Here is a 576,716-nt window from a genome sequence, read left to right as displayed (position 1 = left end):
TAGCGATGATTGCTTCAAAGCTTCAGTCCTTCATACAGTGGAGACGTTGCATATTATTTGCCCCGGGAACATTTGCAATATAAAAAATGGCGGGGAAAGGTACAATAGCATCTCTAACCTGTGACTCAGGAAAGGATAGGAACTTTGCTCTTTCCATCATTTTAGCATGTTTGTATGTATGAGCCTGTATATGTACCTGTACTTTTTCCATGTGGATTTTGAAAAAAGTCTGTGTTCTGAGGCTCTTCCATCAACAGGACCTGCTGCCTTCCTTTGAAAAGTGTGCCTTGGGGGCTTCCCTGGTGGCGCAGTGGTTGAGAGTCCGCCTGCCGATGCAGGGGACGCGGGTTCGTGCCCCGGTCCGGGAAGATCCCACATGCCGCGGAGCGGCTGGGCCCGTGAGCCATGGCCGCTGAGCCTGCGCGTCCGGAGCCTGTGCTCCGCAACAGGAGAGGCCACAACAGTGACAGGGCCACGTACCGCAAAAAAAAAAAAAAAAGTGTGCCTTGGATTTTCAGGTTGTATGTGACATTCCACTGATTCAACAGATATATCTTTGAACTCAGTCTGACTTCTTCTACCTCTATTTTCATTTGACAGGAAGACTCTGTTACAGTGGCCACACGTAGTGGGATAGCGCTTCTGGAAAAAGAGCCTGAACACAGTAGCCTCAGGACAAATGGGGCTTGAGATTTGGAAAGGGACTCCTTGTGGAAAGGATTGTGTCTTTCAATATAGTGAGAGGAAGACTGCATCAGGGTGGCTGGAAACATTCAGATCCTTTGTTGGCAGGACTTCTGCAGACTGTAGACAGAGCTAAGGGCTGTGGCTTAGCCCCTTGTGTGTCCAATGCTGCCCGCTGTAGAGGAGCCCAGGGATGGGCATTGGAGCCCGCACCATCCTCTGATGGCCTGTGTGGAAGTACATCTGCGTTCTCTCGGGATACCCTGGATGCTGTGCATGTCAAAGCCTCTGCTCTGGGACTTCCCTGGTGGTCCAGTGGTTGGGACTCCACGCTGCCACTGCAGGGAGCCTGGGTTTGATCTTTGGTCGGGGAACTAAGATCCCGCAAGCCACGTGGCACTGCCAGAAAAAAGGCCTCCGCTCTCACAAGCAGCCTACCACCTGAGTTGTCCAGTTGGGAGCTGGTAGAGGTCTGGCGGCCAGTGCTTTGGTGAGAGCAGCTATCTAATCAGAAGCTTCAGGGAATTTTATCCACAGAAACTTCCACCTTCTCGAGAAAGACTGTCCTGATCCATCAAGATGGTCCCATCACCCTCCGATCTCTGGCACCTGAGAACAAGGGACCAGAATCTGGGTGTCTTCAAGACATTCTCCTGAGACTTGAAGACAGCTCTGGTCCCGGTGGCAGCCATCCATGGTACCACCTGATGACCATCTTTAGAGTGGACAGAGAAACAAACAAAAACATGTAGCAGCCAGAATGGAGGAGCCCTAACTAAGACACAGATCCTGGACCAGGTTGGGGGCTTTATGCTTTCACAGATGCTACAGTTGAGGCCCTCCTTCTGAAAGTTGTTGGGCCCATGCTGGAGGCCTCAGGCAACCACTTGTGCTGTAAGGCAGTTCTCAACAAGCCCTAGCTGCATCTGAGGGTGGAGAGCAAACTCCTATTTGGGAGGAATCCCGTGCTTCCACCAAACAGCATGTGGAGTTAAAATATGATGTTTTGGTTATGTAGAGCCAGTGGCCATTCTCCCAAACGTACATAAACACAAACACATGTAAACACACTCACATCAGCATTATTTTAACCTAATTGATTTTATTGAATTGCTGGTGTAGTTATTTCTCATTCCCAATTCTGTATAGGCTTAATTGTCTTCATCTAGTCCACATTTCTGAGTTTCATAAACCTGGGTGGGAAAGGAGTACAGTAAAGTTGGTAATTTGTGTATTTTTTTTAAATTTTTGAATTGTCACGAGACCAAAGTAAACTGCAATGTTGGTGTGGTAGTATTTTTCATCCAAATCATTCCTTTCAAACACAGTTGTGTCATCCATCATCTAAGTTGCTGCCTTCTTTTTTCTTTTTTTTTAAACACACCATTTTTTAAATGTAAGTCGGTACTTCAGCTCTGTGTTTTGTTTTCATATTATGTATAACGATGTCTATCTTGGATGCTGTGGGGCTATCATTGTACTTCCCACCTCATTTGAATTGTCTTTTTCTTCTCACAAGTTGTGTCATGCCCTTCCTTTTCTGCACTTCTATATTTTCTGACATTCCCAGACTAGCGAAGGAGGAACCAGCTAAAGATGGTTAGTTTCCTTTCCCTTAAACCATTAAAGTTATGTCTCATTTCCCTTTTGGGGATTCTGTCAGGGAACATTGCTTTAGAGTACATTGTATTTGTATGAGATGGGCTCCCCTCAACCAAGCATTCAGTGATGTTGGGCAAGTGTTGTTGGAATTCAAGGAGAGAACATGACCTGGATTTACCTGGGAGATGGACCCAGGTAGTGGAACCACCTCAAACCACCCCCCGAGCCTTGTCCTTGGAATGTGCATTCTGCTTGGCTTCCCCAAGAAGTAAGCTTAACAAGGACACAACTTTGAGATAGCAAGGTGTTGTTGACACCTTTGGACAGTATAGCTGACTGAACCCTTAATGCCTCTATTTGACCTTTTTTAAGGTTCTGGCATACAGGTGGGAAACCTAATCGTTTTGTGGCTGCCCAAGACAAGCTTCAGAAGTAAGTTCCCTTGCTTGTTAAACATGCTACCTACCCTAGTGTGGTCTACCCCTTTCTTCAGACTCTCTGTTGCATGTGAGTAATGGGGTGGGTTTCAGATTACACCCAGGAAGCTGTCAAGAAGTTGGGACTCAAGACCGTGATGTGTGGGTAGACCCTGGACTTATCCATTCACCCTTAGTATTCGAAGTATCATGATCTCACCCTCAAATGAAGGAAATGACTTAGGCATGGAATGAAGTGGGTTTCTGGAGATGCTGAGGGATATGTGCAGTGTACACAAGGAAGCTAGGCTCTTCATTTTGGAAAGAACACACCCAAACCTAATCCTGAGGAACCCAGAGTGACGGACTGCAACCGAAAGCAAACTGTTTGAGTATGTGAAAACTAGAGAGCCCTGAAACAAAATTGTACTGGTGAAAGGATGAGGGCAGCTTCAGAAGTACCTGCTAGCCTCTGAACTTGCCTTTCATTTAATTTCCACTTGCTTCGTGGGATTCCTTCAAGGTCATAAATTTTGAATGAGGGTTTACCGTAGGAAGCTTTTGAAATAAATAAGGGTGAGGCATCCTTGTACTTGTATAAGTCCTGTGCTTCCACGAACTGAACAATTGGCCAGCAGTTTCTGTGCAGTCCAGGTGGCTCTCCCAACATGGATTCATCAGCACATGAAGCGGTAAGTATACATCAGCATCTGGACTTTGTTGTTAGATCATCCAGATGCCTTGATGCCCTTCCAGGGTTAACGAAGCTATAAGTGACCATTAAGTTTGCAGTGACAGATTTTATTGGGCTGTGTTTCAGGAATAAATTGGGGAAAAAGGTTGAGAGTGGCTTGGGCATTTTCTTGAAATGGAAAAGGAAGTTGGTAGCCCTGTTGCCCATCAATGGCTTCTCTACCAAAAGTCTTAAAGTTGGTACTGTAATTGGATGGAATGCTACATAAATTTTCAAATGTTTTCAATTCAGTTGATAAAAATGTATGTTTATTTTCCAGTAGACCAAGTTTGGGATTTTGAGTTGGTTTGGTTCTTTTTTGTCGTTTGTTTTATTGTGTTTTGTTTTCAGTTTTAAGTGGTTAATTTCTATTGTGTTGATGGAAATAATCAACCAACGGTAGTAAGAATAGAAGAGAGTTTATTTTTGCCAAACTGAAAACTAGACCCCAGAAGACACAGATTCCAGAAGCACTTGAATCGTCTTCTCCTGGAGTACAAAGTGGAGGCGGCTTATAATGGCAAAATCTGCAGTGTTGCACTCAGTTCCATGAGTTATTTCTAAAGAATTATAATTGGAGCTGGCAAGAGGTAAGGGTTTCGTTAAGCAAGTATTGGTTGGGGTCTGAAACCCTTGCCTACTCACAGGGGAAGACCTTGAGGCCATAAGTTTGCAGATGGCAGCTTTTAACAGGTTTTTTTTTCTTTTAGAAGGGCTGGTGGTGTCCTGGAGTTTGATGCAGTTCAGGAAATCCAAGATCTCTATGGTGCAGGAACGTGTCTGAAACCACATTCCACCATGGCCATCTGGCTCCAGTTGGAATGCCTGAAACGCAGTTTTATATCTTTTCATAACAAGGGACAAACGTCAGATATGGAGTACGTCACTTCAAGGTTTCAAGAGAGAAAGTTTAGCACGTACACAGCTAGGCAGCATGACCTCACTGTCTGGAAAGAGAAACTCATCCTCCAAGGAGAACCAGCCTGGGCATCATCAGAAGGGGGACATTTGCCCTTATCTTGAAAGTAGGTATTGAAAACAGTCTGATAAAGGCATTCTGTGTTTTTTTAATAGTTCAAGCAGATGTGCAATGTACATACGACAGGCCATAAGACAGGCGTTTCTAGTTAGTGTAAGCCATAATGACCCTCCCATGAGTCAATATGTGAAAAATTCTTCCATCAATTGAATGAAATCCCATTTTTCTATGGCTTTGCATTTCGTTTGCATGTAATTCTATGGATTATTTGTTAGTGGTTGGTAGATCCCAGTAACATTGACTATCATCTTTTCTGATAGGTGTATGTTGAGCTCCCAGTGTCCCATTCAGTTAAAAATGGAGTATAATCTCTGGACTCAGAAGTTTTACACGTGGCATAAAGACAATAGCTGGGCTGGCACCATCGTTTTGCATTTATGTGGAATCCCCCCTAAGACTTTTCCCCTTTGCTCTTCAACAGGCGACTCCCAAGAGGACTGAAGAAGGAGACTTGTTCTGAAGCCATGTCAAAAGGATGCTGTGCAAGCACTGCTTCAAAAGAACCCTTACCCTCGTGTAGCTACCAGAGAACAGCTGGCCTGAGACCTTGGCATTCTAGAAAGCAGAGTTCAGGTAAACTTGAATGTCTTTATTCATTCTCTCAGGGTCCACGACCAGAAGCAGTCAGGGCTAAGCAATCTGGAGTCAGCCTTTAAGGTCTGGAAATTTGCTTATAAGCATTAGCCAGATGGTGTCACACAATGTGACGAACGAAATAAAAACACCCAACAAGCGAAAGTGACGTACTAGAGGAAGGGTACGAGACGAGGGTTTTCTCATGGCTTGTACGCCCAGTGCGCCGTCTGCTACAGGACTTCAGGTTTGAGGGCACGCTGGGGAGGGGACGTACTTCTTTCTCTCAGTGCTTCTCTTCTGGGTGCTTGAGACAACAGTGACTCAAATCCTGGCAGTGATTGTGCGTCCCTTGGGAACATGTGGCCAGAGTGAGACGAGTGGCTATAGGCCCATTCCAATGGATGGTGAGAAAGAAAAGTCCATGAAACAATGAAGCATGAGGCTGGTCGTGCCATGGAGTTTGTTCCTTTATTGCTTGCCTCCAAAGAACTACCTGTGAAGGCTTCGTCTCTGGTCAGGTTTGAGAGGAGTAATTAAAGGAAGGGAGTTAGCATTTGAGCACAAGGCCTGGGACATCACAACACGTCAACAAAGATTGGCTGCCTTTCCCTATTGAAATGTTCTCTTGGTTTATCTAATTATCCACACACAACATTCAGAAATGACTGAAAAATGAACATGCGTTGCTCTTTGGTCTTCAGTAATGAGGAAGTAAGCGCGTCATTTCACCGTTGAAGTCAATGGCGCACATTTCAAAGATGGGGATCGGGTACATCAGTGTGTCCTGACCTAGAAATGACTTGGCATGTATCCACTAAGAGGTAAATAACTGTAAATGAGTACTTCCCAGGCAGCATGGGATTTTAGTTATTGTCATCTGGGTTTAGTGAGTTTTTGACAGGGGCACTTGCCCCAATGTACTGTATGTTACGAAACAGTACTGCCTAAGGTGACTTAAGAGAGACAGAGAAACATTACTCAGGTATCCATGAGGCAAAAAAGCAAAAGAGAGCAAGTGAGAGTAAGAGGAGAGAGACAGAAATAGAGAGGGAGGAAAACAGACAGACAAAGACAGGTAGAAGGAGGGAATCAGAGACAGAAAGACTGACATAGAAACTGGCTGGTTTGATGGTAAGAGTAATCGAGAGAGAGGGTGTGCTAGCGAACGCATTCTGACTGTGGGAAAGCAAACATTGTCTCCCCCATCACGGGTCTTGACCTTGGATACCAGGAAGGTGACTAAAGGAGGAATGATTATTTTCTTTGATGCATGTTGCGTATTTTCTGAAATTCTGTGCTCTTATTCAGAGATAAAAGTGTTACTCTTTGGATAGTTATAATATATATAACTATATATTATAATCTCTATAGATATAACATAGAGCTTATGCCTTTGAATCATTAACATTTCCGTGGGGTGCAGATGGGCCATACTGGGTTTTCATTAGTTTGCTTGGTTGTTTGTTCTGTTGCAAATCACTGCAGTAGATCTTGGAAATAAGATAAGTTGATAACCTGTGGCTTAAATGAGAGCTAGGGCATGACCATTCTCTAGTTCTGGCCGAGGAGCTGGCAGTAATGCATATTCTGGCTCTTGAGCTTGAACAATAGCTGTGGCTTGAGCTTGCTCTGGCTCTGGAGCTGTAGTGGGCAGTAGAGGTGTTGCTGGCTCTAGGTCTTGATATGTTTCCAGAGCTTGTTCTGGAGCTGGTGCTGTACCTCCAAGAAGAGAAAATATCATCAATAGGACTGCTTTTCCAGTGCCTCCAAAGACAGGAAACTTCTCACTGCCTATCAGGGAAGTCTCAATCCAAGATGCCACCCCCAGGAAGTCTTCCCAGACTGCAGTCTGGGGAAACAGTGATCTGAGTCTCCTCAGAGGCCCAGTTCCAGCCTCGGGAAACTCTGTTCTGTGTGGCTCCACCCCTTCCCCTCCCCACTCGCCCCCCGTCACCCACCCTGAGTCCCCCTCACCATCACCCTCTGCCTCAGGGGGCTCCAGGTGCTCCAGCTGTGCCAGGAGAAGGCGGGCTTGCTGCTCCAGGTCTGAGCCAGGCATGCTGAGCTCTGTGTAAGCCAGAAGCATCTTCAGGCGGGGAAATTCTGGGGGCTGGTGGAAATGCTCAGGGTAATGGTGCAGCCAGGTGCCCAGCGTGGAGGACACGGCCCTGGGGGGAGTCAGGTGGGCAGCAGAGTCAGAGGTCTGGCCTTCCTTCCACACTGTGCTCCCAGGAGAGCCCTGGTTGTGAGGTCTAGTGTGACTGTCTGACTCCAAACTAGAACGGAAGCCCTGGAGGGCAGGACTGCTGTCTGCTCGATGCGTTAAATGATGGGTGTTCCTAGAAAAGCACCTGCACCTGGCGGCCTTCCTCTATATGTGAAGAATGACTGAGCCCCACCAGCCCCATCGCACACATCTGAGTGGCCTGGGGCCCCACTGCTCGGCCCCAAGGATCCCTGCTCTCACTCACCCAGGACAGGGCACCCCTAATGGAATCACCCATCACCATTCAACTGGGAAAAGAGTTCATCCCAAGGTGAGAGGCACAGTGACAACTGAGGCGGAGGCCTCCTCATGGGGAGGAGGGACATGATGAATTAGCACAACCACCGCCCCTCCAGCAGACCTTTCCACAGGCCAGGTCCCCAGAAAGCACTTTCCGTGAAGGACCCGCTGGTCTCTACAGTCACCGTAGGGGGCTGGTCCTCTCTTTACCCTAGTGTGCAGAGGGGCCAGCTGAGGCTCAGAGAGGTGGAGTGACATTCCCACATGTCACAGCTAGAAGGTGGCCGAGTCACCAATGTCCCATCGGGAAAAAGTGCTCACCTTGTGGAGAGAAGGTCCAGCATCTGCTGGGTGGTAGGGAAAGCCCTGTAGGTGCCCAGGAATGTGGGGAGGTTGGAGGGGGCGCCGCCCAGGAAGGCAGGCACCAGGTTTCCCACCAGCTTCTCCAGCCTGCCTGCCTGGACGCTCCACACCATGCAGGTCTCATTCCTGCCCACCGTGAACACATTTTTCCCTTGGGGTGGAACAGAGGAGACATCTGGAATGGCCTACCATACAGTATTTCAAAGAGGCTTAATTTAGGCCTGCTTCTGGGAGCCACTCTGATCCGTAGCATGGCAACTGGCAAAGCCTTATCCCAAGTTAAATTAGTCTCGGCATATTTTAGCAGTGCTCCTTTTTAATGTATAATTCATTTTCTTGGTTTTTCCTGTTGATTGTGGTCTCCAGGATGAATGGAGCTTCCAGTTTGCAGTGCTTCAGGCACTTGTTGGGTTATGCTAGAGACAAAAGCAGGCCCATTATCACTGTGAAGGGTATTAGGCAGTCCACATCAGGGGATACTTTCCTTAAGGAGGGCTTTAACTAATCTGAGCCTCCTGGTATTTTGACAGGTCGATCTGCAGAAGTGACCCTGTTACTGCTTGATAATTGCCTGCCTTTGCTGCCTTCTCTGCAGCTTGGTCAGCTAACCAGTTGCCTTTTATTATATGAGCTTCACCCTTTCGGTGGCCTGGGCAGTGCCTTATGGCCAGTGGTGAGGGCTTGTGGGCTGCTTCTAATGGTGACAGGATTTAAGAAGTGTGCTTTATGTCTTTACTGTTTGAAGTGAGGAGCCCCCTTTCTTTCCAGATTGCCCCGTGAGCATGCGCCACGGAGAATGCATAGTGAGTCTGTGTATATATTTATATTTACTCACTCTCCTTCAGTGAGTAGTAGGGCTCTTGTCAGAGCAATGATTTCTGCGTTCTGGGCTGAGCTACCTGGGGACAGGGCTCTTTCTAAGGGTGACCACCGCATACCCAGCACGTCACCTACCTTGGTCCATGAAGCTGCTTCCATCGGTAAACAGTTCCATATCTGGCCCAGCCGAGGGTTAATCGCTTAAGTCCGGTCTGCTAGAGTGTACTAGCTCGATGACGGGTAGGCATTTGTGCTCCGGGGGCTGTGCAGCATTAATTGGGAGCATTGTGGCTCGATTTGGGGCTGAAGTGACCCTGAAGTCTTACATTGAAATTGTCGAAGACAATGGCTTGGTACTTTCCCATTCTCCCAGAAGTCAACCAATAGCCCCCTTTTTGTTCCAGTAAAGAAAGAACATGGTGAGGGGCATACACAATGGTGGGTTGCCTCTGGGTAAACTTCTGAGTTTCCTGAGGTATGTCACAAGTAGCTGCTACAACTTGAAGGCAGAGGGGCCGTCCCTTAAGTCTGTTCGGGTTGTTTTGAGAAGTAGGAAACAGGTAGAGGGATATTCCCCAGAGTTTAAAATAACACGCCGAGACTTATGCCTTGTCTCTCATGTACATACAATTTGAAAGGTTTCTTTAAGTCTGGTAGTCCCAAAGCCAGGGCTGAGACTGACTTTGTTTTTATGGTTTCAAAGGCTGTTTGAAAGTTACTTTAGTCCAAGTAAGGGACTCAAGATCATGTCCCTTTAAAGTCTCATAGAGGGGCTTTCTATGGGCCCACAGTTCGGGATCCAAATCCAACAGAACCCTGTCATTCCCAGAAACCCCTTCAGCTGTCTGCGAGTCTTGGGTGTTCCCAAGCCTGCAGTTACCTGTTTTCTATCAGGCAAAAGATCCTGCTGTCCTTGGGGAAGGACAAAGTCCAGATACATGACTTGTTGCTTACATATTTGGGCCTTTTTCTGGGAAACCTTACATCCATTGTTGGCCAGATAGTTCAGGGTTCTGATGGTATTTTGTAGACACTTAACACATGTAGGGCTCGCTATGAGCAAATTGTCCACATTTTGGAGTAAGAGTCTTTCATCCAATATTAAGTTTCTAAGGTCCCTAGCCAACATTTCCCCAAACAAGGTAGGGGAATTCTTAAATCCTTGAGGCAGGACTGTCCAACAATACTGTTGGACTACCTGTGCTTCTGGGTCCTGCCATTCAAAAGCAAATAGCTGCTGGGATTCTTCTGCAATAGGAATGCAGAAAAGAAGTACCTTTCAAGTCCAAAACTGAGCACCACCTGTATTCCCCCAGAATCGTTGTGAACAGAGTGTATGGCTCAGGTACCACAGGGAGCAAATCTTGGACTATTTCATTAATAGCCCTCAAGGCTTAGACGAAGTGATACTCTGCTGAGTTTGGCTTTTTGACTGGGAGAATAGGGGTCTCATACGGGGACCTGCAAGGTTTAATTAATCCTTTTCCCGAAAACTTTTTTAGGATTGTCTCAATTCCCTTTTGGGCCTCTTGCCTCAGAGGATATTGTTTTCGATTAGGTGTCCCGGGGTCCTTTTTAACGGGATTTGTATTGGACATGCATGTTTGGCCTTCCCAGGGGTGCCGTCAGCCCATACTTCTGGCCTTATCTTTTCATAGACTTCAGGGGAAAAGAGCTCTGTCTCCTTTTCTGGGGTGGCCACGAGTGCCCTCTGTAGGCTTAAAATGTGCTTCAATGGGACCCTGATGTCAGGCTGTTCCGGTGAAAAAGTTACTTGAACATTTAATTTACAAAGGAGATGTCGGCCCAAAAGAGGGATCGACACGCTGACATATATAAGAAACTGTGTTTCAGGGTGAGGTCCCCTAATTGGCATCCTAGAGGCTGTAAGAGAGAACGATTTTGTACTTGCCCAGAAACTCCCATGACCAGGATGGACTGAGATGTTTTCTGTGCCACCTTGGTGTTTACCACAGCATACGTTGCACCTGCATCTATCAGAAGGTCAATCAACTTGTCTCCCACAGTCAAAGTTACTTGGGGCTCCTGTGGGGAAACTGGAATTGGACACCTCAAGTCCAAGGGAGCCCCTGGTTCTCTTCATTCATCATCAGAGTGTTCCTCTCTTTCTACCATATAAAAGGTTCCCGTCTTTCTTTTATTGTTTCCCGTCTTATTTTTTCGCCTAGGGCAATCTTTTTTCCAATGCCTTTCCTCCTTATAGTAAGCACATTGTTCCCTCCCCAATGGTGGCTTACCTCTGTTGGGGTTACTCACCTTCCGGGAGTCTAATGCTGCTGCCAGAAAAGTGGAATTCCATTTTGCATCATCTTCCTCTGTCATTGTTCCCTGTTGTTGAACACTTTAAAAGCAACATCTACCAATTGAGAAGGGTTCATTCCAAATGCACCATCTAATTTTTGTAATTTTCTTCTTACATCTGGGGCACTTTGCCCAATGAAGGTCATATGTCCCATTCTCATATTTTCGGGACCTCAGGGTCTGCATCAGTGTAGCATCTATAAGCTTGATAAATTCTTTCTAGAAAGTCTCATGGATCCTCATTGGATTTTTGGTGTATCTCCTGAATTTTGCTTAAGCTCTTTTGCCTAGGTACCCCTTTTGGAGACCCACTAAGATACACTTCCTATAATGCTCTAGATGTGGTATATCTCCATTATTAGGATCCCAGTCAGGCTCAGCAGTAGGAACCGCCCGACTTGCTTCTGGAGTTCCATTTGGATCTGCTGGATGAAGCTGGTGTGCTTCCTTGCTAGCCAGTGACCATCCTCCTTTCATCCCCAGTAAGAATCATATTCATCACCGTGTGAATGTCCACCCCGGGGGGATGGTGAGTGGCAAAGATAGAAGTGAAAAGTTCAGTCATGTGGAGGGGGTCCTCTCAGTAAGCAGGGTTATGGTCTTTCCAATTAAACAGATCTGAAGTTGAGAATGGATTGTACATCCATAGAAACCCAGCTGGCTGGCCATTTGCATTAAGGCCTTCTGTGGGGTATTGGCGCAAGGGAAATTGCCCCAATCCAGAAGTGGCTCCCGGTCCAAATTGGGTGCCCTGTCGGGTCTTCGATGGTGACACCAAAGCAGGCCCCTGTGCCCCAGGGGTTAACGTAGAAACTTCTATCTGATCCCCATAAGTAGGGGAAACAGGAATTGGTAAAAGGAGTGCATATACTGGTGGCATGGAGGCGGTCAGAACAACCGCTGGTGCAGCTGGCTGGGCCAGTGGGGGAGCCGGCTTGGTCAGAGAGGGTTTACGTTTTGAAATAACATGTCCTCAGTCTCACTTTCTCCCTCTCCCTCTTGTAGAACAGATTTTCCCTTGGTTTTCCTTTTAGACTGCTGCATCATAAGGTGGCAGCCATCTGACTTTTTTCCTCCTGATGAATGGCATAAATGCTTCTACCTGTGGAATCTCATCATTTTTACCTGCTCTTTCACAAGACAGTTCTAAATGCAAGATCGTATAATAATTGAGCCATTCAAGGGCCATTGCTCTCCTGATCCTAACGTATATTGGGGCCACACACTATTACAATAGAATATTATCTCTTTCTTAGTCATAGGCCCACAGCTGTATTTTGCCCATTTATTTGAGATACGCCCCAAAGAGCTTTCCTTAGGGACAGATGGAGCGTTTCCTGTATTTACAAGTTCAAGAGCAACAAAACACAGAAGGCATAAATTCCAATACCACAACCACAAACAAATTCCATCCTGAATGAACACAAAACAATAGCAAACGAACAGGTTCCCACAATAATTCTCCTCTCCAACAGGGTACCCCAATCAAATGCAAAACAAGATGGCCTTTACCTTACAGAAAAAGCCCTAATTGAGCGGGGGAGAATGTTCTCGGCTGTACACACTGGAGTGACGTACCCTACTGTACGGAGCCCATCGGCTCCCAAATTCAATCACTTGCTCCAGCTGCCAGGCCCCAGGGCAGCCAGTGCCACTGCAGGGAATTTTGAAGGGAAGATCCTCAGGATAAGTGGTCCCGGCAGCTGCTAGCTAGGGCCTTACCCCCAAATTTCCCAACCCGGGCTGTCTGGCCACAAGCAGCGAGGCTGCTGGCTGGCTCACCAGAATTGATAGCAAGTCCGAGCTTGTCCTGCTCGCTGCATGACAGGCCAATAAATCGGGAGACAAAGTGTTAGGGCAAGGAATAATGGCTTTATTCAGAAAGCCAGCAGACCGAGAAGATGGCAGACTAGTGTCTCAAAGAACCATATTTCCCCAGTCAGAATTCAGACTTCTTTTATACCAGAAAGGCAGCCGGTGTTTGGTTGTGGAGAACTTCTTGGTGCAGAAATCTTTTTTTCTTTTAGCTGTCTACGTAGGTCAAGTCACGGTCAGGTCACGATGTTCCTGCAAACCTCCAACAAAACAGATACTATTCTCTGTTCTGCAACTTTTTAATCTGAAAGTGTAATACTCTTAAAGGTAACAGCCAGAGAAGGGGCTCAAGGAGCATCCCACGGTGTCAGACCAGGCTCATGTGGCGCCTGCCGGGCAGCTGGTGTGAGCCTGGGCCAGAGGTTGCCTCTCCCGTCGTCGCTCCTCAAGGTAGCAGGTGGGCCGTCGCTGCCGGCTAAGGGTGCAGCTGTCCTGGAGCTTTCACGAGCCATGGTGGCTACCTCATGGGTGGCTGCCCCGCATGGCTGGAACAGAGGTGGTCACGGCCCCGGCGCGGGCTCGTCCGCTCGGACGTGTGGAGGCCCAGTGTGGCTGCGGTAGGGTCGCCACTGGGAGCAAGGGGAGGCCATGAAGCGCGGGCGTTCCCCCTCCCGAGGTTGGGGCGGGGACTAAACGGCCCCACAGGCGATGATGCAGCTGCCTGCATGTCCGGCCTGCTGGCTCCTACCAAGCCCTCTCCAAGGCGCTGCTGCACATACCTGGACAGGTGGGCTGGCCGGGGCTGCCCCACTAGGACCCAGGATTTGACCCCCAAGATGGCCCTCCACCCCAGTACAGGGGCCGTTCGGTGTGTGGGCGTGGGGCCTGAGGTGCTGGCTTGTGCCCAGCCACACGCCCAGCATCTGCTGTTGGACAGTGTGAACCCTTCAGCTCGGCTGCTGTCCAGGCCCCTGCAGCGCCCTCGCAGGATGTAACAGGGACGGAGTGGGCATGCAGCTGTTAGCGCAAGACCGTTAGCTTGGTGGTTAGAGGTCCTGCTCTACCCACAGTCAGCCTCGCAGTGGTCCTCGCAGCTGGGCGCCATGAGAGACAGATCCCAGCCTTCTCCCCGGGGCCCTCTGGGGCCTCCGGCCTCGGGCTAGTGGGCGAGCTGGGGACCTGGGGACAGGCTGAGGGCTGTGTCCTGCAGAGCTCCAGAGCCCTCGCCACAGCTGCCCACTGGCCAGGCCCAGGCCTTGAAGCAGCAGTGCACCTCTCCACCATTCCCGTTTCTACGACCTAATGGCGGTGGTAGTCTCCATGGGTCACAGTCCATGAGTACATGGACACTGCCTTAAGGTAACAGCTTCAGCCAGCTTCAGTCTCTCCAAGTTTCGAAAATTGGTTCAGCTTAGATCAGTTGTCTACGGCTAGGAGGTGGCCAGAGGTCAGGGTTAAGTTGCAAGGACATGGCCCATCATTACTTAAGGTCCACCTCTGTGGTTCGGGTTATTCTCAAAAAGGACAATTGCTGTGAGCTGGGAAGGACAATTGTTAATAACCTGATTGGTATTTACTATTGATCTTATACAGAAGATTCTCTCCAGTTTAAATGAAAAGCCAAAGGGAAGGCTGGGTGCTGGGTGCCTGGCTCCCTCAGTGATGACGGCTGGGCAGGGTCTGGGGACTCAGCCCTAAGGGCGCCGCCAGCTGAGATCTGCCTCTTCAGCCAGACCTGGGCACTGGCGGGAAGACCCAGACTGGGTGCTGGACGAACGCTCTGGGGCAGGGTTAAGCGGCCCATGGAGGGACCCCCTCCTCTTAGCCAGGGCCTGGACCTTGGAGGGCGAAAGCTGAGCCTTGGGACCTTCCCCTTCCTTGTCAGAACAGAGAGTAACATTTGTTTTGGTGGAGGTTTAAAGGAACATCGTGACCTGACCATGACCTGACCTCAAGAACAAAGGATCTGACGCCAAGAAGTCTGCAGCAGCTAACCACGCCCCTCCCTCACCTTTCCTGTAAAAGGGCTTCGCCGAAAGTTTTTGGGGATTTCGGGGTTTTTAAGGCATGAGCCACCCGTCTCCTTGCATGGCCCTGCAGTAAACCTTTCTCTGCTCCAAACTCTGATGTTTTGGTATCGTTTGGCCTCACTGTGCGTTGGGCACATGGACTTGGCATTCAGTAACATGGTGACTGTGCCGGTGAAGAGGGTGAGTGCGCAAATGGGGGCCAGGTCCTGTGACCTGTGACCCAGGGAGACTGCGGCTGTGGGGACCACTGCGATGCTGACCAGTGGTGGAGCAGGACGGCTAATGGCTAACGGCCCCAAGCTCATCCCTCCCCCATTACAGCCCTCCCCTCAAGTCCCCCTTCCCCCCGCATGGAGATGCGGGGACGTGAGGCTGCCCGGGGAGGGCTCCCAGACGCGGCCGGGCCTGGACTGGCCTGCTCTCGGCCACCTCGTGTTCCCTTAGGGACCTCCTGGTAAAGGACCAGAGTCGTCCAGGTTAAGCATTGAACCGCCTAACGCACCTGAGAAACCTCCCACTCAGGGGTTTCCTGAAGCAGAAGCCCTGGGAAGTCAGGACACAGCAGGAGAACATCCGTCTCTGTGAAGCGTCTCCAACCAAGTGAGCCGGCTGTGGGGCTGTCGCTAGAACGTGTGTGCCTGGCTCCCGGGGCTCAGAGTTCTGTTGGGGTCTGTTGCCAAGGAGGTGACTTCACTTCCTGGGGGCCCCTTACTTGAATCCCCTCCTCAGACAACACCGCTACACACAGCCCTCTGGGCTGCCGATGGCTCACCCCTTCTCCACGCAACCCCATATTTCACACGGTCACACCTCACAGCCCTCTCTACTGCTCCCGGGGAGGGTCTGTGCACAGCTTTGAGGAGGCAGACCTGGGTTCCAGACTCAATTCCCCATTTTACCTGTTCTCCATCCTGGATAAGTCACTGTGTCTCTCAGGACCTTTCTGTTTCCCTGTCTGTGCAATGGAGACTATTGTGGCCTGTACTTCTAGGGATGTCCTCAGGCATATGTGGAATAATATCTATGCAAGCGGAGGAGTGGTATCACGTGTTGGGAGTGCCTCCAAACCCTTTTTTCTTTCTCTTGTCACCTCCCTGCGTCTGTTGCTCTTCTGACACCACAGTCTAATGTCACTGTGTGTGTGTGTGTTTGCCAGTGTTCACTCCCTGAATGCCCAGTAGAAAATGCCCACCCCCACCCTCCACCGATAGGGAGAAAATGGACAAGAACTTACCAAGATCTTAGGGTTTCTCATTACCGAAGCAATCCCTATGGGAGGGGTCTGAGCCTGGCCTAGAGGGTCATAACACATCCTTACTCTTGGACGCTGCCTGTTGTGGGCCCTGCGGTAGTCCCTGTGTGTTTATGGACCTCAGTTTTCAACTGTCCAGTGAGAGATAGATTCAGAAGTATAAGAACTAAACTCAGCATAGAGCTGTCTCTAGATCCCTCTTCCCTGGTTGTGGTGTGGACAGGGGTTCACTCAGGGTTCCCGTGACATAGGCACCTCCTAGGAGAAGAAGTTGCCAGATACCCATCTAGGCTGCAAAATGCTGTCCCTCTTCCCCATGCCATCTCCATATCTTCTCTAACTATACCAGCACAGCCTTTTCCAGAGCCCCTGAGAGAACCTGGGTGCAGCCAGGCCCCAGCTTTGAGGAAACAGAATTGGGTTCATACCTGGCTCTGCCTATTGGCAGTCTGTGGTTCTGGGCAAGGCAGTAAGGCTCTCAGGGCCTCCCCCTTCTCCACTTATGGAGGGACCCCCGTGGTCCCCACGTCCTGGTGAACACATCCTTGTGTCATCTCTTACTTTTGAGTGTGGACAGGACTTAGTGTCTCATTCTATTCCATGGAAGGTGGCGAAGTGATACAAGGTCACTTCCAAGGTTTGGTTGTCAACAGTCAGTGTCTAACCTCCCTCCTTCCCTGTCTCTCTCTGTTTCTCTCTTTCTCTGTCTCCCCTTCTGTCTCTCCCTCCTGCCCTCTGTCTGGTCCCTTGCTATCTGGAGAGGCCCACATGGCCCAGAACTGAGGAAAGCAACAGACAGAGGAGAACTCAGAACTTCAGTCCAAACTGCCTCTTTATACTACTCCTTCAGTGAGGTCAGATCCTGACTCAGTTTTGCTCACAGCCCCAAACCTCCTGGGAGACCCTGGCAGAAGCGTCCAGCCGAGCCACGCTCGATTCCTGGTCCCAGAAACCTGCGATAATAAATGTTTGTTGCTCAAGCCAGCAGCATTGGGAAATGTTGTCCCATAGCAACAGATCACTAATTCAGTCATTACACAGCGGGCCACGCCCGCCCCATACTCTTCTCCCCTACTCTCCGCCCACGCCCCCTTCCAGCCACACTGGCCTCCTTACTAAATTCATCTCTGGCCAGATACATTCTGCTTCCGTGCCTCTACACAGCTGTGCATTCTTCTGTGCTGAGTATCTCCGGACCTGTGACTGGCTGGCTCCTTCTTGTCGTGCTGCTAGAGATAGAAACGTCACTTCTGTCAAAGTATCTGGCACAGGACGCTCATATAACCATTTTTAATACATAACGAGCAAAGGAAGCAAGCAGAGGAGATTATCAAAGGGCATTAAACACTTCTCTAAATGCATTAGAGAATGTTTATATCATCCATTCCCTGGTATAACACTCTGGTCAAAGTAGCTTGTACATAGCAGTCTTTTAAACATTTTCCTACATAGGTTTTTCAACAATTCTCTAAATGCATTACAGAATGTCTTTCAAATCCAATTCCTTAAACAACTCTCTTCTCTGTGTAGCAAGCAGGTTTCACTGTTTTAACCATTATTCCATGTGTTTTTAAACATTTCTCTCGATGCGTTATAGAATGTCTATCATATGCATTCTCTGAAATAACACTCTTTTCAGTGAAGCTGATATGTAGCACTCTAATAACCATCTTTATTACATGTCTTTCTAAACACTGCTCTAAGTTCATTACAGAGTGGATATCACAACCATTCCCTTAAATAACACAGCTTTTTAATGTAGCAAATGGGTTGCACTCTTATAGCTATCATTATTCCATGTGTTTTAAAATATTTCTCAAAATGCATTACTACAAGGCTATCACATGCATTCCTTGAAATAACATTCCTCTCAAAGTAACATGCACATAGTACTATAACCACTCTTATTGTATTTGTTTCCAAAAACTTCTCTTAATGCATTAGAGAACAGCTATCACACCTGTTGCCTTAAATAACACTTTTGTCAAGTAGCTTGCATGCACACTTATATAACCATTATTATTACATGTGTTTTAATTACTTTCTAAATGCATTGCGAAATTCTGTCACTTCCGTTTTTTAAAATTAGTTTTTTTGGAGTATAGTTGATTACAATATTGTGTTAGTTTCTGCTGTACAGCAAAATGAATCAGTTATATATCCACTCTTCTTTTTAAACAACTTTATTGGAGTATAATTGCTTTACAGTGTCGTGTTAGTTTCTGCTGTATAACAGTGAATCAGCTATGTGTATACATATATCCCGATATCGCCCCCCTCTTGTGCCTCCCTCCCACCCTCCCTATCCCACCCCTCTAGGTGGTCACAAAGCACCGAGCTGATCTCCCTGTGCTATGCGGCTGCTTCCCACTAGCTATCTATTTTACATTTGGTAGTGTATATATGTCCATGCTATTCTCTCACTTCCTCCCAGCTTACCTTTCCCCCTCCTGGTGTCCTCAAGTCCATTCTTTACGTCTGTGTCTTTATTCCTGTCCTGCCCCTAGGTTCATCAGAACCATTTTTTTTTAGATGCCATATATACGTGTTAGCATATGGTATTTTTCTGACTTATTTCACTCTGTATGACAGACTCTAGGTCCATCTTCCTCATTACAAATAACCCAATTTCGTTTCTTTATATGGCTGAGTAATATTCCATTGTATATATGGGCTACATCTTCTTTATCCAGTCATCTGTCGACAGACACTTAGGTTGCTTCCATGTCCTGGCTATTGTAAATAGTGTGGCAGTGAACACTGTGGTACATGACTCTTTTTTTTTTTTTTTTAACGTCTTTATTGGAGTATAATTGCTTTACAATGGTATGTTAGTTTCAGCTTCACAACAAAATGAATCAGTTATATATATACATATATTCCCATATCTCTTCCCGCTTCCGTCTCCCTCCCTCCCACCCTCCCTATCCCACCCCTCCAGGCGGTCACAAAGCACCGAGCCGATCTCCCTGTGCTATGCGGTTGCTTCCCACTAGCTATCTACCTTACGTTTGGTAGTGTATATATGTCCATGCCTCTTTATCGCTTTGTCACCGTTTACCCTTCCCCCTCTCCATAGCCTCAAGTCCATTCTCTAGTAAGTCTGTGTCTTTATTCCTGTTTCACACCTAGGTTTTTCATGACATTTTTTTCCCCTTAAATTCCATATATATGTGTTAGCATACGGTATTTGTCTCTCTCTTTCTGACTTACTTCACTCTGTATGACAGACTCTAGTTCTATCCACCTCATTACAAATAGCTCAATTTCGTCTCTTTTTATGGCTGAGTAATATTCCATTGTATATATGTGCCACATCTTCTTTATCCATTCATCCGATGATGGACACTTAGGTTGTTTCCATCTCTGGGCTATTGTAAATAGAGCTGCAATGAACATTTTGGTACATGACTCTTTTTGAATTATGGTTTTCTCAGGGTATATGCCCAGTAGTGGGATTGCTGGGTCATATGGTAGTTCTATTTGTAGCTTTTTAAGGAAGCTCCATACTGTTCTCCGCAGTGGCTGTATCAATTTACATTCCCACCAACAGTGTAAGAGGGTTCCCTTTTCTCCACACCCTCTCCAGCATTTACTGTTTGTAGATTTTTTGATGATGGCCATTCTGACTGGTGTGAGATGATATCTCATTGTAGTTTTGATTTGCATTTCTCTAATGATTAATGATGTTGAGCATTCTTTCATGTGTTTGTTGGCACTCTGTATATCTTCTTTGGAGAAATGTCTATTTAGGTCTTCTGCCCATTTTTGGATTGGGTTGTTTGTTTTTTTGTTATTAAGCTGCATGAGCTGCTTATAAATTTTGGAGATTAATCCTTTGTCAGTTGCTTCATTTGCAAATATTTTCTCCCATTCTGAGGGTTGTCTTTTGGTCTTCTTTATGGTTTCCTTTGCTGCACAAAAGCTTTGAAGTTTCATTAGGTCCCATTTGTTTACTTTTGTTTTTATTTCCATTTCTCTAGGAGGTGGGTCAAAAAGGACCTTGCTGTGATTTATGTCATAGAGTGTTCTGCCTATGTTTTCCTCTAAGAGTTTGATAGTTTCTGGCCTTACATTTAGGTCTTTGATCCATTTTGAGCTTATTTTTGTGTATGGTGTTAGGGAGTGATCTAATCTCATACTTTTACATGTAGCTGTCCAGTTTTCCCAGCACCACTTATTGAATAGGCTGTCCTTTCTCCACTGTACATTTCTGCCTCCTTTGTCAAAGATAAGGTGACCATATGTGCGTGGGTTTATCTCTGGGCTTTCTATCCTGTTCCATTGATCTATATTTCTGTTTTTGTGCCAGTACCATACTGCCTTGATTACTGTAGCTTTGTAGTATAGTCCGAAGTCAGGAAGCCTGATTCCTCCAGCTCCATTTTTCGTTCTCAAGATTGCTTTGGCTATTCGGGGTCTTTTGTGTATCCATACAAATTGTGAAATTTTTTGTTCTAGTTCTGTGAAAAATGCCAATGGTAGTTTCATAGGGATTGCATTGAATCTGTAGATTGCTTTGGGTAGTAGAGTCATTTTCACAATGTTGATTCTTCCAATCCAAGAACATGGTATATCTCTCCATCTATTTGTATCATCTTTAATTTCTTTCATCAGTGTCTTATAATTTTCTGCATAGAGGTCTTTTGTCTCCTTAGGTAGGTTTATTCCTAGGTATTTTATTCTTTTTGTTGCAATGGTAAATGGGAGTGTTTTCTTGATTTCACTTTCAGATTTTTCATCCTTAGTGTATAGGAATGCCAGAGATTTCTGTGCATTAATTTTGTATCCTGCTACTTTACCAAATTCATTGATTAGCTCTAGTAGTTTTCTGGTAGCATCTTTAGGATTCTCTATGTATAGTATCATGTCATCTGCAAACAGTGACAGCTTTACTTCTTCTTTTCCGATTTGGATTCCTTTTATTTCCTTTTCTTCTCTGATTGCTGTGGCTAAAACTTCCAAAACTATGTTGAATAAGAGTGGTGAGAGTGGGCAACCTTGTCTTGTTCCTGATCTTAGTGGAAATGCTTTCAGTTTTTCACCATTGAGGACGATGTTGGCTGTGGGTTTGCCATATATGGCCTTTATTATGTTGAGGAAAGTTCCCTCTATGCCTACTTTCTGCAGGGTTTTTATCATAAATGGGTGTTGAATTTTGTCAAAAGCTTTCTCTGCATCTATTGAGATGATCATATGGTTTTTCTCCTTCAATTTGTTAATATGATGTATCACGTTGATTGATTTGCGTATATTGAAGAATCCTTGCATTCCTGGAATAAACCCCACTTGATCATGGTGTATGATCCGTTTAATGTGCTGTTGGATTCTGTTTGCTAGTATTTTGTTGAGGATCTTTGCATCTATGTTCATCAGTGATATTGGCCTGTGGTTTTCTTTCTTTGTGACATCCTTGTCTGGTTTTGGTATCAGGGTGATGGTGGCCTCGTAGAATGAGTTGGGGAGTGTTCCTCCCTCTGCTATATTTTGGAAGAGTCTGAGAAGGATAGGTGATAGCTCTTCTCTAAATGTTTGATAGAATTCGCCTGTGAAGCCATCTGGTCCTGGGCTTTTGCTTGTTGGAAGATTTTTAATCACAGTTTCAATTTCAGTGCTTGTGATTGGTCTGTTCATATTTTCTATTTCTTCCTGATTCAGTCTTGGCAGGTTGTGCCTTTCTAAGAATTTGTCCATTTCTTCCAGGTTGTCCATTTTATTGGCATAGAGTTGCTTGTAGTAATCTTTCATGATCCTTTGTATTTGTGCAGTGTCAGTTGTTACTTCTCCTTTTTCATTTCTAATTCTATTGATTTGAGTCTTCTCCCTTTTTTTCTTGATGAGTCTGGCTAGTGGTTTATCAATTTTGTTTATCCTTTCAAAGAACCAGCTTTTAGTTTTATTGATCTTTACTATCGTTTCCTTCATTTCTTTTTCATTTATTTCTGATCTGATTTTTATGATTTCTTTCCTCCTGCTAACTTTGGGGTTTTTTTGTTCTTCTTTCTCTAATTGCTTTAGGTGCAAGGTTAGGTTGTTTATTCGAGATGTTTCCTGTTTCTTAAGGTAAGATTGTATTGCTATAAACTTCCCTCTTAGAACTGCTTTTGCTGCATCCCATAGATTTGGAGTCGTCGTGTCTCCATTGTCATTTGTTTCTAGGTATTTTTTGATTTCCTCTTTGATTTCTTCAGTGATCACTTCGTTATGAAGTAGTGTATTGTTTAGCCTCCATGTGTTTGTATTTTTTACAGATCTTCTCCTGTAATTGATATCGAGTCTCATAGCGTTGTGGTCGGAAAAGATACTTGATACAATTTCAATTTTCTTAAATTTACCAAGGCTTGATTTGTGACCCAAGATATGATCTATCCTGGAGAATGTTCCATGAGCACTTGAGAAAAATGTGTATTCTGTTGTTTTTGGATGGAATGTCCTATAAATATCAATTAACTCCATCTCGTTTAATGTATCATTTAAAGCTTGTGTTTCCTTATTTATTTTCATTTTGGATGATCTGTCCATTGGTGAAAGTGGGGTGTTAAAGTCCCCTACTATGAATGTGTTACTGTCGATTTCCCCTTTTATGGTTGTCAGTATTTGCCTTATGTATTGAGGTGCACCTATGTTGGGTGCATAAATATTTACAATTGTTATATCTTCCTCTTGGATCGATCCCTTGATCATTATGTAGTGTCCTTCTTTGTCTCTTCTAATAGTCTTTGTTTTAAAGTCTATTTTGTCTGATATGAGAATTGCTACTCCGGCTTTCTTTTGGTTTCCATTTGCATGAAATACCTTTTTCCATCCCCTTACTTTCAGTCTGTATGTGTCTCTAGGTCTGAAGTGGGTCTCTTGTAGACAGCAAATATATGCGTCTTGTTTTTGTATCCATTCAGCCAATCTGTGTCTTTTGGTGGGAGCATTTAGTCCATTTACATTTAAGGTAATTATCGATATGTGTGTTCCTATTCCCATTTTCTTAATTGTTTTGGGTTCGTTATTGTAGGTCTTTTCCTTCTTTTGTGTTTCTTGCCTAGAGAAGTTCCTTTAGCAGTTGTTGTAGAGCTGGTTTGGTGGTGCTGAACTCTCTCAGCTTTTGCTTGTCTGTAAAGGTTTTAATTTCTCCATCAAATCTGAATGAGATCCTTGCTGGGTAGAGTAGTCTTGGTTGCAGGTTTTTCTCCTTCAACACTTTCAATATGTCCTGCCACTCCCTTCTGGCTTGCAGAGTTTCTGCTGAAAGATCAGCTGTTAACCTTATGGGGATTCCCTTGTGTGTTATTTGTTGTTTTTCCCTTGCTGCTTTTAATATGTTTTCTTTGTATTTAATTTTTGACAGTTTGACTAATATGTGTCTTGGCGTATTTCTCCTTGGATTTATCCTGTATGGGACTCTCTGTGCTTCCTGGACTTGGTTAACTATTTCCTTTCCCATATTAGGGAAGTTTTCAACTATAATCTCTTCAAATATTTTCTCAGTCCCTTTCTTTTTCTCTTCTTCTTCTGGAACCCCTATAATTCGAATGTTGGTGCGTTTAATATTGTCCCAGAGGTCTCTGAGACTGTCCTCAGTTCTTTTCATTCTTTTTTCTTTATTCTGCTCTGCAGTAGTTATTTCCACTATTTTATCTTCCAGGTCACTTATCCGTTCTTCTGCCTCAGTTATTCTGCTATTGATCCCATCTAGAGTACTTTTAATTTCATTTATTGTGTTGTTCATCGTTGCTTGTTTCATCTTTAGTTCTTCTAGGTCCTTGTTAACTGATTCTTGCATTTTGTCCATTCTATTGTCCATTCTATCTCCAAGATTTCGGATCAACCTTACTATCATTATTCTGAATTCTTTTTCAGGTAGACTGCCTATTTCCTCTTCATTTGTTAGGTCTGGTGGGTTTTTATCTTGCTCCTTCATCTGCTGTGTGTTTTTCTGTCTTTTCATTTTGCTTATCTTACTGTGTTTGGGGTCTCCTTTTTTGCAGGCTGAAGGTTCGTAGTTCCTGTTGTTTTTTGTGTCTGTCCCCAGTGGCTAAGGTTGGTTCAGTGGGTTGTGTAGGCTTCCTGGTGGAGGGTACTAGTGCCTGTGTTCTGGTGGATGAGGCTGGATCTTGTCTTTCTGGTGGGCAGGTCCACGTCTGGTGGTGTGTTTTGGGGTGTCTGTAGACTTATTATGATTTTGGGCAGCCTCTCTGCTAATGGGTGGGGTTGTGTTCCTGTCTTGCTAGTTGTTTGGCATAGGATGTCCAGCACTGTAGCTTGCTGGTCGTTGAGTGAAGCTGGGTGCTGGCGTTGAGATGGAGATCTCTCGGAGATTTTTGCTGTTTGATATTATGTGCAGCTGGGAGGCCTCTTGTGGACCAGTGTCCTGAAGTTGGCTCTCCCACCTCAGAGGCACAGCCCTGACTCCTGGCTGCAGCACCAAGAGCCTTTCATCCACAGGGCTCCTTAATTTGGGATGATTCGTTGTCTATTCAGGTATTCCACAGATGCAGGGTATATCAAGTTGATTGTGGAGCTTTAATCCGCTGCTTCTGAGGCTGCTGGGAGAGATTTCCCTTTCTCTTCTTTGTTCTCACAGCTCCCAGGGGCTCAGCTTTGGATTTGGCCCCGCCTGTGCGTGTAGGTCGCCGGAGGGCGTCTGCTCTTTGCTCAGACAGGACGGGGTTAAAGGAGCCGCTGATTCGGAGGCTCTGGCTCACTCAGGCCGGGGAGTAGGGAGGGTCATGGAGTGTGGGGCGGGCCTGCAGCGGCAGAGGCCGGCGTGACGTTGCAGCCTGAGGCGCGCCGTGCGTTCTCCCGGGGGAGTTGTCCCTGGATCCCGGGACCCTGGCAGTGGCGGGCTGCACAGGCTCCCCGGAAGGGCATGTGGCTAGTGACCTGTGTTCGCACACAGGCCTCCTGGTGGCGGCAGCAGCGGCCTTAGCGTCTCATGTCTGTCTCTGGGCTCCGCACTTTTAGCCGCGGCTCGTGCCCGTCCCTGGAGCTCTCTCAAGCAGCGTTCTTAATCCCCTCTCCTCGTGCACCAGGAAACAAAGAGGGACGTAAAAGTCTCTTGCCTCTTCGGCAGTTCCAGACTTCTCCCCGGACTCTCTCCCGGCCAGCCGCGGTGCACTAACGCCCTGCAGGCTGTGTTCACGCCGCCAACCTCAGTCCTCTCCCGGCGCTCCGACAAAAGCCGGAGCCTCAGCTCCCAGTCCCGCCCGCCCCGGCGGGCGAGCAGACAAGCCTCTCGGCTGGTGAGTGCCGGTCGGCCCGATCCTCTGCGCTGGAATCTCTCCGCTTTGCCCTCCGCACCCCTGTTGCTGTGCTCTCCTCCGCGGCTCCCAAGCTCCCCCACTCCGCCTCCCGCAGTCTCCACCCGCGAAGGGGCTTCCTAGTGTGTGGACACTTTTCCTCCTTCACAGCTCTCTCCCGCTGGTGCAGGAACCGTCCCTATCCTTTTGTCTCTGTTTAGTTTTTTCTTTTGCCCTAACCAGGTACGTGGGGGGTTCCTTGCCTTTTGGGAGGTCTGAGGTCTTCTGCCAGCGTTCAGTAGGTGCTCCGTAGGAGTTCTTCCACGCGTAGATGTATTTCTGGTGTATCTGTGGGGAGGAAGGTGATCTCCGCGTCTTACTCTTCCGCCATCTTCCCGGAAGTCCCATGACTCTTTTTGAATTATGGTTTTTTCAGGGTATATGCCCAGTAGTGGGATTGCTGGGTCATATGGTAGTTCTAGTTTTAGTTTTTTAAGGAACCTCCATACTGTTCTCCATAGTAGCTGTATCAATTTACATTCCCACCAACAGTGCAAGAGGGTTCTCTTTTCTCCACACCCTTTCCAGCATTTATTGTTTGTAGATTTTTTGATGATGGTCATGCTGACCCGTGTGAGGTGATACCTCATTGTGGTTTTGATTTGCAGTTCTCTAATGATTAGTGATTTGAGCATCCTTCATGTGTTTGTTGGCAATCTGTATATCTTCTTTGGAGAAATGTCTATTTAGGTCTTCCACCCATTTTTGGATTGGGTTCTTTGTTTTATTGATATTGAGCTGCATGAGCTGCTTGTATATTTTAGAGATTAATCCTTTGTCAGATGCTTCATTTGCAAATATTTTCTCCCATTCTGAGGGTTGTCTTTTCATCTTGTTTATGGTTTCCTTTGCTGTGCAAAAGCTTTTAAGTTTCATTAGGTCCCATTTGTTTGTTTTTATTTCCATATCTCTAGGAGGTGGGTCTCAAAGGGTCTTGCTGTGATTTATGTCATATGTTTTCCTCTAAGACTTTTATAGTATCTGGCCTTACATTTAGGTCTTTAATCTATTTTGAGTTTATTTTTGTGTATGGTATTAGGAAGTCTTCTAATTTCATTCTTTTACATGTAGCTGTCCAGTTTTCCCAGCACCACTTATTGAAGAGGTGGTCTTTTCTCCATTGTACATTCTTGCCTCCTTTGTCAAAGATAAGGTGACCATATGTGTGTGGGTTTATCTCTGGGCTTTCTATCCTGTTCCATTGATCTATATTTCTGTTTTTGTGGCAGTACCATACTGTCTTGATGACTGTAGCTTTGTAGTATAGTCTGAAGAATCAGGGAGCCTGATTCTTCCAGCTCCATTTTTCTTTCTCAAGATTGCTTTGGCTATTCGGAGTCTTTTGTGTTTCCATACAAATTGTAAAAAATTTTGTTCTAGTTCTGTGAAAAATGCCATTGGTAGTTTGATAGGGATTGCATTGAATCTGTAGATTGCTTTGGGTAGTATAGTCATTTTCACAGTGTTGATTCTTCCAATCCAAGAACATGGTATATCTCTCCATCTGTATCATCTTTAATTTCTTTCATCAGTGTCTTATAATTTTCTGAGTTCAGGTCATTTGTCTCCTTAGGTAGGTTTATTCCTAGGTATTTTATTCTTTTTGTTGCAGTGGTAAATGGGAGTGTTTCCTTAATTTCTCTTTCAGATTTTTCATTGTTAGTGTTTAGGAATGCAAGAGATTTCTGTGCATTAATATTGTATCCTGCTACTTTACAAATTTATTGATTAGCTCTAGTAGTTTTCTGATAGCATCTTTAGGATTCTCTGTGTATAGTATCATGTCATCTGCAAACAGTGAGAATTTTACTTCTTCTTTTCTGATTTGGATTCCTTTTCTTTCTTTTTATTCTCTGATTGCTGTGGCTAAAACTTCCAAAACTATGTTGAATAATAGTGATGAGAGTGGGCAGCCTTGTCTTGTTCCTGATCTTAGAGGAAATGGTTTCAGTTTTTCACCATTGAGAACGATGTTGGCTGTGGGTTTGTCATATATGTCCTTTATTATGTTGAGCTGGGCTCCCTCTATGCCAACTTTCTGGGGAGTTTTTATCATAAATGGGTGTTGAATTTTGTTGAAAGCTTTTTCTGCATCTATTGAGAGGTTCATATGGTTTTTATCCTTCAATTTGTTAATATGGTGTTTCACATTGTCTCGTTTGGTATCAGGGTGATGGTGGCCTCATAGAATGAGTTTGGGAGTGTTCCTCCCTCTGCTATATTTTGGAAGAGTTTGAGAAGGATAGGTGTTAGCTCTTCTGTAATTGTTTGATAGCATTCACCTGTGAAGCCGTCTGGTCCTGGGCTTTTGTTTGTTGGAAGATTTTAAATCACAGTTTCAATTTCAGTGCCTGTGATTGGTGTGTTCATATTTTCTATTTCTTTCTGGTTCAGTCTTGGAAGGTTGTACTTTTCTAAGAATTTGTCCGTTTCTTCTAGGTTGTCCATGGTATTGACATACAGTTGCTTGTAGTAATCTTTCATGATCCTTTGTATTTGTGCAGTGTCAGTTGTTACTTCTCCTTTTTCATTTCTAATTCTGTTGATTTGAGTCTTCTCCCTTTTTTTCTTGATGAGTATGGCTAATGGTTTATTATTTTTTTATCTTCTCAGAGAACCAGCTTTTAGTTTTATCCACTCTTTTTTAAATTCTTTTCCCATGTAGGTCATTAGAGAGTATTGAGATGACTTCCCTATGCTATACAGTAGGTCCTTATTAGTTATCTGTTTTACATATAGTAGTGTGTATATGTGGATCCCCATCTCCCAATTTATCCCTCCCCCACCTTTCACCCCTGGTAACCATAAGTTTGTTTCCTACATCTGTGACTTTTATTTCTGTTTTATAAACAGGTTGATTTGTAATATTTTTTAGATTCCACATATAAGCAATATCATATGGTATTTGTTTTTCTCTGACTGACTTCACTTAGTATGACCGTCTCGAGGTCCCTCCATGTTGCTGCAGATGAGGTTATTTCATTCTTTTTTATGGCTGAGTAATATTCCATTGTGTATATATACCACATCTTCTTTATCCATTCCTCTGTCGATGGACATTTAGGTTGCTTCCATGTCCCAGCTATTGTAAATAGTGTTGCAGTGGACATTGGGGTGCATGTACCTTTTCAAATTATGGATTTCTCTGGGTATATGCTGAGGCGTGGGATTGCAGGATCATATGGTAGTTCTAATTTTAGTTTTTTAAGGAAACTCAATACTGTTCTCCATAATGGTTGTACCAATTTACATTCCTACCAACAGTATACAAGGGTTCCCTTTTCTCCACACCCTCTCCAGAATTTACTATTTGTAGATTTTTTTGATGATGGCCATTCTGACTGATGTGAGGTGATACCTCACTGTGGTTTTGATTTGTATTTCTCTCATAATTAGTGATGTTGAGCATCTTTTCATGTGCTTTTTGGCCGTCTGTATGTCCTCTTCTGAGAAACGTCTATTTAGATCTCCCACCCATGTTTTGATTGGGTAGCTTGTATTTTTGATATAGAGCTGCATGAGGTTTTCTTGTATTTCGGAGATTAATCCCTTGTTGGTTGCTTCATTTGCAAATATTTTCTCCCATTCTGAGGGTTGTCTTTTCGTTTTGTTTATGGTTTCCTTTGTTGTGCAAAAGTAAGTTTCATTAGGTCCCATTTGTTTATTCTTGTTTTTATTTTCATTACTCTAGGAGGTGGATCAAAAAAGATCATGCTGCGATTTATGTAAGAGAATGTTCTGCCGATGTTTTCTTCTAAGAGTTTTATTGTATCCAGCCTTACATTTAGGTCTTTAATCCCTTTTGAGTTTATTTTTGTGTATGTTGTTAGGGAGTGTTCTAATTTCATTCTTTTATATGTAGCTGTCCAGTTTTCCCAGCACCGTTTATTGAAGAGACTGTCTTTTCTCCATTGTATAGTTTTGCCTCCTTTGTTATAGATTAGGTGACCATAGGTGCTTGGGTTTATCTCTGCACTTTCTGTCCTGTTTCATTGATATATATTTCTGTTTTTGGCCAGTACCATACTGTTTTGATTCCTGTGGCTTTGTAGTGTAGTCTGAAACCAGGGAGCCTGATTCCTCCAGCTCCGTTTTTCTTTCTCAAGATTGCTTTTGCCATTCGGGGTCTTCTGTGTTTCCATTCATATTGTAAAATTTTTTGCTCTAGTTCTGTGAAAAATGCCATTGGTCATTTGACAGGGATTGCACTGAATCTGTAGATTGCTTTGGGTAGTATAGTCATTTTCACGATATTGATTCTTCCAATCCAAGAACATGGTATCTCTCTCCATCTGTTTGTGTCATCTTTGATTTCTTTCATCAGTATCCTATAGTTTTCTAAGTTCAGGTCATTTGGTTCCTTAGGCAGGTTTATTCCTAGGTATTTTATTCTTTCTGATGTGATGGTACATGGGATTGTTTCCTTTTTTTCTCTTTCTCATCTTTTGTTGTTAGTGTATAGAAATGAAACAGATTTCTGTGTATGAATTTTGTATCCTGCACCTTTACCAAATTCGTTGAGGAGTGCTAGTAATTTTCTGGTGGCATGTTCAGGATTTTCTATGTATAGTATCATGTCATCTCCAAACAGTGACAGTTTTACTTCTTCTTTTCCGATTTGGATTCCTTTTATTTCTTTTTCTTCTCTGATTGCCGTGGCTAGGACTTCTAAAACTATGTTGAATAATAGTTGAGAATGATGTTTGCTGTGGGTTTGTCATAGATGGCCTTTATTATGTTGAGGTAGGTTCCCTCTATGTGCACTTTCTAAATGGGTGTTGAATTTTGTCAAAAGGTTTTTCTGCATCTATCGAGATGATCATATGGTTTTTATTCTTCAATCTGTTAATGTGGTATATCACATTGATTGATTACTGTATACTGAAGAATCCTTGAATCCCTGAGATAAATCCCACTTGATCATCGTGTATGATCCTTTTAATATGTTGTTGGATTCACTTTGCTAGTATTTTGTTGAGTGTCTTTGTGTCAGTGTTCATCAGTGATATTGGCCTGTAATTTTCTTTTCTAGTGTGTGTGATATCTTTGTCTGGTTTTGGTATCAGAGTGATGGTGGCCTTGTAGAATAAGTTTGGGAGTTTTCCTTCCTTTCCAATTTTTTTGAAGAGTTTCAGAAGGATAGGTGTTAACTGTTCTCAGAATGTTTGACAGAATTTGCCCGTGAAGCCATCTGGTGCTGGGCTTTTGTTTGTTGGAAGTTTTTAAATCACAGTTTCAATTTCAGTACTTGTTATTGGTCTGTTCATATTTTCTCTTTCTTCCTGGTTCAGTCTTGGAAGGTTGTACCTTTCTATGAATTTGTCCATTTCTTCTAGGTTGTGCATTTTATTGGCATATAATTGCTTGTAGTGGTCTCTTATGATCCTTTATATTTCTGTGGTGTCAGTTGTAACTTCTTTTTCATTTCTAATTTTATTGATTTGAGTCCTCTCCCTTTTTTTCTTGATGAGTCTGGCTAAAGTTTTATCAATTTGAGATCTTTGCAATTGTTTTCTTTGTTTCTGTTTCATTTATTTCTGCTCTGATCTTTATTATTTCTTTCCTTCTACTAGCTTTGGGTTTTTTTTGTTCTTCTTTCTCTAGTTCCTTTAGGTGTAATGTTAGATTGTTTATTTGAGATTTTTCTTGCTTCTTGAGGTAGGATTGTATGACTATAAACTTCCCTCTTAGAACTGCTTTTGCTGCATCCCATAGGTTTTGGATCATCGTGTTTTCGTTGTCATTTGTCTCTAGGTATTTTTTGATTTCCTCTTTGATTCCTTCAATGGTCCACTGGTTGTATGGTAACATTGTTTAGCCTCCATGTGTTTGTGTTTTGTACAGTTTTTTCCCTGTAATTAATTTCTAATCTCATAGTGTTGTGGTCAGAGAAGATGCTTGATATGATTTCAGTTTTCTTAAACCTACTGAGGTTTGATTTGTGACCCAAGATATGATCTATCCTGGAGAATGTTCCATGTGCATTTGAGAAGAAAGTGTATTTTTCTGCTTTCGAATGGAATGTTCTATAGATATCAGTTAAGTCTGTCTGGTCTAATGTGTCATTTAAGGCTTGTGTTTCCTTATTTTCTGTCTGGATGATCTGTCCATTGGTGTAAGTGGGGTGTTAAAGTCCCCCACTATTATTGTGTTACTGTCAATTTCCCCTTACATTCCTGTTAGCCTTTGGCTTATATGTTGAGGTGCTCTATTTTGGGTGCACATGTATTTACAATTGTTATATTTTATTCTTGGATTGATCCCTTGATCCTTATGTAGTGTCCTTCCTGTCTTTTGTAAGAATCTTTATTATAAAGTCTGTTTTGTCTGATATGAGTATTGCTACTCCAGCTTTCTTTTGATTTCCATTTGAATGGAATATCTTTTTCCATCCCTTCACTTTCACTGTGTATGTGTCCTTAGGTCTGAAGTGGGTCTCTTGTAGAGGGCATATATATGGGTCTTATTTTTGTATCCATTCCGTCAGTCTGTGTCTTTTGTTTGGAGCATTTAATCAATCACATTTAAGGTAATTATCGATATGTATGTTCCTATTGCCATTTTCTGAATATTTTTGGATTTGTTTTTGTAGATCTTTTTTCTTCCTTCCTCTTTTGTTCTCTTGTGGTTTGATAACCATCTTTGGTGTTGTGTTTGGGTTGCTTTTTCTTTTTTGTGTGTGTATTTATTGTAGTTTTGGGTTTGCTGTTCCTATGAGTTTTTGATATAGCAGTCTATATATGTACAAGGTTGTTTTAAGTTGTTGGTCTCTTTCCCACCTAGAGGAGTTCCTTTAGCATTTGTTGCAAAGCTGGTCTGTTGGTGATGAATCCTATTAGCTTTTGCTTGTTTGTGAAGCTTTTGATTTCTCCATTGAATCTGAATGAGATCTTTGCTGGGTAGAGTATTGTTGGTTGTAGGTTTTTCCCTTTCATCACTTTAAATATATCATGCCACTCCCTTCTGGCCTGCAGAGTTTCTGCTGAAAAAATCAGGTGATAACCTTATGGGGATTCCCTTGTATGTTATTTGTTGCTTTTCCCTTGTTGCTTTTAGTATTTTTTTCTTTGTATTTAATTTTTGTTAGTTTGATTAATATGTAATATGCTCCTGATGGGTGGGGCTGTGTTCCTGTCTTGCTCATTGTTTGGCCTGAGGCATTCCTGCACTGGAGCTTGCAGGCTGTTATGTGGGATTGGGTCTTGGCGCCAAAATGTGGACCTCCTGCTGAGCTCATGCTGGTTAATATTCTCTGGGGCCTCTGCTACCAGGGTGATTGCCCCCACAGTGATCTACAGCCTATACCCGCTTCCCCAGGAGACCCTCCAAGACCCCTAGGTAGGTCTAGCTCAGGTTCCTATGGAGGTACTGCTTCGTGCTGGGTCCCAGTGCACATGAGATCTTGTGTGTACCCTCCAAGAGCGGAGTCTGTTTCTCCCCACACTGTGGGGTTCCTGCCCTCAAGCCCCGCTGGCCTTCAATTCTAAATGCTCTGCGGGTTCTTCCTCCCAATGCCAGACCCTCAGACTGTCTTGGAGGGTTATTTTTATGTGGGAACGTCCCTGTGTAGCCTGCATTTTTTGTTTGTTTGTTGTTGTTACGAGGGTTGTTTTCAGTATGGGTGTCTGCCACGTCTTTTCCTCAGTGTATGCTGGCCGTTATCCCCTTGATAGGAGGTTTGGCTGGTGTTGTGGTGACCAGATCCTGCACTGGGTATTGAGCGGGGCCTCCCCTTTGGTCTGTGATTGTCACCGCCCTGTCAGGGGCAGAGTCTGCTCCCTAGTTGTTGTTGAAGAGGCCCCCAGATCTGTTTCTTAGCTGTGTTTCTGATCTGCGATGCAAGGTAGATGGGATTGGAGCAGTCCCACTGGGAGAGAAGCCACTGAGTATTCCTCCTCTGGAGATGTTCACCTGTGAGCGTGCTCTGTTGTGTCACCTTTCACCTGTTGTGCAGGCTCAGAAGTTACTCTGTTGTTGGCACTGCTCTCAGTCCCACCTTAACCATGGGTATGTTGGCAGTTGGCCCTGGTGTCTCTCAGGTGTTGTTTTCACCAGGCCACCAGCATAGATCCACTGAAGTCAGGTGCCAGGATTGCAGTAATCATGGATCTGGACCCATTGTGGGCGCTATGGGGACAGCCCATCCCCTGCATGTACTTGCCCACAAACCCCACAGCTGCTAAAGCTAGACTCGTCTCAGCTGCGGGAGCACTTGTCGACCATTCAGTTGTTCTGCTGGTGCTGAGTTTACAATGCTGGTCATTGGGGGGGTGTGTGATTCCACGGTTTGTGCAGCTGTGAGGAGAGATTTCAACTTCTTGCTTTGTTGCATGGCCCCTGGGACACAGCTGTGGTTTCAGCTCCACCTCTGCATGTGGGCCATCCACAGGTGTCTGCTCCTGAGGCTGCCCCGGAACACATGAGTCCACTCTGGTAGGGACGGGTCAGGCAGTGTATCCAGAGGCCTCGGGTACAGGAGAGCCGGCCCCAGCAGGGATGGTTGCGTTGCATGGAGAGCTGGCGGCAGCGTGCGTGAGAGAGCTGGCCTGGAGGGGTGGGGCACGTGGGGGCGCGAGGAGCCAGCCCTGGCGGGAGCCCCTCCTAGTGCCTGGGGAGGCAGGTGTCAGCTGGTGGGGAGAAAGGCTGCAGTGGTGGCCACACCATTTGTGCGTCACTCAGCAACTGGTGCCTTGCTCCTATGGTGGTCCAGGTTTCCTTCACAAGCATTCCCAGTTGCAGATTTCCTCACTCCCATGCCCTCAGGCTGTCCCCTTCTCACAGCCAACAGCAGTTCCCTCCCCGGGTCTGTTCTGCAAACCCCACATTCCAGCACCCAGTCCCCGTCCGCACTGGGGACAGACTTCTCAGGCTGGGGCCCCCAGGGCTGTGGCTCGGTCCCTCTGTTCAGGTCTCACTCTGTCCTGCCTGCCACAGTCTGGTTGTTGCACTCGCCTCAGAGCCCCTGAAGGACCCCTTCTGTCCCAGCTGATCTTCTGTCAGTGAGGGGGCTTCCCCAGATGTGGGAGCCTCTCCTCTCCTTCAGCTCCCCCAAGGGGCGCAGGTCCCGTCCCGCATCCTCTCCTCTTCCTTTTTTCCTTATTCTTTCTTTTGTCCTACCCGGTCACGTGGGGATATTTCTTGCCCTTTTAGGTGTCCGACGTCCTCTGCTAGTGTTCAGCAGGCGCTCTGTGGGAACTGTTCCATGTGTTCCTGAGGCGTTTGTGGGGGGGCGGGGAGGAGCTCCACGTCCTCCTCCGCCGCCGCCATCTTGTCCCCCTTTTCACATTCTTTTCTTCAATAACACTCTTCTATAGGTGTTGTAGAATACAGGTTCCACTTTTATAAACATATTCACTCCATGACACAGTGCTGTGTGTGAATTACAAGTTTAAGGTATACAGCGTAGTAACTTGCCTTACCTATATTGAGAAATGATTCCCACAGTAAATTCAGTTAATATCCATTATCTCATGGATACAGAAAAAAGAAGAAACGTATTTTCCTTGTGATAAGGATTCTTAGGATCTGCTCTGAATAACTTTCAAATATACCATACAGCAGAGTTAACTATAGCCATTGTGTTTTACATTATATACCCAGGACTTATTTATCTTGGAACTGAACCTTTATACATTTTGACCACTTTCATCCAACTGCCCACCCCCACCTACCACCTCTGGTAACCACAAAGCTCAGCTCTTTTTCTATGAGTTTGGTTTTACTGTTTGTTTGCTTGTTAGATTACACGTATAAGTGAGATCCTACAGTATTTGTCTGTCTCTGTCTGACTTATTTCACTTAGAATAAATCATCAGGGTCTTTCCATGTTGTCACAGATGGCAGGATTTCCTTCTTTTACGGCTGACTCTTTCACTGCATATAAATACAATCTTTTCCCTTCATCTATCAGTGGGTACTTTTTTTTTAACATTTTTATTGGAGTATAATTGCTCTATAATTGTGTGTTAGTTTCTGCTTTATAACAAAGTGAATCAGCTATACATATACATTTATCCCCATATCTCCTCCCTCTTGCAGTGGACACTTTCATTGTTTCCATGTCTTAGTTAATGTAGATAATGCTGCTGGGAACATGGGGGTGCAGCTATCTCTTTGACATAGTGTTTTTGTTTCCTTCATATATATTCCCACTAGTGGAATTACCAAGTCAAATGGTAGTTCTAATTTTTTGAGGGAACTCCACACTGTCTTCCATAGTGGCTGTTCCAAGTTACAGTTACAGTCCCACCAACAGTGCACAATAGTTCCCTTTTCTCCATATCCTTGCCAGCATTCATTTCTTAATAGGTATTCTAACAGGTGTGAAAGAATTTCAATCTAAAGTGGAACCAGGGACTTCCCTCGTGGTGCAGTTGTTGAGAATCCATCTGCCAGTGCAGGGGACACGGGTTCATGCCCTGGTCTGGGAAGATCCCACATGCCACGGAGCAACTAAGCCCGTGCGCCACAACTGCTGGGCCCACGTGCCACAACTACTGAAGCCCACGTTCCTAGAGCCCATGCTCTGCAACAAGAGAAGTCACCACAATGAAGAGTAGCTCCTCTCGCTGCAACAAGAGAAAGCCCAGGCGCAGCAACAAAAGACCCAATGCAGCCAAAAATAAATAAATAAATTTATTAAAAAAAAATAAAGTGGAACCAAAGGATATAAAATGGAAAATCTTATACATGTGCCCTCAGAAAAACAAAAGTTATGGACTGATTTCCTGTATGTGCCTGATTTACAGAAAACTGTTAATATTTGAATTTTCTTAAATAATAGGGAGTTGGTCAGGGGAAATCAACCTTGGGAAGTTTTGCTTATGGTTTCCAGAGTCATGAACAAGAAATGACCCAGGTCGGATTGGTCCCAAAAAAATAAGCTGAATTGAGCTTTGTTTGTATGACTAGACTGGTTTTGTCTGTACAGGGAATTTTCAAAGCTGACCTCTGGTGTGTGTGTGTGTGTGTGTTTTTGTGGTACGCGGGCCTTTCACCATTGTGGCCTCTCCCGTTGCGGAGCACAGGCTCCGGACCCGCACGCTCAGTGGCCATGGCCCAAGGGCCCAGCCTCTCCGCGGCATGTGGGATCCTCCCGGACTGGGGCACGAACCCACGTCCCCTGCATCGGCAGGCGGACCCCCAACCACCGCGCCACCAGGAAAGCCCAGTGTGTTTTGTTTTTTTAACAGACTCTAGATGAACTCTCTTTACATTCTCTGCCCATAAATACAGCCTACCCCAGACCCTCAGTGGACTCACTTGTAGCTTGCTTCAGTTTGCATGTCCTGATTTGTATTTCTCTGCTATTCCTGAATAGTCATTTTTTTGACAATTTGAGCTTGCCTCATTTTCCATTTTTATTTAGGTCGATACAGGCTAGAGATATTATGGTTTTGATTTGCATTTCTCTAATTATTGAGAACCTTTTTGTGTACCTGTTGTCCATTTGAATGTCATTTTTGGAAAAACATCTGTTCAGATCCTTTGCCCATTGTTTAATTGGATGATGATGATAATTTGACATTGAGTTACATGAGTTCTTTTCATCTTTTGTATGTTAACCCTTTTCAGATATATGGGTTACAAAAATTTTTTTTCCCATTCAATAGGTTGCATTTCATTTTGTTTCATTTTGTTTGCTCTGCAGAGCTTTTTACTTTGATGTAATCATGTTTATTTTGTTTCTTGTGCTTTAGGTGTTAACATGCAAAAAAAATCATTGCCAAGCCCCATGTCAAGGAGTTATTTTCCTATGTTTTCCAAGTCTTATATTTAGTGTTTAATCCATTTTGAGTTAAGTTTTGTGAGTTGTGTAAGATAGGGATCTATTATAATTCTTTTACCTGTGAATATCCAATTTTCCCAGCACTGTTTATTGAAGAAATTGTCTTTTCTTCATTGAGTATTCTTGGCTCCCTTGTCAAATATTAGTTGACCATATATGCATGGGTTTGTTTCTGGGCTCTCAATTCTTTTCCATTGGTTTATGTGTCTGTTTTATGCCAGTACCATACTGTTTTGAACACCTTAGCTTTACAATATAGCTTGAAATCAGAAAGAATGAACCTCTGCTTTGTTCTTTCTCAGGGTGCTTTGGCTATGCAGGGTCTTTGGCTGTTCCACATAAATTTTAGGATTTTTTTTTCTTCTATAAAAGAAAATACCATTGGAATCTTGACAGGGATTGCACTAAATCTGTAGATGACTTTGGTTGGTATGGACATTTTAATATTACTAATTCTCCCAACCCATGAGCACAGGATACCTTTCCATTTATTTGTGTTTATCTTCAGGTTCTTTCATCTGTGTCTTGTAGTTTTCAGTGTAGAGATCTTTAACCACCTTGGTTAATTTTTATTCCTGGGTATTTTACTGTTTTTGATGCTATTGTGAATGGAAGAGTTTTCTTTATTTCTTTTTCAAAAATTCATTGTTAGTGTATAGAAATGCTGATATTTTAATGTTATTTTTGTATCCTGTAATTTTCCTGAATTTGTTGCTTAGAAAGAACAGGGTGGGGTTTTTCTTGTGTGTGTGTGTGTGTGGAGTCTTTAGGATTTTCTCTATATAAAATCAATGCCATCTGCAAATAGAGACAATTTTACTTAATCTTTTCCAATTCTGATGCCTATTTTTCTTGCATGAATGCTCTGGCTGGGACTTCCACTATTGTGTTGAATAGGAGTGATAAGGGTGGGCATCCTTGTCCAGATCTTAGTGGGAAAAGCTTTCAGCCTTTCACCACTGAGTATGATGATGTGGGCTTGTCATATATAGCCTTTATTATGTTGAGGTATATTCTTTCTAGACCTAATTTGTTATGAGTTATTATCCTGAACAGATGTTGAATTTTGTCAAATGCTTTTCCTGTATCTATCGAATGATCATATGATTTTTTTCTTTCATTCTATTAGAATGATGTATCACGTTTATTGATTTGTGTATGTTGAAGCAATCTTGCATCCTAGGGATAAATCCCTCTTGAATCATGGTGAATGATCCTTTTAATGTGCTGCGGAATTTGATTTGCTAATATTTTACTGAGAATTTTTCCATCTATATTCTCAGGGATATTACATTAATTTTTATTTTATATTGGAGTATAGTTGATTAACAATGTGTTAGTTTCAGGTGTACAGCAAAGTGATTCACTTATACATATATCTATTCTTTTTCAAATTCTTTTCCCATTCAGGTTATTACAGAATACTGAGCAGAGTTCCCTGTGCTATACAGTAGGTCCTTGTTGGTTATCTGTTTTAAATACAGCAGTGTGTACATGTCAATCCCAAACTCCCTGTCTGTCCTTCCCCACACCCCCATCCTTCCCCCCTGGTAAGCATGAGTTAATTCTGAGTCTGTGAGTCTGTTTCTGTTTTGTAAGTAAGTTCACTAGTATCATTTGTTTTTTAGATTCCACATATAAGCACTATCATATTTGTCTTTCTCTGTGTGACTGACTTCACTTAGTATGATAATCTCCAGGTCCATGCATGTTGCTACAAATGACTATACTACCCAAGGCAATCATTAAGGATATTGACCCATAGTTTTCTTTTCCTCTGGTGTCCTTTCCTGGCTTTGGTATTAGAGTAATGCTGGCCTCATAAAATGAGTTTCAGAGTTTCACACCTCTTTGATTTTCTTTTTAAGAATTTGAGGATTGATTAATTCTTCTTTAAATGTTTGGTGAAATTCACCTGTGAAGCCATCTGGTCCTGGGGTATTCGATGTTGAGAGATTTTTTTTTTATCACTGGTCCACTCTCATTATTTGTTATTGATATGCTCAGATTTTCTATTTCTCCCCGATTCAGTCTGTAGGTTGTACGTTTCTAAGGATTTTTCCATTTCTTCTAGGTCATCCAGTTTGTTGGTGTATACTTTTTCATATAGCTTATGATCCTTTGTTTTTCTGTAGTATCAGTTGTAATGGCTCCTCTTTCATTTATAAAGTTGTTGATTTGGGTCCTCTTTCTTTTTTTATTGGTTAGTCTACCTAAAGGTTTGTCAATTTAGTTCATCTTTTCAATGAACCAACTCTGTTTTATTAATTTTTTATGTTGTTTTCCTCTTCTCTCTTTTATTTATTTGTGCTCTAATCTTTATTATTTCCTTCCTTCTACTTTGGGCTCAGTTTGTTCTTTTTCTACTACTTTGAGGCATAGAGTGAGGAATCTTTCTTGTTTTGTTACCAAACCAAGTTTGTTTGCCTGACGTGCAACAAGCTAACATGCTGAGGCACTGAGGTTTGCGGCAAAGAAAGGGGGGAGATGGGAGAACAAGTCTCAAATCTGCCTCCCTAATGGTGGGGGGCTTGGAATATTTATGGCATAAAGAAGCAGGGTGGTCTTAGGTGTGGGGAAAGATGATTGGAGGTAGGGAAGAGGTGAGGCAATCTGTGTTCTGTGCAGGCGTATCTGAATTACGTTTTTCTTCATGGGATATAAGTTCAAAAATGGAGGCGTGCTACTGGGCATGTACCCTGAGAAAACCATAATTCAAAAAGAGTCATGTACCACAGTGTTCATTGCAGCTCTATTTACAATAGCCAGGACATGGAAGCAATCTAAATGTCCATCGACAGATGAATGGATAAAGATGTGGCACATATATACAATGGAATATTACTCAGCCATAAAAAGAAATGAAATTGAGTTATTTGTAGCGAGGTGGATGGACCTAGACTGTCATACAGAGTGAAGTAAGTCAGAAAGAGGAAAGCAACATATGCTAACACACATATATGGAATCTGAAAAAAAAAATGGTTCTGAAGAACCTAGGGGCAGGACAGGAATAAAGATGCCGACATAGAGAATGGACTTGAGGACACGGGGAGGGGGAAGGGTAAGCTGGGACGAAGTGAGAGAGTGGCATGTACATATATACACTACCAAGTGTAAAATAGGTAGCTAGTGGGAAGCATCCGCATAGCACAGGGAGATCAGCTCGGTGCTTTGTGTCCACCTAGAGGGGTGGGATAGGGAGGGTGGGAGGGAGATGCAAGAGGGAGGAGATATGGGGATGTATGTATATTATAGCTGACTTAGTTTGTTATACAACAGAAACTAACACCACTGTAAAGCAATTCTACTCCAATAAAGATGTTAAAAACAAAAGAAAGATATGTAATCAGGAAAAAACAAATGGAGGTGTGTAGCGTGATATGAGGGTTTAGTTTTGGGCACTCTGACATCAAAAAGCCATTCATCAAACACTTGCATAGGCCCAGTTTTAGGATTAGTGGTCCCAACCAGTCTTAATTGGCTCAGCTTGAACTAGACTCAGCTGACTGCAAGTTCCTGGAAAACAACTCAGGCAACCATTTTATTGTTTAAGCTACATGAAGCTTGAAGAGCATGTAATTTGCAATAAAATAATAAGGCAAGTTTGCTCAGTGAAGGCAGGCTACAAGCAGAGGGGTTTTTATAAAATTATTTATTTATTTATTTTTGGCTGTGTTGGGTCTTCGTTTCTGTGTGAGGGCTTTCTCCAGTTGCGGAGAGCGGGGGCCATTCTTCATCGCCATGCGTAGGCCTCTTACTGTCGTGGCCTCTCTTGTTGCAGACCACAGGCTCCAGACACGCAGGCTCAGTAGTTGTGGCTCACGGGCTTAGCCGCTCCGTGGCATGTGGGATCTTCCCAGACCAGGGCTCAAACCCGTGCCCCCTGCATTAGCAGGCGGATTCTCCACCACTGCGCCACCAGGGAAGCCCCAGAGGGGTTTTTAGCAAGCTGTAATATAAACTCAATTTCTGTAAATCACCAGTTTCTACTAACCCTATGGGGCATGGTTTTAAGATTTTTTTTTTTTAACCCTGTGGGGCATGGTTTCAGTCTCTTTCTTTTTTTTAAATTTTATTTATTTATTTATTTATTTATTTATTTATTTATTTATTTATTTATTTATTTATGGCTGTGTATGGCTCTTCGTTTCTGTGTGAGGGCTTTCTCTAGTTGCAGCAAGTGGGGGCCTCTCTTCATCGCGGTGCGCAGGCCTCTCACTATCACGGCCTCTCTTGTGGAGCACAGACTCGACGCGCAGGCTTAGTAATTGTGACTCACAGGGCTAGTTGCTCCGCGGCACGTGGGATCTTCCCAGACCAGGGCTCGAACCCGTGTCCCCTGCATTGGCAGGCAGATTCTCAACCACTGCGCCACCAGGGAAGCCCGGTTTCAGTTTCTTAACACACTGTTTGACCAGGGGATTTTTGCAGAAACTAATGCCTGTGGCTGGCAATTTGTTATGTAAGTGAATATTGAAACACCCATGTTTGAGTAAATATCAACTTTTTTTGCACTTAATGTATTTATTTGAAACTTTGTACATGTCTTACTAAAGCATTCTAATATTTCGTTGGAGTGTGATAGGCAGTATAGCAGGCACCTCTGTGCAGGGGAACAGAACATCTATTATAAATATGCTCTGTTTCACTGTAGTTTCCCCTGGAAGAGCAGACTCTACACTTTATGGCAGCATTTTTTTTAGTCCTGTGGGTATTATTTCCTCTAGAATATGTTCTTTTATTTTACCTGATAGTCGACAAGGTGGATCGACTTGTGGGGGGCTCTTTTAGAAACGCCACAAGAAGGACCAGGTGCGGGACTACCACTACATTCACCAGAATGGTCAGTTATCCATTCTCTAGCTACTGCTAAAATTGCTTGTGAGTCATTTTATTCTGTGCATTAAGGCCACAATAAATTTTATTTATTTAGGCTGTGCTGGGTCTTAGTTGCAGCCTGCAGGATCTGTTTTAGTGTGGCATGAGGAGTCTTAGTTGCGGCATGCAGGATTCTTAGTTGCAGCATGTGGGCTCTTAGTTGTGACATGCAGAATCTTAGTTGTGGCATGCATGCGGGATCTCGTTCCCCAACCAGGGATCGAACCCGGGCCCCCTGCATTACTCAAACAGAAACCCATTTTCTTATACCATTTTCGAGTTTTCTGGAAGATATTGAAGTGTGCCAGTTATTGATCGGATCAATCAACTCCTTTCATATATTTATTATACTCTAATACATAAGTGGGCTTAGTTGTCTGATGGCCAATCCTTCTGTCTTCCTTTCTTGTAGATGCTGTGGAGGCGTCATGAATAGTTGTCACCATGCGGACTAGCCTCTTGTCTTTCCATATAAGAAGAATCACTTCTCCCTTCCGTAAGAATGTCATTTCCCTCCCCCCACATAGATTTTTAGATTTCTCCTTTAATTGGTTTGGTAGACGATGATTCTCTCTTATATTCCCACAAATTCTGGTTTTATTTTTCAACAATATTTCAGATGTGGACACACCATTGTAATAATTGTCTTGGTAAATATGGTGCCATAAACCAAGATAAGGTTGTAGGACTGATAATATTGTTTCTTGCAGTTTCTTTCCTTCCCTGTGTAAATCTCAAGGTTGCATATATATCCAGTTTCCCTTTAGCTAACCATCCTGACTAAAATTCCATATTTTGTGAGTTTTTCCAGATTATACGTTTTGAATCTGACTCATCCTCTCCACTTTATCATTGCCTCATCAAGTGATAACTCTTGTTTGGGTATATAGATTGATTGAAATTCTGGTAGAAAATAATCCAAAAGAGGTTTAACTTTTGAAATTCTGTCTGCAGGAAGTGGAGTTTCCAAGTTATCGTTAAAGTGAAGAAATGTCCTTATTTGTTTGAACCTTCTTCTCGTCATAATCTTTGGAAAGATAGGTGTTTCAAGTAAGGGATCAGTCGACCAATATCCTTTCCAGTGTGACTTTCTTATTTGTGCCATCAAAATTATTAATCCAAGAAACTTCTTCATGTCACTGTTGGTTACAGCAGTCCATTTTAAAACCTTATCATACTTTTTATATGATTTTTCATTTTGTTGGTGATACAAGTTTGAGAAGTGACCAACTCGAACAAGTTACTAAAAATTAATTCTGTTATTTCACTAACACTTTGCTGGTTATTATATTCAGCAGTTACACCTGACACACCTGTAAAGTCTTCTAATTTTCCTGAAATGTTGTCTTCAATCCACTCTTCTGTAGAAGCAAAGGAGCATTCTCCAGCACTGTAAGTTTCATTTTCACTTTCTATATCAGAATCAGTCACTAAGATTTTTTGTCTTTTTTTGGTCTAATATTCACATCATCTGAATCAGAACTATATTCTGAAGAACTATCATTTTCTGATACACTAGTATATATGCCTCTCAGACAGTCAGAGAAAGTATCTGCATAAAATTCACTGAAAAATTCTTCTTCACTCAAAATTTTGCAATGCGTCATTTTTGAAAACTTTATGGTAATAAACTATGCACAAGGTTGGAACAAAAACCTAACGGAGCAAAATGTGAATGATAACGGCAGTCATAAGTTGTATAATGAACCCTTGATCAATTCTAAGCTCTAACAACTTCGCATGGTGATGTAAATTGTGTCACTCTCTAAAAACATATCGATATGTCTCTGGTCAGTAACGTTTGGGTAACAAAATTAATACATCTCCGGTCAATAATGTGTTAATGTAGGCATTTATTGTTATGAACTTTCCTCTCAGAACTGCTTTTGCTGTATCCCATAAGTTTTGGTATGTTGTCTTTCCATTTTTGTTTGTCTCAAGATACTTTTTTATTCCCCTTTTAATTGCTTTAAGACATTGGTTGTTCAGGGTGTGTTGTTATTTTCTGTGTATTCATGAATTTTCCAGTTATCCTCCTGTTGATTTTTAGTTCCTTGTAATTGTGGTCCGAGGAGATACTTGGTATGATTTCAATCTTCTTGAATTTGCTAAGATTTGTTTTGTGGCCTAAGATATGGTCTGTCCTAGAAAATGTTCCATGTGCACTTGATGAGAATGCATATTCTGCTGTTGTCGGATAGAATGTTCTGTATATGTCTATCAGGTCTATTTGGTATGTAGTTCTGTTTAAAACCGCTGGATGCTTATTGATTGTCTGGATGATCTATCCTTTTTGAAAGTGCAGTATTAAAATCCCCCACTCTTACTGTATTGCTGTTTATTTCTCCTTTTAGCCCATGTAGTTTTACTTTATATGTTGATATTTAGTTGCTTCAATGTTGGTGCATAAATATATACAAACATTATATACCTTTTTAATGGAATGATCCCTTTACATGTGTGTGTGTGTATAAAACTTTTCTCTTTCTCCCAGTGTCAGTTTAAAGTCTGTTTTGTCTGATATAAGTATAGTTACCACTGCTATTTTTGGTTACCATTTGCAGGAAATATTTTTTTCCATTCCCTCACTTTTAGTCTATGTATGTCTTTGAGGCTAAAGTGAGTCTCTTGTAGGAAGCATGTCATTGGATCTTATTGTTTTATCTAATTAGCCATCTTTGTCTTTTGATTGGAGACTTTAATCTACTTATGTTTAAAGCAGTTATTGATAGGTAAGAACTTACTATTGCCATTTTGTTAATTGTTTTCTGATTGTTTTGTAGACCCATTGTTCCTTGCTTCTTATCCTGCTGTGTTTGTGTTTGATGTCTTTTGGAATTAGTATACTTTGACTTCATTATCTTGTTTTTTGTGTGTATGAATACTACAGGTTTTTTCCTTGTGGTTACCATGAGGCTTACATAAAATATCTTAAAATTATAACACCGTGTTTTAAACTGATAACAAGACTTCAATAGCATTCCTAAGCTTTACACTTTTACTTCTCCTCCCCCTCACATTTTAGGTTATTGATGTTACAGTTTACATATTTTTCATATTGCGTATATAATAGATGTTTTTACTTATGCTAATTTTTACTGTTTTTTTTAAGTTTTAAACTGGAGTTAGGGAACTATGTACCACCATTACTGTATTACAAAATCTAACTTTGACTATATATTTACCATTACCAGTGAGTTTTGTCCTACCTTCTTATGTTTTTATGATTATATAATTAGTGTCCTTTTCTTCCAGAGAGCTTCTTTAGCATTTCTTATAGGCAGATCTAACGGTGATGAGCTCTCTCAGCTTTTATTTGTTCAGGAAGGTCTTTATCTCTCCTTCATTTCTGAATGAAGGACACCTTGGCTGGATATAGAATCCTTGGTTGACAGGGGTTTTTTTTCCTTTAGCATTTTTAAATTTATCATTCCTTTTTCTCCTGGCCTGGAAAGTTTCTGTTGAGAAATCCACCATGTCTTATGGAGGTTCCCTAGCATGTAACTTGTCTCCATTCTCTTCCTGCTTTGCAAATTCTTTGTCTTTGATTGTTGACAATTTAATTATAATGTGTCTCAGTGTAGCCCTATTCAGATTTAACATATTTGGGGTCCTTTCGGTCTCATGGATCTGGGTGGCCATTTCTGTTAGTTTGGGAAGTCTGACATTACTGCTTTAAATATGCCATCTGTCCTTTTTTTCCTTCTGGAATTCCTATAATGAGGATATTGTTGCTTTTGATGGTGCCCCACACATTGTGTAGTCTTTCTTCACTCTTTTGCAATCTTGATTCTTTTTGTTCCTCTGACTGGATAACTTCTAGGTCTCTGATCCTTTCTTCTGCATGGTTGAGCCTGCTGTTGAGACACTACAGAATTCTTCAGTGCAGTTTCTTTTTTTTCAGCTCTCAATTTTTTTTGATTCCTTTGTTGAACTTCTCATTTTGTTCATGCATTGTTTTCCTAATATCCTTTAAGTATCTCTGTTCTTGTAGTTTATTAATCTTATTTAAGAGGATTATTCTGAATTCTTTGTCTGACTGTTCCTAGATCTCCATTTCTTTAGGGTGTTACTGGAGCTTTATTAGTTTCCTTTCATGGTGTCATGTTTACTTGATTTTTCATGATCCTTGAATACATATGTTGGTTTCTACATTTGAGCAAACGGTCTCCTCTTCCAGACTTCACAGGTTAACTTTGGTAAAGTCAGTTCTTCACCAGTCAGCTCAGTTTCGGTTTCTGGACATGTCAACTGGTAGCATACTTTGGGCAATTGGGGCTTGCTCTCCATCTCTTTTGGGGCAAGGCCTCTGCCCAAGCTCTGAGGTCAGGAGGGGCTGCCTCTGGCTGAAAACATTTGAATAGCAATTGCTGACTTGGTTTCCTGCTCAAGTGAGGCCATAGGATGGGCTCTGCTATTGCCTGGGTTCTCTGGTCAGGCTTCCTGGACAGTCAGGACTGGGTATCAGTACTATACTCAGCAGTTAGATGGAGCTATGAATGAGCTTCTCTTCCCTGGTGGGGTGAAGAACAGGTCCCAGGGCCAGCACAGCTCATTGTTTGGGAACCCAAATAAGGCAAGACTGTACGTCAAATTCCCTGGCTACATGGGGCCACCAGATTTGCCCTGCAGATGAGGAAAGCCAAGGGCTTTGCTCTCTGTTCAAGTGCCATTGTAAGCAGGGGTGTTGGATGGGCTAGGCAGCTCCTCTTGTGCTCTGGTTAGGCTCCCTAATTGGATGGACTGAAGGCTCTATTCAGCAATGGAAGGGGCTACAAATTAGTTTTCTTATTAGGGTGGGCCCCTGTACAGGCCCTAAGCATGGCAAGTCTCTTGTTTGAGGATCAAATTAGGCAGAAATATGTACCAAGTTCCGTGACCGGACAGACCACTGTCCTAGCTCTGTCAAATGGGTAGGGCCACTGGATGGGCTCTCTACTCAAGTGCTGCTGTCATCAGAGTTGCAGGATGGGCTACACAGATTCCCAGGAGATCTGGCTGGGTTTCTTGGTCAAGCCAGGCTGGAAGCTGTATTCACTTTGGGTGTGGCTATAAACGAGCATCCTTGCCCAGTTGGGGCTGCAGATCAGCCCCCAAGACTGGCAGGGCTCTTTGTTTGGGGATCAGGTTAGACAGAACTGTGCACTAAGCTCCCTGGACAAATGGGGCCACTGTCTCTGTTCTGCAGACGCAGAGCTGCTGGCCAAACTCTCTGCTCAAGTGCCACTGCAATCAGGGCTGCAGGGTGAGCTACTGAGATTCCCAGGAGTTCTGGTTAGGTTTCCTGATTGGTAGTGTTGGAGGTTGTATTCAGCAATGGGTAGAGCTATGGAGTAGCTTCCCTGCCCAGGCAGGACCACAGAACTGGATTGAGGTAAGACCACAAAAAAAATAGCCTTGCAAGGCTTGGTGGAGCTGTTCCCCCCACTCCAGCCAGGCAGGGGAGCTAATACATAGCCCCACCCTACCAGGAAGCCTGACCCGAGCGCCTGGAAAGCTGCTTAACCCAACAGCACTTCAGAGAGCATGGCCAGCAGCACTGCACATCTGCAGAACCAGGACACTGGGCCATGTCTGGCCAAGGAACTTGGGGCACAATTCTCCCTGATTAACTCCCCAAACAAGAGTCTTGCCAGCCTTGGGGGCTGTTCTGTGGCCCTGCCTGGGCAGGGAAGCTACTCTGAGTTCTGCCCACTGCTGAGTACAGCCTCCGACTATCCTCACTGCAGAACAGTTAAAGAGCTGAATGACATCCTCATGAATCCAGATCTGTTCACTCTCTGCTCTACCACCCTCAGTCTTCACCTACTGCTCAGAGATGCAGGATATAACTAAGGGTCATGTCCAGACATGAAAAATTTCAGCTGCACAAGAAAGAAGCCTTTCCAGAAGTTTTCAGAACACCTCTGCAAACAGCTCTGGCCAGAATGAGGACATGTGCCAATCCCAAACAAATCCCCGAGGAGAAACTTTTCCATGACTGGCTTAATCTAACCAAGGTTTACTCTGAGCATTCTAAGACTAAGGTAAAAAAATACAAATCAAGGCTATGCTACCAAGGGAAAAAAATGAGTATAGGAAATGAAGAGTTTGTAAGAATCTTTCAATTGTTTGAAAGCTAATTCAAGAAATAACAGCTAATGCATGCATAACTCATAGTTCATAAATTATTCTGAGCACCGCTATGAAGTAGGCACTACTAATGTCCCCATTTTATAGATGAGGGTCTGAGTACAGATAGTTAATTTGTCACAAATCTTTTAAGAGCCAAAGCCAGAGAGCATATAAACTCAAGCAATCTGGTATCTAACTCTGTATTCTCCTGTTTATTGGGAAGAAAGGAATAGGAAAAAATATACACACAACATCATAATACAGATGTAAGTATTTCCTGTTTAGCTTGGATTATACAACTTATACCTAGATGTCTCATCTGAACATTTTAACAGGATATTTTCTTCATATCATGGAAAGCAATACTGTGTTGAATTGAAGTAGTTCAAATCTGCTTTCTTTAATTAACATGATAATGCTTAATTTGTTTAATTAGTATTTTCATGATACCCACTGGTAGATGCTGAGGCCATGAAAACTTAATAAACACAATGTTTAAATTCTTTATTAAAGAGTTAATAGAAAACACTGGCCATATGCACTTATATATGCCAGGAAACCATAAGAGAACGTATACTAGGTAAGGTAAACTTGACAACTGTAAAATATTATTTGCCTTAAAATGTATATTAAGAGAAATTGGTTAGCATTTAACGTGAAAAATCTTTGTCACATAGCTAAGGGGACAAAATATGTTATGTAATATATTCACATACCTTTAGCACAACACACGGGGATTCTTCACATACATACTTACTGCTGTTATCCTAATGGATCATCTTATTTGTGTTGTGTGTTTTTTAAGAACTGAGAAACTATTGGAGGGATTTCAGAGAGCCAACATTTCAGACTTTCTGTTTTTTATTAAGGAACAGTTATACTAAACTATGAGTATATATATAAATATTCACAATAACTTTTGCCAAGTGAATACACCTACAATCAATATGCAGATAAAAAACCAGAACACTGTTAACACCAGAGGAGCTCCCTCAAGTCAATCCTTGCAACTTGTCACCATCCAGGAAACTACCATCCCAACTTCCAACACCACATATTAAATTTGCCTTTTTGAGTGAAATACAGTATATACTCCTCTGTGCTGTTTCTTTTGTATGCGTGCAGTTGTGGTTGGTTCATTCTCAATCCTGTAGAGTGTATCACTGAGTGAATAGAGCACATTTATATATCCATTCTAGTGTTGGTGGACATTTGTGCTGTTGTCTGTATCCAGGCTATTGAGAATAGTACTACTGTGAATACTCTTTCAGTAAAAATATTTTTATTTATCTGTTGGATATATGCCTAGAAGTACAATTACACATCCAAAATATAGGGGAATTCCCTGGCAGTCCAGTGGTTAGGACTCCATGCTTAAGATGCCGCATGCTGCGCAGCACGGCCAAAAACGACAACAAAAAATAGCAAAACAAACAAAAAACAAAAAAAACCCGAAATTAACATGCATGCTCAGCTTTAGTAGAAAAAGCCTGTTTCCCAAAGTGTACAATTTAGATTTCCACCAAACTTGTATGAATCCCAGTTGCTTCATATCTTCATCAGTTTTTAAAAAATCATTTTAGCCATTCTGGTGTGTAGTGGTATTAAATTTTTGTTATAATTTACCTTTCCTTGATGGCTACTGAAGCTGATCAAGTTTTCACATGTTTACTTGCCAGTTAAATATACTCTTTGTAAATTATGTTCAATTTACGTTTTTCTGCTAACTTTTCTGACTTTTTTTGATTTATAGGAGCTCTTTACACATTTTGTGTAAGAATCCTTGGTTAGAAACATGCACTGCAGTTGTCTCCTCCCAGTATGCCACTGCCTTTTTTTGTTTTTTTTTTTTTGGCAGTTCGCAGGCCTCTCACTGTTGTGGCCTCTCCCGTTGTGGAGCACAGGCTCTGGACACGCAGGCTCAGCGGCTATGGCTCACGGGCCTAGCCGCTCTGCGGCATGTGGGATCTTCCCAGACTGGGGCATGAACCCGTGTCCCCTGCATCGGCAGGCAGACTCTCAACCACTGTGCCACCAGGGAAGCCCTAAACATAACTTTTATATGCACTGAGAAAGCAGTGTGACTCGCTTTATTACAATATTTACTTTATTGCTGTGGTCCGGAACCAAGCCAATAACTCTGAGGTCTGCCTGTAACAGTCTAGTTATGTAGCAATCTGAGTCCTGCAGCTTTACTTTGCTATTTTCAGACTGTGTCAGCTATTGTTGGTCACTGCATCTGCAAATACATTTTAAATTCATAATTTCCAACAACAAAACCTGCTGTTGGATGGCAGTTAGGGTTGCATTGAATTACTCATTCAATTTAGGGAGAAATCAGTCTTCAAAGTCATCAACACTAAGTAAATCCTTTCACTTATTTTTGTTAACTGTTTTGGATTTGTTTTTGTAGGTGTTTTTTCTTCCCTTCCTTTTTTTGTTCTCTTGTGATCTGACGACTAACTTTAGTGTTGTGTTTGGATTTCTTTTTCTTTTTTGTGTGTATCTATTGTAGATTTTCAGTTGCAGTTACTATGAGGTTTTGATATAGCAGTCTATATCAAAAAAATAAGATTGTATTAAGTTGCTGATCTTTAATTTCAAATGCATTTCCAATATCCTGCACTTGTGCTCTCCTCACAATTGCTGGTTTTGATATCATATTTGTGTGCAGATAATTTACTATCTTTGCTGTATGTTTGCCTTTACTGGTGAGCTCTTCCATTCATAATTTTCTTGTTTCTAGTTGTGGTCTTTTCTTTCCCACCTAGAGAAGTTCCTTTAACATTTGTTGCAAAGCTGGTCTGGTGGTGCTGAATTCTTAGCTTCTGCTTGTCAGAAAAGCTTTTGATTTCTCTGTTGAATCTGAATGAGAAGCTTGCTGTGTATTCTTGGTTGTAGGTTCTTCCCTTTCATAACTTTAAATACATTGTGCCACCCCCTTCTGGCCTGCAGAGTTTTTGCTGAGAAATCAGCTGATAACCTTATGGGAGAGTTTCCTTGTACATTATCTGTTGCCTTTCCCTTGTTGCTTTTAATATTTTTTCTTCATCCTTGATTTTTGTCAATTTGATTACTATGTGTCTTGGCGTGTTTCTCCTTGGGTTTATCCTGCCTGGGACTCTCTGCCCTTCCTGGACTTGGGTGACTATTTTCTTTCCCATGGTAGGGAAGTGTTCAGCTATTATCTCTTCGTGTATTTTCTCAGGTCCTTTCTCTTACTCCTTCTGGGACCCCTATAATGAAAATGTTTGTGTGTTTAATGTTGTCCCCAAGGTCTCTTAGACTGTCGTCATTTCTTTTCATTCTTTTTTCTTTATTCTGTTCCATGGTAGTGATTTCCACCATTCTGTCTTCCAGCTCACTTATCCATTCTTCTGCCTCAGTTATTCTATTGATTCCTTCTAGTGTATTTTTCATTTCAGTTATTGTATTGTTCATCTGTATGTTCTTTAGTTCTTCTGTTCTTCTAGGTTTTTGTTAAACACTTCTTGTATCCTCTCCATCTATGTCTCCATTTTTTCCCCACGATCTTGGATCATCTTTACTATCATTACTCTGAATTCTTTTTCAGGTAGATTGCCTATCTCCACTTCACTTAGGTGGTGTTCTGGGGTTGTATCTTTTTCCTTCATCTGGGACGTATTCCTCCGCTGTCTCATTTTGTCTAATTTTCTGTGATTGCAGTTTCCATTCTGAAGGCTGCAGGGTTGTAGTTCCTTCTGGCTTCTGCTACCTGCCCCCTGGTGGATGAGGCTGGCTAAGAGACTTATGCAGGCTTCCTGGTGGGAAGGACTGGTACCTGCGCACTGGTGGGTGGAACTGGGTCTTGTCGTTCTGGTAGGCAGGGCCATGTTGGGGTGTTTATCAGGCAGCAGTTTATTCAGGAGGACTTTAAGCAGCCAGTCTGCTGTTAGGTGGGGCTGTGTTCCTGCCCTGTTGGTTGTTTGGTCTGAGGTGTCCCAGCACTGAGCCTGTAGGCTGTTGGGTGGGGCCAGGTCTTGGTGAGAAAATGGCAGCCTCCAAGAGGGCTTAGGCCAGTAAGTACTTGCCAGAACTGCTGCCACCAATGTCCTTGTCCCTGCAGTGAGCCACAGCCAACCCTGCCTCTGCAGGAGACCCTCCAACACGAGCAGGTAAGTCTAGCCCAGTCTCTCATGGGGTCACCACTTTTTTCCCTGGGTCCTGGTACACACAAGACCCTTGTGCGTCCTCCAAGAGTGGAGTTTCTGTTTACCCCAGTCCTGCGGAATTCCTGTGATGAAACCCCGCTGGCCTTCAAAGCCAGACTCTCTGGGGGCTCCTCCTCCTGTTGTCAGACCCCCAGGCTGGGAGCTCAGAACTTTCACTCCTGTGGGAGAACTGTGGTATAACTGTTTTCGAGTTTGACAGTCGCCCACCCGGCATATATGAGATTTGATTTTATTGTGATTGTGCTCCTCCTACTGTCTCTTGGTTGCTTCTTCTTTGTCTTTGGATGTAGGGTATCTTTTTTGGTAGGTTCTAGCATTATTTATTTATTTATTTTTTGGCAGTGGTTGTTCAGCAGTTCATTGTGATTTTGATGGTTCCGTAAGGAGTGAGTTCACTTCCTTCTACTCTGCCATCTTGTCTTCTCCCCACAAGTCATTCTTAACACCCTTTCATTTATTTTTGTCTTTGAACTTCTCTTAATTTTGTGATGCACTTTTTGGATTTCTGGAACTGTTTTAGGGCTATTGTATGTCCAGTGACTTGAACATAATTATTTCCTTTATTTTTCTGTTTCCCCTTTCCCCAATTATGCCAGGCAGGAGAATAAATCTGTTCTTTGCCACCCTATCCAGGAAGGATGCAATTCTCCTGGCATCATCTAATTTTTCTATTGGTTGTTTATACATAAAAATATAATTTTTATATAGCCAGTTTGCTAAATTCACATATTTCTAATAATTTTTCCATAGACTTTTAAATGTAAACAATGGTATTACCTGCAAATAATGAGTTTTACTTCAATCCTCCCAGTTTTTAGGTCTTATTTTTGTTTTTATTTGGCCTTACTGACCTGACCTAGCTAAAACCTTCAGTCCACTGTTAGATAGTAGTGGTGGCAGTAACAAGCATTCTTGTCTCATTATTATTTTTTTAAATTTATTTATTTTTGGCTGCATTGGGTCTTCATTGCTGCGTGCGGGCATTCTCTAGTTGTGGCAAGTGGGGGCTACTCTTTGTTGTGATGTGCGGGCTTCTCATTGCAGTGGCTTCTCTTGTGGAGCACGGGCTCTAGGCACGCGGGCTTCAGTAGTTGTGGCACGCAGGCTTAGTTGCTCAGTGGCATGTGGCAATCTTCCTGGACCAGGGTTTGAACCCGTGCCCCCTGCACTGGCAGGCTGATTCTTAACCACTGCACCACCAGGGAGGTCCTTGTCCCCTTATTAATATCAGGAAGAAATATTCCAGTATTCGTCTACTTAATTTGATGTTTGTTGTATATTAGCTTTTTACTTGTTTTTAATGAAGTTTCCTTCTATTCCTAGTGTAGTTTTTTAATCATGAATGTGTGTAAAGTTCTATCAAATGTTTTCCACACCTACTGAGACACTAATATTGTTTAACTTATTTTTTTTTAATGTGGTAGGCTACATCAATTAACTTAAACTTTTAAGTATTGCTTGGATATGATTTCAAACTTACTAAAGTCACTAGTAGAAAAAACTCATTCCCATTTCCCCCTGTGCACTGCATTTCCTCCATCTGTCCCTTGAGCACATACTTGAACTCTGTGTCTACACACACACACTCATTACTCTTTTTCTAAAGCATTTGAAAATAATCTGCAGACACGAGACTTCGTTTCCCCTATGTACTTGAGTGTGTATTTTCCTGAAACAAAACACTTACTTACCTATGGACCCAAGTCTGGAAATAAACACTACCATCGAATTTACACACTCTTTATTGTCCCAACTATTCTATTTTTCCTTTTTGTTTTTATTTTAAAACATCTTCAGTCTAGTCCAACCTGGAACAGTCTCCCAGTCTTTTCCTTTTATGTCCTTGACAATTTAAATACAGGCTTTACATTCTATAATATAACCTTTCAAGGGGGTTCATCTGATATTTCCGCATTAGCATACTCTGGCTATGCTTTCTTGGTAAGAATACAGCACAAATGTGTTGGCTCTTCTCAGAGCATCTCACCAGGGAGTACATTACGTTGACCTGTCCTACCATTGGTGAAGTGAACTTTGATCACTTATGTTGGTGTCTGCCAGGTTTATCATAAAAATCACCATTTTCACCTTGGTAGTTGATTAGTATTTTATGGCGAAATATTTGGAGATAATGCCAATACCTGTTCTTCATTAAACTTCTACCCACAAACTCTAGCCTATGTTGGCACCTACTTACTGAATCAACCACCAGTATGATGGTTGCCAAATAGTGTTTCTTCTATTGCCATTATTCCTCCTACATTTATTAGTTGGCTTATAAAGAAAGCTTTCCCTCCTCTATGTATTCACTTATTTATATCTACAAATTATTGGATTCACATTTTTAAGTCACTTATATTATGATGCTATTTTTATTTGTTTTGATCAAACTGTCTCAAATTTGGCCACTGGAACCTGTCCAAGGTGGTTCTTTTGACATGTTTCCATAATTCTTAGAACATTTTCTTATTGTCTGGTAGATATTTCTCCCCATCTCTGACTTGGAATAAGCTATCACTCCAGAGACCTCCTCCATTTTTGGTGGGAGGACAGTATTTAGTAATTAATAACCTGGTAATTGGTGTGCTCAGTGCTACTGAGCTGTCAGTAGACAGATCCATAAAATACATACAAACACACACACAATGACTACTATAATTATTTCTGTGTAGTTAAAATGAGTATCATTCCAGTCCAACACTCCAGGTGGTTTTCTACCTTCCCCCCTTTCCATTTTTACAGATACCTTTTCTAACAGCGAGGAACCTGGCTTTCATCATCTTCAATACATTTACTTATCTGCTCAATGTTACCAGTATCTCAGCCATGCTAACCATCTCTTCCATTTGCCCCCAGCACTCTTGATGCAGGTTGGCACATCACCACAACACCTTTCTCATCCCTCACGGCAGGCCTATTCTGCCTCTTCAACGCTAGGAAGGGAAGGCAGAAGAGAAATATACAAAGTGCAAAGGGAGAAAGGAGAATGAGAGAGAGGAGTAGAAGGCCAAATGGATTGAATTTGAAATACTAAATCTATCCTTTGATTCCTCTAGTGAACATCATTTAGTCAAGATATATTGTCCTTTGATATGGCTGGAATTTTTTTAATTTTAGGATTTTGTATCTAAATTCATAAGATAGTGGTCTGTAACTTTACTTTCCTGAAATGTCTTAAAGGTTTTGGTATCAAAGTTGTACTGGCCTCATAAAGTGAATAGGAAAGTTCCTATCTTCCTATCTCTGGAAAAGTTTATAAAAGTTTGGTATTATGTCTTTTTTTAATATTTAGAACAAGTGCAGTGAAGCCATCTGTTCCTATGAGTTTTCTTTCTGGTAGATTTTTAAATATGACTCAGATTGTTTGCAGTTTGGGTAAGGTACAATCTACCTCTGGTATGACCTTGTGCTTTTATTGATAGCATGCTGTGTTTGCCAGGGGCCCATCCTCCTGGCAGTTCCTGAATTCTATTCATTTTTTTCTCAGTACTGAAAAAGAAAATCTACTTGTGTTTTTGAGATTAGATTTTCAAGTTCCTGCCCTGTGTCAGTATTCTCAAAATTTTGAGAAACTGGCTATGTGTTTGAAGCCTCTCATGTTTCAGAATTTTTCACTCCAGCCTTGACAGGCAAAGGTCACCATTCCCTGGCTTCTGGTCTCCCTGCACCCTAACCCCCCTTGCCCCACCAAGCTATAGCCCTCTGCCTGAGCCAAGCCCAATATTCAGGTTCCTCCCTGTAGCCAGAATTGGCAAGTGCTCCCAGGAAAAACAGCTATATTTTCCCATATACTTTCTGTCATTCACTCCCTTCCTGAATATTACCATTCTAGCCCTCTTTGCTTCTGCAATAGGTTGCAAGTAAATAGATGCTTTCTGTGAACTGCTTTTCTAGTTGTTCTTAGTGAGTGCACTGGTCTGCTGCAAACTACTGTATCTTACTCAGTAGTAAAATCTATTTGTGCTTTTTAAAGTTCCATACTTAACAACGTATATGTTTGTACATGAATGTTCTGCTTTTTAAAGAAACATGTTAAGTTGGTTGCAGTAAGTCACTTCACAGCAGGATGGCATCTGGCCAAACTGTTAAACACTGGTAAGGCAGAAACTACCTATATTTCATACCACTTCCACTACACCAGGTAGCTGCATTCAAGGAACCTACATTGCCCCTTTGATCCACCATTTCAGGACAGGCCACTCAAAATTAGTCAGCCTCACAATTAATCAGAAATCCTGCTGGCAAGCTCCTGTCCTATGTATATCACCAAGACCAGGGTATCTCTCTCTACCTGGACATCAGAAAATCTTCTTGCAGGTGGGTCCCCTTGCTAAAAATCTTCCCTTGCTTTCCATATGCCTCAGCAATAAACATGTGAGTTGCTTATAACCCCCTGGTTCCAGCTGATATCCAGTACCTTAAAGTGGAAGGAATAGCACACCCAGCAATAGGCCAAATTGTATAAATGCTATGTCTAAATGCAAACATTCTCCACATTTCCTAAATGCTAGACACTTCAGTTCAAAATTTCTGATGTATGATAAGCTTAGGTTTAACTTAAAGCTTCTACCCACTTAAATTACTATCTGATATCCACTGAAATGCTACTTCAAACATTTCACACAAGTCCAATAAAACACCAACTCATAGTAAATGCTTTCCTATAATTTGCTATATAGTTTGTGCCTTTTCTCTGGCCTGTGGATGAAGTCTTCTTTATGAATACTGATAGAGGTTTCTACCCTGTGTGATTTCTCTGATGTTTAGTGAGGTGTGGCTTTGGGCAGAAGGTTCCCTGTATTCATTCACCAATAGGTTTTCTGTACTCTGAGCTTTCTGATGCACTGTATGGTTCAAATTCCAGTAGAAAATTTTCCTATGTCCAGAATATCTTCATATTATTTTCTTCCCTCTGTAAGTTCTCTGCTGTATTACGAGAACTGACTTTAGACCAAAGATGTTCTCAAAATCTTAATAGATTTTTCTCCCTGCTTTGTGTTCTTTGTTATATAAACTCTTGACTTCACCCAGAGTGACTTCCCTCATTTATTATATTTATAGGGTTTCTTCCCAAATGTGTTCTCTGATGTACAGTAAGTTTTGACTTCACATAGAATGATTTCCTGCAAACATTACATTCATAGGGTTTCTCCCCTGTGTGTGTTCTATGATGTGCAGTGAGTTTTGACTTCACGCAGAATGACTTTCCACATTCATTACATTCATAGGGTTTCTGTCTTACATGAGTTCTCTGATGAACAATTAGGGCTGATTTCTGACGGAAGTTTTTCCCACATTCATTACATCCAAAAGGTTTCTCTCCTGTATGTCTCCTCTGATGTTCTGTGAAACCTGAGTAGTAGCAGAAAAATTTTCCACATTCAGTACATTCATAGGGCTTCTCGCCTGTATGAGTTCTCAAATGTTTAGTGAGCGTTGACTTCTCAGAGAAGGATTTCCTACATTCATTACATTCATAAGGTTTTTCTCCTGTGTGAGTTCTTTGATGTTTAATGAGGTCTGATTTTCTGAGAAAGGCCTTCCCACATTCATAGCATTCATAGGGCTTCTCCCCTGTGTGTGTTTTCTGATGTACAGTAAGGACTGACTTAAATGAGAAGGATTTTCCACATTCATGACATTCATATGGTTTCTCCCCTGTGTGTGTTCTATGATGTTGGGTGAGGGTTGACTTTTCACTGAAGGATTTTCCACATTCTTGACATTCATAAGGTTTCTCCCCTGTATGAATTCTCTGATGTTTAATGAGGTCTGAATTCTTGCAGAAAGTTTTCCCACATTCATGACATTCACAGGATTTTTCCCCAGTGTGGGTTCTCCGATGTCTTGTGTGGGCTGACTTCTTGTTGAAGGTTTTTCCACATTCATGACATTCATAGGGTTTTTCTCCTGTTTGTATGCTCTGTTGTATGCCAAAGACTAATTTTTCATTGAAAAAGTTTCCGCATTCATTATATCCAATAATACTGTCAATTGAGTGGCTTCTCTGAATTGGAATGAGATCTGACTTCTGGCTCAAAGGGTGAACATTATGTTCAAAGAGAATGGATTCCTCAAAGAAATTTTCTCCACATTCATTAAATTCATAATGATTCTCTTTTGGATGTGTTCTCTGATGAGCAAAGAGAGATGACATATCACAGAAGGTTTTTCTGTATTCAGTGTATTCACAGGTGTTCTGTCCTGTGTAAGGATTCTTATGTATAACAAAGAGTGAATTCTCTTGGAAAGCTTTCCTACATTCACTGTATTCAAAAGGTTGCTCCAAAATTTGAATTTTTTGATGCTGAACAGAGTCTTCATTAAGACAGAGGCCATTCCCATTTTTATTATATTCATAAAGTTTCTCTTCAGAGTGAATTCCTTCATGCTTTTCATCATGGAACCATTTTCTACCTTTGTTAAACTCATCAAACTTCTTTCTTGAATAGTTTCTACTGCTATTAATTAATTCTGAAATAAAGTGACAAGAAAGATTAGTTCACAAGGATATTTGGAGGAAATAGTTAGCATTAGGTTTCGGGGAGTTGATCAGTTTAGGTCTTATCTCTTCCATGCCTAGAATATGACAAGAGTGTATATGTCCAGTCTTCTCTCTCTTTTCCATTCTACCCAGCAGCAAGAAATCAATATTCTAAGAGCCCTAACTCATAAAGGAACAGTACTTCTTTTCTAGCTCTGATTCATGAGGAATAAAAATAAGCAACAAAAGAGCAAACTTGCCACAGATTCAGACTTACAGCTCTACTGTAGGTATGGTATATTCCCTTTACATCAGAGTTGGTCAGCAGTGGACCTCTCCTGACCATCAAACCCTGTTTCAATCCCTTCTGGCTTTCCCCCAGATTTCACCTTCGTATCAGTTTTCAATCCTGCTTTCATATCCATGTTTCAACATCTCTGTATACCATGAAAACCATAAGGAATAAAATTCTAAACCTGGTCCTAGAAATTTCTTTTACCTTTACCTTATGATTATGTGTGGTTGTTTTTACTCCTCTACTATCTACAGTATTCTATATCCTTGAGTTTAATGTCCCAAAACTGACAGTATATATTTAAAAATTTACTTTATTGAAGTATAGTTGATTTACAATGTTGTTAGTTTCTGGTATACAGAAAAGTGACTCAGTTATTTATATATATATATATATATATATATATATATATATATATATATATATATATATATATATATACATATTCATTTCCATTATAGTTAATTACAGGATATTAAATCTAGTTCCCTGTGCTGTACAGGAGGACCTTGTTGTTTATCCACTCTTATATATCCTAGTTTACATCTGCTAATCCCAAACACCCACTCCATCCCTCCCCCTTGGCAACCACCAGTCTGTACTCTATATCCGTGAGTCTATTTCTGTTTCATATGTAAGTTCGTTTGTGTCATATTTTATATTCCACATATAAGTGATGTGGTATATGTCTTTCTCCTTCTGAATTATTTCACTTAGTATGATAATCTCTAGGTCCATCCATGTTGTTGCAAATGGTATTATTTCATTCTTTTTTTTATAGCTGAGTAAGATTCCATTGTATATATGTACCACATCTTCTTTATCCATTCCTCGGTCAGTGGACATTTAGGTTGCTTCCATGTCTTGGCTATTGTAAGTAGTGCTGCTATGAACATTGGGGTGCATGTATCTTAGAGTTTTGTCTGGGTATATGCCTAGGAGTGGGATTGTGGGATCATATGTCAATTCTATTTTTAGTTTTTTGAGGAACCTCCACCTCCACAGAGTTCTCCATAGTGGCTGTATCAATTTACATTCCCACCAACAGTGTAGGAGGGTTCCGTTTTCTCCACACCCTCTACAGCATGTTATTTGTAGACATTTTAATGATGGCCACTCTGACCAGTGTGAGGTGGTACCTCATTGTAGTTTTGATTTGCGTTTCTCTAATAATTAGTGATGTTGAGCATCTTTTCATGTGCCTATTGACCATGATCATCTTTGTGTTCTTTGGAGCAACGTCTATTTAGGTCTTCTGCCCATTTTTTGATTGGGTTATCTTGTTGTTGTTGAGTTGTATGAGCTGTTTGTATACTTGGGAAATTAAGCCGTTGAGAACTGACTATATATATATATATATATACACACACACATACATATACATATACGTATATATATATAATTTTTTTTTTTTTTTTTGTGGTACGCAGGCCTCTCACTGTTGTGGCCATGGCTCATGGGCCCAGCCGCTCTGCGGCATGCAGGATCTTCCCGGATCGGGGCATGAACCCATGTCCCCTGCGTCGGCAAGTGGACTCTCAACCACTGTGCAACCAGGGAAGCCCAACAATATATTTTTTTAAAGTATCACTGAGACAAACATATTTTTTAGCCATCATTTTACAAATCTAGAATGACTATATTTTTCTTTGGGTAAGCCCAGCTGTTAATCCCCTATAAATTGCCCATTTTCATCTACTGTCATCTACTCCTTGCTGTTCCCCTGGTTCTGTCTCCTCTGTGTTCATCCACCCACCTGTAGATGTAATGATGTATGGAACTCTTTCTTTGGTGTCCTGGTGTGTTGGGCAGAGGATTTCTTGAGTTACAGATGGTTGAAGGGGAGTGACAAAATGAATATCTCAAACTGCCATGATGCTGACATCATTCACAAGGGTAATTTTTAAAAAACAGCTTTGTGTTATTTTGTGGCTACTACATCAGAATATGTGTGTGATTTGCACCTAGGGATAGTGTTCAAGTATTTGTGCAAACACCTGGTAGTGTAAGAAAGAGACCTCAGACTCTCAGTCTGTGAGGAGTTTTACCTATAGTGCTGTTATTCCACTAGAAAGAGGTGTGGAATTTTTTCCTAAATTTAGCTGAAATGATACATGATCCCGCCTCAGCCTGGAAGGCATTTAAATCAGCTTCAACTGACTGGCCAGAGTTGTATGGATGGCAAAATGTGCCACAGACTTCTTCCTTGCAGACCAAGGCAAAGTGTAGGCAAAATATTAGTATACCCTGCTGCACCTGGGTACAGCTGGGCCAGGCAAAAGGCTAAGAGAAGAATTTGAAGAGGAAACTATCCAGCTTTCTACCACAGACCTTCATTGTTAAAAGGCTAAAACAAAATGAGGAATAGCACATAGGTAGAAAAACCGGCCAGAAGTCACCTATGGAGAAGTAAAATGAGTAGCACTGTGGGACTCTGGAAAATAATGTTACTTTTCTACACAGTTAGGCCTTTGTGAGCAAATGTTAATGAAACTTGGAACCTAAGGTCAAAGAATGAGATTGGGAGAGTAATTATTAAGGGTAGAACTCTAGAGAGATTTACATTTCAGTGCAGGTGCTGAAACCTGGGAGCCCTGATGACATCCTAGGTGTGAAGCTGGAGACAGTGGTCTTTTTTTTCCCCTGAAGAAATTTATATACCAAAAGGTTAAAGAAAGAATTCAGGATCCTCCCCAAGGGAGCAAAGGTTTTTCTTTCTCCTTTTAAAAGAGTGGGACAGCTACCTCTCCCTTCTACAGGAGCAAGCCCAGATTCATTTTATCAGTGTTCTTCACCTGCAATACCAACTTTGTGTGTATGTGTAGGACACCTAGCTTCTGTCTCACTGCACCAAGAGTAAGATATTAAGGTACGTTGGAACTACACAGTTGTTATTTGGTTTTACGTAAATAATATTTCACCATGTGTTCTGTTCCAGAAACTACATGTATTGTATTTATGATATTAATCAAGGTAAAAAATTTAACTCTGAAATTTTAAATCTCCATAAAAATAACTTCAGACTGAAATGGCTTTTTGAATTTGCAAATAAATAACACAATCTTGAAAAATCATCATGAAACAATGCTCAACTCATCTTACGAAAATAGGACAGTCTCCAACCCCAAACCTGGAAAGATTACAACAAAGGATAGCTACAGAATACACACAGAAAAACTCAGTGATTATAAAAACTGAATACATTCTGATCAAGGATGATGTATTTCAGAAATATGAGATTGGTTTAATCAAGACCACTCACCAGTATGAACAGAATAAGTAGGAGAAGCCATATGATTTATCTCATACAGAGATAGATAGCATTTGACAAAACTGAATTCATGTTTTTTTTTTTAAAAACTCGAGGACTAGAAGAGAACGTCCTTAAAATGATAAAGGGCATTTACAGAAATCCTTAACATCAAAATTAATGGTAACATACTGAACAGTATCACCCTGAGGTCAGAACTTCTGTACGACACTCTACGGGCTAGGAATGCCAGTACAAAAGGCAAAAAAGTCTGTATTCATAAATGACAGAATTGTTTACATAGAAAATTTTTACAAATCTACAAAACAACTACCAGAAAAAGTGAATTCATCAGCAAGGTTGCAGGATACAAGGTAAATGTGCAAACAAAGTTTTTCTATATACTATTTGTACTGTTTTTTCTATAATTGTTTAATGCTAGTATAAAGACAAAAATAATATAAAATATTTAGGAATATATTTAAAGAAAAATCAGCAAAACTGCTCAACTGAGAATTTAAAGACCTAAGTAGAGGTATACCCTGGTCAAGATGTCAGTTCTCCCCCAAATGAGTGATGCAATCCCAAATAACGTCCTAACAGGTGTGTCTGTATTTATGGAAATTAAATTTTAGAATCACCTTGTTAATGAAAATACAAAAGACCTATAACAGTATAGAATTGTCCAGAATGTCTAAAAACATAGATATCATTTTAATACATTGTGTAGACTAAAGATGTTCTTGGCAACATTCATGCTGTAGAATACCCAAGAATCTTGAAGAAAACAGCAAACCTAGAAGGTTAACTCTGCCAGATGTCAAGACTTATAATATTATAATAAAAGACAGTGTGGTATTGTCATAAAGATGGATAAATCAGTCAATGGAACAGTAAAGAAAGCCCAGAAACATACATATATGATCACCTGATAGATGACAAAGATAAAACTGCAATTCACATGTAAGGCCGGATGCTATAAAACTCTTAGAGGAAGACATAGGCAGAACATGCTCTGACATAAATCACAGCAAGATCTTTTTTCATACATCTCCTAGAGTAATGAAAATAGTAACAGAAATAAACAGGACCTAATGAAACTTAAAAGCTTTTGCACAGCAAAGGAAACCTGTAAACAAGACCAAAAGACTGTAAACAAGACCAAAAGACAACCCTCAGAATGGGAGAAAGTATTTGCAAACGAAGCAACTGACAAAGGATTAATCTCCAAAATTTACAAGCAGCTCATGCAGCTCAATATCAAAAAAACAACCCAATCCAAAAATGGGCAGAAGACCTAAATAGACATCTCTCCAAAGAAGATATACAGATTGCCAACAAACACATGAAAGGATGCTTAACATCACTAATCATTAGAGAAATGCAAATCAAAAACCACAATGAGGTATCACCTCACACTGGTCAGAGTGGCCATCATCAAAAAAATCTAGAAACAATAAATGCTGGAGAGGGTGTGGAGAAAAGGGAACCCTCCTGCACTGTTGGTGAGAATGTAAATTGATACAGCCACTATGGAGAACAGTATGGAGGTTCCTTAAAAAACTACAAATAGAACTACCCTACGACCCAGCAGTCCCACTACTGGGCATATACTTAGAGAAAACCATACTTCGAAAAGATACACACACACACACACCCTGCCCCGGCCATGTTCATAGCAGTACTATTTACAATACCCAACAGATGGAAGCAACATAAACATCCATCAACAGAGGAATGGATAAAGAAGATGTGGTACATATATATACCATGGAATATTAGCCATAAACAGGAATGAAATAATGCCATTTGCAGCAACATGGATGGACCTAGAGGTTATCATATACTAAGCCAAGTAAGTCAGAATGAGAAAGACAAATATCGTATGATATCACTTATATGTAGAATCTAATTTTACAATGAAATAGATGAACTTATTTGCAGAACAGAAAGAGATTCACAGATCTCGACATCAAACCTATGGTTACCAAAGGGGAAATATGGGGGCAAGTGATAAATTAGGATATTGGGATTGACATATACACACTACTATGTAGCTAATAAGGACCTACCTTACAGCACAAGGAACTCTACTCAATATTCTGTAATAAGCTATATGGGAAAAGAATCTGAAAAAGAATGGATACATATATATATTTAAAACTGATTCACTTTGCTGTATACCTGAAACTAACACAACATTGTTAATCAACTATACGCCAATAAAAAATTAAAAAAAAACTCAGCTATTGGCTTCCAGCCCACCTGATGTGAAATTATTCCTCTTCATACTCCGTGCCTGGCCCCAGTTCCCCTTTGTTCCACAATTTGTATGTGGATGAAAAGATGATGATATTTTAGAGTAGGAAGTACCTCTGCAGTGAAGTAGAAAATACAATACGTTCTTCAACTCAAAAGGAACAGTTCTTACTTCCTGGGGAATTCTGGAAATCATTCTTTGTGTATTTTTAAAAGCTGGAGAAATATTTTTTTAACAGTTTCACTTAGCTCCACCATGTGAAAAGAGGTAATAAGTAATTGGGGCCCATGCCCACCTCACCATCTTATATGATTATCATACAAGCACTCTTAGGCTGCCCAAACATAGAAACGTCAACTGTTTAAAACTGCCCAGCTCTACAGCAAACCTCCAACGTTGGGGAACACAGTGTGTTAACTCTGGATGTCTGACTGAACTCCCTTCATTCTCTAAGGGGCCTGTCTGTCACGGTTATCTCTTCATCCACAAACTTGGGTTCTAGTTACATAGTCGTAAAAAAAAAAGGAAATAAAAGGTGAATTGCAAAAAAACGCACAATTCAGTGGAAGGAAGGACAGTCTTTTTAATAAGCTTCTGTTTATGAGAAGATATCATTAAGAAAGTGATAAGATGTAACTGAGAAGCTACTTTTCAATACATGAAATTTGACAAAAGATTCATACCCAGAATATATATATTGTTAAACATTTCTAAATCAGTAAGAGACCAACAACCTAGTAATATAAAAAAAGTAAATGACCTGAATAATCACTTCACTAAAGGAGATATCCAAATAAGCAACAAACATATGAAAAGATGCTCAACATCATTAGTCATCAGAGAAATGGAAATTAAAACTTAGTAACACACCACAATGACTAGAATGAATAAAATTAATTAGACTGACTATCAAGTTCTCAGAAGGATGTAATGTAACTGGAACTCTTACATAGCTGGTGGAAAACAGTTTAAATATTACTTTGGAAAACAGTTTAAGTATTACTAAAGCTAAGTATATTTCTGGCTCTACAGCTAACAAAAATAAGACTTTAGGTCCTCCAAAAGACATACACAAGAATACTTACAGAAGAGGAAATCAAGATGGCAGCAGTAGAGGACACTTAGCTCACCTCCCCCCAGGAACCATCTATTTTGGAGCAGGTCTCACTGAAAACAATGTGGAGACTGGCAGAAAGACTCTTACACAACTAAGGCTATTAAAAAGATTCATAGATTTGGGAAGGAAGGGAAGAGAAACAATCAGTTCAGGACCTGTGCCCCTAGGAGGGGACACAGAAGAGGAGGCTCAAAGATCCTCCCTGGGGGGGGGGGGCGGGAAGCAGTTCCAACCCCTTATTGGGCAGCCTAGCCCTGGGGTCCGACACCAGGAAGATAAGGCCTCTTGGGCTGGTATGAAGACCAGTGGGACCTGCGGTGTGGGGAGCTGTGAGAAACTTGGACTCTGCTCTTGAAGTGCACACACTTGCTTGCTCAGGGAACAAGCAGAGGAAGCAGACTGAGACTGCAGAATTTGGGCTGGTTCCTGCAACTGACCCAGCACGTGCCCCAGCCCACACAAAGCACCCGCTCCAGCCCTTCTTGCTCCACAGTGCAGCTCCCCACTAGGGCAAAGGCTGTTGCTACTGAGGAGCCCATGCAGTTCGGGGCATGGAGCTAGGTTGGACCTGACACTACCTCTGAATGGTATGAGGGGGGGCCACTACCAGTGCAGGGAGGGGCAGCAGATCAGGAGTGTCCTAGAACACTGACTTGTGGGCCAGGACAAGTCAGTGTTCTGGCTCGCACTGGGCACACGCGCCAGTCCCTCTTGCTCCAACCACTGCTGCCTTCTGGGGAACGGAACCAGCTCTGACCCAACCCTCCAGGCTTCTGCTCCACTAACTTAAGACCTGACACCGGCCCTGGCCCTGGTAGGCAGTGTCGACCACTGAGCATAGGAGGAGCCCTGGCTGACACCTGGCTTCTAGCCCCTCCACCTCCAGCCCTAGCCCTCAGCAAGGTGTAGGTGCCAGAATACCCTGGGGGGAGATACTCCCACCAAAGCCACTGGGCACAAATAGACCATATAGGGACCCACCCAAGGACACCACTCCAAGACCAGGATAGGTAACTGTTTCCCCTAATTTCACAAAGACAGAGAAAGTTAAGAAAAATGAGAAGACAAAGGAATTTGTTTCAAACAAAAGAACAAGAAGAAAACCCTAACAAAATCAACTAATGAAACAGATATAATTTACTAAAGATAGTAAAGCATTAGTAATAAGCATGATAACTGAACTAGTGAAAAGAATATATGAACACAGTAAGAATTTTAACAAGGAACTAGAAAACAGAAAAAAAACACTTGGAGGTGAAAAACACAATTAGTGAAATGAAAAATACACTAGATGGAATTAACAGCAGAATAGGTGATAGAGAAGGATGCAGAAGTGATCTGGAAGATAAAATAATGGAAATCTAATCAGATTAGCAAAAAGAAAAACTTAAAAAAAGAAGGATAGTTTATAAAGGACCACTGGGACAACATCAAGCATACTAATGCTCTCATTATAGGGGTACCAGAAGGAGAAGAAATAAAAAACAGGTAGAAAACATATTTGATGAAATTATGGCTCAAAACCCTGAACCTAAAGAATATTCAGGTCCAGGAAGCACACAGGGTCCCAAACAAGAAAAACCCAGAGACTTACACCAAGACATATCATAATTAAAATGGCAAACATTAAAGATAAAGAGAATTCTAAAGGCAGCAAGAAAGAGTCACGTATAAGAAACCCCAATAAAGGTATCAGCTGATTTGTCTGCAGAAATTTTTCAGGCCAGAAGGGAGTGGCATGAGATATTTAAAGTGTTAAAAGGGAAAACCTTCCAACATAGGATACTCCACCCAGCAAGATTATCATTCAGAATTGAAGAAGAGATAAAGAACTTCTCAGACAAGCAAAAACTATAACAGTCATCAATACTAAACTGACCTTATAAGAAGTGTTAAAGGATCTTCCTTAAGTGAAAAAAGGTGGGAGGAAGGTACAACAAGAAATAAGAAACTATAGAATGGAGAAAATCCCACCAGAAAAGGCAAAAATGTAGTAAAATAAGCTACTGTGAAAGTTAAAAGACAACATTTGTAAAATAAACTAACTACAATAAACAGTTAAGAGATAGACATGAAGATGTAAAATATGTTAAAAACCAAAACGTGGGGGAATGTAGATCTTCTAGAATGTGCCTGAATTTAAATGACTATAAGTTTAAAATAAATACAGTTCTAGGTCAACATATATGAACCACATGGTAACTACAAATCAAAAACCCACAATAGTTTGTTTTTCTAATAAAACTCCCAGCAAACAAAGGTCCAGGACTGGGTGGCTCACAGGGGAATTCTACCAAACACATAACAAACTACTAATACCTACCCTTCTCAAACTATTTGAAAAAACTGAAGAGAATGGAACACTCCCAAATTCAGTCTACAAGGTGACAATTACCCTGATACCAAAACCAGACACAAGTACAGACCAATATCTCTGAGGAAAATAGATACAGAAATCCTCAATAAAACATTAGCAAACCAAATTCAACATTATATAAAAAGGATCATATGCCATGATCAAGTGGGTAGATTTATTCAAGGGATGCAAGGATGGATCAATATCCGCAAATCAATGTGACACACCACATTAATGAAAGAAAAAATGCTTTTTCTAGACACAGAAAAAGCATTTGACCAAATTCAACATTCTTTCACGATAAAAACTCTCATCACAGTGGGTATAGAGGGAGCATATCTCAACATAATAAAGGCCATTTATGGCAAACCCATAGCCAACATCATACTCAATGGTGAAAAGCTGAAAGCCTTCCTGTTATTTCCAGGAACAAGACAAAGATGCAGACCATTGCCACTTCTATTTAAACACGGTATCAGAAGTCCTATCCACAGCAATCACAGACACAAAGAAAAAATAAAAGGTATCCAAATTGGAAGGGAAGAGGTATAACTGTCACTATTTGCAGATAATGCTCCTGGGTATATATCCGGAGAAAATGAAAACACTAATTTTAAAGGATACATGCACCCCAATGTTCACAGCAGCATTTACAATAGCCAAGACACGGAAGCAACATAGGTGCCCATTGACAGACAACTGGATAAAGAAAATTATATATACACACACACATGCACACACACACATATATATACACACATACAACAGAAGAGTACTCAGTCATAAAAAAAAAGTAAATTCTGTCATTTGCAGGAATGTGGATGGACCTAGAGGATATCATACTTAGTGAAATAAGCCAGAAAAAGACAAATACTGTATGATATCAATTACATATAGAATCTAAAAAGATAGTGCAAATGAATGTATATGCAAAACAGAAACAGACTCACAGATACAGAAAAAAAACATGGTTACTGAAGGGGTTACTGAAGGGGAGACTGAAGGTGGAGGGACAAATTAGGTGTTTGGTTTAACAGATACAAACTACTATGTATAAAATAGATATGCAACAAGGATATATTGTACAGCACAGGGAATTATAGCCATTATCTTGTAATAACTTATAATGGAGTATAATCTGCAAAAATACTGAATCACTGTTGTATACCTGAAACTAATGTAATATTGTAAATCAACTATACTTCAATTAAAAAATATAACACCATTTTTCAAATACCCCCAAATGCAAAATAAATGTATTTTAAAACAAGTATGTTTCAAATATGTACCCTAATTATATTTCAATAATAGAATGGACAGATAAATTCTGGGATAGTCACGATGGAACGCTGCACAGCAATATAAAGCAATAAACAAACTACTAATGTATATGACATATATATCTCACAGACATAGTACTGATCCAAAGGCGGCAGACACTACACACACACACACACACACACATAGTATATATACACATTTACATATTATGTGTATGTATATACATAGTGCACATATATACATAGTACCTACTGTATGACTACAGTTACCTGAAGTGGAAAACAGGCAAACTTGATCTATGATAATAGAAGGGGGAGATGTTATTTACTGGGAGGAGGACACCAGGGAGCCTTCTGGGGTGCTAAAAAAATGTTCCATATGTTCACCTTGACAATGGCTATATGGGTATATGCATATACAAAACTTTATTTACTTGAACACTTAAACATCTGTTAAAAAAAAGGATACCATTTGTGTATAAGAGTGACACTGGGGAGACACTGCACGATTCAATGACACTGGATATTTGAGTCATGTTAACATGCTACTTCCAAAGGTCCAGAGCCACTAAAACATGATTCCTGAAGACCATTTCAATGGCCTTAATCTCTGAACTACCCCTTTGTGATCTGGTTTCCTCCTAAACTCCGTCTGGCTCATACTCCCGGACTCACCTGGGACACTCTGGCTTGGGGACTCTTCCTCCAATATCCATGGCTCCTCTCCTTGCTCCAACTTGAGGATCACTTCTGGTTTAGGGATGCAAAACCCTGTGAATCAGAATTATATGACATGAGACAAATTGGATGAATGTCAGGGTCTTTGATACACTGTTCTCAAAGAGTATACAATAAAAAAAAAAAAAGCTCATCTCATCCTGTTATGGGGCAGAGGACAACACATTCTTTCTGGTACCCAAAAGGGATAAATTGTCCTTGACCTGTAAATCCCAAACCTAAATATTATTATATACTACAAAAATTCCACAGGTTTCTGTAAATAAAAAAGGACATGTATACTGGGAGTCTACATGGGAAATAAGCGCTACCTACCTACTGAGATGAGGTGGCTGTAGTTCTCCAGCATCACATCCCTGTACAGCGTCCTCTGAGCAGGGTCCAGGTGCTGCCACTCCTCCTGGGTGAAGCCCACAGTCACATCCCTGAATGACAGTGATCCCTAGAAAAACACACTTCTGCTCAATCTGCAGTGGTCAGAGTCAGGTGATGTGGAAAAAGAATTTTAAAGACTAATTCTTACCATTTATCCTGGTGAAAATTGACCAGAACATGTTACAAAGGACCTCTACTATATAGCTTGTTTTGTGTTATACTTTGTGATTAAACAAGAAACCATGGTAGAAATACCATTGGTGGATTAATTTATTACTTAATGGAAAAATATCTGCATGCCTTTATGTGCCTATAAGTGTCCTAGTTTTTGAGAATTCCAAGTTGAAAAATATACTCTTCCTGGCCTCAAAGAGCTTATTCTCATAAGGAAAGATATAAAGATATACCTACCATAGGACTTAAAGGACCCATATCACAAATATGTACAATGCAGACAGATCATAAAGGGGTTCTGTGCAAGTTCATGTGAGAGTATCAGCACCCTGGATTTCACTGAGCAGATAAAACTTTCAGTGCTTAAATATAAATAGTAGTTTCTTTGCAAATATGCGTCAAAACTGCAAGAAATGTTAAGAAGACCTGAAAAAACATGTGGCAAGTCAATGGACTGTACAACAGGACAGGAGAGCAGGTCTGAACCTGTGATGAGATAGAGGCTGCAGAGGCAGGGGCAAAACGTTCAGGGGAGGAAACTAGGGAATATATTTGGCTTAAATTCTGTTGGTGATATCCAAATATTTCATCACTCATCTAATCCATAAAATTCTTGAGGAACCACCAGTTTTATTTATATTTATCTATAAATTAAATACTGTCAATTCACATATGAGGAGAGCTTAATTCTGTTCTTCTCAGATAAAAATATAAATAAGCTAATATTTTCTTCCCATGCCCTAAAGGACTGACAGTATATGATGTATGCAGAATTATCTTGCACACTCCCTTAGGGCACAGTCTCTCTCTCTTCCCCCATCTCCACTCACCCTAGGTCATTGCTGTGAACAGTATGAAGCCAATAGTGAAATGGAAATACACACTTCCGTCCTAGTTATATAAACTAATTGTTGCCGAGGAAGCAATGATCCCAAAGTTGGTTTGTTGTTTTTTTTTTCAAGTGAATCATTTAACGTGTGAGGCTCAGTTTGATATTACCATAAGTATTAACAGAAGAAAATGGGAAAGTATAAACATTTCCCCTTCTATGAAAAATGGGTTTGATGCCAGGATAAACTAGCCTGTTGATTTAACATAGCTGATTAAAAAGGCTAGAGAATCTGGAAGTAAAAAATGTACTTGGAAGCAATGTCCTCTGAGGCTTCATTCTCCTGAGGGCAACAAAATGCTGAAAAATTTAACTGGCTCAAAAATTATATTGAGAGATCAAAAAGAAGAGCTAGTCACAGCTTGGGAAAAAAATTTGGAGAACAGATGACACTAAATGTAGTTAGATTAATAATTCTAAAGTTTCCCTGGAGTTATAGCACTCTGAGCTAACCAAAGGGGCTATAAACTCATGCTCCTTTGAACAGAGTGGTCCTAAATGATAGATTCTGTAGTGCACTCAGCTGTATTTTCAAGTATAATTCTAGTATTTGTACCTAGCAATACAGAAGAAAAAGCAGCAGGGAGGAAGTGTCAAGTATATAGGACATGAAAGGATTTGGCAGCCCTAGAATTCCCAGTTTGAATCTTTGTCATCAGGAAAATCCCATTCCAGCTCAGTCCAAGGTGAGGCTGGAGGTGGTGCTGTGGATGGCCTGTGACAAGCAGGAGGCAACAGTGTAAGTGCTAAACTCTGGCTTTCTTCCTTCATCTGCTAAAGAAACTCAAAATAAGGCTGTATGAAGAAAACGTGGGATAATACACTGCTTGCTGATGGCCTTTTCTCAGGGTCTTGTTGCAGACAGAGCTGTACCAAGCTAAGGAAGACAGGAGAGAATGTTTTTGAGGGCAGTGTTTGCAATCTGTCACTATTTACTGTGCGAGTTCCACTGGAGATGTGTACACTTTCTCCAATCCCAGAGTCTACACCTGATCGGGAACTTTTCATTCTGGATTCTGATTGAGGGAAAATACTGATATCCAGTGGGCTCTAAGGAGGACCTTTCTGTAACAACATCTGAGTCCTGTGCATGTCCTGGAAAGGTACCTGCCCACTGGCCAATTCACATGCTGTAATCCCAACGCTGTAAATATCTGTGCTGGATCGCCTCTATTAAGAGGGGAGTCGCCTATATTATTAGCAGAGATGCTAAACAGGGAACTTGCTGAGCAAAGGAAGAGAGGAAGAGTTACTCCCAGAGGGTCTGCATGATCTGCCTTGGAGGTTCTGGAAACCTCTTGTCAAGTTTGGGGAAACAGGAGGAAGAGCAGGGTAGATGCACAGTGACAATGAAACAGACGCTAGACATACAGTATGCCAGATATCTTCAGAACATGGAAGTAGAAATATCAACTGGAAGTTTGGATAGATGAATCTGGAATTTAGAAGTGTAGTATGAAAATAAGGATTTGGGTGAAAATTGCAACTCTGTCACTGGAGTCACCAGAGTGAATCAGATGGTCACAGAGGAGACAAATTGAGGAAAGAAAAAATACCAGCACAGAATTTAAGGGATCACCAATATTTGAGAGGCTGGCAGAAAAAAGAAAAATAGGCTTTGAAGGCTGAGAAGAAATTTTCTGAAATGTAAGAACAGAACCAGATGACAAGAGAATAGTGGGAAATAACACAGTTTCACAAATAACTGACACTTCCAATTAAAGATGGTGGACTTAAAACACACATCTATCTCTGATGCCTCCAACAATATAAGTGGAAGAAACAATAAAACAAAAGTAAAACAAACAAATGTGCCAATAACAGAATACACCAGAAAGACAATTTTGTGCAACTTCTGGATGATATAAGTGGATAGTATCAGACAAAAGAAACTAGAAGCATGGTACCTACAATTTATACAAGCACAGAAGTGGGCAGAAGCAGCGGCTTCCAGCCACAGCCAAAGACTACCAATCTCTAAGCCCTCCAACCAGGGCCAGCGGTCAGCATAGGTGCTAAGATGAATGACTAGTAAAGTAAATCACTGACAAAGTAACTGACTCCTAGGGCACATTGGTGGACCTCCACTCTGTGGAGATCCAGCAGTTAATGAAAACCAAAGCTGAAGTGCAGCCATTCTATAAAGTCAGGACACTTTTTTTTTTTAAACATATCTATATACAGTTGGCCCTCCATATGCACAGGTTCCACATCCACAGATTCAACCAACCACAGAATTAAAATATTTGGGGGAAGAAAAACTCCAGAAAGTTCCAAAAAGCAAAATTGAATTTGCCACATAACAGCAATTATTTATATAGAATTTACATTGTATTTACAACTATTTACATGGCATTTACATTGTATTAGGTATTATAAGTAATCTAGAGACAATTTAAAGTGTATGAGATGATCTACCACAAAGGAGGTGAGAATATACAATGGGGAAAAGACAGCTTCTTGCTGGGAAAACTGGACTACTTTCTCACACCATAAAAAATAAAATGAATTAAAAACTTAAATGTAAGACCTGAAACCATAAAACTTCTATAAGAAAACATATGCAGGGGGGACTTGCTGGTTCAAGCCCTGGTCCGGGAAGATCCCACATGCCTTGGAGCAACTAGGCCCACGTGCCACAACTACTGAGACTGTGCTCTACAGCCTGCGAGCCACAACTACTAAAGCCTGTGCACCTAGAGCCCATGCTCCACAACAATAGAAGCCACCACAACAAGAAGCCCTCACACTGCAACAAAGAGTAGCCCCTGCTCAACGCAACTAGAGAAAGTCCGCACGCAGCAATGAAGACCCAATCAGCCAAAAATAAATAAATAAAATTAATTTTAAAAAAAAAGAAAACATACACAGCGTATTCCCCTGGCAGTACAGTGGTTAGGACTCTGCATTTCCATTGCAGGGGCCATGAGTTCAATCCCTGGTCAGGGAACTAACATCCTGTAAGCTGTGCTGTGTGGCAAAAACAAACAAACAAAAAATAGGCTCTCTGAACAAATGTGTGGACACCAAGGGGGGAAAGTGGCAGGGGGTGGTGGTGGTGTGATTAATTGGGAGATTGGGATTGACATGTATACATTAATATGTATAAAATGGATAACTATTAAGAACCTGCTGTATAAAAAAATAAATAAAATTCAAAAATAAATAGGCTCTCTGACATCAATCTTAGCAATGGTTTGGATATTCTGCTCAGGCAAGGGAAACAAAAGCAAAAACTACCCAGTGGGACTACGTCAGACTAACAAGCTTTGTACAATGAAGGAAACTATCAACAAAATGAAAAGGCCGCCTAATGAATGGGAGAAGACATTTGCAAATGGTTATCTCCAACAAGGGGTTAACATCCAAAATATACAAAGAACTCATACAACTTGACATCAGAAAAACAATCTGATTAAACCCAGGCAAGGAACTGAACAGACATTGATCTAAAGAAGATATACAGATGACCAATAGACACATAAAAAGATGCTCAACATCACTGATCATCAGGGAAATGCAAATCAAAACCACAATGAGATATCACCTCACATCTGTCAGAATGGCCATTACCGAAAAGAAAAATAACAAGTGTTGGTGAGGATATGAAGAAAAGGGAACGCTTACACGCTGTTGGTGGGAATGTAAACTGGTAAAGCCACTATAGAAAACAGTAATGGAGAGTCCTCAAAAAACTAAAAACAGAGCTACCATACAACCCAGCAACTCCATTTCTGGCTATTACTGGCTGTTTATCTGAAGAAAATAAAAATGCTATTTTGAAAAGATATTCGCTCACACCCCCCACATGTTCACTGCAGCATCATTTACAACAGGCAAGATGTGGAAGCTACTTAAGTGTTCATCAACAGAAGAATGTATAATGAAAATGTGGTATGTATGTGTGTGTATACATACACACAGACACACATGTACACAATGGAATATTACTCAGCCGTAAAAAGAATGAAGTCTTGCCATTTGCGACAACATGGGTGTACCTACAGGGTACTGTGCTAAGTGAAATAAGTCAGACAGAGAAAGACAAATACTGCATGATTTCACTTATATCTGGAATCCAAGAAACAAAACAAATGAATAAATATAACCAAACAGAAACAGAGTCATAGATAAAGAGAACAAATAGGGGAAACAAGTAGGGGAAGGAGAGAAATAGGTGAGGGAGACTAAGAGGTGCAAACTTTCACTTAACAAAAGAGTCACAGGTAGAAAATGTAGAGTGTGGAAAACATAATTATATAATATCTTCATATAGTAACAAATGACATATTACTGATGATCATTTTGAAACTTATAGAAATGTAGAATCACTATGTTGTATACAAGGAACTAAAATAGTGCTGTAAGTCAATTATACTTCAAAAGCAAACAGACCAACTCAGAGAAAAAGAGACCAGATTTGTGGCTACTAGACGTGGGAAGGAGGGGGAAGGGGAATTAGATGAAGGTAGACAAAACATACAAACTTTCAGTTATAAGGTAAGTGCTAGGGATGTAATGTACAACATGATAAAGATAACACTGCTGTATGTTATAAATGAAAGTTAAGAGAGTAGTAACTCCTAAGCATTCTCATCACAAGGAAAAAAATTTTTTTTTCTATTTCTTTAGTGTTGTACCTATATGAGATGATGGATGTTCAAAACACTAACTGAACACAAGCTAAAGGAATAGAGAATTCAGTGACCACAGATAAGAAATACAGACTTTGCAAACAAACAAAAGCAGTTTGGAAAAGTCATTTGGATAACTGTAGTCTTCAACAATCAAGAACAGCAAAATTTGGAGAAGAGCAAGAAAGTAATTTCTAAAATTACAACATTATGATACACAAATGTCCAGTTTCAACAACAAAATCACAAAGCACACAAAGAAGCAAAAAAACAAAGAAACAAAAAAGTATGGCCCAAAGGAAAAATATAAATTGACAGAAATGTCCCTGAGAAGACCAGACATTGAACTTCCTAAACAAAGGCTTTAAGTCAACTGTATTAAATATGGTAGGAGTCAAGATGATGGAGGAGGAGGACATGGAGTTCACCTCCCCCCAAAAACGCATCAAGACCACATCTGCCAATGGAACAGTTCTCACAGAGCACCTGCTGAACACTAGCAGAGGTCCTCAGACACCTAAAAGGACAAGAAAGAACCCCATGTAACCACATAGGACCAAAGGAAAAAAAAAAGCCCAGAAACAGGATGGACTGCACCTCTGTTGTGGAGCTAAAGGAGAGGAGAGGTTGCCACACCCGAGAGCCCCCTCACCAGTGGCGAGATCAGTTGGGACAAAAGGGGAGCTTCAGGGGCTTGGAAGAGAGAGCAGCAATCTGTGGCAGGTCGGACAGAGTGAGACCCATAAAGGTGGTCCATGCCACAGCCCTGTGCACCCCAGGCTGAGGTGCGTCCACCAGTACAACGGGGGCTGGGTGCTGGAACAGGGTGCTTGGAGAACAGATCTGAAAAGAGGACTGCTATTGGCTGCAAGGAGACAACGTGAAGGGGTGGGAGTGAGGAGCTCCATAACTGGGAATGCTCAGGGAAAAAGCCCAGGGGATGCCACTAGGAGGGGCTCCTGCCAGAGCGGGCTTATGTGCCCCTGGTGGCCGCCTCCAGCCCCTCTCGCCTGGGCGGGCACACATGGCAGTTAGTGGCCACCTCTACCCCCTCCTGCCTGGGCAGGCTCATGCACCCCTGGTTGCTGCCTCAGCCCCCTCCCACCTGGGAGGGCTTCATGTGCTCCAGGGCAGCCCCAGGAGCAGATGCCTGTGGGTAGCCCACGTGCAGAGGTGGGGCTGAAACCACAGCAGAGCCCCAGGACCCATGCAACTAAGAAAGAAGAGCTGAAATCTCTCCTCCCACTGTGTGAACCACAGAATTACACCCTCACAACTGGCTTTATAAACTCAGCACCTCAGGAACATCTGAAGGGACAATAAGTGTTCCTGCAGCTGTGGACTTTGTGAGCAAGTACATGTGGGAGATAGGCCAGGCCAGAGTATGCATTGCCTCCACAGCGCCCACAGTGGTTCCAGATGCATGATTACTGCAGTCCTGGGAACTGACCTCAGTGGATCTATGCTGGTGGCCTGGTGAAAACAATGCCTGAGAGAAACGAGGGCCAATTGCTGGTGTACCCACGGTTAAGGGGGGGCTGAAAGCAGTGCCAACGAGATTGGAGTTTGTGAGCTCGGACAACGGGTGAAAGGTGATGCAGCAGAGCACACTCAGAAGTAAACACGTGCAGAGGAGGTGTACTCAGTGGCTTCTCTCCCAGTGGGAGTGCTCCAATACAGCCTACCTTGCACCACAGATCAGAAACACAGCTGAGAAACAGACTGGGGGGCTTCCCTGGTGGCGCAGTGGTTGAGAGTCCGCCTGCCGATGCAGGGGACACGGGTTTGTGCCCCAGTCCGGGAAGATCCCACATGCCGCGGAGCGGCTGGGCCCATGAGCCATGGCCACTGAGCCTGCGCATCCGGAGCCTGTGCTCCGCAACGGGAGAGGCCACAACAGTGAGAGGCCCGCGTACCACAAAAAAAAAAAAAAAGAGACTGGGAGCCTCTTCAACAACAACTAGGGAGCAGACCCCACCCCCGACAGGGCACTGACAACCACAGAGCAAAGAGGAGGCCCTGCTCAATACCCAGTGCAGGATCTGGTCACTAAAACATCAGTCACACCTCTTACCAAGGTGATAAGCATAAGCTGAAGAAAAAGATGGCAGACACCCATACTGAAAACAGCCCTTGGACCAAAAAATGTTAAACCCATGCAGGCTACACGGACTTTCCCACAGAAAAATAGCCCTGCAGGGCTTCCCTGTTGGCATAGTGGTTAAGAAACCACCTGCCAATGCAGGGGACACGTGTTCAAGCCCTGGTCCAGGTAGATCCCACATGCTGCGGAGCAACTAAGCCTGTGTGCCACAACTACTGAGCCTGCGCTCTAGAGCCTGTGAGCCACAACTATTGAGCCTGTGTGCAACAACTACTGAAGCCCATGTGCCTAGAGCCCGTGCTCCGCAACAAGAAAAGCCACTGCAATGAGAAGCCCACACACTGCAATGGAGAGTAGCCCCCACTCGCCACAACTAGAGGAAGCCCGCGTGCAGCAATGAAGACCCAGGGCAGCCAAAAATAAATACATAAAATAATTAAATTAAAAAAAATAGCCCTCCAAGACAGTCTGAGGGTTTGACACTGGGAGGAAAAACCCCTAGAGCATTTAGCCTTGAAGGCCAGCAGGGCTTGAGTGCAGGAGCTCCACAGGGCTGGGGGAAACAGACTCCACTCTTGGAGGCCGTGCACACTAGGCCTCATGTGCACTGGGACACGGCACAAAGCAGTACCTCCAAAGGAACCTGGCAGACCTATCTAGGGGTCTTGGAGGGTCTCCTGGGGAGGCGGGGATCGACTGTAGCTCACTGTGGGGGCAAGGACACTGGCAGTGGAGGCCCCAGGGAATAGTGATCAGCGTGAGCACTCCTGGAGGTCCCCATTTCGGCACCAAGACCCGACCCCACCCAACAGCCTGAAGGCTCCAGTGCTAGAAAGCCTCAGGTCAAACAACCAGCAAGACAGGAGCACAGCTCCACCCATCAGTAGACAGGCTGTCTAAAGTTGTACTGAGCTCACAACCATCTCAAAACCAACACTTTGACATGGCCCTGCCCACCAGAAGAACCAGACCCAGCTCCACCCTCCAGGCAGCAGGCACCAGTCTCTCCAATGAGGAAGCCTGCACAAGCCCCTGGACCAACCTCACCCACCAGGGGTCAGACACCAGAAGCGAGAGGAACGACTATCCTGAAGCCTGCAGAAAGGAGACCACAAGCACAGAAATTTAGACAAAATGAGAGGACAGAGAAATATATTGCAGACAAAGGAACAACCTAAAAACCCAAAGAAGAACTAAATGAAAAGGAGATAGACAATCTACCTGAAAAAGAATGTAGAGTAATGATAGTAAAGATGGTCCAAAATCTCGGAAAAAGAATGGAGGCACAGACTGAGAAGATACAAGAAATGTTAAAGAACTAGAATACTTAAAGAACAAACAAATAGAGATGAACAACACAATAACTGAAATGAAAACTATACTAAAAGGAATCAATAGCAGAATAACTGAGGTGGGAGAATGAATAACTGAGCTGGAAAACAGAGTGGTGGAAATCACTTCCACAGAGCAGAATAAAGCAAAAAAGAATGAAAAGAAATGAGGACAGTCTCAGAGACCTCTGGGGCAATATTAAATGCACCAACAATTGCATTATGGGGTCCCAGAAGAAGAATAGGAAGAGAAATGGCCTGAGAAAATATTTGAAGAGATAACAGCTGAAAACTTCCCTAACATGGGAAAGGAAACAGTCACCCAAGTCCAGGAAGTGCAGAGTCCCATCTGGGATAAACACAAGGAGGAACATGCTGAGACACATATTAATCAAACTAACAAAAATTAAATACAAAGAAAAAAACCTTAAAAGCAAAAAGGGAAAAGCATCAAATAACATAAAAGGGCATCCCCACAAGGTTATCAGCTGATTTCTTAGCAGAAACTCTGCAGGCCAGAAGGGAGTGACACAATATATTTGAAGTGATGAAAAAGAGAAACCTAAAGCCAAGAATACTTGACCCACCAAGGCTCTGATGGAGAAATCAAAAGCTTTACAGACAAGTAAAAGCTACAAGAATTTAGCATCACCAGACCAGTTTTACAACAAATGCTAAAGGAACTTCTCTAGGCAGGGGAAGGAAAAAAAAAGAGGCCACAACTAGAAATAAGAAATCACAAATGGGAAACCTCACCAGTAAAGGGAAGGATACAGTAAAAGTAGAAAATCATCCACACACAAATATGATATCAAAACCAGCAGCCATTAGAAGAGGAGAGTACAAATGCAGGAAAAGGGGATTGCATTTGAAATTCAGAGACCAGCAACTTGAAACAATCTTATATAGACTACTATATCAAAACCACATGGGAACTTCAAACCAAAAAACTACGACACACACACAAAAAGAAAAAGCAACCCAAACATAACACTAAAGATAGTCATCAAACCTCAAGAGAACAAAACAGAAAGAGAAGAAAAAAGACCTACAAAAACAAATCCAAAAATATTCAGAAAATGTCAATAGGAACAAACAAATCAATAACTACCTTAAACGCCAATGGATTAAACGCTCCAACCAAAAGATAGAGACTGGCTGAACGGATGCAAAAACAAGACCCGTATATATGCTGTCTACAAGAGACCCACTTCAGATTTAGGGACACATACAAACTGAAAGTGAGGGGATGCAAAAAAGTATTCCATGCAAATGTAAATCACAAGAAAGTTGGAGTAGCGATAAGCATATCAGACAAAATAGACTTTAAAATAAAGACTGGGGCTTCCCTGGTGGCGCAGTGGTTGAGAGTCCACCTGCCAATGCAGGGAACATGGGTTCGTGCCCCGGTCTGGGAAGATCCCACATGCCGTGGAGCAGCTGGGCCTTTGAGCCATGGCCGCTGAGCCCACGCGTCCAGAGCCTGTGCTCTGCAACGGGAGAGGCCATAACAGTGAAAGGCCTGCGTACCACAAAAACAAACAAACAAAAACCATTTAAAATAAAGACTGTTACAAGAGAAAAAGAAGGACACTACATAATGATATAGGGATCAATCCAATAAGAAGATATAACAATAGCAAATATATATGCACCCAACAAAGGAGCACCTCAATATATAAGGCAAATGCTAACAGCCATAAAAAAAAGAAATTGACAGTAACACAATAATAGTGGGGGACTTTAATACCCCTCTGTCATCAATGGACAGATTATCCAGACAGAAAATCAATATGGAAACACAACCTTAAATGACATATTAGACGAGATGGACTTAAATGATATTTAGAGAACATTCCCTCCCAGTGCAGCAGAATACACTTTCTTTTCAAGTGTACAAGAAACATTCTCCAGGATACATCACATCTGGGGCCACAAATCAAGCCTCATTAAATTTAAGAAAACTGAAATCAGAGCAAGCATCTTTTCTGACCAAAACGCTATGAGATTAGAAATCACTTATGGCAAAAAACTGTAGAAAACACAAACACTTGGAGGCTAAACAATATGTTACTAAACAACCAATGGGTCACTGGAGAAAGTGAAGAGGAATTCAAAGAATACCTAGAGACAAATGACAGCAAAAACATGATGACTCAAAACCTTTGGGACTGAGCAAAAGCAGTTCTAAGAGGGAAGTTTATAGCAATACAATACTATCTCAGGAAACAAGAAAAATCTCAAACAACCTAACCTTACACCTAAAGCAACTAGAGAAAGAAGAACAAACAAAACCCAAGGTTAGTATAAGGAAAGAAATCGTAAAGATCAGAGCAGAAATAAATGAAATAGAGATGAAGAAAACAATAGAAAGGAGCCACAGAGGTCCACATTTGTTCAGTGGGTTAAAGGACATGGAATGGAAAACCTTGAGGAGGAAGAAAAGAAAGTTCTGTGCCAGAATGGTCATACTTATAAGACATTTCCATGCTATAACCATTTTTTGTGTGTGTATTTTATTCCTCACCACTGTATATACAGTTGACAATAAGTACTTTTTTGAAATATCTAATCATTCTGGATGTTCTGAAGTGTCTGATATATATTAAAAGTAGAGGTAATAAAAAGACATTTTGTAAATATATTTTTGTTAAAATTCATATGAAATATTGTTCTTTATTTGGAGGGGGGGGGCAAGCTTGGCCAAACCACCTCTTTTTTTGGTTTTTTTTTTTTTTTGCGGTACACGGGCCTCTCACTGTTGTGGCCTCTCCCGTTGCGGAGCACAGGCTCGGGACGCGCAGGCTCAGCGGCCACGGCTCAGGGGCCGAGCCGCTCCGCGGCATGTGGGATCTTCGCGGACCGGGGCACGAACCCGCGTCCCCTGCATCGGCAGGTGGACGCCCAACCGCTGTGCCACCAGGGAAGCCCCAAACCACCTCTTTGAACAGTATGCATTGCGTTTGTGCTCTGGTTCAAGGTCGGGTGGAGGAGAAAGAAGTGCAAAGACCTGTGCCAGTGTATTTATAGTGAGGCAAGATTAACTACTGTCTTTTTTATGTTCATGCATTTTGTTTCACTTTGCTGTGTATGAAGTGTATATGATGGACAAATGAGTCCTAATTTACAACATCTAGTCTTTCTAGATGTTATAAAGGTTGCCAGAATATGACAAAAATAGAGTTAGTAAATAGTACATTTTGTGTTAAAATTTCTGGGAAAGATTGTCTTCTGAAAACTTGGGCAGTATAGCTCTCTGGGTTGGTGGAGATGGGAGAGAAGGGAAGGGGGTTGGTCTTAGGCTAGAATGCACACATGTTAAAGACACTTTCAGATTATAACTGTCACATGTGTGTAGTTTATTCAAGACTTCTCTGTATATAGTGGACAAATTAAGTCCTTATTTGAAACATCTAGTCCAGCTATATGTTTAGAAGTGCCCAATGTATGGTAAATGTAGAGGTAGTAAAATATCTCTCTGTAAATATATTTTTGCTAAAATTCATAGGAAGTACTATCTTGGGGAATGTTAAATGTTAAATCACCTCTGTGAGCAGTATACTACTGTCTAACTTGTTCAGTGGTTTGGAGGAGATGAGAGGGAAAGAATTGCAAAAGGTAATATGCTAATGTGTTTGTACCTGGACATTTTCAGACAAAACCATTTTTTGTATGTTATGTGTATTTTGTTTTGCTGTGTATATAGTGTATATAATGGACAAATGAGTCCTAATTTTGCAACATCTAGTCTCTAGATGTTAAAGGGGTTGCTAGTGTATGACAAAGTAGTACAATTAGCACATTTTGTACAATTTGTGTTGAAATTCATAGGGAAGCTTATCTTGTGTAAATGACTTTTGGATATGAATTTGCTCAACCACCTCTAAGATTACACATGCCTGTACTTGTCCACCGGATTGGTGGTGGAGAGAAGGAAGTGAGGGAGAGAATAGTTCAGGCCAAAATGGTCATATTTAGAAGATACCTCAGATTATAACCATTGTTACACATGTGCAATTTTATTTAACAGTGCTATGTACATAGTGCACAAGTAAGATCTTATTTGAAATATCTAGTCTTTCTAGATATTTAGAAGTGCTTTATGTATTTAAAAGTAGAAGCAGTAGAATAATGCTTCTTGTAAATATCTTTTAAAAACTGATGGGAAATACTGTCTTCAGAAATGGAATTGTTAAACCTCCCCTCTGAACAGTGTACTCTCTGCTTGTTCATTGGGTCGAGGGAGGTGGGAGGGAAGATGGCAGAAGATGTTTTGCCAGTATGTACTAGAACATTTCAACTTACCCATTGCTCTATATGTTATATGCATTTCATTTAACTTTACTGTATATATTATGTATATACTGGACAAATGGGTCCCAGTTTTATAACATCTAGTCTCTAGATAGTAAAGAGATTGCCAGTGTATGACAAAAGTAGAGTTAGTAAACTAACAAATTTCTACACTTTGTGTTAAATAAGATTCGTTGAAAAGCTGTCTTCTGAAAAGGACCTTTGGAAGTGAAATTGTAAATCATATCTAAGTGACACACACAAAAATTAATGTACGACAAAGGAGCAAGAACTATACAATGGAGAAAAGACAGTCTCTTCAGAAAATGGTGTGCTGGGAAAACTGGACAGCTACGTGCAAAAGAATGAAATTAGAACATTCTTTAACACCACACAACAAAAATAAACTCAAAATGGATGAAAGACCTAAATGTAAGACCAGAAACTGTAAAACTCTTAGAGTAAAACATAGGAAGAACACTCTTTGACATAAATCGCAGCAATATCTTGTTTGATCCATCTCCTAGAATAACGGAAATAAAAACAAAAATAAACAAATGGGACCTAATGAAACTTAAAAGCTTCTGCACAGAAAAGAAACCATCAACAAAATGAAAAAACAACCCAAAGAATGGGAGAAAATATTTGCAAATGACGTGACCGACAAGGGATTAATCTCCAAAATATTCAAACAGCTCATGCAGCTCTATGTATGTAAAAAAAAAAAAAAAAAAAAAGGCAGAAGATCTAAATAGACATTTCTCCAAAGAAGAAATAAAGATTGCCAAAATGCATACGAAAAGATGCTCAACATCACTAATTATCAGAGAAATGCAAATGAGAACTACAATGAGGTATCACCTCACACCAGTCAGAATGGCTATCACCAAAAAGTCTAAAAAACAATAAATGCTGGAGAGGGTGTGGAGAAAAGGAAACCCATCTATACTATTGGTGGGAATGTAAATTGGTACAACCACTATGGAGAAGAGATTGGAGGTTCCTTAAAAAAGTAAAAATAGAACTACCATATGATCCAGCAATCCCACTCCTGGGCACATACCTAGAGAAGACCATAATCCGAATAGATACGTGCATGCCTATGTTCATTGCAGCACTGTTTACAATAACCAAGACATGGGAGCAACCTAAATGTCTATTGACAGAGGAATAGATAAATAAGATGTGCTACATATATACAATGCAGTATTACTCAACCATAAAAAAGAATGAAATAATGCCATTTGTAGCAACGTGGATGGACCTAGAGATTATCATACTAAGCGAAGTAAGACAGATAAAGACAAATATCATATGATGTCACTCATATGTGGAATCTATTTTTTTAAAAAGGTACAAAGGAACTTATTTATATAACAGTGCAAAATCAACACACAACAATCAGGGTTTCTTTTTCTATACCAGCAATGAACAACCCAAAAAGTAAATTAAAAAAAATTCTATTTACAATATTATCCAGTAGAGTAAAATACCTAGTAATAAATTTAACCAGGGATATGCAAAACTACAAAAAAAACTGTGAAAAGAACTTGAAGAAGACCTAAATAAATGAAGGATATTCCATGTCCATAGATTGGAAGACTTTGTATTGTTAAAATGGCAGTACTGGGACTTCCCTGGTGGTCCAGTGGCTAAGTCTCCGCACTCCCAATGCCGGGAGGCCAGGTTTGATCCTTGGTCAGGGAACTAGATCCCATGTGCATGCTGCAACTAAAGATCCAGCCAAATAAACAAATATTAAAAAAAAAACAAAAGCAGTACTACCAAGAGTGATCTGAAGATTCAATACAATCTCTATTAAAATTCCAACAGCCTTTTCTGCACAAATGGAAAACCTGATACTAAAAATTATGGAATTGCAAGCAGTCCTAAATAGCACAAACAATCTTAAACAAACAAAAAGAACAAATTGGGAAGAGTCACACTTTCCTGATTTCAAAACTTAGTACAAAGCTATAGGTACTGGTGTAAGTATAAACATGAAGACCGGGGACTTCCCTCGTGGCACAGTGGATAAGACTCCATGATCCCAATGCAGGGGGCCCAGGTTTGATCCCTGGTCAGGGAAGTAGATCCCACATGCATGCCGCAACTAAGAGTTCGCATGCCACAACTAAGGAAACCGCATGCCACAACTAATGAGCCCTGGAGCCACAACTAAGGAGCCTACAAGTCACAACTAAGGAGCCCGCCTGCTGCAACTAAGACCCCATGCAACCAAATAACTAATATTAAAAAACAAACACAAAGACCACCAGAACAGTATAGAGAATCCAGAAATAAACACATACCTCTGGACCACTGATTTTCAACAAGTGGGCCAAGACCATTCAATGGGGAAAGAATAGTCTGGACCTGGGTCAACAGTATATCTCAAGGAAAGAATGATGTTAGACAACTATGTCAACACCATATTCAAAAATTAAATCAATATGGATCTAAATATAAAAGGTAAAGCCATAAAACTCTTAGAATGAAATATAAAATTTGGTAATGTATTTTGAGATATGACAGTAACGCATAAACAATAAAAGTAAAAACAGATAAATTGGACTTCATCAAAATTAAAATGAAAGTATCTTATCAAGAAAGAAAAAAGACAATATCCAGAATGGATGAAAATATTTTCAAATCATGTATCTAATACCTGATTATCCAGAATATACATAGAACTCTTACAACTCAACGAAAAGGAAAAACAGCCCAAATACAATACATTTAAAGGACTTAAATGGATATTTCTCTGAAGATTTTTTTTTAATGGCCAAATTATGAAAAAATGCTCAACATCATTAGTCATTTAGGAAATGCAAATCAAAACCACAATGAGGTACCACTTTACCCACACTAGGATGACTATAATCAAAAAGCAGAAAACACATTTTGGCCAGAATTAGAGAATCTGGAACCATCATACATTTCTGGTGGAAATGAAAAATGGTTCAAGATACTGTGGAAAAAACAGTTTGGCTGTTCCTCAAAAAGTTAAACATAAAATTGCCATATGAGCCAGAAATTCCATATTTATATACACACACACACACACACACAGAGTAAAGTATACAAAAAAGCAGGCAAGTATGGTCCATGAAAAAGAAATATAAATCAACAGAATCTGTCCCTGCAAAAGACTTAATGGCAGATATATCAGACAGACTTTAAAACCACTATCTTACCAATGCTCAAAGAACTTGAAGAAGATGTGGACAAAGTCAAGAACATGATGTGTGAGAAAAATGGAAATGTCAGTGATACAGAAAACCTAAAAGGAAACCAGAAAGAAGTTATGCAGCTGAAAAGTACAATAACAGATGAAAAATTCATACAGATATTCAAAGGCAGATTTGAGATGGTAGGAAAAAGAATCAGTGAACTTGAAGATAGGACAATGGAAATTATCAATGCTGACGAACAGAAAGAACAAAGATTGAAGAAAAGTGAACAGAGCAATAGGACCTGTGAAACACCATCAGCTGGAGCAAAATACATATCATGGGAGTCTCAGAAGAAGGAAAGAGAAAGGGGCACAGAGAATCTTTGAAGAAATTCACAGAAATATACAAAAAATATTTGACAAACTAATATTTGAATGAAAAGTTCCCAAATTTAATGAGATACATGAATATAAACATCCAAGAAGCTCGACAAACTCCAAGTAAAATGAAATCAGAGGCCCATATCAAGACGCTTTATAATCATACTTTCAAAAGACAGAGTGAATCTTGAAAGCAGCGAGAAGAGACTCATCACATACAACAGATCCTCAGTTAAGATTACCTTCAGACTTCTCATCAGAAACTTTGGCGGTCAGAAGACAGCACGTCTGTATATTCAAGGGCTAAATGAAAACACCTGTCAACTAAGAATACTATATCCAGCAAAACTGTCCTTCAAAAAGTCAGGAAGAAACCAAGATATTTCCAGATAAACAAAAGTTGAGCGAGTTCATGACCACTAGATGTACCCTGCAAGAAATGCTCAAGGGAGTCCTGCAAGGTAAAATGAAAAGACACTAGACAGTAACTTGAAGCCGTACAAATAAAGATCCAATAAAGGCAAATACATAGGCAATTATAGAACTAGTATAACTATAGCAATCATTTTTAACTGCAGTTGATCTTTTTTATGTGATTTAAGAGAGTTATACATTTTTAAAAATTTAGAATGAAAGTATTAATGTAACTTTGGTTTGTAATTCCAAGTCTTATTTTTCCTACATAATTTGGAGACTAAGACATTTAAAAGAATTATTCGTTTTTGTTTTGGAGCACACATTATAGAAAGATGTAATTTTGTGGTGGGAGGGAGGGAGACGCAGGAGGGAAGAGATATAGGGATATATGTATATCTATAGCTGATTCACTTTGTTATAAAGCAGAAACTAACACACCATTGTAAAGCAATTATACTGAAAGATGTAATTTTGTGACATCAACAACTGAAAGGGGTGGGGACAGAGATATAAAGGAGCAGTTTTTTGCAGGTTATTGAAGTCAAGCTACTATAAATTCAAATAAGTAACCATAACAAAATGAAAACAGGTTACATTCTCAATATAAAGGGCAGAGTACTTCATATTAGAATTAAAATGTCAGGATACATATTCTTTACCAAAAAACATACTCATAAAGAATATGGAAAACCTTACTAATGTGAAATACCCCCATGATGCAAAACCCTCAAGCACATCAAAGAAAGGAACAACTGACTGGTGAGTGAGAACTTATCATTTTACAAGTCAAGTGGTTTTCAGTTACAGTCACCCTCCATATGTAAGGATGCTGAACCCGCAGATACAGAGGGCCAACTAAGGGACTTAGGCCATCAGTCAATTTTGATATCCTCGGAGGGGATCCTGGAACCAATCCCCTGTAAATACCAAGGGATGACTATACTTGCTTTCAGTTGAGAGAGAACTTAATCAGAGTTACCAGCTGATAGATCATTAAAAGTATATTTTTCTTTGTTAGATCTTTAGTGGCATATGATTTGTAAGGATTCAAAAAATTTAGAGGCATTACTATAATAAAACTCCATTCATTCATATCTACTTATTTACGCAAATTTTCTCAATGCTTACATCCATGGAATTGAACTTGCAATAGAATTAATGCTGACTATTTCTCATTTTAGTAATTCTCATCCAATGATAAACTAGTTTGTAAAAAAATCTACCCAACTCCATCTCTGTAAGATGCTTTTCCAGTAAAATTTTACTTTTGTATTTAATACTTATTCCTAAATAGTTGAAATATATTCACTTTGATTAATTGAAATAATAAGACTGAGAGTTTTATCTTGACAGGAAACTTTTTCAAACAACACTTAAACATCAACTTATTCATATTTTTTACTACAGGGTAGTGTGATAAGGTGATCAATAAAACAGCTGCAATTTCTTAAAAAAGAATATGAAGCAGAATTTTGTGTGCACCTGAGTTACAAGGCTTTTCAAGTGTTCTATCAGTGCGCCCATCTCCCACTTGTGCCCCACTGAGAGCGCCTCTTTTGCAGGGGCCAATATTTCATTTTTGTTAGAACCTACAGTACAGAGCAAAGGATACTTAGTAGATTCTCATAAGTAGTTGCTGAATGAATACCTGAGTTAAATAAACATTAATTAAAAGAGATTTATTTTTGTGATGAATAAAGTTGTGATAAAATCAGTTGAAGGGTTCATCGATTTCTTATACTTTAAATATGAGTACAAGATATTTATGAGAAAACTGGAGAATTTAAGGAAAAATAATTCTAACTTTCATATGAAAAATGATCCATCTTATCCTGAGCCCTTGAGGATTCTCTGGATTCAATAACTACTTCTTGGTGATTTGTTTTTATTATTCTTTGCTTTGTAACTTTGTAAAACCCTAATATTATACCCAAATCTCCTAGTTACTTTGAGAATGTCTCCAAGTACATCTATAATATAGGTCTTTGTAAATAAGTGAGACCAGATTTAACTTAGTGGGCAAACTACTCAGTTGACAGAGGAAGGAGATCAACATAGCACAGTATGATGTGGAACTCACCTCTCCCCACAAACACATCAAACATACACCTAGATGTGGAACAATTCTCACTTAAAACTAACTGGAGACTGGCAGAAAGAATCCTGTACAACCAAGGTTGTAAGAAAGATCCATACAGAATCAGGTAGGAAGTTAAGAGAAGTGATCAGGCTGGAACCTGTGCCCCTGAGAGAAGACATGGAAGAAAAGGGAGATTAGACAGATGGAAATCCTCTCTGGGGAGCAAGTGGTCGAGCAACATATTCAGGGACCCAACATAGGAAAGATGAGCCCCTCGGCTGGTTGGAGTGCCAGTAAGAGTAATAGGAAGGCTATGGGAAACCTGGACTTTGCCAGTGAGGAGCATGCACATGCTTGCTCCTGAAGCAAGGCAGATTGAAAACTGCATTCATGGCTGACCAATTTCCTGTGACTGACCCAGCAGGCACCCAAGCCTGAGCCCAGCAAATGCTCAAGCACCACTTGCTGCACAGTGCACCGCCTCACTGGGTGAGGTCCCAGATGTGTGTAACAGAGGTGGCTCAAACCCAATATGGCATCTGAACAGAGAAGGGACAGTCATTAATGGTGCTTACACAGTTAGCACATCAGAAGCAGCCATGATCTCCATCTGCAGTAAGAACACCACAGCCCATGCCCAGACCCACACTGAGAGCCCACACGGGCCCTACTTGTTCTACAGCACAACTCCACACCAGGTCAAGGGAAGCAGAGGGCAAGGGAAGAGCCCAGCTGTGAGGGAAAAAGGAGGCTCAGACCCAAAGCAGCATTGGAGAAAGGTGGTGGGGGGGGGGGGGCAGACATTGCTGGCACTCACACAGGCAGTGCATCAGCAGTCCAGATCTCTGCCCTGGCAGGACTGCCATGGTCTGCGCGTGGGGCTCAAGCTAAGTACCCTACCTTGCTCCAGAGCTGCTTCCCTCTGGAGTAAGGGTGCCAGTGCTGGGAATGGGAGAGCACATACTTAAAGAGAATGGAGCCAGCTTGGACCCAGCCCTCAGGGCTTGTAGACCAGCAACACAGAACCTACCCCCAACCCCAACAGGGCAGAGACAGCCACTGAGCAGAGGGGAAGCCTGAGCTCAAACCTCTATCCAGCCCTAGTCCCTACATCTCCAGCAACACCTACTATCAATGTGATAATTGCCAGCACAACCTGAGAAAAGACATGACTTGTGTTCAAGTCAAATCCAGCTATACCACCAAAGCCACTGGGCACACGCAGACAGTATGGCAATGCTCCCACATAAGGTCACCTCTTCAGGATTGCAGTAGATAACTGCTTCACCTATTTCATAGAGACACAGTAAGTTAAGCAAAATGAGAAGACAGGAAGAATTTGTCTCAATTGAAGAGCAAGAGAAAATCCCTGAAAAAGCAACTACTGAAATAGAAATAAGCAATTTACTAAAGACTGTGAAGCATTAGTAATGAGAATAAAGCAAGTAATAAAATGGCAATAAGTATGTACCTATCAATAATTACTTGAAACATCAATGGACTAAATGCTGCAATCAAAATACATGGTGTGGCTGACTGATTAAAAAACAAGACCAATCTATATGCTGCTTAGAAGAGACTTACTTCAGAGCTAAAGCCACATACAGACTGAAAGTGAGGGGACAGAAAAACATATTTCATGCAAACAAACAACAAGAAAGCAGAGGTAACAATACCCTATCACACAAAATACATTTTAGAACAAAGTCTTTAACAAAAGACAAAGAAGGTTACATAACGAGGGATCAATACAAAAAGAGGACATGACACTCGTTAACATATATGTACCCAATACAGGAGCACCTAAATACATAAAACAGATATTAAATATAAAGGGGGAAATCGACAGTAACTATAATAGTGGGGGACTTTAACACCTCACTTGAATCAATGGACAGTCCATACAGACAGAAAATTAGCAAGGAAACACTGGCCTTAAATGACACATTAGACCAAATGGACTTAATTGATATTTATATAGCATTCCATCCAAAAGCAGCAGAATACACATTCGTTTCAAGTGCACATGGAACATTCTCCAGGATAGATCACATGCTAGGACACCAAAAAAAAATAAGCCTCAGTAAATTTAAGAAAACTGAAATCATATCACGCATCTTTTCTGACCACAACGCCATGAAATTAGAAATCAACTACAAGAAAACACTGCAAGAAACACAAACATGTGGAGGCTAGACAATATGGTACTAAACAACCAATGGATCACTGAAGAAATCAAAGGGAAATTTAAAAATACCTGTAGACAAATGAAAACTAAAACACAATGATCCAAAATATATAGGATGTAGAAAAAGCAGTTCTAAAAAGGAAGTTTATAGTGATGCAAGCTTACCTCAGGAAACAAGAAAAAATGAAAACCCTAAGCTTACACCTAAAAGAACTAGAAAAAGAACAAAACCCATAGGTAGAAGGAATGAAATCATAAAAATCAGAGCAATAAAAAATGAAATAGAGAATAAAAAAGTTCAATGAAACTCAGAGCTGGTTCTTCAAAAAGATAAACAAAATTGATAAACTTTTAGCCAGACTCATCAAGGAAAAAAGAAAGGGCCCAAATCAATATCACAAATGAAAAAGAAGTTACAACCGACACCACAGAAATACAAAGCATCATAAGAGACTACTATGAACAACTATATGCTAATAAAATGAACAACCTGAAAGAAATGGACAAATTACAATAAATGAAAATCTCCCAAGACTGAACCAGGATGAAATAAAAAGTATGAACAGACCACTTACCAGCAATTGAACTGAATCTGCAACGAAAAATGAAGCAAAACAAACAAACAAACCTCCCAACAAACAACAGTTCAGGACCAGATGGCTTCACAGGTGAATTTTACCAAACATTTAGAAAAGAGTTAACACCTATCCTTCTCAACCTGTTCCCAAAAATTGCAGAGGAAGGAATGCTTCCAAACTCATTCTACAAGGCCAGCATTACCCTGATACCGAAATCAAAGACACCACAAAAAAGAAATTACAGGATAATATCACTGATGAACATTGATGCAAAAATCCTCAATAAAATATTGGCAAACCGAATTCAACAATATATTAAAAGGATCACATACCATAATCAAGTAGACTTTTTCTCAGGGATGCAAGGATTTTTCAATATCTGCAAATCAACCAATGTGATAGACCACATTAATAACTTAAAGAATAAATCCATATGATTATCTCAATAGATGCAGAAAAAGCTTTTGACAAAATTCAATATCGATTTACGATAAAACTCCTCAGAAAATAAATATAGAGAGAACATACCTCAGCATAATAAAGGCCATATATGACAAACCTACAGCTAACATTATACTCAACAATGAAAAGCTGAAAGCATTTCCTCTAAGATCAGAAACAAGACAAGGATGTCCCTCTTGCAACTTTTATTCAACATAGTTTTGGAAGTTCTAGCCATTGCAATCAGAGAAGAAAAAGAAATAAAAGGAATCTAAATTAGAAAAGAAGAAGTAAAACTGTCACTGTTTGCAGATAATACGATATTATACATAGAAAATCCTAACAGATGCTACCAGAAAACTACCAGAGCTCATCAACGAATTTGGCGAAGTTGCAGGATACAAAACTAATAAACAGAAATCTGTTGCATTTCTGTACACTAACAATGAGAGATCAGAATGAGAAATTTAAAAACAATCCCATATACCATCACCTCAAGAAGAATAAAATACCTAGGAATAAACCTACCTAAGGAGGCAAAAGACTGTACTCTGAAAACTATAAGATACTGATGAAAGAAACTGAAGATGATACAAACAGATGGAAGGTTATACCATGTTCTTGTATTGGAAGAATCAATAGTGTAAAAATGACAATAATCACCCAAGGCAATCTACAGAGTCAATGCAATCCCTATCAAATTACCAATGGCATTTTTCACAGAACTAGAACAAAAAGTCTTAAAATTTGTATGGAAACACAAAAGAACCCGAATAGCCAAAGCAATCCTGAGAAAGAAAAACGGAGCTGGAGGAATCAGGCTCCCTGACTTCAGACTATACTACAAAGCTACAATCATCAAAACAGCACTGTACTGGCACAAAAAGATAAATATAGATCAATGGAACAGGATAGAAAGCCCAGAAATAAACCCATACATCTATGGTCAATTAATGTAAAACAAAGGAGGCAAGAATATACAATGGAAAAGAGACTGTCTAGTCAATAAGAGGTGCTGGGAAAACTGGACAGCTACATGTAAAACAATAAAACTAGAACATTTTCTTACACCATACACAAAAATAAACTCAAAATGGATTAAAGACCTAAATCTAAGACTGGATACTAAAAAACTCCTAGAGGACAATACAGAACACTCTGACGTAAATCACAGCAATATCTTTTTCGATCTCCTAAAGTAATGGAAATAAAAACAAAACTAAACCAGTGGGAGCTAATTAAACTCAAAAGCTTTTGCACAAAGGAAACCACAAACAAAACGAAAAGACAACCCACAGAATGAGAGAAAGTATTTGCAAATGATGCAACCAACAACGGATTAATCTCCAAAATTTACAAACAGCTCATGCAGCTCAATATCAAGAAAACAAACAACCCAATCAAAAAGCAGGTGCAAGATCTAAATAGACATTTCTCCAAAGACAGACATATGGCCAAGAGGCACATGAAAAGCTGCTCAACATCACTAATTATTAGAGAAATTCAAATCAAACTACACTGAGATAACACCTCACACCAGACAGTATGGCCATCATCAAAAAGTCTACAAACAAAAAATGCTGGAGAGGGTGTGGAGAAAACGGAACCCTCCTACACTGTTGGTGGGAATGTAAACTGATACAGCCACTATGGAGAATAGTATAGAGGTTCCTTAAAAAACTAAAAACAGAGCTACCACATGATCCAGCAATCCCACTCCTGGGCATATATCCAGTGAAAACCATGGTTTGAAAGGATCTATGCACCCCAGTGTTCACTGAAGTGCTGTTTACAATAGCCAAGACATGGAAGCAATGTAAATGTCCATTGACAGAGGAATGGATAAAGAAAATATGGTACATACATATAGTGGAATATTACTCAGTCATTAGAAAGAATGAAATAACACCATTAGCAGCAACATGGATGGACCTGGAAATTATCATACTGAGTGAAGTAAGTCACACACAGAAAGACAAATATCATATGATATCACTTATACGTAGAATCTAAAAAAAATAACAAGTGTTCGTGAAGATATGTAGAAATTGGAACCCTTGTGCACTGTTTGTGGAATATAAAATGGTGCAGCTGCTGTGAAGAACAGTATGGTGGTTCTTCAAAAAATAAAATTTAATTACCATGTGATCCAGCAATACCATTTCTTGGTATATATCCAAAAGAACTAAAAGCAGAGTCTCAAAGAGGTACCTGTACACCCATGTTCGTAGAAGCATTATGCACAACAGCCAAAAGGCAGAAGCAAACCAAATGTCCATCAACAGATGAATGAATAAACAAAAATATGATATATACACACATGGACTATTATTCAACCTTTAAAAAGGAAATTCTGACACATACTACAACATGGATGAACCGTGATGACATTACACTAAGTAAAATAAGCCAGTCACAAAAAGACAAGTCCTGTATGACTTCACTTATATGAAGTATCAAGAGTACTCAAACTCATAGAAACAGAAAGTAGAATGGAGGATGCCACTGGCTAGGGGGCAGAGGGGAATGGGAAGTTTTTTTTAATGAACATAGAGTTTCAGTTTTGCAAGATGAAAATGTTTTTAAGGTTGGTTATACAACAGTGTGAATAAACTTAACACTACTGAACTGTACACTTAAGAATATTAAGATGGTAAAAAAACAAACAAGGATGCCTGCTTTGGTAACTTATATTCAACTTTGTACTGGAAATTCTAGCCAGGGCTATTAGGCAAAAAAATAAATAAATATCAATAAAAGGTATTCAAACTGGAAAGGAAGGAGTAAAACTATCTCTATTTGCAGATGACATGATAGCAAATATAGAAAATCCTAAAGAATCTACAAAGCAACTATTAGAACTAGAACAAATTCAGCCAAGCAGGATATAAGATTAACACTTGAAAATCAGTAGTATTTCAACACACTATCAGTAAGCAATCAAAAAAGAAACTAAGAAAACGATTCTATATGCAATAGCATCTAAAAGAACAAAATACAAGCCTACACGGCTCTTTGGTGGGGCCAATGGCAGACTCCGGAAGGGCTCACGCCAAGGAGTACTTCCCAGAACTTCTGCTGCCAGCGTCCTTGTCCTCACAGTGAGCCACAGCCACCCCTGCCTCTGTAGAAGACCCTGCAACACTAGCAAGTCACCTTGCAGGACAGACCCCGGACTTGAGTACATGTCTGCAGTGACCCAAACACAGGTAGGACATTCCGCAGGAGTTCTTGGATCCCAGCACGAGGCCATGTAGGGGTCGGAGGATCCATCCAGGCTCTGGTATGGTCATAACACAGGTCCTGTCCAGCTGGGCTCACCCACCTGTGCCCATAATATGCCAGAGCATTGTCTTAGCTTTCCCGGGCCATGTGGATGAAAGGCTCTTGGTGCTCCAGCCACGTGTCAGGGCTGTGCCTCTGAGGCGGGAGAGCCAACTTCAGGACACTGGTCCACAAGAGATCTCCCAGCTCCACGTAATATCAAATGGCAAAAATCTCCCAGCGATCTCCATCTCAATGCCAAGACCCAGCTTCACTCAACGACCAACAAGCTACAGTGCTAGACACCCTATGCCAAACAACTAGCAAGACAGGAACACAACCCCACCCATTAGCAGAGAGGCTGCCTAAAATCATAACAAGGCCACAGACACCCCAAAACACACCACCAGACGTGGACCTGCCACCAGAAAGACAAGATCCAGCCTCATCCACCAGAACACAGCACTAGTCCCCTCCACCAGGAAGCCTACACAACCCACTGAACCAACCTTAGCCACTGGAGACAGACATCAAAAACAGCGGGAACTACGAACCTGCAGTCTGCAAAAAGGAGACCCCAAGCACAGTAAGATAAGCAAAATGAGAAGACAGAAAAACACACAGCAGATGAAGGAGCAAGGCAAAAACCCACCAGACCTAACAAATGAAGAGGAAATAGGCAGTCTACCTGAAAAAGAGTTCAGAATAATGATAGTAAAGATGATCCAAAATCTTAGAAATAGAATTGAGAAAATACAAGAAACGTTTAACAAGGACCTAGAAGAACTAAAGAGCAAACAAACACTGATGAACAACACAATAAATGAAATTAAAAATTCTCTAGAAGCAATCAATAATAGAATAACTGAGGCAGAAGAACGGATAAGTGAACTGGAAGATAAAATAGTGGAAATAACTACTGCAGAGCAGAATAAAGAAAAGAGAATGAAAGGAATTGAGGACAGCCTCAGAGACCTCTGGGACGACATTAAACACACCAACATTTGAATTAAAGGGGTCCCAGAAGAAGAAGAGGAAAAGAAAGGGACTGAGAAAATATTTGAAGAGATTATAGTTGAAAAAGTCCCTAATATGGGAAAGGAAATAATCAACTCCAGGAAGCACATAGACTCCCATACAGGATAAAATCCCAGGAGAAACAAGCCAAGACAATATTAATCGAACTGTCAGAAATTAAATACAAAGAAAAAATGTTAAAAGAAGCAAGGGAAAAACAAGTAACACACAAGGGAATCCCCATAAGGTTAACAGTTGATCTTTCAGCAGAAACTTTGCAAACCAGACGGGAGTGGCAGGCCATATTTAAAGTGATGAAGGAGAAAAACCTACAACCAAGATTACTCTACCCAGCAAGGACCTCATTCAGATTTGATGGAGAAATTAAAACCTTTAGAGACGAGCAAAAGCTAAGACAATTCAGCACCACTAAACCAGCTTTACAACAAATGCTAAAGGAACTTCTCGAGGCAGGAAACACAAGAGAAGGAAAAGACCTACAATAACAAACCCAAAACAATTAAGAAAATGGTAACAGGGCTTCCCTGGTGGTGCAGTGGTTAAGAGTCCACCTGCTGATGCAGGGGACATGGGTTTGTGCCCCGGTCCGGGAAGATTCCACATGCTGTGGAGTGGCTGGGCCCGTGAGCCACGGCCGCTGAGCCTGCACTCCGCAACGGGAGAGGCCACAACAGTGAGAGGCCTGTGTACCACAAAAAAGAAAAGAAAAGAAAATGGTAATAGGAACATACATATTGATAATTAACTTAAATATAAATAGATTAAATGCTCCAACCAAAAGACATAGACTGGCTGAATGGACACAAAAACAAGACCCGTATATATGCTGTCTACAAGAGCCTCACTTCAGACCTAGGGACATACACAGACTGAAAGTGAGGGGATGGAAAAAGATATTCCATGAAAATGGAAATGAAAAGAAAGCTGGAGTAGCAATTTTCATATCAGACAAAACAGACTTTAAAATACAGACTATTACAAGAGACAAAGAAGGACACTACATAATGATCAAGGGATTGCTACAAGAAGAAGATATAACAACTGTACATATTTATGCACTCAACATAGGAGCACCTCAATACATAAGGCAAATACTAACAGCCATAAAAGGGGAAATGGACAGTAACACAATCATAGTAGGGGACTTTAACACCCCATTTTCACCAATGGACAGATCATCCAAAATGAAAATAAATAAGGAAACACAAGCTTTAAATGATACATTAAACAAGATGGACTTAATTGATTTTTATAGGACATTCCATCCAAAAACAACAGAATACACACTTTTTCAAGTGCTTAAGTTCTCCAGGATAGATCATATCTTGAGTCAAAAATCAAGCCTTGGTAAATTTAAGAAATTTGAAATTGTATCAAGTATCTTTTCCGACCAAAATGCTATGAGCCTAACTATCAATTACAGGAAAAAAATCTGTAAAAAATACAAACACATGGATACTAAATAATACACACCTTAATAACCAACAGATCACTAAAGAAAACAAAGAGGAAATCAAAAAATACCTAGAAACAAATGACAATGAAAACATGACGACCCAAAACCTATGGGATGTAGCAAAAGCAGTTCTAAGAGGGAAGTTTATAGCAATACAATCCTACCTTAAGAAACAAGAAACATCTCAAATAAACAAACTAACCTTACACCTAAAGCAATTAGAGAAAGAAGAACAAAAAACCCCGAAAGTTAGCAGAAGGAAAGAAATCATAAAGATCAGATCAGAAATAAATGAAAAAGAAATGAAGGAAACAATAGCAAAGATCAATAGAACTAAAAGCTGGTTTTTGAGAAGATAAACACAATTGATAAACCATTAGCCAGATGCATCAAGAAAAAAAGGAAGAAGACTCAAATCAATAGAATTAGAAATGAAAAAGAAGTTACAACTGACACCACAGAAATACAAAGAATCATGAGAGAGTACTACAAGCAAAGCTATGCCAATAAAATGGACAACCTGGAAGAGATGGACAAATTCTTAGAAATGCACAACCTTCTGAGACTTAACCAGGAAGAAATAGAAAAGATGAACAATTACAAGCACTGCAATTGAAACTGTGATTAAAAATCTTCCAACAAACAAAAGCCCAGGACCAGATGCCTTCACAGACGAATTTTATCAAACAAATAGAGAAGAGCTCACACCTATCCTTCTCAAACTCTTCCAAAATATAGCAGAGGGAGGATCACTCCCAAACTCATTCTACAAGGGCACCATCACCCTGATAACAAAACCAAAGATGTCACAAAGAAAGAAAACTACAGGCCAATATCAGTGATGAACTCAGAGGCAAAAATCCTCAACAACATACTAGCAAACAGAATCCAACAGCATATTAAAAGGATCATACACCATGATCAAGTGGGGTCTATCCCAGGAATGCAAGGATTCTTCAATATATGCACATCAATCAATGTGATACACCATGTTAACAAACTGAAGGAGAAAAACCATATGATCATCTCAATAGATACAGAGAAAGCTTTCAACAAAATTCAACACCCATTTATTATAAAAACCCTCCAGAAAGTAGACATAGAGGGAACTTCCCTCAACATTATAAAGGCCATATATGACAAACCCACAGCCAACATCATCCTCAATGGTGAAAAAAAAACTGAAACCATTTCCACTAAGATCAGGAACAAGACAAGGCAGACCATTCTCACCACTATTGTTCAATATAGTTTTGGAAGCTTAGCCACAGCAATCAGAGAAGAAAAAGAAATAAAAGGAATACAAATTGGAAAAGAAGAAGTAAAGCTGTCACTGTCTGCAGATGATATGATACTATACATAGAGAATCCTAAAGATGCTACCAGAAAACTACTAGAGCTAAGCAATGAATATGGTAAAGTAGCAGGATACAAAATTAATGCACAGAAGTCTCTAGCATTCCTATAGACTAATGGTGAAAAATCTGAAAGTGAAATTAAGAAAACACTCCCATTTACCATTGCCACAAAAAGAATAAAATATCTAGGAGTAAACCTACCAAAAGAGACAAAAGACCTGTATGCAGAAAATTAAAAGACAATGATGAAAGAAATTGAAGACGATACAAATAGATGGAGAGGTATACCATGTTCTTGGATTGGAAGAATCAACATTGTGAAAATGACTCTACTACCCAAAGCAATATACAGATTCAATGCAATCCCTATCAAACTACCACTGGCATTTTTCACAGAACTAGAACAAAAAATTTCACAATTTGTAGGGAAACACAAAAGACCCTGAATAGCCAAAGCAGTCTTGAGAACGAAAAATGGAGCTGGAGGAATCAGGCTCCCGGACTTCAGACTATACTACAAAGCTACAGTCATCAAGACAGTATGGTACTAGCACAAAAACTGAAATATAGATCAATGGAACAGGATAGAAAGCCCAGAGATAAACCCATGCACATATGGTCATCTTATCTTTGACAAAGGAGGCAAGAATATACAGTGGAGAAAAGACCACCTCTTCAATAAGTGGTGCTGGGAAAACTGGACAGGTACATGTAAAAGTATGAAATTTGAACACTCCCTAACACCATGCACAAAAATAAACTCAAAATGGATTAAAGACCTAAATGTAAGACCAGAAACTATCAAACTCTTAGAGGAAAACATAGGCAGAACACTCTATGACATAAATCACAGCAACATCTTTTTTGACCCACCTCCTAGAGAAATGGAAATAAAAACAAAAGTAAACAAATGGGACCTAATGAAACTTAAAAGCTTTTGCAAAGCAAAGGAAACCATAAAGAAGACCAAAAGACAACCCTCAGAATGGGAGAAAATATTTGCAAATGAAGCAACTGACAAAGGATTAATCTCCAAAATTTACAAGCAGCTCATGCATTTCAATATCAAAAAAACAAACAACCCAATCCAAAAATGGGCAAAGACCTAAATAGACATTTCTCCAAAGAAGATATACAGATTGCCAACAAACACATGAAAGGATGCTCAACATCATTAATCGTTAGAGAAATGCAAATCAAAACTACAATGAGATATCATCTCACACCAGTCAGAATGGTCATCATCAAAAAATCTACAAACAATAAATGCTGGAGAGGGTGTGGAGAAAAGGGAACCCTCTTGCACTGTTGGTGGGAATGTAAATTGATACAGCCACTATGGAGAACAGTATGGAAGTTCCTTAAAACAATAAAAATAGAACTACCATATGACCCAGCAATCCCACTATTGGGCATATACCCTGAGAAAACCATAATTCAAAAAGAGTCACGTACCACAATGTTCACTGCAGCTCTATTTACTATATCCAGGACATGGAAGCAACCTAAGTGTCCATGGACAGATGAATGGATAAAGAAGATGTGGCACATATATACAATGGAATATTACTCTGCCATAAAAAGAAATGAAATTGAGTTATTTGTAGTGAGGTGGATGGACCTAGAGTCTGTCATACAGAGTGAAGTAAGTCAGAAAGAGAAAGACAAATACCGTATGCTAACACACATATATGGAATCTAAGGGAAAAAATGCTCATGAAGATCCTAGGGGCAAGACGGGAATAAATAGAGAGACATACTAGAGAATGGAGTTGAGGATATGGGGAGGGGGAAGGGTAAGCTGGGACAAAGTGAGAGAGTGGCATGGATATATATACACTACCAAACGTAAAATAGATAGCTAGTGGGAAGCAGCCACGTAGCACAGGGAGATCAGCTAGGTGGTTTGTGACCACCTAGAGGGTTGGGATAGGGAGGGTGGGAGGGAGGGAGACCAAGAGGGAAGAGATATGGGAACATATATATATGTATAACTGATTCACTTTGTTATAAAGCAGAAACTAACACACCATTGTAAAGCAACTGTACTCAAATAAAGATGTTAAAAATAATAAAAAAATTTAAAAAATAAAAGAACAAAATACTTAAGAATAAATTTAAGCAAGTATATGTAAGTTGTATACTCTGAAAACTACAAAACATTGCTGAAAGTAATTAAAAACCTAAATTAATGGAAAAACATCTCATGTTCATGGATTCTAATACTTAATATTCTTAAAGTGGCAAGATTCCCCAAAGTGGTCTACAGATTCAATGCAATCCTTATCAAAATCTCGTCTTGGACCTCCCTTGTGGTGCAGTGGTTAGCGACCTGCCTGTCAATTCAGGGGACACGGGTTTGAGCCCTGGTTTGGGAAGATCCCACATGCTGCGGAGCAACTTAGCTTGTGCACCACAACTACTGAGCCCGTGCACCACAACTACTGAAGCCCACGCGCCTAGAGCCCGTGCTCTGCAACAAAGAGAAGCCCCCACTTGCCGCAACTAGAGAAAGCCCACGTGCAGCAACACAGACCCAACTCAGCCAAAAAAATAAAACAATTAATTAATTAGTTTAAAAAATTATAAAATCTGAACAGCCTTTTTGTGTGGAAATAGGAAAGCTAACATAAAATTCATAAGGCCTTGCAAGAGACCTGCTGCAGAACACAGTTTAGCAGTTTCAAAATAAGTTAAACACAGAATTATCACATGATCCATCAATTTCACTCCCAGGAAAGAACTGAAAATAGGTCTTCAGACAAAAACTTGTACATGAATGCTCACAGCAGCACTACTCCCAATAACCAAACATGGAGTCACCCCCAAATGCCCATCAAATGATGGATAAACAAAAGGTAGTATATACATACAATGGAATATTAATCAGTCATAAAAGTGATGAAGTAGTAATACAAGCTACAACATGGATGGGTCTTGAAAACATGATCAGTGAAAGAAGCCACCCACAAAAGGCTTCATGATTCCATTTATATGAGCTATCCGGAAAAGGCAAACCCATAAACAGAAAACAGATTAGCAGTTGCTAGGGGCTGAGGGGAATGGGGAGTAACTGTTTATTAAGCTATATAGTACTGCTTATTAAGGGTAAGGGTTTTCCTTTTGGTGTGATGAAAATATTCTGGAAGTAGGTGGTGTTTATGGTTGCATAACATCATGAATGTACAAAATGCCACTAATTTCTACACTTTTAAATGGTTGAAATGTGAATTTCATGTTATATGTATTTTGCCACAATTAAAATAGGGGAATCCCTTGCCATATTCTACAAAGATTTATATTCTGCCCAGTCCTCAGTATTGTCACATAGCCTGCCTCATCCTACTAACCAACCTAGGTCACCCTGGTCTACCCAGACTTGTCCCTTCTTTGAACAACCATGAGTCCTAATGATGCTCTAATTCATTTGAATTATTTATCACATATTTTTTTTCAACATCTCAACTTTTCCCCTGGATTAGACAAAAATCATTCACTTTATTCCTACCACTTCTTTATGCAACTGCAAGACTGTCACTAGAAGGTTCACAATGTCACTGGACATCCCTGTGGCGTAGTGGTTAAGAATCTGCCTGCCAATGCAGGGGACACGGGTTTGAGCCCTGGTCCGGGAAGATCCCACATGCTGCGGAGCAACTAAGCCCGTGTGCCACAACTACTGAGCCTGCGTGCTGCAATGAAGAGTAGCCCCCACTTGCTGCAACTAGAAAAAGCCAGCGTGCAGCAACGATGACCCAACGCAGCCAAAAATTAAGAAAAAGAAGGTTCACAATGTCACCTAATGAGGTCTATCAAAAAACTTTTTTATGGCCCAGTTTCACAACTCAGTAAGATCACAGGATCTGCATTTACCTACATGGCACCTTTGTCCTACTGTTGATCTGCTGTTCTAAATCAGAAGTCAGCAAACCTTTTCAGTAAATGTCCACATAGTAAACATTTTAGGCCTGTGAGCCACACAGTCTCTGTCACAACCACTCAACTCTGCCCTTGTAATTTGACGGCAGCCACGGCCATAAATGAATGAGCATGGCTGTGTTCCAATAAAACTTTACAGACACTGAGATTTGAATTTCATACAGTTTTCACATCACAGACTACTACTCTTGATTTATTTCTCAATCATCTAAAAATTCTTAGTTTGTGGGCCATAAAAACACAGGCAGCATGCTACATTTGGCCCATGGACTGCAATTTGCTGACTTCTGTTCTATATTTTTCCTGATGTTAACATATCTATTTCTACTATTTCATATGAATGCATAGATATTTTATAAACCTCAAATAATCAGTGTTAAGCAAAACTGTGCATAAATTAAACGACTCACCTGGGATGTGATCATTTTCTGCTGCTCCTGGAAGAATGTAGAGAACTGAGGGGCTACACCTGAAAAAGAAGGAAAGCTCATGAGTGACATCACCTGCCTAGAAAGCTCCACATAGCAGCTGGCGAAACACCTCAGAATGGGAGACACTTTGAGAAGCAGCAGAAAGGATAACAGTGAGGGAGGGAAGCACTCGGGTGTCCATGCATGACTCTGGGATGATTATGTAATATTTGGACAAGTTCGTTTTCAAATGTAAAAACATTTGGTTTCTGCTGATTTGTTAACAATGTGTGCTCTAACACAGAAAAAATATAAACAACACATTTAACTAATTAACCCAATTAGGAAAAGCCAAGGAATAGAACACAATGCTTTCATTAAAACTGATGCTGAGCAAAAATATTCAGCACAAAAATTTGTAATGTTCATTACAAACCAGAGAATCTCAACAAGGTTCTGGAAAAAAGGATGGGGTATTTTTGGAAGGAAAAAAGGGCTGGTCTTTTTTGGAAGGAAAAAAAACGGTTTACTCTTAAATTGGTTTCAGGTCTCAAAAGTATTTTTTAATTAAAAAAAAAACAAACCAAACCAAACTAGTTTTGACTTATCTGTTGTTAATGCAGAAAAGACCTGCCTAGACCATCAAGAGACTCCATGTCTCCTCTTGATTCTGCCATAACAAAACGTAGAACTGTAACCACTTAACATTTTTGACCCACTTCTTGCCCACCCCAATCCAACTCCATCTTTTAAGTAAAGCAGAAATAGACCTGTCTTAAGTCCAAGTCTTAACGACCTGTCTTGCAGTACCATCTCTGATTCTGTAAGATCGGGATACAGGGGGCATCGGTATATCTCTAGTTGTGCCGAGTGTGGGAACAGCTCAGAGCTCAGAAAGAGTGGAGTAAAGAGTGAAGGAAGACGGTAATTCCCTCCCCTGTGGCTGGTCAGCTCTTCCCGCCACAGGATGCCTTCACAACTCCCCAAGGAGCAGTATCTTCTGTTCCTTTTGTCTTGTCCTCCTATCCCAACCACAGCGTACATCTCTCTGGAAAGTTGGCCCAAGGTTTCCACCATCACCCAGTCTGTGAGTCTGCATATGACTGGTTCCGGCAGGAGGACCCAAATTGCTTCCAGCTGAGCAACAAGCGTCTGTGCACCTGGGCTCTGGATCTCTCCTGAGGTCTCAGGCGCACTGATTGTCCTACCGGGACAATTCCCGCTCCCGGGAATCCCCCTTCCTACCTCACAAAAGCCGCTTTGTTGCAAGAAAGGTGAAACCTAAGCCAGTTAGAATATTCATCCAAGATCGAAAGCTCCTGGACCTTAAGCAGGACCTCCTGTAAAAGCAAACTGGTGCTACTGAGGGCACAGGCAAAGCTGGAGGGGGTCAGAGGGGCCTGGACGCCTCCACTTATGTTCACAGGTTCTTTAGAAACAAGAAGAAATCCCCCCAAACCAATGCTGCATTCACTTCAAAACTATTTCCTTGAGGGGTTAGGGTACTCAAGCTGCTTACTGCTGCGACCGACTCATGCTCAGATTTCATGCTGGGCAGAGAACGAGGCATGGGATCTATCCTTGCTCCTTCCCCTGCTCTCTTCGCCACTTTGAATTCCTATCCCGTCTTGGAGCCTCACTGTTAGAAAGGGGACGCGACGCTGACCACAGGTGGTTGGGAGGATTCAGCGAGATACTGAGTGGAAAAGAACAAGGGTCTCCGCTGAGAAGAAAAGTGCGCATCTACTGACAGCCAAGGGCCAGTTTCCGCGCGGTCTTACCGAGGCCTCAAACGACAGGGCACCTTGGAGATGAGAAAATTAAGCGCTGGGACGTGCAGGTTCTCAACAGGTGCATAAAAACGGGGCCAGATTTACACCGAATCTGGACACAAAGCCGTTTCCTCTTTCACCCGCCTCTAGCCTGGAGCTTCATCTTCCCCCGGTGCTCCACGGCAGCGTCCTGCTCGCCAGCTGCCGGGGTCGCAGCCGCCGGAGGCTCCGCAACTATCTCCTCGCGAGACAGCGGCCGCGGAACGGGAACACGCCCAGCATCCGGGGGGAGGGGGGAGGGGGAGGCAGTGCACATGCGCAGAAGGCCCATAGTGACAGCCCCGTCCTGTGCCAGAAAGCTGTGCACGGTACATTTCCTGAAAGCCTTAGAGCCACTTCAATTAGAAAAGTCTCTGCGATGGAAATAAACTTATGGTTACTAAAGGGGAAGGGGGGAGCGATAAGTTAGGAGTTTGGGATTACTATTTGTAAAATAAACAAGGACCTACTGTATAGCATAGGGGAATAATATTCAGTTTCTTGTAGTAACCTATAATGGAAAAGAATCTGAAAGTATTTTTATGTGTATGTATATAGATTATATAAAACTGAAGTTCTATATATATATATACACACACACATATATGACTGAATCACTTTGCTGTGTACCTGAAACTAATACAACACTAAATCAAGTATACTTCCTTCAATTAAAAAAAAAAAGGGTCGGTGACTTTGGGCACATTGGGTAAAATTGCCAGATTTAGCAAATACAAGCCATGAGACATACTTTTATTCGTTGTTCATCTGAAATAAATTTTAAGTATCTAAATTACATATCTTTCATTAATTATTTTCCTGATATATTGGCTCTCAACAGTTCCTTGCAGAATTGAGTTATAGAATTTCTTCCAGAGACTGTTACATTGCTCCATTTTCATTATAACATATCTTCTACAGTAGTCACATCTCTCTTACTTCGTTCTTTGTCCATTGGACATTCATTAATGAGAAAAGACATTCAACTTTAGCGTTCTGAGCAGATATAATGGCATAAAGTTAACAACTCTAGGAATTGCTCTTCAGATTTGATTTGTTGAAACAATACCATTATTCATGGCAGAACTTGCCTTTTCCATTCTTCAGGATTATGATGGATCTCTTGATTAACAAGTTTTTAACACGCTGTCTGTCCACTGATAAAAGAAAACTTTTTGTCAATTTTTTTCCTTTCCTTTTTAACACTACACATGACAATTCCACTTGTCCTCATGCTATAAGAGCAGTTAGTAACATCCATGTAAAAGAATCAAATTCTTCAAGAGATGAAACTCATTTCAAAATACAGTCATGGCAAGTACAATAATGATTATCCACAAGTCAAAATTTATTTTCCTATTCCTATTATTCCATAAGTAATGTTTTCCCTTTTAAGAACAGTCTGACATGAAGATTTCACTAAGTTTCATTAAACAGTGGAATATTTCACTAACACTTTTTGCTCTTCTTTCAATTTCCATAATCCTATTGCTAAAAAGATATTGAAATCTATGTACAAGAAATAAGCAAATTAGCTTCATTCAATGGAATATTTAAAAGGTTAAACAAGAACTGGGAGCCTTGAGAATTAAAATATTATTTCAGTGCTTTAAATAAACTGAGAACTCTTACAGCTGTGTTTGTTAAAGAGGGTCAATGAGTTTCTGAATGCAAGAGAAATGAAAAATACTGAATGCCAATTTAAAAAATCACAAAAATCCTTTAATCACTCAATTCAAATAGTATAAGTGCTGAAGTAAGAGAACAACTTCATGACAATTACTTCAACATCAATAGAAAGAACATCAGAAGCTATTTGAACAGCAAGCATTGTGCAGAATATGGGCAGCACAGTCATCATCTTCCACAGAATCATTCATGTTTTGTTTAACCTTGGAATAAACATGTCTGCACCTTTATGCAAACATCCACCAAAATTTGTATTTTTATTACCTCAACCAAAAGCAATGTAGAAGCAAGGGGAAAATATGTATTTTCTGCATTAATTGCTTGCATCCACAGCAATGATGCTAAAAAGAAAAAAGATGAGGGATTTAGAGCATTGATAATCTCTGTAATCATAACTGAAGCTATTTTTTTGTTGTTGCAGTGGACTTTATCCTGGCACTTGCAATTTTTTTTTTTAAGTTTTTTTTTTTTTTTTGGTACGCGGGCCTCTCACTGTTGTGGCCTCTCCCATTGCGGAGCACAGGCTCCAGATGCGCAGGCTCAGCAGCCATGGCTCACGGGCCCAGCAGCTCCGCGGCATGTGGGATCCTCCCGGACCAGGGCACGAACCCGTGTCCCCTGCATCGGCAGGCGGACTCTCGACCACTGCTCCACCAGGGAAGACCCTTTTTAAAGGTTTTGAACTTTTGTCTACGTTGGGTCTTCGTTGCTGTGCGTGGGCTTTCTCGTTGCAGTGGGCTTTTGTTGCTGTGCGTGGGCTTTCTCTAGTTGCGGTGAGTGGGGGCTGCTCTTCGTTGCAGTGCGCAGGCTTCTCATTGCATTGGCTTCTCTTGTGGAGCACGGGCTCTGGAGCACAGGCTCAGTAGTTGTGGCACACGGGCTTAGTTGCCCTGCACCATGTAGGATCTTCCCCGACCAGGGCTCGAACCCGTGTCCCCTGAATTGGCAGGCGGATTCTTAACCACTGTGTCACCAGGGAAGCCTTGGCACTTGAAATTTTGATTGCAACTCTGGAATTAGAAAATACTCTGGCAGCAGTACATGCAGTCATGTGAGCTGAAAGACTGGTGATGATGTATGGCGTGGAGGGTATTTACAGCTTCCGCTGCAATTACTATATCTCAATCTGAATTCCTATTAATCAAAAAATTTATTTTATTTCTTTCTATAGTACTAGCTGAAGAAATTATACATCTCTTATGCTTAGCTGTTAGTATATGCCGGTTTATATCTGACTCACTACATTTTTTTTTTGCCTTGTGGCCACACTACACAGCTTGTGGGATCTTAGTTCCCCAACCAGGGACTGAACCCATACCCTTGACAGTGAAAGCATGGAGTCCTAACCACTGGACCACCAGGGAATTACCACTACCATTTTTACATACTGTAAAAAAATCTTCAAAGGGAATTTTTCCTTGCTTAATTAATTTCCACTTCTCAGAAAATTCATCGTAAAGTTTAAACTTGCATTTTTGTGTTTTAGGATTCAAATGTACACAAATAAAAACAGATAATAGCAACCACTGCAAAAATTGAAATGACTGAACTTGATAATCCTATGACACATTAATGTGTCTGTCATTCACACGTCTGAACTCACAAATAACCACAAACAGGTTGAACCATTGAAAGTGTTGTGAATTTTCAAGAGTGGCATCAGCCTTAGCTTTAAAATTTTTTGGTAAGAGTATAAGACCTTTTGTGTACTGATAATCAGCAGCACTTAGGAGATATAATTGATTATTTTATAATTTTTTATTAATTGGACCACATCCTTAGTTTGCAGGGGGAGTTCGAAACAGATATTCCTTTCCCCTTTTTCATTAAACACTGGGCCATTGGTCTCCAGGGATGGGCCCTCCTATCTTATATCACTGGGTCTGGGATCAAACTGTGACAACAGCACGGTGGAGAACAGCAGAGGATTTTGCAATAACATAACATTTGTGGGGAGCCATGGTCTCTGTAGGGTGGGTGCCCTCAAGCTGATCGTCACTAGGTCCTTCCAATTTAAGGATGACTAACCAGGTAGCATCCTGCTACCTAATGAGACAGGCTAGTATGTCTTTTGCATACAAGGAAAATAAGGGAGAATATTGGAGCAGCCCCTACCTACAGATCAAGCTCGCCAGGTGAGGGTGGGAGGGTAACTGTTCCCATCCCTTTAGGGAACCTTTGCTCAGTACGATAGCCAATTACCCTAAGCAGCCCTGGAGACCGCATCCAGACTAGGTGCATCACAACACATAGGGACCAAGTGGGGACCTCTTTGCTCAGACTACAGCACCCTAAGCTCAGGGTGGGCTCAGCTTTCTGAGCTCTGACACAATTGGACTGGATAACCAGAAAAACCCAACAGATACAACACTACGCGGTGGCTGCTAAAGCAAGTATGTCAACAGCCAGCAGAGCCTTCCCAAGCATTATGTGCTGTAAGCTGGATCCAGTTAGTAAGCCAAAAGCCGGCTGGAGACATATTATCCTCATCCGTCACTGAACCACCCGGCTCACTGCACCAATTGTTTTAAGACGTACCTGGGATTTGTTTTAATCAGGCATGATAAAATGATAGACATGGAGACAATTGTCTTTGAAAGAAGACTTCATTACTTACAATGTTCAAGAGGATGGGAGACACCACACCATGCAGGGCCACATGGGGAAACACCAGTCAAGAGACAGAAGACATGAAGAGAAATCATGAACGAAAGCCTTTCTTACTACAGTGGTGGTGATAAACTATAGTAACCTAACTATACTATGTTAGGTGGGGAAGTGCCCTATTGGGCAGGAAGCAAAACACAGATGGTGGGGTTTTTATGCACCTGTGGAAACACAGGGATGGTATGTATGCCAACATCTTTAGCCATTAACTTGGCCCATGATTTCAAGATGCTAAACCATCAATTATAGAATATCAAAAATGACTATTACATTAATACACCATACTAACAGAAAAAACTCATATTGTTATCTCATTTAATAATATATGATTATCTCAATAGATGCAGGAAAGCATTCAACAAAATCCAGCACCCTTTCATGATACAAGACAGAACAAACCAGGAATAGAATGGAATTGCCTCAACCTAATAAAGGCCATTTTTGAAAAACCCACAGTTAACGTCATATTTGATGATGGAAGACTGAACGCTTTCCTCCTAAGATCAGGAACAAGACAAAGATGTTAAAAACAAAATCTTCCAATTCAGAAACCCTCTCCACATAGGTAGAAGGAAAGAAAAATCATTTCCTAGGCCCAGCATGATGCACTTATTTGTTTCACTTGGTGCGCTTGCCCAGCATGGTGTGAAACTGCCACTCCCTGCCATACCCCTTTTCTTTCAAAGGCCACATCATGACCAAATCAGGTGTCTCTTCCCCAAGGAGCTCCACAGCTACTCCATCCAGAGTACAGAATATGATAGCCTTTTAGTTGCACAACAGGTCTCTCCCCAATAGGTTTACAGAAGGATCAGGAGAAAGTAAGAACATGCATTCCCAAGTTAGAGGACCTATCTGCATGGGAATTGTGGAGGAAAAGGAACAAGTAGGAGACTGATGCAAAATACCAACCCTCTGTATCGATCTGCCGCCAGATGGAAAATGAGAAATTTCTGAGGAAATTGCAGAATAAGTAGCACCAGGCTTTATTAGAGCAGGCAGAGATTAGCCTGAGGGAAAGTTACTGACACATGTGGTTCACCAGCTCCCACCTCTGAGATTCTCACAATCTGCCAATTTTGAGCCATTTGCCAAGTATTTCCTGGCTGAAGGTTTTGTTCTAGGTCCTGCTGATTCTCTTGTCCCTGGGAGTCTCTCTCTACAGTCCCCTCTCGCTGATCCCGTCACAGGCTGACTGGAGTAGGGAGCATTCCCTTTAGCAAGGAGTTCTAATTGAGCAGCCAACACAGAAGCCTTTCTTTTTTTCACTTTCTCTAGATTATCCCCAAAGTGAGTCGCTGCTGCTCAGATTTGACTAACAGTCTGTCCTTGCCATCCTCCCACTTTTCCTTAATTTGGATTTGGACAGTTGGCTAGAGAGTCAAAACAAAGGTTGCTAAAACTAGAGCATATTTTGACCTGACCCCAGGTTCACATCAGGGAATTTTGAGAAAGCCTCAACAAACCACTGACGGAAATCAGTGGGGGACTCACATGTCTTCTGGGTACACTGTTGCAGTATCTCCCAGCTCAACTTCAGTGGAAAGGCTTCGAGTACAGCTGTTAGCAACCCTTCTCAAAGAGTTCGTAACTTCCTTAGTTACTCCACAGTTACGAGGGGTGGCGTGGCAAAGAGTCAGCTTCCCCTGGCCACCTTTATGTAGTGATCTTCCAGACCCTAACGTGACTGCTCTATCAAAGGAGCAAAATCTGCTAATTACAGGATTCCACGCAGCTGCTGGTTGCTGAATTTTATGCAATAAATCAGTATACATTCCCATGTGTGGGCTGTAAGTTGAAAACACACTGAGGTGTATGTCTTCTGGGGCATGGGGAGAAGAAGCGTTTAAATGAGTAACATCAGCTGGTGAGAAAGGCACTTGAATTACCCAGGAGTCCTGGCTGGCTTCTCAATGGCATCAGCTGTGCTGGTGACCCAAATAGGATGGGCTGGTTTCCTTCATGTTGAGACAAGAAAAATATGAATCATGTGGGCACTTTGGTTTCCCTTCCTGTGTTTACATTAATCAGTTGAACACCTTGTTTGCCTTTTTCCAAGTGACTAGTACAGCTACTCTCCATATGTTGCCTTACTACGCAGACTCTTTTATCCAAGCTCTTAATCTTTCCATGATTCTCCCTTTATCATATGTGCCTTCCTAGCTATGTGTGGATAATAAGGGACTACTTAAGGTGTCATCTGGTCTAAGACATGAAATGGACCCAGTCTAGGCCACAAAGTACATAACTCTGTGTCCTCAAACCGAGCAGGTAATTTATTACCAGCTAAAGAAGTTGTGCCCTGGGCTTCCCTGGTGGCGCAGTGGTTGAGAGTCCACCTGCCGATGCAGGGGACGCGGGTTCGTGCCCCGGTCCGGGAAGATCCCACATGCCGCGGAGCAGCTGGGCCCGTAAGCCATGGCCGCTGAGCCTGCGTGTCCGGAGCCTGTGCTCCGCAACAGGAGAGGCCACAGCAGTGGGAGGCCCACGTACTGCAAAAAAAAAAAAAAAAAAAACCCTGAAGGGAACCACCCATCTGAAAGATCATCACCTCACTCTTCCCCTAAGTCAGTTTCAGGCACGGAGGGGTAAAGACATTCAGGGAAAGGAGGAGGAGGGACAAGCAGAGTGAGGAGGAGTAGGGTTCTGTGAAAGAGGAAATGTATTTAATTCTCACATTTTTCTCTCCTGTTTTTTCGATATTTCCTTCTGGCTATCCAAATAATTTTTAAGTCCTCTTAGGATAGTTAGAATTATATTCATCCCATAAATATCAGCAACTCACTTACTGGAATAAAGTCCTTCTAAGAACTTCTGCAAATCAAAAGAATTGTCCTCTGCCCACTGCAGGATTGGAGTCTCAACGTGTATGCCCATTCCCAATGTGACAGACAGATACTAACTGCTTTAAAAAAAGAGACCTGCAGGCAACATTCCTGGCTTCCCGTATTTTCCAACCATACGGTGATCTTGATGAGAGTTTAGAGCCCATTATTACCCATGTTCATTCAATAGTAAAATCTTGAATTTGAACAGGGAGGTTTGTTTAGCCAGTATTCCAAAAAAGCATAGAGCTAAAATAACTTAGGGTCTTTTACTGACTATTGTGAGGCCACAGACTTTCAGTTGATTTGGCTCAAATCAAGAACTGCCAGACTCATCCCATTCTTATTACCAAAATTGTTGGAGAAATATAATTAAAAATAAAAATTTCTCCCAACACAGAAAACCTACTTACAAAGGTAGAAGACAAAGAATTTTATCATTGAATAAGCATAAAACCAGAATGTGATGTGCATTACAGGCAATCTGCTAAGAGACTGCAAAGACAGAGAGAAATCTCACCCTTTTATAAAGCCAAGCAGGTACAACTCATTACATACATGTTCTCAAGATAAACAATAACTAGTCCTTAAGTAAGAGGACTTGACAGTACCATTTATTGCACATAGTTCACCCAAAATTCATCTGGTAATTGGGATGACCATCTGTTGTCTTTATAAAAGGAAAAACAAGCTTCTCATATCTTTATGACAGGAGGCAGTTTTGCAACTTGGAGCAAGGAACCCATTGAAGTTAGGCTCCCACCCTCCCCCAGAAACTGGGAAAAAGGAGTGCTATCTCCCTGGAAGTATTTCAAAGAGATGGCTCTGAGGCTCCTTGAGAAAGATACTCTGTAGGGGTGCAAAACTGCCAAGAGGCTTTTTAAAAGCTTCATATTCATCTCAAAGGGATAAAAAATTTACAAGTTTACAAAAGAAAATGCTCTACAAAAACGAAGGGGGGATGTCTCTTCCATTATTTTTAACAGGGAATAATAATCCTCTTACTTTTCATTTCTATTTGCCCTTACACCACTCTCACCACTTCTAGTTAATATTGTACTGAAGGTCTTAACGGCAATTAGGAAAGAAGATGCAACAAAAGGCATACAGATGGGAAATAAAGAGGTAATGCTATTGCTATATGCAGATGGCATGACCTTGTATATAGAAAATGCTTAGAAACCCAATGAAAAATATTAGAATAAATGAGTTCAGCAAAGTTACAGGACACAAGATCAATATATATATATCAATTGATCTTGTATACACTAGCAATGAGCATTCCAAAAACAAAATTAAGAAAACAAACTTATTTGCAATAGCATCAAAAGAAAACAATTCTTAGCAGTGAATTTAACAAAAGGAGTGTAACATTTCTACAAAGAAAACTGAAAGACCTGTACAAGGCTTGCCTGATGAAAAGTTCACTGAAAGATTTTTAAAGATCTAAATAAATGGAAAATCGGCAAGATGGCAAAAATAAGATTCCAGCCCTCTCTCTCCCCAGAGACACCTATTTAACAACAATCCATGGATGAAAACCAATATATGCAATACATTATGGAAGTCCCAGAAGGACAAGAGAAAGACAGCAGAAATATATTTGCATGTCAAAAGGTGAAAAATAAATCTGAAAAAATTCAGGAGAATTTTACCTTAGTGAAACTTCTAGGGGTTCAGTGGTGTAGAGCATGTCAAGATATCCCTTCTATACATGCTTGAAGTGTTAGTGGCAGATAGGGATGCTGTTTGGAGCCTTTGGTAAGCTCACTTCTTGTGAGCCAATTCCTTAAAACCAATCAATCTCTCTGGAGTTTATGCATATTTAATTTAATTATGCCTATTTTAAAAGAGGATGCGGTCATTTAATTTTCTTCTACGTTTATAGGCAATTATACCTTTATCATTAAATTACATGTCAGTATCAGTTAGGGTCGCTTTATTTGAAAGTAACAGTAACAGCCAAGAAACCATTAAATAAATGTGCATGCACTCATGTAATTCCATATATGTGATCTTATAAAATCCACTTGGAATGAAGATACCTCAGACTCCTCAGCTTCCGTTCTATAGATAGCAGAGACAGTGAAGTTACACTGAAGGGCTGCAGTTAATAGAGGGAGGCAGAATTGAAGAAAATGAAAAAACTTCTTTTGCTCTCAAGCATCAGACTGATAAGAAGAAAGTGTGGAAGGAAGATGAATAAAACAAAGCTCAGCACCTACTCTCTGCCCTTTGGTTCCACGTGGAAACTATTATTACATCCTGCTCTTTTCAAAAGAATAAAAGTTCAAGTCTTCTCGATATAAGATACCTACTCCCTGATCTGTCTCTATCTCACACCAAACACCCAAATGTCTACTCAATCTTACTCATTGCCTCTTGCCTTTCTCTCTTATTTAGAGCCCTTCCACACCACCATTTCCTCATACTAGGCATTCATCACTTCTCATCTAAACTACTATAAAAGACTCCTTCCTGGTTTCCCTTCCTCACCTGAACTCCAATTCATCCCGTATATTCAATTTTTAAAAATCTTTTTTTAGGGCTTCCCTGGTGGCGCAGTGGTTGAGAGTCCGCCTGCCGATGCAGGGGACACGGGTTCGTGCCCCGGTCCAGGAAGATCCCACATGCCGCAGAGTGGCTGGGCCTGTGAGCCATGGCTGCTGGGCCTGCGCGTCCGGAGCCTGTGCTCCGCAACGGGAGAGGCCACAACAGTGAGAGGCCCGCGTACCGCAAAAAAACAAAACAAAACTTTTTTTTACTAAATAAAACACATATACAGAAAACCATACAAATATACAACATAAATAAATGTTATTAGGCAAACATCCTAGTAATTACCACTAGGTCAAGAAATAGAACTTTACCAGCCACCCTAAAAATCTTTCCCTTGCCCAATTTACCTCTCCCCATAGTAATATCATCTTGAATTTTAGAGTCATTCTTTTTTCGTTTCTTTACAGCATGTGTTATCTCTAAGTGTGCATCTCTAGCATTATAGTTTAGTCTTTCCCATTTAAAAAAGCAAGAAAATAAGAACTGATTATGGCTTTCAATTTTTTCTACAGATTTTCTTCTATATCTTTCTGTTCTTTTCAATTTGGCTTTGAAAAACCTGGGGCATCTGACATGGTGCAGTCCAGATTTTGCTGCTTACACATTCATGGTGCAGTCAGTGTTCCTTTGTCCTCTGTACTCCATGCAAACTGGCTGCTGGATTTACAGGCCTAATCATGCTGAGGGTGATCACTTTAGCAAGACCATATGCAGTGTGTGTTCTTTTACCATGAGGCATATAATTAACTAGTAGTCTCTCTTTGTAACAACTGATGATGCCATTAATTCACTGGACGAGGCAAAATAATGATGTCCTAATTTTATCATTACATTTTTTTATATAGACTTTGTTAGAATAATTTTAATTTATAGAAAAGACAGTACAGCGAGTTCTCATATAACCCACACTATCTAGCTCCCAATATGATTAACAGTTTATATCAGTATGGCACATTTGTTACAATTAAGGAACCAATATTGATCAATTACTATTAACTAACATCCACACTTTACTCAGATTTCCTTGGTTTTCATCTAATGTCGTCTTCTGTTCCAGGACCCCATCCAGAATATCACATTACATTTGGTTGTCATATCAGCTTAAGCATTTCTTGGCTATGACAGTTTCTCAGACTTTCCTTGTTTTGTATGAACTTCACAGTTTTGAGATGTACTGGTCGGGTACTTTTCAGTATGCCTCTTGGCTGAAATTTGAAATTTTTCTTAAGATTAAACTGTGGTTGTGGGATTTGGGAAGGAAAAGCACATAAAATGCCACTTTCATCACATCAGACCAGAGGTACACACCATCAACATGACCTACCACTGCTGATACTGACCTTGATCACTTTTTTGTCCAGTTTCTCCATGGTTGTTATATTTTTATGTCTTTCTTTCCATACAGTACACTTTAGAAGTAACCATGCACAGCCACAAGAATGGGGAGTTATGCTCTTCCTCCTTGGTGGCAATCTACATAAATTATTTGGAATTTTACATAGGAGCTCTGTTCTCCCCCATTTATTTAATAATTTGTATCAGTATGATTGGCTCCTGTGGTCCTCTGACATATCCTCATCAAGGTGGTATTTTTTTGTTTGAGCACTTCCTTACATTCTGGTACTATAAGATGCTCCAGGCTTCTTCTATTTATTTCCTGCCCAAGTCCTACAATCAGCAACTTCTCCAAGAAGCCCTGGTTCCTTTTATGGGAATATGGTTTTAGGAACCAAGATCTGGGCACTGCATGTACATACTGCTATTAGGGTTTTGGTGTTTTTATAGTCTCTCAGATGACAGAGCAAGGGAATATTTTGTGTACACTAACGTGTACATAAGCCTATTTATATAATTCTCATATATAACCATATGTATCTATATTAAATTAAACATGAGTTCATACTGATGTTTCCAACTCTAATCCAGAGTACCACGTGGATCATTCTAGCCTCCTCTTCTCACTGATATGTAACCTTCCAATGCAATAGTGATAAACCTGGCTCCCTCATCTGCCATCCACTTACTTAACTGTTCCATTCCAGTATAAATCAGAATTGCTAACCTGTACCCCATGGAAAACAAGTTTATCACCTAGAGTGCTTATGTGCAGTTTCTTTTGTCTTGAGGCTAACAGTCTCATTTCCAAAGTTAGTTAGCACCTTTTCTGCCCACCTCCTTCAGGGAAGTTGTTACATAGATTCTCTTGTCATAGTCTGCAATACTTCCTGGTATTCCTTGAACTCCTCAATGATTTTTAAATTTGCCTACATTAAGGCTCCCTATTTGTGCTGTAAACTTCTGTGGGTTTGGACAAATGCATAATGTCATGTATCTATCATTATGGTATCACACAGAATAATAAACAGCTTCACCAATCAGGAAAAAATATTCTGTGCTTCATCTATTTAACCCTCCCAACGTCCCCCTAAAGGTCTTGCAAATACTTATCTTTTTACTATCTCTATAGTTTTGCCTCTTCCAAGGTCATATAATATGAATCATACATTGTACAGCCCTTTCAGACTGACTTCTTTCACTAAGCAATATGCATTTAAGATTCCTCTATGATTTTTAGTGACTTAACACCTCGCTTCTTATCAATGAATAATATTCCATTGTATAGATGTACCACAGTTTGCTTAACCATTCACCTACTGAAGCATATCGTGGTTACTTCCAATTTTGGAAATGAACCTGCTATAAATATTCATATGCAGGCTTCTGTGTGAATCTAAATTTTCAAATAAGTTGAGTAATCACCCAGGAGAGCAATGGCTGAATTGTAATGATAAGACTACTTTTACTTCTGTAAGACATTGCCAAAGTTTGCAAATATCTTCAACCTCAATTTACAGTAAGAAATACATTTAAATTCATGATCCAATACAAACATTCATTCAACATTTTTTTAAAAGATTTTTGGCTGCGTACGGCCTTAGTTGTGGCACGTGGGATCTTGGTTGAGGCACGCAGGATCTTAGGTTTCAGCGTGTGGGCTCTTCGTTCCGACGCGCAGGTTTTCTCTAGTTGTGGCAAGCAGGCTCCAGGGTGCATGGGCTCTGTAGTTGTGGTGCGTTGAGTTCCAGAGCGCGTCGGCTCTGCTGTTTGTGGCACGCAGCCCTCTCTAGTTGAGGCGTGCGAGCTCAGTAGTTGCGGCACGCAGGTTTAGTTGCCCCACGGCATGTGGGATCCCAGTTCCCCGACCAGGCATTGAACCCGTGTCCCCTGCACTGGAAGGCAGATTCTTTACCACTGGACCACCAGGGAAGCCCCTCACTCATTGACTATTAACAATGTGCCAGTTTTAGGCACTGGATTCATAGTAGTGCGTAAAATAGATAAAACTCCCAGTTCTGATGGAGTTTATATTCTAGTGAGGGACTATAAAATAATAGAGACTAAGTAAAATATTTTGTATACTAAATGAAACCTTGGCAAAAAACTAAAGTATTAAAGTGGGATAAAGAGTTTACAGAAAACAAAGAACTATGGAGACAATAAAAAAATCAGGAGTTGGGGTGGAGATGGAAGGACGAAAAGGCAGCGTGCAAAGGAATTCTAGGGCAGTGAAAATACTCAGCATACCATAATGATGGATAAATGTCATGAATACATTTGTCCAGACCATAGGATGTACAATACCAAGAGTGAACTGCAATGTAAATGATGGACTTTTACAATGTGTCAATGTAAGCTCATCAATTATAACATACACACCACTCTGGTGCGGGATGTTGGTAACACGGGAGGCTGTGCGTGTGTGGGAAATGGGAACTCTCTGTACCTTCCCCTTAATTTTGCTATGAACCTGAAACTGCTCTAGAAAGATTGTCTTAGTTTTTTTAAAAAAAGCTGCCAGAAGACTGATTCAATCTTTAGTACACACATGTACTAGTCTGCTAAGGCTGCTGCCTTAGTCATTCAGGCTGCTATAACAAAACACCACAGACTGGATAGCTTATAAACAACAGAAATTTATTTTGCACAGTTCTGGAGGCTGGGAAGTCCAAGATTAATGCACAAGTATGGTTGCATTCTGGTGAGAACTGTCTTCCTGGTTAACAGACAGCAATTTCTCACTGTGTCCTCACATGGTGGAAAGGCTGGGGTTCCCATTCATGAGGGCTCCACTCTCCAGACATAATCACTTCCCAACTGTCCCACCTTCTAATGCCATCACACTGGAGATTAAATTTCAACATACGAATTGGGGTGGTGGGACACAAACATTCAGCTGCCATAACAAAATATCACCACAGACTAGGTGACTTAACTGAAATTTATTTGGCTCAGTTTTGGAAGCTGGAAGTCCAAGGTCAAGGTGTTGGTAGATTTGTATTCTCCTTGGCTTGCAAATGGCTGCCTTCTCGCTGTGTCCTTGCATGGCCTTTTCTTTGTGCAATGATCATCCTTGGGTCTCCTCCTCTTTTTATAAGGACTCCAGTCATGTTGGATTAGGGTCCCACCCTTATGACCTCATTTAACTTTCTCTCTTTAAGGGCTCTACCTCCAAAACAGTCACATTAGAATGGATCTGGGGGAAAACCACTTCAGTCCAGGATAACATATAACTGACCTTAAATATTTTTCATAAAACAGTATTTACCTATATCTATAATGAATTCTGATATTATGTTTTATTTCTTTAAAAATGTTAGCTCTGATTCATTGAACTGATTTCACAGTTCCTTCATAGGCCAATGTGGTTGCTCTGTAATGTGTTACCTAGGCGAGACTGAATTACATTTCCCAAAATTCCTTTTCCTATATGTTTCCCATGGGGTGGACCATGAAAGAGATTCTTGTGCAAGACTTGGAGGGCATAAGTGATGTAGCAGCCATTTTGTATCTCACACGTGCTATTGCTGATCTACTGACCACCTCATTGGCATGAGACACCTCTAGGACTGTGTTCCACATGGATCCTTCAGCTCCTCTGATGCACATACCACCTCAGTGACTAAGGGGCCAAGCTTCTGTAGGACACCACACCATCAAGGTCAGAGGCAATGAGAACTGACTCCAGTTTTAACCCATCCTCGTCGGCGCCACTCATGGTTGTGAGTTCTCGTTTGTTTTTGCTCTCTTCCGCATTACATCCACCTTCCTTTCCTTATTGTCTGCCTTGTGGACTTCAAGCGCCTTCATCAGACATGAAGACAACAACCTTATAGAGACTGCTTAACCAGTTCCCACAGCTGTAGAAAGCCAAAGCCCTGTAATAAATCCCTTTAGACATACACACTCTTCTTATGGTTCTATGTCTCTAATTAAATCCTTCCTGAATCATAAATTTGTACCAAATTAGGTCTGGCTTTTCTGAACTGGGTCTGGTTTTTCTTAATTAGATGCTGTTATCTGACTAGAGTCAGATTTAAAGCTATTAAAGATCCTGTTTCAGTTGTAAAGGGTCACTGATAGTCCATGACATGCAGTGGCAATACAGATACACAAATTATTACCTTTAGATACCTGTAATCAAGTGCCTATAGAAAGCAAGGCTCTGGGAAATCAAGTATTTTCTCCCCTAGATATTTTAGTGAACACAAGGAGTATAATGGAACTGGCTGTTACTTCTAAATGTGCTGGAGAACTTTGGGGAAAGAAGATGAGAAGCTCGGGGATTTAAATTCCCAGCTCAAGATCCACACAGGGACCTTAAAGCTTCAATGATAACCTTGAAAGCACCTCATCCCCTAAAGCTGCAGGGCTGAGATTTATGAAAGGAAACCCAGTGACAAATCTGTTGGGTAGCTTAATTACTATGTAAACTGAATTTCCAACCTTACACAGCCTCATTACAAGTTAGGGCATTGACTGGTAGGGAACAGAACCCTGAAAACTGGGACAGGAAAATAAGAACAGAGTTCAATGGAGCCGAGATCCTCAATGCCTACAAATGCTTTCAGTATATCTGTTAACCCCATGCCCCCCACCCCTAAATCCACAGCTATGGCCTCATGAGGAGTTCCCTATGACCAGATGACTGAGAAAGAAAAAACCTCAGGCTTGGGTTAGATGATTCTGCACAGTATGCAGCCCCACTCTGAGATGGCCCTGAAAGTCAGTGGTAAAAGGAAATCATCCAAAGGGGAAGAAATTTGAGCAGTGCACCTGGTTTATTTTACCTGGAAGCAGAGATGGCCAAAGTTATGGGTCTACACGTATTTATGTACAGTGGCTAATGGTTTAGCTAAATGGTCAAGGACTAAGAAGGGGTACCCTGGAAAATCTTTGAAAAGTTCTTGGGAAGAGGTGCATGCCCAGACCTTTCCAAATGGGCAGAGTGAAGGTATTTGTGTACCATGTGAATGCTCACCAAAGAGTAACCTCACTGGAGGACTGAATAATTAAGGACACATTCTGTGGATGCCCATCCCCTTCTGTCAGTCAGGCCCTTTTCCCAGCCTCTTCTGGCATTGCCCAGTGGGCTCATGAATGAAGTGGCCGCAGCGGGAGTGAAAGAGATTATGCATGGGCTCAGCAAAACGGACTCACTCTCATCAAGGCCGATCTGGCTAAAGTCCCTGTTAAGTGCCTAATCTGCCAGCAGTAGAGACCACCAATTACCAACCAACTTGGCACCATTCCGTGGATGGATCAGTTTAGCTACTTGTTATCAGGGTGACTGCATTAGATCATTCCCATCACAAAACAGATAGTATTTTGTACCTACCATCAAAAGATTTGGAGTACATGGATTTGCCTTCCCTGCCTGCAATGCATCTGTCAAAACCAACATCAAGAGGTTTACAGAATGCCTCATCCACCAGCACGGTATTCCTTGCAGCCTTGGTTTGGCTTCCAGGAGGCTGCTAAAGCCCCCACAGTGAAAGAGTCTCTGAGGGCATGAATGGGAGCACCTGCTGATTTCAATTTGGACTGGTTCTTGAGCCTGCTTTTGGAGGAGGCCCTATACAAGTTGGGCCAATTTGAAAGTAACAGCATCAGTGAGATTAAAAAAAAAATTTAAGTGGGGAAATATGTTGCCTACAGAACCCCAAAAGGACTAAAGGACATATCTGTATTAACACTGTGTGTGTTAAGAACACACAATGAAAAAAAAAACAAAAAAAACAGTCAATAGCTGTTTCTTGACGGTGTCAGGGATGGAGCGGCCCTTGGTTTACAAATAATTTTCAGGAACTTAACTGAGGGGGTAGATCTTTGTGTTATGTGTGGTGAAATAACTTATGCCTCTTTTTGTGAGTTCTTTTGTGGGTATTTGTATGTCCCAAGTGGATTTGTGAAACGAATTTCCTCAGAGGAGGATGTCATCAATGTAATGTCATACCTGTGCTCCTGGAGAAAACTGGATGCAGTTAAGGTATTGCCCACGAAGACTATGCAATGGCAGAGTTGCTGAGGTATCCCACGGGTAGCCTGGTAAAGGTGTCTGATGTCCCTTCAGAGGTGAAGGCAAACTGTGGCTGAGAGGCTGTTGAAAAGAGCACTGAACAGAATATATTAGCCAAACCTGGAATAAGAAAATATTTACTACTTGCTATTTGGATGGAAGCAATAATTTTAATAAATTGGGTACTGGGTCCTTAACAGATGGGCCATAGCATTAAGGTTGTGATAATCCCTTGTGAAGCACCATCATTATTTCCAGACTAAGAATAAGCTAAACTGGACCATTAAACAGAGAAGCAGAGGTGATAACCACTTCTCTAGATAGGTCTTCATAATGGTTTCAGTTGGGGTATACGGTACACGGGGTCCCATTTTGTCAATTTGTAAGTGCCAAAAATATAATTTTATTATTCACTGGATCAGAGCATCCATGCCTTCTATGGGATTATGTTAAAATTAAATCAATGGATACCATGAATCTTAGGATGTTTCACCTTAACCAACAGAAATACTGTCTATTTCTTCTCAATGACTCAGTCTGTTTGGGCTGCTATAATAAAATACAATGGACTGGGTGCCTTATAAACAACAAAAATTTATTTATCACAGTTCTAGAGGCTGAGAAGTCCAAGATCAACGTGCCAGATGTCTGGTGAGGACCCACTTCCTGGTTCACAGATGGCTGTCTTTTCCTAAGTCCTCATATGACAGAAGCAGCAAGGGAATTCTCTGGAGTTCCTATTGTAAGGGCACTAACCCCATTCATGAGGGCTCTGTCCTCATAACCCAATCACCCTCAAAAGCCCAACCTCCAAATACCATCACACTGGCGATTAGATTTCAACCTTACGAATTTTGGAGCAATACACAATTGAGTCTATAGCACTATTTTATGTTCAATAACTCCTCTAAGATTTTAGGCGTAACGTGATTACATTTAGTGGGATGCTCAGGTATAACTATAACTTGAACCCTGTATTAAGGCCATGAAAGTTTGCCAGTGGTACATTTCAGCAGATACTAGAGTTAACACTAAAGTTAATTTGGAAGGTATAAAAGCCAATCAGCACCCTTTTATCTTTTGTTGTATAAATTATATTAGTAAATTCTGGATTTCCAATTGGGTCAAACTGTGGCCCTAACTTACATAATATTGTACAGCAACTATACCTCAATTAAAAAAAAAACAAAAACAAAAGACTGTGGACTTTTGTATCAGTTATTTTGTTGTTTCCTCTCCCTGTGTCTAAGTCTGCCTCCCTCCCTTCATTCTTTCTTTCCATTTCTTTTCTTTTTGTGGTTACTGGATATACTTCTGAGGAGGAGGGGTTCTTTTTACTCTAATCAAACTTACAAATTTCTGTCTCCAGAGAGCATCCGATCAGGATCGTCAGGGTTAGGGGCCTGCTCCATGGCAATGGTTTCTGCATATGGCTTAAGGATCCCAGGCTTAAGTTGCATTTGAATTAACCTCTTTGCTGTGCCACAGGATGGGAGTTTTCCCCTCTAACTATGAGCACAGAATTTTTTTTCTTTTTTTTTTTTTTTACAACATAGAAATAGGTAGCAGGTGGTGCAGCAAAAGCATGCTGGGCCCATAACCCAGAGGTTGATTGATTGAACATCCTCTGTCTGCCATGGCTGTGGTCTTTTTTTCTGCCACGCAGGTTTCTTTCTCTCTGTTTTCTCTGTGCAAATTTCCTCGGTTATTTTGGATTTCTAGCCATGTAAAGTCTTGGCTTTCAGTTTTTGTCTCTATCCAATCACCCATGGCATGGACCTTCTGGGTGGTTACAAGGGAGAGTATCAAAGTCCAGCAGCCGGCCTCATAGGTAGCTTAGAGACCACCTGCCAAACAGACTGAACCCAATGGCAAGCCACACAGGGGCATAGCCAATTAATAATTCTCTCTTAGCGAAAACAGCCTCTCAGAGTGGGAAGGGAGAGCGACACTCCAAAAAAAGAACACAGAGCAGAGCAGGCCAAAGTGCAAGCCTACCAGCGATTGGTGGTTCTATCCCAAGTGGCCTCTGCCACATCACAGAATCGGTTAGCCAAGAGCAATGAGCTAACACTGACTAGGTGACCTGTCTTGGATGGATAATCCTGCTCATGATGCCAACTGTATTAACTGCCTTCTAGTCACTCTGTTGGTGGCGGGATTCCTGCCCTGGGGTAATGGAATAGCTGAACACATGACATCTCACACTGGACAGGTGAGATCTACATAAGTTTACTAGTTATGCATATTCACAGGCCAGGCAAGAGGGCACCACATGCCATCCAAGGTCACACAGGTAGTGCACTTGGGAACAGAGGGAACAACTAGGGGTTGTGGGAAATGGCTCTGTACTATCAAGAGGGTGCAGCGACCCCTGGATCCTGTGAGAGGATGGGACTGGCTTTTCTGAGTAATCTTGCGGGCTGGTAGGGAAGTGAAACTTGCTACTCAGGGAAAAGCAAGAACCACAGGTACACCTGGTTGCCTTGGTAAAACAGGAGGATTGTTTGATTACAGGACCTTATCTGTGGGAGTAGAATGGGGAGGGAAATGTGCAAGTTAGGACATTAGAGGACCTTTTAGTTTTAGGTGTTAAGAGACTCTATTACACTGGGCCTTAAGTTGCTATAATTTAAAGTATTTTGGGGACTTCCCTGGTGGTACAGTGGTTAAAACCCCGCACTCCCAATGCAGGGGGTCCGAGTTTGACCCCTGGTTAGGAAACTAGATCCCGCATGCTGCAACAAAGATCCCGCAGGCTGCAACCAAGACCCAGCACAGCCAAATAAATAATTAAATAAATATTAAAATAAATAAAGTATTACGAAGACTATAAAAACAACCCAAATATTCATTAGTGGTGATTATAGCTGCAGTGCAAAAACATATGACTGACAAGCAAAAACTTTAGTACAGAAACAAGATGTTATAATGAGAGGTAAGGAATTTAAGATAATTCCAAAAAAAGGTAATAAGTCTTAGAAAAGCAGAAAGCTGTAATTGAAGATACGCTTCAGTGGTTGTCAATATATGATTTCTGAGAATGCATTCCCCTCCCCAGCCCAACCCCACATGGGAACATTGGTACTGAGTGATGTGAGTTTTCAATTTTGTAAATATGTAAGAAAGCATCCTCACAGATTAATCTATTCTGTTATATGAGGCAGGGTTGTTTATTTATTTAATACACTGCATTTTTTCGAGTAGTTTTAGGGTTACAGAAAAAATGAGAAGGCACAGAATTCCTATATACCCCTTCACCTCCACCTCCCTCCACAGTGTTCCGTATTATTAATATCTTGCATTAGTGTGGTACATTTTTACAACTGATGAGCCAATACTGATATAGTTTTACAACTGAAATCCATAGTTTACATTAGGATTGACCCTTTGTGTTTTACATTTTGTAGGTTTTGACAAATCAATGACATGTATCCACCATTACAGTATCCTACAAGATAGTTTCACCATTCTAAAAATTCTCTGTAATCCACGTATTCATCCCTCCCACCTTCACCCCGGACCCGTGATCTTCCTGCTCTCTCCACAGTTTTGCCTTTATGAGAATGCATTACAGTTGGAATCATACAGTATAAAGCCTTTTCAGATTGACTTCTTTCATTTAGCAATACGCATCTAAGGTTCTTCTGTGTGTCTGTTACTTGATAGCTCATTTCTTTTTATCACCTGCTTGAGCATTATATCCTGTAACCTTGCTGTAACTGCTTACTAGTGTCAGGAGATTTTGTTGTTGTTGTTTCTCTGGAATTTTCTACATAGACAATCATGTTATCTGTGAACGTAGATAGATTTATTTCTTTCTTCCAAATCAGTACCTTTCAGTCTTACTGCATTAGCTAGGACTTCCTGAAGGATGCTGGAAAGGTGTAGTGAGAGGGGACCTCCTTGCATTGTTCCTTATCTTATTGGGAAAGCAACTAGTTTCTCACCATTAAGTATGATGCTAGCTGTAGGATTTTTATAGATGTTTATTACCAAGTTAAGGAAATTCCTTAGTATTTATTTATAGTAAGTTAGTATTCCTAGCTTACTGAGAGTTTCTTATTTATCACGAATGGGTGTTAGGATTTTCTGAAATGTTTTTCTGCACCTATTGATATGATCATATAATATTTCTTCTTTAGCCTGTTGACATGATGGGTTACATTAATTGATTATTAAATGTTGAACCAGTCTTGCATACCTGGATGAATCCCACTTGATCACGGCATGTAATTCTCTTTATACATTGTTGGATTCAATTTGCAGATATTTTGTTGAAAACTTCTATATCTATGTTCATGAGATATTGGTCTGTAGTTTTCCTTTCTTGTTATGTCTTTGCCTGGTTTTATAATTAGGGTAATGCTGGCTTCATACAATGAGTAAGAAGTATTCTCTCTGCTTTCACATTCTGTTAGATATTGTAGAGAACTGACACCATCTCTTCCTTAATTTGGTAGAATTCACCAGTGAAAACATCTGGGCCTAATACTTTCTGATTTGGAAGATTAACAACTGATTCAATTTCTTGAATAGATATATGCCTATTCCAATTTATCCTTCTGTGAGTTTTGGCAGATTGTGTCTTTCAAGGAATTGGCCCATTTCATCTAGGTTATCAAATCTGTGGTCTCAGAGTTGTCCATAACATTTCTTTATAATCCTTTTCATGCTCATGGGATCAGTAGTTATGGCTCTCTTTCATTCCTGGTATTAGCAACTTGTGTCTTCTGTTTTTCTTAGTTAAACTGGCTAGAGATTTATCAATTTTATCGACCTTCTCCAAGAACCAGCTTTTGGTTTTACTGATTTTCTCTATTGGTTTCCTGTTTTCAATTACTCTGATATCTGCCCTAATTCTCATTATTCTTTTGTTCTTTATTCCTTGGACTTAATTTGCTCTTCTTTGTCTAGTTTCCTAAAATGGAAGCTTAGACTCTGTGTGCAATCTAAGATCATTTGGTTATGTAATCTTAGATTATTAGCTTAACCTAATTATTTACATAATCTGATCATGTAATTTAGTATATCACCTTTGCCCTGTCAATAAAAGCACCACTCTAGTTCTACTCTGGCCCTGCTCCAGGCTCAATCCTCCTTCTCACAGAATCAACAGTCATTAAGGGCCCAGATCTCTGGGTACATCAGACCCTGGAATTTAGTCTAATTTACAGCCCTGAGTGTCATCTAGTCTGAGGCTTCTTTCCTGGACCCTGTCTTGGAAAGCAGTTGCTTACACAGGGTTTGGATAAATTTAGGCTGAAGGCTAGAGTATTTACATATGTATACTCAAGGCACATCATGGTTTGCGATGAACCATGGGTGAAAAGAGAAAAGGGGCAATGGGAGTAGGGCCTAGATATCCCCATGCATAGAATACATTTTATTGAACATTCTGTTATTTTGATATATAAGTTTTAAAATGTTAGACATTAGCTTTGTGGGCTTCCTTTTATTGAACTGTTGCTCCAGGCCCTACACACATGGGAGATGTGCCTAATGTTGTTAACAACTGCTAAACTAGGAGTATCTATTTTCTATTCACAATTTCATTAAGTTCTGTGTAGGAAACATATAGTTTCCTACATATATAGCCCTGTGAACTTAAGGGATACTTCACAGGTGTTTAGTGCTGTTGCCCTAATTAGTCAATTTATCTCTGCTTTTAAAAAGCTTCATATTCAAATGGTTGCCAAAATCAGGGTGGCAGAAAGGCTGTGATTATTAATACAAGGAAACTTCTTATTGTGAAATCCTGATTCCTTTATAATCTTATTGTAATACAGATTCCAGATTCCTTTTTGATTTTGCAACCTGTGAAGGTTAACTCAAATATATAAACCATAAAATTTCATAGAAATACACACATAAACACACAGACTACCTGGTGAAATATGAATAAGGTCTGCATCTGACTTAGTAGTAGAGTACCATCAATTCCTTCTACTTGCTATGGTTATGTAACATTACTATTAGAGGAAGCTTCGTAAAGGGCACATGAGAATTTTATGTACTATTACTGCAACTTCTTGTGAGTCTATTTTACTATTTTTTTTTTTTTAGTTTTTAAAGCTTTACATTGCACAATATACATCTATAAATTACAATTTGTTTCCTAAAAATAACTATGACATCAAAACCAAAACACAACTTCTAACTTCTAATGTCTGATTATCTCTAAAGAAAATCTTCAAGCCATATGTCTCAAATGGACAGACTTCTCCCCAACATAAATTACGACATAACCTAGTTTGTATTTTTGCTACAATTTTTACAAAATCAAAATATCTGTGAGGTTTTATGCCAGTATTAGTTATGTGACGTTCAATGGAATGTTACCTCTTAACAAAACTGTCCTATACTTGTTGCAGTCTAGAGATATGTCCCATGTCATTACTTTAGAGTAAAATAAGGCCAGTTTGTGGATGAAGGTTACGGAACATTCAGGATGTCAACAGAGCTTTCTCCATGATGTGAATTGTCTGAAATGCTCAACATTTCTAATATTCGCTTCAATCATAAGATTTTTCTCCTGTGTGTGTTCTCTGATGTACAATGAGGTTTGACTTCTGAGAGAACGTTTTCCCACATGTGTTACATTCATAGGGCTTCTCCCCTGTGTGTGATCTCTGATGTTTAGCAAGGTCCGATTTACGGTAAAAAACTTTCCCACATTCATTACATTGACAAGATTTCTCCCCTGTGTGAGCCCTGTTATGCACCGTGAGGGATGATTTGTGACTGAAGGATTTCCCACATTCATTACATTCATAAGGCTTTTCCCCTGTGTGTTTTCTCTGATGCAAAGTAAGTCCTGATTTCACACAAAAAGATTTTCCACATTCATTACATTTATAGGGTTTTTCTTCTGTATGCGTTCTCTGATGTACGATTAGAGCTGACTTATGGCAGAAAGCCTTTCCACATTCACTACATTCATAGGGTTTCTCCCCTACGTGAATTCTCTGGTGCTGAGTGAGCTGTGATTTCTGGCAGAAGGTTTTCCCACATTCACCGCACTCATAGGGTTTCTCCCCTGTATGTGTTCTGTTATGTTTAGTTAGGTATGATTTATTATAGAAGATTTTTCCACATTCATGACATTCATAGGGTTTCTCCCCTGTATGGGTTCTATAGTGTTGAGAGAGGGTTGACTTATGGCTGAAAAATTTCCCACATTCAGGGCATGCAAAGGGTTTCTCCCCTGTGTGAGTTCTCTGATGTACCGTAAGGTCAGACTTCAAGCAGAAGGTTTTCCCACATTCGTAACATTCATAAGGTTTCAACCCTGTATGAATTATCTGATGCCTGGTGAGTACTGACTTATGGTAGAAAGTTTTCCCACATGCACTGCATTCATAGGGTTTATCTCCTAAGTGTGTTCTCTGATGTTGTGTAAGATGTGACTTCTGACAGAAAGATTTCCCACACTCAGGACACTCAAAGGGTTTCTCACCTGTATGAGTTCTCTGATGTACTGTAAGGTGTGAATTCATACAGAAGGATTTCCCACATTCATAACATTCATAGGGTTTCAGTCCTGTGTGTGTTCTCTGATGTTTAGTGAGGTCTGACTTCTGGTAAAAAGTTTTCCCACATGCATTACACTGATAGGGTTTCTCCCCCGTATGTGTTCTCTGGTGTAATGTGAGGGCTGACTTGTGGCTGAAGGCTTTCCCACATTCACTGCATTCATAGGGTTTCTCCCCTGTGTGTGATCTCTGATGTTTAGTGAGGTTTGACTTCTCCCAGAAAGTTTTTCCACATTCATTACATTGAAAGCGTTTCTCTCCCGTGTGTATCCTCTGATGTCGAGTGAGGTGTGACTTCTCCCAAAAAGCTTTCCCACATTCATTACATTCAAAGTGTTTCTCTCCTGTATGAGTTTTCTGAAGCTCTGAGAGGTACAACTTCCTCCTGAAATTATTCCCACTTTCATCACATTCATAGTATTTCAAATGTGCCCCATGATGTTTCAAAAGGGTGGACTTCACACATAAGGATTTCCCACAATTACTAAGTTCATAGTGATTTTCCTTTGGGGGAGTTATCTGATGGAACAAGAAGGCTGAGTTATCACAAAACCTTCTCCCATATTCATCATATTCACAGTCATTCCCTTCAGTGATCTCTCTTTTGTGTGTATACAATACTGCCTTTTCAAGGAAGGTTTCTCGATATATGCTATATTCAAAATTTTGCTCTAAAGTTTGAATCTTCTCAAGCTGAACAGGATCCTCATTATGACTGACCGTTTTCCCATTTTTAAAAAATTCACTTTTTTCTCTAGTGTGAGTTTTCTCATGTTTAATATTGAGTAGCAATTTTCCACAGGCATTAAATTCATCAGTCTTTTTTCCTAAATAGTTTTTCTTATTGATAACGAATTCTGAAACATAGTTGAAGTTCATTCCACATGAGTCACACCCACAGAGTATTTTTCTGGAAGGAAAAGAATCTGTGTCCAAGTTAAGTGGTTTTCCTATTACATTACCTTGTTCTTTAGTCAGCATTTTGTTATTGATGAATACAACTTCCCACACATGTTTAGGCTGGTTTTCTTGGTTCTTTTCTTTCATGTGGTCAGTCTTCCAGACTTCTAGAAACAAGAAAAATTAATCTCATCACATGAACATTAACACATTTCTTATGGAACAAGACCTATATACTATATACAAATGCCCTACATTATTTGTAGCTGACTTTGCTTTCTTGTCTATTCTCCAGGGATAAAAATAACTGCAAGTATGTATTTTTTCTATTTCTAGGGTTTCAGGTGAAAATACAAATGCAAGAAAGAAAAAGGCCAGTATAGTGGAAAAAGGGAGAGGAAACTGTTATTAGAACACATACATTTGGTTTGCAACATCTGAGGAATAACAGAAACTCTTTAAATTTGAATCTCTCCATGAATCCTCCAAAAAACTAAAAATATCAATATAAGGAGAACAAATAAAATTACCAACAACAATCCATGACTTTGGCACAACTAGGAGATACAGAATACTACTAACTTCATATCACCACTAAGTAAGGAAATAAATATTCAAATACAGAAGAAACTGAGATAGAGCCCATATCTACGAAAAGAGTCAGCTAGAAACTGTGGTAAACACATGTAAAACAAGAGACAGAAAACTTAGAGGTGATTAACCACAAATAAAAATTACTCCCAGCAAGAAAAAGTTCCACTGTGAGTGGGAAAATACTGAGATGATGTCACAGTTCTGATAGAGCTCAGACTACTGGGAAACCCGAATGAAGGGACTTGTAGTATGTGGGACTAAGGAGACAAGCAAGGGCTGGTCAAAGAGAAACTGATGGCAATACAATAATAGTAGGGATAATATCCCACTTTTGTCAATGGATAATCCAGACAGAAAATCCATATGGAAACACTGGACTTAATCAACATATCAGACCAGATTAACAGATATACACAAAGCATTCCACCCAAAAGCAACAGAATACACATTCTTCTCAAATGTACAAGGAACATTCTCCAGGATAGATCATGTGTTAGCCCACAAAATATGTCTTAACAAATTCAAGAAGACTGAAATAATATCAAGCATCTTTTCCAACCACAATGATATAGAATGAAAAAAACCAATTACAAGAAGAAAATTGGAAAGTTCACATATATTTGGAGACTAAACAAAATACTAGTGAACACCAATGAGTCAAAGAAGAAGTCAAAGGAGAAAAAAAACTATCTTGAGACAAATGAAAATGTAAACACAACAGACCAAAACTCACAGGATGAAGTGAAAGCAGTTTTAAGCAGGAAATTCATAATGACAATGCTTACATCAAGAAATAAGAAAACTCTCAAATAAACAACCTAACTTTACAACTCAAAGAACTAGAAAAAGAGGGAGAAATGAAGCCCAAATTAGTAGAAGAGGAAATAACAAAGACTAAAGCAGATAAAAATGAAATAGGGACTAAAACTACAGTAGAAAAGATCAATGAAACTAAGAGTTGGTTCTTTGAAAAGATAAACAAAATTGAGAAACCTTTAGACAGTCTCATGGTGAGAAAAAGAATACTCAAATAAATAATACCAAAAACAAAAAAGAAGATGTTACAAGTGACACCTCAGAAATACAAAGGGTAAGAGACTACTATAAAAAACTATACCACAATAAATTTCACAACTAGAAGGAATAAATTCCTAGAAATATACAACCTACCAACACTGAATCAAGGAGAAATTAAAAATCTTAACAGGCCAATTACTAGTAAGAAGTTTGAATCAATAATCAAAAAAACTCCCAGCAAACAAAAGCCTAGGACCAGACAGCTTCACTGGTGTATTCTAACAAACACTTAAAAGAATTATTACCAATCTTTCTCAAACTCTTCCAAAAAATTAATAGGGAGGGACACTTCCAAATTCATTTTAGAAGGCCAGCATGACCCTGTTACTAAAACTTGACAAAGACACTGAGAGAAAAGAAAATTACAAGCTAATATCCCTGATGAAGACAGACACAAAAATCCTCAACAAAATATTAGCAAATCAAATTCAACAACCCACTAAAGGCAGCATACACCATGATGAAGTGGAATTTATTCCAGGAATGAAAGGATGAGTCAACATCTGGAAATTAATGTGATATACATCATATTAGGGAAGGATAAAGATCAATGATCATCTCAATAAATGGAAAAAAAAAAGCATCTGACGAAATTCAACACTCATTCGTGATCAAAACTCTCAACAAAGTGGGTAGTGAGGAAATGTACCTCAACATAATACAGGCCATGTATGACAGGACCGTTGCTAAAATACTCAATGGTAAAAAGCAGAAAGATTTTTCTGTAAGATCAGGAACAAGACAAGGATGCCCATTCTTGACACTTCTATTCAACATGGTATTGGAAGTCCTAGTCAGAGGACGTAGGCAAGAAAATATAATAAAAGCCATCCAGGGACTTCCCCACCAGAGAAGATAAGACTCCACGCTCCCAAGGCAGGCGGCCTGGGTTCAGTCCCTGGTCAGGGAACTACATCTCACATGCAAGCCACAACTAAGAGTTTGCATGTCACAACTACAGAGCCCATGTGCTGCAACTAAGGAGCTGGCAAGCTGCAACTAAGAAGCCTGCCTGCCGCAACTAAGACCTGGTACAACCAAATAAATTAATTTTTTAAAAGCCATCGAAATCAGAAAGGGAAAAGTAAACTGTCATTATTTACAGATAACATGGTATTACACATAGAAAACACCAAAGACTCCATCAAAAAACTTTTAGAACTAATAAATGAATTCAGTAAAGTTGGAGAATACAAAATCAACATACAAAAATCTGTTGTTTCTATAGATTAATACAAACTATCAGAAAGAGAAAGAAAACAATACCATTTAAAACTGCATCAGAGAATGAAATACCTAAAAATAAATTTAACCAAGTAGATAAAAGATCTGCATATTGAAAACTATAAGACACCGATAAAAGAAACTGAAAAAGACACAAATGGAAAGTTATTCCATGCTCATAGACTGAGAGAATTATATTATTAATATGTTCATATGACCCAATGCAATCTACAGATTCAAAGCAATCCCTATCAAAATTTCAACAGCATTTTTCAAAGAAGTAGAACAAACAATCCTAAAATTTATATGGACCCACAAAAGACTCCTAATAGCCAAAGCAATCTTGAGAACAAAGAAGAAAGCTGGAAGTATCACACTTCCTGATTTCAATCTATACTACAAAGCTATAATAATCAAACAGCATGGTACTGGCATAAAAACAGACACATAGATCAATGGAACAGAATGGAGAGCCCCCAAATAAACCCATGCATACAAAATCAATTAATTTAAGACAAAGGATCCAAGAATATACAACATGGAGAGGACAGTCTCTTCCATAAATGGTGTTGGGAAAACTGTATAGCCACATGCAAAACTAACTCAAAATGAATTAAAAATGGGAGCATAAAACCTGAAACCATAAAACTCCTAGAAGAAAATATAGGCAGTAATAAGCTCCTTGATAGTGGTCTTGGCAATGATTTTTTTTTTTCTGGATTTGAAACCAAAAGCAAAGTCAACAAAAGCACAATAAACACGTGGGACTACATCAAACTTCAAAGCTTTAGCACATAAAAGGAAACCAACAAAATGAAAAAAGCAACCTACTGATAGGAGAAAATATTTACAACTATGTATCTGATAAAAGGGTTAATATCTAAAATACATAGAGAACTCATACAATTCAATAGCAAAAAAAAAATCTGATTTAAAAATGAGCAGAGGATATGAATAGACATTTTTCCAAAGAAGACATGCAGATGGCCACAGAGTACATGAAAAGGTGCTCTACATCATTAATCATCAGGGAAATGTAAATCAAAACACTACTTTTTAAAAAATTAGAATATATTTGACATATAACTTTATAAATTTAAGGTGTACAACATGTTACCTTGACAAATTTATAAGCTATACTGTGACTGCCACTGTAGCAATAATTAGCACAACTATCATGTTACATAATTATCATTTCTTTTTAGCAGAAGAATTAAGTTCTAGTCTCTTTAAGTTCTAGTCTCTTAGCAAATTTGATGATTATAATACCATACTGTTGCCTCTATTCACTATACTGTTCATTAGCTCTCTAAGGCTTATTTACTGATTACAAGTTGGTACCCTTAAATAGCATGTCCTATTTCCTCATCTTTCATCCTCTGGTAACCACCATGTCACGCTCTTGTTTTTAAGTTTGGCTTTTTCAGACTCCACATATAAGTGATATCATATAGTAACCTGTCTTTCTCTATCTGACTTATCTCACTTAGCATAATGTGTTCAAAGCCCATCCGTATTGCAAATGGCAGGATGACCTCCTTTTCTTGTGGCTAGATAATATTCCACTGTGTATACATATTGTACACATCACATCTTTTTTATCCATTCATCTGTTGATGGGCACTAGGATTGTTTCCATACCCTGGCTACTGTGAATAATGCTGCAATAAACATCAGAATGCATATATCTCTTCAATATCCTGTTTTCATATTGGGGGGGTATACAACCCAGAAGTATAAATATTGGGTCATATTCTAGTTCTATTTCTAATTTTTTGCAGAACCTGCATACTGTTTTCCAAACTGGCTGAACCAATTTACATCTTAATCAACGGTGTACAAGGGTTCGCTTTTCTCCACAGCCTTGCCAACACATCTTAACTCTTGTTTTCTTGATGCTAACCATTCTAACTGGTGTGATGTGATATCTCATTGTGGTTTTGATGTGCATTTCCCTAATGATTAGTGATGTTGAGCACCTTTTCACATACCTGTGGCCATTAACAACACTACTATAAACTCATTAAGACATTATTTTTTTCACACTACACTCAGCTCTTACAGTATAGCAGGTACTCAAAAATTATTTAAGTCAAAAAATGGCCAATAACAACAGGAATGCAGAGCAATGGAGGTAGTAAGGCAGGCAACTGAAATTGCTTTGAGAATCATAGAGTAACCAAGAAAAACGAGTAAAGATGAGCTGGGCAAAAACTCGACTACTGACAAATTTAATAATGATGAATATTCAAAAAGTGAATCAAAAGGAGAACATTTTTTGTAACAGTGGTATCTGGAGGTGTGATTCAAAATATCAGTATTTTTGTTTGTTTGTTTGTTTTGTTTTTTTTTTTGCGGTATGCGGGCCTCTCACTGTTGTGGCCTCTCCCGTTGCGGAGCACAGGCTCCGGACGCGCAGGCTCAGTGGCCATGGCTCACGGGCCCAGCCGCTCCGCGGCATGTGGGATCTTCCCAGACCAGGGCACGAACCCGTGTCCCCTGCATCGGCAGGCGGACTCTCAACCACTGCGCCACCAGGGAAGCCCTCAAAATACCAGTATTTTAAGTCACTTATAAGGATTAGACTCTCTAATGTGATATTCTTCAAAAAATATTTTAAAGTTGTCAACCTCTGGACTAATAAATTCCCTGATGTTCATTTGTTCAGTACACATTAACTCACCTGGGAAGCTCTGTCTTGGGAATTCTTCCTCCAGTATCCATGGCTCCTCTCCTTGCTCCAGCCTGAAGATCACCTCTGGTTTGGTAACACAATACCCTGTCAAAATGAAATAATTTAGGACTTGGACCGGGTGGCCTAGACTTCAGGGACTCTGAAAGAGGAGGAAGCTTCTAGAGCTGGTCAATGAAAGTGCCACTGAACATTTCCTTGGAGAAGTAAATACAAATGTCTTCCTGGTGCCCAAAAGTGACCAATAAACATTAACTCCTGACTTCCAATCTTAAATATCATTAAACTCTACAGAATGTCCATATGTTTCTTAATTAAAGGCATTTTTTTTTCATTATAAATTTGTGGCCAGGATGAGGGTCTGATTTAAGATTCTCATGCATTTATTATTACTTGATGCCTTAGTCAGTTCGGGCTGTTATAACAGAATACCACAGACCAGGAGACTTAAACAACAGAAATTTATTTCTCAGTCTGGAGGCTGAGAAATCTGAGATCAAGGTGCCAGCATGGTCAGAATCTGGTGAGGCCTCTCTTCCCGGTTTGCAGATAGCTATCTTTTTGCTGTGTCCTCACATGGTAGAGAATGCAGAAAGATCCCTTTTCTCCTCCTGTTTTTGTAAGTGCATTAATCCCACCATGAGAATCTAATAATTTAATCTAACCCTAATTGAGAATTAGGGTTTAAAAGAAAAATTTTAAATGCCATTTAGAATTACATAATAAACAGACCTTACCCACTGAGACAAGGTTACTGTAGTTCTCCAGCATCACATCTCTGTAAAGGGACCTCTGAGTTGGGTCCAGGTGCTGCCACTCCTCTTGGGTGAAGCCCACAGTCACATCCATAAATGATACTGATCCCTGGAATTTCTGTTCAATCTGAAATGTTCAGAATTAAGGTGACATGGAAAAAGATGTATGGAAACAAATCCTTACCATGATTACTGTTTACAGATTACCAAATTGGTTTGCAGAATGTTTCTTTTGCTTTATACTCTGGGAGAAGAAGAGAAATCAGAGTAGAAATATTCTGCCATTGCATTAATTATCAAGCCCGCACAATGGATCTGGAACTATGCTAGTCCTTGGAAATACTAAGATTACTAAAAATCATCCTGTATTCAAGAAGCATATAATCTGGCAAGAAAACTTGCAGTAATAATGTTACAAGCACTATTGTTAAAGTACACATATAATAGATTAAATGAGTAGCAAAAGTAGTTCTATTTTGAGCTTCACTGAGGAAGAACAGCTGTTGGATAAAGAGTAACACTGTGTTCTTCATGAACACAAGGCCAGGGCACAGGCAAAGGCAGTGGCCCTCTAACATCTTCAGGAGATGAGCAAAAAGGCAAACAGCAGAGGAGGAGTTGAGATAAGAAAAAGGGCCATGGATGTATTCAAGGAACAGATTACAGAGTAACTTCAGACCAATAGTCTCCAAAGTATGTGATAACTTTCCATGTTAAAGAATATTTTTGAACACTACAGAAGTTTATATTTATAAATTATAGAAATAAACAATAAATTTATTATGAACTTTAGTTCTATTCTTAGACTTAAAATGTAAAAAAAAGTCTAATATTTTATTTCACTACAATACATATTCTAGGTTCCAATCCTTCAATTCAGAGACAATAATTAGGATGTGTAGAAAATGAGACAGGAAAGATTTTGGACCTACTGAACTTGAAATGTCTGTAGAACATATAAAAGAAGATATTCAATTGTATTGTTTTTGATATCATCTAGAATTCATGCCTCTACTTGAGGGATCACTGCTGCAGAGAAAGAGGAGCCAAAGAGAAGATTCAAGGATATACTGAAAGTATGTGACCAGGTTTTTATATCAGAACCAATTCTCTTTTTTAAAAATGGGAAGGGAAAGCTAAAGGACAAAACAACACCATTTACATAAACTACTAAAGTAGAAACTGGGATGCAAGTAGAGCACTGATAAAAGGAGATAGAGGGCTTCCCTGGTGGCACAGTGGTTGAAAGTCCGCCTGCCGATGCAGGGGACATGGGTTCATGCCCCGATCCGGGAAGATCCCACATGCCACAGGGTGGCTAGGCTCGTGAGCCATGGCTGCCGAGCCTGCGCATCCGGAACCTGTGCTCCACAGTGGGAGAGGCCACAACAATGAGAGGCCCGCATACTGCAAAAAAAAATAATAATAAAAAAAGGAGATAGACAGCAACAGAATGTGATCAGCAATTCACGGACAGAAAAGGAAATGTTTTCTCAGGGTATATGCATGAACAGCTGTACAGATACTAGAGTCACAAAGCAAGCCAGCAACATTAGAAGAAAATAGATTGGGCACTGTACTTTAGCAAGATATTTCTTAACTATAATAAATTTGAACCATAATACTGGAGGTGTAGAATGAAAATAAGGACTTGGTAGACATTAATAGTTTAGTAGTGTCTGAAGTCATCAAGAATGAATCAGAAGGCTCTCAGAAAATTAAGATTGAAAATAAAAAAGACTGGAAGCTGAGGGAAAAATCACTTTTTAACTAGCTTACAGAAAAAGAACAGGTTATGAAGGCCACGATGGAATTTTCTAAAAGGTAGAATTACAAGAAAGAATAGTTTTTAAACCTAAGAGATGATGATATGACCAACTCAGTAAATACAGAAAAGCAGGATTAAAAAAAAAAAAAAAAACTCTTGGCAAACTAGAAATAGAAAAGAATTTTCTCAATGTGATAAAGGATTTTTACAAATACCTCCAGCAAGTATCACATTTAGTGGTAAAATATGGAAAGTGTCCCACTTAAAATCAGGAGCAAGATAAAGACACCTACTATCTCCAATTTTATTCAACATTTTCCTGAAGTTCTTTGAGTAATATAGTATAACAATCAAGTACACAGAAAATCCAAAAAAAAGTATCCAAAATAAAAGTTTTAGAAATTAGATACAAGTTCAGTATAGCAAATTTCAGAAAATTAAATTTTTTAAAGGTACAACTCACAATAGCAAGAAAAATACGAAAATCTTTACAAAAAATAAAATGAAGGAAAATAAGAAGACCCAAATAAATGGAGGAATGTAACAAATTCGTGGATAGGCAGGCTCAATATTATAAAATATTATATTATAAAAAATATCAATTCTTTCCATGCTGATGTACAAATTCATAGCAATTTCAAAATCTCAGACAAGCTAATTGTGAAATATGTGAAAATCGACAAAACAATATTGAAAAAAAATTAAGCCAGAAAGAGTATCATTTATCTTATATAATTATCAATATACCATAATTAAAACAGTGTGATACCAGCATAAGAATTTTCATATCAACAGAATGGAAGAAGAGGCCAAAAACAGACCCACACATGTATGTCACTTGATTTATGACAAGGGTAACAGAAGGACAATCATTTCAATAAGTGATGCTAGTTTAATTACTGATATAATGAACATTTATTGCTACCTTAAGTGTAAAGAGAAATGTATTTTAGACGGTATATAGACCTAAACTTGAAAAGTAAAACAATAAAAATTTTGGAAAATGCCATAAGAAATACCTTCATGACCTCAGGATAGGTCAAGATTTCTTAAACGGGACACAAATTATATAATAATACTATAATATTAAGAACCTACCCTTATCAAAAGACAGAAAGAGAATAAAAATTCAACAGAGTGGGAGAAGGCATTTGGAATACATATACCTGACAAAGAAGTTCTATCCCTAATAAAGAAAGACACTATAAATTAACGAGGGGAAAAAAAGGCAAGTCATTTTGGTAACTAAACTGACAGCAAACCCTTCAACAGAAACTATGAAAATGAGAAGACACTGGGTAAAAATTTGAATAGGCCATTTGCAAATAAGGAAACAAAAATGGAATGTCATTTTAAGCAGCTAGGAAAAATGCCACTAGAAAATTCCAAATCCAGCAAAAATATTCTTCTAAAATGAATATATTTTCCACATAAGGGTTGAAAAAGTTATCAACAGTACACACAGACAAGAAATACTACAGTTATGGAAAATGATACCTGATGGAAGCACAAAGCTTCGGGAAGTAATAAATAAAACTGAAAATGGACTTTAAAGCAACAAGTAATGTCTTCTGGAATCTGTGACAAACACAAAAGTAAAATACAGCAAAACACTAGTAAAAGGATACTTAAACTGTTTTAAGATTCTTGTATTGTCTGTCGAGTGGTAAAAGCACTATTACAGTAGGCAAAAATAAGAAAACTGTAGAGGAAAAGCTCAATTCCTCTGTTTTACTCAGGTCACCAAATTTGTGGGAGTTTTTCCCACTCCAAGGAATTAACTCAACTCTGACACTATAGCGTCAGATCCCAGGCTCAGTCCCACAACACCACTCCCACTTCAGACACGAATTGAAAATGCAGATTGTCACGTGTACATCTCACCAATGGATATAAATTAAGGTTCCCACACCTTCCTCTTTTGGTTCAATAATTTGATAGAGTGGCTCACAGAACACAGAAAAATGATTTACTTACTAGATTAATGGTTTATTATAAAAGGATACAACTCAGGAACACCCAGAAGGAAGAGGTACACAAAGCAAGAATGGGTAAAAGGATACAAAGCTTCCATGCCCTCTCAGAGCTCGCCACCCTCCCAGTACCTCCACATGTTCAACAACCTGGAAGCTCTCTGAATCCCATAAATTCAAGGATTTTTATGGAGGTTTCATTATATAGTCATGATTGATTAAAGCACAGGTCATTAGCAACTAATTCAGCCTCCAGCCCCTCACCCCTCCTCAGAGAGTTCCAACCCTCTAATCACATGGTTAGTGTTCCTGGTACCCGTATCTCATTCTTAGAGGCATTCCAAAAGTCACCTCATTAACACAAACTCAGGTGTGGTTGAAAGCAGCTTGTTATGAACAGCAAAAGACACCAATTCCACCTTAATTTCTCTAAAGCTACTTCAGGAACTGGGAACAAAAACTACATATTATAACAACAGATGCCCTTACAGCTCTTAGGGATATTATTAGAGTTTTAGGAACTAAGTTAAGGAATCCTGGAGGAACACCCAAATAAATATTCATTACATATAACAACATCACAAACACAAACTGTAATATCTAGAGTAAAAACTAAAAAAATACAAAATTTTATAACTAAAAAGCTACTAGATATAAAAAGAAAAAATTCCTCTCAAAAGGAAAATGGGTAAGTAAATTGTAGTATTTTCATGTAGTGGAACACTATGCAGTAATACAAGGAATAAACTACAGGCAGCAACATGGGTGAATAAACCTGGTACAGGCAGCAACATGGGTGAATCTAACATATATTGAATGAAAAAAGCCTCATATAAAAGTGTACACACTAATTCTGTACATCTAAGTTTCAATAACAGGCAATATTAACAAATAATGATAGAACAGTGCCACATAAGGGAAGGGAAGTTGTTAAAGATTGGAAAGGAACCTGAAGGGGTGGTGGAAATATTAAATATCTTGACCTAGCTGGTAGTTACTAGGACATATATGTGTTGTTGTTGTTGTTTTTTAAAAAGCAGTATACAGGGCTTCCCTGGTGGCGCAGTGGTTGAGAGTCCGCCTGCCGATGCAGGGGACACGGGTTCGTGACCCGGTCCGGGAATATCCCACATGCCGCGGAGCAGCTGGGCCCGTGAGCCATGGCCACTGAGCCTGCGCGTCCGGAGCCTGTGCTCTGCAACGGGAGAGGCCACAGCAGAGAGAGGCCCGCGTACCGCAAAAAAAAAAAAAAAAAAAAAAAGCACTATACAGTTACGATGAATGCACCTTACACACTTTACTGAATCATGACATAGCAAAAAACAAAATCAAAAAAATCAGAATGCAAACAAGGAGGAAAATGGCATATATGAAATGGTGAATGAATTCATAAAAGCAGCAATAACAAGATGCTAGTAAAGTGACAGCCAGCAGCTGTAGGAGTTTGCAACAGGATAATTTATACCTTCTGAAAGGAAAGATATGAAGCTGTGACATTTTCTTATGCTGCTAATAAAGAACACGTAAATAAAATCTTTTTTATCTGTTGATGCAGATACATATCATGAGTACCAACACTGAGATTCCTTAAATATCTGAAGAGGGAGAGTACACTGAATGAGAAGTAAAGTAACATAAGTTTATGAAGACGTAAGGTGGAGAGAGATGATAAAATTTAGGTATCTTATGTTAAAACAGAATATTGCATCGTAAGCTCAGTGTTGAAAAAATAAAACAGAATAAAACATGTAATGAACAACCAACAAGAAAAAGTACAAATAAATATACCGTGGGATGGAAGGACTAAAACCAAACAACAATAAATGAAAATAGGTTAAATCACTCAATGTAAAAAACAGTTATCTTAAGCTTGAAAGTCCCACTTTTTCTTTCTTTTTTTTTTTGACCAGAAAAAAATCCTAAGGAAAACAAAACAGGATTTTGTTTACATCTCTATTGTAGGACTTGTAATGATACAAAAATTATGTGTTTGTTTTAATGCCCTACATAATTCTAAGAGTTTCTCTTTATAAGGAGTTATAAATATATATCTCATTCTTCTTAGAATCCTCAGCTTGTGGCACACATTAGGACACATAATAAATATTCATAAATGGTTTCTGGAAGAATGAATAAAGAACCAATTAAGTTACATTAAGTGAATATTAATTTCAGGGAAAGGGAGACTTATCTGTGATAAAAATAGCTGTGATCAAGTGGAACAAAGAGCCCAGACATAAACCCACACTTATGTAGTCAACTGATTTTTGACAGGGTGCCAATAATACACAATGGGAAAAGGACAGTCTCTGCAGTAACTGATGTTGGGGAAACTGGATATCCACATGCAAAAGAATATAACTGGACCCTGATCTTATACCACTCACAACAATTAACTTGAAATAGATCAAAGACTTATACATAAGACCTGATACATTAAAACCCCTGAAGAAAACATAGGGAAGAAGCTCCTTGACATGGTTCTTGGCAATGATTCTTGGATAAGACACCAAAAGCACAGGCAACAAAAGCTAAAATAAACTAGTAGAACTAACGTCAAATGTAAGAGCCTCTGCACAGCAAAGGAAACAATCAAGAAACTGAAAAGGCAACCTACAGAAAGGGAGAAAATACTAAAACATTTTTCTGATAATGGGTTAATATCCAAAATCTATAAAGAACTCATACAACTCAAAAGCAAAAAAGCAAATAATTTAATTGAAAAATGGTTAAAGGACCTCAATAAGCATTTTTCCAAAGACATATGAATGGCTAACATGTATATGAACAGGTGTTCAACATCACTAATCATCAAATGCAAACAAAGTCACAAGGAGATATCACCTCACACCTTAAAATGGCTATTATCAGAAAGACAAGAAATAACAAATGATGGCAAGGATGTAGAGAAAAGGGAAGCCTTGTGCACTGCTGGTAGGAATGTAAACTGATGCAGCCACTATGGAGGACACTATAGTGGCTCCTCAAAAAATTTAAAATAGAACTACTATATGATCCAGCAATTCCACTTCTGGGTATAAAACCAAAAGAAACAAAATCACTATCCCAAAGAGATATCTGCACCCTCATGTCCACTGCAGCATTATTTACAATAGCCAAAACATGGAAACAGCCTAAGTGGTCCATCAACATATGAATGAATAATGAAAATGTAATGGATATATACAATGGAATACTATTCAGCGACAAAAAGATGGAAATTCTGCCACTGGAAACAATGTGGCTGGACTTATGCTATGTGAAATAAGTCAGACAATGACAGAAAAATACTACTGGTAGCACTTATATGTGGAATCTAAAAATAACAACAAAAACAACAATAAAAGCCAATTTCATAGAAAGAGAATGAAATGGGGGTTGCCGGGGGTTGCTAAGGGCTGGGGGAATGGGGAAATGGAATGATGTAAGGCAAAAGGTATAAAATTTCAGTTATTATAACTTCAGAGGATCTAATGTACAGTACAGTCACTATAATTAATTATACAGTATTGTATACTTGAAATTTTCTGAGAGTATATCTCAAGAATTCTCACTGTCAAAAAAAAGAGTTAACTATGTGAGGTGATGGATGTGTCAATTATCTTGATCCTGGTTATCATCCCACAATATATATGCATATCATATCATCACATTGTACACTTGAAATGTGTACAATTACATTTCTTGATATAATTATATTTATTGGTATAATTATATTTGTTGATACAATTATATTTGTTGACCTAATCCCCATGTATAAAATAAGTAAACTTATTCTGACTCCTGGTTTTAGCTTAATGTTATTCTTCAGACTTCTTTAGATAACTTAATTTGTCATTGTCACCTCTTTGTGATTTTTGTAATTTTTATTGAAGTACAATATATATACAAAAACAATGCACAAGTGTACTTAAGTGTACAAATGGCTCAATGAATTTTCACAGTGAACACACCCACTTAACCAGAATCCAGGTCAAGAAACAAAACTTTACTTTAAATCCAGAAGTTCCCTCATGCCCCTATCTACTGCCTACACCCTATCTTACTCTCACATGAAAACCACAATGACATACCACTATACACACTTAGATGTCTAAAACGAAAACGTCAGAAAACACCAAATGGAGATATTGGCAAGAACATGAAGCAACTGAAACCTTCATACCTTGCTAGTGGGAGTGTAAGTAAACATATACACGTTGGAAAAACATTTGGGAATTTCTTCTCAAGCTATATATAGTAATTCCTCCCCTAGTTATACACCCAACATGTGTGTTTTTCTTAACCAAAGGCCTGTAGAAAATGTTCACAGAAGTTTTGTTTTTAATAGCCAAAACCTAGAGAGAGCCCAAATGCCCACCAATACAATGGAGAAATAAACGGTAGCAGAGTCATATAGTGGAATACTATACAGCAATAAAAAGAAATAGATATACTTAGCAAAAGAAATGAATCTCACAGAAACTATATCGAGTGAAAGCCAGACATAGAAGCAAAAGTAATCAACAATAACAGAAGTCAGAATAATGAGGAACTTGGAGCACCAGGGAATCTCATGGGATACTTAAGTTTGACACTTATGTACACTTTACTTCAATGAACTGAGGAAAAAAAATACAGATATTTTTTGGAATTTATAACATCCGTTTGACTGAAAGTCTCTGAAATAAAACTGATATACTGTTCACGAAACGAATAGCCTGAAACAAAAAAGTATGAAATAACAAAACAAAACCAAGGCACTTTTTTAGGAGTGATGTGGAAATTTTTCTGAAGTTCTTCTCTAGCTTGGATGAAAGACAAGCAATGGACAATCAAAAGATCTTGACGAGAAAGTACTATTTAACATACATATGTTAATAAAGAAATACAGATTCAATTACAACAATTACTAATGTGTTGGTAATCAGAACCAAAAAGCAGCAATCTACCAAATTAGAAAAAAAGAAAATAAATGTGACTAGCTGTGCATAAAGAACCAGAAAGTATGACAAAAAATATAATATAAAGAACATAAAAAATATCAATGATGTCATACTAAGATATGTATTAACCTAAATAGCAAAGACAGCAACTAAGCTATAAGATGGCATATGAATGTGCTAAATTTCTTATCGATGACAGACATACCTGACTTGAAAAACAAAACCTGCCACAGGTTATTTGTAAGAAAAGAACATGAAAATTTGCAAATAAAATGACGGGCAAAAAATCAAACATGCTGCAGAAAATATAAGTAAAATAAAAGTAGGTTTGGCTATATTTATATGAGATAAGGTAACACTGAGGGCCAAAAGAATTAAATGAGCAAAGATGATTCTCCAAGAAGAGAAATACACTAAGTCCTCTACATATGAACGAGTTCTGTTCTGAGAGCACGTTCGTAAGTCCAATTCGTTTCTAAGTCCAACAAAGATAGCCTAGGTACCCAACTAACACAATCGGCTATATAGTACTGTACTGTAATAGGTTTATAATACTTTTCACACAAATAATACATAAAAAAACAAACACAAAAAATAAAGAAAACATTTTTAATCTTACAGTACAGTCCCTTGAAAAGTACAGTACATGGGAAATGGATTTGTAATAATTCATTGAGTTCTATAGTTAAGATATAGTTAAGATCTGTTACTTTTCTATAAACCTGCTATACATATACAAATAAGATTTATTAAAAACTAAGATACACTTTAATTTATTGATCAAAGAAGGCATGAAAATAGAAACTGAAGCCTGCATAAAAAAAAAAGCACTACATATTGATACCTGGATTTTGTAGTTAAAATGGTACACAGAGGATAATTACATCTTTAAATGCATACACTTAAAAGCTTTAAAATAAACTCATCTTCAACAAAAAGTTGGAAAAAATAGCCTATAACCAAGACAGCTGAAGCAAGGAATAAAGGTAAAAGTAGAAGCTAATGAAAATTATAGATCAATGAAGCCAAAAGCTGGTTCCTTGAAAGACTAATAAATACATATCTGTAATAAAAGTCACAAATGAAAAACTGTTAGAAATAAAAAGCAACAGATTAAACATTTTAAAAATAATAATACAGGGCTTCCCTGGTGGCGCAGTGGTTGAGAGTCTGCCTGCCGATGCAGGGGACACGGGTTCGTACCCTGGTCCGGGAAGATCCCACATGCTGTGGAGCGGCTGGGCCCGTGAGCCATGGCCGCTGAGCCTGCGCATCCGGAGCCTGTGCTCCGCAACGGGAGAGGCCACAACAGTGAGAAGCCCGCGTACCACACACACACACACACACACACACACACAAAATAATACTATAGACAAGTTTATGGAAAAAATACTGATGAACAGAATTATGCAGATCATTAAAAGAATAATGCTTTATGACCTAGTGGGCCTTGTTTCAAAACACAAAGATTAGTTATTAAGAGATGTGGAAATATCCCCCATAAAATGTTAAGAAAGCATTTGGAGAAATTAAACTCTCATTCTTAATAAGACTCAGTGAATACTTTGTGAATATGACAAAATCTACCCAGTCCAAGACAGCAGAATGCGTAATGAAGAAATATGGCAGGCACTCCCACTCAAATCTGTTTTGTTGGTGCTTGGTCAGGAAGTGTTATCCTTTTATTGTGCTTATTCTTCACAGACAGACAAAATAAAATTAGGTCCTTTAATCACATTACATATATATATACATACATACATACACACACACAAATATACACACATATATATTTTTAAAACTCCAGATGGATTAAGATACTATTTTTTTTTTTTAATTTTAAAAAACATACTTGGTATTTTTAGACAAAAATCATGCTTGGTATTTTTAGACAAAATAAAGAAAAATTTCATTAGGCCCTTGGGCTAAGGAAAACAGAATGAAAAATAGAAAGCAGGGACTTCCCGGGTGGCACAGGGCTTAAGAATCCCCCTGCCAGGGCTTCCCTGGTGGCGCAGTGGTTGAGAGTCCGCCTGCCGATGCAGGGGACGCGGGTTCTTGCCCCGGTCTGGGAAGACCCCACATGCCGTGGAGTGGCTAGGCCCGTGAGCCATGGACACTGAGCCTGCGCATCTGGAGCCTGTGCTCTGCAACGGGAGAGGCCACCACAGTGAGAGGCCCGCGTACCGCAAAAAAAAAAAAAAAAAAAAAAAAAAAAAGAATCCCCCTGCCAAAGCAGGGGACATGGGTTTGAGTCCTGGCCCAGGAAGATCCCACATGCCACTGAGCAACTAAGCCCGTGTGCTACAACTACTGAGGCTGTGCTCTAGAGCCTGCGAGCCACAACTACTGAGTCCATGTGCCACAGCTACTGAAACATGTGAACCAGAGCCCGTGCTCCACAGGGGAAGCCACCGCAATGAGAAGCCTGCACACCACAACGAAGAGTAGCCCCCGCTCACCGCAACTAGAGAAAACCCTTGTGCAGCAACGAAGACCCAATGCAGGCAATAATTAACTAACTAATTAATTAATTAATTTTAAAAAAAGAGTCTGCCTGCCAATGCAGGGGACACAGGTTCAAGCCCTGATCCTGGAAGATCTCACACGCCGCGGAGCAGCTAAGACCGTGAGCCACAACTACAGAGCCTGAACTCTAGAGCCCACGAGCCACAACTACTGAGCCTGCGTGCCACAACTACTGAAGTCCGTGTGCCTAGAACCCCTGCTCTGCAACAAGAGAAGCCACCACTGAGAGAAGCCTGTGCACCTCAACAAAGAGTAGCCCCCGCTTCCTGCAACTAGAGAAAGACCGCATGTTGCAGCAAAGACCCAATGCAGCCAAAAATAAATAGAAAGCACAGGAGGATTGTATAATATAAAATTTACAGAAAATACACCATTAAATTAAAAGACAAAAAACATACTAAGAAAAGATAATTAGTAACAATTACAACAAAAGATTACATTTAGAATACATACGGAATGCTTACAAAACTCAGTGGAAGAAAACAACCTGAAAAGCCATAAATTTATGAAAACTGCACAACCTCAGTAATCAGTCACAAAATTAAAGTGAAGTTTTTCACCCATTACTGAGGAAATAACTTTTATATCTGGTGAGGAGGGAAGAAAAGTAGTCTGCTAATGAATAACAAGGTACATAGAAAAATTAGAAATCCCTATATCCTATAACTCAAAAATATTAATCATAGAACACTAGAGCAGTGATTCTTAAACTCAGCAGGTATCAGCATCACATGAACACCTTGTTAAAACAGACTGCTGAGCCTCACCCCTGAATTTCTTTTCCAGTACGTTTGAGATAGGGCATGAGAATCTGCATTTCAAACAAGTTTCCGGGTGCTGCTGCTGCTTCTAGCCAAAGAACCTCACTTTGAGAAGCACTGCTCTAGAGTCCAGAGATACACTTGTATTTGTGCAGAGAGAATGACATGGATATTCATAGCAACACTGTTTATATTACTGAAAAATGGAAATTATCTAAATGTCTACCAATAAAATACCTAGAATGGGAAAATATAACTTTAAAAGGAAAAAAATAAACTACATACGGATAGATCTCAAATTATTAGTGAATTGGGAGAAAAATGTGTATCATACATATGTTAAAATAATTTACATATTTTGTAAAAGCACCCAAAACAATATACAGTATTGTTCAGCTAACTATATATTTTTCCAATGTACATACAGGGGTAAAATAAGAAGACTAGTAGAACTTGGAACTAGACTCGGAACTGAACTATGGGACATAATGAGGAAGACTCCAGGAAAAAGCCATCAGAAGAGTGGTATCAGAAGTGGACAAAGGAGACTTTCCAGGAGAGGGTAGTCAGTAGGGTAATGTAGCAGTTGTTCAAGGAAGGCAACTACAATTAAGTCACTGGTGACCTGAACAGATTCTGAAGTGGAGAAGAACCAAGACGGAATGCTATGGGATGAAATTTGACTGAGAGGCTCAGAAACATTTACCAGAGAATTTAACTTTGAACCATCTGCTGCAGGACTTGTACACACAGCTGGGCTAAGATAAAGTAATTTTGTAATAGGCGTGCAGGCCATTTATTAATCTAAACACACCAAGTTGTATACCCAAATTAATAAGACTATCATAAAATTGATTATTTGAACTCTCTCTTGGACCCTTTTACTCCCAGTAAGGAATGGTTTGAGGCACTCATTTCAGGGAAGGTTACTTACTATGTGAGTCCCTGGAAGGTTACTCACTATGTGTCCCTACGTTAACACCAAGAAGAATATCTTCCAGTAAGAAGATATGTCTTTATGTCTTGATAGGAAACTGTATCCAAGATACAGTGTCTCCCTTTCTGCCATGGTCATCAGAAATGTATCTGCAGGTCAACTTAGAAACTATACATTATATAACGATTAGTATATATCTGTAAGCCAATTTGGTCCTGCTATTGATCTGTGAACTTTATATTTTCTATTAAGTTTGATTTTTATCTATAACTAATTTCCCATCTTAACATATGGACTCTTACAAATCTCACAAAATCCATTGTTAAATAAAGGAATGAATGAACAAACTTACCTGGGATTTATTCATTTTCTGCTGTTCTTGGGAAAATGTAGACAACTCTCAAGATACGCTGGGTTAGAAGAGGAGGACTGGGGTCATGAAAGATCTGGCCTGTGTGGCAGCTCCTGAATTCTCCTTCCCTATAAAGCTAAACACACCACTAGATAAGGAAAAACCTCAAAGTCCCTTTGACCTTCAGAAGAGTCAGGGAGACAGATGGTAGAAGACCACCTACCTAAACTCTAATATAATCAGGTAGCTCTTGGGTATAAAATTGTTCAGAGTTAGGTATTTACCTCCTAAGGATATTTTAACAGTTTAAATCTCCCCTGGTGTTCACAAAAAAAGTTTAAATGATAAAACTGGTCAAAACGAATTAAAAAACACATTATGAAGGAACATTAACTCTTCACCAAAGCTGCTGTTAAAAAAAAACACTCAAGACTAAAGAAAAATAATAAAACTCAAAACTAAGCTGTTTATCAATTTCCCCACTAATATTACTAAACCTTTGGTTACTGACTCCACAGAAAGCTATAAAAAGCAGTGCTTTAAGACCCGTGTTTTAATTTATCTTTGTTGCTGTTTCTCAAAAGGATCTTTCATAAAAAACTTGCTTTTAGTTATATGGAAAAGTAAACAGTACTGGCTTAGGAGTCGGATCTTTTAGTCTTTGCCACTAACTGATCTGAACAAGGCACTAATCTTCAGAAACAAAAAGACAGAAATTCTATCACATGATACAAAAACCGGATAATTCTTGATCCTTCCTGAATGCTAGGGCAGGCAGAACAGAGAGACAACATATATCAAGATGAAGTGATGGACATGACTGAAGAGCAGTTCGGAATCCAAAAAGCATAAATGGAGAACCATAGGCATGGGTATGTGTACAAAGCTAACTATTGTATTACTCAGCCTCGCGCGCTCTCCCCGCAGCACCGCCCACCTACCCCGAGAGGCTCGCTGCACCCGTCACGCATGCGTACTAAGCCCTCCTCCTGCGCCCTCAAAAAGGGGGCCTCTCAGACAGCCGCGCCAGCTCAGTGCTGGGGCTAGTCAAGCAGGGGCTTCGGCTTCTTTTCCTGACTGAGACGCCAGCTTCCCGCCGTCCCGGGGGTCCGCGGAGCTCCTTCCCACCACCGGGCGCCGACCTTCTCCCTCCCGCCCTCCAAACCGAGGGCTCCTCACCCAACCCTCCCAGGCTCACCCGCCTCTCCCTCGTCGTGTAGCACTGGCCCTAGAAGAGCGCACAGACCCGCCAGCCCGGGAACCGCGCTTCCCACGCAAGGCCTGAGGAAAACAGAAGTAAAGGCTGCAGTGCACAGAGGCGGAAGTGCACAAAGGTGGCTCTAGGCATGCGCAGATGGCCCGCACGCAGGGCCAGACAGTCTGCGCCAAACGTCAGAAGTCTGTTTCCCTTGAGCCTCCGCGACTGGCGGTTCGGGATTGGCTGAGAGTGCAGCCTTACCTAGCAGTGGGAAGTTTGGAGTTTTAAGTTCCCTAAACTTTAAGCTGGTCAGGGACTCCCCCCAAAGTTACGGATTACAGCTGAGTTCTCTGTGCAGCCAGAATGCAAATTTACACACAGAGCCGTCAAGGAAAGGGAACCTGTATGTCAATTTCACTTTTTTTTAATACTGGGAAATAGACCCCATTAATAAAAGAATAATATGCGCCATCATCAGCGATCTGTTCAGGAATTAAAAAGCGGAGGAGGGGCGGACAAGAAAGCCAGTTCATTAAAATCATGAAAGCAATAAATGAAAATTGTAGATAAATAAGACACAATCCAAAAGAAAACAGTCATTTATATAAACATTCGTTCACCTGTGACATTAAAATTACTTGAATAAAGGGAGATATACCCTTTCATAGAAAGATTCAAAAATTTTGGACAAAATTCCAATAAGAATCTCAACAAATTTTTGCATGTACTTTTTTCTCCGTGACTTTTTAAAGTATTGTGTACTTTACAAAAGCATTCTCAACTTCATCTGGAATAAAAATAAATCTAAATTAACAGCCAGAAAGCATTTCAAAAAGGAGAAAGCTGCCTAAGAAATATCAATACGTATAATAATTGCTCAGTTATTAAAATAGTTTGGCATCTGCTTCATGATAATACAACGTCCATGATTAAGAATGTTTTTAAAATGTAGTATAATAAACGTAGCATTTCAAAACAATGAGGGAAAGAATGAAATATTCCAAACATCAAGTCATTCCTAACAATTGGGAATAAAGTTTATATCCACAGATCACATGTGATACAGTTCACATGGATTCAAGGTTTGAAATGTTTAAAGTAAACCACTAAGTTAGTAAAAGAAAATAAATTGAGATGAGAAGTTGTGACACAAAGAAACCCATAAATTTAATGTGATACATTTTATTATAAAAAATAGCGAACAACTCAGTTCTAGTTTTTAAAAGATATTAAAAGCAAAGAAACCAGGAAATTATATTTTTACTATATAAAAGAAAAGATGTATTACTTAATAAGATCTTTAAATCAATAGAAAGAAAAAACTTAAAATGGGCTACAGAACTAAGCAGCAATATAATAAAAAAAGAAAATTCAAATGAATAATACGTGTTTGGAGAAGTTGATTATGAGAATTGAAAGAAATGTAAATGTTTATGTAAAACATGTAAGATATCACTTACTGAGATTTAACTTTTTTTAATTTAGAATTTATATATATACACAGAAGTTCATTTTATTTGGTACAGTTTTATGAGTTCTGACACATGCATAGATCTGTGTAACCACCACTTAAGTCAAAATACAGAACTGTTTCATTATTGCCCCCCAAACTGCTTCATACCCTTTTGAAATAAAAACCTCTCAGCACTCTTAACTTCTGGCAACCACTATGTATTCTTCATACCTATATGTTTGCCTTTTTAAAAAAGTATTTTTACAAATAGCTACAACAAATATTATAGTTAATATGGACAGTGTTCAACTTAAAAGTAGGACAAAAATAAGGATGCCTGCTATCTCCAACCTTACTCAGCATTTTTCTAAAGTTCTTAGAGTAATATAGTAAAACAATCATATACACAGAAAATTCAAAGAAAAGTATCCAAAATAAGAGTTTTAGAAATTCGATACAAGTTCAATATAAAAAATTTCAGAAAATTAAATTATTTTAAAGGTATACCTAATAATAGCATGAAAAATATGAAAATCTTTACAAAAACTATAAAATATAATGAGGGATATAACAAATTCCTAGATAGGAAGTCTCAATGTTATAAAAATATCAGTCCTCTCCATGCTGATGTACAAATTCATAGCAATATCAAATAAAATCCTAATAGGAACTCCATGACTGGGGGAAGGGATTATATCAGGAAAGAGCCAAATAAGAATATCAAAGGGCATTAATGGATGTGGTTCCTGTGACTGTGCTCAAGATTTCAGCAGGGGCTTCCCTGGTGGCGCAGCGGTTCAGAGTCCGCTGCCAATGCAGGGGACACGGGCTTGTGCTCCGGTCCGGGAAGATCCCACATGTCTCAGAGTGGCTGGGCCCGTGAGCCATGGCAGCTGAGCCTGCGCGTCTGGAGCCTGTGCTCCGCAACGGGAGAGGCCACAACAGTGAGAGGCCCACGTACCGCAAAAAAAAAAAAAAAAAAAGATTTCAGCAGGAAGTTCACCCATGAGCTTGTGGGTGTACCTCAGTGAGGATCTCCCCACTGGGTCCACAGGCACCACCAATGCCCCAAGTGCTAAAACACACTTCCCACCACTCTGCAGCCAGCTCCTTGTGCATGCTCCCAAGAACAATGGCAAAAGTAAGTCCAGTAAACAGAGTGCTATCAGGAAAACAGACCAGGATCTTTTTTTTTTTTTTTTTTTAATTTTTTGGCTGAGTTGGGTCTTCATTGCTCTGCGTGGGCTTTCTCTAGTTGTGGACAGCAGGGGCTACTCTTTGTTGCGGTGCGTGGGCTTCTCATTGCAGTGGCCTCTCTTGTTGCGAAGCACGTGCTCTAGGCACATGGGCTTCAGTAATTGCAGCATGCGGGCTCAGTAGTTGTGGCTCACAGGCTGTAGAGTGCAGGCTCAGCAGTTGTGGCACACAGGCTTAGCTGCTCTGTGGCATGTGGGATCTTCCCAGATCGAACGCATGTCCCCTGCACTGGCAAGCGGATTCTTAACCACTGCGCCACCAGGAAAGTCCCAAGACCAGGATCTTTGAGCAAGGAAAAAACCACAAACTTGACGTATAGTGCCATCTTCTAGAAAAAAGAGGTTTGTGGTAGCCAGCTTGGTGACTGGTAAAATTCAGAAGAGACATAAAAACTTAAGAATCCTTCCACAAGAGGGTAAGAAGAGTGGAGAAGATGTAACCATACGAAGGCAGGGGAAAAAATCCCTGATATATTAAAAAAAACTGAGCACAGATGTACAATATAATTCACCTGAAGGCAAACAGTAAAGAATTTAGAAGGTGTCTGCTACGTCAAATGTGAAAGCAGCAATGCAAAACTACAAGGAACATGAAAAATCAAGGAAACATGTCATCACCCAAAGATAGCAATAATTCTCCAAACACCAGGCTCAAAAGCAAAGAATTCTGTGATTGAGCTGACAAAGAACTCAAAAGAGCTGTTTTGAATAAACTCAAAAAGCTACAAGAAAACTCAGAAAGCCAATCCAATGGTATCAGAAAAAAAACCATAACCAAATGAAATATTTACCACAGAGATAGAAATCTTTAAGAAAACAAAACAGAAATTCTGGAGCTGAAGAAGTTAATGAATAAAATGAAAATGCAGTAGAGAGTATCTACATCAGAGCAGACCAAATGTAAGATAGTCTAAGTGAGCTTCAGAATACGAACTTTGAAATAACCCAATCAGGAGAGAAAAAAGAAAAAAAAATGAAGTAAGCCTACATTACTGATGGTACTCTACAAATGTACAAGTATTGGAATAACTTGGGTTCCAGAAGGAAAAGAGAGGGAAAAGGGGAACGAAAGTTTAAAGAAATAATAGCTGAGAACTTCCCAAACCTGGGGAGAGATATGGACATACAAGATCATGAGCTAATAGTTCACACTATTCTCTCAATTCAGAAAGACCTTCTCCAAGACACATTATAATGAAACTGTCAAATTCAAAGATAAAGAGAGAATGCAAATAGCAGCCAGAGGGAAAAAAAAGATTCAAACCTATCCAGGAACCCCTATTAGGCTACCAGCAAATTTCTCAGTAGAAATTCTATAGACCAGGAGAGAATGGAAAGTTGTATTCACAGGATTGAAAGAAAAAATACTCCAGCCAAGATTTCTAACCAGCAAAGTTATCCTTCACATATGAAGGAGAAATACTTTCCCAGACAAACAAAAGCTGAGGGGTTTCATCACCACTGGACATGCCTAGAAGAATTGCTGAAAGAAGTTCTTCAAGGTGAAGTGAAAAGACACTAACCAGAAACATGAAAATGTAAAGTATACACACATTGGTGAAAATAAATATACAATTAAACTTAGAAAACTCTAATTCTATAAAAGAATGGTGTGTTAACCACTTACCTAAAGTATAAAGCTTAAAAGAAAGAAGTATTAAAAATAATTATAGCTATTATGTGCTAATGAATATATATAATATAAAGAGGTAAAAAGTGATATCAAAAATATAAAAGGGGGAGTAAAAGTGTGAAGCTTTTGTAGGCAAAGTTAAGTTACTATCAGCTATAAATGGACTTTATTATCTATGAGATATTTCATGTGAGCCTCATGTTAACCATAATGTAAAAACCTAGAATAAATTCACAAAAGAAAAGAAGAAATGGGAAACAGAGGATTCCACCACAGAAAATCACAAATTTACAAAGGTAGGCAAGAAGAGGGGAAAAGAATATGTGGAAATACAAAACAAGCAGAAAGCAATTAATAAGATGATTTCAGTAATTCCTTACATACCAATGATAGCTCTAAATGTAGATGAATTGATTTCACCAATCAAAAGGCAGAGTAGCTGGACTGATAAGAAAAAAAAGACCTAATTATATGCAGCCTACAAACGACTCACATCAGCTTTAAGGACATATGGTCTCAAAGCGAAGGAATGGAAAGATAAATTCTGTGCAGGGTGACACCAAAAGAAAGCAGGGATAGCTATACAAGCCAAAAATGGTAACAAGACAAAGAAGGTAATTACATAATGATAAAGAGGTCAATTCACCAAGAAGATACAATTGCAAATATATATGCACCCAACATCAGAACATCTAAATATATTAAGCAAATACTAACAGATCTGAAGGAAGAAATACATAACAATGCAATAATAGTAGGGGACTTAAATACCCTGTTTTCAACAAGGCTAGATCATCTAGACAAATAAAGAAAAGTTGGATTTGAACCATACATTAGACCAAATGGACTTAACAGATATTTATAGAACATTCCATTCAACAGCAGCAGAATACATATTCTTCTCAAGTGCACACAGATTTTCTCCAGAAGAGATCATATGAAAGGCCACATAAGTCTTAACACATTTAAGAATATTGAAATTGTATCAAGTATTTTTTTTTACCACAATGGTATGAAGCTAGGAATCAACAACAAGAAGAAAGCTGCATAATCTAAAAATAAATTGAAATAAACAGCACACTCTAAACAACCAGTGGATTAAAAAAAGCAAAGGGAAATCAAAAAATATATTGAAACAAATGAAATGGAAACACAACAAACCAAAACCTCTGGGATGCTTCAAAACCAGTTCTGAGAGGGAATTTTACAGCAATAAATGCATATATTAAGACTATAGAAAGAGTTCAAGCAAACCACCTAACTTTACATCTCAAGGAGCTAGAAAAAGAGGAAGAAACTAAGCCCAAAGTTAGGAGAAGGAAAGAAATAACAAAAGTCAGAGCTGAAACAAATGAGAGACCACAAAAAACAATAGCAGAAAACAAATCTTAGATTTCAAAAATCTAAGTTTTTTTGAAAACATAAACAAAATTGACAAACCTTTAGCTAGACTCACTAAGAAAAAGAGACGACTCATAAATGAAATCAAAAATGAAATAACTGACATTACAGAAATACAGAGAATTGTAAGAGACTACTATGAACAATTATATGCCAATGTGTTGGATAACCTAGAAGAAATGGATAAAGCCCTAGACACGTAATTACATATACGAAAAAATATTCTCGTAGTTTATGCAGATACAGCCAATTCAAACTGAGAACTGTAAGGTTTTACTTAACCTCTTCTGTGACATCTGTATCTCCTTTCTTCCACACTGGAAAATCTCGTTCTCAAGGACATGGGAAATAATTGAATTAGAATATCCAATTAGTCATTTGTTTCACCTCAAATGATGCACACACAAGTTCAGATTAACAATATCCATAATACCATATAAGACATTAATGAAAGAATTTGAAAAAGGCAGAACTAAACGGCAAGATATTCCATCATCATGGATTGGAGAATCAATATTGTTAAATGTCCATGCTACTCAAAGCAATCTACAGATTTAATGCAATCCTTATCAAAATTCCAATGGCATTTTTCACAGAAATAGAACAAAAAAAATCCTAAAATTTATATGGAACCATAAAACTCACCCAAGAGCCAAAGAAATCTTGAGAAAGAAAAACAAAGTTGGGGGCATCACACTCCCTAATTTCAAACTATATTACAAAGCTACAGTTATCAAAACTGTATGGTATTGGCATAAAAACACACACACACAGATGAGTGGAACAAAATAGAGAACACAGAAATCAAGCCATGCATATATGTTAAGCTAGTTTATGACAAATGACTAAAAATATACAATGGGGAAAGGACCACCTCTTCAGTAAATGGTGATGGGAAAACTGGATAGCTACATGTAATGGAATGAAACTGGACCACTATCTTGACACATACACAAAAATTAACTCAGAATGAATGAAAGCCTTTAATGTAAGATCTGAAACCACAAAGCTCCCAGAAAAAAATAGGCAGTAAGCTCCTTGAACTCAGTCTTGGTGATGATTTTTTTGGATCTGACTCCAAAAGCAAAGGAAACAAAAGCAAAAATAAACAAGGAGGACTACATCAAACTAAAAAGCTTCTGCATGACAAAGAAAACCATCAACAAAATGAAAAGGCCTATCCCAACTGGGAGAAAATATATGCAATTCATGAATCTGATAAGTGGTTAATATCCAAAATATATAAAGAACTCATACCACTCAACAGCAAACAAACAAGCACTCTGATTTAAAAAATGGTCTGAAGAACTGAATAAACATTTTTCCAAAAAAGATAATATAGGTGGCCAATAGGTATGAAAAATGCTGAGCATCACTAATTATCTGGGAAATGCTCATCAAAACCACAATGAAATGTCACCTTACACCTATTAGAATGACTATTATCAAAAAAGACAAGAAATTACAGGTGCTGGAGAGGATTTTGAGACAAGGCAACCCTTCTGCACTGTTGTTGGGAATGTAAACTGGTGCAGTCACTGTGGAAAAAAGTATGGAGTTTCCTCAAAAAACTAAAAGTGGAACTACCATTCGACCCCAGCAATCCCTCTTCTGATACAAGGAAAACAGTAATTTGAAAAGATATATGCATCCCTATGCTTACTGCAGCATTATTTACAATAGGCAAGATATGAAACAACACGTGTCCCATGATGGATGAATGGATAAAGAAATTGTTGTACAGATATACAATGGAATATTATTCAGCCAAATAAAAGAATGAAATCTTGCCATGTGACAACATGGAAGAATTTGAGGGCACTATCCTAAGTGAAATAACACAGACAAAAAGAAATACTGCATGATCTCATTTATATGTGGAATCTTTAAAACAAAAATCTTAGGAATAGAGAACAGATTGGTGTTGCAGAGACAAGAGGTGGGTGGGGTGAAATGGGTGAAGGTGAAAAGGTACTAACTTCCAGCTATAATATAACATAAATAAGTCACGGAGATGTAAGAAACAGCATGGTGACCATAGTTAATAATATTATATTGCATATGTGAAAACTGCTAAGAAAGCAAACCTTAAAAATTCTCATAAAAGAAAAAAGTTTTTGTACCTATGTATCTTGACAGAGCTCAACTAGACCTAACATGGTGATTATTTCACAATATATACAAATAATGAATCCTTACGTTGTACAGCTGAAACTAACATAATGTTATATGTCAACTATACCTCAAAAAAAAAAAAACTATGATATCCTAGGAACAATACAATATCAGAACTAGTTGTGACTTCTGAAAACAGTTAAAACTTTTTTTGCATGAAATTCTCTCCTTCCCGTCCCCATTTTTTCTTTGTACCGTATCTACGTTCTCAGAACATAAAGCCATTGAGATAGTCTGGGACCTGGGATCCTCTACCTGTACACGTGTCCTTGTACCTGGGCAAACGTCTCCTCCAGCAACTGAATAGTATATAACTATAAGGGACTAAAAATAGCTGCATGCATGCCAGTTGGGGGCAATTAGGAACAGTAAGATACTAAGGGCCACAAACCAACTGCTGCTTCTGAGGTGCCAGGAGCAAAAGCAGGGTACTGCACATGATCCCTGCACACAGCACCACCAAGGGGGTGGGCAGGCCACCTAAGCCACACCTCAGTCCGACCCACCAGTCCTGCCCCCACCCTCACTCCATTTAAGGAAGTAGCCTGCCCCTCTAGAAGAGTGAACAAGGGCACCTGTTACTTGTTTTCGCTCCCTTGTGCTGCAGCACTAGTCCCAATAAAGGCTTGCCTGAATTCCTCCTCCAGCCTCATCAATTTCTGTGAGTAAAGCGTCCAAGGGCCCAAATCTGTATCAATTACATAGTATAACTTCTTTTTAACCCGCATTTAATCTTAATTCTAGAGGTAACTATATATTTACTGCTCACACTAATCCTTATTGCAATGTCTCTTTAGTTATTGTGGTTTCTGAAGCTGGTTCTTCAGTAGATTCCTCAAGGAGGGCTCCTGGAACACTCTCCTGAAACACTGTAATGAAGAGAGGGTCAGTATTACTCACTTTTCTTTTTGCCTCCAGCTCCAATATGATTCAATATGGGACTTTTAATGATTCTTTCTTTATTTCAAAGTTTGATATTTTGTTCATCAAGGACTTTTTGACACTGAATTTAGTTTTTGAATAATTATTGCATTAAAGCCTCATTTATCTTGATTACTGAGTTGTTGGTGCCCCTGAAATTTTGTGCCCGAGGCCAGTGCCTTTCTCACCTCACCCTAGTCCACGCACGGAGTTGGAGCTTCTCTGTCCTTTGTCTTTACTGTTCCCATCCTACTTACTTTGATAGCGCTCCCAACAGTTGCTGTGCATGCATAATCCAGTCCCAAAGGAGCCCTGGCGGCTCAGTGTGAGAATTCAAAGACACTCATGCCTTACCTTAGACCTCTGCCTCACTAACTGGTGGAGTAAACCAAGTTTCTCCCAGTCTCAGCTGCAGCTCCTGGCCAGGCTCTTGCGTAGCACAAGCTCAAAGCTCTGCTGTGGTTCCTCCTTTGGTCCCTGCACCGCGCATGCATGGGGCTCTCCTGGGAAGGGGTGCGCGCAGGCTTGCTCTGCCTCTGTACTGAGCATGCGCAGGGCCCACATGTGTCCAGTTACACGGTTGCTTCCTTCTGCTTTCCTCACACTTAGGGTGATGTTGAGCAGGTATAACGGCTGTTGTCCACCCAGTAGTATTTTGCAGTAACAGGGGGATACCTTGTCATCTAGTCTCCTTGTAAATATTGCCCATGGATTTCGGTTTTAATGTCTTATGCTCTGTGTTTATATGCAGATTCTGGAACATAAAAACTATGCTTCCATGATCACACCAACTTCCCAGAATTCCTAAATACATTTTATTTTTAAAACGGTACTTCAAAAGAAAACAATGGAGAACGGAATTAATTTTTTACATACAGAAAAAAACTACATTACATTTTTTAAAACTACATTACAAAAGAAACCCACAAAAGGCTATTTTCTGCTCAAGGCCTAGACATGTTCCCACTGTCAACAAGGTAGCTTGCAACTGATAGGGATGTGGCAGCTCCTGGTCCAGGCAAGATGTAGAGCAAACACATGGGATGGCCTGGCCCATAAGAGAGAAAGGGAAAGGCCCTGGGAGTGAAGAGAGAAGGGAAAACCAGGTAAAAGTTTGTGACCCAATGCTTCAGCTGTTAGGGTGAAGTTCCTGCTACTGGTCCATGGAGCCAGGTGAGGGGCTGAGTTTCACTCCCTTTTGGTGGGAGAGGAGGCAGGGATCAGAGATGGACACACACAGAAAGCCAGGTCTGCTGGTGGACTGTGCCCCTAACAGAAGGGTGACTAGAAACATTCTACTCACTGAGGAAGCTTTACTGTCTGGGCTCTGGGTGAGCCAGAGAGACACTACCCTAACAGGGGGAAACTGTAGGCCTGTGCTGTGGACTGGATATTTATGTCCCCCACATTCATATGTTGGAACCTTAGCCTCAAAGGTGATGATGTTAGGAGGTGGGGCCTGTGGGAAGTGATGACGTCAGAAGGCAGCGCCCGCATGAATGGGACGAGTGCCCTCGTAAAAGAGGCCAGAAAGAGTCCCCTTTCCACTTCTGATATGTGAGGACCCAGCAAAAAAAGGACTACCTATGAACCAGAAAGTGGGCCCTCAGCAGACACAGAATCTGTAGGTGCCTTGATCTTGGATTTCTCAGCATCTAAAACTCTGAGAAATAAATTTCTGTTGCTTATATGCCACCCAGTCTGTGGTATTTGTTACAGCATCCCAAACGGAATAAGACAGCCTGTGATTCAAGCAGCCAGTGTCTGATTGTAAATGCTATGGATATAAGTAAACAGAGGAAGAGGCTGGAGGTGGGGAGTTGGGGACGTTTTGTTTTAACTAGGGTGGTAAGTGAAGTCTTTGTGTCAGGGGGAACATGGAAGAATTGATATTTAAGAAGAATTCTATATGTTCACCTCCATAGGGCCTGAAAATGCACTTAAGAAAATTCAATATCCTTTTCTAATTAAAAACCAAAATAACACAACAAAAATGGCAATAGTTAGAAATGTCCTTAACATGAAAAAGAAACATGTATACGTCAAAACCCCAAAGCCAGAAAGAATCGCTATCACCAAAACATGCCCTGATCTCACCATGAACAACAGTAAGCAGAGACTGGGAGGATTAGAACCCCAACACCTTCATGAAATAGGTAATTTGATAAAATTATAAAAGAAATTACTGTAAATTGGTTGAAGACCCAAAAGATTGCATTGGAATCATAAGTGAATAACACACCATGAAAAAAAATACCAGGAAAATTAGAAAAACAGAACAAGATAAAAAAAAATTCTAAAAGTAAAAAAACACTGCCATGGAAATAAGAACACTGCTGGGTGGATTAGACAGCAAGTTAACCGGGGTTGAAGAGACAATTAGTGAACCCGAATGTTGCAGAGAGATAAACTAATGGAGAATAAAAACAGGGCAAAGACAGTGAGACAGATGAAGTGTAGAAAGAAAGAGTTTAATATTCCCTGGGATTTTACGATGAGAAATGGGAGGAGTGTTAAAGACACAGGATTTGAAGACTTTTAGAATTACTGTAAAACATGGATTTTCAGATTCCAGTCCTGAGCAGGAAAAATAAAAACAAACTTGAACCTCACCCTACAGTATTGGATTGTAGAATATTAAAGATAATTGAAGACTTTATCACAGAGCAGGGAAGGCAGACCACAGTGAGACCAAACAGCAGCCCAGTCAGCAGTCACAATTCAGGGAGGAACACAAAGCAAAGACATCTTCATGTCAAGGGAAGCATCCAGAAACATCTGTATATTTTTCTCCCTAAACTATCACTCAAGAATAAAAGCAAAATATGAACATTTTCAGATAAAAAGGACTAAGAGAGTTTGCCTCTCTCAGGCTCTCACTGAAAGTGAGGAAGGATGTATTTAAGGAAGAAGTGAGTGAATCCCAGAAGGAAGGAGCAGCGTGTGAGAGACATGGAAGCAGGAGATGGGGGAAAGCAGGTCTCAGTCAGACAGTCATCGACTGTGTGAAACAACATTCATGGATTAATAATATCAATAATCACGACTAACTGGAGGCATAAACTTCTATGGTTCAGTGTTGTGTCCTGGCCATCACCTGCCACCCTACCAGGGTTCAAGAAGCCTGAGCTGAGGTTGGGAACGCATATATATCTATTTATATAATAATTATTTATATCTATCTACATAGTAAGAATTCTATACCATGAACAAGTGGGATTTATTCCTGAAATGCAAGAATGTTTCAACCTAGGAAAATGCATTGGTGTAATGGAATGAAGGGGAAAAAATATGACCATCTCAAGGTAGAAAAAGCAATTGAAAAAATTAAACACCTCTGCATGATGAAAACTACTCAACAAACTAGGTTTGAAGAAAATTATCACGACAGAATTCAAGCCGTGTATGTAAAACCACAGCCAACATTACACTCAACGGTGAAACACTGAAAACTTTCCCTCTGAGATCAGGAAGCATGTAAGAATGCTGGGTTTTACCACTTCTATGCAACATAGTACTGGTAGTTTTAGCCATAGCAGTTAGGAAAGATAGATCAATAAATAAGTTAATGAATAAATCACTGACATCCAGTGATTTGAAAGGAGGAAGCAGAATTATCTCTGTTCTCACATGACATGATCTCATGCATACAAATCCTAACGACGTCACAAAACTAATGTCCAAACTAATAAATAAATTCAGCACAGTATCAGGATACAAAGTCAACATTAAAAATCATTTATTTCTATACACTAACATGATCAATCTGAAAAGGAAACTAAGAAAACAATTTTATTTACAATTGCATCAGAAAGAGTAAACGACTTAGTAATTAACGTAACCAAGGAGGTGAAGACTTACACAAGGAAAATTGCCAAACTTTGTGAAAGAGACTAAATGACACAAATCCCATTTTCAGGGACTGGAAGACTTATGACTGCTAACATCTCAATAGTACCCATTGTAATTCACAATTCCAATGCAATCTCTATCAAAACTCCATTCTAAATGGAAAGCCCCATCCTAAACTTCACTTTACACTGAACAGACCCCCAAAGAGCCAAACACTTCTGAGCAAGAAAAACAATGTGGGAGGATGCACATTCCCTGATTTCAAAACTTACTGCAAAGCTACAAGAATCAAAACAGTTTGGTACTGGCATAAAAACAGAATTATACCTCAATGGAATAGAATTCAGAGCCCAGAAAGAAACCCTCACATATATGGTCAAATGATTTTTGACAAGAACAGCAAGATTATTCAGGGGGAAAAGACAGTCTTTTCCACAAAAGGTGCTGGGAGAATGTGATATGAACGTGCAGAAGAACGAGGCTGGACTCTACCAACACCATTTATAAAAGTTAACTCACAAATAGGGACTTCCCCGGTGGTCCAGTGGTTAAGACCTTGTGCTCCCAATGCAGGGGGCCTGGGTTCGATCCCTGGTCAAGGAACTAGATCCCACATGCCTCAACTAAAAGATCCCGCAAGCCGTAACGAAGACCCGTTGCAGTCAAATAAACATTAAAAAAAAAAATAGGGACAAAATTTCATATCTTGGACACACAGACATACATACATCCAGATAGACACGGAGATCTCACAGTGTGCCTGCTTGAGTTTAAAAAAGCCTCATTCCTTTCTTTTTTTTTTTTCCTCTCTTAAAGTTTTAATTTCTACTAATTGAGCCAAGGCTGTAGTCTCAGGTGACGTGGCCTATGTTTACACTGCGGGGATGTCATAAGAGTTATATATATAAAGTTACACTTTATCCTAGGAATACTCTTGCACCAATCACTAGTTTTAAGTACATTCTGTGACGATTTGAGGCCTGCTAACTAGGCAGATTTGTACCTAGAGAATAGCACACAAAAACCCACAGAACAAAACAACAAACTATTCTCAAACAAAATACACACTTGCTGGAGACAATCTGAGATTTACCTGTGATTAGACATTCAAAATTGTAATAGTGCACAGCAGAATGTCACGAAATAAACATTTCCCCTGATTCGGAAGTCTTCCTTTCTTCATGCAAAATTTACCAAAAAAACCCCAGAAAAACAAAAAAAACTCAACCAAGCCCGATAGTAGCGAGAATTTTCAAATATTTGAGCGCCTATGATAACTACTCAAACATGAAATTTTAAACGCTCATTTAACTTAGAGTAACGCTGCTTCGCAACAACCTGTTGCTGGAAAAGAGTAACACAAACAAGAAAAACATAAACCGTTCAAAAAGCCCTCCATACGCAAAAATATAAAAAGCACAGAATTTCCTTATTTCAAACTTTGGTTAGATGTTACTATTTCACACACCCTCCAGAAAGCGCTCTGCGAGTCAGTTACGAGTCATTTCAGTTAATCAAGGGTGAAAACGCTGAAAGCGAACCTTCAGCCTTTTGGAGCTGACCCTCCTGAGGGCTTCAGGAAAGGGCACAGAGGCCCCCGTATGAACACCGCTCCTGGCGGCCGGGGGTCCAGGATCCCCGAGCTGTGCGCGCGCCCATCACCCGCGCGCATCCCGAGAGCAGAGGTCCCTGCACCCCTCCGGACCCACCGTGCCCGAGACGCCCGCACCGCGGCCCCGTCTTCGGGCTCCTCTGCGGCGCCTCCCCGTCCAGGCCCCGCGAGCCCGCGGCGACGGGGCCGAGTCCGGCGTCCGCAGACCCAGAGGTCAGCCCCCCGCCGGGCGCGTGGGGACAGCCCCGCCGCGAGGAGGCCCGAGGGGCGCCGAGGAGGGAGGGCTGCAAGCGCCCGAGGCGCCCACCGCTGAACGGCCGCCTTCGTGGCCCCGGCCCGGCGTCCTCACCCTGCGGCCGGTGGCGGCGTCCCCGGAGCCGAGGAGCGAGGGAGGCTCGCGCCCCTCGGGGCTGGAGGGGTCGGGCCCGGAGGGGTCGGGCCCCTGGCTGTTGGGCAGGCGGGGGGCGGCGGCCGGGAGGCGCGCGGTGAGGTGCTGCGGGTGGAGCGGCACTTACTCGTCTCTGCGCGGCTCCGCCGCCGGGAGAGTCACAGTGTGGGGACCGACTCGGTCTCCAACTTCCCTTTCCTCGGGACGCGGGTCTTCAGGAGCCCCAGCTTCGCAGCGGCACAGCCCTCTCACCTGCCTCCACTTACGCCTGCGCACTCTCCTCGGGAGGGAGGGGGCGGGGCGGGGCGGGGCGAGGAGGGGCGAGGAGGGGCGGGGCGCTTCCAGGCCTCAGGACACCCGGTCTGCATACCCGTGTCTATTTTTAATTTCCTGAAAGTGTTTTACTTGAAATCGATTTTTAAAAAATAAATGACACGTTTTCTTGTCCAAATCATAATTTGCTGACTATAGATGCTGCCTTTGTAAGATTTCTTCAGTGATCATAATTTATCCGCTGTCAACCCACCTGAGTCAAGTTAACAGGAATCAAATGTTTTCAAAATTCTACTTTCCTTCCATCAGTTTTCAGTCAATAATACATTGTGCCACGTGTAGTTTTATTTAGCGTGCATCACGTTTACTAATAATCACCATGAGGCCCATGGTCCCTAGGGTGAAAATGTAAGGGTCCATTAGGTCTACTACCTTGATCACAGAGATTCTTTTTCTTTTTTTTTGAAGACAGATACTCAATTTTCATCCAGCTTTTTGAACATGCTGCCTCCCCCAAAGACCCCACCCTCCTCGTCTGTCCTCTTCATTAGAGAATAGAAAAGGATTTTCTCTCAGCGGATTCCAAGGTACAGGCAGATGAAAGATAACAAACTGTTCCCAGTTGCTTGCCTAGGAACTGAAAGAACATTTCCCACTTGAATATCCTAGTTACAAACCACATCTCCAATTCCTCTAGGAATGAAAAAACGCCAAGGAGAGACTGTGCCGCGGAAATTAACGAACAATTCATTTGACAAACATTCAATCTTGAACTCTTCATCCTGGTGATTAGTGTAGGAAAAGAGCACGGGTCATCACCATGCAGTTTTCATTCTTTTTTTTCCTTAGGAAGACAAACGCAGTTTTATTGAGGACAGTAGTTCATCAATTTTTTTAAAAGATATTTTTGATGTGGACCATTTTTAAAAAGTCTTCATTGAATTCGTTACAATATTGCTCCTGTTTTATGTTTTGGTTTTTTGGCTGCAAGGCATTATGGGATCTTAGCTCCCCAACCAGGGATCGAACTAGCACCCTCTGCATTGGAAGGCAAAGTCTTAACCACTGGACTGCCAGGGAAGCCCCAGTAGTTCACCAATTTTAATGCTCTAATTCCTAACCTCTCTTGCAGCACAGAGTGGCCAAGCAAACTTTAAGCAAATCACACCTGAACAGAACGATTATGTGGAACTTATGGGATTGCTTAGATAGGCAGAGATAGCTGTGTGGACACTTTGGTCCTTCATCTTTGCTCCCTCCTGCCTCAAAAATGAATATGATGTCTGGCCTAGGCTGGTGCTCCAGCAGCCATTTTGGGCCAGGAGACAGCCTTCAGGATTGACACTAGCTAAAAGATGATGGGACAGAAAGACAAATGATGGCTGACTACAGTGCTGTGCAGTTGAGGGTCAGGAAGGACTGTCCAAGTTCATAAATCTTTTTACATGAGAGAGGAAAAAGTCTCCCTCTTGTCTGAACCTGTATTGTTTGGGTTTTCTGTTATATTATGGAAATCTAATATCAAGAGAACTATTGGTTTTGCACTGAAACACTGTGTGAACTTTGACACCACAGTCCCCATCTCAGAGAAACCTCCTCGTATGTACCATGGAAGATGCAGGGGTGAAGATGGCCCGTATATTCTGAAGATCCCATTCTTTGGCCTGGTCTACATCCATGTCATCTTCTATTACTTAAAAGGCCTCATCAGTTCTTGGGGAACTGTCCATTGTCCCTTAGTGCACAAGCTTAGTTGAGGCTGAAACCCCTTCCTAGCTGCAGGGCAGAGGGGCCCACAGAGCCACTGGGGTGCCCAAAACCTGTGAGGGAGGCCTGAGGGTGCTCATGTCTCCCAGACATACCACATCCAGGGATGTGGAAGGCTGGGTAGACTGTGTGCAGGGTTTGGAAGCTCCTTGTTTAAGCCATCATTGTACAATTGGAAAACTGAGGTCCAGAGAGGGGCAGGGAAAATCCAGGGCACTGGGCAGGGGCAGAGTCCTGAGAATAAGGGAGAGTTTGGACCTCCTAGGCTAGGGCTGCCCCCTCCCACGGGGCTTGCTTTGGAATTAGAGCTCCTAGGACCCCAGTACGCCCCCACCCATGTGGAGTAGATTTCTGTGCAAGTCCACACAAGTGTACACTGACACTCACACTAACATCAGAGAAAGGGACAATAGGACATGGGGTCAGGGGAAGGGAGGACACTGAGGCGGTGACAAATGTAAAAGAAGAAAGACAATGACAGAAACCTGGATCATTCTTCCTTGGACTGAAGCAAAGACCACCGTGCTGAACCATCAGGGGCCTCATTTGGAATTGGGGCCAGATCCACTGCACTGGCTGTACTGAGGAGTCCTTGTAAGGGCACTGGACACCCCAGGGCCAATGTGGACAAGAGAAGGTTGAGGGAAGCTTCCAAGGTCACTCTCAAAGCCCCTGGTTCCTATGGGTCCTGTCACATTGCCCCCCTGGGGCCCAAGGAAAGTTGATGTCCTGAAGTCTCTGAAACAAAGGTATGTTTTGTGCTGTGGCTTCCCTGCTTGGTGTATAGTATGGGTGGTTCCCATCAGGGGGAATGATGTGTCCAGTGTGCTCTACTGGAGCAACTGGGGCCAGGGGAGTGTCCCCTGGACTCCTGAACGTTCCCCTGCCCCTGGCCTGGCCTGTACCTCCTATTAGCATCCATCTCTATCATCTGAGCTTGTCAGTGGCAGGATGGAGCCTCTTATCTACTCATTCACCAGCTGTGCCCTGAGCCCTCAAATGGGGGCCATGATGAAAAGAACCACCAGGGTCCCTGCCCTCTAGCAGCTCACAGTCTGGAAGGGAAAATAGACAAAACCAAGAATACAGAAACAAAAGAAAGAAAACAGCAAGTTCTATATCGAAAAACAGCAGGGTGCCACAACGGGGTCCTGGGGTCCACTAGGTGAGGGGATCTGGAAAGGCTGCATTGAGGTGACATGTCTGTTCCCAGCAGTGAGACGAGAAGGAGCCAGCCCTGCACACATCTGGGGAGAATTAGCCTAGAAGAAGGCACGAAACATAGAAGCTGAATGTGTTTGGCCAGAGAGGGAGTCAGAAGGGGGCCCGTGTGGCTGGTGGGAGCTTGGGAGGACAGTAGGGGACAGTAGGGAGGGCAGGGCCAGGGCCTGGTGCTTGATGGCCGTGTGAGTGATCCACTGTGTGCGACAGCATTAGCCACTCTTAGTGGCTTAAGCAACAAACATTATCTCACGCTATCTGTAGGCCAGGAATTGAACAGGACTCAGCTGGAGGCCTCTGCCAGTGTCTCCCAGGGGTTTGGGGCTGTGGACTCGAGTCAGGACCCAGGTGCTCCTCTGTCTGCTGGTCTCCCTCGGTGCCAGGCCATGGGGATCTCTTCAGTTAGCATCTCATAACATATAGACTTCTTCCCCAGGGTGAAAGACCAGGTGGAAGGGAAAGGGGGGCGGGGAGAGGGAGGGAGAGAGAGAGAGAGAGGAAATTGCAACATAAATGAAGCATGGAAATTGTACACCTAAATAATTCTGGGGGATTGTCAAATGGTACAATCACCGTATGTAACACTTCAGCAGGTCTTCAAAGGACAACCATACAGTTTTCAGTCAACCCCAAAATTCCACTCTTACATCAATACCCCAAAGAAGTGAATACAGACATTCAAATGCTGGTACACAAGTATTCAGAGCACCACTATTCACAAGAGCCTAAAGGTGAAAACATTCATAATGTCCACCAGCAGATGAAAGGACAACCCAATGCGGTGTGTTCTCAGAATGGAATATTATTCAGGGACAAAAAGGATGCAAATATTCTGGAAGAGATGTTAGAGGGGGGTTATGTAACATTGTGAATGTACTTACTGCCATTTACAGGTGCAAGTTAAAAAAATCAAACTATTAAATTTTATTTTGAGTGAACTTTATATCTAGATTAAACAATTTAGTAAATATCATAAAAAATCATATTAAAAATGGACTTGCTCTGACTCTGGAGCTGTAGCAGGCAGTAGAGGTGTAGCTGGCTCTAGTTCTGCAGAAGTTTCCAGAGCTTCTTCTGGAGCTGGTGCTATAGACCCAAGACTAGAAAATATCATCAATAGGACTGCTTTTCCATGTGCCTCCCAAAGACAGGAAACTTCTCACTGCCAATCAGGGAAGTCTCAGTCCAAGATGCCACCCCCAGGAAGGCTTCCCAGACTGCAGTCCAGGGGAACAGTGATCTGAGTCTCCTCATTGCTCCTGGCCCAGTTCCAGCCTCGGGAAGCTCTGTTCCGTGTGGCTCCGCCCCTTCCCCTCCCCACTTGCCCCCCTTCACCCACCCTGAGTCCCCCTCACCATCACCCTCTGCCTCAGGGGGCTCCAGGTACTCCAGCTGTGCCAGGAGAAGGCGGGCTTGCTGCTCCAGGTCTGAGCCAGGCATGCTGAGCTCTGTGTAAGCCAGAAGCATCTTCAGGCGGGGAAATTCTGGGGGCTGGTGGAAATGCTCAGGGTAATGGTGCAACCAGGTGCCCAGCATGGAGGACACGGCCCTGGGGGGAGTCAGGTGGGCAGCAGAGTCAGAGGTCTGGCCTTCCTTCCCCACTGCGCCCCCAGGAGAGCCCTGCGGGGACCTGAGCCTCTGAGCCTTCTGCTTCTGCCCATCCAGAGGCCAGTTCTACTCCACGTACCATCCAACCTGGCAGACTTGGCAGAGGGGACCTGGACACAGAGGAGGGGCTGGCAACGAGCCTGCTGAAGTGACAGCCCTTGATCCACGGTGTGTCCACCCCTCCACTTCTTCAGGGAAGCCTGACACACTGCTCTGTCCCTCTTCCGGCCCCTCCCCACTGGATGTCACCTCTGTGAGGACAGGCAGGGTGTCTGCTCTGGTCCTGCCCTCTCGGGAACACAGTAAGTGCTCCACGAATATCTGACCCAGGAGGGAACACACAGGCTCTATCTTCCGGTCCAGGCTTCCTGCGGGCCTCCTAACACCTCAGATTTACCTCCTGCACCCACATGCTGCCTCATCCTCTCGGAGCCCTGCCTGGCTCTCCTCCTGCTACTGACACTCATCTCCCACAGGGCGGGGTCAGCTGCCCCCTGCGTGTCACTGGGTCCCCGAGCACCAGCTGAGCACCCACTGATGAGGATCCACCAGACAGTGACCAGGATGCTCTCCACACCTTGTGTTCTGGGTCCCAGAATGGGGGGTGGAGGCAGGGCTGGGATGGAGAGGGGACGGGTGTGGACTCTCTTAGGGTCCTCTGACCTCTGACCTCCCGGATGCTCCTCGCGGCACCCCAGCCCCGTCCGCAGCTCTCTTGGACTCCTTTCCTCTTTTCCAGGAGAAGCCCTCAGACCTCCGCCCTCAGCACGAACCATCAGATGAGTGGGATCCAGGGTTCTGCCAGCCCTGCCCATCTACAGACCCCACATCTCCATGCATCTTCTTTGGAGAAGGGAGTCCCTCCCTCTTGAATCAAAGCCCACTCACATTTTCAGCTGGTGCAGGGGTCCACCGTCCTCATCAGAGTAAGGGAGGATGCATCCATAACTAGAGGAGGCCAGGAAGGCGTCACATGGACTGTCCTGAGGACACACCTGGATGTGATGCCTAGTGTGACAGTGTGACCCCCGGTAGAACGGAAGCCCTGGAGGGCAGGACTGATGTCTGCTCGATGCGTTAAATGATGGGTGTTCCTAGAAAAGCGCCTGCACCTAGTGGGCCTTCCTCTATATGTGAAGAATGAATGAGCCCCACCAGCCCCATCGCACACATCTGAGTGGCCTGGGGTCCCACTGCCCACTCCCAGGAACACTTGCTCTCACCCACCCAGGACAGGGCACCCCTAATGGAATCACCCATCACCATTCAACTGGGAAAAGAGTTCATCCCAAGGTGAGAAGCACAGTGACAACTGAGGCGGAGGCTTCCTCGTGGGGAGGAGGGACATGATGAATTAGCACAACCACGGCCCCTCCAGCAGACCTTTCCACAGGCCAGGCCCGCAGAAAGCACTTTCCGTGAAGGACCCGCTGGTCTCTACAGTCACCGTAGGGGGCTGGTCCTCTCTTTACCCTAGTGTGCAGAGGGGCCACCTGAGGCTCAGAGAGGTGGAGTGACATTCCCACATGTCACAGCTAGAAGGTGGCCGAGTCACCAATGTCCCATTGGGAAAAAGTGCTCACCTTGTGGAGAGAAGGTCCAGCATCTGCTGGGTGGTAGGGAAAGCCCTGTAGGTGCCCAGGAATGTGGGGAGGTCGGAGGGGGCCCCGCCCAGGAAGGCAGGCACCAGCTTTCCCACCAGCTTCTCCAGTCTGCCTGCCTGGACGCTCCACACCATGCAGGTCTCATTCCTGTCCCCTGTGGACACGTTTTCCCCCTGGGGTGGAACAGAGCAGGGACATGAGTCAGAGGCAGCGTCAAGGACACCAGGAGGGCTGGGGCTGGAGCTGAGACCGAATCCCCAAGCCTCAGGGACTCGAGGCAAGAGGTGGGACAGGAGTGCCCTCAGCAGAATAAAGGTTCTGGCTTCACAAGTGAATTGGCGGTGGGCGATGGTTACATGTGTTACTATCTCAGGGCAGTTTGTAGCACAGTATTGACAGCTCCCCCTGTATTAACTGCATCATCCCTGTGATTGTCATCAAAACATCCCATTCTGGGGATGAGAACACAGAGTCTCCCTGGGGCAGGAGGGATCAGGTTAGTCAGGCCAACATGGACACCTGAGGATGGAGTTAAAAGAGGAAAATCTGCAGAAAAATGCAGAAACAAAGTTGACTTAACATTAAGTGGGGGCTTCCCTGGTGGCGCAGTGGTTAAGAATCCACCTGCCAATGCAGGGGACACGGGTTCGAGCCCTGGTCCGGGAAGATCCCACATGCTGCGGAGCAACTAAGCCCGTGTGCCACAGCTACTGAGCCTGTGCCCTAGAGCCTGCGAGCCACAACTACTGAGCCTGTGCTCTAGAGCCCGCGAGCACTGCAACGAAGAGTAGCCCCTGCTCTCTGCAACTAGAGAAAGCCCGCGCGCAGCAGCAAAGACCCACCGCAACCAAAAATAAATAAATTAAAAAAAAATGAAGTGGAATCCTATGAAAGTCTCTTTCTGAGATTCCCACATATATGTGGATAGTGACTTTATAGCTGGACCGGGCAGGGCCTGGGCCGTGAGGGCGGGTGGGAGAGGAGATGGGGGCCCAGATTCCTTTGGGAGCAGGACACCAGGAGGGACCCAGGGGAGGGGCAGGGCGGCTCTGGGGCTTCCTGGGTGTGCAGTCTCCTCCTCGCTGGCACTCACCCTGAGCCTGCCCTGGGCTCTGTTGCTGGTGTGGGGCTCCTGCCCCTCCTGCAGGGAGATGGAGCAGGGGGCGCCATGGACCGGCTCCTGTGCGATCTCCTGTGTGGAGCCCTGTGAAGCCTCAGAGCCCTGCCTGCCGCCTGCGCTGCCCCTCAGACCCACCAGCCATGTCCACTGCAGACACACGCACACCACTCTCTGCACAGACCTCCTCCAAGGAGGGAAAAATGATGACAACCTGAGGGCCTTGGATCCACACTGGCACAGATAAGAGGCACCCCAGGAATCCTCTCTCACCCTTGTGCTTGAGTGCGATCATGACGGGACCACCAGCTGACCAAGTTCCCATCCACCCGTTCCTGCCCAGAGGGGAAACCTCCCCTCAAGTCCCCCTTCGCCCCACATGGAGATGCGGGGACGTGAGGCTGCCCGGGGAGGGCTCCCAGACGCGGCCGGGCCTGGACTGGCCTGCTCTCGGCCACCTCGTGTTCCCTTAGGGACCTCCTGGTAAAGGACCAGAGTCGTCCAGGTTAAGCATTGAACCGCCTAACGCACCTGAGAAAGCTCCCACTCAGGGGTTTCCTGAAGCAGAAGCCCTGGGAAGTCAGGACACAGCAGGAGAACATCCGTCTCTGTGAAGCGTCTCCAGCCAAGTGAGCCGGCTGTGGGGCTGTCGCTAGAACGTGTGTGCCTGGCTCCCGGGGCTCAGAGTTCTGTTGGGGTCTGTTGCCAAGGAGGTGACTTCACTTCCTGGGGGCCCCTTACTTGAATCCCCTCCTCAGACAACACCGCTACACACAGCCCTCTGGGCTGCCGACGGCTCACCCCTTCTCCACGCAACCCCATGTCTCACACAGTCACACCTCACAGCCCTCTCCACCGCTCCCGGGGAGGGTCTGTGCGCAGCTCTGAGGAGGCAGACCTGGGTTCCAGACTCAATTCCCCATTTTACCTGTTCTCCATCTTGGATAAGTCACTGTGTCTCTCAAGGCCTGTCGCCCCACCTGCACAGTAGGAGTTATTCTAGCATATATTTTGAGGGATGTCCTCAGGCATAGTTGGGATAAGATCTAAAAAGTGTGGGGGGAAAAAAAAAGTGTGGGAGTCGTGTCACATGTAGGTCCTGCATCCAACCTTTCTTTCCTTCCTCGCATTACCTCCCCCATGTCTGTTCGTCTTCTGATCCCGTTCTGTCATCCTTATTTAATGTCACTGTGCACATGTATGTGTTTGTGAATGTTTGTGTGTGTGTATGACGCCAGTGCTCACTCTGGGAGCCCAGAAGAAAACCGCCCCCATAGGGAGGGATGGGTAAGAGCTTCCTAAGATCTTAGGGCTTCTAATTTCCAAAGCAAATCTGATGAGAAGTGTTCCAGCCTTGACCCAGGACATTAGGACACAGTGACACAAGCTAGACAGGTAGCAGGAGCTGGGATGACAGACTCACACAGTCTGGCTCCACTGTCCACACTCACAACCACTGTGCTGGCCGCAGTGAGACCGCTGCCTTCATGGGGCTCACAGCCTGACAAGCTCGGCTTCTCTGGCTGGACTCACAGTGGCCCAGGGACAGACTGGCAGATGACGGGCTGCCATCAGCACACAGACATGACAGTCTCATTTGCTTCTGCCTTTATGTTCCTGTCCTTAAATGCCTCTCCTCAATACTGAGGCTGGCTGGAACATGTTATAGAGGTCCAACCCCAGTATAAACAGAGTCAACTTTACCAGGAACAAGATGACGTTTAATCAGCTGGGGTAAGAGTATCCTCACCCTCACTTGAAACCTCCTGGTAAGCAGTGACTTCATTGGAAAGTAGATCAGAGTTGATCTAACCTCAGAAGTGTTTAACCTTTTTTTTTTTTTTTTTTTTTTGCAGTACACGGGCCTCTCACTGTTGTGGCCTCTCCTGTTGCGGAGCACAGGCTCCGGACGCGCAGGCTCAGCGGCCATGGCTCACGGGCCCAGCCGCTCCGCGGCATGTGGGATCTTCCCGGACCGGGGCACGAACCCGTGTCCCCTGCATCGGTGGGCAGACTCTCAACCACTGCACCACCAGGGAAGCCCCAGAAGTGTCTGCCTTCTGGACCTCTCTTCCCATCCCTCCCCCAACATCCATGTAGCTCCATTTCCCCACCTGCTCAAACCAGAACCTTGGGCCGCTGTCTGCTCCCTCTTTGCTCCTCACCCCCACATGCAATCAACTCGTCCCCTTCCCTGGATCCCAACTTCAAAATGCATCCCTCACCTCTCTGCATCTCCCTCCCCTCTTAGTTCAGGCCACCACGGACACTGTCCCTGATTCGTGCTCTTTGCTTCTGTTTCTCACTCCCTCTGATCCAAGGGAGGGATGTTTAAAAGACAGATCTTCTCCTGTCGCTCTGCTAACAGACAGGAACTCAGCAGCACGTTGTGGAAAAGCCCCAGTCCTTAGCCAGACCTCAAGCCCCTCGTCCTGCCAGCAGCCCACCTGGCCTGCTCCCCTCAGTCCAGCCACACTGGCCTCTGTCTGTTCCTCCAAGGGTGCCCCCTCCCCAGCCTTCAAAAGCCCCAGGCTTGGATACCACTGAGCTCTTCACGTGGATGCCTCGTCCTTCAGGTTTTGCTGTAGGTTGCTCTGCCCGGGGCCCTCCGTCCCTCCCTCAGGGCTCTTTCCATGGTCCTGGGAGTTGTCATTATGGCCTGCTGGGCCCCAGTACTTGCCAGAGGAAATGGCAGGAGCCTGGGACCCTAGGCAACCTCAGGTGGTCGGCCCTGGGACTGCTTCAGCCACTGGTGGGCAGGTGAGCCCAGCAGGCTCTGTCGTCACCTGGCGACCCGGGGAGGAAAGGTCTCGCAGTGCTCTCTGAGCCTTGCCACCTGCTTGGTTTCCCAGGTGAAATTTAGAGAAGAAGCAAGCAAGCCAGAGCTGGGGGCGGGGCTTCCAGATCCTGACCCGCCCCTCACAGGCCCCGCCCCTTTCAGTTTCCTAGGTTGGTGTCTAAAGATCAGTGGTCAGGGACACCCGGGTGCAAATCCTCACTTCTGCTGTTCCACTATGTGCTGGTACAAGTCACCTTTTTTCTTTTATTAAACGTGCTAGGGACTATTCTAGGCCCGGGAATACTTTGCAGGAAGAAAACCTACAAAAAGCCTGCCGGCTTGGAGTTTACAGTCTATTGTGGGGAGACCGATCGTCAACATGTTTACATCACTTGGATCCGGACCCTCCCATCTCTCTCCAGCTACTACCCCATCTCTTCTTCTCCTTAAAGCAAGCACTGTCAGATGCTTGTCTAGACTCCACTCCCACTGCTCTGATGGAAATATCTATCTGGGAGAAGAGCATTCTGGGTGGAGCAAACAACAAGCGCACAGGTGTGTTCAAGGGATTCAAATAGGCCAGGGCGCTGGGATGGGTGGGGAGGGCAGAGTGGGATGAGTCCTGGGAGGAACCCGTAGTGGGACGTGTGCTTTTCCTCCAAGGGAGGGGAAGGCAGGAGGGCTCCTGGCCTGGGAGTGGCAGGACGGACACCCAATAACTGAATCTTTTTGGGTGCTGCAGCTGAGAAAAGACAGCAGGGGACAAGAGAGGAGTCACAGGACCAGGTAGGGGCTATTGTGATATCAGGAGACCAGGGCGCTGGCGGTGAGAAGAGGCTGGATTCTGGTTCTAAGTTAAAGCCAGAGCGGATAGGACTTACTGTTTGATTGGATGTGGGGTTCAAGGGAAACTCACAAGTTTCTGACCATCAGAAAGGTTGGAGTTGTCAGGTTGGGGAAGGCTGTTGGAGAAGCACGTTCGGGGAGGGGGAGATGAAGAGCTCACCTTGGGACATGTCCAGTTAGAGCTGAATAGATGACCTCTAGTGGTGTTGCTGGTTAGATGCTGAGGATAAAAGAGACAAGAATTCACAGGAGGTCTAGGCTGGAAGTCAAGGGTGGGGAGTCATGGAGAGATGGCATTTAAAGCCTTGGAACTAGATGAGACCATCCAGAGAGTGAAGGTGAAAACAGCAAAACATGTGGGTGTGTTGGGATTGAGGTAGGGAGTAGCCCAAGCCAGAGAAGCTAGGAGGTAAGAGGAAAACCTGTAAGTGGGAGGGCGGTAAAGCCAAGGGAAGGGAGTGTTTCATGGAGAAGGGGATGATCGGCTGTACCAAATGCTGATGGGACAAGATGAGGACTTGGCGGGGGGGGGGGGGGTGTCCCTGGATTCAACACCATGGAGGCCACGAGTGACCTTGACCGAGCAGCTGGGTGAATGGTGGGGGTGAAGGCTGATTGGAGTGGGTTCTAGATAGAACTGGAGGAGCAGTGCAGGGGAGTTTAGACGAGCCTCTGACAGTGTTTTAAAGGGAAGGAGAGATGGGGCAGCAGCTGGAGGGAGAAGGGAGGTGACCAGGCCTAACAGAGAGGTGAACATACTGATCCAGGACAGGGGAGAGCGGCTGGAGCGATGTCCTAGGGAGCAGAGCTTGACTTTGCAACAGCCAGAGCACCTCATGCACAGCAACAAGAGAACAGACTGTGTGCACAGATGCAGCTGGAGGGAGGGTTGCTTGTCAAAGTCCTCTCTCTCTTTTTTAACTTGTGAAATATATTTACCGAAAAGCACACAAAACACATATATACTATGGTATACCTGTGTAACCATCACCTGGCGGAAAAAAAAAGACATTATTAACACCTTAAAAAAATCTTCCCAGGGCTCCTGTCCAATGGGAATCTTTTCCTTCTGCCCTAGATGTATCCACCATTCTGCCTTCGCTGATGCTATTTTTAAAATAATTGTGCCATCTAAATGTACTCTTGAACCATCTTGACTGTTATTTGACTTAATTTGTTTTTTTTAAGTTAAATTTTATTTTTGCCAGCTTTCTTGGGGTATGATTGATGAATAAAATGTAAGATATTTAAAGTGTACAGTGTGGGGACTTCACTAGTGATGCAGTGATTAAGAATCTGCCTGCCAATGCAGGGGACATGGGTTCGAGCCCTGGTCTTGGAAGATCCCACATGCCGCGGAGCAACTAAGCCTGCGAGCAACAACTGCTGAACCCGTGTGCCACAACTACTGAAGCCCGCCCACCTAGAGCCCGTGCTCCGCAACAAGAGAAGCCACCGCGATGAGAAGCCCGCGCACCGCAACGAAGAGTAGCCCCTGCTTGCCGCAACTAGAGAAAGCCCGCGCGCAGCAACGAAGACCCAGTGCAGCCAAAAATAAATAAATAAAATTTAAAAAAAGTGTACAGTGTGATATTTGATGTGAGTATACATAGTGAAATAATTCTCATTTTAATTAATATATCCATTACCTCACATATTTACTTTTTTTTTCTTTGGGTAAGAACATATAAGTTCTACCTTCTTAGCAAACTTTAATTATATAATGCAGTGCTATCACCTATAGTTACCATGTTATACATTAGATCCTGAGGCCTTATTTATCTTATAACTGAATGTTTGTACCCTTTTACCAACTTCTCCCTATTTCTACTACCCAAGCCTCTGGAAACCACTGTTCAAATCTTTCGTCTTTCTTTTTTTTTTTTTTAATTGGGTTGCTATTTCAGTTCTTTATTGCTGCATAAAAAACACCCTAAAACTTAGTGGCTTAATATCAACAATAATGTACTTTGCTCATGAATCTTCAATATGAGCAGCGCTTGGCCTCAGCTGGGATGATTTAAGGCTGGGGTTTGGACTTCCTGGAGAAGGGCTTCCTCACAGCATGGTGGTCTCAGTGTTGTTAGACTTCTTACATAGCAGCTGGTTTCCCCCAGTGCAAGCACTGCAAGACATCCGGGTGGGAGGTGCGAGGCCTCTTCTGATCTAGTCTTGCACGTCCCAGATGTGTTCTATTAATCAAGCGAGTCACTAAGTCCAGCCTGATTCAAGGGAAGGGAAATTAGATGCCACCTTTCAATGTGAGGAATAGTAAGGAATTTTTATCTCCTGCAGTTGCATAGTTTTTTCTTACTGATTTACAGAAATTCTTCATATATTCTGTATTTGCTCATTGTTGTTATATGTTTTGATCTCTTCCACCATGGCTTTCTTTTCACTTTCTTTATGTCTTGTCCTCCTTTGTGGCTAATGCTTTTTGAATCTTGTTTAAGAAGTTTTTCTCTCCTTCAGGGTCATGAAAATATTCTCTTAAAAACTTTCCAACTTTTATCTTCTAAAAGCTTTCTAACTTTGACTTCTTAATTTGGGTCTTTAATCCACCCGTAATTTACTTTAGTATGTAGTGAAGTATAAGTCTTTTTCCCATGTAGATATTTAAGTACCACTTATTAAGAAGAATGTCATTTTCCCACTGCCCTGCTGTGCCACTTCTGCTAGATATCAACTGTTTGTTTATGTAAATATCTTTTCTAGTAGTCTGAATGCTTCCTTGATATCTACTTTGGCAAGATGTTTCAAGCCCATCTTGTACATTGCCTGCCCAAGACTAGAATCAGCTATTTCTTCAGGAAGGCTTGGTTTCCTTTATTAAAGACTACCGTTGGGATGTTAGGAATCCTCCTTGCTACTGAGTTGATCACTGTCTCTAGTTCTTTTCTGTGGGAAGAGCTAGAAATTACATATATGGTAGAACACTCTGGGAGTTTATATCGATACATCCAACTCATACAGAGAACTGTATAGTTTTTACTCAATTTCTTCTGTTACATCTGTATCTCCTTTCCTCCACACTGGCAATTCTGGTTCTCTAATTGAATTTGAATATCTAATTAGTCACTTGTTTTATCTCAACTTATGTACATTGATTCAGAATAACAATATCCATAATACCACATAGGCGATGGAAATTGGAGAAGATACAAATAAATGGAAAGATAGTTCATCCTCATGGATTGGAAGAATTAATATTGTTAATATCTCCATACTACCCAAAGGAATCTACAGGAGTCAGTACAATTCCTATCAAAATTCTAATGCATTTTTCATAGAAAAAGGGAAAAACAATCCTCAAATTTGTATAGAAACAAAAAAGACCCTGAATAGCCTAAACAATCTTGAGAAAGAAGAACAAAGCTGTAGGCATCACACTCCTTACTTTCAAATTCTATTACAAAGCTGTAGTAATCAAAGCAGTATGGTTTTGGCATAAAAACAGACACACAGATCAATGCAATAGAATAGAGAGCCCGGAAATAAACCCACACATTTATGGTCAGGTAATTTACAACAAACAAGCCAAGAATATACAACAGGGGAAAGGATAGTCTCTGCAATCAATGCTGCTGGGAAAAGTGGACAGCTGCATGCAAAAGAATCAAACTGGACCACTATCTTACATCGTACACAAAAATGAATTCAAAATGGATTAGAGTCTTGAATAGAAGACCTGAAACCATAAAACTCCTAGAAAAAAATAGGTAGTAAGCTCCTTAACATCAGTCTTGGTAATGATTTTTTGGATCTAACACCAAAAGCAAAAGAAATGAAAGCAGGGACTTCCCTGGTGGTGCAGTGGATAAGACTCTGCATTCCCAGTGCAGGGGGTCTGGGTTCGACCCCTGGTTAGGGAACTAGATCCCGCATGCATGCCGCAACTGAAAGTTCACATGCCGCAACTAACTAAGGAGCCCACCTGCCGCAACCAAATAAATGAATATTTTAAAAATAAATAAATAAAATTTTTAAAAATTTAAAAAAAGAAATGAAAGCAAACATTAACAAGTGGGATCACATCAACCTAAAAAGCTTCTGCACAGCAAAGGAAACAGCAAAGGGCGAAAGGACGATAATAAGAATTTCTTTTAAAAAGAGGAAAATAAAACCCACTTCAAAGTATTATAAAAAATTCATAAACAGAAACCTCAAAGCGAGTTGGAAAACCAGAAGGGGGAGCTCTCAAGTCCTGTGAGGACAGCAGAGCCCAACAGGAAGAAGGAAAACTCTTCTCCTGGCAAGGACTCAGCCCATAACAAGCCATGGACTCTGTTTACTAGAGCCCTCCCAAATCCCACTCCCCCATCCCCGCAGCCCGCTGTAAAAGTGTTCTTCCCTTGCTGTCTGGGGACTTGCATGAGGCTTGCCAGGATGCAGACCCCAAATAAACCCATCTTTGCTGGAGAAGTAACTAGTAATCTATTTGTGTTAGGTCCATAGCATATATCTAGAGAGAAATATTTTTCTTTACTTGCAGTCTTAAAATTAGGATTATGTCTGCAGATATAGTTAATACATGCTTAACTCATAGTCTAAAACACAGAGTGTTATTCTGAGTTATGGCAGCAGCAATGTTCATTGTTGAAGAAAGTTCTAGTGCATGTAAAAAAGAGAAGTCAATGCAAATAAAGGTCTGTTTCAGAATTATCCCTTCAATGTACTCCACCCTTTTATACAATAAAAAAACTGTTGCTGTATTATAGACCTCGGATTAAAAAGAAAGTCAACCACATTCTTTGTTTATTTATAGTTTTATTTCCTTATTTCACTATTAAACTTAGGGGATAATATCACCACAAAGTTGCAGGCATCATTTTATAGTACAGACAATAGAATTATTTTTAGAAGAAGGAATAAAAATGGCATATGACATACCTAAAATGACTACTGAGGAAGTGCTGGACACTAGGAAATAAAAACAGTTAAAATTCAGTGCCTTTGATAAAGATGGGGACGCTATTTTAGATGCAACTATGATACATGCCTTTTGCTTACAAAGCAAATATATAGCCATCTCTTTGGACAGTGATTTCTACACCCTCATAAATTAGAAGGATGTGAGTATCACTGAACATTTCCCAGACATTTCCCAGAAAGCTTTCTGCCAAGAAAAATCAATGTGCTGATTCACCAACTTGAAGCCTATTTTAATTATTATTCCTCGAACCTGCACCAAACTTAGAGACAGTTTCCATGTGATTGAAAACGTGGGGGGGGGGGCATTCCTGAAAACGTTGCCTTGCCATAGCTCTAAGCACAAGCCCCAAAGAAATTTCTCTGGAGCCTTGTACGTAGGAGGCTGAAAATATCCACGTGTTACATGAGGAATGAACAGAGGATATGAAGAGAGGGCTTTGTTTAATGCTTGCAGAACAGTATGGATTCTCTCCTAACCTTCATGCCAAGCAAAACTACATGCAAGGATGTTTTAAGCCAAATTACAGAACTTCACCTGTACAAACAGAAGACTTATATGTATAGACTCTCCAGGCTCTCTCAGTATTTCCCTTACTAGGATCAAGTAGAGTTGACCAACCTGGTAAAACGGTTCCAAATTCCAGGGATAGAGTTGATTTTCTTTCCTTCCTGTCCTCTTAATTATATTTACTCCTTCAAATCTATTAAAATATTTCTCCTTGTTGCTTAGTAATACTTTATTAGGAAACCGTCATATCAATGAACCATTTTTCCCTTAATTTACTTTCCCAGCTCAATGCCCTCCGGCTACAGTCGAAGTGTGGGGCATTGACGTACACATAATTCTGATAAATATTTGCTATATTAAGTATAAGGAGTTTATTAAACATTCAACAGCATTTATTGAATGTCTACTGCTTGACAGATAATGTGCCAGCCACAGGATGAGGAAGACCTGATTTCTATCATTAAGGAAATCACAGAATCTAGGATAAAAATAGTTCGGGGTTTGGTATGTAAATTGCAGAATGAATAAGTATTTTGGACTTCAAGAAAGAACAAAAATAAAGATTTATATTCTGAGGATAATCTTTTAAGCTTAAGATAAGATTATTTGGGTGAGGGAAGTGTTATTAATACTTCTTTGCAACTGAGAGTATAGCCTCCTTTTCCATTTCCTGTTCGTATAGAACGTCTTGTGTAACTCAGATGAGAGCCGCCCTGGATCTGGGAGATTATGTGGGGAGTTCCCAGCCCAGGCCAAGAACTGTAGGGTCTGAACTCTGTGCTGAGTCTTCCTGGTTCTACCAGAGTGACCACAGTCCTAACATTGCGCTAAAGTGCTTGGGTGTCCGCTTCCACATGTCCGAGTGCACTGTATCTCTGTGTGTGAAGCTGTGAATGTAATGTGTGTCCAGTTAACAACAAGTCTAACCCTTGTCCATCTTGGAGCCTGGTGACAAAATATTATGCAGTTCCAATCTTATGTTGAACACAGTCACTTTGGGAACTTGTTTTTCTTTTTGCATTTTTATTATCTCAACACGAGCCTCCTTTCTCAGGCAATGACGCTAAAGCCAGAAAAAGAAAATGGAATATTCCTAGTTCTCAAGAGCCCTGGGCTTCTGTCCCTGGAGCCAACCTCTTAGGGCTGGAATATTTATTCTCACAGCATGAGTCCCAGTAGAGGCGGAATTCCTACAAAACGGAGGCATGAAAACACCAGGAGAGACAGCATAACCTAGGTCCATAAAGGCAAGTAGTAAAATTGACCTGCATCCTACTATGGGGTGGCGTTTGCACTGCTGTGCCAAGTTTGTCACGCATGACATATGAGAAAAAATATGGTTTTAGAGGAGGTGGTATAAGTAGGGCTGTCAGGTTGAAGAAAGGACCAGCATTTTGGGTGCTGTATGCTATACAGTTTCAGTCCATTTCGAGAAATACTACTGAGAAACCAAACACCCGCTACCCAGCAGCTCTACTTGTAAGGTTGTCAGGCCTTAGGTGATCCTCCTGGAATAAAGTGGTATTTGAAATAAAATTCCAGGTTTACCAACAAACTGTGAGAGTTCCTTAGAGATCATTGTACTGAAATATAAGTAAATAACTCTGAGGGATACATAAAATCAGAATTTTTCAAGTGTTCTTCAGTTACAGCATTTACATTCATCATGGTAGTTATTTACCTAACGCCCTGACTCTATTTCACCTGTTTGCTATTAGAAGGCAAAAAGATGCTTTCATGTTGTTAATGAGTAAGAGCGTATGGGGACAACCCATTGAGTTTAAGGGTAAATGACACGTGTGGCAGAGGCCATGTAATTCCCTGGTGACAGAACTGGGCCAAAAGCTCAGGGCTCCTCATGCTAAGTTAGAGCTCCTTTGTGATACATTCACTTGTCCTCTGAAGCTCCTGGGATGTACTGTCCAGTTTCTCAGCCATACGTCCCCATCTGGGAATCGTCTCTACTCGGCTAAGTATGGGGCACCCAGAATGATCCGGAGGCTCTGCCTCCGTCTCGTGTTGTCTCCATCAGGCTTCTCCACTGTGCCTGAGCCTTGGCACCCTTTTCCTTCCTGAGATTGACCTGAGGCAACTAACTCTGCATCAGAGCTGTGCCCTCCCCCTTCTCACAAGTGATGCACAAAGGGCTCTAATCCTTCTCCAGAGCAATGAACTTGCCCATCTGCACACAGAGGGGTGGACAGAGAAAGCTGCAATGCCTTCTAGATCTTTAGCCCCTGCAGTTTCTTATGCTTATGCTTTCTTTCTTTTTTTTTTTTTCCGTGAGAACTATTATATGTGAAAGAGTAAGTAGAAATGGAACTTATCTGGAGACTCAAGGCTCGATTTGAAGTCAAGGATGATTCAGGGTAATATGGTGAACCAGCAGAAAGACTACAGGTAGGTGATGGATAAAAGAGAGCAGAGCCAAGGGGAATACGGGACCAGAAAGCTCACTTCTCTTATCCACCTGGTAGACCCTGGAGAATAGAGAATGGGAGAACAGGGTCAGGGGTGCGCGCGCGCACACGTGTGTGCGTGTGTGTGTGTGTGTGTGTGTGTGTCGGGGGTGCTTTCTTCACGTGTAGTTTATTTAGGTTTGATTATTTTACTCTCAATTAAAGTGGATAATCATGAAAGCTCTGCAAACCTCATTCATATGGATTGAAAACAATTTGATTCCCATCTGGGGGGATGATCTTATGTAAATGCTGAATACCTTTTCTAGTGACAAGTCCTTTGAGAAATGCATGTGGAGCTATGTCTGGTTTTAAACACTTCACTACATCTTTGATTACACTCCTAAATTTTCCAAACTCAAAAGAATCTGTTTTTCTTATTTTCTTTTTCTGAAAATGACCTAAGAGTTGGACATACATTTCTATAAACAGAGTCAGTAGACAGTATTTAAAAGCAGTTTTCATTCACAAGAGATTTAAAAATAATTCGATAATTAAACCAGTAACAGAAGAGCTGACGTCTTGGACGTCTTTCTTTTCTTCCATTCTCAGCATCATAAAAGGACAAGGATGAGGAGATAATCATGTTTAAGTAGAGTTGTTATTAACCTTCACAGTTCTGCTAAAGCTTACGTTTCTTCATTTCTTAAATTTAATTCTATTCCTTTTTAAATACGGGAAACAGTCTTTTGAGAGGGAGGGAAGATAGGAGATTCAAAGAGAATGGGAATTACTGATGTACAGGGAGACTTGAATCAGCATTCACAAATTTATTAGTGCCAGGCCAACGTGAGTAATAAAATATAGATGCACTTGCTCACTAGACATTTCACAGGTTAATAACATAACATTCTGTAGTTTGCTATACATGTTAGAAAATAGTCTCTGTTTTTTCTTATTCTTTGGTCGAATGTGGGCCAAAAAAATAATTCTTTCAATTATGCCGATTTGCCTTTTTTTGCCCTTGTCACGTGATTTCAAATATACTGGTGGAGGGTTGCTTTGACCGGTTCCCATCAAGTTTAACTAGAACGGTATTAAACCATTATGTTGAAGTTAAAGTTGACTTTTTATTACCTAGAAAGAGTTAGGTACCTCCTGGCACCAACAGGATGACTTTCTCCTCTTCTTAGCCACAAGAAAGCTCGATATACCCTACCCATTGCTCAAGTGGACCTTAAAGAATCACTTTCAAGGGACACCACCTGCTGAAGACTAAAGAGTAATATTTATCAACATTAAATAGAACTCGGTGAAATATGCATAAATACATCTTCATATAAACATAACACAAAATTAAATAGTTCAGAAACACAGACACCACTGAGTACACTTCCACTGTTGTCAACATCTGCTGTAAACACCAGCTCACACTGAACACAAAAGCAGCTTCTACCCTGGCTCCGGGCTCACACCACGGAGACCCTGTACAGAGGGAAGATTTCTCCTGAGCCCCCCACCTCCCACCCCTCCCACTCCCCACACAGCCCACAAAAGGAAAAAAAAAAGAACCCTGACACCTACAGCAGCAACACAGACGACGGCTACAGCAGCAGCCCTCCCCTCCCCCCAATAGAACAGTTAGCGTTTGGGCCAATTCAGAAGAGAATACAAAATCACTTTTTAGAAATGTACTAAGGAAATCAATTTGAAGCAATACTTTTCAAAGTGTAATACTTTCTTTAGAGGACTTATGACTTCACGAACCCCACCCATTCCTGGGTAAAGGTTGCGCAATGAACGGCAGAAAGTACTGGCCCCAGCTAAGTGACAAAAGGTGTAAGCCCTTTTTCATTTAAATATGTCAAGTAGCAAGAAATCGAATCTCGTGTTCTTCTTTGCCCCTCAGAAGGTCTCTTCTGCTTTGCTCCATGTAATGCTGTGTATGCCATTCAAACGTGTCACTATTACTCAGTTTCAAGCAGGTAAGATAGCAAAGGTTTTGTTTGGAAACATTCAGATTTGGACCATTAAATTCAGACATGTGGATGTGGTTCATTCTTAGAGCTCAGAGGGGCCCCCATTCGATTTAGCTCTGTTGAGGGTGTCCACAGAGGTAACAGCTTACTCAGAGTCTGGTCGAACCTTGGTGCTCATCTGACTCACCAGGCTGACCGCTCCACACAGACCTGCCCAGAGTGCCTGGCTGTTCTCTGCTGCATAGTCTCCGGGAAAACAGCCCTGGTCTCCAAAACACTACACGGGGTTTAAGTTCACTTTTACGTTGTGTTAGGATCCTAGAGAAACGTCAGTCACCAAAGTACTGAAAGGATATATTGCCGGAATAATTGGCCGGTTCACTGATTCCCGTTATATTATATACACTGTGTGTGTGTGCGTGGAATTCACACACATACACACACACACACACACATATATACATATACACTTATGCATCTTTTATTTGTACGAAACTTGAACTGCACAAAACAGTACTCTGCAAGAATCAAGAATCAAGTCCACAAATAGAGTTCAACGACACACCAATGAGAAGACGGGGAGCTCTACAGGGACGAGAAGGTGAGGCTTTGCAACGTACGAAAGAATTTCAGAACCACGGATTCACTAGCCTGACGCGTTCCACGTGGGATGTGGATCGACACTTTGGGGACCCTTGGGGAGAACAGGGCAACTGGGCCCGCTAGTTATCCTCACCGAGATTCCAGAGCTAATGGGAATGAAAAGGCCCAGGCAGACCAATTTGGGTATATAATTGCTATGAAACAATTATTTCTTTCTCTTTAAGAAAAAACAAAGTCTATTTCAGAATAAATTTCTTCATATCCAGTAATAGGCTTATTTATTTATTTTTGGCTGAATTGGTATTTGACTTTTGATATGAAAATGGATTTATTTAATGGATCGGTAAACAGGCAGCTTCTTTCACATCTGGGTGATAAAGACATTTTTTATCAGCGCCAGAAATCACCCCCACCCTCGCCTCACTCCCTCCTAAGGTCTGTGGGTTGACGTGTGCGTTTGGTGACTGCTACTGACAACACACCTCATCCTACAAGGCCTGCTCGGGCGCCCGTTTGTGGAAAATGACTGACTGTCTTTGCTGGTACTGCTGCTTGCGCCTCTTCCTTTTGTCACACTGGCACAACAGCAGCATCTTGAAAGTGGTTCTGAATGTTTTGTTGCACAGGGCATAACACACGGGGTTCACGGTGCTGTTGATGTAGCACAGCCAATAGCCCAGATTCCAATAGGTTTTGGGGATGCAGCTGTCACAAAAGGTGTTCACCAGAACCATAATGTTGTAGGGGGTCCAGGTGATAATGAAGGCAAGCAAGATGGCGCTGAGGGTCTGGGCCGCCTTCTTCTCCTTGATGAGGGACATCCGTTTCCGCTTAGTGATCTGGCTTCTGGTCTTCAGAGCAAACCTCTTGGCCAGAGTAGCTTCCTTAAAGGACAGAGGCAGAGTGGCCGTGGTCTTGCCCACTGAGGAGTTGACATCAGAGGCCTTGGCCGTGTCCACGGCTGACTCCAACTGGATGGGAAGCTTGGAGAAGCTTTTCTGAAAACTGCCTCCGTCGTCCATGCTCTTTTGGGCCTGGAGTTTGCTGGCTTTCGTCTCTAAGTCCACTGCCCCCAGCTCCTCCTCCGGCACCTGCAGGTTGTCTGACGAGGGTAACTTGGTGGAGCTGAGGATGGTGCTGTGACCCGGAAGCTTGAGCACGATGGAGTAGATGGCTCTTGTCTCCGAGCCCATGTCCTCCTCGTCGGAGGAAGCGGAATTTTCCAGGGAGGCAGCAGCGTCGTTGTTATTCCAGCTGTCGCTGCTGCTGTGGTCTTGGTCAATCTGCTCGGCACTGGGCTTCCAGTTCTTCGTTGTGAACCAGAAGTGGCAGCGTCCGTACTTCCTCCTGGCTGAGCGTTTCATGCTTTGCTGTTGAAGCTCATAGCTGCTGCAGCTTCGAGAACTACCTGTGGGATGGACAAAGTTCTCCGCCTCTGCCTCTGTCCCAGAGGCCTGCAGCCCAGCAAGCTCTTTGGTACGTTTTTCAGTTTCCTTATAGATCCTCCAGTATAAAATAGTCATGATGGTGACAGGCATATAAAAGGCAGCGATGGCCGTGCCGAAGGTGATGGTGGGCTCACTGAGGAACTGGATGAAACACTCCCCTGGAGGCACAGTTCTCTTCCCAACAAAGTATTGCCAGAACAAGATGGCAGGAGCCCAAAGGATGAAGGAGATGACCCAAGCCAGACCTATCATCACACCAGCTCGCTTTGTTGTTCGTTTGGCTCGGTACGTGAGCGGCCTCGTGATGGAAAAGTACCTGTCAAAGCTAATGACCAGAAGATTCATGACGGAGGCATTGCTAGCCACGTAGTCAATGGAAAGCCAGAGGTCACAGGCCAAGTTCCCTAAAGCCCATCGGTTCATGATGATGTAGGTAGTAAACAGATTCATTGAAATGACCCCAATAATCAGGTCGGCACAGGCCAGACTTAAGAGGAAGTAGTTGTTGACGGTCTTCAGTTGCTTGTTGACCTTGAATGCCACTATCACCAGGATGTTGCCGATGATGGTCACCAAGGCCAGGACGCCCGTTAAGAATGCAATGAAGACCACCTGCCAGATGGTATGACCTCCCAGAGGGTCACTGGTGGTGCCATTTGGAGAGGAGGAATCCCCAGCTGCCCGAGAAATGTTGTAGCTGCCAAAATGAGTAACCGTTCCTGGGGGCAGCCCTGCATCGGAAGGGCCGTGAATCCAGGAAGAGCTGATGTTCGGAAACAAAGGTGAGGTTGTATTGTTATTGTGCAAGGTCATGGTGACTCTCTGACATAGTCTGGGGAGAAAAGAGAAAAGATGGAGTCAGGACCGTTTCTGCCTTCATCTGATTTGTCTTTGCATTGCATCCTTTCAAAGTAGCACTCCTCCTATTACTGGATAACAGGACCTATATTACAGGCGAACCTGGGAGAGTCCAGCACATCAGTTCATCCCCTTATTTTAAAGCTGAGGAGTTGTCAACTTTATTTCGATAAAAATAGATAAATTAAATAAAGGTGAACAGCACAGGGCAGGCAGAGATCGATCTGTTCAAGGTAGGTAGCACGATTAGCTGGTGACATGCACTGAACATTGTGCTTTTTCTCCACAACTTCCACCTTTCTAAATACAGACCACATATACTTCCGCATGATGTTGTCATCAAACAAGATCTTCCTTCCTTCTCTTTCTTTGAAAAGTACGGGAAAAATAGTAGCTGCATATATGAAACTCATCCCGCATAGCTTTATCATCACACTACGTGAGACATTGAGCTTATTCATTTGCATTTTATCCACCTGGGCATTTTCCTAACCCAGGCTTCAAACATAAGCAACTTGAAGGCAATTCCAGCCATGTAAGCCTCACTGGAATAAGCAACAGCAACCTGCAGCAAGGGGGGAAATACGCATAAATCACTTTCCATTATATTATCTCTTTAACACACAGTTAGAAAAAGTAATGTATTGGGCTTCCCTGGTGGCGCAGTGGTTGAGAGTCCGCCTGCCGATGCAGGGGACGTGGGTTCGTGTCCCGGTCCGGGAAGATCCCACGTGCTGCAGAGCGGCTGGGCCCGTGAGCCATGCCCGCTGAGCCTGCGCATCCAGAGCCTGTGCTCCGCAACGGGAGAGGCCACAACAGTGACAGGCTGCGTACCGCAAAAAAAAAAAAAAAAAAGAGGAGCAGTAAGAGTAAATATGGGGAATTGACATGGATGTTGGAAAGAGAGAGGGTAATTCTCTGTTCCTTGGGATGCCTGGGTGCTGGTGACTATTTATGCCCACATGGAAAAATCTGCGTTTGCTTGCTTCAAGCAAGCAAGAGATATGGGGGAAGGAGAGAGATGGGAGGGAATGTGGGGGAATAGAGACAGTATGACCATCATGGCCTCTCAAACCTAGATCTAGCCATTCCTGAAGTCAACTCTGCCTCTTTGAACTTGCCAGTTATGTAAGCCAACCATTTCCTTTGCTGCCTGGGCTACCTGAGAAAGGTTACTGTCATCTGCACCTGAAAGGGTCCTTATTAACATAACTGTCATCAGCTACATCAGCACTTCTCACTGAACCACTACTAGCTTTAGGTCATTAAGATTGGTGCCGCTGAATTCAATAAGTCAAGACTCTGCCTTCCAAGGACTTACACCTTAGATGAGATACAGGACATGGATAACATAATTTTAAAAAGCACGTAGTTTTTAAGGAAATGTCACATTGTTCACTGCAAATAACACATTATGTTTGTACAAATCAATATCAACTTATTTTGCCCAGTTGACCAATAATAGTGAAGAATATAAGTAGGAATTTTGGAAATAAGCCGGAGATAAATTCTCTCTTTCAGTTCATTTCTGTGAATCGTGAGGGCAATACACGTGATACAATATTCTAGTCCAATCATGCTTTGTTGGAATACAGAATATAAAAGAAACCAGAATTGAGGAAAGACACCTACACTTAGGACCAGCTTTCTATAATGGGTTGATTAAATACCTGTCCTGGTGTTTCTGGTGTCTAGGGGTATCTTGACTCATATCAGAAAACCTGTGAACCACACATTGTTAGGTGATCTTTGACCTGAAATCTTTGGCATACTTACCAGTAGCCATTGTTCCTTTTATAATTCAACACTAATTCACTATCTAATATCACTTAAAAGTTTCAGATACAGTGTGCATTAGCACTATGCCAGAAAAAACAATGTACATATTTTAATTAAAAAATAACGCTGTTGGAAAAATGGCACTGATAGACTTGCTTGATGCAGGGTTGCTACAAACTTTCAATTTGTTAAAAATGCAATTATCTGTGAAGAGCAGTAAAGCTAAGTGCAATTAAACAAGATATGTCTTTCCTGGCCTAAATAGAGACTAATGTAACCAGAAATAAATCCAGGTATATACAGTCAATTGGTCTTTAAATACTCTAGTAGAGACAGAGCTTTGAGATAAAGTCTTTTGAGCTGCAAACACATTGATCTTTGAGCATTAAGGGATGGTGCAGTGGCCTAAACATTAGGCAAATAAGAAAGATCTCCCTCCCCCAACCTTCACTCAGGTCCCTGTACCTGAGACATTTTCCATCACCTTTTCTCTGGGCTCCATGCCACTGAGCCATATTCATCTCATAAAAAGGATCTTCCCATTCTGGAGGTTTGACAATTGATGTCTTGTTAGTACACAGTATGACATCAGAAGAACCTAATCAAAAGTTCATAAGGACTTCAACAAAGAATATCTAAAAGTTCTTATTAGACATGATAGTCACCCAACGCCTTTCTTCCTGTACAGCTATCCTTTCATAAGTAATATGTGACTTCCTAAGAATCAGGGGTTCTAGTTGAGACCGAGATGAAACAACGATAAACCTGACTAAATGTATTCTGTTTAAGGTGCTTTTTCCGAGAAAGGGACGTCACGTCTATGCTCCATGCTCTTTTCCTCATCCTGACTCAACAGCCTCTATGCTGTACAGTTAGTATATTTTGAGTCAAGGGAGTTCATGGTTAGTGCTCATTGAATTGACTTATGTTGGTGAGGAGAGCTAAGGGAAACATTGCTTTTTAATGCTCAGGAAGAAACAGGTGGTGGGAACAGAGAGGCCTGTAAGCCTGCTGACCTTAGTACTTTGTAAGTGGTCCCAGGCAGGAGTTCTAGGAATGCAGCCTGCATAAGGGCAAATGGGGTTATCACATAGGAGCAGAGGGGGGCGGGGGGTGGCTCTAGATCCGCTCTGGGATTTACAGCAGGTTCCTGTCCAGGCTGGGAGCTGGGGGCTGTGGGGTCCCTGGGACATTCAGGGCATTGCTACTGAAGTGGTGCAGGCCCAGCCCCCAGGCAAGGAGCTCAAAACTGAACATGATCCTGCCGGTGGGCTAGACAAGCACCTTCCAGAGCCCTCCTGGATTCTGGGAGGAGGGTCATCCTTCCATGTGGGTTAATTACAACTCTGTACATATAGGATGGTTCTTGACTTCATCTCTGAGTGTATATAGATTTCCAGACCGTTTTCACTTCATTCCATCCAGCAGCACAAACAGAATTGATTCACTTAGTTTTTCAAAATGTAAGTCAGGAGCCAATTAGTGGGCCAGCATGAGAATAAAAAAGAAAAGGAAATAAACAGAATCGAATGGGACACAGCAGAACACGAACCACATAATGATAACAGTACTGTTTCATAAAAGTTCTGATTAGCGCATGTGCACACACACACCCACACATTCAATATATAGTCATGATGTAAAGTGTATTTTGTACTGTGGGTCACAGTCAACAATGTTCGAAAACCACTGCAGTTGACAGTTTGACATCTTTTTAAAATTTAAAAGGAGAAAGTGAAGGAGAAAATATGAAAGAACAATTTGAGAGTACTAAGTTTAGAGGAAAGCGAAGGACACTTGTGAGAAATTAACTCCCTTCCCTCTAGTTATGGAATAAAATTTTTCTGGGATTATAAATCTGTAAAATATATAGATAACTTAAAAAAATGTTTAAATATCTGATATGAAAATACATGTGAAAGTTCTTAGAGAGTCCTAAAAGGCCAATATAAATCTGAAGGCTTTGTCTAAATCAATTCTACCTCTATTATTATTATTATTTTAATCATGAAGGCTCAGGGAAAAAAAGGAAAAATATCTTGCAATTCACAATCATGCTTTTTTCTAAGACCAATTATTTAGTGCTTCTTCCATATTCGAAATCTGGTATGCATCATGTTGCAGGGCTTGTTTCGGGTCTCTCTTGGACTGCGTTCTTTGCTAAGAGTGTCTCTGTTTTCTGTCATAATTCATCACAGTATTCAACAGCTAAAATGAGTTTTCCCGAAACTAGCTTGGTCGGGCACAGGAAATGCCACCGCCGACCACTAGGTGGCAGAGCGGACTCGGAGAACAACCTCTCCAGCAGGCGCCAAAGAGCCGCCCGTTTCCCCAGGCTGGTGATGGGGAAACTTCAGCTTAGTTCAGTCATGCAGTCCGTGAAGGATATCAAACAGGGTCAACACACGCTCGGCAATCAAACATGTCTTTAAAGGGCATCCAACCTTTTCAGACGCTCACAGGCAGAATCAAACTTTGTGAACTCAGCTCGTGTTATTCATTTCAAGCCGCAGGGAGGACAGATGTGCCCTAATATGGTGCAGTCACTCCTGGTGCAAAACAGAACATCCCAGAAGCCAAAACTGGAACAGAATTCCATTTAAAAAGGACAAAGCTTGTTTTCAAAAAGTGGATGCATCGTGCTGCCTCCCTTGGTTGCCGCCTTTCATATGTTTTATTCAGTTTGACAACAAAAATGAAGGCTGCTTGGAAAAGCACTTACATCAGCACTGCCTAGGCATAGCAGTTGCTACTGAAATAACATGGTTTTTACCTTAAAAACAAAAGCCTAAATGGGACTAATGATTATCTGCTTCAGCACTCTCAAGCCTTTGTTATTAGAATTTCTAGAGAAATGACAAGAAATGAAAAACAGAGGTGAAGCAGTTCTTTTAAAATATTTGGGGGCTTCCCTGGTGGCGCAGTGGTTAAGAATCCGCCTGCCAACGCAGGGGACACGGGTTCGAGCCCTGGTCCGGGAAGACCCCACATGCCGCGAAGCAACTAAGCATGGGTGCTACAACTACTGAGCTTGCGCTCTAGAGCCTGCGAGCCACAGCTACTGAGCCCACGTGCCACAACTACTGAGCCCACATGCCTAGAGCCTGTGCTCCGCAACAAGAGAAGCCACCGCAATGAGAAGCCTGTGCACCGCAACAAAGAGTAGCCCCTGCTTGCCGCAACTAGAGAAAGCCCGCCGTAGCAACGAAGACCCAACACAGCCAAAAATAAAAATAAATAAATTTAAAAATAAATAAATAAATATCTGTAAGCCCACTTTGCCCACAGGAGTCCATGCACTCCCCCTGCAGTCATTTTCTGAGGAAAAAAGAGGAACAGAGTGCAGCTGAATTCTGTTCTACTGCAAACCTTTGTGACCTAAGGTACGTTCAGTATGGTTTCAACATTCTGCAAATTCATTGTTATTTATTAATATTTTGAAGACCGTGCTTTTGTAATGTTATTAGAGCTAACATAATTGTAGAAATAATTCTGATTGGAAATCTTTTTAATGAAAACAGTCATTTGGGCTAAATATTTCTTACATCTCTATTTACATACTGTAAGGACATCTGGGAAGAAAGTTCTTCTGGCTTGATTTTGACTTCTTGTCATTACTTTAAGTTAGAGTAGCTATGATATTTTTCAAGGTCCATATTTATCAGAGTATTTATTTTTGTATCTGGACATAGTCCATACATGTGATTTCCTTTTAAACTTCAGCCTACATGTGTCCTGCCCAATTCACACATGTACAGAAGACTGTTTGCAAAGAAAGTAGAAGTAAGTGGGAGACACGTAGAAAACAGTGTAACAAGCCCTGCCACGATGCATTAGGGTCAGAAACATACTGATTCTGCCACGTGGGCACATTATCTGAGTCCTCTGATCCTGCTTCCTCATCTATAAAATGAGGATTATCATACTTGAGGATTGGATAGAACGTGTAGAAAACACTCAGTATAGTCTGACAGGTCCATGGCAGTTTCTCAAAAATGGTAAGGCTAATTGAATAATTTTCTACGACTGTTTGATTTTATAGATTGGCGCTTTTCAAGGCTAACAAGAGCTGACATTTGTTGAGTATAAAACACTTGTTGGGTTGAGGTCTCAACCCAAGGTGACTCTGTCTCCATCTGGCAATGTCTGCGGACATTTCTTGTCACAATTTGGGGAGAACGTGCTACTGGCATCTGGTGTATAGACGCCAGGGATGCTGATAAACATCCTACAATGCACCAGACAAGCCCCTACAATAGAGAATTATCCAGCCCAAGAGGTCAATAGTGCTGAAGTTGAGAAACTCTACTGTAAAGAAAGAGAGGAGAGATTCAGAAAATGTTGCAACACTCCATTTGCCAGGAGAATCTGGAAAACGTCCTGGCACGCACATACCTGGCACGCTCTAAGTCTCTTCCAGAATCAGCTCACATTTAATTTCTCTGGAAATCACACTCTCCCCACTCCCCCTGAGGATGAATCTCACATTCATTTATTTGGCTCTTCAATCATTATTTCAGACAGTGAATGTGTCTGAGTGCTTACTGCAGGCCTTATGTGGAAGACAGAGTTCTTGCTGTCTAGGAACCACCTGGAGACACCATCAACTAAACAAAATCACTGCAATAGAAGGAGAAAGGCGAGGTTATTTTGTGAGTCTGAGGAATATAACTCCAGGCTGCCGTGCCAGTAAAAGGAGAACATAGCATTCCGGAGGGAGTACACAGACGATTCAAAGCCCACCGCCCAGCGGTCCTGCACGCCCTGCACATCCTCCCATCCGAGCCCACAGCATTTCAACTTGTCTCCCTCACTACACCGAAGATTCCACCTTCTGCTACTCAACTCTTTCCTCCGACATCTAGCACAATTTCCCTCCCAGAGTAGACCCAGAACGATTGCCTCCACCCCAGCATTACTGAGATTAACACTGTTATACTTTGGACAGGAGAACTCATAAGGGCTCAAGGAGATAAGCCTGGAGAAGGTAAAGGCGGCAGGAAGGAAGAAACACATTGTATTTCCAACAGGCTGGGGGCTCCAGCTGTAGGGAAGGCTGACAAACTTCTCTGGGGTTCTCAAAGCGACCTCAGATATGGTGGCATTTGGCTGGGAATGACCCAAGAAAAGAAAGAGTTCGGTGGAATACATCTTTCAGGACTGGAAGAACCTGAGAGAGGAGTCTTCTCTTGATCACCAGGCCATTGCCCAGGGGCGGCTTCAGCCTCTTCCACCTAAGAGAAAGAGAGATGGGTTCTCAAATAACCACACCCTCTCTTTGAAGGTTCATCTGGTAGTTGTCACAATACAAACACAAGAGTTTTCTGGAAAAACAAGCATCACATAATACACAAATTTTGTAATCACTCTTTGCTGCCCTTGAATGTACTCTGGACCTCAAACCCTTAACACTTGTCACGCACCCTGATGGCACTAGGAGTCCTGCAAGGTGGTACCCTCCTAGCTCACTGTTCACCCAGTTGTGGCATCTCCGGTTAGTTATGAAAGCTCGGAAACTCTCAGTCTCCACACACACCAGAAAATTCAGAATAGTAATAGCAGTAATACCGCATGGTTGTTAAGCAGATTCAGTGAGGTAACAGGTGAAGCATCTGATACAACTGCCATCACTCAATAGATGTTTTACAAGTGGGAGACCCCTCCTCTCCCACTTCATCCTCACACCCAGAACTGGGGTCCCTGGTGTTCCCAGTGAATTTGAGGTTCTTGATGTCTCATCGCAGAAAGAATTCAGTGAGAAACAAAATGAGAGGTAAGAAGTGGATTTTTTTTAAAGAGAAATACAATACACAGAGCGTGGGCCATCTCAGAAGGCAAGAGGCCTTGGGAGAAACACGGTGTGGTTAGTTTTTATGGGCTGGGTAATTTCATAGACTAATGAGTGGGAGGATTATTCCAATTATTTCAGGGAAGGGGGGGAGATTTCCAGGAATTGGGCCACTGCCCACTTTTTGGCCTTTGGTGGTAGCCTCAGAACTGTCATGACGCTGGTGGGTGTGTCATTTAGCTAATGTACTACAATGAACATATAATGAGACTCAAGGTCCACTGGAAGTCGAATATTCCGCCATCTTGGACCTAGTTGGTTCTACCCAGTTTTTGTCATGTCCTATGGCTGTGTCATTCTTTTAAAGGTTGTGCCCTGCCCCCTTCCCTCCTGTTTCAGTAGGTGGGCCTCAGGGAATTACCAAAGTCTACACCCCTTTTTCCTTGTCTGACCTTAACCAATGCTGCACCTGCTTAGGCAGGTTCTCGGAGGACCCTAACCGCTTCCATGAAGAATTGCAGGCCCTGACTCTTTCCTTGGACTTACCTGGAAGAATATAAATATTGTCTTTTCCCACTGCTGCACCAGTGAGGAAAAGGCCCAAATTTGGGCACAGGCTACGTGTTGCCCAACCACATAGAAACCCTGTGACAGCAGTACCTCTAATGGATCCCAATTGGGACTATCAACCAGGCCAGCCTGGTATCACTAGTAGGGATCACATGATCCTTTGCCTCACTGAAGGGATGAAACTATGCATAATTAAACCTGTTAACTATGATAAGGTTAAAGAGATCACCCAAGGCCAAGATGAAAATCCAGCCCTATTTCAGGCCCGATTGGTAGATGCCCTCAGAAAGTATACGAATGTAGACCCAGATACTTTCGAGGGACAAACTGTATTTGCAGCCCACTTCCATTAGCCAATCAGCCCCTGACATCCGCTGGAAGCTTCAAAAGCTTGCCATGGGGTCCCAAACCCCTCTCAACCTTCTTATTGACACAGCCTTCAGTATTTTTAGCAAGAGACCAGGCTGAGGAGGAAAAGAAGGAACAGCGTGACTTAAGGAAGGAATGACAGGAAGCCAGGCTTTTGGCAGCCATCATGACAAGACCTAACCCACCACCTGATCATCCCAAAAGTACTCCCAGAAGACCTCTGCCAAGGAAGGGAGCCTTTCTCAGCTGTGGGAGTCCTGAACACTGGAGCAAGGAATGCACAGGAAACAGGTCCCAGCCTACACCCAAAATGCCATGCCCACTCTGCAACAAGATGGGCCACTGGAAGAGGGAATGCCCCGAGCACTGAAGGGAGTGAGGAAATTCCCCCACGCCAGTCATGACAGTGGTTGACTGATGGGACCTGGCACCTCCCAAGGCTCCTGAGGAGACTGTCATCATCACACGGGAGGAACCACGGGTGACCACTGACGTGGCAGATAAGCTTGTCCAATTTCTAGTGGACACGAGAGCCACTTACTCTGTCTTGATGTCTCATGCTAGGTCCCTTGCCCCTAAACCTGCTCTATCACTGGGGACAGATGAAAGCCAAAACTAAAATATTTCGCCACCCCTCTACCTTGCACCTGGGGAAAGACTCTTATAACTCACAAGTTTCTTGTCATGCCTGAATGCCCCAGCCCATTATTGGGGAGGAATTTTCTCTCAGCCTTGTGGGCAACTCTTACTCTCTCTGAAGACCAAAGCCAAGGACAAGACACAGACAGTCCAACCCAAAATATTTCCCCAGAAATTGAAAAACTTATAGATCCGCAGGCCTAGGATCAGGGAATCCCAGGGAAGACAAAGTTCGTCACTCCTATAAAAATCACCTTAAAGGAAACTAATAACTTCCCTTCCAGGCACCAACACCCCATAAAACCAGAGGTTTGACAAGGCCTCCAACCCCTAATCTCAAATTAAATATGAGCTCTCATTAAATATGCGCTTTTGGTGCCATGCCAATCTCTCTGTAATATTCCAATCCTCCCTGGTCTTCTCAGGAACCCTCATCTCTGCCATCCTTATAAAATGCAAATTTTGCAAAAGGGAGTAAAGTAATTTAGAACTAGACTTGTCAAGTATAAGTAGAAATCCTAAGTGTCTTTTCTGTAAACATTAGTAAAAAGGGTTTAGCCATCTAGACAGGTGACCTTGATTTGTTCCATCTGCCAGAAGCCCAATTTGAACCCAACCTTTTGGAATTGATGGGTTTTACGTTGTACCTGACTCAGGGCTGAAATTTTGAAATGAGAACTATGAGGTCTCTCTGTTTGTTTGTGTATTCATATGTATCTATACGTGTTTTTTGTTTTTGTTTTTGCTTTTTTTTGCAGTACGCGGGCCTCTCACTTTTGTGGCTTCTCCCGTTGCAGAGCACAGGCTCCGGACGCGCAGGCTCAGCGGTCATGGCTAACGGGCCCAGCCGCTCACAGCATGTGGGATCTTCCCGGACCGGGGCACGAATCTGTGTCCCCTGCATCGGCAGGCGGACTCTCAACCACTGAGCCACCAGGGAAGCCCTCTATATGTGTTTTAAATGTATGGTATTACCAAAATTAATTAGTAAAAGAGCTCTACTTAATTGACTTAATTAAGTGCTTATATAAATACTCAGAAATATAAAACTGGCCAAAATGAATTTCAGGTTCATGTCATCTGGGAAATATTCAATACTAAACTGATATCTGGTATTAAAGGTGGCTTAAGCTTGTTGGTCTGATTAATACAGACACGTCTTTACAGTCATCAATGTTAAGTATAGTACTTCTATTGTACCTGGGTTTACTAGAGGTCAAATAAAACCTTATTACTGTATATCTGGCAAATTTGTTAGCAAGAAAAATAACTTAAAATGGAAAAAAATAACTTTTAAGAAAAGTAGGATGTGTGTTTTCAGTAAAGAAAGTATGAGGAATGGAATTGCATTTTATTAAGCGAAAAGGAAGTAGGTCTGACTTAGAGCTGGCTGTTTCTGGATGGAAAAATAAAGTGATGGATACAGAAAGTGATGAAAGGTTGGTGGAAAGTGGACCCTGAGAAAAGAGTTGTGCCTGATCAAGATTTTCTAAGATTGAATTACATCTAGTCAGGTAAATGGATTTTGTTGGGAATGGGCTAGGACAGGACTGCATTTGGTTTCTCCCTCCAGAGTATTCTTGAAATGTTGCCTTTGACAACAGATTGTGTGAGTTTCTTTGCCTTTAAGTGATTTGTATTTGCTTTTGAGATCTCTTGTAACTTTGGTTGAGAAATGTGTTGTCTCACAGTGCCCTATGATATTATTTGACCAAGTGTTTTAAAACTTCTTGACAAACTTCCCAAATATCAAATTTTAATTAAAGTTCTTTTGATTTCCAGCTAACCTTGGGATGCTTTAGGGGGGCCCTGAGGTCTCCCAAAGAAAAATATTTAACTAGGATTATTTGGTATGTTAAGTTAAAGGTAATCATTTGTAATTCTGGTTACTGTAACCAAGGTTCTTTATCAATAACACTGTAATCAGATGTTTAACCATGCCTCTTAAGTCTTTTGTCATTTTTAGGTATTTCGTACTACGATGCTGTTACAAAAAACACTTCATCATCAAGAAGATCCACAGAAAGGCTATGGAAACAGTTACAACAGTTCCACATCAAGAAGGTGGCTATGTGAGGATTCCGGCCCATACCGACTTAAAACAAGGAGTTGTCCTGCCCCTGGGGCCCCTAGATCAGGCATACAGAGATTTTTTACTCCCTGACAGGCAGGGTCGATGCCCCTACTCAGCACTGAAGCAGTTACAGAAGACGGACTGTCGCCCCTCTGCTTCCCGTAAGAATATGGGAGTAAAATCTCTGGAGGAGGGACTGAAACAGGAGGGAAGGGGGCAGGGCACAACCTTTAAAAGAATGACATAGCCATAGGACGTGACAAAAACTGGCTAGAACCAACTAGGTCCAAGATGGCAGAATATTCAACTTCCAGTGGACCTTGAGCCTCATCACATGCTCCTTGTAATACATTAGCTAAATGACACACCCACCAGCGTCATGACAGTTCTGAGGCTACCACCAAAGGCCCAAAAGTGGGCGGTGGCCCAATTCCTGGAAATCTCCACCCCTTCCCCCAAATAATTGGAATAATCCTCCCACTCATTAGCCTATGAAATTACCCAGCCCATAAAAACTAACCACACCGTGTTTCTCCCAAGGCCTCTTGCCTTCTGAGATGGCCCACACTCTGTCTGTGGAGTATGTTTCTCTCTAGGTAAATCCACTTCTTACCTATCACTTTGTCTCTCACTGAATTCTGTCTGCAATGAGACATCAAGAACCTCAAATTTACCGGGAACACTACTACTTCCTGAAGGGGGCAAAGAGGCTCTGGCTACATTTCTGGTATGGAAGCATAAAGAGGCTTACAGGGCAGTAGGGCAGGGGAGAGACTGAAGATGGTGGAAGAGTATTGGGGTTTGGGTCCTCTGTCTGGGGCTCCTGTTCTTCTGGGTGCCACTAGAGAGGGCTTTTGTGTAGCCCAAATGGGTCCCAGTTGGCGAGGTTCCCTAACGTAGGACTTGCATAGCTCCAGGTTTTCTCTTAGGGCCATAAAAGCCTGTACATAAGGAACTTCTGTCCATTTCCCCTGCCTTTTGCAAAAGATGTCTAGCTGTAGGATGGCACTATAGTTGAGGCTCCCATTTTCTGGCCAGGCCTCATCGTCCTCAAGTTTATATTGGGGCCAGACTTCATCACAAAAGAAAATGAGCTTTTTTTGTTTTAAAGAATCTAGAGAAAATTTGTCCCAGTGACTCAAAATGCACCCGAGGGGTGAGTCCTTGGGGATGGAGGAGGTGTTCCCCATCGTTCCTTCAGGGAGAGAATGCTCCTGTACCAGAGAGAAGCACTAGCATTAAGAAGTCCCATAGGGGCTAAGACAGGACTGGTTCCAGGTGTCCCCATTCCCCTAGTCCTGTCGACTTTATCCACAATGTGGGTTAGCTACTTCCCCATGTGGCAGTCTTTTTGGCCCCAGCATTCTGGGACACGTGTCCTATCCTGGCATCTGCAGCACCCAGGATAAGTGACCTTCCTGAAGGTTTCTCTATAGATTCTATAGATTAATCCCTGTATTCTGGGATATGTTGCCCTGGAATGGACATCCTCATGGTTCTAGGACCTATTTAAGTCCCAGCCTTTTTCTCTACAAAGGTGGTAAGTTTTGGAAAACAGGCACTGGCCATTTAGGGAGATGGTTTGTGAAAAAGGAAAAAAACCCTCTCTCTTCCATTTCTTTTTGTGGGCGGCACCCCTGGGGCCTTGGTGCCATCCTCGCCCTCCCCTCTTCCCACATGTGCTCTGGCCAGTGAGCAGTGGGGCTGGGTGCAGGGGCGGATATGGCAGCTGAAGTGGAGGCACTGTGACTGTAGTTAGGGGGATGGAAGGCCCCATGACCCTGGAAGGACACTCCAAATCTCGTGATCCTGGGGAGGCAAGCACAGCAAATTCGGATCATTTCCCAAGCGTGTATCCCCGGGCGCGGTCATGTGTGTGACCCACCAAGCTTGAGTCGCCTGCCCCGCCCTAACGGGATGGGGTCAGGGCAGACCCTGGAGGGGCCAGCCAAACACCAGGAGGTGGGGGTGGGGGGTGGGGGGGTAGGTGAAAGATGGTCCCACTACCCTGAGTCCCAACCACGTGGTTCAGAACCATCCTCCTCCTGATACCTGGGGTCATGAGCACAGCCTGCCTACCACGTGAGGGAGCTCCCAAAGGGATCACAGCTGCTGTAACCATGGCACAAACACTAAGCAAGGCTGTATTTCATATTTTTACACAACTGGACCTGTTAACAGTTAATCAAATGGTGGATAAGGCAAACCCAGACGGCAAAGATCCTACGGCTCGGGTCCCTGGTTGCCTGTGACGATGGCTGGAAACTTTCCCTGACATGCCCTGCCCATGTGTAACATTAGGAAGTGAAAGACCTACCAGTAAGGTTGGAGAGTACCTGGCAGATTTCTTTTTCCCCATTTGCGGCAGAGTAAGGCACGAGATAAGAGTGGAAAGAGTGAGGTAGGGATGCAGAGTTGAGACAAGGATAATTAGGTGTATGTGGACCAATATTAAGCCTATGACAGTAGCCGCGGGGAGGGGGCAGTGTTATGCTTTTAACTGTGAGCCTGAAATCATTGCGTGGCAATTGCCTTGAGGTGGCTGGACAGACCTAGCATCTCTGTAGTCTGTTCCACGATCCACTTATCCTCTCACAGAGACTTCTTTTCCACGCCAAGCGCCCTGATGGCTTTTAACTGCTTGTCCTGCGTCCACATTTTTGTGGCAATAGGTCTGAAAATGAGACAGACTATAAGAAAGAGAGGGAGAGAGAGATGGAGATGGCTGGAAATAAGGCAGCACCTCTCAAGCGCAAGGGAGGCAAGAGGCTGAGGCTTACCACATTCTCCTGGCTGTCTCGCCAATATGGTCCTGGTGAATTTGATGTTCTTGATGTCTCGTTGCAGAAAGAATTCAGTGAGAGACAAAGTGATAGGTAAGAAGTGGATTTATTTAGAGAGAAACATACTCCACAGACAGAGTGTGGGCCATCTTGGAAAGTGAGAGGCCTTAGGAGAAACATGGTGTGGTTAGTTTTTATGGGCTGGGTAATTTCATAGGCTAATGAGTGGGAGGATTATTCCAATTATTTTGGGGAAGGGGTGGAGATTTCCAGGAATTGGGCCACTGCCCACTTTATGGCCTTTTGTGGTAGCCTTAGAACTGTCATGACGCTGGTGGGTGTGTCATTTAGCTAATGTATTACAAGGAGCATGTGATGAGGCTCAAGGTCCACTGGAAGTCAAATATTCTGCCATCTTGGACCTAGTTGGTTCTAGCCAGTTTTTGTCATGTCCTAGGGCTATTTCATTCTTTTAAAGGTTGTGCCCTGACCCCTTCCCTCCTGTTTCACTGGGATATGCCAAGGTGGCCATGGTGAGGTGACCACTTGCACTTGCAGCCACCTGTGCTATTCCTTGTTTTTAAATGTTTGAAATATTACTTTGTGTATATATGAATTTTCATTTTACTATTAGGTTATAAACCTCTGGGGGCAGTAACAAAGGCTTACTTTTTCTTTTCTTTTCTTCCTTCCTTTCTTTACGTTTCCAAGTCTTTTTCTGTGATAAAATAAAGTGGTTTCCTCATAGGTAACATGTTTAATGTATAGATATTTGATACATATGATTAATAAATATTCATCTTTTTTTATAAAAGCAAATTAGGCAAGAAAAAGACATAGTAATCATCGTTTCTCTCAACAACTTGAAAGTAAAACGTCCTGAAGATCAAAATGAATTCTACTGAAGAAGAAGAAGCATTGAAGGATGGGGAGAAGGAGACAGAATACAAAATGAAAAAACCCCACCAGTCATGGGGAAAAAAAAAAACCTAGCAAGATGGCTTTAAATACTCAGCGAAGAATTTTATGCATGGCTAAGAGATTTAAAAGCATTGTGGGAAACTGATACAACATTGTAAATCAACTATACTTCAAATTAAAAACAAGCATTGTGGAAAGGATAGGAAACTAGGTAAATGAAAACAAGACACCACAATTATATTTTGATTTCTTTTGTCCTTCCAGGGACATGCTTTTTAAGTTCTTTTTATATGACTTTGAGGACAAACATCATGATGACCTCAGGACACTGCAGGTTTTGCTCTCGGTGTTTCCTTTCTGCTATCGTGATAGCATCTGTTCGTCAGGGAGCCAGGTGCTTTTCTAGGTGATGTGCATGTGTTAACTCATTTAATCCTCATCATAATCATGTGAGGTGGAGGCTATTAGGCTTTCTACTTGAAGCTAAAGAAACTGGTATAGCAAGTGGTTAAAAGACCTGCCCAGAGTCCACATACAACTAATTGTAAGACACAGGTGTGCTGGCTCCGAGTCTATTCCTAACCTCTATCCTAGTAGCGGATTTGTCATGAACAAGCAAAATTTTCAAACAATACGTAAGTGTATAAAGCAGAAATTCAGTCCTCTTGCCCTTGCCTCTCTCATTCCCATGCCCTAGAGGTAACCACTGGCAACAGTTCACTTGGTAAATATTTGTTAGATGAATGGATATGTCCTTCCCAAACGTGTTCTTGTAATTACAAAATACATATGTGTGTTTTTAAGCACTCACTACGTGCCAGGCACTGTTCTCTTTGTTTACACACATTAAGTCTTTTAATCTGCCTAACAACCCTGTGAGTTAAGTCTTTTACTTAATGTCCAGATGAGAAAATGGAGGCACAGAGAGGTTAAGTGACTGAGCCAGATCACACAGCTCCTCAGTTGCAGAGTTAAGATGTGAAGCAAGGCAATCTGACCCAAAATTTTGCTCCCAAACAAACAATGGTATTATGTTCCCTAGTTTTCTGTTTTTCACTTCACAATGTATCATGGGCATCGTTCTCATTCAGTGCAGATAAACCTACGTCACACATACTTTAAAATGAACTCAAAAACATAGAGAGGGACCGTTGAGGATTCATCTATTGGCAGATTGTGTTCTTGACTCAAATAGAATTTTCAGGGCAGGTAAGGGCATGTTGCTGTGTTTGCTGAGGGTTCTTTCTTTGAAGTGAAAGAGTGAAGAGCATGAATGCAGCCAATACAAATCCTAAGACACTCCAAAAATGAGTCTGGCGGGTATCCAAACTCATTTTCCCCCACAAGTTCTACTGTAATTTCAGAAGGAGTTAAAGGCCAGCCTCAGTTTATCAGTGTTTAAAAGAGCTATCCATTGACTACCTCGCTCACATCACAAAATTGTGTAGAAAACCAAACAAATGAATAGATATGAAAGCACTCTGATGAAGTATAAGATGGATCAGGAGCTTAAACAACTCTTAAAACACTAAACTCCAAGGGCATTTGCAGTTTTTGATTAAAAAATAAAATGGAAATGAAATTCTTTAAATATGACATACCAGTATAAAAAAAGAGACTATTTTATTGAAAGTACTACCTATCTCTTAAAATGAAACAATGAGAACAGAAACTGTGAGAATTGAAATAAAATAATAATAAAATGTATATTTTGGCACAGCCTGTATAATTAAATATTGGAAAACAATGATCTCTTGTTTTAAATTTCCTGAACCCAAATGGAAACTAAAACTCACATCACTATTAATTCTGGCTCCATGGGATGAAAAACAAAGAGGCCAAGGAAGAAAGTTGAGCTAGTCCAAAGAAACAGTGCGAATCCTCATCGTAAAATGCGAGAGGAATGTGAATTAAAAATTAAACCCTGAAAGTGTGAAATCAATAAAATGAAAAGATTTATCCAGGCAGAAAAGAAGAAATTATACTGGGGTTTATGAATAAAAACAAACAAAAAATAACTTCAGGTTGACTGTTGTGGTTTGGTGCCTGGAATTACTTTTAAAAGGAATCTGCACTTCCTCTGAGCGATATACTGGCTGCCTGGGCCTCGCCTGGGCCTCTTGGCATGAGAGTACTTTGCGCTGATGAGCTCAGAAGTATCATGTCTTATCACCTGCCCCTAAGCTTCCCGAGGTCAAGGAACTGGGCTCATACGTGTGTACAACCCAGCCGGTGGGTGATTTGGAGCCAGACACACCTGACAGCAAACTCCCCATGTACACCTAAGTTATCTGGGTAGATGACTTCACCCTCTGTGGTGAGGCTTGTGTTTATCTTCCCTGGGATAATATTTGAAAACATATAATTCAGTGGCTGAGATATGAAGTCTCTGTCTGCAGTAAATATTATTATTAGCTGTATCTTACTGTTGATTACATGCATGAAACACTCCATAGAATTAATATACCACAATGGGGGCAGCCATAATTCACCAAAGGAATTCTTTTAGCAATTGCCAACCCCCAGATTCAAATGATTTTATTTTATTTTTTTAACATCTTTATTGCAGTATAATTGCTCTATAGTAATGTGTTAGTTTCTGCTGTATAACAAAGTGAATCAGCTATATGCATATGTATATCCCCTTATCTCCTCCCTCTTGTGCCTCCCTCCCACCCTCCTTACCCCACCCCTCTAGGTGGTCACAAAGCACAGAGCTGATCTCCCTGTGCTATGCAGCTGCTTCCCACTAGCTATCTACTTTACATTTGGTAGTGTATGTATGTCCATGCCACTCTCTCACTTCATCCCAGCTTACCCTTACCCCTCCCTGTGTCCTCAAGTCCATTCTCTATGTCTGCGTCTTTATTCCTGTCCTGCCCCTAGGTTCTTCAGAACCACTTTTTTTTTTTTGATTCCATATATATGTGTTAGCATACTTTTTTTTTTTTTTTTCTCTTTCTGACTTACTTCACTCTGTATGACAGACTCTAGGTCCATCCACCTCACTACAAATAACTCAATTTCATTTCTTTTTATGGCTGAGTAATATTCCATTGTATATATGTGCCACATCTTCTTTATCTATCAAATGATTTTAAAGTCTTCAGGATCTAAGTGATTCAGCATGGAACACAACATTCGCAGTGGAGATTGCACTGTGTGTTGCAAAGTGCTGTGCATATTGATGAACTGATATATTTCAGGGTCTACAACATGGTTTATGACACAACCAATTCTATAATAACCGATAATACCTGTCATCCATTGAGTGCTTACTATGTCCATATATATGTTCCATATATGGCATATATGGAATATGCCTTCATAAATGCCATATAATGTGCCACTCCATATAAGGTGTGTGTGTGTATATATATATATATATATATACACACACACACACGTGTACGTAATATGCCTCCATAAGTGCCACATATATATATGTAATGTGCCACTCTGTATATGGCATACATATATTAATTATACATATTCAAAATATATATATATACATATTCATTAGGGTAAATCCTTATCATAACTCTATAAGGTGGATATTCTTAGTATTTTATGTTTGAGGAAACTGAGGCTCAGAGGAGTTAAGAACCTGCCCCAGGGACACTGGACTAGTTAAATACCGGTGCTGGGATTACTGTGTGTATCTGACACTGAAACACACTCTGTTTAGCTTACCCTACAGTGGGCTCCTCTTGTAATTGGCATTAATCACGTGATTATTGTTGTGTTCATACATTGCTAGTTTAAGAATCAACACATTTGATTCTTCTTTCTCTGTGACAGATGAACATGGAAATGGTTTGTAAGAGGGTGCAAGACTAAATAGGGTGAGGGTCTTCCGGAATTTAAAGTTATACTCTTTGATTGTCTTTTTCTTTTTTTTAATTTGTATTTTATATTGGAGTATAGTTGATTGACAATGTTGTATTAGTTTCAGGTGTACAGCAAAGTGATTCAATTATACATGTTATCTTTTTTTTCAAATTCTTTTCTAATGAGGTTATTACAGAACATTGAGCAGAGTTCCCTGTGCTATACAGTAGGTCCTTGTTGGTTATCTATTTTAAATATAGCAGTGTGTACATGTCAATCCCTAAGTCCCAATGATTGTCTTTTTCATACTTAACCTCCCTCACTATGCTTGATGTCCTCCGGAGGGCCTGTCATTTAGAATTGGTAAAATTTTTTTTTTTTTTTTTTTTTTTTTGTGGTACGCGGGCCCGACCGCCGCGGCCTCTCCCACTGCGGAGCACAGGCTCCGGACGCGCAGGCCCAGCGGCCATGGCTCACAGGCCCAGCCACTCCGCGGCACATGGGATCCTCCCGGACCGGGGCACGAACCCGTGTCCCCTGCATTGGCAGGTGGACTCTCAACCACTGGGCCACCAGGGAAGCCCTAGAATTGGTTAAATTTTTGACACAGTCTCAGCGTATCTCAGCCCAGGACTGAAGGCTGAAACACTGCCCCATGAACACCTGCTAAAGTGAATGGACTGGTTCCTGGTCACCAGCTGCCGTGGAGATGATGAGGTACCTTGTTGTTCTCCATCACTGGTGTAGCCTGGTTGAACCAGCCTGCATAAGCCAAAAGTGATGGAGATGTACAGATCTTCCTCGACTTATGATGGGATTAAGCCCTGATAAACCCATTGTAAATTTAAAATATCCTAAAACAAAAATGCATTGAATACACCTAACCTACCAAACATCATAGCTTAGCCTAGCCTTAAAACGTGCTCAGAACACTTACATTAGCCTACAGTTGGCCAAAATCATCGAACACAAAGGCTATTTTACGATAAAGTGTTGAATATCTCATGCAATTTACTGAATGTTGTACTGAAAGTGAACAACAGAATGGTTGTCTGGGTACAGAATGGTTGTAAGTATATCAGATGTTGACCCTTGTGATCACGTGGCTGGCTGGCAGATGCAGCTGCCACCGCCCAGCATCACAGGAGAGTATTTTGACCATATATCACTAGCCAAGGAAAAGATCAAAATTTGAAGTACGGTTTCTACCGTGTGTTGTTTTTCACACCATCGTAAAGTTGAAAAATCCTAAGTCGAACCATCATAAGTCAGGGCCGGTCTGTACACTTTATCCCTTTAGCTCTAACCCTTGTGTTCTGTTGCCTGTGCTTTGTCATGCAGTCTCTGCGCCTTTTGTAAAAGAATGTTGCCTATAGCCTGAAACATACAGGAGAGCCCATTCTGGCTCTGACCTTTAAAAGTGTAACACTTTTCCATTCATACAGAGATAAAAAGTTGCAGAACAGAAAACAACAATTGCCTTGTTGGAGGTTTATAGAAACATTCTAGCTTGACCTACAAGGACAGCTGCAAGAACAAAAGATTCCTGCACCAAGAAGTTGAAACAACCAACCACACCCAGTCCCCTTTTGGTATAAAAAAAGCCTGAATTTTAATTTAGAAAGATCGTTCTTTGGGAAACTAGTCCACCATCATCTTGGTCTGCTGGCTTTCCGAATAAAGTCTCTGTTCCTTGCCCCAATACCTCATGTCTCGATTTACTGGCCTGTCGTTCAGGGAGTAGTACGAGCTTGGACTCAGTAATACGCTGAGGTGACCTGAGACTTCTGGGCAGGTGTCACACTCCAGAGGAAGCAGCACTAAGATCACTGCCTTCCTCCTCTGGCCCTGGCACATTAGGAAACTTGGATGTGGGAAGTTACTGATGAAAATTAATTGTTTGGGGAAGCTGATTAACACACTGCTTGGTTTCTCCCTGAAGGCATGGACATGCATCAGAATAGATAGCTTTATCCAGTTTATTTTTCATTGCCATTCTTAATGACATATGAGTGTTGGCGTCAGAATGCATCCGTCTCCAGAGAAAAACACCACCATGACTATCAACACCACAACTTCAACAAGAAAAGCTTTCAACTCTAAAAAGAGACTGCAAAAGAAACGGCTTTTTATAAAATTCATATTTCAATATATTCCAACCAGGGGCAGATACAGATTTTGTGGAGACTGGAGCTTCTCTAAATCTATTGTCCTCCTTTAACAAAATGAACACAAAATTATGACTACAAAATGCCACCACTCCTCTCTCCCTCAGGGGTCCATGTAAGCGGTAGAACTTGAAGGTTCTGATTTATTAGATTCACAGTAAATCTTCTCCTGATTCCAATAAAAATTGAGATGATCTGGTTATGATTGAGATACTGAAAGTTTTAAAATCTCTGCACATAGCTAAGTAACTCAATATGTGTATTCATATATTTAGAGGTAATGAAAGTCTCTCCAAAAGCATCTCAACAAACGTATACAAATAGAATGGCTGGAAATCCTGATGCTGTAAGGAAGGAGATTCAACTTGCCCAGGTATAATGCATTTCAGGGAATTAGATGACTGAAGGTGTAATCAGCTTTGAAAATTGTTTGAGAACCCACAAGTTCCCACTGTACACTATCAAATGATCCCATCAAAAAAGGGGGAAATAGGGAAAAAAGGAAGAGCAAATTCCCTCTGTTGGTGAGCTGGTGTCAATGCAGAGCCAGAAGTAAGGGGACCCATCCCTGAACACAGGGAACACAAGGCATTGTGAGTCACATAAGCAAGTTCTTCAAGAAGGACAAAGGGACAAATCGGGACATGCAAACATCACAGTTGGGGGATTTAGTGTTTCTGAGAATAATAAAGAATAATAAATAGGAGGTCACTTTTATAATACCACATGCCAAAGCAACATTTATGGGACAATTTTCTCCATGTATTTGGTACAATGTCATGCACAGAGGCCCAGTAAGGCTCACTGCAGCCCAGCTGCAATAAACAGCATATCTGTGACAAATGGTACTATATCCAGCTGCAGGCAGTTGTCTACTGTAGTTCCTGAAGGAATGTGAGGTTCAGCCAACTTAAAATTCTTAATTACAGATCTGGAAATGAACGCTAATGCAATTTTCTCATGATATTAGATTTGCAACTATTGTAAGAAGACCTGTGGAGATCGAAGGAACTGCCCACTATTATGCAATTTATTTAAAGAAAAACTCTGACCAGATGTTAGGCTATTCAAGGCCACTGAAGATAGAAGACATACAGAAGGATTAAGTTAGAACTGTTTCCAGGAAATATTTAAATAAGATATGATAATGAGACAGAAGAGCTGGCCCTGAAAAAATGTTTCCATGGGAACGTCTATTTTCTCCTCCCCGTGATATTTTAAATTAGAATACATATCCATCAGTGTTGGAAACCCTCATTGCACATACCCAAAGGATTATCATTGGTCTTTAGCACATCTCCCTTCCGGTGGGAGACTCCTCTGCTGGCCATCCAGCGCTCAAGATCAGTTTTGGAATGCTTACAATTGCAACCCAAGACTTCCCTCTCTCACCAAAGTTTGGGTATGAGAGAAGATTCAATTCAAGGCTTAGACTCTACTTCAACAAGGATTGAAGAAGAACCATTCTTACCCTCCTTGCTTACTTAAACAATCACCGCCACATGACTCACTCTGGCTTGAAATAACAAAACACACCTAAGGAGAAATTAGGGGAGCAGCCTACATGGTACTAAATTTCTTAGCAAAACTCTTAGGAATAGTCACAAGATCATTTAGAAACCGCTTCAGGAGCATTTTAATTAGCCTTCCCCTCAATAATCTAGTGAGGAACCAGAGAGAGGTTAGTTTCCATTTGACAAGATCAGAGAATGAGCAAGATGTAGGACCCGCTTTAACCTGGTGCACTTGGAGCACTTAGCTATTTAGCTTAGTCGCCTTCCACTGCATGGGAATGGGCCTGCTAGGGAGCTAAAGGTTCCCTATGGGACCTTTAAGGGAAAAACCACGGCAGGTGTCATGTTTACAGAGGATTAATAGCTTAGTCACTGTATGGACATAGGAAGCACTGAGCAGGTGTGCCCTTTACTTGATTAAGGCACGATGTGATTGCTGGAGTACCCACCGCAGAAAGATGGTACCAAAGTTGTCACCAAATAAACTTATCTGCTGCTAAAAATACACTGAGGGCTTTAGCACAAAAGCAACGTAGTGATATTTCTTTCAGGGTACAGAAAATGATCGCCAATAACTGTCAACAAGCCAACCAGTTTTAATTAGATGAGTATGGGCTTCACTCATATGAGTTTCTTCAACCACTGGTTCTCAGCGTGTGGTCCCTGTCACACTTTGAGCATCACATCAACCGGTTACTTGTTAGACATGCACATTTTTGGGGCCTACTCCAGCTCTCCTGTATCAGAAGTTCTGGAGGTGGGGACAAGCAATCTGTGTTTTAACAAGTCTTCCAGGTATTTCTAATGCATGCTCAAGGTGGAGAACCATTGTCCTAGATGATTGGCATGTGTCTTCTATCTCACGGGTTTACAGAATCAAGACACCCTCACATACTGTGTACCATGGGGGCATTTCAGGGATATCAATTATTTTTCATTCCTTCTAAGGCACCTGCCTGTTACAATTTTTCCAACGATCTCTAAAAATTTCTCTTCAGGCATTCCTCCTGGTCGCCTCCCCAACCCCAATTCTTATCAGATTCTAAACACGCAGTTAGATTGTAAACTCTTTGACAGTAAGAAGGAATCAAGACCAGTGACCTGATCCATGTCCTCTATCTCTAAGACATCTGCTGTTGGGGGCTAAGCATACTTTACTTGTTTTCTACCAGCCACTGAACAAGAATTCATTCTACACCTTTCCTACCAATTCAGCCTCCTAAGGCCTTGAAAGATACTTAACAAAGTTCAAGGCACGTGTTTTTAACTCAGGGGATTATAGTCCAGCTGAAGAGAATGAAACAGAACCACTGAAGTTAAAAACAGGCTTGTGTTTCGCTGTTCCCTCCACAACGCCAAATAAAGTGATGGGCAGAACTTAAACAAAGACCTGCTGAGTGACTACCTAGGAAGAGTAATATTTAAAACTTACTAGTAAGCACCGTAGGACTGCTGGATTGAATCTGCATGCACAGGCACGCTCAGTAAAGCCAGAGTTACTAAAAGAAAAAAGATATTTCAAGATGCCTGTGGTGAGCTATTTTTCTTACCCCTTATCCATTTACACAAAAGAGATGAACCACATCAGCCTCAAAAACTTCATTAAGGAAACTAAGAAGCATTACTATAATCATCATGTATCAGTGTATTAGCTTCCCGTGGCTGCCATAACAAATGACCCCAATTTAGGGGCTTAAGAACAAGAGAAATTTATTCTCTCACAGTCCTAGTGGTTAGAAGTCCAACAAGGTGTTGCAGTTCCTCCAGAATCCCTTCCAGGCTTCTTCCAGCTTCTAGTGGCTCCAGGCATCCCTTGGTTTGTGGCAGTAATCTGCCTCTATGGTCACTTTGCCAACTCCTCTTTGTCTTCTCCTCTGGATGTCTTCTATAAGGACACTTGTCATTGGATTTGGGGCTCTCGTAGATAATCAGGATGATCTTCTTATCTCAGGCCCTTAATTTCATCTCTAATGACCCTTTTTCCAAATGAGGTAACATTCATAAATTCCACGAGGTTAGGATGTGGGCATATCTTTTGGGGGCTAAAGTTAGCATAGGATAAAGCAGGCAAATTTAGCTCTCCTCTTGAGAATAGAACTTTTATCAAACAGAGGCTGATGTTTGTGTTTGTTGATGGCATTCTCTTTTCATATGATGAATATAGTTCCTTTGGAATGCTAGCTTCATCAGTGTGTTTTTTATTTGCATTAGAAAAATTTTAAGAGGAGAGAAACACTTTCAATAATACTTCAAAAAAAAAAACCCCCCCAAATTAGAGATGTGGATAAAGGTACATACAGATGTCGGAAGTGAAGTGGTAGGAAAGCAGACACAGTAGGTAGGGGGACATTTCATCCTCAGCTGCTTTACTTACATTTCAATTTCATTTATTCATATGTTTGTAACAGGGAAGAACACATCTGACTCCATATTAGATCTGTTTCTTTTACTTTAACCTTTATGCTTTGTTGCCTGTGCTTAGTCACGCTGGCTCTGTACCTTTTGTGAAAGGTCGGGATAGCCTGAAATATACAGGATAGCCCATTCTCAGGGTTCTGACCTTTAAGAGTGCATTCATATAGAAATAAAAAGTTACATAAATAACATTTGTCTTGTTGGAGGTTTAAAGGAACATTGTGACCTGACCTACCTGCACAGCTGCAAGAACAAAGGATGTCAGACACCAAGAAGTGCGCAACAAATAATCACGCTCCTCCCTCACCTGGCCTTTAAAAAGCCTTGCTGAAATCCTTTGTGGGGTTGGGGGTTTTTGGGGACGAGCCACCCGTCTCCTTGCATGGCCCTGCAATAAACCTTTCTCTGCTCCAAACTATGATGTTTTGGTTTGTTTGGCTTTACTGTGCATTGGGCACACAAACTTGCATTCAGTAACATGCTCATATGTTCAACAAATAAGAATTCAGGGCTTCCCTGGTGGCGCAGTGGTTAAGAATCCGCCTGCCAATGCAGGGGACACAGGTTCGAGCCCTGGTCCGGGAAGATCCCACATGCAGCGGAGCAACTAAGCCCGTGCGCCACAACTACTGAGCCTGTGCTCTAGAGCCCACGAGCCACAACTACCGAGCCCATGTGCCACAACTACTGAAGCCCGTGCGCCTACAGACTGTGGTCCTCAACAAGAGAAGCCACTGCAATAAGAAGCCCGCACACTGCAGCGAAGAGTAGCCCCCGCTCACCACAACTAGAGGAAAGCCCGCGTGCAGCAACGAAGACACAACGCAGCCAAAAATAAATTAATTAAAAAAATTCAATGTGCATGGATTGGTTAAAAGTAATGGCTGAACACAAACCCAGAGTTAGTGTGAGTTCAAACCCTTATTCCAGTTTTGTGCCTTTAGGAAAGTTATTTAATCTCTCTGTGCCTCAGTTTCCTCATCTGTAAAACGTGGTACGAGTGCCTGAGTGTGGGGATTAAATAAATTAAGCACTTCAGGGCTTCTCTGGTGGTGAGTGGTTGAGAATCTGCCTGCCAATGCAGGGGACACGGGTTCGAGCCCTGGTCCGGGAAGATCCCACATGCCACGGAGCAACTAAGCCCGTGCACCACGACTACTGAGCCTGCGCTCTAGAGCCCGCGAGCCACAGCTACTGAGCCTGCATGCCACAACTACTGAAGCCCACGTGCCTAGAGTCTGTGCTCTGCAACAAGAGAAGCCACCACAATGAAAATCCCTCACACCGCAATGAAGAGTAGCCCCCGCTCACCGCAACTAGAGAAAGCCCGCGCACAGCAACAAAGACCCAACACAGCCAAAAAAATAAAAAATAAAAAAAATAAATTATGCACTTCAAATGCAGAGCACATATAGAATAGGTCGTGTTTGCTAAAGACATAAAAGTGCCCGATTCTGTGCTTTTGGGATGAACAAGACAAATGAAAGGTTACATTCGAACAGAAAGGACAATCCTTCAAACAATGGACACAATTGTGGTGCTGCAAAGAAATAAAGCTCTGAGCTGAAGTTAAAGGGTATCTGGGGACCCAATTTTAGAAAATGAGGGGAGGGGTCAGCTCTTTAATGAGGTGCCATTTAACCTGAGAACTAAAACATAAAAAAGTGAAGCCATGCAAAATGTGGGTGGGGGAGCATTATGGGCTGAGAGATGTTGGTTCTTGATAAGACAGACTTTTATATTTTACAACGATGAGTCGAAGGGGGGGCACTTATTCTATTGAGTAATTGGTTAAATGTCATTTGATGTTTCAATAGAACCTAGACCACAGGGGGTGGACACAGGCAGGAAATTCTCCAGAGCCACAAAGAAAACATCCCATGCAGAGGGAATGCATGGATATGTATTTCCTAAGCTACTACAGCAAGATGATCCTCAAATCACCTTGGAGAGAATCCTCCCTATTGTAAAAGGTAGCCTCAAAACTGTGGAGTACCCTGGAATAGAAATCCCACCCATCGGTAAATTTCAATTCACTATAGGTTTATCTGATACACGTGGTGCAGCCAGTTCGCTCTATATGAGGGTCTGCAAGGGACCCTGCTATGGCTGCTAGGCCATATGGCCTCGTTGTAGCAGACATACATGGTAGTATAAAGATATGTACATTTCAGGTTAAAATTTAGCATAGATTAGATTTTCCTTCAAATTTGTCTTACTGCTCCCATGCAAGTTAACAACTGACTACTCTCAGTGTTTCCTAAATATGCATGAATATGTGAAAGACGACACATGTGAAAGGCTTTAGGAGGTTACTATAGCTCTCTGTACCTCAGTTTCCTAAATGGTCAAGTGGAGATAATAGCACTAACCTAGGGTTGTGCTGGAATTCAGTAAATTACTCTATGTAGCTTGAACAGTGTCTGCACGTAGTAAGGACCCAATGATTACAGTTATCCTTTACTAGTATCAATGGGAAACCTCTTTAAAGATTATTTATTTATTTATGGCTGTGTTGGATCTTCGTTGCTGCGCAACGGGCTTTCCTCTAGTTGCGGCGAGTGGGGGTTACTCTTCGTTCGGTGTGTGGGCTTCTCATTGCAGTGGCTTCTCTTGTTGCAGAGCACGGGCTCTAGGCATGTGGGCTTCAGTAGTTGTAGCAGGCGGGCTCAGTAGTTGTTGCTCACGGGCTCTAGAGCGCAGGCTCAGTAGTGTGGCATATGGGCTTAGCTGCTCCGCTGCATGTGGGATCTTCCCAGATCAGGGCTTGAACCCGCGTGCCCTGCATTGGCAGTCGGATTCTTATCCACTGCGTCACAAGGGAAACCCCATCACTGGGAAACCTCTTAATTCAAAACCTCTTAATTAGTAAAAACAAGCCAAAGGAACAACTAATGATCACCATCATTTGGAGCAGGTCTGCGCTAATTAGCAGATGATTTGGGGCAAGTCATTTTTCCCTGAAGGCTTCAATTTTCTCCTGGGTGAAATGAGGACAATGGAGGAAATCATTGTTCTCCAGCTGTAACTTTGTAGAACTCTTGTGTTTCTAACCCCCTCAGTGCTTCTGTTGTTTCTGTAGGTTCTGTTGTTTCACTAATGGTCCATCAAGAGAGAGACCTACTGCCTTGCACGGAAAACAACCATAAAAAGGTTTTCTTCCATTGGTGAAACTGGCACGCAAACAACTTCCTTTAAATAGTTATTCAAAGGGCACAGGAAGCAGATGGTTGAGGGTGAGTTCCAACTCAGTAGCTTAGGAAAGAACCCTGGGAAAATTAAGGTAAAATCTGGAGATGTGGATTTTTCTGTTTGATTTAGGACATGGGAAGCTTTGGGGAAAATGCGATTGCGGGCAGCGTGAGGCAACTGATAATTATCCAAACGAGAACCCAGGTATATTTGTGGATGGGGCCCCGATCAATCTGCACTCTTGATTGACTCCTTCTCTATTGCTTTCATTTTTTTCGCTTTCATTTTTACCCCCTTCTCCCACTTTCCTGTTAGGCCAGTTGGTGGCAGCTTTAGCAACCCGCACTGCCTCCTAGTTCACAGTTCTTTTATGGGGCACCTGCTCTCTGCCTTCATCACTAAGTATCTTACTCTCTGCTTCCTCAGCTGAAAACTGGGATTGCTGCGGTTTCCTCTTCTGAACTCAGAGGAGTTCAGCAAATTAACAGGAACAAGAGATGTTTGAAACTCTCCATTGCATCTTCATGGCCGTCAGAAGCAGATATAATCGAAGTATGTTCAGTGCTGTTGTCACGACTGGGGAGGGGAGATTTTTATTGAGGCAGAGGGACCAGACACGAAGCTGTGTGTGATTGACTGGTTCTGCTTTGGACCAGTGAGTACTCCTCTAAGGGGGTTGGAGGGGCGAGAAGGAAGGAGGGCAGTTCTCTCTCCTCTCTGGCTTTCATCACTCTGGCTTCTGCTCACCCCCAACTGCCAGCATGTAGCCCGGTGCCTGGACCAACCAGTTCACTGGGGAGCCCGATTTTCAATTTGACGATTCATGGCTCCCTTGCTGGGGGAGTTTTCAGATTGAACGAAGAAAGCCTGACAGATTTATAGATGCTTTAGTAAACGTTTAGTGACACAAAATTGGTTTCTGAGGTAACGTGGCTATAAACACCAAATTGATAAAACCTGGAAAGCAAAGCCCAGTTTGAATGGCCTACTGAGGCTTGGGATGTTTAAAGCAGTGCTTCTCAAGCGGTGGCGGGGGGCGTCCAGTAGCAGCAGAGTCACTGGGGAGCTTGCTGGAAGTGCACAGTTCTTGGACCCCATGCCAGACCCGCTGAGTCAGAAGCTCTGGGGGTGACACCCAGCAATCAGGGTTGTTTTAACCAGCTCTCCAGGGGATTCTGATGCTCATTCAAGTTCAAGGACTACCTCTTTTCTTTCTGCTGTGTCTCTGCACTTGCCACTCTCTGGACCTGGAAAAGTCTTGCCTCACCTTCCAGGGTCACCTGGTCAAGTCCAGAAGACGCTGATACAAAATCCTCCCCTCACCCCGCACGTCCTCAGGCTGGGTTAGGTGCCTCAGCTGGGCAGTCACAGAGCACCCAGCACGTGTTCTCACGTGGCAATGATGAAACCAACTGCGCTTCAACTGTCCGTCTGATTGTCCACCTCCCTTAGCACCTGTGGTCAGCTAAGGGTAGATTTTGTTTTTTTTAAATCTAACAATTTAAAAACACCGAGAAGATGGTCATCACATAACATTTTCTGTTAGAAAAAAATTCTGGAATTTCTTTGCATGGGAAGAAGCATGTCAACTGACCCCTGGGTCTGAATCCTCTCACAAAACTGAGCCTCAGTCTCTTCATCTGTAAAATGGAGCGATTATCTTTCTGCAGCAGTTTTGAAAGTTAGAAATCACCTACAGCTGTATCTAGCACATAATCGGCACTAAATAAATGACAACTGGTAGAATTTATTTACCGTGTAGTTGAAAATTTGATTCTTAAAAAAAAAAACAGGACTGTGGTTTCCCTGAAGTCCCCAACTTCCTATAGGATTTTAATGAAAAGTGCCTGTACGTTTCAAAATACACATCTTTCAGTTAGGTTCTGAAGGAATGATTATGATAGAATCTTAAGTGGAACCTAAACTACCTGTGAGTGCCTTTTAAAGATTAAAATTGCAAGCAAACACAAAGACTCTATGTAGGCCTGTGTTTATGAGAGAGAGAGGGAGAAATTCTAACATAAACTTGCTTTGTGTTCTGTAAGCCGCTTCTCGCGCAGCAATTTTCCAGACATTTTGTACTTGCTCTCTCTGTTGAAGATATCAATGATGATGACTTGTGGAAAGTGAAAACAAAATGATGTTTGTCTCTTCCTGAGAGCTGTTCAACAGGCAAACGACTTTTTGCAAATCTGCCTGGTTTGAAACACTTTAGTGACCCCAAAAGTTGAAGCTAAAAAAGGGACATGAGCATAGAGAAGAGACTTGTGGTTGCCAACGGGGAGGGGGGTGGGGGAGGGATGGATTGGGAGTCTGGGATGAGCAGATGCAAACTAGTATATATAGGATGGATAAGCAACAAGGTCCCAGTGTATAGCACAGGGAACTATATTCAATATCCTATAATAAACCATAATGGAAAAGAATATGAAAAAGAGTATATATGTGTATAACTGAATCACTTTGCTGAACACCAGAAACTAAAACCACAGTGTAAATCAACTATACTTCAATAAAATAAATTAAAAAAAAAAGGTTATGGAGTGTTCAATAACCACTCTAGAAACTGATTGTTGGCATAACCAAAATTAAAAAAAAAGAAAAAAGAATATATAGTATACCCAGATGTAGAGTAACTTCAGCAGAAATCCGTCTGGTTTCCTAGTTTCTGCTATTTAACCCTGTCATGCTGGCACAGATGGTTGGCCAGAGTGAGCTGACCAGAGCAGGTTGGATGACATTCTTTCTCCCAAGAATGTGCATTTGGGACTGAATGGCAGGCGGTGGGTCGGTGGAGCCTAGTTTCCTGTACAGTAGAGATGTACCCTCAGGCTATGGATGTGTAGAGAAGTTTGGAGAGAGTTGGTCTGCCGATGAGACTAGGGCACAGCGGAAGACACAATTCTGCTTGGGGTCCTAATGGCTTTCCAGGTCCTAGTTAGGGCCTCACGTAAGCCTCGCCCTTTTCCCTGCCTCAGGTTCCCTGTGATACTTGTTATCATCTCACTACCTCTCTGTTTTGCTTACACTATCTCCAGCTGCTTTGGAGCTGGTAAACCACAGGAGCCGTAACCATAAACGCGTGTCAACCATAAATGCTTACCGATATTTTAACATTGAGAAATCAGATCAATTTTAAGGACGTGGGGCTCTTTATCTCTCTGTATAACTATCAGTTATGTGCGAAGGCCCCGTAAATTGAAGCTGGTTATTCAAATAATTCCTATCCATTGGGCTAATACCACTAACAGCCAAAGGAGAGCTGGAACTGGGAACGAAGGCTGGACTGCCATTCTTTGATTTTGAATAATCTGCAAAAGTGGAGTTATCCAGCATGTTACCAGTGGGCAAGGTATGGAAATCAGCTTTTTGATGCCCCCATCTTCGCAAATTAAGGACGAAGATGCAGTCAAGTATAGGGGATGCTATTTACTTCTACAGCAATGTATAAAACTACCTTCGAGGAGGACAGTTTGGGAAAGAGGCTGGGGTGGCAGTAAGTGTCCTGATTGGAGGATGGAGGGAGCAATTAAATACAAATTTCTGTCCTTTAATTCCTTTGAAATTGTCTTGGAAGAAACAACAGGAGAGATTATAAGAAGCATTATATAGAAAAATACTAACTTCCAGTCAATTTTGACCAATTGCTACTCATTTCCCCCAACATGTTAAATCAAACACCAAGATTAGATCAACAATCTGAGGCAGACTGAACATAAAACAGCAATGGCTACACAACACTGTGTGAAGATACAGCCCCTAACATCACTTTTGTCAATAAAAAACACGACTCAGTTACATCCTAATTGTCACACTGTTCCATAGATCAGGGGCTGACTGTGGACCAGATTTGACAAGCCCTCTTATTTTGTAAGGTCTGTTGAGCTAAGAAACGTTTTTACATTTTTAAGTGGTTCAGAATAAAATCAAAAGAATAACATTTTGCAATGCATGAAAAGTATATGGAATTCCATCTTTAGTCTCTATAAATAAAGTTTACTGGAAAAAGCCAGGCCCATTTGTTTATGCTTTCATGCAACAGAGCTGAACAGTTGCCATAGGCAACTATGCCACTGACCATAGGACAGTGAAACCTAGTATTTATCTGGCCCTTCACAGAAAAAGTCTGTGGCCCCCTGCCATGGAAGCACACCTAGCCTTCTTTGTAACATGCATCTCCTCTCGAGCCGTTGGTCCTGAAGGGCAGGGATCTTGTCTGTCTTATTACTACTGTTTACCTAGCAGGTGGCACAGGCTTCCCAGATAGTTGGCATTTCAGTATATTTGCCAAATGACTGAACAATGAACAATGACTTCTTGGGCATTTTTCTAGTCAGACAAATACAAAGACATATAATATACTGACCCTGCCTTTAGGTTTAAATTTAACCAGGGACATCGAACATATACATGTGTGTATGTTCTAAATGAATACATATATGTGTGTATGTGCACATACATACACATATTTACATGTATATTTATTTAGAATATATATATATCCTAAAACTAAAGTTGCAAGGAAACCGTGTGAAGGAAACCTACACACAGGGAAGTTCAAATTGAGTTCACACTGAGTTCAAAACCAGTTCCAAAGACGAATGCTGGCACCTTTGGCAAGTCATTTGTCCTCCTGAGCCTGGTTTCCTCATCTGTAAAATGGGGATACTCTCTCTGGGTTCCTGTGAAGCTAAAATAAAATGATGTGTGTAAAATTCCTAGTCAGCTGGTGGGCATGAGATAAATGACAGTCCTCATGTGTTAAGAATTCAGTGAACACCGTGGAGACAGAGCCTGAGTGTTATGAACACAACTGGGCGGAGAGGGGGTTCTTTAGCTGGCCTGTGAAGAACCAGATCCTGGATCTAAGACGGCAGGTCAGCATCAGGAAGTATGTGGCACACGCAGAGGAAAATGAAACGAGGGTGGCAGTACCGGAGGGTGCACGTACAGGGAAATGGGAGAAAGACACACAGAGAAACAGCAAATTATGTGTGGCCTGCTTCCGGGGTTCTGACTCTTATGTGAAAAGAATTGAGGTCTGCTACAGGAAGTGATAGTTGTAAAAAGCAGTTTTTAGAAAGTTTCCCTGCACATGATCATGTTACCAGTGCGGGCTTTCAGCTTTTTCACAGTTCTAGCCTTGAAGACCCCAGAGGTGTTTGGATGCATACATCCCAGTGTCCTTGCTGAGCCCAGTCGTGATTTTAAAACCGTTTGAGGATCCCAGGAAGAGTCGTGCTTCCCTAACAATTCCTGGGGCCATCAATATCCTGGGACCATTTCAAAAGTACTTTCTGGAGACAACAATCTTCTGGTCCTCGATTCTGCACGTAGTTCCAGAAGGAAAAAAATATGAACTGAAGGGTTGTTCTGCAAATCTTTCAAGCCGAACAAGAGAAACTTTGAGGAAAGCACTGTTTTGGGCAGGTGGCTTATGTTCTGAGGAATTCGGAGACTGCTAATTCCTGAGGTCTGTTCATGACATCGATCACAGCATGTATACGACTTGAAAAAACAGACTCGTGGTGCCAAAAATACTCCACAGTTTAGCCTGACTGCAGGCTGTCAGAATGTTATATTCTGATTTTGATACTTCCTTCTGATGTTTGGACATTTTCACAAGTATTATGTTTACTTTTTTTTTCCGGTTTTTCTTTATAAAAGTAGACCGTGTGGACTCAGGCTTAAAGGGCTACTTCAGGAAAGGATGAGTGTCGTGGCCCGCCATTTCTCAGTTCTTCTGGATAAATCATTTAGCCCCAGTTGCTTGTTGTGGAGATGATTTTGAGTGTGGGCCCCTCTCACACATAGGTAGTGAGCTAGTTCTCTTCAGAAAGGTTCTCGCCATAGGTACTCCTCTTCCTGGCCCAGCCATGCCTGAAGGTCTGTTGGGTATAACTGGAGCTTTGATTTGTCACAGAGTGTCGGAGTTGGCAGGTATCATCAGCTCACCAACCTCAAGTGACATGGCAGCTTCTTACCCCATTTTACAGACATGAAAACTGAGGCCTTTAGGGTTTCAGTCTAAAATTGAGAAGTGGTAATGACAAAGGTTCAGGTCTTCTGACTCACAGGAAATTGTATTTTGATCACACTATGTACAGTGTTTAATCAGTAGCTCCAGGTCAGAGTGGGCTGGGAACCCAGGCCTCATCTATGTAGTAAACACCAGCAATTCCCAAAGTGGCCAGGGGCTAGGGTGGGGGTGAGGTATGTTGGCCACCTTACCAAGGTTATCAGAACAACCAGGGACTAATTGTTTTGTGTTTCTATTTTCAGAATTCAATCAACATAATTGTCCAAATTAATTAGCAAGATGTAAAAAGTCTGCATATAAACATGGGCATATTTGTGGCACAAGAACTTTTTTTACTCTTGGCCCCAATTAAAATTTTCAGTGTACCCCTCCTATTTGGCCAATCTTTGGGAATGCTGCCTTTTACTGAGGAGAAAAGGAGAACCTATTCTAGGTTAATGCACTTATATTAAGTCTAAGGCAGTAAGCATTTGAGCCCCAGAATCCCTTTTAGGCTGGGTAGCTCATGCAACTGCAAGTATCTACTCAAAATACAACGACAGGGACATATTACAAATTAACAGACCAAGACAAAGCAAAGAGAAGAAGAAACAAACCACTAATCATATATTCTGATTCAGGTTTACTACAGTACTTATTTCCACCCATACTGTACATAAAACACAGAAAATAGTAATACCATAGGCTACTCTGTAGTACCTCCCAGACATCCTCTGTATAAGTAATAATATGTGTTTAAATAAATGCCATTATAATTTTAACTTTTCACTTTTCTTGATCATCTTCTCTCACTAGCAGTTTTGGAGCAATTCCACAATCCTCACTTTGCAGAACTCACTGGGAACATCTCACTGCTGGGGTAGGTCAGACATGGTGCCTTAGATCAGAAGGGCAGCACATTAGCTATGAGTCTGGGAGACACAAGGAGAAGGAAAGCACAAAATTGCTTCTGTAATTGTTATCATTTTCATCCCTGCTCACTTGAAGTGAAGCTAGCTTTCAGCTATGCCAGAGGCAAAAACGAATGAATGTCATTTTAGTCTAAAAGAGGATAAACATACCCGGCACCTGTGATCAGTCACCTATTTAATGTACCAGTGAGAATGGATGGAAAGCAGGATCTCCTTAGAGCAATTCTGCTTTAGACAGGTTTTAATATTAAGGAAGGTGGCTAACGAGGTTGACAGCCATTCTGGAAGCATAACCGCAGAGTGATTGCCCAACACAAAACACAGAGGAGGCACTTTACTTCCTTCCAGAACGCCAGGTGAAAATTTGGGGAAAAATATCTAAAGAACAAACAACAAAACCAGTCCCTGGAACCCTGAAACAGCTCACCTCTGAGATGGAGCCATCGCATCAACTGATCCATTTTGTGTTTGAATTGTTCGTCTGTCCTAGCACTCACAGGAAGGGATGGTGTCAGATGTCTGGCCCCTTGCTGACACTCAACAAACAATATTAATCCTTATCATATGACTTAATCGAAGGCCTGCACAGGAAACTAACAGACGAGGTTTCATCTGTCCTCCCTGCCCGGAAGGGGTAACTCCACTTATTTGGACAACTGTAAGGTGCCTGGGAAATGGAAACGCTCAGCTCTTTGCTTCTCACCTCTCCTAATGTCCCTAGGTCTAAACCTGTGACTGTACAGCATATGTGACTTGTAGGTCTACTTCCTTCTGTCAGCCTTGTACGCAAACACCTTTTCTTTCCTTCTTTAGATAATAAACTCCTCGTGTGCAAAGACTGTGCGATTTACACATTGAGAATCTTCCCAGGAGAGCCTCATAGAATGTTCCCTTATCCTATTCGGCTTTGAGAACCAAGGAGTAACTGGCCAAGAAGAATGCCAGAATGGCTCTCAAATAGTAAAGGATACATGGCAGTGGAAACAATAAGCCCCAACAGCCCATTCTGAATAGAAGACAATGCACCTGAAACCAAGAAACGAGTTGAACGTGACTGCAAGGGCTTCTCCCCTTCACAGACTCTCCCCTCCTTTCCAGATGCCTGAAACCTCTGGCACTCCAGTAATTAAGGAATTTATGTCCCATCAATGAATAGTTACCAAACATCCAGGTAGAACAAGGCATATAAAAATTTTAGACACAGCCCTTTCCTACAGGAATTCACAATTGGGGCAAATGATGACATACGCACAGGAAGAGAGAATACCTACCAAGAGGCCATAAATACTGTAATAAGTATAAATTTAGGGCTCTGGGGGTCAGAGGGAGGAAGCAGCCCTCGGGTGTGGATGGGATGAGCCAGGCCTCCTCAAAGGAAGCTGCAGGCCTCGGGGCCAGGTGAATTCTCTGTTCCACCTAATTGGCTAATTATTATGTTCCAGGCTGCAAGGCTGTTTTTGACTGCGTGTTCTTTTCAGACGGAGAGGTTAGAGCCGGAAGTGGGGAAGAACTGTTGGCTCATTCCTGGGGCTTGAAAAAGCATCCCTCTGACTTGCCTCCCACCATTGTTTCTGGACCAATTCTCAACTCTTTCATCTTCCTCCGAGCCCAGCTTTCAGTCTGCATCACACTGCCTTGTGTGTGGCTGACAATCTGTAGTATCACGTGCCATGGCTCCTCTCGGCGCATGGTGCTGGGGCGGCGCGCAGACCCCACTTGCACACACCCTCTTCATGTTCCAGTGCTACACAGCGTCCCTCCCTACTGCCCTGCTGTGTTAGGGCTGATAACTTACAGTGGTTCACCTGGGGCCCTGCCTCGGGGTGGGGCCAAGTCTGCAGTGCAGGTGGGCTCCAGGGCTCTCCTGGGACTGGGTGGAAACAGGTTCCAGCCAAGAAGCACCCCTGCTCAGCTCCTGAGAACACTGCCCCAACCCTTCCAGGCACAGGAATTCTCACCACAGGCTCTGTTTCCTGGGAACCTGACCTAAGGTTTACAAAGCGATTTCACGGGTATTTTTATTTCATGAGAAGCAGGCTATTGTCCACATTTTCTCAATCTTGAAATTGAAGCTCAAAGACATGAAGTTGTAGCATCGGTGATAACAACAGGGCTTATTAAGCAGCAAAGGCTCCTGTCTCAGCACCATACTTTCATTAATTCACTTACCCTTCCCCCAAGGCCGAGATGGGGCTCCAGGCTCTGGGGTCTTTCCCCTGGTGCATGGCTGGAAGTATTGGATCTTCTTTTATTCAGTTGAGCAGGGAGGCAGGGAGGAGGGTGGTAAAGGAGGATTTTGAGTATTGGATGGTGGTTGAGAATGAACTTGAGGACTTCCTAGGATGGGGTCACAGACTTGGCTTGAAGGTGTGGGTGAGGCAAAGCAGCAGGGTAGCATTCACAGTAAAGTGAGCTTTGTTTGGGTGTTTCCGTTGAAGTATCTTTTATCTAATTTATCATTTAAGGTCAGGAGCTGCCACTTACAGAGAGAGAGAGAGACAGAGACAGAGACAGAGACAATGAGGAGAACAGCCCCTCCACGTGGGCTCTGGGTGGCAGTCCAGCTACACCACATGAGTAAATACACATGGTATTTGGCGACAGGTGTAAAATAAACATGCCCAGTGGAGGTTTGTACTAGGGTACCCTGATGCCACATTATCATTTAAGGTCACCAGAGACCACTTACAGCAACATGCTGTAGTAGTTCCCTAATATTCTCCTCTGAAAGCATCCAAGGCTATTGCCGAGCAGTTTAATTTCTTGCCCACACAGTAGTACTTTCCTGCAAACTCCTTCAGAGGCCCACGTTTCATATTTGTTTACAGTGCATGGAGGACGGGAGAGGGAAAGATAAGGAAGCGCTTGGAGGAGGGGTGCCATGGGCACATCGTCGGGGGGCTGCTGCCTCATTTTCCTCCTTGGCTCACCCATGTCTAGCTGAATGTAAGACAGGTGACGGCAGGTGCCTCCAAAGTGCTCAGGAAATGACACTGATTACCAGGAGCGACCCGGCACCCCCATCACTTCTGGGGCCTGGAGGTTTTGCCAGTTCCACAGTGCATCTAAGGCTACCTTTGGAGGGGAGATGGAAGATAACATAGGAGGTCGTGTGTTGTTCGGGGCCCCAAGTGGGCGTGGCTACAGACATAGCTATAAAAATATGCCATATTTCTCTGGGTACACTCGTAAGTTCTTTTATCATGAAAGAAAGACAGTTGTATACTGTATGTGACTTTCAGTGTCACAGAAAATGCCCTACTCCTAGTGGGTATATTCCTATTTCTTACGATCTGATTCACTTTTTTTTTTTTTTTTTGCGGTACGCGGGCCTCTCACTGTTGTGGCCTCACCCGTTGCGGAGCACAGGCTCCGGATGCGCAGGCTCAGCGGCCATGACTCACGGGCCCAGCCGCTCCGCGGCATGTGGGATCCTCCCAGACCGGGGCACGAACGCGTGTCCCCTGCATCGGCAGGCGGACTCTCAACCTCTGCGCCACCAGGGAAGCCCTGATTCACTTTTCAAATATGCAGAACATGATCATATAACCATTGATTTTGTATGTTCAGGCTTTGCTGTCCTCAGCACAATCTTCATTTAAAAACAGTCCTCTCCAGGAATAAAGACGCAGATGTAGAGAATGGACTTGAGGACATAGGGAGGGGGAAGGGTAAGCTGGGACAAAGTGAGAGAATGGCATGGACATATACACACTACCAAACGTAAAATAGATAGCTAGTGGGAAGCAGCCGCATAGCACAGGGAGATCAGCTCAGTGTTTTGTGACCATCTAGAGGGGTGGGATAGGGAGGGTGGGAGGAAGACACAAAAGAGAGGAGATATGGGGATAAATGTATATGTATAGCTGATTCACTTTGTTATAAAGCAGAAACTAACACACCATTGTAAAGCAATTATACTCCAATAAAGATGTTAAAAAATTACAATATATCTTAATATCAGATAAGGAAACCATGAAGTACAACTTAAATAAACTTTCTGTATCAGTGTAAAACAGGAAAAAAAGAAAAGTCCTCTCTTGGGTTGGTGTCAGGGAAAAGGTATTTTGTTATATTTATTTGTTTTCTAATTTTATTTCGATTTGAGCAATGTCCCCTCATTCTGCGGGTGCCTCACTGAGGTTTTGGGTTGGAGCTCTGGGCTAGAAAGGAGCTCTGTGCAAGCAGTCCTACTCTGAGTTTGGCAGGGAAGGGGAGGCCGCAGGGGCTGGCCTGGGGCTTCAGCCAAGGGGTCCAGAGTCAGACACACACATTTCCCTGCGGCTCTACCACACACTAACTGCAGGACCCCTGGCACAGCACTTTTCATGGATGAGTACCCATCCTTCCTATGTAAAATGGGGGCAGTGCTATCTAGTGTACCCCATGATCACTGGATCCAATAGCATGGTGCAGGCAAAATCCCAGGTAAAGGTTTATTAATCCTAGGTGCATAAAAATAAATGATATTTATTATTTTTCATAGACAATTCTTAACAGTGGGGTTAGTATTTATTATTCATTCTATTTCCAGTCAAATGAATTTCCTTGCACAAAATGACTAATAATATTTGTTGAATGAAGGAAGGAATATGCTGTATTATCATTTCTTTTTCCTTAAACAGCTTCCACATTCATTACCTAATTTAATGGCAAGTGTAAGGATGTCACCCTAATTTTGCCGGGCTCAGTGTGTGCTGTTGTATTTCTTTTTTTCTGAATCCATGCCTTCCTCTTCAGGTACACTGTGACCATCCTAGTTTACAAAGGTATTTCAAACAGAGTTCAATGTACTTCAAGAGCACAGACTCTACAGCCAGAATGCTTGGTGAATCCAGGCTCCACCCTTCCTGGCTGTGACTTTGGGCAAGTATTTTTACACCCTCCCAACCTCAATTTCTTCCATCTATAAAATGAGGACAACAGCAGAAGCCTCCTCATACGTTTGCTGCCAGAATTAAACCAGGCCCTCATGGAACATTCTAGAACAGTGTCTAGCACATGGTAATGCCTTAGCTAGTCCTGCCTGAATGTCTCCCTACTCTGCACCAGGCACTGCTCTAGGCACAGGGGCTGCAGGGCTGAACCAGCATGAGTTTCTGTGCTCAAGGAGCTGACATGCAATGTCTTTTCTTTTAAATTTACCACCTCCATTGGTAACAGGTTAAGCTTTTAACAGAACAGTTTTGATCACGTTGCCTCTAATGAAAAGCCTCTGATGGTTTCCCATTGTCTACCAAGTAAAAGGCAGCCCCTTCAAGCCTGCTGTCAAATGCCCTACGCAATGCTGCCCCAATATTTCTACCTTTGATTCTTTTTATTCTTTTAATATTTATTTATTTGCTTGCACCGGGTCTTAGATGCGGCAGGCGGGCTCCTTAGTTGTGGCATGCAAACTCTTAGTTGCAACATGCACGTGGGGTCTAGTTCCCTGACCAGGGATCGAACCTGGGCCCCCTGCATTGGGAGTGCAGAGTCTTCTCGACTGCGCCACCGGGGAAGTCCTCTACCTTTGATTCTTGCTCTGTTCTTTCTGGTCAAACTTGAGTCGCTGTTGCCCTTTGAACATTCTCCCTCCTGCACTTTCCCAGCCCTACCCCTCTGATCCAGCCTTCCCACCACATGGAACACGCACACTGCTCCTCTCTGCCCTTACTCCTTCTCCAGGTGATGTGTCCTTCCAGCTACTTGGACCAGACAAGCCACTCATCTCTAAATTCCTGCCATACTCCCCCACTCTTCCTCTGCCTTCCCCTTCCTTCTTTAATTTACATTTTATTCATTTATTTTTGAGAAGGTAATATATTCGTATGGTTCACAATTTAAGAACTCCAAATGGAAATGTTTCCCTGACATCCTTAACTCCCAGACACCCGGTGTTCTACGCCACAGGCAACCAATGTTTTCAGCGTCTAGTGATTCTTTTAGAGATATTTTATGCATATGTAAGTTTACAGATTCTGTTTTCTTCTTTTCATCCAAATGGGGGCATGCTGTACACATATAAGCGTTTCTACTATAGATATTGTTCTCCATCTTGCTTTTTCTCATTTAGAATATCACAGAGGAGAATAATTCCATGTCCTTTCACAAGGAGATTCCTCATTCTCTTTATGACTGCACTGACTCCACTTCATGGGTGGGTCATGATTTAATCAACTAGTGGCCACTTAGGTGTTTTCTGTGTTTTTACTATTACACACAATGCTGCAGTGTACATTCTTCATTCTGTACTTATGTAACATGCATAAGTATTCCTAGAAATGAACTTGTAATTGTGATAGATGTTGTCACATTCTCCATCTTAGAAGATGTATCAATTTACACTCCCATCAGCAACACATGAGAGTGCCAGATTCTTCTCACTCTTGACAACATAATGTGTCACCATGCTTGTTAATCTTCTCCAGTCCGATAGATAAAAAATGAGATCTTGGATAGTTTAATTTGCATATCATTCTATACTTAGAGAATCCAAGAGAATCAAGTAAAAAAACTTTCAGATCTAGTTTCTTTTTTGATTGCAGTAACTTTAGAACAATGTTAGTAGTAATGGGGATAGTGACTCCATGCTTTCCATGTTCCCATTTTTAGGAACCAGCCAACAGTGGTTCTATTTGCTACCCTGTTTATTACTGATTAGACAAGAATGCTTCTACTGGGTGATGTCAACTGGCTGGGCTAAGGTTCTGGCCAGTGAGATCATTCATACTGCAAGGTTCTGGCCAGTGAGGTCATTCATACTGCAAAGTGACTCAGGATCTGATGTGTTCTGCTCTTGGGGATTCTGAGTCTGAGCTGCCCACACGGAAGGAACAGACAGAAAGTGGCCCTGGCTTCTGAGGGTCTCAAAAGATGATGACAGGGTCACTGCAGGCGCTGCAATGATAGCCAGAATAAAGACCAGCCACTGTCTCCATACTCTCAGAGGATGGCGAGCATGTCATTCTGCTTTCAGAGCAACAGGGTCCAAGCTTATATACAAAGTGTTTCCGCCTTGCAATTTACGAACCTACATAATATGAGATGCTGTGGTTTAGCCATTAGGAGTACACCGTTTGGAGCCGAACAAGCCCAGGTTTCGCTCCATCCTCTTTCAGCCTCCTACCACCCACTCCAAGACTCATCAACTGACTGCAAGTTCCCTCCAGGTAAAAACGCCTCCTGACATCCATCCTGAGGCTCAAAAATATTTATGTAAATATGGATTCTGTAACCTAACATCCACCTTAATGATCCAAACGTTAGGGACATTTTTCTGTGAATCTTTTTTTTTTTCCCACAAGCATTTCATTTAGAATTATAGGGGTGAAAATAAATTAGAAAACTGTTGTGATAATTTTCCTAAAAGTGCCCCTTAATTTCATGGGAATCTATGCTGTGATGTATGCAGCCTAACGGAAAGAAGGTTCTGTGAGTGTGGGCTGCACTTACGTGATTCAGAGCCTATGAGCTCCTCGTTTTTCCTTCTGCTTTATGAAAGTGTGTGAGTCTTTGTTATATTTATTTTCACAACATGTTACTAATAGGCCACTTATAGAAACCAAATGAATAACTATCAAAACATTAAAGTTAATTATGTCTACATGTTCAAACACACTCTACCTGAAAATCTCTACCTCCAAGTGCTATGTTTACATTTCAATTCTTATTTTTTTGTGTGTTCTACCATCCTCTTGGGACTTAGCAAAGAAAAGAATTAAAAATAACCATGTCATTGGAATTGTCACTTAATGACTTCCAAAGTACAGTCACCACTGCACTGATTATTTTGATAAACCTGTGATTATGAATGTTTTTCTTCAATTTATGGGTAAATAAAGTCAAAGGGATGATGACTGTCCAAGCAGTTATGCTGCAGGGACCTTTCAATTTTCTGATACAGCTTCCTTTTTAATACCCTAGATTTCTCAGATAAGAGGAAAATAAACCAGCATAAAAGTTGTTTTTTTCCTAAAAGTCTTCATAGTTATTGAGAAACTTAGCAAACTTCCTCTAGGGTTTACATAGTAGGTAACATTCACAAAATCATGAGAGAATTCCACAGACTTCAGAAGGCTTTGCAATCTTTTCCTTAATTTTGCGCCTTCATTGAAACAAGCACTCCTGTCTAAACTGAGAGGCTGGGGTCTGGATAGTGTCATGCCATTCCCCTACTGCAAACCAGAAAACCAGAGAGGAAGGCTGATTTACTGTTTAAGCTGTTCTGTTGGATTTTCCTGATGGCTCTGGGCTCCACAGTCTCAAAAGAGAGGCCTATTTCAGAGAATTCAATGTCCTATCTACAAAACTGTTCATCTCTCCTAAAACCATTTTTGTTCTTTCCACTAAAACATTTATTCACTTTTTAATGATTTGGTCAGCTTAATCCTTACTAAAATTATGTGAACTAAGAAGGCCCAGAAGAAGAAAACAATATCAAACACTGGATTGGAAGAGCTGAATTTCTCAGGGACATTTCCAAGGGCTTTAGAGATGTGCTTTCGGCTCTCAGGAGCTCTGCTACGTCTTTATGGAGAGGGGACAAAGTTCATGTGACCTTAGACACATCACTCAACATTGTCTTACCCCTGCCTTGTCCCACTTGGTCACATGAACAATTACAAGCCCTGTGTGACCCTGGACAAGCTGACCCTTGTACCTCTCCAGCCTCATCTTGGACCTTTCTCTGCACCATTCTTGCACTCCAGTGCCTCAGTTCTCTTTCAGTCTCTAACACTGGCCTTGTTTCTTTTCAACACATGCTGTTCATACTGTTTCTTCTGCCTGGAATTGGCTTTCTGTTTGGTCTTGCTGAATCAATATAAATTTATCCTTTAGATCTCAACTCCATCATCACTTCCTTGGGAAATCTTTCCTGATTCCCCATCTACATCAATCTCCCACTGCAGGCTCTCAAAATACCAAAACACTTGCTTTCAAAGACACCTCTCCAATTGTGATTTTATGTTTAATTGTGTGGTTACTGGACTAACAGTTCCTTCTCCTTCCTAAGCTCCACAGCTTCTTTTTCTTCACGTTGAATTCCTACGGTCTAGCAGGGGGCCTGACTCATAAAATATACTAATGGACGTGAACTGAATGTTACTTATAATAGATATTAATTATAGAAAGAAAAAACCCTCTAAATTTTAGTCATAATTACTCCACTAAGTGACCTGTGAGATACTGGAGACTATACTTTTTTGGTCTTTAATTTTCTTAACCTCTGAATATGAATAATAACAACAGTGCTCAAAGGATATGATAAGAACAAAATAATAGATGTGAGTGAAACTTCTAGGGATTAATTTAAAAGATATTTGAAATGCTTCAAATTTCTTAGATAAATGCTACCACCTACATATTTGATGCTAAGAATTTGAGCTGCACACTACTTACAATAGGCAAGACATGGAAACAACCTAAATGTCCACTGATGGATGGATACAGAAGATGTGGTACATACATATACAACGGAATACTCCTCAGCCATAAAAAGAATGAAATAATGCCATTTGCAGCAACATGGATGGACCTAGAGATTATCATACTAAGCGAAGTAAGTCAGAAAGACAAACATGTGATAACACTTATATGTGGAATCTGAAATATGACAGAAATGAACTTATTTACAAAATAGAAACAGACTCATAGAGAACAGACTTGTGGTTGCCAAGGGGGAGGAGGTGCGGGGAAGGGTTGGATTGGGAGTTTGGGATTAGCAAATGCAAACTACTATATATAGTATGGATAAATGACAAGGTTCTACTGTATAGCACAGAGAACTATATTCAATATCCTGTGATAAACTATAATGGAAAAGAATGTGAAAAAGAATATATATATATATGTATGTGTGTATATCTATATATATACTTATATATATAGATATACACACATACATATATACACACACACATATATATATTTAAACTGAATCATTCTGCTGTACAACAGAAACTAACACAACATTGTACATCAACTATACTTCAATAATTAGAAAAAAAAGAATTTGAGCTGCACAGACTAATTTCTCAATTCCACCCTATCAGTTGCTATCTGTATATTTAGGAATAATTGATGGACAAGCATATTTATAATAATTTACAGTTTTAGAAGGCTTACATTCTTAAAATTATTTTTTCTTCCTCTTTTATTGAGATATAATTGACATACAGCTCTGTATAAGTTTAGGGTTTACAACATAATGATTTGACTTATATACATCATGAAATTATTATCACAGTAAGTTTAGTGAACATCTATCATCTCATATAGATACAAAATTAAAGAAATAGAAAAATACTTTTCCTTGTGATGAGAACTCAGGAATTACTCTTAACTTTCATATATAACATACAAAATGTTAATTATATTTATCATGTTGTACATTACATCCCTAGTACTTATTTATCTTATAACTGGAAACTTGTATGTTTTGACCACCTTTCTCCAATTCCTCCTCCCCCCACGGCCCTCCCACTTCTGGTAACCACAAATCTGATCTCATTTTCTACGAGTTTGTTTGTTTTTGAGGCATAACTGACCTACAACACTATGTTAGTTCCTGTTACGCAACGAAGTGATTTTATATTTCTATACATTTCAAAATGATTACCAAGGTAAGTCTAGTTACAATGTCACCATACAAAGATATTACATAATTACTGACTACATTCCTCACTGTACATTTCACACCGTGACCCATTTATTTTGCATCCGGAAGTTTATACCTCAATGTCCCTCACCTATTTCTTTCCTCTCCCCGCCCCCTTACCGTCTGGCAACCATCTTTCTTTACTCTGAATCTATTAACTCTGTTTCTGTTTTGTTATGTTTGTTCATTTGTTTTGCTTTTTAGGTTCCACATATAAGTGAAATCATACAGTATTTGTCTTTCTCTGTCTGATTTATTTCACTAGGCATAATACCCTCTAGGTCCACCCATGTTGTTGCAAATGGCAAGATTGCATTCTTTCTTATAAGTGAGTAATATTCCTCTCTCTATATATGTATCTCCTTTATCCATTCATCTACTGATCTACTGATGGGCACTTAGATTGCTTCCATATCTTGGCTATTATAAATAATGCTGTTATGAACATAGGGGTAAATGTATCTTTTAAAATTAGTGGTTTCATTTTCTTTGGATAAATACCCAGCAGTGGAGTTGCTGGATTGTATGGTAGTTCTATTTTTAATTTTTAAAGGAATCTCTGTATTCTTTTGATACTGTGCTTATTGTTAAAGGCAGAAATGTAGGTATTCATACATTTAATAACAATAATGTTTTTGTATAATACCCTGTAGTTTACAATGAACTTTCATAGGCATTATTATGGTTCCATTTTATAAATGAAAGAACAGGCTTCTGTTTATGTTAAGTGATTGAGTTGCCCAAGTCACAGACCTAGTGAATGAAGAGCTGAAACTTGGCCAGAGATTCTCTGATTTAAGTTTAGTGCTCAGCTCCAACTCCCTGAGCAATTTCCACCACCGACCAATTCCTTAGCAGCTTTCTCCTCATTGTGGCCACATATGAGTTAGAGATAGATTTCCTTTCCAACTGCTGTCAAATTCTTTGGGCTGCACGTTGCGGCCTCTGCATTGTTTGAGGCTGGGTTTGAGAGTCTTTCTGAAGCTCTTTTAACGCCCACTTGAGGTCAAAATGATTTTGGCCAGATACGAATCACAGTAACCACAAGGACAATTACTACCGTTGTGACATATTGAGTACCTACTCTGTTTCAGATGCCCTCCTGGATTCTTTTTATCTACTCCATGTAGTTTTTACAACGATCTTGCAAGATAGTTGTTATTATATCCATTTTACAGTAACCAAATGGCCTTGCCACAGGCCAGACTGCTTGATGCCCGAAGTATGAATCAAAACCAAGTCTGTCTGGCTCTAGTACTCCCCAATATACACCTGCCTCTTTAATTCATAAAAGAGGATCTAAGCACGGAAGAGAAAGAGTGATCTTACATAAGCATGCATCCGGCTGACACACACTGTCATGGCCACGCCACTGTTCAAGGCCAGAATCTTTTTGGATTGGTTAGTAATAACCAAGCCATGTCTGTTGCTAAATACTTTTAGACTAACCTTTGATGTTAGGTACATACTTGGCACCTTATTGTTTGCTCATAGCTGAATCAGACATTTCTGAAAAATTAGGTTGTGTTGGTTTGTTGAAATGTCCCTGCTAATGGCAAAGCTTATATTTCTAGCAACTATCAATGGACTGTGATAGACGGAGCCACCAAATCTTCGAGTCATATGCAAATGCTAAAGGAAGAATATAATAGTCATGTGCTCACTCCTTCTCAAAATTACGATTGGGTATGAGAAATAAAGGTGCACATTTTCCCCATAGCAGTTTACATGAGTTTAATTTAAAGTGAGTGAAGTTCATCTCTGGATCCCGACTGGCTAAAAATATCAGTGCCACTAGAATACAGAACCTTAAAAACACTCTGCTCCACCCTAAGAACAAAATCCTCACTGCTGATGAACCAAAAGCAATGAAGTAGCTGTCCTACTTCTGGTGAATTGCTGTATGACAGAGAGAAGAGGAGAAACAATTTTGATATCTTTGGGTAGTCAGTCATAAACGTTAATCAATGGCGTAGTAAGAGAAGGAAGATATGGTCTTCTTTCCTATGCTTGTTCTCTCTGGCTTTCCCTTCTAACTCACATTTACTATCTGCAAAGTACTGTTCTAAATACCTTATATATAAAAATACTATACCTATTTTGAGATTCAGTGATTATATGTGTGTATTATATATATACACACACTTTTATATATATATAACTTAGTTATATATATAACTTAGTACAATGTAGTATGACATGTAGTATGCACTATGTAAGTATTATTTGCTCATTCAATTCTTATTTAAAAATGGTACAAGATCAACAAGCATGTGAAAAGCACGCTCAACCTCATTCATCATTAGGGAAATGCAAATCAAAACCACAACGAGGTACTACTTCCTGGACATTAGGATAGCTATAGTAAAAAAAAAAAAAAAAAAAAAATCAAAATAAAATGGAAATAACAAGTGTTAGCAAGGATATGAAGAAATTAGAATCTTCATACATTGCTGGTGTGCGTGTAAAATGGTGCAGCCACTTTGGAAAACAGTCCTGCAGTTTTTCAAATGGTTAAACATAGAGTTGCCATATGATCCAGTAACTCTACTGCAAGAGAAATGAAAACATATGTCCACACAAAAACTTGTACACAAATGTTCTCAGCAACATTATTTATAACAGTCAAAAGAGAGAACCAACCCAAATGTCCAGCAACTGTTGAATGGATAAACAAATGTGGTATTTCCATACAATGGATTATTATTCAGCCACAAAAAGTAATGAAGTACTGATACACGGTACCATGCGGACAAACCTCGAAAATATGCTAAGTGAAAGAAGCATGACAAAAAAGGTCACTTATCGTGTCATTTCATTTATATGAAATATCCAGAATAAATCCACAGAGACAGAAAGCAGACTGGTGGTTGCCAGTGGCTGGGGGTAGGGGAATCGGGAGTGACTGCTTAATTTGTACAAGGTTTCTTTATGAGGTGATGAAAAGAACTTGAAACTAGACAGAGGTGATCATTACTAACACTGTGAACATACTAAATGTCACTGAACTGTACACTTTAAAAGGGTTAGTGGTTAATTTTATGCTATATAAATTTTACCTTGATTAAAACAAAATCCCGCAAACTGTATGAAGCAAGTACAATTATCTCTTTTTTTCCAAATGAAAATACTCAGGCACAGAAAGGTTAAGTAACTTGCTGCAAGTTGCATAGCTAGTTAGTGGAAGAACAAACACAGGAGTCTAGGCAGTCTGATTCTAGAGCACATACTCAACTACTTACGAACGTTCCTCTTACTATTCCTTTTGGATGTTCTTTGATTTGATTCAAGTGACAATAAAAAGTAAGAGCCAGCTCTAAAAGGCGATGTGTGGAGAAGGAAAGGGATGATCTAATAAATACTTAGAATGAATGCATTCGTATGTATGATTAAAGAACACCACCATTTGGCTGTGCAATATTGTGAAATCACAAGGATGCCAGTTTGTGAGAGCTCTTGAAAACCAGTCAATGAATTTCACTGTTGATGCTTTCTTGCTGTCTAATAAAATGACCAGTGCATCACTGAGTGAATTCATTTGAAGTCATCTTGCTCTAAGGCAACCAATAAGAGATGGATATGGTGAGAACTATATAACCTCTACCTTGTACACATATTTATAGCCATATTTCTATAGGATATAAATTGTTTAAACATAAACATTTTAACACCTAGATCATTTAACTGACTAGGGACCACACTAGGTAATGTCCAAAGCAAGTTCAGATCATGTTAAAACATCTAAGATTTCAGAGAGATAGTAATAAAACATGATTAAAGACTTATGGATAATTAAACTCTTTGTCATCTGATAAATTATTTTAATTTTTATGTCCAATTGAACTAGAAAGTCTGACTGTACTGTCATTCATTATGCTTATCCAGCTTCCCTCAAGGTCTCTTCATGGACCTGGACAAGGTTAAAAAAAAAAGCACTTCAAGTGATAGCCCAAATTATTCATAGAGAGCCTCTGGCATCACTAACTAATAAGAGTAATTTTTAAATGATATAAATAAATAAAAACAAATGGTACATATTAGTTCAGTTTCCTAAGACCTAGCTTGTAACTTCAAAACTTTTGGAATTATATGATAAATTTTAGAAGGATGTTTTATTTTTGTCTTGATATTTTATATATATATATAATTTTAAATTATATACACATGCAATTTTTTGGATTATTTAATCTTTTTCATCTTGAAAGCAATAAATCTCATCTTCTCATCTTTAGGCAACAGACTAGTATTTTTGCCTGTTTGTCAGAGTATCATTGTAAATCAATTTGGGAAAGGCGCCTTAGTTTTCATATACTAAATGTAAGGAGATTCTTGTTCCAAATAAAAATGGTTCTTTCCCTTTGGGAAGTGTGTTGAGATACTACCATTTAAAAAAATAAATACTGCGATCAGTGGCTGAAAGTTATCCATCTTGCTTTAGCAACTTTCTGTTTGCCCCAAACTCGCCAATCACTCATTTCTACCCTGTGGCTTCTATCTGATTTTCAAGTCCTTTAAGCAGACGCCTACAAAATCATCTAAGTTTTAAAGACACCCCTGAATGCTACTTGTCTTCAGGAAGATTTCTCCAATCAACTTGCTGCCACAAAGAACACAGTGGCCAGCTCTACTTTTCATTTAGCAAGGGATTCATTTCTTTTCTTTTCTTTTTTTGCGGAACGCGGGCCTCTCACTGTTGTGGCCTCTCCCGTTGCGGAGCACAGGCTCCGGACGCATAGGCTCAGCGGCCATGGCTCACGGGCCCAGCCACTCCGCGGCATGTGGGATCTTCCCGGACCGGGGCACGAACCCGTGTCCCCTGCATCGGCAGGCGGACTCTCAACCACTGTGCCACCAGGGAAGCCCTCATTTCTTTCAATGTGCTGTAGAGATTATGTCCAGCTGAGGGTTTGCTTAACATTTTCTACTGAGATGAGCCTTGCCTACTCTCTTTATGAAATCTCATTCAGATAAATGTCAGCTCTTCCAAGAAGCCTTCACTTACTGTCTTAGCTTGTGCTTTCCCTTCCTCCCTCTCTCCTTTCCTCTCTGCTTCCAACCTCCCAGCCATAAACGTTGATCGAGCACCATCTAGGTGTCACAGACACTGCGTTAGACACTTTGTCAACCATCCCTGCCTTTCATGGTCTGCAATATTCTATGGCTGCCAATTGTCTTGCTGGTAGTGATCTCATACAACCTACGCAGCTACGAGCACCTTGGTTCAAGAACTCTAACTGATTCATGGCTGCCTAAAAAAATCAGTGTGGTGAAGCAGAAGGAACAGAGATGGAAACACAGAGTTAGGACAGTTAGCATCAGTCTCAAGGGAGCAGTGGATGGATGTAGCCAAAAAGAGAATGGAGAATATTAGATCTTTGCGGAAGCTAGAACAGCTAGACTAAAATTTTCAGTAGTTTATAATACTTAAGATCTCCTGAAATGATCCCCTCTTGGAAACTATTAAAAAAGAAAACCACAACAACATAAAAATGAGTTACAATGATATGTTTGCTGAAATATTTAGGGGAACAAGTACCGATGTCTGCAGCTAACTTTGAAATCTACCAACTATACATGACAAATTGTTGGATGGACACGTGGGCAGATATGTGCCATACAAATACAGCACAACCCTAATTATCGACTCTTAAGAGGTGGGTTTAGGGATATTCACTGTAAAATTTCTTACAGCTTTTCAGTATGTTTGAAAATTTATATAATCAATGATGGGAGAGAAAGCTAGTTATAATGTAAAAAGGCGATATAAAGAGATGTTCTCTTATTTTACCCACTGGTCAATCTATAAACAGATAAGTTTATCTGTGAATAAAGCCTGTGTGTGTGTGTATGTGTGTGTGTGTGTGTGCGCGCGTGCACGCACGCGTGTGTGTTGTGAATCTGAAAAAAGGTTCATTTGCTACCAAAAACCCACTAATGTTGACTAGGTTTCATAGGACACATTGATATAGTAGACTAATGTGCGTTTATCTCGCTTATAGTCTGTTTTGTCCACATATAGTGAAGGAAATTCTTGTCTAACGTGTTTTGACAATAGTAATTCATCTGAAGCTTAAATAAAAATATTTGATGTAAAACTGAGTTATGTAATTTCTGAATGCATTTCACAATGAAGTTGCACATCAAAAAAGGTCCACTTCAAACCTAAAAATCCCTCTGTATTTTTTTTACTCAAGTGCTAAAAAATATTTTGCGACTGTATGATGACTCATGATCATTTTGACCATTTGAAAGCCATTATTGGAAGGCAAGGGTTTAATCAAGGGACAGTGATCGTTTCTGTTCAAGGAGGCATTCCTAAAGTAGCTGCGAGCAAGGTGGAATATGCTGAAGAGTGTCTGAAACACTTAATGCATCTGGATCAATAAAACATGTTTCAATTCGCAAAGTCAAGAGTGAAGGGCATTACCAGAAACAACTGCATAATAAGGCTGTTCAATCTTTGCAGACTTTATGAATGAAGTTGACAACTGATACACAGTGAAAGAAGTACCTGACAAAAACTAGGAAATGGCTTTTATTCTTGAATCTGAGCAACGCAATTTGTAAAATGGAGCAATTAACTTTAAAATGCCTTCCCCTTATCTGAATTCTTTTGAGTCATTCAGTATTAAGCTTTAAAAGAGTGAAGAGAACATGCTAGAGCTTAAATTTTTCATATTTTCCACACAGTAAAATATTTCTGAAATCCCTAACAGCCACAGTGATTTAGAATGAACAGACTGGTAAAACCTTTGGACTTATCATTTCTTCCCTGCAAACAGTAACGACAGAGAGCCCATGTTTCATGGTGGATATGATTCCTTAGGTACAAAGGCAAGGCAACAGGCAGTTTGGAAAGGATTTCTTTTTTTTTCATTATGAACCCAGGTGGCATATGAGTCATGTCTTCTGTCAATCACCTTCAGGCTAAAAAGAGCCCATAAAAGTTGAGTACTTTGGCATTTGTCTCTTTTTAAAACATGCCCATTTTTTTTTTGCACGTTGGACAAAGAATGAATGCAAGTTTAAATGCCTATGGATTCAATATATCTTGCTAAATTCCTTCATTCTAGGGACACGGCCACCATGACAGAGAGTGTTGTTTAATGCTCCTAAACCGTAGAGACGTAAACAATTGTTTATTAAGAGACCAGATGATTTTAACAGACATCTTCAAATGAAATTACTATTTTTTTAGCTTCTTTATATTTGGACCTATAGGTTATGACCAAGAATTTTCCAGGTGTTATCAATAAAGAGGTTCATACGTAGAATAAAATGTGTTCTCAAGGATAACCCAGAAACAATCCACTTAAGCTTTCATAAATCACTGACTGCTCAGTTCCCACACTGCATGCATTTCAAACGGTCAATCAAGTGGGCATTAGGGCCAACTCTGTTCCCTATGGTGAAACTGCAAGAGCTTGCAATGTGGTTGGAAACCATTAGCGAATGACAAAAGATCGAATACGAAGGAGTTTTAATGAGGGTAGCATAGGTTACAGAAGTTTATTATTGGTGAGACACAGAAAGTATAAAGAAGTGATATATTTGCTTTAAACTCTCCTAACAGTTATCAGGGCATTGCTGGCCTTTGTAAAGTTAGATCTTTACAGTATTGGGAGAGCTTGAAAGCTCATGGAAGAAGGAGATTCAACTGGGCCAATTAAATTCAATATACTTATTAAAAATCCTACCCAGGAATTGCATTGTCATGTTTCCCTTTTGAGGAATATCTCTAGTCTTACATAAATGACAGTAAAAGCAGGAATCATGGGACTTAATTTTCAAATCATCTTTGTAGATCTGTCATTGTTTTGGCTTTACCCTTGGGGTTAACTGGAAAGGAATGGCACATGGATGATTTTATATTTGCTAATTTACTCCTATTTAACTACATTTCAAAATATTCACAATACATAGCTAGCTCTCAATGCATATCTGTCCTATAGTCCTTCTAATAATTACCTGCAAATCTGATAACCTTATAAAATGACCGCTAAAGTAGCACATCATGACATGAAGTAACTTCCATTATAAAATCTTTTGAACTATATTTTAGAATAAAGAGTTCACTCTTTCATTAGATCCTTATTAAAAAATAAAATAGCAAAAAACCAAGCAATCCAATTAAAAAATGGGCTAAGGATCTGAATAGACATTTTTCCAAAGAAGACACACCAATGGCCAACAGGTACATGAAAATATGCTCAACATCACGAATCATCAGGGAAATGCAAATCAAAACCACTATGAGATATCACCTCACACATGTTAGAATGGCTATTATCAAAAAGACAACAAATAACAAGCGTTTGCGAGGATGTGAAGAAAAGGGAACGCTTACACACTGTTGGTGGGTATGTAAATTGGTGCATCCAATCTGGAAAACTGTATGGAGGTTCTTCAAAAAACTAAAAATAGAGCTACCATACAGTCCAGCAATTCCACTTCTAGGTATTTATCCGACGGAAACAACAGTAACTGGACAAGATTTATGCACTCCCATGTTCATTGCAGCATTATTTACAATAGCAAAGACATGGAAACTACCTAAGTGTCCATCACGGATGAATATATAAAGAATACACACACATACACATAATAGAATATGTATTAAATGGAACATTATTCAGCCACAAAAAAGAAGGAAATCTTGTCATTTGTGGCAACATGGATGTACCTTGGACCTCGAGGGCATTATGTTAAGTGAAATAAGTTGTACAGAGAAAGACAAATGCTTTATGATTTCACTTACCTGTGGAATTTTAAAAAAGCAACAAAAAATGAGCTTACAGAATCAGAGAAGAGATTGGTGGTCGTCAGAGCTAGGGGGTGAGGGGTGGGTGAAATGGGTGAAGGGGGTCAAAAGGTATAAACTTCTAGTTATACAATAAATAAGTCCTGGGGATGTTAAGTACAGCATGGTGACTATAGTTAATAACATTATCGAATATTTGGAAGTTGCTAAGAGTACATCTTAAAAGTTCTCATCATAGGAAGAAAATATTGTAACTATGTGTGGTGATGAATGTTAACCAGACTTACTGTGGTGATCATTTTGCAACATATACAAATACTGAATCATTATGTTGTACACCTGAAACTAATATAATGTTATATGTCAATTATATCTAAAAAATTGTAAAAATCCTCAGTTAAAAAATAAATAATTCAACTCCTTTCCCACATCCTTTCCTTACTCATTCTATGTGTGTATTGATTCATGTATCATGGTATGAATTTACCAGCCAAAAAACACAAAGCTATATATTCACTGAATTTATTTATGTCTTGACCTAATATTTATTCATTAAAGAATCATCTTGAAAGTATTCTATTTTTTAAAAAATTCTTTTCGCTACGCGGGCCTCTCATCGTTGTGGCCTCTCCCGTTGCGGAGCACAGGCTCCGGACGCGCAGGCTCAGCGGCCATGGCTCACGGGCCCAGCCGCTCTGCGGCATGTGGGATCTTCCCGGACCGGGGCACGAACCCGTGTCCCCTGCAACAGGGACGCCCAGTTATCTATTTTATATAGAAATAAATCTATTTGTGTCTCAAATGTTTTAAATTGCCCTTTATCATAAACTGCATTTGGGCTTCCCTGGTGGCACGGGTGGTTGAGAGTCCGCCTGCCGATGCAGGGGACACGGGTTCGTGCCCCGGTCCGGGAAGATCCCACATGCCGCGGAGCGGCTGGGCCCGTGAGCCATGGCCGCTGAGCCTGCGCGTCCGGAGCCTGTGCTCCGCAACGGGAGAGGCCACAACGATGAGAGGCCTGTGTACCGAAGAAAAAAAAAGTAAAAAAAAAAAAACAAACTGCATTGATATTTTAAATGATTCTTTCTCACCAGATGTGTATATCTATATATGTATATGTGTATCTTTATCTGTATCTCTATATTGGTCATTTTATTGAATATTTTCAACCTTTCACATGAAACATCCTTCTCTTCAAAACATATGAAGAACGTCCTTAGTTTGTCTTCTATACCATATTTTAACAGCTCACATCTTGTTCTCCAGCATTCAGTTAAATACTCTCCACTTTATCCATTTTAGGATTTAGGGAACAACAGTAATTTATGTTGATATTAAGAGCTTCCAAAACCGACACTGAATGAAAGCCTATGAAAATAAGAACAAATCATTTTCATTTTCTTACATTTCCAACTGTTTCCTTCTTTGCTGTACTCTGATCCTACTGATCTTCGCTTCTCAGAACTCTGTTTTCTGGGAAACATTTATTACTAGCTTATCATACTGTTGCTAGTGACTGGCATTTCTTCTTGCTCTCATACTGTTTTTTCTCACCTGTACTTTCATGGGTGAAACACACGATGCTGTGCTTTCATGCTCCTTGTCATTCCTTTCAGCTCAGGATACCACCTGTAAGCCTCATGAGGGAAGGGATTTTGTTGTAGTTGATCAGTGCTGCATCCCCTACTGAGAAGAGTGCCTGGCACATAGTAGGAGCTCAGCAAGTATTTAATGAATGAATGACTAAAAGAATGAATGAATATTTAAAGTAAATTCTGAATGATTCCATTTTCAGAGGGACTGAAGAGTAAAATCAATTCTAAAACCATGGATATTGCTTCTGATAGAATCCTGGACAGTCTCTTCATCTGTGTTGCCTATTACAGCTGATGTCTTTATGTAAATTTCAAAATTCTAAAGAAGAATGAATTTACCTTAATCAGGTATTTTTTAAGATTTCACATGACTCATATCTTAAATAAAATATCACATATATCCCTCTCCCCCAGAAGCTACATACACAAAAATCTTTAAAATTCTTGAAAACAGAGAGTAATGTATTTCTTAATTTCTCCACCAAGGTGGGCCTTGATCAAAACTTTGAGAAAATCAGACCAGATCCTTTCCTTTGCATTTTTTTCCAACTCTTTCTTTCCATTTAGTTCTAGTCTTTTATAATATGAAAATAATGGAAAGATAAATAAGATCACTTTTACACTTAAATTTTTTTATGTGTTTGGAGGTGATGCGGTTTCATCCATTATCTCTTCTCCTTTCAACTTAATCAAATTTCAAAAATACCGATTTTCTATTGAGCTTCACATAAAGGAGAGGAAAAAGAACACACAGGTGAATCACACATGTTCTCTGAAGATAAAGAATCTGCTATGTCGACAGGGAGACACACACTGATGAAGTTTTTACACAAATAAACAGTGGAGGTACAAAGAGTATTCACTTTTTCAAATTAAAAAAGCAATTAAATTCTACAGAAAAGGCAATTCTTTATAATGTTGGAACTTAGAAATATATTTCATTTTCTAAGTCACATATTTTTTGGCATTGAACTTTAAAAAATGTTTCAAAATGCTACATTTACTTTTACTTTCTACAATTTAGAAGTGTAAATTACATTTCACAACAGAATCTGCCTTTAAATTTAGTCTAATAAAACTAGAACTTTACAATAAAAAGAACTTAATATTTCCAACTCTTTAGATATTTAAAACCACTTCCCCAAACATTTATTTGGTTGTGAAGGAGATGCTGAGATTTAAATATAAAAGTAAAAAGAGGATGAGACCAAACCTTTATGAGATTACTTTTTAGTCATAAATGATTTCACTATATTAATAGAAGCAAAGAAAATAAACACCCTAGCATTCCATTTAAGAAGTTCTAGAAAGAACAAAGACAAAAAACTCAAGGAGTAAGAAGAAAAAAAAAAAAGAAAAGAAATTGATAAATTTAGTGGAACACACAAAAGAAAAATCCAAGTAAAATAATGGCCTAAAAAAACCAACAACAGGAGCATTCAGAGAATTTCCAGGAGAGTGAACGTAGGCAGGTGCTGCAATAGTGATGCCTGTAGAGAGAGATAGAAGCTTCCAGCCCCTTCCCCATGTGCCTTGCCTTGTGTATCTCTCCCATCTGGCTGTCCCTGAGTTATATCCGTTGTAAGAAACAGAGACCTTCAAGATGGCGGAGGAGTAAGACATGGAGATCACCTTCCTCCCCACAAATACATCAGAAATACATCTACATGTGGAACAACTCCTACAGAACACCTACTGAACGCTGGCAGAAGACCTCAGACTTCCCAAAAGATACCTTTTTTTTTTTTCCTTTTTCTCTTTTTGTGAGTGTGTATGTGTATGCTTCTTTGTGTGATTTTGTCTGTATGGCTTTGCTTTACCATCTGTCCCAGGCTTCTGGCTGTCCGTTTTTTGTTTTTGTTTTTTAGTATAGTTTTTAGCAGTTCTTATCACCGGTGGATTTGTGTTTTGGTTTGGTTGCTCTCTTCTTTCTTTCTTTTTTTATAATTACTTTCTAATTTTTAATAATTTTTTTCTTATATTTTATTTTAATAACTTTTTAATTTAATTCTCTCTCTCTCTCTCTCTCTCTCTCTTTCTTTCTTTCTTTCTTTCTCTCTCCCTTTTCTTCTGAGCTATGTGGCTGACAGGGTCTTGGTGCTCCGGTTGGGTGTCAGGCCTATGCCTCTGAGGTAGGAGAGCCGAGTGTAGGACACTGGTCCATCAGAGGCCTCCCAGCTCCGTGTAATATCAAACAGCAAAAGCTCTCCCAGAGATCTCCATCTCAATGCTAAGACCCAGCTCCACTCAATGATCACCAAGCTACACTGCTAGACACCCTATGCCAAACAACTAGCAAGACAGGAACACACCCCACTCATTAGCAGAGAGGCTGCCTAAAATCATAATAAGTTCAGAGACACCCCAAAACACACCACCAGACGCGGTCCTGCTCACCAGAAAGAAAAGATCCAGCCTCATCCACCAGAACACAGGCACCAGTCCCCTCCATCAGGAAGCCTACACAACCCACTGAACCAACCTTACCCACTGGGGGCAGACACTAAAAACAATGGGAACTACAAACCTGCAGCCTGTGAAAAGGAGACCCCAAACACAGTAAGTTAAGAAAATGAGAAGACAGAGAAACACACAGCAGATGAAGGAGCAAGGTAAAAACCTACCCAACCAAACAAATGAAGAGGGACTAGGCAGTCTACCTGAAAAAGAATTCAGAGTAATGATAGTAAAGATGATCCAAAATCTTGGAAATTGAATGGAGAAAATACAAGATACATTTAACAAGAAACTAGAAGAACTAAAGAGCAGACAAACAATGATGAACAACACAATAAATGAAATTAAAAATTCTCTACAAGGAATCAATAGCAGAATAACTGAGGCAGAAGAACGGATAAGTAACCTGGAAGATAAAATGGTGTGAATAACTGCCAGGGAGCAGAATAAAGAAAAAAGAATGAAAAGAATTGAGGACAGTCTCAGAGATCTCTGGGACAACATTAAACACACCAACATTTGAATTATAGGGGTCCCAGAAGAAGAAGAGAAAAAGAAAGGGCCTGAGAAAATATTTGAAGAGATTATAGTCGAAAATTTCCCTAATACGGGAAAGGAAATAGTCAATCAAGTCCAGGAAGCGCAGAGAGTCCCATACAGGGTAAATCCCAGGAGAAACACGTCAAGACACATATTAATTAAACTATCAAAAAGTAAATACAAAGAAAAAATATCAAAAGCAGCAAGGGAAAAACAACAAATAACATAAAAGGGAATCCTCATAAGGTTAACAGCTGATCTTTCAGCAGAAACTCTGCAAGCCAGAAGGGAGTGGCAGGACATATTTAAAGTGATGAAAGGGAAAAACCTAAAACCAAGATTACCCAGCAAGGATCTCATTCAGATTCCACGGAGAGATTAAAACCTTTACAGAGAAGCAAAAGCTAAGAGAATTCAGCATCACAAAACCAGCTTTACAACAAATGCTAAAGGAACTTCGCTAGGCAGGAAACACAAGAGAAGGAAAAGACCTACAATAACAAACCCAAAACAATTAAGAAAATGGTAATAGGAACATACATATCGATAACTACCTTAAATGTAAATGGATTAAATGCTCCAACCAAAAGACACAGACTGGCTGAATGGTTACAAAAACAAGACCCATACATATGCTGTGTGCAAGAGACCCATTTCAGACCTTGGGACATATACAGACTGAAAGTGAGGGGATAGAAAAAGATATCCCATGCAAATGGAAATCAAAAGAAAGCTGGAGAAGCAATTCTCATATCAGACAAAATAAACTTTAAAATAAAGACTATTAGAAGAGACAAAGAAGGATACTACATAATGATCAAGGGATCAATCCAGGAAGAAGATATAACAACTGTAAATATTTATGCACCCAACATAGGAGCACCTCAATACATAAGGCAAATGCCAACAGCCATAAAAGGGGAAATCGACAGTAACACAATCATAGTAGGGGACTTTAACACCCACTTTCACCAATGGACAGATGATCCAAAAAGAAAATAAATAAGGAAACACAAGTTTTAAATGATACATTCAACAAGATGAAATTAATTGATATTTATAGGACATTCCATCCAAAAACAACAGAATTACACTTTCTTCTTAAGTGATCAGGGATCATTCTCCAGGATAGATCATATCATGGGTCACAAATCAAGCCTTGGTAAACTTAAGAAAACTGAAATCGTATCAAGTATCCTTTCCGACCCCACCGCTATGAGACTAGATACCAATTACAGGAAAATAGCTGTAAAAAATACAAACACATGGAGGCTAAACAATACACTACTAAATAACCAAGAGATCATTGAATAAATCAAAGAGGAAATAAAAAAATACCTAGAAACAAATGACAATGAAAACAGGACAACTCAAAACTTACGGGATGCAGCAAAAACAGTTCTAAGAGGAAAGTTTATAGCAATACAAGCCTACCTCAAGACGCAAGAAACATCTGAAATAAACAACCTAACCTTAGACCTAAAGCAATTACAGAAAGAAGAACAAAAAACCGCCCAAAGTTAGCAGAAGGAAAGAAATGACAAAGATCAGATCAGAAATAAATGAAAGAGAAATGAAGGAAACAATAGCAAAGATCAATAAAACTAAAAGCTGGTTCTCTGAGAAGATAAACAAAATCGATAAACCATTAGCCAGACTCATCAAGAAAAAAAGGGAGAAGACTCAAATCAATAGAATTAGAAATGAAAAAGGAGAAGTAACAACTGACACTGCAGAAATACAAAGGATCATGAGAGATTACTACAAGCAACTATATGCCAATACAATGGACAACCTGGAAGAAATGGACACGTTCTTAGAAATGCACAACTTTCCGAGACTGAACCAGGAAGAAATAGAAAATACAAACAGACCAATCACGAGCACTGAAATTGAGACTGTGATTAAAAATTTTCCAACAAACTAAAGCCCAGGACCAGATGCCTTCACAGGTGAATTCGATCAAACATTTAGAGAAGAGCTAACATCTATCCTTCTCAAACTCTTCCAAAATAGCAGACAAAGGAACACTCCCAAACTCATTCTATGAGGCCACTATCACCCTGATACCAAAACCAGACAAAGATGTCACAAAGAAAGAAAACTACAGGCCAATATCACTGATGAACATAGATATAAAAATCCTCCACAAAATACTAGCAAACGGAATCCAACAGCACATTAAAAGGATCATACACTATGATCAAGTGGGGTTTATCCCAGGAACGCAAGGATTCTTGAATATATGCAAATCAATCAATGTGATAAACCATATTAACAGACTGAAGGAGAAAAACCATATGATCATCTCAATAGATGCAAAAAAAGCTTTTGACAACATTCAACACCCATTTAAGATACAAAGCCTCCAGAAAGTAGGCATAGAGGGAACTTACCTCAACATAATAAAGGCCGTATATGACAAACCCACAGCCAACACTGTTCTCAATGGTGAAAAACTGAAACTATTTCTTCTAAGATCAGGAACAAGACAAGGCAGCCTACTCTCACCACTATTATTCAACATAGTTTTGGAAGTTTTAGCCACAGCAATCAGAGAAGAAAAAGAAATAAAAGTAATCCAAATCGGAAAAAAAGTAAAGCTGTCAGTTTGCAGATGACATGATACTATACATAGAGAATCCTAAGGATGCTACCAGAAAACTACTAGAGCTAATCAATGAATTTGGTAAAGTAGCCGGATACAAAATTAATGCACAGAAATCTCTTGCATTCCTATACACTAATGATGAAAAATCTGAAAGAGAAATTAAGGAAACACTCCCACTTACCAATGCAACAAACAGAATAAAATACCTAGGAATAAACCTACCTAAGGAGACAAAAGACCTGTATGCAGAAAACTATAAGACACTGATGAAAGAAATTAAAGATGATATAAACAGATGGAGAGATGTTCCATGTTCTTGGATTGGAAGAATCAACACTGAGAAAATGACTATACTACCTGAGCAATCTACAGATTCAATGCAATCCCTATCAAACTACCAATGGCATTTTTCTCAGAAGTAGAACAAAAAATTTCACAATTTTTATGGAAACACAAAAGACTCTGAATAGCCAAAGCAATCTTGAGGAAGAAAAACTGAGCTGGAGGAATCAGGCTCCCAGACTTCAGACTATACTACAAAGCTACAGTAATCAAGACAGTATGGTACTGGCACAAAAACAGAAAGATAGATCAATGGAACAGAATAGAAAGCCCAGAGTAAACCCACGCACATATGGTCACCTTATTTTTGATAAAGGAGGCAAGAATATACAAAGGAGAAAAGACAGCCTCTTCAATAAGTGGTGCTGGGAAAACTGGACAGCTATATGTAAAAGAATGAAATTAGAACACCCCGTAACACCATACACAAAAATAAACTCAAAATGGATTAAAGACCTAAATGTATGGCCAGACACTATAAAACTCTTAGCAGAAAACATGGGAAGAACACTCTTTGACATAAATCACAGCAAGATCCTTTTTGACCCACCTCCTAGAGAAAGGGAAATACAACAAAAGTAAACAAATGGGACCTAATGAAACTTAAAAGCTTTTGCACAGCAAAGGAATCCATAAACAAGACGAAAAGACAACACAAAGAATGGGAGAAAATATTTGCAAATGAAGCAACTGACAAAGGATTATTCTCCAAAATACACAAGTAGCTCATGAAGCTCAATATCAAAAAAACAAACAACCCAATCCAAAAATGGGCAGAAGACCTAAATAGGCATTTCTCCAAAGAAGATATACAGACTGCCAACAAACACATAAAAGGATGCTCAACATCACTAATCATTAGAGAAATGCAAATCAAAGCTACAATGAGGTATCATCTCACACCAGTCAGAATGGCCATCATCAAAAATGTACAAATAATAAATGCTAGAGGGGGTGTGGAGAAAAGGGAACCCTCTTGCACTGTTGGTGGGAATGTAAATTGATACAGCCACTATGGAGAACAGTATGGAGGGTCCTTAAAAAACTAAAAGTAGAACTATCATATGACCCAGCAATCCCACTACTGGGCATATACCCTGAGAAAACCATAATTCAAAAAGATTCATGTACCACAATGTTCTTTGCAGCTCTATTTACAATAGCCAGGACATGGAAGCAACCTAAGTGTCCATCAACAGATGAATGGATAAAGAAGATGTGGCATGTATATACAATGGAATATTACTCAGCCATAAAAAGAAACGAAATTAAGTTATTTGTAGTGAGATGGATGGACCTAGAGTCTGTCATACAGAGTGAAGTAAGTCAGAAAGAGAAAAACAAATACTGTATGTTAACACATACATATGGAATCTAAAAAAAAAAAAAGGTCTGAAGAATCTAGGGGCAGGACAGGAATAAAAACGCAGACATAGATAATGGATGTGAGGACATGGGGAGGGGGAAGGGTAAGCTGGGACGAAAGTGAGGGAGTAGCACTGACATATATACACTACCAAATGCAAAATAGATAGCTAGTGGGAAGCAGCCACATAGCACAGGGAGATCAGCTCAGTGCTTTGTGACCACCTAGAGGGGTGGGATAGGGAGGTTGGGAGGGAGACGCAAGAGGGAGGAGATATGGGGATATATGTATGTATATAGCTGATTCACTTTGTTACAAAGCAGAAGCTAACACACCATTGTAAAGCAATTATACTCCAATAAATATGTTTAAAAAAACCACAACAGAACATCTTAATTTCTTATAGATAAAGAGAAAACAAAGTAAAAATTACCATGTAATTCTTGTCAATACATAAATTAGAATGTTCACAATGACGCATGAAATTTTTTAGTAAAACTACCATGTACAAACTTTTTTCATTTAATTTCTTCAAAATATTTTTGAGTATGTTGTTGTTTCAATTTCTTGTTTATCCATCACTGTTCATTTTCTCCAGTTTTATTGAGATGTAATCATTACAGAGCACTGTATAAATTTAAGGTGTCCAGCATAATGATTTGACTTACATCCATAGAGAAATGATTACCATACCACAATAAGTTTAGTTAACATCCGTCACCTCATATAGATTAAAAAATAAAGGAAAAATTTTCCTTATGACGAGAACTCTTAGGATCTACTTTCTTATGAACTTTAAAATATACTATATAGCAGTACTGGTAATTTCTTGAAGATACCTCATGTCATGAATTCAAAGTATTTGCTGACTAATTCTAGAGTATATGAAAAATTCATAAAATATGAGCAACTTAAACCTTTCATATTGGTTGCTCCTAATCCAAGAGTATGGGCACCTTTTTCATTTACACATAATTTCCTGAAGAATTTATTGATAATGTAGGTCTGAATGCTGAATCAAGAGACCTGGATTTTAGTCTTAGCCACTATCCACGACTTCATGATCTTTGTTACAAATGAAAAACTCCCTGTCTGGAAGGACATATTAGTGCTTGTATCTGAAATCCTATACAAAGAATATAATTGAAGACTTGAAAAATATGCCTGTTGTTATACTTGCGCAAGTGCACGAGCATTATATTGAAAGGGACTTGAGAAATTTTCAGAGGCGGAAACGGGCTCAGAGTTATAATGACTAGACCAAGCTCACATTACAGTTAATGTATGATGGGAAGTGTCTAATTAATTGCTTTTTCAGTTTTGTCAGACTGTCCCATTTTCCTCCATGTCTCTTTTATGAAACAAACATAGCTTTTAAAAATAAGCCTTTTCCACGGCTTCCCTGGTGGTGCAGTGGTTGAGAATCCACCTGCCAATGCAGGGGACACGGGTTCATGCCCCAGTCCGGGAAGATCCCACATGCCGCGCAGCAACCAAGCCCGTGTGCCACAACTACTGAGCCTGCGTTCTAGACCCCGTGAGCCACAACTGCTGAGCCTGCACGCTGCAACTACTGAAGCCTGCGTGCCTAGAGCCCGTGTTCCGCAACAAGAGAATCCACCACAATCAGAAGCCCGCGCACCGCAAGGAAGAGTAAGCCTGCTCACCCCAACTAGAGAAAGCACACGCACGGCAACGAATACCCAGTGCAGCCAAAAAAAAAAAAAAAAAAAAGCCTTTTCCAAAATACCCTAGCGTGATTCCTTGACTTGGTGAGGGAGAAACTTCCTTCACAGACCTTCAACAAACTCACTGTAAATAAGAATGGAGCCAGTTAATTGGAGTTGAATTAGAGTTGTTGTCTTATGTTTGTGCTAAGTTAACGGTGATAATAAACCAGATTATCTAAATCAGCACTTCTCAAAACTTTAGTGTGCCTACAGGGATTTTGTCAAATGCAGATCGCTTCCATGAGGTTGGGGCTGAACTTGAGATTCCTCAGTTCTACCAAGTTCCCAAGTGATGCTGATGTTGCTGGTCACTTTGAGAAGCCAATGTCTACTAGATGGTAGCAAAGTCATTTGGAGAAAGCCTTTCATTTCGCAACTAATTTTATATAGACTCATCCCTAGAGGTAAGGCAACTGTACCTTTACTAGGCTAGCTTTATTGAAACAAGCAAATAGTCAGTAGGTAAGCAGATGACAGCAAGAGTTCCTATAAATTAAGTCCTAGGCCACTGCTGAGAGCAGCACATGCTTCTTCCATATCTATATTATGACAATCCTGGCTTCCGAAGAAGGTGTCAAATTTTGCTATTTATTTCCTATCTGAAAAGGGTTGTGGGTCTTTAATAGGTTTCAGGAAAGTTTTATTTTTAATCAAACATGGTTGAAATCAAATTTGGAGTCTTTTATACCTAAATTTCATTTGTTAGACAATTGCATTATATGAAATAGCTTCTTCTCAACAAGTGAGGGGTAAGTAAGAGGCTTAAAAACGTGCCTTTCTGTGGTTCTGCCTGATCTTGCTACATAATATTGGAAGATAAAAATGCTTTGCTTGTATTTGCAATAATTTAGCAAAGATATATGGTTCTTCTGAAACAAAAAAGATGGAAATTATTTTTTCTTCGAATTTCCTTGGTATTTCAGAGTGATACGCATTCCAACTAAAGTAGCAAATAGTTTCTTAATGAAGGATTAAAGGCTCTAGATTGTGTTCTTCAAATTTTAGTTAATTTCTGAAATCAATGACTAAATTTGCTAGGTAACCATTACTCTTCAAAATGAATTACACTTTTTCATTCATTCAGTTCATTTTATGTTTTTCACTAGAAAGTAGTAACAGTGAGTTCTCCTCATCAATACTGTTTTTTTCCTGAGCCAGACCAGCCTTGGTTTTACTCACTTTTCCCAGAACTTAACTATTTTCTTTGGGATACAGGAGCTGAATCTTAGGGTCTGTAACAGATCCAAGAATGCCACATGTGTCATGGAAGCCCATAGTTTGGGAAAGGGAGAAGTCATTTTTCTTCTGCTTGACATAAATATGTGGGATGATAGGACCACTTACTCTCCTATATTGGGTAGATACGATTTTATCTCTTACCAGTGAGAACATACAGCAAAAAGAAGCCGGTATGTCCCATAATTAAAAACTTACTGTCCACAGATGGCTGGTTGTAACGTATTTCTCAGCAAATGATGTCAAAGTTTTGAAAAGATTATATATTTCTTAAGTATTTTCCTAGGAATTTGGACATATTTATATTAAAAGTGTATGTCAAGTGTCAAAAAGGGAGCAGATACATTTCAGTAAGAAAACCAGGATTCACGAGCTGAAGATACCAATTACACCCATTACTAATATTAACAAGAATAGCTAACATTTACTGGTCACTTTCAAAGAACTTTACCTATGTTAACTCTCTTATTTCTTAGAAAAACCCCATGAGGCAAGTATCATTATCATCTCATTTTATAGATGAAGAAACTGAGGAAACAAGAGGTTAATCAACAAAGTCACACAGCTAGTGAAAGAATGGTGCTTCTTTGAACAAATCAAGATCAACCTACATCGAAAGTTTGTGTTTTCTATTTACAGTAGTCAGGACGTGGAAGCAACCTAAATGTCCATTGACAGAGGAATGGATAAAGAAGATGTGGGGGGCTTCCCTGGTGGCGCAGTGGTTGAGAGTCCGCCTGCTGATGCAGGAGACACGGGTTCGCGCCCCGGTCTAGGAAGATCCCACATGCCACGGAGTGGCTGGGCCCGTGAGCCATGGCTGCTGAGCCTGCGCGTCCGGAGCCTGTGCTCCACAACGGGAGAGGCCACAACAGTGAGAGGCCTGCGTACCGCAAAAATAAAAAAAAAAAATAAAATAAATAAAAAATAAAAAAAGAAGATGTGGTACATGCATACAATGGAATATTACTCAGCCATAAAAAAGAATGAAATAACGCCATTTGCAGTGACATGGATGGACCTAGAGATTATCATACTAAGTGAATTAAGTCAGACAGAGAAAGACAAATATCACATGATATTGCTTATATGCAGAATCTTAAAAAAGTGGTACAAATGAACCTATGTACAAAACAGAAATAGAGTCACAGATGTAGAAAACAAACTTATGGTTACCAAGGGGGAAAGGTGGGGGGAGGGATAAATTGGGAGATTGGGATTGACACATACATCCTACTATATATAAAATAGATAACTAATAAGAACCTACTGTATAGCACAGGAACTCTATTCAATACTCTGTAATGACCTATATGGGAATAGAATCTAAAAAAGAGTGGCTGTATATATAGGTATAACTGATTCACTCTTCTGTACAGCAGAAACTAATACAACATTGTAAATCAAGTATACTCCAATAAAAACTAATTTAAAAACATGTTTCTGCTTTTAACTACTACCTAAGAATACGGGAAGAATGTAAAACTATTTTATTAGGGTCTCTTTGTATTTTGCTGCACAATAAATATATGTGTTTTGTTTCTTGCAAATTTTATCATTTCATATGACAGTTTTTCTAGTATTTAAAGAGATTAAGTCAACAACTCCTATATAGACAGTATTTTAGGTCTGTTTTAAACTCAACCCCCAGGCGTGCACTGCACCTATAATAGGAAATGTCTGTAGATGGAAGAAGGTAGCTGTTGGTCTTATCTTTGTGCTGCAATGATACTTGAATCATCATCAGTAATAAAGACTCCTGGGACAGGGAAGTAAATATGCAAAATCAGAATGGTATTCAGAGCCTTCCTCCATTGATGTGTTGGCTTTGCTAAAAACAGCCCAGATTTTGCCTGAAGTGTAAACTAAGCAAATATGACTAGAAGATACATAGGGAACAGATGTTGATTTTTAAAAGACTACTTATCCATCATCACTTTTTTATATAATCAGCTGAAACTAGCATGCTGTCCCTTTTCTTAAAATGCTTTAAAGTTTATCCATAAGGAATAAGTCTCAAAGACTCCATGGTGAAAATGCAATCATTTATTTTGAAAACTCTACACTGTTAATGATGGTTTGGTGAAATTTATTTGCAGATGATCAAATTATTTTCAATCTAATAGGACCAAGAATGTTCAGAACTGTATTCTTGTGCATGCTGTGTAAACACCATGGCACATTAATACCACAGTTTAATGAGTTAAGGTTTATTATTCTTGATAATAAACAATAGGCATGTGTTGTTCTATTATACATGAACATGGTATATTGAGATGCCCTTGCAGAAATACATTCAAATAGACATAATAAACACTTCTGAAAGGATTAATAGTCTCTTTCCAAATTGGAGAAATACAGCATAGAGTTTAGAAACTAAGACCAAAAAGCTTGCACCTGCTGCTTCCTAAATGTGGACATTAGGTTATTTAATCTCCATGCGCCTCAGTTTCCATTTGAAAAATGGAGATAAGATATTATGAGGATAATGTGACAATGTATACAGACCACTTAACACAATACCTAGCAGTCAGTAAACTGTAACAATTTTCTCTAATGTCTTGAGAGAATCATTAAAATCATATAAAATCAACTGCAACAACAGGATGTTTGGAAACTACTGATAAATAAAGCATAGTGTGATTTGATATGGGTTTGAACCTAGCAGAACAAATGACTGAGCCAACTAGGATAATTTTGAGAATAACTTTGAATGACAGAAACATTGACCACAACTCTTCCTACTCCTTTTGAAAGCATTTGTAATAGTGATTTATCGCTGAGCTGAGTCAGAGCTAATTTTATTGGACGGTATGAAAAAATTCTGAATTTAGACAATGTCTCCCTTGCCATGGATGGGTGGATATATATACTACAATTAGGCAAACTTATGCATAAAAATCTTAACAAAAAGATATTTTAATATGAGGGTGAAGACTGGGGTAAATGGTGGTTATCTCCTATATATTTCAAATAATGAGATCAGCTTCCCACTATCATGAATCCATGTAGTTATTTTTCATTTGCTTATTTTTCCCATGTAATTCAACATTACATCTATTTCTTTTTCTTTATTTCTTTTTGGTTATGGGCTTAAAAAATTCATACTGGTAAAAACATTAAAGCCTTTGTAAATTAATCCTTAAATGTATCTAAATCAAAGATAAATATTTATGTTATATATTATTTTATCTATTTTGGTGATTTCTGAGGCATGGCATATTCTAATAGCCTATGCTATACCCATCCTCCTTTTCTCTCTGAACTAAACAGATTCTCTACTTTTAGTCATGCATATAACCACTTAGTTAAAAGACTACATTTCCAATCTCCCTGGCAGTCCGGACTAAGTCTTGTTCATTGAGAAATAAAAGAAAATGTTGGCTGAACTTCCAGAAAATCTCCTTAAAAGAGAGGAGGGATATCACCCTCACTTTCATCTTATTTTTGAAATATGGATGTGATGGGTGGAGCTACGGCAGCCATCTTTGATCATAAAAATACAGATAGAGCAGAACAGTAGAGGGAGTTTGAGGACTCTGTAAACATGGAGCCCTGTGAGTCCTGTCCTGGCTCCTAAACTTCTTTTTACATGTAAGAGAAACAAGTCACTATTACTGAAGCTTAGTATCCTGTCTCCTGCAGCTGGACTTATTCCTAATCAATATAAAAGGTATAGTATATGGAGTACTCATCCAAAGAGATGTTCTATTCAAACTGGATTTCTTTTAAGAATTACTGCATGCCACATCTTTCCTGGGAATTCACCATTCATATTAACACAATAACTATAAGAACTCAGAGAATTCTGTAATAAAAGAAAACGCTTGACTTCATTAACTCACTGTTTCCCAAACTTATATGACCACAGCTTTTTTAATTGTTGGAATAATACCTATTAATATCCTGGGTTATTAGTATCCCTTCCACACAGTACACTGTGGGAAATGCTGTTCTGCATTGCTGTTCCTCTGAATTAGTATTCGTCACGAATTGTCCATATCACTCAGCCTTTTGCTAACCTGCTGCTTGGGAAGACCTGTCTCTCAGTTTTTTCTCAGACCTTGGACAAGCTGGCACGTCTGGAGTATATTTCATTGTGTTGTCCATTGGTGCACTAGACTGAGACTCCTTTCCTTATGTGAAATGGAGGCAATTAGTTTTACTGAATTTAGATACAGTCTGTTGGATTTTTCTTGTGTTATAACAAAAAAAATCACTAGATATCTACTAGGAGTAATAATTTTTCCTTTATGTCTAGATAAATGTTCAAGTCTCAAATAGCCAATAACTATAGAAGTCCCAGGAATATAATTTTTGTTATAGGCCTTTCAAGAGAAAGCATTTTCTGAAATTTACTTTAAAAATGACATTGACACTGCTGTCTCTGTCAGAGAGAAAATTTACAAGGAAACAAAGCACAGATTTATTACAACAGCAGGAGCCCTGTCCTTGAAAACATCTATTAAATCACAGTTTTTTAAAAAATATTGTAAGATTAATTTCAAAATCGTTGAACCTGAGATAAGTGTGTTGATACATTTTCTTTTTTAGCAGTTAAAATGTTATTAGTATGCATTTAAAAAATATTTCCACCTATCCCTCTGTTGACAAATCACTCTCTACCAAATCTTCATTCTGTAAAACCAATGCAAATTTAAAATCCATTTTCATAAAGGCAGTGCTTAAAAGTGATCCTTCTTTGGAAAAGCAAAAATAAAGGAAGATTAACCAGAGTAAGCAAGGGCCCATTTGACTGTATATGGTTTACAGTGATATATGTGTCCACTCTTGACATGTGTTTAGCATGTATCTGTAACATAGGTCAGAAGCTATAATTTGACATGCAAGGCCTAAGCTTTGAACTGTTTTGTTGTTGTTGTTCTTTAGATTTACTGAAGGTTTTTTTTCTTTAATGCCTCTTTATGCAAAACTGTTTCAGAAACAAAATGATGCTTTAGTCACTTAGGGAACTCCAGCAACTTAAAAAGTATTCTTAAAGTTGGAATAAATGGTGGGACCACGCTGAAATGACTACAAGAGCTGAGCAGACCATATACTGAGTGAAGCAGACAAGGTCTAAGACCATAGTGTATGGTAGGAACCTTCTGGAAGCAAGGACTCAGGTCCAGCAATGCCAGATTTGACTTTTCAAGAAAAGCATGTATGCAAACATTCTGATTTAAAAATATTGGCACCTACCTATTTGAAAAGCAAACACAAACAGACCTAAAACACACCCTTCCCTCCCCCAAATTAGCAGAGTAAAAATCAACTAAAAAAAAAAAAAATATATATATATATATATATATCTGTGGGTCTAATTCCTGATTTGGCCCAGGGGCTGCCACTTCGCTACATCTTGTTTATACCATCTCTTTTCCTCACTCATCCATCCCCTCATTGAGGAAGCACTTCCTACAGTTTTCTAGTATCTCTTTATTCATTGGCTCTTTCATAGGCATTATGTAGCTTCTTTATACTGTGACTAAGTGGAGCTTAAGGGAAAACTCATTGTGAACTGGCTATAAGCTCTTTTCTGCGGATACCATGCCATTTAGCCCATCTGTGACCTTCTACCTTTCAAAGAGCATATCCTTTGGAGGCAGATTAAATCTCCCCTGAATCTGGGGGTTGGTAACAATTTTTATGACATCTACTACAAGCCTCTTCCCTTTGTTTGCATTGCATTCCATCTACAACTTTCTCAGGCCATCTTTATCCCACCCCTCTCCCTCCTCCACCTTCAATTTCCAAAAGGGTATCAGTGTCTTGGTTAAGAACCTGGGCTTTAAAGTCAAATGCATGGGGGTAAACTACCTGCTCTGCCACTTACTCATCAAGTAACCCAGGATAAATTACTTAGTCTCTTCATATCTAAATATTCTTATGGGTAAAATGGGCTTGATAATAATAGAATCTACTGGTGGAAAGGACTGAATGGAATAACAAATCAGAGTCTGCTCTATCCTTAACCGCAAATATTAGCAAGAGCTATTCATTTCATCATCATATGGTTCTTATTCCCAGGGAATTTTCCCTGAATTTGAGTTAAAATGCCATCTACTGGCCCCAGTGCTACTTCCTAGGGTTGAAGCAATCATGTTTCATCTTAAACGTAATTTCAAAGTGAACAGATGTGGTTGGATCCATCTGGAGAGGGGACTGACTATCACTTCCTTTATTCTAGATACTGACTGCATTTCTTTTCCTATAGTCTGGGATCACGTTTGCCATAGAAAATAATAGTGCCTGACATCAATGACTCATACTGAGCTCACTGATACATCAAATCTCCTAAACTTTGAGTTTTGATTCTAAGTGTAAAAACTTAACATTTTTTCCTCCTGAAGCCTTAGTGAAAAAAATATAATTTCAGAAAAAAAGTCGGCAAATAATGTCCTCTAGACATAAATTACCTGTCCATTATTGGTTGAAAGGGAAACTAAAACTAGCATCTTTAGGTCCTTGTTTTTAAAAATTTATCCATTTCTTTCCCCTTTTTTTTTTTGGAAGGGGGAAAGGGACCCAGTACTTTTATGTAGAAAATTAGTTTTTTTAGCTGATAACATGTGGAAATGCTAAGGGTACTGGGTTAACCTAAATTTTAGTATGGGAAACTCTTGCTCTTTTATTGATAACTAAATCTTCTGCTGGATTTCTGCCTTTGTCTATATACGACCATTGCTGAATCATTCATGCCTCCAGCTAATTCGCTGTATCAAGGCAAATGATAAGGCCTCAGAGGAATGCCAAGAAAAATGAGAATGCAACAGAATTTCTAATAGAGTAGGTAAGAAATATCTATCAATAACTGTAACATAAGTCAGCATGGGTCCCTGGGTACTACAAAGGCACTGTTATAGAATGATTAAAGGAAGTGAATATCACATTCCACAGTTGTGCTAAGTTTTGAAGGATGGGCAAAAGTTTGGTAAATGGAGGTAAAGAGTACAATGATGATGTGTTTATGGGCAGAAGGATTAATATGAGCAAAGCCACCAAGTCATCAAAGCACAGTGCTTGTTTGGGGCCACAAATTTGTATTACCTGGAACGTAAGAAGTAAAAAGGGTAAAAGGCAACAAAAGCAACTTGGGACAAGAAAGCCACGTAAGAGGTTTTGTCCTTATTCAGTAAGTGGTGGGATCTTAGCTATTGAAGTTTCTGGAAGAGAGGAATGAGATGATCACCACAAAACTTTGGCTCTGATTTAAAGGATGGTCAAAACAATGGAGGTTCTAGAGGCAGGAAGACCATCTAGGAGTCTGATGAGATAGTCTGGGTGAGGGATGACAAAGATCTGAATCCCTCATGGTGGCCATGGGAATGGAAACCCAAGAGTTTTGAGATATGGTGATAATATTCTAACGTCTTTCAAATCTTCTGCTATACTCTATGTTTAAAGTGTGTGTGTGTGTTGGGGTAGCCTAGATGATCCATCTAACTTTGGGATTTTATGAAGACGCCTGGATTCCTAATACCTCAAAGTGATAAAACATCTGGGGCAAAAAAGATGCCTGTATAGTTCTGTACTTTTCTCCTGTGTTTATCATTCTTCCCTCCCCTTCCCTTCCTTTCTCCTTCCAGCTCTCCCCACCCATCATCAATAAGGAAGAAGAAAATGGGATTTAAAGGTAAAATATTATAATTCTATGATATGCAATAATCATAGGGCTTGGAGATGGAGGGCATGGATTCAAATTTTAGTTTTGTTATAAGTTGGATAGCCTTAAATAAATCTTTCAATACCTTTGACTCTCACTAGGTAAAATTAGGGGCAGCCCATTTCGCCCTCACCTGAAGGAGATTTTCAAACTACACAGGACCAACAGCTAAGAATCCTCTGGAATAAATGAACTCCAAGTTTCCTTCCAGATGCAAAGTATTATTGTTCTATAATTCTATTTTGCACAATTCTATAATTCTATTTTGCACAATTTCTCTCCTCATCCTACCCCGTTTACTTCCAGTTTTCAGCCACTGGAGATAGAGCCAACTTTCTGTGGCTTTTGAGGCTATCCTTCGGGGCCATCTTCCCATTGGAGACAAAAATAAAAAGCCAGTTATGCCAGGAGTCACACACTACTCATGACTCCAAACTGGAAAATGAAGTAAGTCTAGTCAGCTCCCGGGGCCTTGGCCGTCTGATTCTTGGGATTCATTTTCTACCTTAATTGTCAATGGATTCAGAATACCAAGTCCCATAGCCTTTCACGTTTCTAACCACATGGAAAATCTCTTGTGGTGGAAAAATATGGGGCCCTGTGGGCCCTAATGAAAAAAAGCAATTCAACAAATAATAGAGTTTTACTTCCTATCTTCCCCCTTTGAGACAGCTGGAAGTTTGTGAATCTGTACACAATAAAATTCTACAGTGAATCCCAACAGAAGATCGGAAACGAACCTAATTCTGTTTTACCAAAATGCAACATCAGGTTCAGACATGTCCCACCAACTCCCACATTTCTTCTAAACTCATCTCTAGAGCATAATAGCTCAAGACTGATGTTGAAAGTTCAAGCAAATTGCCCCCCAAGGGCCAATATCTGACACATACTAACACTGTTATCATTCAACAAGAGGCTGATTCCACAAGAAAATTCAGAGTTAAGCGTACAGAGCTTTATCATATCTGAAGTCATTTCTCAATTTTTAAGGATCAGTGAAAGGCAATACTAGATGTTCTCACTTAATCTTCACTCATTACTGAACAAGATACCTCGGGTCAGTTTCACAGCAGACAGAGAGGCAGGGTGTCTTGAAGTACAAATGTAAGTGGATGACCTCTGAGCAATCTGATAGCTGGGCCTTTGTAAATGGCCTAAAATTATGATGCTTTCTCCGTGTCTGCTGCTGCCCACACGTGCACCATGAATCAAGGGACAATCACTTCATATGCCAGAGTGACAGCAATGAATATTAATCACAAAGAAATGGAACAAACAGTGACTGTGCTCAATTTCTGAACAGCATACTACAAATGGAAATAATCCTGAAAGTTTTGAAGAGAAAACACCATGGTAACTCTTTTTCTTATTCTAACTGATGTTATTTGAATTATGGGAGGAACATACAAATGCAAAAATGAGATTTCTATTGTCCGAATAGATTTTGTTTGGTGTGACTTTTAAAATCGGATCTTTATTTATTTATTTATTTTTTTATTTTGCGGTACGCGGGCCTCTCACTGCTGTAGCCTCTCCCGTTGAGGAGCACAGGCTCCGGACGCGCAGGCTCAGCGGCCATGGCTCACGGGCCCAGCCGTTCCGCGGCATGTGGGATCTTCCCGGACCGGGGCACGAACCCGTGTCCCCTGCATCGGCAGGTGGGCTCTCAACCACTGCGCCACCAGGGAAGCCCTAAAATCGGATCTTTAAAATGTTTTCTCTTTACCCCAGGATAACGGTCTGTACTTGATGAGCAATAATTCAAAATCTAACATCCTGCCATAGATGAACGGTGTCCACTTCTGCTGCCCACGCCTTGTTCTTCAGGCCAGAAGACTACATTTTGATACTGCTATTTGCTTCTTTGCAGAATATTCTTTTGTGTATTATCTGTCACTTTCCTCCAAATATCAGTTTGCCAGGAGTTCAGCTGGAACTGTAGACCAGATTGTTTCTTTGGACATGATTAAGAATAGGAAATCAACGCCCTGTCAAGTGTCCAAGGGCTGCCAGACAGTGACGGTCTCGAATGAGTTATGAGGCATAGAGAACAGGTTAATGGGGTGAACTCTTTAATTTACACAGTGTCCTAAGGTAACTGACTTCTTAATATCTTTAACGGGATGCCAGAAAGAAGAAAAAAAGACCACAACCAAAACAAACCCATGTATTTCTGAATGCACACATTAAGGTAAATTTATAGACAATTGGATGGATACACCCAAAATTGAAGAGTGTGGTTACATCTGGGGAGGAGGGTGAGACTGAGTGCTGGTCAAGGGAGATATTAGTTCCCTCTTTCCTGTGTGACGTTTTTGGAGTAAGAATGTATTCCTGCACTATTGTCAAAATTAAAAATAAATAAAACATGTAACAATTTCATTAATCACTTAAAAACTGAGGCCAAAGCTGGATTGCACTCTGCACCAGGAACTGACATTCTTCCTTGAGTGCTGGGAGGAGAGCCCATGTTACCTCCTTTTGTCTCTTCTTACTTCTCCTCCTGCAGTTCTGGCGCGCTGTGCAGAAGGACTGCTCACACCTCCCACTGAATCTAACATTGAGCCTCTCAAGGCATTCATGGCACTTCCTAACCCCCTTGTGAGCCACTTCACCCATGCCTCTCTGTTCAGAGGATACATATGAATAACTGGACCCTCAGGAGGTTCTGATTACTGACCCTGAATGTTTTTCTTTTAAATTAGTTAATCAATTAATTAATTATTTTGGGCTGTGCTGGGTCTTCGTTTCTGTGCGAGGGCCTTCTCTAGTTGCGGTGAAGGGGGGGCCACACTTCATCGCGGTGCGCGGGCCTCTCACTGTCGCGGCCTCTCTTGTTGTGGAGCACAGGCTCCAGACACGCAGGCTCAGTAGTTGTGGCTCACAGGCTTAGTTGCTCCGCGGCATGTGGGATCTCCCCAGACCAGGGCTTGAACCGTGTCCCCTGCATTGGCAGGCAGATTCTCAACCACTGCGCCACCAGTCCCTGAATGTTTTAAAGCATTTAAATAGCTAGGGAAAAAAATGGTAATGTTGCTCCCAAGCACCCCGTTCTGACTTGGACGGCACTTCCCAAAGGCCAAACAAAGAACTGTCCCAGAAAGACCTAAAAGATGAGGTAGATCAGCACGTGGAACCACTGGAATAAATGATATTTCCCAAACAACATACAGCTGATAGCACTTTATTATTTAATCATCTCAAAACATCTTTAAGACTTCTCTGGTGGTGCAGTGGTTAAGAATCCGCCTGCAAGTGCAGGGGACATGAGTTCGATCCCTGGTCCAGGAAGATCCCACATACCGCGAAGCAGCTGAGCCTGTGCACCACAACTACTGAGCCTGCACTCTAGAGCCCGCGACCCACAACTACTTAGCCCGCACGCCGCAACTACCGAGCCCACGCGCCACAACTACTGAAGCCTGTGCACTCTAGGGCCCGTGTGCTGCAACTACTGAAGCCCGCGCGCCTAGAGCCTGTGCTCCACAACAAGAGAAGCCACCACAATGAGAAGCCTGCCCTTTGCAACGAAGAGCAGCCCCCGCTCGCTGCGACTAGAGAAAGCCTGCGTGCAGCAATGAAGACCCGATGCAGCCAAAAATAAATTAAAAAAACAGACACAAAAAAACAAACAAATTTTCACTCGTGTGTCAGATCTAAGGGCAGTGAAAGTGCCTTTGAATTAAGAGCCACACGATCTATAAGAACAATTATTTACTAGCATGATCTGGGGCAAATTAATTAGCCTTGATGTTCTTATTTACCAAACGGGGCATAATAACATCTACCATGCCTTTCTTACGGGGTTATTTGGAGGATCAGGTGTTTTGCAAATGGCCTGAAGGGTGATCAGAGGGAAGGGATATTTATTTTGCATCCTATATTTTCAAGGATGGATATAACGCTCCCTTCTTTTTACTCCTCCTCTTAGAAAATAGGTCGTCATCCAAGCTTTAATTTTCTAGATATGACACTTTGCTTGACATCTTCCTTAGTCTAATTTGAATCTTCTTGATTCTTCTCTGAATATATAAAAAAAACTAGCTGCGTTTTTTAGAAATGTCAGTTTCCCAGAAAATCCTTTCAAATGTCTGCAATAAGAGCTCTCTTTATTTATTACAATGTTTTACACATAAAAGGACCCATAGTATTTTACAGGGCTTGTGGTTAACAGTACATGAGAACTAGGTAGGGGGCAGCCCGTCACACAATGAGAAGTTCCCTGGATCTGGAGGAAGAAGATTCCAGTGTTCACTTAGTTACTAACTAGCTATGTGCCCAGATGACAAATCACCCAACCTCCTTGAGTGTGCTTCTCTTCACCTATACAATGGGATAAAACTTCATAGGCTCATGGTAAGGGACAAATGAGATCAGTTTCGTACAAAACGGGCATGGCAATTTTAAAGAGTTTACAAATTTTAAGAGGAGCAGTGAAAAAAGGAATGTGTCTACCATGTGTTCTGTTCCAGTGACAGCCAACACGATCCCTATATGTTGCAGTGTTATCCCACACTGCATGAAAACAGATGGTATTTGTGTAGCTTGGAATCTTCAACCACAAACATCTGTTTCTGATCAAATCTATTCCTTCTGCCTAAACACCTTCCCTGGTTCCCACAATCTAGAATCAAGTTGAAGCTCTGTTGCCTACTGTTGTCTGACTTTAAGCTACCCTTCCATTAATAGACCCCATTTTGTAGTCAAAAGAAACAGCTTCTCGTGTACCTAATACTCCTTGAAATTTCCTACCTCATTGTTTATCCACCTCTTAGCACACTCTGTCCCATTTTTACATGTCATTTTACATGTCCTGGTCTTTAGGACTCAATCCAAATGCCACTTGCTTAACGATCCTTCTTTGAGTCCTGTAGTCTGAAGTATTCTCTCTGTTCTTTAAAATTCCACAGAATGTTGCCATTTTATCATTTCTACCTTTTAGTATTGTTATCTCTGCACGCAATGTATCTTCTCCATGACACTTGAAACTCCAGAGGAGAGAGAGAGAGAGAGAAGGCTGCATTGAGTGGATACAGATAAGAGATTATCAAAAGGAGACCCCAACTCCGTCTTTAGGAGACTGGGGACTTGAGATAAACAAGTAAAATCAGCAAACCGATGAAACTGCAAAGGAGAAGTGTCTAGTAATCGTTATGTAATTGTGTAGTTAAGTGCTTAAGTGCAAAAATATTTTGCAGGAATTCAAATTCACTACAGTCATACAGTTTCTACTGCTCTGTTTCACAGTAGTGTTCCGTGGAGTATAACCTAAAACATATAACATAATGGAGCCATTAAACCTGTGGAATTAATTGGTTGCAAATGTCTGTCAGGGTTTGCCACTTTCTAAGGAGAGCAGGGCTAAGAGAGGGGAACAGTGAGGACTTGTACCTGATTCCCTCTCCAGGGTCCCTCCCATCTCAAAACTATAATTGGCAATGTCAGGGACAGGACCACCTGGAGACAAGAGGCTGGGTTGGATGACCTCGACAACTTCATCCTAATCTAGACCCCCGGATATTTTTCTGGCTCTCCTGAGCTATCATTAAGGATGTGTCAAAGGTATCATTTATTGGCTGTAAACAGACTCTTCAAAGGGTAAGCATGGAAATGAAAGAAAAGCAAGAGGCGTCCCCGGTGCTTCACACACCCTGAGGCATGACAGATTCTCAATCCATGGTTTAGCTAGCATTTCACTGGGTGATCCACGCAGCACCAGGCAAAAGCGTTCCATATCTTCTCCTACAACCCTATTTATTACGCATATCTGACAGCAGGAAATGATGCTATGTGCTCAAAAAGATTCCCTACCCCTCTATCCATCTTACACTTTAAGAAACTTTCTTTTTGTTACTGATTTCCATACACATCCACAGAGCTCCTTCCTGGAATCCTAAGAGGGTCTGCTCTCAGGTGAAAAGGAGCTCTGAGGGCTCTGTCCGGGGATAGTGGGAATAAATCTGGATCCCACACTTGCAGCAGAGGAGGGTGTTAAGGACAGACTGGTTCTTATCTCAGCTCCCCAGGCAAGAAAAATAATGAGATAGGAATCACATAATCACAGGGTTTCTTATATTTTTATCAATTGGAATATATTTATATTCTGCGTGTTTAAAAAAAAATAGAGAGAGAAAGATTTGATATGGCTTCATTCAGCAAACACTGTGCCAGGCTCAGATGCTTGGCTAGCCAACAGAATGCTTGGCTAGGCAACAGAAAGCATACTTCCTCTAAAGCTGCACCCTTTCTTGGTCTGAGGATAAGATTTTGGTTCTGAAATAGCTGAGAGAGACAGGGCTAAAATAACTTGCATTTCCTGATGTTTCGTTAAGTCTTCTTATTTCTTACTTGTGGATTTGTTGGTTGGGGAACTGGTCACCTTAGCTTCATCAGGAAGAAGCTAATATTCCCCTTGGTGAAAACAAGAGGTGATACCAGGCGATTGGCTGGAATCTGTGGCCAGTTCTATCCACGAAATGCCATCCATGCCTGTGTACACATGGCACTGAATTCCTTCTCCTCTACAAATGTACCTCCATCAACTCAAAAGAAGCCGACCTCTAAGTAACCCTGCCTGAGTACATTCTTTCTGCACTGAATATATTACTGTATACATATGCACCTGTCCTTTTGCACTGACTTTATGGGCTATGCATGGTATTATTTCCTGGGTATTTTGATACAATTTTCACAGGGAAAACAAATGGGTTTCTGGGGACATACGCAGAGCTCCATGAATTCAAATGCGAGATAAAGGAGATTGATTTATCCCCCTCATCCTAGCTGGCTCTTCTTACCTAGTTTCAACCTTTGTCCCTAGAATTGGAAAGGATTCTTTTTTTTTTTTTTTGACTTTGCAACTTTTATTTGTTCTTTCAGCTAGAAGAACAATCAAAACACATTAGTCAAAAAGATGTGGCTACATTAAAAAAACAAATTTATGGGCTTCCCTGGTGGCGCAGTGGTTGGGAGTCCGCCTGCCGATGCAGGGGACACAGGTTCGTGCCCCGGTCCGGGAGGATCCCACGTGCCGCAGAGCGGCTGGGCCCGTGAGCCATGGCCACTGAGCCTGCGCGTCTGGAGCCTGTGCTCCACAACGGGCGAGGACACAGCAGTGAGAGGTCCGCGTACCCCAAACAAAACAAAACAAAACAAAACAAAAAAACAAATTTATGACATCAATGGTAAGAATTACCTTTTTACTTATGGTAATATGTTTCCTGTTAGACTACTGTTTCCTAAATAAAATCATGCTATGAGTTCAGTGTTCCAGGAATAAAAGCTTAAAGAGAATAAGTACTACAGTTAGAGAATCTTTGAAATAGCTCCGACTAAAGGTATTATATTTATGGTAGGCTTTTCCCCTTAATGATACCTGTTGTAAATGCTTTTATTTATTTTTTACTCAAAGCAGTAATGGCGTGGCCTTTACAGTTTAAATAGTTAACCCCTGCATTCTTATAACATCAACTCTGATCTGTTTTCCTGGCTTTGCAAGATCAGGTATTATTGCTATGCCCAACTTTCCTCTTTCTGTCCCTTTTCCATCTTCTGCTGACCACATCTTTAGTATTTCTGTTGCCAAAACTGATATCTACATCTGTTACATTATCGTCATTTTCTTTATTTTGTTTTCAGGTTGGCTCTAAAAGTTGAAAGCCAATAACGAACATTTCCTTTATTATGACTCTAATGCACGGCGAGTGAACTAGAATTGCATTTCTTTCTCTCCAGTCATGATTGATCCCTGTGCCACTAGAAAGAGAAGGTCCCCAGGTTTGTGGTCAGATGAATCCCCTGATGCACTACCCATTCCTGTTCCAGGTTTTGCTACCTCTTAGTTGGTTCTGTGTTTGAATCATGCCTGGAAACGGTTCTTGAATTGGCTTTTTATCGGGTAGGTTCCCTGCCGGCTCAGCAGCACCACTCTTTCTACCGAGGTCACCTCCTCTGGAAAGCTCCCTGTGATGCCCCCCAGAAAACCTGCTTCATTTTCTCCCCTGCACGTAATACTTACTTTTCAAATGAGCCTTATCGCATTGTTTTGTTTTGTTTTCTGGTGATTGACCTTTTTCTTATCCCCTACTAGATTACAAACCCTTTAAAGGGAAGGAACACGCTTACCTACCTGTGTTCCTAGCGACTGGCACATAGGGGGTTCCCTCATATTTGTTACATTTAATTTGAAAATAAAACTCTAAAGATTATCTTGAAAATCTTTAAGGTTTTTCTTCAGTTGATGCAAAAGATGTGTTAGGGATATGGTTGGTTATTTCTTTAAGAAGACTGAATACATGAGCTTTCCTCAAAAACATTTAGACATCCAAGAAAGTGATCTTACAAAATGTATAGTATATGATATGTACAGAAAATGACCTCGAGGAAAATACTAAAAGTGATTATCTCTGGGAGATGAGGTTATAGGTCATTTTTCTAAATACTGCAATGTAATATGGTGAATATGTATTATTGATATAATGAAGATGATAAATAGTAGTCAGAAGACAGATATGAGGTCTTCCCATCAGTCTCCTTCTACTTGTTATGAATACTAACAATTGAAGCAGGACATTCAAAGATTAGTTCATCTAATTCCAATACTCTAAGCATGATGGGATGCTTAGAGATAACACTTTAATACAGAATTGACTGGTCCTAGGAAGGAAGTTATAAAGTGGCACAAACGTGACACAGTTTTGGCAGTTGAGATCCTTGAAGCTTATAAATTTGACATGGAATCCTCTCACTCCCACTTTTCTTCTCATCTTCAATTTCTTAAAACCTGAATTGCAGTGACTTGTGTACATGTTCATTGATTCTTCTGAATCAATGGGCTTCTAACTTTCTTGACTGCGTTTTACAGAAATAAAAACATTCTACCTTGTGATTCAATGCACACACATATGCATTCTACTGAGAATGAATTTCGTGTGACAATATCCTCACTTTGTGGGAGGTGTTCTGATGCGTTCTGTTCTATGCTATCCTAAATAAATAAAAATGCTCTTACGAATCTACTAAGTTGATTTCATGACTCGAAATGTGAAAACCACTGTTTGAAACTCTAAGGACTTTGAGAACCAGTCTTTATTCATCTCTGTCTCATATGGTGCCTTCACACATAGAAGAAAGTCAAGAAATGTTGTTACATAAATATTTTTTCCTGAGTAAAAAGAATACTCTCTTGGACAGCACTACCCAAAAACCATCTTTTGATTTCTCTCCCTGTGTTTTGTGTGGTGCAGAGAACACAGTGGGAGCTGGACAGTCGCTTGCTGAATGGCCACAGAAATGTAGAAAAGATTCATGCTTTAATGTCTTCATTGAAGGAAGGAATAGGAAAAAAAAAAAAAAAGGGAAGAAAGGCAGAGCTATCTCTGTTCATTTTCAAACAAAAGGCATAGGAATGAGCTGGCATGGAGAATCCAGGAAGACTGAAGATCTGCCGAGTTCCATGTTGGCCCACGAGAGCTCCATGTGATTTATATTTTATCATTGCTAGACAAAACACGTTAAATCAAAATGGCAATTTAAGGTGAAAGGGTAATTCTCCCTTGATCCCCAGCCCTACTACCTGAATCTTCACCAGATATGGCCTCTCACGTCTCCAAGTAATGAAAGCAAACTAAATTTGCCAGGAACCAAAGCTTGCCCCTATATTCATTTGCTTTTCCTATAGCATTGACTTTAAATACACAATCGTGTGTACATGTTAAACTTTAGCCTAAATAGATTATTTTAAGAACCTTTCCCTAATGGATCTTATTCAAGCTATACGCAACGAGTGTCATTGAGAACTTGCTCCCTATCAGGCATAGTGCTAGACAGCATGAAAGGTAAGTGAAACCTGACCAGATCTCAGCCTACTTGGTGCAGGCAGCCATGTACACAGTAAGCTTTGCTATGGTATTTCAAGCATCAGACCATAGATCTGAGTAAAGAGCTGTGTACACACAGAAAGAAAGTCTCCTGTTATGCCGAGAGTGAGAGGTAGAGTCCAGGGGGAGGACTTAACAGAGGAGGTGACATTTGAGCAGGTCTTTAAAGATGGAATGGGAATTTCCAGAAGTCGAAGGGTAAGGGGCATTCAGGTTACAGGGGACTATGTGAACTTGGCTGCCAGGAGCAGGTAGGTCTAGGATGCTTTAGGGATTGCTCAGTGGCTGGGTGTTTCTGTTGCTTAAAGGTTTATGGCACAAGTTGAACAGGAAGAAGCTGATATCCAGTTGAGAAAAAAACTCGAGTATCATGCTAGGCAGATGGGTATTTACCGTGCATTTAAACATGTACCACTGTGTTTATTCTTTAATTGCTGGGTGTGTGCAAAGCTTGTCCTCCTCAGTGTTTGTGATGTGGAATTATATAGCTGGGAGGAAACTCACGTTATTTACCCCCAAACCACTAATTTTATACATGACGAAACAGCAATATAAGTCATTTGGTTCAAAGGGTCTTTTCCCAAGGACTGGAGAAAATTCAGCCCATTTGCATATAGATAGAAAACAACCTTCCTGTTGCTGTTGTATAGACTGGCACTTAGTCAAAAAGAAAAACAGCTCACTGTTTACTTAAATTGAGCAGGAAGGAAGTGCAGGAGCAGGTGGGTGGACCCGATAATCTCACTATTCAGGGCACAGAGGAATTTAGTGTAAAGGTAGCTTTGAATTTGGACACCTTCCAAGGGAACTGAGCTACAGAAGTACCAGGAGGACTCGGTAATGAGGCAGTTTTATGCCGAAAGTAATCACAAGGCAGAGCCTCTGGACCCCACCAGGGTGTCTTTTAATTCAGTTACGAACAGCACACATAGAAGGTCTTCCCCTCCTTCGGGATTTAAAAGAAAATTCTCCCTAGTTAGTGAATAGGAATTCCTCGGCTGGTAACAAGAAATGTGGGGGTAGAGGCCGCTCCGTGAATAATAGCCTGAGTCTAAGTGCATCGGCCTCCTTTGACGGGTGGAGACAATGGGTCTTGTCTCGACCTCCTCTGGGATGTAGATCATAAGATGCTGTGACCCCAGAAGAGGCTCTGAGAAGTCAATGCCTGAGGGATTCTGAGAAAGCTCTCCTCTCAGGGGCTAGTTCTCGATTTCCATGGACATTAAATTCTGGCTTGTGGGGCCCCATCTTAAGCACAGGCCATATTCATCCGAGTGACAGGACAGGCCTGGGTGTCTTTGTATGAGCAACCAAAGCCTGCTGAGAAAGATCTCATCCCGAAGGAGGACAGAGTCAAGGTAATTAGCTCAGTCCAAGGAAAAAGCTTCACTTTCAAGGGGAGGGACTGAGTCATTGAATTCTGGCTCAGTCCCAGCCCCATGGCACAAGGAAGGTGGACCCCAAATCAGGTCAATATGAAAGCAGAGTGCACTAACTCTCTGGGAGCATTAAGCCACAAGGCTTTGTAGCTTATGCAATTGTGCCCTGCACAACAGACCCAGTGGCAGTGTCCCTGTTGCTCAAGAAGGCCAGGGTGCCCTCTTAGCATATGCTCTAATAAGGAATAGATCCAGTGGAGGGTTTCTAAATGTCCCAGAATGAAGACAAATGCTAGGGATTTTTGCAAAGGAAAAAAATAATTCAAAGATGAACAAGGAGGCACGGAAATCCAGATGTCCTCATAGGCAGCACAGACACCAATAATCATTTGCTTTTCACATGATGTGGCAGCTTTTGTCTCCGTTTGACAAAATTATAATTGAAGAACAAGAATAGGACAAAAGGTAATCGGCTGGCAACTAACCCATGGAAAAGCAGTTTCCTCCAGAAATCAGGAGGCTGGCACTACAACGGAGGGACCACACAGATTCACATGCAGCAGTTTTCTCTAAGATTTTACCACAAAATGTTAAGTGGAACGTTCTGTCCTAGACCACAAGCAGGTAGAGTGAATTTTTTCCCTCATTTCCATAAAGGTCATGAGCAAAAAAAATGAGCATGACAGCTGAGGCAAAAACGTAATGCCGTAAATACACAGAGAAAACATATCACATAAAGAATGCTATCGCCCATTTGCTTTGGGGGAAGGATGCTTCTAAGACGAGAGAAAAGTCTAGCTACTCAAAAAGTCTTACTGCTTATTCCTGATAAAATATAAAAATATTGCTTTCAATCTGTACTGCTGATTTCATCACATGGTACTTAGTAAATTACGTCCCCGGAATGCTGCTGGCAAAGAGCGTGCCCCATCCCACAGGTGGGCTTTCGCTCCAGGTCAGGGCACCTCCAGACCTCACCTTTGCTTCTGGACTTCTGACTTAATTTTCAGAGAATGGATATTTGCTAGGCTAACTTTGTAATGATAAATTATCCCCTTCCTTGGAACTCTCAACAGTTCTATAATCTCTGTGATACTCCTTCTATATTGGAGACAAAATTGTGGAGGATGAGTTCTCATTTTTCTGCTCAAATCTGTTAAAATTGCCAGAACGCTTACCACCATAGTCAGGAATAGCAACATATTTTAAAAATTCATATACAGGCTTCCCTGGTGGCGCAGTGGTTGAGAGTCCGCCTGTCGATGCAGAGGACGCGGGTTCGTGCCTCGGTCCGGGAAGATCCCACATGCCGCGGAGCGGCTGGGCCCGTGAGCCACGGCCGCTGAGCCTGTGTGTCCGGAGCCTGTGCTCCACAATGGGAGAGGCCACAACAGTGAGAGGCCCGCGTACCCAAAAAAAAAAAAAATTCATATACAAAGAAAAACGGTTCCTTCAGGTATTCTGCTAGTGTATCTGTTCCCTCAAGTCGGTCAGGAGGGTATTTATACAGCGCTTGATGCCAAAAGGCTTTCTTGAAGGAGTGAACCTCAGAGACCAGCAGCCTCCTGCACCCTTTCCTGGTGCATCCAGAACCTGGGGTGTAACCACGCCTGAACTGCACCCTTCAAATAAATCGCTCACGGGGAATGCAAGGATTACAGATGGAAGGAAGGCTTAGAAAACATCTGATTCAGTATCTTCCATTTAGAGTTGAGAAAATGCAGAGATTAACCAAGTCCTCCAACAGTCTCTGGCCACTACGTAGTGTTTTGGGACGAAGCCGCTTATTCTGACTCCTGGTCCAGGAGCTATGCTGCTTTTACCCACCTCTCTGGGTGACAGGTGATGGAAAAGGAAATACGGCAACATTGTAGAGCTCTGACTTTCTTAAATGTGCTTTTAGAATACAAAGCCCGCATTCAAAAAACAACACCAAACACAAAGAAAGACAATTGAGAAAAACTCCTCATGAAATGAACAGGGGAATTTTCTGTCTCCCCAGTCAGCTGGTACTAGATGTTCTGAAGCGGAGACAGAGGAGACACCAAACGAAAACACAGTAGTTTCAGGGTGGTGAGAGGCTACAGAGTGGTCCTGTGGAGATCACGTGCTGGCAGTGCCCACCCCTCAGGGACGTCATCTGTCCCCCATTGCCCACATGAGTCACCATATATGGCCTCATTTTCTTAGAAGCAACTCTCATCCAAGCGTGGTCCACTGACACATTTCATTTCTGACTCTTGTGGACATCATGTTAAATATTACATACGCTGCTTTAAATTAAGCACGTTTTGACTGAGGGTGAAGGATAAAGAATGTAATGTATTTTCCAGCACTTTACATACATTATCTCTTTTAAACCTTACAACCACCTCAAGAAGTACATATTTTAATTTATGTGACAGATGTAGGACTAGAAACTCAGAATCTCCCCAAATACATGGAGCCCATAAATAAGCAGGATGGGATTAACTGAGTTCTTTCTGATTTGAAAATTCATGGTATTTTAAAAGGCACATTTCACAGTCTGTCTTAAGTCACAGTTCCAGGGAATGGGTATCATTTTACCATTAAAAAGAATTCTTGGAAGGAGACACAGATATTTTAAATATTAAGCTTTTTTCAAATTCTTTAAAAGGAAGGGTACAGTATTTGAGCAGGGTGAAGGAATGATAATTATCAAGAAGTCCTATTCAGCTTGTCCATGTGTCAGGCGATGCCCCGAGTACCTATCAGACATGAATTTATTTGATCCTCAATCCTGTGAGGGAAGTACTGTTGTTATCTTCTTTTTAGAGATGAGCAAACTGAACACAGAGAGGTTGAATAATTTGCTCAAGATCACACAGCTAGTAAGCGGCAGAGCTGGGTTTGAAATCCATGAGGTCGGGCTCTACGGTTCCTGCTTTAACCATTCTGTTGGCTGCCATTCTCAGTCCTCCCCAAACTGCATGCAGACAAGGCAGGTTGGAGAGTTTTAAGGAAGGCTGGTAGGAGAAGAAACACCAAAGACTGATATACTGAAATTGATTTGAAAATAAATGCTTCTTAAATATGGAAAGTAAAACACTATACTAGATAGCAGGTATTTTTGAACCTCAGTGTCGCTGGAGTAACTCTTGACCTCAATGGAAACTAAGCTAATCAAGTTTGAAAGTTCTAGAATTCCTTGGTGAGCAGAAAAAGGAAAAGAGAAAAAAAGAGAGAGGGAGAGAAAGGAAAGAGGGAGGGAGGGAGGGAAGGAAGGAAAGAAGGAAGGAAGGAAGGAAGGAAGGAAGGAAGAAAGAGGGGGGAGAGAGAGAGAGAGAGAAAGAAAGAAAGAAAGAAAGAAAGAAAGAAAGAAAGAAAGAAAGAAAGAAAGAAAGAGAAAGAAAGAAAGAAAGAAAGAAAGAAAGAAAGAAGAACTTAAGCTAGGCTTTAGAGCAACAGTTGCCATACCTTCTGGTAGAAGAGTCACACAGATTCTCAGAGGCAGCAATTTTCCTTACCTTATAATTAAAGAAGTTGAGGCTCAGAGAGGCCAAGATTCCCACTGCTGAAATTAGATTTAGAACTGCTAGTTCCACACACAACTACAGTTAAACAATCCAATTCGCCACACAGATTCATTTCTTTCACAAAAGGATAGAAATAAGTTCAAACCAAAACAGACAACAACAAAAACAAAAGCAAGCTGACATAAAGGACATTTCAAGAAAGCAAGTCTCTGCATACCTGTCACCAGAAATCACACTTATCTTGCCCCATGGAATCTACACCAGCATCTATTACCCTTAGTACCTCCAGCCCATCAGCAGGTCCCTGTAGCTCCACTTCAAATATGTCCAGAATCTTAGTCCAAGCCATGATCAACTCACACAACAGCCTCCTGAGTTGTCTGCTTCTTCCATCTTGGGCCTCCTACCATCCATTATATTGACAGCAGCCAGAGGGGCACTCGTAAAACATAAAACATCTCACTCCTTAGCATAAAATCCCTCCAATCTTTTCCTATTACTTAGAGCAAAATCCAAACCCATGTTACAGCTCCCAGTTACCTTGTTGAATTTCTCTTACCCACTGCCATACAGCCTCTACGCTGCTCCATGAACACTCCAAACATGCTCCCACCTCAGGGCCTTTGCATCACCTGTCCTCTTTCCTGAACTAGTCGATTCCCAGAGAGCAGCATCACGTCATTCAGTTCTTTACTCAAATGTCATTGCATCAGAGCCCACTCCTCGCTACACTAAATAAGCCATCTTCTTCATGCTATGCCCTCTGGAACCATTTTCCTTCACGACAATTGTTGCCCCATAACATTATGTGTGTGTATGTGTATGTGTTTGTTTTTTCTAATGGAAACACAAGCTCCATGAGAGCAGGGACTTTAATTCATCACTGCATCCTTTGTGTCTAGAACAATGCCTGAAACATAATAGATGCTTAATAAAAATGTGTTTGATGAGGAATGAATAATTTATGATCATAAAAGTAAATCTGAAATGCAAAGAGAAAATTAAATTATCTCCCACAGATTCTAAAAGAATTACATGATGCACTTTATAATGTTTTCTTATTTAAAGCACATTAAAATTATCTTAGCATTTACTACTTAGGTACCATAAAAATCTTTGCAGTTCAATGTGATATACTGCCGAAAATTTATGGACAATTGAGGTTTTACTGTTAGGTGGAAATTATGTTGAACTTTTTAGTGGGTTAAATTTGTACTTAAAGATTTTTCTTATTCTCTATGTATAGCAAAATTTATGATGGCTACTAGGTTTATGCAATCACTTAGGGAAAATAATATGAGAAACAGCTAATATTTATTGAGGTATGCTATTATAGGTTCTGGTCTAAACCTTTTACCTGTTCTAATTCATTTAATCCTTAAAAAAAATCTCTGAGGTAGGAACTATTACTACCTCCAATTTACCAATGAGGACCCTGAAATAAAGCATCCTAATGGAGGCCACAGGGCTCATGAGCAGTGGAGCAAGGGTCCAAATGACAATGTCCTCACGCTTCTATTTAGTCATCATTTTTAATTTAAAAAACACCTTTTATTTAGCTACAGTGTATCAGGCATCGAGTTAAGTAGCAAGGATGCAACACAATGATGTAACCCCTACTGTCACACGGAACAGGGGAGCGGACAGGATGCCAGGCTGCCCGAGAGGCCAAGCCCCCCTGGGGTGATGGGAACAGGGATGCTTCACTGGGCACAGAGTTAATCCCTTCTCCATTGTAATTTCCGTATTAATGGTGGGGTCATTAAGCACCTTGGAGTGATTCAGCTTCTCCCTCTTCGTCCCCTAGAGTCTTCTACTGAACGCAGAGAAGAAAGGGGCTATTTCAGTAATAAGTTGCCTAAGCCTTGCTGTTTGGTTCTGTGGGTGGCCTTGAATCTGTAACTTTGCAGTGTGCCACTCTCGCTGCACTTCAGCCAGGTTTTTCTTGACATCTGAAGAGGCAGTGTCTCTAGAGAGTATATTTTTGTATTCCTCCATATGCTGCTTTTTGTCTCCTCACATATATTGCCAATAAAACTTGCGAGTTCCACCACAGGCCAGCTCTGCAACTTGCGTTTAGTGTTGGTCCGGGAAGAAATATATTATTATTATTTCCATTGGTTCATGTCTTTCCCTCTATTGTGGAAATGCGATTTTCTTGCATTTTCCCCTCAATATATTGATGCACTTTCTCTCATCTGATTTCACTCATCTTTTTTTTTTTTTTTTTGATGTAGACTGTTTTTAAAGTCTTCATTGAATTTGCTACAATAGTGCTTCTGTTTTATGTTTTGGTTTTTGGCCGTGAGGCATGTGGGATCTTAGCTCCCTGACCAGAAATCGAACCTGCACCCCCTGCACTGGAAGGCACAGTCTTAACCACTGGACCTCCAGGGAAGTCCCTTCACTTGTGTACCTTATATGTCTCACAGGTTTCTTTTATTGATGACGGTACTTGCTTCCGCCCTGTTTCAAAAATCTATTTAATAAAGTGTCCTGCTTCTGTATTTATCTCAAAGCTTTTCGACTGATTACTTTACCTGATTCTTTTCATCTTTCCAATGCTGTGGATTAACGTAATTTTTTTTTTTTCTTGTTTGGTTCTTTGCCACAGTCCTCTCCCTAATATCTGCTCCATTGACCTTGGTTTAATCAGACTATGACTGTTGCATGACACTGGAACCAGAGGAAGGACTGACATGCTTTGATGCTGAAGAAGTTTCTCTCTGTCTCAGGTGGTGTCATTTTGCAATCATATTTATTATGTCTATCGAGCATATTTATCTTATGTTTTCAGTGTCTAGAGAACATTACAAATGACATCAGCATTATAAGATAGCAAAAGGGTCCCATTCACAAAGGAGTGGGGTGGGGGAATGAGCACGAGTGATTTTTAAAAACACATTTTAAAATTATGATAAAATCCATCCTCAGCAATTTTTAAGTGTACATATAGTTCGGTGGTATTAAGTACCTTCCCACTGTCGGGCAACCATCATCCATCTCAAGAACTCTTTCCATCTTGCAAAACTAAACTCTGTACCCATGAAACAATAACTCTCTGCTCCCACTCTCCCTGGCACCTGACAACCAACTACCATTTTACTTCCTCTATGAGTTTGACTCCTCTAGGTCCCTTATGTTAGTGGAATCATAAAGTATTTGCCCTTTGGTGACTGACTTATTTCACACAGCATAATGTCCTCAAAGTTCACCCACAATGCAGCATGCAACAGAATTCCCTTCCTTTTTGAGGCTGAGTAATATCCACTGTGTGGATACACCACATTTTGTTTTTCCATTCATCTGTCCATGGACACTTAGGTTGCTTCTTCCCTTTGAGTCCTGTGACCAAGGCTGCCATGAACGTGGGTGTGCAAGTATCTCTTCAGAGTGTGTGCAATTTTAAAAGGCTTAAAGTCACAGAGAAACACAGATATAGGATGAGAACGGTGCACAAGTGCTTAAGTTTACCGTGGAGAGCACTTAGCGTCAGATGGGAGCTCTGCAGAAGAGGGAACTGTTGAGTGGCACTTTCAAGGTAGCAAGAGTTTGGAAGCAGTACTCAGGGAGGGCACTTGGCCTATTAGTATTGTGCACAGAATAATCATAAACGTTGAGAAATGAGTGACGCGGGGTGAAATGTGGGTGGGACAGTGTCTAGGCTAGAACATACAGTACTGGCCAGAATAAATGAGGAAAATGCTATGCAATTGATATAAAACATTAAACATCATGATTTTCATGTTTCTGCAAAGAAATCATGACAATGAGAAAGTGAGTTTCTTAGAACTGAAGAGCTATGCACTGGACTGTACGTCCCTTGAGGGCAGGCCTAGCCCACAACTGTGATCCAATGCCCAGCAAACAGTACTTGCACTGGCACCCAGGGGCACTCAGTAAACATCTGTCAAATACATGTATAAGTGATCTCCTCTAGGCACCTCATGCTCATACAACTGCAAAAGATGCTTGTTGCTGATGAAGATGGGCTAAAAGAGAATGCCGCTGTGGCTGGTTTTATCTGGAGGAATTAGGGCTGGCTGGCATAGCTCTAAGAAATAACAAAGGTATTGGATCTGAAACATATTAAAAAGGAAGAATCTGTGAGACAAAAATGCTAGAACTCATTGGCTAGGATTTTGTTTAGATCTATTCTCAATACCCAAATGTGTTAGTTTGTTCTAAGTTACTTTAACTTTCTATAACCAATGGGTATTTTAACAAGGTGTTAATTTCTTTCCCTCTGCCCCGAGTGTGTTCTCAATCACTACCTTTCTTTTGCAAGGCTTGCCTGTAGTCAATATTTTATTAAGATACTTGCCATCCTAAAGGATACAGAAGCAGAAACAGACTCAGACATAGAAAACAAACTTATGGTTACCAAAAGGGAAAGGGGTTGGGGAGGCATAAATTAGGAGTTTGGGATTAACAGATACAAACTACTCTGTATAAAATAGATAAGATAAAAAAACAAGGTCCTACTGTATAGCACAGGGAACTATATTCAATATCCTGTAATAACCATAATGGAAAAGAATATGAAAAAAGAATTTTATATATATATATATTTGAATCACTTTGCTGTATACCTGAAACTAACACAACATTGTAAATCACCTATACTTCAGTTAAAAAAAAAAGGAACACAAACATGATTCTAATTAATGGATATGCTTATTTTGTTATATTAGACTAGTCTATCTTTACTTCTTCCAGGGTGGAAAAAAAAAGAAACGATGCATTCACTAATTATCTTCTGTTTATACACAAACAGTAGAGGTTTTAGTTTTTTCCCCTAAGTGTGATTACGTGCCAGCAATAAACGGATGTGACTGGCACTGCACTAGAACTGAATGCTGGGATTTGATGGTTTTACGTGTTAAGCCAGGCAAGAAAATTTAGTCTACACTTCCATGTTGGAAACGCCCTGGCTGAAGGGACTGGGTCCACCTTGTGTATTCTCGGGTCCTAAATGGAACATGATAAATATGTTTGCTGACTATTTCTAGCACATATCATCCTCAACATGGTGTTACTGGTATTGAAATTATAAGGTTTTCCAATCCTAGACTCAGGATATAACACAAATGTTTTACAGACTCGAGGTTGCCAAGGGGGAGAGGGGTGGGGGAGGGATGGACTGGAAGTTTGGGATTAGCAGATGCAAACTAGGATATATGAAATGGATAAACAACAAGGCCCTACTGTATAGCACAGGGAACTATATTCAAGATCTTGTAATACACTATAATGGAAAAGAATATGAAGAGGAATATATACATGTATAACTGAATCACTTTGCTGTACAGAAGAAATTAATACAACATGGTAAATCAACTATACTTCAGTAAAATATATTTTAAAAAAACACTGCCAAACGTAAGGTAGACAGCTAGTGGGAAGCAGCCGCATGGCACAGGGAGATCAGCTCGGTGCTTTGTGACCGCCTGGAGGGGTGCGATAGGGAGGGTGGGAGGGAGGCAGACGCAAGAGGGAAGAGATATGGGAACATATGTATGTGTATAACTGATTCACTTTGTTATAAAGCAGAAACTAACACACGATTGTAAAGCAATTGTACTCCAATAAAGATGTAAAAAACCCCTAAAAAAACCAGATGTTTTAGACTATAAAGATTAAAGATAGTTAATAAATATGCCATGAGAAACTGCAGTGAAATGAGGCATCGCCAGCGTGGGCTGAAGGCACCAACCCTGGTCTGGCCTTCCGTGTCCGGGTAGCAGACAGCCACGCACGTGCCGAGGAGGCACCGGCCCAGGCGCACAGGGGCCCCTCCAGCTACTCTCAACATTTATTACTCGGGAGCTGTGTTCTTTAGGTGTTTGTGGAAGGTCAGCGTCTAATCTGGTTCCGCCCACAGCTGCACAGTTATAGTTTTCTTCACCGCATTTGCCCTCGTTTAGTATCATTTGACATTCTCTCTGCTTGGCAGTTTTCTCTTTAATTCCTTTTGGAAAACTATTTTTTCCCTAGTTTGTCATTTTACTTAAAAAATGTGTTCTGGAGTTGTCTGCTTTTTCTGTCTTTCCTATTTGAAACACCTCCCATAAACTGCTTACTTATGAGAAAAATAATTCATTTTATCAGCATCATAAAGTGAAACCTATTTTTTGAACGGTTTCTTAAAGATGACCTGGACTCATTAGTAAGTTATTTCATGGGGAATGTTCTGAGCAATCAATGATATTCTCTTGACGATACTGACTTGAGGTTGAGAGGGAAGGGAGCAGGGACAAAGGCATAATGGTCCACTTGTTGGAAACACAGAATGCACAGAAGTGAGCGAAAGCCAGGCTCTGCCTTGGGCATCACGTAAGTGGCCTTCCTGGAACGAGGCTAGGGGAATTTGTCACCATCTGCTTGTCAACTTTCTTGGGAGCATTAGCTATCATCCTGCTTAAAGGGATCAGGCATGACCACGTGGTACCTGGAGGCCTTTTCTGGCTCTATTATTCCATAAGGCTGTTGGTTTTTACATTCCTAGCTTGAATGTCATTATGTCACTGATTCTAAGCCTCAGTTTCTGGAGGGGTATCACCTTATCTGCCTCCTTCATCAAGTTTTCTTAAAAATTATTAAACATAATGTAGGACACAGTGCTTTGAAATTAGATTATGTACAATGACAATGATCCCACTTTGGCATAAATCTGTGATAAACTTTCCACCATTGGTTTGTAACATTTCACTCTCAAACTTCTGAGTACCTGACTAAACCAATCTTTCTGATATTAACTTCTCACCCTCCTCCTTATTATTATTGTTATTTTAATTATTATTTTTTTGAGACCAGAGTTCTAGTCTATTTCTTTGCCACTTTATAACTGTGGGGAAACTACAGCTGTTGGGTTTGGTTCTCCATGCATGTCCTTTTTTTCTTTTTCATTGATTTTTTTTTTTTTCACTGTTTCATTGCTACTCTGGGTACCTATGTTACTCAGGTAATGATGCAAACAGTGCAAATTTCCTAGGCTCCTCAAAGACACAACTGAATGAAAAACATTTCCACGTCTCATTTTTCAGCAATGGTGTTAGCGTTCAGAACACAAGTTTCACTCCTATTGATTATTTATACATATTTTTTTGCCTCGCACGTTTGGGTAAACGTGGGGATAGATAATAGGAATCTTTGTTTACTAAGGTTATATAATAATTAACTTAAGTATAACTATAAAGTTACCTTCCTGGATTGATATTGAAAAGGAAGATCTGGGTCTCAGTCTAAACTTTTTCTTCTGTGTTGGCAATTTTTCTAGTTGCAAAAGTTATTTGAAGAAGTACTCACTGCGTTTCTGGAGAATAACGATTCTTCAATGTACTCACATTTCATGCTGGGTAAATTATCATCACTGTACACCCACCTTTACATGTGTCGAAACAGATTCTGGTTAAACAAATGCACAGTCCCTGGAAAGTAGCCAAAAGCGTTTCTCCTGCAGTTCCCGGTACTCCTCTTAGTTAGCCTTGTGTTAGTTTTCTATCCTGTTTTACAAACACAAATACAAGTTATAAGACACTGTTCGGGAATCCCAGCATCAGAATTAAGTCATGTGTATTGTTAGTTGGTTATAAAAGAGCAATTATTATTATTATCATTTTTTTAACTTCTTTATTGGAGTAGAATTGCTTTACAGTGGTGTGTGTTAGTTTCTGCTTTAGAATCTTTGCTGGGACGAAGAGCAATTATTAATACTTAATTGTGTTGGTGACGGTGTCATAATTTTTGAACGGCATTATAATGTAGTGGGTTAGATTTCCATCCAGAAATACTTCCATTAATGTTTCTCCTCATTACTTTGCGAATGTTCAAAGTGCAGTTTTAGAAAACTGTACTCTGATTTTGGAATTTAAAGATTCTGTTCTTAGCCTTCAATAAAGCAGTTTCAAATCTGCCCCTTTTGCATTCCACAAGGAAGTGAGTCCTGGTGTGCATGTTGAGGGCACATCGACACGTGCCCTCGACATGTCTGGGAGACAGCACGCATAAGGCCTGGGGCCCATCCGCACCCCTCTGCCCTTCATCACTGACACTCCCTTGGCTCCTGGATCTTGGTTTCTATTTCCCGCCCAGCACCAGGTAGGGCGGAATGGAAGTGAGTGTCATCAGAACGTGCACCAGAATCTGGGAATATCTTGATAACTGATGTGAGTGGAGAGTCGCTTCAAGACCAGCAAGGACTCCAAGTAAAGGCATCAGAGGGCCTCCACTGCCCTGTTTCCTTGGAGACAGATCAGATCGCTCCACATACTAAAGTAGATTAACTGGGGTAGAGGATGGGACTGGCTGTTGCTCTTTAGATCAAGCAGAGATCAGTGTGTATGTGACTGATTACAGACCCTAACCACAGTGTCACTGAAAGAGGTGGCCGACTTTGTCCTACACGATGGACACACCTTAAAGTAAATAAGGCGGCTTGAATTTTAACAACAGCTGAACTACAGATGCTCTCCTCTGACTTGAGAGCGCCACCTAACCTATTACGTCAGAACATGCAGCTCTTTCTGCTGTTCACCTCCTTGGATGGTCTGCAGGCACATCAGAAGACAGAAATAAGCCCACAACAATCACCAGGGGTCGTGACGTTTCTAGTTTGCCTTCAGTTTAACGATGCAAGAGAATGTAAGGAGAGAAGAGAAGAAATCTCATTCAATGCCTCTGTTGTGTGAGTCCCTAATGAACAATATACACATCTAGCTGTGGCCATTTTAAAATGGCTATAGCTTTTTTTTTTTTTTTTTTTTGGCAGTACACGGGCCTCTCACTGTTGTGGCCTCTCCCGTTGCGGAACACAGGCTCCGGTCACGCAGGCTCAGCGGCCATGGCTCACGGGCCCAGCCGCTCCGCGGCATGTGAGATCTTCCCGGACCGGGGCACGAACCCGCGTCCCCTGCATCGGCAGGTGGATTCTCAACCATTGCGCCACCAGGGAAGCCCGGCTATAGCTTTAGTGTGAGATTGTTTAAAGAAATACAAAATTGCCCCTGAAATGTAAAGCAGAAAAAGCACAATTTTTGGCCACTTGTTTTGCTGTCTCTCTTGAAGATCTGTGAGGTATCTTCCTATTTACTGTGCTGTAGAACTACTGGTTCTTCTGGGCTTGGGGATTCAAAATGGATTATCTGAACACCCCGGAGGTCTTGCCCACCTGATGAACATGGGGTGCGGGCTCGCCCGTGTCCTGGATGCCCCATGAGCACAGGGGCAGGTAGCTGTCTCTGGGGAAGCCCCTGAGACTGTGTCTAGAAATGAACTGTGAAAAGGATGTGGACCAGGGTCAGAGGGGAGTAGGGGACCCCAGATCAGTCACACAGCCTCTTCATTTGTGAGAACCAGAGGATGACTGGCAGGGCAAAACAGCTCTTAGACACCTCTAGCCTGCTCTGCAGTTCAGGCTTTACTGTAAACAGCACATTAACAGGATGATGGTATTCTGATTTAGCAGCCTGACGTATGTCAGAGCTCATGGTAACAGGGCTTCAGTGAGAGTTTTTCCATACACGTTTCTTCAATGAACATTTCCACATAGAAATCCTTGCCACAGTCATCTTAATGACTTTAATCTTCACACTTATCTTTTCTACAGGCTTTTGTACGTGCATTTAACTTTCCAATTAACTTTCCCTGATCCTTTAAATGCGTATATATGCAGCTCAATGCCTTTAACTATCTTTCTCAACATGGCCAGAAAACAGTAGAAAATTGAGGTCAAATGCAGGCTGAGCTAGGAAGGGATTGTAGATCTGTTTGCTACTCTTCTCCCTCCGAAGGAACCACAGGTCCCAGGATGATAGCTGATCTCTAGAAATATTAGAAATGTAACTGTGGAAAGTGCTGACCCAAACCCTTCCTATGCGTATGATGAAGTAACTGACCACGTGCCTCTCAGAGGGGTCCTAAGATGCACACCTGCAACCGTGGGACCCGTGCCCACCAGCCTCCGTTATTCCAGGTGACACTGGTTAGAGGGCAGGGAGGGCAGATCTCCCAGAGGGGCACTGCTGCTCAGCTTGGCCACGGGCTCCGGTCAGGAAGGTGCGCTAAGTGGTGGGTGGCAGAGAGGATGACTGACATCCCTACAACATGAGGTGCTCTCAGGAGCACAGAGGACCCTGGCCATTGGGAGTCTGGCCATATGCATGATGCAGGACTGTGACTCTCAGTCAACCGACTACATGTGAGGCAGGACTCTAGGACAAGAGGGACACGTACATTTGATTTAATAACTGGAAACCAAGGGGTTGCCAGGGGGTGGGAGGAGCACAGGAAGGGCGAGAGTGAAGATCATTTACTATGATGTGTGCTGTAAGCTGACATGTGTATCCACGCTGCCCCCCGCCCCCATTCTTACATTGAAGCCCTAACCCCCAAAGTGACCATATTTGGAGACAGTACATTTAAAGAGGTAATTAAAGTTAGATAAGGTCATAAGGGTAGGCCCCTAACACAGAAGGGACACAAGGGATCTCTCTCTAGGCATGCGCAGAGGAAAGAGCAGTGAGGATAGAATGAGCAGGTAGCCACCTGCAAACCAGGAAGAGAGATCTCACCCGAGACCAACTCTGTTGGCATCTTGATTTTGAACTTGTCCTCCTGAGACGTGTGAGAGAATACATTGACTGTAGCCTAAGCCACCCAGTCTGTGGTGGCCATCAGAGTAGACAGAGACAGTGTGGCAGACACCGCAGGTACTATTAATTCATTTAATTCTCAAAACCTCTGTGTGAAGCAGGCTTTATTATCTCCGTTTTATGCATGCAGAAACAGGCTCAGAAAAAGAAAGCCGAGTCTCTAATGCTCCATGGCAAGTAAGTGTCTCTTGACATTTGAACAGGGAAGGGGCACGGTAACAGCGGAGCTCGTTTTTTGACTGAATTGCAGTTCCCTGAGTCCGGAGAGGAGGGATCTCTTTATGATTTAAAGATCTGAGCTGAGAAATTGGTGCAAGCTTGTGGAAGCCAGTGGGTGGAGTAGTGGGTTTGTCGGGGGTGAGGGTGGAGGTTGTGCATGTGAGTGCTTATGTGTTAGGGGGAGGCATCAGCTGGGAAGAGCTGGGGGAAAGTTTGAAAGACTCTAGGTGGTCCCAAGGACCCAGGGGGAGCTCTGGCCCATGACGATTTCAGTGGGGCTGTGTCCTATCTTGAAAATTTCGGCAGTTCTGGGGAGGGGACCATTAGAGAATATGACTCACAGCAAACTGACTGAGAAACCCCTGTTAGGAAGGGGAAGGTAAGGAGATAAAGGCGGTTGTGCAAAGACTCAGGGAAGGAGACCTTGAACGAAGAGCTAGCCTGCATTTAAGTAGGTCTTCAGGATTGAACAGGGAGCTTCCGGGATGGGCATTCCTGGCTCCCTAGAGAGGGTCACGAGTGCAGCAAACTCTCTATGTCCAAGTATTCTGCAAAGCTTTTGGCATACATCAGCTCATCTATCCTCACAAGTGCTTTTTGAAACCAGTACTAATATCCCTAAGTTTATAGATAAAGAAAGTGAGGCACAGAGAGGCTGGATGTAGTTTCTCAGGTCACATAGCCAATAAAGGGGCCAAGGTTTGAGCCCAGGTGGACTCACTCCCCTGTTCTTAACCACTAAATTCCACCTCCCGGTGACTTCCTGAAGAAATCCACCTTGCTCTATACTTCCTGGACCAGGGGAGGGGCAGGCAGGCACGGCCAGCAAAGTTCTGAGCCTGGTATCCAAAAGGCTGACATTGACTCCTTTTCTTCCTCCACCTGTGTCTCAGTTTGTCTTCCTTCAAACAGTGTCATTCACTATAGATCTTACTTATAGACTCTCCGTGGGATTAGTGAGGCAGTTCTTGGAAGTTATTAATAATTCTGCTCAGGAAAACAGGATTATGTGGATTAAAAAAAAAAAAAAGGAGCATTCCTGCTGGAGTAGTAAAGCAAGACTGTATTAGGAAAGACCATCTCTTTGAAGCAAGGCAAACACATTCCCTTAGCCTGAATCAGCTTCATGGGAATGGGTAGAAGCAGACATCAATCATACTGACGTGCGGCCTTTTCTGCCTTCTAGAAGCTTCTCTGCAGCCCTGTGGCTCTGCCAGCTATGAGAGCATCCAGATGGCATTAACTGGTGGGTGAATCCTCTGGATATACAACACTGGGAGGAGAGTCTGAGGGGAGAAAGTTGACTAGAAGCCTGGCTTTGTTTTTTTTGTTGTTGTCGGTTCTCTTTTCTTTTTTTTTTTAATAATTAATTTATTGGTTTATTTTCGGCTGCATTGGGTCTTCGTTGCTGCGCACGGGCTTTCCCTAGTTGCAGCGAGTGGGGACTACTCTTCGTTGTGGTGCGCAGGCTTCTCACTGCAGTGGCTTCTCTTGCTGCGGAGCACGGGCTCTAGGTGCATGGGCTTCGGTAGTTGTGGCACGGAGGCTCAGTAGTTGTGGCTCGTGGGCTCTAGAGCGCCAGGCTCAGTAGTTGGGGCGCATAGGCTTAGCTGCCCTGCAGCACGTGGGATCTTCCGGGACCAGGGCTCGAACCCATGTCCCCTGCACTGGCAGGCGGATTCTCAACCACTGCGCCACAGGGAAGCCCCTTTTTTGTTGTTTTTGTTTGTTTCTTTCTTTCTTTTGGCTTCCTAAATGACTCTTAGCCAAAAAGAAAAAAAAAAAGGCCAACCAGAATGAAATGTATTGATGTCTGATGAACTGTAATGACCTACTGTCCAATTTGTCATTGAGATAAAAGTGCCACATTGAGTTTGCTGAAGTGCTGTCACTACACATCATTCATCTGGAGAAGAGTCAATTAAGAGTGCAATTGAGAGATACATCAAATCCGGACCAAAGGTGTAGCAGGAGACCCAGGCAACGTGTGCCTCAAGATCAAATACAGGTTTCAAGATGAAAATGTCTCCCTCCTCCTCCTGAAGTCAATTTACCTCTGTTCAATGTTCAAATAGCGTTTTGTTTCACATTTGATTTAATTGCCTGTAGGCTGAGCCAGACCTACCTGGTGGCAAATATTCTGGCATTTTCTTTATACTTGGGTCTTTGAGCTCACTTCCTTCCACTTTTCAAATTACTTCTTCTGAAAGATTTAAGCTTTCAGAAAGACTGTATTATATTATTGGGCTTAATTACTGTAAGTTCTGAAATAAGTACCATTTCAATGAAGATATGGACTTATGCATAGTATATGGAATCAGATAACAAGGCAGGAGGGCTCTTAGAATGTTTTAGACAAACCTTTTCATTTTTCAAATAAAGAAACTTGCTTAAAAATGGAAGAAAAGGGACTTCCCTGCTGGTACAGAGGTTAAGAATCTGCCTGCCAATGCAGGGGACATGGGTTCAAGCCCTGGTCTGGGAAGATCCCACATGACGTGGAACAACTAAGCCCGTGCACCATAACTACTGAGCCAGCGCTCTAGAGCCCATGTGCCACAACTACTGAAGGCCCCACGCCTAGAGCCCGTGCTCTGCAACAAGAGAAGCCACCGCAGTGAGAAGCCTGCACACTGCAACTAAGAGTAGCCCCTGCTCGCCACAACTAGAGAAAGCCTGCGTGCAGCAACGAAGACCCAATGCAGCCAAAAATAAAAATTAATTAATTAATTAAAAAAAAAGAAATGGAAGAAAAAATTTCCACAAAACAAAGTGAAGAGTGTTGAAATGTAGTTCAAAGTCACATATTCCCTTGCCTGGGAGAGTCCTGAAAATGAGTGCGCTCTGATTTGCGATGACAGTACAGAGGAGGGTATACATAAATCAACACAGCTACTTTCAATTTTATTCATGAACCCTTTTCTGTGGCCTTCGATTGGCAAAATTGACTTTACCTCTGCCTTCTGATAACATGATGAGGTGCTAAAATGTATAAAAGGGATCGATGGGTGGTTTGCCAGAGGAAAGAGAAAGAAAAGCAAGTAAACAGTAACATGAAGGATCAGGAGGTTCAAAAAACTAAAAACAGAGTTGCCATATGATCCAGCAATCCCACTTCTGGGCATAGATCTGGACAAAATTGTAATTTGAAAAGATACATGAACCCCTGTGTTCACAGCAGCTCTATTTACAATAGCCAAGACATGAAAGCAACCTAAATGTTCGACAGATGAAGAGATAAAGAAGATGTGGTAGGGACTTCCGTGGTGGCACAGTGGTTAAGAATCCAACTGCCAATACTGGGGACACGGGTTCGAGCCCTGGTCTGGGAAGATCCCACATGCCACAGAGCAACTAAGCCCATGAGCCACAACTACTGAAGTCCCACGCCTAGAGTTTGTGATCCGCAACGGAAGAAGCCACCGCAATGAGAAGCCCGCACACCGCAACAAAGAGTAGCCCCCGCTCACTGCAACTAGAGAAAGCCCGCGTGCAGCAACAAAGACCCAATGAGGCCAAAAATAAATAAAATTAAAAAAAAAGAAGATGTGGTAAATACATACAATGGAATACTACTCAGCCATAAAAAAGAATGAAGTCATACTATTTGTAGCAACGTGGATGGACCTAGACATGATCATACTGAGTGAACTATCAATAAGTCAGAAAGAGAGAGACAAATACCATACGATATCACTTATATGTGGAATCTAAAATATGACAAATGAACTTATCTGTGAAACAGAAACAGACTCACAGACATAGAGAACAGACTTGTGGTTGCCAAGGGGGAGGATGGATTGGGAGGTTGGGATCAGCAGATACAAACTGTTATATATAGAATGGATAAACAACAAGATCCTACTGTATAGCACAGGGAACTACATTTAATATCCTGTGATAAACCATAATGGAAAAGAATATGAAAAAGCATACATATATACGTATAACTGAATCACTGTTTCTGTACAGCAGAAATGAACACAACATTGTAAATCAACTATACTTCAATAAAATAAAATAATAATAAAAAGAAAAGAATCAGGAGGAGCCCAAATCCTGTTCCTATCTCTGAGGCCGACTCAGTCACACTCAGAAACCACTTGCTGTGCTGAAACACAATGCCTCATTTACAGCACTTCTGCGTGCTGCCTTCTGTCGACCCTCTCTTTCCCGAGCTCAGCCACTCATCAGCGTGCCTCATCCCTGGGATGACAGACAAATCAACATTACAGGCAATTTCACTGACATCCATAATGCTGAAGGTTCCAGCAGGTACACGTGGTAGTTACCGCAGGTGAAAGGAAAACCGGTGCATTCCCCCGTGGGTGGGGTTGGGGGAGGGAAAGGAAGCTTTGTGTGCTTCTGAAATTCACATTATATTTGTCTCCATGTGACTCAAGACTATTTCTCCTATGAGCGACTAAGAGGAGAAGCAGCCAAAACTGTAAAGCAGGGAAGGCTGAGTTTGCCGAGAAATAACATCAGATAAACACTACGGTGCCTTGTTTAAATCCCATGCGCAAGATTTAGATAATCCATGTGCATTTTGTGACACTGAGAGGGAGAGAGAGAGAAAGAGAAAGGGAGAGAGAATGAAAGAATGAGAGAAAGAGAATCCAAAAGAGAAAGAGAGAAAAGAGTGAGAGAGCGAGAGAGAGAAAGAAACCACATACTGAGCTTCATTCTCACTTTGATATTTACCATTGGACTTCTAGACCATGAGCACCTAAAGTGATCATAATCTATAATATAATCTATAATCTATAATATAATCTATAATCTTCTAGACCATGAGCACCTAAAGTGATTATAATCTTTCATTTAAATTTGGATTTAAACAACGAAAAAAAAATCTCAGATTGGCCTTTTGAGATTATTTCATCCATTTTTCTTCTAAGGGAAGTTAATAACTTTCACAGGATTATTGTGAAGTTGGGTGTGAATAAAAGCAAAGAACTCTGTCACTAGGAAGGCCTTCCTACAACTCTATGTGTGAAAGTTGCCTTTACTTCACAGTAGAAAGAGGGCAGGTTTTAGAAGGAGATACATTGGTCTGTTACTCCACTACTTCCTAAAGAAGCTTCTGCAGAAAACTAGTTCCACGAAATTTTCTTTAAAAACATGAATTTAGCTTTCCCAGCACCATTTATTGCAGACTGTCTTTCCTCCATTGTACATTCTTGACTCCTCTGTCATGGATTAATTGACCATGGGTGTGTGGGTGTATCTCTGGGCTTTCCATCCTGTTCCATTGATCTGTATGTCTGTTTCTGTGCCAGTACCATACTGTCTTGATTACTGAGCTTTGCAGTATAGTCTGCAGCCAGGGAGCCTGATTCCTCCAGCTCCATTTTTTTCTTTCTCAAGACTGCTTTGGCTATTCGAGGTCTTTTGTGTTTCCATACAAGTTTAAAAATTATTACGCAGCCATAAAAAAGAATGAAATAATGCCATTTGCAGCAACATGGCTGTACCTGGAGATTATCATACTAAGTGAAATAAGCCAGATAGAGAAAGACAAATATCATATGATATCGCTTACATATGGAATCTAAAAAAAATGATACAAATGAACTTACAAAACTGAAACAGATCCACAGACATAGAAAACAAACATATGGTTACCAAAGAGGAAAGAGGGGTAGTGTATATATATATCCAAATCACTGTGCTGTACACCTGAAACACGACATTGTAAATCAACTACACTTCAATTAAAAAATGAATTTAGCAAAGGATGCCCACTATATTCTCCAGTTCAGAGAGTCACAATACATATCAGTATACTAACGGTCCTAAGTACAACCTACACTTAAAAAGGTGGGGTGGAAGGTGTGAGAAAAAAATCTAACTTAGACTAACCAGAATTTCAAACACTTGTTTGATCAAACAAACTTTTCTCCATGAACTAATTTTGGCAAATATTCAGTTTCTCAACTGCTTCAGCAAACAGCTTATCTCCTACTTCCCAGTCTTATTCCAAATGGAGGGGAAGGCACTGAGAAATCCCAACCAAATGAAGTAATCACAGCATAGCAGTTAAGTCCCCAAGGTCACATAGGTGGGAAATGCAAAAGGACTTGATGCATGTGAAATGTTTAACAACATATTCTATAGTTTCTGGGAAGCCCTACCATGTACATCTTATAAGTAAGCACATACATGTTTATGGGAATATTCTCCATTTGGTAGGGGAGATTCAAACAAGTGGTTAAGGGAATTCCCCCAAGTTTCACCATCAGTTCTGGGAATGCCTCAATGAGACCCAGGCTCTGTTGCTCAGCAGTCACCAACACCACCGGATAGGACCTCCCATCTCACTGCTGGAGAGTCATCATAATGGCGGGACCAGATCATTTTTCCTCTAAGAGAAGTGATGTTTTCTACCAGATACTAGATTATAGCAAAAGACTCCAAGGGGACAAAAATCCTTCCCAGGATGGTGGCAATCAGCCAGTTCATGCATGATTGAAATGAAACCAAGCTTTGCTTCTGGTGTTGATCCCAGGATCTCTGCTGCTGAGTTGGTAGCCATGGTTTCAGGTTCACACAAGAATCCTAGATGTACTCTCTACACGACTGATATCCAAAGGTCTAAGAAATGGACTGAAAAAAGAGTAAATAGATACAACTACAAAGAGACTAGTATTATTATAAAACTTGTCCATAAATTTTCTTAGTATAAATCATGAATTTTAAAATAGTATTTAAAATAAGTAGGCTTAAAGGGCTTACATGGGGAACCCACTATAATTTCTATCCCCACTGTATCTTATATGTCTCGCTTTCCTATAACTGTAATTTGTGTTGCTAGTTTTGCAGGGTAGAGACAATATTTTTTATTTTTTGGATTCCACCTGACACATGTCAGGCTCTTGATATATTTTATCAAATGAGTGAATGAATGTATAAATGAAGGTGGCTTAAAAAGTAATTTAGGGGCTTCCCTGGTGGCGCAGTGGTTGAGAGTCCGCCTGCCGATGCAGGGGACATGGGTTTGTGCCCCGGTCTGGGAAGATCCCACATGCCACAGAGCGGCTGGGCCCGTGAGCCATGGCCGCTGAGCCTGCGCGTCTGGAGCCTGTGCTCTGCAGCGGGAGGGGCCGCAGCGGTGAGAGGCCCGAGAGGCCCGCGTACCGCAAAAAAAAAAAAAAAAAAAAAAAGTCATTTAATCCACATTCTGTGCCTTGTACTTCATTTCATGCTGCTCACTTGCAAAATTTATCCGTTGGTCACTGAATAGCTTTACCTTCTATTCATTTTGGTTGCCTCCCCACCTGTGATACTTTTTGATGCTATAAATTCTGTTTCCTTTATCATGTTTTTAAATTGGGTTTAAAACATCCTTAAACTGTGATTAAAATAACACGGAACAGTTCCTTCTCCCTCTTGAAATTTCTCCTGAAGGACTCTGACATTAAATGCCTGATGACCACGGAAAAGAAGCAAAGCATGAATCAACATGCAGATCTCATTCTCTCGACTCCTTTCCTAACTTCTAAAGGTTAGGAAGCCAACGGAACTAACACATGCCTTATAGACTTTGGTTTATGTATCCTCGTTCTATTGCGGTAAACTGTGCTAGTGAACTCAAGGTATCAAGAATGTCAGATTGTGTCAAAAGAATCTGAGAATAGCTTTCTTTGGCTGAAGCAAAGGAGGTGACAGGAGATCAGGGGAAAAGCTGTGGTTAGGGGAGGGCCAAGCTGCAGCAACCAGAGTGAGGAGGCTGAGGCTAACGTGAAGGGCTTTAGGAAACAGCCAGAAGCTCTCAGTGCCGGGGTGACCAGATCAAAGTGGCTGGCAAAGAAGATAATTTTCACATGGTCTTGGAGGGCCTGAGTGCAAGACAACAGGTCCTGTGGTCCGCGTGCTATCATGTGCCAGATGAGCGCCACATCATAATTGCTAAAATAAATCTAATCACAGACTACCTGGGAAACACAAAAGGCAGAGCCTCACTGTAGCATCGGTCTGCTCACACAGTTCACAGACAGAGCATTCTCAGTGATGCCCTGAAATGTTATCCAGACTTGGCAATCAGGATGGCTTTTACCAACAAAGTCAAATCATGGGCAAGTGCAAATCCATAAACTGTGTCTTGCTTTAAAAGAGAGGAGACGTTTTAAAAATTCACACATACGTATTGAGTATGCTTATGCCCGAATATGTAAGGTGGCAAGGTTGCTCTGTGCTCTTAGAAGCAAAACTTAGGATGCTTCTAAGGATATCTTGGAAACCATGGCTCAGTTAGAACCACACACAGGTACAGGTATAGGTACTCAGCAGTGAATTTACACTTACAGATGGCCATTTTCAGAAATGCTACCAGGGCAATATTACAACGTATGAAAGGTGAAATGAGGACAACTATTTTCCTTAGCCTCAAAGGGCTGATAAGCAGGTGGCAGTGTTTAATCACAACTTGGTAGTCCAGCCCCATTTGTTAGCTCTTACTAGCAAATGATCAACGTGTCTTTGGACTTGGCCAAGGACACACTACTGATAATTGCAAGTACTCTGAAATTTAACATTTATCACTTGGCCCTCTATGATAGGCTACTGGAAACAAAACTTCCAATCAAGGCTTCCCTGGTGGCGCAGTGGTTGAGAGTCCGCCTGCCGATGCAGGGGACACGGGTTCGTGACCCGGTCCGCGAAGATCCCACATGCCGCGGAGCGGCTGGGCCCGTGAGCCATGGCTGCTGAGTCTGCGCGTCCGGAGCCTGTGCTCCGCAACGGGAGAGGCCACAACAGTGAGAGGCCCGTGTACCGCAAAAAAACCCCCAAAACCAACCAAACAAAAAACTTCCAATCAATTCCAGGAAAGTAACATTTGAAATACGTGGCACAGGTTTAAATTCTGGGATCCTAAGCACATAATCTGGAAATCCTCCCCCTTCCCAGTCCTTCAGGTGCATTCCCCTTGAAGATCTTGGGATGTGTTCCCCTGGCAGGGCGTTTTTTTGATCTCACAGGAGGAAGTCGACATTTCCCAGGGCTAGCCTAGCTTTCCTCTGGAATACCAGCAGTGCGGTCCCCAGGGCCATGGGGAAGTGGGCTGTGACTTGGCCCCCAAGTGTCTGTGGGCTCTTCATCAGAGCTTCAGCAGGACAGCCAAGTGGGCCTTCAAGTTCTCCGGCATCCCTTTCATAGCCTGGGAATGCAAAGCTGCACAGATCCCTTTTTGGTGAGGATTACCTCACAGCTGGCATTTCAGCCCAGCCCCAGGGATTGCAAAAGGATACTTGGAAGAACAGTCATTACATTCTGACAGCGGAAGCACACAGATCATCTCGGGTCCCCTAAGCTTGGCCCAGGCTGATAAACACAACGCTAACGGTGGCCACATTCCACACGTGGGCCTCCTGAGAATACACTGCATCTCAAGGCAGAGGAGGAACCTTTGCGAGTCCCGAGATTGAAAACTGCAACGGCCACAAATACCCGCTCCTCCTTGGTTGAGCAGATGCTGCCTTGGCCTTTCCTGAGTCTGTCTACCACCTAGGTGGAGAAGTGCGTGGCTTCCTTATCTTCTCATGTGGCAAATCAGCTCAGCTGAAAGGGCAAAAGGAGGCTTTGCTGAAGCAAAAAGGAAAAACAACAAGTGGGCCCAAGATGTACTCCTGGGAAGGGACAGTGCTGCGGGAGGGACGGGACAAAGAGGCGGGGTTCACGCTGGCTTCCGAGCTGAAATCTTTTGGGTTCAAATGCTGATCTTTCTAAGCCATGTGGAGAAAAAAAATAGACTTTAGAGTCACAGACCCCTGGTTCTGACTTCCTTATTTCCTCCTTTTGTAAAGATTAACGTGCAATGCTTCACTAGTAGCTTGTCAAGATACTACCGATAGGAAAAGACAGTATTATAAATAAGCCTTTTCAATGACTGCCTGTCCACTGCATCAACACGAGCAGTCATCTGTGTTGGGTTTTATAGCAGAGCTGATTAATTCTTTTTAGTCTGTTTCTAGGGAATGCAAATACTTTAGGCAATTGTCTGAAAGGCTTATACAGAGTCTATGTACAGTTAAAGGTTATGAAGAAAATCAGTGGTTCGCCCTGATTCTTTCTTCATGATCCATTTTGAGTTTTAGGAAACAGAAGGGGTGACAGTCTTGTCACACCTGATTAATCAGCCCTATGGACACAGCAAAGATGATCACCAGGCCCTTTCCAGGTAACAAGTAACAGACTTCTTTATTCCTCCAGATCTGATATATCATTAGACCTAGAAAAGATCACCTGTATAAGAGTGAAAACAGTTCACATAGCATGTAATAAAGGCAGCATGAGGTTGTCTCCTTACCCATAGCACGATTCTAGGGCAAACTCTATTTGCCTCCCTTGTTTTGAATGCCCAACGTGAATTCCCACCTTCTCTGGTGCAGATTAATCCTGCCCATAGAATAAGCTAGCATTCTATTGAGTGATCAGGGCTGTAATGATTTACCTTGTCTGAAGGTCACAAAAAGGGAGAGACACAAAATAGACTTGCAATTCCTTTTTGCTCATCTGATTTCAGCTGTGACTCGTCATGACGTGTGCATACATTCTGTAAGGCTGTCTTTATCGAACTCCCATGCGGTAAATACTTCAGAGGAACTTGGTTGCAACTGGACTTTGGGGCTATTCAGAGCTGGGTCAAAATAACCAGTGTCTTGAGAAAGACAAATATCATATGATCCCACTTATATGTGGAATCTAAAAAAATGGTACAAGTGAACTTATCTACAAAAAAGAAATAGAGCTACAGATGTAGAAAACAAACTTATGGCTACCAGGGGGTAATGCGGGGGGGGATACATTGGGAGATTGGGATTGACATATACACATTACTATATATAAAATAGATAACTAATAAGGACCTACTGTAGAGCACAGGGAACTCTACTCAATACTGTGTAATGGCCTATATGAGAAAAGAATCTAAAAAAGAGTGGACATACGTATATGTATAAGTGATTCACTTTGCTGTACACCTGAAACGCACATAATACCGTAAATCAACTATACTCCAATAAAAATTAAAAGCAAAACAAACCCCCCCCCCCAAACTACAAACTAACCAGTGTCTCAAAATGACATTTACTAACAAAGAATTCAAATACATTTTGGAATAGTTCTCTTTAAAAAATCTGCATTTTAAAATAAATGTAATGCATAGTCATTGTGGAACGGCTTGAAAAGAGAGCAAAGAAAAGAATAAATGAGATCATAATCTCTCATGATGCAGCCATCCAGCAGTGACTACTTTTAATTATCCTGGTGTATTTCAGCATTTAGGGATATGTGTGTATAAAGCAAAAAACTTGATTATGTGCATTTCCAATGTCTTACAGCAAATTTGCCTCGGTTACATGTACTAAAAAGAATAAATTAGAGTTTTTATTTGCTGAAGCTGATGAGTTAAAATACAACAGGGCACGTCAAGATCAAAGAGGAAGTGAGGAAAGCCAGAAAACATTTCACTTAAATATCTGAATGCCATGCATGATTACTAAGCCAAAGAAAAACTATTTATCTGGCCTGAAGAATGTTATTTAAATCCCAGGCTCATTCATGCTAAACAGAGGCAACATTTTCCATTCACTTCTCCAAGGCTTTTCTTCTCCTGGAAGAGACTCCCTTTTCTCCCCCTCTAGCATTCCTATTTATGAGCTTAATGCCCACAATTGAGAAGGATAAGTTTAGAAGGTATTCACTGCCAAAATGATGATATTTAAATGGTAGGACAATTTTAAACAAGGTGATTTTTTTTTTACGTTGTGCCAACCTATAAACATTATTCTTGCCATAAAACTCTAAACTAAAAACCACTAATAAAAAGGCCAGAAGAATAATTATTTACAATGAGGTATTAGGGAGTTGGAGCAACTTTTCTTTCTCTAAAGAACAAAAAGGAACTACATTTTTAAAGATTAACAAGGTCACATGATCTTCTACCGAAGTAAGACTTTTGCTTCTTTTCTTATATTTTCATCGTGTTAGCAACTAAAACCTGCAGATGGAGTGTTAGTCAAATCCCGAGACTTTGTTAGACACGGTCATCTAATACTAACCTCAAATAAAGAAACTGCATTAATGGGAATTTTCATTATCATCACCATCAAAAGTCACAATGCAGCCACAGCCATTTGGAATATTCTTTGACCAGGGAGCAGCCTACGGAGAGATGACAGAATACATGCTTCTTTATGGTTCTTCCTGGAACTATTATCTTTCTATCTTGAAAGATAACGGAAGTACATCTAATATTTCTAGATGCCTTGTATACCTAGCTTTTCTTTCAGCGATTAACTTTCCTTGCCAAAATTGCCTAGTCTGCTTACAGATATAGAGAACAAACTAGTGGTTGGTTACCAGTGGGGAGAGAGGCAAGATAGGAGTAGGGGATTAAAGAGGTACAAACTACTGTGTATAAAATAAACAGGCTACAAGGATATATTATATAACACAGGGAATCTCGCCAATATTTTATAATAACTTTAAATAGAGCATAAGCTATAAAAATACTGAATCATTATGTTGTACATCAGAAACTAACATAAAATTGTAAATCAACTATCCTTCAAGTTAAAACCAACCAACCAACCAACCAAAAGAACCCCTGCCTATTCTGAACCATGAAAAGAAAGTTAAAATTTGTCTGTTTTTTTTAGAAGGGGAAACAGCATGCAGGTATGTATTTGTTTTCTATGATATATGTGAACACAGTAATGACCCATTTCTCAGACGAAGCCTGGCCCTATGGCGTGTGGGCACACTCAAGGTCACGTGACCTGCAACACTACATGCCCTTACTCTGTAGGCCTGATGCACCTGGCCCACTAATTCACTTACTGCTGTCAGCTTAATTCCTGCAGTCAATCCTATTTTCTTGCTAAGCATATGCCCACTTACTCCTGATGAACTCAACAATTATAATCTCTGGAGGCCCACAGATGTGTATGTGGGGTGTAACTCCAACCCATACTGCAGGGTCCTGCTTAACACCTGTGCACAAGTGTTGTGTTTCTTTTTTTAAGTGGATGAGGCCAAGGCCATTTTAAGCAAGCAGTCAGGACACTGGAAGAGCAGAAGTTCTGAGATCTGAGATATTCTTTCGGGCCTCTTATTCATTAGATGGCTGCTCGAAGCTGGGCAAAAGCTGCTACTGAATTGGAGGCTGGCAGCCGAGGGCTCATTCCATCCCAGAACCTCTCCCAGGAACCTGCTGACAGGAGCAGGGTAGGGGCTTTATGTGGAGATGTGTCAAAGGTGTCTGGGCAGGCTGGGTTCCTTGATATCTTGGCCCAAGGAATCAAAAGCTTTCAAAATACAAAACTCACTCAGGAGAGAGCCTGTTTTTTAAAAAAATGTAGTACTGAAATACCATTTATTAAGACGCTGGAAAAAAACATTGGACTCCCGCTGCGGAGCACAGGCTCCGAACGCACAGGCTCAGCGGCCATGGCTCACGGGCCCAGCCGCTCCGCGGCATGTGGGATCTTCCCGGACCGGGGCACGAACCCGTGTCCCCTGCATCGGCAGGCGGACTCTCAATCACTGCGCCACCAGGGAAGCCCCTTATGAATTTCTTAAGCTAAATATTCAATATATAATTATTGATAGGTTTGCAGGAAAAGGAATTTATCTGCATCAATGAGTACAGGTCAATGAATACCCTGAGCGAAGGGGTGTAAATATCTGTCCAAATTCACCTGAGGCCTATGAGTTACAGCTCATCATTAAGCAAGCTATGGTGGTTTTTTTTGTACACCAGGAGTCAGATAAACTGCGCTGGACCAGCAGCTCTGCCAACTAATCACTGTTATGAACCTCATTGATTCTCGTCAATTAAAAGGGCTTCTCTGGTGGCGCAGTGGTTGAGAATCTACCTGCCAATGCAGGGGACACGGGTTCGAGCCCTGCTCTGGGAAGATCCCACATGCCGCGGAGCAACTAGGTCCGTGAGCCACGATTACTGAGCCTGCGCGTCTGGAGCCTGTGCTCTGCAACAAGAGAGGCCGCGATAGTCAGAGGCCCGCACACTGCGATGAAGAGTGGCCCCCGCTTGCCGCAACTAGAGAAAGCCCTCGCACAGAAACGAAGACCCAACACTGCCATAAATAAATAAATAAATAAAATTTTAAAAAAAGGGCATGATACCACCCTCTCATTTGCAGGGATTAATTGAGATGCCAAATGAGAAGTGTGTAGCCCAGTGTGTCCTGAAACACAGCAGCTTCAACATGCAATAATTACTACTCTCATCATTATGACTTACTTTAGGTCTAGAAGGGAAATAATGCAAGAGGGAAGGAAATGAGCAGAGGATGACTTTAGGATACTGGAGGAATAGGAGATGGAAATGACTTAATCATCTATGGGAAGAATGAGAAGAAATGAAAGAGTAGAAATATTAGTACAAGGATATGATAAAGCAGAAGAAAAGAGTTTGCACAAGTCACAGCCAGAGAGAAATCAAGAGGAAAACATATGAGAGCAAAGTGACACAGCAAAAAAAAAGCATCAGTGTGCGCAGCTAGGGAAGAAGATTTTGAAGAATGATAGAGCTCTATCTTCTGCTGCCTCCTCGGCCCCAGCTAGGAGGAAAGGACTGCAGTTCACTCAAGCTGAGTCATAGGATTTGGGGATGAACTTGCACATGCCCTGTGGACCACATGATGTACAGGAAAGATGCCGTGGAAGTCAGGGTCACCATCAGCCTGTTTCCCTTAGAAACCTGACTGCAAAACAAACTCCCTTCAAAACAAAAGGCAGTTCTGATCGAAATGAGGATAAGACTTCCAACAGTACAAAGTGGTGGGGTAGCCCTTCTACCTGTGCCAAGTAGGAACAATACAACTCAAAGGCCCCTAACTTTGAGAATTTCCCAGGAGAGCATGTCAAACAGCAAATGCACAGGGCTTTACCACAGGAAGAATAACTTCCCCATTGTAGTCCATTATGAATAAAGAAATGCAATGGATACCACGTAAGGATGCAATGGGATGGGATGGATCAAGTGAAAGAAAGTCAATTTCCCCTCATGGTTATGACATCTCGTTTTTCACTCCCGAGTTTTATTAAGCTTCTGCTTCATAATATGGTTCCTCTTTCTTGTGCCATTGTCCTTGGAAATATCTCAAAAGACAGTCGATTTTGTAAAAGCACCTTCCATGGATTTTCTCAGTAAAATCATAAAGCTGTCATCACCCAGGAGAGATAAATGTTCCCCGAGAAGGGGAAGGCTGCCTCTCTCCCATTAGCATAATGTCTACTGCTCTTGGAGACTATAAATCCTCTGATCATCATAGTTTAAAAAGTAAATTGGTTTGGTTGGCAAATCTGGCAAGTCTGACAATGGCAAGATACCAGTCTGTCTGCTGCTGTACCCAGGGCTACCACAGCAGAGTTAAATTCAGACAAATGCCATTGTGACTTAAGGCACTTACTGGGAGCTCCAATAGACAGTTCTGAAAGGGAGAGCTGGTGCCCTGCTTTTCTGCGTCACTTGATGAGAGGTCCGCTCTGCTTGGCAACGTGGTACATACCCTTAGCTGGCCCGCATCATTTAACTTGTTAACTATGATTACCTACCATATGCCTTTCAGATTTTATCTTAGCGGCTAAGACTAGAAAATTCATACTAAGAAAAAAAAGTTGATCTTTAAGAATTTAATCCATAATTAAATTTGACAGTGAAATGATCAGTGAGGATGGGTAGAGAAACCGGTCACCTCTTGAAATTCAAAGCTCTTTGAATCGGCTCCAGCTGATGAAAAAGGAAAACATTTCCCAGGATTCCTGCCTAATGTGGTGATACACCATGCTCTCTGGGAAATGTACTGTATGGCAGGAAAGGAATAAAGATGCAGATGTAGAGAATGGACCTGAGGACACGGGGAGGGGGAAGGGTAACCTGGGACGAAGTGAGAGAGTGGCACTGACATATATACACTACCAAACATAAAATAGGTAGCTAGTGGGAAGCATCCGCATAGCACAGGGAGATCAGCTCGGTGCTTTGTGTCCACCTAGAGGTTTTTTTTTTTTTTTTTTTTTTTGCGGTACGCGGGCCTCTCATTGTTGTGGCGTCTCCCGTTGCGGAGCACAGGCTCCGGACGCGCAGGCTCAGCGGCCATGGCTCACCAGCCCAGCCGCTCCGCGGCATGTGGGATCTTCCCGGACCGGGGCATGAACCCGTGTCCCCTGCATCAGCAGGTGGACTCTCAACCACTGCGCCACCAGGGAAGCCCATGTCCTTTGTTTTTTAAGTACGTTATTCTTTCTGTGTTCCCCACTATAGCCAAGTGAATAAGTGATAAGCAAATATGTACCAAAGTTCACCTGCAGGATATGCTTTAAGGACAGTGTTGTCTGAATTTGCTGCCATGTGTTAGGCTTTGTGTTGTAATAACAGACTATATCAAAATGGCCCGGCACAAAGGATAGTTACCCAACCCCAAACTTCCAACAAGGTAAGACCTTGTGTCCCCGTGCATTAGGAAAAAATACAGCTTTCCCCCCTGCTCCGCTCTGAAGGAAGACTCTAAAAATATCTCCAGGGGCTTCCCTGGTGGTCCAGTGGTTAAGACTTTGCCTTCCAATGCAGGGGGTTGTGGGTTCGATTCCTGGTTGGGGAGCTAAGATCTCACATGCCTCGGGACCAAAAAACCAAAACATAAAACAGAAGCAATAAAGACTTTAAAAATGGTCCACACCAAAAAAAACCTTAAAAAAAATGTCTTCACACTGTGATGTGAGGAACTTAATGTATCATTTTTCTCAGGGATATTTGTATTGTAAAGACAATGGGAAGAGTATGGCCAGATTTAGCAGGAATCATAGTGTGCATATGGTGGATTTTAGGCTTCGTTAGAAGAGATATTTTCCTGTGGAGCAGCTTCCCTGCGCCTCTCAATCAAACATCAAATTAAGATTTAGAGCTGACTACACATGCCATTTACATGTAGAGTGAGTCCTGGGTCCTTCAGCTTCTTACTCTCACAAAGGCTAGGCACTGCCGCTGATAAAGAGAGGGCACCGCTAAGCCACTGGATGGGGTCTTTAGCATGTAATTCACAGGCGGAGAAGTGTTTTGAACTGCCTTGCCGTGTGGCGTTTCAGCTCCTGTTGTATTTCTTGCTTAACGAGCTGTGTTAAATTTTTACATATTCTCAGCCGTCAGTATGAAATAAATTTAAAAATGATGATATCGTGTGGTTCAGAATCATATTTTTTCTTTAGCACATGTTTAATGTTTATTAGTTTAAGGGGAGAGATACAAAACCTCAGGGTTTCTACTTACCCTGGACCTACAGATGATCTCGGCAATGTCAGACTGTATAATTTCAAAGCGTCTTGGCTTTATCCAAACCCAAACCTCTACAAAAATCTCACTTCATAGAAATGACCCACTGTTTCTCATGTTTGGAAATGTCAGGGATTCATTAGAGGGAAGAGGAAAAATTTGGTCTATTTTTATAGGACGGAGAGCCATAATGAACAAGAAAAACAGACCTGCCACTGGGGCTAAAGTTCCTGCTTCACCCGCCCTTGGTCACCAGGGAGATCTGGGGGCAGCAGGCACGTTTAGCCTCATCCCATGATGAGCTCAGTGCATATTTGCTATCACAAACGTGGAAGGTGTAGTGTCACAAGCATGGAAAAATCCAGAAGATGTCTGGATAGCTTCCAGAATGCTGAGTTGAAATGCAGAGAAGCGGAGCAGTCACTCTTTACAGCACTCCGGGTACTACTCTTTATTTATTTTTTTTTTGCGGTATGCGGGCCTCTCACTGCTGTGGCCTTTCCCATTGTGGAGCACAGGCTCCGGATGCGCAGGCTCAGCGGCCATGGCTCACGGGCCCAGCCGCTCCGCGGCATGTGGGATCTTCCCGGACCAGGGCACGAACCCGTGTCCCCTGCATCGGCAGGTGGACTCTCAACCACTGCGCCACCAGGGAAGCTCTGAGTACTATTCTTTTTAATCCCATTTGTGTAACGAATGAAACCCATTAACTGTCACCTAGTAATGCAATTTACAAAAGCTCATTATAGACACTCTTTTCCTTTAACTCTGATGGCTGCTTGGCAGGAAAAGTACATATTAGTGAGAAACTATTGATTTTCTCTAAGCCTAGAACCGGGGCTCAGTTACTGAACAGAAAACCTAGTTAATCTTCTTATTGTTATCATGAAAGAAACAAGGAAGGAATAAATATCCCCATTCATACGAGACACATTTCCATAATTGTCAACGGCACTCCTTGGAAACGCTGAGCGCTGCCAGGTGCATCAGCCTGGTTTAGTCCAGCTTCTCCGTGGAGTCCTGGACAGAAGTGATATGGTCTGGTTCTAGCCCCAGGCCTTCTTACTTCAGGAGGATCTGAAACTCCGTACTTGACAGCAGGGACTTTGAGGTAACTTCTGGGGCAAACTGCCCAGCTTCTCGAAGCCTCAGTTTCCTCAGATCCAAATGGAAACAACAGTGATATGGACTTGAGAAAATTAGCCTGATATTAAATGTGATGATATATGTTTTGTGCACGACAACTTGCTCATAGTAAGAGCCCAGTAAAAGTTAGTTATTATTATATAGGATGGATAAACAACAAGGTTCTACTGTATAGCACAGGGAACTATATTCAATATCCTGGGATAAACCATAACAGAAAAGAATATAAAAAAGAATATATATATATATAATCACTTTGCTGTACAGCAGGAATTAACACAACATTGTAAATCAACTATTGCTTTAATTTAGAAAAACAAATAAATTTTTAAAAGTTAGTTATTATTAGACTAACTAGCTATTTGAACCTCCCTGGGTCCCCATTTCCTCATCCATACTACGTCAGTGCTTCTGAAACTTTTCCACTAAAGTACCTTTAAGAGCATCTGATCACAAGGCATCCCCTGGAGGCCAACCGGGAGTATAACCTGAAGAGGGAATTTTCAACTGCAAAAAAATCCCTTCCATTTGTCTTACATTTTTATAACAGTTTACATTTTTATTTTTACAAATTTCCTTAATCACATTTTGTATTCTGCTTCCTATTAAAACTTTATCTAAATATTTAAAAAAATATCAGAGCTCAAATTCTCTTCAACCACATTCGACATTTCATGAAGAAGAACTTTGATCACCTTCTGGCTCTGGGTCCCCTCAGCCCACCCACAGAGGTAGGCGGGTTGCGGGGGGGTGTTGGATTCCACCAGATCCCTGCTACGCAAAGTGGGGTTAAAGCACCGCTAGGAGCTGGTGGGAAATGCACAATCAGGCCTCACTGCAGACCCACAGGAGCAGAGCTGCATATTATAAAGATCCCTGGGTGATTAGTATGCGTGTTAACACTGAGAAGCAATGAACTTGATGATCTCCAAGGAACTACAGGCTCTAACCTACTGTGATTAAGATGGAGAAATCAGCAAACGGTCATTGAGCATCTAATGGGAGCCTGACATTGTGCTAAAAGCTGCGAGGAACACAGAGATGACAGTGATATGTCCCCCTTCTCTTGAGGGTTTTCTAGCTGGAAACCAGGAAGCAGCAATGAGCTGGTCCCACAGGAACTTGCCATCTGCTCCATTAGAAATTTACACAGCTATTCTTTAGAGACCGCCCACCTAAAAGAGAAGTGCAAATAAAGGAGACTTGCGCTCTTTACCTGGAAATCTTAGAAAAACGACCATAATCCTCTTTCCATCTGTTCCCTTCTCCACCTCCCTACCTATATCCAGCCCTATTAAAAAATTCCTCAGCATTCTCATATATTATGCTTACATTCCTACACATATCATTAGTGTTGAAAAAAAATAAATGACCCGGTATGAAGGAGAAATAAAAATCCATTTTAACAAGACCAGCAATAAGCAGTTTTCCTGAGGCAACTCTTAGGGTGCATAACGAATTGTGTGTGCGCTGCAGACACTTGTTTGCGGTCTAAGCTTCTGACATGTGCTCATTTGACTCTGTTGCTAATAATTCATGGGTTCGTTGAAAGCTGCAAGAGAATGGATGCTTTTCTGTATTTTATAGAGCTCTTATTTTCTCCCCAAGACAGGGCTGCGCCGAGCGGCATGTTCACCTGAAGACAGTAAGGTGTGCACTATTAGAAAAGATGGTCAAGGCAGAAAAAGCTACGGCAGAAAAGTCAATGCAAGTCCAATAGGACTGTTTCTCCTAATGTCTACAAATGGACCTGGGTCACCAAAAGGGACAGGGTGGCAAGGTATCGTCTGTGGCATGGGCAGATAACAATAGAACTGGTGGGTTATCTAAGAGGGTGGGCTGAGGGATTCTGTGACGTGGTTCCTCTGTCCTGGGCATAGGCAGGGAAAGGAGGGCTTATCTCGTGTGCATCAGAAGAGCAGATCCCTCTCCTCTGGCCCTACTCCTGGATCACGTTTATATCTTGGTGCTTTTCCTGCCTAACTTCCTGAGCCTGTTATCTGTACCAGCTGCCCTGCTTTCCCACGTGCTCACTTGGAAGCTCATTCCATCCAGCCTGCATCCCTTCCCATCACTTAAATGGCACAAAGTCTACCCATGACCTCTTAAGTTTCAAGCCCAATGGCCTTTCAAAAGCTCTTCTTCTACTAGACTTTACTTCAATATTTGAAACAGTTTTGTCTTTCAATGTCTTATCTTCCTTTGGAACCTCATTTTTCGGCTTCTTTTCAACATATCTGGCCTTCTCTTCTGTTTTGCCTTTAATGGCTTTACCCCTCACCCTATCTGTTAAACGCAGCCACTTCCTGAGGTCCAGTCTCTGCCTTCTTCCAGCTATACTCTCATTTTTAGATACTCATCCACTCCAACAGCTTCAAATGATACTTCACTGAAAATATCTCTAGAATATAGGTATCAGCATCTGAGGTTTTTATTCCCCAGAATCCCATAATGAATCTCCCACGGTCTCCCTGGCATTTGCATAGGATTGGCAACCTCGCCATTTACTTGCATCTAACTCTAAACACTACCCATCATCCCAGGCTGAGCCCTGGTCTTATCTGCGCCATGAAGACTTCAAAGACTTCTAAGCCTATAACACCCCCTCTCTTCCTACTGATGCGTGCCAGTTAAGATTTGCAAAGTAGTCTTTGCTCTTTGGTATTTCACAGAGCTATTTGCCTCCCCAAGACAGTGCAGCACTGAGCAACAGTTGACATTGCGCAGGGTGAGATTTCTGCCCTGTATCACTCTCTCATTCAGCAAATATTTATGGAGTATCCGCTGTGTACCAGGCACTGTTCTATGTGCTAGGAACAGAGAAGTCTACAAACAGGTTTGCCATCAAGAAGCTTCTGTTCTGGAATAGGAGGGGGACCTGGCCAATAATATATATATATATATATATATATATATATATATATATATATATATATATATATATATATATATCTCATGTGGTAATAAGCACCATGAAGGAACACAAATAAAAGTCAGTAGGAAGGAAATGACATGATTGTAGAGGATGGCTATTTATTTAGGGTTGTTCAAGGGGGCCTCTCTGACAGCCTGATATCGAACAGAGGTCTAAAGGAAGAGACAGCAAGGCATGACGATAACTGCAGGAAAGGTATTCCAGGTGCCCCTCCAAAGAGTATGTGTACCCTACAGGCGACACAGTGATGAAGCCGGTGTGGGCCAGGCAGAGAGGGAAGGGGATGGTGGTGGGAGGTGACACTAGAGAAGCACTGGGGAGCAGATCATCTGGGGCTCAGGGGTCAGCAAAGATTTTGGATTTTACTCTGGATAAGAGAAGAAGCCATATAGAGTTTTGAATAAGAGTGTTGGGAATGTAATGGATGTAAACGTAAGAATCGTGCTGACTGCCACGTTGAGAATATGCTGGAAAAACGTGTGTATTCGAAGATGGAAGCAGGGAGTGTAGTGAGAGATGATTAAAATAACTCAGATGAGAGTTGGGGGTGAACTGGACTGGGAAAAAAGTGAGGGACTGGTAGAACTGGCTGGATATTATGGGGGGTTTTTTGGTCTGTTTTTTTTAAAGATAGAGCCAGCAGCAATAGGGGAGAAAGACAAAAGCAAGGATAACCCCAAAGTTGTAGATCTGAGCAAATGGAAAAAAAAGAGGTGTCAAAGGACAGAGGGGCAGGTTTGGGGCTATGGGAATACGGAAATTGGGTTTGGACCTTTTAGTTTTAAAGTGTGCATCAGGCATAGAATCAAGGAAGCAATTTGTTATATGTGCCCTAGTTGCTACACTCTTAGACGACCACTGCACTGAACACAGAACTTTTAAAATGCTGTATAGCAAAAGGAAATAGATCCCACAGGGGAAGAAATGAGGCATATCGCACAAGCTGCTACTGCTGTTTTGCACACTACACACTGAAAACAGCCATCTACTAAATAAAGTGGTTTCTATCATACAGTTGAGGTATTCCTTCGAACAGGCCTAACCATTTCATATTTTTAAACCAATTATTTTGGAAACAATTCAGGCCTTTGGTCTTACTTTCATTGCAAAAACTATTACTGTGATGTTGAGAGGAAATGTTCATATAGCTGATGAATTCATTTACTTTGTTTACAAACAGTAGCAAATGAAATATTCGACGTGGTGGTGTAGACGTGGTGGATGCCAAGAACAGACAATGGGAGCACGCCTTTCAGCAATGGAGAGAAAGCCTCTGAGAGGTGCGTCATCTAAGTGATCTCCCACGGACATCTGCCAGTAGGCACAGGAGCCTAAAGTGAATAGCTAATTACACCAAAATGTACATGGAACCCACACAACTGATTTCTAGTCTCCATTCATCATTTATGAAATAATTGGAAAGTTACACTGAAACTCTGCCTACCTGCAAGGACCTCTTGTGATGTCTGTTCATTCTGAGACCTCTATACCTCTTAAAAATGTGATTTTCTTTCCCTTGTGACATACAGGTAAAATTCACTGTTTTTCATTTCCCTTTTTTTTTTTAATCCCCTGTGACTGCCTTCCTTCTTACTTCATCTTATTCTATTTTTATTTCTTCAACTCTAATGGAAAAAATAGAATACAGTATAGAGAAAGGAGGAAAATATCAAAACTCCAACACATATATGTGTAACTTTAGATGTTCTTCAAGAAAGATGAGGTTCCATCCAGGTGCATATTTAATATACGTTTGTTCAAAGCAGTAGTAATATTAACAGATGTCGTAAAACTAACTATAATAGCAATAGGATTTTCAGCATTTGCATGTTTTGATGAACTTAAAAAATACGCGTTGCCAGAAGACTCCAAGAAATATCTCTCTTGTGTTCCCCAGGCCAGAATGTAAATGTCACTGAACACAGTCAACATAAAAATATCAGCATAAACTCCCCTTATACCTCATCGTGTGGAAATGATAGTCTGAGCTGAGTATAAATGAGCTAAGACAAATTGGTCGGATCTAATGTGCTGTCAGCTAAGCAAACAAAAATTTTCAGTTATTCAAAATGCGATCCTTCTAAATCTGAAAAAAAAAAAAAAAAGCTGTTCTTGAAAACACAAGGATGATCAACTTTCAGTAAAAACGGTGACTCGTTCAATGTTTTCCCAATTACTGAGGCTACAGTAAATCCATTCAAGGAGTCCGTTATTATCACAGATTAATAAAGCACTTTACAGAAGGTGGAAACAAATGGAGAAATTAAGAGAAAGGCTTTTATCTTTATTCTCCTGCCTGACTCCGATCACCGTGTACTTGGACAATTAACAAGGACTGGAAGAGAGCCAACTCAGACAGCAGGCAGGAGATCAGCTTCAGAAACGATTAATCAAAACACACCCTCTGAGACAATGATGTGCTACCTCACGGCATAAGGGGTTGGACTGACCAGTACTTGTACCAGTCACTCGTGACGCAATTCAACTCCACTGGTGAACAAAAATTAAAGCCGCTTTAGTCAAAGGCATATATTCTCTTGGAGGATCTCAAGAAAAATTACTCTTAAGGTTCCTCAATAAAAATAATCATTAAACCCATCTACTTCAGTAAAATTACTCTTAAAAGATCATCAATAAAAACAAACAAACAAACAAAAATATTCCTTATTCCCCCTATTTTTTATGTCAGCTCATTTTCAAAATGCTACTCATGAAATCAAAGGACTTTGGATAAGTTAACACCAGAGAAGCCAATATTTCCTTAATTTGAGGTTTAATAAAAACCTGGTTGCCGTGGCAAAGATATTGATACTGATTTGTTTTTCATACAAAGAGTAAAAAATAATTATTAAAGATGATTGTACCCTCTTAAGAATAACCAGTATAATATTGTAAGGATTTGGAACATCAAGAGTTAGTTTGCAAATGTGAGTTAATGAATAGATGAATAACCTGTCCTCATGTATGGATAATATAAACAACTTTGGAAATTGTCCAGTACTAGATATTTACAGAGATGTGATAACAAGTACTGTTATCTGGTCAACACAGGGGCCATTCTGCTGTTTAAAAGAGCTACTAATTTCATTGATATGAACAGAAACATCTTGAAAATATAGAATGAAAGAGAAAAATGATGAAATGGACACATAGCAATGTATTATCAAATATTTGCTTCATCTTAGAAGTGGCTTCATATCTTATAAAATGTGCAAATTAATAAACAGAAACACTACTGTTTGTTCAGAGGGTGGTAATTAAAACTACTGTGTTAGAGCTGAAAGAAACCTCCAAATTCGTAGAGACCAACTCCCATATTTTACTGCTAGGAGAATAAAAACACAGAGAGATTAGGTATCAAGTGCCCAAGCGACACTAATTAAAACAAAGCACAGACTGTATATAGCAGATTCTTGGTTACCACCCCTTTGGCTCTCATGTCTGAAATCTTGCATGTTATAGACATATCTGTTTGATTTATATGATGGTCACACAATAAATCTAATACAAATGAGACGTCAGCCCAGGGGAAAATGACAAAACAGGAACAAGCTAATAAGTGGTGAGACAAAACTCAAGGTCACGCGAAGGTGTTTGCTACACTTGTGAGGTGTTCCCCCAGCCATGCACACCATCATTATAGCAAATAGCCTACCATTTATTTTACAGTGCATTCCGTATGGTCTCCTAACATAAATGTTACAGCTAATAGCTGGAATATCATTTATTTTACTGCAATCTCTATATTTTCCATTCAGAAATATGGGCTGTACAGAAAAGAAGAATGTTCTGACCTAAACAGTTGACAGCAGGTAATTGGAGGAGAAAGTAAACATTTCATTTCTCGCAAGGTACACATTGGCTTACTCCTTCCTCGGAAGGTGGTGATAAAGTGAGAATTCCCTAAACTCCTCAAAAAAGCTAAGGAGATATGCCAGTTCCATCATTCAGGTTCCTTTGCCTAATCCTAGTAGATGAAATGCTTTTATGCTTAACAGCTCAAAAGATAAGAGCATTTACAGGAGTTTTCACTCATGATTCCAATCTGATATGTTTAACGCATCTGCCTGAGCAGTTAGGTAAAATTTTGGAGGTTTCTACGCATCATTTTTCTTCAGATTTGCGTCTGATTGCTTACCATCAGTTTTCAAAAAGTCCCTAACGTGGGCAAGCTCCCCCTCATTCTTTCCTGGAATTATGATAACCTGGTGGAGAATCCGAGAGGTGATTCCCATCAAAGGGAAGCCCACTGGTCTCACCAGTATCCTCCCCACGACTCCATCCCAGTGAAAACTGACGAGGTCATCATGATTTTATTTCTCCCCCTTCCAGGGGCAGACAAAATCTTAATCTCTTGTAACAGAAGATAAAATACATTAAAGCAAACAATCCTGCAGTAATCCCTAGAGAATTACGAAACCAGCATTATAATACCTTTAAGAATGGTGACTCTTTTTTTTTTTTGGTTGCCTCGGGTCTTAGTTGAGGCATGCAGGATCTTTCATTGCGGTGCGGGCTCTTCGTTGTGGCACGCGAGCTTCTCTCTAGTTGTGGCATGTGAATTTTCTCTCTCTCGTTGTGGTGTGCGGCCTCTCTCATTGAGGCACAGGAGCTCAGTAGTTGCGCCGCAAGGGATCTGCACGTGGGATCTTAGTTCCCCGACCAGGAATTGAACCTGCATCCCCTACACTGGAAGGTGGATTCTTTACCACTGGACCACTGGGGAAGTCCCGTAACTCATTTTAAAAGGTGAAATTAAAATCCATAGCAGTGTTTTATGGAAGCTCAATAATTCATATTCTAAAATGGGGAAGATATCCAAGTGTGGGACACAGAATGAGAAATGACTAAAGCACATGGGGAGTGTTTCTTGAAAAATAATTGCAAGCTGAGTCGAACGCTCTCTAGCTGAGAACAGCAAGTTCAAGATTCGGCTTCCTATTGATACCTGTATCATAAAGGATAATCGTTTTCTATTTAATGGCATCTGTAACTTGGCCATTCACAAACACAGGTTAGGTCTTGCTCTAAGATGCCAATCATAGCTGTGTCATTCAAGCATGTCATGATTTACTGAAGATACTAGCAATGATATAATTTAATGAACAAGCCTCAAGCCTAGGGCCCAACACTCTGTGGCCCATGATTTGAATGTCCTTGGAAAGAACCAGGTATCCTCTGTGAGTCTTGAATTTTACCGTCTTTAAAATCCATAGTCCTAACATCCTGTAGTTTCATACGAACACATTTTGATTTTAACAAATTGCTATAAACAAGGGGAGAACAATGAATTTGGAAGTCATCATATTTATAGTTTGTTGAATAAGAGGAAAAACTTAAAAATGATCTCATCCACGTGTGAACATTAAAAGACATGTTACTAGCTACTAGCACGAAAGTGACTTTTGTCTGTGTCTTTTCTAAGGCTTCACTAGGAGCCTGGCAGGTAGGGAGGCTTTCTTTGGCTGATGTCTGAGCATTAATTCTCCATCTCAGAAGCTTTTTGCTGAACAGAATGAAAGCTCTCAGTGGGCAGAGGCTTCTGTTCACTGTTTCCCCGGTATCCAGTACAATGCCTGGTTCATAGTAGGTACTCAGTAATACATAAACTAACACACACATAAATAGCAGTTTTTTTCTCCTCCATTATCCTGGCAGTGAAAATCAGGGAGAAAAAAGGGCACAGGAAAAAGAAAGATTTTTTTTTTCTGCTAGCCTGATTCCCCAGTGGCCAAGGAGCTGAGAGAGAGTGGCTGGAAGGTAGCCAGAGCTGTGGACAGCGGTGACAGTGAGACACAAGGAAGGGGAAGTGAGAAACCGCTCCTGTATCCTGACCACCCACATGCCTCTTCTCCACACTGGACCCCTCCTCTTTGTTAAATCAGTATGCTGAGTAGGACTTATGAGACTAAATACATTGACATATACACACTACTATATACAGTATAGATAACTAATAAGGACCTACTGTACAGCACAGAGAACTCTTCTCAATACTCTGTAATGGCCTGTATGGGAAAAATAATCTTAAAAAGAGTGGATATATGTATAGGTATGGCAGGTTTACTTTGCTGTACACCTGAAACTGACACAACATTGTAAATCAACTATACTCCAATAAAAATTTTAAAAAATGACGAAATACATATATTTACACACATACACACACACACACACACACACATATTACTAAAGGCCTTCCTGTAGCTGCCCATTTACCCAATGTGGTTCTGGTAACTCCACGCCCCCATCACTTTCTCATCTTCACAGCTGAATCCATAGGCTTTCAATCCGCTCTCCTCACCCAACTTCACGAAGACCCATTTCCTCTTTTCCACACCATCTTAGTGCCTGTGTATTCTAATGGAATACTTTTTTTTTCCCCTTCAAGCTCTAAGAACTGGCAGAGATTACACTGAGCTTTCGGTTTGGTTCAAGACCTCCCAGGGCAAAGCAAGCTTTAGGATGGCGAGCAAAATCTATCATTACATCAAACATCAAAAAATATAACTGATGAGAAAAACTGAAATGCCAACAGTTGCATTTCTATGGCAGCTAAAGATGCAGAGACACTCAGACATGTTCACTCAACTCAATTCTCCTTGCTCAGCAGATCTTTAATGATATTACTAAAATTGCCCAATGTGCCCCTTTTAAAGAAATACTAGTGATCCTGATACGCTGTAATACATGCTATCTTTTTTTCTTCAGGAGAGACTCCTGCAGCTATTTGTCTATTATTTTTGTGCATGTGGAATTTTGCTAGTAAAAACACAAACTCGTTTATCTGTGAATAATTTCACTGTACATTTTCTTTTTTAACTGTTCTTTTCACGAAGTTACACATTTAGTATGACTGCAGAGTAGATGAAGGTTTACCCTCCAACTGACTCTGACGTCAATAAAGCTGTATTTTGAGGCACAAGCCGGGTCTTGGCTGTGTCGTGTCTATGCTCTAGGAGGTTAGTGTGATTTAGGAACTAATATTCCGTGCAAGAGGTCAGAGAACTGATCTTCCTACTTTTAGTTCTGCTACTAACAGTTCTGTGGTTGCCTCTGTTTAGGTTTTTGCACAATCGCCAGGCTAGAGGAAGGATATTTATCTTAAGTAATCCTCCGAAGAATAATGAGGAATTATCTCAGGTAATCCTCAAAAGACTAAAGTGGAACTAATTGTATATTTATTCAGTGTGGCTGGGAAAGTGGTATTCTAGTTAAAACAGTAAAAATAGACGCCTTATTTCTTATTGCTTACATACTGGGCATACACTGGCTAATTTTGACAAAATTTATTTTCTCTTCCTTCTGAGCATACAGCTAGGTGACTTTCTCCAGCCTCCTTTGTAATTAGGGAGGTCTGAGTGCTATCATTGGGACGTGGGCAGAAGTACTGATAATCGGCACCACTTCAAGCCCCGCCCACAGCATCCCCTCCCATGCCCAATCTTACATGCTCTTTTCCTTTTCCCACTGGCTGCAACAGAGAGAACCTTAGGGTGACTGTGAAACTGTATCTGCCATGATAAACCCAGCGGTTGGAATGATCCTCAAATCACCACTTAGAGAAGACAAAGCTGACCAGAAAAAGCCAAAGTGGACTCTTGCATAAGCGAAATATAAGTTAACACTGTTTTAATCCACTGAGTTTTTGGAGTTTATCAGTTATATCAGCTAGAATTGTCATATTTAATACATATTCAATATTCTTTCAAATAATTTAAATAGCATAAAATATACCTTACTCTATAATTGAATGAAGTTTCATCTTCCTTTGGTGATTTAACATGGGCTGCAGAGTCTTACATTGGGGGTCATCCAAATGAAAAATGTAAAAAAATGCCTAGTTGCTGGAGCTCAGTGGTTGTCTCGTTTCCCAATATTAAAATATTTGCCCAAAATGGGATTCAAGGGAAGAAAAACACTTATCTATTTAATCTAAGAATTACAGTTAAAAATAACTATTCACATTACCAATGTACTTTAAATATATGTATATACATACATAATAAAACATGTTATAAAACATGTTATAAAATGTTTTAAAATATGTTACATGTATTCAATAGATATAGTACATATATCACATATAACATCTTTTATATGTAAAATCTTTTTATATTGGCACATTTAATCCCCCAAATAGTCCTTGAGATACACAGTATTAACTTCACATGCCAGAAAACTGCTGGAAGGTGTCGTCACCCACCTAAGACCGGAAAACTTGCAAATGACAGGGCTGTAGTGTGAACTCAGTTGTGCTGGTTATCACGTTCCTTCTCATTAGAAGAGAAGCTGGAGAGAGCTGTCCCTACATCCTCTCAGCATGGGCCAGCAGGCTCACAGTGAAGTCTGCCTCTGCCTGTTTCACTCCACTGACCTATCTTCAGGTCACAAAGACCTCTGAACTGCCGAATCTACTGACCCTTTCTCTATCCTTATTTGACTTCTCTCAGAATCCAGGTTATCGAACGTTCCTCCCACTGGAAACTCCTGTTTTAGATTCTAAGATTTAATTCTCTCCTGGTTTTCTTTCCGCCTGCAGGCTTCTTTCAAGCTTCTACGCAACTTCTGCTGCATCCTCTGCCCCATGGACTTCTCACTCTATATGGGAATGGCTTTACTTAACTGTCCGAGTCCCCTGCCTTTACCGGCTACCTCAAGGGGAAATCTATTTCTTCAAAGCAAATGTCCTCCGACTTCCAGACAGGCCTCTTGAGCTGCCATCGAACTTGCCATCTTTCCTTTCCCACCTGGTCTTCCTACGTTTTCTATACGAATTAGTATCATTCATCTATTTACAAAAGCCAATACTCTAGATCTGAACCTTTCCACCTTCCCTCTGGTTTATTACGGAGCCCACCAATTAGTCATCCTGACTTCTGTCCGGCCCCTGTGCCAACCACCTCGGCATTTAAGCCAGAGTGCTCTTTCTGAAAAAGAAATCTTATCATTGAATTTGCTTCCATAATGTCCTTTAACAGCAACCCCACACCCCGGCCCCCAATGTAACTTCAAACTGATTTAGCTACAAGATATTCCACAACCTATCCTGTTGCTCTCCAAACTCCTGTTCTGCACTGTTTACCCAGTTCCTACCCTGCCTTCCTCTGTGTTAAACGATGCCCTAAAACTGGTTGATGCTATACTGCTGTCTCTCTTGCCTAGTAACAGTCTTTATGAGATAGGAATGTTGTGAGGATTAAATGAGGCAATACTTATAATGCACTTAGAATGACACTCAGCACATAGTATTTTATAAGCATTGGTAATAGTTACGATTTGCTTTTGCCTCAGCACAGCCTAGCACAGTGGGCAGAAAATGTTAATATAATGAACTATACATAACTGTGGGAGCGATTGCTCTTAGGATGTATTTTAAAAGTAAAATGAAATCAGACTGCATCTTGGCTATAGCAATACCAAGTCCTCCTGAAATTAAATGGACATCAGGAGAAGTACAGGCTAATGCTACCACTGGGGAAACAAGATGGATTAAAAGTGCAGCTGATGAACCCTTTAATATATGTCAGTAACCTAAGATAATGTTTAAAATATTAGATCAGTTGATATAATGAAAGCACTTGGACCTATAAGATCACTTATACCCACGTGGACCCACACACACACACATGATATTTTTTAAATACATAATTTTACCCAAAGAAAATATTTCCACTCCCTTGCATAGGAAAAGTTCCTAAGGGCCAAAGCAGGAAGGTTCTACAAATTAAACCTTTCCATGAAGATTAAAATAAAAACTATAGCCTCTTGGTGACAGCTGCTCCCACAATCAGTTTAGTCCCCATTTTTTCCTGAAGGAACTAACCCTTGTCAATCCCAGATAATACATGTGGGATCAGGAGAAATCATCATCCAAGGCAAACATGAGCTGAGAAGTCCACAAAGTATCAATAAGGTAATAAGAAATTACATAAACATCAAAAAAAGAAAACAAAAGAAAAGAGAAAGAAACCTCACACCGAAAGAAGACAGAAGAGTAGGGCAAACATCTCAAGGCAGAATAATAGAGACAGGGTGAGACTGTAACAAAGAAAACAAGCTATGTGGTCTCCATGCAGGCGGACAGAAAGCCAGGGGCTTAAGTGATTTATTTTTCTATATTTACATCCTCAAATGCTCATCTCAACTAAATTCCAAAATCCATTTAAAACCATGCAGGCTTCATAACTCAGAATTTAACTTTAAGAAGTCACATAACTAGGTTTTATTTTTCCCAACTCATTAAGTTCACCTTGTCTATATAAGCGAAATCCTTCCAAATGAGGTTACAGGGGGTTCATCTATAATCATGGGCCAAGAGGATGCTGGATGGGCCTTGTGTGGTTTACAGGGGAGCAATCACATGGCAGGGGCTGGAAGCCTTCCCTCTGCCTCCCTCGTTTTATTTATACTGAGACCCTCAAATCACATGTAAGGAGCTGCAAGCTTTGCTGAGAGGTTGCAAAGCTGGCACAAGGGTGGTGGAAATATTGCCAAGTCAGCAAACGGAACAGATGGCAAATTGGAAAGAGAGCAAGGGAGCTAAAGAGACAATGGAAATGCTAGACAACTGTGGGATACAACACTGTTCGGTTTTAACTAACAATTTGGTATGCAAATCTAGTGAGCAATAAAAGAAGATAAAGACAACTAAATTCACTGAAAAGTGGAGCTGGAAGAGACATTAGAAATAACTTAGCCCCCTCTCTCCCCGACCACCCCCCCAAATATTTATACAGGGAGGCTCAAATGACTTACGAAAGGCATTGTCACTAGTAAGTTAATTCTGTCCCTAAAAAATACAAACAAATAAAAACAAACAAACCCATAAGTCAAGACTGATTAGTAAGTGATCGCTGTAAATATAAAGAAAGGAAAAACTGTCCACTCCTCCTTCTGACAAGCGACTAGAAGATACTGTTAAACCACACTTTTTGAAGGAAGAAGAATGCAAACGGAGCTGCACTCAGAGACATCACCTTTCTGAACCTATAAATGAGTGTCCTTTAAGGATAGGACTTTATATGGTCACGGCAAGTGTTTATAATCAGAGAAGGAAAAGTTGGACAAAAAAGGCCAAAATGAATAGGACCTGGCATCCCTTGTAATTGTGGCTCTAAGGAGAGGAATTACAGGATTGTGTGTGGGTAACGTCCAAGTCATTTCTGAATCCAATCCAAATCCTCTAGCTGCTATCAGGAAAACTGTATGCAAACCAACGATTCGCAGCCATCCACCTCACAGCAAGGACTTGAGTTCTTCGTTACTGCCCTGTGAGAATCCTATAATGTTACTGGATGGGGGCCAGAGCAAGGGAGTGGAAGTGATCACGGTCAGGAGGGGGCCGTTAAATTTGTATAAATTCTCATCTGCCAAGATGAATGTGGAAGAGGGAGCTGATGGAAGTCTACAGAATCAAAAGGGCATGGGTAGGGTAAACATGGAACTTCTGCAGCCCGAGGCTGTTAAAACCTGGAGATGGAGAGAGGGTGGTAGAGGTGATGCCTTGGAGATTTCAGAAGTCAATTTAGGATAAATAAAAGTACCCTTTAATCAGTATATAGTAAACTTTTGTCACTCATTACTTCAAGAATTGGTAAAGGGTACAAGTAGACAGAACTCCAAAAGACTTGCATAATATCAAGTCTAACAGTGCAATTTTATGCTTTGAGACTCTGTCCCAGTAATGTCTTGAATTTAAGGATATGGCCTTGCTTGGTGTGCTGCTCTTAGGCAGAATGCTGAGGTAGATGATCAAAGGTCAAACCCAGTTCTGTGTTTCTTATGTTCACCTGAAGAAAAGAAACTGGCCAAAGGCGTATTATCAATACACGAGTATCCAGAAACACACCCTCCAACTATCTGAGGGATTTAAGTTTGTTGCTAGTGTCTTACATAAAAACCTGGAATACAGTCGGCTCTCTTCAAGCCTTCATTTTTATTCGCACTGCATTTGTGCCTAAATAGCATAAATCATTAGTTAGCCTTATAACCTGGCTGCTCAAAGAATAGTATAAGGTTATGTTTTCTCCCCTCTGTGCACCACCCACCTACCTAATTCCCTTAACAAAAACTTTGGACCTTGCCCAAATTTGGGGCTTACAGTTGACTGACTTAAACATGATACATTCAATGTTTTGTCTACGTGAAGTCTTCGTTGATTATAACTATCCCACCTCACACATAGCACAATTTCCAGAAAAAAGTTTTATGAAATAATGTTCGTTTTCTTTTTCACAGTTGTTGATCCAATTAAACATCCATGTCCCTGCATTATTAAGCAATCCATATTCCTTTCAAGCACTGTACCCTGAGAAACTTTGCCAAATGTCTTTCTTAAGTCAAGATGCCCTCAACTGAAATCAAGACGCACAACATTTGACTCTACTAATCTCTTCTATCAAATAGATGATGATGTTGGTTTGGCATGACTTTCTTTTGGTGAGTTCTTGTTTATTCCTAGGGATGTCTTCTATCTTCCCATTATTCACAATCATCTGCTTAACAAACTCTTCTAGAATACAAGTAGTACAGTGTATTACATAGACAGTCAAAAAACTTTGGTTGAGAGAATTCTTGTTCCAGCTCATGGATGAAGGATGTACTACTTTATGTTCCACTCTACAGTCAGTCGCCTGGCATGGTCCTCAATTAGTAGATCCTTTCCTAAGGGAAGAGTCCTGCTTTCCTCTCCTTCCTTTTCTTCTTCTTCCTCCTTGCCTTTCATAAAATTTTGTAAAGGACTTATGCTCTGACAAGGGGTGAGGGAGATATAGAGTATGTCATCTAGTTCTGAGTAGCAGCACTGAGAGAAATGAGAATATATTGAACAAACCTTTATGTTATTATCCTATTTAATAACAGGTTAGACTATGTTTTAAAAATTAATTTAGGATATATTTATATAGGTGTTTACTATGTTTCAGACATTGTTGTAAGGGCTTTATGATCATTAATTCATGTAATCTTTATAACAACTTTATAAGATAGGAGTTATTATTATTCCCATTTTACAGATGAGAAAACTGAGGCACAAGGTTGGTAACAGGTGGAGTCCAGATTCGAACCCACGGAGTCTGGCTCCGTGGTCTGTGCTTTTAGCCTCTACACTATGCTGCTATGGAAGTCATGGGAAAAACATCTCCAGATGCCAAATCATCATTTGATGCCCCTTTCAACAGAGAAGATAATACAAAGAAAATGAATGGAGAAACAAATAACAAGCACAAAAGAAAGGAGGAATGCAAAAAAACCTATCAGACTTCTCTTATTGGGACATGTACAAAGCATGCTAGAACTTCAGGTGTACACATAAGTATACTGGTTAAAAGTCTCTTAAGGTTGAGATGCACCAGGGCATTATAGCTAAACCAATCTTTCCCAGAAAGCTCCCTTCTTAAAAACTCACCTGTACTGAACTGAAAACCTTTTTGTATCACTAGCAGCAGCCCTAAATCTTAGGCTGTTTCTCAAATTCTGCCCTGTGATAGCCTGTTGCACCTCTCCACTGATTACATAACGACAAGTTGCAATATACTGAACGTCTGTTTCTCCCATCACATGACGGTATTCTATAATTTATTTTGTACAATACCTCCTGCTTTCTTTCACTAAGCAGTCTAAAATGGAATCTTGAAATCAAACACACTACAGGCATTGCCACAGTACACAACCAACCGAGGACAACAGCAACTGCTACTTGGGGAGATTTTGGGAGTTCTCAAAGTACAAGTTAAAGCCAAACTGAATTTTCTATTCAAGGAGACTGAGGACACTTCTCTTACAAAAGATAATATGTGTTTTTAAACCTTTTTCATGGCACAATTCTTTTCGGTAAGATTTTGAAAACTGAAAAATCCCTCCCATCTGGGTAGAAATCTTGAACATTTTCATAGACAGTCCTACACTTTTTAAAAAGCTGACTGTATTAAATATAAAAAGAGTACCTGGAGTTTTCCAAATAAGTACTTTTCAGAGAGTAATACTTAATTGTGCAAGGCTGCAGTTCAAATATTCCTGAAGAAGTAAGTAGGAAAACTTTCAAGCTTCAAACTATTTCTTTAATAATAAATAGAAAAGTGTTACTGGATTATTAATGTGGATGTCAAAGATAAAGTTATTGTTTGATATTTTAGTAAGTCTCAAAACTAATCTGATTTTTTTTTTTTTAACTTACCTGAAGACATGAACTTTTTTTTGGAGCCATGATCCTAAATTAGAAAAGATATGGGAGGCTGTCAGATAAGGGAATGATATCAAATAGCACTTATTGCAAAGTTCACTTCAGTAGGGCTCCCAAAAGACAGAATTCATATAAAGAATACATGGGAGGTTTTCTGATTCTGGGTTTTTTTTTCCAAACCCTCTTTTTCCATGGAGATTGACTCCCTCTTTTATGACAGGAAGAGTTCCAGAACTATTGCACAATAAGTTTTAAGGAAGTTATTTCCCCTTCCCCAAATCCTTCCCTCTCGGCACCCTGCACCGCAGCGGCTGTTGGGAAATGTCTGAGTGGTACATGGTGTCTTATTTTTCTGCGAAGGGAAAACCTTCCTGGTCCTTTTTAGTAGTAGGGATATCTGACAAGGTGTGGATCAGATAGTTCTTGCTTCTAAATTGAGGGACTTTGCTCACATGGAAGCCCAGAGTTTGCAGAAAGCTGCCAGAAGGAAAGTATGGGTGAAGGGCCCTGGAGGTCAAGACGATCCTGAAGCACGAAATAGTCCCTTAGACTCATTATTTTATTTAATGGAACGCCTGTCATTGTTGATGAACAAAATATTTTATTTAATCAAAGCTATGTCATCCAAGGACTTCGGATTCAAAAGAAATTTCATTTTGCGTTGGTTCCTAAATTAAATTTTCTTCTTTTACATCCTGATTGTACACATCTTTCTTCTCCCCATGTTGAAACTGTATTTGGCTTTCATGATTAAGCAACACAGGAACTGCTCTGTGTTGTGAGCACCTCGCCACTCTCTTTAAATAAACACATTGCCAAGGTATTCCTACTTTGACTATTTAAATACACACTTGGTGCTTTAAAAGAACCTAATTTATATCTAACCTGACACAGCCATGATTGTACAAAGAAAACTGACATCAGTGGACTCAAATGGAGACTGAAACTCAAGGATAAGGAAGAATTGATCAAGTTCAATCCCTGTGCCAAGACCAATAAAGAAGGGACCTGGATTGCTGGCATGACGGCCACGTGGTGCATTGCATTAGGCTTTGAGGTAAGCCATCTTGGTTGAGTCCTCGCAATAATACCGTGAGACATATAGTATTTTCTCCTATTTTATAGATAGAGCAAAATGTCCACAGAAGTTAAGTAATTATCTCAGGTTCCCATAGTTGCTAATAGCAGAACTAGAATCCTTCTGTGTAACTATAAATTCCATGATTTTTTTTCTAGTATATCTGAGTCCAATCACCTACCAATCTGACAATGGCTAAACGACACTGACGTAGAAGTTCTTTGCTCACTAAGAGGGAGGCTGCTCACTCATCCTCCCTCTGTCTTCCATTCTAAAAAAATCCTTACATATTGAGGTAACAGTAGAGATTCCTTCAATTAAGAGAGGCTATGATCATCCTCCTAAGTCTGAGGGTTAAATCATGATTGATTTAAACTAATCATCTTCATCTCACTTCCCTTAACTAGATTGATATGAGTGGCCATGGGTAAGGGGCCAACAAATTGTAAGGCAAAGACTATTAGTAAAGACTTCTCTTTCACAATTAAAGACAAAGAAGAGAAGGTCTTTTGTCCTTACACTTTAACTCCTGCCTTCAATGTGGATGTGATTCTTGGTGGTGCAGTAGTCGCCCTGCAACCATAAGTCAACAAGGATGGGGGTCAAAATCAATGTGCTAAGAAACAGTAAAAGTAAAGATGAAAAGGGCATTTGCCTCTGATGCTACCATTGAGCAGTTAATTCAAGTTCAACACCTGCCTTCCTCTAGACGATCTCATATTTGAGACAAGTAAGCTCTTAACATTCTAGGCCACTCATAGAGTATTCTATCGTTTGCAGCTGAATACTTTCACTACAACTATAGCTATAAAGTCAACATTTTAGAATAAAATGTGCGTTTTGACTTATACTGCAACAAGCTCCTGCTTGTTCTGGCTGCTTAGATGATGCTGAAAACACGTAAGTACGTTAAGCCCTAAAGGACACCCGAATGTGCACTTTTCTCTTACAGATCATTAACGAAGAACCCTTTTCTAGATGGGGATGTTTAAAAATTTTGCCATACGAGTCTATGCTGTAGACTTTACTGAATATTTTAAATTTCAGTGTAAAAATCTTCCTATCATATCACGAAGATACTCAAAATATTTCCTTAACTAGAAGTTTCCACCTGCATAGATTTGATGAGTATGTACTGTGTGCTAAGCTCTGTGCTGAGTGTGGGGATTGAGAAATGGTCAGAAACTAATTCTAAGAGTGGATATGGAAAATGGAACTAAGTATGCATTAAAATAAAGTGTTGGGAGCAACTTCTGCCTGAAGGGGACGGGAAAGTTGTGAAAGCAGGGGACATCTAGCTCGGGCTGTGAAATATAAGTAAGAGTTTGTCTGGAGGAGAAGCGGGGCAAAAGCCATTTAGAGAAAGGGAAGCGGTCTTTGTAAAGGGAGGGAGTCATGGAGTGGCATGGCAGCCATGGGAGTAGGGAGACTTTGCAGAGGAGGCAGGATGATGGGAGGAGACACCAGAGTAGAAGGCTGTGCAGATTGTGAACTTCCTTTGATGCTCTGATCAACTGCTTAGAGTTTATACTACAGATGATGCAGAATACTAGAAGGTCTTGAAACACTGGAGGGACAGAATCAGATTTGGGGAGAGAATTCTTTACTTCAATATTTTTCTATAACAAAAATATAATACATAATCATGTAAAAGTTCAAATAATACAGAATATATAAAAATGTAAAATATATACAAATGGAAAGTTTTCTTGCCTTCACACTTATTCTATCTCAGGATAATCTTCTAGTAACATCTGGTATGTATTCTTCTGGATTTTTCTTTTTCACGTATACTGTCATCTGTTTTATCTATTTGTCTGCATCTATATCTATCTCCCTCTGAGTATGTATCTATCTTTTCAACAAAGATAGAACCGCAAACAAAGATAGGATAACAAACAGGATATATCTATAGTCTACTGTTCACCTAAGAGTATACTTCCCTGTTAGCACATGAAGATTTATGTCATTGTTCTTAACATTTGCATAGTAATCTACAACAGGCTCAGCATTGCATGGGTCGAAGGGTCAAATCAGCACAGCTCTGTTTATGTAAATAAAGTTTTATTGGAAGACAGCCACACTCATTTGTTTACATATTGTCTATAACTACTTTCTGAAGAGCAGAGTTGAGTAGTTATGATAGAGACCATATGGCCTGCAGAGCCTGCAATATTACTATCTGGTCCTTTACAGAAAACATTTGCTGACTGCCAGTCTATAATAATGCACTAGAATAAATTTCATTATTTCCATACTGACAGACAGGTCACCCAACTGCTTCGTCACAAATAAAACTGTAACTAACATTTTGATATGTATATCTCTATCTGTTTAAGTGAATGCTTCTGTAGAAGAGTTTTCTAGAAGTAGATTTGCTATATTAGCAGATTTTCTTCTTTTTTCATTTTTTGGAGAGAATCCTGGTGGCAGTGTGAAGAGTCTGGAGTTAGGAGTCTTAGGGCAAATGGATCAATTAGAAGGTGATGCTTACCATCTAGGTTAGAGATTAGGCAAGTCCAAAGGTGGGAATGGGCAGAAGTGTTAGAATTGAAGAGATTCAGGAGGGAATGCTGAGAATGCCACATGGGATAAAGTCAAGTTATTCACATTGGATAAAGTCAAGAAGGAAGGTGGGTGTTGAATGCTTCTGGGGTTGAAATGCTTCTGAAATCAAAAGGTTAGGTAACTCATCCACTGGAAAGAAAAGATAAGCACCATCAGAAATGTGAATTTAAGGAAGTGTATTTTACTTGAATATCACTGTTATGACAAATTGATATAAAACTCTCATGAGTACTTTCATTCTGGGACAAGTAAGTGTGACTGTCAACAAAGGTCTGGATTCTTTATTACCCATGTAAGTTTGTTTTTCTTGAAGTCTAGTGGATTTACACTATTACATTAGTTTCAGGTATACAACCGACACTAGTTTTTTTGTTTTTTGTTTTTTTTTTTGCGGTACGCGGGTCTCTCACTGCTGTGGCCTCTCCCGTTGTGGAGCACAGGCTCCGGACATGCAGGCTCAGTGGCCATGGCTCACGGGCCAGCCGCTCTGCGGCACGTGGGGTCTTCCCAGACCGGGGCACGAACCCGCGTCCCCTGCATCGGCAGGTGGACTCTCAACCACTGCGCCACCAGGGAAGCCCCAACACTAGTTATTTTAAATCCAACAGTTCCCGGTGTGGAGGTCATCGCCCTGCTGTCTTTCCACTGTCCTTCGCCAGCCTCCCCTTGGTTCGCCAGCCTTCCCCTGGTCACCTACACAGCCACCTTCCCTGCAGTCCTGTCCCTCATCCTCCCAAACAGCAGACAAAACTCCTAAGGCAAACACCCTTGCATCCTTAAATTCATGATCACTGAAATGTTTATCCAGGCGTCTAGCTTTCTTCTGAATCACATTTTCATAGGAAGTCACATATTTCCTGTGAATATCCCCAAACCACAAGTTAAACATGTTTTTAAGTTTCACTGAGATTATCTCTTTCACTTGATGACCATTTTTCACAAATACACTTTCCACGTCACAGGCATTACTGATTAAGCTGAGACTGCCAGAGGCCCATAAAGTCACATGAACTCATAAAGGCAGATGCTCCCTGGGACCCCTGCCGCGTCCCAGAGCCCATGCAAATTTAGGCCTCCACAAACACACGTCCATAGAATTTGAGAGCAACAACACATAGTTGAAGAAAAGCTAATAAATTTGAAAATGCCATAGGTCAGTTGTGCTTTCCAAGCGCTGTGGGATTTTCCCCAGTGGGCTGTTAACATGACTTATTACAGAGCTTTGGTGGGTATTAAACCAGAGTGTTCTAAAATCTGTAAGTATTTTTTAAATGAGGTAGTAATATGATAACATTTGTGGTTTTGTTTCTGCAATTTTTAAGAGGAAAGGAGCTCCAGTAATGGACAGAATTTGACCAAAAGAAACTGTGTTGAGGAAAGGAAGAGGTGGACCCTACATGATTCTGGACCCTGAGAAGAAAACGTGGATGGAATTATTGAGTGATCTAGAAAAATAAGTTACAGAAACAAAGCTGAGAGCAAAATGCCATGATCTCTTTTGGAACATGGTGCTTACACAACTTTTCTACATGCTGAATAGGTCAGTAATTCTATTACCAAAATTCACATGGTGAAGCAAAGATGATCTTAGGGCTTCTTGTCTATGAGAACCAGCAACTCTGCTACTAAAGTTCTCTGGCAGCTCCGAGTGTCATAACAACAACGTAGATGCCTCTGCCTGAGACTTTTGAGATCAGCTCCAGGGAAGTTCAGACAAGACTGCTCAGAGCCTTGTTAGACCAGCCGAGGGTGCTACGGGCACAGGTGGTGACACACAGTCATCCTTTCTACCAAATGCCTAGGTTCTCCTGACGCCGGCAGGGAAAAGCAAATGGACCACAGGCCCTACCACTCCCCCCATAAAGCAAATGCATTAAAGAAGAAATTCAAAACCTAGATGTGCAAAATCATGCAGCACATGTTCTGAAGAAAAAGAAAAAATCACTCATGCTGTAACCCAGCCCCATGGAGAAGTAAAGCAAAAAAGAAACTTATGGTATGGTAAAAGGTTAAATCTTAAAAATGTACTCGGCCCTCGACATCTCTCCATAAGCAATTCCCACAGTGTCTAAAGATGTCAATAAAGGAAACATTGGATAAGGAAGAAAAAAGTAGAATTCCAAACTACTAACAAAAGTTTAAAATTAACAATTCCTCCCTTTATTGCTTACAGCATGTTTTTTTTTTTCAGCCTGCAACTTAGAACTTATTTAATCCTGCCCTGAAGTTAATATTTTACACGTTTACACATTTACACATTTACACAAGGTTGACCTCTCCTTGAAGGCACGAGTCCTGCTTTCTTCATCTTTGTATTCCCTATTCACCCCATCCTTTCCCAACTCCAGTTCCTACCAGGCATATATTAGGCATAATAATGGTTCTATAATTTCACCCTGTCCTGACTACTGTCAAGTCTTTATTACAGTGTTTTCCAGAAAAAAAAATTACCTTTAAACAGTCAGCTTGATGGAGTGCAATGCTTCAGAAGTGAACACTAACCCTGTATGATGCTTTATGAGAAAAAATTCCTACTGCCAAATAGATTTGAAAAATGGGGTATATACTATTCTCCTTCCGGAAGTCACAGGCACACAGCAAATTACAGGCTCTGAAAAGACCTGCATTGACATGGTCAGTTCAGTCACGTTTATCTCAGGCTTGCCTATTATGTTAAATAGGAGTACTTTTTTGTTTTAATCATTTCTATTGACCTACTCTGGAATTATCCCGCTTTAGAACTTTGCTACTCAAAGTGTGGTCCATGGACCAGCAGGACTGACATCACCTGGGAGCTTGTTGGAAATGCAGAATCTCAGGCCTCTGACCGCAGCCCTACAGAACCCGAGCCAGCACTTTAACAAGATACCCAGAGTGATTCACACACACATCAATGTTTGTAGGACACACTTGAAATTCTGGTGTAACTGGAAAAGGCTTTAGCTTTGGAACCAGATGGATCTATCTGATTACCATGTTATCTCCTGCAAAGACAATATATATCTTGCATGGTCATTGTGAAGATAAGGTAATATACATAAATCACCTGGCTCATGATAAATATTACTAAATAAATTATAGCTATTAATAGTATGATTGTTATTCATACTTTATATATACTCCACTCATTATATAATATGTAATTATAGTTGTTCACTTCAAATGACCATCAGAAGTGATCTGTTAATAGTTTTGATTCTGTAAGGTTAGTATAATTAATGTTTATTGCAATGAAAGGGGAATTTTGTAACCTCAAAAGTTCCCCTTCACTTCTTCTCCAAAGGAATTGTTTTCATTACACGGACCTACACTTTCAGAGGAATCGGAAGCTGTTTTACATAAATCTGAGTTGGTTCTCTTTGGGTTGCTCTCCTTTTCCTGCAGGAGAAATGGAGGACACAGAATTGGAATTTAAGTCTCACGTCTGAAATGCTTAGATTCCTGAGGACACATTTTATGCCATTAACTTAATACACTAATATTTAATTAGCAATTCAACTTCTATTTATCTTAGGCATCTACAAACAATATCCATTTTTTAAATAACTGCATTAGCTTGCTTTCCATGTTGCATGTAGCAGACATTTACTGAGATACTATCAGAAAGAAAAATGTACAAAAGTCAGTGGGAAAGAAGTGAAGCTAAATGAAAACAAAAAACTGATCGACGAGCAAAATCCTTTCTGCCCACATTTTCTATTTTTGCTACATTATTTAATAGATATCCTATGAATTCCATTTGTATTTTGTACCCACACGTGCTTTCACTGGCCAAAACTTTTCATTTTTTCTTAGGATTAGGAAGTCCTAGGAATTATGTGTTTCAGTCTCTCTATAATCGTCTCTCTATATTATACATATGTATCATATATCATATATAACACACACACACAATGTCTACTTTTAAATGTTCAGAAGGTCCCTTCCCATTACCCCTCTTTAAATCTCACAATATTTTCCTAGAAGTAGAAGAGACACACAGTATCGTTTTTTAATAGGATGCTTCAGAGGCCTGGGGGATTTAAGGGACTTTTAAAGGACTTTTAAGGGATACGTACGGTGTTTCACGGGCAAAGCTAGAATAAGAAATCAGGGTTTTTGTGAATTTGTTGTTGTTGTTGTTTTGTATTCCATCTCTTTGCTAAACCTACTATTGCGTCAATACTAAGCCTTCTGGAAGGTTTTGTTCTAAAGCATAGGATCTTAAAGTAGCTTAGCTGGTTGGGAGCTTGACTGCCTTTCTTATGTAGAAACCACTTCCCCATCCACCTGGCCAGGAGGGTGAGTAAGATCCATGACCTTCAGAGCATGGATGTCCTTCCTTCTGGATTTGCTATAACTGGTATCACACAGGGAACACTCTAAGAGGAAGGGTTGGATGTTTCATAAACTCTCTACAGCTCCCTATGCATGCTTACTAAAATCAAGGAAAAACAGAAATGACATTAAGAGTTTACTGCATTTTAAAGGGGAAGACTTTTAAACTTCTTTATTTGCAGTATTGGTAAATAAGTATTTATTTATTATGCTTAAAGGACCCTTGTTATTCATCCTGTATTTCAACAAGCCTTGGCAGGGCAGTGTGCTGAGATAGGTGAACTGTTTTTCCTCTTGTTTTCCCTTCATTTTATTTCTTCTATATGACAGCATATCTATTTATGGTAATCCCACATTTGATGATAAGCTCTCAGAATTTCAGTTATTTATACATACCACCTCTTCTTACTTCTCTCTCCCATTTCTAGTATGTATTTTTGTTAAGAAGATACTCATTCATTTCATCATTCCTTGCCAGTTTGATTTTTTCCCCAGTTTGACCATGTAGATGCATGCTGAATGTACTGACCTCTCGAGGGCCTTTCCAACATATTTCATACATTCTTACATCAAATAAAATAGACAAAAGTCAGAAGTTGGGCTCTTTTCCTACAATGACACTTTTTGAGTAAGGACAGAAGTAGACTTCAGTTTTTATGACCAATCTGATACCAGCAACATCAAGAGATTCAACTACTAATCTTCTGTTCTAAAAATGTGTTTTCAGTTTATTTCTGTCAAATGTCACAGACTGTCAAAATAAAGTCTGCATAGGTTCCTATTTTCTGTTGCCATGAACAATTAGCATCACAAACATCATAACTAGAAAATAACAAAGCATTAACTGGACTTGACCCTGAACAGGACTTATTGCCATAGTGATGAGGACTTAAATAGCCAGCAAGGCCCAGGGCCAATGGCAAAGGGATCTCCTTGCTTCCTAGGAAGCAATGAACAGCAACAGGAGGACAGAGACAGATTCCCAGGCTCTCTGAATAGAGAGAGAGCTGGAGAGATGTTTGCTGGCTCCCGCAGTGAAAGATCAGCATTTCCCTGGAGAAGCCTGGGCAGCAGAACTGCAGTATCATTTGTACTTTCTGGACCACCGAGTAAGGCACCCTGTGACTGGTAGACTCTCCTCATCTCTAAAATGAGGGAATAAAATGATCATCTCTAGGTCCCTTTCATTTCTAGCCTGCTGTAAGTCTATGATTCCAGAAGGGCCTTGAAAATAATTTTTTTCTAGAATATTCTGAGTTGTAGACTATGGAAAAGGCAGAGAAGACTTTCTAGAGTCATATAATGTTACCTCAGTGGTAGCCAGTCAACTGCATGACTAAATTCCTTCATATGATCACACTTGTTATCCAACCAAAGGCAATCTCAGGCTCATATGGACAAGACTCTCTTGAACAGTAACTATGTGGACATGTCTTTACCTGTTCAGAATTTGTCAAGTCAAGAGATAAATCCTGATGAGAAGTGGCCAGAGAATCGCCTCTTTTACCAAAATTATTCCATTGAGTTAATGTCACTTAATTTATTAACCCATTATGCTAAGTTTGGACATTCGCAAGGTACCAAGATTGCTTTCTGTTATGAAAACCCACACGCACACAGAAAGGATATGAAAGGATTCTGAGAAGTGGGGTTTCCACGGAGCTATTTAAAACTCCTTCAATTCAAACCCCTATTCCACTTCCTCACCTTTCCCATACCCAAGTCTCACGCCCGACACACACATCTGGGCAGCTGATCTGCTCCAAAGAATTCACTGAGAAAGCAGACCTGCCTCCCTGCCCTCTATGGGAACAGAAGCTAGGTATAACTGATTCACTTTGCTGTACAGCAGAAATTAACACAACATTGTAAATCAACTCTGCTCCATTAAAAAAAATTAATTAAGAAAAATAAAAAGAGAAAACTTCCACAAGCTTCTTAGATAGCCTCATCCACCAGACAGAAGACACAAGAAGAACTACAACCCTGCAGCCTGTGGAACAAAAACCACATTCACAGAAAGATAGACAAGATGAAAAGGCAGAGGGCTATGTACTAGATGAAGGAACAAGATAAAACCCCAGAAAGGAACTAAATGAAATGGAGATAGGCAATCTTCCAGAAAAAGAATTCAGAATAATGATAGTGAAGATGATCCAGGACCTTGGAAAAAGAATGGAGGCAAAGATCGAGAAGATGCAAGAAATGTTTAATAAAGATCTGGAAGAATTAAAGAACAAACAAACAGAGATGAACAATACAATAACTGAAATGAAAAATACACTAGAAGGAATCAATAGCAGAATAACTGAGGCAGAAGAACGGATAAGTGACCTGGAAGACACAATGGTGGAATTCACTGCTCTGGAACAGACTAAAGAAAAACAAATGAAAAGAAATGAAGACAGCCTAAGAGACCTCTGGGACAACATTAAACGCAACAACATTCGCATTATAGAGGTCCTAGAAGAAGGGAAAGAGAAAGGACCCGAGAAAATACTTGAAGAGATTATAGTAGAAAACCTCCTGAACATGGGAAAGGAAATAGCCACCCAAGTCCAGGAAGTGCACAGAGTCCCATACAGGATAAAACCAAGGAGAAACACACTAAGACACATAGTAATCAAATTGACAAAAATTAAAGACAAAGAAAAATTACTGAAAGCAGCAAGGGAAAAACAACAAATAACATACAAGGGAACTCCCATAAGGTTAACAGCTGATTTCTCAGCAGAAACTTTACAGGCCAAAAGGGAGTGGCATGATAAAGTGATGAAAGGGAAGAACCTACAACGAAGATTACTCTACCCAGCAAGAATCTCATTCAGATATGATGGAGAAATCAAAAGCTTTACAGACAAGAAAAGCTAAGAGAATTCAAAACCACCAAACCAGCTGTACAACAAATGCTAAAGGAACTTCTCTAAGTGGGAAACACAAGAGAAGAAAAGGACCTACAAAAACAAACCCAAAACAATTAAGAATATGGTCATAGGAACATACATATAGATAATTACCTTAAACGTGAATGGATTAAATGCTACAACCAAAAGACACAGACTGCCTGAATGGATACAAAAACAAGACCCATATATATGCTGTCTACAAGAGACTCACTTCAGACCTAGGGACACATACAGACTGGAAGTGAGGGGATGGAAAAAGATATTCCATGCAAATGAAAATTGAAAGAAAGCTGAAGTAGCAATACCCATATCAGATAAAATAGACTTTAAAAAAAAAAGAATGTTACAAAAGACAAGGAAGGACACTACATAATGATTAAGGGATCAATCCAAGAAGAAGATAAAACAATTATAAATATATATGCACCCAACATAGGAGCACCTCAATATATAAGGCAACTGCTAACAGCTCTAAAAGAGGAAATCGAGAGTAACACAATAATAGTGGGGGACTTTAACGCCTCACTTACATCAATGCACAGATCATCCAAACAGAAAATTAATAAGGAAACACAAGCTTTAAATGACACAACAGACCAGAGAGATTTAATTGATATTTATAGGACATTCCATCCAAAAACAGAGTACACTTTCTTCTCAAGTGCGCATAGAACATTCTCCAGGATAGATCACATCTTGGGTCACAAATCAAGCCCCAGTAAATTTAAGAAAATTGAAATCATATCAAGCATCTTTTCTGACCACAACGCTATGAGATTAGAAATCAATTACAGGGAAAAAAACTCAAAACACAAACACATGGAGGCTAAACAATACATTACTAAATAACCAAGAGATCACTGAAGAAATCAAAGAGGAAATCAAAAAATATCTAGAGACAAATGACAATGGAGACACGATGATCCAAAACCTATGGGATGCAGCAAAAACAGTTCTAAGAGGGAAGTTTATAGCTATACAAGCTTACCTCAAGAAACAAGAAAAATCTCAAATAAACAATCTAACATTACACCTAAAGGAACTAGAGAAAGAAGAACAAACAAAACCCAAACTTAGTAGAAGGAAAGAAAACATAAAGATCAGAGCAGAAATAAATGAAACAGAAACAAAGAAAACAATAGCAAAGATCAATAAAACTAAAAGCTGGTTCTTTGAGAAGATAAACAAAATTGATAAACCATTAGCCAGATTCATCAAGAAAAAGAGGGAGAGGACTCAAATCAATAAAATTAGAAATGAAAAAGGAGAAGTTACAAAAGACACCACAGAAATACAAAGCATCCCAAGACTACTACAAGCAACTCTATGCCAATAAAATGGACAACCTGGAAGAAATGGACAAACTCTTAGAAAGGTATAACCTTCAAGACTGAACCAGGAAGAAACAGAAAATATGAAAGACCAATCACAAGTAATGAAATTGAAACTGTGATTAAAAATCTTCCAACAAACAAAAGTCCAGGACCAGATGGCTTCACAGGTGAATTCTATCAAACATTTAGAGAAGAGCTAACACCTATCCTTCTCAAACTCTTCCAAAAAATTGCAGAGGAAGGAAAACTCCCAAACCATTCTATGAGGCCACCATCACCCTGATACCAAAACCAGACAAAGATACTACAAAAAAAGAAAATTACAGACCAATTTCACTGATGAATATAGATGCAAAAATCCTCAACAAAATACTTGTGAATGGAATCCAACAACACATTAAAAGGATCATACACCATGACCAAGTGGGATTTATCCCAGAGATGCAAAGATTCTTCAATATACACAAATCAATCAATGTGATACACCATATTAACAACTGAAGAATAAAAACCATATGATCATCTCAATAGATGCAGAAAAAGCTGTTGACAAAATTCAACACCAATTTAATGATAAAAACTCTCCAGAAAGTGGGCATAGAGAGAACCTACCTCAACATAATAAAGGCCATATATGACAAACCCACAGCAAACACCATTCTCAATGGTGAAAAACTGAAACCATTTCCTCTAAGATGAGGAACAAGACAAGGATGTCCACTCTCAACACTATTATTCAACATAGTTTTGGAAGTCCTAGCCATGGCAATCAGAGAAGAAAAAGAAATAAAAGGAATACAAATTGGAAAAGAAGAAGTAAAACTGTCACTGTTTGCAGATGACATGATGCTATACATAGAGAACCCTAAAGATGCCACCAGAAAACTACTAGAGCTAATCAATGAATTTGGTAAAGTAGCAGGATACAAAATTAATGCACAGAAGTCTCTAACATTTCTATACACTAATGGTGAAAAATCTGAAAGTGAAATTAAGAAAACACTCCCATTTACCATTGCATCAAAAAGAGTAAAATACCTAGGAATAAACCTACCTGGGGAGACAAAAGACCTGTATGCAGAAAACTATAAGACACTGATGAAAGAAATTAAAGATGATACCAACAGATGGAGAGATATACCATGTTCTTGGATTGGAAGAATTAATATTGTGAAAATGACTCTACTACCCAAAGCAATCTACAGATTCAATGCAATCCCTATCAAACTACCAATGGCATTTTTTAGAACTAGAACAAAAAATCTTAAAATTTGTATGGAGACACAAAAGACCCCGAATAACCAAAGCAGTTTTGAGGGAATAAAACGGAGCTGGAGGAATCAGACTCCCTGACTTCAGAGTATACTACAAAGCTGCAGTAATCAAGACAATATGGTACTGGCACAAAAACAGAAATATAGATCAATGGAACAGGATAGAAAGCCCAGAGATAAACCCAAGCACCTATGGTCAACTAATCTATGATAAAGGAGGCAAGGATATAGAATGGAGAAAAGACAGCCTCTTCAATAAGTGGTGCTGGGAAAACTGGATAGCTACATGTAAAAGAATGAAATTAGAACACTCCCTAACACCATACACAAAAATAAACTCAAAATGGATTAGAGACATAAATGTAAGACCAGGCACTATAAAACTCTTAGAGGAAAACATAGGAAGAACACTCTTTGACATAAATCACAGCAAGATCTTCTTTGATCCACCTGCTTGAGTAATGGAAATAAAAACAAGAATAAACAAATGGGACTTAATAAAACTTAAAAGCTTTTGCACAGCAAAGGAAACCATAAACAAGACGAAAAGACAACCCTCAGAATGGGAGAAAATATTTGCAAACAAATCAACAGACAAAGGATTAATCTCCAAAATATATAAACAGCTCATGCAGCTCAACATTAAAAAAACAAACAACCCAATCCAAAAATGGGCAGAAGACCTAAATAGACATTTCTCTAAAGAAGACATACAGATGGCCAAGAAGCACATTAAAGCTGCTCAACATCACTAATCATTAGAGAAATGCAAATCAGAACTACAATGAGGTATCACCTCACACCAGTTAGAATGGGCATCATCAGAAAATCTACAAACAACAAATGCTGGAGAGTGTGGAGAAAAGGGAACCCTCTTGCACTGTTGGTGGGAATGTAAAATGATACGGCCACTATGGAGAACAGTATGGAGGTTCCTTAAAGAACTAAAAATAGTATTACCATATGACCCAGCAATCCCACTACTGGGCATATACCCTGAGAAAACCATAATTCAAAAAAACACATGCACCCCAATGTTCATTGCAGCACTATTTACAATAGCCAGGTCATGGAAGCAACCTAAATGCCCATCGACAGACGAATGGATAAAGAAGATGTGGCACATATATACAATTGAATATTACTCAGCCATAAAAAGGAATGAAATTGGGTCATTTGTAGAGACGTGGATACATCTAGAGACTGTCATACAGAGTGAAATAAGTCAGAAAGAGAAAAATAAATATCGTATATTAACGCATATATGTGGAACCTAGAAAATGGTACAGATGGGGCTTCTCTGGTGGTGCAGTGATTGAGCATCTGCCTGCCAGTGCAGGGGACACGGGTTCGTGGCCCGGTCCAGGAAGATCCCACATGCCGCGGAGCGGCTGGGCCCGTGAGCCATGGCCGCTGAGCCTGCGCGTCTGGAGCCTGTGCTCCGCAACGGAAGAGGCCACAACAGTGAGAGGCCCGCGTACCGCAAAAAAAAAAAAAAAAAAAAAAAAAAAAATTAAAAACGTATGGTCACCAAGGGGGGAGAGCGGCAGTGGGGGGGGTTGTGGTGTGATGAATTGGGAGATTGGGATTGACATGTCTACACTGATGTGTATAAAATGGATGACTAATAAGAAAAATAAATAAATTAAAAGAAACAAAGAAAAATAACGGATTTTTGGAAAAAAAAAAAAAAGGAAAAATAAGAAGAGCAACCTCCAGAGCACACAGGCCAGGAAGAGTCCACATCTCCTCCAGCCAGAGTGACGCGTGGGACATCTGCAGAACACTCTGAAGGGCACTGCCTTGGCAGCCTTAGACTAAAGGAGTTTTTGGTCCTTCCTAACAAATCTTAAAAGTAAGTCTCAAAAAGCTGGAAATGTTTCCAACTTAAATGCATCCCAAAACAAAGATAAGACATTTTACAGGAGTATGAAAATACCAGTACCCCAGGGTGTAAAATTCACAATTCACAATATCTGGCATCAAAGTAAAAAAGTCCTCAGACATTCAAACAAGCAGGAACATACAATCTATAATTAAGAGAGAATCAATAGAAATGGATCCAGCCATGACAAAGATGATGTAATTTAGTAGACAGGATGTTAAAAGAACACACACACACACACACACACACACACACACACACACACACGCATTCTTTCTCCGTCTCCCTCTATGTTGAAGAAGGTAAAGGAAAGCATGAACACAATAAGAGAATTATACAAGATATAAAAAGCATCAATCAAACCGAATATACAGTGGCTGGGATAAAAACAAAGAATGGAGTATCAGTGAACAGTGGAACAACAGCAGATGACCATATAAATGGGTAACTAGAGTTTCATGAAAGGGGAGAAGAGAGGGAAATGGATAAACTACTTAAAGAAATATTGACTATGTCCTGATCTGATGAAAACTATAAACCCATCGATTCAAGAAGCTCAAAAAAATGCCAAGCAAAAGAAATATGGAGAGAAACCACACCAAGGAACATTATAATCACATTGCTTAAAACCAGTGATAAAAGAGAAAATCTTAAAAGTGCTCAGAGAAACAAACAAATTCTATAGAGGAGTAAAGATACAAGTGATAGCCAACTTCTGGTCGGAGACGCTGCAAAAATGCGTCAGCAGAGCAGCCCCTTTAGACTCGACGAAGAACGTCACCTGCCAACCTAGAGCTCAGAATCAGAGAAACTATTTCACAGACAGAAAGGTGGGGTAAACAGAAGAGAGGAATCACAGGGGAAGAAGGGGATAGTGTAAGAAAAGGTGTGTGGGTAGGAGGAAGTAGTGTGAATTCAGGGAACAGACAGGAAAGGGGTAGCACCAGCAGTGTAAATGGAGGGACAGGGGCGGACATGAGGAGGGAAAGACAGATTAGCAACAGAGCTAAGAGGTCCTTGACTTTCAAGCCACAATAAAGAAACTATTTTTTTTTCAAGTAAAGCGGAGACTTCAGTGAAAATTTTAAAATGGGATGATACATTGTACGGTACTTTACAGACCTTGTAAAGACTGAATAAAGACTGGAGAACCAATTGGTGAGGCAAAATTTTTAGAAATTATATGTATATGTAAATATATAAAGCTACATATTATACGTGTTATATATTATAGATGATGTATAGGATTATTTTAAATATGACTGTGAAAGATAAACAGACATTAAAGGACACATCTTAGAAACTGGTTAAAAATTATTCGCCTACACCTTTCTAGGTGTTTTAAAAAATAATGTCTTATTTACTACCTATTTACTATTTACTTTTATTAAGGAGTAAAATTACACTGTAATCAACTAAGCACTCGAAATTTTGTTACAGGAGAAAGAGCAGGGGTCTGCACTCATTTCCTCTGTTCCTTCCTGGCTGCGTAAAAATGGGGAAACATGGCATGACCACACCCATTTTTCCGTTTCAAAATCTCTTAATTGTATAGTTTTTTCAAAATAAATTTAAAGTAGCAATATGATTATTTTTTGCTATTTTTATACACAGACTGAAGAACAAATTTAGATATCAACAAACAAACAAACAAGAAGCCACAGTCAGTTTTGTTTCATTTTGAATGATAAAAAGGCTAGAAAATGCTGAAGGTTAAATCCTCTAGTCCCTTTCGTTTTGTGGTTACATGGCCAAGATTTATGCGGAATACCAAAAAGCCTGTTATTTTTTTTGCTTGCAGCTCCTTTCCTAAAGTATGAATGGTATCCCTATTCATTCTCCCTTTCTCTTTGATAAATTAATATGAAATGAAATCCCAGGTAAACTTAGATAATATATTAAAGAGCTTGTTGCAAAATAACGTATTTTTTATTGCATTAAAATTCAGCCAAAAGTGTGTACGCATTTATTTTAAAATATGAGTTTCCTCTCTGCTAAAGCCCACAGACATTCTGGATAAGCCGCTTAAACTAAACAATGAGTTAGGAGGAAAATGTCCAAGTTTTGATTGGTCGTTCACTCCAGCTCTGATGATTTAGGTATGGCGCCATTTAATAAATCTGAATGCTTGACCACAAACACTGTGGAAAAACCTACAAATTTAAGCGTCAGGTACCTGACTCTGAGACAATCTGTACAGTTGATTCCCTGACTTCTTAGAAAAGATGCCTGAGGCTTAGAATTTCCTGGCAGGACAGCTTAAATAGATGCATGAGAATGAGGAATCATATTGATCAAGCCCAAACTCTATTACATGAATATTTACAAAACAAAGTTGCCCACTTCTGAAATCAATCAATAACCACAATAATTTACCAAAAAACAATGCGAGATAAGAGTTTTCTTAAGAAAAAAAAAATCATAGAAGTAGAAAAAATATTCTTTCCTTTGAAATGCTATTAATAGACAAGGCAATTAAAAAAAAAGTTCAGACAGTTAACAATTCCTGTTACCTAAAGATTATGAAGCATGAAGACAACTCCCAAAATGTTGGATAAATTTGGAATCACCTACATAAATGTTTTTATATATTCATATCCCAGTAGGCAACTGCCAACCATTTTCATGGAAATGTGCTGCTGCTTCTGCAGGATCGTTACAATCATTACACACCACCTTGTGTGCTGGGGTGGGGAGGGGAGACACCGGGGAAAGTAGCACTCAGTGATGCATTCAGCATTTACTCACCAAGAGCTACTATGTGCAGGAGCAGAGCTGGATGCTTGGGGCAAAACTCAGAGGAACAGGAAATATCTCCTGCCTACCACCTAGTACACAGTTATGAAAAATACTGGCTATAAAAGGCTCTTTCCTAATGACAATTTTGAGACACTATTTAAAGTTTCAAGAGCTACAATCCTTGGAACGTATTACATTAGGTCGATGCAAGCTGTTTCTTATCCCTTACCTTCCAACCGCAGTCTTAAATCTGATATTTGACTCTCTATAAGGACCTACTCTACTGCATAGCGCAGGGAACTCTGTTCAATACTCTATAATGGCCTATATGGGAAAAGAATCTAAAAAAGAGTGGATATATGTGTATGTCTGATTCACTTTGCTGTATACCTGAAACTAACACAACATTGTAAATCAACTATACGCCAATAAAAAAATTGCATTAAAAATATATATAATTTGCTGAATTTTTATATTCATTTTTAAATATTTTGGGGATATAGTCAGAGCTAAAATTTACTCTGGTAACAAGCAAGAGAAAGGATTCCTTTGAAACGTGTTATTCTTGACTATTATGTCCAATGAGATTGGGAGGTTTCAGGAATCCCTGCTAAGTCCAGGAGAGCTGTGTAAGGTACTCAGTGTTATAAACCAATATCAATAATTGTTATTTATGCAACAAACAGTTACGATCTAGCACTACTTTGTTGGGCAGTGCTGGGAATTATTAAATTCTACAAATTAACTTAGATTTCTTAACCACAAATAAGATGTTTGCAGTTGAACTGACTGCTTCTGACCTAGAGTCACTCAGGAAGAGTGAGTTGCATTTAAACATCTTCATATCACCAGGATTAAGTGCTTCAGCCACTGCTGCCTTTATTAAGGTAGCTGCTTCCTTTTGTCTATTTCATGAGCTGGGTAAACAGAATGCATTAACATTCAACATTCATTTACCAAATGTTTATTGAGCTTTAAAGTCAGAACAGCAAAGGATTAAAATGGATTGCTCATACTGAACTTCTACTTTATAAAGCCACTGGCAAGTACATAAAAAATAATTCCACATCTACCACTCAGACATTCTTAATAAAGAAGTCTTCCCTATAGTTATTTTAAAATAGGTTGTATCTACTGAATGGAGACATAACGTACATTCATTAACTAAACAGGAAAAGATAAGACATGTGAAGTTGATCTTTCAGTATCTCGTTCCTTGAATTAACAACTCGACGAAGTTTGGAATAAATAGGAATTTGAAATTATTTCATGAACGAGGAAGATAAATTAAGAACTGCAACAATATTCATTTCTGTACTGAAAAACCTTTAGCACCTTTGTCTTGAAATTCTCAAAGTCCTTTACAAACAATATTCACAACATTGTCATGTGAGGAAAAGAAATGCTATTTTATTCTCAAATGAGAAACATGAGGCTACAGCAAGGCATATGTTCTATTTTAGATTCCATTAAATAGATTATGTATAATTATACAACTCTTCAATGATTACAAGTCACTTGCATAATGATTAAAAATGCAAATGACAACCTACATCTCAGAATTTCCTCATAATATAAACAGTCTAAAAATTTAGCTCTATGTAGTAAGAGGGCAGAAATATTATGTTAAAAACTCAGGAAAGAATAAGACAAGAAGAGGCAATATTTGCTAAGAGCAACGATTTATCTATGCTGCCCACTTTGGGCATCAAAATATAACTGTAACCGGATGGTTCTATAATTCAAAACTTCGCATAGAAAACAGGTCAATCTTCCTCCCACCATTTTTTTTTTTCTCTCAGAGCAACCAGTTCATTGTCTCAAAGCACTCCCATTGTTTATCATCATTTCGGTAACTATTACATTTTTCTTCCTTATCAGACATTGCGTATTAGAACAATAGTGACCCATACATACAAACATTTTAGGGCTATACATTTTACTCTATCAACATTGATTAGTCTTTCTCTGAAATAAATTGATTTCATTGAAATCATACTCTACAAATACAAATGCAATTATATTAATCTAAGAGTGATAAAGATATAGAAATAATGTTATATGTAAGCTTTAGTAATATTATGTAACAGTTATCTTCTATTTTGGTAGCATCTGATTTCAGTCCAATTCCTCAATCCTTTTTATCCATACTAGTGCGAGCTGAGTAGGAGAAGCTCTCTCTTTCCACCTTAATAAATGCTGGGAACTGACGATCTCATGCATGAACCAGCCTCAGGATACACATTAGCATGTGTATCTGAGCCAGGACGGACCCAAATGTGCATATGAGGAAACCAAGTGAACTACACACAGTATCAGGAAGTCTGTAGCTCAGAAACACACCTACCCTTTGAGGGGCATAAGAAAATACAGAACTTGCTGTGATCAGCTTTGAATCGTTCCAACTTTCAATGGTGGATTTCTCAACTGAATTTCACATACAACTGCCTCATCCAGCCAATTTTATTAGGAAATAAGACAGTCTAAATCAGCTTTTTATCCCCCCCAGACCACTATAGCTTAATCTTATAATTAACACAACTTAAAAAAATTACAAATTTGAGGGGAACCTTTTAAAATATGCTACAAACTTCTCTCACTTCTTACGATACGGTTACCATGATCATCAATGACTACCCCTAGCGGGCACCAGCCACGCTTCGGGAACCACCTGGTTAGGATGTTTCCTCTGAACATAAGAGCATGGCTCCAGGCTCTCACGGTTTTGGACTTCCTCTATTGTTTTCAAATGTTTGATACCATTTTCTCTACCTTTTCCTCGCAAGGCTACAGGCAGGCTCCTGCTCCAGTCCCCAGCCTGAACTAAACAAGACCCTGGCTGTTCACTTTCCAATCTGTTGTAAGCTAGAGAACCAGGTAACCAAGCTCCTTAGGACTCTACGTAAACTGAAAATAAATTGACTCCCAGGAGACGCCAAAAGTTTTCCATTTGGGGCGTAAAAATCAGGAATTTTGTTCCCTGAGTTTACCATGTCCTAGGTATTTGAAGTTCACAGATAAGGCACTTCCTGATAAGTGAGGTTTTATTGTGTTACTGAAATAAAACACAATGGTTTGCAAAATTAAATCTGGGGGCTCCCTGACATACTTAAGGTAAATGAAACCTTTTAGAATGTTGATCACGACATCCCCAGTGGTTTTGAACAGATTTCCTTTAAAAAAATAGGAGGATAGAGGCCTCTGGAATATTTAACCTGGGTAATAGAAGCATTGATAAGGACATGCTTTAGATTTAGTTTTAAGAGAACAAAGAAAGGATAAATCTCATTAAGATGAAAACGAATTCTACCTCAATAAAGTAGGAAAGTTCTCGTAAGTTTTGATGGAACAGAAAAGTCCCTTAAAACGATCCCTAATCCTTTTAAGACTGGGTAGGACAGCCTTGGGTCTGCACATTTAAAATTCATTAATGATCTTAAGCTGAGAATTAGATTGGGCATTTTTCCCCACAATCGGGCAAATCATGAAAGAAAATCCTCCTTCCTCCTTCTGCCTCTTTCAGCCTCTGGAGGACCAGCCTATAACTCATGGCTTTGATGGGCTTTGATGTTTTTCTTCCTCACTGTCCTTTGGTTGGGGTTAACTCCAGGATCACCGCTCCCCTTATGAACGTAGCATTAGTCATCACAGATTCTGGTATGACTCTTTTTGTCTTGTGCCCCAGTGTGGGAACGGATTGCCTCTTTACATGCTTAGCCCGGGATGGATACCTAGAGTAGGAGCTTCAGGACGCAGAAAGGGAGAAAGAACGACTTGATCTCTCCCAGGGCTTCTCAGTGGGGAGCCAGTGACATTTCGGGTGGATCAATCCTCTGTGGTACTGAGCTGTAGGGTGTCTAGGAATCTTGGTCTCTGCCCAGTATCCCCAGTCATTGTGAGAACCAGAAATGCTCCAACATATTGCCAAAAGCCTCCTGGAGGGGTCATACTGGCCCCAATTGAGAACCACTGTAGTCATTGTGCTGTGCTGAAACGTCTACAGAAACCATCACTGTCTCAACAAACATAGCTTCAAATTAGGCCAGCAGTGATATTCCCATTAAACTGTTGCCAAGTCAACATGAGGAAGATGTTTAGGTTCAGAATTATTTGTTCACATGGAACACAAATATTCACAGCTTGTAAATGTGGTTATCAGACATATTTCCTCTGTACCAACCACTGCAATTGGAAGACATTTTCTTGGATCCCCCCTTCCCCTCCCCTCCCCCCCCACAGTCAGCCTATACCTAATAGCCTGGTGGTGACTTGGCTACATTTGCTTCTGAACTATAAGCTCATTTAGAGTAGGGTGTCTTATTCCCCTTGCTTGTCACTGTAATCACAGTGCTAATAAGCACAGAGTCTGGCATAAATAAACACTGAAAACCAACAATAAATCAGTAAATGAATGAACTCAGCAAAGTCTCCACCGACGATTCAAGACACTCACAATTCAAGCAGGAATGAGCTCGGTCACACGTGACTTTCGATGTTCAAAAGGTCAACAGAGGAAACTGTCTACTTCTATTGAGTTACATGTTTTACTCTGTTGAAAAACGTCTTTAAAAAAAAAATCTCTTGGGAAATATCCACTGTCGTCTTTGTAACAAGTGCAGTCGTTTGCTAAATGACATCTTCCCAATCTGCAGGTTACCTATACAACCCAGGAGTCAGCTGGGGTCTCCCTGAAGCTCAGACTTCTACAATCACCCATTCATTCAACAGAATATGAGGATGCACTGTCTCTATCATTTATATCTACACCTATATCTGTATCTATATCTAGGTCTATACCTATATCATCTATGTCTATAGATATAGATATAGGCATCCTTCCAGATCCTGGGGCTGCTCCTTGGTAAACAAGACAGATATAACTCTTGCCTTCAAGAAACTATAAAGAAACTTCTATGTTTTTCACCCAAAGTCATTCTAAGTGCTAACAAGCTTGGGAGAAGTTCATATGCTCACTCTAGATTTCAGAAAGAATATAAATGATTCTTATCTTACACACAGTAGTTTATGTCTTTGCAGTCTTGCCCTCTACCTTAGGTAGCTTATCAAAGTATTTCTTCCAAACAAATACTGTGCTGCCTAAAAGAATAATAATTTTTTTTTTTTTTTTTTTGCGGTACACGGGCCCCTCACTATTGTGGCCTCTCCCGTTGCGGAGCACAGGCTCCGGACGCACAGGCTCAGCGGCCATGGCTCACGGGCCCAGCCGCTCCGTGCTATGTGGGATCTTCCCGGACCGGGGCATGAACCCGTGTCCCCTGCATCGGCAGGCGGACTCTCAACCACTGCGCCACCAGGGAAGCCCACAAAGAATGAATTTAAAAAACATTACCTATCTCCGTCTACATAAATATCAATAAAAATGATGTATATCTTAAGCTTCACATTCTCTTTACCGAGATATGAAGAGGTTAACCCCGACCCTAATCCCTTTTTTTCCTCTGAGTTATGATGTGAATCCCACAACAGGTGAAGTCTAGTGAAAATACACTTAAAAATATAACTATCACATCAAATAGACAATCACAGAAATTTCACGATTTTCCAGTTCAGAAAAACTTAGAAAAACCAGCATAATTAAACTATTTTGTTTTTAAAAATGTCTGAATGGATACATTTGGCAATTGTTGGTCATAACTTCACACTTAATCTTATTCACCTTTGAAAATGGAAAACAAAATCCACATAGTACTTACCCTATATTTTTGCTGGCGATTTTCCAATTAGGAAAGATAACCAAGGTGGTATTTTGCTGAAAGTCAGTATTCTCTAATTCTGTAATACCGAGAACTGGAAACGATCTTGTAAAGTTTATTCCCACTCACTCATTTAATACAAGGAAAACCACAAAACTGTAAACTCTAGACAGGCTGGCTTATAATCTCTAATGTAGGCAATTTCCTTAAGACCCACGTGTGCTCTGCCAATCTTCTGAAAACTTCAATCTTCCGCAGAAGACTAACAGCTAACCAAAATTCATCTTCCTCTTTTTCCATAGAACCGTATGGCTGCCCAGCTACGTGTGTTCCTTTACCATCCTGCCTCCTTCCAGTTGTGAAAAGCTTTGTGACTATTTTTTTCTCCCAGTGCAATCTGAGTGGACCTGACAGATGCAATTTCCATGTCTGACCCTAAATCTCCCACATTTGCTTTTCCATGTTCTTTTGTCCTTTCTGTGCTGAAATGATGCTAACCAGAGAGACCTTGAAAATGATCATATAAAATAGAACTCGCTGACTTGGAATACCTGTTGAGGAGGGTTAAGTGAACAATACATACACTTCTGCATTCCTTGAGCCCCTGGACTATAAGGAATCTTTTGATAGAGCAGTGTAGCATTCTCTAACTAATACATAGCCCTGATGGACTCTTCAGCAAATTAATTCTGCTTTGTGTCTTCTTGCATATGTGTCTTCTTTAAAATAATAATGTGTTAAAATTATTATAGCTCCTAGTTTTTCAATGCTTAGTCTGTGTTTCACAGAATGTTAAACACTTTACATGGATATTATTTATTTACCACAAACTCTCTCAGGTAGATTCTACTGTTGTCCCCATTTTGTAGATGAGAATACTGAGGCTCCTTGAATAACTTGGTGGTTCTGAGATGAGAATCACAGTGTGTCTGACTGAGTGCCTATGCTCTTTCTTCTGACCTGATGATTCTTTGCTTCTCTGGAATTACACTAGCTAGTTATGCACATGAACTGTGACCCACAAGTCCATTTCCAAAAGAAATGTTGTTATGAGTAAAAACATTTTAATAAAAATCTTTATAAGAATCCCAACAATATGAACTTTATTTAGACGTCCGATGTCTACTTGTTCTTATCTTAACAGCACAAGTCAGTTTAAGGTGACTGATGTAAAGTGCAGATTTACGTCGCAGAAACTGACTGGGAGGCTGGCACCTTCAGCACAGAAACCTTGCGTTTGTCTTCCCTTAGAGCAGCGGTCCCCAACCTTTTTGGCACCAGGGACCGGTTTCGTGGAAGACAATTTTTCCATGGACGAGGGGTGGGGATGGTTCAAGCACTAATGCAAGTGACGGTTCAGGCAGTAATGCGAGCGATGGGGAGCGGCAGATGAAGCTTTGCTCACTCGTCCACGGCTCGCCTCCTGCTGTGTAGCCTGGTACCGGTCCGAGGCCCGGGGGTTGGGGACCCCTGCCTTAGAGCAACACAAAAGATGCAAACAGGAGGTAGCAACAATTATTCATTGAACATCCCTTCAAGGGATAATTATTTTACACATTTTGATGTTAGCAAGAAATCCCAGAGGGGTTCCTTCATCCTTTGTTAAGGATAAGACGAGAGAATCCATCAGGAGAAATTCGGTAAGAAGAACATTTTTGGGTGATGGCAATACAAAAATCTTTGAATGAGAAGTCCTCACGTGGAAAATGGAACTTGAAGAGTTGACTGAATGACGGCAGCAGCACAAGTTATCAAAGAAAGAAATTTCTGGATAAATGGCCCAAGTGCCTTTGACTACAATAAATATATGTCATTGGAGACTTCCTAGGGTATTCATTCAGCATAGGTATGATTTTTACAATTTCATTATTATAGCCTTTCATGTACTTTCTTCCGAGTGACTTTATATCTATTCATCTAATATTTTTCCATTTATATCCTGCACATTTTACTAAATCCTGTGCCAGCCAACCAAACAAGTAAGTTGCAAACTCTAATGCTGAGTTACAGGCACAAAGACGCAGGTAAGTACAGGTCAGAACAGTTACGAAAAGGAGTGCTCCAGAAAAGAGCAGTTAGAGGAGGTGATATGAATGGAGGAATGGTAAGAACGGGTGATATTTAAGATAAAACTTGATGTAATAGGGTAATTATTATCCTGATTAGTAAGAATTCAATCTATGAATAACTATTTCTTCAACGGCAGTCATAGAGTATCCTAACCCTTAACTGAGACTCGAAGTGATAGTGTTATGTTATTTTGTATCATTCACACAGATCGTTATAACTCAAGTATCCTCTTACCATTTGGGTAAGTTCTTCCGAAATGGGTTATTTTATAATCTGAGGTCAGCATGTCCTACCTAAATTTTAATTTGCTTACGAAAGAAATTCTGATTTAACCAAATGCAACCATTCTGGTTAATGATTTAACTGTCCTTGTTAAAATGGGCTTCCAGCACCCTGAAACTCAGCTCACACAATACGCAAAGCCACCCTCGAAACTTCGTGCCCAGCTCTCGGAGTTTGGAGGGATAACGAGAAGACATCTGCTTTCCTGCTTTAGGGTTTATCTGACCTATGCAGCCATGTACAGTGGTCTGATCAAAACCAGCCTCCAAAACGGAAGAAAAGATCCTATTTAAGTTCACTACTGAAAAGTCGTCAAGGGTCAAACGGTAAAGTTTCGCCACTGGTAATGATTCCTTTCTCTACCACATAGTGCCTACTCCAAATTTTACTAAAAGAGAAAGCAAACGTGGAGGGGTGAAAAATAAATGTATCCTTGGCCTTCTGAACTAGTGAGAAACACAGCCTGTGGCCTTGGTAACTGAATTGCTCATTGCCTAGGTTCTCCTTACCTGCACCTTAATGACGAGCCATCATTACTGTGTATTTCAATACCGACGCTCATTTCAGCACCTGTTTTCTCAGAGTTGAACATCCATCACAGAGCCACCAGTGCAGCCTTGGTATTGCACACAAATAATTTTCCCTCAAGAAAGCCATCCACCCAACATGAAGGTCAAGTTATCTCAGTTCTGCATACATCTAGAGAAGGCCTAACATAAAATAGAAGGCACACCGGAATTTGCACACACCTTTGTTTTCTGCGAACTGTTCCTTGTTTATGAAGTTGGTGTGTAATGGCTAATTATATTTATCAAGTGAATTCACTTCATTCATCTTGGACTAATCACATATTCCCTGGCTGTTCCTTCTTTTCTTCCTAACATTGAGGTAACAATGAAGCAAGATATATGCAAACTGATACTAGGTAATAACTTCATAGTTGAAATTTTCCTGACCTCGAAGTCCACTTCTGCACAGAATTTACTACTTAGCTGTCCAGACATTTAATTAACTGAAAATCATATATTTTAAAATTTTATGGAATTAAAAAGCATCGAGGACAGGTGGGAATTATGATTTATCCTTTAAGGGTATGGCTGAGCAAAAGCACAGTATACAATGGGAGACTGATGAGGCTGAGAATTAGAAAGAATTGCCAATAAAACTCTGTCCTCATAACGAGAGAGCACTGATGTTTGGAAAACCAAAATAAGACAAAAATGAGAAATCTGACTCTCAAAATGAGAATTAATGATAAAAGTAGTTAATATCCAATACATTTTAGATTAGTGCAGAAAATGGGTCAGTGTGTGTACACCTTCTTCTGGAGCGGCGGTTTAAGATACCCCAACAGTTGATGATTGAGTACAATTTTATGAAACAGTGAGATCTACAGGTGTCTATTCAAATTAGAATAAGATCATTTCCTCATTCTTATTTTGATAGTGTTCCTTTATACATCAATATTTCTCATGGATTAAAACATTATTCTACTTGTAAAGTTGATTTACTCAATACATTTAAAACACTGAGCAAACCACACTTTTTCAAAGCAATAACTCTGTGCCTTGTGTTTTCTCATATTCTCTCCATATCTGACAAAGGGTGGGGATTTGATAAGAAAAGTGGAGCAAGACCGGTTTCAATGGAGGAAAAATGTGAGCGTCACCACTTCTTTCTACAAAAGTTTCTCAGTCTGAGCTTCCTAATCACAATCCTCTGTGAAACTGATAAAACCTGCAAATGTCCTCACATTCTGATGGGAAGAACTCTGCATCTTTAAACTGTTCTGTGGACGACTCTGATGTACATCTTTCACTGAACATACCACAAACTTATACTGGATGTCTGCTTCCAAAAGGCAGGGAGTTTTGTTTATTTTGTTTACTGTTCTCTATTTAGCTTCCAGAACAATGCCTAGTAGGGAGGGAGTAGGTGCTCAGTAAATATTTACACTATGAATGATATTTATTGAGTCCCTTGATGAGAAAACGATAGTAGAAACCAGTCCATTCGAATGCAGGAAAATTCAAATGATTTTTAATCTTTTTTTACATGATACAAGAACAAATTTAGATTTTTCTCTTAATTTCATCAATTATTCACCCAAATTAGCCAAATATCTTCTTAATGGAATGACATACTTAAAGTAATAAATGCTCATCTTTAATAAGACTTTTAAGTCCTGGAGGGGAAAAAAAAACGCTCCCAATTTAATTTTTTTCAACCCTTCATACCTATACCTGTGTGAACTAAGAATGCCACTTGCCATATCAATAAACAAAGAATGTTGCAGCCATGAAGCCAGCACATTACAGCTGCCCCAAAGGTGAGCCCTGAGGGAACTCAGGATGGAAACAGAATGCCCACTGCTGTAGCTGACCCCATCACAACAGAGCACCCTGGGGAGACTCAGGATGAGAAAACACAGCATACTGGCCCCAGGTAGCTGAGGTGCATATCAAAGGAATGATTTCAATGAGCCCAGACTTTGCATCTTCCCATACACAGAAAAACGCTAATTTCTTTAACTTGAGAGGTCTGGTTTTCTTTAATTAACAGTAACCTTTTTGATGTTCCAACTACCTGGTCTTTGCTGCAAAAACTATATATCCTGGCTCCCCATCTTGCCTCTTTGGAGCAGTCCCTCAGAGTGATCTGAGAGTCTTGTCTCCCAGGCTTGAAGTCCTCAGAAAATCGGCCAAATAAAACATAACTCTCAACCTCTGGGTTGTGCATTTTTTCAGTCAACACTTGCATCATGACCAGGGATGCAGAAAGAAATACTTAGAAAGAAAGAGACTTGATATTTATTGAGATGGATGAATCTTCAACAGCACGCAAACCCTTCTATGAGAAACAATATTCACAGGACCTTTCTGCTACCTGTCTGTGGAGATTTTGCTTTAGACATCAAGTATATTTTCTCTTAATAAGGTAAGCAGAGGTGAAATGGAAGTAACAATCACTTCAGATAAGAGCTGTTATCCTTAGCCAAGTTATTTAAATCTCTGAGCCTCAATTTTGTCACTTGTAAAATTACACCTATACCACAGCGTTTTAAAAGTTAAATGAAAATTCATGTGAAAGTTGCCTGGCACAGAACAGACATGCAAGAAATGTGGCTTTTCTCTCAATCTCCATCAACAGGAAGAACAGGCTCCTGTCTGATTAAGGGGAATTCCTTTAAGCAAGCTTTAAGGGATGCATATTTCTGGCTCCTATACCTTGTGTTTGGGCTAAATGCTCCATTGTTTTTCCAAAATGAAATACTACAATCTGACCAGTATTACATGGCTGATGGTATTCTGGGATAGAAAACACGAGGGCATCTCTGAATTGCCATCTTTCTTTTTTTCTCATATCCCATTGAAATGGGATTTAATCACAAGTGAGTTGGACAGGTTTCTTTAGGAACTAAGTAAAATGGTGAGCTAACTGTGGCACCTCAGGGTTCAGCCCTGTGGACAGAGATGTGAATATTTACAGTGTATTCACATTTCAAAATAGATGATAATTTTAGACCTTTCAAGATAAGAAAGGCCTTTAGGAAAAAGAAGTCAATCATAGCATATTATTCTCTAACAAAAATTATAATAAAGAGTAACATCCCTTTGCTGTACACCTGAAACAAACACAATATTGTAAATCAACTATACTCCAATATAAAATAAAAATTAAATAAAAAACTGTAAGGCACCCAGGTAGATGTCTTCCTGATGGGCGCTATATAAACTGTGAAATAAATATATTTAGAGATTTTAACTGGAAGGCAAAGCAAACTAAAATGAAATGAAAAACAATGATGCTGTAGCTGTTACAAACAGGGGTCCTTTTAACTTGGGTTTGGAACCTGCTTCCTAAAGTCTGTAATTTCTTCTTAAATTAAAGACTATAAGGTAAAAAATATAAACTGGACTTATGTAGAAAGAAAGAAAAAAATGGGTAACATCAAACACAGATCACTATTTGTCTTTTCAGAGATAGTTTTCAACATTAAAGAGGTACATATAAATCTTTCCATAGCACTTAAACTGTACATCGTGTGACCATCACTTTCAACATTGTTGACAGTTATTATGCACATGAATTAAATCTTTCTCGTCTCCAATTTAACCTTCACTGGTCTGCTAGTTATTTTCCTAAAGGATGCATCTGATCGTGTCACATTCCTGCTTAAAAGCCTTCAATGGCTCCCATCTGGTTGCAGAACAAATACTATATTTCTTAGTGTGTCATATAAAGATGTTAGCAATCTGGCTCTCCGGCTCTCCAATCTATTTCTCTAACCTTATTACCAGCCCCTCTCCTACACCCTTTCTTCTCCCTCAGTGTTGTGTCCTGCAAGCGGCCGCATCTGATGTTGCTCCCCACACTCCAAACCTCCCCACGTCTGGTGTCCTTGCATAAAGCCGATCCCTTCACCTGCCATGTCCTCTTCCCCAATTTCTGCTCCTAGATCTCAGGCAACTTCCTCAGGATCCTGCCCTGATAGCATCTCTCCCTGGACAAGTCACCACAAATTTGTTATTCTCTTCCCAATCTGAGTTGCCACCGATTGAAACAGTCTATGAACCGATGACTTCTACAGGTAGGTACCAGCCCTGATGTCCTCCTGGCAGTCTGGATTCTTACATCTATCTATTTATGTGTCTCTTCTACATCTCCCCATGGATGTTTCATAAGCATATGAAAATTAAACTATCGAAAACAAACCCTCCCCTGCCAACCTGCCCTTCTTCCTGGCTGCCCTCCAGCCATGCTGGCCTCCTTGTTCTTTCCTGAACAAGCCGTTCATACTCCTGCCTCAGGACATCTGCAATTTTCTTTCCTTCTGCTCAGAACATCCTTCTTCCCTAGCTACCCAGCCCCTTGCTCAGTGAGGCTTTCCTTGAACTCCATCTAAAACTGATTTGATGACTCCCCCATCACCACCCCTGCTCCACACACCTTCCCTTTCCCTATTTTCCCTACAGTTTTTATCACTTACTTATATGCTATATATTTTATTACAGGCATGATGGGCGAGCTCGGCACCAAATTTCAATTCAGTGAGGCTGACAGAGGAAGCTTGTTAGAAGGTGTGATGCCTGCCCTTATTTGTAGAGGTGAGTAGCAGTCAGGCATACCAGCTTCCAATCTCCGCTGTGTAACCCTCAGCAAATTTCATAATCTTTAAGATCCTCAAGATCCACCTTCCACAAACTAAGATTAAAAGGGATAATTGTTTAAAACTGCAATAGACACTCAAGAAACCTTAGTGCAATGGCAGCTGTTATTATTGTTTGCATCATTAGCTAATTTTATAGTAGTATGTGATTAGGGGATCCCTCCTTAAATAACTCAAGCCTACAATCCTCTAAGAAAGAAACTTGTTGCTAATGTAAAAAAAAAAAAAAATTCTCTCTTTCCTTTGAAAACCAATTTCAATTTTTGTGCCAGTACTATACTGTTTTGATGACTACAGCTTTGTAGTATAGTCTGAAGTCAGGGAGCCTGATTCCTCCACAGTACTCCCTTCACCCCTACTTATTTATTTACCTATTTATTATTAATATGAATCATGATTTCTGATTTTTTGCAATTGCTTATAATTCATTAGTGTACTTAATTATTTTGTGTTCAAATTGTTTTTGATTTGACCAGTAGAAAACCTTCAAGCTATCTCCCTAGTCTTTGTAACATACTCCATTATTTATTTATTTTGAGCACTTCCTTACTTGTGGCCTAACAAGATGTTCTAGGCTCATCTTGGGTATTTCCTGTGCCAGCTCTGGACTCAACCATTTCTCCAAGGATTCCTTTTAGTGCAAAATGGTATTAAAGACCAAGATCTAGGTACTAGGTACACCAAGAGGGCTATTTTGTTTTAATTTAAGTATAGTTGATATACAATATTGTGTTAGGTTCTGATGTACAGTGAAGTGATTTGGATATATATATATGTGCATATATATGTACTTTTTCGTATTCTTTTCTATTATGGTTTATTACAGGATAGAGGGCTATTTTTAATAGACTCATAAGATGGAAGATATCCTGAGAGTTTACTTAATTGAGCTGTTATATCATTAAATCATTTCAACTCAATTATTCTGAGTGTTCAGAAAAGACATAGAGCTTAAATTTTAAAACACTGAAACAAATAAATGTGTAGCTAATTTAGAAAAAAAAGAAAACCAATTTCAATTTTTAGTTCAAATTATAAATAAAGTAGGTACTAAAATGAAGGCATCCTCATTTCCTAAACAATTGTTAGCTTCTACTTAAATAGAAGTCATTTCTTTGTCTGACTTGTTTTACTTTAGGTTCCAAGGCATGGCTTCATTAAATATGACTAGATGTTAAACATATCCTGAAACTGTTTCCTCTTACAATAAATTATAGAAATTGGTAGCTTTTAAAAACATCTATATTCAGATGAGGTTTAGGTAGAGCTAGATGGTGGTAAGTACAAATAAAATGGAAAACAGCAATACAGCTTTTTGGTTTTCTTTCAACTATCACAGGGCCATAGTTTCTGAATGAACTTTGTTAGAGGTTTAAAAATGACACCAGATACTTGTTTCATTAATATTGAGTCTTGCAACGCAAAAATCTTATTTCTCTTATTTGCATATCTACAACTAATTAAGTGGATTTGATAAAAATTAAGACCATGATAGATTAAACATGGTCACAAATTATTTCCCGCTCTTTCCCTCATGGGAGTGTATTTCCTCTCCTCCCTTGAATCCAACCTGGCCTGTGGCTTGCCTAATATTCAGTCTTGCAACATGAAAATCTTATTTCTCTTATTTGCATATCTACTACTAATTAAATGAATTTGATAAAAATTAAGATGATGATAGATTAAACATGGTCACAAATTATTTCCTGCTCTTCCCATTGTGGGAGTGTATCTCCTCTCTTCCCTTGAATCTAGGCTGGCCTTGTGGCTTGCCTTGACCAAGAGGATGTGAAGGTCCTAACGTGTAACTGCCCTGTCTGTTGCTTCTGCTCTTCCCGTCTTGGACTGGCTAGAGCGTCATAAGAAACCAGGCTATCCTGCCAGATCAGCCAAGTGAAGGAGGGCTGAATCACCTGCCGACAGCCCCACCAGCTGCCACCCAGACTAGTGAGACAATGTGGGGCCACGTGGCCTCTGCCGAACCTCCAGATTCATGAGTGACCCCAGGTGGGACCAATCCAAAGTACAGAAATGTCATCAAGAGATGGTTATTGCTTTCAGTCACTAAAATTTGGGGTGGTTGTACAGCAGCTGATAACCGAGACAGCAGTTCTTAAAATAACTTAAATCACAAAAATATTTCCTAAAATAGGTCATTTTAATATAAAATTTCTCTTGTATCAAGTTTAGCCAAAGCCACATAAACAGAGAAGGACCAAAACATGTATGCATGCTGCAGTGATACGGCGAAAATTGCAACATTCTGTTCAAGCAAATACACATGGCAATTGTTTTCACTTATCTTTTTTTTTTTTTCCCCAGAAAAAAGTTGGATTCATCATATCTTGGAAGAAATTTAAAAGTTGAGAGACATTTATCCAAAAGTGTATTATGAAACCAACTTCTACATTAGTTCTCGACTAACTGAAATCATGAAGTACCTTTTAGGTGCCTCACGTTGTACTTTGTGACTCATGAGACGCAGAATTCATACATACTTTTACACACTACATAATTAGGAGGCAAAAATGTCGAATTATTTAAGGGATAAACAATGTTAACTGCTAGGGCCTATAGGTCATAATTGAAATGGAACAGATCTTTGAAAGAATGAGAGAGGCCTGGGATTTGGAGGAGTGTGAGAAGGCTTTGGACAGGGCAAAGATGGTTGGAGAAGATGGTGACAAGGTGAAGAGCTTAAGAGATGAGTAGAAGCCACAACTGCCATGATATGTGGGGCGGACTCCGCCCCATGCAGAGGCTGTTAGATGGGTAGGCGGAAAGGAGGCTGATGGGCAAAAGGAAATGAGATTTATTGTTTAGAAAGAAGTCTTACTTTCTTATCCTAATCTGCCGTGACTCTATCTTTGTAGAGCGAAACATAGCTTTGACTATGTTTACATACAAATATAAGATTGTGTGTGTGTGTGTGTGTGTGTGTGTGTGTGTGTGTGAATGTAAGTATATGTGAGTGGGTGTGGTGACTTATTTAACTGCAAACGTCTCAGAAGGCTTTAACTGATTGAATTCAGCCAATACTCCATTGGTTTCAGTGATGGAATTCTTTTATTGGTTCAAGCCCAGATGTTTTACTAAAAGGATATGAGATGGCTTACAGAACACACACACAGAGGTGAGAAGAAAATATATGAATACATCAAGAAAAAATAAGAACAGGGAGTGATAATAAGATTAGGCTGGGGGAATCATTTTTAAAAACAATAACGATTCATTTAACTAAATTTAACCTTCACCCTCACCTCAGTGCATGTTTGTAAAAACATCCTCAATGTCAACTTGCTTAGAAGCCAGCGGCACCTCAGAACGAGCAGAACTCATGTTGCTGCTTGAGCAGCTCTGATGGAGCCTAGAACATCTTGTCAAAATTCCAAACTTCCAGCTTTGAAAATTGGTAAACAATAGTAAGGAAAAAAGAAATTTTTTTTCCCCTCAAATCCTAGGCAAAGCACTTCATGGTATTATTTTCAAGAGATTTCCAGTTGTTGTTTTAAAGGAGAATAGTTTTCTTAACTTCAGCTTCAACCTCTAAAATTCCTGACCTAGAGAACATCCTTTTCCCTGACAGGAAGAAGACGGTTGTATGATGGAAAGTGACCTTGCAGGAGGCACCCATACTCCTCCCAGCAGGCTGACTCTGCTCCACTACTGAATCACTGTGCTCTGTCCTTTGTGGAATATTTCCCTTCCTTTTTTTGCTCTTCTGACTCAGAAACTAGCACATTTACTCCATTAATGACCATAGAGTGAAGTCCCATACAAAAAGACATCTCCCTGGACAGCTCTCCTATGTAAAGCAGCTCACACTCTCCCATTAAGTAACAGGACAAAAAGCAAAGTCAACTGGCCTCCAGATGCCAAGTACCCACCAGCTAGCAGTGTGTAAGACAAATCGATGTCTTTAAAAATATTAGGTTCCTGAATCATTACTGTAATCATCATACAGAATATTTCTATCATCCCAGAAAGTTCCCTTTTTGCCAATCTGTAGTTAATTCCTTTCTTTTATCTTAACCCTTGGCAATCGCCGACCTGTTTTCCACCATTTCAGTTCTAGAATTTAATATAAATGGAATTCTTTATTCTGTACTCTCTGGTGTCTGTCATCTTTCACTCGGCATGGTGCTTTGGGGATTCATCCATGTTGTTGCATGGATCAATAGTTTGTTCGCTTTTGCGGCTGAGTAGTATTCCTTCTTGGGATATGGCACAATTTGTTTATCTATTCACCAGCTGATGGACACTCCTTCCCTCAATCCAGGTTTTGGATGTAATAAATAAAAATGCTATGAAAATTCACGTAAAAAATAAAAATATTAGCTTACTGAAAAAAAAGACATTAAGTTTTTTGACATCACTTTCACTATGTTCCCTGAGACGATTGGAACACACTCCCTTTTTTTACCTTATAGTATTTAAAACAAGCCAAAAAAAGCATCTATACCTATATCTATACCTATACCTAACTCTCCTCTGGCATGTGACTGTGGCTATCAGGGTATATAATATGCAGCTGAGCTCTTCAGAATCACCCAGTGCCCTGGCATTATCCCTGAGTTGGCTAGTTCCCAGACTGGGTAGGGAAGCCCAGCATTCACCACCTTCATTCAATGTGAATCCTATAATATCTGCTGCACAAAGGAAATATCTTGCCTAAAAGTGAATGTGATTCAGCTCACCCGACAAGTTTTAAGAGCTACGTGATGTAATGTGGGAAGATGGCCACAGTTGGCTTGATTGGTACTGTTTTGGAAAAGTAAAGCTTTGGGACTTTTTTTTCTCAGATAAGAAGGGCAATACAAGTACAAGTCTTGAACTCCTATTAATAGACCCTGCAAGCACAGCAGCAAAGCCCAGTGCACGCCTGTTTCCAAGTGCCTCTGAAATGACAGGGAGTTTTCAAACAGCACTGGGCACTGTGTTTTTTCAATGCCGATGCATGTTGGTGCTGCTGCGCTCTGTCAAATACATAATATTGAAAAGCCCAACTGGACACCTATTTGCTACAATGTTCTTGGCTGTTCTCCACTCATCATGTCCCAAGATAGAACCTGCTCAGGGCAGCGAGTCAATTCTTAGGTTCTTCCAGTAGTGAACATTAACAGAACTATTGAAATCTATGGAAACAGGTAGGGATAGTGAGAGGGGAATGCGGCAGCGGGCGTATAGAATCCCTCAGGAGCAACCTCAGAAAAGACATGACACGTTCCCCGCTTCAGTAGTGACTGAAACGAGGATTCTACCTGAAAAACAAGTCTTACGTGAAACCTATCCTTTCCGGGGCCCTACATGGATGGTCATTTTCAATCTTTTCCTAATACTACACAACTTTCTGAATAATATCTATTTTGTACACAGTGCACTGAGGACACTCTGCAAACCTCCTGAGAGCAGAAAGACTGCCCAAGTGGTTGATTTTCAGTGTCTGTTCCCAGTGCATAAGAACTGGGAAAAGAAAGTTTAGGCTAGGCTCTGGCTTTCTCTCTCTCATTTTATTCCTCATGTCCAAACATCTATTTAACAGGTTTCTAATACCAAACTGACCACGTCCAGCCATCCAAGAGCAGCGTCGAAAGACTGAAAACTTTCCCTGGGGACGAAATTTTTTTTTTTTTTTTTACCGGTACGCAGGTCTCTCACTGTTGTGGCCTCTCCTGTTGCGGAGCACAGGCTCCGGACGCGCAGGCTCAGCGGCCATGGCTCACGGGCCCAGCCGCTCCGCGGCATGTGGGATCTTCCCGGACCGGGGCACGAACCCGCGTCCCCTGCATCGGCAGGCGGACTCTCAACCACTGCGCCACCAGGGAAGCCACACCCTAATATTTATACGGAGGCTTACCCTGATCCACAGAAATGGATCCTACAACTATTGATGGCATCAGAGTGAGAAATGAAAAGCACAAGGTTATCAGGTATGAGGATGGGTCTGAGAGAAGGGACCAAAATCTGATTTCCAAAACGCAGGTATAGAGTACAATTAAAGAAAAAGTCCAGTCACGTCGATGCTTTCCTGCAAAACTGTCATGGAATGAAACTCGCAACCCTCACCCCAATTCATTATTGTAAGAGGTTCTCTTAATTTCTGCGGGCAATTAAAGAAACAGGCAAACGAAGGAACCTACATCCATGAGTAATTACTATTATTTTTAATCGACCGTGAGAAATAAATACAGCTTTCACATGTGTTCTGATCAGTTTACTTCCATTTGTGGACTCTCAAAGGTGTGATCTCAAAGATACCTGGACAGGCATTTTTGTAATCCATCACGATTCTCTCCTAGGCAGGGTATTTTAGGAAGAATTTCTGAATTATCTATTACTTCAAACAAATCTGAGTGGCAGAGACAGAAGCATCGTGTTACGAACAGAGGCAGTTCAACTCCGGAAAATATTTCTCTGCTCTAGGTCAACCCACAGTGCCAGGTCTAAGCTGCAAAAAGTAGTGATACAAATATGCAAGAAGAAAGTGGTTATATCTCCAGAGCGAGGAGTAGAGGGTATCTGAAAAAAGGAAGCAAGGTCAGAGCTGCCTGGCAGAGCTCCAGCTTTGAATTACGTGTTTGGGACTTTGGTAAATGACATTTGAAGCATTTAAACACCTGCACCTATGGTTAGTGGTGTTTTGTTTTCTCTTTAAATAAACTTGTTACCCCAAAAGTAACAGTATCACACTTTCCTTGAGGGATCTTGGATCTAGGGGTTAGATTTAAGTTTTTAATTTTTTGTGGAAAATTCCTTTTTTCCAAAGAGATCATTACAAAGTGGCTCTACCCATTACCTATGGTGATAGAGGACAACAAAAGTTACTTTGTCATTTTACGAAAACGTGGCTAAAAATTCTGGTAAATAAAATAAATATGCCCCGGATGACTAATGATTGTAAACAGACTCAGGTAAATCATTCTCAATATGTATACTTTAGAATGCTATGTTGCAGTGTGATTTGTACATGGGAAACATAGATATTAACTCAAATATATACTTAATTGCCCAGAAGTTAGTGTTTTTTGGGGGAAAATCCTTGAAATAAACCCCAACAATAAACTATTTAAAAATATTTCTGCAGTAGCAGTAATTCCATATGAATATAAATGTGTTATATAAGTGTATTCACACATTTTTTAGCCAGACTAAACTTTCATGCTAAATTATATTAAGAGCAGAAAATCAGTTTCTGTGATTACTCAATGGAATATTTTAAGTAGATGCCAAGTTGCAGCCATTTTAGAAGGCAATTTCTTTACAAGTTACTTTATTACACTTTATTATGTTTAAAGAAACAAAACATTAACGACTCAATGTTGCCAATTCAACCCTGGGGATGTGAATTTTGTTGGCATCATCTGTTACGGAACTAACATCAGTGAGATCAGCAATTAATCTTGGAAACATTTCAAAAACAATAAACTGACATGGAGTTTCAAATCTATGACAGAAAGCAAAATTTGTAGCATCCTATATTAATCTTACAGTCATTAGGTTCAACATCTGGTACAATACCCTAAAATAAATCCTTTATTCCCATAGCAATAACTGTGGCACACCCATGTCCCTGCATATAATGCAGTTGAAGCTGGTGCCATTCGTCTTCAGGACAGTATTAAAGTGGAGATGGAGTTACGCAAAGATTTATCAACAAGTTTTAAATTCTTCTTCCTCCCCTTCCCTTCCTCCTCCTCTTTCTTCTTGTTATATTACTTGGTGACTGGTTATGTCTTTAACTGCATATTATTTTTAAGCAGATATTTTAACCTATTCATTCTCAAAGCAGCTGTGTTGAGTAGAGATTAAAAGCGCAGGGTTCAGAGCAGAATGCAGAGTTCAAATCCTTGTTCTATAACCTGTTGCCTAGCCTGTTGGCTTCGGCGCAGCTTATTTCCTAGACCACCAGTTCTTCATATGACATACATACTTACAATAATAAAGAATACCCGGGCTTCCCTGGTGGTGCAGTGGTTGAGAGTCCGCCTGCCGATGCAGGGGACACGGGTTCGTGCCCCGGTCCGGGAAGATCCCACATGCCGCGGAGCGGCTGGGCCCGTGAGCCATGGCCGCTGAGCCTGCGCGTCCGGAGCCTGTGCTCCGCAACGGGAGAGGCCACAACAGTGAGAGGCCCGCGTACCGCAAAAAAAAAAAAAAAAAAAAAAAAGAATACCCTCCTTATGGGACTTCTGTGAAGATTAAAGGTCTTGATATATAAAAAGCACTAGAGCTACATATGGCACATGGAGAGAGAGCAGTTTCTGTTAGCTGCTGTCATTTAGTGGAGAACATCGTAACATTATGTTGGTTTAGTTCTCCTTGTCCTCTAGGCTCAAATCTCAAGGGAAGAGGTAGTAGAAATGGGGATCGGGAGGTCATTAATTTATTTGTCCACAGTGTTTACAGGACTTCTTATTGCTGAAGGGTGTGACCAGCAAAACTTATGGCATATCCATGCATCTCCAATGAAATCCTCCTGTGTGGCCTGAGCAGCTAAATGATTTCAGCGTAACTGCTTTTCTGATGTATTTTGTTCGTGTAAATTATATCATAATGTTCATTTGTCAGCATTCATCTTAGGGGAGGCAGTTTTCTCTGGGTGGCACATTCCAAGGACAAAAAGCAAGCAGTAATTGAACAAAATTCAGTCCTCCAGAGGTAATGGTCAATCAAATGAAGTACTATAGATGGTCAGAAAAAAGAAATGTGACAGCAACTTACGCCTCAAGTCCAAATGCCGTTTCATTTATTATTTATTATTTTTAGTCACTGCTTTTAGTTTATTCAAAAGTAATGAATCCATGTCTGGGAAAAATATGACAGTGACTTGTTTTGATCAAAACTCTTCCATGATTTTTAAATTGGCTATCATTTTTTAAAAATAATAAAAGCAGGGAAAAATTGTCTTTCATTTAAAACTTGTCAGCTACAGGAAACATGGTGTTGCAGCAGACAGTGCTGAATACGATTATTTGGCAGTATAGGAAACAGGCATGTGCAAAGTGCTCTGAATACCCAATTTATGGATCAAGCAAATTAGCATCATCTATAATGTGGTGGCAGAAACTATTTGACTTTTGCTTTGAAAGAAGACCCATGTGGAAGCCACTGGAGTTTGAGATCAGTCACAGTGATCTCAGCCAGGGTGACATCAGAGATGATAAACTCATGCTACATTGACTTTATAGTAAAGTTTTACGTTCTGGGTCAGAGGACATATGTTCAGTCTGTTTTCTCCCCTAAAAAAATAGGTAAATTAAAAGTATAATACTACTTTTCCCATTCTGACATAACCACCATTTTGGAGCAAACACAAATACACTGTATTTCAAATGACTCTACCTTACAGAATAAAAAATATTTATTTTTATCTTAAATAATGGAAAATTTCCAACGTACACAAGTGTAGAGATACTGTAATGAACTCCATTACCCAGCTTCAGCAACTGCCAACATATGGCAATCTTATTTCATCTAAATCTCCACCTACTTCTCTCTATCTTGGATTGTTTTGAAGCAAATCCCAGCTTTGCTTATATAACCACTTATACATAACCACTATACTGGTATCACACCTAAACAGTTCACAAAGATTCCCTGATGTTCACTAATGACATTTCCCTGATTGTATCATAAATGTTATTTTATGGTTTGTTCAAATCAGGATCCACACACTGCAATTGTTTGGCCTTAGTTCTCTTTTAATATATGGGCCCTCCCTTTTTCCCCCTTTGTTGAAGATCCTGATTTATTTATCACATGTAAATTTCTCATCATCTTTTTCTACTAATGGTTTTGACAGTGATTGGTGATCACTGCTCAAATTCATTATTTCATTTACAGGTTAAAAAGTAGTGATTCTAACTTTGCCATTCTTCATAGGTTAACTGGAGTTCTAAAAAGACAACATTTCTCTCATCAATTACATGGTACAGCCCAAGATACAGTTTGCAAAGGAAACGCAGAAAAAATTCTTTCCTTTTTTTTTTTTTAACCAGCTTTCAGAATATTAAGTCGAGTACTAGCATTCCTTGAAAATTATCAACTTTTTGGCATTATTATCACAAATCCATAGAATTGTAACACATTTAATATATTTCAATTATTTGTGAATACACTTTTTGATTTTCAAATTGTCCCACCTCTAACTAACAGAAGTCCGTTCAAGTTGAATCCAAGTCATTGTGACATGACCCCAGTAGTCTTTGGCCTCACTGTCAGCACAAGATACTCTAGGCTCATTCTGAACATTTCCTATCGCAGATTTGGAGCTAGCCATTTCCACAAGAGCGACTCTGTTCTTTAAACGGCAAATGATTTATAGAGACCAAAATCTGAATGCTTGAGATGCTCTTGCTATCAATATTAGGTTAGCTGCCTTTCATGAATAAAAGTTCTGCTTTGCAGAGCCAGAGGTAATAGTAATGAAACTATTACTAAAAATAGTTTATATTACTAAAAATAGAAATAGTTTATATTACTAAATAGTTTATATTACTAAAAATAGAAAAAAAATAACTAACAATTGACTAGTACCCTCTGTGCTGTGTAAACGTGTGGAAAGTCTGCAGGATACAATGGTTTCTGTCATTTGAAAAACTGCTTATATGAAAATAAAATTTGGATTCACAACATCTCGAATCAAGTTAGTATAGTTTAATACCTTATACAAAGAAGTCTAAGAGAGGAGATGCTTTATATCAAATTGAACTAAATGAAATAGGTTTGTTAAGGACCTAGCAATGTCTGAAAGATCACAGATGCTTAAAATCAATTTACCTCCTTTCACCTTTCCCTACACAAGGAAAATGTACTGGAGGCATACTTAAATTAATATTTGAGTTTAATTCTTGACTCAACCCAATTTCCTATTTAATCCTCATCTTCAACTTTACTTCATTTTTTATAACCTGTAAAAATACTGAATCACTATGCTGTACACCTGAAACTAATATAATATTATAGGGCTTCCCTGGTGCTGCAGTGGTTAAGAATCTGCCTGCCACTGCAGGGGACACGGGTTCAAGCTCTGGTCCAGGAAGATCCCACATGTTGCGGAGAACTATGCCCATGCACCACAACCACTGAGCCTGAGCTCTAGAGCCCGCGAGCCACAACTATTGAAGCCCACGCGCCTAGAGCCCGTGCTCTGCAACAAGAGAAGCCACTGCAATGAGAAGCCCGCGCACCGCAACGAAGAGTAGCCCCTGCTTGCTGCAACTAGAGAAAGCCCGTGCGCAGCAACGAAGACCCAACGCAGCCGAAAATAAATAAAATAGATAAAATTTTAAAATATTATAAATTAATTATACTTAAAAAAATTAAAAAATGAAATGAATGTACCTTGTGATAAAACTCAAGTACCTTTATAAGCACCTACAGAGGCTAGCAGCAAAACAAGAATTTATTGCTAGTCTCTAACTTAAGACTATATATCTTGAAAATGACTAAACAACAATAATAATAATGAAGTATTTCTTAGATGCTTACTATATGTCGGGCATATATATCTACAAATAGCTACTTGACCACTGTTAATAGAACTTTTTGCCTCAATTCTCTCCAATTGTTCCTAAGTCTTTGAGACAGCTGGAGAAACCTTTGGAGTCCTCATTTTAGTTCTCAACATCCTTCCTGCCCTTGGAGGCTCTTCCTAGCCTGCACAGCTTGGGGAGCTGTCCAGCTGCTGGAGCTGTCTCCGCTTTGTCTCATGACTGACTGAGGTAGCTGGTCCTACGGTTTGAAATTAGAGGCCACAGCAAGGTAACTTAAACAGGTGGAGAACTCAGGGAACAGAAGAATTTGGTCAACAGGATTAAGTGACCAGGAAAACAGAAGGTGAAAGGATAAGATGCTGTAAAACCTTAACTGAATAAAGTGGCACGTAGACAATAGAGACATCTGGAGGGAAAACAACACTTCTAAGAATGTAAGCAACGTTAAAATGACATTTGTTCCTCTTTTTGGATAAATTTAGCCCAATTAATCAAACAAAATGAGATATTAATTGTGATTATGTGATATGTTTTAAACAACTTCATCTGAATCACTGAATTTCATCTCTATGTGGGTAGAGGGCGGACCAAGTACCAACTTAGGGAAGAAGGGCCTCTGCTCAAGCAAGCTGTGTCCCATGGCTGTATCACTGAGCATTTTCTAGAGATTCTTCTGAGTTAGAAGTGAAATTTACAGGTTGCTAAACAACTGTGTTTGAACCTAATTGTCTACATTTGCTCTTTATAGTCTAGAACCACAATCCTCATAAAGCAGTTTAATAGACATTTAAAAATGTAAAACACAAGCACAAATGTCTAATTACTGGTTAATTTTTTTCCAGTTCTGGATCATCATTTTTGCCAAATCACTGAGGCCAGCAGTAAGGATTTTCAAGTGTTTTTTGAGGGAACAATTCTAATGGCTATTTATGATAGATCATAAATGACTGGCCAAAGATGCATTTGAATCTAAAGCAAAATTAAAATGTTTTCAATTATCTAAATGCTGCCAGCTATTTAAAAAGGGAAGATCTGTACTAGAAAGCATTACAGTTTCCATACACATTCACATTCACTACACTCTAAGCCACCCTCCCCTTCTCCCCACTCTTATTCTCGCTCACATGCAAGAATGCATACAGATAGCAAAATAGTAATGGCATATACAAACTAACTGTGACAGAGAATCAATCGTTGAATTCTTCAATTATGAATAAGTCACTAACTGAGATCTTCCTTCATCTCAATCTTAGGTTAACTGAAGTTGAAAACAAAACTATATCCAATAAGGCTAAATGTACTACAATAGCTAATATCACTTGCAGTATAATACCTTTTGCCTTGTTCATCTCTTCCACTTTGATATCCTCAGACCTGCTCTGTGCTCATCCTGTACCCACTGTCTGAGTGATCTCAGTATCAGACCCATGGATTTGGCTGACATCTATATACTGATGGCTCCCACATCTCTATTTTTAGCCTCTGTGTTTCTCTTAACAGATGTATACATTCAGCTGCCCACTGGCTCTTTCCAACTGATGATCCACAGTCATATACGGCTCAAAATATTAAAGTATATTTATCAACACCATCCTTCCCCAATGTTTTCCCTCCTTTTTTTTCTCTCACTCAAAGAATGGCATTATTGCTGTGCAACCACCTAAACCTAAAAACTTAGTTATATTTTCCACATTCTTTATCCTCCTCTGCATTCAGCTGACTTGACTGCCAAGTACTATAAACATGACCTCATTAACATTGCTCAAATCCACTCCTTCATTCTCCCCACCCCTGCCATGCTACTGCCTTAGTACAGGCTTTTATCAATCCTTCTTCAGACTATTGCAACGAGTCCTAAATTACTTCTCCCTAAGCCAGTCTTTCCTAATGCCCACGTGAGCATCCACACCACTGTGAAGTTTATCCTTCTACCAGGGGAATCTTTCAATTGCTCTCGCCACAGTCGGAACCACGGCCAACTTCTATTGCTCCCATCTCAGCACCCGTGGCTCGCTCATGCAACCTAAATTTGCAGTCTCCAGAAAACTGTGCTCTTATCATCAGTTCCTCTGAATGGACTGTTCTCTCTACAAGAATGCCCACTCTCTCCTTACTGGCCTAATGTGTATGTGGTCTTCAAGATTCAGATAAACATCAAGACTCAGAGGAACTTTAAGGCTCAGATACAGTGATATTTCTTTCAAGAAGCCTTTCCTGTCCCACCTGTGAGTGAGAAGTCCTGCCTCTGCCTTCTCATGGTCTCCTTACAAATTTCTATTTCAATATTGCACGAAATATAATAGCTGTATTGCTTGTTCTGCTTCCTCTATTAAACTATGAAGGTAGCGACTATGCGTCTTTGATTCTGCATTTCCATGTCTAAAACACTGGTTCTCAAAATTCTTGGTCTCAACTCCTCTTTACACTATTAAAATTATCGGGTGCACGAAAGACCATTTGTTTATGGGGCTATACATCACAGTATTTACCATATTGGAAGTTAAAACTGATAATTTAAAAATAATAACAAGCCAATCACATGCTAACACAGATAACATATTTTTGTTGAAAAGTGGCTGTATTTTCTAAAACAAAAACTTAGTAAGAGTAGTACTGTTTTACATTTTTGCAGATTGCATTTATGTCTGGCTTTACAGAAGACAGATTCTTGTTTCTGTTTCTGAATTTGTAAATGAGATATATATTAATAGTTTTGGTTGATATACATGAAGAGAATCAGGGTTCATACAGATTACATAGTTAGAAGGAGAACATTATTTTAATACTTTTATTTCAGATAATTATGGATATTTTACTTTGAAAATACACCCAAACTCAACAGTAGTCGTTTCTTAAATATGAAATGCAATGTGAAATCTAAAACCACACTTTTCACACAATGTTATATTAAAATCCACTGTATTTTGAATGAATCTTTTACCAATGCATAATTCTGTACCATCTTGCATTTTTTTAAAAAAACATTGGTTCACTGACTTATGTAGATCTTCCAGATTTCGACATGTGTTTTGCAATACAAAATAGTCACATTAATTAATATCACTGGTCTCATTACACCTGTCTCAAACTTTTAAAATATTATAAAGCTGTCAAACTCATGTGGTGGATAACATTTTTTGAAAATTTTAATTTTTACTTGAAAGGTTAAAAGTTACCATTGTCAACAAGTATTGTCAACTATTTTTCTTTAACTCACAGCTCCTTTCATTCATTTTAAAGAAAATATCTGCAAAATATTCAAGTCTGAATAAGCAGAATTTATCTGTTAGCTGTTCTTTCAAATACAAAGGGTGTTCCATGAAAAAAGTGGTTTGTTCAGCTTGTGTCTGAAACAAGCACGTGTTTTTTTTTTAAGCCGAACATCATGCTTCAGTATGAGACAGAAATTTATACATATTTCACACTGTGCACAGAGAATATTAAAATGCTGTGTCCTCGAGGATAGAGATTTAACAAAATAGTTGGCTTTTATTTTTTAACTGCTTCATCTCAAACATTCTTAAGTGAAATCTGTGTGGGCAAGGGGTGCTGAAGACTACAGTGACTGGTAGCTTTGTATCCCTAACTTGATTCCTGCTAAGGAACCAGCAGTTTTATTTACTATTGTTTTTACATCATCAGTGCAAATGTCCACAGAGTATCATCTTAATATTTTAAAGAGGTCTGATCTGGTGTACTCCCTTCTGGAAGAGTCTTGAAAAAAACCCCAAAAACAAAAACCATCTCAACAGACCACACTTGGAGAACTGCTGATCTAGACAACACCTTAAACACGATGAGTACTCAAAACACTCCAAATGAAGAACTGAATGAATGAACCTGTGTTGGTTTTATCTATAGCAGTGACAGTCCTTTTGGTGGGTCAAAGGATACAAATAAGTGTGTATGCATGCATGTATGTGTGTGTGTGTGTGTGTGTGTGTGTGTGTGTGTGCGCGCACAATGGAGACCTGCCTGCTTATGAAAGATAGACCTCTGAGTCAAATTTAGAATGAAAAACAGAGACTTTGTGCCCAAATTTCCATTCTGATTTGGGAATATCCTAAAGGGGAAGGATGAAGTTATTCCATTAATTGCAATACCATCAGCTACAAGGGAATAAAACATTTCTGCTTCATTTTCTATAAAGACTTGTCAATGTACTCTATTTTAATTATTTTGAAAAAAATTATCTACATAACACATAACCAAACTACTATCGTGAACTTACAAAACAGGGGACAAAGATTGAAAGATCTAAAAGACTCGTTCAACCAAACTGAGTCAGGAATACTGACAGATGGACATGGTGTTTTCTAGGAGATTTAGTTTTCTCCCCTAATCATTGTACCTACAGTACCTCGTTTACCAGACAGTTGGCCACAACATGCGTTTATCCTAATGTTGCATAAATCAGAAACTCAGGATTTCTGCCAGGCCCCCTAAGGTCGCAATCTCTTCTATCCTAATCTCATTCATATGGCCTGTAACCCTGACCACCAATTTAGCTTCTCTCAGTGGCGGGTGACATGAGTGTGCGTATGTTCAGAAAGAGGCAAGCTGTTTCTTCTACTTAGACAGGAAACCTTTATCAAAAAAAGGCAGAGAAGGCTTCCCTGGTGGCACAGCGGTTGAGAGTCTGCCTGCCGATGCAGGGGACACGGGTTTGTGCCCCGGTCCGGGAAGATCCCACGTGCCGCGGAGCGGCTGGGCGCGTGAGCCATGGCCGCTGAGCCTGCGCGTCTGGAGCCTGTGCTCCGCAACGGGAGAGGCCACAACAGGGAGAGGCCCGCGCACCGCACAAAAAAAGGCAGAGAGGCGGTTAACTCTAATTCTGCTGACATTGGGTGAAAAGGAAGTAGGTTATGTAGATGAACTTGGTTGGGTCATCTATCCCCTTTTTAAGAAAGGTATCTTTTTTCTTGTACTCTTCCAAAGTGACAAGTGAAATCCTGGAGAAGTTCAGTAAGGAAACTTCGAAGGCAGCAAGAATTCCTGACAAAATAGTGCGTAAGTATATTAGGTGCAGCGTGTTTGAGGTGCCCGTGTCCCGGGATTTTCAAATTCTGCAGATAGAAACTAAACAGATGTGAGGTGATTAGCTGTCCACTCTAGGAGCACACATGTGGAGAGCTTGTCTGTCTGTGGAGCAAGTTTGCAAATATACAGCCTGGGAGACTCACCAATGGCCTTAATGAAGCATGAACAATTCAGGGCTGAAAGCAAATGATGAGGTTTTTTTTTTTTTTCTCTCTCTTGTCTCCCCGCTTCTGTAATACTTCTCTCACGTACTCTTAAAAAAGTCATTTGACCCTTGCTGATCTGTGGAGGCAGAGTGCCCAATTAAATTACTTCCATTATACAAGCACATACAGCCAAATACTTTTTATAGCACACGATTCCAAACCTATAATAAGCATCAAGGAGAAGTAGCACAAGAGCTTTTTAAAATTTAATAGAGACTTTTAAACCATTGGTAATACCAAAAAAAGGTCAGAGAGAGTGCCTCCCTGTCGAGGGCTCAATTGGCAAAGAAATTATGAAACTGACATTTTTGAAATGAGAGAAGATTTTAATATTCATTCTTTTGGGGTCAGGTCCAGGCTCCTCAGAATAACAATGATATCCAAACAGAAGATGAAGACCTTCCAGGAAGAATTACCTTCAAAACACGCTATACCTCTTCACTTGAGATTCATACTAGCACATGGTAATAACTTACGTACACAGAGAGGTGTCCATGTGCTAAGTACATTGTTAGTGCTATATTTGGATTTTACCATTTGATCTTCACAGTAACTCTGTGGCGTAGGTACTGTTATTATACTTATCATACGGGTGCCAAAACTGTGGCTTAGAGTTTAACTAATGTGTGTAAAGTGATTGGGGTAGTGAGTGGCGGAGCCGGTATCCAAACCCAGCGTTGCTAACTCTCTAGAGGCGACACGCTTAACTACTATTCTGGTAGCCTTCCAGAACATCTACGATTCTCTACTGCATCATTAATTCAGATGATAAATATCTAATAAGCACTGCTATCTGTTACGCACTGTGAGATGCTGACATCATAAAAGTAAATAAATCAGTCTTATTTATTCACAAACACACAGTTTCATCAGTGCATCATTTCTTGGAGTTGGTTCCATAAGGCATTTATTGTCGTATCTGTTTTCACAGAGGAAAACTAAAATAGAGACTGTACAGGATTTTATGCTCAATGGGACACAGAATTACTCCCCACTGACTTCAAGCCAGTGTTTTGTCCACTAAATATCACCATATATCTTGTAGATAATCAGGAAAGTAATTGTTGAGGCCATAAAGGTGAGTTCTATCTCCCCAAACCTGGTAAACCACCTGGTAAACCTCTCTAGATACAGGAGTTACATTAATACTTTATACTTTGAAGTCTATGGTAGTCATATTTTTAAAAAGGTAAATCAAAATCAGTCAAAATATAATAGAAAAAAACTAAATGTCCAACAAATGGGGTCTAGTTTAGTAATACAGGGCACATGAACTCCATGGGTATTATGAATTTACCATTTATTTTTATTTTTTCTGGCCGTGCCCTGTGGCCTGCGGGAATCCTAGGTCCCCCACCAGGGATTGAACTCAGGCCCTTGGCAGTGAAAGCGCGGAATCCTAACCACTAGACCACCAGGGAACTAATTTACCATTATTTTTTATTCAAAAGTTCAGTGCCAAGATGAACATTATTTATAATACACAGATAAAACATATAACCACTCACAATGTACCAAAATTACATATTAATATAAGTAAATCTAGACAAAAAAATTAGAAGAGCTAATATGCTAGATCAGGAGTTAGCAAACTTCCATTAAAGGACCTGAGAGTTTCTATTCTATCTGTGCAAACAGATGAGCATGGCTGTGTTCCAATAAAACTTCATTTAAAAAACAGTCAGTGGGGCACATTTTGCTTGAGGGCCCTGGTTTGCTGACTCCTGTGTCAGAATATGGGAGTATGGAAAAGTTTAATAAATTTTAAAAAGGGGAAAACGTGCACATCTCAAGAATCAGACTGTACTGTTCCTCATTTGAATTCAAGCCAGCAACCATTTTTATTTTAACCCACTTCACCTTTCCTCCCTTGAAATAGTTTGCAAATTCCAGGCTGGATTTTAGGGCAAGGAGTCTGTCTAAACTATCTAGCCAGACAGCAGAACTCTCATTATTGTTGGGTAAATAATTCAAAATTCATGATCTGACCCTCAATCAGCCAATCAACAAGTATTCACAGGCTGGTTACAGAGTGTTTTGCCTTTTCTAAGCACAGTAGGGATTCACACTTGTAAGAGTTTCCCTGTTGTCAAGAAGCTTAAAACCTAATAGGTGAGGCAACTATATCACCTTAATTTATGCAGTGAGACATTTGGCATGAAAAGTATGAACATCCATAGAAACAACTGGCGTGTCTAGTGACAAGAAACAAAAAGCACATCAGGTTGCAGAGGGTGGAATTATTCTAGTATATAAACACATGTATACTCTTGTATATCTGCATCCATTTTAAGTAAACATATATTCGATTTTAGTTTATATATGTATATTTCTACGTAATATGTGTATTCATTGAATTTATAATATTTTGCCAACAAATTATCAATAATTTATTGACTTTAGGTTCTTACTTAATATCCATTTTCCAAGCTTCAATTTAACTGTTACGATGGTAGAAAAACGGCCCCATCACTTGGTAAAGTATACTAGCATTATACCAGAAAAGCAAAGAAAATACAGTGCCATTATTCTCCAGACAATGATAAAGCTAGAATTTTTCTAATAGCAGAATTATTTTCAAAAAATCATTTCCTAGGTAACTTCCAAAGTGCAAAGTATGTTGAGGAAGGAAATTAAGTTAGAGAGGGAAGCAGCAGCCAGATCAACGAAGATGCTACCCTTAAACGCTCGGTTTACACTTACAGGTGATGGGAAGCATGCCATAGGGAGCATGCGCTGTAGAACACTGCTGGAGAGGGAGTGACGAGGGGTTATTAGGCAAGATTAAATGAGCGAATAAGTGATTGGCTGCTTTAGTAATCAGGTCCAGAGATGACAAGGGTCTGAAATAAGGCCCTGGTATAAGAATGCAGAAAATTTAGGAATATTTACATGGTAAAATCATCAGGTCTTGGTCCTTGATCGCATGTGGGAGATAAGAGAAAAAAAGAGGAAGCAACTAGAATTTCTAGCTTAGATGATTTGGTGAAAAGCTGAAATACGGCGTGCCGAAAGAAGATTAAGGTGCTCGATTTGAGATATGTCTAAAACATCCGTGTGGAGAAAATGCCAGATTGGTGAACCATTATTATACACTATTCTAACATCAGCATTTATTAAATGTGTTCTTTGCACCAGGAACTGTGCTAAGCACTTGACTGTACAAGTTCATTGAATCCGCACGATAGCGCTACTGGTATACACATTCTAAAAGTAAGGGACCTAAAGTCTAGTGAGGTTAAGTAACTTCCCAAAGCACACACAATTAAATACATGGCAAAGTCTGGACTTTCACCCATTAATTCATGCTTCTCAAACGGACTCTTAACCACTATAATATCTTGTGATAATAAAATATCTCAATCTGAAGAACACTCCAAAAAATTACTGTTTTTTCTCAGTGCTGGCCCCACAGGTGCAGTGTTTGGGCTTTGCCACGTGTCTCATCAACAAACGGCTTGAGAAAGAGAATCACACTCACTACACTCCACTAGGAGCTCAGGACATGCTTCTGTTAATTGGGGAGGGTTATAAGAACTGGAATGTACTCATCATGCCCTCCTAAGCCGACATCCTTGCCAAGTGGACCACTGTTCCAGCATCTACAACACGGCCAACAAAGGCAAGGCTTCGGGCTTTGGCCAATATTGATTTGGACAGAGACAAAGGGTAGATTTGTAAGTTTTCAACTATGTTTGAAAGTAACAGAGATTGTACGGCTTGGCTTCAGTGACTATCAACTCAGGGCCCAAATATACTCATTCATAAAATGGAGTTTGTTTCCTGATTTTTTGTAGTGAAAGTCCCTGGATTTTTGTCAAGCTCCACAATCTGGCACTCAACCAAGCTGGGGCTCTAAAGATGCAAAACGCTACTAGTCTACAGGGGCTCAGCGGTGAGAAGAGAAGGGGCCACAAAAGAGCTGTATGAGCCCTGGGTCAGTCACACTGACCACAGTAATTTCCAATCTAGTTCTAGAAACATTTCATACAATTCACCCCAAAGGACAGGGATCATATTTAATCAGTTGACATCCTACACGATTAGTGTAGTGAGCTACAGCATATAAAGCACCAAACGCTGTGTCTGGCACAAACAAATTGTTCAATATCTGTTAGCTGTTATTATTATAAGTTGTGGTAATACAGTTTAGCAATAACATTAGGGGAGATTAATAAACATTTGCCCAATTGTTGAACTTGCCAGTCCTTGTGACCCATTATACACTTTAAAGATAACGTTGAAAATATCAAGTCCCAAAAAAGTAAAAAATCTAATTCTGTTTATGTCGTTGCTGTCAAAAGATAATATAAACTATTAATCTTTCAAAGAAAAATATTGACAAGACATTAAAATTAAAAAAATAAAAGCTATAATGCAATTATACTTTAGAAAACTATTTTATCCTCATAATAAAGTACCTCTAGAAATTACTTAGGCCCTGTTTTATGCTTACTGAAGGGAACTGTTTCCTGTGTTTGGTATTTCTGGTAAATAACTGAGTGATGATGCCTTGCATATGGCTACATAAATTGAAGTAATGGCCTCTTTCTCATGAAAGCAGATTTAGATAGCACTGACATTGCAACTCAGCAATATTTTTCACATTACACAGAGGAAATAAGAGATAGAAAGCAGAGGGTACTGAGTAAATTCATAAGTCTCCATTGACTTCAAGTGCTCATCTAGGTTCTCTCTCTATATATATATGTATCTCTCTCAATAAGGAGCTATCAAGCTTTAATCAAAAAAATTACTACAGTGATGACACAATCAACCAAACCTAGTTTGAATTTTATTTTCCTTTTAACATTTTATAATCTCTTAAGTGATATCTGCTCTATATCTACACTGGAATGTACTTAAGAAACTCACGAAAAAGAAATGTGGGACTCAACACAGCACAATTGTGTTTATGAATTGTGTTCTTAAAAAAGTGCATAGCTTTTCCAGGCTTATAATTCACTTGAATGATCATCATAAATGCAACTCTTGCATATGTTGGTTTAGTTCTAAATGAAATGTATTATTTGTACATTAAAGTTATCTTTAATAGTTTAAATATTGAAGATTCTTAACTCCAGTATACTTGCATTGCAGACGAGGCATTTGTATTGCTCAGTATGCTTAATGAACAGTAACTCAATGAGTGAAAACTAAGATGCAAATAAGGCAACTGACTTGACCAAAGTCACAAATAGGAATAACTACAGGACTAGAATCTACATCTTCAGATATTGTCATTTGTGTCCTTTTTACTATTAAACTGCGAGAGGAAAGATTTTTCATTTGGTAAAAATAATACTTAAATTGGGGAGGGGGCATATAGCAATGATATCTGTTTGTGCAGCTAACTAGGTACATCTGAGTGGTTAGGCCCACATGGCCAAGGGGCGCTAAGAAACGTGTCCCGTGGGTTCTTTTTGTTTCCTTAGCTATCACGTCAACCTGACTGAAACAAAGGCATGTTTCACAAGAGTAGAAGAAAACTGGTTTCAGTCAATCCTTTTAGCATTTTCCAGGTGACTACATCTTTATAAATCGCCTGGCAAAATCAAGTGGTTAAACTGCTTCACAGACTTTGGCTGGAACCTTAAAGAAATTGAACAATTTATGCAGGAGAAGATCAAATAAGTTGCACTGTTTCTAAATGTTTATCCCTTGAACCAAAAGCTGAATGAGAACTGGGTAAATAATTATTTTTTTTCATTTTCTTCTAGGATTTCATCGTCTGGAATACTTTTCCCTACCTTCTGTTGAGGGTACAAATTTTACCCATTTTCAAGGTCCTTCTTAAAAATACCTCACTGTCCTGGAAATCTCCCATATCAACTCCTTTCCCTTCCCTCACCTTCTGCAACATTTACTTTTTCATGCTACAATTTTATGTTTTTTTGGTCTTGTTTGCATTTTTCTCCAATTGTTTTGCAGGAGCATATAACACAAATGAGTGCATATCATCTCCTACCAGATTATATAACACTTCTTTTGTATTTCCCATACTGTACAAAGAGAACACATTGATTATTCCATGATGAATTTTCAATGTAGGAATCATTTCAATGAAATGTTCTTTATTTGAACTGACAATATGTAAAAGATTTTTCTCATTCTTTTTAATCTGTTACGAGGGTACTTTTTCTGACCTTCATTAAAATATAAACTCCCATTCTGAGTTACTTTCAGTTGGAAACTTTGTACTGCCTGTTAATGAAATGTATTTATATCGTTCATGGGTTACACATTATTGTGTTTTAGAAGCCCTGAAACCATTAATGATTACTCAATAAAATGCCATTCTTAATGTTAAATGCCAGGCCTATCATTTAAACGTGGTTCTTCCCACTTGATCATGAAATCTCTGGGATTACGATCTTAGTAGAGCTATCTGAGCTGGGGGGAATGGTGGTCCTACTGTAAGGTGAGCTGGAGAAAGACATTCCTTTCTTACCTATCACTAACCTCATCTTCTGTATGCAGCATTCTCTCTGAAGAGAATTTCACTCACCGAATTATACAGGGAGTCTTTTATAGTATCTGTTCTGAGAACTGAAACACACTGGGTTTTCTGAGAAATAGACATCCTTACACAGCATGGAGTTTGGGCTTTTGACATATTCCCAGTTCTTCAAAAGAGTGTTCCTTTAATTGGATCACCTGAATAAAATTATCATTATTTAAAAATTCACAATATATAATTCCCATATTATAATAACTGATGGAGCTCGTTCCTTAAATAAATATATATCCTTCTCAAATCTATTTCAGTTGAGTGTAAATAAAACAAAAATAAAATTTAAAAATGCATACTGCCTCCAACACAATCACTCCCTGCCATAGATATTTCAAGAGGGAAATTTAATTCACATTGAAAAGAGTGCCTTTGAAAAAACCTAAGGGGATGACACTTGTCTTTATTTTCATTATATTCAAGGAGGTGACCACTTTGATGTAAGGATCAAATACAATACTCATGATTTCCAACGTGAATTTCATAAGACTTTGTTTTCTCTTTAAATCCTGCCTGTTCATGAACTTTTATACAGTAAAAGCTCTTGAGAATCAAGTAAGAGAAAATCTAAAAGAGAAAAAAAAACCACTCAAATTTCCCATATCTCTACAGACAAAACCCTGGAAGACTTGGGAGTAAGCATTTGGAAATACCAGGCATATTTAAAACATCACACTGAGCTCTTTGTTCACTTGGTAACTATTTGCAATATGTAAAAGTCCCGATTTTTTTGCCCTGAGAAAATTGGAGCCAAGTGGCATTAGAGAATTACTGTTTCATTTTAATGATCCAAGCTTAATTTGTAATATAACTTTTATTCTATCTTAAACTTTTTTTTTGATTGGGTGCTCCTCTGTCTCTGAATAAATGACAAGATCATGAGTTGCCAGTGGCTCTATGAAACCCAATATGAATAACATAAGCAAAGAAAACAGGGCAAAGTTTCCAGTTTTAGCAAACTACATGCTCATGTTCTATACATTCTGGATCATCTTCACTGAAACAATAAGCATTACCTCAAATCGCTACTACAGCATGGCTCATTAGTCTGCGGGTTGGATACACAGCCTGTCAAATCCCTTCCCCTGAACCATAATAAGGAGAGTAATGACACAGCTCTAACACAGTTTGCAAGTCTTCGCCTTGCTTCCGAAACTTAATGCTATCATAGGTCTCCTGTGTATGTATTTTTAGTGCCTAGTTCCTAGTTCAGTGTTTAAAAATCCTGCTGATCCTGGAGTTGGAACAAAACTTTCGGAAGCAATCAACTGCTCTTGCCATGACAGGTGCCAAACACACACACAATGTCCTTTTATTTGTGGAAATACATACAGATCTATTCTGCATGTGCTCAGAGCCCAACACAAACACCTCCTCTTTCCCACAGGCAGCAGGAAGGATGTGGCTTGAAGGGCACGGTTGCTTCATCCGAGTGTTCATTTCTTCAAAGACCTCTTGTTTTACACAGAATTGCTGAACAACTACTTAAATTTAAGAAGATACAACTAGGCCATGCCTGAAATCCCACTTTTATTTAACTAAAATTGGCATTCAAGTAGATCATGCAATATTCTCCCCCTTACCTTCAGTGGACACATGTTGAAAGTGTGCTCATAATCAAAAGACATTTCCGTGAGCTGCTGACCCAGTAATTCCTTATGTCTACAGGTCAGCTGCAACAATACAGGACTAAAATCGCCAGATGAAATGGTCAGAATTACCCAGTGGCTCGCTAAAATCAGCTTACTTTGAGTCTAATCCAAGGATAAATGTATAGAAAGCTCCAAGCAGTGGAAACTATAAACACTGTACATCTGCCCCCGAAAGAGTAATACTGGCAAGTCTGTCACTGCCACGAAAACAAATATTTGCTAAATTCTAGGGCATTATCTTGATTTTCCCTGAATGCAAACGAGGCCCAAATAATCCCAAGCTACTGCTGAATGGAAATATGGTTTAGTGGAAAATGTAACATGCAGTACAAGGGAATAATTCCATCCCTCCAAACAACTATAAACTCAGAACAAGCAATCCATCAAACCTGATTATCCCGCATTCCTGAAGCTCACGCACTTCATCATTTCACTTCCGAAACCCCTGAACTCTAACTAGGAACCTCTAATCCACAGCCCCGTGCTCTTTTTATTTTCTCCATTTTCTTGGAGTCATCCGCCTTTTCCAGTGTGTCAATCTACAGATGATGTCTTTTTTGAAGTCTAGCACCTTGCATTTCCCTGGAGCCCTAACTAACCCAGTATTTCTAAGCTCCTAAGAAATACGTAGGTTTTTCTACTCTGCAGATTAAGTCTTTTTTGTGACTTAAACTTACCTTAGAAAAAAGATGTACTGTTAGTTACCAATTGCTTCTTCAGTTTTGCATGCAAAGTCTAGTCTCCTTTACGATTCCCCTGCAAAGTTACAGGCTCATGAGAATCTATAGTTTGAGAAAACAGCTTTGGCAACAAGACAGGGAAATTGCTGCTGGTGGTTACTTCTGAATTACCGCAAGTTGATTCTTGTGTTCTCTCCAGACATTTCTCTTTTTTTCTAACTAGTTTTACTATGTGTGATAGATAAAGTCACTTAGAACTACTGAAGTAGGCATCGAAAGAAAGAAAAATGGAAATAGGATGAAAATATTTTATTGGTAACACCAAGCTAAAAATAGCGCCTTCTGAGAAAACATACACAACTCCATCCACCAGATGGACTGTTACTCCCACCCCAGGGTATTAAATAAGTGTCTATGTTTCCTTCCCCAAGCAGAAACAAATAGCTCTGGACCAATTGCCCGTGCCCTGGTCCTGCAGAAATCCGTATCTGGCTCTTCTAAGATGCCAGGAAAATTTCACCTTGTGTCATGTTCCATGCTGAGAGGTTTGTGTAGCTCTTGTGTAAACCTTGGTCTCTAAGACACATTCCAAACTGAATTTATTTCAAATTCCAAACTGAGTTTATTCCATTCCACTCACTTAAAATTCCAATTGTGATCGGAAAATACACAGTTCATTTACCTTCTGTGCAGTGTTCAATGAACCACTTGCCATGTTTCAACCTTGGAAGCTGCATTTCAATCCTGAGTGTGTCTGTATATCCGTTGATTAAAGCTTTGCCATTATTTGACAGGAACATTATAACATGCACTGTTATCTTTCTCGGCATTTTTGGATACCATTTGTATACCATTATTTGCAAAATAATATGTTGGTTGCTATCCTTTTCCCTTACACCTATAACACTTACTTGTCAGTATGCAAAATCATGCTTCACATGAAGTGGAAATAAATGTAGAAAAATCCACTTCCCTGTCCTATTGTAGCTATGTCACTCTAGACACTGACATGGCATAAAATGAGCTTGCTTGATAAACTGCTGGAGTTAAACACAAATTACTACCATTTAGCCAGGGCAGGACAAGTCATTTCAGGACACTGCCTCAAGGAAAGTCAATTTCAGAGGAGGAAGGATAAAACCCAAGTCTGGGAGCGGGTTCTTTGTTCAGTGTTGGTGAATTTCCTGGACAACGTTTAAGCTAGAAGTGACAGGTAGCATAAAAGAGTAAACCACACTTTGAGAAAGCAAAAGGTATAAGCGTCCCCAACCTCACATTTCTGCCACACAAGGACTTTACCGCATGGGTCACTGCTCGTATCTGAAGAAATGTCACTTCAATCCCTAAATCCCTAACCAACTGATAATAATCAACAACCACATTTAATTTACTCTTTAGTAACGTAACTATGATAAATGTGTGTGTCTGTTCCTTCTTAAATTCTGTCTTAGTGTTTTCCAATGATGATGGAATTGTCTGGTAAGAAAAATATTTCCATTTCTGTCAAAGAAATGGCCCTGACTCCCTTCTGTGATACTGAAGTGTCCAGCAAGGTTCCTGTTATTCCAAAGAATCTGTTCTGTGCTTTCTTGGTGCCAGCATAACAAAGTCAATACAACTGATTTCTTTCAAGGCCAGTGGCTACTTTCTCAGCAAGCATATGGGTCCAGCATAGGTATAAGCCTCTTTGAGAACCTCACAATTTATCTCAGATCTTACACTTGAACTTTTACTTCTCTGGAAGATGCACTCATGACAACTTTATTCATGCCAAAAAAACAAAAAACAACAAACCCACAGAACAGGGACGGTGATTAAGAATACCTGTCTTTCTGGAACTGAAGACATTTCAATTACTATTCCTGAAAATGTCATCTTATAACTATCTTCAGAAACATATAGTCTTCAAATATGCTTGTGTGAATGGCTAAAACCAAATTAAATAACAAACCTAAACCAAGCCAAATAAACCAAAACCCTCTTGTGATTCTTATCTTGGGAGAGAGCCGCCTTCCCCTGATTTCCACCTTAGCTGCACCTGGGCTCTTCCCTGTGTCTCCTAATGTTTACTGAAGTGCGGGCTCTTAACTAAAAAACAAAAGAAAATCATACTGTCTCAGGACTCACTGGCTAGCTTTCTTCATTATCACTTTAAAAAATACTATTTCTTCACTGTCCTATAGAGCATGCTCTCTTTTGAGGCTTGCACTGTTTAACTATACCCCATTTTCCCCTGCAAACGGCTGTAAACCCAGTGACCCCCCTTTCATCCAACAAAGACTTTGGAACGTGGTTTAAAGTCTTAATATCCAATCCAAGACCCTGGGTGACTATAATGTCCATGCAACGCCTCGCCTTACTCACTTTAATGACCTTCACCTCTACTCTGCTTCAGCCAGTCACATTCATGGCCACCCAAACTCTGTTCCCTCTTTAATTATTCACTCTGTGATATTCTCTCACCAGCACCGCCCCCGCCCCATCTTTTCAGCTTTCTCGATTTCAGAGTTTCTCTACGTCTGTTCCACAACCTCATTAAGACTTTAACTCTCTTAAAAGTCACATTTTCTTGGATTTCCCTGGCAGCGCAGTGGTTGAGAATCCCCCTACCAATGCAGGGGACACGGGTTCGATCCCTGGCCCGGGAAGATCCCACATGCCGCGGAGCAACTAAGCCCGTGCACCACAACTACTGAGCCTGCGCTCTAGAGCCCATGAGCCACAACTACTGAGCTGACACAGCACAACTACTGAAGCCCATGCGCCTAGAGCCCATGCTCCGCAACAAGAGAAGCCAGTGCAATGAGAAGCCGGCGCACCGCAATGAAGAGTAGCTCCCGCTCGCCCCAACTAGAGAAAGCCTGCGCACAGCAACGAAGACGCAACACAGCCAAAAAAAAAAAAAAAAAAAAGGCCACTTTCTTTTTTCAATGGCAATGGTTGAATCGATGCTTCTGGCTCTACTCTTCCCTCTCTTCATCCTAGACGTCAGAGCCTATCACTTTAAACGTGCTTTTGTCAATACCCACTGCCTCCCTGAATTCGTGCCCACCTTCCACATTCTCCTGCAAAATTTTAACCCAAGAACAATATAATACTTTTTATTTCTGCGCTGCTAAGTTCTGGAAAAATCCATGTGACGGCAGAATGGTGCTGATACAAAGTCCTGGTCTCAGTATCACTGGGACCTCAACGCTGTCCAACTCTCCTACCACATCCACTTTTCCTTCAAACATTATCTGTTCCTTCCAATCCAGTATTAGATACCAACCGTCACTTGCTCCCTCTCAGCAAAGCCCTCATTTCCTGATTTACATGGGCTTGTGCTAGCCCGTGAAGCGAGAACTTACTCAGCTTCATCTCCTCACTATCAATTTATTCCAACCCAAATCTTTGCCTCCTAACCCTCACTCTCTTTACCTATTCTGTCAGATATTTCATTTCTCATACAAACCTTCAAGCTTTCCCATTGCACCGGCTTCTATGCAGTGGTACATTGGAGCTGGTGGCTGATTCTAGGTGTGTATATCTTTTTTTTTTTTTTTTTTTTTGCGGTACGCGGGCCTCTCACTGTGGTGCCCTCTCCCGTTACGGAGCACAGGCTCCGGATGCGCAGGCTCAGCGGCCATGGCTCACGGGCCCAGCCGCTCCGCAGCATGTGGGGTCTTCCCAGACCGGGGCACGAACCCGCGTCCCCTGCATCGGCAGGCGGACTCTCAACCACTGTGCCACCAGGGAAGCCCCTAGGTAAGTATATCTTTTAACTGCATTCAGTAATATTACACTTATAGCTTGACTTCAGTCATGGTGGGATTATGTGCACCAAGGCAATGGCAAAAGCTACAAATCAGGGCTTTTGTCTCCTCTCCCATCCATGGGTTGCTGGTTTATCAGGGCACCACTGCACACAAGCCTGCTCAAAACAAAAGAAACCATAACACTGACAAAAATCCTTGTATCTAGCCTATCTCCTCTTCTAGTTATACTACCCTCTGTCTTTCCTTTTATGTTCTAACTACTTAAAAATGTACTGTGTACTTAGTCAATCATTCACTCCCAACCAATTTAAATGTCTTCAATTCTTACCAGTTCTTCATTGAAGTTGATATTTTCAAGGCAATCGATAACTTCCTGGTTAGCTTTTACTAACTCAATCTGTGGTATCTGATACTGTTTGCCACACCCTCCCTATAATTCTCTCTTGCCTTGGCTTCTAGAGCATCACCATTTCCTGAATTTCTCCTTACCTCTCTGGCCATTTCTTCTCCAGGGTTTTCTTCCCCCCCGCCCCGCACCATTCATTTGCCCACTTTTAACAATTGCTTCTCCAGTTTTCTTTCCTCAGCCTTTTTTTCCCTCCATTTATTTAATACCTCACTCATTTGAGTCTTACGCGATAGATAGTGCCTTTATCCACACAATTCTATCACTCTCTCTCCCACATCTTTTTCACTTGTTGCACTTACCATTGTGTAACTGTCCATTTATTTAGATGGTCCAAGACACCAAGCACCTCTAACCCAAAACTCACCAAATTGAGCCCATCAAATTCCTAGCTCCACCTAACACTTAACTCTGTGACGGGCAACAAAGTGTTTTGAAACATTATCCCATTTGATCCTCACAACCATCTAGTAAAGTAGGTATCACCCTTATCACTTTACAGATGTGGTTACTGAGGTTTAGAGAAATTAAGCAATTTTCTTAGGTCAAATTTCTAGTATATAGTAAACCAAGTCTGGTAACTAGATTTGTTGTCTCCAGAGCCTTGACGCTTTTTTTTTTTTTTTTTTTTTTTTTTTGCGGTACGCGGGCCTCTCACTGCTGTGGCCTCTCCCGTTGTGAGCATAGCCTCCGGACACGCAGGCTCAGCGGCTGTGGCTCATGGGCCCAGCCGCTCCACGGCATGTGGGATCCTCCCGGACCGGGGCACGAACCCGTGTCCCCTGCATCGGCAGGCGGACTCTCAACCACTGCGCTACCAGGGAAGCCCCAGAGCCTTGACTCTTAATTAGTATGATGTATAGCCTTAATCATTGAGCCTTAATGATTTTGATTTTTTCTTCTTCTGTGTCTCTCTGCCACTATTGTCACTACCTTGATTCAAATTCTCATCTTCTCATGTTGGGATTGCTATGGAAGTCTCTTTCTACTTCCATATGCCTAGTCTTGCCTCTCTCTAGTCCATCATCCACATTGCAGCCAAAGAAAGCTAATGAAATCTGCTCATAACACATTCCACTCCAGGGTTTAACTACAGGGGGTGATTTAAGTCCGAATATCACAGAATGTTCTGATTTTGTGTTCCCATCTCATTGACCTATTGAGATCATAAGACAAGATGACACCCCTTTTGCTGGGAGGTTGTTTTTTTACCAATAGAAGGGTCATCTGCAGAGTCAATTATGGGAAGAAGGTAATCTTGGGAAAGGAAACGAGGGCATTATAATAGGGTAAGAAAGACATGGCCTTATTGCAGAATTTTGGAGGATAGGGTCTTTTAATATCAAGAAGCATCTACATGTGTGAAATCACTCCCATTGGTGAATATAAGTCTACCCTTGCAACCTGGTGGTATTTTCTAGGTTAAGTAGTGATACACCTTGTTATAGACTCCATAAGGATGAGTGTGGGCTTTCAGGCTCCAAAAGTAGTTACTTCTGGGTAGTTTAGAGTTACTCTCCGTGTTATAATGCTCTTCTGTTCTCCCTGAACTTTAGTACAGTCTTCTAAAAGAAAGAAAAATGTCTCACAGTTATCCTCCTGGGGAATTAAGATCAGGTCTTTGCCCACTCTTGGGGATGGCATCCCATGCCCTGAAGCAGAATGAACACAAGACTGGTGTCAGATGGACAAAGTGAAAGATGAAAGGCAGCCAAGATGCATTTGTGAACCATGAAATTGCCCAAAGCTAGAAACTGGAAGTCATCCTTGGTCCCATCCTCACCTTCCCCCTCCCATATCTTACCAACATCACGTCGATCTACAGATTTTCCCTCCTGAGTATCAAGCCAGCATATTTCTCTCCTTTTGTAATCTGTCCATCTTCCTCTCCAGCCAGGACTGCTATGAAAGCCTCCTACCTTGTCATCTTGCCTCTTATGGTCCCCTTGCCTCTCAATCTATCTTACACAACTTGGGTGAGCTGATATATTCCAAGCACATATCTGATCACATCCCCCTGGTTTAAGACTCTTCTGTTTCTTCCCTACCTCTTGTGATACCTCTGCAGCTTCATTTCCCACAAGGCTTTCCCTGACTGCTGTACTGTGTTCGGGCAAGTTCTGGCCTTTCTGTACCCTCCCACTCTTGTGCTAATACTCCCCTCCCACCACAGGACTTCGGCCCAAGAGATCTTCCATGTCTACTTTTCTTCCCTCACCAAGGTAATGCTGACTTATCTTTCTGATCTCAACTCAACTGAAGCTTCCGCAAAGAAACCTTCCCTGAATATTCTTGATCAGCTCAGATCCACCTATTATCAGCTCTCAGAGCACCCTACACCTCCTTCTCTCTTTTGAACATTATCAGAAGCACAGCTTTATGTTTGGGTGATTAGTAATATTTGTTTCTCTCTTTAGAAGGTGACCTCCATGAAGGATGCTCACAACTGCACACCTAGCTGTTTATGTCATGCTAGCTGTGCTGATCCTATAAATATCTACTGAATGAATGAATGCAGACCCTGGGACTTTCCAGTTTTTCAGGTGGGGAAACTGGTAGAAGATTAGATCTCCTGCAGGCAAGCAGAAAGCACTTCTAAGCCAGGAAATTAAGGCCTTGAGGTAGAATCTGACTTAGTAAGCATTGCTGGTTAGACATAGATGGATGACTTACTCAAGCGATATAACAGAAATCTGTTGTTTTAACACTATGTCTAGTCTCAAGATCAAGGTTTAAAACCATAAAGAGCTGTATACATTTCTCCAGTTTCTTGCTTAGTCTCTTTTCCTTATAGAATATAAATAGAACATCATTATTTAGGCTTAAATAGAATGACCATACGATTTATCATCCAAACTGGGACATTTGCTGGTGAAAGGGGGTAATATTAATAATTATGCTGGGACAACACAGGTAGACTGTGGAGGTCCCTGGTAAACTGGGACATGTGGCCACACTAGCTTTAGCTGACATAACAGAATAAAATAGGTAAGTGCAAAACTCTCTGAGCATGGGAAACTCTGGAGTCACAGAATGATCAAATCCATTACACAAGGAGGCTTCTTACAATGTGGTGTTGGCAGACATAAAAGGCAAACTTATGGTTACCGAAGGGGCGATAAATTGGGAATTTGGGATTAACAGATACACACTACCATACATGAAACAGATAAACAACAAGGACCAACCATACAGCACAGGAAACTATATTTAATATCTTATAATAAAGTACAATGAAAAAGAAGATGTATATATATATATATATATGTATATATGTATAGATATGTATAACTGAATTACTTTGCTGTGCACCTGAAACACTGTAAACCAACCATACTTCAATTAAAAAAAAAAAACCATATTTCAACAACAAAATCATGTGGTGTTGGTGTTTGTACAAACTGTTGAATAAGTAATGTTATCTCCAATAACGTATCATCGGTAATATAATTGCATTCATCATTCCATATTTTATCTGGACCTTGTTCTGCTTATCATTTTATTTGATGACCACGACAAACCCAAATCAGTTCCTCAAAAGGCACTTACTGAGCACTGGACCAGGCACAACTGCAGACGTGAAGGACGCACAAGATATCAACTACTCCTACAGTACGGACAGTTTAATGATAAGGCAAGTAGTATCGCCCATATTTACAGATGGAGAAACTGGCACCCAGAACTCAGAAATGACTTGGGTAGTGTTATGCAGACAGTAAATCACAGAGCTGGAATTGTAATTCAGATCTCTGACTTCCAGTTCAGAGTTTAGTTTATTTGGCTAAGCTACCAAAATGGAGATGACACTCTTAAATGTGTTTTATGTTCTTGTCTACTACCACATAGAAACGCCCATGAAGAACGTTTATACAGTCTCTGCAGAAGCAGACTGTGCCCAGGCTCAGCAGGCAGTGTTTGTGTTGCCTGTGTGGACTTCCTTTTTAGGCACTGGAAACTGGCCCTGTGACAAGGATTTAAAGGGGCTTTAGAATGCCAAACACATCTCTGATTGGCTCGTCATAGATCATACCCATGTTTAAATCCTGGGTAAATTAAAAGGCCAAAAACATGTCCTTTTACTTTACGGTCAAATTCCACTTCAGGGGAGCAATGAAATAGTCCAGATATAGCCACTCTACCCTTGGGGATAACAGACCATCTCTACCACACAAAATATGGTTATCCTTCTACTATGGAACATTTTACATTATCATTAACAGATGAATTCTAATCAGATGAATTCTAATAAGGTTAGGGTTAGGGTTAGGGTTAATTTATTGGTGCTCCGGGGTTCTCTTTCAGTCTTTACAAAATAGATCTTTCTATCACCTTTCTCAGGTTCTTAAGGGAAATTGCTTTTGAGATTGCCATTATGGTGATTGAAGCAATAAGCCATCGTGCTTATATCCTCCTAAATGTTGGCAAGAGGAGCTCATTAAAATGCTGAGTGTTTTCAATAGTCACACATATCCTCCCAGTTACAAAGACCTCTGGGTTTTCATTCATTCCAACCACAGAGTTCTATTAGTATATGATCCTACTGATAAACTCAAAGGTGAATTTTGATATTTTTAGTTTTTTTAAATAATAGATTTCACTTATTTTACACAAGTATTTCTAAGTAAGAGATGACTTCCACACAATCTACTTTTCTCTTCTGATCTGAGGAGAATTTTGTAAAGGGCAAAAGGAAAATTAAAATAGCTCACAAATCAATTAAGTCGTTCAAATCACAACCAAGGATAACCAAAATGGAAGACAGCTGAAGTTGCCTGAAATTGATCAGGGACCAAGTTAACTGAGACAACAGAGTCCAGCGTATTTTCTTTTTAGCATCTACAAAAATCTTGGTCTTGTACTCCTGACAAAGATGAATAAGACTTGAGATAAAAGCAGTCGTTCCCTTTTTGGGTAGTCTAAGAGTTTCTCTTAAAGGGGGAGCTTCCTTTGTGGGAATGTTTCTGAACAAGCTTGCTAGGGACAAAAGCTGAGATCACGAGGAGCCTGTCTAGGAGGAGCTGCCCTGAGCGAGCTTTGGGGAAGGATCTGGCTGACGCTTTACACACAGAAAGGGGGACCGGGAGAGTGGCAGGGGACTGAGGGTTTGTTGTGTTTTGTGACCCTTTCCTCATAACCCCTCAAATCTTTGGTGAATCATTAACTAAGCTCATCAAATTCTGGAGAAAGTCAAATATTTTTTCTGGCAAATTGGGAAGGGGCTGAGTGGTGAGTCTGGGTGCTAGGGAATTACTAAGGCACGTTGAGCTTGGAATGAAGACACTGGTGATTGAACAGAAATTAACTCGAGTAATTTTCAGGACTTGTGGGGCGAACTCTGGACTCTAAGACAATGCAAAGTTAGATATGGGTGAATAAAGTTTACCAGATCTCAGAGGAGCAGAAAAATTCAAACTTGTTACAGATATAATCCATGCAGAGCCCCAAGGGCTCATGGTGTGGAAGGAGAGACAGACAGATGGGCAAGCAATGAACTAAACCTAAATAATCTCACCAGAGCCAGAGTGGTCGCATCTGCACAAAGCCATGGGGGCCCCAGAGAAGCCCCCACTTATCTCACCTGGGGACTCAGGAAGGTGTCACGGGAGGTGTCATTTTTGGCAGGTCTTACAGGGTGAGCACGAGTGGTCAAATAATTGGGAAAACTCAGAACAGTATCCCTTCAATTCCCTAAAATGAAGCCGAACAAAACCAGAAAAGAAGAGGATGGGCTTTCCCAGCAGAGGGCAGAGCATGAATGAGGTTGACAAGGAAGACAAATAGGTTGTCTGGGGAGTACTGAAAAATGCTGGGTACATGGATGACAAGTGCTCAGAGACAGGCTGTATTTTTTTGTCCTTATGCACAGAAAGGAGTGATTTCCCAAGAATGAGACATAAGAAAATTTTATTACTTAATCTAAACTTGATATTCTATAGCTATCAAATTCTCTGCACTATACCTGATTAAATGATTAAATAATATGCAGGAAAATATTTTAATTTACATGCTTAATTGAGGCTTGCTTTGGAAGTGAACCTCAGGTTGCCCCCTTCCTGGGTCCCTCCCCATGTGTTGCATACACAGACCCACATCACATCTATCTCTACAGTTTCAACAGTATTAATCATTCACAATGCTATGTCATTACTCAGACAGCCCTGATGTATTTTCTGGCATTATCTGCCTACCTACTGATGTGAAATTACTAAGACTTTATGAAACCTCTGCCCAACTGAGATCGGGGAATTTTGCAACAATTGATCTTCAATGATACGAATATAGATATAGATAGAAAGATTGTTTATCTTTTAGTATTTAATTGGGCTATTAAATTGTCTAATTCACAATCTTTTGTTCCTGGGTTCCCATGATAAGTTCGACAATATTAACCAGGCTTCAGGGTCAATGATGGTGAAAAGAAATTACCATTGTAAGAATCATCATCAGTTCCTTTCTTATCCGGCCATGGTATAGGAGGACCACATAGTTTCTTTTAGTTGTATCTCATGATACAATGACATTTTGTGCCAAATGCCAATTAATATCATTTTTAACCTATATAATATGGATATTGTTTTGACTTATGGTATTGACTCTTTTTAAACACTTAGGCTTTAAGGATAAAATTAAACAAGCAGCTTTGCTACCAAGCAATTATTTGTCAGTAATGAAGAATTTAAATATACCATTGGTTACCTCTTTAAACTTATTTCTATTTAGTTACTTAACTAGAACTTCACAACAAATAAGAACCTGCCAGAAACTGCCTCCTAAGTCAGAGAACTCTTAAAAGCCTGTGTCTAGGGCTTCCCTGGTGGCGCAGTGGTTGAGAGTCCGCCTGCCGATGCAGGGGACATGGGTTCATGCCCCGGTCCGGGAAGATCCCACATGCCGTGGAGTGGCTAGGCCCGTGAGCCATGGCTGCTGAGCCTGCGCGTCCGGAGCCTGTGCTCCGCAATGGGAGAGGCCACAACAGTGAGAGGCCCGCATAACGCAAAAAAAAAAAAAAAAAAAAAAAAAAAAAAGCCTGTTTCTAACACCAATTATTTCCAAAAGCAGCCAATAACCATTTAAAGGGATCCCAACCCCTCTCAGCTGATCCATTTCTAGAACATGGATTTCATTCATTCATTCATTCACTTATTCACTCATTCATTCATTATTTCAACAAATACGGAGTACCTGCCACATAACAAGGACTATTCTAGCTTGGTCCATATGGACAGAATAGATAACGTCATTGATTAAAAGGAACTGTATTCTAGAGGGGAACACAAAATTGCAGCAAAATTAATAAGATAACATTAGCTGCTTTACTGAGAAAATAAAGCAGGGTACGTATGTAAAAGGAGTAACTGTCTGGAGTATGACTATTTATTTTAGATCTGGTCGTCAGTGAAAGCTGCCTGAGGATGGAGACATTTGAGCAGACCCCTGCTCACCAGGGGACAGTCTGTGAAAGCATTCTAGACAGTGGCAACAGAGAGAGCAAAGGCTTGGGGTGGGAACCGGCTTCGCGGTTTCAAGAAGCTGCAAGGTCAGTGTGACTGTACTCTGACTGTTAAAACTTTTGATGAATACTCTATTTAGTTGCAGAAAAATAGAAAGAGGAAGCATTATATTTTTTAAAATATGCAAATAACTAGGCAGGACTAGATAGATAGAGTTTTGGGTAACTTTTTTTTTTTTTTTTTAAGTTGCAAATTTCTTTTTGGCAACATGGACCTTGAAGGCTGGTTGATGTTACTGAACTTGTCATGGGACCATAGGAACAAACTATTGCGAATGAAACAATTTAACAGCCCAACAAAAGATAATGATAAATAAGATCAAGTCTACCTTTACACTTCAGGCTCAGAAACCATTTCTACACCCAAGGAGGAAGACAAGCTTAGAGACTCATAAAAGTTATTTAATTAATTAACCATTCTAGCCCTTTTGCCTCTGAGAAGTAGCTACCTTCTTAAGTTACCTTGCATATTTCATAAAAGGAACTCAAATATGTATCTTACATGCTCATAAACACCACTTCCAGGAAGGAGGAAAAGCTTTTTGATCTATTTTTGCTTAAGCCTACAAAGTAATATCAATTTGGATATCCTAATTTCTCAGAAAACTAATTTTATCATTTCTTTATGGAATATTTAATGCTAACACTGTAGGTTTATTTTCTTAAAAAAACTCAAGACACATTCATAGTAACTCTGCTAAGACATTTTTCTAATTCGAAATATATTTTCTTTCCTGGTTCTAAGAAGTGGAAACCTGAACAATCTAACCTCAGGAATTATATTTTCAGGTAAGACACATAACATGAAATCTTAGCGAATATAAGAGAGAACTTGTTGCATGGTTATTTATAATTTTGAAAATACTGAAACATTGAGATTACTATAAATGCCTAACAATAGAGAAATATTTAATTAGATGAAGGACTATTTTCTGAAATATTATATATCTAATAAAATGATAATTATCAATCTAATGAAACAATGTAAGAGTTCACATTATGATGGGAAATTTAATTAAGGTTCCAAAATATAATGTCTGTAAACTTTTACACATACTGTGATTATAACTAGGGAAAAGAATAAAAATGTTAATAGCTGAGTGAAATTATGACTATTTTTTTCCTATTTTCTAAAAAATTGTGTAGTGTCATATTGGTAGGATTGGTTTTTGCTTTGTTTTGTCTCCTGGCTATTTTTTCAATCCATAAAATAAGGTGTTACTACATAGACTCAAACATCCTGCAGGCTACATTCTCTCCCATGTTCCAGAATTACTACGTTCAGATGCTGCCGTAGTCTACTCTTTAAAAAGATAAGTGGGTATTTCACTTAACAAAATATCCCAGAGTATTTATTTACCAAGTCAGAGACAGATTGAAAGAAAAAGCTAAAGTAGTATACATGAAAGCATTTACTGTCTATAACCTTATAAAAGATTGCTTCAAGGGCAAGGATACCCAATACTTTTCTATATTAAGTTATCCCAAGGTATGTTTATTTTCAATCTATGCTTAAGTTTAGCTACAGAGTCAGGGGTAAAGTAGGATAAGTGAAGGTTTTTAATTACTGCTTTCTTTTCTACATTCTCAACAGAGTAAATGCTGACAAACTCTGTTGCCCAGAAAACGTCTACTGGAATTATTGCGTACCAAAAAATACAAAAGCAACTAGAAAAGGACGATGTTTTATTTACATCCTATTTCAAAACCAGTGCTTCCGTGCTATTCTATTTCTCTGCAGGCCCAATATCACACATCTGCATTAAAAGTTTAGAATTGTTCCTTAAGTTTTCTTCCAACAAAATTATTGATACATTCATTTGAAAATGTAGAACTTATTTACTTCTAAAACAAGTATCTCATTATTCAGAACGTCTAGGTTTGCAAAGCTAAACAAACTGAAGGAAACTTTACACAAACAATAGTTACCACTTTCGCTAAGAATCATCACAGTGCCACAAAAGCCATGTGTTTTTCCATCCACAGATTCAGATTAAAATTTTTATTATCCAGTTAATTTCCTTTCAGCTTAAGAATAAGATAGCAAGTCAGTCTGTGCGTAAGCACATGTTTAACTCTATGGGGAGTAACGTCTGGAATCCTTTTGCTTATGAAAATTAGAATTCATAATAATGAAAGAGTTATGGAACACTTATTGTGTTCTTTATATAGCTTATTTCACCTAATCCTCCAAATAACTGTATGACATATTTATCCCCACCTTACATAGCACATTAACCTAAATTTGAAAGATTAGTTCATTTGTCCACAGTCACCCAGAAAACAGATTATGGAGCTCTGTGTAAGGCTGCCTCCCAGACTCCAAACTCTGTTCCTTCCACTCCTGTATACTGCCTTCACTTTCCTCATATATGTTGAAAGACATCATTCTGTTTTTTACATTTGTTTGGAAATTACTTGTATAATAAATTTAGTTTCTGTATGTATCCCCTTAGCACTTCCCTGTCTCTGGTGTGTGAGAGTATGCCTGTTCATACTCTCGTGTGCGTGTGTGCATGTGTAGGGCAGAGAGGAAGTAATTTTTTTTTCTAGTTTTAAGAAGTTAGTGGGAGTCTCTCCCAATTCTGCTTCATGGCTAGCAAATTCTCCTCCTTCCAAACTTCCAAGAAGATAGTCCATCCAACACCATTCAAGATGGTGTTTGAAAACACGGTTTTAGATACTATCATAACGTGGAGTGGGGAAATGGTCTGCACACTGGGTCCTTGCTGTGTTCAGTGTCTTTTCCAACTCTTGGAAGTTGAATGAAGGTATTATTTTCCTCAATAAATTTTCCTTCCATCTTGTAATAAATTAACCATCCTCCCTTATATCCAAATTCCTTATCTCAGAGTTAAATTTTTTAAATTTGCATTTCTCCTTGTCTTCAATATCATTTATGTCTACCCTTTCCTTCACAACTTTGCATCCCAATCGTGTATAAAAGCTTATTTGGTATCCCAAGGTAATTTAATCACCTTGCACATATTGGCTACACAGCTCCACTGCCTAAAATAATGTCTATGTTCCTTATTATGAACATTAAGGCCACTTAATACATAAAATGAATCTCTTTCCCAGCCCAAATTGTCCTTTTTCTCTCCTTTACATACTGTTATGGGTTGTTCTGTTTCCCTTCCAAAAGATATGTTAAACTCCTAGCATCTCATAATGTGACTTTATTTGGAGATAAGGTCTTAACAGAGGTAATCAAGTAAAAATGGGGTCATCCAGGTGGGCCCTAATCCAATATGACTAATGTCCTTATAAAAAGTGAAAATTTGGATACAGAGACATGGGAGAACACCATCTGAAGACAAAAGCAGAGACTGGAGAGATGCATCTACAAGCCAAAGAACACCAAAGATTGCTGGCAGGCACAGAAGCTGAGAGAGAGGCATGGAAGATGATTCCTTCCAGCACTCAGAAGGAACCAACCCTGCCAACACTCTGATTTTGGACTTCTAGCCACCAGAATTCTGAGACCATAAATTTCTGTAGTTTAAGTCCTTCCATCTGTGGTCCTTCGTTACAGCAGTCCTAGGAAACTAATGTATGCAAGTACAACTTGAACTATATTCAAAGGGGGCTATTTGCTTTTCTGCAACCATGTTCCATACTTTTTTCTTTTCCAAATTTATCTGGAGAGCCTTTTCTTTTCATATGTGTAGAGAATTTCTCATTAAAGTTTACGATTAGCACAAAGATGATTTCCATGTAAATTCTTCTGCAAAATCCCTAGCTGGAGTAAATTTATTTCCTCTAAGCTCTCTCTAGCACTTTATTTGTATCTTTATTATAAATACTAACAAATCCTCGCTTGCATTGTAGCTACTTGTATACATATCTTATCTTCCTCTAAGAAATAAACCAAGTCCTTTGGGACGAGGGCTACCTCTTCCTCCTTCTGGCACCACTCATGATGTTGACTGGAGTGCTCTACACAGAGAAGGTACTTCATGTTTACTTTGCTACTTGTATTGCACAAGAGAGATCCAGCTACTTGGAAAAAGGTTGCAGAGAACTGTCTTCCTGCTTCTGCGATAAGAAGCTAAAATACACTTTCGATAGTTTCTTGTCTTTTCAACATTCTTTCAAATTACGTCTTCTTCATGGATCTGGTTTACCAAAATTTCCCTTTTTGTAATCCATACAAAAATTCAAATCACCATTCTGCAAAAAGTTCTTCCCTGACTGATACCTCAGTTAAATGGGAGGAAGAATTCTCCCATTCATTTATAATTTTCATGGCCAGCTCTTCATTGTTTGTTTCACTCCACACTTCCCCAAGGGCACAAGATGCAGAACCACTCTAAAGTTTGCACGTACTTTTGATTCATATGTGCAGCTCTTTCTGCTTTTTGTGTTAGTTACCTTGAAAGTTATTTGTTGTGCAGAAAGCACAGCTGATATAGACTACTTCCAAAAAAGCTGTGAAAGGGTGTTTCAAAAACTTTCCCCAACAAGATTTCTTCTTTAAAATGAACAAAGCTGGATTAAGCCTCTGAGAAATGTTTATTACCATCCCAAAGAACTATTCCCCCAAAGTTCTTCCACTTCTTTCCAGCTGAAATGTCAAATTTATGAAAAAAAGGAGTTATTCCTGCATTAATTAATAAACAAGTAAATTCTGAATAGAGGTGAACCAAACACAAATTTCAACTAATTCTTACAAGATGACATTATTACTTATTAAAGTGATGTATATACACATCAATTTGTGTTATAATTTGATTAAACCATTTCAGCCTAAAGCTTTGAAGACAGGTATACCAAAATTTGAATTTAATGCTTATTATGTTATTGTCTCACAAGAGCAAGAAGACTTTGCTTCCTTTATCAGGAATAAGAGGACACATATTTGGGGTAAAAAGAAGAGAAAATGAAATATTACCAGATAACAGTCATCAGCTGGTTGCCCTTATGCATTTCTTGATTTGTACTGTAGTAATTTCTCACACCTCTACCCAAAACAATAGAAATCAAACCATATTAGTAAACACGAATGTTTTTGTGTTTTCCTTAACCTGGCGCCTCCTGAATGTGACTGGGACCTGGAAGTGCCTCGTACTTTGCTTTCTGCCCACAGGCACAGCAGTAGTGAAGCCTACATCACCCAGTTAAAGGGATTCCAGTGTGTAGGGATATGTAATTTCCAGACAATTTAGAAACTTCCTCTGTCACCCTAGGAACCAGAAACTGGTGTAAATGTGCAAGAGAATCAAGCAAAACTGAGTGTCCCAGGAGAGTAGAAATATGGCTTATCTGTGTTGCTCTCTTTATGCAAGGTGGAGCCCAATGCCACTCTTAATTAGGGGCCTAATCAATATATTTCTGCAGTGGGTGATACAACTTTGAATTAATTATAACAATATATAATAGAGGGGGATGGGATAACTCAGTCTGTGGAATTTTGAAAGCACTTTAAAATTTTATCAATGCATATATGATATCTATTGAAGACTGTAAATGTTGAAATAAAGACACTGTAAATCAGGACAAACAAAAGAAATTACTCATTGCATGCTACTTTTTTGGATGGAGACTCAAGTCTCTATAGAAATATATAACTCAGTGGGTCGAATTCAAGTCTTAAGATGTTATTGTGTAGCAAATGAGGAGAATTTTGTTTTTGTAAATGTTAGACATTTAGCATATGACATGAATTAAAAAAAAAGAATGGAGAAAAAGGCAATGCCTACTTTTCTAGACTTAAACTGAACACACACACAATGTGTTCTGTATGAGCATTTGTGAAAGGCAGCTCAGAGTAGTGCCCATTACTCAGCAAAGGGAAGAATTTACCTACAGTTTATAAAAGAAGAACTGCCCACAGTGTCCTTCTTTGATAGGAATGCCAGAATTGAATCAAGATAGCCATGCTTGTGGGGCAAGTAGACAGCTCTTCAGAAATAGTTAGAAGAGCTGGAAATAAGTTGATTATCCCCAAATATTATCCTCAGTGTAAATTCCACACTCAACCCATCAATCAAATTAATTCCATGATTAATCAGCGATTCATTTTAGCACCACATTCCTTTGAAAGATAACTGTTTCAACCCAAGAGCAATATTTACCAAGCATCAACTAGAGGATTGATGCTATTTCAGGAAGTGGTTTAGACCAAAGCATTAATTGACCTGGTGCCTTCTCAAGGCACTTACTCTCCAGCCCAGAAAGAGGAACATAACACAACTGGAACTATTAAGAGAGTGATAACAGAATATTTATTACCTAGATTTTAGCAGTTGACTAGTGTGGACCAGGGTAAATAAATTATATAGAGGAAAAGGATTAAATCTGGCCTTTAAAGAACAGGTAAGAATTGGACAGACGGGAAGGAGAATAAAGAATATTTTAAGCAAAAGAAATAGCAAGAACAAGAAAGGAGTGAGCATGCGCAAACACAGAAGTCCAGGCTTTCTAGGACAATGGGTGGGTTTGAAAGGAAGGGGATCATTGAGGCCATGTACCCCACAGAGAAGAATCTGCATGGCTAACTACCATCTATTAAAAGACCAGGAGCAGAGCAGACATGATGAGTGTGATATATTAGGAAAATGGTTGGGTAATGTTATGAAAGATGGATTAAAAGAAAGAGTCAGCTGGCCAAACTAGGTAACTACTCACAAAACTCTAGGCCTAATTAGATGAAGGACAGCTCCCATCCGTGAGAATGAGGAGAAGCTCCTGAGGGCCATTTGAAAGTCAGATCTCGCACAGCTCAGTGTCAAGTCTTGGTGAAGGAGGAAAGACTCAAAGACGAGAAAGGAGAGCTGAGCTTGGGGGGAAGAAGAACGTTTGTAGAACCCTGTTTCTGGGTACCTCCTCAACCTGGTCCTGCTCACCAGCTTATCAGCACATGACAGAGACAAAGCTTTCTGCAGACAACACAGTCCTGTGAAGGACTGACAGAACCAGGACACAAAAAGTTCTCCAATTTTGCCTTGGTGGACTGACTTTAGGAAAAGATAAGCAGTGGTAACAAATGCAAAGTCTTACTTAGGTTCAAAAAACTAACTGCACAAGTAAAAGACAGCCGAGAAATGACTCATCAGGAATGTCAAAGAGTGGAACAATGTCTTAGGAACTTGAGTTATTATTAAGAAGACAAATGAAGAGTAAACAAAAGCCAAGAGTATAAATGGCTGATAAAAGTACTACATTGATTTTAACCCATTAGTGAAATGTAATGAAATGAGGGAGAGGACAGCTCTCTTTTCCTCCAAACTGTTCAGATCACCTACAGTATTGAGGTGAGTTCAGGAATCTACCCTTTAAGACAGAGGCCACAGAAATGCTTCCAAAAGTCGGCAGGTAACTTAGGTGACTCATGACTTCTAGCAGTAGGAAATAAGGGGGAACCTGCCAGACCAAGGAAATCACGCCCTTTGGATCCTTCTTTTTTTCCTCCCAAATACTCAAGGATCAAAAACTAGGCTGCAGGCTGTGGGTTTATGACATCTGCTTTCACAGGAACAGGCCCACAGTGGAGAGCATCCCGAGGGTGATAGAATGCTAATGAGACTCAAAGTCATATCACACGGGGACAGGGGCTGGACTGATAAAGAGTTATCCAGGAGAAGGTGGATTTGATTGCTCTTTTCAAATTTCTGAAGGTTTTCAAGTCAAAGTGGAATTAGATTTGTTCTTCATGATCCCTCCAGAAGGTAGTATCAGTATTAACAGGACGAGGTGTCAGAGTTTTGGGCTTGCTATCTGGGGCAATTTTCCAACAGCCAGAGATGGATATCAGTAAATGAGAGTGGCTTGTGAGATAGTGAGTTTCCTATCACGGAAGGTGATTTAAGATTAAATCAATACTTGCTGAAGATGTTACAGAGTGAATAGCATATATCAGATGGGATGTTGGTTGATAGCCTCTGAAATCCTTTGCACATCTAAGATTCTAGCATTATATAACATCAACGTCTCAGGTAGGGGAGAATGGAAAAGAATATTGGTACCCTGGCAGAAAGGTACAGAATAAATTAAAAAACTGAAGGCATATGGATCCAGGATTCCTTTTCCTTCCAGAGTGAAGGAAAATACAATCCTGCTGAATGGGAAGAAAATTAAGAGTAGGAAAAAGGAAAGATAAAAGAAATTAAATGTCTTCCCTATTTTCCTAAGGTTGGTTTCAAACATAGCTCTGATATTTTAACTAACATTTAAAGAGTTTTAATCATGTTTTTCTGTTCAGTGCTGTTAGGTTGAAGACATCCTTTTTCCATATTCCATTTGGCTATGTAATTTGGTACAGTTTATAAACCCTTAGCAAACGTTCTTCTCTTTGGTCAAATAATTCCACTTCTGAGAATTTGCACAAAAGTAATATGAAATATAGAAAAATATTTTATGAAAAGATATATGTCTTAATGATATTGATTGCTATTAACAATTAGAAACAATCAAACAGTATATAATACAGTCACTTGTTTTAGTCTGCTCAGGCTGCTGTAACAAAATAGCAGACAGGATGGCTTAAACAACATTTATTTCACATGGTTCTGGAGGCTGCGAAGTCCAAGATCAAGGTACCAGCCAATTCAGGCTAATGAAGACTCTCTTGTCTTGGCTTACAGACAGCCACTTTCTCACTGTGTCTTCCCATGACCTCTTTGTGCTTGTATGGAGAGAGAATGAGCTTTCTGTTATCTCTTCTTAAAAGGGCACTAATACTGTCAGACCAGAGCCCCACTACCACGATCCCATCTAACCCTAACACCTCCCAAAGACCCCATCTTCAAATACCACTGGAGGTCTGAGCTTCAACATAGGAATTTGGGGGGGACACAAACATTCAATCTATAACACCACTCATCCATGAGTTTTATAAAATTATGTAATAAAGCTGAACATACTTTTGATACATTAAATAAAGAAGTCAGAAATTACACATGTAATATTATTAAAGTCATGGTGAGAAAAACTTATAAAAAAACTCTTTAAAGAAAAATATCAATAGGCTAGCTGTGGTTGTGTGTGTGTTGAGACTATGAATGTTTTTAAATTTTTATTTTCCAGGTTTTAATAAATAAGTATCTACAACTTTAAAACTGTGCTAAAGAGTTAAATTTGTGAGAACACACCTGCTAATTAACCCTCAAGAATTGACTGAGCCTCTACCACTTGTGTTATACAAGTGACTCCCAGGGGCGAGAGAGACACAGACAACCAGGACCCTGGCCATGCGGAGGTAGGGGCCATATACTGCAGTCACAGCCCATAAGACACACAGTCTACCCTCAGTAACTAGTTATTGAACTTGTTGTTTCTTCGGGCTGAATACTACAGGGACAATGGGAAACTCAGTGTGGTTCTTCCCCAAGCAAGTGTATGTATTTTAGTTAATTAACCTTTTTTTCTTTTTTTGCGGTACGCGGGCCTCTCACTGTTGGTGACCTCTCCCGTTGCGGAGCACAGGCTCCGGACGCGCAGGCTCAGCGGCCATGGCTCTCACGGGCCCAGCCGCTCCGTGGCACGTGGGATCCCCCCCGGACCGGGGCACAAACCCGTGTCCCCCGCATCGGCAGGCGGACTGTCAACCACTGCGCCACCAGGGAAGCCCAATTAACCTTTTTTATTTGGAACAATTAACTTTTGCCAGATATGTGTATACTCGACTGGAAGTACGTTATGTTTATTGTGATTTAAATCTTTTGTACTGCTGAACAATTGAATGGCCTCATAGCAATGTGTAATTTATTTCCTCTCCAAAATGCAATTGATTCACTTCACTCTGTGTCAATGAAGTATTGAGTAGAATTCCAGAATGTCAGGCATATCAGGCAGGCACAATTCTATCTTTTGAGGGCTCCACAACTGTAAATTAAATTACTGTAGCGTGTAAAAGAATAAATCTGCCTTAAACTTTTTTTTTTTTTTTTTTTTTTTGCGGTACGCGGGCCTCTCACTGCTGTGGCCTCTCCCGTTGCGGAGCACAGGCTCTGCACGCGCAGGCTCAGCGGCCATGGCTCACGGGCCCAGCCGCTCTAAGGCATGTGGGATCTTCCCGGACCGTGGCACGAACCCACGTCCCCTGCATCGGCAGGCGGACTCTCAACCACTGTGCCACCAGGGAAGCTCTGCCTTAAACTTTTAAACTATTTTTTATATATGCTATTAAAGCACTGTAATAGTTCAGATTAATGACTTAGGAATAATGACCTTTAAGGAGGAAACAAGAGAGTAATTTCTCAAGGTTTGAAATAATCTGTTCTTAATTATGTAGTAATGTCAAGTACAGACATTGTAGCGTTCATAATAGCTGTCACAGTGCATGGTTTTACAAAATAATAATTACCTCTTAATGCCTGTTTCTAGAAAATGAATTTGATAATCTTGGTTTGTCATTTCTTTCTTAGAATCTTTTTTTTTAAATTGCCCCTGTGTATGAGTAATTCTCCAGTTCCATCAGCATGAATCCAAGGATGTCAAATTTCCTTCTCTTCCTCGTTTTCCATGCTGCCAGTTCTTACTCACTCTCTGTCCATGAGGACAGTGTTTTTTTGACACCATAAGTATGAAGGGAAGGATAGAGGGAATTTAGTGATCTTTCCTTTTTCTATTTTATTTTTCTCAGGAAAGGATTGGAAAGTGGTTTATACCTCTTGATCCCTCTCCCTGTGTCTGTGTGGATAACTCTGTAAACCAGGCTTTGGAGACATCACTGATAGTAGGGCAGCCAAATGCTATGGAGGCAACAGTGAAATCAGTGCGACTCTACCCTAAGCAAGGGCAAGTGCTTTAGTTACTTAGTCTCCGGCATTTTGGAGTAATTATCAGTCCTTGTTAAAACTGCCTTTCTTATACTTCCTGAGTCCGTGCCTCTGCCCTCCAACCCAATCCCACCCCATCCACTGGTTTCCATTCTTAGGGACTGGTTCCTCTGCAACCCAAATCCGTCCACTTTTTACTGCTGTCATCTATTTACCTTCGTTTTCCCTGAAATCACTTTTGCTCAAGTATTTTTCCTTCTGAAACATGCTAAACAGTGATTATATTTGGACAGTTGGATGGCTGGTGCTTTTGTTTTCTTCTCAGTGCTTTTCTGTATATTTTGAGCTTTTACAGCACATATGTATTATCTAGTACAGAAAAAGAAATAGTATAAAAACTGAAAAATCACTTTCTTTCTCTTCTAAACATACAGACGACTCTGAGCATGTACTGCAAAGGCCAAGTACAAAAATGTGTCAGTATGCTGCCGAATATGTGTATTTTAATTATTATTACCTTTAACGAAGATAATAATAATTATTATTTATTTTATGCTCAGAACCTTCCAGGTTCTTCTACAAGTGCTTTTCATGTATTTTCTTGTTGAAATTTCACTTTGCCCCAGGAAGGGAATGTTTTCATAATTCTTATTTTATAAATGAAGAAACTGAAACTCAGAAAGGTGAAGGAACTCATCCTAAGTCACTAGGCTGGTAAAAATGACAAGGATGGGATGAACTGTAGGAGAAGGACACGAGTGTTCATGTTGCCATCAAGACACCTACTCTGCGGCCCCAATGAGAGCTTGTGCTTAAAAAAAATTTAATAATATATTTTATTTAACCCTATATATCCAAAATATTAGAATTTCAACATGTAGTCAAATAAAAATTACTAATATGGTATTTTACATTTTTTTCATAGTAAGTCCTCATAACACGATGAACTTGATACTTGGAGTATATCTTAAGTGCTGAATAGCTACATGTGGCAAGTGGCTACATTATTGGATATTCTAGCCACAGATAATTTTCTACTTATAATTTTATATTATTTCTTATAATGTCTCTTCTTTTGTTATTTATTCTTTTTTATTTAAAACAACCCCAGATTTATTGAGATACTGACATACAATTATATAAGTTTAAGGTGTACAATGTGATGATTTGATTCATGTATATATTGCAAAATGATTACAACAATAAGGTCTGTCAGCACCTCCATCCCCATATGTTATTACAGTTCTTTTCGTGGTGATAAAATTTCAGATCTACTCTCTTAACAGCTTTCAACTTCTACAAAGTGAGAGCATACAGGAGCTTGTCTTTTTATAGTACGTTACAGTTTACAAAAGATAGCACTTATATATATATATATATTTTTGCGGTACGCGGGCCTCTCACTTGGCCTCTCCCGTTGCGGAGGAGCACAGGCTCTGGACGCGCAGGCTCAGCGGTAATGGCTCACGGGCTGAGCTGCTCTGCGGCATGTGGGATCTTCCCTGACCGGGGCACGAACTCGTGTCCCCTGCATCTGCAGGCAGACTTTCAACCACTGTGCCACCAGGGGAGCCCAGCACTTATACTTTTGACCCGAGATTTTCATACAAGCCACAGAGCAGGTATCATTATCTCTATTTTAATGATGCAGACCTGTAGCTTAGAGAAGTTAAGTGCCTTACCCACAGCCAGAATTTTAGCAAGTAACAAAGACAGGGCCAGAAATCATGTCTTCTGGCTTCAAATCCAAATATGTGCTTTCTATTACTTTACTTGATAAAGATGGTTTACATACTCTCTGTGTTGTAAATAATATTCTTAAGAGGTAATTTGTTAGTGCAAAGACAGAAAGGGTGAAGAAGATGTTGAAGTTAGAGGTAACGCTTCTTATATATTATTATTCCTACAGATGTAATGCATATATTAAATGAAAAAAAACATCAAGGTAAATGATTTTGAGGCAATTAGGTCACTTGAATTGTACATATCGTCTAGCATATTTTCCAAATAAGTGAAATTAAATAACTGCGTAAGTCTAGTTCAAAATCCAATTATAGAACAGTGAATCTGAAATATTTCAAAGAAAACGAAAATTCTTTCTCTGGTTCTTAAACATAATTTTGAGAACCAGACTCGTAAAAGTGAGTTTCCTTTCATTTTAACTAAATATGCCTACCCTGAGGCATATAAGGGAAAAAAGTTAGTCTAACTACAAAAATAGTTTAAAAAATTCTTACAGCATAGGTTGAATTTTCATCGCTTAAGCTCTTAGCAGGAACTTCAACCTTTATCGCTTTACATGTAATGACTGTAGTTGACTACATAGAGTTTAGGGTGATGATTTTAGTCACTGGCTCCTCAAGATCTCCCACATTTCTTGTGAAAGTAAGAAAAAATAAATTTATGAGTAATATAAATGTTCCAACATGTCAAAGCAGTAAACCAAATTTTCCAAAATAAAAATAACCCACAAAATACCATTTTGTTAGTGCTGTGTATAGTAAAATATTTTTTTAAATTATCAGAAAAAAATTTAAATGTAAAATTAAAATATTCTTTAATATTCAACTCCAACTTTATGTGTCATTTCTAGGGTTCTTTTTGTTTTTGCCTGCAGCACAGATGTCAATGAAAAATAAACATACATCTCTAAAAGGTAAATAAAAATTGATGAAAATGAAAGTAGTTTTTATTAAAATTACCTGTGTATTATTAATAAAATTGAGGATACTTTGCTTTACTCTGAAGATGCAGATCAAGATTAGTGCGATACCTCAATGAGAAGCCTGTGCACCGCAATGAAGAGTAGCCCCCACTCGCTGCAACTAGACAAAGCCCGCACGCAGCAACAAAGACCCAATGCAGCCAATAAAATAAATAAATAAAATAAATAAATAAATATATATATTTAAAAAAAAGATTAGTGTGATAAATTTTAGGATGTTAAGTTTATGTTAGAAGACAAATGATGACTCAGAATTTTTTCTTCAGTTCCATTTTTATATGTTCATTAATGTGCAAGAGAATGGAACATTTTAATTGCTTTGATTTTCAAGCTCAGAGTCTCAAGGTAAAAATGAAACAAAATATTTTTAAAACAGAGGGAGGGAAATCTCTACTGTTCTAACACCAGACAGAAAAAAAAATTAATTTACCATTATGCAAGAGCAAATTTACATTATATAAGCACTTCACCCAGTAGTGCCAGAGACCTTTTCTTATTTCTTGGAACATCTAATCTCGTTTCAAAGATTCAGAACTTAGATGGCTCATTTACACAAGGCCACCATGTGCGAGCACAGACATAATCATATGCCCGATTTGGCTGAGGTCCCCATCACCTGTGACAGATGATTTGTACTTTGTTCCTTCTGACCCAGGGGAGCTCCCATGTGCCCTGGTGGAAAATGAGGCAGAAGACCTTGCCTACATTATGTGACTTCATATCTTAAGAGAATATAAACATATCTTCGTTATGACCATAAGTTTTGGTCATATATTGATCTATTTTTTTATGAATAAGACAAGTTTGAGAGGTAGAGAAGCTTAAGGGTGAGGCAGTACGGACTCTACAGAGGCTAGAACTGGTGAGAGGCAGTATAGACCAGAGGCGGTATGGACTCAAGACTGCTGAGTTCAGCTCCCTTCCCTGAGACTTGCACAGGCAATATCCTACAGCCTTAACTTCCTCATCTGGAAAATGGGCACAATGATCAGTGTCTACCTCAAAGGAGGACTGCTATGAGGAAGAGAGAAATTAATAAATGCAAAATCCTTAGAAATTTCTATGGCTCAAGAAATTCTAGGTCTGAGAATTCTCTAAATTTGCTAGATCATAATAAATCCAGCCAGTATCATGAAGAGGCTTCTGCATTCAGTTATAAGCTTCTATAGCAAATCACCAGTCTTTGAGACAGTTCTTAGATTAATATCTATTACTTGTTCAGTCTTTCATTCTGGGCATTCATTCCATTATGAGCAACTGTTATCATCTATGTGAATACACGGATATAAGAACGAAACAGTTTTTTGTTCAGTGAAGTTTTAAACAGTAATGATAGAGAAAACAAAGCTAAGTTCAAGTTCCATTCCTAACTGAAGCCTTCCTTAGCTGAATTCCTATTGCACTGGGGGGTAGGCATCAGATCACTTAGTCTTCAACTGGCAAACACAAGTCTTCAACCGTTTTTCAAATATGACTCTTCTCTAACTATATTTTACATTTCTGAGTGTTGACTCCTGTCCTTAAATGTCTTAAACTTCGCAGATACCTAAAGGTCCGAAACCTGCATACCACACATAACATAAAGCTCATGGCATCCCAATACATTTTAAAAAAAAACTATTGCTATGTGTAAAGGAACTGAAAATCATCTTTCTGAAGTATGGCTTTCTGTCATTCATATATTTGTCAGAGGCTATCTTGTAATCATATTGGAAAAATAAGTTCCAGGGGAACTTATGAAATCAGGGGACATTCTGTTAAGTTTATCAACTAATCTAATATCATCAAAGCATTAAGTAAGCCCAATTTAAAGATTAAGGAGTATTCTCACATCTCAGGCATGGCGTCAACCAAGTCTCTGTTTTCACTCTGATGAAAAATGGCTGAAGGTAAACCTGCCTCAAGCTTTTCTCACCACCCTCATCTTCTCCCCGATACCTTGAGTTTCCCCACCTCTCATCTCTGTTGAGATAATTATGAGAAAAAAGTTTCTAAGGTTTCTTCTCATGAGAACCAATTTGAAACAAATGAAATTATGAGAGTCAAGCAGCAAACTTTCTTCTGTGTATCAGTGTTCTCAGGTTGCCATAACCAAGTGCTATAGGCTGGGTGGTTCGATAATATACACATTTATTTCTAATAGCTCTGGAGGCTAAGATATCCAAGACGAAGGTTCCAGTGGATTTGGTTCCTGGTGTGGGGATAGAGGCCACCAATCCTACGCTATTAGGACCTATCCTTATGATATCACTTAATATTTATTACCTCCTGAAAGCCCTGTCTCCAAATAAAATTGCATTGGGGGTTAGGGCTTCAACATATGAACTTGAGGGGAGAACAGCTGAATCAATAGCACCCTGAAAAGGCAAAGAACTACTGGAGCTTTGTGAACAAAAAGGAGGTGGAGAGAGAGTCTATTTTGAACTATGTGGCCATCATTTTGTAGAGTGCTGAGGGCAGTGACCGTCAAACTTTCCTTACAAAGCCATGTGAAGAAAATACTGAGGAGATGTGCATGAATGCAAAGAATATAAACACGGGGCATGATCTGATTTCCTACTCCTAAAGGCACTTAAGATGTATTTCTCTGGAGTACATGAATAAATTCATAGAAATGGTTGGAAAAGGCTAAGGAGTCAACCTGGGTCAGAATTTACTGAAGCCAAAAAATAGATGAAAATAGATCTTCTCTTCACCCTAACTCTTTGAACTATTACTATTCAACTTTACAATCTCTTTCGGTTCCCTCTCCTGCTATTTCCCAAGTTTCACTGTCAAGGAACCATTCTCTTTCTGCAGAGGAAAGCCCTCCAGCCAGGAAGAGAGTAAACATGTACACCATCTTCTCTCAAGGAGCTACTCATGAGTTTCAAGAACGTTGAAGTTCTTGATGAGTCCTTCAGTTTTCCTAACTTTTCCTACCTTTTGTTCTGTTACTTATCTTTGTGATTATCCTTCAAACCGTCTTCAAATTCTCCACACTCCTCTTGAGTTATGGAACCAATACACTCATTAGGGTCTCACCAGTATTGAGCATAACAGCAGGATTACCTTACTACTTTTGAAAATAGCTGGCAAAACTTCAAAACAGAGAGGCACGACAGTTCCTTACTCCATCTCAGCTGCTATTTCTTATTCCAGGGGAGTCTGTCTTTTGCAACTGTAACTAACCAAAAGCCTTCAATTATTTTTGACATATAAATCATCTCGAACTAGAGTTTAAATCCCAGAGTGTTGTTCCTTGAAACCTTAATTCTCTTAAACTCCATAGATTCAGTGCCCCGCCATAGAACTCCTTGGCCCACTGCATATGCAAAATTCTCTGGAGGATGAAAGGCACTGTCATCCACAAAGCCAATTTCTTCAAAAGAAAGATGCACTTATTTTTTTCCCTGCTCCACTGATTCCAGCCTCTGAATATTTATCTGGAAGATATTAAATGTTTTGCTCAAGATGCCTAAAAGGTGGTCACCTTTCAGACTCAAGAGAAAGAACCTAGAACAAATTCCAGGGAATTAGCCTAGAGGAAACTGACATACCATGACATTTGAAATTGCTAATTCATTTTAAGAGAGTTGCATCCCCTGGGGTCTACTGCCTCAGGATACTTGTCAAAACGTGGAAATAAGTATTCTTTGATTTCATTACTTCACAATTGATCTTTCCAGACACTTGGTCTTGAGGGAAAATCCTCAAATGGTGTGCCTTAGGGGGCTGTAAGCATTGAGTCTAAGAGGGGACATTCTATTTCTCATCAAAATCTAGAGAGAGCCAATTCTTCCACTACTTATAGGCGCCTCCAAATTAGGAGACATCATCATGACTGAACATAAAACCCTTAGAGTTCATTTAAAATTATGAATATTTTCTCCATAGCAACAATATTTAAAACTTAAAATGTATGAATTACTATATGACGAGATCCCCAGGTAGACAGGAGGAACATGGCTTAACGTCACTCTAATCTATCTTCAGACAATTGCTTAGCAATTATGCCCTCAAGCTGACACTTTATTTATTTATTTCCATACGCGGGCCTCTCACTGTTGTGGCCTCTCCCGTTGCAGAGCACAGGCTCTGGACGCGCAGGCTCAGCGGCCATGGCTCACGGGCCCAGCCACTTCGCGGCACGTGGGATCCCCCCGGACCGGGGCACGGACTCGTGTCCCCTGCATCGGCAGGCGGACTCTCAACCACTGCGCCACCAGGGAAGCCCCAATTTAAATTAAACTGAATACATGGACTATATTACCTATGTCTCTTCGCTAAATGATGAAAAGCTTGTAGCCTCTGACATTTAAAATATTTTCTTTTTCTTGATTTTGGGTAAGACTCAGAAAATATTCAAACAACATGTTGAGTAACAAAAATGCTCTGAGCAAACACAAATCATATCCATGATATTTTAAAAAATTACTCTTATAATTGAAACCTTTGAAAGTCCTTAATCACACTTACCAATGCCTCCCTTTACAAGCAGATGACCTCCTACAGGTTTACCATGAAATCCTACTGCTTCCTGGAGATCGTGAATCAGCCCTTCAAGCCCCTCTGCCCAGCTCCGTGACCCTGGATGATTCCTTACCTGAACAGGACTACTTCCTGGCTTCTCACACCCGAGAGCAGCTTCCTCTAGCCAGCATCAAGGGCTCAGCCCTTGACAACTCCCATCTGAGTGTGACACATTTTCCTGAGCGATGCTGGTTCCTTAGCTCTTTTGGTCCCGCCTAGGGACCTAGAAACCAAGGGTTTCTGCTTTTTTTGGGCTGCTCTCAGCTGGGGTCCAAGCATCCTTAATGACTTCAACTTCAGATACTCTGCAGTTTCTCAACTTTCTGGATTCCTTTCACTTGGATTTTATATATTTAGGTATTTTGTGATGAACAGATGAATTAGAAATAAATATACGTTAAAAGTTTCAGCCACTACATGTCACACAAATATTTTGAATTTTTAGGAATACTAACAAAAACAACTATATGCAACTCTTTTCAACGACGGTCCTTTTCCAAAGCAGGAAAAAATTATTTACTGTGAATTTCCATACAAGGGGTAATTTTTGAGAAACCTAGTCTTATTTTTAAGTGTTTTTTTTTTTAAGATGAGAAAGTACTTTTGCAAGAAATCTGCTCGATTTATGTTAATGTAGCCCTTTCTTTGGGCGATTATTTTGCCAAGTTGGGATCAATCTGGGAATTTCAAGTATTATACCTCCCCAAACGGGCTTTCACATTAAGTTGGAGCCACAAATTGGAATGTGAATGCATGGGACTCCGGGAGTTACAGCAAAAGGAAATGTACAGACTTTGAAGAAAAAGAGAAGTCCACCCAGCAACCTCTCCTTTCCCTCCCGAGGGTTAGGTGACCCTCTGAGTATTTTTTAGGACCATATGGGCTTAGAAGCACCAGCAGGGTTCTTATCCCTTCTCAGTTTACATGCTCTCGTTTCCAGGCCTTGAACTGCCATATAGTAATATGAAATGCCACCAGATCTTCTCCAACCAGACAACTCCTGAAATCCAAACCTCCTGGGGGCCTCTCCCAAACCTTCCCCTTGGAATTCATCTAAGAACCTCAGATTCTTCATGTGCAAATCCTAACTCATGACCTCCCCTCCACTAACCCCTCCTACTCCAGGTCCTACTTCTAGAAGCAACACCAACACTGCCCTTTACACACCTCTAGCCATTCTCCCTTTTCCTGGAATCATAAATCCCTCAGACACTGAGCTGGTCACATGGCTACCTTCCTTGCAGCAAGGCGTGGCTATGCACGAACGAGAAACACTCCCTTCTACTCCACACGCTCTTGCACGTTGTTGATGGAATGCAACCCTTTCCCTAATCTCTTCTTCACAGAAAAGCCAGAATGATTCCTCTAAAAAAATCCTTATAGGACTTCCCTGGTGGCGCAGTGGTTAAGAATCCGCCTGCCAATGCAGGGGACACGGGTTTGAGCCCTGGTCCGGGAAGATCCCACATGCCGCGGAGCAACTAAGCCCTTGCACCACAACTACTGAGCCTGTGCTCCAGAGCCCACGAGCCACAACTACTGAGCCCGCGTGCCACACTACTGAAGCCCACATGCCTAGAACCCATGCTCCGCAACAAGAGAAGCCGCTGCAATGAGAAGCCCGCGCACCGCAACAGAGTGTAGCCCCCGCTCACCACAACTAGAGAAAGCCTGCACGCAGCAACGAGGACGCAACGCAGCCAAAAATAAATAAATAAATTTATTTAAAAAAAAATCCTTATATTAGTTCATTCTGTAGCTCTGATGGGGTTCAGAGCAGGCAGCCCCACCATGTGTCACTTTGGCATATGGATTATCTTGATCTGAAGAAAATCAAGGCCCAACAGACTCAGGAAGAGCTTTTTACCTCCCCTTTAACTGCCTAAAAGCATTTGGATAGAAGACCTGGTCCAGGAAGAGAACCATCACCAGGGATAACTATAAAGAGTGTGGGCTGGTGTGAGAAGCTGCGGGGAGCCAGGCAGGGTGTTTGCTCAAACTCCCCTCTGTGTCCCATGGCTTCCACCTGGCATGGCAAACATTTGTTTACCAAACATTTGCTCTTGCCACCGTCCTGTGAATTGTCTTCCTTTCCTTTGAAGCCCCAGACCCCTCCTCCCTTCCCCTGAGCTCAGGATGGCGCATAAGCCTCAGATGCCTGACCGTCTGGGAGCTTCTCATATCTATGTGAGATTCCCATATGTGCAAAATTAAATTTGTTTTTCTCCATTTAATCTGTCTTATGTCAATTTAAATTAAAATACCTAGAAGGGTAGAAGAAAAGTTTTCCTCCCTTACAGTTCAAAGTCTTACAATGGCTTCGCAGATCAATTAGTACAGAATTCAAAGCCTTACAATGGTCTACTTGGCCTTTGCATGAACGGCTCGTCCTCCACTCGTCTCTGGCTTGATTCCATTTACTCACCATTTTCCTGCTCTCCCTTCTAGGCTTGATGGCTCCTTTCTGCCTCTCCTCCAATATCCCAACCCTAGGGCGTTTGTTGATGGCTGGTTCCCCGGCCTGGGCTTCTTCTGGTCTCTCTTCGAATGTGACCTTACTAAAAACGACTTTCTTGAACACTCTCTATAAAAAAACACTGGAGCTTCCCCCTTCCCCCCACTGCCATGATTCTCTGTTGCCTTAATACACTTAATAAGACTGATTTCACTCGACACTGTGTATTTACGTATGTTCCTTCTATCTGCCCCTTACTAGGATATAACCTCTATGAAGGCACAGCTTTTTCTGTTCTATCTGCTGTCAGAGCCTCAGTACCTAAAAGACTGTCTGGCACAGAGTATGTAGTCAATAAATATCCCAGTTTTAGGATCTCTCAAAAGAGAAAATATACTCTTTTTGAAGATATAGTGCAAGGTTGGTGAAGTATAGGAAATACCAAATACAAAATAATTTTCCTATATTTGTGGAGGGAGTTTATGTTTTCTAATGTGCAGCATTTTCAAAAATCTAATTCATGAGCCCCATTATTTTACAATTTTTTCACTCTTATTAAAGAACACTCTAATCAGAGAAATTTACATTTTTATTCATGTTCTTATCACTGTTTTGTTTTGTTTCTTTGGGTACACGGGCTTCTCACTGTTGTGGCCTCTCCCGTTGTGGAGCACAGGCTCCGGACACGCAGGCTCAGTGGCCATGGCTCACGGGCACAGCCGCTCCGCGGCATGTGGGATCTTCCCGGACCGGGGCACGAACCCGTGTCCCCTGCATCGGCAGGCAGACTCTCAACCACTGCGCCACCAGGGAAGCCCCTTATCACTGTTTTATGTGAATGTTTACTTAAACTAAGCTTCAATGTAAATCTCTTTGTATACAAAGGTAGTGCTCAAAGCCAACGCAGCAACGTTTGGCTCCATTAATATTTTATTATTCATCATTCTTCCTGCAACTAAAACTTGTGACAATTCAATACAGAATTCTCCCCAGAAAAAAAATAAACTGAGAAAATCTCATTCTGCATCTTTCAACAAAACAAAGTAGTGACATTCAAACAAATCACATTTTTACTGTTACTAAAAACTTCCATGGAGAGACCTAGTGATGTTTACCTTATTTTAAAACAAAAAGTATACCTTCAGTCTTTATTCTCTGAGCTAAATCTTTAATTGGGACTTAATCAACGGTGAATTTAACATAATATTGGGACCAAAGTGATAGAGTCTTTCATTTGACTGTCAAAAACATGAGAGTAAATAAGATTTCAGTGCAAGATTAACTGTCCTGAAAACACAAAATGACTTAAAGGACTTTACAAGTGTCTGTGTTACTGCAACTTGTTATGCCCAGTGAGTATCTTTCTTTTTTGACCTTGTAACACAGATTCTTCAAAGCACCACCATCATTACTTTGCTACCTGAATTTGAGTTATATACTATGTATAAACCAAAGCAAATAAATATCTACAAGTCTTGACTTTTTATTAATCTAGTACACATGAGTAGTTTCATATTATTTCAATAAGAGTCTTAAGAAAAACATGAAAATTGAGAAAACAAAATCAGTTATTTATAAACAAACAAACAAAAAACTAAGAGAAGACAAAGTAACTGTTGAATTTTAGACTGAATGTAGAAAAGAATACAGTAAGGCGGACTCTAAGATAAAAACCTACCGGAGAGGAGCTTCAAGATGGCGGAAGAGTAAGACGTGGAGATCAACTTCCTCCCCACAAATACATCAGAAATACATCAACATGTGGAACAACTCCTACAGAACACCTACTGAACGCTGGCAGGAGACCTCAGACCTCCCAAAAGGCAAAGATCTCCCCACGTACCTGGGTAGGGTAAAATTAAAAAGAAAACACAGAGACGAAAGAATAGGGACGGGACCTGCACCAGTGGGAGGGAGCTGTGAAGGAGGAAAGGTTTCCACACACTAGAAGCCCCTTCGCGGGCAGAGACTGCGGGTGTCGGAGGGGGGAAGTTTCAGAGCCGCAGAAGAGAGCGCAGCCACAGGGGTGCAGAGGGCAAAGCGGCGAGATTCCTGCACAGAGGATCGGTGCCGACCGGCACTCACCAGCCCGAGAGGCTTGTCTGCTCACCCGCCGGGGCTGGGAGCTGAGGCTCGGCCTTCGCAGGGTTGGCGGCGTGAACACAGCCTGCAGGGGTTAGTGCACGACGGCTAGCCGGGAAGGAGTCCGGGAAAAGTGTGGAGCTGCCGAAGAGGCAAGAGACTTTTTCTTCCCTCTTTGTTTCCTGGTGCGAGAGGAGAAGGGATTAAGAGCGCTGCTTAAAGGAGCTCCAGAGACTGGCGCAAGCCGCGGCTAAAAGCGCGGACCCCAGAGACGGGCATGAGACGCTAAGGCTGCTGCTGCCGGCACCAAGGAGCCTATGTGCAACCACAGGTCACTATCCCCACTGCCCTTCCCGGAGAGCCTGTGCAGCCCACCACTACCAGGGTCCCGGGATCCAGGGACAACTTCCCCGGGAGAACGCACGGCGCGCCTCAGGCTGTTGCAACGTTACACTGGCCTCTGCCGCTGCAGGCTCGCCCCGCATCCGCACCCCTCCCTCCCCCCGGCCTGAGTGAGCCAGAGCCCCGGAATCAGCTGCTCCTTTAACCCCGTCCTGTCTGAGCGAAGAACAGACGCCCTCAGGGAACCTACATGCAGAGCCGGGGCCAAATCCAAAGCTAAGCCCCCGGAGCTGTGCAAACAAAGAAGAAAAAGGGAAATCTCTCCCAGCAGCCTCAGAAGCAGCGGATTAAAACTTCACAATCAACTTCATATACCCTGCATCTGTGGAATACCTAAATAGACAACGAATCATCCTAAATTGAGGAGGTGGACATTGGGAGCAATGATATATATATATTTTTTCTCTTTTTCTCTTTATGAGTGTGTATGTGTATGCTTCTGTGTGTGATTTTGTCTGTATAGCTTTGCTTTTACCATTTGTCCAAGGGTTCTATCTGTCCGTTTTTTTTTTCTTTTTGGATAGTTTTTAGTGCTTGTTATCATTGGTGGATTTGTTTTTTGGTTTGGTTGCTCTCTTCCTTTTTTTTTTAATTGCATAAAAATTTTTTTTAAAATTATTTTTTTATTTAAATAACTTTATTTTCTTTCTTTTTTTTCTCACTTTTATTCTGAGCCGTGTGGAGGACAGGCTCTTGGTGCTCCAGCCAGGCATCAGGGCTGTGCCTCTGAGGTGGCAGAGCCAAGTTCAGGACATTGGTTCACAAGAGACCTCCCAGTTCCATGCAATATCAAATGGTGAAAATCTCCCAGAGATCTCCATCTCAACGCCAAAACCCAGATCCACTCAATGACCAGCAAGCTACAGTGCTGGACACCCTATGCCAAACAACTAGCAAGACAGGAACACAAACCCATCCATTACGAGAGAGGTTGCCTAAAATCATAATAAGGCCACAGACGCCCCAAAACACACCACCAGATGTGGATCTGCCCACCAGAAAGACAAGATCCAGCCTCATCCACCAGAACACAGGCACTAGTCCCCTCCACCAGGAAGCCTACACAACCCACTGAACCCACCTTAGCCACTGGGGGCAGACACGAAAAACAATGGGAACTATGAACATGCAGCCTGCGAAAAGGAGACCCCAAACACAGTAAGTTAAGCAAAATGAGAAGACAGAGAAACACACAGCAGATGAAGGAACAAGGCAAAATCCACCAGACCTAACAAATGAAGAGGAAATAGGCAGTCTACCTGAAAAAGAATTCAGAATAATGATATAAAGATGATCCAAAATGTTGGAAATAGAATGGAGAAAATACAAGAAACATTTAACAAGGACCTAGAAGAACTAAAGAGCAAACAAACAGTGATGAACAACACAATAAATGAAATTAAAAATACTCTAGAAGGGATCAATAGCAGAACAACTGAGGCAGAAGAACGGATAAGTGACCTGGAAGATGAAATAGTGGAAATAACTACTGCAGAGAAGAATAAAGAAAAAAGAATGAAAAGAACTGAGGACAGACTCAGAGACGTCTGGGACAACATTAAATGCACCAACATTCGAATTACAGGGGTCCCAGAAGAAGAAGGGAAAAAGAAAGGGACTGAGAAAATATTTGAAGAGATTATAGTTGAAAACTTCCCTAATATGGGAAAGGAAATAGTTAATCAAGTCCAGGAAGCACAGAGAGTCCCATACAGGATAAACCCAAGGAGAAACACGCCAAGACACATATTAATCAAACTATCGAAAATTAAATACAAAGAAAAAATATTAAAAGCAGCAAGGGAAAGGCAACAAATCACACACAAGGGAATCCCCATACAGTTAACAGCTGATCTTTCAGCAGAATCTCTGCAAGCCAGAAGGGACTGGCAGGACATATTTAAAGTGATGAAGGGGAAAAACCTACAACCAAGATTACTCTACCCAGCAAGGATCTCATTCAGATTTGATGGAGAGATTAAAACCTTTACAGACAAGCAAAAGCTAAGAGAATTCAGCACCACCAAACCAGCTTTACAACAAATGCTAAAGGAACTTCTCTAGGCCGGAAACATAAGAGAAGGAAAAGACGTACAATAACGAACCCAAAACAATGAAGAAAATGGTAATAGGAACATATATATCGATAATTACCTTAAATGTAAATGGAGTAAATGCTCCAGCCAAAAGATAGAGACTGGCTAAATGGATACAAAAACAAGACGTGTATATATGCTGTCTAAAAGAGACCCACTTCAGACCTAGGGACACATAAAGAGTGACAGTGAGGGGATGGAAAAAGATATTGCATGCAAATGGAAATCAAAAGAAAGCTGGAGTAGCAATTCTTATATCAAACAAAAAAGACTTTAAAACAAAGAGTATTACAAGAGACAAAGAGGGACACTACATAATGATCAAGGGATCAATCCAAGAAGAAGATATAACAATTTAAATATTTATGCACCCAACATAGGAGCACCTCAATACATAAGACAAATACTAGCAGCCATAAAAGGGGAAATGGACAATAACACATTCATAGTAGGGGACTTGAACACCCCACTTTCACCAATGGACAGATCATCCAAAATGAAAATAAATAAGGAAACACAAGTTTTAAATTATATATTAAACAAGATGGACTTAATTGATATTTATAGGACATTCCTTCCAAAAACAACAGAATACACTTTCTTCTCAAGTGCTCATGGAACATTCTCCAGGATAGATCATATCTTTTCTCACAAATCAAGCCTTGTTAAATTTAAGAAAATTGAAATCGTATCGAGTATCTTTTAGACCACAAAGCTATGAGACTAGACATCAATGACAGGAAAAAATGTGTAGAAAATACAAACACATGGAGGCTAAACAATACACTACTAAATAACCAAGAGTTCACTGAAGAAATCAAAGAGGAAATCAAAAAATACCCAGAAACACGGCTTCCCTGGTGGTGCAGTAGTTGAGAGTCCACCTGCTGATGCAGGGGACACGGGCTCGTGCCCCTGTCCGGGAAGATCCCACATGCCATGGAGCGGCTGGGCCCGTGAGCCATGGCTGCTGAGCCTGTGCATCCGGAGCCTGTGTTCCGCAATGGGAGAGGCCACAACAGTGAGAGGCCCACCTACCGCAAAAAAAAAACAAAACCTAGAAACAAATAACCTTTGGGATGCAGCAAAAGCAGTTCTAAGAGGGAAGTTTATAGCAATACAATCCTACATTAAGAAACAAGAAACATCTCAAATAAACAACCTAATCTCACACCTAAAGCAATTAGAGAAAGAAGAACAAAAAACCCCCAAAGTTAGCAGAAGGAAAGAAATCATAAAGATCAGATCAGAAATAAATGAAAAAGAAATGAAGGAAAAGATAGCAAAGATCAATAAAACTAGAAGGTGGTTCTTTGAGAAGATAAAAAAAATTGATAAACCATTAGCCAGACTCATCAAGAAAAAAAGGGAGAAAACTCAAATCAATAGAATTAGAAATGAAAAAGGTAGTAACAACTGACACTGCAGAAATACAAAGGATCATGAGACATTACTACAAGCAACTACATACCAATAAAATGGACAACCTGGAAGAAATGGACAAATTCTTAGAAATGCACAACCTTCCGAGACTGAACCAGGAAGAAATAGAAAATATGAACAGACCAATCACAAGCACTGAAATTGAAACTGTGATTAAAACTCCTCCAACAAACAAAAGCCCAGGACCAGATGCCTTCACAGGTGAATTCGATCAAACATTTAGAAAAGAGCTAACACCTATCCTTCTCAAACTCTTGCAAATATAGCAGAGGGAGGAACACTCCCAAACTCATTCTACGAGGCCACCATCACCCTGATAGCAAAATCAGACAAAGATGTCACAAAGAAAGAAAACTACAGACCAATATCACTGATGAACATAGATGCAAAAATCCTCAACTAATAGTAGCAAACAGAATCCAACAGCAGATTCAAAGGATCACACACCATGATCAAGTGGGGTTTATTCCAGGAATGCAAGGATTCTTCAATATACACAAATCAATCAATGTGATACACCATATTAACAAATTGAAGGAGAAAAACCATATGATCATCTCAATAAATGCAGAGAAAGCTTTCGACAAAATTCTACACCCATTTATGATAAAAACCCTCCAGAAAGTAGGCACAGAGTGTACTTTCCTCAACATAATAAAGGCCATATACGAGAAGCCCACAGCCAACATCGTCCTCAATGGTGAAAAACTGAAAGCATTTCCACTAAGATCTGAAACAAGACAAGGTTGACCACTCTCACCACTCTTATTCAACATAGTTTTGGAAGTTTTAGCCACAGCAATCAGAGAAGAGAAAGAAATAAATGTAATCCAAATTGGAAAAGAAGAAGTAAAGCTGTCACTGTTTGCAGATGACATGATACTATACATAAAGAATCCTAAAGATGCTGCCAGAAAACTGCTAGAGTGAATCAATGAATTTGGTAAAGTAGCAGGATACAAAATTAATGCACAGAAATCTCTGGCATTCCTATATACTAAGGATGAAAAATCTGAAAGTGAAATCAAGAAAACACTCCCATTTACCATTGCAATAAAAAGAATAAAATATCTAGGAATAAACCTACCTAAGGAGACAAAAGACCTGTATGCAGAAAATTATAAGACACTGATGAAAGAAATTAAAGATGATACAAATAGATGGAGAGATATACCATGTTCTTGGATTGGAAGAATCAACATTGTGAAAGTGACTCTGCTACCCAAAGCAATCTACAGATTCAATGCAATCCCTATCAAACTATCACTGGCATTTTTCACAGAACTAGAAAAAAAAGTTCACAATTTGTATGGAAACACAAAAGACCCCGAAGAGCCAAAGCAATCTTGAGAAAGAAAAACGGAGCTGGAGGAATCAGGCTCCCGGACTTCAGACTATACTACAAAGCTACAGTAATCAAGATAGTATAGCACTGGCACAAAAACAGAAATATAGATCAATGGAACAGGACAGAAAACCCAGAGATAAACCCACACACATATGGTCACCTTATTTTTGATAAAGGAGGCAAGAATATTCAGTGGAGAAAAGATAGCTCCTTCAATAAGTGGTGCTGGGAAAACTGGACAGCTACATGTAAAAGAATGAAATTTGAACACTCCTTAACACCATACACAAAAATAAACTCAATATTGATTAAAGACCTAAATGTAAGGCCAGACACTATCAAACTCTTAGAGGAAAACATAGGCAGAACACTCTATGACATAATTCACAGCAAGATCCTTTTTGACCCACCTCCTAGAGAAATGGAAATAATAACAAAAATAAACAAATGGGACCAAATGAAACTTAAAAGCTTTTGCACAGCAAAGGAAACCATAAACAAGACGAAAAGACAACCCTCAGAGTGGGAGAAATATTTGCAAATGAAGTAACTGACAAAGGATTAATGTCAAAATTTACAACCAGCTCATGCAGCTCAACATCAAAAAAACAAACAACCCAATCCAAAAAAATAATGTTGCAGGTAACCTGGCACATGTTAGGCAATCAATACAAATCTGTTGAATGGACAACATTTGACCTTCAGTGATAGCTTTTTTCTTAATATCTTAAATTTTTTCTAAGTACTTATATTAATAAGCAGAGGAATTTGAATGACACTACATCTTTTTTTTTTTTTTTTTGCGGTACGCGGGCCTCTCACCGCCGTGGCCTCTCCTGTTGCGGAGCACAGACTCCGGACGCACAGGCTCAGGGGCCATGGCTCATGGGCCCAGCCGCTCCGCGGCATGTGGGATCTTCCCAGACCGGGGCACGAACTTGTGTCCCCTGCATCGGCAGGCGGACTCTCAACCACTGCGCCACCAGGGAAGCCTGACACTACATCTTTTAAAGGTGTTAAAGTTTTAGGAGTCACCTTCTAAAACATTACATTTTTCTCTATTTGGACTTTTTTCCAACTATAAAAGGGTGAGCGTGTGAAAGCTCAAGTTAATGAAACTGACTGCTAATCTTTTTGGATGCTGGGGCAAATTAATTTATTGCATCATTTCCCTAGCTGCAAGGGAACGATAAATCAAGAGGGATTCATGGATCACTTAGCATTTATTCAATTCACAATAAAACATTTGTTTAGTGACTGTTTTGCACTGCCATTAAGCAATACTATGATGAATACGATGGGGGTGCCAGTCCTCAAGGAACTCAGTCTCAGGGGTAAACAATCAAGGAAATCAAGAAGTTGCAATACAGAGCCATAAGTGCTGGGTAACTATGAAGGGAGGGGTTGGGGAAAGAACGTGGTGAGCTTAACTCTGCCTGGGGAGAAGATGAGCAGGGCACGGGGAAAGATATCAGCATTCTGGTGAGATTTCATCTAGGTCTTGAAGATGAATACACATTTGTCAGGAAAGGGGGTTCAGGGTACTCCATGCAGAGTGATGAGTAGGTGCAAGCACAGTGTTTGTATAATTCCGAGGAAACAGTAAGACACCGGAATGTGGAGCATACGTAGGACGCATGGAAGAGAGTAGCTTATACGAGCTTGCATAGAAACTCAGTCGTGAAACCAACTGAGTTCCCCCCTCAGTTATGAAAACCAAACATGGTTCCAGACATTGCCCAATGTTCCCCTAGGGGACAAAATCACCCTGATTGAGAAGCACTGATTTAGAGGAAAAGGGTTTTGCATTAAGAGAGCAAAAGTTCCGGTTATCACAGTTTATCCTTCTTAGTAATTAGATAGGAATGACTCATGACATAATTTTTCTGTAACCCATTTTTCCTTGTTACATGTAAAGTGAGGACATTACTTATCTCACAGAGCTACTTTGAAGACTAAATAAGAGATTCTGAAGTAAACATATGTGTTAGGGGACTCACACAGGGACTGGACCATGACAGTGCCTTGGAAATGTGAGACGGTCCAGCATATTAAAGGGGAAACTCAATTGTGTTAATTGTTTTGCACTGTACAGATAATCAGTTTAGATTAAAATGGTTTTTATTAGTTGAAAAAATGTCTCAGAAGGATAGCTCTCAGAACCACCATGGTGATATTTTGTTTACAACTCTGAGACAGGCTCTCAAATGTCTTTATCTTTTTTTTCTAAACAGGAAATAAAGGTACTGCGATCAGAAGTTAAGACTATGCTCAAAGTCATTGGTAACTCACGGAAGACGAACATTAAGTTGAGATTTTGGCCACTCATTACTTGCTTCTATTTGCTACCATTGTTTCAAAACTGTGTGTAGTTTATAATGTGGTACTTGGAAATAAGCTATATGTTAATATATAATTAAGTAATTTACCAGGAGGAGAAGCTTTTTTAAATTAAAGACTCATCTTTTTTTATAGATCTATCTCTACTGGTTTTCCAAAATGAAAACAAGTCTTCAATCTTCTAAGGCCAGAATCCATGTGTAGGCATTCCCAACTCCCTTTTATATTACAGAATGATGCTTGCAAAATATGATCCCCTTTTTTACTTTTTAAAATGATTAAATTGTGTGCCGTGCTTTTATGAGGATTAATCACAACAATTTTCATATTGCAAAGGATTTGATAGAAGATTTAAAATGGGGTAGATTTCAAGAGCAGGACAACGATATAAAGCTTGTGCCATGAATCCAACAAGTTGCTGTCCAGGAAAATAAGTAGCACTTTACTTCTCTTTGTTCAATGGTCTCAGTCAAAGAATATATAAAGACTTGTCTTTTTTTTCCCCCAAAAAAGCTCAAAGAGTAACAAATTAAAAATACACGTATCATACACTACCAGATGTAAAATAGATAGCTAGTGGGAAGCAGCTGCATAGCACAGGGAGATCAGCTCAGTGCTTTGTGACCACCTAGAGGGGTGGAATAGGGAGGGGGGGAGGGAGATGCAAGAGGGAGGGGATACGGGGGTATATGTATGCATATAGCTGATTCACTTTGTTATACAGCAGAAACTAACAAAACATTGTAAAGCAACTATGCTCCAATAAAGATGTTAAAAAAATACACATATCTAGTAGTAGCCAATATCATAAATAAAAAGTGTTAGGCAAACACGTAATTTTATGCCAAGAGAAATAAACTACAGAATTTAACTCAATAAAACTATCTCCACTTTTATGTGGACATAAGTCACATAATTTTGCAACTATACCTTCTACTTGTTTCCATAAAACATCATTTAAAATTTAGTGTTGTGGTAGAGAACAGAAAACAAAATCAAGACCTCTGAGCACAGTGAGGTTCAAAGGCTGATGGAATAAAATACACAAAATTCTGACTTCAATGGTTTTCTTTCAACCATCAGCTGAAGCATGACTACAAACATAAATAAAAAGGGGCTGATGGTAGACACACATGGTTCAGGACAGCTGTATCTCATTCCTACATCAGTAATCCTCAAATATTAGTCCAACGTTCCCACAGTATCATAAGCACTCTTCGCCCCTCCATTCCTATCAGATGTGTAATTTCTGTTTTTACAGAATGAGTATTTTAATGTTACGCAAATATATCTTTTTCAGATAGCAGAATTGCCCAACAGAATTTTGCTTTAGACCCCACTAAACCCAGAGTCATGTCTGATAATCAACAGCAGCAACTGTTGGTCCCTAGGGTCTGCCTGTGACTGATGTTTATTTCTCAGTTGATTCTACAGTTTTATTTATATTTGTTCTGCCTTAATTTTCTATTTTGTTGATAATTATTAGGTTTTATTCTTTTTATAATCTATCCAAAATATTTTTTGGGGGGGTAAAAAAAGCAGAGTGCAGACATCAATACAAACAAGTGAACAGTAGAGAATGAAAATGTTTAAAGAAAAGAAACTAATAATATAAAGAGAAATACGTTTGAACATTAAGATGGCTAAGTTAAATATGGTAAAGTTCCCAATTGCAGAATACTTGTAATCAAAGTTATCATTGATCATATTATTAATATTCAGATAAAGTAAAATAATTTGTTTTAAATATCTCTTCAATATAGGAATATAACTTAGGGATCCTAAATATATGAAATTATTTATCCCTTAGTATCACATGTGCTACTGTTGTGATACTAAGAATGCAATATAATTTCAAAGTGAAATTTCACATTCTTCTAAGAAAAATGATTTTATGTATGAAGGGCTTATATTACTGTTGGCTGATAAGATCATCACATCCATTTGGACCATCTACTCTTTTTCTAAAATGCAAAAGTGAAGCAATGTAAAGCATATGGGACTTTAACTGGCTTTGAGCTTTGCCAAGAAAAGTCAGAAATTTAATAGGTTAGTAGATGGAGGCATAAGAATGATTCAAGTACTTCCTAGAGAGTTTACTTGGGTAGCACTATTACCTGATCAGACAACATTAGACTCTGTTCAATTATTCACAAGTGCAGAAATGCTATAGTGTTTTACCTCTTAATGTCCCACAAGCCCCTAGCAAAGTTTTTAAAGATAAGGCACCTCAATCAGGAGTCTTTAGACTAGAATGTCCCCTTAACATGACAGGTTAAAAAAAAAAGATTTTAAAGATGAAAACATTGGTGAAGGAGAAGAGGGAAGTGAACAGCCATGCCTTAATGAAATCAGGATGAGCTGCTCACCAAAATATTAGATTTGCTGGACCTTTGACTTTGTCCAAATCCTTTAAAAATGATGCCCATCTCTCTGATTCCACAGAGCATACCAGATATAATATCTGATCTGATGAATTACCATTTTTATTGGTCATTATTTTATATATTTAGTTCATTGGCTAAGTCAGTTCCTAGCTGTGGTATAATTTCATCTGCTTGTGCCTAAGATTAAAATGCATTTGAATTATTCATCATTCATTTCACAAATATTTTCTGAAGTCTAATATTGTTCAAGCATGGAGGATCCCGGAAGAATGTATCTTTTGTTCCAAAATGTTCACTCTTAAAAGTCAACACAAAGTGCTAGAATAATGATGGGAATAAGAAAAAGTCTGATATAATAGTAAATATCTATGACAAATATGTATATTTTTGGAGCTGTTTGATGTATTACTATAACATAACACAGATCTTCACAATCAACTCAGCGTCTATATTGTTCCTGCCCTATAATAAATATAGGATACATTTATCTTTTATATTAGATTTGAAAAATTAATCGTAATTAATTTAGGGAACCTCTCTGATTAAAGGGAGTTAATGGCAAGTGAAAAAAATAGTAAAAAATGCAAAGTGAAGTATGCTTAACCCAAGGTTCATTTCAGACACTATTAATTTCCCTCTCAATAGCTGTTTCATGTGGTGGCAGTATGGTAAATTTTAGAGAGATTTTTAATCTTCCTCTGTCCAGATCCCAGGCACTCAGTGATACAAAGAATTTAGAAAAATGGATTTATCTTACTGGAAAAGCTTTGTCTATACTAATGTAGAACCCTAAAACATAATGGACATCCCCGCCTGAATCCTTTCAAAGGAATTCCTACATGAGAAGAATCTGTGGCCTTATTACAACTCTGTTCACCACAGAGAAGAATTATACGCAAGGCCAATCCAGCTTGATCCCCAAAGGAAATACAAAGGCATCTTGTCAATAAGCGCTATCCTGTACTGTGTCTAGGGATGCTCAGTGTGTATGTGCTGTGCCTCTCTGTGTATTTTGTTCTCCATTTGTCCTCCAAAATAAATACTTAGGAGAGAGCTGAAAATATCAACTGTTTCCTTAAATGTAAGGATAACTCTGCCCAGACATATTATTTGGGTAAATTAGGTCCCCTAAGGTAAAGGAGATAGCTATTCCTCATGCATTAATTTAATACCTAGGTAACAGAGTTTTCAGCATCTTTATTGGTCTCCATTACCTGAACATCGGAGGCACATTTTTGTCTTAACACGGATACTTGAACTTTTTATAATGTCAACTGTGAAACACTGATGGTTTTATATTGAAGGAAAAAAATCTCACCAGTACGAAATAAAGTTGAGTATGTTGTACATAAGGAGTGCTGACATGGACCCAAGTTTCCACTCAGCTTCAAAGAAGTTTGCATTTACTAGGTTTTTTTTTTTTGCGGTATGCGGGCCTCTCACTGTTGCAGCCTCTCCCGCTGCAGAGCACTGGCTCTGAACGCGCAGACTCAGTGGCCGTGGCTCACGGGCCCAGCCGCTTGGCGGCATGTGGGATCTTCCCAGACCGGGGCACGAACCCGCATCCCCTGCATCGGCAGGCGGACTCTCTCTCAACCACTGTGCCACCAGGGAAGCCCTACTGGTTTATTTTTAAACTCTAAATAAAATAACATCACAGTATGTCAGAAGGTGTCTTTGACGAAAACTTTCTGATGACACCTTATCTCCTTCCCTTCCAATGGGAAGCGCACCGTCTCCAGTTATGGGTGGTTGGAGTCTAAAGGAAAGACTTCAGTAACTACCTCTATGGTCTACACAGTCATTACACAGTCATTCTGAGAAAAAAAGTCTCCACTGCAGCTCAAATAAATAATCGGATTTACGTTTCTTGCTGGTGAAGAGGAGGAACTATATGTCAGACAGGCAAGAGATATGATCCCAGGTTTAACTACCAACCCCGACAAACACACATCCCTAATTCAGTTATTCTGCCTAAAAATTTACTAGTATCAACTTATTTTGCTGGGTGAATCACGCAACTACGAAGGAGTGACATTTAATAAACTTTGGTAGCTGTGTTCGAACATTAATCTTATAATAATGTCACTGCCAAACTATAAAATCCCTTTGCTTCTGAGAGACGTGTGACATCAGGACACTGGCTGGATGCCAACTGGTAGAAGTCGGCAATGCTTCTGGCCTAAGGGTCACTACCTGGAGGGGCAGGCAAGGGGAAGGTATCGTCATATTAGGCAACAGGCCCCATGTGGAAACGGAATAAAATTTCCTTGGTACCCTCGGTCACACCTTTTGTGCCCTTTCCCCCATTTGCTTCTGATACTTAATGTCTCAATGAATGACTTGATCCTTCAACAAAGGCTCAACTCAGATTCTTTATTCAACCCAGGCAGCAATGATCATCATCAGTTGATATCATTACTGCTATTATTATTGAAGAGCTTTAAGCCAGGCATTGACCAGATATGTTTCTATTTATAAACAATGACTCTGGCAGTTGGGTGAAGATGAGATCGAACAGGGACAAGAACAGAAATGAGAAGGTGATTTAGGGATGACAGTGGAAGACGGCTGAGACCAGAAAGTGGTGAATGTGACTTGGACTGGGGGCACGGCCTTTGACACAGAGACATGAAGATGTTAGGTCGGTGGTTCGGAACCTCAGCTGCACATCAGAATCATCTGAAGAGCCTTCTACAGTTCTGAAGCCCAGCTCCACCCTCAGAGCTACTGGCTTACTTTTCTGGGTGCAGCCTGAGCTCTCAGGAAATGACCTTTTCACAGTGAGGGCTGAGAACCACTGGGTCCCAGCAAGGCTTTGGAGGACTTGATGGATTAGACGTGGAGAGGTTAAGACGAGGGAGGTAATTTGTATGACAGCTACAAAATTGTGGCAGATGAGTAACTAGTTTACTTGTAGTGCAATTTCCAGAGGAGAAGAAGACTGGAAGCCCAGATTTGAATGTGAACTCTCCTGATGATTTCGATTTGGCAATTTTTTAAACACATGTGTATCAATTTTGTGTAGGCCAAAGAAAACTCACCAAAACTATAAAATAAACAACCTAAGATAGCCCTAACATTCAGGGGACCAGTCGCAACTTCTGCCTTAAATCAGGGAGGTTAAACTCTAATTATGGATCTCAGACTGTCACAGAATGCAGGAGTGAAATTCTCTGGAGACTCCTGGAAACACATCGATTAATTACTTGATACCTCATTAAGAATAAAGGTGACCTGGAGTATTTCGTGCACTGCAATTGTGAATTTATTTTCTCCCTCCTTCTCTCTCTCCCTCCCCCTCCCCCTTTCTAAGGAAGCATAATTTGTTTTTCCAAGGTTATGGGTTAAGGAGCAGAGCTAGGTCTTATATCTTATTAAGTCTCAGGTCTGTGCTACTTCTCAAATGTGGTTTTCAGCAGACTTTTTTGGGGGGAGGGGGTGGGCAGGGGAGCTGTTATAAAGTTTTACTTTTGAAAATACAATTTATATACATCGGACGCTTTTCTAACTATAAACCAGAATTTCAACAAGTCTACCACATTCCCAACAATATTTTGAAAGTTGAATACAATAAAGCAATGAATCTTGTAATAAAGTATCTGTTAGTGATAAAATACCACACATACACACACACACACACACACACACACACAGTACTCATCAAAGTAGTCTGAACTGAATTAAATCAGGAGCTCCAAGGCTTATATCTCATGAGAATCTAATTTCAGAATATTCCCTTCAAGAGTATTCATTAAACCATGAAACTTTCAAATACTGTATTTTTTTTGGTTTTATGTCATATTTATGTCATTATATACCAAGGGAGTACTTGTCACAAAACCTAAGAGGATCAAAGGATCATTAATTAATTCCCATTTAGTTCATAATTTGGTACTCAATTTTGTCCAAGACTGAACTAATTTTGGAAAAAAAAGTTTACATCCTTCTGTTAGACTTTTGAGCTACAGATACTATATTTATAAACATACCAGGGGATCTGTCATATTTCATATACTTGAGTTCCATAGGGTTGTATATTAAATCTTATTAGTTTCAGAACCATATGAGCATGGAATTTCCTTTCTCTACTGGCATGAATGTATTCTTAATTTGTATTAATCCCATAACAAAGGAAATGAAGGGTCTTGGGGAGTCTTGTAGGTCATACTATAAACACATACGCTAAGTAGAAAAGACAAAGGTCATCTCTGACACGTGAATTTTACTCTCCAGAACAAATTTCATCCTCAGTCAACAACAAGAAAAGCAGACATGGATATACACCCTTAGGTATGATTCAAAGAATGGGTAAGCAAACACTGAAGCTTTTATGTACCTGTTCCAGGTAGGATCATCAAACCAATCCAATGTATCAAGGACTGTGCTGTGTGCTGAACTCTCCTTGTAGAAAAAAACCAGATGCCATGTCACCACAAAAGCTGAAAACCAAACAAATAAAGAAGGAGTAAATAAATCTAAAACAAGATAAAAGAAGAAGTAGGATACTTGGATCACTTGATTGTGAAATGGCATTTTAATTAAATGATAGATTTCATAAATGGAGATTCATCCCAGACTTTCCCCAAATGGACTTCATCAAGGAAACCCTTTCATTCCACAATACCTGTTAGCATCCTGCTGCAGGAGTGATCCACTGCAGTTACTGGGGAAACAGTGAGCTGTGTACCCTACTTTTCCACGAGATGCCACATCTCGTAGACTCTGTCATATACGGTCACAAGTTCTCAGGTTGAAACTTCCAATAGCTGGGAGTACTTTATATGCTTCCCCATTAAAATATGCACATGAGGCACATATATTTAAAACACATATAGAAAGCTAAGTGTTGAGTTTCCTTCACAAGTTTCATAGCAAATTAGCGAAGAACCACTCATCTGACTAGTACAATTTATTTCATGGCAACAAGTATTTGACATTCATCCATCATTTTGATCAATATTTACTGAGTGAATAACATGAACCAGATATTGGGTTGAGAAAATGAATAGGACTTGGTCCTGCCTTCAAAAAACCCAAGTCCACTCAAGTGGGCAAGGCCACGTTGGACCCTCATCAACCCTGAGCACTCAGTCATTGTGTTCCCAGTGCAGACAGGGTACAGGGGTGGCATCACTGAGCAGAGAGTCTTTAAGCTGAGGCTTGAATGTTGAGTAGAAGAGTGACAGGCAGACAAAGAGATATGCCGGCGAAGCAGGGGTGAGGGAGGAGAAGGGTGTTATTCAGGCAGCATGTTCAAACACAGGAAGCTGTGAGGGAGAACGGCATGTTCTGAAAGCTGCCTTATATCGGGCCTACAATAATGTGAGGGAACAGAACATGCACAAAGGAAATGGCAGAACATCCTTTTACAGATTTAAAGGGCTGTAAATCAGTCCACGGCACGGCGGTACAAACGAAAGCACCCACTCCAATAACTGTACAGAAGCTGAACCTATTCCCAAGCTCCTCTACACACGTCATCGCATCCTGGCTTCACAAGGTTGAGGGGTCTGCCCAAGACCTGAAGATAACTGGTGTAAGTTCATCTGTATCATTTTTCAGATTCTGCATCGATGGGATGTCATATGGGATTTGTCTCTCTCTAACTTACTTCACTTAGTATGATAATCTCTGGGTCCATCCAGGTTGCTGCGAATGGCAGTATTTCATTCTTTTTTATGACTAATATACTTATTTACAAAACAGAAACGGACTCACAGACATAGGAAACAAACTTATGGTTACCAAAACGAAGGTGGGGGAGGGATAAATTGGGAATTTGGGACTAACAGATACACACTACCATATATAAAGTAGATAAACAAGGACCTGCCGTATGGCACAGGGAGCTCTACTCAATATCTTGTAATAACCTACAATGGAAAAGAATCTGAAGTGACATACATATGTGTGTGTGTGTGTGTGTGTGTGTGTGTATATAACTGAATCACTTTGCTCTACACCTGAATCATTGTAAATCACTTACATTTAATAAAAATAAAAAATTTAAAAGCTTCATACAATTGGAACAAAAAAGTGATTCGTGTAGACCAGTCCAGTGCCCTCTCTGTGCAGGGAGCGGTGCATGTGGCATGTGGTATGGACGTTCCAGTCTCTGTCCTATTTCATGACGTGTGCTTTCCCGACTGTACTGCCGTGTGGACTCCGGGTACAACCAAACCACGGCCACCATCACCTTTCCTGTTTCCAATTTCAGGAAGTCAAGCGTGGGATAGAAAAATTGTGATTAATTCCACATGTTTTCACCTGGATTTTGATATCTCTAATAAAAGAGTTCTCCGTGTGGCCATACTGAAGGCAAGACTGGTCCAGCAACCGTGGAGAAACCGGTGATTCTGTCTACACCCAGCTCTGATCCTCAAACGCCCTCTGTGGACGTAACTGTTATATATGAGCCTCTCTCAGGCCTGGTGGTTCTCGCTTCTGACTTCACCAGCACTTTAATAACTTTGCTGATGTAGTGTATGGATAAAAGGGCTTTGAACTCTAGGCAGAGGTTGGAATTAGTGCATCTATTCAGAGAGGAATGGAGTCCAGCACTCATTCGTAACATGTAAAAATGGGGAGAGAAAGCATGGAGATGAGGGCAAAGCAGGTTTAGTAATGCAAAAATGAAGAAACCTTGTCTATGACACACAGCTTATATAAGAAAAACTCTAAAGGAGCCTGTGGCACTCTCCAAAGGATGAGAAATATAGTTGCTGAGGCTGGAAAGATTGTAGAGGATTTTTTCCCTTCCTCTTCTTCTCTCTCCTCCCACTTTTTCTCTTTTAAACTCCTGAAGTGAAACTGCTTAGAATACATCTTACTCAGTTCAATTTCTCATCATGAAGGTGAGAGACTGGAAAAATATTTCGGTAGCCCTGAAATCTCCTTGCCCTCATGAAAGAGGATACAAGTTTTTATTTTCAATGCTTTTCCAGTTGAGAAACTGTATGCTTGTTATAAGCTTTCTGAGACCTTACAACATATTAGGAATTATTTTGGCTTTAAAGAAGCGTGATGGCTTAAAAAGGCAGCTTCTGCTACAGAGGCTCTCAAGATAGAAACCAATGCCAGGCAACAGATGAACAGTAATGCCTAGAATACAGACAGACACTGGATGTAAGACAGACAAAATCCAAATGACAGTATCATCCAGATATGCAACTTCCAGCAATGACCTTGTGTAACAGCTGCTTGACAAACCACACTTGTTACCACAGAAGTAAGCTTGTTCTTGACATGCAGCAGAGAGCAGATGAAGCAGAAGCATTATTTGAAACCAAAACATAGAAGCAAATAAACGAATCAAAAATACCTGTGAGCAACCTAATGGAAGAAAACTTGGATAAGTCATTTAAAAGAGAAACTGGACTACATACAACATTCTAAAATGAGTAATTTATGGAAAAAAATTATTTCGAATGTATTTCCCATTTGTTTGTATGAATACTTAGGAAATTCATGGGGTCCAACAGATTTGACCTCAGTGATTTGCTGTATAATCCAGCATTTGCTGGCACGATAGAAATTGGTTCTCTAGAGAAACCTGACAGGGCTTCCCTGGTGGCGCAGTGGTTGAGAGTCCGCCTGCCGATGCAGGGGACACGGGTTGGTGCCCCGGTCCGGGAAGATCTCACATGCCGCGGAAACGCTAGGCCCGTGAGCCATGGCCGCTGACCCTGTGCGTCCGGAGCCTGTGCTCTGCAACGGGAGAGGCCACAACAGTGAGAGGCCCGCGTACCGCAAAAAAAAAAAAAAAAAAAAAAAAAAGAGAAACCTGACAACTAGCCCCTGTAAACTCTGGAATGAGAAATCGGGTTCTATGAAAATTTGTACCAAAAGAACCTGGATGCTTAATCCATGCAAGAAGAAGTCGGGGCAGGTGGATTGGTAGATGAGATGAGGGAGGTACAGGCAGAGGGAAGGAGAATTAATTATTTCCCTTATGGTACTAACACACCAGGCATTGATTTCTCATCTGATCATCTCAACAACCTTGTGAAGAAGGTATCATCGTCACTAGTTTACAAATGAATTATTATTTTTTTTGAGAGGCTAATTTACTTAATACACAACAAGAAGTGGCCTGAGCTGGGATTTGAAACTGTGTTTGCCTGATACTTAGGTGATTTTCCTAATTAAAACCACAGTAATCCTCAAACAGTAAGCAATAGGTAAATTTAAAAATCTCAATAGCAATCAAACAAACCCAAAATTTAAAAAAGGACACAGATTGCATTAGCTACAATTATAAATAATAAAATGCAGATGGGACTATTGGGAAAACAATGGATAAACTCATATATTTTGGTGGTATTATGCATATGTAGAACCCACTGAATCACTGATCTCACACATACCTATATTTAGGGTCCTGAAATATATTCATATCTTTGGACCTACTAATCCCACTCACAAATTATCCCAAAGAAACAATTCAAACTTAGGAAAATGTTCATTGTAGCATTATTCATAATACTAGTGAATAACAGAAACTATTTGTGTATCCCACAGCAGGGCATCTAAGACAATGTTTGTATATTAACTCCACAGTATATTAAGTAGCCAGTAAAGTAATAACTAAGGCACAATATAGAGACGTAACCAGAATAAAGAAAATTGTGGTGCTAGGATAGAGTAGCTGTGAGTGCATTAAAAAATCTTAACCCCATTCTCATAATATATTTTAAAATTGTACTTATTTGAAATACCTACTGAATAAAAATGCAGACCCACAAACATGATATATATTTGGAACACGTGTTTACATGGTGAAATGGTCTCTAGCACATAAAATATTATTTTGTTACATCGTTAAGTATTTGATAGTGGAGGAAGGAGGTAGGAGATGAAAGAGATATACTTAGTATGATGCTGAGATTATATATATATACACATATTTTAACAGAATGGTGACAATCAATTTCTTATAATGACAGTCCACAGAAAACTTAGATTACAAAACCAAGAAGATCTGTTGACATAATTGCTAATGCATGTGATTTTAAATGAATCTATGATCAACAGTCTTTTCCACACTGTAACATAACTTTCACCTTCTTACATTCCCTCTATCCCATTTTCTAAAGGAAAAAAAAAAGCTAAAGAAAATTGGCTGAGCCTCAGAATCTCCCATTTCTTCATTTTCTTAAGACATCACCCATCTCCCAAACAGGGTCTCCTCCATCCCTGGGAAGCCATTTAGTCTTCCCAGGGCAGGGAGAAGGTGCATTTGAAGAGACAATAGCTAACTCACAGATACTGGCTTCTGTCCCACGTAAGAACAAGGGTGAACTAGCAAGTGTTCGTCATTTGTCTCAGATGGTATCTATTCATCTCTCTCTAGTCGGGATCTCATTCCTGGTTTTAGGCAGTACATTTCTAGGATTTGCTGCTCCAAAATATCTCCTACCCTCTAGAAGTGAGATTAAGGTGGAAAAACTACATTGCCTATCTCTTGGCTCAACAGCTCTTAGAAAGCAAAGGAACATCCATCCTAAGTCTGTAAATCTCACAAATCATTAGAAATTCACAAACCGAGCTGATCTCCCTGTGCTATGAGGCTGCTTCCCACTAGCTATCTACCTTACGTTTGGTAGTTGCTTTGTGACCGCCTGGAGGGGTGGGATAGGGAGGGCGGGAGGGAGGAAGCCGCAAGAGGGAAGAGATATGGGAACATATGTATATGTATAACTGATTCTCTTTGTTATAAAGCAGAAACTAACACACCATTGTGAAGCAATTATACCCCAATAAAGATGTAAAAAAATAAAAAATAAAAAGAAATTCACAAACCACATCCCCTGCCTCTCCTCCGGCAGTTGTTTATACATTTACATATAAAGAGAAATGCAAAATTAAATGTAATTCAAGTACTGCTCAATCTCTTTTGTGTAAGTCAGCCTTTCCATTAGCGTTCCTCTCTCACTCTTTCTTTAAACACACACACACACACACACACACACAGTGGGGAGGGGTATGGCTTCAGTAAACTCAGGAAGAGAAGAAACATTCTGCATCTCAAAACATGACTTAGTCTATCTCCCTTGACCTATGCGGCAGGGCTCCTTATCCATGTGGGCGCTCCTAGCCCGGCTGACATTTAGAATTAGGCTCGCCACTGGCATGCATACCATTTGTTACTTCTTGACCAATTAAAGTTGGGTAGACATTTCTGTTTAACTCAGCCTCATCCAACCTCCTGCTGACAGTGCAGCCTTCTCTGACGTCTGACTGCGATGCACGTTCAGCCCTGGGGTGCTGCAGCCCTCAGGTAAGAACCACTGACACATTCTGCAGCTGTCCGGGGTCCTATCTATGCCACACCAGAACGGAAGTTCCAAGGCTTTCCTCCGACTGACCAGGCTGAACTGCTAAGTTTGCTATGATGCTGGCAGAGGGCTGCATATGAAGTACTTGCCTGTCTTGGTACACATGTCCTTCTCATAAATACAGTCCTCATTCTCTGGGCTGAAACTCCAAGAGAGAAAGTTGGGAGGCACGTATTAGACTGCTTCACTTTCCTTCCTTCCACCGTCATTCTTGTTTTGCAGAATTCCTCGGACTCAGCAAGGGGTCATGTTTTCCTTTTCTTTCTTGGTGTTGTAGTCTATTAATATCAGAGAGTGAGCCTAGATGTAATAAGTTGAAGGGTTTTTCCACCATATATGACTGGCATTTTCTGGGCTGACCCTTGATAAACGAAAAAAATCTAGAAAATTCTTTCTCGAAAACTAACTTGGATTTCCACTTTTAGCCATAACAGAGTACAGGGATGGAGTATAACCTATACCCTGGCACCCCCCATCCCCCCAAAACCCCGAGAAAATATAATAAATGAAATAACTATTTTGAGGAATTGGGTAAGTAGTGTAGGACTGTGATGATAGAGAAGGGAAACCAAGAAGAGAAGAGAAACCTGTAACTGGGCTCTTGGTTTGGAAGAGGCTTCTGGGAAGTGGGCACAGGAAGGGGAAGTCAAGCACAGCTCGGTTGCCTTACTAAATTGAGGAAGTGGTGATCAAAGTTTGAGGAGTCTAGTAGTCCTCTGAAGAAGATGCTCAACAACGTTAGTTACTAGGAAAATGTAAATTAGAACCACAATTAGATGCCATGACACCATTAAAACAACTGATTATCATAACCTTGGCAAGGATGTGAGGTAGCTGTAACTCTCTTACACTGCTGGTAGGAATGTAAAATGATACAGCCACTATGGAAGACCGTTTTGCAGTTTATTATATAGGTAAATATACGCTTAATATGTAGCTGAGCAATTTTACTCCTAGCTATTTACCCGAGAGAGATGAAAATATATGTCTATAGAGAAACTTGTGTATCAACGTTCATAAGCAAAGCAACTTCATTCATAATCAAACTGGAAAAAAATGTCCATCAGATGGAAGGGAGAAAGCAAATCTTGTTACTGTCATACAATGGAATTAAATAGGGATGCAATTCAATAAAAAGGGATGAATCACTGATACTATTTCACAATACCATGTATAAACCTCAAAAATATTATGTTGAGCAAAAGAAGCCAGATATAAAAGTGCATACTGTGGGACTCAATTATTATAAAAGTCTAGAAAAACGAAATCTAATCGAAGGATCAAAAAGCAGAACAGTGATTGCCTGGGACTGGGGTGGGATAGGGTGTATGTCAATTGACGAGGAAGGGCTACACAGCAACTCTGTGTGGTGATGGAAATGGCCTACAGCTTGATTTAGTGGTAATAGCACGGTAGGTAAATCTGTTTAACCTCAACCAAATATGTACTAAAAGTGAGTGCTTGTTATTGTATATACATTATATCTCAATATAATATTGAGATTAAAATTAACTTTACCTGGTTTCTTATTCTTTTATAGTATCAGAACTGATCTCTTAAAATAGTTTTAAGTAATTTTTAATATTAAAATATTAATTTAGGTACAAAAGGAAATACACAGGTCTTACATTTGTTTTAAAGGAATCCAGTGTTTGTGGGAAAAGGGTGCCACAGAAAAGAAATAAGCTGGCCATGTACTGCCACTTACTGAAGGCAGGTGGTCAGCACAGGGGGTTGATTACGTTATTCTGTCTACTTTTGAATATGTCTGCAATTTTTTATCTAAAACGTTTTAAACATCTAGTGGATTGCGTTTCTTTAATTAAGATATTCTTACTATATTAGTTAGCGGTAGATGTCTGCCTTAACTACTTCCTCTCCGCATCCTTATCTCCTGATCCTGTGTAACGTCCTTCTGCATCTTTGTTACATTTTCCATTTCATTCTCTGCTTTTCTCCTTTCATCTCTTAGTCAACAGCAATTTTCACAGAATCAACTTGTGTGACATGGATAAGTCAAGACCTGAATAATTTGAGAGAAAATTAATTAAACCTCTCAGTCTGGTCCTTTATATTCGACAATCACGAATTTCAGTAAGCCTACCTGCAGAAGAGAGGCCCTTTCAGGAACAAATGAAACAGCAAGGTGTAGAGAAACACCACTTTGTTAAGTAAAGCTGAACGACAGTCTGCTTAACGTGATGACTGAGACAAATGGAACAAGGAAACCAATTCAACACAGTGAACACAAAGAAAGAGTACGAAAAATTTAAAAGGGAAAGAAAATTGGACTTAATTATTTTCATCCTACCTTCCCCTTTTAAGGCATTCGGAGTATTGCTACCTTCAGGCAAAGCTGGCTCCAGGCTCCCAGTCACATGAGTAGGGTTCCGGTCCGGAAGTGCTGAGCCCGGTTCTGGCTAACACAGAGTGTACACAGACTCCATGCTGACATTATTTTTACAGATTTTATAAATCATTTTATAGATTTTCCAGGAGATTGAAGCTCACAATGAAGTCGGTCAAAATAGACTGATTAATGATATACTGAATAGATGGCAGTGTTCAACTATGTAGGCAGGGATGGTCTTTAGAGACATTAATGTTCCTTTCAGTTTCTTAGTGATGTATAAAATAGAAAATGGTGTTTTCCCCCGATCCTATTATCTCTAGAACTACCCGTGGTTTCTGTGTATAAGATCCCAAACTGTTTTTCTAATGAGCAAAAGAGTGGACAAAAAACATGTACTAATTACCAACAAAGAACGTAAGTGCTGCAATCACACTCTGATGTGCTAAATTAGAACTTTGTTCTCCAGAACCTAACCCATTATGGACAAACTGAGAATTGTTCTTAATGTTAAACTAGAACAACAAGGCACAGGGTGTTTAAGAGTGGAAGTTGTGCAGGGGCTACACACAATCCTATTATCACAGAGCTCTCATTTTCCTTTAGACACATTCCTTTTCTAAGTATATCTTCTAGTAAAACGTTTCACCTTAGGAGCAAACTTAAAGAACAAAAATTTTAAAAAGAATCTGACTATAGAACAAGGGATATAGAAAAATTCCTAGGATAGGGACATATGACATCTGTCTCTTTACCAAGATGTTCTACATTTAATTATTCCAAAGAAATGCACAGGTAGAAAGCATGATATACTAGTGTCTTTGTGGGATGTAGAGAAGTGTAATTATCTTCGTTGCCTTTGGGAAGTTTATTTTCTCTTTTAGGCAAAAAGATAATCACGTCATAAGTAACATGATAAAAAGTTATATATATATATGTATATTATATATATAATGTGAATCCATCCATCTATGTATTCATCCATTCATCTCTCTATCTATCCATCCACCCATCCATCTATCCATCTATCTATCTATCCATCTATCTATCTACCTACCTACCTATCTATCTCTCTATCTAACGTGGTGCTCGTGTTATTGGCAGTGAGGACTATAGCGTCATGGGAAAAGCACAGATTCAGAAAGGATAAACTGAGAGAGAAGGAAATGCTTTGTGGGAGATAAGCTAGATCTCAAATTATGAGTAAAACTCATAAAATAACAGGAGGGAGGTGCTTCAGGGATGGGGGACAATAAAAACAAAGGCTAAGAATCAAGAACAGAGAGGACACACCATGGGACCAAGGGAGAATGACACTGAGCTGAGATAGAGGAAATCAGGTTGGAGCCCAACTTGGGAAAGCCTTGAACGCTGGTCCTCAGGAACTCGTATTTTAGCCTGAGAGCAGCACAGTCGCTGAAATGTTTTGAGTAGGAGACTGACACTCTAGAGGTGGTTTTTACATCAAAGAGATCTAGAAGCTATGCTGACTGGACACAGGGCAAGAGGCTAGAGAACCATAGGCCAAATCAAATTTCCAAAGCATTTCGACCTTAAGTGATGACTAAGGAACATTTCTAAGTAGTAGTAAATTCCTGATAAAATCAAGTGCTTAGAGTCTGCACACACTGTTCAATTTCAAAGTGATTCAACACAAAACACTGACTGCACACGGCTTTAAGCTGTGTGAGAAAGACAACAGGGGTCATCACAGGGTTGTAAAGCCACAAGAGCAGAGAAGGATGAGTCTGGTGTCCCTCAGGCCCCGGAAGACAGTGAAAGAGGACAAAGAGGAAGTTGATTTGTGTTAGAACCTGTGGAGTGGGGTCAGGTTTTGACAGGAACACACTGAAGACAAGGGGATTCGGACACAGAGAGATCAGGAAAAGGTCGGGAGGCAGCAGCAGCGAACATGTCAGGGGGCTCCACGAGTGCCTGTCCCTGTATTTATAGGAGGTGGCACGTGCGGAAGGAGAAAATGAAGGAATATTTCCTTGAGAAAGTTACTTCTCCCCTTTGGGCTTCAGATTCTTCATGGAACTCTTAGGGAACTGTTGACCGAAACCACCTGCCTTAGCCAGGAATGAGGATAACTGCCTGCCTGAGTTGTCTCACAATAGGAGATCCCACTGCCTCCAGAAAAAACTAACTGGGAGAATTCAGGAGGGGCAGAAGGGAGGGAGGACATGCCAGCCCATAGTACATCTTGTTACACTCACCTGGAAGAATTCGGGAGGGGCCGAAAAGAGGAGGGAGGGGACCGACGACATGCCCTGCCAACCTCCCAGAAGCCCTCACGCTGGAATCCACCTTGGCTGAGAGATGCGCGTGCCACCAGGAAGGAGCCTGAGTCAGACCCAGCATGGGCCAAGCAAGATGACTGGCCAGAGGCAACCCGGAAACTCACCCCATTACCAGAAAACCTGAGACTGCGAGCCACGAGGGTTCTCTTCCCCTGCTGCTCTCCGCCCAGGCATCCCTTTCTAACAACGTCTTTTGCTTTGTCAGTATGTGTGTCTCCTCGGACAATTCATTTCCAAGTGTTAGGCACGACGAGTCCACTCTCAGGCCCTGGAAGGGGTCCCCCTTCCTGCAACGGAACTTTATATTTTTACAGTTTAAATTCACACTGAAGACCTGCCCAGAAGTTAAATGATAATCACCCTGTAACTGAGAGCAATGAAATAGAGAGATCATGGGGTGCAGTCATGTTGGGGATCATAAGAAAAGACGAGGTCTTGATAGATCCTGGGAGATGACTGCAATGTACCAGGCACAGAGAAACAGAGAAGGATGTTCAGGTAGGTGGAACAAGGGACAGGTGCCAAAGAAAACGTGTCACCAGAGTTCTGAGTGTAAATGCCTGATTTTGAGCTTTCTGACTGTAATGTAAGTTCCTGACATTAAGCACCCATTTCAAAGTCTCAGTAAACATACTGCCAGCTGTGTGACACAGCCGCTAATAAAGCCACTAGATAAGAAACCGTGCTGTCCCGCGCACGAAGTTCCCCTCGTAGAAAGAACTGGGTGACCTAGATAACAACCTCCTGGAGTGACCCTGCCTTCCCCTTCCTGCACCCTAATTCCTGCTCTTCTGTCTTAAATTTGCCAATAAAGAGTGAACCTGAGAAACCCTAGTGACCCCACCCTTAGACGCCAATAAAGACAGAGTCTCGGGTCTGCACGCCCTCTCCCTCTCTCTACCCTTGACCTTGCTGTCTGGTTCTCAGGAGTGCCATGTACCCTCTAGGACCTGTGAGTAATAAATTTTGTTCTTCAAAGTTCCCTAATGGTTTTTGCTACGGTGCATCTTGCAATCATAATAGGAACCACAAGGGCTGGTCAAGCCACAACTCTGGCTCTAGCTGGGGGAATGTCTGTGGTGGCTCAATACAAGTAATAATACAGGCCCAGGCATTCTTAGCTTATCAGTTCACTATCAGTCACTGTCAACCTGCTGACCCAACAAGACAAATTCTCAACAGACTGGATACAAAAGACAAAGGTGATTATTCACATATTTTTACGTGGTCAAGGAACCAGAAGGACAGTACTTCCTTTGAGATAAAAAGGGAAAGGGGTGTGTGTGTGTGTGTGTGTGTGTGTGTGTGTGTGTGTGTGTGTGTGTGTGTGTGTGTGTGTGTGTGTGTGTGTGTGTGTGTGTGTGTGTATTTCAGGAAACATAGTAAATAGATCTGTGTTTTCGAGATGCTGAGTCTGGGGTGAGGGGGACTCATTCAGCAATACAAACAACTAGTAACACAGAAATTAAGCTTTGGAGAGAGAGTTGAAAGATTAAACATGAAGATAACCTACCTGCGTAACAGCTGGGAGAGTGACTTGAGAGATGCAGAAAAGGAAGCAAAGAGAGTGTAAAAGAGTAGAGGAAGACTCATTTTTAGGGAATCACTATTTCAGGAGGCAGGAGGTGGAAAAGAAGAATCCAGCCCAAACCTAGAGACCGGCAAGAGAAAGCAGAAGAACCCAAGGATGCTAAGATACTGACTGCAGTGTCACAAAACCGCCTCAAATTCTAAGAAGTTTTCAGGTAGAAAAACTGGGAAAAAAAAAAAAAGCTCAGGTTAGGAAAAAGAAGGGTTCACTGATAACCTTTAAGACCAATGTTTCAGGATAATTAAAGTGGAGACACTAAATGACAGTGAATTAAAGGTGAGAGGGGAGGGGAAGGCAGGGCAGGGCACACAACGCTGATGAATCTGGCAGTGATGGCAAAGCAGGAAAATGCACGCGAGCTGGAGGATACAGCGCCAGGCACACAGCAGACACTGGAATCTTTCTGAAGGAGTGAAAGGAGGCTGGGAGGTGAGGTCAAGAAATATTTTACATTACAAAAATTTTCTGGGGGCCGTGTCACGTGGCTTGTGGGATCTTAGTTCCCAGACCAGGGATTGAACCCGTGCCCTCGGCGGTGAAAGTGCAGAGTCCTAACCACCGGACCGACAGGGAATTCCCAAGAAAAAAATTTTAATTAAAAAATTTTATTGAGGTACAATTGACATATAATGTTATATGAGTTTCAAGGGCATAACACGATTCGATATTTGTAAACACGGCAAAATGACGACCACAAGAAGTCCCGTGAACATCTGCCATCATACATAGTTATTCATTTTTTTTTTCTCGTGGTAAGAAAAAAATTGAGTTTTAATGTTTAAAACACCAGGATTCGAAGTCAGGAAATAGGCAGAAAGGGCAGATGTTAGAGACCAGGGAGAGGATGAGAGTCCAGGTAGAAATGTGAATGTCTTAGCTGAAGGGACATTTCCTCTTCAGAGACAGAGAAAGGGGCAGAATAAGGACAGATGTGTTGAAGAGACTGGAGGAAAGATGTGTGGGCTCTAGGTTTCTCAGAGAAGCAGGTCATGGGGGTATTCTAAGAGAGCTTGGGTCAGAAGGGCGGTGTATAGAATTAGGGGTGGAAATTGAAGGGGAACTTTCGGCAAATCCACTCTGGAGAGTGGACTAAGCCATGGTGAAGGCTTGCTGAGGAGGCAGTAGGAGCCACAGTTACAATGAGCCTCGTCTACAAGCCTTGTGGCTTTGCCTGTGACACTGAAACATGAGAAGAGGAGGGCTTCTTCAAGGAGGGTGACAGGGCAAGTCCAGAGGAAGGGGTGAGAGAGGCCGGAGCGTCAGAGGGGGTGGCAATGAGGGGTCTGGACAAGATGCCTGGTGTGGCCTGAAGGGAACTCGCAGCACAGTCTCCGTAGGAGACTGAGGAAGAAAAAGAGCCCAGAATTCACAAGGCAAGATTCTGAAGATAAGAGGTGTGGTCGGGCTTCCCTGGTGGCGCAGTGGTTAAGAATCCGCCTGCCAATGCAGGGGACACAGGTTCGAGCCCTGGTCCGGGAAGATCCCACATGCCGCGGAGCAACTAAGCCCGTGCGCCACGACGACTGAGCCTGTGCTCTAGAGCCCATGAGCCACAACTACTGAGCCCGCGTGCCTACAGCCCATGCTCCGCAACAAGAGAAGCCACCGCTATGAGAAGCCCGCACACCGCAACGAAGAGTAGCCCCTGCTCGCCGCAACTAGAGAAAGCACAAGCGCAGCAATGAAGACCCAATGCAGCCAAAAATAAAAATTTAAAAAAAAGGTGTGGCGAACAAAATAAACTTTCTACATGGTACAGGTCCCTCCATCAAAGGAACAAGGGTAATTGTGTTCTCTATGTCACAGAATAAAAAATGAAAATGTTTAGAAAGTATTTTGGATATATATAGAAGGCCCCATTAGTTCAAAGGAAGCAAGACCAGTGTGCTTGCAACTTTCACTTTGTGTAGGGCACAAAGAACGGGGCCACACACAAGGAGGAATTTGAAAAACGCTTTTGATACCGTTGAATCAGTGATAAACCAAACATGGAATAACAGCTATTTTCCTTCCCTGGCTGTGTACATGAACTAATAGAGCTGGACTGAATAGAACAATTTAAGTGAAGATACTGTTTTATGCTTGAAAAGAAAGGAGTCTTAAGTATTTACAGACAAAGAGGGTTCTTAGATAACTGAATGCTTATCTATTGCTGTCTGACGTCATAAAAGTATTTTTTAAGTGGAGATGACATTAGGATTTTGGTAGCTTTCAATACTTCATGGGGACCACAGGCAAGACCCAGAGGATAAATCTGAGTATCACATTTGTGAAACTTGGTTTCGTGACTAAGAAGAAATATAACACTGTTATTTTTTATAAGTGTTTCATGTATATATATTAGAAAATTGTTCTGATATGTAATTGACTTTCACTTACCATCCAAGATTGTACCAAGATTTTATCCCACTGGTTCCCTAAGCTGATGAACTCATCGAAATTCCCCAGAGACTTATTTAGAGGGAAAGATTTCTGGTACATCTCCAGAGATTCTAATTCTAGAGGCCTGTATTAATCTAATTCTAGAGGCCGGCAATACACAAGGATCTGTATTTTTACAAAAAGTCTCCAAAGGAATACTGAAAGAGTCTTCTACTGGTAAGGACTGACTATAATTAACAAACTGCAAAATAAATGTATTTTGATTGACATTGTACGAAATATAAGAGTAAACTGGCATTGGTCAACTCCTGTCCCAGATATAAGACTAGCTTGTTATTGCACTGGAAACCTAATACGAACGACTTTGGTTTTATTTATTCCTCCTTAAGAATACAAATCGGACTAAAGATAATTAGGCCATAAACTAGAAAGTAATTTACCACTGTATATTCTTCCTTTCTCCTATGATTCCATTCATTGGCCATTATAGCACTGATATGTGATGCGACCACCTTCCGGTATATTTGCAACAGGGAAGCATTCATGTCTCACTCTCCTGGGATGGGCAGCAAGGTAAGAAAAGTAAGAAAAAGAAATGTGAACTAAGTGGGGTCTGGGGGTTTAGCAAACTGCTGACAAAATTAAAATTCATTGTGTTAATTCTTCTGATATTCTTGTAAGTTTGCTGAGATAAAAGTCAAGGCTCTCAGGGTGATCTGTATTGAAAGAGGGGATAAGAAAAAGAAGGAACAAAAGAGGTGAGACTGAAAAACTTGAGGAAGCAGAGCAGACAGGACAGCAGCCCCTCTCAGCTCCAACTCAGCGCTGCTCCAGCACCAGGACCGCACTGGCTCCCAAACTAAGACCTCCTGTTTCCCAGACATGGGAATCCATGTGAGATATTTAGAAAAAAATGAAAGAACACCAAAAAACCCCAAAAGAAAGAAAAGAAAGATGAAAACCAACCAACCTGTAACAAAAACAAAATCACCAAATAAACACTCCTATCCTTTTTTAACAATTGCATAAAACTGCTAACTTTAGTCAGTCTAAAATCGACTTGTATTTATTGGGCACCTATTCTGAGCAAGCTTAGGGGACAACAGTAGGAACCAAATAAATACAGTCTCTATGCTCATGGGTTACTTCAGATATCTCCTAAGAACTAGGCCTGATATTGTTTTGAGGCTATAAACCAGTTCTGCTGTATTGAAAAGAAAAATCAAGAAAAGACAACGTACAGACTGGGAGAAAAGATTTGCAAACGATGCAACCGGCAAGGGCTTAACTTCCAAAATACACAAACAGCTCATACAGCTCAATAACAACAAAAACAAACAACCCAATCAAAAAATGGGCAGAAGGTCAAAACAGAAATTTTTCCAAAGGCATACAGATGGCCAGTAGGCACATGAAAAGATGCTCAACATTGCTAATTATTAGAGAAATGCATACCAAAACTATGAGGTATCACCTCACACCAGTCAGAATGGCCATCATCAAAAGATCTGCAAATAATAAATGCTGGAGAAGGTGTGGAGAAACAAGAACCCTCCTACACTGTCAGTGGGAATGTAAATTGGTGCAGCCGCTAAGGAAAACAGTATGGAGGTTCCTTAAAAAAACTGAAAATAGAGCTACCATATGATCCTGCAATCCAATTCCTGGGCATATATCCAGAGAAAACTCTAATTTGAAAAGATACATGCACCCCAATGTTCATAGCAGAACTATTCACAATAGCCAAGGCATGGAAGCAACCAAAGTGTCCATCAACAGATGAATAGATAAAGAAGATGTGGCATATATATATATACACATACCACTTGTATATAATGGACTATTACTAGGCCATAAAAAAGAATGAAATCATGCCATTTGCAGCAACATAGGTGGACCTAGAGATTATCATAGTAAGTGAAGTAAGTCAGACAAGAGAAAGACAAATATATGGTATCACTTATGTATGAAATCTAAAATACGATACAAATGAACTTATGTACAAAACAGAAACAGACTCACAAACATAGAAAACAAATTTATGGCTATCAAAGGGGAAAGGGGGGAAGGGATAAATTAGGAATTTGGGATTAGCAGAACTACTACACACAAAATAGATAAACAACAAGGTCCGACTGTAGAGCACAGGGAACAACTTTCAATATCTTGTAATAAGCTATAATGGGAAAGAATCTGAAAAAGCACACACACACACACACACACACACACACACATATATATCTGAATAACATTGCTGTACACCAGAAACTAATACACCATTGTAAATCAACTATACCTCAACTTAAAAAAATCAAGATACTCTCAGTATCTTACTAAAACCTGAATAGGTAGCTACCACATCCAGTCAGGAAGGCTGAAAAATGTTCAGACAAGAGCCATTTTGTCATCTATACCTTTTGGGTTAATTCTGTTATATCACATGGTTAAAGGCTTTCATATAGCATCCTATAACTATCATGTATAATCATTTTAGAAAACGGATACATTACGCCGGTGACATTCCATACCTACTAAAGTCTGGATGAAAGACTGTTCCTACTTACGTGAGGTAAGCTTACAATCATTACCAGAATTCTAAGATGGTTTTCAATCAGCTGGAAAATAGTTGTTTTGTATTTACAATAATCTCTGAAACAGTGACCTTCAACCTTTTTTGACTTCTTACCGGCAATCAGATCCGTATTTTTTTACATTGCAACCAAGTGTACCCATGTACCTGTGTACACAAATGAGGATCTAAAAGTGCAACAAACGTTTCCTGTAACAATATTTATTCTCACAGTGCATGGTGTTCTTAGATATTTTGTGCCACTTTTTTCATTAATCAACTTTATTCTTTAGGGTAGTTTTAGGATTGAAGAAAAACTGAACAGAAACCACAGAGAATTCCCATATATCTCTCTCATCACTCCCCCCAGCCTTCATTTTCCTTATAGTTAACATCTTGCATTCTTGTGGTATATTTGTTACAATTAATAAACACATATTTATACATCTTTATTAACTAAAGTCCATAGTGTACATTAGGGTTCACTCTTTGTGTTGTACATTCAATGGGTTTTGACAGTGTATAATGGCATGTCCACCATGACATGAAGAAGAGTTTCACTGCCCTAAACCGCGCCCCCGGGGCTCTATCTATTCATCACTAACTCCTTCCCTCTCCCTCAACCCTTGGCAACGGCTTATCTTTTTACTATCTCCATAGTCTTACTGCTTCCAGAAAGTCATATAATTGGAATCCCACAGCACGGAGCTTTTTTTGCTGGCTTCTTCCACATAGCACTATGCATTTGAGGTTCCTCCATGTCTTCGAGAGCTCATTCTCTTCATTGATGTATAATATTCTGTTGTATGGATGTACCACAGTTTGATATTACTGCATTCTATCTCATTAAAACAGTCTGGCTGTGAAGTAGGCAAACAGTAAACTGATTTCAGAACCTACGAGTGGGTCATATCTGTGGTGTGGAAACTATTGCCTAAAATGTGATCTTAGGTTCTTGCTGGACACAAAGGAACAAACAGCTTGGTCCCTATATTAGGAGTTTAGACTGTTACTGGGAAGGAAAGGTCTACATCTGTGAGATGCTTAGTAACCAAAGGGTAAAACAGAACAGAACTAGAAATCCATTAGTACTGTTGAGGAACATGAAGAACTGGCAAGTCCCCTGATAGAAACTCTGTAAGAGCAGGACCTTACTGTCAATTACTGACCAGGAGACTGAGCATGGTACTTTGGGATGCCTCAGTTTCCTCATGTGTAAAATTTATATAATATTACTATCACACTGTGTACTATGAGAAGGAAATGAATCAGGCACATAGAGCTAAGAAGAGGATCTGGCACTTAAGATTTCAACCCATATTAATCTATTATTATTAACCACTCTTCTCTTTGCCTAGAATGTAGTAAAACTTCAATAGATAAATAATTTTTAAAGACTGGAGGATTCCACTTTTCACAGGCTTCTGAGAAAAGCCAAGAAGTGAGCCTTGAAGAAAGTATATAGTTTGGTAAGTGGAGAGAGGAAGAAGGATATAAGTGGTTGAGGATATAGCATAATACTGGGCTGAGCAGCAGAAGGAAAAGGAGCATTTGGAGGGCAGTGATCAATTTGATTAAAGTAGAGAGTTAGGAGGTGCGAATGAGAAACGCACGCTGACTGCCTTTTAGACATGCTGGTGACAGATATTTTCTGTCACATTCGCAAATGACAGATATTTAAACTTCCTCTTTCAAATGGGCAGGGAAGAAAGACTTCAGTTACCTAAGCAGAAAGCAGAAAGTTCTAATGCTGTCAAGCATCTACTGTATGTAAGGACTTAACTTCTCTTCTACATATCTTGGAATAGTACTGGTTATCCTTGGAGAACTGAGAAGATAGATTCAAATAATTCTCGGTGTTCTGTGGGTGAGAAGGTTGACCCATTGCCCACTATTGTAGCCATTTTCCATATGGGAATGGTTGAGATTTAAATTAAATGCAAAGAAAAAAATAATTTCTTCAAGTCACGCTAGTTACATTTCAGGTGTTCAGTAACCACAAGAGCCTAGTGGCTACTTCACCGAACTACACAGATGTAGAACATTTCCATCATCATATCAAGCTTCTTAAGAGAAAGAAGGTCTGGAGGCTAGAGAGGCACCTGTCAGATGGGAAAAAGGGGATGAAAGCTGGAGGTGAGAGACAGAGAGAGCAAGATGAAGTGCAGCTTATAGTGAAATAGCAGAGACGAGTACATCTTTTATGGAGAGGGGAAGGCTCCAGACAAGAGGACAACAGGGCAGTTATTAGAAATCTTGGGAACAACTGAGCTGAGCTACAAGAGCTCAGGAGGGACAGAGGATAATGGCAGAGCAGAGGCTTACTTAGAGGTGAAGGGGAAAAGCCCCTTCTCCCCAGAGACACAAGGAGCAGAGGACAGGCACAAAAGCAGACAGTTTGAAACAGAAGATAAAGACACTCATACCTGTGCAGGTATGAAAACCTGGAGCAGAAGGAAAAACAACCATGGAGAATAAAGAACTTTGACTGGACTAGTGTTTTCACACAGTGGATACGGAATAAGTGTACTTACTGAAAATCAAAATCAGTAAAATTATTTTGAAGAAGCCAAGAGGACGCACAGATACTTTTTACAACTTGGCAACTTCTAGGTGCCACAATAGTTGATAATTTTCATATCCATTAATCAATTATTATTATGTATTGGATCCTAATATACCAGGCATTCTAAGCAAACATAATGCAACTGAAAGTCTGGATTTATGGAAAGATCTTGGAGAACAACATAAATAAATGTTACATTACAGAGTACAGCTTAAACATGTTATCTCAAATTAGGGGTGGCAACCCTCTGGCGCTCAGGCTGCAACTCGTTGCTCTTGTCGTTTTATAGAAATCATGAATCAATCTTGACATTCCTTCTGGTCGAGCCCAAGGAAGCCTCGGGATGCCTTTCAACACAAGACCCATATTCAGTCTACTAGTTAGTATGAGAAATAAAACCTATTTGTCAATCAGTACAAATGACATTAGAATTGTATAGTGAATCACACAGAGGAAGCCCATGGTAAAGCTACAGATTTATATGATAACAATACACTCATCTCACTGTTTGAAATCCAAAGAGAATCACTCATCAGAATAAAAGAGTAGACCTCAATAGATGGTCTCAGCTCTTTTAGATATTTAACTCGTAATCTGGGAACTTTTCCTTATTAGAGACCCATAAACAGAGCATATTAATAACTGCAAATTGAACTTAACAAAGAGGCACATACTAGACCACTTAAGATAACCCCAATAAAATATACTCCATTGTCCTCAATTTTTCACTAAGGATGTAACAACAAAGCTGTCAGAGTAAGAAGATAAACCTTGCAATTTCTCTCCAAGGAATGTAGGAGGAAGAATATGTTAGTTATTTAAAGGACATATGAAGCCCACAAAGCAACCAAGGGCAGTGGAGACAGATGAGATTTTTCATGAGATTTTGCTTTATTTTAAAAGGCAGCCTACCACTGTGAACATTTTCTGAGGTCCAGTGACTTACCTGTCCAAACTTCAAATCACAGAATCAAACGGGAGTTAAAAATTGGTGATATCGTGAGATTTAGTACCTAATATAGATTTCTGATCGAGAAAAAAGTATCATAGTATAATAGGGAATTAAAGAAGAAAAGGGAGTCTCAAACACCTATTCTGGTAGCAATCTTGATGAATAGTTCACATAAGCTGCTGACCTTTGTGTGTTGAATCATCAGGGCCCATAACTGCTGAGCCCACCTTGTTAGCCAGTCAGCTCAATCCTTAATACCAGGTTCTGCAGTGGAAAAATTTTGGCAGGGTGGTGTTCTACCTTGGTTTCTCTCAATTTACTGGAAACATTCCAAATTGAGTGCAACAGTATTAAAGACTATTGTTTCCATTTTCTCAATATCCTGTGTAAAGCTGGGTAATTTTATAATGGCAATAAAATTACAGAAAGAACACTGAGACGTTTTAGGTATTCCAGCTCCTCGTCACGTTCCACCGTAAAATGGCTGTTTCCAAAATAATTTATTCAGTATATGTCATTAAATAGAAGTCTAATGAAGTTGAAATAGTATATACATATATAAATATATCATGCGTAAACGTCGCTGCAAATACACCTATGGCCTTTCTCGTGAAAGGCCCTTTTTTATTCTTAGACTAAATCCTTTCTATTATAAAAAGTATATTGTATAAAAAGCATAGTATTATAATATCCTTCCCTTAAACATGTTGTCAGCAAAGATTAGTTGCTTTAAGTGATCCCCATTTTCAAAACCCCAAATTCATAATTCTCTCTTGGCCTCCTAAGCTATTTTGAAATCCTAAAATTTGAGAACCATTGCTATAGAAACAAATAACTCCTTGATGCACACAATCATCAAAACATTTCAAGGATATGTCTTTTAGAAATAAAACACAGAAGTTATAAAAATGAGGTATGATGACTAAAGCTAGAAAAAAGTACTTTAGTAATATTTTTTTAACTCATGTAAGGAATATTTGTTCATTATGGAGAATTTGAAAGAAGAAATTATTAAAATTTTAAAAATCACTTATAATCCCAATACTTATATATATGTCAGTTTTTTTATGTCAGTTTTTTTTCTTTACATTTTCTTAATATTTATATTTACCAAAAAAGGGATGGCATCAAGTCGACTATTTCATTTCCTATTACTCGGGAAGCCTTTAGAAATACTGTTTATACAGAGAAGATGTTTCAAGATGACACTAATATCATGCCTGATTTGCAGGTTAATGAACTATAGAGATGAGAAGGCAGGTAGGCACCAAACTCTGAGAGTAAAGTGAGATGGACGCAGGTAATCCTCAGTCTAAAGAATTACACCAAGGGTGAAACTGGCCTAGCGCCACGTGTGGGAGGACATCTGAAGTATATTTAATTTTCAACTCTACGAAAATATCTTGAAACCAAGGAGCTCAAAAAGCCTTTCTTAGAAAGGCAGGAATAGATGAAAGTATGACTATCCCTCATTCAACAGATGGAAAAAACCAGGCTCAGCCAACAATCCAGGAGGTTAAAGAAGGGACTAAAGTTTCTGAGCCAGACTTGACCTCTATTGTTAGATCCTGCAAAGTTTCAAGAAAAACAAGAAACAATTTGACTTGACTTTGCTTGGTGTTTTGGCCTGCAAAAATACTAGGGCAGCTTGACATTTAGGCTACAAATTTTGCAGCTGTGTAATCAGTGGGGTCTGGGAGACCTTACTATACTTGGTTCAGCCCTTGAATGCCTTTTGAGACCAAGACAATAGAACATATTATTAGCAAACTACCATAAGTCTCAGAGTATGACACATGAATAGAATGCTTCCTTTTTCTCTTTGCCTGCACAGGGACATAAAAATAGAATAAGTAACTAGTGTATCTGCACATCTACTCACACTAACTTTAAAAAATATACCGAGAGATGGAGCTTGGCAAGAACGACACCCACTATGAGGTGAATCATTTTTATTTTCCTCAAACATTGAGGTTTCTTGCTGACATGAAAGAGTCAACTTAAACCTGTTAGAAAGGCATTTGTTGCAAACTGTTCTTTCCTTTCCATTCCCAGCGTTACAAATTCAGCTCAGGGTCTTATTACTTTTCCTGGGCCACAAAATATCTGCTGAGTTAGTCTCCCTACTCATTCCTGATTTAAAGCAACTCCCACTTGGATGCCAGATAAATGTTCTGAGACACATCCCTGGTCGTGACAATTCCCACCTCCAAAATAATAAATGACTAGACATCAACGAGAAATTAGGAATTGAGCAAACAAGGTCCTTCAAAATCTGATCCACACCTACCCGTACCATTCATTTTTTCTTTCCACCCCGCTGTAATCTGGAGTTTCCAAGTAGATTTTTTTTTTTAAATCCTTCCTTTATGTGCTTCAGGCTTTTCTGGCTCTGTTTTTCCTCATGCTACTCCCTCCAAGAAGACTGCACTGCAACTCCCTCTCAGGAGTCTCTCTCCCCCAAGGCCAACCATAAACACCTTCTGTCTCAGAAGCCCTGCTGACATACAACCAGATGCAGTCCTTCCTCTAATTCCTCCTTAGAAACTTTCCTCGATGCCTACTTGTTTAATTTTGTCTTACTCTTTAAGTATATGTGTCTCATTTTCTGCTGCTATGTAGGTAAAGAGCAAAACGCTTATCCCTTTTAAGTCTAGATCGTTTTTCAACGATAGACTTTCTGGGATCTACATGCAGAGGCCTCTGTCTCTGAAGAGGGAACCAATTTCCTCTCCTCCCCATATGCAACCATAGTCCACCTTCTCTCTTCCTGTCCAAGGGGGAATGGCCATATCAGTCACTGATATCATCATTATTATAAATGATCTAATTCACCATCTTATGTTATTTACCCTCTCATCTTCAGATGATTCTTCTGTGAAATCTGTTGTGTTAATTTCCACAATGAATGAAATGCTGTCTTATGAACCACTTCACTCGATTTTTACAAGTCTGTGAGATGGGATGATGTGACCATCCCATAATATTGAGGAGAAAAACGAGGCTCAGAGAGGTTAAGTGACTTGTCCATAGTAACGTAAACAGGAAAAAACTTCCAGTGGCAGAAGTAAACTCAGAAAGATTATGAGATCTATCTGCAAGTGTATGCTAAGCATAAGATGGAGGAAGCAGAGGGAAAGGTCACAGTGAGAAGTCATCTTCCTCACTATTATTTCCTTTGCTCAGCAGAAGGGAACTAATGAGAAACACCTAAGAGTTATTGGATGCTTACTAAATATCCAAGGCACTACATAAACACTTTACGTGGAACGATTTCATTTACCTTACATAATAGTATTTATGAGGTACCTATAACTACAGAGTACAGATGATGAAACAAAATCAGAAAATTAGCTTGCCCATGGTGGAATGGGGATTTGAATCCAGATCAATGTGCATTAAAGCCCACACTTCTCATCTCTATGCCAACACTTTTCAAATTTTAATCTGTGATTTAATGTGAATCACCTGCAGAACTTGTTAACTGCAGATTCCGATTCAGTAGGGCTGACGGGGGGCTAAGACTCTGCATTTGCAAGAAGTTCCCAGATGATGCTGAGGCTGATGGTCCGGAGACCACACTTTAAGTACCAGTTTCTTTATACTCCCCTGAGACAGTGCTAGAGTGAGCAACTCAAGTCACTGATGTTCCAATTCTGGGGACTAGCTGGGGGCGGGGAAAGAGGGAAGGAGAGAGGATCCTGACTGCCTTAGCCAAGCCTACCGTTCAAGCTTCTCTGAATGCCCCTCACTGTTCCTTGTGCTATGCTCCATTGCTTCCAGCTTTAACTCTTCCCTTCCTTGTTTCCTCATAAGAATATTTTCATCTTGAAGCACAAAAGACATTATTTCAGATGATACTTAATGGTATCATTTTGTCTGGAACACAATCCTATCTACACTTACCTTACATCTATTTCATAATGCCCTGCTTTGCTCTTTGACGTGACACAGCAACTCATATAAAAGTCCCTAATTATCTAGATTTCCATCATTAAGCATCACTTTGTATTGCACTTGTTTGTAAAGAAACAAATAGAATGTGTTAGCTATTTTTTTCTAAGATGGAGAGGTCCAATGTAAGTCACAGGAGTTGCAAATGTGGGATTTATTCATCCATTTATCCACCCATCACTGTCCGGCCGCTACGGTACACCAGGCACTATGCTAGGTTTGCCCTCGTGATCCTTTGTTCAATTTGGAAATCAAAACATAATGTATATATATTTTATTACACTATTTTTATATTACGTGCATGATGCTATAAAACCCAGTAATTTAATTAAATAAATTTAGCTTACTTATTTTTAACTATTTTAGTGTACTTGTTCAGATGCTCTGATATAATGTGGTAATTAATGTCACTTCTCAATATAAAATCTCATTCCAGGGCTTCCCTGGTGGCGCAGTGGTTGAGAGTCCGCCTGCCGATGCAGGGGACACGGGTTCGTGCCCCGGTCCGGGAAGATCCCACATGCCACGGAGTGGCTGCGCCCGTGAGCCATGGCCGCTGAGCCTGTGCGTCCGGAGTCTGTTGCTCCGCAACGGGAGAGGCCACAACAGTGAGAGGCCCGCGTACCGCAGAAAAAAAAAAAAAAAAAAAAAAAATCTCATTCCAGTAACTCAGCCTCTGCAGATATTCATTCTAAAATGTGCCCATGCACACACACAATCTCCCCTCATCTTTAGTGAAGTGAAAATGAATCAATTTTTATTAAATTTATCAGCTTCAAAGGAAGGGCTTTGTGTCTTTGGCCACATCATCAGGCTTTAATTGGCTTCCATTCTGTTACAAGTGAAGTTTTAAAACCTTTGCCTTCAAATCACAAGTCATCTTCTCTCTCCCAGTCTTCATTCAAAAGTTCCCAATCTCTGGCTGTCCAGTGGAGCCACCCCTGACCCTCACTCACACTTCCTTTTTCTCGTTACACTCACTTGCTGTAATGCTGAGAACCTTGCATGTAATGTCTTTATTACTCTCACAACAATCACATGTGGCAGGTCTATTATCTACCCCATTTTACAGATGGAAATGAAAGTTTAGAGAGCGAAGTAATAACCACTAACATTGACTAGAAATATATATGCTCTACAAAATTTACAGTGTTCTCACTTGTCACTTATCCTGCCTATGGGTAGGGTCATCTTAAATCTCCACTTTTACACAAGAAGCACCCAGGCAGAAAGGGCCAAGTGCTTGATCCAAGTTGACACAGACAGTTGGTGATGGAGCCAGGATCCCAGCATTGGAGTCCAGTCCGGAGCCTGGGCTCTTACCCACCATCAGCTAACCTGATGAGGGTCCCACAGCTGAAGGAGAGTGGCGGAGCCGGGAGACAAAGGTCTGTCCAAAAACAAAGGCCCTAAAGTCGGTCACTGTGCACACGGCTTACTTTCTTCAGAGCTATCCTTCTCAGTCCAAAGGACAGCTTTAAATCTGTGCATTATTTGAACTCAAAGCAGCACGGGGAAAGTAATAATAATTTGCTACTTGCTTCCTTTTCTGACCATCATCATCTGTCTACCCACTGGCATCTGTGCCCCTGCACCTATCCAGGGCCAACCCGGCCCACTGTTCTCACCCACTCAAGGTCTTTACTCCTGAAGTGCCCCGCTCTCCCATTCGCTGTCAGTTTATCCTTCCTTTCTCAATTATTTCCATCATTTTACAAACAGGCTATACAGTCTCCCAGCTTCAGAAAGCCTCACTTGGTCCCAGGTCCTTCATCTTCTACCTGGACCACACCACTACTGCACGACGTTTCTGCTGCCTCTCAAGGTCAACCTTGCCTACAAAGTCGTCTATACCACCTACCTCCATTTCCTCACCACCGCTTCATATCAGACTTATATTTCTCTGACTGCCAATATTTCTGTGATAAACACTGTACTACTCTTATTATCAAAATATATTAAAATGTATAGGTATGCTTTTATATATGGTACCACACAAACACACACACACACACACATCTCATAACAAAAAATACTGTGACTCATTAAAACTGTGTGTATATGCCAATGTTACAGCTCAAGTTCCTATATATCACAAATTTATGTTATCAGTCTTGTCTTATCCTCATTCTTGAGACTGAAATCTTGCTCCAGAAGATTTCATACAGATTTACCACCAGGTCAGCATGAGCTCTCCTCTCCTGCCAGCCGCCCCTGTGTGAGTCCCTTCCATTGTGACTCACGGAATCTCTAACCCATTGTGAACAGTCTACCAACTGGCTTCCATTTTTTCCCCTCACATCTTTTAGATTTACCTTGATAGCATCATGTTGCCTTTTGTTTTCTGCTCTTCAAACTTCCCCCTTTTCAGCTACCTCAGGCTCAAATAAAGGAGGAAAGACGGCTGGCTGTATTCAGGGCCACATCTAAGTGTACAATTGATGCATGCTACTGCTTCTTCTCTTTCGTTGTCCACGCCCTATGGTTACACTTCCTCTCAAAACCACTCCTACCTAAAGATAAATAGTGCGTCCTCTACCCCTAAGAAGCTGGCAGCACAGAGATGCACACACAGTGGTAATGCAGCATGAACGATCTCTAAGATAATGGCTCTCCAGGAGCACATGGAGGAAAAACTAGTTTACACTTGGGGAAAAAAGGGCAGGAAGAGATATCCCACACACACTTTGAAGATCAGTGGAAATTATCATGGCTAAGTCATGATCCAGTAACGGGAAGAGGCACCAGTGAACTTGGGAGAGGGAGGGGCAGAGCATGGCCTGTTAGAGCATCTTTTTGTAAGGGTAGAAATCAGGGTGGGGGGCTTCCCTGGTGGCGCAGTGGTTGAGAGTCCGCCCGCCGATGCAGGGGACGTGGGTTCGTGCCCCGGTCCGGGAAGATCCCACATGCCGCGGAGCGGCTGGGCCCGTGAGCCATGGCCGCTGAGCCTGCGCGTCCGGAGCCTGTGCTCCGCAACGGGAGAGGCCACAACAGTGAGAGGCCCGCGTACCACAAAAAAAAGAAATCAGGGTGGAAGTTAGGAAATGGTGGGAAACAAAGCTCGAGAATTAGGCAAAAACCAAATCACACACTAAGAAAACTAGTTTTGTTTTTTTCAAGTCAAGGGGAGTCTGCTTACTTCAAACAATAAAATAGTTAATATTTACTGAGAGCTTACAATGTGCCATTTATTATCTTCACAACACTCCTGTGAGGCAAGTGCTATTATTTTTTTTCCATTTTATAAATAAGAAGAGAGACACAGAAGTTAAGTAATGCTGAAGGTCAGACAGCTAGGAAGAGGCTCAAGTTGAATGATAATGAGACTTTGATTTCAGAAAGGTAAAGGGATGTATTCAGTTTCTGGGTTGCTCCTGTATGATGCACAGAAGGCCAGGACAGAGATATGGAGAAGTGGGGAGGGGCATGAGGAACAAAGCAATTCAGTTCCGCCATTGTGACTGGGGGTCTGGGGTGAAAGTCCAGCTACAGTGGTCCAGCTGGATGCACAGATGTGGACTAGGGAAAGACGTCTAGGCTGGGGGCAGAGATCTGAGTCACTGGGCTAAAGGTCATAGCTTAAGCCTGGAAGTTAAGTGAATTAGGCAGAAAAGAATTCTAAACAGAATTCTGGCAGGGGCAGGGAAGGGGATTTGTACTTAAGCAATAGACAGAAGAAAGAAACAGAAAGGAAGGAAAAGAGGGAGGGAGAAAGAAAGACAATGAGGGGAAAAGAGTACCAGGAGATTCAAGCAGAGGAAAGTTCCCTGGAATACAAGGAAAGAGGGAATTTCAAAAGGTCATTGGTAACAAATTTTGCAGAGCAGTCAAGAAAGTTAGGACTCAAAAATTCTTGGTGTTTATCAACCAGGGGATCTTTCTCATTTTGGCAACTGCCGTTCCAGAGAAGTGGTGGAATCAGAGGCCAAACTGCAGCTGTTTGAGGAGTTCTGGGAACATGAGGAAACTGAAGGAAAGAACAGGGTCATGGAAGACGGGAGAAAGAGAAGGAGGGAGACACAGAAATCAAAAGAAAACCTAGGCAGGGGTGTTGTTTGCTTTTTCTTTGCGACTTGAGCCCATTTTCCATTTACATATGAGAGGCAAATCTTCCAAAGAACCAGAAAGTGTGAAGACCCAAGAGGCAGCAAACACAAAATGGATGTAGGAAGGACTCAGGGCCAGACTGTCTCACGCTGTCTTTTGAGTCTATTCTTTCCTCCTGCTGGAAGTTTCCTCTTTTGTCTCGAATCTCCTTTTTCCTGAAAAAGTTATCAATGTATCTTCCCGCTTTCAATCTATTTCCACAGAGTGTTGCCCAGTTAATTTTCCTCATGTTATTCCCCTGCTCCTACTCTTTCAGTGTATTCTGTTATTTTTCAAATGAAATTCCAAGCTCCTTTAGAAATATAATTATTCTCCTTTCGGTCTTACCCACTTTGCCCTGTTCTTAGAGCGCCACCCCGCCTCCACACAAGCCAAGTCCTGAGGTTGTAACATTCTACCCTATACTTGTGATCCTTTGCAATGCCTACTGGGTTGTTTCCTTTTTTCTGCCCCTGTAAACCGTACTTTTCCTGAAACCTCGTAATATGTCACCCTCTTCTTATAGAGGGGTCTCCATGACCTTGAGGCCATATAAAAATGTTATCTTTTATTCTACCTTGGCAGGTCATCAACACATCATAAACATTTTCCGAAAGTTATATATGTTTATCACTGTGAAAAGTATCAAGAATATAAACATGCTAAAGATACAATCCATGACAACTATGGGGTCATAATCTGTTCGGTATTTAAACAACTTGGTCACATTATTTAAATCTGGTCTTATATTTTAACACTTACTAAAAAATGTGTGTACCTTGTCATCAAAACTGGACTGCAAGCTCTTCAAGAGAGAAGCTGTGTATTAAAGCGTTAGCACAGATCATCTGAAATTTCATCTCAGGAACATACAGCAAGAATTGAATAAGTATTTTGCTGAAAGGAAACTGGACAGAATTTGCAATCTCAGAATAATAAGAAACTGTGTAAATTGAATTTTCTTTTTTCCCCCTATAATATGCTGGAATGTAAATATAGCACTTCCACAGCTTTTGCCTTTTATCACATTATGAGATCTTTTTTTTTCAAGGCATTCTTATATGTGCTTTGGATTTATTTCTTCTTATACCTGCATGCATGCTGCATGTTGTTTCCTGTGAAGATTGTGCCTCTCATTTTCACATTCTTTTCTATGATTTTCACTGTAAGCCTATGAGCTTCCTCATTTCTCTTAGAATGTAATTTAATTTATTCATGTTATGAAACTGTGTCTAAAACCTTCTTTTAGTTAAAAAGTATCATCTACGAACTCCAAATTTGGATTTTTATGAAATAAATCATCTCTATTACTTTACCTATCACTCTTAGTTTTCTATGGCTACTCTCGTTATAATTTTTAGTTATCCCCTAAGATTTATTTTATTTCCATATTCTGATAGTATTTTTGTGGGTTCTTTGTTCTGTGTCTTAAATGCTACTCTGTGATATATTTTGATCATCTGATCAACTTATTTTGAATTTTTTCGCATTTTATTTCTTTTGTGTATAGCATAACAAACAAATGATCCTTTTATTTAAAAATACGATCTGTGACTTTCTGCTTTATTTTGTTCCTGATCTGGATTTTCTTTTCCTTTTAGTTCAAATGTTCCACTGAGAATTTAAGTTTTTGTTTTTGTTTTTGTTTTTGTGGTACACGGGCCTCTCACTGTTGTGGTCTCTCCCGTTGTGGAGCACAGCCTCCGGACGCGCAGGCTCAGCGGCCATGGCTCACGGGCCCAGCCGCCCCGCGGCATGTGGGATCTTCCCGGACCGGGGCACGAACCCGTGTCCCCTGCATCGGCAGGTGGACCCTCAACCACTGAGCCACCAGGGAAGCCCCTAAGTATTTTTTTTAAAAAATGGATTGCTTTCAATTGGTTCATTTCTGAAAATGAATTTGCTTTTTCATCTATTTCCGTGTAATGTATTAAAATCTTGCTAGAGAACTATTAGACTTACTACCTTCACTTACAGTGCCTTCTTAAGCCTAATTGTGGGGCATTCCACGTGTTGGGCAGCAGTATCCTGGTGTGTAAGATTCACACTGGTGCCTTGAGACCCCCGTGTGGCCAGCAGGTTTTGGGCATGGGGCCCAATCCTCAGAGGCAGGTGTGGCTGAGCCGGGTCTGTGCTGAGCCTCAGGTCTTGCAGGCTGCAAGGATAATGGGGACTCCCAGTACCTGCTGCTCCTCCGAGATGCTCTGAGCACAGAGGAGGTGGGCTCTGCCACCCGGACGGCAAGTTCAGTGTCCAGACAGAGAGTGAGCTGCCGCCCCTCAGGGACTAGGGGCTGTGAGCAGATGGAGGGAGTGGAGGGACAGGTTGCCAAGGGGCCTGGGGCAGAACAGGGAGGAGGACCAGGTGGACAGGATCCGGGCTGGGGGGGTCCTGGAGAGAACAGCTCTCCATGGCAGGCCCACATCTTTGTCTTTACCTAAAGCTGGTACTTCTGTCCAGTACCTCCCGGACACCCAGGCAAGGGACCCCTGCCTCGGTTTGTGCATTACAGTCTTGCTTCTCAGAGCGTAGTCACTGACGGCAGCAGCTGGGTGCGGCGCAGAAACGCAAAAGCGCAGGCCCACCTTAGCCCTTGGGAATCAGGATCTGTATTTGCACAGGTGACTGTACACACATTTGCATTTGAGAAGCACTGCATCAGAGGACCCGCTCTGGCCCTCATCCTTTCCAAGGGACATGCCCAAGGGGAGCTGGGTTCCTTTTAGACCAGGTTTCATACTCAGGTCCCCAGAATCCCTTATCCACAGGCCCAAGTCTGCTCATTTCTAGGGTATACAGTGGTGTTTTCACAAGATACATCCTCCCTTGCATCCAGGACCCAGCAGGTGGTCAAGAGACAGCTGTGACACAGTGGGGAGGGGTGGGTTGGACTTCCAGGCTGAGTGTCCACATAAGGCCCTGGAGGAGCGGGAAAGCGCCAGGGGTGGGAAGGAGGGCGGGTCCAGGGCCTCCAATTATACTTTTGCTCCTGGTCCCTTTAGACAGGGTTGAGCCCACTTCTGTCCATTTGATATACACATCTAGTGGGGTCCAAGCTATGGGCAGGGTGATGGCTACAAAAGAATATATGCTTTCTACGAAAATTTTAAATATTTGATACTAACATGTTAGGCTGGATTCCAGAATCACTTGCCTTATTCTAAGAAATTCCAACATTACAGTTGTCAATGAAAGAAAGTAATAGTCATCAGATTCTCTAGGTATAATTTCAATTCCAGGAACCTTCTGAATGGCTATAAAATAGGTTTTAAACTTTTTATGATCTCCGTGTTCTTACAAAGCATCCCACAAATAGCAGGTATCAAGACTTTGGAGAGACCACTGATTGGAAATTACAAGTCAGCGTTTCTAACATAATACCTCATAAGAAAAAGTTATTTGTGAATTTACGCTTTTCATTAAAACATCTGAAAACATTTTATTTGGAAATTCAATACTTAGTTTTCTTCCCAATACTTTTTCTTTTCTCTTCTTCTTTTTTTAAAACTTATTTTATTGAAGTATAGTTGATTTACAATGTTGTGTTAATTTCTGCTGTACAGCAAAGGGATTCAGTGATACATATATACACATTCTTTTTCATATTCTTTTCCATTATGGTTTATCACAGGATATTGCATATAGTTCCCTGTGCTATACAGTTGCTTATCCATCCCATATATAATAGTTTACATCTGCTAATCCCAAACTCCCAATCCATCTCTTCCCCAACCCCCGTCGCCCTCGGCAACCACAAGTCTGTTCTCTGCATCAACGAGTCTGTTTCTGTTTCGTTATTTTCTCTTCTTTTAATACAAAGTATATGTATTGAAATTTTTTTCACGAAATTCCATATGGATGCCCCCAAATCCTATCTAATTTACCCAAGTACCTACCACACAAATATCACACATACATAATTAAGTGAAAAAAGGTGAGAAGCATATACCCAGCTAGACAGAGTGGAGAAGGATACTCCTTCCCATCACATGCAGTGTGTCTTCAGGTCACAAATGTCTATTATTTCTGACTTTTATTAGAAGTATATCCTTTTATAAAGTGGATTTTCTTCCTTTGTACAATTTTTAAAACAGATTTTCCCCCTCAACAGATCAGCTTCAAACTTTTTAAAACATTTTCCTAACATATAATTATCATCTTCCAAAGATCCAAAAGTGCTGTCAATGTGACTGAAATCAGAACGTAAATATTTTATAAACAGCTGTCAAATCTCAACTGGCAGAAAACAAAAACCCCCCGAATTACTGTAATCTAACCACGAGGCTACATCATTTAATTGACAGATAAGACATTTTTCGAGCTTCCGTTTTCCCATCAGCATTTTAATACATTTGCATGGTGTGCCATCCTGGATCGTCCCTGTGACAACTGACTTGGAAGATGGAATTAACTCTGAAGCTCTCTAAGGGAGAAGCCTAGCACAGTAATTGAACTCAGTTTCATGGAACATTTTTCACACTCACTGTATTTGGAATGTCTGTTACTAACAGGGACTAAATATTGGCATCATGGGAATATTATGTTGGCCACCGGAAAAAAAGGCAGCTTTGCTCTTAGTAGTTCGATAATTTATTATTTCATTCTTTTGGGCCTTCATTCAACAAACATTTCCAATCATCTATGTGCCAGGCTTAACTAATAAATCTACGTAAGATCCAAAGAACTGGGCTCTGTCACCCCTCACCATAGATCAGAAATGCCACTAGTGCCAATACCAAAAGTGGTCCCTCCCAAGGATTTACTGCTATTTTCTGTGTGCACTGTTGTCTGTCCCTGTTCTCAGAATTTGTTTTTTCATCTTTTTTTTTTTTTTTTTTTTCTTTCCAGTCTAGAGCAATAAACCCATCGGGGGCATCTATAAGCACTGTTTAATTTCTTTTGGGATATTTTGCCTAAGGCATTTTTTGACTCTACATTCATTCATTCATTAAATATTTACTAAGCTTCTTGCAGGGGACAGGCATCTTTATAGGTATTGCGGTTCAGGCAGTGAGGAAAAGAGACCAGAGAGGCCCTGCCCTCAAGGAGCTTAGACCATACAACAAACCATAAACACATGTCAGAATTCTTCATGTCTTGCCTAAATCCCTTAAGCTATACAAATAAGTACTTTTTCCATATGGGGGTATTTTAATATGCCTTAAAAATAAAACTTCTAAGTCTTTTTTTTTTTTAATACTTACTTTATTTATTTATTTGGCTGCGTCGGGTCTTAGTTGCAGCACACGGGATCTTTGTTGCAGCATGCGGGGTCTAGTTCCCTGACCAGGGATCGAACCCAGGTCTGCTGCACTGCAAGCATGGAGTCTCAGCCACTGGACCACCCGGGAAGTCCCTAAAACTTCTAGTTTTTAAATGGAATTAAACTTGGAATAGTGCTCATTTAGAGACAGTGGTTAGGGAAGATTTGCAGCTGAGATCTCAATGGGAAACTTCAGGGACAGAACCCTGCAAGCCAGGGGACTGCCGTGCCAGGGCCCTAGGGAGACAAGAACACAAAGGAACAGAATGAAAGACAGGGCCACTGGTGTTGAGGAAGCAGGGAGAAAAGGCACAAGTAGAAGCCTGATTGTATCAGATAGGTAAGACGTGGTCATGTGTTTGGGTTCTACTCTAAATGCAGAGAAAGGAGTTGAAGGGTTTTGAGCAAGTCTCAGGAGAATAACAAGCTCTGATCTAGTTTCCCCAGACACAGGTCTTGCACACAGAAGGGATTTTGGTGTGACAAGAATAGAAGCCAGGAGACCACCAGGAAGCTTACACAGTTGTCCTGGCAAGAGAGAATGATGACTTGGAGCAGGGTTGTAACAGAAGATACAGAAAGAAATTAAGAATTTCAGGATGTATTTGAAATAAAGGACAGCAAAAGGAAAATAGCTGATAACTCTTTAGTTTAATGGCCAAAAAGAAAAAAGTTGACTTTAGTAGACACAGCATTTCCCTGCATTAGCAATGGACATCCAACAAGGTAAGTTATTATTTTATATTAAGAGAATATCAGAATATCATACACCCTCCATTTACAAACAAAGAGCAAAGGTCCAGAGAGGTGAAGGAGCTTTTTTGTGCCTCCAAAGAGCTGGCTGTCACCTGCATTTCCCATCTCCTAGTTTCCAGCCCAGGGACTTTTCCATTATCCAGCACCTCCTCCCCCAACTCAGCTCAGTACCTTATTCAATATCTTGCATGTCTTTCTTTGGAAAGGAATTTTATTATATAATTTATCTTTTTCCTGCATTTTTTTCTGAGCCTACTGAGTGAAGTAATAGACACCGTTAGAAGGAAAGTATTTAATATTAGGACAGTAGCTTAAAAGCTTAGTTTTGGTGGCCATATTTAGACCATTAGTCCTAAACTTTTGTTTCAAAAGAACAAAAAGCAAAATAAAAAACTTGGAATTCGTATTTCTTTCACCTGCTTTCATAGGCAATTTCAATTCATCCTGATTCCCCCAAACCAGAGCTTTCTCTTTCCTTTTTTTTTTTTTGCGATACGCGGTCCTCTCACTGTTGTGGCCTCTCCCGTTGCGGAGCACAGGCTCCGGACACGCAGGCTCAGCAGCCATGGCTCACGGGCCCAGCAGCTCCGTGGCATGTGGGATCTTCCCGGACCGGGGCACGAACCCATGTCCCCTGCATCGGCAGGCGGACTCTCAACCACTGTGCCACCAGGGAAGCCCCTCCTTCCTTTTATTTAAAAATATGGAACAGCCCCAGTTCACTTAGTTTTATAAATGGATAATCTAGTGGAATTTCTGTATTATTGAAGGACATGCAAAGGATTAGTGCACTGATGATGCCACAAAAACAGTACAGGCTCCTGGCATCATAATGCCAGGATCAGCACTGACGTAGCAGAGTACCGGGAAGGGCACCTGACAGGTCCAAGTTCAAACCTTGCCTTTGACACTTACTATCATAGGACAAAGTTGTTACATCTCAAAGCATCAGTTTCCTCACTGTAAAACGGGGATCATAATACTTACCCGGATGGCACTACTGTGCAGACTAAATAAGGTATAGAAATACTTATCTAGCATCATGACCAGATATGAATGCTAGAATCAGCTAAGTCTGCATTTGACTCCGAGTATCAGAAGACCTAACAAGCTTGTGTAAGGGATTTATTTGTCTCCTACAACAGGAAATGTAATGGTAGCTTCACTAGAGCTTAAGAGTGTCATCAAGGTGTCAAGCTCCTTTTACCTTTCTGCTCCAATATCCCTGGTTGTGGTTTTTGTCCTTGTGATTACAAGATGGGGGCTGTGCTTTGTATTAATCATGTTTTTATTTTCTGTATTTTATGATGTTTTGACATCTTAAAAGTTGCTGACCGGGGAGAAACTGTCCGTCCCAAGACTAGCCAATTCTTAGAAGTAGCAAAGGGTTTGGCCTGGAGCACATCTTTCGCATGGAAACCAAACAATCCTGAGTGTATAGCCCCATCCACCTTCTTATCTAACTCACAAACCAAGTCAATATTTCCCCTGCCTAAATCAACACCCTGCCAAGTACCAGGCAACCAGAGACCACCCTTGCAGCCCAGGGCCCACCGACATTATTCTAACTGGCCAATCCTAATCTGTTTACCCTGCCCTGCCTCTCCTTTCCTGAGGAAACTCCCAAGAAAGACACTGACCTAGACTTTCTCCTCATTTCTGTTTTCTGCCCCTTGACCAGACCTGGTCTTCCTCAGATGGCCCTTCATGGAGTGCCCCCTTCTCTCGGGAAATGCAAGTAATAAATTCTTCTTCCAGTGACACTGACTTCTCTGTGTCATCACTCAGTCACTTCCATAAATTAAGACCCTGCAGCTACAAATTTTAGAACTACTTTTCAGGTAGAAAGATGGGACAATAACAAAGGAAAATGTTCCAAAAATATTCTCCTCTTGAAGCTCTGCTCTTTTATTTCAGGAAGGGAATTAATTCAGGAAGGGAAACCCTCCCCAGGGCCCATCACTCAGAACTCATTAGCCAGAAACGGGTCATGTGGCTGCAGCAAAGGAGTCTGGGAAGTCTTATTGTCCTTCAAAACTTCAGGAATTTTTAAGAAAGGAATAGGGGAGAATGTATATTGGGTAGGCTATCTGCACTGTCTGCTGAATAGAAAAAGTATTATGAACAATAACGTTTAAAAAGGATTGAGCTTTTTCACAATGTTGCTCTTTCTTCATACTTACAATCGGATTTTGTACAGGATTCCAAATAAGGTGATATAAATAATCAAAAGATAATATTTAAGCTATGAATTAGACAAGCTATAAGGTCCTATATTTGCTAAAACGTCAAACATTTTCCACTATTTAAAAAACCCTCACATTACTACAGTTAAGATACAATACGTTTTTGAAATAAAATCAACTTATTTCATATTTCAACAAATTCCTTCATTGTAATTTTGAATCTGATGAACAAATTAGTAAAAAAAAGTACCTTTACTGAGACACAAAAAGTTGAGCATGACTTATTTATATTAAGATGCACACAGTAACAATTATAAATTGTACTGAAAAACACCAACCTAGAAATTCCTATTCTTCATTAACCTCTGCTCACAGATCAAGCCATCAGCCCCCTTTTTAAAGCAAAGAACTCAACTCAAAAAAAGATCTTACCTTACAGTACCTTAGTGGAAGTTCTGAATGTCATGTATTTCGTCTCTAATCAGAAAACAGGTGCTAGAAGAGAACAAGAAAATAGGGTTTACACTAAGCCAGGACCCTGGAAAAGGGAAAGTCACTAGGTTACACACAATGATTTCTAAAAATGTAAGAACATCACAGAATTTTCTAGAAAGTGACTTCAAAGATCACGGTGCCCAACCGCCTCTCGTAACTGATGAGGACACAGGTGGTCAGAGAGTTAAGGCACCTGTTATTGGCAAAAGAAACACATCTATTGACTTCGGATGAAAGGCTCTTTCTGTAGTTCCACTCCTCATACCTGCCAAAAATCCAGTCACAGTGAAAGGACATAAAGTAAGAAGAAGAGAAAAAAAAAAAAAGTTGCTCATCCCTTAATTTTACATGTTAGTGATGGTGCCTTCCTTTTTCAGTAAATGACTTAGTGCTGTCGACTTTCAAAGAGAAGTCACAGGAATGACCCTTAGAAGTTCCAGTCCACTATCTTCTCCCAGACACTACTGGAAGTATATACACACCATTATCTTATGATTAGTTCAATTCTCACACAGAGATAGGATCAAATCTTTATAAATTGAATTATAATTGACATGCAATATTAGATTAGTTTCAGGTGTGCAACAGTGATTTGACATTTGTATACATTATGAAATGGTCACCGCAATAAATCGAGAGACCATCTGTCACCATACAAAGTTGTTACAATATACTGACCATATTCCCCATGCTGTACATTACATCATTCTGACTTATTTTACAATTGGAAGTTTGATCCTCTTAATCCCCTTCACTTATTTCACCTGTTCCCCCATCCCTCTCCCCTCTTGCAACCACCAGTTTGTTCTCTGTGTCTATGAGTCTGTTTGTGTTTTATTTTGTCCATTTGGTTTTTACATTTTGCATAGAAGTGAAATCATACAGTATTTGTTTTATTCTCTCTGGCTTATTTCACTTAGCGTAGTATCCTCTAGGTATACCTATGTTGTCACAAACGGCAAGATTTTATTCTTTTTTATGGCTGAGTAATATTCCAGAATACCACCTTTTTATCCATTCGTTTATCAAAACACACGTCAGTTGCTGCCACATCTTGGTTACTGTAAATAATGCTGCAATGAACATAGGGGTGCATATATCTTTTCAAATTATTTTTTTTTGTGTTCTCCATATAAAAACCCAGAAGTAGAATTGCTGAATCATATGGTAGTTCTACTTTTACTTTTTTGAGGAACCTCCATACTGTTTTCCATAGTGGCTGCACCAATTTACATTCCCACCAACAGTTTACGAGGGGCTCCCTTTTCTCCACATCCTCGCCAACACTTGTTTTTCTTGTCTTTTTTTTGTTTTCTTGCAGTACGCAGGCCTCTCACTGTTGTGGCCTCTCCCGTTGCGGAGCACAGGCCCCAGACACGTAGGCTCAGCAGCCATGGCTCACGGGCCCAGCCGCTCCGCAGCATGTGGGATCTTCCCGGACCGGGGCACGAACCCGCGTCCCCTGCATCGGCAGGCAGACTCTCAACCACTGCGCCATCAGGGAAGCCCCTTGTCTTTTTGATAACAGTCGTTCTGACAGGTGTGAGGTGGTATCTCACTGTAGTTTTGATTTGCTTTTACCTTATGAGTAGTGGTGTTGAGAATCTTTTCATATGCCTGTTGGCCACCTGTATACCTTCTATGGAAAACTGTATCTGCAGGTCTTCTGTCCATTTTTAAATTTTATTTTATTTTATTTTTTGCGGTACGCGGGCCTCTCACTGTTGTGGCCTCTCCCGTTGCGGAGCACAGGCTCCGGACGCGCAGGTTCAGTGGCCATGGCTCGCGGGCCCAGCCGCTCCGCGGCACGTGGGATCCTCCCGGACCGGGGCACGAACCCGTATCCCCTGCATCGGCAGGCGGACTCTCAACCACTGCGCCACCAGGGAAGACTGCCTCTGTCCATTTTTTAATCGGGTTCTTGGTGTTCTTTTTTTGACATTCAGTTGCATAAGTTTTTAAAATATATTTTGGATTTCAGTCCCTTGTCAAATACATTGTTTGCAGATATCTTGGGATATAATCAAATCTTAAAGAAAATGCCCTAACCCCTCTTTGGACACTGATATTCACATTTTAAAGTGTACAGAGCCAGACATTTGGGCCAGAATCTTAGAAGAGCATCTCTCTTAGAAGGTTGATCCAGAGAAGGAAAAAGGCACCAAGTTCCATGAGAGGAGGAGGGAAGTGTGTTCTTGTGAGGGATGTCCTTGAGGACAAAGCATCCGTCTGGAAGGAACAGTAAGTGCTACAGGAGAACTTGAGGATGAGACCTGATAAGATATTACTGGATTTTTCAAAGGAGGACTCTGCAGTTTCTAGAGAGGTGAAGGGTAAGTCAGATGACAGGAGGATGAGAAGAGGCTGCGAGGTGAGAAGTAGAGGGATCCTAGGGGCATGTGCAGGGGGATTTCCTCAGCAAGGATGCAAGGAACTCCTCTGAGAGTCTGTGACAGGATAAGCCCAGAGGTGGAGAAATGTTTGATTAATAATTTAAAGATAGAGTTTTACTTTACATGTCTTTTTTAAAAGAAGTATCAACCTGCAAAGGATTGGGAAAAAAGAAAAGAAAAGAAAGTCATTGGTCCTTCACAGCTGGAGAAGCAGTATCTCAGGGAACATCAGCCACTTTCTTGGCTCAAATCCACTCGTCCCCCCATGCCCAGAGCCTCTCCCTCTACTACTGCTCCCAGCACTGGAACTATCAATCAAGGGACCCTCTCCTCCTTTTGGCAAAAGGCGGGCACCTGACTCAAGCGAGGCCTCTCAGATTGCTCCTCCCTTGGGGGCCCCAGTCTGAGAAGTGTGTCCTGAGGAAGGAAGTGGCTGGAGCCATTCTTTCATGGAGCCATTCACTTTATGCGTGGGGAAACTGAGGCTGAGGGTGTGAGTGAGCAGAGGTCACTTGAATCCAGGCTGTCTGTCTCTTTCCACTCATTGCCCTGCTCCTTTTAGATACAAGCATCTCCTTAGGAAATAGTATCTCTACGATGGGAACTTCAGGAGAAAATTCAACGGTGTATTAACACACCCATTCCTACCAGAGGAAGTGATGGGTAAGTCATCAAACAAGGAAAATCAACCTTGTTGCCAAAAAAATGCAATCCATAAAAGTCTAAAATAAAGAAAGTATAATCAAGGAAGTCTACCAAAAACCAATATGGAGGCCTCTTTAATACTGATTTCTGTCTCTCCTCTCTATCTAACAAATAGACGTTTTCTGCCATACGGGGCATGCCAGTGAGCCTAGAATTCATCTTTCACCATAGATTCCTTATCGAATCTAACGACTTAAAGGGCAAGTGCTCAGTGAATTCCACTAAGCACGTGCCGGTCTTTTCACAGTAACTTACTAAGTGTCTTGCACCTAGTAGTTGCTCAATATGTCTTTGTTATATGGGTTTTATCATTAAAATTAATAAATATCCAGGACACACTTGTCTAATTTACAATTAAGAGTGTCCCAACATGCCTACATATTGAGATTCACATAACTGAAAATAAGCAAATACATATCTCTCAATAATAAAAATTAAGTGGCACGATTAATGACAAAAGAAACGAACACCATTCAGTCATTAACGTGTCTGCTAATAAAAAGACCTTATTCGCTAAATGAATTGGAGAACAATAAATAAGACTGAACACCCTGAAGTTTATCTAAGTTTCTCTAGATTAGATTCAGCAAAGCACTCATTTTGAAAACCAGCGAGGGAACTGGCTTTCATCCTAGCTTCACATTCACTCTACTGCAAATTAATTGCACATGACATTCATTTAGGGGTAAGCTTCAAATCTCTCAGTATAACTGACAGGTTCTTCCAAATCCCAGTAAACATGGTTCAAAAGGTTTCATAATCAAAATATAATTGGCGATTCTAGAGGTCATTGTTGTAATTATGCAGTTAGCCAAATAATGAGGAAAACAAAGCCAGAGACAGAATAACTTCTAGTATTTGGTGGAAATTAGACCCCAAACTCTCAGGGAGGACCTAGAATATTCCCCTATTTAATTTCACAACGTATCTTTAGTCTTTTAACCTCCTTATCTGATAACAAGTGCTTTGACAAAGTTGAGCCTGACAGCCTATTTCATGGGAATAGGATAAATATAGTTCCAAAAATGTATATATTATGCTAGGTCTGGTTTGCATTCAGTTCTTATCCAAAAACAGCATTCACTAAATATCTTTGCTCATTCAGATTTGCATTTTTATTTGTTCCCTTCAGAGCCCATCTTCTCTTTTTTATCCACACCATCTAGAGAGGGAGAGACAGAACTAATGAAAACATGCAACAGTTCTTACGAATAAACTCATTCATTCCTTTGTAACTGAAGGAAAACAAAAATCACAGCAGGTGAAAGAGGGTGAGAGAATAAGTGTTGTTTCCTGTGTGCCAGACTGGTATTACTCCCAATTTGCAGAGGCGGCTCAGGGATCAAATAACTGTCTCCAAGTTGACCAGTTAAGGAACTAGCTTAGATCCTTTCCATTTCAAATTCCATTTAATAATAGTAGGAACAACAATAGCAACAACAAACATTTACTGAATGCTCTCCATATTCCAGGCGCTATTCCAAGCCCTTGACATACACCCAATCATTTCATCATCACAGCCCTATCTATTGCTACCCGCATTTTATAGATAAAGAAACAGATGCTTGCTTGCTCTGTGTAGAACCACAGCTCTACAGGGATTGTCGAGAGAAAACTTGGTGCTGCTTCATGTTTTTCCATTTACCATTATCCTCCTCTCTCTATCCTCCTTGTTTTACTTCATCTTGCTTATGAAATGAACACAACTCCTGGTCTGAATGAGTAGAGAGGTTCCTTTGGTCCATCAATCACTACAAGGATTCTGGGAAGTCATTTGGCTGTTTTGGTCAATAGGCCTTGCTCAGAGCAGCACAACAAGCGTTCCTGGTGGACACCAAGTGTTCTAAGATAGGCCCTACCTGGGCATTCCTGAGAGCACAACACTGTGGGAGGGAGGAGACCGCAAATGGGAATGGCATTTTGGAGCTAAAGAAAATCATCCACTTTGGGAGTTTTTTTTTTTCAATCAGTGAGTATTGTATCACCACTGACTTCAGCGTGGAGACAAACAATGTTGCCTGCCACAACAGTAAACAAAGGATATTGTGGCCATCAAGCCGTCAGCCAGCTGCAGCTGTCCCCTGACTGTGCACCCTGAGGGGATTCAGGATGGAGAAAAGCAAGACACTGGCCCTAGATAGTTAAGATGCACATCAAAGGAATGGTTTCAATGAGTCTAGATTCTTGCATCTTCCTATACATAGAAAAATGCTAAATTCATTAACTTGACATGTCTTTCTTTAATTAACAGTAATCTTTTGATGTTCCGACTGCCTAGCTATTTTGCAAAAACTCTTTTGTATCCCGGCTCCTCCCTCACCTCTTCAGAGCAATCCCTCAGAGGCTGTCACCTAGGCTTAAGTATGTCTGCCGAATAAACGTAATCCTCAATTTTTAGCTCGTGCATTTTTTTCAGTCGACAAGTATCTAAGGAGACACTGCAAACCCAGAATGAGATCCAGGGGGCCAGGCTGGCTGACGGGGAGCACAGTTTCAGAAGTCTTCCAGGCAGGTTCCACACTTGTTATCAAGATGGCAGCCAACTTGGTGGTTCATATAAGCTGACAAGACCTCAGCCAGTGGTTGGGAACGTGGGCAAGATTCAGTATTTTGGGGTGAGTGGACTGGTAATGGTGGAGCAGATCAGATCATTAAGTCCCTTACCTTCACAAGAGGTGTGCTGGCGAGGCGGTGGATGGCATCTACATTTAAATTAGAATGAGGAGAGCAAACCAGGATTTGGGGAAGATAAACTACAAACTGTCTCTTGCCAAGGCCTACCCCAGATCTCTTGTTGGTTCTCCCAGAAACTAACAGAAGGGGATGAATCTCCTCATTTACTGCACAGAGACTGGGCAGGCCTGAGACCCGCAGTCTGCTAGTTTTCAATTCTTACCACAACCTGAGCCTGAGGCCTGCAGGAGTGGATACTGAGACTCCTATAAAGTCTCATTAGGCCAAGAGTTCTAGAAATTCGAGGCACTAACAACAGACAACTAAGTGAAAAGTATTGTTCTCCATTTCAATTTTGACAGAGTCTTAATGGGAGAAGGAAACAGTACCCCCATTCATGGAAAAGGACCGCTTGTCAATCCAATTTGAGCAAACCTAATCTCGTACTGCTGAGGTAAGAGTTGGAGGCTAACTTCAGCTAGACACACAAAACAGGGTGAAGAGTATTCCCCAAATTTTGTAATTTCACTTTTTGCTCTGTGGACACAGAAAAGTGACTGAAAGGAACTTAACCAATAATATGAATGCTTGTTGGTTAGTTCTTTCTGTAATTAGATGTGAGTTTTGTGTTCTATATTTTAATTGGTTTTATAATTCTGAAAAAAAAAGTATTTAACAACTCATTAGTATTTCTACAGCGCCAGTTAAAGAACAGAAACTTGATGACATTTAACATCTAACTGAGGTTTAAACAGCTCTTTCAACACTAAAGCTATTTTAAAAGTAAAACTTTTTAAAAGATAGTTTTAAATGTAACCCTTTAGAAAGATATATGCATATATATATATTGCATAAAATGTTAACCATAAAGACATTTTAACAATTTAATGAAATAACGCATGACTTTATAAAATCAGACTTTAAAGATTATGACTGCTGGCTGGAAAAGGCAGTTAAATGTCACTTCAATTTATTGCTTTTACTAAAAGATGCACTGAAAACTCAGAAAGCAGAAACTTAGCATGAAGTGAAACATACACAACTTTAGTATCCTACAGTATCCTATGCCTATTTTTCTCCCTGTTATGGACTAAACTGTGTCTTCCTCAAAGTCATAATAAGTTGAAGCCCTAACCCCCAAGGTCGTAGGGTTGGGCCCTCATCCAATAGGACTGTGTCTTTATAAGAAGAGGAGGAGATACCCAGTGCTCTTGAGAACAAGCTCTCTCTTGCTCTCTCTCTACCGCCACCCCCCATGCATAGAAGAAAGGCCACACGAGGACACACTGAGAAGGCACTGTCTGCAAGCCAAGGACAGAACCCTCCCCAGAAACCAACGCTGCTGGCACCTTGATCTTGGTCCATCAGCCTCCAGTTTAAGCTTAATCTGGTATTTTGCTATAGCAGTCCTAGAAGACTAAGACACTCCCAATTTTCTATTCAGTCCTACAGTGAACAAAAGCCTTTGGAAGATTATGTCTAGCTTTATCTGTAGGTTTGGCTTTTATTTTTCTTTAAAATCATAAAATCATAGAATGTTGAAGCTGAAAAGAATTAAAGAATCACTTAGCCCAAGTCCTACCATTTCTAAATTTTGTCCTTGTCTTCCAAGTGGTGGATTTAAAATAAAACATGACCTTTGAGTAGAACATGTATGATGACAGAAGAGAAATATCCCTGTTTGCTAACTAACACCTTTCGGTATAAGGATAAAAAACAAACAAGCACATTTTAAAACCACAGCTCCTTTCAAAACAATTAATTTGAAGGCAACTCATACCACTGGATATTCTGTGAGACCTATTATCTGAATGAGAGGGTGAAAGAGTAATTTACTGCATGTGATTCACCATAATATTTCTTAAACTGGTAAGACAGGGTGATCAGAAAGTAGTTAATCTGTATTACTGGTAGAAATGAGGCGAGAAGAGGGGCCATGGGTTACAAACTTTCACTTTTCCTTTTATCCAGAAAAACTATTATTTTCTACCTTTTTATTCATAGTGGAGATAGAGTTATTTATGAGTTGATACATGCACTTGTGAGTAAGTTTAGGAGACTAACTTATTTACAATTCTAAGGAACCTATGGAAACAGAGTGGGAAGAATCCTAAGGGGCAGGAAGCTGTGTTGTTCACCCTGCTTCTGTCATTCATTTTCTGTTCTTAGGTCTTAATCTCTGTCAGCCTGAATTCTAGGCAGCCTAGCAACTTAGAAACAGAATTAAATGACCATTCCTGTATAACAATACATAATAAAACGCTTTTCTTTTTTTCTAAGTTATAAAGTTATTACTCACTCACTTATTAAGCTCACTTAATAAACCAAACAATACTTAGTTACATAAAAGGAAAAAAAAGATTTCGTCTTCCTCCCATTCTCACTCCCAAATTTAATCCCTTGAATGTTTACGGTTTGATGTTTATCATTACATGTGCTTTCACTTTTCATTCAAACTTACGCATTTCCTTTACTGTTATCCTGCCATTTATATTATTACGCATATTCTCTTCTCACTAAACAATACAGCACAAATTCCTCATCCATCCCAGTGGATCTAACACACGCTTTGTAAGAGCTGATGAACCCGCCTCAGCATGGATGTGCCACAATTTATTCAATTCCTTTTACTGTTTATGAGAACAGGATTGTTTCCTTTTATCTATTACAAACAATTTAGCAATAATGATCCTTTGTCTCTGTACATGTATGTTAATTTTTATAGTTATATATTCCTAAAACTATAACTTATAGGTCCTAGGATCATCACATTTATTTTAGTAGGAAATGCTATTCACTTATCAAAAATATTTAGCAATTTGTTTCCCACTTTCCTCACTGTAATTGGATATTATCTCTGTCTATCTACTGATCAATAGGTAAGTCTATCTGATTTTTGGCAAGAAAAACAGTGTTCTCAGCAGCATCTCTTTATTATCTGTTGGTTCTCAGAGGCAGTCTTGTACCAAGGGCAGACTGGAAACAATCTTTAGCCAATGTTCCAATGCTGTGTCATAAAAGGGAAATAATCCTTGGAAAAATATATTTCAGGAAAACAACAAGAACTACTATTCAGAGAAAGGATTTTTAAAGGCTTGTGTTGTATCAAGTGAAAATGAGTAAACACTCCTTTCAGTAAGTTGCTCTACATGGAAAAACACAGGAATCAGAGAAACACCTTAAAGGACCACTAACAAATTTGCAGTCTAAGATCTCTCCTTGGTAATGAGACAGCCAAACTCATCAATTACACTTTGGAATTCATTAGATGATGAAGAATTAGTAATCATATTAGCTCAGTTTAAAACGTCTAAGGCAGATATGTTTTTAAAAGTTTAATAATAATAAAGGCATATTTTTCTGTATGCCTAGAATTTGCTTGTTCGGAGAATAAAGTTTTTCTTTCTTTCTTTCTTTTCCCCCCATTTTTACTCTTCATTTCAGGACTCAGGAAATTTCCATGCTGGGTCTTCAGCAATAGAAGCAATTTGGACTCTGGGTAGTTAATGTGATTCAGTGCCTTGGTTTTCTCATCCACAGCCTGAAGTTAAAATCATCAACCTACCTCAGAGGAATGATAAAAAAAATAACTGCCCCTTGTGAAAAAAGAGGAAGGAAATACTACAGCTAAATGATAATGTGCCTGTCTTTTAAATGATGGGAATGTGATTTTTAAAAATCTCACATTCTTATTTTCTAAGTTTTTTTTTTTTAATGGCCATATATTACATTCTAATGGAAAAGTAACTTGAAAACAAAGCCCCCACACGATGAAGGCTGAGCTCGTGTCCAAGTCAGAGAGGATCTGCCACACCTGATGCCCTGCTGGCCTCTCTCAGCTTCTGTCCTCACCACACTCCCTCTCTGGACTGCTAGGTTCTGAGGCTCCCACACTCCCTGTAGTTAAAAGTTACCCCCACTCATCTATTCATGGGTCCATCTCTTTCCCAAGACTGTAGGTAAGGACTGTGTGCCCCAAATGTGCCCTTGGGTCCACGCTGCTACCAAAGCAGACACACAGAGAAGACCAGAGCAAATAATGAGGTCCTGCCTGGTAAACTCTTAACTGCAGGCACCTCTCAGAGAGAAATGCAGCTAGGCCAGACTCCTTGGGAATACAGGTGATTAAAAGAAACAAACTTAACTGCAGGCAGAGACTGAGAAGATTTATAAATGCTTCTAGAAGATACAAGATAAGCAGGGTACTCAGGGATACTGTCATGAAACAGTAACTGTGTGGGGAAATAAAAGGGACTGTCACAGCCATTCGTTCCAGACACAAAAGGAACCTCCAGGGGACCATTCGAGTGGTCATCTGATCTACAATCTGTCATCCATTGTGTGTGTGTGTGTGTGTGTGTGTGTGTGTGTGTGTGTGTGTGTGTGTATAAGGAACACAATGGAAATTAATATTAGAACTCATCATCATTCACAGTGCTGTATACTTTTGCTTATTAAAAATATTGATATTTAAATGCCGCACTGTAGAACAAAGTTTTCGGTACAACAATTTATCATCTTTATAAACAGTAACTCTTGCTGGCATTGTAGTAGAGAGCCACCTTAACTGTCGGGATTCTAATAAATAACCAAGATGACAGTGTGTAGAGGAGACAAAATCGAGCAATCAAAGGACTCTTCATAGGTGTTTACAGTATTTTCTAGACTTCACCCCAAGTCCTAGGAGCTCCACAATATTCCAAAAAGAGATTTGGTGCTCAAATAAATTTGGGAAATACTGGCTTAAATACTATGTTATCATTATCTTTACAACAGGATTAGTCAAAAATGTTAAAACTGAGCAATGCATTGGAATTTCCTCAAGGCAGATATATCCTGACTCTTGCTTCTCCCAATCTTGTTTGGCCAGGTGAGGTTTTCCTTAGGGGAACCAGGGTAAATGCTGCATTGCACAAACAGCTCAGGATCCTTTTGTACTTCAGAAAAAAAAAATCTATTCGTCAGAGTCTAGCCTAGCTTGAAAATTAATTTGCTCTTGAGTCTGGATAAGTATTTCTCTCAAAATTCAAAGACTCCATGACATCATGAAAAATAAATTTATTTTTCTGAAAAAGAAATACTGCATGCTATGCTGCAAAACGAAAACTAATTGATCTGAGATAGAAAAAACATTCAATGATAATATTTAGAAATACATATATTCGAACACCACATTTTGAAATGCAACCATGACATTCTTAGATACAATCTTGAAAATTGAATGAACTCTTCAAAATGGATTTAGCTAAAATTCCAACCTCTCAAATATTTGGAAAGGTCAATTTTGATATGAAGAATTATAATTTTGTCAATTCCTATTGTACAGCTGTTCTCAGGAAATATAATACTGTTGGTGGCGTAAATAATGTATTTAATCAGTTTCCCTGGAGTTTTTCTTGTTAAATACCTTTCAGAAAATGCTCAAATGTCCTAAGCTAATATAGTTTTTTTCTGCTGGCTTAAGCAATGCCTTTGGTTGGTAAACGGTTAACACATGTTGCTGAATAACACCCCTCCTGGAGCCCAGGACCCCCAATCTATGAAGCAAAAAAAACAGATGAAAGAGCTCCTTAAAAGAAACTCTCATTTAAAGATTATATTTTTAAAGAACAGTCACATGGCAAAATGTACTCTGTATTATATTAAGATAAAAAAACCAACCTAGGTATAATGTTGTCTGGACAACCTGTCCACAATCTTAAAAGCACAAATACACACATAAAGTAATCCTTAAAAAGACACAGAAAATTTAGGTTTAACCAAATGAATTTGCTGATTGAACAGGTCCCAAACAGTCAATTATCAGCAATTTCATATAGGTCAAATTGCAGATAAAAATGTTAACAGTGGCTATAACTTGGGGACTTGGGATTGTAGATCAGATGACCACTCGAATGGTCCCCTGGAGGTTCCTTTTGTGTCTGGAACAAATGACTGTGACAGTCCCTTTTATTCTTTGTGTGTGTGTTCTTTCGCTTATTTTCGAAATCTCACAATGAGTTCTCATTGCTTTTATACAATACACCTTTAAACTTTTACAAGAAGACACAGAAGTAAAAACGTTAATGAAAGCACTAGGTTGTTTACTGGAGGGGAAGATAAAGAAACCGAAGGAAGAGTGTGGACTGTGATTTAGGTATCATTTTCAAAAGTCATATGTGGATTCCCACATCTCACTATAAAACTGATATGTAAGAAAGGATCCTGGCTTCCCAGAGTTTGGGGAAAAAAATGTTTGCTGCATCCAGTGTTAAAAGACTTCCCTCAGTTTGGGCCCAAGTAGTGGAAGAAAAGAATGACACGAATCATATCAGGGAATAGGCACTATGGTAATGAAGATATTTGTATTATTCATGTAGTATTATTCTTCTTTCCCACTTAAGATATTTGACTCTCCTTAGTTCATTTGTGAGTTCCCAGATTAAAATCCTGAAAATACCTATAGACGTTATATTTTGTTTTGGGGTGTGTTTGTTGTTGAACAATCAATGCCTTCTAGTAAGCAAGGCTATACCCCAGTCTTTGTGAACCAGAAGCAGTCTGGAGGATGCCCAGGGCCAGGCCAGGGGAGGAGCTTATTCTTGATTGATGGCTGACAGCAATGGAGGGGTCCCTGTCTTCCCTTAGAAAGGTCCATCTGGATTTTACAGAAACGGTCTCATTCTAGTAACACCCATTTTTCTGAGATCACCCCTGCCAAACTCATGGGCAAGGTTAAGGGAAGAAGAAAACAGATTTTAATAACACTCTACTTGTTAGCCACTGGTTTGTTTTCTATGTCTGTGAGTCTATTTCTGTTTTGTAAGTTCATTTGTGTCATATTTTAGATTCCACATATAAGTGATATCATATGTATTTGTCTGACTTACTGAAGTTAGTATGATAATCTCTAGGTCCATCCATGTTGCTGCAAATAGCATTATTTCATTCTTTTTTCTGGCTGAGTAATATTCCATTGTGTGTGTGTGTGTGTGTGTGTGTGTGTACCACATCTTCTTTATCCATTCATATATATGTATAATTGTATCTCTTTGCTGTACGCATGAAACTAACACAACACTGTAAATCAACCATACTAAAATTAAAAAAACTCTACTTGTTAAAAAACAACAGTAAGAATTATTTAAGGAATAGTCAACCAGATAACACTTGAAAATATATGTTGACTTTTTCCCACCTAATGGAGAGTAGAAAGAAGTGAATACTTTTCAAGCTAACAGTAGGGTATTTTTATTTGAATATTAAACCTTTGTATTCCATTTTGCTTTTTAAAATACACTAATCCCACTGTGAAATATTCATTACTTTGAAAGAGATTACCTACATTTTTGGAAATTAGACACTCATTTAGGGATTCAAAAAATACTCTAAGTGTAAACATTTCTGTAATACATGAAATCATTCCACCTTTGCATGTATTAAAGCACACTATTTTCCTTTAATCACACGAGGTATACTGAGAGAATACAAGTTTTCTTGGACGAGGTAACAGCCGGGCATTGTAACAACCTAGAAGGGCAGCACGAATCACTGGGAAATCTGAGGTACAGTTTAAAAAAAGATGTTGGAACTTAATTCAAGACTTATGTTTCCTAGGTATAGTATAAGCCTGTTCTGTGAATAAGCATTAAAATTATAACAATTATTTCCATGTCTTCCTAGTGTGACCTGACAACCACTACCGCACATACACGATATGATGAATCCTTAAACTCAGATTTTTATTTTGTCGAAAATTTCATACGTAACATTGTTCTTTTGCATCTTTTGGTTGCTCATCCAAATATTATCCAACTGACGTTTTCATTTCATCCTTTACAACTAAACAGTTGTAAGGGATCAATATTGGTTGCAAATCTGTTTCCAAATAAGTGGCTACTTTCCCAGCTTGTGTATTTCTTCCTAAGTCAGACTCATGAGAGATTAATTTTTGACGTGTAACTAGTCAGCTGGAGACACAAAACTCGATCTTGAAGAAAGCACGGGCCAGGTAAAGGGATACTTAACTTCCCTATTCTTATCCTTTTCTCTTATATGCAATGCTGCATCTTTCTTGATTATTGCTGTCATATTTCCATTTCTGAATAATTAAAGTCATTAATATGTGTATGTGTGCACATGTGTAGGACAGAAAGAGAGAGACTGAGAGAGACAGCATGAGACAGAATGAGATAGAGTAAGAAACACACACACACAGAAAGACTGACAGAGGGAGAGAGACATAGACAGAAACATAGATAGATACACATATACACAGTGACAGATATTTGCTTTTCTTCCCCTTATGGTCTCTTTGTTTTCATTGCTCTTGTACCTACAGACCTTTCGGCAACTAACATTACTCATTTTGAGGGCTGGCTCACTTTAGGCTTTGCCTTTGTGTGCTGGCATGCGACTGACAGTGAATTAAGTTATATTATGTGGTACTTGAGGCTGGGAGATTTTAAAAATACATCATCTGTGTGATCCTCATTTTTCTGTAACTACAAACACTATATTTAAATATGCATAAAGATGCACATTGTCTTAATTCTATTTTTTAAAAAAACACAGCAGTGTGTTGCTCTGAAATTGCTTGTCCTTCTCCAAGTCATCAGTTATTCCGCAAAGATAATCAGCAACAGGGCAGAAAAGGCTATAAGAAGGGGGCTACCTAATTTAGCCTTTGCTTGTGCACAGTCAGTGCAGTTTGAACTTGGCTTAGCAAAAACTTGGGCTGCATGAATGTCACATCACTTCTTCACTCGCCGCTTTGGTCCCCCTCGGAGTATTGGAAGAGTCATACGGAAGAGGACGAGAGGACACCCCAAATCACATCTGCCTGTTCTGCAATATAGTTTAACCCTAATCCTGAGTTTACATCCAAAAACGAAAGAGCGTACATACCTAGCACTTAACATATTCCAGATGATGTTCATGAATTACCTCCTGTAATTCTCATGATAACTCAATGGCAAGGGTACTCTTATTATCATCCCTGTAACTGAGTAGCTTTCCTCAAGATGACACAAGTGGTGAGGGGCAGCGTGTGAACCTAGGCCGTGAGGCCCCAGAACTGGGGCTCTTCTCCCCCAAACGCAATTCCACACTGCTGCTGGGTGAGTAAATCCCACCTCACCCCACAAGGAAACACAGTGGGGAGTAAGTTCCATGGTGGGTACAGAAACATAAGTGTGAGACAACAGTCAGCATTCTTTTAGGTGCATCCTGCAGGGAAAGGGAAAAGAAATGATGGAGAAGAGAAGAAGAAAAAAAACCCAAAGAAATGAAGCTGCTTCTGGGATGGTGAACAAGACCCTGTCTCAGTTGATATTTCTCACTGCATAATGAAGAGTGAGTTTCACAGGCAGTGAGGAATGGGCTGGGTTCTGTTTATCTGTGGGTTTGATTGCTTTTTTCTTAGCCGCCTGAAAAAAGGGCATGCAATTTACAGAATGAGAAAAAAGATATTTTCTGATTTAAGGAAAAGTTTTAAATCCTAAAGAGGACTTTGCAAAACCCAGAAAGTGTTGCTATCTTTGACTTAGAGAAGTGGCAATTCATCATGCAAAAACGCACACTACAGCTATCTATCGATTAATAAAATTACCTAATAAAAATTAAGTAAAAGCTGCAAAATGATACGTGGTATTATGCCTTGTGACATACCAATGAAAATAAAATTGAAAATCTGGCATATGTTTTCTAAGAGTCTCCCTTCTAAGAAGGTTAGGGCAGCAGAAATTGTGATTATCCCTTTGACATGATAAAATACTGAGATTTAAGATAAAACAAAAGACACGGCATTTCTATTTCTGAGTATCTTTAAGCAGAGAGAGTTTATTGCCAGGTTCATGAGGAGCTGATAAAGGCAGAGATCCACATTAGAAAAGCCACAAGAGCCATTCTAGCTCTATGACCCAGTCATTTTATGAATGAACCTAATTGCATAAATTTACATAAATTAGAATTTTATAAATTGTACTTAGAATTCTTAACTTCAATTAAAATTTTCTCTTTACTTCATTTTTCATTAACATTGATATCATAAACTTCTTAATTATAACCTGTTGACAATAAGTTTTAGGTAGATCTGTCCAAATTTGCCATGTTAGAGAATTTTGTCTACACAGGCTACATAGAGAAATGACCCTCCTTAAATTTTCTCTGAGGCAAAAAATTCCACTTATAAACTTTGGATCTAGCCAATGCTTAATGGAGTGTCTGTTCATATGATACTATGCTCTTGGAAGTCATCTTGTAAAAATTAGCACGTAAGAGTGTATCATATTCAATCTGTATAAGGGATAAGAACTCAGATTACAATTTACATATTTTTCCAGTAAGCTAAACTTTGTTTTCTTTCCTCCCATTACATATATTTCAGCAATTTCACTGCTTAAAAAGGAAAATAAGATAAAACTGAAAATTTTCTTTTGTACAAAGGTTAACTGGAGAGAGAAAATTGAGGCATGATTTATATTCTGCTGATACTCTGCAAAAAGATGGTTGTCCAGAGCAGTTTTTGAAAAGAAAAATTTCAAGTTTCTAACAGAAGCACATATTTCAAGTTTTTAACAGAAACACGTACGGGAACTACACAGCCTGATGTGAATCCTAGCTCTGCCACTTACTTGTGGCCTCAGGCAGGTGTCTTCCCTTTCTGAGACTCAGTTTTCTCATTTCTAAATGGGATCACAATAGTACACCCAAGCTGTTGTGAGGACTAATTTGTTTAATGCATGTAAAGGGCTTAAAACAGCTTAATGCCTGGCAAGTTTTAGCTATTCTTATATCTATATAAAGCTACAAGGTTTTATAAATGTACTACAGATATGGAAAAGCATTAAAAATAACTTGAGAACCATAGCGTGAGAAATGGAACAGCAATATATCGTCTAAGGAGAAATTATAATCTCATATATACAAGACATACACATTAAAATATAACAGGCACAAATAATGATATCAGCTCTCGAAGCATGAACAGTAACACTAGAAATGGTTCACATTTTGGACCATTCTTTTAAGATCAATTTTAAAGGATATGGAAATCTAGTTTGATGAATTTACGGATTAAAAGGTGATTTTAAACAGCATCAAATTAGCTCTAAGTTTTAGTTTATAGAACTATACCTGAAAAGTGGGCAAAAAATTGTTATACTCAATAATAGGATGAACAGCCCAACAGAAAACATGAACAAAATATTTCAAAATATATTAGACACTTCACTAAAGAATATACACAGATGTTAAATAAGCAACATGATAGATGCTCAAGATCATGAGCCATTAGGAAAATGCAAATAAAAATCAGTACCACTACACATCTGTTAGAATAACTAAATACTGATCATAGCAAGCTTTAGCAAGGATGTAGAGGAACTGGAACTCCCATCTGCTGCTAGGAATGTAAAATCTATAACCGCTTTGAAAAACAGCTTGGGAGTTTCCTACAAAGTCAAACATACACCTACCGTAAGACATTCTAATCCTGGGTATTGAACTAAGAGAACTGACATCATTTTCCATACAAAGACACGTACACAAACATTTAGAGCAGATTAATTTTAACAACTCAGTGCTGGAAACAAGCCAAATGTCTATTAAAGATGGATGGATAAATAGTAGTGTATAAGCATAATGGAATAATAAAAAGCAACAAACGGCAGAAACTATTGATACACACAAAAATATGAATAAATATCAAATAGTTATGCTGAGTGAAAGAAACTAGATCAAAAAAGAGGGCCTATTACAGGATTCCATTTATATGAAATTCCAGAAAATGCAAACGAATCTATACTGACAGAAAGCACGTCAGTGGTTCCTGGTGATGGAGAATGACCCGTGGGAGGTGGAAGGGAGGGATTACAAAGAATTACATCACAACACTTTAAAAAGTGACAGGCATACTTATTATCTTTTGTTGACAGCTTCATATATGTGTACATTATGTTATAAGACAGAACGGTACACTTTAAACATGCAATTTATAGATAAAATTCTTGCTTTAATAAAGCTGGAAAATAATAAATCAACTCAATTTATAGTACTTTTCAATGTCCTGTAATTTATACAAACAGAAACTAAAGAAAAACTGGGGGGCAGAGTCAAGATGGTGTACTAGGAGGACGTGGAATTCGCATCTACTCACAACTAGGGCACTGACCATGCACCGGTGGTAGACCACGGGCACCTAAAGGGATGGGAGGAACCCCCAGCAACCGGTTATTTCAAATATAGTTTTATTTTTCCTAATACATTTTTTATCTTTCTAACTTTATTTTTTATTCTTTGATATTGTACTGCTCCTTTTTTCCTTTCTTTCTTCCTTTTTTTTTTTTTTTTTATACCATGCCACAAAGCTTGCAAGATCTTTTGTTCCAGGCAGAAAAGTGAACCCAAGATCCTGTGGTGGGAGGTCTGAGTCCAAACCACTGGACTAACAGAGAACCTGAGACCTCAGGGAATATCAATCACAATGAGGCCTCCCGGAGGTCCTCATCTCAGCACCAAGACCCAGCAATATCCAACTGCCTAAAAACTCCACAGCTGGAAACCTCAGGCTAAACACCCAGTAAGACAGGAATACAGCCCCACCAATAAAAAAAAAAAAAAAAAGAAACGGCAAAAAAATATGTTACAGACAAAGAAGCAAGGTAAAAACCTACAAGACCAAATGAATGAAGATGAAATAGGCAACCTACCTGAAAAAGAATTCAGAGTAATGATAGCAAAGATGATCCAAAATCTCAGAAAAAGAATGGAGAAAATACAAGAAACATTCAATAAGGACCTAGAAGAACTAAAGAGAAAACAGTGATGAACAACACAATAATTGAAATTAAAAATACTCTACAAGGAATCAATAACAGAATAACTGAGGCAGAAGAACGGATAAGTGAGCTGGAAGATAAAATGGTGTAAATAACTGCCAGGGAGCAGAATAAAGAAAAAAGAATGAAAAGAATTGAGGACAGTTTCAGAGACCTCTGAGACAACATTAAACACACCAACATTAGAATTATAGGGATCCCAGAAGAAGAAGAGAAAAAGAAAGGGCCTGAGAAAATATTTGAAGAGATTATAGTCAAAAATTTCCCTAACATGGGAAAGGAAATATTCAATCAAATCCAGGAAGAACGGACAGTACCATACAGGATACACCCAAGAGAAACACACTGAGACACATATTAATCAAACTATCAAAAGTTAAATACAAACAAAAAAATATTAAAAGCAGCAAGGGAAAGGCAACAAATAACATATAAGGGAATCCCCATAAGGTTAATAGCTGATTGTTCAGCAGAAACTCTGCAAGCCAGAAGGGAGTGGCTGGACATATTTAAAGTGATGAAAGGGAAAAACCTACAACCAAGATGACTCTACCCAGCAAGGATCTCATTCAGATTCAATGGAGAAATTAAAACCTTTACACATAAGCAAAAGTTAAGAGAATTCAGCACCACGAAACCAGCTTAATGACAAATGCTAAAGGAACTTCTCTAGGCAGGAAATACAAGAGAAGGAAAAGACCTACAATAACAAATCCAAAACAATTAAGAAAATGGTAAGAGGAACATACATATCAATAATTACCTTAAATGTAAATGGATTAAATGCTCCAACCAAAAGACACAGACTGGCTGAATGGATACAAAAACAAGACCCGTATATATGCTCTCTACAAGAGACCCACTTCAGAACTAGGGACACATACAGACTGAAAGTGAGGGGATGGAAAAAGAGATTCCATGCAAATGGAAATCAAAACAAAGCTGGAGTAGCAATTCTCATATCAGACACAATAGACTTTAAAATAAAGACTATTACTAGAGACAAAGGACACTACATAATGATCAAGGGATCAACCTAATAAGAAGATACAACAATGGTAAATATTTATGCACCCAACATAAGAGCACCTCAAGTCATAAGGAAAGTGCTAACAGCCATAAAAGGGGAAATCGACAGTAACACGATAATAGTAGGAGGCTTAACACAACACTTTTATCAAGGAACAGATCATCCAAAACCAAAGTAAATAAGGAAACAAAAGCTTTAAATGACACATTAAACAAGATGGACTTAATTGGTATTTACAGGACACTCCACCCCAAAACAACAGAATACACCTTCTTCTCAAGTGCTCATGGAACATTCTCCAGGACAGACCATATCTTGAGTCACATATCAAGCCTCGGTGAATTTAAGAAAATTGAAATCATATCAAGTAACTTTTCCCACCACAATGCTATGAGACTAGATATCCATTACAGGAAAAAAACTGTAAAAAATACAAATACATGGAGGCTAAACAATACACTACTAAATAACCAAATGATCACTGAAGAAATCAAAGAGGAAATAAAAAAATACCTAGAAACAAATGACAATGAAAACAAAATAACCCAAAATCTATGGGATGCAGCAAAAGCAGTTCTAAGAGGGAAGTTTACAGCAATACAATCCTTCCTCAAGAAACAAGAATCATCTCAAATAAACAACCTAGCCTTACATGTAAAGCAATTAGATAAAGAAGAACAAAAAACCCAAAGTTAGCTGAATGGAAGAAATCATAAAGATCAGATCAGAAATAAATGAAAAAGGAATGAAAGAAACAATAGCAAAGATCAATAACTCTAAAAGCTGGTTCTTTGAGAAGATAAACAAAATTGATAAACCATTAGCCAGACTCATCAAGAAAAAAAGGGAGGAGGTTCAAATCAATAGAATTAGAAATGAAAAAGGAGAAGTAACAACTGACACTGCAGAAATACAAAGGATCATAAGAGATTACTACAAGCAACTATATGCCAATAAAATGGACAACTTGGAAAAAATGGACAAATTCTTAGAAAAGCACAACCTTCCAAGACTGAAACAGGAAGAAATAGGAAATATAAACCAATCACAAGCACTGAAATTGAAACTGTGATTAAAAATCTTCCAACAAACAAAAGCCCAAGACCAGATGGCTTCACAGGCGAATTCTATCAAACATTTAGAGAAGATCTAACACCTATCCTCTTCCAAAATATAGCAGAGGGAGGAATACACCCAAACTCATTCTACGAGGCCACCATCACCCTGATAGCAAAACCAGAAAAAGATGTCACAAAAAAAGAAAACCACAGGCCAATATCATCGATGAACATAGATGCAAAAATCCTCAACAAAATACTAGCAAACAAAATCCCACAGCACATTAAAAAGATCATAAACCATGATCAAGTGTGGTTTATCCCAGGAATGCAAGGATTCTTCAATATATGCAAATCAATCAATGTGATACACCATATTAACAAACTGAAGGACAAAAACCATATGATCATCTCAATAGATGCAGAAAAAGCTGTTGACAAAATTCAACACCCACTTTTGATAAAAACCCTTCAGAAAGTAGGCATAGACAGAACCTACCTCAACATAATAAAGGTCATATATGACAAACCCACAGCCAGCATCGTCCTAAATGGTGAAAAACTGAAACCATTTTCCTCTAAGATCAGGAACAAGACAAGGTTGCCACTCTCACCACTATTATTCAACATAGTTTTGGAAGTTTTAGCTACACCAATCAGAGAAGAAAAAGAAATTAAACGAATCCAAATTGGAAAAGAAGAAGCAAAACTGTCACTCTTTGCAGATGACATGATACTATATCTAGAGAATCCTAAATAGGCCACCAAAAAACTACTAGAGCTAACCAATGAATTTGGTAATGTTTCAGGATACAAAATTAATGCACAGAAATCTCTTTCATTCCTATACACTAATGATGAAACATCTGAAAGAGAAATTAAAGAAACATCCATTTACCACTCCAACAAAAAGAATAAAACACTTAGGAATAAATCTACCTAAGGAGACAAAAGACCTGTATGCAGAAAACTATAAGACATGGATGAAAGAAATTAAAGACGATACAAGCATGGGCTTCCCTGGTGGCGCAGTGGTTGAGAATCTGCCTGCCAATGCAGGGGACATGGGTTCAAGCCCTGGTCTGGGAAGATCCCACATGCCACAGAGTGACTGGGCCCGTGAGCCACAACTACTGAGCCTGTGTGTCTGGAGCCTGTGCTCCGCAACAAGAGAGGCCACGACAGTGAGAGGCCCGTGCACGGCGATGAAGAGTGGCCCCTGCTCGCCGCAACTAGAGAAAGCCCTCGCACAGAAACGAAGACCCTACACAGCCAAAAATATAAATAAATAAATGAATTAATTAAAAAAAAAAGATACAAACAGATGGGTATACTATGTTCTTGGACTGGAAGAATCAACATTGTGAAAATGACTATACTACCCAAAGCAATCTACAGATTCAGTGCAATCCCAATCAAACTACCACTGGCATTTTTCACAGAACTAGAACAAAAAACTTCACAATTTGTATGGAAACACAAAAGACCCCGAATAGAAAAAACAATCTTGAGAAACAAAAACAGAGCTGGAGGAATCAGGCTCCTGGACTTCAGACTATACTACAAAGCTATATTAATCAAGACAGTATGGTACTGGCACAAAAACAGAAACATAGATCAATCGAACAGGATAGAAAGCCCAGAGATAAACCCATGCACCTAGGGTCACCTTATCTTTGATAAAGGAGGCAAGAATATACAATGGAGAAAAGACAGCCTCTTCAATAAGTGGTGCTGGGAAAACTGGACAGCTACATGTAAAAGAATGAAATTAGAACACTCTCTAACACCATACACAAAAATAAACTCAAAATGGATTAAGGAACTAAATGTAAGACCAGACACTATCAAACTCTTAGAGTAAAACATAGGCAGAACACTCTATGACATAAATCACAGCAAGGTCCTTTTTGACCCACCTCCTGGAGAAATGGAAATAAAAACAAAACTAAACAAACGGGACTAATGAAGCTTAAAAGCTTTTGCACAGCAAAGGAAGCCATAAAGAAGACGAAAAGACAACCCTCAGAATGGGAGAAAATATTTGCAAATGAAACAACTGACAAAGGATTAATCTCCAAAATTTACAAGTAGCTCATGCAGCTCAATATCAAAAAAACAAAACAACCCAATCCAAAAATGGGCAGAACACCTATATAGACATTTCTCAAAAGAAGATATACAGATTGCCAACAAACACATGAAACGATGCTCAACGTCACTAATACTTAGAGAAATGCAAATCAAAGCTACAATGAGGTATCACCTCACACTGGTCAGAATGGCCATTATCAAAACATCTACAAACAATAAATGCTGGAGTGGGTGTGGAGAAAAGGGAACTCTCTTGCACTGTTGGTGGGAATGTAAATTGGTACAGCCACTATGGAGAACAGTATGGAGGGTCCTTAAAAAGCTAAAAATAGAACTACCATATGACCCAGCAATCCCAGTACTGGGCATATACCCTGAGAAAACCATAATTCAAAAAGAATCATGTATCACAATGTTCATTGCCACACTATTTACAATAGCCAGGACATGGAAGCAACCTAAGTGTCCATCGACAGGTGAATGGATAAAGAAGATGTGGCACATATATACAATGGAATATTACTCAGCCATAAAAAGAAATGAAATTGAGTTATTTGTAGTGAGGTGGATGGACCTAGAGTCTGTCATACAGAGTGAAGTAAGTCAGAAAGAGAAAAACAAATACTGTATGCTAACACATGTATGTGGAATCTAAAAAAAAAAGGTTCTGATGAACCTCAGGGCAGGAGAGGAATAAAGACACAGACGTAGAGAATAGACTTGAGGACACTGGGAGGGGGAAGGGTAAGCTGGGACAAAGTGAGAGAGTAGCACTGACATATATACACTACCAAATGTAAAATAGATAGCTAGTGGGAAGCAGCTGCATGGCACAGGGAGATAAGCTCGGTGCTTTGTGACCACCTAGAGGGGTGGGATATGGAGGGTGGGAGGGAGATGCAAGAGGGAGGGGATATAGGGATATACATATGTATATAGCTGATTCACTAAATAAACTAACACAATACTGTAAAGCAATTATAGTCCAATAAAGATGTTAAAAAAAATGATGAAAAATTTTAAAAAATAGAAAGAATGGGGCTGTGCAAGAAAAATAATTTTGAATCGAATTGCTTTATATAGCATGTACAATTTGTGAAGTCAAAAATCTTTTTTTGCTAACATCATGTCTAATAGTTTTGTATTTAAATTTTTGTTCTGATGAAAATTGTCACATTTTGTCTAGAATTGAGTAATGGAGCTGACAAACTTTGCCCTTCCTTAATGTTCTTGCGTGTGTGCCACTGGCTAGTGGTGTCATTGTTACTCTCTGCATTAGCATGGTGGTACTGAAAATTACCAAATGAGTTTTTCCATGTTCTAAATCACAGAAGTACCAAGGTTTATTCTTTTATGGTTTGGCAAGAGAACTATGGTACTTCCTTGCATGTAAAATATCCATGTTGCTTACTTTAGGGCATACAGAACAATTAAAACAGATGGAAGTATCTAGCAGGAAATATCCTTGCCAACAAGAATTTTGTCAGAGCAACTCTTTTCCAAGACTGTAATTTATTAAAACCCACAAAAGTTCATTTCAAGTAACTATGTTTGGAATATTTTCAAAAGCAACCTCTGAGCGAAGGAGTTATATGTGATAAGCACTTAAGGATTCAGATGGCAGAATACTTGGGTTAAATTTTGCATATACCATGGAATATTTTCAAAAGCAACCTCTGAGCGAAGGAGTTAGATGTGATAAGCACTTAAGGATTCAGATGGCAGAATACTTGGGTTAAATTTTGCATCTACCATGTTTATCAAGAAATCTCAGCCAATGACAAATAAGTTTGATTCATTTGTAACTAAATGATTCCAAAATAAAGTTATACATAAACTTCAACGTTTTACTACAAATAATATATTTAACATAGCATGTTGTTGCAATTTATTACATTTACTATGACACAAGGTTGGCCCCATAAAATAAAGGAACTTAGAACCTGAGAGAGTATGAACACTGCTGTGCTTATTAATAAGTATTTGGGCATTTCTTCCAGTGAAAATGCACCTTCCTTTAAAAATACACAGACTCCTAGAAGGCAATGAGAAATTGCCTAATGAAAGCTTTCCCTAATTCTAAATGCAAACAAAAGAATGAACACTGATGTTCCAATATTAAAATAGAACATAGGGTATAATTTATTTTTCGTGCCTAATTGCTCCGGCTAGGACTTCCAGTACTATGTTGAACAAAAGTGCTAAGGGCAGGCATTCTTTTTTTGTTCCTGATCTTAGAGGAAGCTTTCAGCTTATCACTGTTGAGTATGCTGTTGGCTATGGATTTGTCATAAATGGCTTTTACTTTTTTTTTTTTAATATTTATTTATTTGGCTGTTCCGGGTCTTAGCTGTGTGGCATGTGGGATCTTCGTTGCCATGTGCAAGATCATTTTAGTTGAAGCATGTGGGATCTTTTAGTTGTGGCATGTGGGCTCTTGTGGCATGTGGGATCTAGTTCCCTGACCAGGGATTGAACCCAAGCCCCCTGTATTGTGGGCGTGGAGTCTTAACCACTGGACCACCAGGGAAGTCCCATTAAGTGGCCTTTATTATGTTGAGGTACATACCCCCTATACTCAGTCTGTTGAGAGTTTTTATCATATAAGAATACTGAATCTTGTCAAATTCTTTTCTTCATTTATTGAGATGATCATATGATTTTCATATTTCATTTCGTTAATGTAGTGCACCACACTAATTGATTTGTGGATGTTAAAACCATTCTTGTAGCCCTGGAATAGATCCCCCTTGATCTTATAGTTTTAAGTTTACAACCACGACTTACATTGCAAAAGCACTTCAAAATAAATCTAAGGAATGCAAGTTAAGTTTATATATTTTTCAGATCAAGGAATAAATTCCAAAATTAATTTTTAATACACACACATATAATGGAATGGCTGATTTAAATTGAACTTTCTTTGGTTTTCACTTTTATATTAGTGGCATACCAGTGAGATAAATAATTTAAATAAAATAAAAATAAATTTTTAAAAGTCAAATAAAATAAAATTTTTATGACAAAGAAAAAGCTGAGTCAGGAATTTGAAAAAATTTGCCAGTATTCCAAATTATTAAAGAAACTGGGCCCACAATTAACATCAGTCTTACATGTACTTTTATTTTCCCGAGGTATATAAAAGCAAGGAATACAGGCAACCTGCAAACCAAGAAAAAGTTGTCTCAACAAGATGCCTATGCATTTGTTAATGGGAATCTGACAATTTTTTAATAAAAATACAGACAATAATTGGGTACTTTTTCTACAGTTACGATGTACCAGGAATTATTATAATCACCTTTAATTTACTAATTCATCCCTCCCAACAATCCTATGCAGGATTATTGCATTATTATCAGCCTGGTATAGCTGAGAGTACCGAGGCCCAGAATGATGAGGTAATTTGTCCCAGGGAAACAATGGGGTTAGCCTGTTGGGCTTGCCCATAACACATAGACTTTTATTAATATTCTTTTTAGGTAGAAACTTAATTTTTCTCTTTAAGTTTAGAAAGTAACACATTTCTACCTAAATGAAACCTTAGCAGCAAGAGGGAAGAGAGGGCATGTGGATGACAGTGAAAACCCAGTACCTTCTTCAGATAGAGTGTGTGACAGGATTGCAGTCAGGAAACTGAAACTTAGGTGTTGCCTGATTTATGTAATCACACATTTTTTATTGATGTTAAGAGCATTTTTGGTGCATAGAAGACACTATTTTTAGGTTTACTTCGGAATTAAGATTTCAAATTGAATTTGGAATTCAATTCATTAAATTTACAAATCAAAATCAAGGTTTCCTTAGGCATTTTACTTAGCCTGTCTTACTTTATAAATCTGGTAATTTTAGCAATCATTAGAGTAGTGAGTCTCAAAGTTTTAGGTCTCAGGATCCCTTGACACTCTTAAAAATTACTGAGGACCCTAAAAGAGCTATTCTTAAATGAATTACACCTGTCAACATTTACTGTTTTAGAAATTAAAACACATATTTATTTAATTCACTTAAATCAAAAAATAAATTCTTAAAAAATTAACATAAATAATATGTTTTGGTGGAAAATAACTATGTTTTTCAAAACATAAAATGTAGTAAAAATGTGGCGTTGCTTTACGTCTTTGCAAATCTCTTTAATGTTTGGCTTAATATAAGACGGCTGGATTCCATCTACTTCTGCAAACTTTCTGTTGCAATATAGTAACTTCATGAAGTCTATGGGCAAGTCCACTGGACATGCTGAGGGGTAGGAGTGAAAAAGGCAAATAGTCTCTTAGTAGTATTATGAAAACAGTTTTGACCATATGAAACCCCTTAAAGGACATGGAAGGACCCCAAAGGGTACCAAGGCACACTTTGGAAACTGATCCCAGGGTGACCTTGAATGATAGTTGTTCTCAATTGGTATGTCTAATCCTTTTAAAGTGTTATACATGCTTGAATGGAAAATTTCCCTAAGTATTAGGTAGTTCTCATAACCTAATAAATTAACCGTACAAATGCCAGAAACTTTATCTTAAATATACTAATGGAAAATATAAACAGTGAGATTTCTGGTCAAAATCCCAAGTTTAAATGATTACACATTTTAAAGTAGAATTATCAGACTGTAACTCTACTAAGACAATCTTAAAATGACATGTCTGTAAATTACCAAATATGCACGGATTCTCCTTAAAACAAAAATGTTAATATTATGGTCTTGATTCTTTTAAACATTTATATTTTAATTCCACATCTTCTCAGAGTTGAAAGATGCTTGCTTTGTCAGCCTGATTGTGAGTCCTTTCGACCTGCTCCTTTGGCCAGGGTTTTCATGGGATTTTGTTGCTCAATCTTATGAGAGGCACTCAACTCCACATGGTCATTATATCAATGGCTCCATCACTGACTATCAAGAGGGGAGAAAACACGTGTTCCATAACCCTAAATTCAGTTATGGGCATGACCTATTTTTTCCTTCTACTAAAATAGTCTGAAACTTTCACACAGGCTGATGGCTTGATTAGATTTTGAATATATCTAGATCTTAAGATATGTAAATGCCTTCTTGCATAAAAACTTTTGAATGTGACAATGATTCTTCACTCATTTATATTATCTGGACCATACAACCATACAGATATTTAAAATGTTAGCTGATTAAATTTTGGATAGCTCATGTGGTTCTTCCTGGCATAAAAATCAGTATAACTCAATCCATAAATGACTCATGAGATATGTATTTCATCCTACCTTTAGAAATATATTATCAAATCCAATTTTTCTATTAAAAATCTTAGTCATTAAATAGGGCATTCTGACTGAAAAGACCTTAATGAAATGAACTCATACAATCATAAATTAAGAAAGCAACACTGAAGAAACTTACTCTGTAATTAATCATCCCAGAAATAGTACCTTTAAAAGGTACAGAAATTTAAAATATTAGTTGGCATTCCACTTTCCCCAACGGCACCATTTCAGAGGAACGATATCTGCAAATGCCTAGATTAAAGGAACAATGGAAATATCTAAAAATTCTCAGGTTGAAATGCTTCTGATGACATTGATGCTGGGACCTATTTCTCTTGGATTATTTGTAAGCCACAGAAAATGACCCCAGTCTCTGGAGATGCACAGTCTACCACTTCATTAGAGGGCAACTGTCACCTGACACGCTGAGTGTTCAGGGGAAAGACAGCCAGCCAAGATTCCCTTGGCTCTAGACATAAATCTCAGAGAAGCAAGTATATTGCTAGACATACTGTCAGAGACTGCAGAGAATCTTTCCGTTTCTCAATAATTTCAAAAATAGGTGAAAATATATTCAAGAATTCATCTAGCCCAGGAAATACAGGGGTCAGGTAGATGAAATCAATGAAGTGAACGAATATCACGGCAGTATACTAAAGCTGTGTTTAGAAAACTTACATTTTTTCACATTGCTTTTGTCATTAAAAAAGAAAGAATCCAACCTCAGTTTTCCCAGATAGGCTAAGTTTTCTAACCCATTTACAGTTTTATTAAATTTCCAACCTAAGAAATACTATTTCTTAGAGTGTAAATAATCAACATCTTTCACTCACGGAACACAAAGACACAGGCAAGAAATGTTTACTCCTTTATCTTAAATCTCAAACTCAACAACAAGGATGTCTAATTCAAAGAAAAAGGTTTACTTAAGGAGAGAAATTTTTAAAAAATATATTTCAATTTTTAATAGTACAATTTATGAGCCCTCTTCATTTTTATTAACAGCTAACTAGGTATCTTCTTGTTCTTATCAAAGTTCATCTTTTACTGCATGTCTGAAACTTCATAATACCACCAAAGAAAATCAAATAGAATTTGGGCCATAAAACCACTCTCTCCAGTGGTAAATGACTAAGCTACAGAAAAATACTTATAATTTTCACTCCAAACAGAACTTAATGTAAAGCTGTTCATTTATTGTGAAATTTATCATATCTATGAACTATCCATAATGTGTCTGTGTCTACGTGTGTGTATAAAATTTTGTTATATATGTGTGTGTATGTGTAGACAGATATAGATAAAATGATACATGGTTAAGGTTAAAAGAAATGCCCATGCACCCCAACTTACCTTGAGGTTCATTAATCATATAAGGCTCTTTTTCATGGGTCACTAATACATTTTCTCTGGTAAAACAGAGGGTCAGTTTCTAGACCCAGACTGAAAAACCCTTGGCTATAATAAAGGTCAAACCCAGAGCTCACTGGCTTTTACTATACATGCTTACTTTACAGACAACTTCCTTCCAAAGGCTAAGGAAGACTGAATAACCAACCTCAGGTGAGAGCTTGGTGATGAGTAGTCTATAAATAGCATGTCCAAATAGCATGTCCAATAGCATGTTTTGCCCAAGACAACTGAATGCCCACCAGGATACAAGATACGTGGCCTTGCCTATCACTGAATAGCGGTAGTAGTTATAGCATCTGTTTAGAATAACTCAGATAGTCTTGAAGTAACACTTTATTATTTATTCTTGCCTTATCTATCTTTCCCAAAAAGTTAACTTTGCCTAAATTCTTGCCTTTAATTGCAGGAATTCCTTACAAAAAACTTCAGACAAAAATAAGCACTATACTTCTTAAAAATGTTATCCTGTTGTGATAAGGGACTATTAATATTTCCATGTTACTTCTTTTCCATAGCAAACAACAACAATGAACTAGAAGTACTATAATACAACTCTATATTCATTCACTATATATTTAAAAAATTAAAAAATAATTCTAAAAATTAAACAAATTGAACGATATCGAAATTAAAAACTGCTATACATCAAAGAGTATAATCAACAGAGTGAAAAGGCAACCCCCAGAATGGGAGAAAATATTTGTAAATCATATATTTGATAAGGGATTATATACAGAATATTTAAAGAACTACTGCAACTCAACAAAAACAACTTGATTGAAAAATGTGCAAAGGACTTGAATACACATTTCTCCAAAGAGGATATACAAATGGCCAATAAGCATATGGAAAGATGTTCAATGTCACTATGATTAAGGAAATGCAAATCAAAACTACAATGAAATACCACCTCACATCCATTAGGATGGTCACTATCAAGAACAAGAAAATAACAAGTCATGTTGAGGACGTGGAGAAATCAAAGTGCACTGTTGATGGGAATCTAAACTGTTGCAGTCCCCATAGAAAACTGTATAAAGGCTCCTCAAAATAATTAAAAATTGAATTACCAAATGATCGAGCAATTCCACTCCTGTGTATATATATCCAAAAGAAATGAAAGCAGAATCTCAAAGAGATATTTGCACACCCATGCTCATAGCAGCACTATGCACAACAGCCATGAGTTCTGGAAGCAAGCCAAGTGTCCATCAACAGATAAATGGATAAACAAATGTGGTATATATCAATACAAACAATGGAGTATTTATTCAGCTTTCAGATTTAGGCTACAACATGAATGAACCTTAGGACATTATGCAAAGTGAAATAAATCAGTCACAAAAAGACAACTACTGTATGATTCCATTTACAAGAGATATCTAAAGCGGTCGACGTATAGAAACAAAGAATGGTACCATGTATAGAATAGATAGCTAGTGGGAACCTGTTGTATAGCACAGGGAGCTCAGCTCGGTGCTCTGTGATGACCTAGATGGGCGAGATGAGCGGGGGATGGAAGGGAGCTCAAGAGGGAGGGGATACATGTCTACATATAGCTGATTCACTTCGTGTACAGCAGAAAGTAACACAACGTTATGAAGCAACTATAGTCCAATTTAAAAAAAACAAAAGAAACAAAGAATGGTGGTTGCCAAAGGCTGGGGGGAATGAGGAGTTGTTTAATAGGGACAGGGTCTCAGTTTTGTCAGACGAAAAATTCTGGAGATTGGTTGCATAACAATGTGTATGTACTTAATGTAACTGAACTGCACATGTAGAAATGGTTAAAGTTCCTTACATTATTATTGCAAATAGCTTGAAAAAGTGAATTTTTCTACAGATTTTTAGAAAAGTGCTTCTAGTCCTATAAGACATACTTCCAGCAGGCTTCATAAATAATTGTTTGAATACTGAGCATTACTTCAAAAGGTATGTATTAAGCATCTATTGTTTACATGTTACTTAAAATGCTACCTTTTATTGTGTAAAGATCTATCAACGAACACTTTTTTTGGTTTGAGTCCAGGATTTGCTTTTCTTGACAGACAGATATCTGTTTTCTCCTACCTGAATGCATCACTAATTAAAACCCCTTATTAGGTCAGTATTTCACACTCCCAATTATTTAGTTTCTTCTCATACCAAAATTAATGATCTTAAATGGAGACTTCACCCCTAACAATACTGAAAGTTGGGACTTCCCTGGCAGTCCAGTGGTTAAGACTTTGCCTTCCAAAGCAGTGGGTGCGGGTTCGATCCCTGGTCAGGGAACTAAGACCCCACGTGCCTCACGGCCCAAAAGCCAAAACATAAAACAGAAACGATACTGTAACAAAATTCAATAACAACTTTAAAAATGGTCCACATGAAAACAGAAATCTTAAAAAAAAATACTGAAAGTTGTCCAGAATTGTTACTAGAATTAAATTTTTATTATAAAATCATAATCTTAAAGTCAGACATAACTCCTCTTACTCAAAACACGATTTTTTTAAAAAGGACCAAATTACTGGCATTTATATTGCTATTAAAGGTTTTATGAGAATAAAGGAGGAAACTACGGAAGCTTTAAATTGAAGACTAACACGGTGGAAAAGTTATTGCACAACTAGGAACGAAAGGATTGAGACCAAATTGACATAAAAAGCATACATACAGACAACAATGAGAAGCCCAAGAACGTCTAAGTAACAGCCATGAGAACAGCCACCAGAACAGAACAAGAGCCATCATTTAGCCATTTACTGAGAACTCAGGCTTTAGACCCTCTTACACGTTTTCTAGGTTATCTATTTTATTGAATCATCACAATAAGTACATGTGGTATACTCTTTCCCCTCATTTCAGAAATAAGACTGAGGCTCAGAGAAATTAAGTCATTTGTCCAATGTCACACAGTCTTGCTTTCATGAGCCTACTTTTATTTCCCCCCTAATGGGTCACAGAACTACAAAACCGTAAAAAAAAAAAAAAAAAAACTCAGAAGTTCCTCTAAAACGCTAAACTCATTCCCATTTCTTTCCACTTTATTATTCAACACTCTCTGCCAGATTTTCATGCATATTGACATTTCCTTTAAGAAAATACAGTTTAAAAACCACTTCTGTCACAGGGGATCGATCAGGTCACAGAAATTATTTGCTTGTTTTATGGATCAGGAAACAACCCAACATTGTCATTCCTTGTACCACCACCACTCAAGAGTCTATGCTTCTCTAAAATCTCCCATCAATCACCCGCCCCAGACCGCAGCAAATTAACTGGAGAAAACACAAGATTTGAGAGTGGAGGATGGCAGGAGGTGGGGCTTGCTGAAAGGAATGATCCAGCATGAGACTCGCTCCCTTAGGAAAAGTAATTCCTTTCCTGAAATGTGAAGATCCACTGAAGAAATTACATAATCCTCTCCACTGGATTCTTGAAAGTAATATTTCAAAGGAGAACCATGGCCGCAGCCTTCGATCACTGGGCTTTAAAATTACCCCTCTCCCTCTTTCCCATCCCACGTATTTAAATCAATGGGTTTAAAAATCTCAAGTACACTTCACATAATGTAGGAAAACATGTCATGCCTAGAGATTAATGCTAAGGGAAACATGAATAGAAACAAAGACGGAAGGAGTGAAAGAAAAGCAGAAAGAAGGAAGGGAGGAACAGAGGGAGGGGGGAAACATTCCTTTGATCTATCCAGAGGTACTTGCATACAGGAGAAAAATGCCTCTTTCTTGAGCTTCCCTGAGCAACCCTCATTTCATCTGTCTCGTTTTCATCCGTATTTCCAATTTAACATCTTCCAAGGAAAAAAGTCATCCACTGGGGAAAAAAAGCAATCTTTCTCATTTCCATTCCTCTTCTTGGATATTAACCTAAGTGACAAAATCTGAACAAAATACCTATTGGTTCACATGGTGGTAGCACTGGGAGAGGGGGACCAGCAGGTCACACAGAGCACGGCCAGAGTCAGCCTCTCTGGAGCTAGAGCACAGGGCTTTCTGTACTGATTCGGCTTATAAGCACTTAGCCTTAACTAGTTCCACCCTGAGAAGGGGCAGGTGGTGTGGGGAAAGCCTGGAGGGGCTGCGAATCATGAAGGACACTGTTTGCCACAGAAGCCTTCATTCTCATCTTGGAGCCGAGGAAGTCACTGCAGGGTTTTAAGTAGGTAGGTGACATCAAATTTACATTAAGAAGTTCATCCTGCAAAAAGAGGGTGGAGGAGGGATTGGAGAAACGCAGAGCTAAAGAGAGAGACTAGTTAAAAGGTGCATCCGTCTGAGTCCTGGCAGGAAACAGACTGGCACACTTGAAGGGTTTAAGAGAAGACGTTTTACCAAAGGGGCTGTTTACAGAGGTGTGAGCAGAGACAAAGAACCACCAAAAAAAGGTGAAGCACCAGAGACCGGTAACAGTGAAAACCTGTTACCAGCCCAAAGCAGAAAGGGGCAGGAGGGAGCCACGTCAGAGCCTGGAGAAAACTGGGGATGGAAGGTGGGCCTCCCTGGAGGAGCTGTGTCCCTGGAGAAAGGCAAACAAATCAAAACCATGGGGACCCAACCTCTCTCCTCACTCCCTGTCATCCTTCAGAGCCTCCCATGAATCTAGTTCAATAAGAAGAGCCCACACGGAAGTTAGCCTCCCAGGGCTCAATCTAGGAGGAAGGGCAGAGAATGTACTGGGATGGGGGTGCCCAAGGGGGACTAACCATCAAAATGCCTGATACCATCACTGTTGAGATGATGTGGGCTTTAAAGGGAGTGGTAGCAAGGATGGAGAGGAAGAGGAGGATACCAGAGATGATCTGAGAGTTAAACTAAATTTGACTTAGTTTTGGATGGGATGTGAAGAGGGGGAAAAGAGAAGCGTTCACAGACGACTTCGAAGTTCCTGGTTTTGCTGGTGAGTGGCATGGCTTATAACCAGGAGAAGAAATATACATGAACATGTAGGTTTAGGGGAAAATTAGCTCTTATGTGTGCATAAAAGGAGTGGCCAAGTGGGCATATCATGGACATTACTGGGTTGGGTCTTATACTACCTTGGCAGGAGGTATGGGTAAGACATCAACTTTGGGCATAATCAGCAAGTGAGTAGAAGTTAAAGCCAAGGGAAAAGGATGGAGAGCCTTTGGATATGGTATCAGGAAAGAAAAACGGAGGGTCAGGGAGTAACCCTGTGGAACACTATTAATGTTTAAGGATCCAAGAGAGGAAGAAAAGCCACCTAGAGCCTGCAAAGGAGACTGACAAAGGATGAGAAGTAGGCGAAAGTCTGGGAGGAGAGAGCTGTGTCGAGAGTCACCGGGAGAGACAGCTGAAAGGCAGAAGGGTGGAGAAGTGGAGGAGGGTCCAGTGAGTCTGGTGATGAGATGGTCTTTGTTCATCTGAGAGAGAACAGTTTTACTGAAGGCAGAATCTTCATGGCCGCCGGTGCAGCTGAAAATGGGAGATAAAGAAATGGACAAAGCCAAGTCCCTCTAACCTCGGAAGAAGTTTGCTGGTGACAGGAAAGTGTGCAGCAACGTCTACACGGAACACACAACAAAGGGAAGGATCTCTTTTCAAAAGAAAAGAGAGCTGAGTCCAGGCTGTGCAAAGGAGCTAAAAGAGAGAGGGTTTGAAAACACAGAGAAGAAATAAGATGCCAAAAGAGATGTCACAAGAGGAAGGAGCAGCTGAGACAGGATGATGGAAGAGCCAAAGTGTGCGCGAGGGGGGCCTGAACTTGGAGGTGGTAGCATGGGAAGTCCTGGTTGTGTTTGGTGGCCTCTGTGCAGACCTTGGTGGCAGCACAGGTTTGGGTTGGGGTTTGGGGGAGAATACGATTAGCCCTCAAGCTCATCTCTTCTGACTTTCACAGCCCACATTTGGAAAAAGCACTCTCAGTTTTGGCAAAAAAAAAAAAAAGAGAGAGGAGAGGGGGGAGAGAGCACTTTGGTGTGTAAAGGAGAAAAATTAGTTCAGAGCAGTTTACATCCACTCAAAATCTGAGAGCCAATTAAAGTGTAAAAATGGAAACCTTTAGCGCTGCTTCCGCAAACAAGTTGGGGGGCACCGACCCTGCTCTGAGTCATCTGTGACTCTGTCCATGGGTCATATTCATGTATTATCTGTAATCAGGAACCTTGAATCAAGTGACCCTACCTTTAAATTTGGGGTCATGGATACAGCAAACTCCATTTAACATCACTTCAGTGAAAATACAAAGTTATTTATGTCCCAAGTTCTACTAAGACAAGGTTGCAATCCCAGACTTAGAATCAGAGTCTCCTGAGCGCTAGTCCAGCGACCTTTTCATTACATCAATTTCACAAGAATATAAAAGTAATGGATCCTGATGTGTCTCAGGGCACATTCAAGATGCAAGGGAACCAGGAAATAACACGCTTTCTTATCCTCTCTGAATCAACAAAGATCCAACTTGAAGCCTCTGTTCTGCTGGGCTGACAGGGAAATCTAAAGAATGATAACATAACAATAACAATCTCAATAACGACTGAGGCTTTTCCCAGGTCCCAGTGGTGTCTTACGCAGCACCGAAACACGAGGGAGCCCCTCACCCACCCTAGCAGTCATTTGTCAGCTACCCACTTTGGGTTCTACCTTCAACGTCCCGGCTCTGTGCTATGATGAGGCACGAGAATTAACTGTACAATTAAGAACTAGATGTCTAAACCCAGAATCTTTCTAGAACGACCTCTGAAGACGTGCTGTGTCCCGCACTGAATTATACAAGGGACCCCTATTCTCAGAGACCTCAACTGTCAAGAGTTGTACTTTTGGGGGAAAGGAAAGCTCGAGCAAATCATTTCTTATCTTCTTATTGCCCTCACAAGATACACTGTGGCAAACAATCCTGTCAACAAGTTTAGGCTTTAACAGAAAACAGGAAATATTCCTGATAGAAAAAAAAAAAAAAACAAGAACCTAACCAGAGGTAAGAAAATACTAAAGCATGGCTATATGCTTGAAGTGGGGTCTGGGGACAGCTGGGAGAATAAACACAAGTTAATATTGTAATCATTTAGCCTAATATTAATGAGATTAAAAAAATCAAAAGGTATCATTAGAAACAATTCATGATGAGAAAGCTAATTTGCAGTCACTTCATTAAAAACCACCACCAAAAGAACCCACTAGACCAGAAACTTCTAACACTACTGTTTTTACTGTGGCTTTACTTTATACTTTGGACAAGATTTCTCAGCATCCTCTACATGTTAGCTACTGGTAATTGTGCTATTATATACCATTTTACCTTTCGGAAATAAATTTCCCTCTTGATAAAGCCATTGAAACAAAAATAAAGGTGCAATTATTTTTTTCCAACATAAAAAGTGAAAACAGATTGGAATCACTAAATGACGAGAACATTCTGTATACCCTCTTGTATCCTCGGGGCCCTGCTCACAGGAAATGTCCAAAAATGCATTGTGATGATGATAATAAATAGTAGGATGATGTAAAAAGAGGAATATTCCCCAAATATAAGTTGAAGTGAATTATAATTGAATTCTCACCCATAAATCTTTCACTTTAATTTAATTCAATTTACTCAGATGTGTTTATTTTACTTTTTATTTTGATTCTTCAGCTTAAACTCTGAGCTATTTGGAAAATTTTAAAAATTACTTGTTTTCTTTGTGAAAAGCCTCTGGTTCTCAGATTCTCCCTCCTTCCCTCTCTCCCTCAGAAACACATAGAAGGATGAAACTTCTTTTGTTTTCTGTTCCCCTGAATCTTGCTTAAAAAATTGTGGTCACTTCCATAGCACTAACAAATATATAAAGTATTTGTATTTATGTGCAGCTACTCAAAAGAAAAAAAACATTTTTGTGTTCTCTTGTCCGTTAAATGTTAATATTAAACTTTAAAATCATCAACAAAGAGTAACTCTGCTTCCTCAGAAAGTGCTGCAAATTCTGAAACACTGTGACATATATGCATTGCTGCAAGAAAGCACCCTTCTCAAAAAGTGTGATGGTTATAGCTGGAGTCCATTCTCTGATTTAAAATTAATCAATTTCTTTATGAATTAAAATTTGGTATTATCAGGTGATATACTCATTGCTGCTAGAATTTTTTATCCATCAAACAGAAACCGCAGAGTTATGCAGCTATTTTTTTTTTAATTTGTCATACTCTCCAAGGAGTAAAACAATGGCTTGTTATTTTTGCTAAGAATATTTTAAACACTAGAGGCTCTACTTTGGTTCTCTTCTTAGGACTTTCCTTATGGATGAGCTGCTTGTTGTCTCTCCTTTCGTACTTGCAGCAATCTTTCACTTAAAAAATAAAATAAAATAAAACTTTCAGGGACATATGGCTTTTCTTCCACCTCCATGTTTCAAATTTACTTCAAAACACCTACACAGAGTTGGAGGTTCCTGAAGTGTCAACAGCTGAAATGTCCCAGGAGCTGCAAATGCTTTTCTTGTGAAGAGTCAGAGGTGGAAAATTACTAGATTTAAAGAAGGCATTCTTAGAGGGGTTATCTCAGCATTGATTTATTTCTAGTGACTTCAAACAGTCTAGAGAAAGTTGAGAGATGAAAGAAATATTACACATCGAATTTAAAAAATTTGAGTTTCATAAGTCCATGCAGGTGAAATGTACTTTAAAGTGGATTTTTTTTCTCTAATTAAAACTAAGAAGCATGAACAAACACTGATTCCTAGTATAAAGACGCTGTATGTTGTAGGCAAGGTTCTGTCTCTTAAATAAAACACATGTAACAACACGTAGTAAGAAAGACTGGTGTAATAGTGGTCAAAATTATGGGACTCTCTGCAAAAACTTGCAGTATTCTAAAAATCAACTCTAAAATTAAGGAAGTAAAGTTGAAAGTAGAAAAATAGAACTAAATTTTGACAATGATGTTTATATTGAACATATTTCCCCTGGTATACAATCCAGTTTCCAAGCAGCACTGGAGCTAGTTTTACCATTTTATGGCAAAACGGTTAAGGTAGGTTTAGATTTGTTGGAGGAAAATTCTAATCTCTTCCACCGAAATGAATAAATACAAAACGTCATTTCAATGACTACTCATAATGTTCACAACCTTGAAGAGCTGGGTAACTGAAAGAGAAGTTTAGAAAAATGCTTTAATATAAGAAACATCTTGGAAATACATGAGTTTTGAATACTTAAATAAATCCAATGTTTTTGTGCTTTATAAAAATAAAATATAGATAAGTGATTACAGTAGAGGTCAACTTGCATATTTAATACCTTAAGTTATGGGAAATATTTCTGAAGACTTAAGTCTTTTTTTCAGTTAACAAATTCATACTACTTCCTTTCTTAAAATACTTTAATCATGCATGCTGGCAGCTTTCTGCAGGCTACTGGAATTCTAGCTATCAAAAATTGAAATATAGTGAGACTTTGATCAAACCTAGAAATGGCCACAAATGTATCTGAAATTATACTTTCTCAAAATACCATCAAAATTTGAAACACTGAAGACAGTCTTAAGCAGACTTTGAACTTATGTGAGCCTTTCCATCAATATCAAGTAGGTTCCAGAACAATAAATTCACAGGTTTTAGACAGTAATTTATAGGTCAACAGTATGACTGCTATATTCACAATTAAGATATTCCTGTACAGATGCAAACAGTGCTTGTTATAAACACAAACATCTTGCAAAATGCATTCTCTGCCAATGCATCTCACGATAACATAACACATATAGAAAATGAACCATTTGGGGAAAAGCTTTGTTGCTGCCACTTTTAGTCTCCTAAAACAAAAGTCAACAAACTCCCTGTAGTACAACTGTGCTTATCAAATTTTTCTGGTTTTAGAAATGCAGTTTTAGTGCCTTGCTTGTAAATCAAACGAGTCATGTGCAAAGTACTTCACTTCTGATTTCCAAATGTTAAAACTAATAACATTATGTTGTGTCAGAACACAGAATACAGAAATACTTTACACCTAGCAGAATGTTTTGGACATCAAAAGGGAGAAAAAGTTTATCTACTTACATGTTTTACTTAATTCCTGGTATATCCCAAGGCCACTGGTTATCAGTACAGATTCAAAGGGGAAAAAAGATGCCAATGATATGGAAAATACCTAACAGCACAATTAAAGTGGTTATATAAAGCAGCAAATGATAAACTTGCTTATCTGTGGATTTGAACTTCAGGGGTTTAATTACAATTCTGAAGATTTATTTTCAACTTAATAGCAATTGCTTTTGAGTAAGGGTTAAAGGTGCTAGGGATTACTTTTGAACAAATTGGTTGCTTTTATAACCAACTGTTCAACTGCTGTAATATGTCAGTTACATCTCTAGGCCTGAATGAAGGTCTCTATCAGTTGATGTTTTTCTTCACCTGGTGGTTCACAGACGGCTTGACACTGTGTCCTTTACTTGAGAAATGCTACCTTACTGGACTCGCCATAGTCCAGAACTACACAGGGTATTATTCATCTTTTAACTCAAATTACTTCAAGTTGTGCTTCTAGGGAAATTCTGAGCCTGATAAAGAAACGTCTATATTCTCTAAACTGAGGTTAAAAATAGGCAACAGATTTGAAATTGCTCTTCTAAGTTGGTCCGTAAGTACATATTTTTAGAGAAATCAGTAAAAATAAGAGAAAATGAAAAAAAAAAAAAACAAAACTCTACTCATTTGTTCGTAGAAATGGAGAAGGGAAAAGTCTGGGGGCGGCTGCTGAAATTAATATAATGATTTACTTTTAAATATAAGTTAATACAGTCTTTTTTTTAGATGGCTTGAAAGTAATATTGAAATTATAAAAACCTGGTAAACAGATCACAGAGTTGATCTCAGCCAAATGAGATAAAATATTTGAGCTTCATTTTTTTTTAAAGGAACGTTCTAAAGTAAGAAATAAAGTAAGAAATAAATCAAGTTAATCCAGTTATTATACTTTGGTCTGACACCCAAACAAATTTTGGAAACTAAAGGAGAAATCAGGTCCTTCAGGCACTAGAATGAAGATTAAAAAACAAACAAAAAGCAAAAACAAAACACCTGACAATTTCTATAGAGGAAAAAAAGTGGCAGGGCTACTATAGATGCAGATTTAAATTTTAGTTTTAAGGTCAATCACGGTAGATCACTTCGTGCTCAAATAATTATAAGGGCACATGTTTCTAGACTAGCTGTATTTCGGGGAAAAAAAGCCCAAACCTCTTCACTACAATGAAGCTTTCTGAGACTAAAATTCATTTTTCAATACAGCTCTGCCACTATAACATCTAGGCCACTAAGGAATGTACTAGTGTCATATATCAGGGACTCCATCTATTTTTAATGAAGACATGGTGAGAAGTCCTAATTCAAATGAATAAGCTCCACTTACAGAGAGCCAGCTTCTTTTCAAGAGAGAAAATAAAAGACTGGAACTCTGCAAGCCTGGGACCCTGTGTTCTGCCAGCTCAGAGCTCTGGAGCAGGGCTCTGGGGCTCGCCAATCGAGACCTTTGAACTCTGACATCCCATGCCGAAGCTGAGGCAGCTATCTCCCATTCCACTTACTGCATTTTCTCTCCAGGGGAATGAGGGAGTGGAAATGGCACCCCTCTTCCTTACAAAAACAGACAAAATACTGTCTTTTTTTTTTTTTAATTTCAGAAACACTGTCATTTTTCAGGACATAAAATTTGTAGCAGTTCTACTTAGATAAACTTCAAACTGTGTTACTTTGCTACATTCTCAGACACAAGGCCCCGAAAACGTGTGTGGTGGGGACTCAGTTATTCTCAACTTTCAGCTGAAGCCCCCATACATTCATTTAAGTGGTTATGAAAACTCCAGTTTAGAGTATTAGTTCAGAGTCATCTTCTTATTTCTTGTATTTTTTTTAAAAATAAAGACCACATGCAGGGTGAATTTTGCCAAAGTCTTTACTTTAAAATTAAAAAAGAAAAAATAACCCTTCATCAGTAGTAAGTTTAAGTCCTTGTTTTAGCATTTTTAAGATGGTGTGACAATATTCTTTCACCTTAGCTGTGAAATGAATACAAGAGACAGAAGAACAGGCTGATTAAACGTAAAGGAGAGACAATGATGTGTGTAAGCCCTGTCGCTGGTGCCAGGGAATGTCAGAGAAGCAGAGGCAAAAGGGAGAGGTTAAAGAAGAAAGAAACCCAAAGTTTTCCATCTGGGTGGACGTAGAGCAGAGATGCTACGAATGGAAGCCTGCATTACAGGGAGAGTGCTTGTGGAGGGAAGCAAGAGCAATTCAATTTTAGATAACTGATTGTGGACTGTTTGGATTGAAGAAGTGATGGAACAATTGAGAATTGGTACAAATGGGTGAGAGAGCTGCTCAGCAGATGGCTGGAGCTGAAGATCAGGATGCTGGCCAGGGCTAGTCTAGAGATGCATCTGTGGATGGCCTTCTCCAAAAGAAGCTTTCAGGTTTTCCACAGTTTTCAATATGACATGCAGAACCAAACGGATCATTTTTCAGACGTGTTCCGCCCAGTGCCCAGCACAGTGAGCATAATTCTCACTGTGATGTGAAGACATTTTCCATGAATGCCAACTGTGAGCAAGGAGGTGAGTTACATTTTTAGCAGCTACATCCTGCAATGGGCTTATATTTAAGTTTGTAGCCAACTAAAATCCTCAGACCTTTTTTTTTTCCCATGTAAAACTGTGCTTCTCTTATCTCTTATACGTTATGATAAAATTTTTAATTTAAATATAGGACTTTATGTTTATTCCAGTTATATTTAATCTTTTTGGTTTTGATCCAGCAATTCAGACTGCCAAAAATTCAGACTGCTAAATAAGGGATACCAATCCTTTATTTTCTATCTTCCCTGGAGAAACTAAGGGACTTCAAGTTAAAAATGCATCATGAAGAATTTGGGTAAGAGATAAAGAATTTCCTATTGGGAAGATCAGGGAAGCTAGAATAAATATAGGGAAAGTTTTGGTCTCTACTTTTTTTTTAATTATAAAGTTTCAATTTATTAAAAATGGGTTAAACCATAGTCCTTTAAGTAAACTTTCTTCCCTGCCTCAAAGAGAACTGGCCAACCTTTCCTTGTGTTCCACATGCATCTTGTTTTATACGTAGGTCATAAAACTGGTAAGATGTACTGCCCTTCTTTGTCTGTTTGTCCTCTTTTTATGCTAGACTGTAAAATCCTTGGGGATAAGAATCATATCTTATTGGTCCTTATGTCCCAAGATATATCATGGGCATTTAACAGATTTTTAATGGTTAACTTAATAAACCAGTGAATGAATTGAAGATGAAAGTATTAGGAAAGAGGATTCAGTCATCTCATCAACAAACCTTCAGCACCTACTATATTCCAGGCAGAGCTAGAGATCCACAGGGGCAAGGCCACCATCTTGGCCTCCTGGGGGACGATGAGAGAAAGGGAATCAGACAGACCAGGTGATCTATGAAGGTGATGTTGAGTGCTGTGGACCCATCACATCCATAATTTTAGGTCCAAGACAATTTACAGACAAACAATACAACATGCCTCAGAGAGAAATCTAAAATAAGATTTAAAAACAATCAGTGATACTTAAAATGTGGGTTTTCATATAAAAATAAAAGATACCACTACTTTATGTTTATCACTAAGGCATTTTATGGCATTTGTAAATAAGTGGTCTTGTATCTAGTCATACATTTAATGGAGACTTATACAGTACTTCAGATGCAAAGTCTGAAATATATAATTTTATGTAATTTTCATGCACTAATATATGATTCTTTTTCATGAACAGTGCTTACATTTTTAAAAAATAAATTTATTTATTTTTGGCTGCATTGGGTCTTCGTTGTGGCTTTCTCTAGTTGCAGCGAGGCGGGGGCTACTCTTCGTTGCGGTGCACGGGCTTCTCATTGTGGTGGCTCCTCTTGCTGCGGAGCACGGGCTCTAGGTGCGCGGGCTCACTAGTTGTGGCTCGCGGGCTCTAGAGTGCAGCCTCAGTAGTTGTGGCACACAGGCTTAGTTGCTCTGCAGCATGTGGGATCTTCCCGGACCAGAGCTCAAACCCGTGTCCCCTGCATTAGCAGGTGGATTCTTAACCACTGTGCCACCAGGGAAGCCCAGGACAGTGCTTACATTTAGCACCTTGAATCATCTTTGGCAGAGAGATGTCTACACGTGTAGGAGGCTATTTTCACTCAGTTGAGTGATTTAGTAGATATTAAAATTTGGTTTTGCATTGTAACCAGTACACTGATTATTCATAAATTAATACATTTTTCAGTTCTCACTTATAATGATGTTTCAGTAACTCACTAGGGTAACAGTTTTGCTTTCTTGTAACACCTGGAGGTCTAAGCTGGACTCATAAACCAACTTCCTTTTCTACAAAGTGCTCTGGGCATTTGTGAACCACCATATACACGTGCATATACTCCTTCCACTGCTCTGCATATCTAAAGACTGTGCAGGTTTTTGTAAAATGCTATTATGAGCAGCAGTGCACCCAGACCTGCTGGCATTCTGGTTCCTTTGCCACAGAGCAGGACAGTGGGGCACATGACAGTTGAAATATATAGACGTCTTTTTTCTTTTTTTAAAGTGTCTCAATGCTTTTTTTTTTTTAACTTTGCTTTAGATTTTCAAAATCGTCTTTCGTTCACAGGATGATTGTGCACTAAATCACTGCAATATAACATCTAAAAATGTAAAATGCAAAGGACAACTGAACATTTCTAATGGGGGCTTGATTATGGCCATGCATTAAGTACAGGAGCATTTATTCAGGCAACAATTATTTGTTGAATTGCTCCCAGATACCATGCAATGTGCTGCATACCAGAGGTCCTCTGCATACCAGAGTTCTTGAGATGGGTACTTTGTTAACAACAATAAAAATACCTCCATACAGTAGAGAGGCACTTGCAGATATGTCACTTCACTTCCAACTGGACAGTATGAAGGCTGATCAATATTCTAAACGATGGCTTCATAAATATTGTCCCTCACCTATTCCTTGCGAGCTGCAGGGGTGGTATTCTAACTAGCAAATGAACCAATCTGCATGCATGCTTAAATCAAGTTTGTTTAAAATTAGAAAATGGCATAATGTATTCAATTCATAATGTTTTTATGGAGGATTCACATAGAATTAAAAATATGCTACATGATTTGAATTGGGAGAGCAAAGATATGTAGCTGATCTATGGGTCTAATAGGATATTCAAAACCCAAATTTCAGAAACGTTTGCACTTAAATAAAAGAAAAAAGAAAATCGCAACGCATTAGCCTGTTCACTGGTCTAATGAAAGTATAATTAGCATGTGTGAGAAAACTATATTGGTTATGTCAGGTCTGTAAAATTTAAGAAATTCTTGGGGCTTCCCTGGTGGCGCAGTGGTTAAGAATCCACCTGCCAATGCAGGGGCCATGGGTTCGAGCCCTGGCCCGGGAAGATCCCACATGCCTGGAGCAACTAAGCCCGGGTGCCACAACTACTGAGCCTGCGCACCTAGAGCCCGTGAGCCACAACTACTGAGCCCATAAGCCACAAATACTGAAGCCTGCGCACCTAGAGCCCGTGCTCTGCAACAAGAGAAGCCACCGCAATGAGAAGCCCACACACCGCAACGAAGAGTAGCCCCCGCTCGCCGCAACCACAGAAAGCCTGCATGCAGCAACGAAGACCCAACACAGCCAAAACTTAAAAAAATTAAAAAAAAAACATTCTGGAGCTTCTTTTGTTGCTTAGCACAGGAGAAAATTTCTTTATATATGAATCTGACAGGATGTTTCTCTTTGCCAGAACATGCTTTTGTAACCTTGGCCAAAATTGCTGAATTAAGCCCTACAAAAAATGACTTTGTTACTTTTTAGGGATAAGAGAAATGGAGAAAGGAGGGAGAGCAGGACAGAGAGACAGACAGATAAACAGAAAAATAAAACAGAGACTAGAAAGTGTCTGTAGGTAATTTAAACAGTTTTGCCAACCCCACTACCCTTAAGTGCACGGCCTGAAATTCCCCTGTGCTGCATGGGCACCCCTCTGCTGCATGGGCACCCCACTGCTTCCCCACATCCCTACTCTGCCTGTCAATGAAGGAATCTCTTGAGGAAAAGCAAAGTCTTTTCTGGTGTGTGTGTTTGGGGGCGGGAGTGGGGTTGGGGGGAGGAGACCCTCTTCAACTTCATATCCCTCTTTCCACTATATTTTTCATCAAGAGAAAGGGAGCTGCAGTAAACTGACTAAAAGGCTGGCCTCTACAGGTGTTTTCATTTACAGGATGGATGGCTGAGCTTACTCCTTAGGTGGGGGTGGGTTGCATGTCACTGCCCCGTCCCTGTGGGCACATCACAGACGTGCAGGAAGGCACCAGGACCCAGCCGGCTGCTCCCTTCAACACTGGTGGTAAGGCTCAGGGCCCACCTTCCCAGAGGGTGACCAGGAGGGTCACCCTGCTGACTCTGGTCTGAATGTGTGAGGTAAGGCTGAGGTCGACCACCTGCTGGCTCAGGTAAGGGACGTGCACTCAGATTTCTTGACAAGTCTGGAAAGGGACAGCCCTAAGGACTTACAAGGAGCCCAGATTTCTCCACCAGCAGTGTTTTCAAATCCAGCTTTACCCAAAACACCTGCCTATCAAGAGGTGTCAATGCTTATCCTAAATAAAGCTGACCTTTCAACCTTCCTCTTTCTCTCTGCCAGACAGATTCTAACAAGAAGAGAGGTAATAAACTGGAACACCAAACTTCCAGTAGCAACCCTGGAACTGGCTGTCGCTCAGGGAGTATCACATAAAGTGCAAGAAAATAATTTTAACTTACTCAAAAAATTTAAGAAGCTTACATAGCACATTTTTTCCCCTGAATGTCAAACTTATAATTTTCACACAGGAAGAAAAAGGAAGTGTGCAACATATCTGCTTTATAACATCTGAATATATATAATGAAAAGAACTGAAATGTTTCGCAAAGAACACCTGAATACTTTACAAATAAATTAATGGTGAATTTAGGAATAATCTCCTTCAGAAGTTGAAGAATGAGAAGGGGATTATATTCTGGCCTTTAGTTTTGGTTCTAAGAGGCACCTAAAATTTTATTTCTGTCTGTGTTTTGATTCATGAGTATCCAAAGCCCTGACATTCGCTTTGAGAAATTTCCACGCTGCAGAAAATAGGCTGCAGTCCAAGCTCACCTCTGCGGTTTTCACAGAGAGACCTTTATGGCGGTGAGGACCACAATTATATACTAATAGGCTATGGTGTAATTCCAGAGCTAAAATTCACTAAGAGACAGCAACAAAAAACATCTATATAACTTTGTATCAGTTCTGACTCTGATACAAGTTATATAGGTGTTTTTTGTGACTTGACCTCAGGTATTATTTCGTGAAGAATCTAAACATCTTTAACACGTTAATTCACAGACTTTGGAGGTCTGTCTGGGGCTGTCTGCTTCCTAAGGCAGAACAGTTAGAGACAAATATTCTTCAGAAAGGCAGCAAGCGGGGTAGAAAGTAGATGGACTGCTGACCTAGAAGTTCTGGCTTTGCATCATGATTGATTAGTTGAGTTCTAGCAGGGTTGTTTGACTGGGCTGGAGTATTCTCATCTCTAAAATGGGAATGATAAGTAAAACTGACATTGCAGAGTAAAAACTTTTTTTTTTTTTTTTTGGCAAAAATGAGAGCAAAGCGCCTAGGAAATCGCAAGTGTCCATTAACATCTAGTTCTTTTTCTCCTCCTTGCATCCTACTGAAAATTCGATATAAGATGGTTACCATAGTTTACAAACCAAGTTAATCCTATGTGGCCATTCAGAATTCATGTTTTTTGTCTTCTTTTAAAGTACAAGGACTTACTGAAATAGAACTCCTCATTGGCTTTCGTAAGATTCAGCCTGAAGAAGAAGGTAATGATGTGCCTGGCAAGCATTTCCAGCATCTTCAACTGCGATCATTAGACACAAGCTGTCCTGGATCCAGTCAGCTCCATGTTTGTTCGTGAATACTATTTAGGGAAAGGCTGAGGGGTGACTTTTATGACAAAATGGTCAAAAGTGAGGTTTCTCCTAAACTTCTCTGAATTACCACAGGTTACAAAGGGATCTGTTCCATGAATGCATCATATTATCTCTTCCTTTAATAAGAGGAGTCACTTCCTTTAATTACATTAGACATAACTGGTCAAAATCTTTTCCTATTGACCTCAGCTTCACCTATCTCTCCACTGTCACCAAACTGAAACACCCTTTTCTCCTGAGCAGCTAGTTGACTCTCATAAAGGTCCTGAGCACCTATTTTTTCTCCCAGATAACACACCTGGAAAATCCCAAGGGAGGAAGGGCAACCACCCCTTATTCAACTGGAATTTCCAGATTATCATCCTTTTAGCATCTAAGTCCTTAGACTTTGACTATATTTTACATATGTGAATATGGGTCCTAAAGTATGCATAGATTTATATATATTCATTATATCTCCAAATGATCACTTATGTAATTTTTCAAGTTTTATTTTGTTGCTTTCGTGATGAACTACTGCCTCTGACAGTAGTAAGCCATGGACCTGTTTGAATCACTCCAACCAGAACCTAGTGCAAAAGTTCACAAAATTAATTCGACTTTAGAATTATGATACGGATATCTCAGTCAATATGAATTTGAGGCCTTAAGGAGCTTCAAGAGTATCAGGAACTACAACTGACATGACACACTGCTGGTCAACATGATGGCCACAAAACCAACAAATGCATTTCAAACTGGCATCCTGAATGAGATTATGAGGAACATACTGTAAACAGAGGAGAGGAGGCTAAATCTGGACACCCATGAGAATTACTCTAATCCCAACCCTCCTTGACGCTATCTCAACACAAGGTTTTAGCTACCCATCAGCTTCCAAAGAATTCATCATTTCTGTCACTGTACTATTTTTTAGTCTATTTTATGTTTACCCTTACCCCATCTCTCTTCTTTTCTTCCATGTGTTCTTAAATACACCACTAAAATATTTGAATTCAGCTTAACAAAACTATAAAACAAAACTAAAAAAAAAACAAAACACAAAAAACTTAAGAGCCCAAGAGTTTGAAATAGACAGGAATCATCTATATCTTTGTTTTCTATCTCAGTCACTCAGAATGGTTATTCTAATTGAACCTGAGAAATATACAGCCTTGCTCTGACATTCTGGGGCCCAGCATGGTCTGGAAGAGTACGGGGGCTCTGTCGCCAGGAAGCCCCAGTCGGCAAGGGGAGAAACAGACCTTATCTATTACTCAAGGCTTAATCTAACGGAGTCATGAGGTTTGAGTCTATGGTGTGTTCGCTGGTCAACAGGCTAGAAGAGAGCCCATTATTTAAAGTATTTTTTTCTAAATAGTCACAAGACTTTTTGCAAAACTTCCCCAGCTAGAGTAAATAAAAATGAATGATTAGTAACCATTCTGACAATAAAAATGTGCTGGGTGACAAAAAATAAAACAAAGTCCTCTTACAGTGATTACGCTGATAACTTTATGTTGTCATGATGCCAAATGAAGGGAATTAAATAAATCTTACATTTCTGCTGGGAAAAGTGGGTGTGTGGGAGGAGTAAACAGAGAGAAAAGCAAGTCAAAATTAGTAAAATTACTTTCAAAGTAATTCCTAGCTAAGTAATTAGTCACTAAGGATAGATTCTGAGACCTAGTACCCCTACACTAGATTGGCCTCAATTATCATAGTTCTTCGTGTCTGTGTTCTATCTTCCCAACTAAACTGTCCAAAACTTTGAAGACACACTATGCCTCATATCTCTTATATTTAGCACATTTTCAAGGCAGAGCAGAAGAATTTACTAAATATTTATTGAACGAACGCATTATTTCTTGTGCCTAGCATTTAGTAATAAACATAATGGTAATTAACATAAATATTTTTGAGACTGCTGATGTATTTGAGTATTTCCATGTTTTATATCCTCAGTAAGTCATTTGTAATTAAGCTATAAACACATATGCGTATTTAATACAAAATACACAAATAGTTATTAACATACTGACTTCCCATATGGTTTATTCACACATGTGACCTGCCTTCACAGAATCTCACCCTCCCAAGGAAGACAGATATTAAACTATCACTGTAGTATGGTGAGTGGTGATATGGGAAATTAGTCTGGTCCAAAGTGAGCAGCGTTTCACTGAATGGGTGACAAGGAAGATGTTAGCCAGACCAGTGAGCAGCTCATGTGAAGGCATGGGTGTGAGTAAGCTCTCATCCAGAAAACTGAGAGACCTGCCGACTGGCTGAAGGGCAGCAGGGAAAAAGGAAAGTGGCTTAGCCGGACTCTGGAGAGCTCACCCAGGACCATATCAGAGAGTGTCTTGCAAGTCAAGTTAAAGTCACTGGACTTGATCGCCATGGAAGACATGGAAGCGTTCTGCGTGAACTCACAGCTTGATCCCATCAGTAAGGCCCTGCGTGATTTTGGAAGGTTCACATTAGTTGTTATGTAAAGAATGGATTCCAGAGGGGAGAGATTAGTTAAGGCACAGGCTATGGTGGTGTTTCAGTAACTCAGGTTAGAGACGGTAGCACTGCGGATTAGGATGGGGTTGGAGAGGTAGCTTTGAGGGAATGAGAGAAAACAACGTGTTCGGTATGAGATGCCTGCAGCACAGAACAGGTGATATGCAATAAAATGGAGGATGTATCATTCTGGAGCTCAGCGGATTCTTGCTAACCAGGGAAATCGTCTGAGGGCCACAAGCACACGGCTGGTAACTGAAGCCAGGCTGTGTGTGGGTCTCAGGGAGACCACGTCTTGAGAGATTTTCCACTTGAGTGAACAATTTTTCTACAGGTAACAAACTGCATTAGCGATAAAATAATACTCAAAAGGTAAGTACCCCAGGCATACATTATTTTATACAATGGTTCATTTTTCCCAGTGAGATGATAATATAGTTTAGAAGTAAGCATCTTTAGCAGACAAACTAGGCCCGTAACTTCTCCAATTCTACAGTGCAGCCTGAGTCCTCCTTGGTTTGATGCTGTCAAGTTAACAAGAACATAAGGAAAAAACTCATAGAGGTTAGCAGGTTGGCATAATTTGTATTACCCAGCAGTATCCAAAGTTTCTAGCACATAAACTATGGTTGTACTTAGCACACAATTTAGTGTCACGGTGCCCTCTTACCAGAAATTCTAAGTTTTAGTTATTTAAGTGACACGTATTTGCAAAGTGCGTAGGTTAAAAAATGTCCTACAAATACTGGATATTTATAAGTATTCTTTTATTGTCACAGCATTACAGCAGGGATGAAAAAGGATAAAAAGACATCACAAATCATCTGTAGAACTTATTTTTCTCTGCTCCGTATACTCTTGGAAAGTAGGAAAATTTTTCTCCTAATTTTTCTTCCGAATGGTAAAGCGGTTAATACACAGGCTTTGGAGTCAGGCAACCTGAGTTCAAGTCTTGCCTTTTCCGTTTACTTACTAAGTGACAACTTAATCTTCTGAGCCTCAGTTTCATCATCTATCAAATGGGGATATTACCAACCCTTTAGAATTACTATGAGCATTAAATGAGACAATGCCACCAAGACATTCACACAGTGCTGGTCACCTACCAATCACTCGACACACAGTTAACCATGGTGAATTGTATTCATTTTGATTGGGCCTTACTCATGTCAGTCCCCAGAGGTGACCAGCACAGGGAGTTCAGCTTTGCAGGTTCTCAGTAAATGTTTGCCCAAAGGAAACTCTGCAAGCATTTTACACACAGATACACAGGCAAGATAGAGTGCTGGTATCAGACAGGCCTGAATTTGAATTCTAGCTTTGCCACTTAACAGTTGTGTGTCCTTAAATAATTTCTTACCCTCTAAGTTTTGATTGTTTCCATCCAAAAGAGAAGAACAATAACTACTTCATAAGGATGCTTTAAAACTTAAACAAGATAACTCGTTTATGATAACATACTCCTCCTCCTTCATGTTTTTAACATTCTCATTTGAGAAACAAAACCTTACATATGAGAGTACAGGGTCTGTAGTGGTACCATATGGCTCATATAATAACTTCCTGTCAAGAAACCCTAAATTAAAATGAGCATCTGTCTTGAAAGGATTAGAAAAAGGGGGACAAAATGCAACTTCGGAGTATCTTGAGGTCTGTGTAAAGGGCCACAACGCCCCTGGGTCACTGTCAAGTGCTCTGAGTAAGACCCAATCAACATACGTTTTGGTAGTCAAATGCCCTAGACGTAAAGAATCGTCTGCTTCCAATGTAGAGAGATGTGCTCACCAGAAAACCAACAGGAAAGAGCATTTTCACTGGAATCATCTGCATGTTAAACATCACATTTCTTAATAATTCATGCATATAACTAATATGAGTATATTTTATATATAGGCAAAGTGGTACATATAAAACCACATACAAATATCAAGTGGGAGTCAGCTCTGGTGGATATTCTGACACTAGGTCTGGGGGTGAGATCAGAAACATTCAATTGGATTAACAGATTTCAGAAATTCTCGAGGACCACAAATCAATCACTTAACAGTTTTTTCTTTTGTTGAGTGAGGATAACAGTGACTTCTCAACAAGGCATAAACAGTTGCTAAACTATTTGCCAAAATAGAAGATTATATAAATAGTTGAAAAGTGTGAACTGCATGGAGGAATTTTAGTTTCCTTCCTTGGTAGATAATAGCATACTAACAATTTGGTTAAAAGTGAAGAAAATATGGAAACTGAGCGTAATACTCAGTCAGATATGTTTAGTTAGTTTCTTTTCAACTTACAATGTACGTGTTCATGTAACTGTGTGTGCATGTGTGCGTGTGTGTCTGTCTTCTGCACAGTACCGTCCGGTTCCAAGAGACTTGGGAAAATATGGGGAGAGAAGTAATGTTCTTCTGTGTATTTGTAAGTTCTCTTAGTAATAGAAGAAGGGGTAGGTAATGCTTAAGACAATCAATGTGGATGTGAATTCATACAGTATTAAGCTATTGATGAACTATATGGACAAATGGTACATAACGGAAGACAGCTAAGTAAAGAGACCGTCTGGCACAGTGGTTAATATTTGGAGCCAGACTGCTTAAATTCAACTCTCAACTCAGATAGCTTTGAGCTGTAGGACCCTGGACAGATTACTTAACTTCTCTGTGCCTTGGTTTCCTCCTCTGTAAAATGGTGATAATAATAGTGCCTATCTCATAGAGTTTTTGTGACGATTAAATAATAAGTTAATACACGTGTATAAAATACTTATAGCAATGCCTGACACACAGTGAGTACTAAGTAAGTATAAACTATTATTAAGGACAAATAACACCATTTCAAAAAATCTAAAACTCACACTGAGTGAACAATAATTATTAAAGGTAAGAAGAACTGTTCTAGGAGTAAGTAAGCTCACATTTAGTGCTTCTGAACAGTGGACTTATGTTACTGGATGAAAAAGTGAAAGAGAAAGTGAAAACTCAAGTTTTCATAAATGTCTGTCTTCTCTGTCAAGGAGAATGAGCTTCTAAGTGAATATGAAAACTGCTAAGGTGAAATCTAAACTCCATGACATGAATGCAGGGATTATACAGGGCTGCTCTGTGAATTCCAGTATCCTGGCCTCAGGGAAAATACCTTTAGAGGTACTGAAAGGATCCACAAGTAAGAAAACTTCCCTATGACCTGAGATCTTTAAAAGATTATACAAAATAAGAGTTCCTACAATTCTGGAAAATGACATATGCTATTCTAATTTCTAAGAGCAATGTAATTCCCAATATTGAGATTAATATGTTTAATGATTCTATAATAGATTAGCACAGCAATGGACATCATGAAGAGAGACTTGCGAATCCCTAAGAACCAGTATGGGTTTAATAAAACCAGTATGTGTCAAACTAACTTCATTGTTTTCTTTGGTAGAGTTGGTAGATTGGTAACTTAGGGAAATGTGTAATATCATAAAACGTGGAGTCAAAAAGGCATTTAACAAGGTCTGTCACAATTTCTTTCATTCATTCCTCTCATCATGCATTCAACAGATATTTAGTACATGCTAAAATTATGCCAGAATAGAATCTAATTCCTCTATTTGAGAGAAATGGTGAGACATTTATGTTAATACATGTAAAAGCTGGACAGTGAGATATTTAAACTATAAAGTCAATAGGATCATGGGGCTTCCCTGGTGGCGCAGTGGTTAAGAATCTGTCTGCCAATGCAGGGGACATGGGTTCCAGCCCTGGTCTGGGAAGATCCCACATGCCGCAGAGCAACTAAGCCTGTGTGCCACAACTACTGAGCCTGCGCTCTAGAACCCGCATGTCACAACTACTGAGCCCATGTGCCACAACTACTGAAGCCCGCGCACCTAGAGCCCATGCTCTGCAACAAGAGAAGCCACCGCAAGGAGAAGCCCGCGCACCACAACGAAGAGTAGCCCCCGCTCACTGCAACTAGAGAAAGCCTGTGTGCAGCAACAAAGACCCAACACAGCAAAAAATAAAATAAATTTATTAAAAAATAAAGTCCATAGGATCTTGTTACTTAATAGAAGGGGGATGAGAAACTCTGAGGTTGCTCCAAGTTTTCTGAACTAGGGCCACAGAGATCAATGATTCCCAATGGTCCATTGAAAGGTGTCAACCTGGCTACGTAAGAATCACTTGGGGAAGCCAATTACATCTGTGCATCCTGGGTAGGAGACCTGGAGACGCTGGGTCAGGGGACTGGGCAGAGTCCTGGTGTAACTTGCTTTTCAGGTGGTTTTTTCTAAAAAAATTTATTTATTTATTGCGGTACGCGGGCCTCTCACTGTTGTGGCCTCTCCCATTGCGGAGCACAGGCTCCGGACGCGCATGCTCAGAGGCCATGGCTCAAGGGCCCAGCCGCTCCACGGCATGTGGGCTCTTCCCGGACCGGGGCATGAACCCGTGTCCCCTGCATGGGCAGGCGGACTCTCAACCACTGCGCCACCAGGGAAGCCCTTCAGGTGGTTTTGATATTCATCTAGGCTTGGGAACCGCTGAAAAGACAGCATTTAATGAAGAGCTCAACCCGGGATAATCATATTCATTTTATAAAATCCAACACATTCCAATCTATACTTTCTAGTAAGTCAGGTCATCTTCACAATAGTCACGTAAGAGATTATATACTAACAACAAAGAACATATCATTGATTAAAACATGATAGAGTGCCTCTTTTGGAATGCCCTTCAGATTCTGCAGTGTGATATTTTGAATGCTGACCATGGTAGTAAATTTTGACCTTTATGGATAGATTTGATTTTTGGAAAATTTCCAGTTTTTCAGAGCTAAATAATATTAATAAAGTGCATAATCAACTTGTCAATAATTTTCCTGAAGAAAGTGGTATCACTGAGATATATGTAATACATCTTTGTAAAACACAGTAAATAGTTTTGGTAAACATAAAATATGAAATGTAATATACAAAATCTTAAAATATACGCAAACTTTTCTTGTACAAGAAACTGAAAAGCCACAAGACACAAATTCATGAATGTATTTACCATAATTGCACACATAGATGGGGCTAAAAATGACTGGAAGGTGCCAAAAGACCTAGCTGGCCTCCCATAAAGACAATCATCTGCGTGATAGGACTTCAGGGATACTCAGGAGCACACATCTTACAAAAAAAAAACCAAAAAACAAAACTCATTTCCTTGGTCCACTGCGCGCATTTAAAACCTAACCATTAGCGTTCTGTTCCTCAGGCTTTCAGCACTGACTGTTACAAAAATGCACATACCCTTGGGAAGAATGACATAATAAGCCCTGTCAGACATTAATGTCTTCACACCAATAAGTCTATCATTTCCTTCAGGAACCAGGTTTTGTTAGAAGCTAATTATTCTCACGAGGGATCGGAATGCCTGTGCTGGTCACTTTAAGGGAACGCAAACAAAAGGGGAAGTGAGGATGCTGCAGAGGACTTGACTCCTTCAAGATAATGCATGGCTTGGGCATATGTGACATAGCAACCAACACATAAATCTGATAGGAAATAAGATTAGGAAAAAAATAGGATATTACATTCAAATGTGACCAATTCGCTGCAGAATTTTACAATGGAATAGGTACCAATGCAAAATTAGGAAGCAGTTCATACTCAGAAGCAATCATTCTGAAACCTAAGTGCCTGTTTTAACAGTTGTAAGGATTTATATAACTGATCACTCTGGAACGGCAAGGAAGGGGAGGGGATGATGCGTGGTGTGCACGGTGTCGTGTGAACACGTGCTGTTTGCCTCCCGTGCAGGAGAAGATCACGGGTCAATCCCAACCAAGTCGGCCATTCTCATCTCAGGTGAAGAACTGCATTCATTATGAATTTTCTCTGACCAGCTTATTGTCCATTATGTTTTTCAAAATGTATTTGAAGAAATATAAATGAGAAATATACTTCTCATTTTGAAATTACAAGGACGAGGGTCAGCATAACTTTATCAGTGAATAAACACCAAAAGAAAGAAAGAAAAGAAAGAAAAGAAAGAGAGAAGGGAGGGAGGAAAGGTTAGACCAGAATAACCCCTAGTCAGAGATCCATTAGAAGTCCTTTACACATGTTAGAGGAGCAATTACAAACAGACGAAGTTTCTAATATTTCACTTTCAACTTAAAGTCTTCAAATGGTCTTGAAAATTCTCAACTGTTTTTGATCATTTTCTTGCCTTTGGAAATGTTTTTTATATGGAGAAGTAAGTAGTCAAGCTTTACAGCTAAAATCTCTATGTGTTTAATCTTCACGGAGGATTGGGCTTGTGCATGTTTGCGTGCACAATGTGTGTCTTTCTGAGTGACACATAAGGAGCCGTGGGTCTCTTTGCTGTGATAAAACACCTGTAGGCCATGGTCACTGCAGAAATGGTGAACTTTCATATTTCCTCATCACGAACCCAACTGCTCACGAGTGACTCCTCTATTCCTCGCTTAAAAATAGAAGCTGTTCTAATACTCTCTGAGGCCACTTTCTGAATAATTTCAAGCACATCCTATAACCACTATAATTTCATTTACAAATGCTATTAACTTTGACCCTGAGAGGAAGGGCACGGAGCGGGGAGAGGTCTAGTCTCACAAGATGAATAGAAACAAGAAGTGGTACGTGCACACAATGGGATATTAATTGGTCTTAGAAAGGATATTCTTGACACAGCCTACAACATGGATGGTCATAAAGGACATTAGCTAAGTAAAATAAACCAGTCACCAAGAAGACAAAGACAGAATAAGGCAAAAAGTCTGATTCCACTCATATGAGGCACCTAGAGGAGTCAAATTCATAGAGATAGAAAGCCAAGCGATGGTTGCCAGTGGCTGGGAGAGGAAGGGACGGGAAGTTAGTGTTTAATGAGGAGAGTCTGTTTTGCAAGATGAAAAAGTTCTGTGAACAATGTGAATATACTTAACACAACTGAACTGTATACTTAGAAATGGTTAAGATGGTAAATTTAATGCCATGGTTTTGGTTTCTTTGCCACAATAAAAAAATAATTAAATGTGTGTGTGTGTGTTCAAAATATTAAAATTGTACACAGCCCATGGAAGGGCACGCATGCACATGTTCAGGCCCAGCTTGTCATCACATAGCTGTCCTGCTCAAGTCCTGATGGATGGCTGCATATGGCCGTAACTGACCAGAGGTGACACCTTCCTGGCTCTGATATCCCATAGATTTCCCAGCCTCTAGAAGGGAATCTTATTTTAGCAGAGAATCTAAATGACTGGCTTGACCTAGGGGAAAACATGAAGCCCTTTGCCAGATACCACGAAACATCCAGGACTTTCGGCCCACACCTATCTCTGGTGACAGAGACCTAAATCAGGAGCCAGAATTGACTCTGTGTCCTGGGCATGATGTCAGGCCCATCCTCACTCTCAAAGGTGTTCTACTTTCTCTGGGAAGTGAGAAGTGGTGAGATGCAACCCATTCAAAGCACAGTAAGTCAGAAAGTACTCTGGTTCCTCCTTGGAGATTCTTGTAAGATATTAGGAATAAAATAATGGGAGCTATTTTGGTTGTCCCTGGGCTTTCCTAGGACTTGGAGTTTCTCTCTCTGCATTCATGATAGACTGATGACTTTGGTTAATCAGAAGTGAATGAAATACACCCCCCAAGACTCTTAAGCCTACTCAGCAAAAAGAGGAACCATCACCACCTTCTGTTCTACTTTACTCAGAGAATTTTAAGGGCTGGGTGCTAATAAATAGGAAGAATCTTTCTTTAAAACCTCTTGTCCTAAAGGAGAAACTTCACCACAAAAGTAATATCCCAGCTGGAAACCAAAAACTCGTGAACTTAAATCCTTCCCTTCTTATTTTAGGACGTACAAGGTTTAAAGAGTTTCATTACACTGACATATTTATTTTACATAAGAATCAAGGCATAGTTTCTGCCACTATAAAATCGGCATTTTAAAATTCTGGAATGGCGTCTTCTGTTCTATGGGTAATATTAGGGTCAAATCATCGGTTGGTTAAGATGAATACTTCCATCCAATAAATATTTTTTGAATACCAAATATATGCTGAGCATTGTTAATCTAGGTGATGCTGATGATGGTAATAATAATACAGATGAAAATCACTGCCATTACTGAATATAAATTATGGCAGAGGAAATAAGACAATAAGCAATTAATCCAATAAAAAAGTAAATTATATACAACATCAGAAAGTGATAAGAACATGGCAAAAATGAATAAGTAGAGAAAGCCAAGAGTGGCGGGAAATGCCTAGGGTTCAGTGGAGAGAAAGGAAGGGCAGCTGGCTCTGTTACACAAGGCAGTCCAGGTAAGCCTGGTACAGGAAGTTAGATCTCACTGAAGACTTGAAGTGAAGTCTTCACTTGAAGTGAAGGGCATGTCCTAGTGCATCTGGGAGCTGAGGGCTCCAGGCCACAGTGGAAGCATGTGTGGCAGGTATGAGGACCAGCAAGGATGATGGGCTGGAGAGGAGTGAAGAGCAGAAGTAGGAGAGGAGGCTTGACAGCACATGGACACCTAAACCACACTGAGCTTCAGGACTGTGTGAGGCCTCTAGCTTTGACACTGTGTGAAATGGGGAGCCCTGGTAGGGATACGGCAGAAAGGCAGTATGCTCTGGTGTATATTTTACAAGGGCCACTGTGGCTGCTCTGCTAAGAGTAAGCGAAAATGGGGCAAGGAGTAGGCAGATCGAATCTCTCTTCCACTTAACAACAGTTGTGTGCAGATAAAAGAACGACTCTCAGGGGTTGTCAGGGTAAGTCAGTGTGGATTGCTTGTAGGTGTGATGCTATCAAGGCTGCCTTGGTACAGTGCGAAGAGCACTAGATCAGGAGACAAGAGATCAGATCCAACCTCTACCACTAACTGCATAACTAACTAGGAGTCTCTCTAGGGCATGATGGTGACCTCGTGTGAAAGACAAGGTCCAGGATGATAAAGCTATGGGGATAGAATTATATGAAAACTGTGGGCCAGAAACGAAAGACTGAAAAGAAATACAAGACTAACAGAGTTATAAAATGGGGATTTCAGCTCAGAGAGATGATCTGAACAAAACTCAGAAGAGAACAGGACAATTGTAAAGAGGTTTGACTGGGGAACCTGAGGGTCACCTAAAGGAGATCTTGGCCAAAATGGCCACTACCAGCAAGAGAGCTGAAGGGGATTAAAAGCATGGTTTATGGGGACCTATGCTGCATTGTTATACAGTATTACGTACATTCGTACAAGTTCTTTAATACAGGTTATGTGCATTTAATACAATTTTGTTCTTACGCTATGTAGTGAAATCATTAAAGAACTTTAGAGATCACCTTGGGAAGAATATGGCTTGGAGAAGAGAATTTCCTGGGACTTGCCAGGGAACCAGGGCCAAATTCTGGCCCTGAGATGTATCCATGTTAAATTGATCAAAGAAACTTCCTACAGAGAATCTCTTGTTGTGTATCAAGGTAATATTGCTCAGCATCTTCATCTCTTTGATCTTCATCACCTAAAGGGCACTGTCAAACTGCCTGGTTAGCTAATCAGCATAGTACTGGAAGGGTAGAGCCAGAGATCAGAGATGAAAAGGGAAGGTGATGGCTAAAGGGGGGAAAAAAACGGGTCTGAATAGCAGTAGGAGAAAGGATGCTGGAAAAGAAGATGAGCCTTGTAATGGAAAGGCGTAGGGAATGGAAGAAAAGATATAAGGCCTTTGTGCGCTATGTCTTCCATATATATATATATATATATACACATATATACACACACACACACACACACACATACACACACACACACATACACACACACACACACACACACACACATATATGGTGTATACTCCATATGGTAGTTCAAGGGTCACATATGCCAAAGAACCCCTGGAAGCTTGGGTGAAATGGGAGAGAATACAATACCTATTCAGTGAAGCAGAAGAATGTTTTAGAGAAGAAAGAGTACTGGGCTTGAAAGGCAAATTCAAAAGAGGGTTATAAATAACCACAAGCAAGAGAAGGCTATATATCAAGTATACAGGCTTATTTTTCTCTCTCTTTACTTTGAAATGTTTTGTGGAATCCTTAATAACATGACTTTGTTCTTTGAAATAAACCAATCTGAAAGAAATTTGAAACAATGGCTATGTATATATAATACATGTACCAGATCACATAACTTAATTATCTGACCAGGGGAACATCGTTGCCTCAAAATGATGTATGAAATCCAGTAATTCTTGAGAACAAAGATTTGACATATTAAGTACCTAATGGAAATAGAAGCCATCATTTAAATAAAATGGTTTAAAAGAGCAGTGGAGACAAATACAAATTTATGAAGTTGCTCGTTGCTGATGGTTATTCTTTATGATGAATACTGGCTGGAAAACATGTGCATTACCCTGATGCCAGTTTATATTGAATTAGGAAACCTCATCCAACATGACGCCCAACAATAGCAGAATTCTAGCAGTAATTTTCTGACATACAGCCTAGAAATAATTAAAGCTTCTCATTTTCGGAACGGAAAATTAGCAGTATCTGGTATCCACATAACTGCCTGAAAAAGAGGACTGAATTTGTGAAAAAGTGATCCATTGAAATCTCTTCTCCACCTCATCAAGGTGGCCCAGGAATTCTTCAGCAGTCACTATGCAAACCCCCCCGGGGCTCAAAAATCATTCTGGGTAAGGGAATACTTCCCCCAGCTCCTGCATCTGTAATCCTGTGCACATGTGTTAAGTCCTAGTTGGCAACTCATAGGAGTTGCTAAACTAGCTAATAATGCAGCTTTAGGTCAAATCCAATTTAAAATGGGGAGCACTGCAACTTTCCCATAGGGTGCTTGTAAAGGTAATTTAGACATGATATGTACATTACTGAGCATGGCATCTGACACATGGCGAGACAGGACATACTGGCTGAGCTTTTATCCTTGGGAAAAGAAGTCAAGGCAGTCAGCCCTGTTCCAATGCACTGACCAGCATCAAGAGGTTGAATCTGAGTGGGAAGAAAGAGGCACATGCCCAATGCCCACGTATCTATTTGCATTTACAAACTAGTACAAAGAATACTTTTAAGAGAATAGGAGCTGGATCTTTGACCATTTCCACTTGGGGTTGGGCACATTAGGGACCTTGCTGATGGGCTGCAATTGTCCTGACCGAGTAGGAGAGAGTAACAAAGTGTGGGACAGAGATCACCGAGAGTAAAAGAAGTGCAAAGCAGTGTGTGACACTGCACAAAGCTGGAGGGGCCACAGGGAAGGTGACCATGGGAACAAGGGTCAAAAAGGATCACTATGAGATCTGTATCGTTAAAACTCTTGAAGCCTTTATCTGTCATTTCACCTACTAAGCTCTGCTTACCATTAAAAAAAAAAAAAAATCCTGGGCTTCCCTGCTGGCGCAGTGGTTGGGAGTCCGCCTGCCAATGCAGGGGACATGGGTTCGTGCCCCGGTCCGGGAGGATCCCACATGCTGCAGAGCGGCTGGGCCCGTGAGCCATGGCCGCTGAGCCTGCGCGTCCAGGGCCTGTGCTCCGCAACGGGAGAGGCCACAACGGTGAGAGGCCCGCGTACCACAAAAAACAAAACAAAAAACAATCCTGTGATGTATGTACTTTTATATCCACAGAGCAAATTAAAGTTTACAAAATGAAGCAACTTTCTTATTGCTGTGTAGCTAACAGATGACAAGATTATTGTATTTACATACGTAGGTATGCACATGCATCCCATATATATTTAAATATTAGAGATAATACGACTGTAAATATTAGACCAACGTATTCTACTTTTTCTCCTTTAATTATGTTCCAGTGTAGCCTTTCCTTTTCTGGACACAAAATGAAAAGAAATTGACTGTCTAATTTAGCAGGAGACATGAGAGCCAGGCATGATACATAGAGAAAAGACTTGCTGAATTCCAGTCTCCTTTAATTTCTCAAGACCTAAGCACAGGCACTTGAGTTACAGATGTCCCAGTGCGTAGAGACCATGCCCCTATTCACCCTCTGGGACTAATTATTAGGCTTGTATCCAGAAGAAGAAGCATATCACTCAGGAAAAGCTGCCCTTGTGCGGGTCCTGGGCTTCTGCTCTTCTCCAGGACCCACACAAGGGTGCGAGTAGGTGTTCTCTACTTTGCCCTTCTTCCTGCATTGTCCACGGGATGGGAGGGTGGGTTAAGGAAGAGAGAAGAAAGCATGCCCAGCAGGGCTGTTGTCTCACTTTCCTACCTTGGACTCAGGAAAGAGGCTGCCCACGCAAGCCTGGGGTACAGCCACGAGAAAGGGAATGTGGCTGCCCTGCAGGACTGAGCACGAGAGACCATGCAAGTTCCATTTCCTGGCCTCCCCCTGTTCATGTGAGGTGCAGATGGGCTCGGAATTAGCTGAGAGGCTGCCTGCAGACTAGGGCAGGTCATCATAGCAGGGGGAAGGGGCTGCTGAGTGCCAGCCCAGTTGGAGCCCAATGGGATAAAGTGAAGACCCCATGGGGGCCTAGAGAGAACCCACCAGCGGGTGCCATGGAGAGGGGGAGTCAGGCAGGGAAAGCCACCAGGCTCGGTGCCAAAACAGAGCAGTTTCCATGTTTCCACTAATCCATCTTTCATCCTTACATGCCAACAGGGCAAGCAAAGCAGAGGTAAGGAGGGCAGCATCCTGGAGCCCAATGGAGACAGCCAGAGGGCCCTGGTCCCCAGTGACGCGCATCACATCCTCCATGATATAATGGAAGCCACACACTCACCTCCACTCACAGAAGCAATCTTCACCTGTGGGGGTGGTAGGTGGCCTGAGGCTGATCATTTCCATCAGAGAATGTGCAGTATCTAAGGCACTGTTTAAATAATTGCTTCAAAATAAATTCTCAAAGTGTTTTAACCAGTAGTTTACAGTTACCATAGACGGTATGAATTTTATCTGCATATCTGTGTTGTAGAGAGAATGAAAATCTTGACTACATCATAAAGAATTCTTTTTTAAACTAGCATGTACATAAAGAGAGATTATCAGTTTTAATGAGGTCATAGATAGCTTAAGTAGCCCCTAACAGTAATTCTTAAATACTTCTTTGATGGGATAGTTACAACTTTGTTTACTGTTGAGAAGGGCCAATTCTTTGCTGAAATTTCAGCAAAGAATTAAATTTAACTTTCTGAGATACTTATGAAATAAATGATTACTCCATCCAATCATTCTAATACAATGATGCTTTTCTTAGAATAAGGTCTTCTAGTCATTCTGGAATAAAGATCTTGAGCTAGTTAACTATACAAATGTGGTACATTTCTGCAAAGAATTTTTAGTCTATCATTGAGAATACACTTGTACCCAGACACATTATATGTATTTGTGATTAGGGAAAGGAATCATATTTGTTTATCTGGAGAAAGCTGTACTTTGTGGGTAACCCTTCATCTTGGGGCCACTGCTCTGCCACTGGACCTACTGCTCCATAGGCTAAGAGCCTGGCAGTGCTGATGAGCTTAAAACTCAATACTGAATTACAAACATTTGACCTAAAGGAGAGCAAGGAATCTTCCTCAAAGTTCCCTTCCAATCTACATTCCTAGGAGAAATCTTCACGTCCCAAAGGGAATTAATGTCCCATCATATTTCACAGCAATTTAGGATAGAAAGTAAATAATTAGCCTGGATCCAAAGAATTCTTCAAAGGTAATAAACATATACAGAAGAATCTGAATCAAAGGGAATGGAAATTAGGCATCTAAGTAAAGACGAATAACTCAGATACAAAAGATATAATGTGTTTTAATAACTACAGCCTCCCATTCCATTAGCAGGTACAACTGCTGCCACTTAAGCAACTAATATGTCTCTTCTACCTCTTATTACTAAGATAAATTGCTAGTGGAATGCGTTGCAAAGTGAGTAATGTCTTGCTGGACACTGGTAATTCACTTCAACTGATTAACATAATAACAGACACAATGACATAATCTCCGGATTCACATTAATATCTAGAGCTTAGCTGGCTCTTGGGGATGTGCAGCTGAATCAAAATTAAAGATGCTTGAAATGACAACAGTGTTTTACCCATGCAGTGTTGTTTTTTTTTTTTTTAACATCTTTATTGGAGTATAGCTGCTTTACAATGTTGTGTTAGTTTTTCCTGTATAACAAAGAGAATCAGCTATATGTATCCATATATCCCCATATCTCTTCCCTCTTGCGTCTCCCTCCCACCCTCCCTATCCCACCCCTCTAGGTGGTCACAAAGCACCGAGCTGATCTCCCTGTGCTATGCAGCTGCTTCCCACTAGCTAGCTATTTTACATTTGGTAGTGTATATATGTCAATGCTACTCTCTCACTTTGTCCCAGTTTACCCTTCCCCCTCCCCGTGTCCTCAAGTCCATGCTCTAAAGACCCATGTGGTGTTTTAACATATATCATTTTCTCAGTTGGACATGCTATAATACAAAGCCAGATCAGAGTTTGTTATCTTATCTCCTTAATTTTGTTAACCATGATAACAAATTGCCTGAATGTGAGGAAAAGTATCACCAGAAAACAAAACAAAAACAAGAGAGTTTTTCACCTGATTGTGGCAATTTAGAAACACCTAATAGCAAGTATTCCAATCTACTTCCAATAAACATCATGAGGAACATTTAGGCAAGAAATTCTTTTTAGGAATTTAGACATTTAGGCAAACCATTTAAGCAAGGTTTCTTTACAAGAAACCTTGTAAAAAAATTTATAGTAAATTAAATCATTTTTTATTGAAACATTTAAAACTTGATTTCTACAGCACTTAGTTGGCACAGAACAATAGATAGCTTTATAGCATGACCTCAGTAATTGAAAACAGATTAAATATTTGGGGTGAAAAGTAATTTGGATACAAAGATATTTTCACCCCAAACACTTTCCACCTTGCACTATTTACAGTTATGGTAGCTTTCATTAGTTTTAGTTAACTAAAAGCTCTAGTTAACACCTACATTCTAATATATTCCCAAACTGCATCAGATGTAAAGCTACTAGAGAATAGAAAACTACATGTTGCAGCATTCAGTAGGATGAATAATGCCCCCCAAAGATATCTTAATCCCTGGATTAGGATGAAATTCCTAATCTCTGGAATCTGTAAATGTTACCTTATTTGGAAAAAGGGTCTTTGCCAGTGTGATTAAGGATCCTGAAGTAAGGAGATTTTCCTGGATTATCTAGGTGGGCCCTAAAGGTATTACTTATGTATAAGAAGAAGGCAAAGGGAGATTTGACCTATACAGAGGAGGAGGTGATGTGAAGATGGAGACAGAGATAGTAGTGCTGTGGCCACAAACTAAGGAATAAAGGCAGTCACCAGCAGCTGGAAGAGTCAGGGAACAGATTCTTCCCTATAATTTTCAGGGGGAGTGAGACCCTGTCAACATCTTGATTTTGGACTTCTGTCCTCCACAGCTGTGAGAGAATAAATTTCTATAGTTTAAGCCACAAAGATTTTGTTTTGTTCTGCTTTTTAGTAGTGGCAATAGAAAACTAACACACAGCATTTGATTTTTGTTCCTCTCAATCAAATAAAATTTAGAATCAAGGAGATCCTTATACTAAGACATGTGTATCATTTAAAAAGTGTCATAACATATTTTTTGCCTAGCTGCGTCTTCTTAATGAACCTAAACAAGAAAAAGGCAAAACTTCCAATGCACATGTATTTCTGTTAAAAATATAGTTAGTTGCAGTGGCTAACCACTGCAATAGATATTTTAGGAAATATGATTCTATTGGCAACCATGAGAACAAACATGGTTTTAAATATTTAGGTAATATTTTGAAGAGAACAAAGAATTAATTTCTCTGTTTCACTATGTAAAATGGAAAGAAAAGTAAATCTTTTGTGTGTGTGATGAAAACACTTCTACTCTCTTAGCAAATTTTAAATATGCAATACAATATTACTTAATGCTGTAGATTAGACCCTCAGAACATATTCAGTTTTATAACTGAATTATCTGTACCCTTTGACAAACATCTCTGCATTTCCCCCACCCTCTAGCCCCTGTAATGGAAATCTCTTTCTTTATGGGGTCTTTATAAAGAGATTACATTTAAATTTCTTGGGATGATTTTAAAAAGTAATAATAATAGTCCTACTTACAGGGAATGAGTTCCATTAAAGTATTTTTCCAGGTTTCCTCTATATATGTTTTTTTCTTTCTTTCTATTGAACATTCTTTATTCTTTGGGCCATAGAAATGTGACTTTTCTGAATACTTAATGGAAATCAATTTTCTATTTTACATTAAGGCTATTGAACCACATAACAAATATGCTTTCCTTTTAACTGATGGTAGACTAGTTTGCTTTTCTACATTAATTGTTTTAATAGATCTTTACTGGAGTATAATTGCTTCACAATACTGTGTTAGTTTCTGTTGTGTAACAAAGCAAATCAGCCATGTGCATACACGTCTCCATATTCCCTCTCTCTTGAGCCTCCCTCCCATCGTTTCTATCCCACCCCTCCAGAAGAAGTAAAACTGTCACTGTTTGCAGATGACATTATACTATACATAGAGAATCCTAAAGATGCTACCAGAAAACTACTAGAGTTAATCAATGAATCTGGTAGAGTAGCAGGGTAGAAAATTAATGCACAGAAATCTCTTGCATTCCTACACACCAACAATGAAAAATCAGAAAGAGAAATTAAGGAAACACTCCCATTTACCATTGCAAAAAAAAGAATAAAATACCTAGGAATAAACCTGCCTAAGGAGGCGAAAGACTTGTACTCAGAAAACTATAAAACACTGATGAAAGAAATCAAAGATGACATAAACAGATGGAGAAATATACCATGTTCTTGGATTGGAAGAATCAATATTGTGAAAATGACTATACTACGCAAAGCAATCTACAGATTCAGTGTAATCCCTATCAAACTACCAATGGCATTCTTTGCAGAATTAGAACAAAAAATGTGTTTCCTATGGAAACACAAAAGACCCCAAATAGCCAAAGCAATCTTGAGAAAGAAAAACGGAGTTCGAGGAATCAGGCTCCCCGACTTCAAACTATATCACAAAGCTACAGTAATCAAGACAGTATGGTACTGGACCAAAAACAGAAATATAAATCAACGGTACAGGATAGAATGCCCAGAGATAAACCCATGTACATATGGGCACCTAATTTACAACAAAGGAGGCAAGAACATACAATGGAGAAAAGACAGCCTCTTCAATAAGTGGTGCTGGGAAAACTGGATGCTACATGTAAAAGAACGAAATTAGAACACTACCTAACACCATACACAAAAATAAACTCCAAATGGATTAAAGACTTAAATGTAAAACCAGACACTATAAAACTTCTAGAGGAAAACATAGGAAAAACACACTTTGACATAAACCACAGCAATATCTTTTTTGACACACCTCCTAGAGTAACAGAAATAAAAACAAAAATAAACAAATGGGACTTAATTAAACTTAAAAGCTTTTGCACAACAAAGGAAACCATAAACAAGACAAAAATACAACCCTCAGAATGGGAGAAAATATGTGCAAATGAAACAACAGACAAAGGATTAATTTCCAAAATATACAAACAGCTCATGGAGCTCAATATCAAGAAAACAAACAATCCAGTTAAAAAATGGGTGGAAGGGTTTCCCTGGTGGCACAGTGGTTGAGAGTCTGCCTGCCGATGCAGGAGACACGGGTTCGTGCCCCGGTCTGGGAAGATCCCACATGCCACGGAGTGGCTGGGCCCGTGAGCCATGGCCGCCGAGCCTGCATGTCCGGAGCCTGTGCTCCGCAACGGGAGAGGCCACAACAGTGAGAGGCTCGTGTACCGCAAAAAAAAAAAAAAAAAAGGGTGGAAGACCTAAATAGACTTTTCACCAAGGAAGACATACAGATGACCAAGAGGCACATGAAAAGATGCTCAACATCACTAATTATTAGAGAAATGCAAATCAAAACTACAATGAGATATCACCTCACACTGGTCAGAATGGCCATTATCAAAAAAGCTAGAAACAATAAATGCTGGAAAGGGTGTGGTGAAAAGGGAACCCTCCTACACTGTTGGTGGGAATGTAAATTGATATAACCAGTATGGAAAACAGTATGGAGGTTCCTTAAAAAACTAAAAATAGAAGTACCATATGACCCAGCAATCCCACTACTGGGCATATACCCTGAGAAAACCAAAATTCAAAAAGAGTCATGTACCACAATGTTCATTGCAGCTCTATTTACAATAACCAGGACATGGAAGCAACCTAAGTGTCCATCAACAGATGAATGGATAAAGAAGATGTGGCACATGTATACAATGGAATATTATTCAGCCATAAAAAGAAACGAAACTGAGTTATTTGCAGTGAGGTGGATGGACCTAGAGTCTGTCATACAGAGTGAAGTAAGTCAGAAAGAAAAACAAATACCACATGCTAACACATATATATGGAATCTAGAAGAAAAAAAGGTACTGATGAACCTAGTTTCAGGGCAGGAATAAAGAGGTAGACATAGAGAATGGAATTGAAGACATGGGGTGGGAGGGCGAAGCTGGGGCGAAGTGAGAGTAGCACCGACATACATACACTACCGAATGTAAAATAGTTGGCTGGTGGGAAGCAGCAGCATAGCACAGGGAGATCGACTCGGTGCTTTGCAATGACCTAGATATGTTTTATGGCATGTGATCTACACATGTTTCCTTTGTCTATTCTAATTCTTGTATCTTTGGGGATTTTTAACTACTTTTTATACCAGTCCTTCTATTTCCTTATTTGGAACAATTAAGTGTTGTTTTATAAAATGTTACTCATATTCTACTTTACATTAGGTCTCTGGATAATTTTTTCAATGTTTAGTTAATCTTCATTATTCTGTAAAACCAATTCTAAGTGTTGAGTTCAATACAGTGTACTTTTTATGAATGACATAAGCCGAAATTTGTTTCCTCTTTATTCTACTTGAAGTTCTTCATTCTAGAATCATTTCTAAGTAACCAAGGTTAGAAATATATGCATTATCTCATTAAAGACTTCCTGACATGGCTAAGCACTGAGCTTCTAAAAATCACTTTTTGCTATTAAATGTTTACAGAAATCTGTGACCGGAACGTCAGCGTGCTTTTTGAACCATTTCCTGTTCTTGTTCCCGTGCTCATGAAAAAGAGGAATGCTTTAGATAAACCAGCTGCTGGATTTCCTACAATAGTAAATTATTCTAACACTCCTATTTGAGGTGATCCTGCCACACTTTTTTCTCCAGCAGGATTTCCTCATTTTTCACAACTATTTGTTTCCACTTTAAGTTAGCTTCCTACAAACAGCCTCTTGTCAAATGCATACCTAGCTATCCACACAGTTACCATAAATAAAGAGACCCTCCAATTCACTACAACCATCTCCCTTTAATTATAAAGTCACAAAACACAGCTTTTTCACTGACATTTTGCCTCCGTGTCTTAAAACAGGTCACTGCTATAATATAAAAATATCAAAATTCTATGAACCCATTTGGAATTCTGCATGATTATTGAGTTACTACACTGTTAAATGCTTTGGATTAAAAAACAGCAATCATGAAAAGTCATTCAAATATCTGGAGAACTAGTATAAAAGTAATTCAGATTTATTTCTAGTTTTTTAGCTTAAGCCATTCTTATCTCTTTTACCTTTCCTATTTTCCCCAATATTGGTTATTTTAATGACATTCTGATGACTCTGTATTAAGTTAGCTATCTGAGAAACTAACAGTTTGATGCACGCTCACCTTCCTGATTTGAGGTAAGCTATGTCTGTGATGATCTACTTATTCTTGGAAACAAATAAACACTCATAATTTTGATTATATAAACTGAAGGAGACAACTTGCACCTGGATAGACCTTTTTATGGTCTCTTTTCTTTTTGCTCCACATCCACCCTGGAATAAGGAAAACATTACCCTTCTTGAGAAGGTAGGTAAGCCTCTGAGGTTGTAAGCATTTCTAGAAGATAACATAAATTCCATCAGTGCAAATTATAATGATGTGATTATATTAATGGCATAAATAAAACATCTGTTAAAATTTTCAACAGCAATTTATTGTTTCTTTGCCCATATAAATGATGAATTCCAGTCTCGTCTATTTCACTACCTGTGTAACTTTACATAGTAAAACAAATATTTGAGTCTGTGGAAATCTTCTAAAGGAATGACACTTGTCTCCTTTAAAAATGCTCTGAATAGAACACTAACATCCAGAATCTACATGAAATTTAGTCATTAAGTCTCAGGAAGTTTGGGTAACAGACACAAACCTTTTCTTCTTATGATGTTGTACTAACAGTTTTTGGGTTTGGGCACCAGCAACCCTGGGTATAGATTTCAGTTCTATGACATATTAGCTTCACGAACCATAATCTCAAAGGCTGTCTCTTCATCTGACAAAAGGGAATAGTATCTATCCTATTGTTAGGAGGATCAAATGACTTAAATGTAAATATGAAAATGAAAAACAAATAATGAGGATGGTCCCTAACATTTTATCTCACTAAACGGGTCCCCACTTTCTTTATACTTTTCTTGCAGAAGTCATCAGATGCATGTGGCCTACAGGGACTGGGTCAAAAGTGACTGCAGCTTCTAATGAAAAAGATTTTCAAACTTCCAAATGTTTTGACCCCATATGTAGACACTAATATGGAAATTAAAACAATTGATTAAACATGGTACAGTGAACTCGCAAAATGAATTTATGTATGCAGTGTTGGGCAGGGAGTGCAGTAAAGTTAGTCCTGCTGTACAAGGGTTGGTGGGAAGGAAAACTGGTATTTTGGGGTATGGGGACTATGGATTAACAGGCAAAACATTTCTCCCAAGGCCAAAGGTATACAAGCAAAAATAAACAAATGAGACCTAATCAAACCAATAAGCTTTTGCACAGCAAAGGAAACCGTCAACAAAACAAAAAGACAACCTATGGACTGGGAGAAAATAATTGCAAATGATGCGACCAACAAGGGATTAATTTCAAAAATATAAAAACAGCTCATACACATCAATATCAAAGAGGTTGACAACCCAATCAAACGGGCAGATGACCTAAATAGACATTTCTCCAAAGAAGACATACAGGTGGCCAACAGGCACATGAAAAGATGCTCAACATTGCTACTTATTAGAGAAATGCAAATCAAAACTACAATGAGGTACCACCTCACACCAGTCGGAATGGCCATCATCATAAAGTCTACAAATAATAAATGCTGGAGAGGGTGTGGAGAAAAGGCAACCCTCCTATACTGTTGGTGAAAACGTAAATTGGTGCAGCCACTATGGAAAAGAGTACGGAGGTTCCTTTAAAAAAATAAAAATAGAATTAACATATGATCCAGTAATCCCACTCCTGGGCATATATCCCGAAAAGATGAAAACTCTAGTTCAAAAACATATATGCACCACCAATGTTCACAGCAGCACTACTTACAATAGCCAAGATATGGAAGCAACCTCAATGTCCATGGACAGATGAACAGATAAAGATGGATAGATATGTATAATGGGATATTACTCAGCCATAAAAAAGAATAATGCCATTTGCAGTAACATGGATGGACCCAGAGATTATCATACTAAGTGAAGACAGACAGACAAATATCATATGATAGCACTCATATGTGGAACCTAGAATATGACACAAATGAACTTATTTACAACACAGAGCCTCACAGACTGACAGACATAGAAAATAAATTTATGGTGACCAAAGGGGAAGCCAGGGGAGGAATAGATTTGGAGTTTGAGATTAGCAGATACAAATTACTATATATAAAATAGATAAATAACAAGGTCCTACTATATAACACAGGGAACTATATTCAATATCTTATAATAAACTATAATGGAAAAGAATCTGAAAAGCATATACATATATATTGTATATATATACACATAGCTGAATCACTTAGAATTAGTTTTTTTTTAGTTAATTAATTTATTTTTGGCTGCACTGTGTCTTCGTTGCTGTGCACGGGCTTTCTCTAGTTGCAGTGCGCGGGAGGTACTCTTCATTGGGGTGCGCGGGCTTCTCATTGCGGTGGCTTCTCTTGTTGCTGAGTATGAGCTCTAGGCACGCGGGCTTCAGTAGTTGTGGCTCACGGGCTGTAGAGTGCAGGCTCAGTAGTTGTGGCGCACAGGCTTAGTTGCTGCGCGGCATGTGGGATCCTCTCAGACCAGGGCTCGAGCCCGTGTTCCCTGCATTGGCAGGTGGATTCTTAACTGCTGTGCCACCAGAGAAGTCTAGCTGAATCACTTAGGTGTACAATAGAAACTAACACAACATCGTTAACTATACTTCACTTAAAAACTTCTTTTTGACTGAGAAATTCTATTTACACAATTTATAGTAGTAAATCTTCATGGATTTATTCATTTATTTAGTAATTAATTAGTGTCTACCACACAGTAAGCTCTATTCTAGGTTCTAGGGACAGAGCTGTGAGTGAACAAGACCAGGCTCTTTCTCTGCTTCCATGAAGCTTACATTCTGATGAACAGATGTACTGTATAATAAGCCAATGCATGAGTGTTTAAGAAATGGTACATATATGAAGGAAACACAATGTGGAAGTCTGTTTAGAGTGGCTGGAGTGCTCCTTTTGCACTCAACAGGCAGGAAGCCACTGAGAGAGATGACATCCATTGAATCCTTAACAAAAGGGAAGAGGCATCTGGAGTGTGAGGGGACAGCATTCCAGCCCACAAAGACAGAAAGTTGCCAGCTTGGTAGATAAAGAGGGAAAGTGGAGGATGGTGGGAGGAGATGAGAAACAGGCAGGTCATGATCATAGGGAGCCGTGACAGCCATAAAAAAGTTTAGATTGTATTCAGGTATTCTGAAAGCCCCTGCAGCACTGTGAGCAAGTGAGTGATATGACTGACACAAGAGTGGTCATGGGAGAGCAGGAGAGAAGGGACCACCTGGAAGGGTCCAGGCAAGACTGATGGACTAGATGGAACTGGCAGAGTTGGAAGAAAGAGGGCAGATTCACAATGTGTTTTGAAGACTGAGTCAATAAAAGTTATGGATGAACTGAACATGGGGAATGAGGAAAGAAGAAAAACATCTAGCCTTTGGTCTGGATCCCCTGGGAATAAAGTCTGGAAAAGGGAGATTAGACAGATGGGAGAGAAGCAAGTTTGGGGTTAGGTGGGCAAAATCTACAGAATTTTTTTTTTTACGTTTTATTTTACATTGGACTATAGTTGATTTACAATGTTGTGTTAGTTTCAGATGTACAGCAAAGTAATTCAGTTATACATATACATATATCCATTCTTTTTCAGATTCTTTTCCCATATAGGTTATTGAAGAGGTTTTTTTTTTTTTTTGCCGTACGCGGGCCTGTCACTGTTGTGGCCTCTCCCATTGTGGAGCACAGACTCCGGACGCACAGGCTCAGCGGCCATGGCTCACAGGCCCAGCCGCTCCGCGGCATGTGGAAATCCTCCTGAACTGGGGCACAAACCCACGTCCCCTGCATCGGCAGGCAGACTCTCAACCACGGCACCACCAGGGAAGCCCTATTGCAGAGTATTGAGTAGAGTTCCCTGTGTTATACAGTAGGTCGTTGTTGATTATCTATTTTATATATAGTAGTGTGCATATGTTAATCGCAACCTCCTAATTTATCCCTCCCCCCACCTTTCCCCTTGTAACCACAAGTTTGTTTTCTGAGTCTGTTTTGGACAAGTTAATTTAGGCATTCAAGTAAAGACACCATCTTTGTTGCATGGAATCTTATTGTCAGAGAAGGGATCAGAACTGGAACTGTCATCTGAACCTAGACACAGTCTAGGCCACTGAGCCTGTGCGGAGGCTGTGCTCCACAACAGTAGAGGCCACAACAGTGAGAGGCCCATGTACCGCAAAAAAAAAAAAAAAAAAAAAGTATGCAAGGATGTTAAAGAAAGTTGTAATACAGAATGATTGAAAACAAACTAAAGTATCACCATAACACACCATAAATTATGATATATCCATACAATATGTTATGTAGCCCTAATCTTCTAGAATGATATTTAGAGGAATGCAAAATGGGAATGCACTATTATACTTTTAAGACGAAAAAGGTACAAGTACTGTGATCCCACATTTGTATACATATATATAAGTTTTAGAAGACAAGAATATAAAACTATTTGAAGAGAGACTTTGGCTGACCGCGACTGAGGTGGCAGCTGCGCTCCTTCCTGAGAGCTTTGGGTTCTCCGGACTGCCTTCACTAGTTTCGGTGTCTAGAGCGAGACTATCTTTCAGTTTGCATACATCAGAAATACATCTACACATGGAACAACTCCTACAGAACACCTATTGAATGCTGGCAGGAGACCTCAGACCTCCCAAAAGGCAAGAAACTCCCCACATACCTGGGTAGGGCAGAAGAAAAAAGAATAAACAGAAACAAAGGATAGGGACGGGAGCTGCACCAGTGGGAGGGAGCCGTGAAGGAGGAAAGGTTTCCACACACTGGAAGCCCCTTTGCGGATGGAGGCTGCGGTTGGCGGAGGGGGGAAGCTTCGGAGCCGCGGAGGAGAGCCCAGCAACAGGGGTGAGGAGGGCAAAGCGGAGAGAGTCCCGCACAGAGGATCGGTGCTGACCAGCACTCACCAGTCCAAGAGACTTGTCTGCTCACCCACCGGGGCGGGCGGGGCTGGGAACTGAGGCTCGGGCTTCAGACGGAGCGCTGGGAGAGGACTGGGGTTTGCGGCATGAACACAGCCTGCAGGGGGTTAGTGCACCACGGCTACCCAGGAGGGAGTCCAGGAAAAGTCTGGATCTGCAGAAGAGGCAAGAGACTTTTTCTTCCCTCTTTGTTTCCCGGTGTGCGAGGAGAAGGGATTAAGAGCGCTGCTTAAAGGAGCTCCAGAGAAGGGCACGAGCAGCAGCTAACAGCGCAGACCGCAGAGATGGGCATGAGATGCTAAGGCTGCTGCTGCCGCCACCAAGAAGCCTGTGTGCAAGCACAGGTCACTATCCACACCTCTCTTCCGGGGAGCCTGTGCAGCCCGCCACTGCCAGGGTCCCGGGATCCAGGGACAACTCCCTCGGGAGAATGCACGGTGCGCCTCAGGCTGGTGCAACGTCACTCCAGCCTCTGCCGCCGCAGGCTTGCCCCGCATCTGTACCCCTCCGTCCCCCCGGCCTTAGTGAGCCGAGCCCCCAAATCAGCGGCTCCTTTAACCCCGTCCTGTCTGAGAAAAGAACAGACGCCCTCCAGCGACCTACACGCAGCACGCGGCCAAATCCAAAGCTGAACCCCGGGAGCTGTGCGAATAAAGAAGAGAAAGGGAAATCTTTCCCAGCAGCCTCAGGAGCATAGGATTAAATCTCCACAATCAACTTGATGTACCCTGCATCTGTGCAATACCTGAATAGACAACGAATCATCCTAAATTGAGCAGGTGGACTTTGAGAGCAAGATTTATTATTTTTTCCCCTGTTCCTCTTTTTGTGAGTGTGTATGTGTATGCTTCTGTGTGAGATTTTGTCTGTATAGCTGTGCTTTCACCATTTGTCCTAGGGTTCTATCCGTCATTTTTTTTTTTTTTTACTTTAAAAAAATTTTTTTTCTTAATATATTTTTATTTTAATAACTGTATTTTATTTTACCATACTTTATTTTCTTTTATCCTCTTTCTTTCTTTCAACTTTTTCTCCCTTTTACTCTGAGTCGTGTGGATGAAAGACTCTTGGTGCTGCAGTGAGGAGTCAGGGCTGTGCCTCTGAGGTGGGAGAGCCAACTTCAGGACACTGGTCCACAAGAGACCTCCCAGCTCCACGAAATATCAAACAGCGAAAATCTCCCATAGATCTGCAACTCAACACCAACACCCAGCTTCACTCAATGACCAGCAAGCTACAGTGCTGGACATCCTATGCCAAACAACTAGCAAGACAGGAACACAACCCCACCCATTAGCAGAGAGGTGGCCTAAAATCATAATAAGTCCACAGACGTCCCAAAATACAACACCAGACGTGGACCTGCCCACCAGAAAGACAAGATCCAGCCTCATCCACCAGAACACAGGCACTAGTCCCCTCCACCAGGAAGCCTACACAACCCACTGAACCAACTTTAGCCTATGGGTACAGACACCAAAAACAACAGGAACTACAAAACTGCAGCCTGCAAAAAGGAGACCCCAAACACAGTAAGATAAGCAAAATGAGAAGACAGAAAAGCAGACAGCAGATGAAGGAGCAAGATAAAAACCCACCAGACCTAACAAATGAAGAGGAAAAAGGAAGTCTACCTGAAAAAGAATTCAGAATAATGATAGTAAACATGATCCAAAATCTTGGAAATAGAATAGAGAAAATGCAAGAAACATTTAACAAGGACCTAGAAGAACTAAAGATGAAACAAGCAACAATGAACAACACAATAAATGAAATTAAAAATACTCTAGAAGGGATCAATAGCAAAATAACTGAGGCAGAAGAACGGATAAGTGACCTGGAAGATAAAATAGTGGAAATAACTACTGCAGAGCAGAATAAAGTAAAAAGAATGAAAAGAACTGAGGACAGTCTCAGAGACCTCTGGGACAACATTAAACACACCAACATTCGAATTATAGGGGTTCCAGAAGAAGGAGAGAAAAAGAAAGGGACTGAGAAAATATTTGAAGAGATTATAGTTGAACACTTCCCTAATATGGGAAAGGAGATAGTTGATCAAGTCCAGGAAGCACAGAGAGTCCCATACAGGATACATCCAAGGAGAAACACAAGACACATATTAATCAAACTGTCAAAAATTAAATACAAAGAAAACATATTAAAAGCAGCAAGGTAAAAACAACAAATAACACACAAGAGATCCCCATAAGGTTAACAGCTTATCTTTCAGGAGAAACTCTACAAGCCAGAAGGGACTGGCAGGACATATTTAAAGTGATGAAGGAGAAAAACCTACAACCAAGATTACTCTACCCAGCAAGGGTCTCATTCAGATTTGATGGAGAAATTATAACCTTTACAGACAAGCAAAAGCTGAGAGAGTTCAGCACCACCAAACCAGCTTTACAACAAATGCTAAACGATCTTCTCTAGGCAAGAAACACAAGAGAAGGAAAAGACCTATAATAACAAACCCAAAACAATTAAGAAAATGGGAACAGGAACATATATATCGATAATTACCTTAAATGTAAATGGATTAAATGCTCCCACCAAAAGACACAGACTGACTGAATGGATACAAAAACAAGCCCCATATATATGCTGTCTACAAGAGACCCACCTCAGACCTAGAGACACATACAGACTGAAAGTGAGGGGATGGAAAAAGATATTCCATGCAAATGGAAACCAAAAGAAAGCTGGAGTAGCAATTCTCATATCAGACAAAATAGACTTTAAAATAAAGGATATTAGAAGAGACAAAGAAGGACACTACATAATGATCAAGGGACTGATACAAGAGAAGATATAACAATTGTAAATATTTATGCACCGAACATAGGAGCACCTCAATACATAAGGCAAATACTAACAGCCATTAAAGGGGAAATCGACAGTAACACATTCATAGTAGGGGACGTTAACAGCCCACTTTCACCAATGGACAGATCATCCAAAATAAAAATAAATAAGGAAACACAAGCTTTAAATGATACATTAAACAAGATGGACTTAATTGATATTTATAGAATATTACATACAAAAGCAACAGAATACACAATTTTCTCAAGTGCTCATGGAAAATCCTCCAGGACAGACCATATCTTGGGTCACAAATCAAGCCTTGGTACATTTAAGAAAATTGAAATTGTATCAAGTATCTTTTCCAACCACAACGTTATGAGACTAGATATCAATTACAGGAAAAGATCTGTAAAAAAATACAAACACTTGGAGGCTAAACAATACACTACTTAATAACGAAGTGATCACTGAAGAAGTCAAAGAGGAAATAAAAAAATACCTAGAACAAATGACAATGGAGACATGACAACCCAAAACCTATGGGATGCAGCAAAAGCAGTTCTAAGAGGGAACTTTATAGCAATACAATCCTACCTTAAGAAACAGGAAACATCTCGAATAAACAACCTAACCTTGCTCCTAAAGCAATTAGAGAAAGAAGAACAAAAAAACCCCAAAGTTACCAGAAGGAAAGAAATCATAAAGATCAGATCAGAAATAAATGAAAAAGAAATGAAGTAAACAATAGCAAAGATCAATAAAACTAGAAGCTGGTTCTTTGAGAAGATAAACAAAATTGATAAACCATTAGCCAGACTCAACAAGAATAAAAGGGAGAAGACTCAAATCAATAGAATTAGAAATGAAAAAGGAGAAATAGCAACTGACACTGCAGAAATACAAAGGATCATGAGAGATTACTACAAGCAACTCTATGCCAATAAAATGGACAACCTGGAAGAAATGGACAAATTCTTAGAAAGGCACAACCTGCCAAGACTGAATCAGGAAGAAATAGAAAATATGAACAGACCAATCACAAGCACTGAAATTGAAACTGTGATTAAAAATCTTCCAACAAACAAAAGCCCAGGACCAGATGGCTTCACAGGCGAATTCTATCAAACATTTAAAGAAGAGCTAACACCTACCCTTCTCAAACTGTTCTAAAATATAGCAGAGGGAGGAACACTCCCAAACTCATTCTACGAGGCCACCATCACCCTGATACCAAAACCAGACAAGGATGTCACAAAGAAAGAAAACTACAGGCCAATATCACTGATGAACATAGATGCAAAAATCCTCAACAAAATACTAGCAAACAGAATCCAACAGCACATTCAAAGGATCATACAGCATGATCAATTGGGGTTTATTCCAGGAATGCAAGGATTCTTCAATATACGCAAATCAATCAATGTGATACACCATATTAACAAATTGAAGGAGAAAAACCATATGGTCATCTCAACAGATGCAGAAAAAGCTTTCGACAATATTCAACACCGATTTATGATAAAAACCCTCCAGATAGTAGGCATAGAGGGAACTTTCCTCAACATAATAAAGGCCATGTATGACAAACCCACAGCCAACATCGTTCTCAATGGTGGAAAACCGAAAGCATTTCCACTAAGATCAGGAACAAGACAAGGTTGCCCACTCTCACCATTCTTATTCAACATAGTTTCTAAGTTTTAACAACAGCAATCAGAGAAGAAAACGAATAAAAGGAATCCAAAAAAAAGGAATAAAGAAAAGGAATAAAAGGAATCCAAATCGGAAAAGAAGAAGCAAAGCTGTTACTGTTTGCAGATGACATGATACTATACATAGAGAATCCTAAAGATGCTACCAGAAAACTACTAGAGCTAATCAATGAATTTGGTAAAGTAGCAGGATACAAAATTAATGCACAGAAATCTCTGGCATTCCTATACACTAATGATGAAAAATCTGAAAGTGAAATCAAGAAAACACTCCCGTTTACCATTGTAACAAAAAGAATAAAATATCTAGGAATAAACCTACCTAAGGAGTCAAAAGACCTGTATGCAGAAAACTATAAGACGTGGATGAAAGAAATTAAGGATGATACAAATAGATGGAGAGATATACCATGTTCTTGGATTGGAAGAATCAACATTGTGAAAATGACTCTACTTCCCAAAGCAATCTATAGATTCAATGCAATCCCTATCAAACTACCCCTGGCATTTTTCACAGAACTAGAACAAAAAACTTCACAACTTGTATGGAAACACAAAAGACCCCGAATAATCAAAGCAATCTTCAGAACGAAAAACGTAGATGGAGGAATGAGGCTCCCTGACTTCAGACTATACTACAAAGCTACAGTAATCAAGACAGTATGGTACTGGCACAAAAACAGAAATATAGATCAAGGGAACAGGATAGAAAGCCCAGAGATAAACCCATGCACATATGGTCACCTTATCTTTAATAAAGGAGCCAGGAATGTACAGTGCAGAAAGGACAGCCTCTTCAATAAGTGGTGCTGGGAAAACTGGACAGGTACATGTAAAAGTATGAGATTAGATCACTCCCTAACACCATACACAAAAATAAGCTCAAAATGGATTAAAGACCTAAATGTAAGGCCAGAAACTATCAAATTCTTAGAGGAAAACATAGGCAGAACACTCTATGACATAAATCACAGCAAGGTCCTTTTTGACCCACCTCCTAGAGAAATGGAAATAAAAACAAAAATAAACAAATGGGACCTAATTAAACTGCAAAGCTTTTCACAGCAAAGGAAACCATACACAAGACCAAAAGATAAGCCTCAGAATGGGAGAAAATATTTGCAAATGAAGCAACTGACAAAGGATTAATCTCCAAAATTTACAACAAGCGAATGCAGCTCTATAACAAAAAAATAAACAACCCAATCCAAAAATGGGCAGAAGACCTAAATAGACATTCCTCCAAAGAAGATATACAGACTCCCAACAAACATGTGAAAGAATGCTCAACATCATTAATCATTAGAGAAATGCAAAGCAAAACTACAATGAGATATCTCACACCAGTCATAATGGCCATCATCAAAAAATCTAGAAACAATAAATGCTGGAGAGGATGTGGAGAAAAGGGAACCCTCTTGCACTGCTGGTGGGAATGTGAATTGGTGCAGCCACTATGGAGAACAGTATGGCGATTCCTTAAAAAACTACAAATAGAACTACCATACGACCCAGCAATCCCACTACTGGGCATATACCCTGAGAAAAACGTAATTCAAAAAGAATCATGTACCAAAATGTTCATTGCAGCTCTATTTACAATAGCCCAGAGATGGAAACAACCTAAGTGCCCATCATCAGATGAATGGATAAAGAAGATGTGGCACATATATACAATGGAATATTACTGAGCCATATAAAGAAACGAAATTGAGCTATTTTTAATGAAGTGGATGGACCTAGAGTCTGTCATACAGAGTGAAGTAAGTCAGAAAGAGAAAGACAAATACCGTATGCTAAGACATTTATATGGAATTTAAGAAAAAAAAAATGTCATGAAGAACCTAGGGGTAAGACAGGAATAAAGACACAGACCTAGTAGAGTATCAATTTGAGGATATGGAGAGGGGGAAGGGTAAGCTTTGACAAAGTGAGAGAGTGGCATGGACATATATACACTACCAAACGTAAAATAGACAGCTAGTGGGAAGCAGCCGCACATCACAGAGAGATCAGCTCGGTGCTTTGTGACCACCTAGAGGGGTGGGGTAGGGAGGGTGGGAGGGAGGGAGACGCAAGAGGGAAGAGATATGGGAACATATGTATAACTGATTCACTTTGTTATAAAGCAGAAACTAACACACCATTGTAAAGCAATTATACTCCAATAAAGATGTAAAAAAAAAAAAAAGAAAAAACTTACTTTGGAGTTTTTCATTGCTAAGATTAGAGGTGTTTGTGTTACTTTTTGTATTTTCAAGTTTATAAAAATATGGAAAATTAATGGTCACAAAAACAAATGTCTTTAAAAATATCAGTTAGCTTATGAGTTACAATAAAACAGCTGAAGGTACTAAAAGAGATTTAGCAAAAACAGTTTAACAATATTTCATTTTGTAAACATTACTGTAAATTTATTAACTAAGAGGTATTGATACATATTCTAATTAATTTGCTTGTATATCACTTAACAATTTTTACAAAACAAAAATTTTCTATGTTTTGTTCCTGTTCTTCGCATACATAAATGTTTGGTCCCAGAGAATTCTGCATACAATGTGCCATACTTCACCGTTTGTACCTTTTATTATGAATAAGTGGTACGTAGTTAGTTCATCCATCACTCTTAAATTTACTTGGAAAAGTGCAATGTGACATCCACTGCTGTTAATTCCAAAACAAACAGACTAGGGACATGCAATGTTTTATTTCCCCTTAATGGCTGATTTGCACGCCACATTGGGAATGATCAATTGTGTGAAAACTGGCTCTGCAAGGACAAAAAGGGGGAAAGAGTGGGTAAGGTATATCATAGTCACTGGACTGGTGTTACATATATCTGCAGTTAAGGAGTTAATGCAATATCTTCCTTTATAAAATATACATTCCCATGATCATCCAGTGAAATGTAACGATATAATTAACTCAGGCACAATAAATGTTAATTAGCTTCCTGCACTAACAGTAATGTCTTATTTACCAAATTAACCCAATCACTGTGCTGTCTTGAAATTCTACCTAATTTTTCCTGAAATCTTATGAGGGAAATCTTATATTTATAAAAATCAACCCCTCTGAATTTGGTGTTAAAATCTGATGCAATAATTTAATACGTCAGTTGTTGGCATTTAATTAAAAATGTTTGACTGTAATGAAGAAATTAGGGAAAACGTGTTATATAATGGTATTCAATGTCAAGGTTAAGGTCAAAGTTAAGCTGAAACCCAAGATTTGATTTTAAATATATGTGTTTAGATAAGTAGTCAAGCTCATATTAGAACATTCCTTTAGGAAATACACCGTAGGGATACTCTTACCAGACCTATGAATTGGTGAATCCATATAAAAAGATCATAACCCAAGTTCAGAGCTTTCACTGGTTATCAGTGGCTTTCTACAGACAATAACGGAGACAAACTGCTTTGCTTATATGATCTTTTCACAGGTTATAAAACTCACAGTCTTAGGGAAAGAAAGGAAAAGGAAAAGTGATGGGGAATGGCTGTGACTGTTCTTAGATGTTTCTGAGACAAGAATTCACTCAGCCCATGTTTACTGAGCATCCTCCAAGTGTCCAGCACTGTGATAGGCTCTATCTAGGGTTACAATGGAGAACTGAAAATACTTCTGCAGGAGAAGCTCAGAGTCCAATTAGGGACGGGAGGATGAACATACAGACAGCGAAGGATTATCAGTTCCCTACATACTTAGTAAGTAAGAGCAGAGGAGCTGACTCAGGTGACTCAATATTCTTACATGAGGCAAAACCTTGACCCATATGTTGACGGATGTGTAGTCATTTTCCAGGCATAAGAAAAGGTGACGTTGGGCTTCCCTGGTGGCGCAGTGGTTGAGAGTCCGCCTGCCAATGCAGAGGACGCGGGTTCGTGCCCCGGTCCGGGAGGATCCCACATGCCGCGGAGCGGCTGGGCCCGTGAGCCATGGCCGCTGAGCCTGCGCGTCCGGAGCCTGTGCTCCGCAACGGGAGAGGCCACAACAGTGAGAGGCCCGCGTACCACAAAGGAAAAAAAAAAAAAAAAAAAGAAAAGGTGACGTCATTCTAGGCAAAGAGGAGAACATGCGTTAGTCCACTGGCCGAGTTATACAAAAGACTGTAACTCAGGTAATAGTTTAGAATGCCAACCCAAGTTCAAATGTCTGGTGCATGATAGGGTGTGGCTGGATACATTTGGAGTATATCTTGAAATCAGTTATTGTAGGGCATTTTATTCTCATTCAAATGTGTCTGGATTGTAAATTTCAAGGCAAAGGGAGTATGGCTACAGGAGATATTTACCCAAAGAGTAAAATATTCAGATTTGTGTGTCCGAAAGAATCCCAACGGCAAGGGCAATGACATGCTAGTAGGGAGTAGTGCTGGAGTCAGATAGATATTAAAATGTTTATGGCCACAATCTAGGTATAAACTGCAGGGCCACATAGTAGTCATGGCAAAGTAAAGAAGAAGATTGTTTTAAAGGCTATTAAGTGATAGAGTCACCTGGATTGGTCACTCATCTTGATTAAAGAAGCCAGGGAACTGAGAAAATGACTCAAATTCTAAAGTGTAACTGCATGGTGGCAACTGCCAGTAATCATAATAGGGTTTAAGGGAAGAGAAAAAGGGTGAAATTAATAAATAAATTGGCATTTGGACTCACAAAATTGTAGTTCTTTTTAGAATACCATTAATTCATTGCTTCAAACAACAAACACCTAGTGAGCACTTCTTCCAGTTCTCACTATACTAAGAGTTGGCTATAAAGATGAAGACACTGAGAAACTAAAGAGCTCCTATCTAAACTGACAGAAAAAAGTAAATGAGGTGAAGATTTTGAAAATGTATGAGTTACAAAGGACAAATTACCCAAGAAAAAAGGCTGAGAAGAATTTAAGGGGATTAGATTAATAACACTCGTTTTCTGTTTTGACTGTGACCCTCAGTAAAAAACACATTTTACCATGTAAGTCAGGCACACATGTATATACAAGTTATTAAAAATAATTATGGAATATAGTCTTTATTGTATTATATTTCATTTTAAAATGCTGATGATAACATACTAAATTGATTTTATGATTGATTCTTAGGTCATCCCTGAAGTTTGAACAACACTGACAGAGAATGTAGATGGCAGGACTAGTTTTGTTCAGCAGCCAGCAAAACAAAGAAGTGTGGGTGTCAGGAACAATGTGATCAAGTCGCCTTTCTCACCTTTCTCGTTAGCAGGAAGAAGAGAGTCTGAACAAAGGAAGAGAATTCTCTCTCTTAATTATCTTTTCCTTACTCTGCACAGCCCTTGAGGGCCCCCTAGCCCAACACATGAAGGAAATAATGAGATTAAAGTCCATGACCCAGTTACTTTTTAAGATTAAAAAAAATAAACACTTTTATTAATGTATTCTAAACTTGTAGCTGATCTCTCAAGTTAATAAACAGGAGCATTATTCAATTCATCTAACATTTATTTCCTTCTCCTATGTGCCCTGCTTTGTGTTAATTTTCCAGGGAGAGCTATGAAAAAACTGAAATAAACAACCTAGAACTCTTTATATATACAGGGTTTTTCTTTGCCTTAAATTTGCCACCTCTACCTTGCAACTTACGTGCCTCTTCCTTGTGAAAGGTGCAGATGCAACCCTAACCTAAGTAAGGAAGCCTCTGACATTACCATAATCTGTTTAATGTATTTTAATAGGCTTAATATTCAGAGTATTGCAGTCGATTTATTTTTCTGCATTATTTGATATGATTATACAGTTTTGACACTCAAAAAAATTCAGTTTTAATTACTCTATTATTCAAGTGCTACATTTTGCAGGTTGTTAGTACCTAGGGTAGGGACCCAATTTGTCAACAGTTTTTACTTTGGCAGACATTTATTTTTGCTCCCTAAATGGAGTAATGAAAAACAGCAGAATTAGCACTGAGGCACTATTGGCGTTACTCCACCTCAACACTCTTTTTACCCCATCATCAAAAAGCCATTAGACCTAATCATTTGACATTATTTTCTAACCTAGATTTTTTTAAAAAACTAAATTCAAAAATGAAGTAAGAACAGCTACGAAATCTTTTGTGGCACATTTGTGTATCAAGCACTGATTTTTACATCAGTGGCATTAAAGTTAAATGATCTTGATTTGAGAAAGTCACCAAAACCATGTATTCAGAGTTAAAAAGTAGGTAAGTTTTCAAACATGAACCTGTGATTCATGGAAAGAAAGAAATATTTTTTAAATGACTGCACTGTTATAAGGTTTTTCGTCTTCCCCCAAAGGAATGGTCTACTTTATCTATCATTGCAATCAAAGTGAACAGAGTTTAATATCCACTTACTTGCTGAGCTTAATAAAGAGGTCATTATATTGTATCCAAAACCACTAAAAATGATTGACTCACTGACCAGTTGGAAAACTGGCTCATAACAGTGAATGCACGGCTGACGCTTTGTTTTTCCAATTTTTGAATTGTTCCTTTTGTCACAAGCACTAGGTGCACGTCTGATATCACACTTCTTATTAAATAACCTATATGAAACGAACCTGGTTCCATAACCAACTTTCGTGCAATTAGGTAATACAAGCACAACATGCCCGCATTATTCCGTGTTTCAACACAGAGAGGACTTGAACTTCGATTAAAGAACAAAAAAAATTTAGAAATCGCTTCTCTTCCTTCAGTGTAATTTTTCCCCCTTTGGGTCTCACAGGGTTCAAGTTTTCTGTCCCCCATCAGCCGACTGCACTCTCAGTGCAACCTGGTGATGTACAAAATAGTCTCGGGGATTTCTCCTTTAGATTCTGGAACACCTACAAATATTCTTAAAATGAATAAAGAAAATAAGATAGCAAACATATGAACTATTTAAAAATAATGACTGAGATATGTTATCAGAATTTCCCTTTCTGGAAATGATTAAAATATGAAGTTTTGGTGAGTAAGAATTTCAAACTCTGTAATCTGAAACTTAGAAAAAGTTCAAAACAAGAATTCTTTTTGCTACAGAAACGCTTTAGAGAAAGTTCAAAACAAGAATTCTTTTTGCTATAAAAGAAGTGGCTTTTATTTAAAATTAAATTTATTACTATTTGTATATACATGTATTTAGTGATATATATCACTCTATATAAATATATGTGTATACGTGTGTGTGCGTATATATATATATATATATATATATGCATAAACGCACACATATTCTATTCTACTTCCTTTCTTTCCACCACCTGCCCCCTCACTCCCCAGTGGCTACCTAGAAATATAAACTCCATGAGGACAGGAACTTTGTTTATTGTTCATAGCCCAGGGCCTACTACATAGAAGTAAGTCCATGAATATTTGTTGAATGAATACATGGGATACCTAAGTTCTCCAGTTTCATATATTTAACTAACATAATTTAAAACATGACTTTCTTTTCAGGTAATGTAATCCCCTTAAATTTCAAATGACTTCCAAATATTATAATTATCTTCTTTATTAAAAAGCAGGTGCTTCTTTTTTTTTTTTTTTTGCGGTACACAGGCCTCTCACTATTGTGGCCTCTCCCGTTGCTAAGCACAGGCTCCGGACGCGCAGGCTCAGCGGCCATGGCCCACGGGCCCAGCCGCTCCGCGGCATGTGGGATCTTCCCGGACCAGGGCATGAACCCGTGTCCCCTGCATCGGCAGGCGGACTCTCAACCACTGCGCCACCAGGAAAGCCCCAGCAGGTGCTTAATTTAAAAAGCACCTGCTGTTTAATTAAAAAAAAAAAAACAAAAAAAACCACTGCTTCTTCAAAATTATCTCTGCTTCCTAGGCATATTTGGTATTACATTTATATTTTCTTTGTTTGGGTAAATAGAGCAGTTGAGTGGCACATCTAAGGGACAGTAAAACCCTGGTGGTCTCTGTCCATCATACAGAGAAGCAAAATGTGAGATGAATCAACAGAATTCTTTTCAACTAATTGAGCTGAAAAGAAAGAGTTCATGTGAAAGCATTTGGTGGGATGTTAGTGGATATAAGATACTTATTGAGACCAAGAATATTAATCTTCATCTCGTGGAATCAATCAATTAATGCTTCCACACATGCTCATACCATGGTATTGACACTGACCATTAATGTGAAAAAAATAAAATGGAATAAAACTTGTTAAATGAAGATATTATCTGACTTCAAGGATAAACGGTTCAATCTTAAAAATGGTTAATGCGTTCTCCTGAAAGACACCTGCCTGTATCTGCTTGAGGACATGTCTCTAACAGATACAGATTCTCATTTTTACCCATATCAATTGCTGGAGAAGGATAAAAGGGGAAATCTTTAATTATAAGGTTATAAGCTATTTATTCTTCAGAATATTAAATAAGCATGACTTAAAGCCTGAAGCATATTATATTTTCAAAATTAATTTTATTTTAAAAGTAAAATTAGTTTTCTAATTCCACATATAAAGTATTATGCGCCTCCATATTTATGTATCATTCTATAGTGGTGAAGCTGTCACAAATTTAGGTTATAGAAATATGCATATAAATTGGTAGGGTACCCTGCACATTATACATCTCCTCCTTTGTAAAGAGAAGGTAAAGCCATCCTTGCAGAGCTGTTGTGAATATTAAAGGATGCTGTGCAGTGAAACCCCACTGCATAGTTACTACCTTAGTAGATGGTGGCCATTATCAGCATTATCATTAAATTTCAACATGCAACTCTAGGTCCTTTAGCTAAAAAGAATGTCAGAAAATGGTCACCAAGTTACTGTAGTTTCAAGACTAATACATAAAATAGAGACTAACAAAGTTATCAGGAAACAACCTGGAATTCTATCAAATGTTACCTTTGGGCACAGTTTTAAAAATTCCCAGTTCTTTGAAGAATATTATTCTTGCTGCATTGCTCAACCTACTTGAGCATATCAAAGCTTGCATACTGTGATAATACCTACATTACTCCACTATATTTCTGCTTACACAACTGGATGAATATTCTTAATATAGGATTCATTCAAGCATTATGTCTTTTTGCTTAAAGCATGTCAAGCTAAAATAGCTCATGCACTGAAAACTGGAGTACCCTGTCGGCCCATTTTCCTCTCTTAAAGATGTCTTTATTAGCTTAATGCTTTCCACTTATCTGTCTACAGCCATCTGTGAAAGCTGAATGGCTTGAGATACCCTGTGCTACTTATAACTCTTCCTAGTCAGCCCATATTGACTCCTCTGTGTATGACTGATGTACACTAAGTAACAAAGATGAGAGTCAGAGTGTTTCCATACTGATTTGGTGGACTTAACGGGCTTTCCTGTTAAAACAGTACTATTCAAGAATATTTAACCTAAACAATTTTAAGTCCTCCTCTGAGTGATACACAGTTACCGAAATAAATTTCAGATAAAATTTCAGTTGGCTCTGTAACAAAGGTTTTGTTTATTGACTTAGAGGGCTTTTGGGGATTTGGTTATGTTTCCCTCTAAGTTTTTTTAAAAAACAGCTTGAACCTATAGGAACCTTTGATTACACTTGATATATTCCTCCTCTCTCAAATAAAATTAGTAGTTGACACCCTCTATGAACATGAAATATATATGTGTGTGTGTATATATATATATATATACACATATATGTAGTAATGTATTATATACAATTAATATAATAATATAAAACCCTAAGAACTGTTTTATTGTTGTCTTATTAATTTACATGGAGAAAATCATGCTAACTTCAGTCAAGATGAGGTCAAATAATTCTCATCATTGTTGAAATGTTGTTCTAAAAACAATATGCTTAATGATAAACTACTAAGGAAGTCAGTAGGGTGAGTTATACATTTTCAAAATTCCTGCTACCTTTGGCTAAAAATGTTTAAATGATACAACCTTCATGGTATGCTGAAAGTGACCACTTTTCATTTTTCTGTTTATACTTTTTACTGACTTACATTAATAACAATTTTACTAAGACAAGGAGTGCCCTCAATAAACCAAGAATGTAACAGGAAAGACGGATACTGCTACAGACTGAACACCCCATCAAATTCATATGTTAAATCCTAATGCCCAGTGTGAGAGTATTTGGAGGTAGGGCCTCTGGGAGGTGATTATTAGATGATGAGGGCGGAGCTCTCATGAATGGGATTAGTGCCCTTATGAAACATAAAAGAGGCTCAAGAAAGCACCTTTGCCACTTCCACCAGGTGAGGACACAGCAAAAAGATGGCTTTCTAGGAAACAGGCCCTTGCCATACATAAAATCTGCCAGTGATTTGATCTTGGATTTCCCAGTTTCTAGAATTGTGATTAAATTTCTGATGTTTATAAGCTACTCAGTTAATGGTGCTGTTTTAGCAGCCCAAAGAGACAAAGACAGAAATGTCAACCAATTATTGCAAAAGAAGTGAATGTGTTCTATCAAAGAGGCATCTATACAGTACAGAGGTTAAAGAAAAGGAGGCAACAGTCAATTTTAAGAGGATTAAGGAAGTTTTCATAGGTGGCAGAGCAGGTAAAATGAGTCTGGAAGGAAGCGTCAGAGTTTGATGGGCAGTATCTGCAAACATTAGGAGGCTTGCGGTGTCACACAGGTAAGGCTGGGGTGCTTCTAGGTAGGGCTTGGTCAGCAAACAGGTGGCCAGCAAACAGGTGGAGGGGTTCTGCAGCAGGAAAACAAGAGGGGGCCACATAAAGCCCCCCCAGGGCACTCACAACTCATCTGATTCCACTTCCGGTGACTCTGCAGCAGACATTCAACTTTAATGGACTCATCTTCTGCTTGTCCTCGAATACCTCCCGCTCATTCACAACTGTGAATGGGAGGCTTAAACTGTTCCCTTTATCTGGATGATGCTACGCTTAGACTTATAGCCTGACAAAGTGTGCCTGTTGTTAAAGTCCCACTGATACAGACACTTCATCTATCTCTGTCTCCAAATTACAGGAGACTTCAGTTCTGAATACCCGAGGTCTCCTCCAAACTCTGGTACTTCTCTCTAGTTTCTAGAGATATTGTTTTATGAAATACTAGACTGACATCTAAGTCAGACTCCTTTAGAAGGAGACATCTAAAGTCACGAACAGTTTTTAAGATTAACATCACAAATCCATAATGGTCATGGAAATAAGGACACGTGAGCATCTATCTGCTCAGTACGCCTATGTTCCAACATCATGACCCTGCTTTTTCATTTTATTACACCCTAAATCCTAATATGAGAGGTCAAAATGTGAACGCTGGCCACATTAAAGGACTGCAAGTATGGAATGAGGCAGGGCCCAGGAGAAGCAGGACAGAATAAGCACCATGGTCATCTCTCACCCAGGGCCCCAAGCAGGGTCAGCAAAGCAGCAGTCCAGCCTAACACCACATCCACGGTTTGTGGGCTCCTACCTAGGAATCCCCCTCCAAAACCTTTACCCTCAAAAGCCTCCTCCAGAAACATGATTTTCCACGTCAGGCACAAACTCTATAAAGGCTAAAGGTACTGCAAAAATAAGCAACAAGAATAAAAGGGAGTGCGTACAGAAGCATTCAGTAATGTTATAATCTGAGTTACAGACAAGTCACATTCCATTGACATGCAAAAGACTCTCTGGCTGCTGATTTAGATGGATACAGAGATGGACCAGACCCAACACCGCCATTGTTTCAGATGGTGTATAATTAACACGTGAGAGAAAGAGACTGAGCTTTCTGTTCTGACTGATATATAGCAGCCAGACAATCTACTCTTGGATTACGGCCCCAGCTTATCAGTATTTTCCACCTTGGAAACAAATCGTGACTCATTCGAAAAATGCCACCCATTCCAACCACTGAATTTTGTCCAATACAAACCCAAAAGACAATACTTGAAATTTCTTCATAACAAGAACAAGTAGAGAGTCTGTCTTAGAGCCTAGGGTTATGAAAGTGGAAGTTCAAACCCTCCCTCTCCATTGTTTTGTGACACATATTCTACATTTCCATCTCCTTTCCTCTTTCTTCCTTTTCTTTCCAGAAAGTCATTTTAAATGTGGTAACAGCCCAATCTTCCTAACAAATTAAATAATGAGCTGATGTTCTCTGTTAGGCCTAAAAAAGGCCAATGGATTTTTGTCACCTTTATTTTTTAAATCAGGACGCCGTGTTTGTTATGTTTGTACTTGTAATTTGATTTAAATTATTGTCTGCCTTTTTTGAAATTCTGGATCTAACAAAGCAAATCCTATAATTGAACACATTTCTAAAAGTCCCCTAAATACAACGTATTGCAAAGACACTTTCAGAATCAGAGAATCTCTCATTTACATTACTTTATAATTGCCTTACATAGTAATTTGCAATTATACCTTCACAATTCCCAATGGTGATAGCCTACCCTTTCTTGCCAGATGCTGTGTTCCACCATCCTAACAAAAGCATTATGGAGTATATTGTAATTATTCCCATTTTATTTCTCATAAACCGAGGCTTCAAAAAGTTCAGTAACTACTTTAGATTTCACCATTAATTCATAAATGGTTTTGAACCTAGGACTTTCTGATTCCAAAATCTATAGTCAGCACCAAAATCCCATGCTCATCCAGTGAATAATAATCACTAATGCTGATTGGTTACTTACTGTCACACAGTGCTCCTACGAGCTTGACCACATTAACTCATGTAATTCACACAACAACCCTATGAGATAAATACTCTTATTATTAGACCCATTTTACAGATGAGCACACTAAGGCACAGAGAGGTTAAGTGACTTGTTCAACACTGCAAAGCAGGAAAATGATGAAACTGGGTTGTAACCCCAGGCAATCTGACTCTACCACTCCCTGCCCCACCCCTGGCCCCACCACCATACTTAAGGACTACACTACAATATCAGCAAGTGAATGTATGTTACCTATTTTTAAGATTTTTGTTTCACTTATATGTAAAAATTTTATTTGTGTAATAAACCATGGCCTCTTCAATGGTAATCATAACTAATTTCTGGAAAAGAATTTCCAAACCAGTTTTATTGCACTGACCCGGTTACGTAATAATTTGTTTAATTTTAGTGGAAAAGTCTTTCTCAATATTACTAAATATAGTTGTCAAGATTTTCATTTACAGTCTTTTATTTTAAACAGGCTAGCTGTATTCTGTTGGCTAAAGAGAATGGTCAGATGAGGTGTTAAAGAGATTTCAGTAAACAAAAAAATTAAACTGAAGGAGTAATATCTGATCGAATTTCTATGTTGCTCCCTTGGGATCCTGAAATTAAATGATACATAATAAGTATCTAGTGTATCTTGTCTCCTCCAAGAATAAAACACCTAAAAATAAACTATAATAGAGTAAACATCCTGGAGATCAGAAGTAGCAACCTAATTATTATGGTTGGTGGGGATTTGTGTGTGCAGTGTGTGTGAGAAACATGTTTTTTCATATTTCATTTAAACATAACTTTCTGAAATACAAAAAATAATTGGGGTCATGAGTTAACGTTAAGTGTAATTTTATCATTTATCTCTTAGGTGAATAACAAATAAAATGTTAGACTCTATTAACCAATTTTAAAAGAACACTGTGGTCACAACTTCATTTCCAGCTCCCTACTTGTAATAACAGTCAGCCACAGACGATATCTATTTTTATGGGGTTTTACTGTTAATAATTTCACATTCATTATCTTATTTGTCCTTTAATCTTGTGAATTAGGTAAAGCAGAAATTCTTCCTCTCATTTTGCAGATGAAGAAACTGAGCCCTAGATATTTAAGGGACTAGTCAGATGATAAATGTTGGAGCTGGAACTAAAATTAAGGGAATTGAGTAGAATTTCCTTTCAATGACACCATAAACAACCTATGTCAATTACCCATATGATACTTGTGTAAGTGAAAGTGTATTAGATACCCTGTTAGATAAAACTGCAATAAAATTGAACTGTTTCACAATATTAAACTAAGTAAAATTTTCAGGCTTACACTGATTTATATGATATTAAAGAACCAAAAGACACTGAAACTTTTTATTCAGTTAAAAGAGAGGTAAAATTCTACACTTCTAAACTCTGCCTATTTAGATATATATATATATTACCATATCAATATGCACACATATACGTAACAGATACATCTAAACCTATTTTTTCCTTTTGCAGTTGGTTGGTACATAGACTAAGTCTAGCCAATCTCATAACAGCAAAACAAACGCAAGTATTTTGTACACTTCTTGCAAGGTAAGTGCACACTGTGCTGAAGATCTCAATATATAACCATGTAAATGGTACTGAATAGATACTTACTAGTGAGGAGCCTTGGTGGTGTACATCATGATGGGAATGGGTACAGTTCAGTCAATCCACAGTCCACTGAGCGACTCATAACTGAAACAAGCGCCATCACTGTTCAGACCTAAGCAGGCACACAAAGAGAGGACAGTCAGTAAACACCATTTCGTACCATTTGCACGAGAGCATCTTTCCAACCTGCAGCATTAAAAAAAAAAAAAAAAGTCTGACAAGCAATCCAATGAAAGGGCTTTAATTTACACACCTCTGTTTTCCATATTATGAGCAATATAGCAGTGGAAACACACTGTACAGTCAGTAAAGAAGCAATAAATTTAGTGATTATGTAGCAATTAGGAAGTAATAAATTTAGTAGTAAACTGGTATCACATTACTGGAGGCTATAAACTTATCAATAACAAACTAAACCAAAAAAATTAACATACTCTGATGTAAATTTTTTGGGGGCGGGGCTATGTGCTGAGCATTTACAGCACATCTCTGTACGAAATTTCATTTAGTCTTGACAACAAAACTGCTATGTAGGTAATCTCCTCACTTTACAACACTTAAGGCTTAGAGGCGCAGGGCGGTTGGTCCAAGTCCCTACTCTATAGCTTATGCTGCTTCTCCATATCATGTGGATTGTGCCAAGCACACAGTTTTTCCTATGCTTACTTGTGCTCCATGTAAATTACAATATGAAAAGCAGATACCAGGAGGATTATATAAAGACGTATCTTTGTTTCCCTGTTAGAAACTGTTAAAACTGTTAGAAGACAAGCACTGTATTCTACTCATCTTTGTATGCCAAAATGTAAAGTGAGATCTTGTTTTGGGATACAGTACCTGGCACACACTAATATTTGCTGAGTAAATAAATGAATAACAGCATCAACAGAAGTAGGAATTGGCAAATATCTTTTGTCTCAAGTCACACTTTTCGCTTTGTCAGTCCTTTCACTTAACTTGCCAAACTTGTCTTCCTGTTTGCAACACAATCTCAGGAAAAAGTAGGAAGAAACATGTAAAAATCATGTGAATGAAGTTCAAATAGAATCATTCAAAGAATTACAAACTAGTCAGTAGTCAGTTTAATTTAGTTCAATTGGAGAGGTTTCTGAAGAACAGCAAAAGGTAAAGTAACAAAAATTTTCCAGAGAGGGAGAAAAGAAAAAATCCACCTTTCACTTCTAGGTCGGCCATCAGCTGGCTAACAAAACCTAATCACCTTTCCTGTGGTCAGATCCCAACAGAGGAGAACACTGAAATGACTAAAGACTCCAGGTAGAAACTTCATGATCACAGGAAACTAAGAAGTGCTGCTTTGGATTGGAGATGCTGTAGAGAAGCAGCCAGACTGGAGACTCTGATGGTCAGACCCTAATTTACCCTGCAGACGAACAGCGTCTCAGCACCCTGCCTATGTAGGGCAGGGCCTGGCAAACCATAGCCTGCTGCCTGTTTTGGGGTAGCCCGTGAGCTGAGAATGGTTTTTGCATATTTAAATCGTTGGAGGAAGTTAAAAGAATCATATAAGTGTAAATTATTTGAAATTCAAATTTCAGAGTCTGTAAATAAAGTTTTATGAGAATACAGCCACAACCACTCACGTACATATTGTCTCTGGTTACTTTCATGCTACAACAGTAGAGTTGAGAGGTTGTGAAAAAAATAGTATGACTTGCAAAGTCTAAAATATATTTACTATTTGACCCTTTACAGAAATCATTGGCTGATTTCTGGTCTAGAAAACTGTTAGTTCTCAATTTGGAGGGGATGATACTAGAGAAAGGGGCTGCTTCAGGGCAGAATGGAAGCAGGAGGTGGGAATCCACTTCCCTACAAAGACCCATGGACAATGCAATATTATGAATATAGCAGGAGTTTTTCTGGGGACAGTGGGGTTCTTCCCTGGAGGAAGCACCAGAAAGGAAGGTAAATTCAGCCACACTCAATCTGGCACACAGGCTGGGCCCATGAGGATGGATGGAGAAATCTGGCTACCAGGATGTCAGTTTTCAATACAGCAGAATGAAGTTCTCATGAAGGAAATCAAACCTCCAGGGCTCTGATTCTCTTCCCATATGTGCCAGCCTCAAGAAAGGCAGATAACTTAGGCAACCAGTTTTGTTTTGTTGTTTTTGCTGAAGGTCTGAAGAAGAAGATTACAAGAGCAAACAGAGAAACCCTACGCAGGTAAAAGACACTCCATCTATCCCACAGAAGGGCAAATGGTGGGCCATATCTAAGGATGGATAAACAGGTGATGAAGCAAAACAAAACAAAGCACAAAGACTATATAAAAAAGAATCTGCTACATAACACAAGGAAACCATAGATGGAGTATTTGCATTTGAAAGATATCAAAGAAAGTTAAAATAATGTTTTGTAGCACATCCCGCTTTGTGCTTTTGATGAAGTTTGAGACAACACAGGATAAAATCCCAAAGATTTATCTTTAGAGAAGTTAATTACACCCCAATAAATGGAATGACACTTAAGTGGTTTCCCATTTAAATTTTAATTGCATCTCGGTGAAGAGAAGAGGGGTTTTGATCTCAAAGACTTGGGTCTGAACATCAAGTCCATTTATTTTCTTGCTGTACGACCTTGGACAACTTACTTTCTAAGTCTTATTCCCATCACCTCTTCAACAGGGTTATTCTGAGAGTTGTAGGACAAAATATGCATTAAAAATCCAGCATACTGCCTGCCACATGGGAGGCACAGGATACATAGCAGCTTCGTATGTTCTTTCTGGCCCTGCTTACTTTCTCACCCTCTTGTTCTAACAGCAATCAACTACCGCGATCATTACAGCTGTAGGAAAATGGCTGCCGGACACGTAGGTCTCATCTATGCTGTCACATTTGACTTTGCACCTTATTTTCTCTAGGTGGACTACACCTTTTAACTTTGGGCTCTTCTCTATTTAACTGGTAAGACGGTATTCACTTGACAAAGAATTTAATTCAGAAGGGAATTCTGTAGCCATCCTTAATCCCTTAGGCAGAAATATACAGTCACAAGATTTTGTGCATTAAATCCATTTTTATGATTAATACTGTATTATTATTTATTTACATGTGTCTTTCCCAGGAGGCTGTATCTTGGTCAAGTGCATTGATAGGATACATCAAGAGGAGAAACTATAGTCTCATGGGGAAGACAGACATGGCAATGGAAACACACACACACACACACACACACACACATACACTTGGCCTACATTTCTGCCTATTCACTGACCTCGCAGTGGACACTGCCCCCAAGTCTTTTGATCCTTACTGAATGGACAGCACCTCCTTCATGCAAGATGCAACCTGGAGTCAAACAGTGACTTCATCAATGCTTGGTGAACAACAGGCTCTATTATTTTCTTAAGGAATAAATAAAGAATGATGGAAAGGTAAAGTTGGTGAGGATTTGATACATAAAAAATGGACATTTAGAACACTGTTGGTGACCCTGACCACTTAATTATCCTGGAACACCATCTGGAAATATGCACAAAATCGTACAAATGTCTTCATTTTACACACTTGGTTATTAAATCATCTTTAGAAGTAGTCCCCAGGGACAAACTTCTCCCATATCTTGAACATCTACCATGTGCCAGACTCTGGTAGGTACAACCTCTAAGTAGCTATTATTATTCTTTTTTTTTTTTTTTTTCAGAGGAGAAAATTGAAGGTGAGGAAACAAGAGAATTTTTTCTTGACTAGTATCACACAGGTAGTAGAGACTTAAGTATATCAAATTCTAAAGTCTAGGCATTGCCATATAAGAAACTAAGCTTGGTCTCTACATTGTAAGAAGATGTTCTTAACAGAACACTAATTGTGCAAACAGTTGATAAATGGTAGCTGTTATTACTACTATTATTAATACCATAACCCAACAAAAGGGAATCAGTTCAACACTATGGAATGTTACATTGTTAAATGTATATGATGCTTTATTGCTATAATAAGTATGAAAGTTATGCTGATATAAGGAAATGTGTACATAAATGCAGAATACAAAATATTACATATAGATTCATTAAAATTACAGGCAGTTCCACATAGGGTAGCTTAACAAAAATTAGAAGACAGTGTGACACATATAATAAAATTTTCGATTATAGGTAACTTATTTGAAGCTCATCAATTAATTTGAGAAAGTGAAAATTTGCTTGAGTTCAAATTTATGTTTAAAAAAACAGATATGTATATACATTTCTAAAAGTGGTGATAACATCCTAGACCTTCTCCACATTTGAAAGCTCATTTTTTTCTCCGAGCAAGATAATATATTACTATTGTTTCAGTAAAGAGCTGTTTGTTTGTCCATTTATTTATTTTGCTGTTAGGAGTGGAAACATTTAGGGGCTGATTTAAAAAATAAGAATGACTGAAGTTTTCTTTGAAATGGAGTCATTTAAACCATCCACTCTAATTAAAACAGACATCGTTTACTTTAATATTTCCCAATTAGCATAAGCAATCAACATATGATGATGCTAACTCCTATACACAAAGGTTTTATATGTATATATTATATATATGTGATACATACACACACATATATATGAGAAAAAGAGACAGCTATTTCAGCAGAACCTCAAAAAGAATAGTGTCAAAAGTCATTATCCAAAAAAGGGTGAGAATATTCGACAAGAGCAACAGTTGAGGCTCAAAAACGTGTGGATTTGTGCTCAGGCAGCTATCTGAAAACTAACCCCACCAGAGGCTATCCAGCTCACTGCTCTTTTTAGTTGCAGACTTTCCTCTGAAGGCAGTTCTAATCAGTGTCACCCACTCACGAAGCATATAATGTTCTTTTATTCTCATCACATTATAAGAGAACAAAGGTACAAAAATTCAAAGAATTCTGTTTGAGCAAAAGCACCTTTTACCAGTGAAGGTGCAGGAAAGTGACCTTGATTGCAAAGCTATGAAACCTACTCATCTAGGAATCAGAAGCGTCTCCTCCTGTGTGAGTGGGTGGCTTCTCTTCCCTATGATGATTATGTCAAGAGTTTAATGCCTGATTTATCCATGGTTTGAGCAAACTAATGGTTAGGTCTGAGGCAAATAGTGATATTACGGATGAAAATATACATTTTAGCTAGGTTTTCCATAACTTGAAGACTATTTGAAGAGTATTTTTTCTTTCTTCGTTGACTCTAAAATTATTTTTCCCCAGGCTTAACTATTTTAGTAACTGCATTTGGTAGCCACAGTGGTAAGGTAGAAAATAATAAACCCAAAAGAATGACAGCCTCGGTGAAAAAGGCTCAGGCATAAGCGAAGTAGGAGGTATATCTCTAAGTCTGGTTTAAATTGCTACCGGGCAGGTTTATATGTGTGTTTACATTTGTAATGAGGCAACTGTCACTTCATGTTTACGTTTATTGGCTATTAGAGTTTAAAGAATAGTTGTACTGAAAATTAACTTCTATGTTTAGTCTACATTTGCTCTCCTAGTGTCCCAGTCATCTTCTCTCTTAAATTTAACTAAAGGACAGTTAAATTAACTAGACAAAAATCAGTGGATTATTTTTCATATGTAGTTTACAAAACAGAGACAGCCGGCCTCCAACTCTATTTAAATTTTAAATCAAACTCCAACGTTATCTAATTGGGTTGACACAACCATTAGACAGACTGCGGATAAAGGGCTCTCTTATGAATCAGTGCTGTCACGATGGTACAGAAGTGGTTAAACTGTCAGACGGAGTGGCGTTGGGGAGGTGAGCTAATGCAGAAAGAAGGTCAAAAGTTAGGGCAAAGCCAACACACAGAAAGTGGGAAGCAGTTTCTATTGGCTTCTCCTTTAAAAAAAAAAAAAAGAGGAAAAACAACCTTTCAGAGTCTCTCATCATGCTTTGTAATTGCACTGTAGGTGAGAACTATGTACATGAAAGAAAGAGATATTTGGAAAGCCCTCCCCAAATGGTACAATCTCATTATTTCAGCCACTACACGCTCCTGCTCTCCCCTTTCTTTTTTCTCTTCTGCTTCTCCCCAACCCTCGCTTCTCTTCCTTTTCCTCTTCTACCTGTCCTTTTTTATTTTTATTTATTTTATTTTTTTTTTTGCGGTACGCGGGCCTCTCACTGTTGTGGCCTCTCCCGTTGCAGAGCACAGGCTCCGGACGCGCAGGCTCAGTGGCCATGGCTCACGGGCCCAGCCGCTCCGCGGCATGTGGGATCTTCCCGTACCGGGGCACGAACCCGTGTCCCCTGCATCGGCAGGCGGACTCTCAACCACTGCGCCACCAGGGAAGCCCTCTACCTGTCCTTTTTTAGCAGAAGCATCATCATAATCAGTGTTACTTATGTGCCTTCCCCTGTGCACAACACTTTGATGGGGGCTTTACACGCGTATCTGTTTTCTTTTCAATGTCTTCCAGAATTGCTATTACTATCCATCTTTTAAAAAGCTGCGGTTCTTATCAAGTGAATTTTACAGCCAAATAGCCAGTGAGTGAGCAAATGTAGGAATCAAATCTGATTCAATCTAATTCTTTTATTAGTAAAAGAAAGATTCCTGGGAATAGAACTCTTTGCAAATGCAGAATTTAGCAGAACATCACAGACCCTGAGCATCTAAGGTATTAGGATGTTAGGTGGGGTGGTGGAATCTGGGAGCTGAATTAAGTTATCCTTCAAAACACAATTCCATATCAGAGAGCTATTCACTTAAACATTCTCAAATAACAGCAACAGATAAGTTTGGGAACAAATGAAAGTAATTTCTGAACCTTAATGTTAGGAGGGACAATAGGGTCAATGTACCAGTTAACTTATGGATGATAAAAACAAAGACAGACAATTGTTACTAGACCAACAGATATGTAAACAGGCAGGGTAGTTAAAGGGGTATTTCTTTACCAAACTGCAACAAAATTAGCAGTCTATGACTACCTCGGCCACCTGAAATATGCTAGGAATATTAGAGATGGAACCCAAGAAAAGCAAACTTAAAAGTCACCTTTGAAACCTAAGAAATGAAAGAAAAGAAAAAACAAAGAAAGAAAAGCAAGCTTAATTATTACCTTAAGACCTCATAGGACCCACTATTGGAATGAGGAAGCTTTCTACCGGAATACATCCACAGAGGCAAAATATTCATTTACATTGAGATGGAAATGGCGCCCTTACAATTTCTAAGCTGTCTGCTAGAATGCATAATTACTTTCAAGTACTTGAGAAGCCCGTGCACTCTTCATTCTGAAATCTGAAAAGGCCTTTGGTTTCCTGGAAGCACAGTATGAAGGAAGACAGCCAAAAAAGCATAGAAAATATTCAGGTTGGGGTTTTCTCTTTTCACATTACCAGCCTGGACTTTTAGATGGCTATCTTCGTGCATGTCTTTGGATACTTTCCTAGTTTTGTCTTGAAATGAAATGACTTATGATTCAGAAATCATAGTTAGCTCAAGTGGATATGACGATTTTCAAAAAGTTGAGGGCTGCCTAGTATCTTGGGTATAGAGATGCCTCGGGTATGTTTTGGAGTTAAAATATTTACAAATTTCACAAATGCTATTTAGTCTTTGGAAGTGATCGCACTTCCTTTAATCCCAGGGCACAGTTAAAAGACAAATGCGGTAAGCATTCCTTAGTACTAATATTCAGACCTCTCTTGACTAAGTGAGAAAGACTGCAAGTAAACAGGGCAACAGGATACTGTGTGCTTAGGGCAGAAAGAGGACAACCTCATCACTTAGGATGGCAGCAAGTGTGGCTTTTGCATTCAGTACTTCAGATGCATCATTTCATACAGCTGTCTGTCTTAGCCCAAGTCTCCTCTAACCTCTACATTTAAGCAAGGGAAGTATCATTTTAAATAAGGATAAAAAGAGGGCCTTCCCACTTATATATTAGAGAAAGTACGTTTTAGGTTACTTACAAATTGATATCAAGGATATTATTAAGAAACAAAGAACAAGCAATAATCCTAAAGTAGAGGGCACGATAAAGGCTTTGGATAGGAACTCCTCTACCATATGTGTATATACACAGATTGTTCTTAAACTATGCAGTTATACAGTGAGGCCAACCATTAAGATTACTGACCTTCCTGGCAGTTACCCGCTGAATTCCATAAGCCTCCAACTTCCTGATGGACATAAGAACACGGGCTGGCAGCCCCACCAGTAAACTCTAAGCCAGTTAGTAGAATGCACTCTTCACAAAGTTTCCCTTCTTCCTCAGTCACAGCTCATGAGTATTAATCTTGAAGCTATGTTCTCCATCCCAGTAGAGACTGTTTGCCATTGGAGGAGAATGCCTTTAGCCAAGAGAATGCTAGTAACCATGTCCTCCAGCTAGGACTAGAAGTAAATTATTCAGCTAGAAATAAATTACTGAGATAGAATGGGGAGCAGTCAAACCACGTTCTCCTCTGGACATTCTGGGAACTGGAAAACCAAAGCCAAGGTTAGAATTTAGGTAATTCATCCAACGAAAGGAAACGTGACACCATGAGGATAGTCACATAACCCTAAACCAAATGTTATTCCTGCCTCCTGGACTCCAAATACAGAATGGAGTCGGGAGCAACAGACTTAAGACGCCTCACAGGCTTGGAACTAACAATGCATTGTTGAAGTCTAAAGCATGCTTTCTCATACACGCGGCAGGCTTGCAACTTGAAAACAGTGCATGCTGTTCAAGATACCTAATCTGCCTCAGCCTCATCAGCAATGCCAGGTGAGGCTGCATCCCTCTGGTTCAAGGTCAAGCTGCAACAGCCTGTACCCAAAGGCCCGGATGACAGCCTCTTTCACAGCTCTTGCCTCTACTCCAGCCTAACCGATGGCCCCGCCCTCAAAAGCCACTGACCTCCATGAGGCTGACTCCTTGATTCTAGGGAACGAGCTTCAGAAGTACCAACAACAGGTCCAGGCCAGGAAAACGGCTGAGATTCCCAAACGAGAAAACAAATGTAGGGATGAGGGGAAAAAAGATCTTCCCAATAGGACAGGATTCTTAGGCCTAAGCAAAACCCAAGGGCAACACAAGGAGCCTGAAGAATTTGCTGGCAAGAGTGTGAAAGTGTTTTCACAAGGTAGATCCCACGCTCAATGTGGGTCTGGGGTTCTAGAAACACAGGGCCTAAGGGGGAAAAAAAGAAATGCAAAGGACTTAAAATATACTAGATAGGAAAGAAAGGTCTCAAGTAAGACCTGGTGACTGGGGTTCCACTGAAAGTTGGTAATATGACAGCAACATGATGAACTTCCCTTTTAGGAGAGAAGAGACAGATAGACTGAGATCTTTTTGCCCCAGATATGCTGAGTGCATAATACCAATATTAACTAACAGAAAGATTTCTCCCAAGTTTTAATCTATCTTCCTTCCCTCAACAAAGATTTGGTGCTGAATTAATTCTACTACTCAGGTTCTGATAAAAGTATAAGCATTTGGTGGAAGAAAGTTGTAAAAGCAGCCCAGGCTGCAAATGCTAAAGATTCATCTAGAATGTAAGCTGCATGAGAGCAGAAGCTCGCTCACTGCTGCCGCTACAGCAGGTAGCACAGTTGCCTGGAAGGTACTGGAATATCTTTGGATGGATAAGCATGCTTATAGAAAGACAGCATCTCCTAAGTAAGTCTTCACTGAAGTTTAGCAGCTCCTAGCAGTGCTATTACACCCTTCAATCAATGACAGCTTTACTACAGCACAGATTATTATTTTTATTATTCTGTATCATGTAGTCATCTTCTCCCGCGAACTAGGTAAAATGCCAGCTGTTCCAAATATGGACTGTATCATTTAATCCTTATCACAACCTTGAAAATATATATTAGCCTCATTTAACAGATTAAGAAACTGATGATTCAAACTTAGGTTGAATTTTGCCAAATTTCATTCACTTTCCACCATACAATAATTTCTTTATCTTCTGTCACAGAGAATGTTCCTGAAATCAGAAATAATAGGTAGACTTCTGGAGGTGAGAGGTGGCAGCAAATTCTGGCATCGTGATGATGTTGTTATATGATGGTAATCTAGCCAGGGATTCACTTCCCAATCTACGAAATGGGCTAAGTTAATAAACACATGAAAATGCTTTGAAAATTAAGGATGTAGAAGCGTATATCAGTGTGTGTGTTCTCTAACGAACATTTCCATTCTGACACTCATATAATGGTGAGGGAAAGTAGCAGGGCACAACCAGCTGACCAGCAAGAACTGCCAAGTCAGCCTATACTCAATGGGGCAACAGAGGTGGCAGGCAGATTAGCCTCACTAATCTAGTAGTGAGGCCTCACTAGTACTAGTAGCTAATGTAGTATAGTCTACCATCATGGAAGACTGAGCTTAATTACGGAGGTTTTATTCAGTAGGTTTTATTATCATATTCACATAAAAATTGAGGAACAGGAAGAACAGAATGCTTTTCTTTTCTAAAAACAGAGTGATTTGGCCTTTTTTCCCCCTAAAGGAGAATGAAAATGTTCCCAAAGATATTACTATTTAAGGCTTTAATTAAGGGGGCATTTTGCAAAAATAAATCTTTTGTTTCATGCAACTAATAGAGTGAAAATTTAAAAGACATAAATAATATCTCAGCTGAATCTGCTTGAATCCTTTTTGTTCTCATTTCGTTAGAGGTGATTCTGCATACATTTATAGCAAAATTATATTCAACTACCAGGCAATCCTTTCTCTTACATTTTTCCAGTGTATTCCCGATTACTTTCTAACTTAACCTCCCAATTTTCATTACACTTTGCTTTTTTTGTTTTTTTTAGGATCTTAACGTTAAACTTTATCAGGTAGAGTGAACTCCTACATATCTTGTAAGAAAAATTCACCTTAGAAGCCCATTCTAGAGCCATTCTTTTCTACAAGACAAAGTAAAAAGGAGACATATTTTCCTTAGAATTAATTAAGTGCACGGTATCCTGTAACACTTAATCCACAAAAATTCTATTTTAAGTAGAGTCACCGAAAATGCTTCTAACATTTTATGACACCTGACATGATCAAACTATATGAGTTATACTCAATCCCTAAATATAGTCATTGGTTCCATTAAACTATTTTTTAAGTTTCTTATCAGATGTTCTCATGATCCTCTAACATTTTAAAATATAATTTTCCTGTACACCTTAAACTTACACAGTAATGTATTCAATTATTTCTCCATAAAACTGCAAAAAAAATGTAATTTCCCTCATCTAAACTCATCATCTCTATCAAATATGTAGTTTTTTCCTGTTTTTGGCCCCAAAGCTTTTAAAAAATAATGGCCAAATACAATAATGAGAAACAAATTCTGAAATGAGTCCTATTTATTCTTTTATCATTACTATCAAACTCATTAACAGAGTGGTCCTGGTACAAAGCTTGACTCTAGTCACCCTGAGGCTCATATATGGCTTGGGTAGAGGAAATCTTGTTCTTCTAAAAGTATACTAAGCAATGGAATGAGCTAAATTTTGATATAACTTTATGAAGTGACACGAGACAAATAATTCAATGTATAAAAGAAATCACATGCATACAAATTTCCATACATCTGAATGAGGGGGCTACTGAAGAGAATGAGATGATGTGCACATCAAATTGGGCTGATTGAGGAAAGCTTCCCAAAATACATCTATTTGAACTTGGACTCGATGAGAGCAGAAAAATTCGAGAAAAGGACAGCCGGTGCTGTACATGGGAGAGAGGTTTTGTCAGTGATGGCAAGTCAGCTAGTCTAGTGTAGAGAACTAGGTTGCCTGCATTGGAGAATAAGGTTTGGTCAACAGGATAAGCAAAGGGAAAATAAATGCACTCCTTTCAAGTCTTTTATCTTTGAAATGGCAAAAACAGAAAAGAAAAATTAAAAAAAAAATCCTCAACTTTCAATTCTTGTTTTCTATATTTTAAGATAAAGCATGAAGAAAATACAAAATTATGTGAATTTATTTAGAAATAATCTACATACGGTGGAATTCACCCTTTTTTAGTATACGGCTTGTTGAGTTTTCATAAATGTTCACTGTAGTGTATCCATGCCCACAATCAAGATACACATCTCCACTGCCCTAGGAAGTTACCTGTGTCCTTTGTAGTTCGTACCCTTCTACCTCCCCAGCCCTGGCAACCACTGCTCTGCTTTCTACTCTTGCAGTTCTTCCAGAATGCCTGACAAATTAAACGCTTTTGTGTCTGGTTCCTTTAATTGGGCATATGTTAATGTGTGGAAGACTCATAATTGTACGAGTTTATCTCTAGATTCTGAATTATGTTCCATTGATCTGTATATCTGTCTTTTTAAAAACCTTTTGATTATTTTGGGTCCTGTGAATTCCCACATAAATTTCTGGATCAACTCATCAACTTCTGCAAAAATCTGAGTGGATATTAATAGATTTTAACTGAATCGACTGATAAACTCGGAAAGAACTACCATCTTAATATTAAGTCTTTCAATCCATGATCATGCGATGGCTCTCCATTTATTCAAATCTTCATTAACTTCTTTAAGATAACGTGTTCATTCTTCAGAAAGTTCCCTCAGAAATGTTTTATAATTTTTGATGTACACGTATTGTACTTCTTTTGCTAAATTTAATCCTACATATTAATTTTTTGTGAATAAAATTATTTTAATTTCATTTTCAGAAAGTTCATTGGTAGTATATAGAAATACAGTTGACTGCACATTGATCTTATATTTTCTGGTTTTGCTGAACACTTTACTAGTTCTAATACTACTTTCATGGATTGCATAGGGTTTTCTACATACAGGATCACATCAACTGCCAATAAGCATAATTTACTTCTCTTCTAATCTGGATGTCTTTAATTTACTTATCTCTATATTTAATTTTGGCCTTATTGCAGTTGCCAGAATGTCCTGTACAACTTTGAGTTTTAAATTGAGCGTCTTGTCTTTTTTTCTATCATAGGGAAAAAAGATTGTCTCTCATTCTTTTTTTTGCAACACCTTTATTGGAGTATAATTGCTTTACAATGGTGTGTTAGTTTCTGCTTTATAACAAAGTGAATCAGTTATACATATACATATGTCCCCATATCTCTTCCCTCTTGCGTCTCCCTCCCTCCCACCCCCCCATCCCACCCCTCTAGTTGGTCACAAAGCACCGAGCTGATCTCCCTGTGCAATGCGGCTGCTTCCTACTAGCTATCTATTTTACGTTTGGTAGTGTATATGTCCGTGCCACTCTTGCACTTTGTGCCAACTATCCTTCCGTTTCCCGTATCCTCAAGTCCATTCTCTAGTAGGTCTGTGTCTTTATTCCCGTCTTACCCCTAGGTTCTTCATGACCATATTTTATTATTATTATTTTTTAGATTCCATATATATGTGTTAGAATAGGGTATTTGTTTTTCTCTTTCTGCCTTACTTCACTCTGTATAACAGACTCTAGGTCCATCCCCCTCACTACAAATAACTCAATTTCGTTTCTTTTTATGGTTGAGTACTATTCCTTTGTATATATGTGCCACATCTTCTTTATCGATGGACACTTAGGATGTTTCCATGTCCTGGCTATTGTAAATAGAGCTGCAGTGAACACTGTGGTACATGCCTCTTTTTGAATTATGGTTTTCTCAGGGTATATGCCCAATAGTGGGACTGCTGGGACGTATGGTAGTCCTATTCTTAGTTTTTTAAGGAACCTCCATACTGTTCTCCATAGTAGCTGTATCAATTTACACTCCCACCAACAGTGCAAGAGGGTTCCCTTTTCTCCACACCCACTCCAGCATTTACTGTTTATAGATTCTTTGATGATGGCCATTCTGACTGGTGTGAGATGATATCTCATTGTAGTTTTGATTTGCATTTCTCTAATGATTAGTGATGTTGAGCATTCCTTCATGTGTTTGTTGGCAATCTGTATATCTTCTTTGGAGAAATGTCTATTTAGGTCTTCTGCCCATTT

General features: G+C 40.1%; 2 protein-coding genes across 3 annotated transcripts; both read right to left on the bottom strand.

Moving 5' to 3' along the window:
* Nucleotides 1-14,034: 14,034 nt before the first annotated feature.
* On the bottom strand, nucleotides 14,035-106,706 carry LOC309834703 (uncharacterized protein; the record flags this gene model as incomplete). Its single annotated transcript, XM_082673729.1, has 6 exons — nucleotides 106,508-106,706; nucleotides 104,727-104,785; nucleotides 70,517-70,643; nucleotides 70,139-70,234; nucleotides 57,558-58,895; nucleotides 14,035-14,174 (listed from the first exon to the last, which is right to left on the bottom strand). The coding sequence occupies exons 2-6, from the start codon at nucleotides 104,739-104,741 to the stop codon at nucleotides 14,035-14,037; spliced, it is 1,716 nt and encodes a 571-aa protein (XP_082529855.1). The 5' UTR covers nucleotides 104,742-104,785; nucleotides 106,508-106,706.
* Nucleotides 106,707-189,669: 82,963 nt separating this feature from the next.
* Nucleotides 189,670-432,148, bottom strand: CHRM3 (cholinergic receptor muscarinic 3; the record flags this gene model as incomplete). 2 transcript variants are annotated; one of them, XM_082673420.1, is made up of 2 exons in its annotated part: nucleotides 432,060-432,148; nucleotides 189,670-191,461 (listed from the first exon to the last, which is right to left on the bottom strand). In XM_082673420.1, exon 2 carries the CDS (start codon nucleotides 191,440-191,442, stop codon nucleotides 189,670-189,672), a length of 1,773 nt encoding a protein of 590 aa, XP_082529546.1. In that variant the 5' UTR covers nucleotides 191,443-191,461; nucleotides 432,060-432,148. The 2 variants fall into 2 exon arrangements, with proteins under 2 accessions (XP_082529546.1, XP_082529545.1); XM_082673419.1 differs by lacking the exon at nucleotides 432,060-432,148 and adding an exon at nucleotides 287,566-287,682.
* Nucleotides 432,149-576,716: the final 144,568 nt, after the last annotated feature.

The sequence above is a fragment of the Grampus griseus genome (genome assembly GCF_964374135.1).
Source record: "Grampus griseus genome assembly, chromosome: 16".
Lineage (NCBI taxonomy): Eukaryota > Metazoa > Chordata > Mammalia > Artiodactyla > Delphinidae > Grampus > Grampus griseus.
This window is presented reverse-complemented; position numbering and strand designations above follow the sequence as displayed.